Source organism: Giraffa tippelskirchi, chromosome 10 (genome assembly GCF_054371585.1).
Source record: "Giraffa tippelskirchi isolate mGirTip1 chromosome 10, T2T-mGirTip1v1.2.pri, whole genome shotgun sequence".
Lineage (NCBI taxonomy): Eukaryota > Metazoa > Chordata > Mammalia > Artiodactyla > Giraffidae > Giraffa > Giraffa tippelskirchi.
Window position 1 is genome coordinate 133,426,647 of NC_137284.1, and position 576,716 is coordinate 134,003,362.

General features: G+C 36.8%; 2 long non-coding RNA genes and 1 pseudogene across 3 annotated transcripts; 1 reads left to right on the forward strand and 2 right to left on the reverse strand.

The window, feature by feature from the left end:
- Positions 1-18,348: 18,348 nt before the first annotated feature.
- LOC145522523 (uncharacterized) lies at positions 18,349-32,478 on the reverse strand. The gene is made up of 2 exons (XR_014066011.1): positions 32,311-32,478; positions 18,349-19,154 (listed from the first exon to the last, which is right to left on the reverse strand). It is a non-coding gene; the product is annotated as an uncharacterized LOC145522523 (long non-coding RNA).
- An 8-nt stretch (positions 32,479-32,486) lies between these two features.
- On the forward strand, positions 32,487-264,242 carry LOC145522520 (uncharacterized). Of its 2 annotated transcripts, none has more exons than XR_014066008.1 (4): positions 32,487-32,569; positions 53,227-53,383; positions 99,683-99,871; positions 262,076-264,242. It is a non-coding gene; the product is annotated as an uncharacterized LOC145522520 (long non-coding RNA). The 2 variants fall into 2 exon arrangements; XR_014066009.1 differs by lacking the exon at positions 53,227-53,383 and adding an exon at positions 43,552-43,634 and having other exon boundaries at positions 32,493-32,569; positions 262,076-264,190.
- A 5,321-nt stretch (positions 264,243-269,563) lies between these two features.
- On the reverse strand, positions 269,564-270,949 carry LOC145523401 (elongation factor 1-alpha 1 pseudogene; annotated as a pseudogene).
- Positions 270,950-576,716: the final 305,767 nt, after the last annotated feature.

Below are 576,716 nucleotides of genomic sequence, written 5' to 3' on the forward strand. Positions count from 1 at the left end.
TGAAAGAAAGAACAGAGAATGAGCATGGGCAAAAAGAGATAATACATTGGTGGGAAATATTAGAAACCATAAAGATACTTGTGAGAAAGGGAATCAAGTAGCAGCAAAAGCCAATAAACAGAAACCTTGGCAACAGAAAGTTTAAATCTTTGGAGCTAAGAAGAAAGAGATAAAAGTTATAGTAACTGAAAAAACAAATTTCCTCACATTGGAGGAGAGTATTTTTTACTCATGCACTCACAGATATGCTCAGAAAAGGACATCTATTCAATGATTTCAGCAAAAGACAACCAAATCTTATATCAAAGCTGAAGGCCAAAATGCAGAATTCAGTTCCGAGTCATCTATCTTGGAAAAATTGTTCTGAAATTAAAATTCTGTTTTTCCTTTTGAGTCTTTTTAAAATAAGAACTTTAAAGTTAGAACTTTACCTTAATTACATAGTGTCATTTTACATTCAGTGGTGGTGGTTTAGTCATTGTGTCTGACTCTTGCAATCCCATGGACTGTAGCCTGCCAGGCTCCTATGTCCATGGGATTCTCCAGGCAAGAATACTAGAGTGTGTTGCCATTTCCTTTTCCAGGGGCTCTTCCAAATCCAGGAATCAAACCCAGCAATCAAATCCATTGCAGACAGGTTCTTTACTGACTGAGCTACGTTTACATTCAGGATTATGTAATGTGAGTAATCTTGCTCAGTGTTATGGACCACTAATTAAGATGTTTGCTGTTAAATAGCCTCTTGGGATAAACCAAGATCCTCTTTGGTTTGGATCCCAATGGGCATTTCTCTGGAATCCAGTTATCATTGCAAGCAAATCTTTTCATTTTTATAGCTGGAGAAAATCAGATTGGGAAATTTCTACCAGAAAAATGCATTGCGGCATTCAAACAGTGAATGCTCATTGCAGCATATGAGTAAAGAAGGACTGTTTGAAGAACATAATGGGTTTGTAGTCTATGTGTGCATGTTTAGAATCATCTAGCAAAAGCAAGAACAGTCTTAAGTGACGATACAATTAGGCCACCTATTCTAATTCTGTGTAGCAGATGAATACTTGCCCTTAGTTTTTGAAAAATGCTCATTGTAAATAGTGTTATAAAATGATTTGGTTATGATTATAGCAATTTGTCAAATAACATCAGGAACTAAGAAAGAAGAAAATCACTTTCAGAAAATCTGAGTGTTTTCCAAGATGCTAGCTAATTGAGTGAAGCTTCCGCCTGATATCAAATTAAGAACTATAAGAAGCAGTGCTTGAGTTAAACCTTCTCTCTTGTTCAGAGGCATAAGGGACATATCCAGTTCTGAACTATTTACTGTCCTTTATGAATTATGTTTAAGATTAAGGGGGAAGGGCTAGAGAGAGGTGGTTTCTGGCACAACTAAAAGTGAAAGGACATATGCTAAGCTGCAGACAATTAGTTTACCATATTATACAGTACAAATAAGATTATATTTAGCTTTGTAAGAACCTATAGTGTCTTTCAAAGTGGCTATATCACTATGGATTCCTACCATCAGTGGGTGAGCATTCTTGTTCTCCATTTCTTACCAACATTTGGTTTTGTCAGTGTTTTGGATTTTATTGTATAGTGGCATCTCATTGTTTGAATTTGCAATTCCTTAATGGCATATGATATTAAAAGCATCTTTTAATATGCTTATTTGCCATCTGTATATATTATCTGTAGAGCTGTCTATATATATATATGTGTGTGTGGTGTGTGTGTGTATACATATATACATATGTATCTTTTGTCCATTTTTAAATTGGGTTGTTTATTTTCTTCTGTTGAGTATTAGAAATTATATGTATCTTTTGCATACAAGTCTTTTATCAGATGTGTGTTTGGAAACTATCTTCTCCCAGTCTGTGGCTTGTTTTTTCATTCTTTTTATGGGATCATTTGTGGAGCAGAAATTTTATCTTTTAACAAAGTCCTACTTATCAGTTTTTTCTTTTGTATATTATGACTTTGGCATTACTTCTTACCTTGTTGTAAATAATTTGAAATAAAATATTAATAATAACTAAATGATTAATTTCTTATATATAAAGCACTTATGTTATTAGACTTTCCAAAGATTAGCCTCCCTTTCTTACACAGATATAGTTAATCAGTGGAAGGATTTAGACATTAATAAGTGGATATTGCCAGTGGATATTTTAATAAAGGAATGATTACATTTTTAAAATAATCATTGATCTACTTAAAATGGAAAATTATTTCTAAGAATTTTTTTCATTAAAGAATAGATCATTTCTAGTGTCTTCTCCAACACATAAATGGCTTAGATATTATGAGTCCTGTCCTTAAAATAAGAACAAGCTTGACAAACTGAAAGCCATAGACTTTCTGGGACCCATAAGAGAATCAAGGTTGTAGAGCAGACCACCATAACTACATCTGTAGTAGTCTATGAGAGATCTATGTAGAAAGTTCACATAAAATGTTACCGATACCTTATAGCACATCTGGCTTTCAGCAGAATGTTACAAATTATGCCGGTAGATAAAATCAACAAAAGCTAAAGCTCATTCTTTGAATAGATAAATACCGTTAATAAACCTGTAGCCAGACTAACCAAAAGGAAAAAGAGAGAAGATACAAAACTACCAATATCAGGAATGAAAGAGGGGCCATTACTACTAATCTGTAGACATGAAAAGGATAAAAAAGGAACACTATCAACAATTCTGATAGTTTAGTGAAAGGGACTGATTTTTGAAAAATAATCTAATAAAACTGACATCAGGAGAATTCAATAGCATAATTAGCTCTATTTTTATTTAAAAAGTGGATCAATAATTAATAACATTCCAAAAAAAGAATGCACCAGGCCACATAGTTTCATTGTTGAATCGTAGAGTTAAAGGAAGAAATAATACCACATTATCATAATCTTCTCTAGAAACATTATAGCAGAGGAAGCAGTTCCTAAACATTCAGCAAGGCTGCCATTGTCACCATATCCAAACCAGATAAAGAACTAGAAGAAACAAAAACTTCTGAGCAATATTTCTTATAAATGTAGATACAGAAATCCTTAACAAAATATTAGCAAATCAATTTCCATGACGTATTAAAAGAATTATACCAGCTATTCAAGGCTAATTCAACATTTAAAGATGTCATAATTTATCACAATAGTCTAAAGGAGAAAGATTATATAATTGTATATATCAATTGATACAAAAAAAAGCTTTTACATCCAAAATCTATTTATGATAAAACATACCAGCTAATGAGGGATATAGAGGAAAGTCCTCAACAAAATAACAAATATATACAAAAGTCTTACAACAGACATCATACTTAATTGTGAAAGAGTGAACACTTTTTCACTAAGACTGAGAAAAAAGCAAGACTACTCTCTTACACCACTCCGATTGAATATTATCCTGAAGATTCTAGTTAGTGCAACAATAAAAGATATAAAAGGTGTAGAAATTGAAAAAGGGGAAATAAAACCATCTTCATTTGCGTATAACATAATTAACTATGTATAACATTACAAAGAATTGGCCGAAAACATCCTTGGACTAATGGATGAGTACATCAAGGTCACAGGGTGCAAAATTAACATTCAAAATCAATTGCTTTCCTATATCCTAGCAATTAACAATGGGAATTTGAATTTAAGAAAAGAACATTTATAATATTACAAAAAGAAAATACTTAGATATAAACATAAGAAAATATGGACAACATCTCTATGGTAAAAATGAAAAAAAAACTGATGAATTATAGAAGGATCTAGAAAAGTGGACAGAGAATCTGGGTTTCTCAATTAGAAGACTCAGTATTGTTAAAATGTCAGTTCTTCCCAGCTTGCTCTAAAGATTCAATGCAGTCTCAATCAAAAGGCTCAGAAGCTATTTATGAGATATCAATGAATAGATTCTAAAGTTTATATATAGAAAGCTTCTTACAAAGTTTTATAAGTTTATATAGCTGAGAAATGAAGTGAAAGGCAAAGGAGAAAGGGAAAGATATACCAAACTGAATGCAGAGTTCCAGAGAATAGTAAGGAGAGACAATAAAGCCTTCTTAAGTGAACAATGAAAAGAAATAGAGGAAAGCAATAGAATGGAAAAGACTAGAGATATCGTCAAGAAAATTGGAAATACCATGGGAGCATTTCATGCAAAGATGGGCGCAATAAAAGACAGAAATGGCAAGGACCTAACAGAAGCAGAAGAGATTGAGAAGTGGCAAGACTACACAGAAGAAATGTACAAAAAAGGACCTAATGACCCAGATAACCATGGTGGCAGCCAGACATCCTGGATTGTGAAGTCAAATGGACCTTAGAAAGTATTACTATGAACAAGACTAGTGGAGGTGATGAAATTCCAGCTGAGCTATCTCAAATACTAAAAGATAATGCTGCACTCAATATGCCAGATTTGGAAAACTCAGCAGTGGCCATAGGACAGGAAAAGGTCAATTTTCATTCCAATCCTAAGAAAACCAACACCAAAGAATGTTCAAACTTCCGTACAATTGCATTCATTTCACATGCTAGCAAGGTAGTATCAAAATCCTTTAAGCTAGGCTTAAACAGCCTGTGAACAGAGAGATTCCAGATGTTCAAGCTGGATTTTAAAAAGACAGAGGAACCAGAGATGTACGGATGTGAGAGTTGGACCAAAAAGAAGGCTGAGCACTGAAGAACTGACGCTTTTCAACTGTGGTGTTGGAGAAGACTCTTGAGAGTCCCTTTGGCTGCAAGGAGATCAAATCGGTCAATCCTGAAGGAAATCAGCCCTAAATTCACTGGAAAGACTGATGCTGAAGCCTCAATACTTTGGCTACCTGATGCCAAGAGCCAACCCACTGGAAAAGACCCTGATGCTGGGAAAGATTAAGGGCAGGAGGAAGAGGGGACGACAGAGGATGAGATGGTTGGATGGCATCACTGACTCAAAGGACATGAGTTTGAGCAAACTCCAGGAGATAGTGAAGGACAGTGATGCCTGGCATGCTGCAGTTAATGGGGTAGCAAAGAGTTGGACTCGAGTTAGCAACTGAACATCAACAACAAAGTTTATATGGAAAGGCAGTAGATCTAAAACAGCCAAAAAAATACTGAAGAAGAAGAAAAAAGTTGGAGGACTCACACTACTCAATTTCAAGACAATATAAAACAGCATAGTTTTTGGTGAAAGTTTAAGCACATAGTCAGTGGAAGAGAATTGAGTCCAGAAATGCACTGTATTCAACTGATTTTTTTACAAGAGGGAAAAGGTAATTCAATAAAGAAAATTTGTAACTTTAATAAATGGTGCTGGACCAATTGAGAATCCATAATGCAAAAAGTGAACATAGACAAAGAACTTACCTATTTTATGAAAATTAGCCCAAAATGGATGAGCAACCTAAATGCCAAGTGCAAAATTATGTAACTTCTAGAAGGAAATAAAGGAAAAAGTTTAGGTCGCTTTGGGTTTGGTGATAAGTTCTTAGAGTCATGTTGTACATAAGAAAGACTATGATTTGAACTTGATTAAAATTAAAAACTTTTGCTCCGAAAATGACAAAGTTAAGATTGAAAAGGTAAGCCACGGATGCTGCAAGAACTCTTATCTATCAATGCCAAAAATGAAAAATAATATAACCATTTGGAAGACGATTTGAGAGTTTGTTACAAAGCTGAATACAGATATACAACACAGCATTCATATTCCTGTTATTGGAATGGATTCTCATAATAATTCCATCTCATTTTAAAAGGGGACATTTTATCATTGGCTTTTGTATGAGTAAGGGAGGTTCTGGTCTTGGCAGGAGCCACAAGTCTGATTTTAATATTGCCCAAATGGTGGTGATGTTCACCCTCTTCAGTAAATGCAATTCTCATCTGTCTTTAGAGCAATCTACAGAATATTTATCTCTCAGCTTGCTTCATAAGAAGACCTCCCATGAGGCAGTATGAATTATTTTCACACTACCACAGTGAGATTTAATGGCATTTTTAATAAATAATAATATCCTATTTACACATAATAAAGTATTACCATTTACAGAGTTTCTAGTTTATAAAAATGTACTAAATCAGCCAGGAGAATCATGATTGATAATTGTTCTATTGTTATTTCTGAAACTATTTATGGTAGGAAAGGTTAGTGACTGCTGCTGGCATGGTGGTAGCAGAAGCTAATGATTCTATTGTCTTTTAAGAGAGACAGTTCTTGTGCAAAAAGCATACCTCAGGGCTGTGTTTTAAATGCTCAGCTCCTTTATCTCTCATCAGTTAAGTAAATGAGATGCGGAAGTTGGTTTACAGTTTCTAAATAACTTTTTATACACTCCTGAAAGCTTTAAACGGTCCTAAAACATTTTTTTTCCTTGTTAATGAAATTTCTCTCATATAATCTATTCCTTAATCTAGAAGTCTCCTTTTTTTTTTAAACTTCCAGGCAGGCAGCTGCATTTACACTCAGTGTCAGTTCAGGTCAGTTAAATTGTTCAGTGGTGTCCGACTCTTTGTGACCCCATGGACTGCAGCACGCCAGGCCTCCCTGTCCATCACCAACTCCAGGAGTTTAACCAGACTCATGTCCATTGAGTCAGTGATGCCATCCAATGATCTCATCCTCTGTTGTCCCCTTCTCCTCCTACCTTCAGTCCTTCCCAGCATCAGGTCTTTTCCAATGAGTCAGATCTTTGCATCAGATGGCCAAAGTATTGAAGTTTCAGCTTCAACATAAATCCTTCCAATGAACACTCAAGACTGATCTCCTTTAGGATGGACAGGTTGGATCTCCTTGTAGCCCAAGGGACTCTCAAAAGTCATCTCCAACACCACAGCCCCAAAGCATCAATTCTTCTGTGCTCAACTTTCTTTATAGTCCAACTCTCACATCCATACATGACCACTGGAAAAGCCATTGCCTTAACTGGATAGACCTTTGTTGGCAAAGTAATGTCTCTGCTTTTTAATATGCTGTCTAGGTTGGTCATAACTTTCCTTCCAAGGAATAAGCGTCTTTTAAATTCATGGCTGCAATCACCATCTGCAGTGATTTTGGAGCCCGGCAAAATACAGTCTGTCACTGTTTCCACTGTTTCCCCATCTATTTGCCATGAAATGATGAGACTGGATGCTATGATCTTAGTTTTCTGAATGTTGAGCTTTAAGCAAACTTTATCACTCTCCTTTTTCACTTTGATCACAAGGCTTTTTAGTTCATCTTCGCTTTCTGCCATAAGGGTGGTGTCTTCTGCATATCTGAGGTTATTAATATTTCTCCTGGTAATCTTGATTCCAGCTTGTGCTTCATCCAGCCCAGCATTTCTCATGAAGTACTCTGCATATAAGTTAAATAAGCAGAGTGATGATATACAGTCTTGACATACTACTTTTCCTATTTGGAACCAGTTTGTTGTTCCTGTCCAATTCTAACTGTTGTTTCCTTACCTGCATAGAGATTTCTCAAGAGTCAGGTCAGGTGGTCTGGGATTCCCATCTCTTTCAGAATTTTCCACAGTTTGTTGTGATCCATACAGTCAATGGCTTTGGCATAGTCAGTGAAGCAGAAACAGATATTTTTCGGGAACTCTCTTGCTTTTTTGATGATCCATAAGATGTTGGCAATTTGATCTCTGGTTCCTCTGCCTTTTCTAAAACCAGCTAGAACATCTGGAAGTTCACAGTTCACATATTGTTGAATCCTGGCTTGGAGAATTTTGAGCATTACTTTGCTAGTGTGTGAGATGATTGCAATTGTGTGGTAGTTTGAGCATTCTTTGACATTGCCTTTCTATGGGGTTGGGATGAAAACTGACCTTTTCCTGTCCTGTGGCTACGGCTGAGTGTTCCAGATTTCCTGGCATATTTAGTGCAGCACTTTCACAGCATTATCTTTCAGGATTTGAAATAGCTCAAGTGGAATTCCATCACCTCCACTAGCTTTGTTCGTAGTGATGCTTCCTAAGGCCCACTTGACTTCACATTCCAGGATGTCTGGCTCTAGGTGAGTGATCACACCATAGTGATCATCTGGATCATGAAGATCTTTTTTGTACAGTTCTTCTGTGTATTCTTGCCATCTCTTCTTAATATCTTCTGCTTCTGTTAGGTCCATACAATTGCTGTCCTTTATTGAGCCCATCTTTTCATGAAATGTTCCCCTGGTATCTCTAATTTTCTTGAAGAGATCTCTAGTTTTTCCCATTCTATTTTTTTCCTCTATTTCTTTGCATTGATCGCTGAGGAAGGCTTTCTTATCTTTCCTTGCTATTCTTTGGAACTCTGCATACAGATGGGTATATGTTTCCTTTTCTCCTTTTTTTCTGTTGCTCTTCTTTTCACATCTATTTGTAAGGCCTCCTCAGATAGCGATTTGCTTTTTTACATTTCTTTTTCTTGGGGATGATCTTGCTCCCTGTCTCCTGTACAATGTCAAGAACCTCTGTCAATAGTTCATCAGACACTCTGTCTATCAGATCTAGTACTTTAAATCTATTTCCCTTTTCCACTGTATAATTGTAAGGGATGTGATGTAGCTCATACCTGAATGGTCTCATGGTTTTCCCTACTTTCCTCAATTTCAGTCTGAATTTGGCAATAAGGAATTCTTGATCTGAACCACAGTCAGCTCATGGTCTTGCTTTTGCTGACTGTATAGAGCTTCTCCATCTATGCCAATGTTTATAAGGTTATTTTTTACTATACATGTACTTGTTTATATGGGAATAGTTATGGAAAATGTTAATAATAGGGATAGATGAGTTAAAGATTTATTGAAACTCTTTGTACTATCTTTGCAACTCTTACTTAAAATTGAAATTATTTGCAAAGCAACTTTTTTTTTAATGTTACACTCTAAAATACTCTCTTTTTACTTCAAATGATTACAATATTTATTTCTTTAGCATAAGTTTTGAAACATGTAGTAAAAAAGAAATTGTCACAAAATTTGATTCCTAGTAAGTAGATGCTAGGATCTGCTGGTGGAGTCGTGAAGAGATGCCCCACATCCAAGTTTTGAGAAAATCAAGTAAGAAGGTAGGTGCTGAGATAGGGCATCAGAGGGCAGACAGACTGAAACCACAATCAGAGACAACTAGCCAATATGATTGCATGGACCACAGCCTTGTCTAACTCAGTGAAACTAAGCCATGCCTTATGGGGCCACCCAAGACAGACAGGTCATGGTGGAGAGGTCTGACAGAATGTGGTCCACTGGAGAAGGGAATGGCAAACCATTTCAGTACTCTTGCCTTGAGAACCCCATGAACAGTATGAAAAGGCAAAAAGATAGGAGACTGAAAGATGAGCTCCCCAGGTCGGTAGGTGCCAAATATGGTACTGGAGATCAGTGGAGAAATAATTCCAGAAAGAATGAAGGGATGGAGACAAAACAAAAAAAAACACCCAGTTGTGGATGGGACTGGTGATAGAAGCGAGGTTCCATACTGAAAAGAGCAATATTGCATAGAAACCTGAAATGTTAGGTCCATGCATCAAGGCAAATTGAAAGTGGTCAAACAGGAGATGACAAGAGTGAACATCATCATTCTAGGAATCAGCGAACTAAGATGGACTAGAATGGGTGAATTTAACTCAAATGATCATTATATCTACTAATGTGGACAGGAATCCCTTAGAAGAAATGGAGTAGCCATCATAGTCAACAAAAGAGTCCAAAATGCAGTACTTGGTTGCAATCTCAAAAATGACAGAATGATCTCTGTTTGAGTCCAAGGCAAACCATTCAATATCACGGTAATCCAAGTCTATGCCCCGACCAGTAATGCTGAAGAAGCTGAAGTTGAACAGTTCTGTGAAGACCTACAAGACCTTCTAGAATTAACACCTAAAAAAGATGTCCTTTTCATTGTAGGGGACTGAAATGCAAAAGTACGAAGTCAAGAAACACCTGGAGTAACAGACAAATTTGGCCTTGGGGTATAGAATGATGCAGGGAAAAGGCTAATAGAGTTCTGCCAAGAGAACTCACTGGTCATAACAAACACCCTCTTCCAACAACACAAGAGAAGACTGTACACATGGACCTCACCAGATGGTCAACATCAAAATCAGATTGATTAAATTCTTTGCAGCCAAAGATGGAGAAGCTCTACACAGTCAGCAAAAACAAGACTGGAAGCAATCTGTGGCTCAGATCATGAACTCCTTATTGCCAAATTCAGACTGAAATTGAAGAAAGTGGAGAAAACCACTAGACCATTCAGGTATGACCTAAATCAAATGCCTTATGACTATATAGTAGAAGTGAGAAATAGATTTAAGTAACTAGATCTGATAGACAGAGTGCCTGATGAACTGTGGACGGAGGTTTGTGACATTGCAAAGGAAACAGGAATCAAGACCATCCCCAAGAAAAAGAAATGGAAAAAAGCAAAATGGCTGTCTGAGGAGGCCTTAAAAATAGGTGTGAAAAGAAGGGAGGCAAAAAGCAATAGAAAAGGAAAGATATACCCATTTGAATGCAGAGTTCCAAAGAATAGCAAGGAGGATAAGAAAGCCTTCCTCAGCGTTCAATGGAAAGAAATAGAGGAAAACAATAGAATGGAAAGGCTAGAGATCTCTTCAAGAAAATTAGAGATACCAAGGGAACATTTTATGCAAAGATGGGCTCAATAAAGGACAGAAATGGTAGGGACCTAACAGGAGCTGAAGATATTAAGAAGAGGTGGCAAGAATACACAGAGGAACTGTTCAAAAAAGATCTTCATGACCCAGATAATCACGGCGGTGAGATCACTCACCTAGAGCCAGACATCCTGGAATGTGAAGTCAAGTGGGCCTTAGGAAGCATCACTATGAACAAAGCTAGTGGAGGTGATGTAATTTCAGTTGAGGTATTTCAAATCCTAAAGATGATGCTGTGAAAGTGCTGCACTCAATACACCAGCAAATTTGGAAAACTCAGCAGTGGCCTCAGGACTGGAAAAGGTCAGTTTTCATTCCAATCCCAAGGAAAGGCAATGTCAAAGAATGCTCAAACTACCGCACAATTGCACTCATCTCACACGCTAGTAAAGTAATGCTTAAAATTCTCCAAGCCAGGCTTCAGCAATACATGAACCATGAATTTCCAGATGTTCAAGCTGGTTTTAGAAAAGGCAAACGAACTAGAGAAAAAATTGCCAACATCTGCTGCATCATTGAAAAAGCAAGAGAGTTCCAGAAAAGCATCTATTTCTGCTTCATTGACTATGCCAAAGCCTTTGACTCTGTGGATCACAACAAACTCTGGAAAATTCTGAAAGAGATGGGAATACCAGACCATCTGACGTGCCTTTTGAGAAATCTGTATGCAGGTCAAGAAGCAACAGTTACAACTGGACATGGAACAACAGACTGGTTCCAAACAGGTAAAGGAGTACGTCACGGCTGTATATTGTAACCCTACGTATTTAACTTCTATGCAGAGTACATCATGAGAAACGCTGGGCTTGAGGAAGCAGAAGCTGGAATCACGATTTCTGGGAGAAATATCAATTACCTCAGATATGCAGATGACACCACTCTTACGGCAGAAAGTGAAGAAGAACAAAAGAGCCTCTGATGAAAGTGAAAGAGGAGAGTGAAAAAGTTGGCATAAAGCTCAACATTCAGAAAACTAAGATCTTGGCATCTAGTCCCATCACTTCATGGCAAATAGATGGGGAAATGTGAAAACAGTGGCTCACTTTATTTTTCTGGGCTCCAAAATCACTGCAGATAGTGACTGCAGCCATGAAATTCAAAGACGCTTACTCCTTGGAAGGAAAGTTGACCAACCTAGACAGCATATTAGAAAGCAGAGACATTACTTTGTCAACAAAGGTCCATCTAGGCAAGGCTATGGTTTTTCCAGTAGTCATGTATGGATGTGAGAGTTGGACTATAAAGAAAGTTGAGTGCCGAAGAATTGATGCTTTTGAACTGTGTTGTTGGAGAAGACTCATGAGAGTCCCTTGGACTGCAAGGAGATCCAACCAGTCCATCGTAAAGGAGATCAGTCCTGGGTGTTCATTGGAAGGACTGATGTTGAAGCTGAAATTCCAATACTTTAGCCACTGATGTGAAGAGCTGACTCATTGGAAAAGACCCTGATGCTGGGAAAGATTGAGGACGGGAGGAGAAGGGGACGACAGAGGATGAGATGGCTGGATGGCATCACTGACTCGATGGACATGGATTTGGGTGGACTCAGGGAGTTGGTGATGGACAGGGTGACCTGGCGTTCTGTGGTTCATGGAGTCGCAAAGAGTTGGACACGACTGAGCGACTGAACTGACCTGAACTGAAGTAGATACAGTCCCAAGTTCCGGCTAACACTGTTTCTTTCTCACAAATCACTATCAATACCATGGTAGTTGAAGGCAGAAAAAAAATATCATTGAGTTGAAAGTCTCTGTACTCTATAATCTCTACTATGAGCTTCATTCACCATTTTTATTGTTCTAGATACAGAGTTAATTCATGAAAAGAAAAAGAATTACGTTATTATTGTGTGTCCTTTGCCTTTCACTGTTCCTTGGGTCATTGAAAAAAACTCTTAGGTGGAGTAGAATTATTTTTATGTCCTTCACTTAGATAACATTCTTAGGGACAAAAGAAATATGATGTTTTTTATTTTTTTAATTTTTTGATAAAATCATGACTGACTATAAATGATTGAAGTATGCTTTCAGAAAAAACAAGGCATTTTTCCAAATTGATGACCCACACCTGTGAAGAGGTGATTTATATTAGGATTTGCTACTGATGTTACTGATGTTAAATGTTTTATTTCTTTGAGGATATTAGGGAATATTCTGGTGCTGAACTCTTTATTTTCTCATTATAATGTTTTATTTAAGAATACGATTAAGTAAGTGAAAGTAACAGTAAGCTTTTTTAGTATGATACTTAAATATGTTAAATTATTATGGGCCTAAGATTGTATTGGACTTTCAACCAAAGATACATTCAGTTTGGTTTTTGATATTGTTCTTTAGGGTTGTGCTATGCTGTTGATTCAGTTAGAAAGCGAAACTTATGCACAACATTTCATGACCCTCCCATCTTTGCATTAATTATAGATTGCCTATAACTAGTTCTATCTTTTCCCTTCTCTTTTACTTTATCCATGATCTTCCTCTGACTCAGCTATAATTTATGAGTTTTTGCAAATTTTTCTCTTGACTCTGTAAACCTAGGTGGACAATCTTGTTGATTTCTGTTTTAAATTCTAGGGCTCTGGAAAAGCTTTTCTAGTTTATTGAATTCCCAGATCAGTCATCCTTTTCCCTGCATAGATTCAGAAGTTATCATGCCTACAATTTACTGTCTTTTGTTTCATCATTTCAATAGTAGCAAGTTCTGAGTGAAGCAGCCTGACTTTCTTTACCTCCTTGCCAGAGCACCTTTCTTAGGAATAGGAGTGCCTCTGGGCCGATCTGAAGCCCAGAAAACAGATTTAGTATGAGCAGTGATGAAATAAAATTCATATTTTATGACAAAAGAAGGAAAAGTTAAACATAAATAAAATTTTCTCTATATGGGCCTCTTCCTTCCCTTCTAGTGTGTATTGTACATCTGCATTAACCACTTTAGGAGATAACCTTCCTTCTTAATCTTGTAAGTGTTCGTGATGACCCACTACTCATTTTTTGGATGCACATCAGGATTGTGTAAACTGCTAATACAGCATTTGATGTATTACCCTTTGTCTTAAAAACATATATAACTGTGCTTTGACCTCTAATGAGCGGAACAATCCTCAGAGCTTTCTAAAAGACTGTCTCTTGGGTTATAATACTGAAGGTGGCTTGAATAAAAATTTCCATTTCTTTCTTAGATCAACTATTGATTAATTTTTTTTTGTCAACAGTAGGGCATGCAGATCTGCATTCACAGAACTTGAAGTAAAGAGCAACTAATAGCAGACAGGCAGTTATGGGCTCTCACACCAACAGGGACTTTCAGAAGTGACAAAATTAAAAATGCACCTGGTAAAAGTCAAAATGTTACTTAGATATAACTACAAAGTATATAAAGGTCTAGTTCACTCATTTTTCCTGGTGGCTCAGATGGTAAAGAATCTGCCTATATTGTAGGAGATCCAGGTTTGATCCCTGGGTCGGTATGATCCCCTGGAGAAGGGAAGAGCAACTCACTCCAGTATTCTTGCCTGGAGAATTCCATGGACAGAGGAGCCTGGTGGGCTATAGTCCATGGGGTTGCACAGTCGGACACGATTGAACACCTAGTACACACGTACACAGCTACAAAGGATTTGCTCTAATAGTGAGATTGATCAGAAAGTATCAGGAGCACATACAAAACTGATTCACTGAGATTTTCTGACAAAGGCAGCCTCCTGAAGGACACTTGGGCTCTTATCCATGGACCATGGGAAAAGAGATAAAATTGGCTTTGAGAATAATTCAGTTAAATACTGACCTTTCTAATATACACATCAAACCCTAATAGTGGGCTTAATTCAAACTTGCTGGATGTTTGAATTTTTCAGAAGCAACAATAATTAAATGAATGTAAGTAAAATCATAGGACAAACAATATCAAATGTGTATAAAAGTATATAGCATTTTTAGTAGTTTCTTAACTTGTGTATTAAAGAAAAAAGTAAGACTTATGTTACTTTAAGCATCCAGCTTCTTTGAAGATATGTCCTAAGTACAGAAAGAATGGTTCAGTTCAGTCACACAGTCGTGTCCGACTCTTTGAGACCCCATGGACTGCAAGATGGCAGGCTTTCCTGTCCTTCAGCATCTCTCAGAGCTTGCTCAAACTCATGTCAAGTCGATGATGCTTGACAAACCTAACCATCTCATCCTCTGTCGTCCCCTTCTCCTCCTGCCTTCAATCTTTCCCAGCATCAGGGTCTTTTTAAATGAGTCAGTTCTTCCCATCAGGTGGCCAAAGTATTGGAGCTTCAGCTTCAGCATCAGTCCTTCCAATGAATATTCAGGATGATTTCCTTTAGGATTGACTGGTTTGATCTCCTTGCTGTCCAAGGGACTCTCTAGAGTCCTTTCCAAGACCACAGTTCAAAAGCATCAATTCTTTGGCCCTCACCTTTCTTTATGGCCCAACTCTTACATCCATACATGACTACTGGGAAAACCATAGCTTTGACTATGCATACAGACCTTTGTCGGTAATGTCTCTGCTTTTCATAATAAATATAGAAGATAATTAACATAGGCATCCAGAAATATTAAGTGCTTCATCTAAAATGAATACTCATGAATTGTTAATTTAGTAAAATTTACCATTATGTTCAGGCATATTAAGCCATATTAAGTAGTATATTTTAATCTAAAGTTACTCATATATCTTATTAATTGAAAAGAGTTAAAATAAAATAATACTTTTAAAAATGTAGATGACAAGGTTATTAAAGTAGCACTGTTATTTTAGTTTTGGAATACAGAATAAGGAAACACCAATAAGAAATAGTGACATTTATTTCAATGTTTTAAAGTCATGCAAGCTTCATTATGTAGCTATTAAAAAGCCATTTTTTGTTCATATTGCTTTGACCATATCACCTTAGGCCTTCCAACACGGTTCTCCTGCCAAGAAAGAAATTAAGCATTTATTAGAGGGTCACTAAGGCATCATTACAGGAGTAATAGCTCACTACAGGTTCTTGTCATTAATTCATTTATTACCCTCTCTCTCACAAGCTTTATAAAAGCATAGATTTTTAATAAGTCTTGTGCTCTGTGGTTATCTCAAGTTTGTTACTGCTCATGAAATTTGTTTCCTTTTTGATTCTGACAGCTTGTTGTTTACAAAATGATAAGTTCTTTTTCCTACCTGCTCAGTTGCTCAATCTGACTCTTTTGTGTGACTCCATGGACTGTAAAATGAACTCCATGTGACTCTCTGTGACACTAGGCTCCTCTGTCTATGGAATTTTCATGGCTAGAATACTGGAGTGGGTTGCCATTTCCTCCTCCAGGGGATCTTCCGACCCAGGGATTAAACCCATGTCTCTTGCATCTCCTATATTGGCAGGCTGAGTCTTTACCACTAGTGCCACCTTTTCCCTACAAGAACTCTTACAAAATGATGTGCAAGATGCTTTAAAATTGACAATTTAATGCAGAATATGATCTAATCGTAGTAATATAGATTTTTTTTTTTATTTCTATGTTCCCTTGCTTACTTTCCCATCTTTACCATTTTCTGATTTACAATGTTAAGTATATTATGTAGTTCCGTAGTTGAACCCCAGTGAAATCTGACAATGTTGTTGCTAGGCCCATGCTATAAAGTTTCTTCAGGTACTTCCAATAGGTACCAGTGTGGATACTCTCTAAATCGGAAACTTTTGGAAGAGGAAATCAAGATTGTGGAACAGGAGGACACTGAACTTACCTCCCCCTATGAACATAGCAAAAACACATTTATATGAAGAGCAATTCTCACTGGACATGGCAGAAAAACTAAAGAAAGAACCACACAGAGTTAGGTAGGAAGGAAAGATAAGCAATTAGTTTGGGACTTGTACCCCTCGGAGAGGAAGGAGGGGGGTTACTTTGGCTTGGAGATCCTCCCTATGGAGTTATTGGTTTGAACCACATGTTGGGCATCCTAATCCTAGGTTTAACACCAGCAAGACTAGTCCCCTTAGGTGATGTGAAAACTAGTGGGCCTAACAGTAGATCTGAAGAAATCCAGATTTCTTTCATGAAGAGCAAGCATGCACACTTGCTTACTCCTGGGAACAAGGCAGAAGAAACAGACTGGAACGGCCTAGGATTTTGACCAGTTTCCTGCAAGCATCCCACCGCGTGCTCTGGCCCATGTTGAACACTTACTCTGATTTCTCTTGCTCTGGAGCAGCTCCTTACCAGAGTGAAGGCTGCTATTGCCAAGGAGACATCAAGGTTAAGGGAAGTAGGGTTATCTAGCACCTTGCAATTAATCTGAATAGGTGAAGCCAGCTATTACTGGTGCTCGTGGGGGCAGTAGTTTGGGAGCTGTCTCAGCCTCTGACTGTTGACCTGGTACTGTCCCAGCATATGTCCCTGCCTTCATTGGTTACTCTCTTTAGTCCCTCTTCCTCCATGATATATCACATTCTAAGACACAAAACAAGTCCCAACAAATTTAAGAGGATGGAAATTATATCAAGCATTTTTTTTTCCTTCCCTGACCGTAATGGTATGAAATTAGAAATCAATTACAGGAGGGAAAAACAACAAAAAAAAGCCATGAAAGTGAAAGTTGCTCAGTCATATCTGACTCTTTGCCACCACATGGACTGTAGCCTGCCAGGCTCCTCTGTCCATGGGATTCTCCAGGCAAGAATAGTGGAGTGGGTAACATTTCCCTTCTCCAGGGGATCTTCCCTACCTGGGGATCAAACCCAGGTCTCCTGCATTGCAGGTGGATTCTTTACCAGCTGAGCCACAAGGGAAGCCCTTCCCAAAGCTATAAGACATAGCAAAAGCAATTCAAAGAGCGAAGTTTAGAGCAATTCAGGTCTATCTCAAGAAAGAAGAAAAATCTTAAATAATCAAAACTAATCTGCCATGTAAAGAATTAGCAAAAGAACAAACAAAGCTCAAAGTCAGCAGAAAGAAGAAAATAATAAAGATCAGAGAGGAAATAAATAAAATAGAGACCAAAGTATGGAGGTTCCCCCAAAAAACTAAAAGTAGAGCTATCCATCAATTCTGCTGCTGAATATATCCAAAGAAAATGAAAACACTAAATTGAAATATTCATAGCAGCTTTATGTATAGTAGCCAATATAGGGAAGCAACTCAAATGTCCATCAACAGAGAAGTAGTTTATACAAATGCATAAGCAAGAAATATTACTCAGCCATTAAAAAAACAGTGAAATTATACTGTTTGCAACTACATGGCTGGACCTGGAGGGTATTATGGTTAGCAAAGTAAGTCAGACAGTGAAAGACAAACACTGTGTGTTATCACTTATATGTGGACTCTAAAAAATGAAAAAAAACTAATGAATATTAGAAAAACATGAACAGACTTGTAGAGAACAAACTAGCGATTACCAGTGTGGTCAGGGAAAGGAAAAGGGGCAAGGTAGAGGTAAGGGCTACAAACTACTGTCTATAAAATAATCTATAAGGATCCATTGCACAGCACAGGGACTGTTGCTAGTATTTTATAACTTTAAATGAGTATATCTATAAAAATATTGAATCATTGTGTTGTATACCTGAAACTAAAATAATATTGTAAATCAGCAATACCTCATAATACAAATAAATCAAATGGAACTCTCCATTCCTATCTCTCAGTAGCAAAGGCCACGATAGAGTGACTCTGACAAGGCCCTGGGACACTAAAATGCTGACCCTGAGTAGAAACTACAATATACCCATGTCCAGAATGCACCTTTATGTTTATTTTTCATGTTGCTGAAAATAAATCTCATTGCCCTTGCTTTCACATACAGTCAATTGTTATGCAAGTAATTTGTATATGAGTATGATCTCCTTATGAGATAGTCAAGAATATTTTCAGACAGATATAATCAAAGGAGGTAAAACTGTAGTTTATACTCTTATTTTCTAAGGCATTAACAATATTATGTGATAAACAGTGCCATTCTATATAAATACTGTAAGGCATAAAAATGATGTTTTAATGGCTTCCTCTAGAATGCTTGGTATGTGCGACTAGCTTTAATGTAAAAGGAATTCAAGTGTGGATGGGATAATGAATTTATCATTAGACTTCTGTGCCTTTTAGTGCAAGGAAGCTCTCTGTTGGTGTGCTCGGTGTATCAGGTCATCATGCACTAGAATGCCTGCAATACTGCTTGTATGCACTTATTTGCACCTAAAGGTTCTCTTAGAAAGTCTGCTTCTCATTTTCAACTGTATCACACAACTTTGATTCAAATAATGTATGTAGAAGTCATAAGCGCTGTTCATCAGTTATACCTGGCTTTCCTTCCCTAGCCACCTTGCATTGGAGAATGGTCATGTGGACTGCTTTGAACAATGAAATGTGAACAGAATTAACTTGTGTTATTTCTGTAGTGAAGCAATTCTCTACTGAACCAGGATGTGACCCACTACACTTTATCTTCTCTGTAGCTGTGACCAGCAGGATTTCAGGAAATGGATTCTTTGCCAGCCTAGGTCCCAGAGTGAGAATGATACAGAGCACAGATACCAGCTGACCTGCAAAGGACATATAACGTGACGAAAAATTAATCTTTAACTCATTAAGTATTTTGGAGTAGATTGTTCTCGGTCTTAACCTGGTAAACTGACTGATATAAAAATAAATGCTGCCACAAGGGGAAAAGCACTCAAATAGCAGTGTTTTTTTTTTTTTTAAGGCCTGACTGGCAGATAGCAAATAAATGATTCTTGTGTGTTGGAAACATGAAAATCTGTCTATATAGTCATGAAACTGTTATACAGTTGTTACTGAGATAATCTGGAATGCAAGTCAATACCTAATGACCCTGCAGCCCTGTGGTAAGAAATTGGGATATACAGTGAGTATTAGGTGTGTGTGTTGATTGCTGTTGGCTACATTTGGCAATGCATTATAAGAAAGAGATGTGCTTAGTCACTTCAGTAGTATCTGACTCTATGATCCCATGGGTCGTAGCCCACCAGGCTCCTCTGTCCATGGGACTTTCCTGGCAAGAATACTGAAGTGAGTTGCCATTTTCTTCTCCAGGGGATCTTCCCAACCAAGGGACTGACCCTGTATCTCCACTGGGCCACAAGGGAAGCCCAAGAAAGAAAAGATGAGAAAATTACTGACCAGCTTTCAGTAGTAACGAAAGGGAATAGAGAGAGCCCACAAAATAAGGCATTTACTTCTCAGTTACAAAGTAAATAAAATAAAATTAAAATAATATATAAATATTTTAAACAATTTGAAACAATATTGAAAATGTTTATTGAATATCAGCTATTATTTCAATATGAAAACATTGCCAATACATTATTTGAAAGCAATGTAAAATAAAATACTGAAAACAATTTGAGGCTATTTGAAACTCAACCTTACTGCACAGATCAAATCACAATAGTTCTCTCTTAACCACATTTCACTTCCCATGGTTTCAGTTACCCAAGGTCAACCTTAGTCCTTGTAGTCGTGAAACTGCTATACAATTGTTGCTGAGATAACTTCTCTCATAGCTCAGTCAGTAAAGAATTTGCCTGCCATGCAGGAGACCCGGGTTCAGTTCCTGGGTTGGGAAGATCCCCTGCAGAAGGAAATGGCAACCCACTCCATTATTCTTGCCTGGAGAATCCCATGTACAGAGGAGCCTGACAAGCTATAGTCCATTGTGTCACAAGAGTTAGACACGACTTAGCGACTAAACCACCAACAACCTTAGTCCGAAAATATTAAATGGAAAATTCCAGAAAATAGAATTCATAAGTTTTAAATGCTGCACCATTCTGAGTAGTTTGATGAAAGTAGCACTGTCTTGCTCCATCCTTCCGAGGATCCCCAAACGTCAACATCCACTAGCCCTGGACAGCAAGCCATTAAGCATCATCACTGCTCAATGATCCAGAATCAGTGGAAGTGGATGATCCTCTTAATGTATAATAGAAGGTCAGTAGTAGTCTCACTTCATCTCATGCGGCAGACATTTCTCATCATCAAAAGAAGAAGGGTGAGGACAGTAAGATGTTTGTGGAGAGAGACCATATTCATACGTTTTATTCCATTATGTTGTTTTAATTGTTCTTCTTATTATTAATTGTTAATAACTTTCGCTATGTCTAATTTATAAATTAAACTTTATCGTGGGTATGTATGTATAGAAAGTATCACAGTAGATATAGGGCTCAGTACTATCCTACTATTTGCAGTTTCAGGCATTCATGGGGAGTCTTAGAATCTTTGGCCTGGGTGAAAAGGACTACCACAATAGGAACACACACAAGGCTGATTAACAGCAGAGCTCTAGCTAGCTTCTAGTGGACATGAAGTATAAGCAATAGGCAGGGCATAAGTCTTGTGGTTTAATTTTTTTGTAACTGAAGCATAACTTAGCCTACCCTGCCTAATAGAACATCTCAGTGAAAAATCTCACTTTATTTTTCATGTGAGAAAATAAAAATAATTGATATATCTTTAACGATCATCTTTAAGGCTACTTTAGTGGAACTTAACTCAAGTTGATTTGAAATCTGATGATGAACTAAAGAAACAGATGTTATACATATATATATATTTTACAAAATAAGTTTCTATATTTTAAATCTATTCATTCAGATGCTTGTAGTTATATTTAAATAATTTTTCTTTTTTAGATCCAGTTTTCTTTTTTTTTTTTTTTTTATAAATTTATTTATTTTAGTTGGGGGCTAATTACTTTACAATATTGTAATAGTTTTTGCCAGTTTTCTTATGAGCCCGAGTCATCACTCTGTATGGTTGATATAATTTATAGAATTTACCTAAATAAGTATATTTTGAATAATATTGTCTACATGGAATGATTTTAGATGTATTGGTTTTATTAAAAAGATATTTTTAATGTATTTATCTGCTGTAACACAAAACCTGGATTTCTTTTTTTCTCAACTTAGCTGATTTTTTGAATATGTGTCCATAATGCCTGAGAGTGCATGTTTCCTTGCTCCTCTGATTCTAATGATCGCTGAAAAGAAATCACTAGTTTATTATTATTTGTTAGAGACAATAATTGACTACTACGGATTCAACTTGTACTTCAGTTCAGTTCAGTCGCTCAGTCATGTCCGACTCTATGCGACCCCATGAACCGCAGCAAGCCAGGCCTCCCTGTCCATCACCAACTCCCGGAGCTTACCCAAACTCATCTCCATTGAGTTGGTGATACCATCCAACCATTTCATCCTCTGTTGTCCCCTTCTCCTCCTGCTCTCAATCTTTCCCAGCATCAGGGTCTTTTCCAATGAGTCAGTTCTTTGCATCAGGTGGCCAAAATATTGGAGTTTCAGCTTCAACATCAGTCCTTCCAATGAACACCCAAGACTGATCTCCTTTAGGATGGACTGGTTCGATCTCCCAGCAGTCCAAGGGACTCTCAAGAGTCTTCTCCAACACCACAGTTCAAAAGCATCAATTCTTCGGTGCTCAGCTTCCTTTACAGTCCAACTATCACATCCATCATGACTACTGGAAAAACCATAGCCTTGCCTAGAAGGACCTTTGTTGGCAAAGTAATGTCTCTGCTTTTTAATATGCTTTCTAGGTGGGTCATAACTTTTCTTCCAAGGAGCAAGCGTCTTTTAATTTCATGGCTGTAGTCACCATCTGCAGTGATTTTGGAGCCTCAAAAAATAAAGTCTGCCACTATTTGCCCATCTATCTGCCATGGAGTGATAGGACCAGATGTCATAATCTTAGTTTTCTGAATGTTGAGCTTTAAGCCAACTTTTTCACTCTCCCCTTTCACTTTCATCAAGAGGTTCTTTCGTTCTTCTTCACTTTCTGCCATAAGGGTGGTGTCATCTGCATATCTGAGGTTATTGATATTTCTCCTGGCAATCTTGATTCCAGCTTGTGCTTCCTCAAGCCCAGCATTTCTCATGATGTACTCTGCATATAAGTTAAATAAGCAGGGTGACAATATACAACCTTGACGTACTCCTTTTCCTATTTGGAACCAGTCTGTTGTTCCATGTCCAGTTCTACCTGTTGCTTCCTGATCTGCATACAGGTTTCTCAAGAGGCAGGTCAGGTGGTCTGGTATTCCTATCTCTTATAGAATTTTCCAGAGTTTTTTGTGATCCACATAGTCAAAGGCTTTGGCATAGTCAATAAAGCAGAAATAGATGTTTTTCTGGAACTCTCTTGCTTTTTTGATGATCCAGTGGATGTTGGCAATTTAATCTCTGGTTATCCTGCCTTTTCTAAAACCAGCTTGAACATCTGGAAATTCATGGTTCACGTATTGTTGAAGCCTGGCTGGAGAATTTTGAGCATTGCTTTACTAGTGTGTGAGATGAGTGCAATTGTGCGGTAGTTTGAACATTCTTTGGCATTGCCTTTCTTTGGGATTGGAATAAAAACTGACCTTTTCCAGTCATGTGGCCACAGCTGAGTTTTCCACATTTGCTGGAATATTGAGTGCAGCACTTTCACAGCATCATCTTTAGGATTTGAAAGAGCTCAACTGAAATTCCATCACCTCCACTAGTTTGTTCATAGTGATGCTTTCTAAGGCCCACTTGACTTCACATTCCAGGATGTCTGGCTCTAGGTGAGTGATCACACCTTTGTGATTATCTGCGTTGTGAAGATTTTTTTTTGTATAGTTCTTCTGTGTATTCTTGCCACCTGTTCTTAATATCTTCTGCTTCTGTTAGGTCCCTACCATTTATGTCCTTTATTGAGCCAATCTTTCCATGAAATGTTCCCTTGGTACTTTAAGCATAGTTTATCCAACCCCTATTTCCTCTTTGCCCCATCCTCTGGAAATCACCAGCCTACTCTCTTTTCCTGTGTGTCTGACCATTTTAGACACCTCATACCTCATAAATGGGATCAAGAAGGATCAAGCATGATGTGGGCATTTGCTAATCCATGTATATAATGTTTCAGTTATCCAACATGACTAGGTTCTCTGGTGAACACTGTGCCTATAGTTAAAAATTCTGTATTGTACACTTGAAAACTTATTAGAAGAGTATATTTGATGTTAAATATTCTGACTAGAATCAAAAATATAGTTACAATGTTTAATTTTTAATTTTAGAACTAATGTACTTTGAGATTAATCTTAGTAATAATATTTTGAGAAAAATCTTAGGTTTAAGTAGATGTGACAAGATTTATTATAGGAATATTCCTTATTCTACATTTTCTGAAATATATTCTCAAATATGAGGCACACAAGTTAATATATTTAATGTCAATCACTATTGTTAGTGTAGTATAACATATTATTATGAACTACTTTATTTCCAGTGTTTCTGATGGTAGTCTCAAAATAGCTAATAATTCATAAGATCCTGTGATCTTTCCTGATAGATTTTAATGCTATGTGTAAGAAATTAACACTTCAGTTATTGTGTGAATTGTATTACATGAAATACACATAATATTGTGTATTTAATGCTTTAAGAACAATTATAAGTGAAATAAATTAACAAATAATATATATTTAATATAAGGAACACGTGTGCCAAGTTTTCCTATGTAGAAGTAATAAAGAAGAATGAAAATCTGAGTTGTTACGAAGTCTGAATTTTTTAAAAAGTTAATTTATTTAATTAAAACTATATCTCCTTCCAGTTTGAGAAAATCCATATTAGCAGATTTGAAACTAACTTATAATACATTTGAAAGGATGTAAGTAGAATAATTAGGACTTTCAATGATTGAATGGATCGTTTAAATGTGCTTAAAAACAATTTGTCTTCCTAAAACTGTTGGAGTTTTATCTTTCTGAAATTATTCTTTATTTGATTCCAGTCATGTAGAGATGATTTTAAATGAATAAATTGTTGCCAGAGCATTGAATACAAAAAACCTACCATCTTTTAGTGTATTTTATTTTTAAATAAATTTGTATATATTTAAGGTATGCAACATAATGATTTAATATACATATATAGTGAAATGATTACACCAGCTAAGATAATTAACATCATCTCCTCATGTAGTCACCATTTGTCTGTGTGTGATGAAAGAACCTGAGTTTGCCCTTTAAGCAAATTTCCAGTATTCAATACATTATTGTTAACTTTAGTCATCATGCAGTACATTAGATCTCTTCACCTTATATAACTGCAGCTTTGTACCGTTTAACCAGCATCTCCTATGTTGGCCACCATTCTACACTCTGCTTCTACATATTTCAGCAATCCAACTTCTATACATATACCCAAAGAAAATGAAATCTGTATCATAAAGAGATATTTGCACTCCCATGTTCATTGCAGCATTATTCATAATAACTAAGATATGGAAACACCTGCATGTTCCTCAGTTAATGAATGAATGAAGAAATTCTGATGCACACACAAACAGAGGAATATTATTCAGCCTTTAAAGAAAGGGAGATCTTCCCATTTGCAACAACATGGTGAACCTGGAGGGCTTTATGCTAAGTGAAATAAGCCAGATACAAAGGGAAAACAAAAAACTGCATGATCTCATTTATATGTGGAATCTAATTCCATTGAATTAACATCATTTTTAATAGAGGAAATTTAACTTATAATACCTGAATTACTAAATTTTAATTAGATAAATGATTTTATTATTAATGTTAAATGTTAAATGTTACATTTATACTTCTTCTAATAATCTCTGTTCTTCTAATAATCCTTATCCTGATTAGGATAAATAGAATTGTCCCAATTATATATTAACAGTGTTCTTTTATTTTGTATTTCCCTAAACTACTGCTTTTTATTTAATTCTTTTGTTCTTTTTAATTTACTTTTAATTGGAGAATTATTGCTTTATAATGTTGTGTTGATTTCTATCATGCTACAGTGTGAATCAGCCCTAAGTACATATATCCCCTCTCTCTTGAACCTGCTTCCCACCCCAAGCCATCCTACATCTCTAGGTTGTCAGAGAGCACTGGTTGAGCTCCCTGTGTTATATAGCAACTTCCCACAAGCTATGTATTTACATATGATAATATATATGTTTCTGGATTGCTAAATATTTTAAATCAGCATTGCCTGAGTCATTGTTTTCATTGAAAGTAATACAGTGAGAGAAAATAATAACCAGTGTCTCAGGAGACTGTGAAGTTGCAGATTCTTACACTGAGGATTAAATTGCTATCTAACCATAAAGCTTAAATGGAAAATTTTGCTTTGATGTCATTCAAGGTGCTGCTGCTAAGTCGCTTCAGTCGTGTCCGACTCTGTGCGACCCTATAGATGGCAGCCCACCAGGCTCCTCTGTCCCTGGAATTCTCCAGGCAAGAATACTGGAGTGGGTTGCCATTTCCTTCTCCAATGCATGCATGCATGCTAAGTCGCTTCAGTCATGTCCGACTGCGTGACCCTATGGACAGCAGCCCACAAGGCTTCTCTGTCCACAGGATTCTCTAGGCAAGAATACTGGAGTGGGTTGCCATTTCCTTCTCCCTTCATTCAAGGTGACTATCATATAAAACATACAAAAGATCTCTTTATTTGTATAACTGATTCTAAGAGTGCCGAGACTGACATATTTTCATGCAAACTGGTATATTCAAATATGGAAGATCTGAAAAGTTTTAAAAAAATTAACCAGCATGTTAATTTATATACTCAAGCTCTCGCTTGGGATTATTAATTAAAACTTTTTTTGTGTGTGTAGGAGAGTATAAATTTTGATATAGAAGATTCAGTATTTGGAAATTTGATTATTCTGTAACAACTTAGAAGTTCTATTTAAGTTAGTAGAGTATAATTTTGATGAAGTGATGAGGTGAGAATTTAAATAATTCAGTTCTTAAAAAAAAATTAAAATAAATAAATAATTCAGTTCTTTTTCTCTCATTTAGTCAGATAGTAAGCTTATATGAATGCCCTATAAACTTATGTCAGTACACTTTTTGTGTCCTCTGTTTGTCCTTACAGAAGCAATGACTATTAAAATACTAGGCATCACAGAGGTAGAAAATAAATTTATGATTACCAAGCAGAAAAGTGGGGATGGAAAAATTGGGAGATTCGGATTGACATATAAAGTAGATAACTAATAAGGACCTAATGTATAGTACAGGGAACTCTACTCTGTAATTACCTATAATAGGAAAATAAGCTAAAAATGAATAGATATATGTATATGTGTAGATATATGTATATGAGTAGATATATGTATACCTGAGGCTCCCATGTAGCTCAGTCGATAAAGAATCTGCCTGCAATGCAGGAGACTGGGGTTCGACTCCTGGGTCAGGAAGATCCCCCAGAGAAGGAAATGGCAACCCACTCCAGTATTCTTGCCTGGAGAATCCCATGGACAGAGGAGCCTGGCAGGCTACAGTCCATGGGGTTGCACGAGTCGGACACGACTTAGCAACTAAACCACCACATGTATATGTGTAACTGACTCTGTTATACACATGAAACTAATGCAACATTGTAAATCAACTATACTCCAATAAAATTAAAAAAAAAAATGATAGGAACTTTAAAGACTTTAGAAGTTTTTTGGTGAATGTTCCCAGAGAAATAATAAAATTACATATATTGTAATATTTGAATCACAGACTTTATTTTAATAGTTATATAAATGATTGAATAATGATATTGTATAGTCTATTATATAATAATATACAGTTTATATAGTTTATTATACAATGATCCTTGTATAATCATTCAGTATCTAAATGAGGCACTTAATTTTTTCAAAAAAAATGCACTACAGTTTGTAAGGAAAATTATAAACTTTATGTAAGATGGGAGCTATTTAATCTTTCCATATAGAAAATGTATATAGAAATGTCCCTTCCCCATTATGGTCATAGATTACATTATGAAAGGGTCCAGTTCTTAGAAAAATCATGTCACATAAAAAATTGTTCTTACCTTACATGTGAGTTATGTTCAAAAAGTTCTGTGTAAGATATTTATTGAGAATTCCAATTGTGTGTTCCCAGAGAAAGAGGAGTATTTATGGTAGCTGATGAGAAAGCTCTCAGAACAGCTTACTAAAGTTTTCCCCAAGACACTAGTGTACATAGAATTATTAATAGGTATTTCAAAGAAGAGTAGAATTTCATGAGTAAATATACCGATTATGTTGAAGTTGAATACATTAAAGAAGTTTTCTTACTGTAGGATTCTTCAGTGCCTTAAATGTAATGTGCATTGTAAGATACAACATACCATGTTTCTGAAATGTATTTTGCTGTAAACCTCTAATGCTTTTTAAAAGCTCAGAGGACATTTAATTTTCTCTAAGGTATCAAATAGTGTTTATTAGGTCAAGTTATATTTGGACTACTTCATATGCAATAACTTTTTTAAAGGTACGTGTGTAATCTGAATAAAAAGTAAAATTTTGCTTGCTACTTCCAAGTATGGATATCCTTTTAAACATATAGACAATATTTTAAACAGGTTGTTGCTCAATGGATGTGCTATGTTTATCCTGTGGCTTTTTGAACCTTCTGTAATCTTCTGTAACCATAACCTTCTTTGTATCCATATCCTCTTGCAAAGCCCAGTTTGCAATGTGTGCAAAATACTGTTTCATTTGGTCTTTACTGAAACTTTCTAACGCATGAAGCTGAGGCCCTAAAAGATTCACAGCCTTCATGCTTGGAAGCCTATTAAGGAAAGAACTGAGATTTGAATTTGAGATCTGGTGCATAATGATAACAGATTCAGTCAATGGCTGTGGAATGGTATATTATACTGTTCCTTTGGAAGTTGTCTGCTGCTTTCAAATCTTCCATATTTTTGATTTTTTATCTTCAGTATTTTTCAAATCTATATTTTCTGCTATCTAATCTTTCATATTTTTCATTTTCCTTTCACCTTTGCTCTCTAATTTAACCTTTATTCTCACTCTAAGAGTTATCTTCCTTCTTCTTTTTCTCCACAACTCCTTTTCAACTTAGACCTTCTATGGAAAATGATCCTTAAAACATTTGATCTATTTGAGTCACCAATATATTTGTGACTAAAATATTTAGGGTTAGGGTTAGGGTGACTAACACTAATAAAATATTTGAGACACCAATATAGACTACTTATTGATCATATTTTCCTCTCTATCTTAATGGGTCTTGTTGAAAGCTCCAAAGAAAAAATAAAATTTAAAAGTGTCATTCCTTTGGTTATACTGTAGTTATCTCTTAGAATTAAATAAAAATGATTAAAATTGATTTAAAAATAGGGAATTTTTTGAGTATGTAAATGTATTAAATGAGATTTTGAAAATCTATTTTTCAGAGAAAATCCTAGTCATTTTATCAAAGTTGCTATGCAGCGTCCAAAATTAGTGTGTTGGGGCTTTCAGTGGAGAAAGAAGGAATTACTTTGCTCTTCTCTCCCAGGGCACCTTTCTCCATATGTTCAGTACCGCATGGATGCAGTGAAAGAGTAGAGGGAGCCAAGCAAGAGGATGAATGGGAGGGGTGCCATGGTTGAGAGTCTGGGAGATTGGGAGGAGTAGAAGAGCCTAGCCTATGACAATGGTGAGGGCATCCTGGTGATGGAGAAAATGGCAAAGGTAGAAGCAAGGAGCATCCGATGTGCTCTGAAAGATAAAAGTAATATTTATGGAAAGTATACGAGAATAGATATTTTCTGTGCTTATCTGTAAAGATAGTAAAAATAGAAGTTAAAAGTATAACATTTAGAATTGCCCATATATGAATTCAAGTCCCATATCTGCCACTTACCAATGATATGACTTGAACAAAACTTTCTAACTCATGTAAACCTGATTTTATTCATCTGGAAAATGGGTGTGTGTGAAATAAACTATCTCTCATAGGTTTTAATTTGTCAGTTAAATGTGCTGCTTCTTTTAAAGTGCTTGGCACTAAGAGTTCTTCAATAAATCCTTGCTGAAATAATTGGTATCAAGAAGGCTGTACCTATAAATCTGGGACTCCCTGAATATGTACTTTAAATTTTTCAGACCCATTTGCTGTTGTAAAATCAGCTCATTCCTTCTGGTGGAAATGCTTAGTTTATCAATTAACTTTATAATAATTTCCCCTCCTGCTGTAAAAGTGCAGCTTTAGTAAGCAATGACTCTAGAACAGATGCCAGGAAATGTACTAAATTTTCCAAACTGACTTGATTCAGTCAACAACTATTAATTAGACTATGTAAATAAATTATAAAAATCCAATTTATTTTTAAAATTAATTTTTATTGGGGTATAGTTGATTTACAATGTTGTGTTAGTTTCAGGTATATAGCAAAGTGAGTCAGTGATACATATATATACTCTTTTCTAGATTCTGTTCCCACATAGGCCATTACAGAGAATTGAGTAGAGTTCTGTGTGGTATACAGTAGGTTCCTATTAGTTATCTATTTTATATATAATTGTTGTTCGGTCACTCAGTCGTTTCCAACTCTCTGTGACTCCATGGACTGCAGCACGCCAAACTTCCCTGCCCTTCACTTTATCTCCTGGGATTTCCTCAAACTCATGTCCATTGAGTCGATGATGCTATCCAACCATCTCATCCTCTGTCAACCTTTTCTTCTGCCCTCAATCCTTCCAAGCATCAAGGTCTTTTCCAATGAGTCTGCTCTTCGCATCAGGTGGCCAAAGTATTGAGGCTTCAGCTTCAGCATCAGCCTTTCCAACGAATATTTAGAATTGATTTCTTTCAGGATTGACTGCTTTGATTTCCTTGTGTATATGTCTATCCCAATCTCCCAATTTATTTCTCTCCCAACCTTCCCCCATGGTAACCCTTAGTTTGTTTTCTATATCTGTGGGTCTATTTCTGTTTGTAAATAAGTCTATTTGTACCAGTTTTAGATTCCTTGTATAAGTGGTATCATATAACATTTGTCTTTCTCTGTTTGACTTACTTCACTCAGTATGACCATCTCTAGGTCCATCCACATTGCTGCAAATGACTTCATTTCATTCTTTTTTAAAGGAAACTGGGCACTATATTATTTTTATTATTTTAAATTTGTATTTTTTGGAAACAGTTGTTTCCAAACAATGATTTGACTGCTTTTATCAAAGCCAAATAGGTGAATTCAGGCATAAACTTATATATTGAAAAATGCAATGTGAGTTTTTCTTTTTGTCAAAAAAGAGTTGTGGCCCAATGTAAAATAACTAGATGTGTTCTCTTGAAACCATTAGTAAATTATTGATCTAACATTGATATTCCACTAATGGGCTATTCCTCTATCTTTGTTACTACTTTTGAATTTTTTATCACAAATAGCATTTAGAAAGATATAACAGGAATCCAGTTAGAATTGTTAAACAAAGTTGAATTTATGGTGATATATTATTAATAGTTTTTTTATGTATAATGCATTGATTATACAGTTTTATTTATATTATTTTATTCAGATGGAAAGAATAGATTCAGAAAGCTAATTAATACACTCTGAGTCAGATAGCTGTAAGTATGCAAAGTCATGAATTTCAACTAGTCTTTTCTTATTCCAAAATCTTTTTTTCTAACTGGTATACCTTGCTGCCATTTTTTAGAAATCGTTGTTAAAAAATAATCTTTCTTCTGCATTGAAATTTTCAGTTTGCTGTGTTATGAATACCTCCCAATCTAATTCCTGCCACATTATGTCAATGTAAATATCAAATGATTGGCTAATAGTAGCTAGCATTTACTGAGTAATTAATAGTCTGTATTATGTGTTTCAATATGCAGTCTTTAATACTTATAACCCCTATTTGAAGAAGTGGGAATTGCTTCTACTCTCATTTCTCCTAAGATGGAGAAACTTAGGATAAAGGAGACAAATATGTTGATACAACTAGGAATGAGCAGAACTGTGATTCAAATCCAGGTATGTCTGATTCTGAAGCTCTTTACCGCTTGACTGTTTTGCCCTTTGGTATCATGAAGCTATATAGTAATATGCTTTAGTAATTCTTATGATGAGAAAAACATATACAAAGAGAGGAATTTCCAGACCTGAAGTAACCTACATAACCTGACAGATAATTGCTAGTAAACCAAAATTCTTCAAACCAAGGTTTTATGGGCTTCATATTTATGCTCAACTAGAGATTCAGGTTAAGGAGACTTGAAAGTTTAAGATGCCCTGGGGTAGGTGGCATGGCCCAATGGTTTGGAGTTTTGTTCATCTGTAAATGTGTGGGTACACATTACATACAGCTATGTATCTCCTTACTCTTTAAGATAACTGAATTATGATATTTAGCTGAACAGTTGCTTTCCTGCTTTCAAATAAGCCACTTTTTTATAACCAGAATGTTTTTTGTCTTCTCCACTCACAAACCTTTTAATACAGTGCTTGAAAAAGCCTGGCTCTGATGGCCCTCTCTAAGGGGCAGCTTAGGGTAGTGGTTAAGAAGAGAATCTGGAGTTAGAATGCCTGGGCTCAGACCTCTTTCTGGGTATGACTTTATTTTACTTTTTAACATATTTGTGGCTCAACTCCCTCATCTGTGAAATAGGTATAAAAATAATATTTTAGAAAGGGTTGTTATAAGAGCTAAACAAGTAATTTTTGAAAATATGTAAATTGTTGTCTGGAATAAAGTAACAACTGCATAAGTACTTACTAAATAAAGAAATTAAAAAAAAAATAAAGCCTTCACTGCTAACCCAGATCAGTGTGCGCTTTGTCCCCTATTTCCTGAATCACTTGATTCACTTCCTAGGGCACTTACCGCTTTGCCTTCTCTTATGATTACTTATCTGCATACCTTTTAACTTATAGTAGATTATAAACTTCTTGTGAAGAAACAACTTCTTCCATTGCTTCAGGTTATTGTTCAATAAGACTTATGGATAAGTGAACCAATGACTGTCTAGAGGCAGGTGAGTGACTTCCATTTCTTTCTATCCAAGAGAACATTGCTGATGATCGGAACACCATTGCATCATCTGTCACAATAAGACGGCAGTTAACCCTGGTGGAAATTGTTAGTGTCTCCTACGATCATTTGGTGCCTTCTCTGTGTGGTATGTGAAATAATGTTCTTACAAAGTTGTCCATGTCCAAATCCCAGAACCTGTTACCTTACCTGACAAAAGGACTCGCAGATGTAATTATTTTAAGGATTATCCTGGCTTTTCCAGGTGGGTCCACTGTAATCACAGGGGTCCTTATAAGAAAGGGATAATGGAAGCAAAGGTCATACTGGTGCCATTGATTGAGGCCATGATTGAACCCAGGTCTCCCGCATTGCAGGAGGATTCTTTACCATCGGAGCCATCAGGGAAACCCCCCAAATTAAAACAAGTAAAGTACATTAAGTATTTTCTTTTTGGAAGTTGGCTGAAGTTTTTATGAAAATTAATTTATCATGATCATAAGAAAAATAAAACTAAATCAATACTTTAATTCATGTTAAAAATGCAAGTATCACAAACAAACTACAGAGTTTCTTTTTTATAAACCCAATCTTGGAATGATGAGTAAAAATGTTAAAACTTCTTATCTCCTAAGCTGTAATATGTTAGTTCTTTCTATCAAGCCTCCCTTCCCTCACTCTCCCATCTCCACTCCCTGATCCTAATTCCAACCAGCAGTTGCGTTTAGGGTGGTCATGACTGGAGAGTGAACAGAAGGGCAATGGCCGAGATGGTGCTGTCAGTCTCATTTTAATAAACAGTCTACAGAAATACTGAACAGAAGCTTTAATAGCATTCCTGGCAATAACCACCCCTGTTCCCCATGTATTTTGAACCCGATTTAATTTGAATTAAATAGAAATAAAAACTCCTTACCATTGCACCCTAATGACTGTAATTTTCTCTCAAGCTGTTACTTACAGACACAGTATGCTGCACCTTGGAAGGAACATTCTTATCCTTTTTTAATTGAATCTCAAGGCTAATGTCTTTATTTAAAAAACTAACATTTCTGAAGGATGAACATTAATACTGTGAATTAATATGACATATAAGCCCTTCTGGATTTTCCACAGGAAGATAAATTACAAATTTAGATGTCTTCCTTTTGTTACAATTATTCTAGCCCGTCCAGTGATACCACCCAGTTTGTCTTTTTTCAGGGCTGTAATACTCCTGTCAGCAGCTCTGTTGGAGCATTTAACTTACCACATATCTGTAACCTGATTGCCAGAGCCAAAAGCATCTCTGCTATGACTTCAAGTAGTTCAATTCTCTGGTGCCAGATGGTATGCAAATTGATCCCTTCTCACAGATACAGATGTCACCATGCCCAGAGTTTGTAAGAGTGTCTATATCTATTCCTGCTGGGAATACAATTTGGTAGAAAAACTCTTTGGCCGCCCTGCCGATGATCTGTAGACGATAGACTCATTCCCAGATGACAACTTTAATATGTGCTTTTCTATTCATCAGAATGACAAAGAACAAAGATTCAAAATTAGGAATGAATATATTTTTGAAGCTGGATCAAAGTAGAGACCTCATGCAAAAATTTTAAAGAGTACTGAAAAAAAAATATCATTGAATGAGAGATCTAATTTGTCATCTCTTCCTTCCCTCATTGTAAATGCTGCCAAGGAGAATATCAAACCGTTCACAGCTAATAGAGTAAGGGAACCTGTTTGTATACATGAATCAACTCCTTGGAATTGAAAGGAGCCAGTAATGAATGGAAGGAATGTCAGTGTTAAGAAAAGTACCTGAATTGGGTAAGAATCAGTTTTCAGAATGAATAACTGAATCCAAACCCTTTACCTAAAGTTTTCTCTTGTTAGTATCTGGCCATTTTTAAAGGACTTTTCTTTTTCTCCAATTCTACCACATGGGATGGTAGAATAGGATTATTTTTCTGTTTTTAACAACTTTTAGATCATCCGATAACCTAACTTAATTCAATTGATCATATATTTAAAGAGTTGAAGAAGATTTTAGCCTATGACACTTTGGACTATAGATCTGCTTTAGAATAAAAATATTTATAATAATAATAAATTTAAAAGTTATTTGTGATTTAAATGTGCTGATACCACTATCCTCTTTGTTAGAAAGACATATAAAATCTGAGAGTATTTTATACTCATGTATTTTATACTCATGTATTATATACTCATGTATAATCTTAGGAATGAAATTTAAGCTATGGAAAAGCAGGGTATACATTTTCCATGTTTTTTTTTTCATTGCTATAGTTGTGCTGGACTTCGTTCTTTAAGAAAACAATAATGGACAAATACAATTATAGTTTTCTGCTTTTGCAGTGTTACACAATTCATCAGATAACTCAATTATTTTTATGCCAAAAAATATTTTTAGAAATCATCCTAGAGAAAACCCAAAACTATATCCTACAAACACTTAAGATAATCGGTTGGTTTGTAGATGTTGCTTCATATTGCAGAATTGGTGTATTTGTTTGAATTTGAGGTAGAATAATAATGTCTGGGTGAGTGATCACACCATCGTGATTATCTGGGTCGTGAAGATCTTTTTTGTACAATTCTTCTGTGTATTCTTGCCACCTCTTCTTAATATCTTCTGTTTCTGTTAGGTCCATACCCATTCTGTCCTTTATTGAGCCCATCTTTGCATGAAATCTTCCCTTGGTATCTCTGATTTTCTTGAAGAGATCTCTAGTCTTCCCCATTCTATTGTTTTCCTCTCTTTCCTTGCACTGATCACTGAGGAAGGGCTTCTTATCTCTCCTTGCTATTCTTTGGAACTCTGCATTCAAATGGGTATATCTTTCCTTTTCTAGTTTATTTTTTACTTCTCTTCTTTTCACAGCTATCTGTAAGGCCTCCTCAGACAGCCATTTTGCTTTTTTTGCATTTTTTTTTATTGGGGATGGTCTTGCTCCCTGTCTCCTGCAAAATGTCATGGACCTCTGTCCATAGCCTTTGCCCTGCTTCATTCTGTACTCCAAGGCCAAATTTGCCTGTTACTCCAGGTGTTTCTTGACTTCCTACTTTTGCATTCCAGTCCCTTACAATGAAAAGGACATCTTTTTGGGGTGTTAGTTCTAAAAGGTCTTGTAGGTCTTCATAGAACCGTTCAACTTCAGCTTCTTCAGCGTTACTGGTCGGGACATAGACTTGGATTACCTTGATATTGAATGGTTTGCTTTGGAAACCAACATAGACCATTCTGTTGTTTTTGAGATTTCATCCAAGTACTGCATTTCAGACTCTTTTGTTGACTATGATGGCTACTCCATTTCTTCTAAGGGATTCCTGCCCACAGTATTAGATGTAATGGTCATCTGAGTTAAATTCAGCCGTTCCAGTCCACTTTAGTTTGCTGATTCCTAGAATGTCGAGGTTCACTCTTGCCATCTCCTGTTTGACCACTTCCAATTTGCCTTGATTCATGGACCTAACATTCCAGGTTCCCATGCAATATTGCTCTTTACATCATTGGACCTTGCTTCTATCACCAGTCACATCCACAACTGGGTGTTGTTTTGCTTTGGCTCCGTCCCTTCATTCTTTCTGAAATTACTTCTCCGCTGATCTCCAGTGACATATTTGGCACCTACTGACCTGGGAAGTTCATGTTTCAGTGTCCTATTCTTTGCCTTTTCATAATTTTCATGGGGTTCTCAAGGCAAGAATACTGAAGTGGTTTGCCATTCCCTTCTCCAGTGAACCATATTTTGTCAAAACTCTCCACCATGACCCATCCATCTTGGGTGGCCCTACACGGCATGGCTTAGTTTCATTGAGTTAGACAAAGCTGTGGTCCATGTAATCATATTGGCTAGTTTTCTGTGATTGTGATTTCAGTCTGCCTGCCCTCTGATGCCCTCTCTCAGTGCCTACTGTCTTAGTGGGGTTTTTCTTACCTATATCTTACAGAAGATATTAAGAAGAGGTGATAAGAATACAGGGAGAACTGTACAAAAAAGATCTTCATGACCCAGATAATCACGATGGAGTGATCACTCACCTAGAGCCAGACATCCTGGAATGTGAAGGCAAGTGGGCCTTAGAAAGTATCACTACAAACAAAGCTAGTGGAGGTGATGGAATTACAGTTGAGCTATTTCAAATCCTAAAAGATGATGCTGTGAAAGTGCTGCACTCAATATGTCCGCAAATTTGAAAAACTCAGCAGTCGTCACGGGACTGGAAAATGTCAGTTTTCATTCCAGTCCCAAAGAAAGGCAATGCCAAAGAATGCTCACACTACTGCACAATTGGACTCATCTCACACACTAGTAAAGTAATGCTCAAAATCTACAAGCCAGGCTTCAGCATATGTGAACTGTGAATTTCCAGATGTTCAAGCTGAATTTAGAAAAGGCAGAGGAAGCAGAGATCAAATTGCCAACATCTGCTGGATCATTGAAAAAGCAAAAGAGTTCCAGAAGAACATCTGTTTCTGCTTCATTGACTATGCCAAAGCCTTTGACTGTGTGGATCACAACAAACTGTGGAAAATTCTGAAAGAGATGGGAATAATGGACCACCTGACCTGCCTCTTGAGAAACCTGTATGCAGGTCAGGAAGCAACAGTTAGAACTGGACATGGAACAACAGACTGGTTCCAAATAGGAAAAGGAGTATATCAAGGCTGTATATTGTCACCCTGCTTATTTATCTTATATGCAGAGTACATCATGAGAAACGTTGGACTGGATGAAGCACAAGCTGGAATCAAGATTGCCAGGAGAAATATCGATAACCTCAGATATGCAGATGACACCACCCTTATGGTAGAAAGTGAAAAAGAACGAAAGAGCCTCTTGATGAAAGTGAAAGAGGAGAGTGAAAAAGCTAGCTTAAAGCTCAACATTCAGAAAAGTAAGATCATGGCATCTGGTCTCATCACTGCATGGCAAATAGATGGGGAAACAGGGGAAACAGTGATTGACTTTATGTTTTTAGGCTCCAAAATCACTGCAGATGGTTTCTGCAGCCATGAAATGAAAATATGCTTGCTCCTTGGAAGAAAAGTTATTACCAACCTAGACAGCATATTAAAAAGCAGAGACATTACTTTGTCAACAAAGGTCCATCAGGTCAAGGCTATGGTTTTTCCAGTAGTCACGTATGGATGTGAGATTTGGACTGTAAAGAGATCTGAGCACTGAAGAATGGTGCTTTTGAACTATCGTGTTGGAGAAGACTCTTGAGAGTCCCTTGGACTGCAAGGAGATCCAACCAGTCCATCCTAAAGCAAATAAGTCCTGAATATTCATTGGAAGGACTGATGTTGAAGCTGAAACTCCAATACTTTGGCCACCTGATGTGAAGAACTGACTCATTTAAAAAGGCTTTGATCCTGGGAAAGACTGAGGGCATACGGAGAAGAGGACGACAGTGGATGAGGTGATTGGATGGCATCATAATGGACATGAGTTTGGGTAGACTCTGGGAGTTGGTGATGGATAGGTAGGCCTGGCGTGCTTCCATCCATGGGATCGCAAAGAGTTGGACACAACTGTGCAGCTAAACTGAGCTAAACTGAATAATGTCCGGGAAATGATGAAAATCTATTTTTTACCTGTAAACCCTAAATGTGGGGCTATTCTTTTAAAGAAAATGTCTAGAAACAATGGATTCAATAAAAGGACATTATCTTTAAAAATTTTATAAAGAACCTGGGCGTTAAGAGTTTAAAATACTGCATTAGTGGCACAAATGAGCTGCTAAATAAAGTGCACTTTTTAACAACAAAACAAGTTTAACAAAATAAGTCTCAGTTCAACAACAGGTTAAAGGTTAAAATATTTAACTAAGGTGATTCCACTGATGGATGAGGTGGAAAAACTGGGATTTAAGACTAGTTTCTTTAGACTCATGACAAATTACTTGGTCTCATAGTAAGGCTGTGAAAACTCTTACAGCCTTAATTTACTTACCTGCAAAGTATAGCTCCCAGGAAGAATTGATAGATAACCGGTATAGTGTTCATTTCATGGTAAGTATTCAGCGATTTTTAGGTATGATGATGACTGTTGTTTATGATCATGATGTTGTTAATGATGATGATGCTTAGTATTCTAAATATCTAATATCACTACATTTGTACCAAATTCTTTTGTCCACTTAACTTTAATAGACTACTCGTCCCATTTTTAAATGTCGTCTTTTTAATGGCCTTATAAAATCCTCACTATTTTTTTTAATTCAACTTGTAACTTTTTTGGTTTTGTTTATTGCTGTCTTTGCCTCATTCCCATATGTTTTTCCTGATGTGTGGGCTCCCTGTGATACCAGATGAATATCCGGTTACTGCCTTTCTCATGAAACTTTGGTCAACTCTGCCTGCAAATACTTATAAATTTACATTATACTTTCACTTTCTACATCTTCTTTTATTTTTCACTTTGGTGCCCTGTATTTCAGTACAGTATCATTTTAATGTGTGGTCTTTTTGTTGCTCCCTGGTGAAAATTGGATTTTATTAAGCCTAGGCTCTAGTTCTCGTCCAGTTATCCTATAACCGTGAGTTATATGCATGAGTTTGTGAATGTAAGAGAGAAAGCTGATTCTAATCTAAAGCATACAACTTGATCTTTATATCAACAGTTACATAATAGCTACTCTTTTTCAATTTACCTGTGTCTTTCAAAGGGCCATCTTCAATATGAAACACATTCAAGGCATAATGCTTTCTTTCAAGAAGGTTGAATAACTAGTTCAATACTTTCGCCCCACTATTCCCTAACAGAGTTAAAAAGTTAGTTATTTTAAAACACTACTGGGACTACCAGGAGCTTCCCTGGTGGCTCAGTGGTAAATAATCTGCCTGCCAATGCAGGAGACATGGGTTTGATCTCTGATCCCAGATCCCACATGCCGCAGAGCAACTAACCTCCTCTGCCACAACTATTGAGCTTGTACTCTAGAGCCTGGGAGCTGCAACAAGAGAAATCACCACAACGAGAAGCTTGTGCACTGCAGCTAAAGAGTGGCTCCTGCTTGCCACAACTAGAGAAGAGCCCACGTAGCGCAGTCAAAAATATATAAATAATTTTAAAAAACTACTGACATCACCATCAACAAAAATGCTAGAATTTATTTTTGTACAAAACGTGGAACACAATTTAAAAAGCAAAAACAGAATTTAATTTAAAAAATTTAGTCAATATGCTGTGTTTGGTACATTCAGAGGACTTATCCCATATATAGTTGCCATAAGTCGCACTGGTTTTGTGATTATAAGTCAGTGATTTGTAGTAAATATTAGTGTCTACAGGAGTCCCACCCTCTTCCATTGCCATTTCAGGAAACCTGACACTATCACATTCTGTTAGAAAACTGAGACGAAGACCTCTATTGTTTTTGCACCATTAATTTATAATAATTAAAAAGAGTATCCTTATTTCTCACTGTACATCCCTCTCCACCTTCTGTGTAATTGCTATTATGTTAAAAAATGATGCTAGTGAAGGAGGCTGTGGTAAATCAATAGCAGTAATGTTTTCTGAGCCTCTTAAAATCGTGTAATTGTGACTCAGATCCTCTACAGCTCATGTGTAGTAAAGGTAGGTTGTGTACATCTATATTGGCATTTAAACAAATAATAGTTTATGACTCTAATGCAGGTTGGGAAGAAATTTCAACCAGTTAATGTAGACCTTGTGGGAAAAATTCATCTGAAGCACAATAATTGCTGAAAAGCAGGATTTACACTTAAACCATTTTTCTATTGCTCAAAGATAGTAAATGCAAAACACTTTAAAGAACTGATGTGGTTAGTTTAGCTCTTTCATTATTATTATTCTTATTTTGAGGGAAAGCATTGGAGATGAGGGGTCTTTGTAAAGTACACTAAAGGTCAAGTCCTTCATTGCATGTCATTTTTTTTTTTTTTTGCATGTCATTTTTATTTTAGCATCTTGTTCTCGATTTCCTCTCAGGGAGACAAGGATACTGTTAATACAGGAAAAAAATTTATCAAAATCTTAAGATTATGTGCTTATAGGAGGAAAGGAGTGGCGGTGATGTTAAAAGATGAAGGGGGAAGTGTAAGCAAGTAAAATGAGTAAAATTGTATAATAAAGGTGGCAGGTATATCATAAACTAAAGAATAAAATTTATTTAACACCACACTCCTAAAATGCAATATATATATATATACCGGCTTCAAAAGAAAGAAGGGAGATCCCACTGTAGTCATTGCCACAGCCATGATGCTGATAGGAAAGAAGGAGAATCAGAAGCAACCACACCCACTTCAGCCCCCTTCCTCAAGGAAAGAGCCCTGGGACAGGATCACACAGGCCCTCCAGGACCAAGGGGACCCATGTTTTCACCAGCAGCAGAGTCTTACTTTTCCTCCTCAGGGTAGAGACCCAGTTCAAGGAGGCTTAGGTCTCTGGTCTGGCCTGTATAGTGGCGATTGGCAGGAGAGTCGGTGATGAACCTCCTTTTGTGGACCGGCTGAGGGGTCCTTCCAGGGGAGGTGTTCACAAAGAACTAAGAAACCCTTGAGCCATCAAAATTAGCCTCTTATTGAGAATGCCTGCCAACTAGACTGGACCCCAGGTTGTAGAAGACAGATCCCACCACCCTCTTTGCCAAGATTGCCATAAATGGCCGCTGTTGACACGAAGACCTCTGTGCCTTCTGTCATTCAGGCATTGGTGTACCTCTGTGAGACCCTGCCTTCCCACCCAGGACAGTGGGAGCCCATTATGGCCAATGGCCATTTACTTCTGTACCTTGTAATGGCTGCTGTGAGGCTATTCCACCTGCCACCCTCAGTCAGTGACACCCACCCCCAGAGTTGCATTTCATCACTGGTGTAGTGTGCACTTTATACTGATCCAATCTCCAGAACCTTGTCTGCAGGCCCCATCTTTGCTCCCTTCAGCTGCTTCCAGGATGTTCTTCTTCCACACCAGAGTCACTTTCTGAGGGGCCACTCTCCCTGCTTTTGAAGTCCATAGTTTCTGCACCTGCAGCATGATCCCCACCACTGTGATCTGTGGTCACTGTGTTTTGTGAGACTGTGCTTCGTCTCATAGCTTTTCTCAGTGTCTCTGGTATTATGTGACTTCCCAACACTGGAGTAAGTTTTTCTGCCAAAATGAGTGAGATCCTTGGTTTCTTCTAGACTTTCCCCACCTCCTGACGTGAGAGAATTATGAAGCTTCCCACAGGACTCTCTCCCTGATCTTTCTCATCCTTCTCCTGGATTGAGTTATTCTGGATATGACATAGCCCATGGGATTTTTTTGAAAGCTTCTGAGGGTCCTCTCCAGTCCACTTTAGTTAAACTGTGTCTTTGTGAGGCCACTAGTGCTTTTATTTGTATTCTGTGACTCTCCACCTGGGCTCCCTTGGGTGGAACCTGGATGGTACTGCTTATTAAGGATTATTGACTTCATTTGTAAAGTAAGTATAGTTCAAAAGGTGGTTTTAGAAACCAGGTTAACAAAGGAGCAGACTATGCTCGTTAGCCTGGTGACAGCTTTTCACCACCACTGCCTATCCCATCTGGGAAGCATATATTCCAAAATCCCCTTCTCTGTGGTGCTAGATTTGAGTTGGTCAATGAAAGGAAATTCTATGAGATTCGGAGATGGACATGAAATAGCAGCTGTTTTTCTCAGAAGAGTATGATGACCATAAATAGCATTTCTATAGACATTCCATGAGGGCTTCTTTGGTGGTTCAGTGGTAAATAATCCACCTGCAGTGCAGGAGATGCATGAGACAAGGGCCTGATCCCTGGGTCAGGAAGATCCCTTGGAGGAGGGCATGAAAACCTGCTCCAGTATTCTTGCCTGGAGAATCCCATAGACAGGGGAGCCTGGCAGGCTCCAGTCTATAGAGTTGCAAAGAGTCAAACACAACAAAATCAACTGAACATGCATGCACGCGGACCTTCCATGAGCATCAGCTTGCAGTCACAGTGGATACACATACATTTTACAGACGTCCCCCATTAGTTTTCATTGTAGTTTTGATGAAGCAAAGTGATGGCATCTCAGGCTGCTTCATATGGCTTCTGCAGTCATTACAGTGCATTTTTTGACTGCAGCCTTACAGAATTCTTACAGTAGTTTCATGTTTTGTAAACCCTAATTTTTATTTACACCTCTGATTATGCTAATACTTGTATTGGTGCTGTGTTTCTTGACAAAACCAAACTGATAAAGTCTTTGAGCTCTCACCTTTGAGGAGTTAAAAGCAATGTTGTTTTTTGGAAGAAGTTAAATGAGTCATCAGAAAAGACTTAAAAAATAAGCAAATAATTACTGGTGTAGTGGAGTAAATAGTGTTCCCCCAAAATCATATTCACCTAGAACCTCAGAATGTGATCTTATTTGGAAATAGAGTCCTTACAGTGGTTAATGGTTAGGGATCTCAAGAAGAATTCATCCCAGATTTAGGGCGAGTCCTAAGTCTAATGAGTGATTGTCCTTATAAGAAGAAGAGAGGATACAGAAACTCAGAGAGAAGACCGTTTGAAGATGATTAGACTGATGCAGGTACAAACCCATGAGTGATAAGGATTGCAGAGAGCAAAAGAAAGTAGGGAGAGGCAAGGAAGGATTCTTTCCGAGGGCCTTCAAAGGGAGCTTGACTCTGCTGATACCTTGACTTCAGGCTTAGCATCCAGAATTCTGAGAGAATAAATGACTGTTGTTTCAAGCCAATTTGTGGTAATTTTTACAGCAGTTCTACGATATAAGTACAACTAATTTTGAAGCAAAGTTTGTGTTGAGAGTTTAGTGAGGTTACTCCTTAGGATTGTTGCCTTGGCAGTCATTTTGTTTGGTCAAGGGACTTGCAGGGACCTTAAACTGACACTAGACCTCTTATACCAGCTCAAGTCCTAGAGAGCAGCCTCAGCATCACCCACAAAAGTTCCTGAATATAACTTCATAACTTCCCCAATAGCCCTTGTGATCTGCAGTCTCCCCTGCCTCCCAGCACCTGGATACCTTATGATTTCATTAGATAAGACCCTGTGGTGCTTTCCAAAACCCTTCTCTTTTGATTTGAATTGACCAAGCTGGCCCTACTTTTGAACCCAGACACCCTAATAAAGTCATGTGTCGCACCTAGATCCTGTCTCTCTCTTGGTTGGACTCTGCCTTGACCTCCTTTTGTGGCCCTTTGAGACATGCTCTGTACTTCATCCAAGACCTGTGAGTAATAAACAGCTATTTCAGTTTTTTTTTTATTTTGTATTTTTTTCCTGTGATGTTGTTGAACATAGCTCACTATCCAACACCCTGTGCTTCACTGTAACAACTGTTAAATTAACAAGGTCCTAACAGCTTGTTAGGAAAGTTTTCCTCTTTCTTTTCCTCCTGCATCATGCAGCATAGAGTATGTGATAAATATTTGGTGGCTTGAATCCTAGAATTTTTATATTATAAAAATAACTCAATACATTCTCTTCCATCAAAATTTATCATGTCTTCAGGTATATTATACCAAGGATTCTAAAGAAGAAAAAATTCATATTTCATCATACCAATATATAATACCATGGCTCAAAGCATATCTACTAAAGCAGGCACTGGTAAAATTTAAACTGGGATTCTAACCTGGGATTCAAAAGAGGCTGTATGGCCCACAATCCTGAAGTTGTTTATTATCTGTCTCTTTATAGAAAAAATGTTCAACCCTTGCATTAAGATACAATTGAATATAATAAAACATAATACATGATCTGCATATACCATATATGCTAGTGTTTCACCATTATTAAAATCAAAACTTGTCTCCATTATGGTTTTCTTTTTTCATTTTCCAGAGACTGCAAATGTGCCTTTGGAATTGATTTGTCATTGTCCCACAGTCTCCATCTAATTACTATAGTTCAGAAAGTCGTTGTAGATAAATTTCTGTTGAATGCTTATTGAGTTCATTCATCTAATCAGAAATTTATCAGTTGTAATATATGGTTGAAATGTTAGAATAAATTATATACTGCCATGTTATTATAGGTTTGCAATTTTACCATTAACACCAGCATAAGCATATTAACTGCAAAGATTCTTGATTAATCTATTGACAGATATGTGAGGATTGACACTGTGAGTCTAGATGAATCTTGATGATGCCAGGAAAAGTAAAATAAAGAACACTAGCTTATTTACGAGGGTGTTTGAGTCTGAAAATAATGGGGAAAGCTCAAGAAAAAAAGGCTTTAGACACATGGGATCTTTTCTTGATAGAGAAATAAAGCAAGCCATCACATTGAGCAAGAAATCCAAGGGGAAAACTGAGAGGAGTTGTGGTGAAATACTACAAATTTAAAAAGTTTTCTATAGAAAAACAGATGAAATTAAAAGCTCTAGTTAGAGAGGAAAATAGAGACAAGCATGGGTTGACTCTGATTGTGGCTTGTTTCTAGTCTAGAAAAAAACTGGCTGAAATGTAGAATGCTTTTCAGTGTTTGTTTGTTTGTTTTAAGTACAAATGTATTGATTTTCAATCTTTAGAAGTGGATTTTGGGATTTGTAATTTAATACAATGTTAATTTTGATATTCATGCAGGCCTTGGAATCAGATAGGAAAAGTTAATATTCTATTACAAATATTTGTGATTTGATACCAAGTCTCTCTTGTCCTGAGTTTGACATTCTTGTGATGACTCCAATTCTGACAACTCTTCTTACATGTTTTCCTTGGCTTGCTTTCCTGTCTTAGGAATCCGTTTAATACTAGGTCTGTATATGGATCTTTGCCTTGCTTTTGTCTTTTCTCCTCGTTAGCTTTCCTACTTCTGGATGCCGGTATGGTAGCATGGTTGCTATTGGCTGTAGATAAACTTCTCTGACAAAGGCTGCTGACATGGGTTTCTGGTTAACGTCTGTCCTTGGGTCTCCTCGTTTCCAGCCTAATCCTTTTAGCTATTTATTCCTGTGTGCAATGCCTTTTAGGCTATGTTTTCTATACAAATGGCTCTTTCTCCCCCAAATCTCCACAAATAGTTCTGGGTCCTTACAAACTAAATTTGTAGAATCTCCTGTGAGAACTACCGAATCCATCCCTTTCTCCCATTTTTCTGTAACCATTGATCTGAAATTTGCTAATGTTCTATATGGAATTCTAATTTCAATTGAAAAATATTGATTATGCAAATATCACTACTTAGTGTAGCTCTAAGTGTGCCATATATTTTGATAGAAGCATAAACAAGGTAATGGAAGGGCAATTATTTTTGCCTGGCAAAGCAGAGTGATAGTTGACCTGATTCTTCAGAGACATCAGCAGTAATAATAGCAAAGGTTGAGGAAGGAGCCTTCAAATAAGGTGGTAGACCAATATGATGTTAATAAAAGTCACAAAAGTTGATAGCATATTTATGAACAAGTTGACAAATAAGATGCATTAGAAAAAAAGAAAAAGGAAAAAGTAGTTTGGAGCCACATTAAAAGCCAAGAATATAAATTTGAAAGTGCTCAAAGCACAGCAGACAACAAGAAACATATTTTGTTTTGGGAAATGACATCATCATGTTTTCATTTTAGAAGATGACTAGAAGACAGAAGGTAGTTTTTAATATTAATTTTAATATTATTGTATTTAAACAATAAGTAGAGTTAGTTCTTTCCCTCATCTTGGCTTATGCTGTTTTTGTTTTCTAAGTGTCCGTGCCTTCCCCTTCACCTAACAGTTAATGACCTGAGTTCATTTACTGATCTCACACTGGTATTCTAATATTTTCTAATTGACTTCTGGATTTTGCATTAGACTCAGAAATAGAATTTTGAGGGCTATATATCTGAAATTTCATATTATAATTATTCTGGTGTACATTCTTCATCAGTCTATTGATAGTTTTGTAGCTGGTTCTTTTCTAATCATTACATATCTTGATTTGAGATAGTTCAATCAGGGCAATTACCTGCTCAGGAGTAATCCTGTAAGGGGATGACAGAGTATGGAATATGTGGGGAATTTGGCTGTTGCACATCCAAAGTGATGCTCTCTAAACTTTGAGAGGACCTGTGGTGAATGGTGCAGGGAGTTGGAGCAGTTAAAGCACAATTAAATGTACACTGGGCTTCCCTGGTGGCTCAGTGGTAAAGAATCCTCCTGCCAGTGCAGAAGAGATGGATTTGATCCCTGGTTTGGAGCTGAGTGCTCCAAAGAATTGATGCTTTTGAACTGTGGTGTTGGAGAAGACTCTGAGTCCCTTGCACTGTAAGGAGATCCAACCAGTCCATCCTATAGGAAATCAGTCCTGAATATTCATTGGAAGGACTGATGCTGAAGCTGAAACCCCAATACTTTGGCCACCTGATGTGAAGAATGACTCATTTGAAAAGACCCTGATGCTGGGAAAGATTAAAGGTGGGAGGAGAAGAGGCCAACAGAGGATGAGATGGTTGGATGGCATCACAGACTCAATGGACATGAGTTTGAGTAAACTCCAGGAGTTGGCAATGGACAGGGAGGCCTGACGTGCTGCAGCCATGGGGTCACAAAGAGTCAGACACGACTGAGCAACTCAACTGAACTGAACTTGGGAAGATTCCCTGGAGAAGGAAATGGAAATCCATTCCAGTATTCTTGCCTGGGAAATCCCATGGACAGAGGAGCCTGGCTGTCTATAGTCCATGGGGTTGCAAAAGAGTGGGACACAGCTTAGCTACTAAACAACAACAAAAGATATACACCATATACAAGTAATTGAAACCTGTGCTTATTTTACAAACATCACTTTCTTTAATACTTGAAATACCCTTACACATTAGTCCCTATATTACAGGAAAAATGTCCATGCCATAATTTTATGTCAAAAAATAAGCTATATAACTTTTCATAAAATATGATCCCAATACATAAATAGTAAGAAATAGTTCTATTTGATTTCCTGGAAAGCATTTTAACTTTTAGTTGACTTTGGTTTAATTTTTTTAAGCTGAGATTTGTCAGTTTGAATGAGGCAATTAATGCAGCTATTTATATTTTTATATGCAATAGGAATTCTTGTACATAATTCTGATAGGAGTAATAAATTAAAATTTAAAATATCTATGGTCATATAATAATATTGCCTCCAGAATAATACTATTTCCAGTCACTTGTAATATATGTACATGAAGGAGAGATAGTAACCTTTGTTATATCCCTGCCAAGTGTCTGTAACTGCACTAGGCTTATTTCATACTTTGTAGTTTAATACTTACAGAATCCTATGGGGCAGACATTGTCCAGTTTTCAAATGAGGAAGCCAAGTCATCAGATGTTTAATAACCTGAAATGTTTAATAATCCCGTTTTTATGCTACAGAGCTACGCATTGGCTTGACTCCAAAACCCCACCTATTTTCTTAACAAGTCTGAATCAATCTTAAAAAAAAAAAAAAATCCCGTGTAACAAGACAACTAGAGGTCTTCTTCAAGGAGAGCATTTTTATAATTTGGGAGATGTGATACAATCTCCAGATTTGACATGATCTCTCCCCAGTATCCCCTTGTCCTAACTCCATTGAAACTCCAGCATTCTGGTATCTCTACTTCTATCTAAGGAGGGCTAATTGTTGATGCCTCCTCTGCCATTGCCTTTCCCACATGCAATCTGTATCCTTGATACATCAAAGAGGAGAGGAGGCAGGGCAATGGAAACTGGCAATTAATGGAAAAGAAGGAAATCCAAAAAGAAAACACAATGTCAGGAAGTAGTACCCACTCCTTTCTACCTGTGGCCTTAATGAATCCCTTCCATATATGTTAGCATGTTTCTACTTCTTAAATATTTCTTTGAATCTAGAAACAACTCATCACTTGCCCCATGGGTATTTTATACAGAATAAAATGTTTAAAACTTTCCGTGCAAGTTAAATACATAAAATTATATTATATATGATATATTCTAGTGTGGATTTGGCATCTCTAATAAGTAGGTGATGGAAATACAGTTTGAAAATAAATTAGGTATTGAGTGTTTAAGTAAGTAAGAGCTATTTAAGTAAGATCTATTTCACTTTCTTCGGTACGTAGAATTACAATTTTTGCCTTTTCCAAGAGTAACATTCTAATAGGTATAAAGACTGGGGCTTCCCTTCTGGCTCATCTGTTAAAGAATATGCCTGCAAATGAGAAGACACAAGAGATGTGTGTTCAATCCCTGGGTCAGATCCCCTGGAGAAGGAAATGGCAACCAACTCCAGTATTCTTGCCTGGAAAATTCCATGGACAGAGGAGCCTGGCGGACTACAATCCATGGGGTCACAAAGAGTCTAACACAACTGATTGTGTACACATACACATGTATAACGATGGGTTTAGTAACTTTTCTAAAAACAGAATATATCGATATTTAATGAAAATTATTGGCAATATTATTTTGCTAATAAAGGTTTTTTATAAGGTGAAAATAACTTGAAAATGTTTCCAGAGCTCTTGTTACTGTTGTTTAGTTTCTCAGTCATGTTCAACTCTTTGTGACCCCGTGGACTGTAGCCCTCCAGGCTCCTCTGTCCATGGGATTCCCCAGGCAAGAATACTGGAGTGGGTTGCCGTTTCCTTCTCTAAGGGATCTTCCTGACCCAGGGATCAAACTCATGTCTCCTGCTTGGCAGGTGAGTTCTTTACCACTGAGCCACCAGAGAAGCCTTCCAGAGCTCTGTTGTTTTTCAGTCACTCAGTCCTGTCCAAAACTTTGTGACCTCATGGACTGCAACACGCCAGGCTTCCCTTTCCTTCACCATCTCCTGGAGCTTGTTCAAACTCATATCCATCAAGTTGGTGATACCATCCAACCATCTCATGCTCTATCGTCCCCATCTCCTCCTGCCTTCAGTCTTCCCCAGAACAGGTTTTTTTTCTTATGAGTCCACTTTTTAAATCAGATCAAAGTATTGGAGCTTCAGCTTCAGTACCAGTCCTTCCAATGAATATTCAGGACTGATTTCCTTTAGGATTGACTGGTTTGATCTCCTTGCAGTCCAAGGGACTCTCAAGAGTCTTCTTCAACACCACAGTTCAAAGGTATCAATTCTTCAGTGCTCCGCTTTCTTTATAGTCCAACTCTCACATCCATACGTGACTACTGAAAAAACCATAGTTTTGCCTAGATGGATCTTTCTCAGCAAAGTAATGTCTGTGCTTTTTAATATGCTGTCTAGGTTGGTCATAGCTTTTCTTCCAAGGAGCAAGCATATTTTAATTTCATGGCTGCAGCCAGCATTTGCAGTGATTTTGGAGCCCCCAAAAATAAGGTCTGTCACTGTTTCCACTGTTTCCCCAACTATTTGCCATGAAGTGATGGGACCAGATGTCATGATCTTAGTTTTTTGAATGTTGAGTTTTAAGCCAGCTTTTTCACTCTCCTCTTTCACTTTCATCAAGAGGATCTTTAGATCCTCTTCACTTTCCACCATGAGGGTGGTGTCATCTGCATATCTGAGGTTATTGATATTTCTCCCGGCAATCTTGATTACAGCTTGTGCTTCATCTAGGTGGTATTTCGCGTGATGTGCTCTGCATATAAGTTAAATAAGCAGGATGACAATATGCAACCTTGATATACTCCTTCCCCAATTTTGAACCCATCTTTTGTTCCATGTCCAATTCTAACTGTTGCTTCTTGACCCAAATATAGGTTTCGCAGGAGGCAGGTCTAAGGGCTACTAAAATATCACTTGTGAATTCCAGAATTCCATGAGCTCTAAGCTTTGAAAGTAGGCAGATGTGATTCAATGACAGTATATCTGTGTGACCTTTACACTCTTTTAAGCTCCCTCTTTCCTCTAATGTAGAGACTAATGTGTAAGGGTATTTCAAGGATTAAAGAAAGTGATCTTTCTAAAATAAGCACAGGTTTCAATTACCTGTGTTTGATAGGAATGCAACAAAAATTGTTTTCTTCCTCCTTGACTATATTCTGTTATTTTCTTTCTCCCTCGTTCTATCCATTGTGCAAAAAGCCTGCTCACTAGATAACACCCCAAAGATCTTGCCATGTGTACACTTGGTTATGCCTTAATAGCTCCACCTTCCCTCACCATTCACCACAGGCCCTCTCAAAGTTATATCAATCAGGTTCTTTCCTTCAGGATTTACATACAGCAGGAGAGGATCTTGGCCAATGACACCCAGGGAACAAATATTGGATTGGGGACATATATTAAATTATTTATCTTAATCCTTTATATAGTCCCCTCATATCATCTACATTCAAATCACTACTTTCTCTGAAATTCTTAAAAAACAAAACAGCAGCAAAAACAATAGCAAATGCCTCACTGACTTGTTTGTACCTTATGCCATTCAAACCTAGAATCAAAATCAGGAGACATTTCATTTTCAGAAATGAAAATGAACTTAATTAACTTAATTGACTCAAACATAACATATCACAGGAAAGGATGAATACATATTTGGATGAAGCTGTCTATAGGACACCTGATATAATCTCTTGTTGACTGATACTTAAGGGGCCAATAATTGCAGTGGTCTTATGCTTGGTCTGTTCCTTTGTGTTTCATTCAACCAGATTCATGCAGCAGAAATGAAAATCTGATTATAGTAATTCCACACTTAAATATATTGGTAGCTTCATGCAGGTTGCATTAGAATATAAGCTTCATGAAGGCAGGGAATTTTACCTGTTTTGTTCGCAAACAAAACTCCAACATGTTGAAACATGCCTGGAATAATTTAACAGTGCGATTTGTTCACAAAAGCAACTTCGTTTGAGCCAATTCTCTGTCAGTCTCCCTACATCCATATATAGGCTTGTGCATATGTATATACACACATAAACACACATAGTATATGGTTTCTGATGAATAATGTATGCCATATATTGCTTAGCTATTATTATTATTATTATCATCAGATCACAAATGATCCAAAAACATAGATAACTCACAGGACTTATTAGGGTCTGAAGAAATGAGTATTCTTATGTATTGTTTCAGAGTATAAATTGATACAAAAACTTTGAAAGAAATTTGACAAAGTTTAAAATATACAGGTCGCAACTGGTACTAAACATTTACTTTTATGTCTATGTACAAATGTATATGGGCTTCCCTTGTAGCTCAGTTGGTATTGAATCTGCCTGCAGTGCAGGAGACCTGGGTTCAATTCCTGGGTTGGGAAGATCCCCTGGAGAAGGAAATGGCAAGCCACTCCATTATTCTTGCTTGGAGAATCCCATGGACAGAGGAGCCTGGCAGGCTACAGTCCATTGTGTTGCAACAGTTGGACACAACTTAGCGACTAAACCACCACCACCATAGATGTATGTAGCAAATGCTTTCTATACCAAAAAATATACAAATAACCAAAAGACCATAATGGAGAGGTAGGCTAAGTGAATTATGATATATTTCTATAATGGGATATAATGTAGATTTTAATGAAACTGAAACAATGAAGCTGAAAACAGTTTTAATGAAACAGATTTTATGTAAAGATACTTTTAAGTGGAAAAATACAAAATTGTGTATATAATGTATTCCATTTCTCAATATAATGAATGCAGATGTGTGTATTTATCTAGTAACTGAAATATTATAGAAGGAAAATAAACTATTGTTGACAGTAAGCTCTGAGTGCAAACTGAATCTTGAAAAGAGAGAAATTCAACCTATATTTCTACTCTTGTGAACATACGTATAATTTTCATAATTAAATGATTTCAATTTTCAAAATAATCTCTCTCTCTATATATACATATGTATAAATTTTGGAAAAGGAAATGCAACCCACTCCAGTATTCTCACCTGGAAAATCCCATTGACAGAGGAGCCTGGCAAGCTACAGTCCATGGGGTCCCACAGAGTTGGACATGGCTGAAGCGACTTAGCACGTATATAAATTTTAACAATAGCCTAAGAGTTTCTTAAGTGAATACAAGTGACATTTCTAATTTGTTTGTGTATCTTAAAACATAGTTTGGCTTATATTAGACAATCAATATTGTATTGAAATGCAATTATATCTGGTTTTAAAAATTATATGCAGTAGATTATAAGGTTAGATATTTATAATAGGCTACTGGGAAAATATTCTGCCTATTGCTAGTCAGATGTCTTTTTAATAGAATTTTACCCAAATTTCAAGAATGTGTGAATTTGAGTAACATTAAACTAGCAATAATACCTTCAACACAGCAGTGCTTTTTTCTTGAAAGTAAGTACAACATAGACTACTACAGCTATAGCTACAGCATACCTGTACAGAACTATCTTTGAATTACCAGCCAAAATACTCTACTTAGAAACTTAAGTTTCTACTAGAATTCTCTGCAGAATAGCAATGGTATTTTAGGTCATGGAGCAGTGTAGAAAGAAAATAGGGCCTGCTTTGGATCAAATAATCTCAAGAAATGTTAGCAGTGTCATGTTCTTTTACTGAATAGCATTGAAACTAAAGATGTGAATAATTTTAGCTAGGTACCAATAAATCATCCAGATTCTAGAAATAAAATCATTACCGATGTATTTGGTCTTCACTGTAACAGATGTCTAGACAGACATTTTTATTTATGAAAATTCCAAAAACCTTATTATCTTGAATTGTAGACAGAGAAAAATAGGGCTTTGGGAGAATCTAACCTATCTTTGGCCATCTAGAAGTCCTCTGGTGACAGTGATATTTAGGTTGCTGCATAAAAGATTATTGAAAGTGTTACACAGTTAGAAGGAACAAAATGTGTAAGGAATCAGGGGCCATGACATATTGTGTATGTGCTCAGTCATTTCTGATTCTTTGTGACCCCATGGTCTGTAGCCCACCGGACTCCTCTATCCATGGAATTTTCCAGGCAAGAATCCAGGGGATTCCAACTCCACAGGATCTTCCCAACCCAAGGATCGAACCCACATCTGCATCTCTTGGATGAATGTGAAATAAGGCCACTTCTTCTGCAGCTTAGAAATCTGAGGAGAAGATTGAGAGCAGGAATAGATGATGATGGAGAGGTAGGAGTTAACCTTTTACTAACATGCTCACTCTCAACTCAAAGATATTTTCCTCATCTTTTTTCCTCACACATCCTATTTTTGTGTGAATTCTTTATGCTTGTAATACACATTTAAAACATCTTAGTACTTGTGTTTTCTGCATGCTTGTACTAGTTACCAGGGCTATCATAAGAAAGTACCACAAACTACATGCAATTTAATGTCCCAGTTTTAGAGTCTAGAAGTCCAAAATCAAGGTGTCAACAGAGTTGATTCCTTCTAATTGCTGTAAGAGTTTGTATTCCATGCCTCTCTACTGGCTTCTGATGGTTTGTTGGAAATCTCTGTCATTCTTTGGCTTATAGATGCATCACCCCAGTCTCTGCCTATATCTGTGCCTCATGTTCTCCCTATGGATGTGTCTCTTTGTCCAAACTTCCCCTTTCTATAAGGATACCAGTCATATGGGATTGCTATTCTTGTTGTTTGGTTGCTAAGTCATGTCCAACTTTTTGGACTGTAACCCACCAGGCTCCTCTGTCCATGGGATTTCTCAAGGAAGAATACTGGACTGGGTTGCCATTTTATTTTCCAGGGGATCTTCCCAACCCAGGGATCAAACCCACGTCTTTTTTGCTTCTGCATTGGCAGGTGGGTTCTTTACCACTAGCGCCACCTGGGAAGGTCCATATTGTATTAGGGCCCTCCCTAAAGACTTTGGGCTTCTCTTGTGGTTCAGCTGGTAAAGAATCTGCCTGCAATGCGGAAGACCTGAGTTTGATTCCTGGGTTGGGAAGATCCCCTGGCAAAGGGAACAGCTACCCACTGCAGTATTCTGGCCTGGAGAATTGCATGGACTGTATAGTTCAAGGGTCGCAAGGAGTCGGACATGACTGAGCAACTTTCACGTCACTTCACTAAAGACTTCATTTTAACTTGTCTGTATCTGTCAAGACCCTGTCTCCATCAAGACCCTGTCTCCTAATAAGGTCACTGGGGATCTGGGGGTCCAAAGTAACTTTTGTGGGGGAAGGGGCAAATTTATATCCATAATAAGGTTAAACCTTAAAGTTTTATGTAAATATAAAAGTTTCCCATCAAGTAGAAAGGCACTGATAATATACTTTAAGCAAAAGGGACTGATGATAATTGCCAAGATGTTTTGCTCAATGAATAAAGAATTTGGGATGACAGAAAGAAGGCATCACAATGCATTATCCTGGGAAAGAAATCTTAACTAGAGCAGCCTGGATTTTACCCAACTTTCCTCCAGCTTTTAACTGAGTTTGAAAACCTTCTCCATTCTCATTAAAGCCAGTCTTGATCAACTGCTATTTCTTTGTGGTACAATAAAAGCATTTTTAGTTAGTTTTTCTAAAATAATAACTAATATTGAAGAATGCTTTGAAATATTAAAAATAAGCCAGATAAAATGCTTGAAATAGAGCAAAGTGATTTTTAATGTATCTTAGCTAAAGATTATTGTATACTTGAAATTTGGAGTAATATAGAGAAGTTGATGATCTAAGGGAAAACCAAAGCAAAAATTTTCTTGAAATCTAAACCAAAGATTAATTGTGAAATTTATGAATTTTTTTCAATTTGTTTCTTCTGCTTAGAGTGCCCTTAGTTAGCTAAACTGTCTCCCTCAAAAAATTATGTTGGTTATCTCTCCCAAACTCCTAATTTATCCTTCCTCCCCCTTCCCCATTGATAACCATTAGTTTGTTGTCAATGTCTGTGTGGTCTGTTTCTGTTTTATATATAAGTTCATTTCTATTAATTTCTTTTTTTAGATTTCACAGATAAGTAACATCATATGATATTATGATGAATTTTGAGAATAAATTGCTGCTGCCTTCAGTCTACTTTTTTTTCTCTTGAAAAAGCTCATTTATTCTAGATACTGATGAAATTTCATATATTCTGTAGTGCTTTTTTGATTCAACCTGTACATAAGTACCAGATTTCTCTGGTCCGTATAATTTCACTGTCTTTTAAAAACGTCATAGGCCAAATTAATTGCTTTGTAATATTTTTAGATATTTGTCTGGTGGCCTCTATTCTGAACTCTGATTCTTTTGTGGTTTAGATGTATGTTCTAAGCCCCAGATGTTTTTCATCCAATTTTGATTAAAATTGAAGTTGATACCTGAGGTCACAAAAGTTAAGCTAATATTTGATGATAAAACTTTAATGGTGATATTTAAGAAACTGTTCACAAAAATGCTTTTGATCATGCAAAGCAATGGATTTATCCATTATTTTCATTTACAAAGAAAGATAGTAGTAAATATTTACAGGGCAGTTATGAAGAAAATTGAGTGAAATTGAGCAGCAGCAGCATACTTGTTTTTAAGAATATATTTTTTTTAAAAAGAGGGAAGGACATTTTCCATAATATTGACAAATTTGAATAGTTCCAGGGACCATAGGCCTGTGATCTTGAGATTTTGCATGTTTCTTTTAGGAAAGAATAACTTTTAGAATTATGGTAAACTTTTCTTTCAAATTGATAAGCTTTGTTTGGCATATGAAGTTAATTTTCTCACCACTCCCATGATAAGTGGGAGTGATAAGTAACCTGCTGATTCTGATCTCATTCATCTGTCAGGGCCCTTCAGAGAAAAAGAACTAATAGATGATAGATTAGATAGATAGATGATAGATAGAATAGGAAAGGTATTTATTATGAGGGAATGGTTCATGCAGTGATGGTAGCTGAGAAGTCTGCCAGTGTCTGAGGGCAGGAGGAAATGGACATCCAACTCAAACAGAAAGTAAATTCACTCCTCCTTCACTTTTTGCTCTATTTGGGCCCTCTGAGGATTGGAGGATGTTCACCTGCATTGGTGAGGACACTCTTCTTCACTCAGTCTGCCAATTCAAATGCCAATTTCTTCCAGAAAAGCCTTCACAGACATACCTAAAAACAATGTTTTACCAGCTACCTGGGCATCCCCTAACCCAGTGAAGTTGACACAGAAAATTGACAATCTTGTAAAAGCTATTAGTGTTTTATAACACATTTTATTTTCCACGTAAACTAAATGTGGCTAAGAAATTCAGCTTTAAAACACAGTAATGAACACTGATTTTCCATCATATCGTAAAGTTTGCACAATAGTGTGTTCTCGTTGTTCACTTGAAACATACTGGGCTATTAGCAAATATATTCTGAGTGAATGTATAGATTAACCATATAGTTGAAATTTTTAAAAAAGGCCTAGTAAAAAAGACCATATTTTGACAAGTAAGAATAGATTTAAATTGCTGAGCAATGATTTAATTTTATTTAGATTTATAACTCATATTTATATACTACAGTGATTTTTGTTACCAAAATATTGGCTCATCAATAGAGTCTGAAAATATTTTTGAGTCTTTTCATGATCTAAAATATGCTGTTAAAATTTAGAATATAAATGGTGACAAGTTCTTCTGGTTTTGAAGCCTGATTCTCTCTCTGTGATGAGCATGAATCCAGTCTCAGACTACGCAGCTACTGAATCTAGTAATGGGTGAGGAAAAAATCTGCCGTAGGAAAAATAGGACATCAGAATATTTAGCCAGGATTCATTTTGACTGCACATGACAGAAATCCAACTGGAACACATTTACTCAGAGAATGAAATTTATGGGTTACCTACCAAGACTTTAGAAGTCACAAAGTGTTAGCTCTTCTCAGAAATGACTGAGAACGGGGGTTTGAAATACATTAGGTGTTGCTTATTCTCTGCATCTTCACCTTAGTATTCAGTTCAGTTCAGTTCAGCCACTCAGTCGTGTCCAACTCTTTGTGACCCCAAGAACGGCAGCACACTAGGGCTCCCTGTCCATCACTAACTCCCGGAGTCCACCCAAACCCATATCCACTGAGTCGGTGATGCCATCCAACCATCTCACCCTCTGTCGTCCCCTTCTTCTCCCACCCTCAATCTTTCTCAGCTTCAGGATCTTTTCCAATGAGTCAGCTCTTCGCATCAGGTGGCCAAAGTACTGGAGCTTCAGCTTCAACATCAGTCCTTACAATGAACACCCAGGATTGATCTCCTTTAGGATGGACAGGTTGGATTTCCTTGCAGTCCAAGGGACTCTCAAGAGTCTTCTCCAACACCACAGTTCGAAAGCATCAATTCTTCGGTGCTCAGCTTTCTTTATAGTCCAACTCTCATATCCATACATGACCACTGGAAAAGCCATTGCCTTAACTAGAAAGACCTTTGTTGGCAAAGTAATGTCTCTGCTTTTTAATATGCTGTCTAGGTTGGTCATAACTTTCCTTCCAAGGAATAAGCGTCTTTTAATTTCATGGCTGCAGTCACCATCTGCAGTGATTTTGGAGCCCAGAAAAATAAAGTCTGACACTGTTTCCCCATCTATCTGCCATGAAGTGATGGGACCGGATGCCATGATCTTAGTTTTCTGAACGTTGAGCTTTAAGCCAGCTTTTTCACTCTCCTCTTTCACTTTCATCAAGAGGCTCTTTCATTCTTCTTCACTTTCTGCCATAAGGGTGGTGTCATCCGAATATCTGAGGTTATTGATATTTCTCCCAGCAATCTTGATTCCAGTTTGTGCTTCCTCCAGCCCAGCATTTCTCATGATGTACTCTGCATATAAGTTAAATAAGCAGGGTGACAATATACAGCCTTGACGTACTACTTTTCCTATTTGGAACCAGTCTGTTGTTCCATGTCCAGTTCTAACTGTTGCTTCCTGACCTGCGTACAGGTTTCTCAAGAGGCAGGTCAGGTGGTCTGGTATTTCCATCTCCTTCAGAATTTTCTACAGTTTGTTGTGATCCAAACAGTCAAAGGCTTTGGCATAGTCAGTAAAGCAGAAATAGATGTTTTTCTGGAATGTTCTTGCTTTTTCAATGATCCAGCAGATGTTGGCAATTTGATCTCTGGTTCCTCTGCCTTTTCTAAAACCAGCTTGAACATCTGGAATTTCATTGTTCACATATTGCTGAAGCCTGGCTTGGAGAATTTTGAGCATGCATGCTAATTCACTTCAGTCATGTCTGACTCTTTGCGACTCGATGGGATGCAACCTGCCAGGCTCCTTTGTCCATGGGCTTCTCCAGACAAGAATCCTGGAGTGGGTTGCCATGCCCTCCTGCAGAGGATCTTCCCTACCCAAGGACTGAACTCGTGTTTCCTATATCTCCTGCATTGATAGGCAGGTTCTTTACTAGTAGTGCCACCTGGGAAGCCCTCTCATCACTGGTTTTTAGCAATTTGTTACATTGTGCTTTGTTCTGATATCCTTATGTTGCTAAAGTTTAATTGAGATTCTTGAATCTAAAATCTTAGATCTATGAGTTCATCATGTTTATCAAATTTGGAAAAAATTTGGATACTTTTTGTTCAATTTTTTTCTGCAGTCCTCTTTCAAAAATTCCAACTACACATTTATTAGACAATTTCTATTAATATACTCATTTTTAAATCTTTTTAAAAATTGTACTTCAGTTTGCAAACTTTCTATTTCTTTACCTTTAATTGATACCTTGTTTTACACTCAATTATCTTGTTTATCCCATACACTGTAGTTATCATTTCAAATACTGTAATTTTCATCTGTGATTGACTGGGACTTTATGGTGGTGTTGGTTTAGTTGCGAAGTCATGTTTGACACTTGGAACCCCATGGACAAATCCTCTGTCTTCTGTGGGATTTCCCAGGCAAGCATATTGGAGTGGGTTGCCATTTCCTTTGCCAGGGCATCTTCCTGACCCAGAGATTGAACCCAGGTTTCCTGCATTGTAGGCAGATTCTTTCGCAACTGCGCTACCAAGGGACTATTTAGTGCTTCTAATTGATTTAGAGCTATATCACAGAAGAAAATGTGTTCCTGAGTATTTTACTCAATGTCCCATGACTTATGAGGTTTCCCTACTCTGGCTGGGAAAGCAAACTATTCATAAGTATTCTGCAAAAATTCTTTGGTCTACTTCTTCCAGTGGTACTTTTTGGAGCCTTACAGAGTTTTACTTCAAGTTTGCTGAGAACAGTACTTAGACATTTAAGGGTAACCTCTTTGCAGAGCTCCAGAGCTCAACCTCTCTCAAACTCTGTTTTCTCTGGTATTCTGGCCATGGCTCTACTCAGATCTCCTTTTCCACATGCTAGCCTCTGTCTACTTAGCCTGTTGACTACTGGACTTTATTCAGTCTTCTCTCCTTCTGAGGTGCCCTGGAAATGGTATCTAGGCAGTAAATTGGAGCAGTTATGGGTTCATCTAATTGTCAAATGCTTGCACTGATTTTTGTCCAATAATTAAATGTGGCTGTTTCAAATATTTGTCCTTTTTTTTTAATGTCTATGATAGAAGGGAAATTCCAATAGCAATTAGTTCTTCATGGAAAGTTTTTGTTTTTGTTCTCATTTGTGGCTGAGTATACTTGCTTTTTCCATCTTTTGAAGCATATTCTAATTGATCTTTTAAGATTTTCTCATATTATATTATTATAGTTGCTGTGAGGGATTTAATATTTATAAGTTCAGATTCTTGTTTTCTAGGAGGATTCAAAAAATAAATATGTTAAAGACTCAGTAAGGGCTGATTTTTCTGACAACTGATAGTTCAGTTGAAAAATCAAAAAGAACTTCAAAGATTTGAGTGTGTCTAAATTGAAGAAATCTTGCCAATTGTGTGATGTGATTTTCAATTATTTTTACAGGGAACTAGAAGACTTTAAATTAAAAAAGTAATTAATTTTGATAGTTGATAACATTGAAAACTGACTAAAGCAAAAATATCCCTTGTTATGAGCCTTTAAGGAAAAATCCAAGGAAATCCAAGAGAATCTTCAGATAAATTCTTAGACTAATAGAAGAGATAATCAAGTCTGTAGATATAAGATTGTTGTTCCATAAAGTTACAGTTATACCAGATGCATAAGTTCTATAGATCTGCTATACAACATCTTGCCTGTAGTTAACAATACAGCATTGTGCACTTAAAAATTTGTTAAAACAGTAGCTCTTATGTGTCTTACCACAGAACAAAACAAAACTAATAAAAAAAATCAGAAAAAACACAGCTTTTTCATATGAGTAGGTATGTTTATTGCCTCAATTATGATGCTGATGTCATGGCTGTCTGTATATATTCAAATCCATCAAATTTTAAGCATTAAATATGTGAAGTTTTCGTTATTTATTATAGCTCAAAAAAGCTGAACAAACCACCTGTATACAATATTCATAGGAGGTTTATCTTGGCTAGGATGGTGGTTAACTGTGATAGCCCAATTTGAAAACAGTCCATATATCCTTCAATGACTTAAATAAACTGTGGTATGTCCCTGCAATGGCATGACTGTTCAGATAAAAAATTAAATTGAAAAAGAACAAACAATTGATACATGTAACAACTTGGATGGATCTCAGGGCATTATGGTGAGTGAAGAAAAAAAAACAATCTCAAAAAGTTACATATTTTATATTTCAATTTATGCATTATTCTTGAAATGATGGAGTTAAAGAAATGGAGAACATATCTGTGGTTAGGGAAGGAAGGAGGTGTGACTTTTAAATATCTCTGGAGTGTTCCTTTGTGTTGACAAAACAATTCTATATCTTGATTAGGATGGTGGTTATATGAACCCTAATCATGATAAAAAAAATTCATATAGATTTACACAAAGGTATACAAAAAAGAATTAGTGCAAAAACTGGCTAAACCTGAATAAAGTCTGTAATCTAACTATTTCTTCAATGTCAATTTCCTGGTTTTGATAATGTACGTTCTATAGTGATACAGGTGTTACTGTTGAAGGACTCTAGGTGATGGGTATATGGAAACTTTCTGCACTCTTTTTACAAGTTCTGGCGTCTATAGTTATTTCAGGATAAAAGGTTTTAAAGTATACTTAATTGTAATTTTGAATGCCAGCAGAACCAGAAAATGTCATTCAGAAAAATTATCTACCATAGCAATAAAGTATATATATTTTTTCTTAATTATAACTATAAAAATTCACTGAAGGGAAAATAAATCTGTAAGACATTTATGAGAAAAAAATATTAAACCTTTTTAAAACAATTCAAGAAAACTTAATACATGGAGAGATATACATGTATGTGCATGAAGAGTTAATATGATAAAAGTGTTAATTTTCTCTAAATTAAAAGTTCCATGTAATTCTCATCAAAGTACTAACCAAGTTTTTAATGAAACTTGAAAAGCTAACTATAAAATTTACATGAAAGCACAAAGACCCAAAAATATCAAAGACACTCCTGAGGAAGTGTGAAGCTGGGGAATGCGTTCTATGCAATGCAAAATATAACAAAGATATATTGAATGCAGTATGGTATTCAAAAAAGATTAAAAAGATGGACCAGATAGAATAAGTATCCTGAAAACACACCCATGCACACTTGGAAAATTGAGTTACAAAATAAGTAGCATGTCGAACTGGTGGACTCTGGAAATATGTTAAGGCTCTTAGTTACCCATAAAGCAAAACATAAATATATAAAACACATAGACTCAATTCCAGGTGTATTAAGAATCAATATATGAAAATGAAGAATTTAAATTTTTAGAAGATAGAAGATTGTAATAATTGTCATCTTATTACTTCAGGATAGTGAGAATTTTCTTATATAAAACACATAAAAATCACAGTCCCTAAAAAATGATTGATGAAGTTCAACATAACCCGCTTACAACTGGATAACAAATAGTGCTATAAAAATTGAAAAGATGTTCCAAGACCTTTAAAAGAGATTTATAATGATCTACATATAATACAAAATAAGACACGAGGAAACATTACAAGCTGGTTATTCATTGAAACAGTACTCAAACCCAAAGTATACAACTTCAGTAATAATCAGTGGGTTAAAATTAAAGCCACAATTATTTCATAACCACCAGACTAGAAAACACTAAGAGTCTGACAGTACCAATGTTCATTTATATAAGGAGCAACGTGTAAATCACATACACTCCAGGTAAAGTATTTATAAGCACTTTAGATATCTACTTTCTCAGTTCAGTTCAGTTCCATCACTCAGTCGTGTCTGACTCTTTGCAACCTTATGGACTGCAGGACACCAGGCTTCTGGGTCCTTCACCATCTCCTGGAGCTTGCTCAAACTCATGTCCATCGAGTTGGTGCTGCCATCCAACTATCTCATCCTCTGTCATCCCCTTCTCCTGCCTTCAATCGTTCCCAGCATAAGGGTCTTTTCCAGTGAGTCAGTTCTTTGCATCAGGTGGCCAAAGTACTGCTAATATCTAATTCATATGACAATATGCAAAACCTATAACTAGGCAATTCTTCTCCCAAGAATCATTTGAACATCTCATATTAGTATTTCTTAAAGATTCATAATAGCCTTTTTACTATAAAAATTAACCCATTGTCATTCATTTGTACATGTATTTGGTATATTTTTACAATGAAAAAATTTAATTGATGTATATTGTAGTTTCTATTCTTACTAGATTTTTAAAATAACACGTCTTTGCAAGAGATTTTAATGCTTTATTTGTGTTCTACTCTTTGAATGAACCAAACTGTATTGCAATTATCTATTACTTTTATGTTGGTAGTTTTACTCATGCCAGGGTTAAAAATTTATTTTTATTGTGTTTAGCAAAATAATTCCTTATGATTTTTTCTTAATATACTCTATAGATGTACTTTTCCATTCTCTTTTGTTTTCTTCTTTATTTCCACTGAATTAGCTTAGCTTGTGGTTTATCTATTGTTTTTCCTATTTGCATTTTCAATGAACCACATCATTGATTCATTTATTGGTTCTGATTTTCTGTTTTCTAGTTCATTAATTTAAGCTTTTATATTATAGTATGCAGTTTTATCCTTCGATTTTCCTTGTTCTATTTTTCTGTATTTTTTTCTAATGTCTTAGATTTAATGGTCAGTGAATTTGCAGCCCTTCTTAGTTTGCATTAGGAAAAGAAAGTTTGCTTTCTATTTTTATATTCTAAATTCTAAAAACATAATTTTGTTTCTTTTATATTTATTTATATATTTATATTTTAAATGTTAAATTTATAAATTAAATATAAATTTTCTAAATATATTTATATTTTATTTGTTTTTTAATGCTAATGGAAATAAATTATCTTCTAATTAATATTTGTGTCTATTATTCTCCTTTCATTTCCTGTAGTTTTTATTCTTGCATATGGAAGATCTTTGTTTGATTTTATACTCACTATAAAGTCTCCTTATCACAACCATCATGATTCTATCTTTTCTTTGTGTTGTTTAGTCACTCAGTCGTGTCCTATTCTTTGCAACCCCATGGATTACGGCATCCCAGGCTTCCCTGTCCTTCACCATCTCCCAGAGTCTGCTCAAATTCCTGGCCATTGGGTTGGTAATGCCATCCAACTATTTTATCCTCTGTCACCTCCTTCTTCTGCCTTCAATCTTTCCCAGCATGAGGGCTTTTCCCAGTAATTTGATTCTTCTCATCAGATGGCCAAAGTATCAGAGCTCCAGCTTCAGCATTAGTCCTTCCAATGAATATCCAGGGCTGATCTCCCCCAGGATCAATTGGCTTGATCTCCTTGTGGTTCAAAAAACCCCCACAAGTTCCTCTAGCACCACAATTCAAAAGCATCGAGTCAGGCACGCAGCACTCTCCACCGTCCAACTCTCACATCTGCACGTGACTACCAGAAAAACCGTACTCTTGACTTTGCTCAATTTTTATTAATTTTTATTACAATGATATTGAGATATTTGGAAAAATACTTATGATATATTTTCACGATTCAATTTATTCTCTTTTTTAGAATACCTTTCTTTTTCTTGAGAAAAGTTTATTTCTCCCCCTTAAGTTCAAACTGTTGATGTAAGATTATGCTTCTTGTTTTCTTTTTATTTGCATTTTCTGGATATATCTTTAACCATCCTATTACTTACAAGTTTCTTGCTTCAGTTTTAGCTTTGTCTCATATTTCAGTTCAGTCCTCAGTCGTATCCAACTCTTTGCGACCCCATGAATTGCAGCACGCCAGGCCTCGCTGTCCATCACCAACTCCCGGAGTCCACCCAAACGCATGTCCATTGAGTCGGTGATGCCATCCAACCGTCTCATCCTCTGTCGTCCCCTTCTCCTTCTGCCCTCAATCTTTCCCAGCACCACAGTCTTTTCAAATGAGTCAGCTTTTCGCATCAAGTGGCCAAAGTATTGGAGTTTCAGCTTCAACATCAGTCCTTCCAATGAACACCCAGGACTAATCTCCTTCAGGATGGACTGGTTGGATCTCCTTGCAGTCCATGGGATTCTCAAGAGTTTTATCCAACACCACAGTTCAAAAGCATCAATTCTTTGGAGCTCAGTTTTCTTTATAGTCCAACTCTCACATCCATACATGACCACTGGAAAAACCATATTTAACAAATAATAATTTTGTTCTTAGAACTGGTGACTACCAACATATATGTATACATGTGTGGGCATGTCCAGGTACACGCATGTGTGTATATTTACCTTTTTATATTATGTTTGCAATATTTCTTTCTTTCAGTCTTCCTTTATAATCTTTGCTTGATTTGCGTTGTTTTTGTCTTGTATTTCTTATATATTTCCCTCTGAACATTTGGGAGGCTTACCCTTGGTACTTCTTTTCATCATTATATGTATTGCTTTATATGTAATATCAACTTTTATATAATGATACATATTAATTATTTCGTGCGAATGATAAGACACATGAAGAATTAACAGTTTCTATTTTCTCCTTCCCATTCTGCCTCAGGTTTTAGTTGTGCCCCTTGTATTTTGTATTTCTTTTAGCACAATATTTAAATCTGGCTTCACAGAATTTCATGGATAGATTGGAAGAGAGGCCCTTTTAAAATATAACAAAATTCTGATTGTCTAGTTTAGAGCTTGTAAATTATTATTTAAAACTCCTGGTGATGCTAACATGTAGCTGGTGTAAAATGACAGTAGATAATTTTTAAAGCATTAAAAAAATGAATCCTCACCTGCCGCTATTTCTAGATGTATCTTTACAGCTTCTTGTTAAGTAGGAAATGTCTGTAGTTCATGATCAAAGTGTTACAAGTGCGGTAGTTCATCTGTGTGTGTGTGTGTGTGTGTGTGTGTGTGTGTGTGTCTGCATGTCTACATGTTTGTATATAGACGTTTCTCTAGTATGATTTAGTTGTTAATGCTTTTCAGATGATACAGATTGGCAGATCCAGGGCATCATGCTCCTTGGTTTAATTTTCCCTTTACAACCTCAACAACTGCTTTTTACAGAAGTAGTTTCTGTATCTGTCCATACGGATACCCCCAGCCAACTCTCAGAACTGCTAAATAAGTTTCAAGTTTCACCTCCTTTCAAGAAGGCTATTATAGCAAGTTCATGCAGCACAACCTTGAAATTCCAAGTATGAAATCCTTGGTGTTGACCCTACTTTTGAGGCCTTTTGATCTACTTGACCTGAAAGATCTGCTTGTTCTGGGTTCTCTGAGTTGGTCTCATTCACCTCTTCTCATATGGCACATAGGGTTACAGGTATTGGCTAGTTCTTTAAAAATACATATTTTTTCTCTGCTTCTCATTTACCTTTATTCCAATGGTTTCAGAGCAGAGTGGGGTTAGAGAGAAAAGTGCTTGGTCATATGAATGTGTTTAATAATTGTGAAAAGTGATTTTAAGCACCTTCAATTATAATAAATTCTCTTAAAATATCTCCTTTCCCTATCTCCCTTTGATCACCATTCCAGGTTCAATATTTGCTTTTTGTTTGATAGCTGATAGATATTGCCTGGGTTAACTTATAGAATATGAACACATTCAAAATCCTGGAAATATTTGTCTAATTTTTTTATCAATCTTCAGCTCCCCTCTGTTTAGAAAATCATGAAAAGGAAGATTGTTACTGAGTTTTGTTGTTTAGTATTCAAAAGAGATTTCCCCTTAAATATACTTCAATATATCAACTTTCTGCAATATAGAATAAAAGATTAAGATGCTGGCATATATTAATATACCTTTACATAAATTAAAAGAACATTTACCCTTTGTAGACAACCATTTATTTAAAGCATATCAAGTGGTACCACTGACTTTCATCTTTATGAGAACAACTATAACAACTCATATATTTATATTTACAGAAATAAAAAGTCATAGAGCTTATAATAAAATGATATACATAATTTCTAACAAGTGTTGATCATGTATTATATGCCAAGCATCATACCAAGCAGTATGTTTATTTCATTTTGTTTAATCTCCTCAACAATTAAGATAGATTTGTTCTTTCATCTAAGAAAAATTACAAGTGCTGTGCTGGAGGATGAAATTATATTAAAGATAAGAATAAGGACTTTGAACAAGAAGATGGAACAATCTTTCTTAAAGTCTGTCATTCCAGCTGCCAAATGATATCAGATGAAGTAAAAATAAACGTATAACAGAGAAAATTTAGGATAAGATAAAGCATTATATTTTTTCCTAAGGATAATAAGAAAACTTGGGTCATTTTTTAAAGTGTTATGAGGAATAGACTGATGTAAACAATTTTATGAATAATATTCCTGCCACTTTGTAGGTAATACCTCTAAGGGAAGTGTGAGCAGAAAAGGAGTGCTGAGTCATGATACTTTTGCCATGCTCTGGGTAAGTGATCATGATAGTCTGGACTGGGATTTAGACAGAGAAATGAAGAGAAATTAATCACACATGTACAGTTAGAGAAGAAAGTGACTACAGAAAGGATTATTGAGTTAATAACTTAAGCACATGGGTAAGGGTGGTGTTGCTTTTACTGACATTGGAAAGATTGGAATTTAGAGGGATGTCCTAGAAAATAGGATACTTAAAATACATCTGACTGCACGACTCCCAAGGAGAAATCTTAATGATGCAAATCTGACATGCAGAGTTTTAGCTCTGAAGATTGGGCTTGGCCAGAGACTTTCATTTTGAAACTATCAAGTGAAGAGAGTGTAGAGAGAGAAGAAAGGACTTTTGAATTGATCCTGAATGTATCATCATAGTAATCACTTACCTGTGGTCTGTGGTTGTTACCACTTCCTTGGGCAGAAAGGCACAAGGCACTAATCCAGATCTCCAGAACCAGGGCAAGGTATTGCTAGGCTGAAAACACACCTTTGTGACATTAGTAAAGAGAGATTTCCATAGAATCTGATGGTCCTCACTACTGTGGGGGATTTCATTCCTAGTGTGATGCCTTCATGAAACTTAAAGGCTGGGACGGTTTGCCTTTCAAGGAGGGAGACTGTTGTTATGTCTCATGCTTTATACAGTATTTTCATTGTAGGAAATTATTTTCTTGCATTGTACATTTTGGTGTTCTTCTTTAAATCATTGTTGTTCTAAAGTTAGAAACATTGGAAATTAGATTCTGCTGTACCCATTTCAAAAGTAACCAGAGTAAAGCTTTAATTACCAGTTTAAAATATAAGTATAAGCACATTTCTGGAATAAAAATGTGAGTTTGGAGTAGTATTATGTGATGAAGAACTTCAAGGGACCCAAAAGAATGTGCTCTAATTACTAAAGTTATATATAAAAAAGACCACCTCATTTCACATTTATCTTTTCCTCTTCAGTAATGTTATTTAACATGTGGCAGTGGAAACCACATTATGCTTTTGGATATTAACAAAACATTTAACAAATATTTCATGCTATCCTTGTAAGCAAACTGAGACATATGTGCTGAATATTAGTAGAATCTGGTGCCTTCCTAACTAACGGGATAATCATGCCAAATGTGTGTAATTATCTGTCAGTATCAACAAGAAAGGAACATTTTAGTAGTGATGCTGTGAAACTCTGTTATGAATTTCATTAACTTTAATATTTTACTAATTTATTATGTAAACCAATTTATTAGCTTATTATTTTAGTAATATTTCAATAATATACAAATAAAGCTGAGAAGTATTATTTGAACTTTTCTTTGTCAAAGCTAATTTAATTATTGTCAGGAAAGTTATAAACTAGCCAAACATTTTTGCCCAATAAATATTCAGAACTGCATCTTATGTGTGTATATGCTGCTGCTGCTGCTAAGTTGCTTCAGTCATGTCCGACTCTGTGTGACCCCACAGACAGCACCCCACTAGGCTCCTCCATCCCTGGGATTCTCCAGGCAAGAATACTGGAGTGGGTTGCCATTTCCTTCTCTGATATGTGTATGTATATATGTTTAAATATGAGTTAACATTTCCAGCTGCAGATTTGCTAAAAAGAGAGCAAGAGGAATGCTCACTAGGAGCTTAGGTTGGACAAGACTTTCTAAAGACAAGGGCATGTATTGTTTTCTAGAAAAACAAGGAAATGTAAAGCAAGTCAAAGCAATGACCCAGATGGCAGAAGACAGAAGGCAAGGGAGAAATGATGAGTTTGTGGGTGTATGATGCTCTCCAGGACTGCAGGGTTTCCTTTGATTTTCTCGTAAGTAGCCTGATAACACATGCTCTAGAAATTGAAATGCAGGACCCATCTCCACATGGATGTCTTACAGGAATCGCAAACCAATATTTGCAAAACCCATCTCAATATCCATTCTGTGATACTCTGTCTGAATTATGTCTTGCAAAGCCTTTCCTTAGACTGGGCAAGAAATATTGAAGGTACCTCTCTTCTATGTATAAACTCCTATGATTCTATATCCTACACAATTCTTGACTCTGTTTACTTCTGTTTATACCCATGTCCGTTATCTTATATTGTAGTATTAGTAATACTACTATATGTACTGTATAATACTAATACTATATAGCAGTTGCAAATAACTTTACCAACATTCCTACTTGGAATCTTCAGTTATCCAGTATATATCTTGTACATCCTTCAGAGTAATTTGAAAATATAAATCTAATCGCCTCTTAACAATCTCTTCTTTTAATTTGGGGATAAAAATTAAAGTTAATATTGTTCACTAAGAAGTTCATTATTAGGCAGGCTCTATTTGTTTACCCATCTAACTGTGTTCATTAAAAAAAAAAAATTCATTCTTGTGTGCTACCCATGAGCAATATAGTAGATATTTAGCTTCTCAAAAGGGCAAATCTCTCCCAACTTTGAAACTTAGCTTAGAGTTAGAACAACAACAACAACAAAAAGTATAAACTCTGGATCAAAAATTTAATGTGCAATTAATAATTATGAGCAAAATATGGGCCAGTTAATTTAAAAAGCAATTGGAATTGATATTATTTGTCACTTATATTTGTGTTTAATACATTATTCATCAGATTTCTCAGGTCTATCATGCTGATCACATTTGTGACTCATACAAGTTGAGGAAGGTGGAGGATATATTACTTGGATAACAAAGATAAATATAACAGTATGGAGCAGGGAAGATGTTTCCTGGGGCTTTCTGCCTCAGTGGGGAAATCTGAATAGAAAGAGCTCATGAAAGCAAGACTAGGAAAAAAGAAAAAAACAGAGGAAGTCATTTAGTGATTTAAAGATATAAAAAATTCCAGGAAGACACAAAGCTGAAAGAATAGAAGAAACTAATGCCTGGTGATTTTTGATTAGATGTGAGATAGTTTAGCTTGTTGGGGGCTGGATATTTTGCATTCCTAAAAATATTCTTGAGCTTTGTTCTGGAAGGCAGCTAAGTTATTTGGGAACAGTTTGATAATTTTGTGTTTTGAATTTAAGCTTTGTTAGCATTTAGTTCAGGGCTAATTTTGTCTCCCTAGTGACACAAAGCACTCAGTGCTCTAGCCAAACCCCAAGTTTTCACACACTGGCTGATGAGAACAGGAATTATTCGGTCCTGTGTATGATCTCCAGTTATTGTCCCATCTATCTCTCCAGGCTTCAGGGAGTTTTTTAATCTCAATGCTTTTTCTTTTTTAAATTAAACTTTAATTTTAAGATAATTGTAGATTCCCCAGCAGTTGGAAGAAATGCCACCAAGAGAGCCCATGCATCCCTTACCCAGTGGTCCCAAAGATGACATTTGGCAAAACTGTAGTACAGGATCTCAAAGCAAGACATTGACATTGATACAATCAAGATATGGAACAAATCTCTCACCACAAAAATCTCCCAGGTTACACACTCACTTTCCTCCCTGTGCTTACACCTTTCCCCATACTTAAACTCTGAGAAACATGAACTGGCTCACCATTTCTAAAAGTTTTCACTGAGCGAATATTATATAAATGAAATCATATATTACATAACCTTCTGTTATTGGCTTTTTTCACTCAGTGTAATTCTTGAGAGATTCATCCAGGTTGTCGTGCGTATCAATAATTCATTCTTTTTTATTGCTGGATACTATTCCATGGTATTAATGAACAACAGGTTTTTCGTTAAAAACTCTTAACTTATTTAAAAAAACAAAAACAATTCACCCATTCCTGAATTAAAAGCAGCATCTTTTTTTTTTTTTTAACCATTCACCTGCTGAAGAACATCTGGGTTGATTATTTTTATTTTTGACTTACAAAATAAGGCTGCTGTGAACAAATGTGTACAGGTTTTTGTGTGGGTATGAGGTCTCATTTCTCTGGAATATATACAGAAGAATGCAGTTACTGGGTCACATGACAGTTTCAAGTTTAGTTATTTAAGAAACTGACAAACAGTTTTTCAGATTAGCAAGGTCCCCGATGTACCCACAGTAAATGAGATAATAATCTTAAGCAGAGTATCACAGATTTTCAGAACATCAATGATGAAAAAGATTATTGATGGTTAAGAATGGAGAACAATACTTGAAGATTTAACAGGCCATCTGAATTTAGTAAATAGAGCATATTGCCCAAAACAATGAATTGCTCAAATAACATGTGGAGTGTTGCATTCATTTCTGCATACTGTGATTTAATAAGGAAATCAATAAAATGAGAACGCCAAAGGGTAGGAGAGAAAGAGTTTAGGTATAAAGATATAATGTTTATCCTGAAAAGGGAAGAAGAGATTTGGGTATGGTGTGTATGTGTGTAGGCAAATGAGTGTCCCCCTCTCTCTCTTCATATTTATCTTTTCTAAAAACCTTCTAAAGTCAGTATTATTTTATGTATAATGGATATGGAAGTAGAAATTATAAGGATCCTGCCCAAAAAGAAGGGAATAATACAAGTGGATCATCAGAGAAACAACCATATGGTTATTTCACTTTTATTTTGAAATGATAGAAGTGAAATCCAATTTTAACAAGCAGTACACTATTTAATTACAGTCAAATTTTATCATACCTGTAATGAACACGTTGTCAGAGTGACATTCATAGCTTTAGAACTTGATGATGAAATGTGGCTCAGACTAGCTTCTTTGTATTGGATTGGAATGAAAGTTACTTTGATCTCAAGAAGAAAAGTACTGCCCACATATAAACTTCACCCTTGAAGCTTCCTCTAAGTGATAAGAGGGATTGCTTTATTTTTCTGGACTATTTGTGAATTTATGTTTTAAATAGCTTCATAGGTTTGGGGATTTTGAAGTGGGTGTAAGGCTGAAAGGTAATGGCATTTTTCTAGGAAGGCACAGAAATCAAATGCAGAGTTCAGTTTACTTTTGTTCTTTGCCTTGCCACAAATCAAAAACTGCCACATCATATTATCATAAGCCAGAAGAGCACTGTTTATAGGGGAAAACTTCAACACTGAGGTTGACAGAGAAGTTTTGTGCCATAGAGGATTTTGCTTTGACAGGATTTCCTGATCATCTGATAAGAAAGCCGTATTATAACAGGGGTCCATATGTAAATTTTATTAGTGATATTCAAGGAAGAAAGATTTTACCTATACTGAAATTTGTTTATGGTAGTGTAACAGGTTAAATATTCAGGGCAACAAATAATTTTCAATGATTTATATTATACATAAAGGATTTGGAAATCTGGGTTATAACCCCTGTTCTGCCACCAACTGATTGTGACCTTAAGAAAGTGTATCTAGTCATTATTCAAATTACCTTTTAAGCACAGCATGTTTTAATACTTGTCATTTTAATGGGAGGTTGCTGTAAAGATGTCATCTGTGTGTATATTACCATGATAGGTATTGTGATCCGTGTCAGAATTTGTAAATGTTTCATGTGTATTCTTATCCCATGATGAAGAACTTCCATAACTATCAGCTACAGTTATTATAATTAACCTGAATATATTTTTCATATTTGAGTGTAATGTGGCTCCAAATTCTGTGTATATTCATGGTTATTTTCAAATATTAAATCTTCAAATACATATCCATATACTTTGTGTTGTTAGCTTCACATGCATTCAGGAATATACCTCTAACAGAGGAATTAGGACCTACTGCCTTCAGAGTCAATGAATTCTATAAAGAAAATACAATTAATTGTTACTGCTTTTTATTATGTAGACTCTCCATTTTTTGTAGGTTAAAATTATAATGTGAAATATACATGCTATATATATCTAACCACTCAAAATTAGTTATTATTTTGTACAGTAAATATTCATATATATTTACATTAATGTTTAGCTTTTCTGATTGCTTTATTCTTTTCTGAATTCTATGTGGTCTTAGTTTGTGTTCTAGGATCATTTTCTTTGTGCATGAGAACTCATTTTAGTATTTTTTTTTTTTTAATATTGAGTGATTTCTCAGGGCTGGGAGGAGGGGGAGTTGGTAATAGATGAATAAGTTCTGAAGATCTGCTATACTCCATCATGCCTGTAGGTAATGATACTGTATTTTATGCTTAAAACTTTGTTAATATTGATCTACTGGCTAAATTTTATTTTGTATAGTTTATCTTATTTGAAATAACGGATTTCTTTTCTTTACCTTTGAAGGAAATTTTCACTAGGACTAGAAATCTAGGTTATCAATAATTTCATCATTTTAAAGATGTTATTTTATCAGTTGATAGTTGAATTACATACCTTTGAAGAAAGCATGATTTTCTTGCCTATGACTGGTTATATTTAAGAATCCTATGTTATAAGAATAATTTTAAAAATTACTTAATTTTCCCCAGAACCTCCCTCCCTCCTTCCCTCTTTCCCTACGACTTCCTTCCTTCCTTCTTCTGTCTTCTCTGTCTCTCTCTTCCTTTTTCCTTCCTTCCTTTTATTTCTTCCCTCCTTCACTTCCTCCTTCTCCTCCTCTTTTCCTGTATCTCTCCCTCCATCCTTTCCAGTCTCCCTCTCTTTCATTTTTTGCTGTGTCTCCTTGGATTTGGCCTCACTCCTGTTTTTAGCCCTCTATTAATAACAAATGTAAAGTCTGGAACTTTCACATGTTTTCTCCTACTTAGTGATTTCTGAGCCCCAATGTTTATATTCCCAATGCAATGAGCTGTCTAGAAATCTCTCCACATTTCAGGTACTTCTGCTTGGTTTCTTAATCCCTTGGGTTGACAAATGTCTTAAAGAAAAAACCAATGTGTAGTGTCTGTTTAACTTCTCTGTGTTACCCTTTCTTGTGATCTCAGGTTGTCAGTTTCTGGATAACATGGCAGTCTCAAACTCACTATTTGTGCCAGAATTTCCCAGCGATTGCTTCAAGTTCCATGGATTTTCCACCTGTGAGCCAAAATCTTTTGTAGCATTTCTCAGCCATTTGCCTTACTCCGAGACTTGATAAGCATCCAAGGGCAAAGTGGCATGCAGAAAGTTCTAGTTATCTCAGTGTGCTTCCCTGGTTTTCTAAGATCTGACGCCTTAATTATTGGATGCAGTAGTAGTTATGCAATACTTTCAAAGGCTGGGCTGATTTTTGTTGGTCTGCTGTACTGAACTGTGAACCAAGGAAGGTACAACACAGGTAGTGCAACATCCTCTGCAGGGTCACATCAAAATGTAAGGATGAAATATGTGTAGCATGTTGCTAGAAAAAGGACAGTTTTACTTCAGTTGGAACATGATATGAAAAAAGGTGGCATTATTACATATGACTAGGTAATGAGAAGTCAGAACATGTAAGGAGTATTATGCCATTCTAAATTGCCTGTGTTCTTCTCTGAGTGGATTATATACTTAGAAGAGTTAGCAACCTAGCATCTCCTCTGATTATTTATTCCCCTATTGTGTCTATAATACTTTCCACTTAAAAAAAAATCTCAGTCTCTAAATTACTCTTCTAGGTCTGTGCTTCAGGTATCTGAGTCAAGTGCATTGATTTAGTGCAAAGAAACCAAGAAATAAGAAGTGAAAGAGAAAAAGGAAATAGCATTACCGAAGAGCAGTTTATGATTTTTACTATTGAATTTTGGCCAAAGGCAATACATTTCAAAAATATAAAATTTCAGATTTTATTTTTCACTATGCATTTCAACTTGAAAATATTCTGACAGAGAACTATTTATAAAAGTAAAAACTGGCAGTTTTTAGGTGCATGTAAAGTATATAAAACCACACATATGGGATCTTTCTATTAAATAATATTGCCCTGGAAACAGAAACTCTATCAATTTTTGCTTCAGTAAACAAACCAAATCTGTTTTTCCCTGGCAGGAATTTTTAACTTTTCTCAGTTTAGTTGTAAAATTTTTGCTGGCCTATATTGCAGCTTTCTAAACTTGGTAATATTGTCTTCCATTTAAACAATAGAGTAAAGACCATATAAACAATGTCTGGCATTCACAAAATGAGTAGTGGAGAAGTGATATCGTATTTTTTGGGGGGAGTTTATAGAGTCCTTAATCTTAGAAACAATCACAAATCCAAATTGTGTTTCCCAATGTTAAGTTTTGTGCTGAGGTCTCGTCTATGGTAGATGTAAGAGCTGTAAGATTACATGCTATAAGATTCTTCCCTAGAGGAAATGAAACAGCAGTTGCTAGAGAGCAGACATAAACTGCCCAGATTTTACACTGCGTTACACGAAAATGCTCTCTACAGATATCTGTCCCCAATGTCAAGGTGTTTATTGTCCAAATTTTGATTTCCACTTATTTTGTTCAGATTGCATGATTTGAGGCATTCATTATCTTTCAGAAGATATATGTCTAGAGGTATAATTTTAAAAATGATCTTGGTAGCATTAGCAAAGTCCTGAGTGTCTTATGATCTTCTATAAAGTACATAACTACACTTGATTTCATGGGGATTATTTCTCATATTCTGTAACCTATGAAAGGAACTAACAAATGGGATTTCTGAATAACGAGAGCCATATTAAACTGTAGTTAGTTATACTTAAAAATATCTACTTGAAAATAATAAATAAAAAATCTATTATTGTTTGAAGCTTAAAAAGTTTTTTCCCTATTTTAAAACTAAGACATTATATTTCTTAATAAAAAATTTTAATATAAAAATAAATATACTTCTCTATAAATATATCACTCAAAATTATTAAAGCTAATATTCAAATATCTTTATTTTGATCTGTATCCATTAATTGAAAACAATAAATTTTTCTTTGTATATATACATAATATATTAATATATCTATATTAACTTAACCATCATACTGCAACTGATATTTTTATTCTGTAGTTTTACTTAACATTGTAGTATTTGCACTTCTCCAAGCCATTAAAGCTGTATTTATTAATATCATCTTGCAGTGATAAGCTTTCCCATCATAATTATTTACTATACATTATTTAATCATTTGCTATGGTTGAACATTTAATTTTTATTTTTTATATTATATAATTTTATAATAAACATCTTTGTGCATTTAGCCTTTTATATATCTCTTGTTGTCTCTTTTTATAAACTCATAGATGTGCAATTGTTGAAAAAAAGTACACAACCAAACTGGTTTCTTGTAGCTTGTGCCAATTGATCAAACTGCAAACATTATATGAAAGAACACTTGATTTAGCAGGTTTAAACTCCTATTATTCAACAATGCATTATTCAGTAAGTACAGAAATTCCTATGTGGCATATTTCAACCTCATTAAGAAGATGTAACTTTTGTTGACTTCATAAAGGATGTGTCTGAAGGAAGGAATGATGTTTTTAAAGCTCCATGCTATTGACTTATTTGGTCATTAGCAGTGAGTGAAGTATTGGACTTTGGGGGTGTCCAGTACTTTACATCCTGAACTTCAGAGTGTCAGCAGAAGATGTAGGATACTCCAAACTTCAGGGCAGAATGGACCTGCTTTAGTCACTTTCTGCGTGTGTGTGCTCAGTCGCTTCAGTCGTGTCTGACTCTTTGAAACTCTATGGACGGTAGCCCACCAGGCTCTTCTGTCCATGGGATTCTCCAAGGAAGAATACTGGAGTGGGTTGCCATGCCCTCCTCCAGGAGATCTTCTCGACCCAGGAATTGAACTGCATCTCCTGTCTCCTGCTTTGGCAGGTGGAGCCTTTACTACTAGCTCCACCTGGAAAGCCCTATTCACTTTCTAGTAGGGTTTTTTCTCATAGGCATGAAAATCTTGATGGCATTCATGTGTCACAGAGGTCTTCCTGGAACTCCTAACTAATGGGCCTGCTTTTTTGTAGTGTCCCTTTAAGATAAAGAGCTTTCCCCATGTTACAATGTACTGATTTCAGGCTATGAAAGACCCTCTGCTCCTGGCTACAAAGTGCAGTGCACCCATTGGCTAGTCTAAGTCTCTGTCCCACCCACGGGGTACTTTGACCTGTGCAAGATAATCGCCACCATTAAAGGAGGGTAGAGACTAAGAATTCAATGAAAAAGGGGATTTAAAGTCTATCCAATAGAACAGATTAAGGATTTCCTGGTATTCCTTCTGATTTATCCAATGTTTATTTTGAATATATTTTTCTTATATCATTCTTACTTCCAATTCTCTTTCTCCTACAACTAAACAGTTAACACGTTAAGACCAAGCCTAGGAACCTCAGAGTTGAGGCCTTGTGGGAAAGTCAAGAAGAAGGTGATAATGCTAATCAGGTCATGCATTTTCAAAATTTCTTGTACATATTCTGTCTTCAGGACAGGATTGTGGCAGATTATACCATGCCTTTTTATATTCACATAAGTGTACTCCAAATGGACAAAATAAATCTCTTTAGAGCAGTGAAAAATAATAGAAAAGATAGTAGATTATCTTTTGTTTCAAAATTTAATCCTTGAGTTTTAAATTTAGTATTCTGCTTATTTTCATCCAGGTGTTATCATATGAAATTTCAAGAGTGAACAGGGTGTTTGAGTAAAAGCTAGTGTTTCTGTTCAGATAGGTGCCTGAATATGAGAAGTGTTAATGATTTAATTGATAATTCAATAACCTTTAATCAAGTAACAATCTGTCACCACATAATCAGCTTTCTTTATTTAAGGTGTAAATACAAAGTACTTTATTAAATGTTCTCATATCTTCTTGGATTGATCCTTTGATCATTATGTAGTGTCCATCTTTGTCTCTTTTCACTGCCTTTGTTTTAAAGTCTATTTTATCTGATATGAGTATTGCTACTCCTGCTTTCTTTTGGTCTCTATTTGCATGAAATATCTTTTTCCAGCCCTTCACTTTCAGTCTGTATGTGTCCCTTGTTTTGAGGTGGGTCTCTTGTAGACAGTATATATAGGGGTCTTGTTTTTGTATCCATTCAGCCAGTCTTTGTCTTTTGGTTGGGGCATTCATCCCATTTACATTTAAGGTAATTATTGATAAGTATGATCCCGTTGCCATTTACTTTATTTTTTTGGGTTCGAAATTATACACCCTTTCTGTGTTTCCTGTCTAGAGAAGACCCTTTAGCATTAGTTGGAGAGCTGGTTTGATGGTGCTGAATTCCCTCAGCTTTTGCTTGTCTGTAAAGCTTTTGATTTCTCCTTCATATTTGAATGAGATCCTTGCTGGGTACAGTAATCTGGGCTATAGATTATTTTCTTTCATCACTTTAAGTATGTCCTGCCATTCCCTTCTGGCCTGAAGAGTTTCTATTGAAACATCAGCTGTTATCCTTATGGGATCCCCTTGCGTGTTATTTTTTGTTTTTCCCTTACTGCTTTTAATATTTGTTCTTTGTGTTTGATCTTTGTTAATTTGATTAATATGTGTCTTGGGGTGTTTCGCCTTGGGTTTATCCTGTTTGTGACTCTCTGGGTTTCTTGGACTTGGGTGATTATTTCCTTCCTCATTTTAGGGAAGTTTTCAACTATTATCTCCTTGAGTATTTTCTCATGGTCTTTCATTTTGTCTTCTTCTTCTGGGACTCCTATGATTCGAATGTTGGGGCATTTAACATTGTCCCAGAGGTCTCTGAGGTTGTCTTCATTTCTTTTCATTCTTTTTTTCTTTTTTCCTCTCTGTTTCATTTATTTCTATCATTCTGTCTTCTACCTCACTTATCCTATCTTCTGCCTTCGTTATTCTACTGTTGGTTCCCTCCAGAGTGTTTTTGATCTCATGTATTGTGTTATTCATTGTATATTGATGCTTTTTTATTTCTTCTAAGTCCTTGTTAAACCTTTCTTGCATCTTCTCAATCCTTATCTCCAGGTTATTTATCTGTAACTCCAATTTGTTTTCAAGATTTTGGATCATTTTCACTATCATCATTCAAAATTCTTTATCAGGTAGATTCCCTATTTCTTCCTCTTTTATTTGGTTTGGAGGGCATTTATCCTGTTCCTTTATCTGCTGAGTATTTCTCTGCCTTTTCACCTTGTTTATATTGCTGTGTTTGGGGTGGCCTTTCTGTATTCTGGCAATTTGTGGTTCCTCTTTACTGTGGATGTTCCTCGCTGTGGGTGGGGTTGGACGGGTGGCTTGTCAAAGTTTCCTGGTTGGGGAAGCTTGTGTTAGTGTTCTGGTGGGTGGAGCTGCATTTCTTCTCTCTGGAGTGCGATGAAGTGTCCAGTAATGAGTTTTGAGATGTCAGTGGGTTTGGTGTGACTTTGGGCAGCGTGTATATTGAAGCTCAGGACTATGTTCCTGGGTTGCTGGAGAATTTGCATGGTATATCTTACTCTGGAACTTGTTGGCCCTTGGGTGGTGCGTGGTTTCAATGTAGGTATGGAGGCGTTTGATGAGCTCCTATCAATTAATGCTTCCTGGATTCAGGAGTTCTCTGGTGTTCTCAGGATTTGGACTTAAGCCTCCTGCCTCTGGTTTTCAGTCTTATTCTTACAGTAGCCTCAAGACTTCTCCATTTATACAGCGCTGATGATAAAACATCTAGGTTAATGATGAAAAGTTTCTCCACAGTGAGGGACACCCAGAGAGGTACAGAGAGTTACATGGAGAAGAGAAGAGGGAGGAGGGAGATAGAGGTGGGCAGGAGGAGAAGAGGGGAATCAAAAGGGGAGAGAGCAAGCTAGCCAGTAATCACTTCCCTATGTGCTCTCCACAGTCTAGATTCCTCAGAGATGGTCACAGAGTTACACAGAGAAGAGAAGAGGGAGGAAGGAGACAGAAGGGGCCAGGAGGAGAAAAGGGGGAATCAAAAGGGGAGAGACAGATCCAGCCAGTAATCAGTTCCCTAAGTGTTCTCCACAGGCCGGAACACACAAAGAGATTCACAGAGTTGGGTCGAGAAGAAAAGGGGGAGTGGGGAGATAGAGGCGACCTGGTGGAGAAAAAGGAGAGTCAAAAGGGGGAGAGAGCAATCAAGCCAGTGATCTCGCTCCCAAGTAAAAATGGGTACTGAAGATTGGGTTCTTAAATATACAAAGTTGATAACAAATACCAAAAAGCAAAGATTAAAAATCTAGAGTAGAGGTTAAATTCTCAAAAATGCAATATTAAAAAAAAAAAAGAAAGAAAAAAAAAACAGAGTCACAAAAATTATAAAATATATATATATATATATGAAGTTTGCTTTAAAAGTAGGGTCTTTTTTTTTTGCAAGGTAATAGTAGGTTATAAAAATGAAAATTGAAGGAGTAATAGGGGACTTAAAAATAAAAAAAAATAATAATAAAATAGTTTTAAAAATTAAAAAAATGATAATAGTAAAAATATATCTAGGACTTTCTCTTGAGCTCTTGCAGACAGTGTGGAGTCAGTTCATTTTCAGATAGTTCCTTGGTCTGGCTTGTAGTTCTCAAGGTCTATAGGCCCCTTCCTATGTAGTTGGTGCTAACTACAGGGTTTTAATCTATCGCATCTGTCACTTCCAAAGCAGTTCCCTCTGTTTATTTTAGCTTCTTCTGTTTGCTGGTCTCTTCAGTGTCTAATTTCTGCCCTGACAAAAGGGGGGCAGTGGTGGTCACTTTTTTTAGTCTCACTTGTTCAGTCGTGCTGTGGGGAGGGAGGAACACTGCAAACAAGTATCACTGGCATGTGCTCACAGTGATTCAGCCACACTGGGTTTGCCCCTGCTCACGGCTTGTGTGCTTTCCCAATCTACACTGCTGAGGCTCTAGGTCGCTCTGAGGCAGGCCCCTGGGTTTGCCAGTACTTCCCAGGTCTAAGCTGCTCAGGTTCTGGTTCCCAGGTACTCCACAAAGGCGCAGACTTGGTTGAGCCTGGGTTTTGTGCCTTTCCCAGGTTCGAGCAGCTCAGGTGACCAGGTGTTTGGCTAGCGTGGTCTGGGGCTGTGACTTTTCCCCTCCCCGTCCCAGCCACTGGGTTTTCTGGGTGTACAATGGTGGCGCCTTCTCAGGTGTGCTGTGTGTCTCTTCTGGGGAGCTGATCTCTGGCTGAAACCCTCCTGGCGGGTGTCGACCTTCCAGGATCCCAAGAAGTCTTGGTTAACAATGACGTATGCTTGCAGTTTGGTATAGGATGCCTTTCTGGGGCTGCAATTGTGCCCTTCCAGCTCTGGCTGCCCTCACCTGCCTGTCTCTGGTGGAGGATGGGCCAGTCCGCAGCTGGCTAGGTCTGCTCAGTCCTTTGTTCTGTGAGCAAGCCTGGCAGTGTTTTAGGTTAAGGCTTCTCTCCGGATAGCTATCCCACAGTCTGGGTTGCTATCTCAAGCTAGTTCCCTAGATTGCCCTCAGGGCATTTAGGCCCAGTCCTTACCCAGAGCAATGCAGCCCGCCCCTCCCTGTCCAGCCCCCTCTTGCTAGTGGGGGATGTGCGCGTCTGGGCTGCTGCTCTGCTGGGAGTTGCTGTTAGGTACATAATCTGTGGGGTTTAATTATTTATTTATTTTTCCTCTTGGTTATTTTGCCCTCTAAGATTCCAATGCTCACCACAGACCCACTGGAGAGAGTGTTTCCTGGTGTTTGGAAACTTCTCTCTTTTTTAGGACTCCCTTCCCGGGATGGAGCTCCATCCCTACTGCTTTTGTCTCTCTTTTTATCTTTTATATTTTGTCCTACCTTCTTTTGAAGACAATGGGCTGCCTTTCTGGGTGCCTGATGTCCTTCTGCCGTTCAGAAGTTGTTTTGTGGAATTTGCTCAGCGTGTAAATGTTCTTTCAATGAATTTGTGGGGGAGAAAGAGGTCTCCCCATCCTGTCCCTCCACTGTCTTAAGACCGCCTCCTGACTATCCAGCTTTTAGTAGAGCATTTCTCTCTCAGAGTATAACTAGAAAAACTGGGCAATATACTCAACACAAAACAGAGTCTGCTTTAAGGATTGGAGAAACAGATTGATGTGAGTCTATCAGATATGTATGATTTTTAAACAGCACAGTTGAAAAATGAGAGAGACCAATAGGCAACTCCAGAAAAAGAAAAGAAAAGCTGTGCAATTTTCTGTGTGGTGGGCTTTCACAAATTCTTTTAGGTTTAGTCATAACTATTCAAAGCTTTTTATTGCTATTGAAATTGATATTTTAAAATTTTTATTTTTCAATGCTAGTAATAGAAAATAATTGTCATGTAATAATTTATCTCATAATTATGCTGAACTCATTGATTTTGATACGTATCACTAGATCCTTTCCTACTTGTCTCAAAAAAGATGAGTTTTATTTCTTACTTGATTATGATTTCCTGGCTATGGAAGATGCCCTGGAGAAGTGAATGGCTACCCACTCCAGTATTTTTGCCTAGGAAATCCCATAAGAGAGGAGCCTTGTGGGCTAGAGTCCATGGGGTGGCAGAGTCAGACACCACTGAGCGACTAACACTTACAATCATCATTATGTTTATTCCTTTCTCTTTTCTTATTGTTTAAACCATGGCTTCCGTTCAGTTTTCAGGAAAGCGATCATAGTCAATATCCTTTCTCCTTCAGTAGAGAAGTTTTCAATGTTTCCCCATGATGTATAATGTATGCTGTAGTTTATCATAGATACTCTTTATTAGAAAGGAAATTTTCCTCTTATCATTAATATCTTACATTTATTTATAAATAAAGGATTTTGAATCTTATGAAATGCTTATGAGATTAGGTGATTTTTCTTCTTATTCTGTCAGGTTCTGTGAATTTCATAGATTAATTTTGAGATGTTAAACCTGAGTACATACCTGAGATAAATACAACTTGGTCATGATGTAGTCCCCTATTATACAATCCTAAATTTTAATTTTCAGAAATTTCTTTATATATTTGCATTTCTATTCTTAAGAAGATTTTGTTTCTTAGTTATTTTTTCCTTTATCTTGCTGAATAAAGATAATAATAAGAATTAGATATATATCTAATATAGATATCTATATCTTTGTAGATAATAAAGGCTATCTATATTCTTTCTCTGGTGTTTGTATGAAAGTTAGAGTGACCTCCAAATGTAAAATATATTAGGTATTTTGAAAGAAAAGACTTTTAGCTTAGTTTATATTCTCTATTGCAATTTGAATTTCTAATATCATTAATGTCTGTTCTCATCTTTATTAACCATTTTCTCCCATTTTTTCTTGCATTTCATTTGATTTTTCTAACTTTCTGAGATGGATACTAGTATTATTTTTACTTTGCTTATTCTAGCATACATTTAAGACTAAACAACTAATATTAATTTTAATTAGTTTTTGTTCATTTCTAACATATACATTTAAGACTAAACATTCCCTTCTAAATATGATATATCATACTTTATCATTCAGTTAAAATGTGTTCTGAAATCAATGTAGTGTTTTTTGCTTTGCTTAGTTTTTGATCCATGTGTTATTTAGAAGTGCATTGAGTACTTTTCAAAGATTTGGTCAGATTTTTAGTTACATTTTTAATATTGATTTGGCTTAATTTCAGTCTTTTGAGGGCTTCCATGGTGGCTCAGACAGTAAAGAATCCACCTGCAATGTAGGAGACCTGAGTTTGATCCCTAGGTTGGGAATATCTCCTGGAGAAGGGCACAGCAACCCACTCCAGTATTCTTGCCTGGAGAATTCCATGTACAGAGGAGCCGGGCAGGCTACCGATAATGGGATTGCAGAGTCGGACATGACTGAGCAGCTAACACTTATTCAGTTTTTTGAGATTTGTTGAGACTAGCATTATGACACATTATACAGCCAACTTTGGTAAGGTCCCTCATGGATTTGAGAATAGTATATATCCTTAAGTTATTGAGTTATTCTATATTTGCCAATTATATCATGTTTCTTAATCATTTTGTTCAATTTTTCTATAGCTTACAGATATTTCATCTTATTTTATCAGATGCCTTGACATCTTGAGAATTGTGTGCCTCTCATGTTTTGGGATATCTCTAGGTCCCTTTTTAGTTCTGATAATTGACATTAATGTCTCCAAATTTAGAATTGTTATATGTTCTTGGTGAGTGAACACAGTATTTTTAAATGTCCCTTTTTATCTCTAATAATGCTTCTTGTCTTAAAATCAGTTGTGTCCGATATACATAGTTAAAACAAAGCTTGATTAGTGTCCATGTATTATATATTTTTCAAACCTTTGATTATCAAATTTTATTTATTTTTACACTTGAGGTCTATTTCTTGTAAGAGGAGCAAAAATAAAGTCTCCAAAACAACAGAATACCATCAAACTTTTTTGTTCCTGTGCCTCTTGAGTTATGAATATCATGCAAGCTATAAGTAAGAACAAAAGTAATGGTACCTATTTATAGATAGTGGTGGTGTATAATATATTTATTTATAGAAATTATAAAGTATTACTTCTGAGAAATAACAACATGAATTTTATTTTGTATGCTCTAAAACTGCCATCATTATTTCTTCGCATAAACATGTCATGTTAAACTTTTAACAATTTAGTAAAATAGGTCTTCAGTTTAAATTTTATAAAAAGTTATTTTAAATAATGATTTTATGCAGTGGCTTTATGATGGGATTTCTAATCATGGATTCCTCATAGCTAAGGTGGCTTTTTCTTTATCTTTCTCTAGTTCTCCAAATAGGATATCATTGTTACCTAATTAAAATGATTTAACATCTCTCAGTTTGTTCTGTGGCAGTGCCCAATTTCTTTAACATGTGAAAAAATATCCCCCATGATATAGCTTCCTAGAGCTCCTAATTCTTCTTCTTCTTAATTCCTTAATCCTAAATTGCAGTTCTTTGAACAAAGCACATGTATCTAAGTGCTTTGAACAATCTAATTCTCAGAACCAGCAGAGCTGTTTTCATGCTCCTCCTAAGAAGGATCCTTTTTTTTTTTTTCCCAACACTCAGAACCAGTATAGTTTTGGGGAGAAGCAGTATTTGACCACATCTCTCTTCACCATTCTGATACATGTGAACCCAAACATATCACCACCAAATATCCTGTGCTTGTTTCTATTATTAACATTTATTAGACTATACATAATTCCCTTGTCTGTCCAAAAGAATGATTTTGAAGGCAAAGATTATGTTTTTAATCTTTGTATATTTAATTTACAATGCCTACATAATAGTGCAGTTTCTCTAAAATGGAAGAATTTTTTCTAAGATAAGAAGTCATGGTATGCTGCTAGCAGCTCTGGCTTGGCATATGAGTTGACAGTCAAATGTATAATTTACACAGGCTTCTCTGAGAGTATGTAAACTCCTTGAGACTGAGAAAACCACTGTCTCTAAAATGTCTTAGCTTTTACATCTAGCTTGTCACAGATCCCACTGTGATTGTCCTGACTAGTCTTTCAGTCCCTTCACACATGTAACTAGCTCTTTGTTGTTTTTTGTATTAGTTTTTATTGGAGTATAATTGATTTACAATGTTATTTTAGTTTCTGCTGTACAGCAAAGTGAATCAGTTATACATATATCCACTCTTTTTTAGATACTGTTCCCATATAGGTCATTATACAATTTTGAGTAGAGTTCTCTGTGCTGTATAGGACGTTCCTATTAGGTATCTATTTTATGTACAGTAGTGTGTATATGTCAGTCCCAATATCCCAATTTATCTTCCCCCCATTTCCCTCTTGGTAACTATAAGTTTGCTTTCTACATTTGTGACTCTATTTCTGTTTTGTAGATGAGTTCATTTGTACCATTTTTTTTTTAAGATTCCACATATACATAATATTGTGATATTTGTCTTCCTTTATCTGACTTACTTCACTCTATGAAATCTCTAGGTCCATCTATGTCACTGCAAATGACATATTTTGTTCTTTTTTGTGGCTATATGTACCATATCTTCCTTCTTTATCTGTTCCTCTGTTGATGGAGATTTAGGTTGCTTCCATGTTCTGGCTGTTGTAAATAGTGCTGCAGTGAACATTGAAATAAATTCCCACCAACAAGGTAGAAATGTTCCCTTTTCTCCTTATCCTCTCCAGCATTTAACTGTTTGTAGATTTTTTTGACACAGCCATTCTGACTGGTGTGAGGTGATACCTCATTGTAGTTTTGATCTGCATTTCTATGATAGTTAGTGATGTTGAGTGTCTTTTCAAGTCCCTCTTGACTATCTGTATGTCTTTGGAGAAATGTCTATTTATATCTCCCACCTATTTTTTGATTGGGTTGTTTTGATATTGAACTGCATGATCTGTTTGTATACTTAGGAGATTAATCCCTAGTCAGCTGCTTAATTTGCAAATATTTTGTCCCATTCTGAGGGTTATCTTTTCATTTTGTTTATGGTTACCTTTGCTGTGCAAAAGCTTTTAAGTTTAATTAGGTTCCATTTGCTTATTTTTGTTTTTATTTTCATTACTCTAGGATGTGGATCAAAAAATATCTTGCTGTGATTTATGTCAAAGTGTGTTCTGCCTGTGTTTTCCTCTAAGGGCTTACATTTAGGTCTTTAATCCATTTTGAGTTTATTTTTGTGTATGGTGTTAGAAAATGTTCTAGTTTCATTCTTTTACATGTAGTTGTCCAATTTCCCCAGCACCACATATTGAAGAGGCTGTCTTCTCCATTCTTGCCCCCTTTATCATAGATTAGGTGACCATAGGTGCCTGGGTTTATCTCTAGACTTTCTGTTATGTTTCATTGATCTATATTTCTGTTTTTGCACCAAAACCATACTCTTTTGATTACTGTAGCTTTTCATATAGTCTGAAGTCAGGGAGTCTGATTTTTAGCTCTGTTTTTCCTTCTCAAGATTGCTTTGATTGTTCATGGTCTTCTGTGTTTCCATACAAATTGTAAAATTTTTTGTTCTATTTCTGTGAAAAATGCTGTTGCTGGGACTCACTCTTTTTAGTTGCAGCTCATTAAACTTGAAAGTGAAAGTGTCCAGCGCTCTGTGACCCTATGCACTATAGTCTGCCAGGCTCTTTTGTCCATGGAATTCTCCAGGCAAGAATCCTGGAGTGGGTAGCCATTCCCTTCTGCAGGGGATCTTCCCAACCCAGGGATAAAACCCAGGTCTCCTGCATTGCAGGCAAATCCTTTACAGTCTGAGCCACAGGGAAGCCCAAGAATACAAGTTGCTCATTATGTGACAGATAGAGAGGTATGATACATAGTTCTTATCTTGGATATAGTATAAGTGAGTTACTAACAATTATGTGAGTTTCCACAGATCAGAATTCTCAGACTTACTCAGGTCTAGCTAGAGGAACGGAGAAGGCAATGGCACCCCACTCCAGTACTCTTGCCTGGAAACTCCCATGGACGGAGGAGCCTGGTAGGCTGCAGGTCCATGGGGTCGCTAAGAGTCGGACACGACTGAATGACTTAACTTTCACTTTTCACTCTCATGCATTGGAGAAGGAAATGGCAACCCACTCCAGTGTTCTTGCCTGGAGAATCCCAGGGACGGGGGAGCCTGCCGGGCTGCCGTCTGTGGGGTCGCACAGAGTCGGACACGACTGAAGCGACTTAGCAGCAGCAGCTAGAGGAAAACTCACAAAACCACTGTTAATTCTTCTCTTGTACTATTGCAAAGCAATTCCTTTGTATAAGGGAATTAGAGCACTTTGGAGAAAGGAAGATACCATCTCCTTAAACAAGAAAAGAAAATTGTCTTTCCTAATACTAATTCCCCAGAGCAAGATTGCAGAATCATGAGAGTATGTACTTTGTTTCATAGAATGACCTGAAATAAGTGGATTTTCAGGATAAAATTTCAGGATCAATTGCCAATTTCCTAATTCATCTTGTCTAAAGCTACAATCAGGACATAGAAGTAATCAGGACAGAAGCTTAGCATTTACTAAGGTAGTTAATGAGGACTAGGACTATTTATGCGTAACTAGTAATACCAAACACAAGATCCTAAGTGGCACTATTGCACAGTTTTCCTCCCATCCTTTCAGAGAATTGCAACTACTGCTCATATTGATAATTACTATGATACATTCAAAAAGGTCACAAGGTGTTAAAGACTTATCCCTTACTTGACAGAGCAGATTTTCCAGTTACAGAATGTGTCATTTTTCTTTGATCTCAAATACAAGTGTTAACACTTAAATGTCTTGATAGCTCAAGTCTTCAAATTTACATTTTTATTTGTGATTAAACAAGATACTTAGAAGTCCATGAAATGTGTTTAATAATTTACATGCTTAATATAATTTTGGTATTTTTCAGAATTTTATGTGACCTCTGTTTTCATGAGATCATAAAGAAATATCTCTTTAATATATACTTTTATTTTCAAACTGTATACTTCTCTGAATGTTTGAATGCTTTGTTCTGTAAAATATACTGAATCATGAGATTCTATGTATAATAGAGAAGGTGACATATTTCAAGAGTAAAACTGCTGACCACAATCCCCAAAAGAAGCAAATGAGAATTCCACACTGGCAGGTCATTGGGAATAACAAACAAGACTACAGTGTATTTTATAGTTTGGCAACATGTAAAACATCACTTGCTGCCTTCAGGGCATTCCCACTAGGATACAGCAGCAATGATTTGCTGACAACCCCTTCTTGTATGATCATGGAAATATCCTAGGTTATTTCAATTGTTTATAGGAATCATTTAAGGGACTGCAGCTGTGGTTTCACTTGTGCTTTCCACCTGTCATGTGGTAATTGCCTTAGAATTAACACTCTCTAGAAGGAAGCAGAGATTCTTGAGATGTATTTGGCCCCAAATTAGTCAGAGATGTACATAAATGTGCTTATTTTCCCATTAAGAAGAGAACCGTACAGGAATGCACCTCACCCCTGGTAGATGGTGATAAAAACTCATCAGTTACTCTCAAGCTGCCTTGCCATAATCCTAGTGAAAAAAAAACTATCTACTGGTGAGATTTATAGCATTTAAATTATGATACCTTTTATGTAAAGGCCAGAATTATCATCAGGGAAAGATGGATTAACTGTGTTATCCATTATGTAACCAAATGCTGAAGATGAAACCTTATATTTAGAATTTTAAAGGAAATAAAGAATCTGTAAGATTTAGGTTTCATCTCCAAAAATTATCCAATAAAATCATTAAGCCTTTTGAGGAGGGATAAAAGTATAAATAGAAAGGCAAAGTGGCAATAATTATAGCTTTATCCATATACTTAATTGGAATGAAACTCTTAAATCATGCATCATGAAGTAGTATGATTTAAGAATTTCATTCCCATTAAATGTGCATTTTAGGTTTTCATCTTAAGTGTGAACACTAAAGTTCAGCTAAATGTTATGATTTAACCTGAGAACTAAAATAGATAAAATGAAAAAATAGGCCAAAATTGTGAAGAGAATACTCTCCTTGTTACCACTTCAGTTTCTATGGCAGAGAGTTGGAAAAACAATGTTGCTTGGTTAAAAAAAAAATCTGTATGTGTATTATTACTGAAAACTTTTAGAACATTTCCCATGCAAACAAGTTTTCTACCTATCCTTGTAAATATATTTATATTAGCCTATATTTCCAATTTTGTGGAATTTACATTCTATAGTCTAGTACTAAGATGTGAAACAATAATTATCAAATTATATCCTAACTTTCTTTTGATCATCATTTCTTCACTTTATCTAGTTTTGTCAATTATTTCTTGTTTCACCACATAGAGTTTCCCAAAGCTGAATAACTGGTCCCTGGTTACTCTCTTTATATATTCCCCTTGGAGACTTTATATGGTGAATTATGCTCTCATATTTACAGAGATGACATAAATTTTACCACGATATAGTCAACAGGTACCCAATACCAATCAAACTCATCCCATTTTCATCAATGTCATTGTAATTCTGTCAGATTTGAAAGTTTGAGGAGGCCTAGACTTATCTACTTTTAAACATAGATCACTTAAATCAGATATTCTTAAATATCTATTGTTCACATGCCCTTGGTGTATTAAAAGGAATACAATAGAATTTATCTAAGAATGAGAAAAATGGACTCATAAGAGGACTCAAGAAGTCAGGCTTTGTGAATCTTAATTTTAAGAGGTTTAAATAAATACTATGGAAAAGAGGATAGAAGATTAATTGGGACTCAGAGAATCAAGTGAGGCTCTTTAGAGAATACTTCACTTGAGTTTGGGTTATGAAAAATCAGTAAAATTTCTACCTGCAGGGAAAAAGATTTCAGGTAGTGATGATTTCAGCAGTGCCCAGAAGAGTCGGAGCGTCAGGCATATGCTGGAAGTAGAATAGGAACAGCCTTACTTATCCTTCCTTATCCTGAGAAAGTAGTCTTTATTAAATAGTGTTGGAGAGCTAAAAAAGGGACGAATACACTGTGGCCTTCTTTATAATGATGCCTTTTGGCAATTGTTATGGAATGAATTATGTTTCCCCCCTAAAAAAAAAAAAAATTAATTTCTAATCCCCAGTATCTATAAATGTGACGTTATTTAGAAATAGGGCCTTTGAAGATGATCAAGTTAAGAGGAAGTCATTAAAGTAGACCTAAATCCAATAAGAACTGGGCTTCCCAGGTGGCTCATTGTTAAACAACCCTCCTACCAAGGCAGTAGACACTGGTTCATTCCCTGGGTCAGGAAGATCCCCTGGAGAAGGAAATGGAAACCCACTCCAGTATCTTGCCTGGAAAAATCTCATGGACAGAAGAGCCTGGCAGGCTACCGTCCATGGGGTCACAAAGAGTCAGACATGACTTAGTGACTAAACAACAGTAACAACAAATCCAGTATGACTGGTGTCGTCATAAAAAGGGGGAATTTAGGCAGAAACAGATACATACAACAGGGAAGATGATGTGAGGATACGGAGAGAACACTATCTACAAGCCAATAAATACCCAAGTCTACCAGAGACTCATGGAATAGGTTTTCCCTCACAGCCCTTGAAAGTAATACATCTTACTGATGCCTTAATTTTACATTTTCAGCCTTCAGAACTATGAGGCAATATAAATTTTTGTTGTTTAAGCCACTTTATTTGTGATGCCTTGATTTTGCATCTCCAGGGTATGAATACAGCTTTGTGTGTGTGTGTGTGTGTGTGTGTGTGTGCACACGTGCGTGTGTGTGTGTGCGCCCAGTCACGTTTGACTCTTTGCAACCCTATGGACTGTAACCCACCAGGCTTTTCTGTCCATGAGATTTTCCTGGCAAGAATACTGGAGTGAGTTGCCATTTCCTACTCCAGGGGATCTTCCTGATCCAGGGATCAAACCTGGGCCTTCTGCACTGCAGGTAGATTCTTCACCAACTGAGCCACCAGGAAATACAGCTTTACTGTGGATTATGGATGTAAGGGGCTGAAACTGAAGGCAGAAAAAGCAGTTTTGAGAAAAACTCATTCCTAAACTAATTGGATTAATTTAGGAGTAAGTGATGATGTCATAAGATTTAGGAATGGAAAAGTTGGCCCATGATGAGAAACATTGTAATAAAGAATATTAGGATTTTTAGTAAGTTAATTGTATGATTGATATATTTAAATGTCATTAAAGTTGCTCTCCAGATGTATCTCTTTGGTGACATAGTTACCCAACTGTGTATCAAAATCTTCTATTATGCAATGATTACCATCTTGGATTCTAGCCACCTCTCTTTTTTGAAGACTTTATTTGGAGCAATTTCAGTTTCACTATGAAATTAAAAAGAAAGCATAGAGATTTCCCAAACACCTTCTGCCCCAAACATGCATAGCCTCCTGCACTATCAACATCCACCACCATCGAGGTACATTTCTTATAATTGATGAATCTACATTGACACATCATAATCACCTATAATTTACATTATAGTTCACTCTTGGTCTTGTAGTTCTGTGAATTTCAGGGAATGTATAATGACACGTATACTTCATTATAGTATCTTGCAGAGTACTTTGACTGCCCTAAAAATCCTCTGTATTCCACCTATTCATCATTCCTCCTCCCTCAGCCCCAAGCAACCAGGGATAGTTTCTCCTTTTCCATAATGTCATATAGTGGAATCATAGTATGCAACTTTTTCAGACTGACTTCTTTCACTTGGTAATAGCATTTAAAGTTCCTTTATGTCTTTTTATGACATTATATCTCATTTTCTTTTACTGCTGAATAAATCCCATTGCCTGGATATACTACCCTGGGGGCTTCCCAGGTGATGCTAGTGATAAAGAACCCACCTGTCAATGCAGGAGAGGTAAGAAACATGGATTTGATCCCTGGGTCAGGAAGATCCCCTGGAGAAGGGCAAAACAACTCACCCCAGTATTCATGCCTGGAGAATCTCATGGAAAAAAGAGCCTAATGGGCTACAGTCCATGGAGTCACAAAGAGTTGGACATGACTAAAGCGACTTAGCTCCCACGTACTACAGTTTACTTATCCATTCACCTACCAGGGGACATCTTGGTTGCTTCCAAGTTTTAGCAGCTGTAAATAAATCTGCTCTACACATCTGGGTAGACATGAATTTTCAACTCATTTGGATAAATAAATATCAAGTAGTACAACTGCTGGATCATATAGTAAGAGTTATGTTTAATTTTTTAAGAAATCACCAAATCATCTTCCAAAGTAGCTGTACCATTTTGCATTTATGCCAGTAATGGGTGAGAACTCCTGGTTCTGCATCCTGGCCAGCATTTGGTATTGACAGCACTTGAGATTTTAGCTGTTCTAATAGCTGTAGGGTGGTATCATGTTCTTGTCTTAATTTGCAGTTTGCTTATGACATGCAAGGTGAAACATCTTTCTATACCCTTACTTGCTATTTGGATATCTACTTTGGTGGAATGTCTTTTCAGAGATGTGTGCCCATGGAGAAACTTGTGCATAGATGTTTATGGTTGTAGCTTTTCTCATGATTGCTGAACCTTAAAAGCAACAAGTATGTCCCTCAATGAGTGGATGGATAAACACTGTATGATATAGACATTACAGCATAATATTTTTCAATAATAAAAAGAAATAAGCTCTCAAGCCATGAAAAGACGTGGAGGAACCTGAAGTACATATTGATTGGTGAAAGAAGCTAAACTGAAAAAAGCCACCTTCCGGTATGATTCTAGCTATACAACTTTCTGGAAAAGGTGAAACTATGGAGAAAGTATAGGGATCAGTGGCTGGAGAAAGGGATGAACAGGTGGAGCATGGTCGTTTTTTATGGAAGTGAAACTAATTTGGATAATGTAATGATGAATACAGGTCATTATGCATACATTGAAACTCATAGAATGTACAACACAAAGAGTGAACCCTAATGCAGACTATGGACTTCAGCTAATAATAATGTATCAATATTGATACATCAAATGTAATTAAAGTATCACGATAATGCAAGATATTAACAACTGGGTTAATTTTGAGAAGGTGTGAGGAGGTATATAAGAACTCTCTGTACTGTCTGCTCAGTATTCTATAAAATTAAATCTCCTCTAGAAATTAAAATCTAATAAGAAACGAAACAGCCAAAAGATGCAAATGTTGCCATAATCTGAAGCTGCACATGTACATGAGGCCTTTTGTGTCCCTTTGTTGTTGCCTGAGATGGGACCTACAATAAGGGCTTGTGCACACCAGGTGTGTGAGCTTCCCTGGTGGCTCAGTGGTAAAGAATCCGCCTGCCAATGCAGGAAATGTGGGTTCAATCCCTGGGTTGGTAAGACCCTCTGGAGAAGGAAATGGAAACCTACTCCAGTATCCTTGCCTGGAAAATCCCATGGATAGAGGAGCCTGGAAGGCTACAGTCCATGAGATCACAAAACTGTCCAGCATGACTTAGGGACCAAACAACAACTCCACCAAATACAGCAGACATTCTGTGTGTGTCCTTGGAAAGTTAGCAGTTTCTAAGACAATTTAGCCATTCATTTATCCATTAATGTTATCTATTTAGTAACTGTTAACTGAGCACATCTATGAGTCTGGTATCCATTGTGGATACATAAAGATGTGTGTGGTGTGTGTGTACCATCATTTGTGTGGTACATATATACATGTGTACTGCCACCAATCTGTAAGCTCTTGTGATAAAAATAGATGTGAATGTCTGTCTGTTTGTATGATATATAGACTTACATATATGCCTATAAACAACTCGAAAGTGATAGGAAGAGAATACTTAATCATTAAATATTTGTAAAACTATTATTTGAGTTGTTCTTTACAGAGCGCTGCTGGAAGAACACACTTCTGGAGTATTTCAAATATCCAAAGAGAACATTTAAGCTACAATTAAAACAACTAAGGATGATGATATAGGAAAACACATGGACTTTTTTCTGTACCAGAGACACAGATTGGGTTTGAAGACAGTGCCTGTCTTAAGATGGATTACTTCATTTTGCTTTTCCTATTGTCTTCAAGGACAGCTGAAATGAAGGGCATTTAAAAACTCACGAAATGCAAAGTTAAAAAAAGTAAAGAATAGAGATGCCATGTTGCCTATTACTGAAAAACAGTACGTAGGAATTTAGGGTTCATTTGAGAAAGTAATTGTGGAATATACTGTCTTCTAAGTTCACTAAAAGTCACAGGGTATTTCTGTTTTGTTTTAATATTAAAATAATGTACATAAACTAAGTTAAGTTGAGAAGATGCTGGATGCTTTTATTTTTTTCCCCTTCGATTTGCTGGAAACCAGTGTACATCATTGAGAGGAGGATGCATGATTTAGCATTATCCATAGAAAGTTTAAAAATATATCAATTCTTGGGCCCTACCTAGACTTACTGAATCAAAACCTTTAGAAGGTATTTAAAATAAACAAATGGCTCTTCACCCAGTCAGCTCTTCAATCTTCACCCAACCCAATCAGCTCTGGCCTCACTGACTTGCTTTCTCTTTGCTGAACACATTAACCATCCTCTAACTTCAAAGATTTTTGTGTGGCCTAATAAGACTTACCCTTCATCTCCTTCAGGTCTTCTCAAAGGAGCCCTTTTCAGTAAGACCTCCTTGTTTACTCTTGTTCCTTGATCACCCTGTGTGTGTGTGTGTGTGTGTGTGTGTGTGCATGCTCAGTCGTGTCTGAGTCTTTCAATCCCAGGGATTGTAGCCTGCCAGGCTCCTCTGTCCATGAAATTTTCCAGGCAAGAATACTGGAGTGGGTTACAAGTTTCCCACTCCAGGGGATCTTCCTGACCAGGGATTGAATTCATGTCTCTTGAGTCTCTTGCATTGGCAGGTGGATTCTTTACCATTAGCAACACCTGGGAAGCCCTCTGATCACCCTGTTTAGAATACCAAATGTTCCTTCCCAGCACTGTCAGTTCCCTTTCTCTGCTGCATTTTTTTCTCTGTAGCTCTTCCCATCAGGTATGTCATCTGTTTCACTGTCCAGCTATCTACACTAGAATGTGTAGGAAGATGTGTAGAGAAGAAGGGAGGGAGTTGAGGAGGGAAAGAAGGAGAAAAGAGAAGGAAATAAAAATTAGAAAACCAAACCTTAGAGGAAACTCAGCTAGCTGAGGTTATCACAACAAATACCTGTCAAACCAAGGCTTAATCCCAAATCCAGTGAAATATGACGAACCTAAGATTCATGTATAAGAGTTTATATATGATTTTGAAACTCGTAATTATTGTTCCTCTCTAATTTTTTTATCATAATAGCATCTCAGAACATGTTTGACGTGAACTGAAGTGAAAGTCGCTGAGTTGTATCCGACTCTTTGCGACCCCATGGACTATATTCATGGAATTCTCCAGGCCAGAATACTGGAATGGGTAGCCTTTCCCTTCTCCAGGGGATCTTCCCAACCCAGGGATTGAACCCAGGTTTCCCTCACTGCAGGTGGATTCTTTACCAGCTGAGCCACAAGGGAAGCCCAAGAATATTGGAGTGGGTAGCCTATCCCTTCTCCAGGGGATCTTCCCAACCCAGGAATCAAACTGGGGTCTCTTGCATTGCAGGTGGATTCTTTACCAACTGAGCCATAAGGGAAGCTCCTCAGAACATGTTTATTTTCATTACATTCATGTTATTCTGTGAGGGGACCTATATGGTTTGAGAGAAATTTATCCATTAAGGTCGCTCAGGTAATGTTATGTTTAAGTAGAGAAAGTTATTTTTAAGTCAAGGAAGATTGGAGTTTGGCTAATGCTGATTCTCAACCAGAGTTGGATCAAACACAAAGATAGCACTTTACTTTACCATAGCTGACCCGACAGGGAATCTTTGAGTTTGTTTGTCAGGGCTACTTTTAGTAGGTCTGTCTGAAAAGCACATTTCAACAATAGATTGATCCCGTTGGCATTTTAAATCTTTGGGTGAGCTGCTTCAGGTTAGAAATTAAAACATCCCATTATATAGCTACCAAATGGAGTTCAGTGCTTCTGGCATTTGAGCTTGTATAAAAGTCCTGCAAAGAGTATCTGTTTTGTAAATGTCTTTTATAGAAATGGATGAAATAGTGAGTTAGGATATGGAGATAAAAGAAAGAAAAGCTTGTGTAGAATAATACAGATACAAATTTAATCTCATAACAAATTTAACACAGCAGCAAACCTGAGTTTTGAAAGATCAAAATAGGTTATAATTTAATTTAGGAAGATGTTACTTTGTGCCTTTCTTGTTTAGAACTAAAACATTTCTGTGCAATTTAAGAAGGTTGATCTCTTCATACTATATCGCAGTTTTATGATTTTTGTTTTTGCAATGTTTAATTCCTTTTCTTGGATGGACAAATTATCCTTGTGTGCCCTGTAGCCAACTGTAATGATTTCCACTGACTGCAGTAATGAGGGCAGAGCTGATTAACTTTAGGCCTTTCTCTCACTAAAATCAGCAAACAAGTTACCAGCAAAATTTATGCTTTGTTTTATATAGGTTAAAAAAAAATTGCTAAACCACCAACACGGTTATTGCCAGTTGGCCAGAGGACCAGGTCACTTGCATGTCCTCCCTCAGCACGTAGAGGGTATTTGCATACTTGGCTGCATTCTTGTTTTGAGGACAGATGCTCTGGTGATCCTGATCTCAGTGGGATGCAGAGGCCCTGTCTTCTACAGCTTTACTTTAGCCCATTTTAAACAAAGAGTTAAGCTAGAATATAGAACTCTTTCAAGAAAAAAAATGTGATAATTCAGATGTCTAAAAGCTAAAGTAAACATTATCTTACCCATGTACCTAAGACGTACCTTTTAACTTAATAGTCTTGATCATGAGACATTTACCTTGTTTTACTGATGGAGGAAGAGTGTCTGACTACATGTACTGTATTGTTGTGGTTATTGCTAAAGACGAACTACTCTGCTCTAGATGATTCTTTTGGTCTTTGCAAAAGAATAAAGTGTTTTTCTAGAGGAGTTTTTACTCAGAATTTGCCTTTCCGCTTCTACTGGAAAATGCCTGGTGGTTAACTGTAGAGATCTGAACTTCTAGGCTTCTATGTATTTTGAATTCATTATATCCCTCACACTATTCTTGGTACCATGGGGGCAACAAAGAAATAAAATAAACGTGCCCCCATCTAAGGAAATTTCCAACCTAGTTGTTGAACAAAAGACACCTACAATTATGCTATTACTGTGTAGGCTACCTATAGAGTGTTAGAGATACTCCTGTTAGAATATTCACTACATGTTAAGGTAGTCATTTACATAAAAATTTATATATTTTCATCCCTAATCAGTGACACAAAATTTAATTTATAGTAGATATTTAATATTAGTTATTTTATATGAGAAAAACTTTTGAATTCTATGAAAAGAGGTTTAATTTCTTTCATGCTAGATATACATTTTATGCAATATTTATTTACTCTTTCTAAATATTTGAGACCATTTTAGGTGAAAGACCAATTAAAAAACTAAGCAATTACTCTTCATTCATCTATCCAACTCATGATTGTGTCATACAGATCCAGAAAATAAATATCAAATCTATTCACTTATCTTCTCCACTGTTGTTATCAGATCCATATCGCCATTATCTCTTGCCTGTGTATATGTATTAATCACTCAGTCATGTCCAATTCTTTATTACCCCAAGCCTTTTGCAATTTTATGTTAAATGGGTAACCCTCTTTTCAACGTTTGCTTCTCTACTCCCCCACTGGTGGGAACTAGTGGGATTTCTTTAAATGTTAACCAGAGATTGCTACTCCCTAGATTAGAACACTGGAATGACTCCTATACTTTTAGAATAAAGTCGAACACCTACCTTAACCTAACAAAACCCTACTCAGTTTGAACCTGCTGTAGCTCTGACTTCATCTTTGTTACTCTCATCCTTACCATTAAACCCCACACACATTCTGTTCTTTTTCAAAGGCTCATTCCAGCCATACATTCTTTGAACAAGTCGTTTTGTCTTGAATATACCTCTCTCCGACTTTGTTATACCTGGGCTCTTTTCTGATCCTTCATGCTTCAATTTAAATGCTACTTTTGTATCCTTTAGAATGTTGATACTGACATAAATGAAAGATGCACCCAAGAGTAACTTTATAGTTGGTTAACTATTTTACTTACAAGAATTCTGGAAGGAGGACTATCACAAGGCTAGTTAATGAAGAAGTCCAAAGATATCAAGGCACTTGTGCAGTCTCTCTGCCCATTCTCTTTACTTTCTTTTCAAGGTTATGATGTTGTCAACAAATACAAGAATCCTATTCAAGAGTGAATAGATGGATACAGTCAATGCTCTTTTAGGCAAGAAGTGTCAGGGAAATGGCTATTAGGTCACTTCCTCAAAGAAATAATTTCTGGCAACACAGCATATAGTTGCCATTCATCACCCTTTTATCACATCACTCAATTTTTATTTCTGGCATAGCATTTATAATCATCTGGGGTTTTTTATTTTTCTATTTTCTGTTTACTACCAGTCTCCTTTCATTAAAACATAAGCTATTGGTAGCTATTTTGTTCATAGATGAATTTCCAGAATCAAAAATCATGTCTGGCATGTAGTAAGTTTTCAACAGATTATTATCCAGTGGATGTAATAACAGAATAATAAGAAGGGAATGATACTGATATGTGTGAGTGAAAAGATTTCAAGTGTTACATAAGTAACATAAACTACTAATAGTTGAAAACATTTTTTAAGTTTGGAAAAAAACACAAAATTTTCAAAATTATAATAACGAAAAACAAAGAAAAATAAATATCAGTTAAAAAAAAAAGAACAAAGCACATTAACCCCATAGCATATATTCAATCAGTAGAGCCTCTTATAAGTAGTGTTACAGAGTGGTCAATCCAATTTTCTTACTAAGGTGGATGTCAAATATGCCCAGAATATGAACTCAGTGATGTAATTTTCAAAGTTTCTTTCAATAATTTTCATAAAATATTCATGACTTTTCAAGCCTTTCTTTGATTTTAAGCTAAGTTTTGTTGCTAGTGGGAATTGCATGTTTTAAAGAAGAGGGTTATCATGCAACTGAAGAAGTTGAAGTAAAAGTCACTCAGTCGTGTCCAACTCCATGCGATTCCATGGACTATACCCATGGAATCCTCCAGGCCAGAATACTGCAGTGGATAGTCTTTCCCTTCTCCAGGGGATCTTCCCAACCCAGGGATCAAACCCAGGTCTCCCGCATTGCAGGAAAACTCTTTACCAGCTGAGTCACAGGGAAAGCCTTTTTGTTTAATGCAATAGCACTAAGCAAAAAAAAAAAAAAAAAGTTCTATGGGGTCTGTGACACTTGTTTTACCTTGCATGCATACTAAGTCGCTTCAGTTGTGTCTGACTCTGTGCAACCCTATGGACTTCAGCTTTCCAGGCTTCTCTGTCCATGGGATTCTCCAGGCAAGAATACTGGAGAGGGTTGCCATGCCCTCTCCAGGGTATCTTCCTGGCCCAGGGATGGAACCTGAGGGTACTTTACCACTAGCGCCACCTGGGAAGCCCTGTTTTACGTTCTCTCTCTCTCTCTCTCTCTTTAGTTGCGAAGTCGTGTCCGACTCTTGTGACCCCGTGGACTGTAGCCTGCTGGCTTCCTCTGTCCATGGGTTTCTCCAAGCAACAATACTGGACTGGGTGGCCATTATCTTCTCCAAGGGATCTTTCCAACCCAGGAATCGAACCCGGGTCTCCTGCATTGCAGGCAGATTCTTTACCGACTGAGCCATGAGGTAAGCCCTGTTTTACATTCTGTGCCTTTAAAAATTTTTTTGTCTTAGCTACTGCCGTCGAACATGTTGGCACATGGATTTGGTGGTAAGTATTTAATGTTTTATGTTGAAAATATAAACAGGAGTTTAAAGAAAAGTCCCAAATGTTCTTTTATACTAGATGCTTTCCCTAAATTTATGTGCTTACTTCCAGTGGTTATTTCTTCACAGATAATTTTGTAGTGTGTTGAATAACAACCTTTGTAGCCTGGCTACAAAGTCGTTGCTTCTGTAGATGATACTAGCACATTTATTTTGCATAAAAGAGGATAAAACCTAACTATATGTGTATTAAAAATTATCTCTGACATTAAAATAGGTTCAATAGCTGAAGTGTGGCAATTATTGTAGCCATATTGAGTCTTGGCCTGGCCTATCAGACTGATTTCAAAATCAGTTAATACACATGACCTAGTGAGCAGCCATGTCAGGTTTACTACAGTCAAAGAATAGAGACTTGTTACAATTGGACTTCGGGAAATCTTCCTCTTTTAAGGCTCTTATATAATACTTTTTAAAAAAAATTTATCTTATATTCCATCATTTGTAGTTTATTTCCTTCCTAAGTATATGGATCCAGAAAAAAGAAACTAAGTACCCATATATATCAAAAGTTATAACAATATTGTCACCCAAATTTGGATTAAATGTCTTTTTAAAGAAATAAATGACAAGGAATGAAGAAGATCCTTCCTCGTTAAAAACACAAGTAATGCATGGTAGAAAATAATTGAAGTGTGAGAAGAGAAAATAATTATGTATGTACTTAATAGAGCTAAGAAAAGTAAATTATTATTGAAAGAAAAAAATTGTCTATTTTTTGAAGTATGGCTGAAGAGAATCAATACAGAGATGTGGTATAGTATGGAAGTTATAATACGGGTTAAAATGATCACTTCCTGGCTTAAGATGTAAAATCTATCAAAGAGTGATGGCAATAATCCTGTCTCACAGGTATTATGAGGATTTATGTACAAGTACATAAAAACTACTCAAAAGAGATTGGGCACATGGTAAGTGCTCATTAGGCTTCCCTGGTGGCTCAGACCATAACGAATCTGCCTGCAATGTGAGAGACCCAGGTTCAGTTCTTGGGTTGGAAAGATCCTCTGGAGAAGGGAATGGCTATCCACTCCAGTATTCTTGCCTGGAGAATTCTATGGACAGAGGAGCTTGGTGGGCTACAGTCCATGGGTTGACAAAGAGTCAGAGATGACTGAGCGACTAATACACGTGAGTTCTCACTAAATGTTAGCTATTAGTATTTCTTAAATGCTCTGAATGCTTACTTTTAGAGGAGGAGAAGTGGTGATCAAGAATGTTGACTCTGGCTTGTATATTTTCTGAGAATAAAAGATCTTCACTTAAATTGATCCATAGGAAATAATGTTTTAAGGAAAACTCAGGTTTCAGAAATATTGAGAAATAATGCTGAGGACATGACAATATATGGGGCATGGGGTTCCCTTTCTAATGATATGGGAGTTAGAGAGACCATAGTGTTTAGATTTTTGAGGGCAGTGAAAGTGTCGACCTGTGAGTCAAAGGCAAAAAAAAAAAAAAAAAATCAGAGCACTGTGATGATGATAGCACACGGCAGGGACCTGTTCTTTGGGCATTGACCGAGGCAAACAAGCATGATGATCAGCATCATTAACTTCCTCTCCAGTACTCCTTTGGAGAACAGTAGCCATTTGGACTTTACAGAATGAGTCTGAGGTCAGGTTGAAACGTGCTTTGATTAGAAGTGGAGCCGGGTACTTCTTCTACAGTCCAGTGGTTAAGGCTCTGCGCTTCCAATGCAGGAAACTTGGGTTTGATCACTAGTTGGGGAGCTAGCATCCCACATGCTCTGTGATTTGACAAATAAATAAACAAATGCTTTCTTAAAAATCCAATTAAAAAAAAAGTGGATTCAAATGTTTCCCTCAATCCGTCGGTGTTTGTCACAGAGATGGACCCTGTGGTCGCTCGGGACAGGGAGCCGATAGGTCTGGGGTACCGTGGTCTCTGTTGGGGATGAATTGTTTGACTAGGTCAGTCTGTACACAGTCTGGTCAGCACTCTGCCTAGCCCTGAAACCTTCCAAGTCTCAGCATCTCCATCTAGGGAGGGTTTTAGTGATAGTGTCCTCTTCATTGCATTTTGGGATGACTAAATGTGTTAACTGATGTAAAGCACTTAAGACAGTGGTGGAATATTGTAAAGTGTTGATAAAGAAAGCATATTGCAATTTTATTTTCTTTCCTTTAAAAACATCGGTGTAAAGCATAGCAAATGCAATTCTCAGACGCCACCAGAGAACTACAAATGTATGAAACATAAACTTTTCAGAAAAATAAGAAGACTACTGTGTCAAAAAGAGTACTGTGCTTACTATCAAAAGGCTTCTGTCTTAATCTTGCCTCCTCTTCTAAATTTCATGATGATTATGAGCTAGTAGCTTGCAGTCTCCCAGTTTCAGTACCCTTATCTGTGAAATGTCAATTGTCATAAATGGCTTTCTGCTTCCTAAAGGAAATGGCAACCCCCTCCAGTATTCTTGCCTGGGGAGTCCCATAGACAGAGAAGCCTGGCGGCCTATAGTCCACGGAGTGGGAACAGGGTCAAACACCACTTAGCGACTAAACAGCAACAACAATTTCCTAAAGGACGATTAGAGCAAAAGTGACTTGTAAACTGTAAAGTTGTATTTATTACATAGATTTATACTTGAGTAAATGTAACATCATTATTATACGTTTATTATTGCATTGAAATATTGAATTCTACTTATCTCTACCTGAATATTGGAGATGATAAGGAAGCTACTAGATTAATAAATGACAACTGATTGAGATGCATAACTGAGTAAACATTATCTAAAGAACACTATAAGAAAATTTCCTTTTCATATGTAATATATTTATATATTAAATCTACATGATGCTTTATAATTTTGTTTCTACTGACATTTCATTATTTTCTGACTATCTTTACAAATGTTTGGGGTGTGTACTGTTGTCAGCACACTGTCCCCAAAGAATGAACTCTTTAAAGAGAAAATACACAGGATGAATCATGCTCTTCTTGTGTATTTATAATACTGTTGGTAGCTTCTTGTACAGGTTTTGTAGCTAATGTCTTACACTGCCTGTGGAATGTCAGTGGTAGTGCTTAGAACACTATAGCTTTATTAATTCAGTTTTTTTTTTAATAAATTTATTTATTTTAGTTGGGGGCTAATTACTTTACAATATTGTAGTAGTTTTTGCCATACATTGACATGAATCGGCCATGGGTTTACATGTGTTCCCCATCCTGAACCCTCCTCCCACCTCCTTCCCCATCCCATCCCTCTGGGTCATCCCAATGCCCCAGCCCTGAGCATTTGTCTCATGCATGGAACATGGAATGGTGTTCTGTTTCACATATGATAATATACATGTTTCAGTGCTATCGTCCCAGAACGTCCCACCCTCACCTTCTCCCTCAGAGTCCATAAGACTGTTCTATGCATCTGAGTCTCTTATTCTGTCTCTCATATAGGGTTATCGTTACCATCTTTCAAATCCCATATATATGCATTAGTATACTGTATTGGTATTTTTCTTTCTGGCTTACTTCCTCTGTATAATGGGCTCCAGTTTCATCCATCTCAGTAGAACCGATTCAAATGTATTTTTTTAATGGCTGAGTAATATTCCATTGTGTATATGTACCACAGCTTCCTTATCCATTCATCTGCTGATGAGCATCTAGGTTGTTTCCATGTTCTGGCTATTGTAAACAGTGCTGCGATGAACATTGGGGTACACACGTCTCCTTCAATTCTGGTTTCCTTGGTGTGTATGCCCAGCAGTGGGATTGCTGGGTCATATGGCAGTTCTATTCCCAGTTTTTTAAGGAATCTCCACACTGTTCTCCACAGTGGCTGTACTAGTTTGCATTCCCACCAACAGTGTAAGAGGGTTCCCTTTTCTCCACACCCTCTCCAGCATTTATTGCTTGTAGACTTTTGGATAGCAGCCATTCTGACTGGTGTGAAATGGTACCTCATTGTGGTTTTGATTTGCATTTCTCTAATAATGATTGATGTTGAGCATCTTTTCATGTGTTTGTTAGCCATTTGTATGTCTTCTTTGGAGAAATGTCTGTTTAGTTCTTTGGCCCATTTTTTTGATTGGGTCGTTTATTTTTCTGGAATTGACCTACAGAAGTTGCTTGCATATTTTTGAGATTAATTCTTTGTCTGTTGCTTCATTTGCTATTATTTTCTTCCATTCTGAAGGCTGTCTTTTCACCTTGCTTATAGTTTCCTTTGTTGTGCAAAAGCTTTTAATTTTAACTAGGTCCCATTTGTTTATTTTTGCTTTTATTTCCAATATTCTGGGAGGTGGGTCATGGAGGATCCTGCTGTGATTTATGTCGGAGAGTGTTTTGCCTATGTTTTCCTCTAGGAGTTTTATAGTTTCTGGTCTTACGTTTAGCTCTTTAATCCATTTTGAGTTTATTTTTGTGTATGGTTTTAGGAAGTGTTCTAGTTACATTCTTTTACAAGTGGTTGACCAGTTTTCCCAGCATCACTTGTTAAAGAGATTGTCTTTTCTCCACTGTATACTCTTGCCTCCTTTGTCGAAGATAAGGTGTCCATAGGTGTGTGGGTTTATCTCTGGGATTTCTATTTTGTTCCATTGATCTATATTTCTATCTTTGTGCCAGTACCACACTGTCTTGATGACTGTGGCTTTGCAGTAGAGCCTGAAGTCAGGCAGGTTGATTCCTCCAGTTCCATTCTTCTTTCTCAAGATTGCTTTGGCTATTCGAGGTTTCTTATATTTCCATACAAATTATTAAGATTTCTTCCCCTAAGTTCCATAAGAGATAGGAACAGAAAATATTCAGGTAGTTTTAGGGTAAAGAAAATTTTCTTTCAAAGCAGTCCTTCTGAATTGGCTATCTGTGTTTTTCATATGAAGTGTTAGAAACCTCGGCAAAGAAGAGTACCAGTATATAAATTTGAAGGAAATTATCTGGAATTTTTTTGAGCCAACTTTACTGTAATTCTTAACTTTAGATGTTAATCCTGATTAAAGGAGAAAAGAACAAGAATATTAAAAAGAGTAGACTCCACTAATCACATAATGTTAAATGGAGGCACAGTACCTCACAGCTCCCGCACATCACTGCAAAATGTAGCGGAAGCAACAGTATCTTCACAGAGGTGAATTACAATAAAATAGATCAAGAGAAAAATTACAATAAATGAGAATAGAGCTAACAATAATTTTTTAAATGTATCTGGGAGACATAATTACCTCTATGTCTCATTAATCTCCTTCAGTTTCCCATCCTGCTGAGCAGTAAAGAAACTTCCATTTATCCAAATCTCTTCTGTTTTAAATGGCTTAAATGCACTTTCCATATTTAATCTACTCTAAAATTAACCACACAGGGTTAATGACTTCTTCATTAAGTAAAAGCTCAGCACATTTAGAGATTAGATCAAAGAGTCTGAAGAAGGTTTCTTCCTGGATTCTTATGGTTGGGGAGGGGTGCCTTGAGCCAACTGATGCCACTGTGATGTACCTCAGTTCAGTTCAGTCACTCCGTCATGTCCAACTCTTTGCAAGCCCATGGACCACAGCATGCCAGGCTTCCCTGTCCATCAGCAAATCCTGGAATTTACTGAAACCCATGTCCATTGAGTCGGTGATGCCATCCAGCCATCACATCCTCTGTCATCCCCTTCTCCTCCTGCCCCCAATCTTTCCCAGCATCAGGGTCTTTTCCAATGAGTCAGCTCTTCGCCTCAGGTGGCCAAAGTATTGGAGTTTCTGCTTTAGCATCAGTCCTTCCAATGAACACCCAGGACTGATCTCCTTTAGGATGGACTGGTTGGATCTCCTTGCAGTCCAAGGGACTCTCAAGAGTCTTCTCCAACACCATAGTTCAAAAGCATCAATTCTTTGGTGCTCAGCTTTCTTTATAGTCCAACTCTCACATCCATATATGACCACTGGAAAAAACATAGGCTATCTAGGTTGGTCATAACTTTACTTCCAAGGAGTAAACATCTTTTAATTTCATGGCTGCAGTCACCATATGCAGTGATTTTGGAGCCCAAAACAATAAAATCTGCCCCTGTTTCCACTGTTTCCCCATCTATTTGCCATGAAGTGATGGGACCAGATGCCATGATCTTAGTTTTCTGAATGTTGAGCTTTAAGCCAACTTTTTCACTTTCCTCTCACTTTCATGAAGAAGCTCTTTAGTGCTTCTTCATTTTCTGCCATAAGGGTGGTGTCATCTGCATATCTGAGGTTATTGATATTTCTCTGTTCAATCTTGTTTCCAGCTTGTGTGTGCTTCCTCCAGCCCAGTGTTTCTCATGATGTACTCTGCATAGAAGTTACATAAGCAGGGTGACAATATACAGCCTTGACGTACTCCTTTTCCTATTTGGAACCAGTCTGTTGTTCCATGTCCAGTTCTAACTGTTGTTCATAGGCTTCTAGAGTGATGGTGTTGCTTGTCTGCCTGATAACTGCATATGCTGCTGGCAACTGATGCCAAAACCTGTAGCTGGTAACTATGAGGTCCTTTCTCTGTTGCCTGTTTTAAATCCTTGAATACTGTCTTCTCTCCTCAAGTATATTATTTTCCTTTTTTACACTGTGCTACACATTGAATCAACAAAATTTTAGAAATATCATGGTTTATACGAAGTTATCTTTCAACATACAACCTTTTTGTTTCTGCCAGGTACTTTGATGTGCTAGCAATCCAGGATCAACATAATCAAATTTCAAGGATTGAGTAGATGTAAATCTGAGCCTCAGTTCTTGTGAGTTCTGATTACTTATTGAACATCAGTTCAATTCAGTTCAGTCCCTCTGTCGTGTCCAACTCTGTACAACCCCATGAACTGCAGTACACCAAGCCTCCCTGTCCATCACCAAATATCGGAGCTTGCTCAAACTCATGTCCATTGAGTCAGTGATGCCATCCAACCATCTCATGCTCTGCCCTCCCCTTTTCCTCCCACCTTCAACATTTCCCAGCCTCAGAGTCTTTTTCACTGAGTCAGTTCTTCAAAGTCAGGTGGCTAAAGTATTGGAGTTTCAATTTCAGCATCAGTCCTTCTAATGTATATTCAGGACTGATTTCCTATTGGATTGACTGGTTGGATCTCCTTGCAGTCCAAGGGACTCTCAAGAGTCTTCTCCAACACCACAGTTCAAAAGCATCAATTCTTCACTGCTCAGCTTTCTTTGTAGTCCAATTCTCACATCCATACATGACTTCTGGAAAAACCATAGCTTAGACTAGATGGACTTTGTTGACAAAGTAATGTCTCTTCTTTTTAATATGTTGTCCAAGTTTGTCATAACTTTTCTTCCAAGGAGCAATCATCCTTTAATTTCATGGCAGCAGTCACCATCTGCAGTGATTTTGGAGCCCCCTAAAATAAAGTCTGACACTGTTTCCATTGTTTCCCCATCTATTTGCCATGAAGTGATGGGACAAGATGCCATGGTCTTAGTTGTCTGAATGTTGAGTTTTAAGCCAACATTTTCACTCTCCTCTTTACTTTTATCAAGAGGGTTTTTAGTTCTTCTTCACTTTCTACCATAAGGGTAGTGTCATCTGCATATCTGAGGTTATTGATATTTCTGTCAGCAATCTTGATTCCAGCTTGTGCTTCATCCAACCCAGTGTTTCTCATGGTGTACTCTGTATATAAATTAAATAAGCAGGGTTATTTTACAAGGCTGACAATATACAGTCTCGAAGTACTCCTTTTCCTATTTGGAACCAGTCTGTTGTTCCATGTCCAGTTCTAACTGTTGCTTCCTGACCTGCATACAGATTACTCAAGAGGCAGATTAGGTGGTCTGGTATTCCCATCTCTTTAAGAATTTTCTAGAGTTTGTTGTTGTCCACACAGGCAAAGGCTTTGGCTAGTCAATAAAGCAGAAACACATGTTTTTCTAGAACTCGCTTGCTTTTTTAGTGATCCAACGGATGTTGGCAATTTGATCTCTGGTTCCTCTGCCTTTTCTAAATCCAGCTTGAACATCTGGAAGTTCGTGATTCACATACAGTTGAAGCCTGTTTGGTGAATTTTGAGCATTACTTTGCTAGCGTGTGAGATGAGTGCAATTGTGGGGCAGTTTTAACCTTCTTTGGCATTGCCTTTCTTAGGGATTGGAATGGTAAATGACATTTTCCATTCCTGTAGCCACTGCTGAATTTTCCAAATTTGCTGGCATATTGAGTGCAGCACTTTCATAGCATCATGTTTTAGGATTTGAAATAGCTCAAGTGGAATTCCATTACCTCCACTAGCTTTGTTCTTAGTGTTGGTTCCTAAGGCCCACTTGACTTTACATTCCAGGATGTCTGGCTCTAGGTGAGTGATCACACCATCGTGGTTTTCTGGGTCATGAAGATCTTTTTTGTATAGTTCTTCTGTGTATTCTTGCCACCTCTTAAAATCTGCTTCTGTTAGGTCCGTACCATTTCTGTCCTTTATTATGCCCATGTTTGCATGAAGTTTTCCCTTGGTATATCTAATTTTCTTGAAGAGATCTCTAGTCTTTCTCATCCTATTGTTTTCCTCTATTTCTTTGCACTGATCACTGAGGAAGGCTTTCTTATCTCTCCTTGCTATTCTTTGGAACTCTGCATTCAAATGTGTATATCTCTCCTTTTCTCCTTTGCCTTTCACTTCTTTTCTTTTCACAGCTGTTTGTAATACCTCTCAGACAACCATTTTTCCTTTTGCCATTTCTTTTTCTTGGGGATGGTCTTGATCTCTGTCTTCTGTACAATGTCACGAACCTGCGTCCATAGTTCTTGAGGCACTCTATCTATCTCACTTCTACTTATTGATCATAATTCTTTGAAATCAAGATGAGTTCAACAGGTTACCATCTCTAAACTCCAATTTCTGCCCGCTAGCATAGCAGGACTGATAACATCACATTTAAGCCTCTCAGCTTCTCTGCTACTTTCTCTTGAGTCAGAAAATACTTAAAAGAAGCCCTAAACTTGTCTCTGCCTAGGCTTTCATCCTCTCACAGATCCTAGCTGGTTATTCTTCACAACCTTAGCATTTCCTTTTTGTCTTGAATTAGGTGTTTGTGTCTGGGTTTTTAAACTTGTTCTCAGCAGGAGATTTAGTGTAAATCAATCTTCCTTTACTGAAACAAAATCTGATTGTTATTAATAAATGCCTCTTAAGGATGAGAGGTAAAGTTGTACAAACTATGCAGGGGAATATAAAAAAGTGGTATTCCTTCCTTGACCATCCTAAATTACAACATGTAAGACATGATGTCTGATTCTAATACATGTTCCTCTCTTAACCAATCTTGAAAAGGCAGTGGAGAGTATCAGACAAATCCTATTCATATATATGGTTCAGACTTCCAAAGCACCCATTATGGAAATTTTCAAAAGATTTAATTTAAAATCCCTTCATAATACCTTGAATCGTTAACTTGGGATATCTTAAATATCTCCAAAAAAAAAAAAAAAAGGCAGTGCATTTGATACTCTTTCAGCTGGTTTGTTAATGAGTAATCAATGTTTATAAGGATTTTGTTTAATTCTTTTGAACCTGGTGAATGTTATAATACTGATTAAATGTTATAATAATAATTGATTGCAGCTTCTCTGCGAATGATTATTTTACATCTGTTATGAATTGCTGATTTTACTTTCATTAATATGCTATGAGCATAAGTTTTTGTTTTATATATGATTTTTTTTTAGCTTTTTGTAAAGGTTTTCTATGTAATCAGTCATACTCTGAAATTTTAGTTGAATTGAAGGGAATAGAGCAAATTTTAAATCAAAATCTTCAATTAAAGATAGTGAAAGTGTTGAAGCAATCTAAGCATGTTTATACTCATCTTAAATATAAACTTGAAATTTAGAAATGCTTCTATTTTTAAAAACAATTTACCCATGAATCAAAGCAATTGTATCTGTCCGTGTATCAAAATAAATCAGTGAAAACCAAATAAAGCTATGCCTCATTAATCTGACAAAAGCAAGTATCTTTAATCAAAATTGTCAAGTATCTTTAATCAAAATTCAGAAATTTCCTCTCAAACCAATAATATAATTGGATTGTTTACTATATAAAACTCAGGTCACCATCTTCAAAGAGGACAAAGTGTTAATATTTGAGTTCTTTCAATAAAAAATGTGAACAGATGATATTACCACTTGAAGGAAGTATAATATTTGCATGCACAGAAAAAGGCACTGAAATTTGAATGCAAAATTCATATTGTAGCTTCTAGCTAATGACAAGGATAGCAACTTCAAAGAATTAGAAAATTCCAGAAATAAACACAATAAAAAAATAATAACAATCAAAATGCCTATGATACCCTAAAGCACTGGGATAAGAAATAATACCATTTGTCTGTCTGGCAGAAGACAATATTTCTGGTAATAAGTTTTAGATGCTGAGAGCTAGGTGATTATTTATCAAAAAATAGATTTATTTTTCAACTCCATTCATAGAAATGACTAAACTTTTAGTTGAGAAGATATAAGAAGTTATATATTATAAGTTTAATGATATTCAAAAACAAGTAATAGAAAGGGATCAATTGAAACCCAAACATTATAGATCCTGTTAGCCTCATCTCCATAGTAAGTTTCTATTTCCTAAAATATCCAGTGTTAGAGAAATGATTTTAAAAGGACACTTCTAACAGTGTTTCTACTTGTTACTGAATGTGTGTACTTGGACCATTTACTTGTTATCTCAGTACCCCAGTTAGTCCATCTAGTAAATGGAGTGGTTTTACGGATTGAAAGGCACTTTAAATGTAAAGAACGGGTGACATATAACTAGATTTCACTGCTATAATTATTTATACCTATTAAACTCTAACCATTAAATTTGTATGGGATTCAGTCTTTTTCTTTCTAAAATTTCATTCCAGATATAATCCTGAGAGACCCCAGGGTAACATACTTGTCATTGAATCAATCCTTCCCATGTTCTTCTGAGATAACCTACAAGGAATCACATGTCCTGTTTAGGTTGGTTTCATATCCCTTCATCATTCCGGCCTCATTCTCAGGGTAGACAAAGAAAGCTCTCATGTTACCCCTGCAAGCACATTGTGGTTTGTTCATCATGAGTACTTTCTTGTGCTTATTTATGCAGATCAAGATTGCTTCTTGGTCTGCTCCTTTGGCTGAGAGGAATTATGCTCTTTTCACTTTAATGCTCAGTGAGGGTGGCAGAGATGTCCCTTATGCTATTGCTTTTTTATAAAGTCCTTAAGTTCTCATTGTGGCACTAATATTAAGATGGGAATTTTTCTTCTTTTTTTTGTTAAGGGGGCCAGGAGCGTTTTCCGCATTAACTACATGCTGATCAGAGAATCAACACTTGATTTCTATATCCTAAGCTCTAAAGTTGAAATTGATTACCTGCAGAGACCCATTTACCATATGGTGAGGTTTCCCTTGGGAGCTACTGTTATTCATCACTCCTTTCTGTATCTGACTGAGAATGTACCAGACAAGTTTAAGTAAGGATGTGTTTGAATATCAATTTACTTTATTCTACCTTTATTGCTCTAAGAGGGGGAAAAATGTTCTCTTACCATGTAGCCTCCAAGTCCCAGATCCCAGCAGCTCTATTTGGGGAAGGAACACTTTCAAAGGAGGGCAACTGACTCCTCCTGCATAAGTACCAGGTTCTTGACAAGCTGGGCTGTCTTGTTAAATAAGTATATGTGCAATGTATTGTATTTTTATAGATTTGAGCATTAACATGTTTTAATATAGAGATAATTACTTAAAATTTAGATATGACATGTACGTTTTTAAGTTTTGAAACAGACCAGATCCTGGCTTACCTAAGAATCCCTTATGAATTGATGTTCAAATTGTTTTTGTCTATGATATGTAACTTTACTATTGAGGAATTTTGGAGGTTTTTATGAGCACAAATAGAGGTGATTTTGATTCTTTACTTTGCAATTTTACTACATTTCATGAGGCAGCTAAAACTTTATTCCTACTTTTATTATTAAAGGTCAGACATTAGAGACATGATTCACAGGAGCATAATGGGTAAATTGTCGCAATAAATACTGTAGAACTAGAACATTATAGACTTTTTCAATTTTTATTTTCTTACCCTAAAATACAGATTCCATCTTTTGACATAAGCAATTATTATCTAGGAAGAAGAACTCAAACTGAACTTAAGAAATGATATAGAAGAAAGTACATCTGGGCTTGTGAGATTAAGAAATTAAATTATTTCATAAGGTCTTATTCTTCTATTATTAGAAAAGTGTCATTAATGTCTATAGGCATCTGATGGGTTGGGGAAGACTTCAAAAGGAGTCAATAGATTAATCAACATGCATTATTTTATTGAGAGCAGTATGTAAATGTATTTAATGCATGAATAAAATGCAAATCAAAATTGGAAAAAGCTCACTTAAAATTAACTATATTTACTACAAGAGAATTCAAATCCTTATTCCTCATTTGCTTTTATTTACTAACTGTGGTGAGAAGTGACTGCTAGTAGTGTATTTTCAGATACAATATTACAGCTTTAAATAGAAGTGTATATGTTTTAATTCCTTTTATTTTCCACAGTTAGACTACATTTAACTTTGAAATAGATGCTATGAATGTAAGAAATAACAAATGTTTTGATTAATCTCATTACTAGTTAGAAAAAAAAAAGAAAAGCAGAACATTACCTGGTTTTTTCAAATGTGTAATATATACATATATATGTATGATACATTATGTCAACAGTTAGATTGATAGAGAGACAGGGAGATAGATATTTTGGTTTGAGTCCTGGGCTCTGAAACTAAGGGTTGTTGTTGTTATGTTCATGCGGATGCATGTTCAGTCATGTCTAACTCTTTCAGCCCTATGGACTGCAGCCCACCAGGCTTCTCTGTCCATGGAATTTTCCAGGCAGAAATACTGGAGTGGGTTGCCATTTCTTACTCCAGGTAATCTTCCTGACCCTGGGATCAAACCTGTGTCTCCTGCATCTCCTGCATTGACAGACTGATTCTTTACCACTGAGCTACTTGGAAAACCCATTGTTCTTATAGTCACCTCTATGTCTGTACTATAATCTATGAAAAGTACCTTTTTATAAGATCCTATTCATTCCAATTTAAATTTGTTGAAGTTTTACAAGCAAATTATTTATCATTTATATTCACTAAAATTATTTCAAAGTTATTTATTGTATGCCTATACATAGTAGGTGGACTTCCCTGGTGGCTCAGCAGTAAAGAACCTGCTTGGCAACGCAGGAGACAAGGCCCTTGGTCAGGAAGATCCCTTGGAGAAGGAAATGGCTACCCACTCCAGGACTCTTACCTGGGAAATCCCATGGACAGAGGAGACTGGTGGGCTATTGTCCATGGGATCGCAGAGTCAAACACAACTTAGCGACTAAACAATAACAACAACATATATCAGGGTGTGTGTGTGTGTGTGTGTGAGCAAATAAAAACATATACAAAGATCTGTTGTAAAAATACCAGAGAGCCACAAATGGAAGCCAGGGAGAAAGGTTTAAACTATTTGATCCTTGGGCTAAGCTTTGAATTATGGAAGAGTCACTTTACATACAAATACATTCTAGTTTGGTAATAGTTTTGTTATAGAAAAATTACATACACACTATTTTTCAACTATCTTCAGTAAAACTAACTAACCAGGAAAATCATGAAAAAGCCTCTATTTTTACATTTCCTTTTGTGTCTATTTTGCTCAAAACTGTTGAAGCAAATGACATCACTAAGCCAACTCTGAAAGTTAGAATTGGTAATGTCAAGACTTCTAAGGTACAAGCAGGGCAAAATGATACATCATTTTTAATACTCTCTGATGATAGATTACATAGTTATCCATATGATAGTTCCTCAGAAGAATGACACAATGGAAAAACTCTTTATGTGTTCATTGGCCCAGGTAGCAGAACTACATTTTCATTTTTTCACACACAGAGGTCCAACATGACATCCAGGAATAGAGACTGCCTAGTCACCAGCAAAGGACCTCATAAAACTGAACCAAGAGAATACTAACTACATAGAAATCTGCTCCTGGTGAATGATAAAGACTCACTTTAAAATAGGAGCTGGCTGCTTCTGACATAGTGGGGAATTTAGATATTTTATCATTATTGTTCTATTTCACTAAGCTCTCATTACATCATCAGAAAAGAAAATCAATACTGACTTTACCAATAAGGCTCAAGAGAACTATTAAGAATAACTACACCTATCAAGCCTCACCTTAAGCAGAAATGCTGAATGTGGCAAGATATAAAAATAACTAAGAGGCATTTTAAGAATAAATATTTAAAAGGAAGAAGAATAGAAAAAATGAAAAGGAGAGAATATGTAATAGTAGATGTTATATCCTAGCCTTTATTATAGGATATCAGCACGTATAGTCAAAGCTATGGTTTTTCCAGTAGTCATTATGGATGTGAGAGTTGGACCATAAAGAAGGCTGAGTGCCAAAGAATTGATGCTGTTGAATTGTGGTGTTGGAGAAGCCTCTTGAGAGTCCCTTGGACTGCAAGGAAATCAAACCAGTAAATCCTAAAAGAATTCAAATGTGAATACTCATTGGAAGTACTGATGCTGGAGCTGAAGCTCCAATACTTTAACCCCTTGATGTGAAGGGCTCACTCATTGGAAAAGACCCTGATGCTCAGAAAGATTGAGGGCATAAGGAAAATGAGGCAACAGAGGATAAGATTGTTGGATGGAATTATCAGCTCAATGGACATGAGTTTGAGCAATCTCCAGGAGACAGTAAAGGACAGGGAAGCCTGGCATGCTGCAGTCCATTAGGTTGCGAAGGGTCAGACACGTCTGAGAGACTGAACAATAGCAACAATCAGCATCATAGAAAGGATCTTGAAGGGGTCCCCTTACCTCAGACTTAATATTGCTAAGAACATGGATATTATCTTAAGAATAAAGTGGGAAATGAGAAACAAATGAAATATGGATAAAAATGAGAACGGACTTCTAGTTCGTATTTGTTTATAGGCTGCTGCTGCTGCTAAGTCGCTTCAGTCGTGTCCGACTCTGTGCGACCCCATAGACGAAAGCCCACCAGGCTCTGCCATCCCTGGGATTCTCCAGGCAAGAACACTGGAGTGGGTTGCCATTTCCTTCTCCATTGTTTACAGGCTACTACTGAGTATTGTGAAGAGAGAGCTAAGCTTAAAAACAGAATACAGATTCCAGTAGTAGCTGTCCAAGCAAATTGATATATTGCTTTGAGACTCAGTTGTCTTATAAATGAAATCCAGTAATTTTATTTAATCTATTTGCTTTAGAAAAATCCCTAGGTATCATGTAAAATAATTTATGTAAATATGATTTTAAAAAGATAAAGTTTTATGAAAATAAGTATCACATATTTATCTCAGTCCATGTCCATTTCTTCATCAATGTAGACTCTACTGCAGTACTTCTCAGGCTTTTTCTTTCTTCTTCTTGCTCCTGTGACTCTTCTCTCCACTCCCACTCCCTTTTCCCCCCTCAAATCGACAGGTGGTCAAAGCATCTGTTTAGTCTGGGTTGTTGGAGAGGTGGATCTGAAGACCATGGCTGAAGTTATGACTTCAGTAACTTTCTCCTGGAATTCAGTGAACAAAATATTAGCTAACTATGTATAGCTGTGTTCATAAAGCCAGAGAATGTCAGAAAACAAATCCAAATCCCCTAAATCCTTCATTTCTTACTTGTATATGTGAGTTTGTGTGTTTGTTGCTCACCTGCCCAGGGTATCTTGTGCAATAAGTTTATTTTACAAGTAAGCAGTTTATGTGATGCAACCAATATCTGAAAATAGAATCTTTTCCCCAGGCATTGTTCAGAGAAGAACAAGAATAAAAATGACTTTGTAAAATTAAATTCCTAAGGAGAGATCAGCAGTCCTGGCAACAGGAGTCAAAGTCAAAATCAGTCCCTGATTCTTTCTTAACTGGCTTTACTCGGACAGGACTAAACAGCTCTGTTCATTATTTACCATATGTTCTCTTGCCAGTATCTCTTCTTTTTCTTGGTCTTTTCTATCTAATATCTGTTAATTTTCATATCATCAGGCCCCAGAAGCTGATAGGAAATGAGGGGCAATGTTAGGATTCACTTGCTGTGATCCATGAGAGTGACTTGGGAGGAACCTACATAGTTCCTATTTTTTGCCTCAAAGTTTACAAGGAGTTAAAAAATCAGAAGCTTAAAAATAGGGAGAGATACAGTCTATAAAGACATTTAGCAGTTTTAGCAGAATATGAAGTTACCTTAAAAACAAGTAGTGATGATTGGTTAATTAGAAGTAGGAGATTGGCCAGGTATTAAGCGATTTCTGGGAAGAAAGCATGAACATAAAGGAATAAAAGCTGAGAGATAAAGATAATTCTCCTTTTTAATGTCTCCAGTTCAAAAAACATTAGTGATCTTTTAGATTTTAAGAAATAGTGCCATATAGAAAATAGTCGAAGTAATTAAAAGAGGATCATTATAGAGCAGCATGAGGAGTTTGCTTTATTCACTGATGATCCACCAATTTAAAAAATGCTGAATAGAAAAGAGATTTAAGTGTTTACATTCTCTAAGCTGATATTATTAATAGCTCAAAATTCCATTTATTTAAATAGGTGCAATGATCAGCATTAAAGGGATGAGCTGTTTCATGATTTTCGGGGGTTTATCTCTTTAAAAAGGAGGATCTATCTGTATGTTCTAAGATTTTAATTATTTGTTCCTTGTTAATTTTGAATTTCTAACTTGGATAAAGTCAGATTGACTCTTTTGGGTGTACACTGTGTGTTTTGACAAATGCAGAGTCATGTTCAGTTCAGTTCAATAGCTCAGTTGTGGCCGACTCTTTGCGACCCCATGAGCAGCAGCACGCCAGGCTTCCTTGTCTTTCACCAACTCCCAGAGCTTGCTCAAACTCATGTCCATTGAGTCGGTGATGCCATCCAACCATCTCATCCTCTGTCGTCCCCTTCTCTTCCTGCATTCAATCTTTCCCAGCATCAGGGCCTTTTCCAATGAGTCAGTTCTTTGCACAGGTGGTCAAATCATAATGAGAAACTCCCTTGTCTTGTCTGTCCCTTGGTAGCCAAATCATCCTCCCCCCCACCATAAAACCTTGTCAACTGCTGCAATGTTCTCTGTCCTTATGATTTTGCCTTTGCTGTATTATATAAATGTAATCATACAGAATATAAACTTTTGAATTTGGGTTCTTTCACTTTGAATAATGAATTGGAGATTTAAGTGCACTCCTGTTTTTTCCCTTTTATTACTGAGTAGTGTTCCATTGTATAGATATATCAGTGATTTGATTAGTCATTTTCCTATTGGAAACAAAAGGAATGTTTTTACTGTTTTTTTTTTTTTTTTTTTTGCAGTTTTCAATAAAGCTGCTGGAACATTCACATGTAGATTTTCATGGTGAGAAGGTGCAAGCATAGACTTTCACTCAACCCAGGCTTGTTTACTTACTGGTGTTGAAAATATTTAACAGGCTGGCAACAGAGTGTGAAGGTGATCCCTTATATGTAACCATCTCATCCATCAACCACTTGACTATATTACATTATCTGTCCTTAGTGATGTAGGCATTCATCTTTGGTGAAACCTACATGTATTCTGGGTATGGATTAGTCTTTTTGCACTACTGGGCCTTAGCCAGTAATATTATCTGAGAGCTTACTAAGTTTTTGATCTATTATCACAGACTCTCACCTAACATTTCACTGGATGAAGAGACATACTGTACATAAAAGGAGATGCAGCAGTGTGAATCAGTTCAGTCGCTCAGTCATGTCCGACTCTTTGCGACCCCATGAATTGCAGCACGCCAGGCCTCTCTGTCCATCACCAACTCCCAGAGTCTACCCAAACCCATGTCCATCGAGTCGGTGATGCCATCCAACCATCTCATCCTCTGTCGTCCCCTTCTCCTCCCGCCCCCAATCCTACCCAGCATTAGGGTCTTTCCAAATGAGTCAACCCTTCTCATGAGGTGGCCAAAGTATTGGAGTTTCAGCTTCAACATCAGACCTTCCAATGAACACCCAGGATTGATCTCTTTTAGGATGGATTGATTGGATCTCCTTGCAGTCCAAAGGACTCTCAAGAGTCTTCTCCAACACCACAGTTCAAAAGCATCAGTTCTTTGGTGCTCAGCTTTCTTTACCGTCCAACTCTCACATCCATACATGACCACTGGAAAAACCATAGCCTTGACTAGACGGACTTTTGTTGGCAAAGTAATGTCTCTGCTTTTAAATATGCTGTCTAGGTTGGCCATAACCTTCCTTCCAAGGATTAAGCGTCTTTTAATTTCATGGCTGCAGTCACCATCAGCAGTGATTCTGGAGCCCCAAAAAATAAAGTCTAACACTGTTTTCACTGTTTCCCCATCTATTTGCCATGAAGTGATGGGACCAGATGCCATGATCTTAGTTTTCTGAACGTTGAGCTTTAAGCCAACTTTTTCACTCTCCTCCTTCACCTTCATCAAGAGGCTCTTTAGTTCTTCTTCACTCTCTGCCATAAGGGTGGTGTCATCTGCATATCTGAGGTTATGATATTTCTCCCGGCAATCTTGATTCCAGCTTGTGTTTCTTCCAGCCCAGCGTTTCTCATGATGTACTCTGCATAGAAGTTAAATAAGCAGGGTGACAATATACAACCTTGACGTACTCCTTTTCCTATTTGGAACCAGTCTGTTGTTCCATGTCCAGTTCTAACTGTTCCTTCCTGACCTGCATACAGGTTTCTCAAAAGACGGGTCAGATGGTCTGGTATTTCCATATCTTTCAGAATTTTCCACAGTTTATTGTGATCCACACAGTCAAAGGCTTTGGCATAGTCAATAAAGCAGAAATAGATGTTTTTCTGGAACTCTCTTGCTTTTTCGATGATCCAGCGGATATTGGCAATTTGATCTCTGGTTCCTCTGCCTTTTCTAAAACCAGCTTGAACATCTGTAAGTTCACGGTTCACGTATTGCTGAAGCCTGGCTTGGAGAATTTTGAGCATTACTTTACTAGCATGTGAGATGAGTGCAAGTGTGTGGTAGTTTGAGCATTCTTTGGCATTGCCTTTCTTTGGGATTGGAACGAAAACTGACCTTTTCCAGTCCTGTGGCCACTGCTGAGTTTTCCAAATTTGCTGGCATATCGAGTGCAGCACTTTCACAGCATCACCTTTGAGGATTTGAAATAGCTCAACTGGAATTCCATCACCTCCACTAGCTTTGTTCGTAGTGATGCTTTCTAAGGCCCACTTGACTTCACATTCCAGGATGTCTGGCTCTAGGTGAGTGATCACACCATCGTGATTATCTGGGTCATGAAGATCTTTCTTGTACAGTTCTTCTGTGTACCATGAAATTAACTGGACCTATTCCCTGTTGCATCACTCAGAAACTGCCAGTCTGGATAGGATCATGAAATGGCCTCAGGAGATAAGAACTTGGTGATGAAACTGCAGTGATGGAGTGTCATCTTCCATAATAAGTTTATACTCTAAATGAACAATCATCATTTTCTTTTATTTATTTCACTCGGATCTATGGACTTAGGGATAGAATACTTGGATTTGAGAACTTAAAGGAGTCAGTGCAAAGGATCCGATTTACTGTCACTCCTAGAGGCTTACTTGGATAAATTTGTGTTCCTCTGGACTCTGCAAGTTTAAAGGGCTTCCAGAGGAAAAATGCTTTCTATAGAGGGCATAGAAAAAGTCTCATTACAGTTCAAGCTCTGTCTACCCATTTACTTAGTTCATGGTTAATCCTCAGAAGAATAAGCAAGAAAGAAATTTGACATGATCACCAGATTATTGTAGCGCTGCTGCTAACCAGTGGAGAAATGTACCTAGTTACTCTCTGGGGCCTCACTTGGTAATTTCTTGCTCAGTTTTTACAGTGGAGAGATGTTATAGTAAGAAGCACAACATAGTAATGGCATAAAGACCAGGGCTTAGATCTCTCAGCAGTAAGGGCCTGGGAGATCCTTTAAGACCAGCAGAGATGCTGGTTGAGAGTGAGGAAAATCAAAATAAAGTGTAGAAGAGGAAGATGATGAGTATTAGTTGTGGTGGTCTTAGAGCCAGCCTCGGTGGTGGAAACTGTGGTGTTACTAAGTGGCCTCTTGTCAGTTTTTCCTGAAAGAGACCCACCAAAAGGCTGAAGAAGATGGAGGTGCCACAAGAGCTGTCTTGCTCATATGAACTGCTCATGTAGGGACTGCTGTGCAAGGCAGATACATACTGGCCTTTCATATTTTTTGTCCTTCTACTTTGAGCACTGTTCGATTCCTGATTTCTGGATTAGTTATAATGAGGGGTAGAGAATGATGGTGTTGTTATTTTTCCTCTATACCTGAGACAGTGTTTTCTAAAACAGAAGATTTCAGGACAGTTTTGGAGTTTCTAGGTCTTCTAGTTACTTCCAAGTGTCATCTTTCTGAATTTTGATATTGTATTTTTTCCTCTATAAGTGGCCTACTCTATGTACAAGACCTGGTGGCATAATTCTGTTGCCATTATAACTCAGTAACTTTATTCCAAAATCTTGATTTTCCTCAAGTTACAATTACTGTTGTAGTCTACAAAGTCTACAAAGGAACACACGGTTTTACAGAATGGTCATAGAAAGATTTCCTGTGCGTGTGTGTGCACATGTGTACGTGTGCGTGCGTGCTCAGTCCCTTCAGTCATGTCTGACTCTTTGCAGCTCCGTGAACTATAGCCCACCAGGCTCCTCTGTCCATGGGATTCTCCAGGCAAGAATACTGGAGTAGGTTGCCACACTCTCCTCCAGGGTATCTTCTCGGCCTAGGGATCGAACTTGTATCTCTAGCATCTCCTGCATTGGCAGGCAGATTTTTTTACCCCTAGTGCCACCTGGGAAGCATATGTGTGTGTATGAGGATGTAATATTTTAATAACTAAAGGAAATAATGTAGAGATTGAAGTTGTTTTTCTCTATCTTTCTGATGCTAACTAAATACATAGTTTTATTGCCTGTCAATTCCTAGTGCCCTCTTCTCAGTGAATGCATGACCTCAGATGACCTAAGACCCAAAAGTTATCTCTCATCTACTTTCCCACTCTATCATATGACTGTCACTAACATTTGCATCATCTCAGATAACCATTTCTAGGTGTATGACATGTCGGTGAAGTTTTGTGATAAAATTTTATGTAAGAGTTGGTGCACTTTTATCAAAAATGTTAAAAATCAACCTCATTCTTCAAACAAATTGGTCTGAAAAAATCCTAAGTAGGTTACAATATTGTCGGAAAATTTTACCAAGATTTTTTGTGGGTCACAAATAGCATACTTTGATGATTTCTGAGCCAGATGTTTACTGTTATCCCTAGAACGCTGACAGCAATGAATCTTCTCCTACAAAATTCTGTCCTTCTTGTTTTTTTGTTATCAATTAAACTTTCTAGTGGGAACAGCAGTGCTGTGCTGGTTCTTGTGGCAGTTAGCATTTATAGAATCTAGGGGATTTTAAATTTTTAAGTGAGATGCCTTAAATGTTTTTGTAGGTCATGTATCGAATGGAGGAAACGATTTGATGTTATACAAACAGAGGAGTTAACTGAAATGGTAGATTGAGTTCATGGCTAATATATGCTACAACTAGGACCACATCCTCTATTTGTAAGATATATTACAATTTAGTATCTCCACCTCCTAAGTACTTCAAAATACATTTTATTTAATTCACTTCTTTTAAGGATACAACACTTTGGACTTTTAAAAACTGAATTAACTAATTTTTTAGTTACCTAATTATTTAAAAACATGAACCAGTGGATGTGTTAATAGAGTTAGCGCCAACTGCTGATCAAGTTGATGGTGCACATAAGTATTTCTGGACTTGTATTCCGTGACCCTTAGCTCAGTGATATTTATGTCTTTGATTTCCTAGTTTGATATGTTATTTTGAGATCAACCATTGATTCTTTATGGTAATCCTAAAGAAAATTATTCTCTAAACATAGATATTCACATCTGGATAGTATGAATAACAGTGGCATTGACTCACAAAGTTTGAAGGAATGAATAGATAACTACTTTGAATCAGGATGGTGCATTAATTACCTGAATGTGCATTGGTAAATTATTTCAGCTCTTTGAGTACATATTCCTTACTTATATACTGAAAATCTTAATAGTGGTTAAAATGAAAAAATGTTTCAAGTAAAATGCCTAGATTGAACAATGTCTTTTGCAGTAATTTGTTGTGATTGTTATCATTACTCTGCAAGAGTCTCTTTGGTTGAGTAAATCCAGATTCTGCTTTTTCCTGGAGTGAGCAAAGTGTCAAAACAATAAACATCAAAGTAAGAAGTTAAGTCAAATTTTTAAAACAGGTGTTTCCTCAAATGTGTGTTGTAGACATTAAAGTTATCATTAATCTAATTGGATTTCCAACAATTGATAATCCTGAATGTAACTATCATCATTGGCAGTTATTTATAATTCATCAGCATTCATTTAAAGTGGGATCTGATCTCTTCCCACTTAGCTGGCTTATTTAAGTCCATGTCCTCAAAAGAATCTGTGGAGCCAATGCCTTCCCATAGGAAAATAGTAGTAGTACTGATAATAATAGCGATAAAATAAAAATAAATGTCAATTCTACCATGCTTGGCCTCAATTAGTTCTTATGAGAACTTGTACAAAGAAGATAATTAAATAATAGCTTAAATCCTCTAAAAGCAAAATTAGGCTTAAAGATAAAACCAAGTGTTCTCCAGCATCAGTTGCCCTATGTGATTTTTAAAGTTTAATATCCCCTTTAAATGAGACACAGATATGACATTTCACAACTTCTGAGCCAGATATGTACAATTAATGCAAATTCAATTTCATTTGCATTTAATGTTGAATATTTTCTTCTCATTTGCCATGACTTTCCCTTATTTGTATCCTTAGGCTCTTTGTGTTTCAGAATGAGAACAATAAAAATATAGATTTGCATATACTCTCTTTGATCTTTGTCAGATCAACCATAATCCTAAACATTGCTTCTGTTGTGGAAAAAAAAAAAAGATTAAATGTTTTAGGTAATGGTGTCAGAGAAGCCACTCAGAAAAAAACTGCATATAAGAATTATATTAGATAATATTTGCCTCAAAATTGAACTTGGAAAATATGAGAAAGAGAAGATCAAGTGTGAAAAAGAAAACAAGATGCAAATTTTGTGTGACATTTGTATTAAGATGACAGTGATGACTTATTAGTAGATTTATTATTTTTGGCAAGTATACCAAACTATACTCCTAAAAGTAGTAAACTGGCATTCGGTCTCATCTCCCTTGGTTCTTTAGGGTAGTGACCTCGAATGCTATAGAAACGAGGCATTTGGCTCTGTTGGACTCTGGCTTCAAAGATATAAATTATTCTTAAAGGTGTCTCTAACCCTACACTCTCATATTCTAATTTATAAGCAAAATATATGCCCAAAATTGCATAAAATGCAATGTTTCAGAAATTATCTAAAACTCCTTCCAATCCCCTGATCAAAAAGCAACAAAAAACGATGTCTTTGTTTCTCTGTGTAAGCGAAAGAGCTAAACATATTCTAAATAGAATTGAATTTGAAAAAATTATGTAACTTGACCAACCAGCTCTTCAAACCAGCTGCCACAGAAACAGAAAAAAGTGAAAGTGTTAGTCGGCTCAGTCAAATCCAGCTCTTTGTGATCCCATGGACTGTAGTGCGCCCGGCTCCTCTGTCCATGGGATTCTGCAGACAAGAATACTGGAGTGGGTAGCCATTCCTTTCTCCAGGGGATCTTCTCAACCCAGGGATCTTTACCATCTAAGTCACCAGGGAAGCAGGTTTCAAAGCATAAGACTTATGAATTTCAAGGTGCCAACACTACAGTGTGTTACTCTTCTGCTCACAGGCTGGGTTTGCTGTCTTCTCTGATTTCAGGAGACCTGGGTTTGATCCCTGGGTTGAGAAGATCACTTGGAGAAGGAAATGGCAACCCACTCCAGTATTCGTGGACAAAATTCCGTGGACAGAGGAGCCTGGCAGTCCATGGGGTCACAACGAGTCAGGCACAACTGAGCAACTAACACTTTCACTCTGACTCATGGATCTGTTCATTAAAATTAATAAGGACCATTATCTCTTGAAACACAGAGAAAGAAAAGGAAGTTTAAAGTCACAATAATATTATTTTTTACCTTGCACAGGATTGCAAGATGGTTTAGGTACATGGGTAAATAATTTATTTTATTTCACATTGATTGGCAAATAGTTCTCCATCATGGAAAATATTTAGACAAATAGATTGGGATTCATACATATTTGGATTTTGATGGTGAAGATTTGTCAACCCTTGGCCTGAGAGATCTACTTGCTATCTGAAGCCTTATGTACCTTTAGCTCTCCACTACCCAGCACTCTCACTTCTCATAAATTTACTTCTGCTTTGGTTGCTGCTGTTGCTGCTGCTAAGTTGCTTCAGTCGTGTCCGACTCTGTGCAACCCCGCAGACGGCAGCCCACCAGGCTCCCCCGTCCCTGGGATTCTCCAGTCAAGAACACTGGAGTGGGTTGCCATTTCCTTCTCCAATGGATGAAAGTGAAAAGTGAAAGTGAAGTCTCTCAGTCATGTCCGACTCTTAGCGACCCCATGGGCTGCAGACTACCAGGCTCCTCTGTCCATGGGATTTTCCAGGCAAGAGTACTAGAGTGGGTTGCCATTGCCTTCTCCCTGCTTTGGTTAGACAGCTATAAAGCTTAGAACACCATGGTTTATTTCCTTATATCTGAGCTTCCCTGTATTTTCTTACTATTTGATAACAACAGCAAATACCTAAAGTGATAAGATGAGAAACTATTAGAAATATCTGGAAATCAAGTCAATATAACTATAGTGTTCATTAAGAGGTAACATGAAAAAATAGATTTCAGTTTAATATTCAGAACCTTTATTATCACAGAATTATTACTGAAATAATTCTGAGCTCAATGGGACCTCAAAATGTCTGTGGTAAATTATTTATTGTGAAGTGAGCATTAACAGTCACAGTGTTGAAATTATGTGGATATTCAGTTCCTTGTATAACTTTCTTTTTACTTATTGGAATCTTATGCAATGATTCTTGGCTTATCTGGAAACTGAAATCATTTCATAGTTTTTCTTCTTTTCTTATAGTTTTTCAGTTATTGGATCTTCAATCCTTTGTGAGAAATTGCTCAACCCAGATGGAAACTCTTAGCTTCAGATGGCAAATCACTGTAAACAAATAAGCATATAGTCATCAGTTACCGAATTCATTTAGATGCCAGTGTAAATATTAATTACAATGTTAAAATATTATAAAATAGTTTAAAGTTAGTGAGACAATAAGAGTTATTTTGCTAAAAATATAAGTAAGAAAAGAAAAGAAATATTAAGGAGAAAACTTATTCGCAAATCTTTTTTGAATCAACACACACTGCTTCCATATACTCAAGAAATGAGCCAGGGCACTAAAATGCAAATAAACTTTGAAATTGTACAGAGTTATTATATAATTGTACCTTATATATGTTTAATAGAAGAGGTATTTTTCCAGATTTATAACCTTATGCTTTAAACTTTTCCAAGATTTTATCATTTAAACTAAAAATAGTTTATAGATGTTAGTGAAAGGGGAGACTGTTCTCTAATCATGGCAAAGTGGAAAGATTATCTTAATCAAGTTTAGAAAATCTTCACCAAGGCTGGGCTTACTTGGAGAAGCCAGTAGATACTGACAATGAAAGCAAACTAGGTCTGCAACTAGGATCCCTTGGGGCTAAAACTGATGAGGTTTTTTTTTTTTTCCTTTGTGAGTAGCTTTACTATTACCCAAGATAAATTCTTTTTTTTTTTAATTAGTCTATTTTCTAGTTTTTAACTTTACAATATTGTATTTGTTTTGCCATACATTGACATGAATCCACCATGGGTGTACATGTGTTCCCCATCCTGAACCCCCCTTCCACCTCCCTCCCCATCCCATCCCTCCGGGTCATCCCAGTGCACCAGCCCCAAGCACCCTGTATCATGCATTGAACCTGGACTGGCAATTCGTTTCACATATGATAATTTGCATGCTTCCATGCCATTCTCCCATATCATCCCACCCTCACCCTCTCCCATAGAGTCCATAATACTGTTCTATTTATCTGTTCTCTTTTGATGTCTCTCATACAGGATTATCTTTACCGATTGACTAAATACCATATATATGTGTTAGTATACTATATTGGTGTTTTTCTTTCTGGCTTACTTCACTCTGTATAAAAGGCTCCAGTTTCAGCCACCTCATTAGAACTGATTCGAATGTATTCTTTTTAATGGCTGAGTAATATTCCATTGTGTATATGTACCACAGCTTCCTTATCCATTCATCTGCTGATGGGCATCTAGGCTGCTTCCATGTCTTGGCTATTATAAACAGTGCTGCAATGAACATTGCGGTACACGTGTCTCTTTCAAGTCTGGTTTCCTCAATGTGTATGCCCAGCAGTGGGATTGCTGGGTCATATGGCAGTTCTATTCCCAGTTTTTGAGGAATCTCCACACTGTTCTCCATAGTGGCTGTACTAGTTTGCATTCCCACCAACAGAGTAAGAGGGTTCCCTTTTCTCCACACCCTCTCCAGCATTAATTGCTTGTAGTCTTTTGGATAGCAGCCATTCTGACAGGCATGAAATGGTTACCTCATTGTGGTTTTGATTTGCATTTCTCTGATAGTGAGTCATGTTGAGCATCTTTTCATGTGTTTGTTAGCCATCTGTATGTCTTCTTTGGAGAAGTGTCTGTTTAGCTCTTTGGCCCACTGTTTGATTGGGTCATTTATTTTTCTGGAATTCAGCTGCAGGAGTTGCTTGTATATTTTTGAGATTAATTGTTTGTCCGTTGCTTCATTTGCTATTATTTTCTCCCATTCTGAGGGCTGTCTTTTCACCTTGCTTATAGTTTCTTTTGTTGTGCAAAAGCTTTTAAGTTTCCCATTTGTTTATTTTTGCTTTTATTTCCAATATTCTGGGAGGTGGGTCATAGAGGATCCTGCTGTGGTTTATGTCGAGGGGTGTTTTGCCTATGTTTTCCTCTAGGAGTTTTATAGTTTCTGGTCTTACATTTAGATCTTTAATCCATTTTGAGTTTATTTTTGTGTATGGTGTTAGAAAGTGTTCTAGTTTCATTCTTTTACAAGTGGTTGACCAGTTTTACAGGCACCACTTGTTAAAGAGATTGTCTTTTCTCCATTGTATATTCTTGCCTCCTTTGTCAAAGATAAGGTGTCCATAGGTACGTGGATTTATTTCTGGGCTTTCTATTTTGTTCCATTGATCTATATTTCTATCTTTGTGCCAGTACCATACTGTCTTGATGACTGTGGCTTTGTAGTAGAGCCTGAGGTCAGGCAGGTTGATTCCTCCAGTTCCATTCTTCTTTCTCAAGATTGCTTTGGCTATTCAAGGTTTTTTGTATTTCCATACAAATTGTGAAATTATTTGTTCTAGTTCTCTGATGAGGTCTTAAGAGACACTAGAATGACAATGTTTTGAGCTGGATATCTGATAAATATATTACAAAGATACTGTACTTGATACATGAGTTTGTATATAATACCTGACTTTTGGTATTATTGATAATTTCGTCATGTCAGTCTTAGATCATGACTATTTAAATGACTAGGAAATGAGGGTAGCAACTTTAGCTTTTGCTTCTGATAATTTCATGCATCATTGTATTTTTTAATTAAACTTTTTAAAAATTGAAATATAATACCTGAATATGCAGCTTAAATATAACTGAGCAAAGAAGTCAATAATCTTACCAAGATTTCCAAGAATTCTCTGCCAAGCCAAGGTAACAACTCTCCCACAATAAAAATATTTCACTTATTTTTGAACTTAATTAAAATGGAATTATGTATTTTTACTGTTATATATTATATGGGCTTCACTGGTAGCTGAGATGGTAAAGAATCTGCCTGAAAACCTGGAGACCCAGGTTCAGTCCCTGGGTCAGGAAGATCCTCTGGAGAAGGAAATGGCTATCCACTCCAGTGTTCTTGCCAGGAGAATTTCATGGACAGAGGAGCCTGGTAAGCTACAGTCCATGGGGTTGCAAAGAGTTGGACACAACTGAGCAACTAACACACACACACACACAGACACGAACCTTTGCCAATTTCTACTCCCACCAGCAACGTTAAAGAGTTCCTGCTCCTTCACATTTTTTCTTTTTAAACTTCTGGGTCTGTAGTGAACATTAAATGGTATTTAGTGTGAATTTCCCTGAAAATCCATACCCCCCCCCAAAAAAAGGACGTGTTTTCATTTGGAATCATCCCTGTTTTTAGTAAATAATAGACTAAATTATTTTTGCAAAATATAAATTTTCCTATGTATATTGTTTTAAAATGTAAAGAAGGACAATTTTAAATATTCTTAACATTCCTGTGGTCAGTTCATTCACACACCATCTTTTTTTGCTTTTATTAAGGGAAAAAGGTTTCTTTTTAGGTTTATAATTTATATTTTTAGAATTTTAAAAGTTATTTTTCTTCATCTGTCATGTGCATTAGCTAAATTCACTATTATACTATGAAATATGTATATGTTATTATCAAATAGCATTTTATAAAACAGTGTATATATAAAGATACAGCATTATATATTTAAAACAACATTTTCATAACAATTTAAATATTTTTTCAATATTTAGTATTTAAGTATTTAAGGATTGCCTTATCACTATATATTTTTTCACATGGTTGATAACATTTTCTTCAGCCGGTAAAATGACCCTTGGAAGTAGTGGGAAAATCAATAGGAAGCTAGAGGGAGAACATATCTAGATGAAAAACAGGCTTAAGAAATAAATCTATTCAGTAGCTTTTTCAGTTGGATGGATCTAAAGATTAATCATTGCTTGAGTCTCGCCCATGTTTACTCTTATATAGACTGAACTAATTCACTTATGACTTTTTAAAAAGCAGTCTTCATACTCTGTAGATTTTTGGAATGACCTTTAAGAAATGTTGCCTCCAGGGTGAACAGGACCATGAATCTTGACATTTAAATATTTTCTAATAAGCCTAAGAAAGAGTTAAACATTGCACTAATTTCTTGCTTATGTAAGATTCTATACCCTATTGACTACACTGGAATTCTATCACTTGTAAGTGACAAACCTGTGCATTTATTTTAAATCTCAAGAACAATCATTGTACATCTCTGACTGACAAATAGATCAGCTCATGTTCCATAGACAAGCAGTGTGTGCCATTATGTGATATCTGTCATCATTTTTTGTTCATTTAATTTTTGGTTTGTCAAAATATTTCTATTTTTTAATATGAGTTTTGTGTTGCTTTTTTATTTTGTGGTCCTTGCTACTTTATTCTTGGTAAGTATTCATGTTAAATATTTGCAAACCACAATTTGGTTCTATTTTATATGTGCTCAAAGTCATGAACTTTTCTTTATATTTAAACTTAAGATATCCTTGTCAGCAAATTGCAAGAAATAACCTTGTTGGAAGTTTGGCTATTAGCTATTTTTTTAGAATATATATTTTGTAAAATAACAATTTAAAATAGTAAAACATATAGCCTTCTTCTTAATGATGATTATTATTTTTTTAACATTTTGCTCAAAATTACATTTAAAATATTTTTATTTTATACAAGGTTTTCTGTAACCAGAGCATGTTAAATTTATTTTATATCCTTAAGAAATTTGTTTTTCCCTGCAGAAATGTACTAATAGGTATTAACAACCTATTTGAGATTCACAACTTTTATCAGCAGAAAATACGATAGGAAGTAGAGGAAATAGTAAATTAGTTGCAAAGCTCAGGGAAATACTAAATTTAAACTTTTAAAGAATATTATTGCCACTGTGGCTTTTCCCCTCTTGGATAATTCTGATAGGAGAATGGCAAATAACAGTTTCCCTTTATCCAGTTAATTTAAAATTGAGTCCATTTTCCATGTTAAAATATTATTTACTTAATGGTATATTGGCTACAAAAAGAAATATTAACCAGCACTGACCCATAATCAGAAAGAAATTAGGATGGACTTACTGGAAATTAAGACACGAAATACATATTATTTTATATTTAAATTTCTTTCTTTCTTTCTTTTTTAACTCTCTCTGTTCATCATTTTCAGGAACTCTTGTCTGTAGAGAAAATCTGAGTGTATTAACTTCAGGCATATGTTTATATTCTCCTAGCTTTACATCTCTGGGAATAAAAGAAGAGGGTATGCAACAGCAATGAATATAAATAATTGAACCAGTGTACATCTTTGAGCAAAAAGAAACCCATGCATATATATTGGCATGTGAAAATACCTTGCAAAATTGTTAGTCAATCTGTGTTTTAATAATTATAACTTCGTAACAAAATCTGATGATGGAAGTGCTCTAAAAGGTACTTTGTAAAGAATAACTGCCATCACATGAAAATTACAGCTAAAGTGATTCAGAATTCCAGAGTGCTGAAAAAGAATGAGCTACTACAAAGACACAACATTTTCACTCCTTAAATTTTGATTTTTTATATAAAAAATAATCCACAACAACATGCTCCCTGCAAATTTTACTTAAAATTCAAAGGTATATGAGACAAAAATTGACAATGACAGTTTCCCATGCCCCAACCGCAAAGTCTCTCTCTCTGTACAGATGGTTGGCATGCCTTCTCCTAGAATTTTGGTCTTTGAACAAACACACATATACACATAACTATAATATACATGTATGCTTGAGTATATCTAATTTTATATTTATTTTTATACTAATAAAAATTAGTATGTCTAATTTTGTGTGTGTGTATATATATATATATATATATACACATACTGCCTTCTGTATCTATATATAAAATTCATAGAATAATCAATTTATATATATAAATGAATATAAAATACACATAAATACATATGTAAACATATGAATACATTCATAAGCAACACACCCCACAATCTCTGATACTTGTAAGCTTTGCTTTTGGTACTATGAACAATTAACTTGGGGAATCTCTTTAAGATGGTTTTTACAATGAGAATCTAATTTAAGTGATATCTAATTTGATTTTTTTTTGTATCTAATTTACCAAAAATCAAACATTGGTTTGAATTATGTCCTGTTATCACTTTAAAATAACAATTAAATATGATTCAGCCACATTTGTCATTTCTTCTTAAGTTTCTCTGGGAGTAACTTCTCTAAACACATGCTAGTTTATAAACTGGTATTTGAAGTACAGTCTTTCAGTATCCACAACATTTTTTCTAAGTATTACCATATTCTAGACCATGAATAGTAATGAATGGCAACCATCTCAACTTATGCAGTGTCAAGTAGTGGACCAGGACTTGTTCTAGGTATTAGTAAACCTGGGTTTTGGATTCAGCTTTGCTAAACATAAATATTCTTTGAGCCAAGAGACCATTAAAAGATGTTGTAGAGAGGTTAAATACACAGAACACACAGAAGTTATCCTGATTAATAGAGTGTAATATACTTGCTCTGTCAATAAGACTTGTAAAATTAAAAGAGTTAAAAAAAAGAAAACATGGAATTTCAATATCTTATTTGTAATAAGATACAACAAGATAAAATCTGTGCAAATATATTTGAAAATTAAAATTTACTATGCTGATTTAAGGTATTAATTCTATAATTATTCCAAGATAATTAGTGTCTAAAAATACCTTCTAATATATATTTTCAAATTCAATTCTAATTTTAGCCTTTGATTTCATGAATGCAGGGGCAAGAAAACCCATTTGACTATTTGTCCAGTTTGCTATTTCAGAATCTCATGACATTTTCTTTGTTTCAAAGCTTCTTTAAAAATAGTAACTTTGCCTGAACTCACTTGGACATTTGTTAGAATGTACTCCTGGGAAAAATAACTCAGCTTCAGATACCTGAAAACCATCCAGTTACACCAGCATTGCAGAGCTGCCTTGAAAACATTACTACTAAGATCTTGTGTTTTAAAAGTAAAAGAAAATGATCTTTGAATGTGTTAGATTATCTATTTGTAGAAAATAGCTATTCTTATATTTAGGGTTTCCTTTAAAAAAAGGAATGAATTATTGTGATATATGAATGCATTTCAGCATAATAGTTTCAATGAGAGAGTTCAAACCAATAAGGGCTATTTTAAAGAAGGCAATGTATACTGCCTTCAAATATAGAAGTTTGTTTGGGGAATGAATCTAAATATAATAATGTTTATTGTATGTAAGAGTCATCATTAAGTTTATATAATCTTGATCAAGCCATTGAGAAAGATACCTGATATCATCCTTGGGATAATTCTAAATACTCTATTTTTCAGTATTCCCTGAATGAGATAGAGTGAAACTGATCATTATTTAAATTGTGTTTATTGTACATATACCAATTTAATATATAGTTCTGTTTAGAAATACATAAAAAATAAACCATTGATCCAACATTTCTATTAAATTAGAGATAAGCTATAACTCTTAAAGAAAAAACTGAACTTTAACAAGTTTTGGATGCATATTGTAGGATCACCTAGAGTGTTACTATGTTATGTTTTATAACCATATTACAATTGCCTTGCACTTGGCAATGATACAAAATCACAAGCTGGCATAAATATTCACAGATAAAAGAGTAGGAATAAAAGTGCACATGGTATATAGAAAATTTTGGAAACTTCATTTACATTATTCATTGACTACAGATGTAGCCATATAACAGAATTTGAAATTTGCTATTGAAATTATGTTTCCCATATTTATTTGTGACTACCAGCTACTTAAGTAGCATACAAGAGCTTTCTTTAAAACAAAATGAAAATGTACTGAATGTTCAAGGTTGAATGAACCCTGCAATTTGTCCTAAAGTCCAAGAAATTCGTTCACTGGAAGACAATTATAAGAGGAAGAGTCTGACATTTTGCAAAAATCACACAATTCCTGTTGTTTTTAAGTTCACTTTGCTATGTAAAGTTGGCCATAAAATAGATCAAATGATTATTTCATTTTCAGTTTTTTAATTTTTCATATGATTTTATGGAAGAATTGTATATTTTCAAATAAGGCTAACAGTTTTTCTAAGAGAAAAGAGGAAAGAACTTGGCAATTAATGCATATCACCAAACCACATTATTCATGACATATCAAATCAATTTGGCAAAATTTATATGTTACCATTAAGGAGAAAAGATAAAGAAACTATGATCCTTCTCTTCGGGGGGCTACTATCCTTCTGAAATTAGATATATTTTCACTCATAGCTCTGTGCTACCTTCAGCTTCATAGATATTCTTGAAATATAATAACATTTATTAGTAATTTCAAAATAGGACCTTAAAAAAGAGAATACAAATTGCCCAAAATGCTACCAAAAGATAATCTCTATTTACATTTTTTAATTAATGATAAAAATATCAAGGTAAGATAAGTTATAACTTTATTAGCAAATCTTCCTTTTCTTAATCTCTGCTTCTTGGCACGAAAGCTATAACAAACCTAGACAGTGTGTTGGAAAGCAAAGACATCACTTTGCCAACAAAGGTGTGTATAGTCAAGGCTTTCCAGTGGTCACATATGGTTGCAAGAGCTGGACCGTAAAGATAGCAGAGTGCCAAAGAATTGATGCCTTTGAACTGTGGTGCTGGAGAAGACTCTTGGGAATCCCTTGGCAGCAAGGAGATCAAACCAGTCAATCTTAAAGAAAATCAACCCTAAATACTTTGGAAGGACTGATGCTAAAGCTGAAGTTCCAGTATTTTGGTCACCTGTTGCAAACAGCCGACTCATTGTGAAAGTCCCTAATATTGGGGAAGATTGAGGACAGAAGAAGAGGGCATCAGAGGATGAAATGGTTGGATGGCATCACTGTTGCAATGGATGTGAACTTAGGCAAACTTCGGGAGATTGTGAAGGACAGGGAGGCCTGATGTGCTACAGCCATGGGGGTGGGAAGAGTCAGACACAACTGGGTGACTCAACAACAGGAACATATGCATATATTTACATATTGATATACATTTATTTTAATTTACATTAAATTAATTATACTGTATACATTTAGTTTTGCATCTGTCTTTTTTCAAATTAATTTCAAGATTGTTCTATATCAAGCACATAATTTTCCTTTGCACTAGTTTATGAAAATTTAATTCAGCAGTTTGTGTATTTTCCAGATTTATTGTTATAAACATCTTTGAACACAGAGTTTGATTATATCTTATTTGGTATTCTTTTAGTACAGAAGTCCCATAAGTTCTGAATTATTATTACATAAGACTGAAACTCAGCAAGGCATATTTAAGCAAAAGAAGGATTTATTAAATAATGTAACTGAAAATTCAAGTGATTTTGATTTGTAGATAGAGTTCCATCAGATATTTAAATAATGTCATTGTGGGGAAATCAACAGGATGGTGCCAGTAAGGCTCTCTCACCCCAAGCCCTCATGCCCTCTTGCCCCATGTTCTGTAAACAGTGTCTTCGTGTGGTTGTATAATGTTGAGATCACTTATAACACTGCACATTCTTCTCATGAGGTACTTGTTTGGTCACAGGCTGCTTTGTGTGGTATACCTATATGAGGTTTATCATGAGAGACCTGGCAGCTGCTGCATTGGGGCTACATTTGAGCAACATCATGGTTATGTTATATGAGGTTATGTTATGCTCTGTTGCACCTACTTAATGGTTACGTTATGGCTACTGCTATGACTCCTATGTCAGCCAGGAAAGAGGCCGCCACCTCTTTGACTCAGCTGGTAGGACTGGTAGAAAAATAGAAAGCGTTGTCTGTACAACTCAGCCCTCTAGTTTTCATGGGTATCTAGACTTTGCAAGCTTTAATTCTGTTTTCCATGTTCCCAAGCTAGGTTCCTTAGTTCAGTGTTTTTTAAATTAAATATAAAGGAAATATTGTAAAAATCCATTAGAATTTATATTAAGTTGCATCTTCATGCATAACTTTTATCAGTTATAATCCACGTTTGACCTCTATTTGTCTAAAGCCTGAATTTGAAATGAGCTCTTAAAATCCTAGCATGTATTTTATTTGAAACTTTGAGAAATAATCACAAGTACTAGTTTGAGCACTGAAATCTAGGTGTAAAGTTAAAGGATTTTAGTTAAGACCATGCCCTTAGATTAAGAGGATTTTTATGGAAATAATTCAGTTTCTGTAGTTGTCTATACCAGTCCTCCTGGATCACAGCCTAGATCACAGTTGGTGAAGGAATCCCAACACTATTCAGGCATCAAAATGAGATTCATCTGGCTAAAAACAGTGTAATAAAAAAAAAATAATATGACTTTGGGGATTTTAGTTTCCTTACACTTAAGAATTTTAACTTTTTATTTCTTTAAGATTTCAAGGAGCAAGTTATCTGATATATGGCCTTTAATTTCAACTGGAATACAATCAAGTGAGGGAATAAACATTATTTCAAACTTAGCATATTTTAATAATGCTGACATTTAACTATTTGGAGTAATTTTCTATTGGCATTTGGATTTATTGCATAACAACCAAGAACCATCTCAGAACATATGGTTGGAAATACTTGATATAAGACTTAGACCAGGGTGTAAATTTTTTGCCTGGTATGCCTTTCAGAGCCTTGAGGTTTAGAGGTAAAAGCTGAGCTGTCAATCAGTAATACTCAGAGTATTCACAGTGGAGTTTATGTAACTGCAGATAGAACAGCTCTACAAAGGTGAAAATCTCATTTTCCTCATGTTTTGCTGACCAGTCTGCTTTTGGTTGACTCAAGGGTCAATTGTTAAGCCCAGGGAGTAAGAAAAGTGAGATGATGGGGTGAGTTTGGGGGAAGGAACAATTAAATTCGTCGAATGCCCAACTCAGCTTCAGCTTCATCTCATGGTGCTGCTTTTCTGAAATTGCCCAAGTCTCCTCTCATAACCTATCAAGATCACTGAGTCAGCCTCCCTTGTCTGCTATTTAAGCTTCCTTGAATTCAGAGACAAGAGTGTAAGAGGCATAATTGATTATAGATAAGGATATGTTTAAAACATGAAGTTGTAAAACATTCCCAGGGATGTTTGCTGCTAGTCCTTGAAATACACTGAGTGGAGACAGTCCCACAACAAAGAAATCGCCCTGGCTTGGACTGATGGAGCTTTCACAAACAAGCTCCTCTTCAGTAAATTGTTTGATAGGCTTTTGGGGCACCTCCTTGCCCCTGTTCCTATCTCTTGGCTCCAAAGATCTTAGACAACAGGCTTCTTCTTTTGTTTTTAATCTTTACATCAACATGTATTTTTCTCCTCTTGTGTGTGATCTTTCTTATTCTTCACTTTGACCGCCACCTCTGCTATGTGGTCCCAGAAAATTAAATTGTTCTATTTCAGCCTACTATAGGTTTTTTCTAAATCACTGATCCCACACATGACATACTTCTTAGGCAGCCAGTGCCACCAGTTCCCTATGTCCCTCCCTGAGTCTACCAGAGTCCATGATTTATACAAATATCAGGCATGTGATTTAAATGTTTTGAGTAAAACTTTAGGCATTATAATTTTTGGAAATATTTCTTCATTCACAGTCTCTCTGTATCTCTCTAGCAATATATTTCCCATTAGCATCAGTGTATTTCCTCTAAAATAACAGACTGTGCAAAAGTAACCAAGAATAAATGAATATTCCAGTGCCTCCAGAGTAATTCATAGACTTGAATGAGAAAAAAACATTACTGGAAATGAATGAAAAGTCATAAATACAGTGCATGGATTTTAAATTACCACATAGGCAGGGCTGAATCTATTCCTTTGTCTGTAATATTTGCATTTCAAAATTTGCCTCAATTTTTTTTTCTTTTTCCAAAAAAGGCATATTAATGTCATAATGAATACGCCAAAGCAGACCAGCAGAAATCGCAAGTGCATGACCAATTTTTATCCCTGATATAAATTTCCCTTTGTTCTTTTGCCCAGTCTTCCTCAAATCCTGTAAAAGTCAGTATGGCCCAGAACCTGATCACTTGTCTAGTTCTTACAAACCACTTCCTTAAAAGAGTGAAAATTATCAGACAGCTGCAGCAGTTCAGCTTACAGGGAAAACATAACTTGTCATTTTCAAGGTAAGTATGCAGCTGTCTTCCTGTCACTTAAGGTTTTTTAAGACAAATCTAATTAAATGTCTACCTAAAAAGGCTGACAGAATACTTCCGAGCATACTAATGAAATTTGTCATAAGGCAGCCCAGCCACCATTCTGCTTCTATTTTTTGCCTCTGGCTAGCAAACCTGGAAGACCTTCTTATTTCAAGTAAAATGTATAAATGCTTTCTTGATTAATATGCTTATGATATATATTAAATTAAATTGTTTCATCTTTTAATTGAACTTCTGTACTCAATTACTTTTCTATTTCAACCTACCACATATTTCTTCTAAATCATTGATCCCATACATGACATGCTTCCTAGGGACTAGACTATTCATCAGGATGTGGAAAGTTGAATGCTTCCGTAATGAAATTGAAATTTTTGTTTGGTCTTCTGAAAGCACATGTTACTTAACTCTCTGATCTCTACCTATCTTTTATTTTACCTTTTCTAACATAATGAGAAAACTATTTTAAAAATAAGTATTTAAATTAAGAACTGACATCAAGTCTGAGTATCAGCTTTACTCATTTTCCTTAGTTCTGTTTTTCACTCCTAATTTTAAGTTACGTGGCTGGCAAAACCTCTCCAAATTACAGGCTGTTTATATAAAATATAACTCTGCAGCTGCTGCTGCTGCTGCTAAGTTGCTTCAGTCGTGTCCGACTCTGTGCGACCCCATGGGCTGTAGCCTACCAGGCTCCTCCGTCCATGGGATTTTCCAGGCAAGAGTACTGGAGTGGGGTGCCATTGCCTTCTCCGAAATATAACTCTACTAGATTATTTTCTCATTATCATATGAGTTTGTGACCAGAGTCTATATGTAACAATGTGATAACTAAATTCCTAGAAAAGCTGCATTTTATTATTTATTGCACAGATGTCCTGGTTGAACACCTGTTTTTTATGAATTAGCTTGTTTATTAAGTATTTGTTTGTATTCATCAAATTCAGATGGAACTATAAATTTGTAATTTTTGAAAGATTAGTTTGTGTCTATGAATATGCACTATATGAGGCATTGGCTAGTGTCTCTATAGTTATTCTTTAATTCAGGTTTTCAGTCAATATTGCTAATGTGTACAGATTAGTACTTTTCAGTAAGTTCACTTCAGTTGCTCAGTCATGTCTGACTCTTTGTGACCCCTTGGACTGCAGCACTCCTGGCTTCCCTGTCCATCATCAACTCCCAGAGCTTACTCAAACTCATGTCCATCGAGTCGGCGATGCCATCCAACCATCTCATCCTCTGCCGTCCCCTTTGCCTGCTGCCTTCAAACTTTCCCAGCATCAGGGTCTTTTCCAGTGAGTCAGTTCTTCACATCAGGTGGGCAAAGTATTGGAGTTTCAGCTCCAGCATCAGTCCTTCCAATGAATATTCAGGATAGATTTCCTTTAGGATTGGTTGGTTGGATCTCCTTGCAGCCCAAGCAACTCTCAAAAGTCTTCTCCAACACCACAGTTCAAAAGCATCCATTTTTTGGTGCTCAGCTTTCTTTATAGTCCAACTCTCACATCCATACACGACTATTGGAAAAACCTTAGCTTTGACTAGATGGACCTTTGTTGGCAAAGTAATGTCTCTGCTTTTTCATATGCTGTCTAGGTTGGCCATAACTTTTCTTCCAAGGAGCAAGCATCTTTTAATTTCATGCCTGCACTCACCATCTGCAGTGAATTTGGAGCCCGCAAAAATAAAGTCTCTCCCTGTTCCATTGTTTCCCCATCTATTTCCCATGAAATGATGGGACCGGATGTCATGATGTTAGTTTTCAGAATGTTGAGTTTTAAGCCAGCTTTTCTCACTCTCCTCTTTCACTTTCATCAAAAGGCTCTTTAGTTCTTTGCTTTCTGCCCTAAGTGTGGTATCACTCGTGTATCTGAGGTTGTTGATATTTCTCCTGGCTATCTTGATTCCAGCTTGTGTTTCATCCAGCCTGCCATTTCTCATGATATACTCTGCATATAAGTTAAATAAGAAGGGTGACAATATACAGCCTTGACATACTGCTTTCCTGATATAAAACCAGTCTATTGTTCCATGTCCTGTTCTAACAGTTGCTTCTTGACCTGTATACAGTTTTCTCAGGAGGCAGGTCAGGTGGTCTGGTATTCCCATCTCTTGAAAAATTTTCCACAGTTTGTTGTGATCCACAGAGTCAAAGGCTTTGGCATAGTCAATAAAGCAGAAATAGATGTTTTTCTGAAACTCTCTTGATTTTTCGATGATCCAGTGGATGTTGGCAATTTGATCTCTGGTTTCTCTGCATTTCCTAAATCCAGCTTGAATGTCTGGAAGTTCTTGGTTCACGTACTGTTGAAACCTGGCTTGGGGAATTTTGAGCATTACTTTGCTAGCGTATCAGATGAGTAAAATTGTGTAATAGTTTGAGCATTCTTTGGCATTGCCTTTCTTTGCGATTGAAATGAAAACTGATCTTTTCCAGTCCTATGGCCCCTGGTGAGTTTTCCAAATTTGCTGGCATATTGAGTGCAGCACTTTCACAGCATCATCTTTTAGGATTTGAAATAGGTCAGCTGGAATTCCATCACCTCCACTAGCTTTGTTCGTAGTGATGCTTTCTAAGGCCTGCTTGACTTCACATTCCAGGATGTCTGGCTCTACGTGAGTGATCACACCATCGTGGTTATTTGGTTCATGAAGATCTTTTTTGTAGAGATCTTCTGTGTATTCTTGCCGCCTCTTCCTACTGTCTTCTGCTTCTTTTAGGTCCGTACCATTTCTGTCTTCATTGTGCCCCTCTTTGCATGAAATGTTCCCTTGGTATCTCTAATTTTCTTAAAGATCTCTAGTCTTTCCCATTTTATTATTTTTCTCTATTTCTTTGCATTGATCACTGAGGAAGCCTTTCTTATCTCTCCTTGCTATTCTTTAGAACTCTACATTCAGATGGGTATATGTTTCTTAGTCTCCTTTGCTTTTTGCATCTTTTCTTTTCTCACCTATTTGTAAGACCTCCTCATACAACAATTTTGCCTTTTTGCATTTCTTTTTCTTGGGGATGTTCTTGATCACCACCTCCTGTACAATGTCACGAATCTCCTTCCATAGTTCTTCAGACACTCTGTCTATCAGATCTAATCCCTTGAATCTATTTGTCACTCCCACTGTATAATCTTAAGGAATCTGATTTAGGTCATACCTAAATGGTCAAGTGGTTTTCCCTACTTTCTTAAACTTAAGTCTGAATTTGGCAATAAGGAGTTCATGATCTGAGTCACAGTCAGCTCCTGGTCTTGTTTTTGCTGACTGTATAGAACTTTTCCATCTTTGGCTCCAAAGAATATAATCAATCTGATTTTGATATTGACCATCTGGTGATGTCCATGTGTAGAATCTTCTCTTGTGTTGTTGGAAGAGGGTGTTTGCTATGACCAATGCATTCTCTTGGCAAAGCTCTGTCAACTTTTGACCTGCTTTGTTTTGTACTCCAAGGCCAAATTTGCCTGTTATTCCAGGTATTTCTTGACTACCTACTTTTGCATTCCAGTCCCCTATAATGAAAAGAACATCTGTTTTGGGTGTTAGTTCTAGAAGGTCTTGTAGGTCTTCATAGAATTGTTCAACCTCAGCTTCTTCTGCATTACTGGTCAGGGCATTGACTTGGATTACTGTGATATTGAATGGTTTGCCTTGGAAATGAACAGAGATCATTCTGTCATTTTTGAGATTGCATCCAAGTACTGCATTTTGGAATCTTTTGTTGACTATGATGGCTACTCCATTTCTTCTAAGGGATTCTTGCCCACAGTAGTAGATATAATAGTCATCTGAGTTAAATTCACCCATTCCAGTGATATGGAATGACTCCAAGATGGCGAAGTAGAAGGATGTGCGCTCATCTTCTTTGAGAACTCCAAAATTACAACTCGTTGCTGAACAACCATCAACAGGAGAATGTTGAATCCCACCAAAAAAAGATACCCTACACCCAAGGGCAAATGAGAAGCCCAAGCAAGATGGTAGGAGGAGATAAATCACATTTAGAATCATACCTCATACCTGTCAGAGACACTTGGAGGGCTCAAAGAAACTCTGTGCACTAGGCAGGACCCAAAGACCCTACAGAGACTGAGCCAGAACTGTGTTTGAGTGTCTCCTTCAGAGCTATGGGTCAGCATTGTACTGCACAGGGGCAGGGGCTATGGGTGCAGTAGACCTGGGTATGGCATAAGCCCTCTTGGAGGGGGTCACCATTTACCCCACCATAGAGCCACCAGAACTTACAGAGGACTGGGGAAACAGACTCTTGGAGGACACAAACAAAAACTAGTGCACACCAGGACCCAGGAGAAAGGAGCAGTGACTCCACAAGAGACTGACACAGATTTGCCCATGAAGGTCCCATGAAGGTCCCTTCAAGGACCGAGTCATGTTGAGAGTCATGAGTCTCTCACATTGAGACAGTCATGTGTTATTGAAACCTAGACTGTACATATAGTTTAACCCCATTAAGGCCTCCATATAAACTCAAGACCCAGGCAAGATGTGGGAGACCAAGGTATGGAGATCTATTTGGTTTTTCAACCACCAGAGACAAGCCTGGTAAGTTCCCTTTCTTATTAAACCTGCCACCTACCAGTTGGAGTAATCTGCCTCTTTCTTGGTCTCTTAGCTCCCTGTGTACAGGGGCCAGTTTAAAATTTCACCTGGGAACCCCAAGGTAGTTGCTGGCTGGTGGTAGAAGCTGAAATTTATGCCTGACTCTATGATCAAAGAAAGAGCTGTTTTTCCTTTGATTTTTGGCTGGAGTACAGTGTGTAATTGTCAGAAAGTCTCCTTCGAGCTGTCTCTTTCCCCAAGTCTTTGGCTAGAGTGAGCAGGCTTCTCTTGGGGGTTCTTTTATCTGTGTCTGCAAGAATATAATTAATTTTTATATGAATCTCATATACTGCAGTTGATAAATTCACATTAATTCTGGCAGTTTTTTGGTAGATTTCAACAGATGTTCTGCACAGGTGATCAAGTTCTCTGGGAATAAAGACAGTTTTACTTCTTTTCAGTCTTGGTCTTTTCTTTGTCTTGTCTTTTGTACTGGGCTATAACTCCCATGCGACATTGAGTTGGTCATGATAGAGTTCCTTGTCTTGCCCTTGATCTTGGGAGAAACCATTCAATTTTCATAATTAAGTGTAAGGTTAGAATAGATTTTTTTTTTTTAACTGTCCTTTACCAGATTCAGGAGGTATCCTTGTCTTTTGTTTATGGAGAGATTTATTACTATGGCTCTTGTTGACTTTTTTTGGCCTTATAATGAGGAATGGATGTTTTTCTGAATTCATTAAGAATATTACATGGTTTTCTTTTTTAATTTGTTAAAAGACTGAGTTTTCAAATAGAATATCAAACTTGTATTCCTGGGATAAACACCATAGGGTCATGAAATAGTATATGCTTTTGGATTTGATTTGCTAATAATTTGTTTAGAATTTTTGCATTTGTGTTCATGAAGAAATTAGAGCTTTCTTATCATGTCTAGAATAATTTTAGCATCTTGGAATGAACGAGAGAAGCATTCCTCCTCTTCATTTATCTGGAAGAGTTTGCATAGAATTAGTAGTATTTAATTGCATTTATCTACTTATTTACTTACTCACTTACTCACTGTGCTGGGCCTTTGTTGCTGCACATGGGCTTTCTCTAGTTGCAGCGAGCAGGGGCTACTCTTCATTGTGGTGCCCTGGCTTCTCATTGTGGTGGCTTCTCTTGTTGGGGAGCAAGGGCTCTAGGGCACAGGACTTCATTAGTTTGGGCCGGTGGGTTCAGTAGTTGTGTCATATGAGCTTAGCTGCTACACAGCAACTGCACTGGCAGGCAGATTCTTTACCACTGAGCCACCAGCAAAGCCTCTAGGGTTATTATTATTTCTTTAAATATATATAGAATTTACCATTAAAATCATATGGGTCTGGAGTTTTCTTTATGGAAAGGTTAACAATAAATTCAGTGTCGTTAATAGATATACAAATCTTCATGTGATCTATTTCTTTTGGAATGAACTTAATGTTATTGTTGTTTCAGGTGGGAGGGTAAATGTCACTGTGAGTTCATTCCTGTTACTTCACCATAAGGGGTAGCAAATACCACAAGGTGTTTCCATTTAAACACCTCTAGTGGATATTGTTTAAGGGAATATCTCTCTGCAGGGAAATACCATGCATTGTTTACTCCCCTGCTTATCTAAGGTGAAAAAGAAAACACAAAAAATTAGATTGATATATAATAGCCTGTGTCTCTTTAAGTGATTAAAATTATAGTAAGAACAAACTTCTGCTTTCTCATGTTGTGGTAGGATACCATCACTGAAATAAAGGATATTTTGCATGTAGAAAGCTCATTTGTCTTCACCTTAAAGATAAATTTAGAAATCAAATCCTGCAGCCTGAAAAATCAGAGGTAAATTTCTCGACATCTGTATACCCCTGGAAAATTATGTGGAACTTTAAAAATTTTGACAGAAAACATTTTTTTTATAATTTCATACTGGTTTTAATTTCCTAAACAGAATATGGGATCTAAAACTTTTCTTAGATTTGTAAAGATGTATTGTTATAGGGATATAAAATTACTTATAGCTTATAAATATACATTTAGAGAACATTACTGAATGATACATATAAAACCATGATGATGGTTAACTGAGATTAAAAGAAAAAGAGAAAAATCATACTTAGGGAATTTTAGCAGAGGACTTAAATATTTTGGTAAGATTTTACTTAAATTTAATGTGACAAAAATTAAAATTTGCAAGGTAGCATGTCATTTATCATACCCATTTTTGAGATTGACCTCAAGTTTGAGGAAACAGTAAATTGTAAGAATATACATTACTCCTGAATATTTTAAAATAATATTATCCATATATCTAAAAATAGCTTAGTTGGAATGCCAAACTTTCCATTTATGGGTTTCTTTAAAACCTATAATGTACATTTTAAAAAGTATGTATGGGTGTATCTGTGCTTAAATATGTATATGTGGAAAAGAAAAATAATTAAAATCATATTTCTCCTTTGGAGTCTATGCAGACATTTAAAAATTCTATCAGAAATATAATGATTAGGGTCCCAGTTCTTCCCTTAGGCTTTACTTAACACATTTTGAAGTATAATAAATTAATGGCTAGATTTATACTTGAAAACCTTCATCTGGTTTTATAAATGTAAATGATACTGTGCAAAAACTAACCAATTCAATGAAAAACTAAATCTACCAAATCAGTTGATTTTTTTCTTACAAATTCTCAAATGGCAGAACAGGCACCTCTTAGTGCAAATTTTTAGCCTATATTGACACTGTAAGTTTGCAATCTATTAAAGAAAACTTGTACTTTCATTGATATATACCAGTGATATTGCTTTGTTTAGAAGAATTCAATTACAATATATTTTGAATTCTATCTGTTATAAAATTTTAAAATCATAACTAAGTCATGGTGGTCACCCAACAATTGAGGTTTTGATTATATGAATTGCTTATTTTTCTTCCTTTGTATCTCTTGCATTGTCCAGCACACTACTAAAAACTCCTTACTGATTAATCAGCATTTGTTGATTTACTGATTAATTTATAAAATAAAGTGCAAATGATCCAATGTCTGTTTTTAACTGTAGTGATTAATCCTTTCTGTTTGTATCAACAAAAACCATTTCCCATTTAAAAAGTCATAGTAATTAATTTCTAGTACATAAATAATGATTATGTTCATCAAATTTTAATTTGCTATTCTTAGTCTTGAATGCATAAAGCATATGACTTTGTATTTTTTATTTTAAAGCCCAAAATCCAAATTCAAGCCCCTAAATTTAAGATATGGTATTGTTTCCGCTAAACCACCATTTCTAATGAGACTAATATGTAATCAATATGTAACTAATTAGTTTCCATTTCCTTTGCATAAATTTATTTGCCATTTATTATTGTTCAACATACTCATATATGAATACTTATTTCAAAAACTAAAAGACATTCTGATTACTTTCTTATTTTACATTTTAAAAGAAAAAATGTTGGTTTTGAAAATTTACTTTTCTAAGATTCAGCAATTATGTTTGATTCTTTTATTGAGGCCATTCTTTTATTGGGGAAAAAGTATTTGTCATCTAAATTTTGATAACATCTTGCAAGTTTGACTTATTATTTTTTTTTTTTGCATTTAACCTTTCGAGTGATTAATTCATATGTCTGTGAGTTGCTAAATTTTATTGCACCATACTGGAGAACACGAGATTTGTTACTCCTCTGCGAGTCACTTAATACTTGATGTAGTTCACATGAGAGAATTCTAAATTGATAAAGAGATCCCCATGGAAAGTTGCAGATGGTTTGTATATCTTTTCTTGAACATGTAGTTTTATATAACAATATACCACAGTAATGGGTCTTCTTCCATAATTCATAGCAAGCAATTAAATGATTTAATACACTTTGGGCTTTTATCTCCGGTGCCATGAACTACTGTGATAAACATGCTACCTATACAGCCATTATCACTCATTCTATGCACTTCACCCTGTTTCCTCTTACCTCCCCTCTGAGCCTATTTATCTTCAGAACAAGCAGCCCTTTCTGCATCTTCAATCATGGCTCTTCATTAGTTCGTTTCTTTTTTCAGATGTGACCAGTTGCCAGTTTAACTTTCTGAGTTTTCAAGGTGTGCTCTGTATTTTGATTTTCTGTCTTATGAACTTTGTTTTCCTGCCTCTCCTTTTTATGGCTCAAATATGTCTTTTCATTCTTTGCTGACAACCCGATCTTTTGGATCACTGTTTCTGAAACACTGTTATTTGAAGTATCCAGATACACACTTTTCACAAGTAGATGACATTATTAGGAAATTTTTCTCATAATTTAAAAAATAAAATAGTTAAAACTAAAACATAAAAAAGTTTTTAATTTTTTGATAGAAATTAAAAGTCTATTTCTTATTTGACTTCTTAATATATTTTCTTATTTATTTAGTTTTTTTAAAAACCTCTATGTCTTCATAGAAACATCCTTATTTATCAAATCCTTTGTTTTCTTTTAGATATTGTGTGTTTTTTAATAGAAACACTTGCATTAGACAAACTTTCTAATTTTGTATTTCTGTTCTTTTTGTCAGTGCCATGTAGTAGACATTCACTAAAAAACTTGTATTTTCTAAAGAAACAGGAGTTTGTACTTTTTGTATCCTAAATCTGAAAAGAAAAATCTCTTATTTTTTATTCTAATTTTGGCAAAATATAGTGTCTGGAATGATATGATTCCATTATCAAAATTTAAGAGGCAAGATAATATGCATAACTAAAACTCTTAAATTATATTTAGTGTTTAAATACTTTAATCTATTAGAGGGGAAAGAAACTATAAGGACCAGATTTCAGATAAGCAAATAATACTTCTACAGGGTATAATCAATAATCTAAAGAACAGTTACAAATGACTCAATATGTAAAAATACAGATTCATTTACATTATTAAAGATGGAAAGGGAGTAGCACATTAACATATCTTATAGAACTAATATATAAATTCTAATTCAAAGTGATATAAAGTATTAAAGCAATACTATATAACAACATATTAAAGTAATACTATTTATATATAGTATAAATTTTAATTCAAAGTAATACTAAATTACTGATGCTAAGTCAATAATTTATTGATCTGCTGCTGCTGCTGCTGCTAAGTCACTTCAGTCGTGTCCGACTCTGTGCGACCCCATAGACGGCAGCCCACCAGGCTCCCCTGTCCCTGGGATTCTCCAGGCAAGAACACTGGAGTGGGTTGCCATTTCCTTCTCCAATGCATGAAAGTGAAAAGTGAAAGTGAAGTCGCTCAGTCACGTCCAACTCTTTGCGAACCACTGGACTGCAGCCTACCAGGCTCTTCCATCCATGGGATTTTCCAGGCAAGAGAACTGGAGTGGGGTGCCATTGCCTTCTCCAATTTATTGATCTACTTTATTCATTCTTTACATGCTATAAAGAATAATTTAACTTATTTGATATAGTGTCAAAACTTATAGATACTACAAAATGTAAAATGGAGATAAAACTATGATGATTAGATTTTTATAGTGTCACAAAAATGAAAGTACCATCTATTATGTTTTCTATTCCCGTTTATTAGATTTATAGCATAAAACCCAGTGACCTTAGAATTAGAATGTATCTTTAACAAACTCAACCAAACAATGTAATAAGCCCGCTGCCTCATCTTAAATCTGTGAACTTCCAACCTCTCCTTAGTTGAGTGATAGAGCACTCACTAGCTCACAGAATAGGCTATTGTCATTTTGGTGGGACGCTTTCCTTAGCTAGAAATAAAATCTGTCCTTTTGCAACTATTGTTTACCAGTCTTAGTTTTTTCATCTAGAGCTAAGTAATGGAAGTATTCAATTCTGTAAGTTATCAATCAGTTATTTAAAGGCAAGTTAATCGTCAAATCTCTTTTCTAAGATAAACATTTTAAGTTACTGCAATAAAATGTTCATTTGAGTTAAAGGGTCCCCACTTTTAAAAATGGGCTTATTGAAGGATACGGAGAAGGCAATGGCACCCCACTCCAGTACTCTTGCCTGGAAAATCCCATGGATGGAGGAGCCTGGTAGGTTCCAGTCCATGGGCTCACTAAAAGTCGGACACAACTGAGCGACTTCACTTTCACTTTTCACTTTCATGCATTGGAGAAGGAAATGGCAACCTACTCCAGTGTTCTTGCCTGGATAATCCCAGGGACAGGGGAGCCTGGTGGGCTGCCGTCTATGGGGTTGCACAGTCGGACACGACTGAAGTGACTTAGCAGCACTGAAGGATAATTGACATGTGGTAAAGTTTACTTGTTTGAAAATACAGTTCAGTTAATCATAACAAATGATTTTAATTACAACAAATGATTTCTGAATGTGACCACCATACCAATCAAAACCAAGAGCATTTCCATCAACCAGAAAAGTTTCTTCTTGTTCTCTTGCAGTACATAATATCTACCCACAGTCGGTGGCAATACATTATTTTCCATGATTTTATATTTAAACTATCTATGTTTTAGACATAGGTTTTTTTTTCTTGTTAAGGGTTATTTTAAAGTTGCTCTAAAAATTCATATCCAGGTCTTTGTGTGGAAATGTGTTTTCATTTTCCTGGGGTAAATACCTGAAAGAGGGATTGCTATGTTTTACGACAATGTACGTTTAATTTTGGGCTTCCCAGGTGGCGCTAGTGGTAAAGAGCCTGCCTGCTGATGCAGGAGACTTTAGAGATGCAGGTTCAATCCCTTGGTTGGGAAGATCCCCTGGAGGAGGGCATGGCAACCCATTCCAGTATTTTTGCCTGCAGAATCTCGTGGACATAGGGGCCTGGTGTGGTACAGTCCATAGAGTCTCACAGAGTTGGACACAACTGAAGCGACTTAGCACAGCATAGCACAGCACATGTCTAATTTTATAGAAAACTGACAAGTTGCTTCTAAAGTGATAATACTATTTTGCATTTCCATCAAAATGTGTACAGTATCTTGCCTATACATTTCATCTTTATTTTTTTAATAAATTTATTTATTTTAGTTGGGGGTTAATTACTTTGCAATATTGTAGTGGTTTTTGCCTTACATTGACATGAATCAGCCATGGGTTTACATGTGTTCCCCATCCTGAACCCCCCTCCCACCTCCCTCTGCATCACATCCCTCTGGGTCATCCCATTGCCCCAGCCCTGAGCATTTGTCTCATGCATTGAACCTGGAATGGTGTTCTGTTTCACATATGATAATATTAATGTCCATATTTTAGAAATTTAGCTATTCTGGTGGTATTCTCCCCCTGTGCAATACTCTGGTGACTAGTGATTTATAAGAATGTTTGTTTTGTTTCTTTAGTACTTATTGGCCACCTATGTAATTTTGAGGAAATGTCTTTTCATTTTTTTTTGCATTTTTAATTGCATTGTCTCTTATTATTGAGTTATAAAAATATTTATGTGTTTTTAGGTAAAAGTTACTTAACATATATGTATATTGTAAATATTTTATTCTACTCTCTGGCTTATCTTTTCCTTCTGTAATAGTGCCTTTTGAAGACTAGAGACGTTACATTTGTTAAAGTCAAATTAATATTTTTTTATTTAGGTTTAGTGCCTATGTAGCTAATGCATTTTTACCTATAATAACTGAAAAATCTGTGTTCTTCTGGAAATCTGGTGTTAACAAAATTTAGTATTAACATTAGGTTTTGATCCCTTTTAACTTAATTTTCCTGTATGGTATTAAGAGTTGTTCATTTTGTATATTGTTGTCATTCAATCGATACGTTGCATCTGATTCTTTGTGACCTCATGAATTGTACCCTGCCAGGCTCATCTGTCCGTGTAGTTTTCAGGCAAGAATACTGGAGTGGGTTGCCATTTCCTCCTCCAGGGGATCTTCCTGACCCAGGGATCAAACCCAAGTCTCCTGTGTCTCTTGCATTGGCAGGAGGATTCTTTACCACTGTGACAGCTGGAAAGCCCTATCTCACCCTGATTTCAAGGGTTCCTTTCTTTCAAGGATCAAATATCTACCAGTCTCTGCCTATTTTGATTGCTCTCTAAAATTTAATAAGTATTTCTTATTAAAAGCATAAATTTTAACAGAAATTCAGATGCAAGTTCATTGGGTCTTCTGGCTCAGGGTCTCTCGCAAAGCTACAATCAAGTGTAGGAGCAGGGATGGAGTCATCTCAAGGCTTAACTGGGGTGAAATCTGTTCCCAGGCTCCCTCATCTGGCTGTTAGCCACCTTAATTTCTCACTGTATTTGACCAGAGATCAGTGCCTTGCCAATGGCTTTGCCTTTAGTTTCCTCACAACATGGCAGATTTCTTCTTCCATCATGAGGACCACAAGCAAGGTTGAGCAATTTGGAAGGCAGACTTTTGAAATCTAGTCTCAGAACTGACACTGTCACTTTCACCATATTTAGTGTGTTAGAGGACAGTTGTCACTGGATCAAGCCCACCTTCAAGGGGAGAAGATTACACAAAGGCATGAATACCAGGAAGTAAAGATCATTGGGTATCATCTTAGTAAAGATGTTCAGGGAAAAGACATGTAAACATTGCCATTCTTTCATGTGTGTAACGTTGTTGTTGTTTAGTCTCTAAGTCCTGTCTGACTGCCACCCAATGGACTATAGCCCACCAGGCTCCTCTGTCCATGGGATTTCCCAGGCAAGAATACTGGAGTGGGTTGCCATTTGCTTCTCCAGGGGCTCTTCCCAACCCAGGGATCAAATCTGTGTCTCCTGCACTGGTAGATAGATTCTTTACCACTGAGGCACCAGGGAAGCCCCAAGGATGGAATACCTCCTGCCAATCTCTGACTGCCTTAGTTACTGTTTAAAATATCATAAATATATATTTTTATATTTATATGTTTAAATATAAAAGTATATATGTCTGTATGACCATGATTGATGATTAATGTCTATAGGAAGATAATCCATTATAGGACTTCCCTGGAATTACCAAGAATACAACTTCTTTTGCAGCATTTTGTTGTTGAATTCATCATTACTTACAATTACTATTTATTTTCTTCAATGACATAAAGTACATGATTGTTATTTCCCTATAAACTTCTGTGTTAGTGGGTTCTAATATAGTTACTCCATTGGTTTTTCTGTTGAGACCAGTTAGCAAGGTCGTAGAACAAATTTTATATTGTTAATACCTTCTCTGACTTCGAGTATATCTTAATATCTAAAGTCAAACTCATTAGACTGTGTTAGCATTTTTAAGAAATTTGCTTATTTTATTCCTCCATTTTTCTCTTTAGGGAGTCATCATGTTCTAATGATAGTGTGCAAATTGTCTAGAGAAGAAATAAATGAAGAGTTGCAAAATTAATGACTTTATTAAGTTAAAGGTCTTTTTATGGCACTGCAACCTGTACAAGTTATTTGTGCATGTATAATTTCTCTAATTAGTTCAGTTCAGTTCAGTCAGTCATATCCGAATCTTTTCGACTGCAGCTCGCCAGGCTTTCCTGTCCATCACCAACTCCTGGAGCTTACTCAAGCTCAGGTCCATCAAATTGGTGATGCCCTCCAACCATCTCATCTTCTGTTGACCCCTTCTCCTCCTTCCTATGATCTTTCCCAGCATCAGGGTCTTTTCCGATGAGTCAGTTCTTCACATCAGGTGGCCAAGTATTGGAGTTTCAGCTTCAGCATCAGTCCTTCCAATGAATATTCAGTACTGATTTCCTTTAGGATTGACTGGTTGTATCTCCTTGCAATCCAAGGGACTCTCAAGGGTCTTCTCCAACACCACAGTTCAAAAGCATCAATTCTTTGGCCCTCAGCTTTCTTTATAGTCCAACTCTCACATTCATATATGACTACTGGAAAAACCATAGCTTTGACTAGACAGACTTTTGTTGACAAAGTAATGTCTCTGCTTTTTAATATGCTGTCTAGGTTGGTCATAGCTTTTCTTCCAAAGAGCAAGCATCTTTTAATTTCATGGCTGCAGTCACCATCTGCAGTGATTTTGGAGCCCCCAAAAATAAAGTTTGTCACTGTTTCCATTGTTTCCGCATCAATTTGCCATGAAGTGACATGTATGGATGTGAGAGTTGGACTATAAAGAAAGCTGAGTGCTGAAGAATTGATGCTTTTGAACTGTGATATTGGAGAAGATTCTTGAGAGTCCCATGGACTGCAAGGAGATCCAACCAGTCCATCCTAAAGTATGTTAGCCCTGGGTGTTCATTGGAAGGACTGATGTTGAAGCTAAAACTGCAATACTTTGGCCACCTGATGCGAAGAACTGACTCATTGGAAAAGACCTTGATTTTGGGAAAGATTGAGGGCAGGAGGAGATGGGGACGACAGAGGATGAGATGTTTGGGTGGCATCACTGACTCAATGGAAACGGGTTTGGGTGGACTTTGGGAATTGGTGATGGACAAGGAAGCCTGGCATGCTGCAGTTCATGGGGTCGCAAAAGTCAGACACGACTGAGTGACTGAACTGAACTGAACTGATGGGACCAGATGCCATGATCTTAGTTTTCTGAATGTTGAGCTTTAAGCCAACTTTTTCACTTTCCTCTTTCACTTTTTTCATCAAGAGGCTCTTTAATTCTTTGCTTTCTGCCATAAGGGTGGTGTCATTTGCATATCTGAGGTTATTGATATTTCTCCCGGCACTCTTGGTTCCAGCTTGTGTTTCATCCAGCCTGGGCTTTTTCATGATGTATTCTGCATATAAGTTAAATAAGCAGGGTGACAATATACAGTCTTGACGTACTCCTTTTCCTATTTGGAACCAGTCTGTTGTTTCATGTCCAGTTCTAACTGTTTCTTTTGACCTGCATATACAGATTTCTCAGGAAGCAGGTCAGGTAGTTTGGTATTCCCATCTCTTTCACAATTTTCCAGTTTGTTGTAATCCACAGAGTCAAAGGCTTTGGGGCAGTCAATAAAGCACAGTAGATCTTTTTCTGGAACTCTCTTGCTTTGTTGATGATCCAACAGATGTTGGCAATTTGATCTCTGGTTCCTCTGCCTTTTCTAAATCCAGCTTGAACATCTGGAAGTTCACAGTTCATGTACTGTTGAAGCCTGGCTTGGAGAATTTTGAGCATTACTTTACTAGCATGTGAGATGAGTGCAATTTTTTGGTAGTTTGAGCATTCTTTGGCATTGCCTTTCTTTGGGATTGGAACGAAAACTGACCTTTTCCAGTCCTGTGGCCACTGCTGAGTTTTCCAGATTTGCTGGCATATCGAGTGCAGCACTTTCACAGCATCATCTTTCAGGATTTGAAATAGGTCAGCTGGAATTCTATCACCTCCACTAGCTTTGTTCGTAGTGATGCTTCCTAAGGCCGACTTGACCTCACATTCCAGGATGTCTGGCTCTAGGTGAGTCATCACACCATCGTGGTTATCTGGATCATTGAAGATCATGAAGACATGAAGAAGTTCTTCTGTGTATTCTTGCCACCTCTTCTTAATATCTTCTGCTTCAGTTAGGTCCATACCATTTCTGTCCTTTATATTGCCCATCTATGCATGAAATGTTCCCTTGGTATCTCTAATTTTCTTGAAAAGATCTCTAGTCTTTCCCATTCTATTGTTTTCCTCTATTTCTTTCCATTGATCTCTGAGGAAGGCTTTCTTATCTCTCCTTGCTATTCTTTGGAACTCTGCATTCAAATGGATATATCTTTCCTTTTCCCTTTTGCCTTATTTAGCCATCAACTGCAGATATCTTCCATACATACAATCTTTGTGATATTAATCACTTTAATTTTTGTACTCAAAATTATTTCTATGTCAGTTTAGCTAGCCATATTATGCTAAAGTTTGGATAACAATTAAGTTTGATAATCAGCTGGATAATTCAGCAAAATTAGCTCAGGAACAGAATTAAAGAAGTAAATTTCAGTGTCATCACCTAAAAAATTCTTCTTTTTCTTCAAATATGATAGACTAGAAGGACAGCTTGGGATTGGAATCACATTGAGGAAATTGTCTGGTCCTTGAATCTCCATAGTTATATATGTAACTGTGGTTGTTGACCTTAAGAAAGCTGATTAACCCGAGTTTGCTTTAGTTTCCTCCTCCATGAATCATGGCTAATACTTCTTTTGTACTATTATTCATAGATATTGAGAATTAATAAGTTAACATTGCTGAGTTCTTTCATTTCCTCAAAGGTATTATTAAGATCTTATATTATTCTCAACCTTCTTCACACATTCTAAGAAATAAGTTCACTAGTTAAGAAAGGGAAAAAATAAATAATAGCAATGTCACTTTTGGAGAGAAGAATATTAATTATATCCTTATTTTAATTAATGTAAAACAGCTCATATTTAGAAAAGAAAATTTATAATATACATGTGAGAATTTTTCATGTGAGAAAAGTAATTTATAGTATACATATGACAGTATACATTTGTTTTTCATGGAGGCAGAGAATTAATATTACTCTGAAATTTCCTTAGAGCAAAATGAACTATTGTAGGATCTTAACTTTTTAAAAAATATAATAGTGCTTATAGTGGGCAATTTTTATAAATCAGTGCTTACCTAGAATATCCCAGGACTCCCACTGGTGCTGCTTAGAATTTGGGACTCCTCTCGTCTCCCCCTCTTTTTTTTTTTTTTTCCTGGCTGTCTACTGCCAGGGCTTTCTACTTAGTCCTTCTGGTCTCATGTGCTCAAGATCTCGTCTCGAGAGAGGAGGCCCTGGTATCCGCAGAGACAGGAGTGAACAGTGGAGGCAAGAGAAAGGGCAGATTGAAAAATAGGATGCATAAGCTAGATACATATAACTTTGCTCCCCTCACCTCCCTCAGGTAGGCTCTTGTTTCTGGTTATCTCACACTTCTCTGGCCTGATCCTTTTCTTCTACTCCCTAATGATTACGTTTCTTATCTCAGATCTCTCCTGTGGGTCATGAAAATTTTGGAATTGGGAGGAAGCTGATTCTAGACACTTTTTTCGAGTATGGAAAGGTTTTCCACCTCTGTCTCCAGGCATATGTGTTGACAGCACAACTACCCCTTGCTTAGGAGTATTTTTCTCTCCCTTCCTCTACATAAGGGAAAATAGTCACAGCCCTCAGTTGTGTGTAGTGGCATTGAGACCTGAATAAGAAATTGAGGAGAGTAGGAACAAACACAGGGAGCAGCCGTGAAAGTTTTGAAAAGTGAGAACCATCAGAAGTTGTGCGCTCTTTCTCTATTTTTCCAGAGTATTTTCTTTTCCACTTTAAGACAGTTTCCTGGTTCCCTTGTATTCCTACATTGACTCTGAGGATGCTATTTAAGTTTTCCCTTTACATGTTATCACTTTTGTTTTAGGCAGTGACTCATCACCAACATGATCTACCATAGAGGAGAAGTGTATTATTTATGTCCCCAAGAAATGAAATATGTAGTGTACCATAATCACTTAAGAAAATTTATACATAAAATTTTAATTAAAAGGCAGAAAAAAATATTAAAAGTGGTCTGTTCATGTCCTCACAAAAATATGAATAGTGATCTGCTTTTCAGAGGGTGATGGAAAGTGTTAAGAGAGGATTTTGTGAGAGGATAAAGCTTTGTAGAGAAGTAATAGCAACCCCGATTTAAATAAGAGAGAAGGCTGATGGTAGATGTCTTGACCTCCCATTATTTTCTCCGTCCAATTTCTATACCGCAAATGGTCTATAAAAGTGGTACTCATTAACCAGAGTATTGCTATAATCAGTGCTACTGTCTCAGTCTTAATCAGCCATGAAATCTAGAATTACCCCTTTAATATTTAAACAGAGCAATATATCACAAAACTGGACCCTGAGAATTCACGCTTAACGAATTGACTGTGTTACTTTTTTCAAATCACAAATCTCACAAAATACAACCACATATCATCTATGACAACTTTTGGACATTGATTATTTTGTTACAGCCAGTTTCCAAAGTAGTTGTAGGTGTGGTGATATTAACAAAGGAATATATAAGTATACTAGTATTACAGGAGGCCTAATATCAGCAAGTTGATTACATATAGTCAGTTTCATGGTGTTGATTTAGTTTTGTGGTGCCACTTAGAAGGCAACCCTTTTATATAGTGTTTTTTTCTATAATAAAATGTATTGTGTGTGCCAAATTGTTGTGTAAATGTCAGTTTTGGAATGGCCTTTACTCATAACTGGAGAAGGAATGGCTACCCATACCAATATTCTTGCCTGGAGAATTCCATGGACAGAGAAACCTGGCAGGCTACTGTCCATTGGGTCACAAAGAGTCAGACATGACTGAGCAACAAGCACTTACTCATAACTAGGGTCTGTTTAATCATAGGCCAAATCACATCTCCTTTACTAAAAACTAAATCCGTGTGGTATATTTCATCTAAATAATGGTCCCCCAATTCCAACAAAATGTCAATCCCTGATCATTGATCATTTCTGAATAATCAAGAAATATCCAAAGCTCGTATGATGGAATCACTTTGCTTAATCAGCTTTTTAAATATTGAGATCAACTTGTCATCAAAATGTTCATTTTGAGATATTCAACAGTTTTATCTTTTTGCATACAGTGAAAAATAATGGCAGAAAAATTGGGAGGAAGAGGCTAATATGGTATGGGACTTTTAGAGAACTCTGTTACTGGGTACTCATTGCTTATTTTGTTCTTATTTTCAGTATTGCCTGACTCAAGAATCAGTCTTTGTATCTTACAACAGGGATGTGTGTACAGGGATATTTTCTGGGCTGTTGTGGCTGCTGTAGCTGCTACTGGCTCATGGATCTTTTCAGTGCTGTAGGTATCCAGTCTTGAACTTCGAAAGCAATCAGAGTGGTCAAGCACTTTTCCAGGTTTGTCTCATTCTTTCTTAGCCTCTGTAAGATGACATGGGAAGGCGATTATACTTTTCTGAAGTACTTCTTTGCCACTCAAAAACATGTGCCAGAATACATTAGAGATGTATGAGAGTCTTCGTTATGAGACAATAATATCTCAAGGGAAGACGACTAAGAATTGAGAAGAACTGAGAATTGAATTGAGAAGTCCTGTCTCTTTGGAGTCACAGGATCATTCTTTTGTACCATACTAGGGGACAGCTTAAGAGGCAGTGCTTTGAAAGGAGTGTGTTTCTCTTTCATATTTTCTTCATGCCTAGTTATTTTTCCTCACTACTTCCTCTTTCAAACCTCTCTTTCAAGCTAGTGCAAAGACACTGTTTCAAAAGGGGCACTAATTCATATCAGACACAACAGAATATCATTTCACTTAAAGACATGCCTCATGTTAGCATAGCTTTGTCACCATAACTTTCAAAAAATATACCTTCTATGATTATAATGTAAAGTAATCCTTCCTAATTTGGGGGCTTGAATATCATTATATTATATGAATACATTAAACTTTCTGTTAAAGGAAATATTGGTGAGTAGAACTGTTCATGAACTCATCATTAATAATAGTTACTAAATAACGTTTACTGAATATTATTAATATTTAATAAAACATTAATACATGGTTGAAGATGTATTTAATGTCTCTAATGAAAATAATATAGTTGAGGGACACTTTTATAATCATAAAGATAGCATCCAAAAATATTCTAGTAGAAATGCAACATATTATGATCAAACTAACACGTTAATTTCTTGACTGAGAGTAGTCAAAATGTTACAGTTAATCTGTTCTTTGTCCACTTCCTGACCTCAAGACTTTGTTTCATTTCTGGTTCATGGTGAGCAGGAAATGAATATCTGTTTTGTAAATACTGAACGGACATCAGTTTGTCACCCTGCCAACCTCTAGGAGTCGGCAAGCAGACGTTCCCTAGGTGACTAAGCTTCCATGTTTGTGATTCTATCCCTCTGGCTGACTCTCCCTCTCACAAATGTTAGCATAATTCTCCTCATATCCAAACAACTCACAGTGCCTTCATTTGTTCAATGACTCAGTCTCTGATTCAGATGCATCAGAGCCAAGTCAGTTCAATTCAGTTCAGTCGCTCAGTCATGTCCGACTCTTTGCGACCCCGTGAATTGCAGCACGCCAGGCCTCTCTGTCCATCACCAACTCCCGGAGTCTACCCAAACCCATGTCCATCGAGTCGGTGATGCCATCCAACCATCTCATCCTCTGTCGTCCCCTTCTCCTCCCACCCCCAATCCTACCCAGCGTTAGGGTCTTTCCCAATGAGTCAACTCTTCACATGAGGTGGCCAAAGTATTGGAGTTTCAGCTTCAACATCAGTCCTTCCAATGTCACATGGCTTCAAATTTAAATTAACGACTTCTCTTTTGTTAGCACCCTCCAATCTCTCCCTTTCCTTTCTCAGAGCATCCTCCTCTTTCTCCATTGGATAAGCCCTGGTGTATACCTGTGTGAGATGAAAATATTTTAGAGCAAGTCCTATCATTCCAGCTAGGTCTTTTTAGTCAAATCCTGAATTTGATAACCATGTTCTCTATGCCACTTCCCTTCCATGTCCCTTTGTTGTGATGAATATAAGTAACTTTTTTAAACCTTAGAAACAAGAAGAAAAAAGACAAAGTCTTATAATTCTCAATTGCCTACAAAATACTCAGAATTTTGAACTATGACATCCAGAAAAATGACCATGTGACTGATTAGGTCATTTCTCCTTTCTTTACTCCATGATGGGAGCTGATGAGAGACTTAAAAATATACTCTTTCAGTGAAGACTGCGGGGCGTCTCCTGCAAAAATAGCTTTAACACTGTATGCTTTCTTATGGTTATTATGTTCTAAAAGGTAGGTGGCCTTCTAATGTTTTTTTCTGATTCATAGTAACTTTAATTTTAATGTATACCTCTATTATTAATTGTTGACTTCCCTGGTGGCTCAGATGATGAAGATTCTTCCTACAATGCAGCAGACCTGGGTTCGATCCCTGGGTTGGGAAGATCCCTTGGAGAAAGAAATGGCAGCCCACTCCAGTATTCTTGTGTGGAGAATCCCATGGACAGAGAAGCCTGGTGGGCTACAGTCCGTGGAGTCACAACGAGTCAGACATGACTGAACAAGTTTCACTCACTCATTATTAATGAGTGTAATAATTTATATACCTGTTACTCTAACTTCAGACAGTGAAGAGTTAAAAATATGTATATGTTTGTGTGTTATATATAATATGCATATTTTTGTTAAATTTCATTATTTATATTATGATTAATATTAACATATTGATAGATGCTACTATTATTACTTGGCCACAAGATGCAAAGAACTGACTCATTTGAAAAGACCCTGATGCTGGGAAGGATTGAAAGCAGGAGGAGAAGGGGATGACAGAGGATGAGATGGTTGGATGGCATCACTGACTCAATGGACATGAGTTTGAGTAAACTCCAGGAGTTGGTGATGGACAGGGAGGCCTAGCGTGCTGCAGTCCATGGGGTCGCAAAGAGTTGGACATGACTAAGTGGCTGAACTGAACTGAACTGAACTATTATTATTCACATAATATTTCATATGACAGTAGATGCTATTTTAGGTGGTATTCATGTATGATTTTATTGCTCTCTAAATAGTAATAGTCTCCCATATCTTGGATGTGTGGCCACTGTGGCATATTTTTAACTTTTTAAACATGCTCTGTGCCGCTTCATAATTTATTAAGATGTTAAATCTCAACTTTTCCTCCTTAATGTTTGCATTGAATTCACCAAATACTGAAGATTTTGTGTTCCCTTGACTTGAGAATACTGAAAACAAGTTACATGCCACTTAGCTTTTTTTTCAATAGCCTAAACTTCTTTGAGGGGCTTATGCAAAATGAGAAGGGCAGTCACTCTTAAGAGTGGGAAGTTGATGGCTGTTAGCTGTGCTATTAGAAGTGTTTTCTTGGTTGGTTTCCTCTTAGGGACCCAAGTGATATATCTAGGAATACTGTAACCAAGGGACCAGGGGTCCTTTCTACAATCTGTTTCCCATGCCCAAGGATGCTCAGAAATAGAGGAGCAGCTGGGCTTACATTTGTCACAAAAGCACACTGCCCACATCTCTTTTGTGGCTACAGTGATCTAATAGCTGGAGAGGCTTTTGTGACTAGTCTCTTCAGGTGAAGATCTGGGATATCAGGCAGCTGTGAGAAGTTTGACAGGAAGCCAGAATTATGACACAGGTTGAATTCCCTGTCATCTTGCAGGATTGAAATCATTTAAAGGGAAATATAGAAGTGCTGTTTCTTTTCTGTCTGATTTTATACTGTAACGTTTCTATTCACATGACTTGATCCTTTTCTACCACAAAGCTTGGGTCATTGTCTCTCTGGTTTCTATCTCTTCATCTAGCTACATTATGATATTAAATGCTACTATCTCAGGAAATACTTCTGTTATTCTTCTTTCCAGATTAGTGCAGTTTCTTCCCTTTTAATCTGTACTGGCCTCTATATTTTCCTTTGTGTCATCTGTCATAATTTATATAAATATTTAATAGTATGATTAGTCATTATATGCCTGTTTCATCCCTCCACCTACAAGAAGAATGTAAGTTCCAGAATGAGAGGTCTCGACCTGAATTGATTGCTTTCCTCTTTCCACTTAGCATAGATTGTATAATTGTGTAGAGCAGGCACTCAATGCATATTGAACGGATGAAAGAGTGAATATAGAAGCAAATGACTTAAAGTAAATTTGACTTGGAGATGAAGTTTTGTCAGATATCTTTTAGGGATTGTAAGAATAAAGTGTCTAAGGCAATTTCAGGACAATCAGAATATACTGGGTTGGCACTGAACATCTACCAGTTTTCCACCAACAGTTCTTAAAGTGAGGTGTCTCCCTCTTGTAGATACTATAGCCCTCAAGCTTAAAATCCTTGAATCCCCAAGTTCGATCTCTCTCTCTCTCTCACACATACACAAAATACCCCCACCCCTCAAAACACACACTCCTGGCACCACTGTCTCAAGGGTAACGAGAGATAGTCGTGAAAAGAACAGAAAAGAGACTTGCAATATCCTTGATCACTAGGTGGTGTTTATTCTACTTATTTCTTTGACCACTTTTTAAATCTTTGTCTTTTCTAGTTTATTGTAAGCTACTGATGGGATTACATAAAATAATGTAAAGACCATGTTTTTTTTTTTTTTTTACTGTGGAGTCTCCACTAGCTGGTACATAGATGGCATCAATAAATAAATGAATAGAAATTAAATCTGTGAACAAATGAATGGATATGCTAATAAAGCAGTAAAACTAATACCAGTAGGGAAGCAATTAGTGGACAATACACAGCAAGCATCTTAAGAGAAAGATGTTTCTAAGACAAAAGTAGCAGTGATAGCAAATTTATAATCTTACATTTGTTAAGAATATTATATTTCTTGGCTAAATTATTCCTACTTTGAAAGAAAAAGTTACTTTAAAATCAGTTTGTATTCTCAATGTTTAGCATTGTGTCTAGCGCATGGAAGAGTTCATGTTTTTGTTGAATCAGTATGCTAATGGATGGCATATCCTAGTCATTAGAATCAGACTTGGCAAAACTCCTTACTGCCTTACTATAAACCCGTACATTGTATTCTCCGTTCCTCTTTTCTCTCTTAGCAGTTTTTATTCTCCACTCTCTCTGATGCCCTCAGGGTTCCTCTCACAGCACACTCAGAGCCAGCCATTGGCGTTGCCATGCCAACACCTAAACTCTAGATTTAGTGCTACTCAATCTTCCCTACTTTATTTCTCCTGTTCAGAATGTACTTTCTTTCCACTCTCTATCACTGGTATTCAAATAGGCCTTACTCCAATTTTAAGAGAAACAGTGTGTGGGAAAGGGTAATCAGTAAATTGGACTAATTCCAGTGAATCAGGAAAATAAGACAATATAGTTGAAATCTCAAACAAATTTGAATAAATTGTTTTTTAAAAAACATTGTTTGGAAATTGTCCCAATGTTGTTAGGCCAACTGTAGGTACTTTTGTTTTTCAGCATTTAAAAATGTGTATTTTAAGAACCAAGGTGAATAGAGACACTAAGACTAAATTTCAAACAGGAGGCAAGAAACTCAAGGTTGTTGCAAGGAGAGAACAAATCACTGGGGGAATCAGCAACACAGAGTCCTCCCAGACTAAGTCCAACTCAGCTGCCACCATCGCTCTGACAATTCCCTTCAGCACTTGGGTATTTCTGAACAGCTGAGGTTGGCCTTTCATTTTTATAACCAAAACAGCAAAAAAAAAGAAAAATCTCTTCATTGTTTGTTAGTCCTGACTGAATTATATCCTTGGAGAGCAAAGACTGTCTTCTAAGTGTCATGAAATGCTTTATCACTAACAACACTAACAGTGAAGATTAGATTAGAATCAGGCTTCTAATAGGTGAAAGAATGAAAATATTCTAGGAATTACCCCTTCCTTTGACTGAAACACTCTTTCTTAAAATATTAATACTAATGTTACTGACTCAGTCTTCAGTCCTCTGTTACTACAGAATAGGGTACAAGCAAACGACGCTCCCCTCTGTTGAGATCTTCCCTCCCTTTTCATTGTAGTATTCCTCCAGGAGTCTACCTGGAAGGTTAGCTCCATGCCCATCGAGTCACTTCTTTCCATTTCTTGGCTATCAAGCTTATATCTCTTCCTGTATTTTGCAATTGCTTCAGGTTCTTCAGATACCTGTTAATAGAAGTCCTCTTAGCTCAGGCTTCTCTTAGCCCTATAGTTAAGAGGAAGAGCAAATGATGGTTTTGACACTATACTTTGTGATGATCATCATATTGGGGACTAGAAAAAGTATAGAGTGAAAGAAAACTTCATCCCTGCCCCTTGAATGAATAAATAAAGAAGTGTATAAATAAACTAAACAATTTACATGTGACATTATGTACCCAGAATAATTCCAGTGGAAGTATTTTTAGTTAATTGGTAATCTGCTATAATTAAACACGGAGAAGGCAATGGCACCCCACTCCAGTACTCTTGCCTGGAAAATCCCATAGACGGAGGAGCCTGGTAGGCTACAGTCCATGGGGTCGCTAAGAGTCGGACATGACTGAGCGACTTCACTTTCACTTTTCCCTTTCATGCACTGGAGAAGGAAACGGCAACCCACTCCAGTATTCTTGCCTGGAGAATCCCAGGGACGGTGGAGCCTGGTGGGCTGCCGTCTGTGGGGTCGCACAGAGTCGGACACGACTGAAGCGACTTAGCAGCAGCAGCGGCAGCATAATTAAACATTTTTTTAAAAACATGACCAGGATGTACTTCAGCTTTAGTATACGAGACCAAATATACGCTCAAGTAGCTTCTGTTAGGGGCTTCCCTTGTGGCTCAGCTGGTATCCACCTGTAATGCAGGAGACCTGGGTTTGATGCCTACGTTGGGAAGATCCCCTGGAGAAGGGAAAGGCTACCCACTCCAGTATTCTGGCCTGGAGAACTCCATGGACTGTATAAACCGTGGGGTCACAAAGAGTCGGACACAACTGAGCGACTTTCACTAACTCACTGAGCTTTTGTTAGAACAACCTGCTGCTGCTGCTAAGTTGCTTCAGTCATGTCCGACTCTGTGCGACCCCATAGACGGCAGCCCACCAGGCTCCACCTTCCCTGGGATTTTCCAGTCAAGAACACTGGAGTGGGGTCATTTCCTTCTCCAATGCATGAAAGTGAAAAGTGAAAGTGAAGTCTCTCAGTCGTATCCGACTCTTCACAACCCCATGGACTGCAGCCTACCAGGCTCCTCCATCCATGGGATTTTCCAGGCAAGAGTACTGGAGTGGGTTGCCATTGCCTTCTCCTAGAACAACCTAACTAACCTCTATCAGTCCCATATCCCTTTACTGGATTTGCCCCATCTGACAACAAACTACTTGAAAAATTTGGCTGTAGTTGTGTCTCTAATACAACTCTTTCTTCAGAGTTTTCTAGTCAGATGTACATTCTCACCATCCACTAAAAATGCTTTAACACGTTCACTTCTATAGGGCTTACTCAACAGTCACTATTGGCGATACATAAGGAGTGACTGCTTTACCCTATATTCTTGTTGAATGGGTCCAATAGCATAGGAAGAAATAAAATGTGGCATATTTAACTGTGTTTCTGGAGGAAATTCATTCCTAGTCCTATATGTGGAATGAAAAAAAAAAAGGCAGGTGAGAGCATGAGTGTATTAGAACATATATCCTGCTAAAATTAAAAAGAACTTCCCTGTTTTGGTTTTGTCCATCACTCTTGCCTTAGGGCCTTTACTTATTCTAAGAGAAGACTTTCCTATGAGGAGAATAGAAAGGGTGGGGTGGGGGAGTATAGCAATCTAAAGTGTTTCAGTCGAAAATCAAAAGTATTCTCAGAAAGTGTTGATATGGGACTTGTGAACAATTTTATATAGAGCTATTTCTTGATTGACATTGTCCATATCCTTTACAAAATGGCTAAGAATCCCAATGAAATATCATATAAATCACATCTATCATATATTTCCCCTTGAACTTTGATTTCTGTCAACCTGGAAGATCATCATCACACTGACTGATGCTATGAACAGTTAGACTTAAACTACAATCATCTCTACTTGATAAAATCTTGGATGGCCAGATTTTTACCACCAGTAACATAAGGCTGACTATAAAGAATGTATAGGAGAATGAGTCAAATAATCTTAAAATATGCATGTGTAGTAAAATTTACTACAGTTTTGTTTTATATTTTATTGCTTCAATCCCAGATGTAGTCATTTAGTTCAGCTGCTTGTGACACAGACTTAGCCTAAAGTTTTTGTACCCTAACTGCCATGAATTGGATGGTCCCACAGAATCCACATGTTAAAACCTAATCTCTGGTGCTGATGGTGTTGGAGGTGAGGGCTTTGGAAGGTAATTAAATTATGAGGGTGGATTCCTCTTAATGGGATTAGTGCCCTTATGAGAACAGACACAAGAGTGCTTGCTTTCTTTCTCTCTGGTCTTCACCATGAGAGGATACAATAAGACAACCACTGAAGTGGGCTCTCACTAGACACTGGATCTGCTGACACCTTGATCTTGGACTTCCCAGCCTCCAGAACTGTGATAAATAAATATAATTTAAGCCATATAGTCTATGGTATATATTTTTTTATAACAGCCTATACTGACTAAGACAGAAATTGGTACCTAGAAGTGGGATGTTGATTTAACAAATACCTAAAAAATGTCAGAGTGGCTTTAAAACTGGCTAGTGAATAGAAGCTGAAAGAGTTTTGAGATGCAGCCTAGAAAGAGTCAGTAAGGAAATTTTAAAAGCAACTCTGGTAAGGTGTCAGAAGGAAAAGGAGCAAGATATAGAGACTTAATCACAGACTTAAACAGCATCTCAACAGGCACCAGGAATAGAGATGGGATTATACCATCAGAAATCATGTCAGCTGGAGAATTCTATGGACAGAGGAGTTTGGCAGGCTACAGTTCATAGGGTTGCAAAGAGTTGGGCATGACTGAAGCAACTTAGCTGCATGCATGACTAAAGGAAACAGGAAACAGTATAAAACGAAGGAAGGCTGTGAATGTGTGCTATCCTTCAAGAAAATGAAAGAAGGCCCCAAAGGTGATTCAGAGATCCTCCGGGCCATTGCCAAGGCTTCAAACAGAAGCCATGGGGTTGGGGCCATCCTGAGGGCACAACCCATGTCTTGACACCAGCAGTGTCACTGAAGAGCATCAAGGCTTGTGTGTTACCTTCCTGAGCCGTGTGAATGACATTACTACCTCACAAGGTCCCCCTTTGGCTCAATCTTCTTTGAGCCAAAGAAGATTATTCTTGAGCCTCAAGATCTAATGGAATTTGCTTTGCCAGGTTTGAAACTTGCTTGGGACCGGTTACCTCTTCCTTCCTATTTCTCCCTTTTGGAATGGGAATTTGGTTTCATAGGTTCATAGCTGGAGATTTTTGCCTTGTGATGAATCACTGTGTTTTACCCATATCTGATTTCGATATTTAGATGAGACTTTGAACTTTAGAATTGATACTGGAACACATTAAGAGTTTGGGGGCTATTGGGACAGAATGAGTATACTTTGCATCCAAGAAAAATGTGAATTTTGTTGGGGAGGGAGTGTTATGGATTGAATGTGTCCCTCTAAAATTCATATGTTGAAGCCTAATCCCCAGTGTGATGGTACTTGAAGTGGGGCCTTTGGGAAGTAATTAGGTCATGAGGATGGAAACCTCAAAGATGGGGTTAGCCCTTTGGCTCAGCTGGTAAAGAATTCACCTGCAATGTGGGAGACCTGGGTTTGATCCTTGGATTGGGAAGATCCCCCGGAGAAGGGAAAGGCTACCCACTCCAGTATTCTGGCCTAGAGAATTCAATGGACTGTATAGGTCATGGGGTCGCAAAGAGTTGGGGACGACTGAGCGACTTTCACTCACTCATAAGAAGAGACGCAAGAGTGCTAGCCTCCTTCTCTCTGTTTTTCACCATGTGAGGACTCAGCAGGAATGATCTGCAAACCAGGAGGTGGGCTCTCACCAGACACTGGATCTGCTGGGACCTTGATCTTGGACTTCTCAGCCTTCAGGACTGCAAGAAATAAATGCTTGCTGTTTAAGATTCTCAGTCTATGGTATATTGGCTTTAGCAAGCTGAACTGACTAGGACACAGACTAAGCCTTTAATCCTGGACATAATGACTCATGAGAAGCATGAGACAAGGGCTCAGGGCCGGGGCAATGGGATGACCCAGAGGGATGGGATGGGGAGGGAGGTGGGTGGGGGGTCCAGGAAGGGGAACACATGTAAACCCATGGCTGATTCATGTCAAAGTATGGCAAAAACTATTACAATATTGTAAAGTAATTAGTCCCCAAATAAAATAAATAAATTTATAAAAAAAAAAAAAAGAAAAAGAGAAGCAAATGTGAAAGCCTTGGGTGGAGAAGTGCAAATCTGTCACCATAGAAGAGATAATCCATGGTGGCAGAAGAGCTGAGTAGCTACCTTCACACTTGCAAGGCAGCAATATGGCATCACAGTGTAACTGGGACTTTGTGTACATAAATTTAATTAATAATTTATATGAAGAGACACTAAGTGATGAGTTAGAAAAAGATGAGCATATGCCATAGCGCACATTTCCAAAATAAAACAGATGTTTGTAGCAGAGGAGGACAGTCTAAGTTTGCCTTAAGGAGACAAAAAGCTGAGTTAGATAAATTCTCCAAGATAAGAATCATAATGATTAAATTCCTAATATACCAGCTATAAAAATCAATGTTTTTCTGTATAGTTCCAATTCACAATGAATGTAAAGACATCAGTACATTTTTTCAAGCATCATCATTATCCCTATGCAATAATCCAAAAATCAATCCGTGAAAAATAAGCATGACTGATCTTGCAATCACACAATTCAACCTTGTATTTTATTATTTTTTTTTTATTTTTTTCTTCCTTAAAGGCCCTGTTCCTTAAAGCTCATGTGTCTAGTTTCCTATATATTTCCCTCAGTTAATTCTGTATGTAACTATTTTTATACCAGGTCAAACATGAGTTCATATGATGTCTCCTGCTCTGATTCATTAGCATATATATGTATGTGATAGTCTCTCAATCATGTCCAACTCTTTGCAACGCCATGGGTTGTAGCCCACCAGGCTCCCTTGTCCATGGGATTTTCGAGGCAAGAATACTGGAGTGGGTTGCCATTTCCTTCTCCAGGGGATCTTCCTGACCAGGGATCTAACCCGGGTCTCCCGCATTGCAGGGAGACTCTACCATCTGAGCCACCAGGGATGGATCATTGTAAACGCTTCTTCCTTATTTATCTGTAACCTCCCTCTCCAACAGTGAGAAACCTGGCTCCCACCATCTACTGCACATTTATTTAGCTGTTCAGTTCCAGTACATCCATATAGCAGTATCAGTTACTCATCCACACTCCTGTGGGAAACAATTTTATTGAGCAGCATATAGTACTTATATATTCCATTTCCAAGATGAATTAGGTTAGCTCATTTTTCCCATCCTCTTCATTAATTTTTTTTCATATTTTTATAATGCAGCTAGATGGTTTTATTACATTCTGCATTCTTTCCTGAGATTCCTTTGACCTTCTAAATGATGTTTTAATCATACATATATTAACGATCAGGCTTCCCTGGTGGCTCGGATGGAAAAGAATCTTCCCTCAATGCAGGAGACCTGGTGTCGATCCCTGGGTCAGAAAGATCCCATAGAGAAGCGAATGACGCTCTCGCTGCAGTAAAGTCTATGGATTTTACACATGCAGTGTGTCATGCATGCATCATTGTACTCTCTTAAGAATAGTTTCACCACCCTGCACTATCTCCTGTGTTTCACCTAGTAAATCTTCTCCCTTTCCCCCTGAAAAATTCATGTGAATCACTGATTTTTTTTTTTTATCATTACTTGAGTTTGCTTTTTCTCAAATTTCATGTAATTGGAATCATACAACATTCAGCCTTTACAAACTGATTTCTTTCACATAACAGTATTAACTTAAGATTCATCCCAGTATATTCATAGCTTGAGATAGTGCATTTCTTTACTGAATAATATTCCATTGTGTTATGTATGCATGCATTTATCCATTCATCTTTTGATGACCACCAAGCCATACACCTGATAGCTCCTTGGTAAAGAATCTGCCTGCAATGCAGGAGACCCCAGTTCGATTCCTGGGTCAGGAAGATCCCCTGGAGAAGGGAATGACTACCCTGGGCTTGGAATATTCCATGGACTGTGTAGTCCATGGGGTCGCAAAGAGTTGGACATGAGTGAGTGACTTTCACTTTCAAGTCATAAACATTTGCTTCTAGTAGATCTGGTGGTGGTACAAGATTTAAATAGGAGAGCAAAGTGAGACATGGCTTTATGGGACGCAGAATGGACAAATAAGATGACACAGATGTTGGAACTGTCAGAGGAAGACTCTGAAATAATTATATAAAATATGTTGATATAGTTAATGATGTATATAATGAGGAAAATATGCAATATTGGAGGAGATATAAAACTTCTAAAAGAATGAAATGGGAAATGAAAATTAAATATATTTAGAATAAAAATAAATCAATTGATGTTTTTGCTGGAGAGCACAGTAGAAAAGTCTATAGAAATTACACAGTAGAAAAATTTATATATATTACACAAACTAAAGTCACAGAGAAAAATGAAATCAAATGCACTGAACCTCAATTGAAATAAAATATTGAAAGTTTATGATAAAATTCATTTTTAGTATTAATTTCAAAAAGAATCATCAGAAAATAAAGATTGAAATAAACTTATTCTCAGTGTTGTGTGGCCTAATAGCAAATGAGTAATTAAAGACCAGGAAGAAAGGATATAGAGAAAGGGGAAGACATTTTGAAAGATATAGAATTTTTTCCAAATGTTATTAAATAAACCTATTTACTGATTAATAAATTCCAAGCAGGGTTGTGTATTTTTTTTTTTTTTTCATTTTATGTTTATGATGAGAAGACTAGTTCAGGACTAATTTCTGTATCATAAACAGATACGAAAGTTTAAACATCTTCTTTATCCACATTTGTTAACACTTGTCACCAGCTTTTCACTGACCCACAGAATATAGAGGAAGAATTTTTGACTTCAAAAATTGCTATTATTCATTGAGTTGAATAAAATACTTGTACATATGCTAAGCACCCATATTTTACTTACAGTTAATCCTCAATGAATCTTAGAAGGATTACATTATTCTTAGTATTTACAGATGAGAAAACTGAGGTATATAGCCACACAAGTCATTAATGACAGGTCTGGGATGTGAATCCAGATCTGCCTGTGTCTAGGTCCATATATTTTCTGGTTTATAAAGTGTAAGAAATTGTTAACTACTATTACTGTTATTACAGTATCCTCTAATTTATGCATCTTCACCTACTGGATGGAAATCCTAAATTTTAGTTAGGTAAAATAATTGTTCTCTAAACATAAGACTGAAGTGATTATATCAGAAAAACCACATGGAGATATTTTTTCCTGAGAACCAATACACCTATCTTAAGTAAATCAGTGCTTACAAAAATAGTTTTAACCTTAGTCTTTCCCAAATAGCCATTTATGGTTCATTGAAAGTGTTAGACTAAAAGATCTTTATTTCAAAGTTATTCTATAATCATAATTCACTCCAAATTGCATTCCTTCTAGATCTTATAAAGATATGAGCTTAGAGAGAAATGTCTGATTTTAAGCATAATTGAACTATATAAATTCAATGTGGACTGAATCTTAAACTCATTCTTCTTGTTTCAGGTTGAAAATGCCAAATGTGAAATGCAGTATTACAACAAATATTATAAATTATACAATATGGTGGTATTTTATTAAGTCAATACTAAAATTGTTTTGAATGCTATTGTAAAGGACAGCCCACTCCAGTATTCTTACCTGTAGAGTTTCATGGACAGAAAGCCTGGTGGGCTACAGTCCATGGGATTGCAAAGAGTTGGATACGACTGAGTGACTAACACTTTTGTCTGTTAAGTTTTAGTTCGCTAATTGGCTCACCCGTTGTTAAATTTCAGTTCTATGCAAGGGAAACTTTTCAAACTGAATTGTAGAAAGCCAGTTCTGACATTTACAGCATAATCTGTATAGTCCAAAGAGAGATGGTAGGAAAAATCTCTCCCTCCTGAACATTTATTAGCCATGGAATTTTATTGTAAGGCCCTAGCCAATCTTCTTCATAAAGTGGCATGCGTATATATCTAAGATTTGGGGCATCATATAATGTCTCCCCACTGTGGAAAGGCACTGACGAATTTTTAACACAAAAACTGATTGATTCTATTCAGACATAAAATTTGTCCTCTATTCCTCTAGGGATAGAGTTTATTGTAAGGTATCCAACTGAAAATGAACTACAAATGCTTGAAAATCACAAATATAGATCATAAAAGGAAGCAACTTCAGTTTTTTTAGTGGCTGGAGGGGGTTCACCAAAGATATCCATGTCTTAATCCCTGGGATCTATAAGTATGTTAGAGTACTCGGCAAAAGAGAGTTAAGGTTGCAGATGGAACCTGCTAATTAACTGATCTTGAGATGAGATTATCATGGGTTATTTTAGTAGGCCCAGTATAAAAGCAAGTTAACTTTTAAGTGGAAGAAGGAGGCAGAAGAATCAGTTGGAGAAAGATTTGAAGATACTGTGCTGCTAGCTTTGAAAATGATGGAGTGACAACAGTCAAGGAATGTAGTCTCTAGAAGCTGGAAAGGACAAGAAAAAGATTCTCCATATGACATACAAAGTATCTCTGTCCTTTTGACACCCTAATTTTAGCCTAGCAAGACACATTTTGGCTTTCTTACCTCCAATACTTTAAGATAACAAATTTGAGTTGTTTTAAACCACTAATTTAATGGCAGTTGGTTCAGTTCAGTCAATCAGTCATGTCCGAATCTTTGTGATCCCATGGGCTGCAGCACGCCAGGCTTCCCTGTCCATCACCAGCTTCCGAAGCTTGCTCAAACTCATGTCCATAGAGTCTGTGATGCCATCCAACCATCTCATCCTCTGTCGTCCCTTTCTCCTCCTGCCTTCAATCTTTTCCAGCATCAGGGTCTTTTCCAAGGAGTCAGTTCTTTGCATCAGGTGGCCAAAGTATTGGAGTTTCAGCTTCAACATCAATCCTTCCAATGAATATTCTGGACTGATCTCCTTTAGGACTGACTGGTTTGATCTCCTTGCCTTCTAAGGGACTCTCAAGAGTCTTCTCCAACACCACAGTTGAAAAGCATCAATTCTTTGATGCTCAGCTTTCTTTGTAGTCTAACTCTAACATTCATACATGACCACTGTAAAAACCACAGCTTTGACTAGATGGATCTTTGTTGGCAAAGTAATGTCTCTGTTTTTCAACATGCTAAGTTGGTCTTAGCTTTTCTTCCAAGGAACAAGCATCTTCTAATTTCTTGGCTACAGTCACCATCTGCAGTGATTTTGGAGCCCCCAAATATAAAGTCTCTCACTGTTCCCATTGTTTCCCTATCTACTTACCACGAAGTGGTGGGACCAGATGCCATGATCTTACTTTTCTGTATGTTGAGCTTTAAGACAACTTTTTCACTCTCCTCTTTCACTTTCATCCAGAGGCTCTTTGGTTTTTCTTCACTTTCTGCCATAAGGGTGGTGTCATCTGCATATCTGAGGCCATTGGTATTTCTCCAGGTAATCTTGATTTCAGCTTGTGCTTCATCCAGCCTGGCATTTTGCGTTATATATCTGCATATAAGTTAAATAATCAGGGTGACAATATACAACCTTGATGTACTCCTTTCCCAATTTGGAACCAGTCTGTTGTTGTTCCATGTCCAGTTCTAACTGTTGCTTCTTGACCTGCATATAGATGTCTTGGGAAGCAGGTCAGGTGGTCTGGTATTGCCATCTCTTTCAGAATTTTCCACAGTTTGTTGTGATCCACACAGTCAAAGGCTTTAGCATAGTCAATAAAGCAAAAGTAGATGTTGTTCTGGAACTCTTGCTTTTTCAATGATCCAATGGATGTTGGCAATTTGATCTCTGGTTCCTCTGCCTTTTCTAAATCCAGCTTGAACATCTGGAAGTTCACAGTTCACATTCGGATGAAGGCTGGCTTGGAGAATTTTGAGCATTACTTTGCTAGCATGTTAGATGAGTGCAATAGTGCGGTACTTTGAACATTCTTTGGCATTTCCTTTCTTTGGGATTGGAATTGGTTAAAGCAGCAATTAAAACCTAATATACTGATTTTTGCATACTGACTAAAATAACTCCGGTTTTAAACAAAATCCAAACTCAGAGGAGCGTAATTTTTCCAGATAATTTACTGAATTGAATTAAGAGAATATTTCACAAAGCAGAACATTTTATGGCATTGGGTTATCTGAGATTATAAGCATTAATAAATTTAAAGTGTAAACATATTTCATCCTAGAGAAAATATTGTTGCAAAGATTTCTGTTATATAAATCATACCAAGGATTTTCATTTAGTTCCAATTATACATAAGGTATACAGAACTATATTAATCACTAATCAAGCAAAAATTTGGAATCAATAGGTACTTTTATATTTTGTACATATTAGGGAAGGAAGATATTGCAAATGACTAAGCCAAAGATTTCCATCTATAATTAATATTTTCAAATGTTTCTTCTCCATCTAAGTTGTGCTCATCAACTAAAGTACCTTATGATTTGTCAAAACTCTATGAAAACACTGTGCTAGAGTCAATTTTTATTCAAAAAAATTTTTGCCCTATATTTTTTATTTTTAATTGGAGCATAATAATTGCTTTACAATATTGTGTTGGCTTCTGCCATACAACAATGTGAATCAGCCATAAATATACACACATCCCCTCCCCCTTGAACCTCCCTCCCACCTCCACCCCATCCCACCCCTCTTGGCTGTCACAGAGCACTGGCTGAGCTCCCTGCACTATACTGTGTATGCTGTGTGCTTAGTCACTCAGTCATGTCTGACTCTTTGTGACCCCATGGACTCTAGCCTGCCAGGCTCTTCTGTCCATGGAGATTTTCCAGGCAAGAATACTAGAGTGGGTAGCTGTTCCCTTCTCCAGGGGATCTTCCCAACCCAGGGACTGAACCCAACTCTCCCGCATTGCAGGAGAATTCTTTACAGTCTGAGCCATCAGGGAAGCCCTGCATTATACAGCAACTTCCTGTTAGCTATCTATTTTACATATGGTAATATGTGTTTCAGTGCTAGTCTCTCAAATTTGTCCCACCCTCTCCTTCCCCATACTGTGTCCAGAGTCTGTTCTCTATGTCTGCATCGCTGTTCCTGCCCTGCAAATTTTACAAGTTCAGTTTTATTCAGAAAATTTGTCAATTGTATTCCTGTTTTTAGTTAAATGAGAAATTTTCTTTAATCATTGAAGTGTATGTCTGGTATGTATGTAGTATATTCCATAAAATAACTTTAGAAAGTTTAAACTTTGTAAATTATGTTATTTTTATTAAACTAGGGTTTTGTTAGTATTAGAAAAATACTGTAAAATTTTTAAAGCTAACTGATGATTGCATTATTTTGGTAATACAGATGTGCCCAAGACCTTGTTTTTTTCTCTTTGTTCACCTTGAATCACTGCTAACACTCATTGCATTTTCAAAATATAGTGAGTTGTAAGATTATTAAAGATTTTGTGGGGTGATTAAGAAAGGAAGGGACAATAAGACACACAGCATCTAGCATCTCACTCCAAAACTCTGATTTTGTTCTCCACCCATGCTTTTCAACCATTTCTTCTTTCTTTCTAACACTTTGCTTCATAGCTTTCTCTCATTTTAAAATTTAATTCTTTATGCACATCATGAACATGAAACATGCATGAGTGCTCATTTGTGTCTGACTCTCTATGACCCCGTGGACTGCAGCCCTCCAGGCTCCTTTGTCCATGGAATTTTTCAGGCAAGAATACTGGAGTGGACTGTCATTTCCTGCTCCAGGGGATCTTACTACTCAGGAAAGATACCTAAGTTTCTGCTCCTTTAGAAAATAATGTGTGCGTTTGAGTGCTAAGTCATTTCAGTCGTGTCCAATTCTTTGTGACCCTATGCACTGTAGCCTGGCAGGCTCCTCTGTCCATGGGACTCTCTAGGCAAGAATACTCAAGTGGGTTTCCATGCCCTCCTTCAGGGGATCTTCCAGAACCAGGGATCAAGCCCTTATGTCTCCTGCATTGGCAGGACAGTTCTTTACTACTAGCACCACCTGGAAAGCCCCTATAAAACAATGGATATTTGTAAATAAAAAATGTATATACATATATAAATATTTACCTTAATATATTACATATATCGATTTTTTTTAAATTTTCTGTCACAGCTGATTGAAATCAGTCAACTTTGAAGCCTATTTGGGAAAATGAATATCCTTTACTAACTACAGAAAAGAAAGTGAAAGTGAAAGTTGCTCAGTACAGTCCGAATCTTTGTGACCCCATGGACTATACAGTCCATGAAATTCTCCAGGCCAGAATACTGGAATGAGTAGCCTGTCCTTTCTTCAGGAGTGCAAAGAACCAGTTAAATGCAACCAAATTGTTGGAAGGGAATATCTTTAATTATCATAAGGCTCATTATTTACAGAAAGTCCTAACAAATGAACTGAGGATCTGCCCTTGTCAAATTCGTGACCATTGATTGTCTGTTAAGAACAACATGTTGTTGTGACTTTACAGTCTCCCTGTGTGGGGCTGAGCTAATGTTTCACAACTTTTTCTTCTCCTGTTTAAATACTTAAACCTGTATTGCACACTTTGTTCCCTCTGTCCACATCCAGAAACCCATGACCATCTCTATATCCATGCCTGAAGAGAGATACTCAGAAAACCTGTTTCTGATTTGCATTAACTAGAAAAAAGCAATTTTCAATTTGGTCTGAAGTTACAGTAGCATGACTATAAAATAATTAGGGAGAGTTTATTAAGACATAAGTATATTAATCTTATTCTTTTGGAATCATAGCTTATAATTAGCATTAGTCTGATAGAAAATCTTTATGTCAACCATAGCTCATATTTGTCTTATACGTTTCCAGTGCATAAAAATACTTTCTATCCAAACTTAAATTCAGCAATTAGGAATGTAAGTTACAGATGCACGTTAGTTTGTATAGCTTTTATTTTGAATAAAAATTACTAGATCAAATCAATGAGTCACTAATAGTAGCAATAAAATTTTGCATTAATTGACATGGTGTGAAGCACAAGGGCTTCCCAGGTGGCACAGTGGTAAAGAATTCACCTGCCAATGCAGAAGACGCAGGATACATGGATTCAATGCCTGGGTCAGGAGGATCCCCCGCTAGGAGGAAATGGCAACCCACTCCAGTATTCTTGCCTGGAAGATCCCATGGACATGGGAGCCTGGCGGGCTGCAGTCCACGGGGTTGCAAAAGAGCAAGGCTTGACTGAGTGACTGAGCACACAAACACGAAGCGCAGTCTTTCAGATAATATTTTGGGGATCCTCTTTTGCTGCTATTTTTGGGTGGTGGTTTACTCACTAAATCATGCCCAACTCTTACAACCCCGTGGACTGTAGCCCACCAGGCCCCTCTGTCCATGGGATTTTCCAGGCAAGCATACTAGAGTGGGTTGCCATTTCCTTATCCAGGGGATCTTCCCAAAACAGGGATCAAACCCAGTCTCCTGCATTGCAGGCAGACTATTTATTGATCTAACCACCAGGGAAGCCCTTTGCTATTATTTTTATTAATTGCTTATTCTTCAAACAGTTTCTTTAGAAATCATTGCTGGGTGGTGGATGTAGCTCTCACTGTGTAAAGCTGCTTTCAGGCTATATGGCTGAGATTGGGAGGAGGTAATAAACATAATGTGTTCTAGTTGTGATCCTTTTAGTTTCAAGGAGAGACCATTCCAGCTAGCTCCAACAATAGGAAGGAGAAATAGATTTTCTTATGAAGATATAACAAGCAATTGCATCCAAAGATAGGAAACATAGTCTTATAGGGACTGAAACTAAGTAGGATATCAAAGGTTCTCTTGCGTTTCTTAGGAGCTGCATGGTCTCCCTAATCTCAGCCTGTGGGCTCCTTGTCCTGTCTCTCCTTTCTCATAATATATTATTTCTACTCTTTAATAGCCACTACTTGTGGATGGTTTTGGCTTGCTAGGGCACCAACCTTGCTCCTGACTCTGCTTCATAAATTTTCTTTTCTTTTTTTGTATGACTCAACCTTTGAGCTTAACCTGTTTCAAAATTTCCAGATGGGGACTTCCCTGGCAGTGCAGTGGTTAAAACTTCACCTTTCAATGCAGCGGTGTAGGTTCAATCCCTGGTTGAGGAGCTAAGATTCCCACATGCCTCATGGCCGAAAATGAAAAAACAAAACAGAATCAATATGAAAAAATTCAATAAAGATTTTTTAAATGGTCCACATTAAAAAAAAAAAAAAAAATCCCAGGTGACTGACACTTGCTTCTGGTTTTTCAAAACTCAAGTACCTGAAAAAGCAATCCAATCATGTCTTTCAAAACCAGGCCACAGAAGCTTTTTCTTGGGTCAGATGTGTGCAGATGAGAAGAGGAGCTAAAGTGACAAAGTTTTGTGACCTGACAACCTCTCAGCTGGGGCTGGGGGTGGGATTTACCTGGAAAAGGTACAGGTAGAACTGGCATTTCAAGATATAACATCAAAAAAACGGTTGGAGGCTTCTGTGTCAGGTCATCTTCCCAGCCACTGATGAGGGCAAGGTGATATGACAGGAAAAGTACCTGGTTTGGAGACATAAAGACCTAATGTTTCTGGGGCTGAATTCCTTATTTATGAATTGAGATGACAATACCACCTCAGTGATGTATATTATGTGAAAATCTTAACATGATCTTCAATCTATTTTTTAGATTGAAGTACTCAATTTAAGTACTCAATAGCATAGAGTGCTTTTCCTCCTTTTCCTTCTGTTCACTGAAGCCTAGATCTCTAAACTAGGTTAAATACCGTTAACACTTTCCAATGTTTTACCCCATAAACTCTATATTGATTAAATATATATATATATATAAATATATATATATAAATATATGTGAGCCCCACTTAGGAATATTTCACCCCATAAAATGTATCTTAATTAAAAGTATATATTAATATGTGTCGTGTTGTGCTTCATTGCTCAGTCTTGGACTCTTTGTGACCCCATGGACTGTAGCCCACCAGGCTCCTCTGTCCATGGGATTCTCTAGGTAAGAATACTGGAGCGGGTAGCCATGCTCTCCTCCAGGGGATCTTCCCAACTCAGGGATTGAACCCAAGTCTCCCGCATTGTGGGTGGATTCTTTACCATATGAGCCATCAGGTAAGCATATATTAATATATATGATTACTAGATTTTGGCTTACATTTTAAATGTAGCTATGTGCTGTGTATGGTTTTTTAAAAAATTCTTTTTCATAGGCTTAATATTTTAGTATCTTCCATTTTCATGGTTTCTACAAGTATTTGCATGAACTAATCACATATAATTTTATAAGAACTCTGAGGAAAGCAGTATTATGATCATGTGAGAGATCAGGAAACTAAAGCTCAGTTTAAATGTATGATCCAAAATATTCCTTTTTTATTCATTCATTCATAAATAACTATTTACTGAGCAGTACTATGTGCCACATACTGTTCTCAAGTGCTTGGGATGCAGCAGTGAACAAAATGGACAACATTTGCTTTGTTACAGTTTACATTTCAGTAACAGAGAGAGGGAGGAAGAATAGAGAGGGAATGGAAGGAAAGAAGAGAGAGGACAATTAAAAAAAAACATGGTGATAGATACTATGTAGAAAATTTATATAAGATGGTATAATAGAGAGTATGCAGTAGGCTACCGTAGATTCACTGGTCATGAAAGTCACTTGCAGTGACTCCTAAGCTCATCCTTGAATATGCAGGACAACAACAATTCAGGAAGAGACCAAATAGAATGCAAGATCAAAGAATTAACTTACAGTGTTTGAAAAACAGAAAGAAAGTCAGTGGGCCTAGAATTCAGGCTGAGGGGACAGGTTTGGAAAGTTAGATTATCAGAAATTTGGAAGGCATGTTACAAAATTTAAACTTTATATGTGATAGAAAAATGGTTGGGGTTTTAAGCATGAAAGTAACAAGACCTAAATTGTATGTTTAAAGTTTTTACTCTGACTTCTGTGTGGTAAATTATGTTTAGTGGGTCAGAAATGGAAGCAGGAAGACCACCTAAGAGACTGTTGTGTCATGGCCAGGAGAGGTGGCAGTGCTAACCTTGTGGATGGAGAGATGATGGTAGTTCAGGATATATCTGAAGTAGCATTGAGAAGACTGGGTGTTTGGGAGGCATAGAGAAACCAGGGGTTCATGCTCAGATGGGGGCTTCCCTGGTGGCTCAGACAGTAAAGAGTCTACATGCAATGCGGGAGGCCTGGGTTTGATTCCAGGGTTAGGAAGATCCCCTGGAGAAGGGAGTGGCTACCCACTCCAGTATTCTTGCCTGGAGAATCCCATGGACAGAGGAGCCTGGCGGACTACAGTCCATGGGGTCGCCAAGAGTAGGACACAACTGAGCAACTTTCACTTTCAGGGACAGGGACCAATATACATATTTCTTATCATTTTGCAGTGATGAATATTTATGTTTCTGAATTCTGACACCACTGAGTCACTAACACTTTCATACTTAGATGAAAACTCAAGAAACTCCCTGCCTGTCATGCCACTTATTGACACAGAAGAAACCATTTGTCTTGCGTAGGATTTCCATGCAGGAATTTCTTCCCAGTGATTCTCAGGAAGTTTATGTTTTTCTTAGTCCAAAATCTTACGAAAAATCAGTTGAAAATTTGGGAACATGAGAAAAACGTATTGTAATCCTCTTGAAAGAATTAAAGCGTAACAGCTAACATCGAGGTATTGCTGGTTTGAAAGAAACCACTGATGTCAAGTTGAAAGCAAGAATAGGAAGGGATGACATTCTGAGTCAAGGGCTAAGTTGACATTTCTGATAATCAACCCAGAAACACTTAGGAGACTATCAGTCACAAGTTAATCAGTCAGTCTTGCTCATGTTGCATCTGTGCTAAGTGTGTGTTGGTGGTGGTCCTGTCTTCTGCCAGTGGTGAGTCATTTCCATCAATAGAAATTAATAAGTTTATATGCATAGTAGACATTAGACAAATCTTATAAGCATGTTTCAAGAAGTAACACATTTTGGAAACAACATAGAATTTCTCATCTTGATAGAAGATCCCAATTTTATTATTTGAAAACTAGCCAATAAGGTTACTGGATTTTTCCAGGTTTTCTTAATATGTCCATAAGCTAAAACTTTTGTAAAACTACTAAAATATTTTTAAAATAGTAATCATTTTATTATCTGCAATAAAGATTAATGAGTATTAAGAATGCTAGATATAGTTTATGAATCTATAATTTAGGTCATTTCTTGTCCCTAAATTCTAGCGATTAATATCTTTGGTGAATGTAAAAATATTCACATGCTTTTCAAGTAACCACTACCGTCTCCTTTTTGCCTCAAGGTGCCTTTTCTCCCACTTTCACTAACAGTATTTAATTATTGATTTTCTGTCACCTCTGCCCTCACTTTTCATCTATAGCTACTTTTCTGTTTTCCCATTGGTAGAGTTATTTCTGTGATCACTAACACTGATCTAGTTTCATAAGATAGTGTAACTTTTTCCAGAGGTAAGAAAAATAACCTCATATTCTTCCAGGAATAAATTTGCTTACAACACTTCTAGAAATTTCTCAGTTATTAAACTATGTGGGAGACCCCCTGAGCTGCCAAAACTGTATTGTATAAACAACTGTATAAACAACTTTTTTTGTCCCTGTCTCAGATTGGCTGTCACAGACACTGGGAGGTTGCTGTATGAAAGAATGTGTTTAGTCATTTTCTCACTGGTATGATTCAACTATCTCTCATGCCATTAAGACCTCCCTCATGGGGGAACACTGGCTATGTAGACATGCCCTGCAATGCCAGATTTCACAGCTTTTTGCTATTTGTGTTGCTACTATGGAGTTATCACTTATTTATATTGGAAAAATGATGAGCCATCTTTTTGTAGTAAAGCCAAATGTGTTAAAAAATAAAAGTGTTTTCAAGTCATTTGTCATTGAAATTGAAAATATTATTGAATCTCTTAAGGAAAATAAAGCCTAGCAATTGTTAGATAAATCTAACCATGTGTTGAACAGAATGTCAATGGCAAACTTAGTTTTCTTATTTAATCCATAAAATATTAAAATAGTAACACAAACTTTCTGTCTTTAATGATATATGAAGTCCAAAGAGTGTGTTCATGTGTACTCTCATTTCATTTTCTGGCGGGAGGCCTCCTGGAGGTAGTACTATTATAGTTTACAATTTTTCAGATGTTGAAACTCAAGCTCAGAGAGTTGAAACAATTTGTTCAAGTTCAGTACAATAGATTACTAGCAGTGAAGGAACACTAGTTGATTTATTCAATACGACCTAACGTGTAATAACTTGACTGTAAGTATTAGCTTTTCTTGGCACCATCTAAATAGTGGAGATATAGATATAAATATGATGAACTCTAATCTTCTGTAATCTTAGCTACTATTTTTCATATGTTCATGTTGTTTTTCTCTTTGTACTGAGTAACAGTGATCAAATCATATGATTTAAGAAAACACAAGTTGGGTCAATTGCCATCACTCTGGCTTTTCTGGGCCAGTGTGTGATACCCAGGAGTGTCCTGGATGCTAATGCATGTGTGAGTCACACTCAGCCAACTCCTGATGACCACCATTAGAGGGTTCCTTATTTTGTCAGAGGAAGTGTGCCGGATAATTAATAAGCCTCAATGTCTTCTCTTCAGATCTCATGTGTTTTCTCTGATAGCTATTTTATTATTGTTGGATTGACTGATTTGTATATTTTTCCCATTTAAACTTTTTTGATGTATATGTGCATGCAGGCTGTGTTTGAAACTGTATCAAAAGCCAGATTCAAAGCTATTGAGTTTAGTGAGGCTATAGTATAATGCTATTCATTACTGTCAAAGAAGTTGGTTATTTTACTGTATGCCCTCTTTAAATATAAAATCAAGTGACACCCTTCTTCAAATCATTCCTTGATTTATGTCATAGGGGAAAATGTTTCTTGGTTTTCTTGTTGGATACACAGTTTTTTGTTATACACAAATATCTAGGATTTCACAATGAGTATGTATGGCAGATGCTTGATAAATTTAGGCAAAACATCATTTTAGCCATTGAATTATCCCACTAAAATGATAATATCAATGTTTTATATTTATTGTTTCTATTTTTTTCAGTTATGTAAACCTTTTAAAAGTAACATATAACTAAATAAATAAGACTGCTCATGAATTTCTTTGCGTATACGTATTATAAATTGTTTTTCTTGTTTTCTTGTTGAAATACTAAATTATACATGCACAGTCATGGTGGCAAATTAAAGGACAAGTTTTTCAACCAAATAATGGAATAAATTATTTTTATGTTCCATATACTGTCTTGCCCTTAGGAAGACAGAAAGCAAATATATTTTCATTCTATTTTTTAGAAGTAACTTAATATAAGGAGTAATAAAAGATGCTAAGGGTTCTTCTTAGAAACTGTTTCTAACTGTAAACTTCTACAAGGCGTAAAATAATAGGTTACACATGATAGAAGTGAAATTTTTTTTTTTTTTTTAAAAGGTGGCAGTTTTTTTTATTATAGAATGAAATGACTGTAACTACATAAAGCTACAGAAAGCATTCCTAATATGAAATTCTTAATAATGGACACTTATTGGTACAAGAAAATTCAGACTAGATGGAAAAAAGTTTCACAGATATGGTGATAGTCAAAGGATGAACTAAGCTGCAAAGGAATGCAACCAGTGTCACTAGAGACAAAAGTGTTTGAGTTTCAACTTAACATTGAGAGAATAGGAATAATGAAACCAATTTGTCATAAAGCAGCAGGCATGAGTTGATGACCCACAGGAGATCGCTATTATCACGAATTATTCTCTGGTTCCATGCCTTCTTTTTATTTATTTATTTATTTATTTTTTTATTTATTTTAGTTGGGGGCTAATTACTTTACAATATTGTAATAGTTTTTGCCATACATTGACATGAATCAGCCATGGGTTTACATGTGTTCCCCTTCCTGGACCCCCCACCCACCTCCCTCCCCATCCCATCCTTCTGGATCATCCCATTGCCCCGGCCCTGAGCCCTTGTCACATGCATCGAACATGGAATGGTGTTCTGTTTCACATATGATAATATACATGTTTCAATGCTATTCTCCCAGAACATCCCACCCTCACCTTCTCCCTCAGAGTCCATAAAGTTGTTCCATGCATCTGTGTCTCTTATTCTGTCTCGCATATAGGGTTATCGTTACCATCTTTCAAATTCCATATATATGCATTAGTATACTGTATTGTTGTTTTTCTTTCTGGCTTACTTCACTCTGTATAATGGGCTCCAGTTTCATCCATCTCAGTAGAACCGATTCAAATGTATTTTTTTTAATGGCTGAGTAATATTCCATTGTGTAAATGTACCACAGCTTCCTTATCCATTCGTCTGCTGATGGACATCTAGGTTGCTTCCATGTCCTGGCTATTGTAAACAGTGCTGCGATGAACATTGGGGTACACGCGTCTCTTTCAATTCTGGTTTCCTCGGTGTATATGCCCAGCAGTGGGATTGCTGGGTCATATGGCAAGAAGTGAAATTTTTAATGTTAGTAATAGTTTTTAGGAATTTTATTTCTATCTTGAGAAGGCTAATCATTTAAGAGAAATATGCTCCCCCGCCAATCTCTGAACTACAGATTTGAAGCTTCTCTTGAGCTCATTTTATGAAATAATGAGCCTTTTTAATGTGAGGTTGGCAGCTGTGCACTAAATGGTTTAGACACAAAATTCACTCTGCATTCGGGGTCTATTTATTCTCAGCATAAACTGAAGAGATAAACAAGGGGTGCTAAAATGCATATTTCTAATGACTGAAATTTAAAATTCAACTATCAATGTCCCTACAATGTATTCCTCAAATATTGTTGTTTTCCTTTTGTTTATTTTGTATTCATCTCTTTCATTTCCATTACTTGTATGAATCTTCCCTAAAAATGCATTAAAAAACAAACAAAAATAAGATAAAGAAATATGTAAAGCAAAACGGGCCTGAAATGCAGGCAGAAGAGGCAGGAGACGTGGGTTCGATCCCTGGGTTGGGAAGATCCCCTGGAGGAGGGCATGGCAACCCACTCTAGTATTCTGGCCTGGAGGATCCCATGAATAGAGAGGCCTGGTGGGCTACAGTCTGTAGGGTTGCAAAGAGTCAGGCACAACTGAAGTGACTTAGCAAAGGTAAACTCATATCCCTGTGACTAATCTCATTTTCAGATTCTTAATGATCAAATACAGATATTTCTAAGGTAAGAGAAACAAAAACAAAAATCCTTGACCAGGATTTGGAAGACTTTGGTTATGATTTCATCTCTTCAACAAATTAGAGTTGTGATTGGGCATAAGGCTTCGTATTTTGGGGTCTCATTTTTGTCATGGTTATATGTATGAGACTTTTTCCAGTTCTAACAGTCCATCATTCTGTAATTCAAGAAATCTCAATCCTGTTTTATCTTTACTTCCACAGAAACAAAACATAAGTACGAAGCTGGATTGTTCACAAAATAAACGACAATCTCAACAAATTATATAATAATTTAATGAAGAGAGTGAGTGAAAGTCACTCAGTCATGTCCGACTCTGTGCAACCCCATGGATTATACACTACATGGAATTCTCTAGGCCAGAATGCTGGAGAGGGTAGCCCTTCCCTTCTCCAGGGGATCTTCTCAACCCAGGGATCAAACCCAGGTCTCCTGCATTGCAGGCGGATTCTTTACCAGCTAAGCTACAAGGGAAGGCCTTAATGAAGGGGCTACATACAATATGTGAGTGAAAGACACCAAGAAAAGGTGATAATGTGTCTTGGAACTAGCTCCAATTGGAAGCCTTTCACATTGTTAGGCTTGACTTGGTAAAGAGAAGGAGAAGTTGCCCGAAATTCTAGGAGAGGTCTGTCCAACAGGAGCTATGGACATCAGTAAAGGTATAGACACTGCCAACTATAGCCCAGCAATGTTAAAGGTTGAAGAATACATCCCCAGTCTTTTTCTCCTTTTTGCCTGAAATCACCTATTAGTGCTTCCTAATGGCTAAACCCAACATGGAATTAGAAGGCAAGGGATCCCAGTTGATGCAGTCCATACAGGTCAGTTTTTCCAGGCACACAGCAGGGCAGAGAGGATAGAGAGTAGATCTGGAGTAACATAAAGGACATTCAGCTCAGGGTTTTCCTACTCACAGATGGGAAGGAAAGTTGTATACTGTGATAAACTAAATAATACTTTATGACAAATCCTCCTGTTCTGGATTTTAGCTGCCAAGTCCACCATGAACTTTAGATTCTGGAAGCTTTAGCAGGAGCCTGCTTTGAAGCTGAGAGAGGCTGTTCTAACAGAATGGAGAGGGTGGTGAAAAGGAGGTGAATTGGAAATAATTTATTAAGTAAATCTCTCTGTAATGATTCCTTAATATATAATCCATCATTTCTCACTTTGAAAGAACAAGTACTCTGAAGATGACTATCACAACTGAAATATTTGATTTTTCCTGTCTTCTTCCCTTAAATGAAGTGGATGCAAAATGATCAGAACAGGATAATTTTGTAATGAAGAAACAATTCCATGGGGCATACTTTCCCATCTGTAATTATTTTACAAATGTATATTTTGCATGAAAGACAACACAGTTGTAAGGCATGCAAATCTGTGTTAATGACCAGCTATATTTTCGTAAAAGCAGATGCCAAGAAAGCACATTAAAGAAGTAGAACCAAATTGAGAATACAATGAACACCGAAACTATACTGTCTACTTTTGAAACAAATGAGCAGAATGTGTAAAATAAATGTATAAATATGCACATAGTTAACCATAGTTTATGCCAGAAAGCTAATTTGCCAGAAATTTCTTTATTTCTATGTGTTTATATTTGCTGGCTTAACTAAAAAATGCTATTATTTTAAATATAGAAGCCTCAGAAGATTTTTTATGATGGGTATTTCAATACATTCAAAATTGAGTGTACATTGTAATGCTTCTTGAGTTGCAAGAATATGCCTTAACTGTTAATCTGGGAAGAAGCAATATGTGGTTTCAAATCAAGTGGGTGAACGAAATAAAGATTGGAAGAAATTGATTTCCTCTCCCATTTCTTTATTTCCCAGGCAACAGCATTCATTGCTTTGCTGCTGTACTTACTCTAGTTAAAACTCATCTGATCTCTAAAACAACCTTCCTTTATACTGTGAAGTAAGCGGGGAGTGAAATCTGGTTAACCCTCTGCTGCACCAGAGTGATTTGAAAGCACTCCTGTAGCTTATAATGCAGTGCATAAATTCTATTAATACCAAGATACAGAGGAGTTCATAAAGCATGTCGAAGCCTCACTCTCTAACATGTCATATGGAAACCCAAATGAGGTCTTCTTAGATTTTAATCTGAGAGCAATACAATGATGCATTGCAACTAGTAATATTCTAGAGTTGTTGGTCTTCTTATCTCCATGAAATCCCTTCAGAATCATTATGTAATTTTTTACTTGGAAGATAAATGGCAATGGGACTTCCCTGGCCATCCAGTGCATTGGGTGTGGGCTCGACCTTGGTTGGAAAGCTGGTATTCCCCTTATATTATATATATAAAATAATAATTCCCCTTATATTGTTATATATTAATTATTAAACATTATTATTATTTATATATTATTATATAATATATAAATATAATAAATTCAATAAAGACTTTAAAATGATCCACATCAAAATAAAGAGAGAAATGAGGCCAATATTATTTTATCCATTTGAATAAAACAGTGACAGTAAGTCACAAACTTATTCCCAAGAGGTAAGATAGACTTGCTTTTACAACCCGACTTTCACTTACTTGATTCCAGGTATTTGTTCACCCGTTTATGTGTTCCATACTTTAACCCTCTCAGCATTCCGGTGAACTTAATGCTGTCAACTATATTTTATATGCAAGGAAAATGAAGCTCAGAGAGGGAAGATCGTTTTCAGTCACTAAGCCTGAACAACTACTACACACACACGGGCCTGTTTCTCTCACGACTCCTTTATTATTCTTCAGTATCACACAAACTAATACAGTAGTAACAAAAACGCCTTTTCTGTGATAACCAGAATATAACCACAGAACATGGCTAATACAAGCAATATTACATTATACCTAAGATAATTATTCATTTTGTATTTCTCCCAATTCCTGATATTTTATAGTTTTCTCTTTTTTTTATCTTTCTGGGGGACTTTTTTTTTTTATCAGAAAAATGAAGTTTATTTATTTACAAAATTATCAAATAACTTGTCATATAAATGTGAATTGCATTATAATCAATGAGGAAAGCTGATGAATTGTTCACAGTTCAAAATATTGAATTCACAGTCGTTCACAGTTCAGTCATAATTAATTGTAAGGTCATTTTCTGTCAACTAGGACATTTTCAAAACAAAACTCTGGGGGACTTTTAAACTTTAAAACTTCTAAGAGATAGTTGCATATCACTGTACTTTGTCCTTTTTAATGTATTTGGATTGGGGAGAGAAATCTGATGGTGAGGATTTTAAAAACATTTTCCAAAAAGATTTCTTCTGAATTTTATTAAAGTAACCAATTATAGCTACCATTATTGCTATGCTAAATACTCCAACCAATTTCAGAGAATTAAGATAATAACTTGTTATGAAATCTAAATATTGTAGACTTCTGTTTAACATGATCTTCAGGCACATTGCATTCCTTAAATATATATTTCTATATTTAAAAGGAATTATGCTAACTATAGGGCTTCCCTGATGGCTCAGTGGTAAAGAACCTGCCTACCAGTGCATGAGCCAAAGGAGTCTTGGATTCAATCCCTGGGTCAGGAAGATCCCCTGGAGAAGGAAATGGTGACCTACTCCAGTATACTTACCTGGAAAATTGCATGAAGAGAGGAGCCTGATGGGCTACAATCTATGAGGTCGCAAAGAGTCGGACACGACTGAGCATGCACACACTATGCTAATTATAAAAAGGTAAATCCTTTTCCCAACCTGAAATTCATTGTAGAACTCTGGCATACCATTAAGACACTGTATCTTATTGACCTCTTGGAATTATAACTGTTAACTTTTCATGCACGTGAAGAATAAGAATTGCTGGCAGTGAAATTTTTCAAGGAAACAATTGATAATCTTTGCAAACAATTGGTCTAAACAGTTGTTTTCCTTTCATGCTGATCACAGATCTAGAGCATATTTTCCTGCTTTCATTAGGTATGTGTGGCCACAGGATGTGGGCAAACTGATGTATTTATCTTCTAGCACTACTAAAAACCACCTCTAAAATTATCTTTTCCCATTTGTTGGATGAACAGAATGGGCTTTGAGGACCTAGGGGAAGGGGATGCCATAACGTAAAGAGCTTGGGCCTCTGAATTATCCTGTGAGGGCATCTGCCAATCACAGGAACCAAATTGTTGGTAAATGTGAAATACTCTTCAGTGCCTTTGTCACTGCTATTTTAGGGTATATGTTGTAGAAGTTCAGTTATTCTTCCTATTGAACTCCCAAAGTTTCAATCAACTGGGCTAAATATGTATTTGTATCAGATATGTTTGCATATTTTTATCCTCTGTTCTCTACTTATGCTGCATAAAAATTATTTCCAATTTAAAAGCCACGAATCCTTTTAACTTTGTTCCAAGTGGTTATGTGACAACATCTGAATGCTTAATAGTAAAGAAGGAATTGGTTCACATTGTTATCTAGACATAGCATATCTTATTCTTAAATTGTCATCTATTTATTCAAGTGACAGAACATTAACTTGAGTTCTTGCCACATTTTAAAGTGAAATCTATTTAAGTCACTTGCTTGTCCAAACAATTCTATTTCTAGGTCATCTAGATGTTATCTGAAAACAGGATTGTGTCTCTTTCTTCAGTGTCATTTTTTAGTAACATCTTGCATTCTTTAATCCTACCGTATTCCATACTTGTACTCCTCAACTATTTCACATTTTGCTCCTGCTTCCAAAAGACATTGCGATAGTTCTTTAAGCATCTTGAAATTTCTAGTTTTAAAAAACAACATAATATATTGTTTTCTATATTGTTTCTATATGGATCTCATATATTTTGATGTGTCTTCCATTTGGCCTTTCCAACTAATAAAGATTTGAGTGCATTAATGACATTTTGTCCAAAAACAATAACAATGTTAGTTTTCAACTAAAAATTTATTATGGACTTGGACTATTTTTCCTCCTTAAAACGGCTGATGCAAAGCTCTGGGTTTTAAATTTATGACAGAAGCCAAAGAATTTCAAACATCTTCAAAATGTGCTGAGCTCTTTAAAATCTTCAGCCAGAAGACCAAACCTGGTAATGATTCATTGTGATAACTCTCATAGTCTTGGCATATAGTAATTATAAGATGATATAGAAGCAACTACTTTGCTCCTTTTCTAATTATGCTGTTCTTGTGAGCGGTTAGGTGCACATATTCTAGGAATACATAGCTTCTAAGAAAAGCGAAAAGGCATTCCACACAACTTGCTGCAAGTAGGTGAGAAAGGGTACTCTTCTTCCACGTTTGGGTTTACTTCTTTTCTCTGACCATGCTGACTTCATTATGTAGCAGTTCAGTACCATTCCAGAGCACCGGCTTCTGACTTAGCAGTATGTCAGACCTGAATTTCATCTAATAAGGCTTATCTACAGGAGAAGACACACTCTTCTGGACACTGGTAGTGGCAAATCAACTCACTATTAGTCTCCCAAAAATGTCATGAAGTAGATTTCAGATTTGCCCTTTGATGCATTTGGGATACTTGGCTTGGAGTAAGGAACTAAATCTGCACATATTGCAGTGACTCACAGGGACTCTGTGGTTACATTAGAAATGGGGTTCAGTGAGTATTGGGTTGGTTTGGACATCAGTGGGCCCAGCCAAGATGTGTACACATTGGGATCTGGAAAAAGAGTGGGCAGTGATGATGCCCAAATGCATTAGACATGGGGTCCAAGTAATCAGCCTTCTGGATGGTGACTAATGTGGCAATATGGAGCTCATAAGAGTGATTCTAAATGTCAGTCTGAGGACAAGAGCCAAATAGCTGCATTCAAATATTTGGAAATCATTTTAATAAAGATTCACTGTCCTCAGTACCAGAGATTTTTATTCACTGTGCATGGAATAGGGAGAGAGAATTGTTATTTTAATAAATCCAGTGACTGGTCTAGAAGAGCTGGGAGACATTTTTGTAATGTAAGTCATCCATATAAAAGAATAAGACAGGGATCAATAACTCTTAACTGTTTATACTGCCAAAGGGATCAGGTGTCTCTGTGTCCTGGAAAAATGTAATTTTGGATATGGGTAGGAGTGGAGTGTTTTAATAGTTGATTTTACTTCATATCCATGTGCTCAAGAAATCAGTTTTATAAATGATGTTAAAAATCAAGAAATGTTAATATTGAGTATTAGTTTTATAACATGTTTATACAAATGCTCCCATCTGATTTACTTTTAGCTTTAATAACTGTTAGATAAAGCACTATTTTCTCTTTTCTGGTCTAAATTAGTAATGTTAACAGAATGATGATATAAAGGAATAGGGATTCAGGATTTCGTTCACTTATCTTGTAATGGATGATAGGAATCTGACAGACCGTGGCATTTTTGGGGTCTCATTGATTCTCTTTAAAGATTTCTCTGTTGCACTAATTCCTAAGCTCTGTTGCTTACTTCCTGCAATGACATTTAGATTTACAAGTAAAAAGATTTTACTTTGTTATAAATGTTCCATTATTTTCTTGGCTATGTTGCAATCATTATTAGTTAGCCTGTTTTATTAATTCTCAATTCTCATGGGAAGTTTTTGAAACTGTTGAAACCTTTTGCTTCTGTCTGCTATCCCATCATTTAACTTTCCTTATTTTCTGCTTCATATCCTTTCTTTTCTCCCTCCTTCCCTCTCAGTTTTTCTCTTTTCCCTAATTTTTCTTTTTATTCCTACTTACAATGTGCAACATACTGCCTTTAAACTTGACATACAAATATGAGCAAAGATGTCCCTTAAGGTGCTTATTCTCAAGTGAGAAAAAGTGAAACGATGACATGAATAAGTATTGTGCGAAGCAGTTATAATACATGTGTAGTAGAAGACTCAGTTTAAGTCTAAGCTGGGATCAGTATATGATTGGGCTCATGAAATAAATATTTACTTGAGGAATAGAGAAGCCTCCTGAAAAATAACTCATTCCAATTGCAATAGAAGCAGGTTTGATGATGACAACTTGGCATATAGATCAGGCTGGAAGACAATAGTGATACAAAATACTACCAGGTATTTGATAGCAAAACTTAAGTTAGGTCTGCAACTGAGACCTAACTTTATAAAGAATTATGCCCCACAGAGCTGATTTGGGACATCAGGTATCAAAACAGATAATATGGCAAGATGCAGGAGAGGTAATCTATTGACGGCTTGCTAATAGCCTCATCCTCATGTTAGGGAATCAGTGAATAATTGCTAAGAACTAAGAGTACTGAATGTATGTGGAAATGTGCTACAATCATTCTCCTACCACATCTTGAACTGTTTTCTATGCACATTACATTTTCCCAGAATTCATGGCCAGTGAGATGGGAGGCATCAGGAAACCATAGAAATTATGATAAGAAATGTGAAGTAGAGGGTGCTTAGGAAATTATTGGCTGTGGGTTGACACCTAGAAAAATACTAATTTAAAGAAAAGGTGCATACACATGGTAGTAGGCATCACTGAGTTAATAATATTCTTTCTATACAGTTAGGCACAATTGGCCTCATTGATTACTTCCTCTCTTTAGTAGAGGGCCTCTATCTTCAAGGTCTTTTTGAATCAGTGTATATTAGAGTTAGCTCAAGAGCTAGCATCAGAATACTGTCCCCAAGTTGATCACTGCTTTAAGTTTGCAGGAATACTCTGACCCTGAAGTTTATCTTTAGATTGTTGTTGGTTAGTTCCTAAGTTGTGTCTGACTCTTCTGCGACACCATGGACTATAGGCCAACAGACTCCTCTGTCCATGAGCTTTCCCAGGCAAGAATACTGGAGTGGATTGCATTTCCTTCTCCAGGGTATCTTCCTGACCCAGGAATCAAACCCACATCTCCTGCACTGACAGGCAGATTCTTTACCACTCGGCCGCTAGGGAAGCCTTGACTAGTTATAGAGGTCAGGTGAGGGTAAGAACCAATGAGTTTCCCACTGAGGTGAGCATTGTAGAGTGACAGTCTATGCAGAGTATTGTCATTGTAGAATGGGATTCTATGATAAGTCACATTAGATTGGAGGAAAAGTTGTTCCTGTAGATGTCCATAGGTGGTACATACATACCATCAACTCCAGGGATATGCATAATCCTGAATGAGTTAGGAAGCCACGTAGAAGTAGCATCAAGAAGTGGAGAATGAAACAGCAGCCATAACCATATCATAAATGTGAGATCAATCAATTCAGAACCCTGAAATATTCAGAAGAGTAGGCCAGGACATTATGTAGTTTCCTCAGAGTTCACACAACAGTGTCTACAAGGAGACATAATTCCAGAATGACCCTCTGTAGATGAGCCCGTGTGTGCTGCAGTGTGTCACTGTCTGTTATCTATCAAGCTCTCTAAGTGAGCATCATGGATAGATATTTTATTACATTTCTCAGGACTGCTTGAAATTCTACATTGTCATCTAGCAGTAGAATATGTATGAAAGGGAGATATATGCATTTCCTTCCCTGACTCCACTAGAAACTTGGAAATTAGTCCCCCCATACAACCAAATGTATTGGAGAAAGGGCATTGATGCCTCAGAGTCTCTAGTAAATGCTCCCAAATGATGAAACATCTGTTTAATTGGATGTTGGTAAATGAGAATGCTGGGTTCTGAGATGCAATTATTTCTCCATCACCTACACCCCATTGCTTACAGCTGGAGGCCACTCATATGGAAGAGGAAGACTGTCACTGTGCTCTCCAGTCTTGGCTCTGCAGTACCCCGTGGACGTTATTTTTGTCTGATACAAGGTGCAGAGTCAATTGTAAGATTTCATAACAAGGTTTTGAACCTGAGTTAATGTTCAAGGAACAGACTTTGGTTTTGTATGTGACAAACACACTACAAATCAGCAAGCTGAGGGGAACCCTGGAGGTTACAGCTGTCATGATTCCACTTTCAAGTTAGCCATCCAAATAAAGTCGCAGCTGAAGGAACTGGGACTGAGACACAGAAATCAAATCTGTAGCAATGGGAAAATAAACACCAGGTAAAAACAACTGTTCAAGTAGATCCTCAGGAAATTATGTGAAAGAAGAAGATGGTGCCTGCAAGACCTCCTTTCAAAGTGTTTCAAGAGGCTTTCATAATAAATGCACCCCAAAGAGTAAAGCTTTTGATGTTTAAAATTCAGAACCGAGTTTCACTTTAAATTTGAAAATGTAAATGTATAAGTGACTGCCTGTCCCAGCCTAACCAAAAAGTTGATAAACTACAACACATATTTTTTAAAAACACATCACAGATCTGAAGACATGATTCCTAAATAAACTAAATTCCAGAAAGTAGCAAGCCTGTCATGAAAAAGACAGGCTCCCAGCCCTCCTAGAACTGCAGACAGAACAAGAATCCACCCTTATGTTTAGTGAAGGGGAGGAGGCCTGGGTGGGACTAAGGGAGAGTAGAGACCAGCTAACATTTAAAACATAGGCAAAACACTCTCCGACATAAATCACAGCAGGATCCTCCATGACCCACCTCCCAGAATATTGGAAATAAAAGCAAAAATAAACAAATGGGACCTAATTAAAATTAAAAGCTTTTGCACAACAAAGGAAACTATAAGCAAGGTGAAAAGACAGCCTTCAGAATGGGAGAAAATAATAGCAAACGAAGCAACAGACAAACAATTAATCTCAAAAATATACAAGCAACTTCTGCAGCTGAATTCCAGAAAAATAAACGACCCAATCAAAAAATGGGCCAAAGAACTAAACAGACATTTCTCCAAAGAAGACATACAGATGGCTAACAAACACATGAAAAGATGCTCAACATCACTCATTATTAGAGAAATGCAAATCAAAACCACAATGAGGTATCATTTCACACCAGTCAGAATGGCTGCTATCCAAAAGTCTACAAGCAATAAATGCTGGAGAGGGTGTGGAGAAAAGGGAACCCTCTTACACTGTTGGTGGGAATGCAAACTAGTACAGCCACTATGGAGAACAGTGTGGAGATTCCTTAAAAAACTGGGAATAGAACTGCCATATGACCCAGCAATCCCACTGCTGGGCATATACACCGAGGAAACCAGAATTGAAAGAGACGCGTGTACCCCAATGTTCATCGCAGCACTGTTTACAATAGCCAGGACATGGAAGCAACCTAGATGTCCATCAGCAGACGAATGGATAAGGAAGCTGTGGTACATTTACACAATGGAATATTACTCAGCCATTAAAAAAATACATTTGAATCGGTTCTACTGAGATGGATGAAACTGGAGCCCATTATACAGAGTGAAGTAAGCCAGAAAGAAAAACAACAATACAGTATACTAATGCATATATATGGAATTTGAAAGAAGGTAATGATAACCCTATATGTGAGACAGAATAAGAGACACAGATGCATAGAACAATTTTATGGACTCTGAGGGAGAAGGTGAGGGTGGGATGTTCTGGGAGAATAGCATTGAAACATGTATATTATCATATGTGAAACAGAACACCATTCCATGTTCGATGCATGAGACAAGGGCTCAGGGCCGGGGCAATGGGATGACCCAGAGGGATGGGATGGGGAGGGAGGTGGGTGGGGGGTCCAGGAAGGGGAACACATGTAAACCCATGGCTGATTCATATCAATGTATGGCAGAAACTATTACAATATTGTAAAGTAATTAGCCCCCAACTAAAATAAATAAATTTATTAAAAAATAAAAATAAAAATAAATAAATAAATAAAAAATGTTTAACAGTCTCCTGTTAGCATTGTGGCAGACTAGATACCAGAGGAGCTCCTCCAAAAGAATTAGTGTGCAGTCACTCAACTCATTCATGAGGACTGTAGTCCCTTGGTATCAGTGGGGGTTTTGCTCGAGGACTACCCCACCACCACCACCACCAAGCCAGAATCCATGAATGCTCAAGTTTCTTAGGTTCCTCAGGATGTAGAGGCCAACTGTGGGAGTCTGTTAAAAAACAATGGTCAGAAAAAGGGAGCTGAGAAAGATCTCTCATGATGAGTGTGGGGCTTCCCCCAAGTGCAAGCGCTTCCTTTTCCCCAAGTGAAGGGATGGTTGAAAGAGATAAAGAGAGATCCATAAGACCAACTCTAGGTTCTTTCCATTCCATTGTTTTCCCTGTTGAAGGAAGGGCAAGAATGCTGAGAGAAAACTCTTCGTTCCTTCAGGCACATTGGAATTTCAGTTACCATAGACTGAAGGCAGAAAAGCTAAGATAAGTGACTTCAAAGCCATTCTAAAACTCCACAGAGGCTGGTGGCTGTTGAAGTTGTCAGAGGGATAACAGCTGAAAGAAATTTCCCAAGGTGCACAGCTAGGGAGCGAAGCCTACACTCCATGACTTAAAAACCTTGACAGATTTTTCACACTCAGAAAACAAAGTGTTATTCAGCTGTGAAGCAAAAGGAGCTTTCTGGAACATCACTGGTACTCAGATTTCAGATTCCCCTGAAAGGATAATAATGATTCAGCCCACAGAAAGATATAAAGCTAATGGTGAAGTTAGTCAAATTATAGCTACCCAGAGGCCCTATGGAGATGGATTCAGCAACCAGTGTAGCAGAATGGCAGAAAAAAGGAGGGCCCTTTTCCCAAGATAAATGTTATTTACTTTAGAATCTACTATCCTGTTAATGAAAACTTCTGGCATATAATGAAAGAGTATGAAGAACATCAATAAGCAAGAAAAAATTATTTTTCCTGAAGAAAGAAAACAGGCCATTTTAGAAATGGCCTAGATGTTCAAATATTAGTCAAAGACATTGAAGTTACTAAGATAAAAATGGAAAAGTTGGAGAATATGAAGAAGAAAATGGGAATTTTTAGCGAGACACATGGAAATGATAAATGAATCAACTTGAAGGCAAGGATATCCTGTTAAACAAAATATTATGTTTGATCAATTAGATCAATTAAGAAAAATAAAAGTTTTATTTTACCTTTAATTATTCCTTTTTCATGAAAAGAGGATCCTGTTGGGCTATGGTACATAGGGTTGGACACGACTGAAGCAACTTAGCATACAAGCACATTCCTTATTCAGTGTTCTTCCTTACTTTATATAGATCCAAGTTTCTGACCCATATTATTTTCCTTCTGGATAAAGTATTTCTTTTAACATTTGTTGCAAGGCCTACTGGCAACAAATTTCCTAAATTTTTGTTTTTCTGAGAAAGTATTTCTCTTTGACCATTGATGGATAATTTTGTAGGGTACAATATCCATCTAGTCAAAGCTATGGTTTTTCCAGTAGTCATGTGTGCATGTAAGAGTTGGACCATAAAGAAAGTTGAGCACCGAAGAACTGATGTTTTTGAATTGTGGTGTTGAAGAAGACTCTTGAGAGCCCCATGGACTGCAAGAAGATCCAACCAGTTCATCCTAAAGGAAATCAGTCCCGAATATTCATTGGAAGGACTGATGTTGAAGCTGAAACTCCAATACTTTGGCCACCTGATGCGAAGAACTGACTCCTTGGAAAAGACCCTGATGCTGGGAAAGATTGAAGGCGGGAGGAGATGGTGATGACAGAGGATGAGATGGTTGGATGGCATCACCGTCTTGATAAACATAAGTTAGAGCAAGCTCTGGGAGTTGGTGATGGACAGGGAAGCCTGGCATTCTGCAGTCTATGGGGGTCACAAAGAGTCAGACACGACTGAGTGACTAAACTGACAGAATTCTAGGTTGGTGGTTTTGTCTCAAATCATTCCATTTTCTTCTTGGTTGCATGGTTTCCAAAGACAAGTCAGAATCCTTTGTTCCTCTGTAGGATATATTTTTCCTCTGACTTCTTTCAGGATTATTTCTTTATCTTTGTTTTTTTTTTTACATTAAAAGTTTGATCATGATGTGCCTACGTATAGTTTTTTGGCATTTATGCTGCTTGTTGTTCTCTGAGCTTCCTGAATTTATGTTTTGGCATCTGACCTACATTTTCTCTGTGAAGCATGCCACAACCACAGTGCACTTAGGAATGCTAGACTGTACTTCAGCACTATGCACAGGAGCCTCTTAAACAGTGAAACCACAAACAAATACAAATATATGACAAATGTGGCACTAAATAGAGTGCAAAAAAGATGCTGGACTTGAAACATGAGAGTGGAGCTGGATCCGATTCAACCTCTGCTGAGAACTTGTGTATTGGGTTCATCAAATTTTTTGCTGCTCTGATGTGTACATGTCCACGTATGACAAGGAAAGTATTGGCAGTGTTGATATCAAGGTTACAAATACTTTTTAATGAGTAAGCTGATTCACAAATATAGAATCCACAAATAATGAAAATAAATTGAATCTCTCATAAAAACATAGCTAGAACACATAGAATTATTTTTCTAATTTATGTGTTCTAATACTATGTAATATAGAGTTCAGAAGTTTCCTAATAAATATGATCTGTCAGGCTTTATAATCTGCCTTCCCTGATCCTTCCATTATGGGGAAAGATATTTTCCACAATTAGTAAGTTTATCGATTCAATTTTCATTTTATCAAGTGTCTACCCTGTGCCAAGTATTATTCAAAATGAAAAAAAATATTATCCCTATTTCACAACATAAAATTTGATTGCAAATGTCATAAAATATTTGTTGTTGTTGTTCAATCACTAAGTTGTGTCCAACTCTTTTCAACCTCATGGACTGCAGTATGCCAGGTTTCCCTGTCCTTCACTATCTCCCGAAGATTGCTCAAACTCAAGTCCATTGAATCGGTGATGCCATCCAACCATCTCTTACTCTGTTGTCCCCTTCTCTTCCATCCCTCAGTCTTTCCCAGCATCAGGATCTTTTCCAGTAAGTTGACTCTTTGCATCAGGTGGCCAAAGAATTGGAGCTTCAGCTTTAGCATCAGTCCTTCCAATGAATATTCAGGGTGGATTTCCTTTAGGATTGACTTATGTGATCTTGTTGTCCAAGGGACTCTCAAGAGTCTTCCCCAGCACAATTTAAAAGTATCAATTCTTCGGCACTCAGCCTTCTTTTTGGTCCAACTGTCACATCTGTACATGACTAGTGGAGAAACCAAAGCCTTAACTGTACAAACCTTGATCAGCAAAATAATGACTATGCTTTTTAATAAGCTGACAAGGTTTGTCATAGCTTTTCTCCTAAGGAGCAAGCGTCTTTTAATTTTGTGGCTGCAGTCACAATCTGCAGTGATTTTGGAGCCCAAGAAAATAAAACCTGTCACTATTTCCACTTTTTCCTCTTCTATTTGCCATAAAGTGATGGGACTGGATGACATGATCTTCATTTTTTGAATATTGAGTTTTAAGACAGCTTTTTCACTCTCCTCTTTCACCCTCATCAAGAGTCTCTTAGTTCCCTTTGCTTTCTGCCATTAAAGTAGTATCATCTGCGTATCTGAGATTGTTGGTATTTCTCCCAGCAATCTTGATTCCAGCTTGTGATTCATCCAGCCTGGCATCTCACATGATGTACTCTGCATAGAATTTAAATAAACAGGGTGATAATATACACCCTTGATGTTATCCTTTCCCAATTTTGAACCAATCTGTTGTTCTATGTTCAGTTCTAAGTGTTGCTTCTTGACCTGCATACAGGTTTCTAAGGAGGCAAATAAGGTGTTCTGGTATTTCTATCTCTTTATGAATTTTCCAATTTGTTATGATCCACACAGCCAAAGGCTTTAGCATAATCAATGAAGCAGAAGTAGATTTTTTTTTCTGGAATTCTCTTGCTTTTTTCTATGATCCAAAAGATGTTGGCAATTTGATCTCTGGTTCCTCTGAATTTTCTAAATCCAGCTTGTGCATCTGGAAGTTCTTGTTTCACATACTGTTGAAGCTTAGCTTGATGGATTTTGAACATTGCCTTGCTAGCATATGAAATGAGCACAAGTGTATGGTAGTTTGAACATACTTTGTCATTGCTTTTCTTTGCAACTAGAATGAAAACTGACCTTTTCCAGTCCTATGGCCACTGCTGAGTTTTCCAAATTTGCTTGCATATTGAGTGCAGCACTTTCACAGCATCATCTTTTAGAATTTGAAATAGCTCATCTGGAATTCCATTACCTCCATTAACTGTTTGTAGTAATGCTTCCTAAGGTCCACTTTACTTCACACTACAGGATGTCTGGCTCTAGGTGAGTGACCACACCATGTGGTTATGTAGGTCATTAAGTCCTTTTCTGTATAGTTTGTCTGTGTATTCTTGCCACCTCTTCTTTAATGTCTTCTGCTGCTGTTAGGTCCTTGCCATTTCTGTCCTTTATTGTGCCTGCCTTTGCATGAAATGTTTAATACATTTATAATCAGTTGGGCCAGGGGCAAAGAAATAGGCATAGTAAAATATGAGGTTAACAGAAATTTCCTATAGAGAATGTGATAATAAAGTTGAATCTTGATGAATAAACAGAAGTTTGCCAAGTGGAAAGATGTCTAGTGCATCAAACAATGATAGGAATATGGTGGTTTTCCTAGATAGCTTTCATAATGTGATTATGATCCAATAGAAATTCTCATTCCACCACTTTGATTTCAAAGTATTTATTTAGAATTGTGTTTTTTAATAAAAACAATAGTATCAGAATTTCACAATAATTTATTTATCTTTGTGAAGAAAATTTCTGCATTAAAAAAATTAATAGTTTTATATACAAGCCAGTTAAACTATCATTTCTGTTTTTATATCTACTGCTACATATCGGGCAGAATCAATATATAACCATACGACAGAGTTGATGATGATGTCTCAAGATGTTTCTAGGGCAAAGATATGAAGACATAAAACTCTATATCAAGTTTAGATAATTGCAAAATAGAATTAGGAGCTTATTTTTATAATACCATTGGAAGATTATAGCCTACACAAAGGCAGCAGCAACTCTGATCGTGGAGGAGAGGACATATTTGAGAATTATTTAAGATTTAGATGATAATACTGTAGTGGATATTAATGTAAAGACAAAAGAGATAATTTAGAGAAACTCTCAGAAATATAGTACTCACATAGCATGTGAAAATAACAGTGATAACAAAGCCAGATATAATCAATGATTGTAACCAGATTATAATCATTATAATCAGATATAATTTATATTACATAGTTGTCATATGAATCTAGCACCATTATACTATATGTTATATCTTCTAATTTAATATCTCTTACAATTTCATGAAGGAGTTACTGTTTATTTTTGAATGATAAATATCAGATGCAAAAGAAAAACTGTATAACTTTTGCTAAAAACAACAGAGCTAAAAATTGGCAAACTCAACATTTGAATAAACCAGATTTGAATGATTAATTTCTCACAGGATGAAGTTTTCAGTTATATATTGTGTATGCATAGAGTAGGATAGAGACAAAAAGAATTTTGATAAACCTTGATGTTATAAAAATTTATTAACATTAAAGTTTGTTTTTCTATTATGTTCTGATATGTTCATATATTTTTGAATGATTATCTAGAAAGCATGAGGATTTTAGAAAGAGTTTTAAATATTCTCTTAGTATTCTTGAATGTATATGTCTCCCTTCTATAGTAATTTTTCAGAAGGAAAGGAACTGTTTTTAAAAAATTAGCTAATAAGACTGAATAACAATATCTGAGAACACAGAGCTTTGGAAATGAAGCTGATTTAATTTTTTTTATTCAGTGAGCTGATAGAATAATCTTTACTTGGGGGCTAAAATAAACTACTTATATATGTTTCCATATTTTCCAATTAAAGATACACATTTAAATATTATCCAAAGGCAAAACCCATACTGACCTTTATATTATTAAGAGTCTTGAGCAATAAAAAAATAATTGTTCTAAGCCTCCTGATTATGAAAATCCAGTGAAAAACTAATACTGTATATCATTAATTGCGTTAAGTTAAGTTGCTCAATCGTGTCCGACTCTTTGCGACCCCATGGACTGTAGCCTACCAGGCTCCTCTCTCCATGGGATTCTCCCGGCAAGAATACTGGAGTGGGTTGCCATTTCCTTCTCCAGGGGATCTTCCTGATCCAGGGATCGAACCCAGGTCTCCTGCATTGCGGGCAGAGGCTTTAACCTCTGAGCCACCAGGGAAGCTATCAGTCCCTAAATGGGAATGTTTGGATGGCAGCAAGTCATTTTATCAATTTTGGTCATTAGCTTTACTTAATGAGGAGTTTGGGCTGGTTTAGGGCAATCAATCATTTCTTATAGGAAATCAGCTTGAAACTCATACCTTTTCAGATTTAGAGTGGTGGGGGGTAGTAGCTATACAAGATAGTTGTTTAAGAAAAGAACACTGTATACTAAAGACTAGTAAATCAACTGTAATGTTAAAAACTAAATTCATCGCAGCACTGTTTACAATAGCCAGGACATGGAAGCAACCTAGATGTCCATCAACAGACGAATGGATAAGGAAGCTGTGGTACATATACACAATGGAATATTACTCAGCCATTAAAAAAAATACATTTGAATCGGTTCTACTGAGATGGATGAAACTGGAGCCCATTATACAGAGTGAAGTAAGCCAGAAAGAAAAACAACAATACAGTATACTAATGCATATATATGGAATTTGAAAGATGGTAACGATAACCCTATATGCGAGACAGAATAAGAGACACAGATGCATGGAACAATTTTATGGACTCTGAGGGAGAAGGTGAGGGTGGGACGTTCTGGGAGAATGGCATTGAGACATGTGTATTGTCATATGTGAAACAGAGCACCATTCCATGTTCGATGCATGTGACAAGGGCTCAGGGCCGGGGCAATGGGATGATCCAGAAGGATGGGATGGGGAGGGAGGTAGGTGGGGGATCCGGGAAGGGGAACACATGTAAACCCATGGCTGATTCATGTCAATGTATGGCAAAAACTATTACAATATTGTAAAGTAATTAGCCCCCAACTAAAATAAATAAATTTATAAAAAAATAAAATAAAATAAAATTAAAAAAAAAAAAAACAGGAAGAAAAAAAAAAAAAGAAATAAAGAGTTTTGCTAAGCTAAAAAAAAAAAAAAAAAGAAATGAACAATAAACAATTCTATTATTTGACTCTAAAAAAAAAAAAAAAAAAAAAAAACTAAATTCAACTGTCTCATTTCTAATACCCTTCTCCTCTAAACCCATTTTCTTACAGCCATTCTTCTAGTCATTCAGATACAAAGACTATACATTATTGACATGTCTCTCCCATTTGTGTTACACATTTAATCAGTTGCCACATCCTATGTATCCTATCTTTGTGATATATTTCAATTGACCTATCTTATTTATTAAACAATGTTTATAATTTATGTGTAGGGCCTAGTATCTCACACTTGGACTGTTGCAGTCACTTCCAGCTGTTCTCTTTATCTGTATATTTCTTCTCCTCAAGTATTAACATTTTTAGCTGCCCAATTGATCCTTCTGAAATAGGACAAACTTGTCACACCAATGGCTTCCAAAAGTATTGAGAATAAATCTAAGCTTCTGAATTTAGCATTCAGTACCCTCCAAAGTCTGATTAGAATATATAGCTTTCTGGACATTGTTCTTACTGGTCTCTCATGCAACCCTATCAACTAAAAGGAAGTTCAAATTCTTCCCTCATTAAGATTGATCATTATTTTTCCAATTTAATTTTCTTAATCTTATTATTTTCATCCCTAAGAATAACATTCTCTCTCAACTGTATATGTTAATATCCTGTTTATTCTTTAAGATGCAGCCTATGTGCTATGTGTCTATTGTGAATTCTATCATCTGAAAACAATCTAATCTTAGCTAGAGTTCACAAGCGGCTTTGTTTTTCTTTTATGGTATTTAGCACATGATTTATGTTTTATGGATTTTATATCATTGTAGTACATCACAAAGTATGTTGCTTAATGTAAGTTCTCAATAAATATAAGAAATGGAATTTTGTATACCAGTAGAAAAAGTCTTGGGGGAAGAGAGAAACGTTATAAGCTATGGAGAATCAATTACTAAATTCAAACAGCTGAACTCTATTGGCAGTGTAACTACTGAGACAAGAAAGTGTCATTAAGTTTCTTGAAACTTAGTTTCTCCATGCATTGCTATGTATGCTATTTTCCTTCACACAACTCAGTAAATACAGTGATGAGACTCACATAATTTGTAACAGAATAATCACTTATGAAGGAGTAGTAAGTCAATAATTTAGTCAACTTTAAATGTGTGACAACCAACAAAATAACATTATCTGACCTCTTCCTATATTTTGTGAAGCATAAAAAATCATGATCTTTCAATTTTATCAAAGGAAAGTATTAATGTTATAATGACTTGTGTAAAACAAATGTCCTGATTTTAAAAATTTCCTTACTCGTCTTCCAAAGTACTGACATAAATAGAATGTAAACTGTTCTATGAGCTTCCCAGGTGGCAATACTGGTAAAGAGCCCTCGCCAATGCAGGAGGCAAAGACGTAAGACAGGTGCATTCAATCCCTGGATCAGGAAGGTCCCCTGGAGGAAGACATGGCAAACTACTCCAGTATTCTTACCTGGAAGGTCCCATGGACAGGAGAGCCTGGAGGGCTACAGTCCATAGGGTTGCAAAGAATTGGACACCAAAGTGACTTAGCACACAGACTGTTCTATATACCTAACACTCTTATAGACGTCTGTAAAATAATTAGTAAAAGTAAAACTTTATTATTAATCAATTCATCTAGTCTAAGAAATTCAAAACTAACCTAAGTATCAGTAGTAACTAATTCTTCAGTTCAGTTCAGTTCAGCCACTCAGTCGAGTCTGACTCTTTGCGACCCCATGGACTGCAGCACGCCAAGCCTCCTTGTCCATCTCCAACTCCTGGAGTTCACTCAAATTCATGTCCATCGAGTTGGTGATGACATCCAACCATCTCATCCTCTGTCGTCCCCTTCTCCTCTCGCCTTCAATTTTTCCCAGCATCAGGGTCTTTCCAGTGAGTCAGTTCTTTTCATCAGATGACCGAAGTATTGGAGCTTCAGGTTCAGCATCAGTTCTTCCAATAAATATCCAGGACTGATATCCTTTTGGATGGTCTGGTTAGATCTCCTTGCAATCCAAGGGACTCTCAAGAGTCTTCTCCAAAACAACAGTTCAAAAACATCAATTCTTCAGTGCTCAGCTTTCTTTATAGTCCAACTCTCGCATCCATACATGACTACTGCAAAAACCATAGCTTTGACTAGACAGACCTTTGTTAGCAAAATAATATCTCTGCTTTTTAATATGACTTCTAGGCTGGTCATAAATTTTCTTCCAAGGAGCAAGAGTCTTTAAATTTCATGACTGCAGTCACCATCTGCAGTGATTTTGGAGCACCCCAAAATAAAGTCTATCACTGTTTCCATTGTTTCCTCATCTATTTGCCATGAAGTGACGGGACGGGATGCCATGATCTTAGTTTTCTGAATGTTGACTTTAACTATTTCACTCTCCTCTTTCACTTTCATCAAGAGGCTCTTTAAGAGGCTCTTTCATCAAGAGTTCCTCTTCACTTTCTGCCATAAGGGTGGTGTCATCTGCATATGTGAGGTTATTGATATTTCTCCCGGCAATCTTGATTCCAGCTTGCTTCATCCAGTCCAGCGTTTTTCATGATATACTCTGCATATAAGTTAAATAAGCAGGGTGACAGTATACAGTCTGACGTGCTTCTTTCCCAGTTTGGAACCAGTCTGTTGTTCTATGTCCAGCTCTAATTGTTGCTTCTTGACCTGCATACAGATTTCTCAAGAGGCAGGTCAGGTGGTCTGCTATTGCCATCTCTTGAAGAATTTTCCACAGTTTGTTGTGATCCACACAGTCAAAGGCTTTGGCGTAGTCAATAAAGTAGAAGTGATGTCCATGTGTAGAGTCTTCTCTTACCTATCAATAAATAAAAAATAGTTATAAATATAGGTAAAGGATAGAGGTGTGTGTGTGTAATATATAAACATAAATATACTCTGTACTTATATCCACTAACAAAGTCTGGGAGCTGTTACATCTAATATGCAGATACTGGTTTTGAAGTATTATTTTCCACTAAAAGGAACCAGCCTTGTTGAAGAAATGGCTGACTCCATGACTGAAACAGCACAAAGTGCATAAACCTAAGATGACCTGGCATGTTGTTTTGTCAGAAAGCAAGGAAGTGCTTAAAAACTGATTGCAACATCCAGTCTGGATGGGAGTGGTTTGGGGGGAGAATGGATACATGTATACATATGACTAAATCCCTTCACTGTTCACCTGAAACTATCCCAACATAGTTAATTGGATATACTTCAGTACAAAATGTTTTTGGTGTCAAAAAACGTTACATTAAAAAAATTAAAAACAAAACAAAAATGATGGGAAGATGACAAAAGATTATAGGGGCCAGCATAAAAAACCTTTGACTGGCCAAATCCTGGACAATTTGATAACCAATATAAACAGTGGTAGGAATATAAGATAATCCACTGAATAAAATAGGCCACTATATATAGTAAATTGAATGAATTAAAAATAATGATGAGGAACATTTACATAGCTTCAAATACTGATTGATTCCAAAGGCAAAATTAGTAATTTGACAGGGGAGAAGCTTGATACATAAGACCTTAGTCAAATGATCAAAATGTACATCACCAATAATGGAACTAGTCAAAATTATATACCATTTAGAAAAAAAAAATCAAGAACAGAAAAATTTAAATATATATATGTACATATATATACATAAAAGTTTTAAAAACGAACAAACAAAAGGAAAATGTACATGCCACCTGATCAGAGGCAAAAATACTCACATAGCATCCCTTCTGTGATATTCTCACCAGGAATACAAAACTTGAATCTAATTATGAGGACCATCAAGTAAACTCAAGTTGACAGATATTTCATAAAATATTAGGCTTTAATTTAAAAAGTATCAAAGTCATGAGAATCAAAGAAATTCCAAATAACTATTCAAGAGAGAATCCTAAAGAAACATGGTAAGTAAAGTAACATATGATTCACCTTCCTCAGTGATCGATGCAAAGAAATAGAGGAAAACAATAGAATGGGAAAGACTAGAGATCTCTTCCAGAAAATTAGAGATACCAAGGGAACATTTCATGCAAAGCTGGGCTCAATAAAGGACAGAAATGGTATGGACATAACAGAAGCAGAAAATATTAAGAAGAGGTAGCAAGAATACACAGAAGAACTGTACAAAAAAGATCTTCATGATCCAATCATGATGGTGTGATCACTCACCTAGAGACAGACATCCTGGAATGTGAAGTCAAATGGGCCTTAGGAAGCATCACTACAAACAAAACTAGTGGAGGTGATGGGACTGCAGTTGAGCTATTTCAAATCCTAAAAGATGATGCTGTGAAAGTGCTACACGCAATATATCAGCAAATTTGGAAAACTCAGCAGTGGCCACAGGACAGGAAAATATCAGTTTTCATTCTAATCTCAAAGAAAGGCAATGCCAAAGAATGCTCAAACTACTGCACAATTGCACTCATCTCACACACTAGAAAAGTAATGCTCAAAATTCTCCAAGCCAGGCTTCAGCAATATGTGAACCATGAGCTAACTTCCAGATATTCAAGCTGGTTTTAGAAAAGGCAGGGGAACCAGAGATCAAATTGCCAACATTTGCTGTATCATCGAAAAAGCAAGAGAGTTCCAGAAAAACATGTGTTTCTCCTTTATTGACTATGCCAAAGCCTTTGACTGTGTGGATCACAATAAACTGTGGAAAATTCTGAAAGAGATGGGAATACCAGACCACCTGACCTGCCTCTTGAGAAACCTGTATGCAGGTCAGGAAGCAACAGTTAGAACTGGACATGAAACAACAGACTGGTTCCAAACAGGGAAAGGAGTCCGTCAAGGCTGTATATTGTCACCCTGCTTATTTGAATTATATACAGAGTACATCATGAGAAATGCTGGGCTGGAAGAAGCACAAGCTGGAAGCAAGATTGCCGGGGAAATATCAATAACCTCAGATATGCAGATGATACCACCCTTATGGCAGAAAATGAAAAAGAACTAAAGAGCCTCTTGATGAAAGTGAAAGAGGAGAGTGAAAAAGTTGGCTTAAAGCTCAACATTCAGAAAACTAAGATCATGGCATCCAGTCCCATCACTTCTTCGCAAATAGATGAGTAAATAAAGGAAACAGTGGCTGACTTTAACTTTTTGGGCTCCAAAATCAATGCAAATGTTGATTGCAGCCATGAAATTAAAAGACACTTACTCCTTGGAAGGAAAGTTATGACCAACCTAGACAGCATATTAAAAAGCAGAGACATTACTTTGTCAACAAAGGTCCATCTAGTCCAGGCTATGGTTTTTCAAGTAGTCATGTATGGATGTGAGAGTTGGACAATAAAGAAAGCTGAGTGCCAAAGAATTGATGCTTTTGAACTGTGTTGGAGAAGACTCTTGAGAGTCCCTTGGTCTGCAAGGAGATCCCACCAGTCCATCTTAAAGGAGATCAGTCCTGGGCGTTCATTGGAGGACTGATGTTGAAGCTGAAACTCCAATACTTTGGCCATCTGATGCAAAGAGTTGACTCATTTGATAAGTCCCTGATGCTCAGAAAGATTGAGGGCAGGAGGAGAAGGGGACGACAGAGGATGAGATGGTTGGATAGCATCACCGACTCATTGGACATGAGTTTGGGTGAACTCGAAAGTTGGTGATGGACAGGGAGGCCTGGTGTGCTAGGGTTCATGGGGTCACAAAGAGTGGGACACAACTGAGCTACTGAACTGACTGACTGATATAGAAAACCATGAGTTCCCATTAATAGTCCAACAACAAATATTTCATTTTTGGAAGAGTAGACTTAGGAGTAGTGATCACTTCTATGACTAGACTAGTCTATTATCTTCTGCACAAAACAGAAATAACATTCCTATTGTGCTTTCCCTCTTTCTTCTGCAGCATTCATGTCATTCCTTTCTCTCTACTCAAATGCAGCTCTTCTTCAGAAACTACTCATCTCCCTTGGCTCTTATGCCGGACCAGCCTCTTGGATTCCAGTGAGAAGAACACGTGGGTGTTCTTCTCACTTTGCTTGGCCCCCTTGTATTCACAAGTTATTTTAATTTCCTAGTCATTTAGTGATCTCTCCCTGTGAACCCTTAACACACATAATAGAATTAGTTAATGGATATTTGCATTCCCTAAGTTTAATTATTGCCTTCTTCTCTTTGTTTATAAATGGTTTTTTGTGTATACCCATGTTGTGTAATAATTATATCCCCACATCTTAAAGCATATGGCTCTACATTCATGGGGGTTTTTGAAATACTTAGAAGTGAAGTACACGCATAACCATAGTCACAATTCAGACTTAATCACAGTGATATCCCTGAGAGTTAGTGGTAATCCCTCAAGTTGTTGGAGGATATTTAAAAGGAAGCTTTCACAGGATAAGATTTTTAACCAACACAGTACAAAGTAAGTTGCTACCTTTTGTTTGTGAAATTGTAATTGGTTTAGAAACATCTTGCAAATGTGGGAACATTGTGAATTAGCATCCCAGAGCTAAAGGGCCCTCTTTGATGGTATAGGAGAGAGGTCTTCTGGCATAATATATTTTCAGCAAATCTTTAAACTCATGATGTTCATGTAATAACATTTGACAATAATTACATACATGTGAATGAGAGAAAAAATAGAATAAAAAGGCCCTAGAGTGAAAATAAGTATATTTCTTAAGAGTGTCCTATAATAAAATGAAATGTGGTCCAGCTTGTCAGTCTTTCTCAAAGTCATTCAAACTTATACCCAAACACCAGGAGGTAAAGAAAATAAAATTGAAGAATTATGAGATTAACTACAAGACCTTCTTGAAACTACTCCAAAAATTATGTGCCTCTCTTTAAAGAGGGTTTCAGAGTTAAAGTAGGAAAAGTGTTTATTGATCAGAGTGTGATGGGAGAGAAAGGAATTGGAAAAGATCAATGCATTCATTGAGTTTTGCTCAGCTTGACTTTTCACACAATATATTTAAACATTAAGAAATACATTTGGAGCTTTCTAGATTGGCTCCTTACAAACCAAATTGATTGCATTATTGAGTGAAAATTCAAGAAACCAATGTTCTCTAGTGTGACAGACATATGGTCAAATGGTAATGTAAATTTATATTGCCAGTTCTCTTTCTCTAGGATTTCAATTGAGCTATGCATTTATCACTTTATCCTCTCACACCTCATCTCTGTATGATCACAAAAAAAGAGGTGTGAAATGAAAATTAAGAAGTGTTTGATAAATAGCTGAAATGTCAGGGAGAAAAGCAGCAAATGATCTGTGGCAACAATTGAGTGTGAATTTATTGATGTTGAAAAGGTAGCATTTCAAGGAAAACATAATAGAAGGAGAGATAGCAGAGGGTCACAGATGAAGCATTGCAACACATGGAATATAGGAGAGAACTCAAAGGAAAATGCCTCTGCTGATATAATAAGGCAACACAAAAGGGGCTGCAGCTTGGATAAGGAGGAAATGATCCAAAAGCACTAAAGCATAAGCAAAGATTTGTGTCAAATGTAGAAAATATGGGAAGAGTTATAGGTTCTACAGTAATAACATTGATCAAATAAGATGGACAGAATTCATTCAAATATAGTAATGGAATGTGCCAAACTGTAGTATCAGCTCAAAAGATATTTTGTTCATAAAAAGCTACCTTCATCGAGTTTATGCACTGGTGTTCCAATAAGAGGAAAACAGACAACTATAAATAAATAAAAAAATAAACATTCAATTAAACTGGTGATGGAAGTGCTCTGTGGTGATCCAGTTGCTCAGTTGTGTCCATGTGACTCTTGTAACCCCATGAACTGTAGTTCTGGAGAAGGAAAAACACAGAGAAAGGGTGTAATGAATGAGTGATATTCATGTAAAAGTGTGCTGAAACATTTAATATGGTGGTCAGGGAAGGTGTCATTATTAAGTGGTATTTCATCAACGATAAACACCAGAGATAAAAGTAAGACAGCAAAGTGGGATACCTGGGGAAGAGCATTCAAAGAACAGGGGCCAACAAGTTCAAGAGCTCCAGCCAAGAAATGAGTCTCCTGGGTATATGAAATATCACAGAGTCAGGTGGTCAGTAGCCCAGTGTTACATGAAGTGAGTGAGCTCTATGTGTTATATATATATGTTGTATATCTGGGTATGGAATATTAATATACACAATACATCGAACACTTATTCAAAAACATTTGTATGCAAGGAATAATTCTCTTTAAAATAACTGAAAACAAATGTAGTGTAGTGATGAATACAATGCTCTCTTTCTTTGTCACTCTTTCCACACACACATGTATACGCATATACATGTGTGCAAGAAATAACTAGTTTTTTAATATTTCATTAAAACAAGGTGGGGCTGCTTTTGTAAATAAGACTTGATTTTAAGAGAAATCCTCATCCTCAAAGATTATATTAGGGAAAATTAATACTCGTTAAATTGTTGGAATCGGAGAAGGCAATGGCACCCCACTCCAGTACTTTTGCCTGGGAAACCCCATGGATGGAGGAGCCTGGTAGGCTACAGCCCATGGGGTCGCGAAGAGTCAGACACGACTGAGCGACTTCACTTTCACTTTTCACTTTCATGCACTGGAGAAGGAAATGGCAACCCACTACAATATTCTTGCCTGGAGAATCCCAGGGACAAAGGAGCCTGGTGGGCTGCCGTCTATGGGGTCGCACAGAGTCGGACACAACTAAAGTGACTTAGCAGCAACAAATTGTTGGAATGGCCTAATTTCCAATTCCATCTAAAGGAATCCATAGGCCATACTAAATTCCACACATTAGTCAGTTTATCACAGTGTCCCCAGTTTATCTCTAAGGTATTAGTTTTATTTTTTTAAGGCACATGTTTTCTAAAGCAATGAAAGGATCATGAGGAACAGGATGTTCAAATTTTCAATTTATATTTTTATGCTGTTCAGTCACTAAGTTGTGTCCAACTCTGTGACCCTATGGACTGTAGCCCGCCAGGCTCCTCTGTCCATGGAATTCTCCAGGTAAGTATACTGAAATGGGTTTCCATGCCTTTCTCCAGGATACCTTCCTGAGCCAGGGATCTAACCCTCATCTCTTAAGTCTCCTACACTGGTAGACAGGTTCTCTACCACTAGTGCCACCTGGGAACTCCAATAGTTGACATTAATGACACTAGCTTATATAAAGCTATGCAGAAGGCATATCTACTTTAACTTGTTTTCAGAAGTCGTTTATAAGCACAAGGATATCAACTATGATATGTTTCTAGGGTATGTTAATAGTGAATGTAATAAAAATTTAATCTGAAAAAAGCTGTGAAAAATTTAATTTAGGAAACAAATATTTAGCACACAAATATTTTACCTCTTTTTCAAGATCCCTTGACACACAATGAATTTTTATCTAGAACATCTAACATCCATGCTTTGGAGTTATTGAGAACTATGATTATTTTGTGTGTGTATTGAAACCATTGTCTTAGTAGTTGGTGCCTTAATTGAGACCTTTGTTCTCAAGAGTTATATTTCCTACTCTCTACTCTCTCCTCCACTGGTTTCATTAGGTACTATAGTAGCAGTGAAGTGGTGTTAGTCACTCAGACCTGTCCAACTCTTTGTGACCCTATGGGCCATAGCCTGCCGGGCTCCTGTATCCATGGGATTCTCCACTCAAGAATACTGGAGTGGGTTGCCTTTCCCTTCTCCAGGAATCTTTCTGACCCAGGGATAGAACCTGGGTCTCATGTATTGCAGGCAGATTCTTTACCATCTGAGCCACCAGGGAAGCCCATTAGGTACTATACCAAATGAAAAATACATTGAAATGGAAACACCAAAAATGAGTTAACCTTGGTTACTAAAGCATAAGCATAAAAGAAAGTATGAGTTACTTCAAAGTTCAACTATTTTTCCATTTGGGCATGTTTGTTACCCTCATCAGAAAGATTATTATTCATCATTTAGTTACATAAAAAAATAGGGTTGCTGCTTGTTTTTAAGTAGTTTATGTTAAATATACCCATAAAAATATTTATATGAATCAGAGCAAGTGATTTTTTACTTTAGAATTAGAACAAGAACTGGGTATCTTGATTTGCTAGCCTTGTAAAAACCTTAATTTGAAAGATGTCTTTTTGTTCTTTTGATAATAGTACTTATAACTTTTATAATTTGTTATCATTTGATTCTTAGACAGGATTTCCTTGAGTCTTGGTTTTCTGCTTTCATCCTATCTCTTAAATGGTAGATTTTACATTTATTGTAATTGAACCTCATCTTCCTGCCAACCTGCAATTTGTCATATGATATTTCTGATTGCTGCAAGTCGCTGAGAATGAGTATTTTATAGTGTCTGCGACAGACAGAGATGACTAGGTTGATTGTCAAGCAAAGGTTTGTATTTACAGCAGCCCAGATTAAATAGAAATTGACTTTGCTCCCTTTATACATGGGTACTGTTGGGATAATAAAATAAGTGAGAATTAGGTAGGCTTTAAAGTTTTTAATGTTGTAGATATGAAAGCGACCAAATAGGAAATTAATTGTTCAGTGGCACAAAGGAATAGTGATTTAGAAGAAGAATAAGGGAAATAGGCCTTGCTATTTGCAAATTCACAATCATCCTATATAAATATTATATTTCATCCTGGGATTTTCATCCAGTGATTAATTTAACTTTGCATTTCAGTCATCTCCCAAACATTTAGAATGTTTTTAGAATCTACTACACTGCAATGCCTCTGGTCCTGCAACTATAGCTCTTGATTTCATTCCACATTTAGGTATTATTCAGTCAATAATTAGACAATCAGCAGTATTTGTCCTGCTGATTTATTTTATTTTATTTGTGAGAAGACACTCTAATCTCAGACTTTTTCCAAGGCACTGAGTAAATAACTCAATTTTAAAATGACTTTAATCATTAGTCTTAAGTCCCAAAGACTTAAAAAAAATACTTCATGGACCCAATGCTATGTAATGGAATATGTTAGAGAAATTCTTTGAAAACAAAAAGTCAGTTGTTGGAGCCGCAGTGCAGTTTCATATAAAAATATTTGCCCTGCTCTTATTGACATCATATGGGAATCTTGCCATATTTTTCTTCATAGATACAGGTATATTAATTTACCTGTGATTCATTTTGCAACCTGATTGCTTTGACAAAAAGTCTTTGTTTTGGCATAGAATACTGAGGTATCAGTGACCCCAATTAAGGTTTTTCAAAACCAAACAGAGCACATCTAATTAATCTTCCTGTAATAGAAAATTGTCTCTGATGTGGGGATGACTGACTCTACTCATATTGTATTTTTATGAGTGAAAATTGAGATGAAGAACCTAGAATATTATGCATTTAGAAGTGCATGTATAACAGGAATCATTTTGTATTGTCTTTAATAAATGTCTTATTGTCACATGGGTGCCTATTTCTTTTTGGAAGTATACAATTTAGTTAGATAATACAGTTTGCAGGCAAAGTCGTCAAATATTAATTGTGCACATCCTATAAAACATACATTTTGTTTAAAATTGGGTAGTCAGTGGCAAATAAAATAGGAAATGTTCTTAGCCTCACAGATCTTATAGTTCAGTTGTCATGGATGGATGGAATCAAGCAAAAAATGGAAACATACCAGTGACAGAAAAAGAAGAAATGGGATAGAGAGGAAAGGAGTGCTATTTTCCTTGAGATCATTAGTATTGTTAATCAATTCTGTTTGCTTGTGACTATTGCAAAACACTGTTTTCTCATCCTAGAATCTTTGATCACACAGTTATCTATAGTGAAAAGCATGTCTCTATACTATAATTTCCATCATCAGTATGTCATATTTCTATAATTTTCAGACATGTATGTGAATTTTCAAGGTCCCAAATGAAACCTATGATTTCAGTTCAGCTCAGTCGCTCAGTCGTGTCCGGCTCATTGCGACACCATGAATCGCACCACGCCAGGCCTCCCTGTCCATCACCAACTCCCGGAGTCTACCCAAACCCATGTCCATCGAGTCAGTGATGCCATCCAACCATCTCATCCTCTGTCGTCCCCTTCTCCTCCTGCCCCCAATCCTACCCATCATTAGGGTCTTTTCCAATGAGTCAAGTCTTCGCATGAGGTGGCCAAAGTATTGGAGTTTCAGCTTCAACATCAGTCCTTCCAATGAACACCCAGGATTGATCTCTTTTAGGATGGATTGATTGGATCTCCTTGCAGTCCAAGGGACTCTCAAGAGACTTCTCCAACACCACAGTTCAAAAGCATCAATTCTGTGGCGCTCAGCTTTCTTCACTGTCCAACTCTCACATCCATACATGACCACTGGAAAAACCATAGCCTTGACTAGATGGACTTTTGTTGGCAAAGTAATGTCTCTGCTTTTCAATATGCTATCTAGGTTGGCCATAACCTTCCTTCCAAGGAGTAAGCGTCTTTTAATTTCATGGATGCAAGCACCATCAGCAGTGATTTTGGAGCCCCAAAAAATAAAGTCTGACACTGTTTCCACTGTTTCCCCATCTATTTCCCATGAAGTGATGGGACCGGATGCCATGATCTTAGTTTTCTGAACGTTGAGCTTTAAGCCAACTTTTTCACTCTCCTCTTTCACTTTCATCAAGAGGCTCTTTAGCTCTTCTTCACTTTCTGCCATAAGGGTGGTGTCATCCACATATCTGAGGTTATTGATATTTCTCCCGGCAATCTTGATTCCAGCTTGTGTTTCTTCCAGCCCAGCGTTTCTCATGATGTACTCTGCATAGAAGTTAAATAAGCAGGGTGACAATATACAGCCTTGACGTACTCCTTTTCCTATTTGGAACCAGTCTGTTGTTCCATGTCCAGTTCTGACTGTTGCTTCCTGACCTGCATACAGGTTTCTCAAGAGACAGGTCAGATGGTCTGGTATTCCCATCTCTTTCAGAATTTTCCACAGTTTATTGTGATCCACACAGTCAAAGGCTTTGGCGTAGTCAATAAAGCAGAAATAGATGTTTTTCTGGAACTCTCTTGCTTTTTCGATGATCCAGCGGATATTGGCAATTTGATCTCTGGTTCCTCTGCCTTTTCTAAAACCTATGATTTATATTGCAGTAATTTTTTTTATTATCTCACATGCAAGTGGATGTATATAATTATAGCTCTGTACTTCTTATATTCTTTATCTCAATCTCCAAATGTCTTGAGGACAAGATTTCTTGTGTATTACCATTGTTTTGCCCTGGCTCACAGTAGGAGTGAATCAAATGGGAAAGCAGTCATACAACTTGAATCAATTTTTAAATACAGTCATGCCTATAATCCCAGATGACACATAAGTTTCAACCTGTAACTCAGAGTCACTCAGTCCTCTCCAACAAGGTGGAGTTTCTTTTGGAAACAGGATTTGATTTTAAGATAAATCATCATCCTCAAAGATTATATTAAGGAAAATTAATACTTAAGTTGTTAGAATAGTCTAATTTCCAATTACATCTAAAGGAATCCATATGCCATGCTAAATTCCACACATTAGTCAGTCTATCATAGGTCCCTGATAGTAATAATGACAAACACTTCCAGCTTCTCTTTCTTTAGGTCTTTGAGCAGACCACCAACAAATGTAGATTTTTTCTGATGAGATATAAAAACAAGTCTTGGAAGTTTAAATTCGTAACTACGCAGGGCTTCCCAGGTATTGCTAGTGGTAAAGACTCTCCCTACCAATTCAGGAGATGCCAGAGATGCAGGTTTGATTCCTGAGTCAGGAAGATACCTTGGAGAAGGAAATAGCACCCATCCCTAGTATTCGTGCCTAGGATATTCCATGGACAGAGGAGCCTGGTGGGCTACGGTCCATGAGGTCGCAAAGTGTCGGGCATGGCTGAGCAACTGAGCACATAGGGAACATAAATCAATTTGGAGTAGAGCTTCCATCATGGTGAACACAAGTGGAAGTGGGTGGATCATGGCTGAAATGCCATATCCCTTTGCAGTTCTGAGCAGGACTTAGTAGATATTCTTAAATAAGTGTTTCTCCTCTTACTGTGTACCCTATGACATTTTTCAAAGACTTCAAATGGTTGGTTATTTTTAATAATTTTCACCAGTTATGGTTGTTTCACTTGGGAGAGGGTTCATGAAGATCTTCACATCACCATTCTAGAAATGAAACAGCTGGTGTGGAGTTTCTTCAATAGACAGTAGATGCTGGTTGTCAGCTATAAAGCCAGGTTCTGGAAGCAAGGGTACATTTTATGTTCTGGGGGAAATACAGGGAAGGCTTCAGTTGATGGAGTAGAAAGAAGAGAAAAATTCTGGGGATAAATTCTGGAAATAAAAGTCAAATTTGAGTGATCCTATAAAACAGGGCAGAGGATATGATTCTAATGTAGAATCCAGCAGGGCACTTTGATATCCAGTGCTCTCATTCCCTTGAGGAAGCAAGGGAAAGATAAGTAGTTATGCTCATTAGCTAAGTTTGAGCAAATGATACTGAAATGTTCTGTTTCCTAAGAGAGAAGACCAAGAGTGCGTTACATCTGCTAGAATACATGTATCATTTCTGTGGGCTTCCCAGGTACTTCAGTGGTAAAGAATTCACCTGCCAATGCAGGAGATGCAGGTTTGATCCCTGGATTGGGAAGTTCCCCTGGAGAAGGGAGCAACTACCCACTCCAGTATTCTTGCATGGAGAACCTCATGAGCTGAGGAACCTGTTGGGCTATAGTCCATGAAGTTGCAAAAGAGCTGGACACAACTTAGTGACTGAAAAACAACAACAAATCATTTCTGCAACAATAACGCTTTAAATATTTTAATTTTAAATTTTATCTCTTTAAAACAATAAAACAAATTTTATTGGTTTTCTGCTTTGAATAATGATCATCTACCTTTTTGTGTGAGAAATAATTTGTCAACGCTTTTGAAATGAAACCTACAATAAAGAACAGAAAATTGATGTTAAATGTATCCCTAATACATTGTGTTAAATATAGGATATTAAAAATGCTTCCCCTGACTTTTCTTTATTGGGAAAAAATACAGCTAAGTGCACAAAAATTATTCTTGTCCATTACTTATAAAAACTATGTCCTCTCTCCTAGTTTTCTATTGTAAATCTGGAATTAATTGATGTCATTTAGTAATTTACTCTTGTTTCTTTTCAAACATAAAAGCCTGTTTATACTTTTCCTATTAAGAACCCCACTATTCAACCGCTGAATAAGAATCGTTAGGACAACTGAAATAACAAAAACTGAGAGGTTTTGGCAAGTATTAGTCACTCAAATATCAATGGCTACAAAGGAAACCTGATTACATGTTTTTGCTTGATATTTCCAGACTTGTGTACTTTATCCCATGCCACAGCATTTGTATCAGCATCAAACTATACTATCTTGGTACAAAATTAAGATACTGAACTTAGTTTTCCAAATCAGTTATTTGGCCCTTACGGATTTGAAAGCTTCACTAAATAATGACATTTCTTATTGAGTTATGTATTTAATAAAGGGCATTCCAGTAAACAGAAAAAATTAATTCAGTTCCTGGAGTACCTATCAAGCATGCTTGATATGTTTCAGGTACTCTGTACTTTGAAATTAATTGTAAAAATTAACTTTCTTTAATTTAAATAAATGCCACTACAATGTAACTAGTACCCAGATAGAAACAGAATATTTTCTGCTTTCCTAATGTCCATCTGATGACTTCTTTTGGTTATAAGCTGCCCTCATGGACAGTTCCTCATTTTTAATATTAGGGATCAGCTTAGTTTAGTTTAGGGCTTCTTTGGTAGCTCAGATGGTAAAGAATCTACCTGTAACGCAGGAGACCCCAGTTGGATTCCTGGGTCGGCAAGATCCTCTGGAGAAGAAACAGACTACCCAGTCCAGTATTCTTGGGCTTCCCTTGTGGCTCAGCTGGTAAAGAATCTGCCTGCAATGTGGGAGAAAGAAATGGCAACCCACTCCAGGGTTCTTGCCTGGAGAATTCCATGGACTGTATAGACCGTGGGGTTGCACAGAGTTGGACACCACTGAGCGACTTTCACTAGTTTGGTTTAAAAAACATTTTTTATAGATAAAGGAAGATGAGATTCAATTATAATGAGTATAAAATCCATCACCAAAGAGATATAACAGAAAACCATGACTCAAGGATACCCTGTCTAAGAATCAATCTATAACAAGTCACTACAGTAATAAGTGCTATTATCAAAAGGACAGAAAGACATCTTTTGAATTAGGGTTTTTACAAAGCTATCAAATCAAGATACTCAGATGTTGTTTTAATTCTTAAGTAAAATAATCTCTTGCCCTGATTCTTTTAAATATTTTTATGGATATATTTAACACCAACTGCTTAAAAACAAACAACAATCCTATTTTTTATGTAATTATATAATGAATAATCTTTCTAATCCAAATAATAAACATGGAAAACTGGTTGAACTTTGAATAACACATATTTTATTTTATGTTTATGGTTTAGTAACTGAGGCTAACTCATTTTTGATGAGTTGTTTTCCTATTAACATGTCTTTCATTTCTTATAGTACTTTATGAAACCAGTGGAGGAGAGGATAGAGAGCAGGAGAGGATAGAAAGCAAATAAAACTCTGGACTTAAGAACAAAGATCTCAATTAAGGGAACAAATACTAAGATACTAGTTGCAAAGTGTGCGAATGTGCTCAGTCAGTCCTGTCCAAATCTTTGTGACCTCATGGACTATATGGACTGTAGCCCACCAGGCTCTGCTGTCCATGGAATTTTCCAGGCAAGAACACTGGAAGGGGTTGCCATTTCCTGCTCCAACTAGTTGCAATACACATGCAAAATAATCATTGTTCTCAGTAACTCATCTTTTGAGTGTTTTTTCTAATTTTAAAAATTTAGTGAGATTAATCTATTTAATGTGGTTGCTAATAATTCATTCTCATTTCTACATAATATTGTGAGTCAATGTGCATTTTTTTAGAGGTAAAAAGTACTACTTACCTCTAAGTAAGGTACTTAGAGGAAAGATTTCAGGATAAAAAAAGAGCATTTACCAGTGTAGCTCTTAAATTCTCTAGTAATGTACACATTCAAGGTGACAATATCTAGAGAGGTATCACAGGACATCGACACAATCATGGAGCTTGCCAGTAACAGCATATTTTTGGCTCTTAGCCTGGTATCCAGGCATCTGAGAAGTGACAAGTCAGCTCACTGAATAGTGGAAGGCTGAAAGAATAGGATACCTGGGAATATGTTTATCCCCATAAACTTTCACAAGAAGGAAGAATAGAGGAAGAGAGTAAGGTCATTAAAGAAGAAAAATATAAGCCTTATATAAGAAAATGTGGTCTAGAATTCTAAAGGAATGGCTCTATTTTTTATCTAAGGAAAGGTGTCCATTTACAAAAGAATTTCAGAATTACCTTTCTTCAGAAAATACTGAACAGCTGAGTAACAACTATCAAATTGATGAATGACATTTGTCATTTCATGATTTATTCCTTAGTGGTGCTAGAATTCAGAGTAGGACAATTTGAGTTACTGACAGCAACACTCACAAAGAAGGGGAATAAGAAGTGATTTTAGAAGAGTCATGAGTGAATCTTTGGGATAAAAGCAGTCTTAACACTGGTAATCTACCAGACATTCTATTTTATTTTCACTGTCAAAGATAGAATTCAATGTAAATATATTATTTGAAAGCCTGCATAAGCTACAGAGATATATTGCTTCACTCTGTTAATGTCAGTATTACTAGTGGAATCTTGGCAGGAAAAACATGAATTTATTTACTTTTTTAAGGTTATTTTTATAATCAAGAAGTTAAAAGTTAATGTAATATCCTAGAACTATCATATAATTTTTTGAAGAAACTAAAATCTATAAAAAGGAGATCAAGCAATCAACATTGTAGGTAAGGATATATGAATGACCTTAAAAGTGTTCTATCACTGTATCATGCACTTGAGAGAAAATACTCGGTGCACTTAAAATTTTAGTGTTAGTTTTGCTTGAGATAATGTTTTGGTTCTATATATGTTTGTGTATGTTTATGCGTGTACTTTTTAAGAGGTGAGGTTGTTACAATGTATAAGTTGTACACGGTTTTGTTGAAGTATCCAATTATTGATTGGATGGTTTGTATTCTCTGCTTTTAGTAATGTCCTTATCCTTCCCACTAATTTCTTGAACACTCCTTTCCTTTTCAAGTGTTGAAAATAATAATCCTTGCAACAGTAATATTTAATGAGAGGTGAAAAGAAGAAACAGGAAAACAGTAACTGTTCTCACAAGTTGTTGGGATCTTGATGCCAAAAACTTATTTAATCTCTCCAATGTGACTTATAACTTAAAAGCAGAAAAATTGCTTTTAAATATGTTTTTCCCCCTGATATGTATATACATGTGTGAGTGCTTGAGCTTTTGTCCTCTTTTTTTTTTATCTAGCTATCAGCATCCTTGGTTATTAAACTTCAATCATATCTCAGTTCCATCAGTCAGAAAATTCATTGGCATTTATGTGTAACTCCCTGCTATTACTAGTGACAGTTTTTTCCCCAGTCACTACCCTTGGGGATTTTTACCAATTACTCCCTCTCTAGCAGAGGCAATTTTAAAATCACTAGAATCTTTAAAATGAAACAGTTGGCAGTTTCAGGCAGCAGTAGATTTGAAGTGGGGTTGTGGGGAGGTTTTCCAGGAATGCTATCAGTGCCTGGGGCAATGGTCTCAGAGATTAACTAGATCACAGCTGGGATTCTGAACAGCTGAACTGAATAATAATGTACTTTCAGGCCTCTATGATGTCCGTTACCATTTCCTATCTTAAGTCTTAGCATTAGAATGTACATGATTTTTTTTTTTTTACAGAAATTATTCCAAGGTAAATTAGCTCCATCAACAAATGATATAAATGATTTCAGTAAAGGAATAGATAAGTAATTGATTTTTCTTGGATCAGATACATTTGAACACTCCTTCCTACCTTTTTCAGAGCTAGCAGTTTCTTCTCTTAAAATCACCTTTTTTTTTGGAAATTGAAAAAGGTGATTAAGTGTGTGCATTATGTATGATGGAGAGGTTGGAAGGAAACAAGGCAGATATTACCTTTAATGCATTGTTGCAAAGTACCTGTACTGTGTGGAAGTTTTCTGTATGATCTAATATATGGACCATGTTTTGAATATTAAGTATGCAATGGAAAAGAATGCACATTGCACAGTTTGGGTTAACTTTGTTAATGATGTTGCTCAACTTTCCTATTCGTAGTAATATTTTGGATACTTGGCCTAGCTCTAGTTGTAGATTTGTCCATTATTCCTTATAGGTTTCTCAATATTGATTATATATATTTTAAGACGGTATCATTGAGTACATATAAATTTTAGATTGGTCCTGCTTGATGATGAATTAAACTTTTGATCATTATAAAGTAAACTTCTTTTCCTTTAGAAATTCTTTTTTGCCTTTAGGTCCATTTTGTCTAATGTTCATAGGGGAATGAGAGCTTTCTTTGGTTAATATTAAAATGCGATAGCTTTCTCTTTACTTTCAAATAGATAGGGGTTTACCATAAGAAATCTAAGCTTTCCATAGTCTCCCTTGAGACTCAGAGAGGAATCTTATCTTCTACCCTCAGCCAGGAGTAGAGTGCTGGCCTAACCTGGGGTCAACTTATAAAAACTGAGGTGGCATTGAGGCTCCTAAAGGTACCTAGAGGCACCTACTGACAGGTACCTACTGTCCTGGTCTCCAGTGACAACCTGCCCCTAAATGGGCTTCTTTGAGCATTGGTGCCCTAAGTTGCTGCTTGGGGACCCATCACACCTACGTTTCAAAGCTACTTTCCTCTGTAAAAAACAGTGTCAGAGGAGGGAAGGGGAACAGGACATAGACAAAGGGCTGGAGTTCCCTGAGGACTTGGCTTTGGAAGGAGGCACACTTGTGCCATCATGGCAGTGAAAGGTATCGATTGGCAATAGCTATTGAGTTGTAAAGCTGAAAGATTTAATTATTGAAACTATGAATTATTTTAATTATTGAATTATTTTAATTATCGAAACTATCAAAACAATTATGCTAGAGTAAGAATAAATTATTATCTATAATTTTGAAATAAATTATATGCAATAATAATAAAGATGATGATATGGTCTTTTTCTTGATTTATGATGATTATGGTATCTGTGCATGTTTAAAATCTTCACTTTCTCACTCCATAAGTATGGGCTTTTGCTCCTAATATTACATTAATAATTTCTTATTATTTTTCCTAGCTGTCCCCTAGATTGTATGTTTCAGATCACACAAAACATGGACATGTCTCTGCCTTCAGTTTTTGATAATCATATTTATGATGTATCACTTGTAAAAGTACAAATAGTTGGATCTCTTATCTGACCATCTTTGGAGCAAGCATAGTTATTTAGAAGTAATGTTATCTCTTTGCTCTTCTAGTCTTTTAAATTCTTTCATATTTTTATTCATAATATTGTTCAATTATTTTATTTTTGTCCTTATCTGCTTTCCCCATTATACTCAGTATTTTATTATTTCTTTTAGTAATTGTGTTAGAAATTACAGCATGAGAAATTTACTTAATGGTATGCAAATTTAATCAATATTGTTACTATTGAGAGGAAGCCAAGAAAGTTAAACTCTTTATCCTTCTCTCAAATTGTTATTGTGCATGTATTTTAATGTTATCTTCGATAGATGATCAATTGTTAACAATTTGAAGATTTAAACACCATTGTTAAGGATAATATAATTTCTAATTTATAATTTTTTTGTTTTACACAAACAACTTGTTAATATTTAGAAGTCTGTCAAACAATTTTCAGACATTCTCACATCACAGGGCTTCCGTTCCCCTAATCCTCTCTCTTCTAAGGGCCAGAGCCACTCTTTTTACTGGTTCCTGGTGGTGGAAGTCCACGCTCAGTAAGGTCCAACTCTTTGCGATCCCAGGTTACACTCGTACTTCTGTCCATGGAGTGGGTTGCATTACCTACTCCAAGGGATCTTCCCCACCCAGGGATTAAACCTGTGTCTCCTGCATCTCTTGGATTGGCAGGATTCTTTACCACTGTGCCACCCGGGCAGCCCTGGTGGTAAAGGGAGAATGAAGTAGTGATATTATGTAAGGAACAGATCTGAAGACCTATCAGGAACTTGATTATAGACTAGAGAAGTCAGGTATCTGTTAGTATCCCAAGTGGGAAGTCAAGGTGTCAGCTTCATACTCATATGAAGTTCATTAGAGATGTCAGGGCAGGAGAACTGATATTGGGAATCAAAGCAAATATGTGGTTTTCCTCTTACACAGTTAAATTCCACAGCTTCCAGGATGATTTTTACAAAAGACAAATTATTAGAGCATGTAATTTCTTATTTAAGTCTCCCAAATGGCTTACAATCAACCATAGAGTAGAATCTAAACTCTTTAAAAGATCTGATTTATTTTCCATTATCTTCTTATTGACAATATTTCTTTTTTTCTCTCCCATTGATTGATTATGTAGGAACTATACTTGTTTTTCCTTTCCTTACATCACATAAAGCTCATTCCTATCTCAGTGCCCTTAAGCTTATTGTTTGCTGTATTTTTCACTATGGATGAGATCACTCTAGCATTTTTGAGGGGCTCTAACTACAGATATTCAGATGAACTGATTCAGGGCCTGCCCTTAGCATTGATATATTCAGAAATTGCCTGGCTGATTAAATGTTCATAATCATCTTAAAGGACTTTGTTCAAAGGTCAGTTTCTGTAATGTAGCCCCACTCACTCTTATTTTTCTTGACTTCATTTCATTTATCATGCTTATTATTGTTATTTCTTCATTTATTTATTGTTTATTGCTTTTATCTGCTCCTACAATATGGACCTCATGAAGGCAGATATTTTTTTGTTTAGCTTACTGATGACTTTCCAGTATGTAGAACAGAGTCTAAGAGGTAGTGGACTCTCCATAAATAATAATGAGATTAATCTTTTTGTGCCTCAGAGCCTCTGATCCCAGACATATTTTACTGTTAAAAATAATACTCCACATCTTAAAATACCAACATGCACACCTATCACCTAGCATCTTAGTTTCTAATGTCAGTTCAGTTTAGTTCAGTCACTCAGTCGTGTCTGACTCTGCGACCCCATGGACTGCAGAATGCCAGGCCTCCCTGTCCATCACCAACTCCCAGACATTACTCAAACTCATGTCCATTGAATTGGTGATGCCATCCAACCATCTCATCCTCTGTCGTCCCCTTCTCCTCCTGCCTTCAATCCTTCCCAGCATCAGGGTCTTTTCCAATGAGTCAGCTCTTCGCATCAGGTGGCCAAAGTATTGGAGTTTCAGCTTCAGCATAAGTCCTTCCAATGAACACCCAGGACTGATCTCCTTTAGGATGGACTGGTTGGGTCTCCTTGCAATCCAAGGGACTCTCAAGAGTCTTCTCCAACACCACAGTTTAAAAGCATCAATTCTTCGGTGCTCAGTTTTCTTTATAGTCCAACTCTCACATCCATACATGATTACTGGAAAAACTATAGCTTTGACGAGACAGACCTTTTTTGGCAAAGAAATGTCTCCACTTTTTAATATGCTGTCTAGGTTGGTCATAACTTTTCTTCCAAGGAGCAAGCATCTTCTAATGTCATTTTCCCATAAAAGGAACCAGGGCTCTTTGGAGCAATGAGTGAATCTAGGGTTAGAGCAGGATGATGATTCTGAAGCTACTTGTGATGTCAGAAAGTAAGAAAATGTTCAAAACAAAACAAAGACACCACAGTGATAAGAATATGTCAAAGGGGTACAAATGAAAGAATCGATGGCCAAGCGAAGCTGCAACAATGTGGCAACAAAACAAAATAGTATTGTATTATAATCCATACTATAATATATTGTATACATAAGTTCATACTTACATAAATAATGACTAAGTAATAAATAGGAATTGGTAAATTATTGTTTAGAAGAATTCAAAGTAATGTAGATAATTTACCCTTAAGGAGATGAGGCATAATTCCTCTCACTCTGTAAGTGTGGGTTGGATATTGTCTCTTTGGGAGGAAATCACTTTTGATTTTTCTGATGATCTCATATTCCTACCAAACACAGGCTATTCATTTTCGATTTTGTTTGTTTGGCAAGTTGGTGCTCCAAACATATTGTTTTTAAAATTTCATTGTATTGCTGTTTTGAACTGAAAAAGTTGCTTCTAGGTCTTCCTTGATGGCTCAGATGGTAAAGAATGTGGGAGACCTGAGTTTTATCCCTGGATTGGGAAGATCCCCTGAAAGAGGGCCATGAGAACAGACTCCAATATTCTTGCCTAGAGAATCCCCACGGACAGGGGAGCCTGGTAGGCTACAGTCCATGGGGTCTCAAAGAGCCGGACACGACTGAGCGGTAGGCACTGCACGGCACAACAGCGCACTAAGCTTGGGACAGTAAAGCAATTGGCCTGGAATGCAGACAGTAAGAGATGCTTTGCCTTAACAAATTTTTAGAATAACAACTTTAAACATCTGTGTGTTAGTCGCTCAGTTATGCCCAACTCGTTGCGACCCCATGTATTATAGCCCACCAGGCTCCTCTGTCCATGGAAATCTCCAGGCAATAATACTGGAGAGGATAGCCATCTTCTTCTCTAGGGAATCTTCCCAATCCAGGGATGGAATCCAGGCCTCCTGCACTGCAGGCAGATTCTTTACCCTCTGAGCCACCAAACCTAAGAACGATTAAAAAGAAAAACAAAAAACCTCAAAGCAAGCCTGCTTTTTTATTATTACCAAATAATTACAAGCCTGGATAATGACAGTGATAAAATAGTCCTCCTTCCAAATTCTTTGTTTAAGTTGCACGTTTTGTGACATTTTGAATAAATGGACTTGAAGTTCTAAGTTGAAACTTATAGATGAGAAGGCCTATTTTTAGAGAAGTGGCTTTAAATGGCTTGATAAAGTCATTAAATTAAAGACTCATATGCTAATTTCAGACAAATAAGAAAGAGTAGATATATTTAGGTTTCAGACCATAGGTGTATCACTCAGGGTCCAATCAGGAGACAGAAACTACAATTATTTGAACAGGCAAAGTTTAGTAGAAAGAATTATAATGTGGGATTGGAGGAATGGGAGGTTGTATAATAAGAGGCAAAGATTCTCAAGCATGGAGAGTAGACACCATCTTAGGATTGATTTAAAGCAACCACAGAAAGTCCAACCTTTCCCAGGGCTGAGATGCAGAACTTGTTGAAGGGTACTGGTGTCGCTCACCGGCTAAAGTTCACTGAGATGATGGAAAGACTTATTTGAATTTGGTGCTATGGGTGTGGTGGGAGAAACTCCTGACAGTGACATGGGGTAGCCAGAACTCACTGCAAAGCTGCCTGTGTATGTGTTGGAAAAGCCACCAAAAGGCAGATGCCTAGCACGACTAAGAACCCAACTAGGGGATGGGGATGGGAAACTATTTTGGGGTGTCCTGACCACCTCTTGTGTGTTAGTCACTCAGTCTATCAGACTCTTTGCGACCCCATGGACTGTGGCCCATCACTGTAGCTCCTTTGTCCATGGGATTCTCCAGGCAAGAATACTGGAGTGGGTTGCCATTTCCTTCTCCACCCCTTACTTTTCTGTAAAGCCACAAAAAAGGTTCTGTGACAAAAGAAGTTTCTAGTGCACTGCTGAAGAAAAGCATCCATCCTTTGTGTAGCATCTAGTGAAAGAACTGCCCTGGAGCAGAAAGAAAAAACTCCTTTTTCCTTTAGGTTCCCCTAGGAACATGGTTAGGGCTTCCTTCATAGCTCAGTTGGTAAAGAATCTGCCTGCAGTGCAGGAGACCCAGGTTTGATACCGGGTGGGGAAGATTCCCTGGAGAAGGAAATGGCAACCAACTCCAGTATCCTTACCTGGAAAATCTCATGGACAAAGGGGCCTGGTAGGCTGCAGTCCATGGGGTTGCAAAAAGTCGGGCAGGACTGAGTGACTAACACTTACTTACTTAGGGACATGATTTTGCCATTCTTGATTAGTTAAAGATTATGGATTTTTAAAGGAGGTATGATAAACTGGAACAAGTTATTGAATCATTAGCAATTATTGAGTTGTTGTTATGTGGCTGATATCGGGAAGGTGATGAGAGAATAGTCTAGGAGGAACTTAGACTCTGGTGCAGTGGTTTTTGAATCCCAGCTGTGCATTAAAATCTCTCAGCTTCAAAAATACTGAGGCCTGGGACCAAAACAGTTAAATCAGGTTCTTGAGTGATAAGGTGAGAACAGGCAAGGGAATTTTAAAAATCTGTCCACATTATGCTTATTGTGCTGTGCTGTGCTTAGTTGTTCAGTCATGTTCAACGCTTTGTGACCCCATGGACTCTAGCCCTGCAGGCTCTTTTGCCCATGGGGATTCTCCAGGCAAGAATGGAGTGGGTTGCCATGCCCTCCTCCAGGGGCTTTTCCCAATCCAGGGATCGAACCCAGGTCTCCCACATTGCAGGCAGATTCTTTACCAGTTGAGCTACCAGGGAAGCCCTATTATGCTCATTAGTCATCAATACTGAGAATCATCAGGTGGTGTTTAGATGTCTGCTATTAAATTTTCCTTGCATTCACTACTGAAAGTGTCAATATTTTGGTTTTGTTTTGTTTTAAGATTTACAACTTTTTAAAAAAAACTTATTTGGAGCGATTTTCTGCCTAGTGATTTTATGGTTAGCTGTTTACTAGTTAGGGAAATGTCAATGTACAAACTCTATGAGCATATGACTAAAAATAACAATAAACAACAAGAGTGAGTTTAAAGACTTTTATAACAATATGGAGAGTAAGTACGAGGCTTCCTTGGTGACTCAGATGACAAGGTATCTGCCTGCATGGAGAGTAATTATAGTTTATTAAATTTGATAATTTTTTAGCATAAGGCTTATATTTTGTGATTCTTTTCTCATTTTATATATTTTAGAAAATTTTGTAATTGTGTTGTACAAAAAACATAGATCTACCATGGATCGAAGTAAGTAAAACTGGCCCTTCGCTACTGATGGAATGAGAAGCCCTGGCTAGATCGCATTCATGTGTTTATTTCCTAGTCTCTTTATAATGTGAACATGGTCTCTAGGAAGAAAATTTATATTGATTCATGATTTATCTAAGAAAGATTTTATTGATAATTAATGGATAAGAAATAAGGGTTACTATAAAATGAGGCACATACAGTATAAGAGGAAGGAGAGATGAATAAATCATTATCTTTGGAGCACAATTAAGGCAGTGTGGATTGTATCTTAAAAGAGACTTAATTTTTCTTAAAATTATGAAGGAGTAATCTGGCTTTACTCTGTGATTAAGAAGATGAAGATGACAAGCAGTAGGTTTCCAAAGCCAGTTAGTGGGAGGTTTTATTTTTTGCCTTTTCACTTTATTCTGTGTTATTTTCTCTAACAGCACTGAGAATTCTAATACTTAATTTGTCACCTCCAAAGAAGAACATGAATGCCAAGAGATAAGTACTACCTGCATCTAAGTCATGTTTTCCCATTTGAATTTATTTGAGAGGTAGGATGAATTCTGAAGACGTCATATGAACAATAATGGCAATTTAAATTCTGTACTTCGTGCGAAAGCAGGCTGACATGCAGGTGATCCCACAAACTGCAATTATAGTATTCTGCAGTTGGCTTAATAATTAGTCTTTTTTTTTTTTTAACAGTTTCATGTTTTGAAGTATAAAAATTCTCCCACTTAGTCACACAGAGTCAAACAATAACTTTGTTCATAAATTACCATTTTCATGACATATTTGGTCATACTTTTAGGAATATATCTCCTTTGTCTAACATCTTCTCTTACTGAAATTCTTCACAACAAATAGAGAATCCAACTTTTTTTTTGAGAAAAAAATTATAAACCTTCTCCCAGTATGCAATGTCTTCTGTTCCTACAATTGCCATTACAATCCCATTTATTTGTAGTTCTATTGGCCTAAACGTTAAAGTAATCGTATATTACTGCATCAAAAAATATTCAATTTCAAACAATCTGCTACCTATGCTAACAAATGTATAAGTAGTTGCAATTCCTGACCCAAGTATGTTTATGAATAATAGATGAATTCCAAAGCTGGGGATAAAGTACAAATGGCTTTACAGATGGATTCATTGATTTGGATTATTCATTACTACAATGGACTCATGTTCATCCACCCCCAAATTTGTATGTTGAAGTCCTAATACCCAAATGGATGCTATTAGGAATCTGGGATTTGGGGGTAATTAGATTAAGATGAGGTCATGAGGTAGTAACCCCATGAGAAAGTGTCCTTACGAGGTAAGAAAGAGACCAGAGCTTTCTCTCTCAGCCTTGTGAGGATACAGTGACAGGTGGCCATTTAATAAGAATCTTCTGAGATCTAAATAGTATGCAGGATTTCAGCATATACATTTTTAGAAGATGTCAATTTGCCTGGAGGAGTACAACAGAAAATTTGGACGGTACTTCAAAGTGGAATTTTAAAGAATAGTATATTTTAGGCATATAAAATGACAAATTTTAGGTATATAAAATGACAAATTTCAGAATGAAGAGAAAATGCAATTAAGTCCTTTTAGTAGATTCTCCTTTTGTCCTTAACTCTTTATATTCTGTTTTATTGGCTTTGCTCTCTTCCCATGGTATTCTGGTGACTGACTCATAAGAAAAACCTCACAGAAAAAAGTTTTACTCTTAAACTCCACTAATAATCTCAAGGGACCAGAATTACCACTTGTAGAAAGTGACCCTACTGTTTTATTATCAATTTATGACCATTGTGAGATATAACACTTAAGGAAATGTGTTTCAGTTATTTGGGTTGTTTCTTCACATATCTCAAAAAATATCACATTTCTCAAGAAAATGTTTTCTGTTAAGCTTTTATACTTACCATTTCTATTCTCATTTTCTTTTTAGAAAATTGTTAACAGTACGAGTGTTTTCATAAATACTATTTATTTTAAAATGAGCCATGCATCATAGCTGTAATCAATGACTTTTAGGGCATTCTTTTTGTCAAATATTACTTAATTTGGTAAAGTTTCTACTGCTTTTTAATTTTCCATAGCTTTCAGTTCTTGCTTTCACTTTTCATTTTTCTTATTAAAAGTGGAATTAAAATGAACTAAATTACTCAGATGTTTTGATATCAAAATCTGTTTCATTGTTCTTCTTTCTTTCTCCTCTGACATGTATTAGTATATCTGACTCCTTTTTTAAACTGTATTTCTTTTTTGTAGATATGCTATTAAGTAGTAACTGATATAGCAAGATCTTGCTCCTTTTCACTCGTCCAATTAGGGTGTGTATTTTTCCTTATTTGAGAAACGTTACAGAGTTCCTTGATATTTTTTCTCTTTTGTATTATTCTGTGAGAGTAGTACTATGCTGTGATTTAATAACAGTTAAATCAATTTACTTCTAAGCAGAATTAACTCAATTATATATAATTGAACTTAGTAATATTTTCCCTCTGACGTATTTTTACTTTCTTGAAATCTGGCTGACTGTTTTTTTGGGCTCCAAAATCAAGGCAGATGGTGATTGCAGCCATGAAATTAGAAGACGCTTGCTCCTTGGAAGGAAAGTTATGACCAACCTAGATAGCATATTAAAAAGCAGAGACATTACTTTGTCAACAAAGATCTGTCTAGTCAAGGCAATGGTTTTTCCAGTAGTCATGTGTAGATGTGAGAGTTGGACTATAGAGAAAGTTGAGCACCAAAGAATTGATGCTTTTGAACTGTGGTGTTGGAGAAGACTCTTGAGATTCCCTTGGACTGCAAGGAGATCCAACCAGTCCATCCTAAAGGAGATCAGTCATGGGTGTTCATTGGAAGGACTGGTGTTGAAGTTGAGACTCCAGTACTTTAGCCACCTGATGGGAAGAGCTGACTCATTAGAAAAGACCCTGATGCTGGGAAAGATTGAAGGTAGGTGGAGAAGGGGACAACAGAGGATGAGATGGATGACATCACCGACTCGATGGACATGAGTTTGGGTAGACTCCGGGAGTTAGTGATGGACAGGGAGGCCTGGCATGCTGTGATTCATGGGGTCGCAAAGAGTTGGACACTACTGAGTGGCTGAACTGAAATTTGAAAGAGATATTTCTATAATTACACCAGAATTGTCAAGAGAAATTAATGAATAATTCATTCTGAAAGTAAAAATTAAAACTGAAGTATTATTCTAACAGTTTTCTTGAAAGATAAAAATTAATGAAGTAGTTGTCTGTCATTTGGGGTAAAATGCCACATTATAAAACTGTCCAAATTACTAAACAAATCATTATTTATCAAATTATCTAAAGAAATAATATTTTTATGTAGCTGCTAATTATGATGAAACTTACACTAGAGGAGTTTTCTGCCATTTTAGTTTGTTTCTAGTAATGTGATTTTAGATGAATGTATGCATAATTGAAAATGCCCTTTATGAATACTACTAAGTTTTTATTTAAAAATAAAGGTTTACTTTGATTACTTGGTGTAGTTTTTAAATTTATTTATATTTAATTGGAGGACAGTTGCTTTACAATATCATGTTGGTTCCTGCCATACATCAACATGAATCAGCCACATATATATATATCTACCCTCCTTCTTGAACCTCCCTCCTACCTCCCACCAAGAGCACTGAATTTGAGCTCCCTGCATCATACAGCAAATTTCCACTGGCTCTCTAATTTTACATATGGTAATGTACCTGTTTTAATGATACTTTCTCAATTCATCCTACCCTCTCTTCCCTGCACTGTGTCCACAAGTCTGTTCTCTGATCACCTGGTTTAAATAGTATCTGCCAGCTTTCTACAATGTGAAGTTAGTATTTTTCCCTCTGTAATTAATGTATCTTTTGGGGAGATATTTTTAGACCACGTGAAAAACTTGTTTCTCTTAAAATAACTTGCATTAGATTTTATTATTTATTCTTGCTTAAATCAATTATTTTTATGATAGTCGCCAAATTGTGATTTTTCATTTCCATCATTACACTTCCATCTAAGGAGGAAAATTGCAATCTCTCTCTTTCTCTTTCTCTCATATATTCATGTCAGTAATGACTCATAGATTCTACTTTTATTCTAAAGGCTATAATGTTTAGGGTAGTGAAAATATTGTGTATGATACTATAATGGTGGATACATGTCATAAATTTGTCAAAATCCATAGAACGTACATGCAAAGAATGAGCTCTAATTTGAATTGTAAACTTTAGCTAATAAGACTATATTACTATTATACCACACTAATGCAGGATGTTAATTAATAAGGGAAATTGAGAGGGGTGAGGCAGTATATGGAAACTTTCTGTTCTTTCTGCTCTATTTTTCTATGAACCTAAAAATGCTTTTAAAATAAAATATATAAATATTTAAAACATCAGTGGTTGCCAGAGCTTCAGAGAGGGGATGATTACATTGTGGAAGAACAGTGGATTTGTTAGTGCAATGAACATATTCTATATGATACTGTAATGTGTAATATAAGATATTAAGCAAGCATCTGTCAGAGCTGATGGACTTTACAGCGCAAAGAGTAAACTTTAATTTACCAACATTAAAAAAAAATAATTTAGAAGGGGAAGATCCCAGGATAGAATGCAGAACATGACCAAAGCCTTCTAACTCTTCTAAAAGTGTAGGAAACAACCCAACAAAGGTGGTAAAGAAAAATTATGTTGACCTAATTTACTTTAGAAATGAGTGGAGTTTATAAGGAGAAAGGCAAAATGACCTATACATAAGTACTGTAATACAGGTGATAAAATTGTTCTTCGAGGGGTGTGGGTTAACAATTTTGCAACCATTTTGAAATTTAATGATTTTATGTTTGAAACTCAGGGAGTAAGTAAATTGATGGAAACGATGGGAGCCAGACCTACGACCGTTCAGGTGTAAGGTTGCAGAAAAGCCAGAGGAGGAGATTAGATTCATGCATGTGGTCATGGTTAGAGTTGCAGATATTAATCTGAACTCATGTTTAACTTAATATGTATACATATAGTTAAGTATAAAAGTATTTATGCATATATGTATATACATGGGTTAGTACATGGGTTAGTACACACACATGTAATTCCTTGCTCTTCAGTTAGGAGGGCCAGTATCAATGAACACTAATACTTATATCTTGGTTTTTAATACATTGTTCAATTTTAAAAATAGTACTCCATGGATATATGACTAATTATGGGACTGGGGCAGAAAATATACCCTACGAAGCTAGGATATCTTATAGTTCCAGAAAGTGACAAAGTACTCAACACACACACACACAAACACTCACACAAAATGGAGGAATGCTAAAGGGATACTGGTGCCAACTGAGTTAATAGCTAAAGCTGGAACAATTTGAGAAAACAAATATTGGCTTATAAGCCAAAGTATGAATAAATATCCATGTGTTTCTGCTAATATAAATGATTGAATAAATAAGTGTGGGAAAAGAGTTACATTTCTTAGGCAAAAGAGTTACACATGGTTGAAACAGATATTCTATCCTCAAGGATATAAACCGTAAGTCCCTACTAACTCACTGTGTGCTGCTTATAGAGACTTTCTTCCTGATAGTACAGTACTGAAAGGGAGAAAAAAGAAAGAATAACCATATAGTGCAGAAAATTGCAAACACTACCTCAAGACAGATGATCAAGGTTAACATTGAGTAGTGACTCATTTCAATAATATTCAGTGTTATTATTGTGATATGATGAGAATGCATTTTACCTCCGCAAGCTTCCTCAAAATACATTATACTAGTATAATTATAGGAAAAGCACTGAACCCATTTCAAAGGAATTCTATAAACCACCTGACTGACATAATCCTTAAAACTGTAAGGTCAATGAAACAAGGGAAGTCTTAGAACTAACAGTCAAGAAGAGCCTAGGAAAACATCACAACTAATTGTAATGTGCTACTTTGAGTGGAATAATGGAACACAAAAAGGACATTAGGGAAAAAAAAAACCTGAAGAAATCTGAATATAGTGTTTTATATTTAATAATAATATATCAATGTTATTTCATTAATTGGGTATAGAGGAATACTCTGTGCTATTCTTATAATAATTTTGTAAATCTAAAGCCACTTTAGAATAAAAGATACTAAAAATACACAGAACCGTACGTGAATATAATGAATGCTCAACTTCAGTAATCATAAGGAAAATGCAAACTAATGCCATCATGCAAGATGACTGTCCATCTACAGAGCTTACATAATAAAGATAAAATGGCAATAGTTGGTGAGGATATGAAACAAAGGAAACACTAATAAACTTCTTTGAGAGTTTTTCTGTCAAATCTCTTTGATAAAGAAATAGCTATTAAAGCTGAATATATGAACATCACATAAAGCAGCTTTGATATGTTTGCCGGAGAAGGCGATGGCACCCACTCCAGGACTCCTGCCTGGAAAATCCCATGGACGGAGGAGCCTGGTAGGCTGCAGTCCATGGGGTCGCTAAGAGTCGGACACGACTGAGCGACTTCACTTTCACTTTTCCCTTTCATGCACTGGAGAAGGAAATGGCAACCCACTCCAGTATTCTTGCCTGGAGAATCCCAGGGATGGTGGAGCCTGATGGGCTGCCATCTATGGGGTCGCACAGAGTCGGACACGACTGAAGTGACTTAGCAGCAGCAGCAGCAGCAGCAGCAGCAGATATGTTTGCCAAAGAGATATTCCTGGTAGTACTGCAAAATAGGCTCAAACTGAAAAATAATCCAGATTTTAATCAAAATATAGTGGAAAAATAAATTATGACATCACACAGTGGAATACATCACAACAAAAATGAACTATAACTGTAATAAAAATCCTGTATGATGAACAGTGTTTGTAAAAAGGAGCTAAACATCAAAGTGCATACATTATCGTTCCACTTGTAAAATAGCAAAACTAATGTGTAGGGTGTAATGTTTAGAGTGGTGGTCACTATAGGAGTTGTAAGTGAGTCTTCAGAGGCACTGGTAACATTCTATGTAGTGTTCTAAGTCTGTTCACTTGGGTATATTTACTCAGAGAAAAATTCACTGACCTAGCTATACTGTGCTATGCTTAATCACTCAGTCATGTCCAACTCTTTATGACCCCATGGACCTCAGCCCGCTAGGCTCCTCTGTCCTTGGGAATTCTCCAGGCAAGAATACTGGAGTGGGTTGCCATGCCCTCCTCAAAAGGATCTTTTCAACCCAGTAATCGAACTAGGGTCTCCTGCATTGCAGGTGGATTCTTTTTTTTTTTTTTTATAAATTTATTTATTTTAGTTGGGGGCTAATTACTTTACAATATTGTAATAGTTTTTTGCCATACAGTGACATGGATCAGCCATGGGTGTGCAGGTGGATTCTTTACCAGGGAAGTCCTCACTGACCTAGACTTAGTGAAAAATTCCTATTGATGCTCTAGTTTATCCTACATAGTGTTTTATGCTCTGGTCTGCATGATGGAGGCCCGAAGAGTCGCTTCAAACTTTATATGCAGTTGTCTAAATTAATTTTAAGTATCAACTAATATTTATTGCATAGTTATTGCATGGTGCCTTAGGAGGTTCATCTCACTTAAATCCCATGACAATCCTGTGAGATGAATATTGTCCTAATTTGATATGTAGGTGGAGTTGAGAAATATGCATAAAATGCAACTTATGAGTTATAAAAGCAAATGTATTTGTTTTTATATATTGTATCAGTTCCTAAATAAAACCTTACCAATTCATTTCAAGGACACAATATTAATTTAAAGTTTATATGCTAAAACACAAGTGATGCTAAAATTTATAAGATTGTTTCTGATTTCACATGTAATAGCTATGAGAGTCCTTGCCAGTTAGCCCTTTGATTCAGAAAGGAACACAGCAGATGTGGTGCCTGTCCGTATGGGATTTTCAGGGTTGTAGGAAATGCAGAAATTATGTGTGATAAGAAAAATATAGATGGTATATTTCTAACTTCTCTTTCACAAGTAAGCAGCTTAAAGACATTAGAGAGAATAGCTAAAATTACTGAAAGTGGATGATTTGCAAATGGATCCACATTTTTCTATGAAACAAAAATCTCATTTCAAAAGTTATAATGATAGATAGGCAAGGAGGAAGTAACTAAGCCCGATCACTCATTTTATAATATCATAAAACATGCTTCGCTTTATTACTATCATTAGCTTAAATCAATGTACCATGTCTATTATCTATAGAGGAAATTTTCATATCATTTAACACCAATGCTAAAAAACTATATTTGTTTTCGTTTTGGTGTTTGGTCCCCCAGTGTGAAAGAGGAGAGCGGAATTCACACAACAACCTTATTGCCACCAAAAAGGCTTGTTGTGCAGTCACTCAGCCATATCCATCTCTTTGCGACCCCATGGACTACAGCATGCCAGGCTTCCCTGTCCTTCACTATTCCCCAGAGCTTGCTCAACTCATGTCCATCAAGTCGATGATGCCATCCAATCATCTTGTCCTCTGTCGTCCCCTTCTTCTCCTGCCTTCAATCTTTCCCAGCATCAGGGTCTTTTCCAATGATTTAGTTCTTCGCATCAGATGGCCAAAGTATTGCAGCTTCAGCTTCAAAATCAGTCCTTCCAATGAATATTCAGGACTGATTTCCTTTAGGAGTGACTGGTTTGATCTCCTTGCTGTCCAAGGGACTCTCAAGAGTCTTCTCTAGCACCACAGTTCAAAAACATCAATTTATTTGGCACTCAGCCTTCTTTTTGGTCCATCTCTCACATCCATACATGACTACTGGAAAAACCATAGCTTTGACTAGACAGACCTTTGCTGGCAAAGTGATGTCTCTGCCTTTTAAAACACTGTTTAGGTTTGTTGTATCTTTTCTTCCAAAGAGCAAGCATCTTTAATTTTGTGGCTGCAGTCACTGTCCTCAGTGATTTTGGAGCCAAGAAAATAAAATCTGCCACTGTTTCCAATTTTCCCCATCGATTTGCCATGAAATAATGGGACCAGATGCCATGATCTCAGTTTTTTGAATGGTTAGTTTTAAGTATGCTTTTTCACTCTCCTCTTTCACCTTCATTAAGAGGCTCCTTTGTTCCTCTTCACTTTCTGCAAAATGCTTAGGATAAAGTAAATGTTAAAATAAATCAGTCATTGCCATTGCATTATGAATCTATTTAAATTGTAACATTTTAGTACATATTTACCCAGGGGGAGAAAATATGGCTAGTTAGAAAATTTTCACCTTCTTTTTGTTGAAGAAATCATTTGATCATCAATATTTATATAAACAGTTATTTTACTTTTTATAGGAACTCTTCATTTAGCTTTAAAATGTTTATAGGTATTTAAGATCTTTAGAATGACTGAATTATGGGCAGTATAATTGCCATTGCAGATGTGATGGTACCCAAAGTCCTATTTTATGGCTCATTCACTCTTTTGTGATGTACTTATTGAAAAACTACTATGCACTAGACACAAAAAAGACCAAGATCCTTGCCCTTGAAAAACTTATTTTAGAGTGGCAGAAAGTAGCAGTCAATATATGGTAAACATTATACATAATGTGAAAAATATGTTTCTCAGTAGGTGATAAGTGCAATCAATATAAGACTAGGACACATAGATAAGGGTGGGAGGAATCACAAGTGCTAGTGGCAAGAGTTTAGGTTTTGAAAGGGCACCTAGTCAATCTTATTTAGAAAGTGAGATTTGTTTAAGGGAAGTGAAGCACAAAGCCACACAAATATTTGGGTGTGCTGTGCTTAGTTGCTCAGTTGTGTCCGTCTCTTTGCAACCCCATAGACTGTGGCCTGTCAGGCTCCTCTGTCCATGGGGATTCTCTAAGCAAGAATACTGGAGTGGGTTGCCATGCCCTCCTCCAGGGATCTTCCCAACCCAGGAATTGAGCCCAGGTCTCCCACATTGTGGGCTGCAGGCGGATTCTTTGCTGTCTGAGTCACCAGGGAAGCCCAAGAATACTGGAGTGGGCAGCCTATCCCTTCTCCAGGGGATCTTCCCAACCCAGAAATTGAACCAGGGTCTCCTGAATTGCAGGCAGATTCTTTACCAGCTGAGCTACCAGGAAAGCCCCCAATACTTGGGTAAGTTAGTTGTATTCCAGTCAGAAGAAACATTTAGAACAAAGGTTCTAAGAGTACAGCCTATTAAGCCAGGTGCAAGGTGGTCAGTGTGACAAGGGCAGGAAGCAGAAGGGGAAAAGTGGCAAGGGATAAAATAAAACCAAAATTATGTGCGGGAATGACAGTTGTAGCATATGGCTGGCTTGCTCATGGGTGTTCTCGTCAATTAAATAATTTAGGGATTAAAAAGCGCACTGAGAGCAGAACTAGTTGTACATGTATACCAATTATAAATTATAAATACAGTGAATTGTGCTTGAATTTTATAGACTCATCAATTATAGAGTTTAGCTAAATGTTGAATGGCAAATGTTAAAATCAATATTTATTGAAAGATAACTATTACCATTATAGGTCAAAGATAAAATAATCTAGAATTTTATCAACATTTTAACTTAGTTTTACAATTATGTGCTTTAAATGTCATAGGTTATTTATAAAGGTTTAGCATTATACTGTGGGCAGAGTAATTTTTCAACTCTGTCGTTTGTTATACTGCTGATATGTTCACTTTGCACAATTAGACTTACATCCATTTTTAACCAAGTTGCCTGGAAGAAGAAATGCTTTTGGCCAGATGTGTCAGAATATGTTTCTGATGATGGTGAGGTTGATCTTGTTCTCTCTGGTTCTCTCTGACTAAAGATTAATTTACCAGATTTGAAAATTAACATCCTGAAGATGATTACAATGCCCGAGATGATGTAGTAAAAGCAGTCATACAAACCAAAGCTTTGATACTACATGAATAATATTCTTTCTAAATATTTTCAGTAGATATGAGATATATTTCCTCATTTGTATTTCTATTCCCAATAAATTTGCATGTATTTGCTGCTTTATATCAGAGAAGGAAATGGCAACCCACTCCAGTACTCTTGCCTGGAGAATCCCAGGGACAGGGGAGCCAGATGGGCTGCCGTCTATGGGGTCGCACAGAATCGGACACGACTGAAGTGACTTAGCAGCAACAGCAGCAGCTGCTTTATATAGTTAAATAAAAAAGTTTAACCTTAAACCTTAAGTGTAGAAATATGGCAATGGAGCAATATAATTAGCTCTCAAGATAAAGAAAAATCACTTTTGATTTTAGCTTAGCTTTCAGTGCTTATGCACCAATTTCATTGTATTCTGTAGATTGGATTCTTTATACCAGAGATCATGGATAAATAAGTGCAATCGTTGGAAATGTTACTTTAGTTATTCCTTCATCAGGTTCCAGCAAGAAAGCTAAATGGTTGTTAGAAAGTCCTGCTACGTGCTGCATTGTAATCTATATGTGAAGAGTTTCTTTTATTCAAGCATCCTTCTTAATGTGTAGTGTGGCTTATCTTATTTAAGATATCTTGTTTGAGCATCCTGCATAGAAGCATGACAAATTGGTTCTAAAACCTCTTGTGTATCATGTATTCTGTCTCTGGATGAAGATAAAGGATTGAAGTCATCTATTATTTGCCTATAGCCAAGGATTATATTATATTATACTCTCCCTATATTTACTTCTTAAAATATTTATAGCTTTTAACATGTACATAGGTATGGCATGAAAATGGAGAAGTACTCATGATGGTTACGGAAGTATTGAGATCAAAGGCCTTTAATAACTTCCTTCTCCAATTGATTAATACTAAGCATGGCCCTTTCACTTGTTTGGAGCAATTCAATGCGTGTAAATTACTAAGGTTTCTTCTCAGAAGAGGCATTAGGACCTATCACACTGTGCTTTTTTCTGTGATGCCCTAGGTCTGCCTCGGTTAGCCTATCTTTCCAAGTGGTGTGAATATTATAAAGAAGAGCCCTTAGTAGACCTATGGGCTTCTGTAGTGGTTCAGCTGGTAAAGAATCTGCCTGCAATGCAGGAGACCTGGGTTTGATCCCTGGGTTGGGAAGATCCCCTGGAGAAGGGAAAGGCTACCCACTCCAGTATTCTGGTCTGGAGAATTCCATGGTGAGCGACTTTCACTTCACTTAGTAGAAAGAAAGAAAAGAAAGCGCTAAGTTGTGTCCAACTCGTGCAATCCCATGAGCCGTAGCCTGCCAGGCTCTTCTGTCCATGGGATTCTCCAGGCAAGAATACTGGAGTGGATTGCCATTTCTTTCTCCAGGAAAACTTCCCAACCCAGGAATTGAACCCAGGTCTCCCACATTGCGAACAGATGCTTTACCTACTGAGCTACAGAGGAGCTATAGGCAATAGGAACAAACCATAACTGATGTACAAAGGACATATATTTTAAGCAAGTGATAAACTTCTATAAGACTGTGTATTGTAATATTTTGTTGTTCCTATTGTATAACCTAGCCGAAGAGGACTAATGTATAAATGGAAGTGGAGTTATGTTAATTAAAAAAAAGCTTAAAAATATGTTATAAAGCATTTGTTTGTGGAATAGAGTATAATGGATAGGAATCTGTTAATGGTGGCTAGAAAAAAATGATGAAATGACTATTAATATTGTGGTAGCATTTAATAAATTTTTTGCTTACAAATATTTGGATTATATATTCAACACATATGAAGTTGTAGTTCTAATAAATCAGTTAGGAAGCAGATTGTTATGGTGTGTTTTGGTTGAATTGTCTGTAGTGTACAAAGAATGAAAGAGTTTCACAAGTCTTTCATGGATCAAGCTTACAGTTTGGACAAATGTTCAGTATTAAACTAATGGCTGCTTTTGAAAATGAGGATACCTAGTAGTTATGTCAGGGAAGCCACAAGTTCAAATCCCTGAAATAGAGGCTGTCTTTCACTGGATGTTCTAGTTGGCAGAATCACTGGTCACAGAGTTTAAACTGTCTCCAGTGTGCAAGATACCCTGTAGGGTCTCGGTTTTTGTTTTGACAATAAGGAACCTAAGAGACAGCAGTTATTCTTTGACAGCCATAAGAACCGAGCTATATGAATTCATGTTCCTGAATTTTGTTAACGTTTATCACCCACTCATGGTGTTGGAGGTAGGACAGCTGCAAAGACACCACTTTGGTCTGTCTGTCCCAAGGGTTCTACATTTTCAGGCTAGCCTGACTCAGCTTTAGCAATCTGTTAAAAGATGTAGTTGATTTTATATTATTCACTTGTAAGTTGGCCTGGTCTTGTGCTGGGTCTGCTCTAGTCAACAGTGCCTTTGTTCCATCACTCCTTGATGGTGCCTATCTTCCCTTAAATTTCAGGTAGTTAGTTTCAGGATGACCTCAGCTCTTAGATGTGTTCAAAATGTTATGGTAGTGTATATTATCTGATATTTCATAGTCATTAGTTTTTCTGTGACAGTCTTTTTATGTTTCTAAAGCTTAAGTCTGGAGTACACAGGATAGTTTTTATTAAAATACAAATCATGATTTGGAATTTATGTATGCATGTGTTAATGAGGCAAGTCTGTTGTAGGCTTATATCTATCAGTCACCATAACAATAAAATGAGACAATTTAGTTAAACTCAACAATACAGAGGATGGAGTGGGAATTAAATTGATATTTATGATTCCTACAAGCCTAAGAGTTAACATATAAAACTTCTAAATATTTTTGTCTGTGAATCAGAGGCATTTTAATAAACTTTACTGAATTCTTCTAGTTAACAAATTTTAGTTTTCCAATCTTTATTTCCTAGAATCTTTATTTTTTAAAAATAAAGAACTTTTCTATTCCATCTCAGTCTATGCTTTACCTGAATGCTTTATTTTCATCACCTACCCTATATTTATAATTTTTATTTTATAGTTCCTGTTTTATGCAAACTTATTTTAGTAAAAGGTCAGTGCAAGAAGGAATCAAATTATATCGAGGTTGATTGAATGTGAATAGGTAGCTATTTTGTAAAAAAAAAAAAAAAGCTACTTTATAAAAAAAACAAAGTGATGTATCCAGTAAGCTTTAAAGTGAAATGTGAACCAAATGGATTGAAGATAAGAGTGAATATGCCATTGTGCCAATACACTCCCATTTCTTCTACTAGAGGCAACATCTTTAGGTCCTCATTACTGAAAAAAATTGGGAGTAATCCTATTTCCATATGAAGGTTGCTATTTTAATTATTCATGAGATATAAAACATTTTGACAGAAATTAACAAAAACATCTATCACAAGGATCATATTGAGTTAGTCACTCAGTTGTGTCCTACTCTTTGCCATCCCGTGGACTGTAGCCCTCCAGGCTCCTCTATCCATGGGATTTTCCAGGCAAAATTTTCCAGTACTTGAGTGGGTTGCCATTTCCTTCCGAAGAGAATTTTCCCAGTCCAGGGGTTCAGTCCAGATCTCCTGTGTCTCCTGTATTGCAGGTGGATTCTTAACCCACTGAGCCATCAAGGAAACTTCAGCATATTGAGTCAATTCTAATAATTAGTCATGTCCAGCTACTTCTTCATTGCCTGGTACCTTAATTATTTTAATAATTTTTCAATCACGTTACTCCATAAAACCATTACTTACTGGAGTGAAACTGATATCTAATGCATCATTAACATTCATATCAAAGAGGAATGAATATGTAAGACATGATCATATGAATCATTTCCTCATATAATTTGCTTACTACTATGCACTAGATTCATTAAAACTTATTTTCAGGTTTATTCAGGCACATTGAACCATTTTGGGAGATTTAAAGTTGACACCAATACAGCAGTGTGTTCGATACCTTCTTAATCTCCTTAAACTAACTGCATGCTGTTTAGACTAATACTGATTGACATGGTATTTATGCAAACACCAGAGGTCTCTGTGATGGAGTCAACAAGTTTTGGTGGGTGTGGGGTATGTGAAGATAGTGTCTCAAACCATCAGTTGATAGTGTCAAACACAATCCATGGTGATTTTTCAATTCCTTGTGGAACCAGAGCTGTTGCATTGAGCTACTTTGATGTTGCCCCATAGTGTTGTGCACCTGGAGGCAATTTGGCAAAAGAAAGGAAGTTTTGTTTGTGTGAGGGAGGAGCCGGGCCAAAAAATAAGAGGGTTTCAATTTCAGAGGCACAGAGGACTGAAAAATTCCTTCTCTTACTTTAGGCTAATCTTTCAACTCTCAATAGCCTCATTGACCTATCTGCAAAGTACAGATAAGAATATTTGCTTCATGTCTGTCTTCAAGTTCTGTGGCATTCTTGAAAGGCATAAATGTTATAAAGGATCATATATTAGTGAAATGTGACAGCTGTAGTCTAATTTAGTTGAACTATTCTGAAAATGAAGCTCATTCCCCATAACGTAATATAGAATTTTACTTTACTGTTTAAAAAACTTTCTAAGGAGGTATTTATTGTTATCATGGTGTGATTTCTTCAGAAAAAAATCTTTCCTAAAATTATTAATGATCTTTAAAGAATAATAAAAACTAACACTATTTAAAATTATATACTTCAATTTGTAATAATTTATTGAGTTTTCAGAGTTGTTTATTCTGCAAATTTTTGTATTTTAATAAACACTTAAAGGAGATATGCAAATTGCTTACAGAATGAAACTATTCACATAGGAGACTTTATATTAGTCTGTAACTAGGCCAGTAGTAGGGCATATATTTTTGGCAGTGAGGGGACAGTAAAACTCTTAAATATTCATTCTGAGCCTTGTCTTTCCTTTCATGTATTTCAGCTTTGAATACACCTTGATTTTTTTGCCCTTCTTTGCTATGTTTGGAATAAAATCAAATATGTTTTTAGGTAAATGATAGAATCTGTAATTTTCCCTTATTCCTTAGAAATAAGGATAAGCAAATAAAGGACAGTAAGTATTCATGATAAATTGAGGTTAAAAATTATAATACTTTTCAAAAATAACAAATGATTTCAAATATAACTAGTTATAAGCTGAATTATGTCTGCCCTCTCTCCTAAATTTCATGTTTAAATTCTAACCCCCAGTACCTCAGAAGATTTTATGTTTGGCCATTACATAGGTAATTAGGTTTAAATGAGGTCACTGGGATGGGCCCTAATTAATATGACTAGGCCCTAACTAATATTTCCCTTATAATAAGAGAAAATGAGGATACAAATATAAAGAGAGGGATGAACTATGAAGACATAGGGAGGAAAAGACTTCTGTGTCCTCTCTGCAAAAGACACAGGAGATGTGAGTTCAATCCCTGAGTCAGGAAGATTCCCCTGGAGGAGGAAAGGGCAACCCATTCCAGTATTCTTGCCTGGAGAATCCCAAGGACAGAAGAACCTGATGGGCTAGAGTCCATGGGGTCGCAAAGATTTGGACACGACTAAGCAACTGAACACGAACACAATAATATATACATAACATCTGAACTATACCTTCTGAACTGCTTTTGCTTTAAGAAATTTTCTCAATGAGTCACTCAAATATCTGCTTCCTTTACAACAAGTCAGTGTTAATCAGAGACATCGAATCTTCCTAATACTTTATGAATATTGGATATACTGAATACTTAACAATATACTTCTGTGCCACTTTGATCCTCAGGCTCTGCCTTGCTAATTGTATTATATTCTTTTGTGAAAAAGGAACAAAAAAGAAGGGATATGAAAAGAAGAAGAGAAATGATAGAAAGGGAGAGAGGGGAGGAAGAAAAGAAAGCTAGAGTAACATGCTCATTTAAAGATGTATGTTTAATCTGCTACTTTTAAAATATTAAGCCAAATCTAAATAATGTAAATATTAATTGGAATGGATGTGCTATTTCTAAAAAGGCAAACATATAATGAGAGAAAGACCTGATAAATCTATAGCTGAAGAAAACTTCTCTGGGGATAAAACGGTAAGGAAGATCCAGTCAGGCAAAGTAACAGTTAAAAAATCATCCCATGCTCTAAAAGGCTTATGCCTAGGATCATATTGAACACAGCTTATGGTCACCCTAATGAAAATTGAGAAAATTGTATAGACTTTGCCCTTAAATAGTGTGTAAAGTACTGGAGAAAGCTGACATGGAGCTGATAAAATGAATGTATAAACTTTTAATGCAATAAAAATAATAGTCATTTAATGATAAACAATGATATCATATTCTGGTTTTTATGTTGATGCAATTTGAAATATCCTGAAACCCATGATTTAACTCCTGAAAGCATTCTTCACTGATCCCAAATATATTTCAATTTTATGTAATAGAAAAGCGACAGCAGTTTTATAACACTAAAAACATTTTTTTCAAAAATCTTCAGTGGATACTTTTTTTTTTTGGAATTTCAGTATTTAAAGAGCTGCTAATATTCAACTGATCATTGAAAAAACTCAATCACCAATATGGCAGTATTAAATTTTGGGACCTAAAAATATCACAATATCTAAGACAAGAAAACTGGAGAAAAGGGCAAAATACATGAAGGAGATTAAAAAGTACAATCTACTAAGTACAAAATAAATTACAAGGATGTAATGTTCAGCACAAAGATACTGCCAGCATTTTATGATAACTATATGTAGTATAATTTATAAGAATATCAAATTACAAATTTGTATACCTTAAAGTTATATAATATTTTAAGTCACTTAACTTCAATACAAAATAAAATAAAGGAAACAAGAATATTACCAAGTGTTGGGATGCCTGTAGGCTAAAATACAAATTAAATAGAGTATTATACAAAACAGAGTAAATGCAATATATCAGAAAACATCAAATTGGTGTATTAAGAAATAAAATAATTTGCATTACTTGTGTTCAATGTAATATCAATGCCATTTGTTATCTTCTGTGTCAGACTATCTCCATTTAATAGTCTATTCAGCCAGTTCTTTGCTGTGATAATTGGAAAATGTATTTATTAACCTCTCTGCACTTCAAGTCTCTTGAGTATTTAACAGAGTTGTTGTGAATGCTGATTGGATTCAAATAAGATTGTTGGATTAAAGCAGGGTACAAATTTCTGCCTCTCCTTAAACCAAAAGGTAAAATCTATTTTATCTCCCTCTGGATTCTACACTGTCATGAAATTGCCTTGACTCATAGAATGTGACAAAGGTGATGCTGTGTTACTTCTGAATCTAGGCTTTAAGCAATTGTGCACTTTTACATGCTCAGGTTGTTGCTTCTTAATTGACGATCCCTGTTCTATAAGACGGAGAAGGGAATGGCAACCTACAAGCCCAAGATAGAGGCGAGGCCCTGTGAAGGAGAACCGGATGCTGTGCTTAATGGCTCCAGCTGAGTTTCCAGCCTACAGCCAATACCAACTGTCAGCCATATGAGAAATCATCTTGGATGTTGCAGCTAAACTGATCATCCAGATGACTGCAATCACTGCTGATACCGCATGGAGCAGAAAAACCTCCCAGCTGGACCCAGGAAACCCACAGAACAGAACCATGAAAATAATAGACTGTTTTTGTTGGTAGGGGGTTTGTTACGCATCAGTAAACTTTGAACAGGGTCTGCCCCGTGGTAAGTTCTCAAGTTGTAGCTATGGCTATTTTAAAATAAGAGGTGTGGATTCCATTTCTGTGCTAGTCCTCTAACAGAGTTTGTGACACCTAATAATTTATTCACTGTAAATATCTACAACCATAGAATAATTAAGTAATAGAACTGTATCTCAGTAGTTTTTCTCCACTGAATTCCCCACCTTCCATACCTACCACCCACTTTTTAAAGCCTTTCTAACATTTTAGGTTGGGTCATTGGTCTATTTCTGTTCTACAGGACATGGTTATTTTCTTTCTCTGGACATAGCTTGTGATTCCTAGCTCTATTAGACTACTTACCACATATTTGCCTCTGATTCTATTACACTTAGGGCCTCCCTTAGGTGGTTCAGTGGGTAAAGAATTCACCTGCAGTGCAGGAAACTCAGAAGATGTGGCTTTGATACCTGAGTCAGGAAGATCCCATGGAGAAGGGCATGGCCACCCACTCCAGTACTCTTGCCTGGAGAATCCCATGGACAGAGGAGACTGGTGTACTATAGTCCATTGGGTTGCCAAGAGTTGGACACTACTGAGCACACACGCACACACACATGGTGTATTTATACACTGTACATAAACATATACATGACTGAAGTAACTGAGCACACACTAGTTACACTTACTTGTTTTATTTTATATTTTTTAGGGAATTGGCTGTTTCACTTTTTTAAGATGATTTTTTTCAAGCAGTTTTAGGTTCACAGAAAAATTGAGAGGAGAATAAGAGATTTCTCATATATCCCTTGTCCATATGCAAATTATGCCACTTTTATTGCTCTTTGTAGTGCCTAGCATGGACTGCTGGTCACTACATTCACTTGTGTTTATTTCTTATACATATAAATTATTCTCAGTGTCGGATTTGAGGATAATCACATTTACCTTTATTCAGTGACTAGTCTTCTGGCTGCTATTTCAGATTCTTAAATTGTGCTATTTTATAACAATGAACCTATAAGACACTAGCTAACCAGATTAGCTAAGCAGTTAACTTTTCTGGATAATGGTTTCCCATGCATAAAGTGAGGGATCGGACTAGATGTCTTTTAATAACTCCCAACTAGATAGAGAAGGGGCACCAGAGGATTGAATCATTAGATAGCATCACTGACTCAATGGACATGTATTTGAGCAAACTCAGAGAGATAATGAAGGACAGGGAAGTCTAGAATGCTGCAGTCCCTGGGGTCACAAAGAGTTGGACACAACTTAGCAACTGAACAACAAGAACGAATAGTTTTGATCTATTGTATTTAAATGAACATAAAGTGACTAGTTAAATAATCATCTTAATAATGAAACCAAAGTAGAAAACTAACAGGACAATTTATTTTTTCATAACTAATAGGTAGAGACATTTAATTATCATATAATTCCCTGAATCTTATTTTCTACTTATAGCTAGATGCTATTAATACTTACATAGATAGTTTCTCCCTATCTGTTATGTTTTATATCTTGCTAGTAATGCTCTTACTTTTTTTTTAATAGTAAGAGAGTTAATTCTTAGGTAGGTTGATAAGGAGTCTGGGGCCACTGAGGAGGAGAAAGGGGCAAACATTTTTTGTACATTGCTTTGTCTTAGTTACATGTCTTAGTTTTTCTTAAAATCTGAGTTGTTATGACAACAATGTTTAAGACTAACTTTCTTTAAGCCCAGAGCTAATGATTATACCCATTTCAGTCCATTTTAGTTCACTGATTCCCAAAATGTCGACATTCACCCTTCCCATCTCCTGTTTGATCACTTTCAATTTGCCTTGATTCATGGACATAACGTTCCAGATTCCTGTGCAGTATTGCTCTTTACAACATTGGACTTTGATTCCATCAACAGTCACATCTACAACTGGGTGTTGTTTTTGCTTTGGCTCCACCTCTTCATTCTTTCTGGAGTTATTTCTCCAATGATCTCCAGCAGGCATATTGGGCACCTACTGACCTGGGAAATGCATCGTTCAGTGAAGTGATCAAACAGGAGATGGTAAGAGTAAACGTTGACATTTTAGGAATCAGTGAACTAAAATGGACTGGAATGGGTGAATTTAACTCAGATGACCATTATATCTACTACTGTGGGAAGCCCAATGGTTATTTATAAACTGCTTATAAATATTTATGATTTTTCAAATATAAAACATAGTAACTTATTCTTGTCCTGAAAATTAATGCTGGTAAGATATAAGCTTCACCAAATGTGTGTAGCACACATCTAAAACATTTACCTACCCACACACATGTCATATTAACTCTTTAAATATAGTAATCAATGTGAAGCTAATTCTGATGTCTGGATTTTTTTTTTTAATTCATATGTCAGACACAGGGCAAAGACATTCCATATGCTGATTTAATGAATGTTTCTCGTTTGGTTACTAAATGTAGAATCTATCTTAATAGTTGTTTAATACTCAGTTAAATCTACTTAGCAAAAGGCTTAATAATATATATTTATTGAATGTCTCCTAAATGAAATGTTATCACTTAACAAGGTGGTTCTCAACTTAGGGCAATTTTCTGTGCCCACTGACTATTTGGTTTAATCTGGAGACATTTTGGATTGTCATGACTATGGAGTTTGCATGGTGCTGCTGGTGTTTGGTGGAGAAGGCAATGGCACCCCACTCCAGTACTCTTGCCTGGAAAATCCCATGAACGGAGGAGCCTGGCGGGCTGCAGTTCATGGGGTCACTGAGTCGGACACGACTGAGCGACTCCACTTTCACTTTTCACTTTCATGCCCTGGAGAAGGAAATGGCAACCCACTCCAGTACTCTTGCCTGGAGAATCCCAGGGACGGGGGAGCCTGGTGGGCTGCCGTCTATGGGGTCGCACAGAGTCGGACACGACTGATGCGACTTAGCAGCAGCAGCTGGTGTTTGGAAGATGAAATCCAGGCATTCTACTGAACATCCTATAATGGACAGGGCAGCCCCCATAACAGATGATTATCTAAACCCAAATGTCAATAGGGCTGGTTTTGAGACATCTCAATTTAGCATAATAAAAAGGAAAGTCTTTGTAGAGCTGAAGAAAAGAGATTTCTTTCTCATTCTCAGTTCAGTTCAGTTGCTCAGTTGTGTCCGACTCTTTGTGATGCCATGAACCGCAGCATGCCAGGCCTCCCTGTCCATCACCAACTCCCTGAGTCCACCCAAACCCATGTCCATTGAATCAGTGATGCCATCCAGCCATCTCATTCTCTGACGTGCCTTTCTCCTCCTGCCCTCAATCTTTCCCAGCATCAGAATCTTTTCCAATGAGTCAACTCTTCGCATCAGGTGGCCAAAGTATTGGAGTTTCAGCCTTAACATCAGTCCTTCCAATGAACACCCAGGACTGATCTCCTTTAGGATGGACTGGTTGGATCTCCTTGCAGTCCAAGGGCCTCTCAAGAGTCTTCCCCAGCACCACAGTTCAAAAGCATCAATTCTTCGGTGCTTAGCTTTCTTTATAGTCCGACTCTCACATCCATATGTGACTACTGTAAAAACCATAGCCTTGACTAAATGGACCTTTGTTGACAAAGTAATGTCTCTGCTTTTTAATATGCTGTCTAGGTTGGTCATAACTTCCTTCCAAGGAGTAAGCGTCTTTTAATTTCATGGCTGCAATCACCATCTGCAGTGATTTTGGAGCCCAGAAAAATAAAGTCTGACACTGTTTCCATTGTTTCCCCATCTATTTGCCGTGAAGTGATTGGACCGGATGCCATGATCTTAATTTTCTGAACATTGAGCTTTAAGCCAACTTTTTCAGTCTCCTCTTTCACTTTCATCAAGAGGCTCTTTAGTTCTTCTTCGCTTTCTGCCATAAGGGTGGTGTCATCTGCATATCTGAGGTTATTGATATTTCTCCCGGCACTCTTGATTCCAGCTTGTGCTTCATCCAGCCCAGCATTTCTCATGATGTACTCTGCATATAAGTTAAATAAGCAGGGTGACAATATACAGCCTTGACGTACTCCTTTTCCTATTTGGAACCAGTCTGTTCTTCCATATCCAGTTCTAACTGTTGCTTCCTGACCTGCATACATGTCTCTCAAGAGGCAGGTCAGGTGGTCTGGTATTCCCATCTCTTTCAGAATTTTCCACAGTTTATTGTGGTCCACACAAAGGCTTTGGTATAGTCAATAAAGCAGAAATAGATGATTTTTCTGGAACTCTTGCTTTTTTGATGATCCATTGGATGCTAGCAGTTTGATCTCTGGTTCCTCTGCCTTTTCTAAATCCAGCTTGAACATCTAGAAGTTCACGGTTCACATACTGTTGAAGCCTGGCTTGGAGAATTTTAAGCATTACTTTACTAGCATGTGAGATGAGTGCAATTGTGCGGTAATTTGAGCATTCTTTGGCATTGCCTTTCTTTGGGATTGGAATGAAAACTGACCTTTTCCAGTCCTGTGGCCACTGCTGAGTTTTCCATATTTGTTGGCATATTGAGTGCAGCACTTTCACAGTGTCATCTTTCAGGATTTGAAATAGCTCAACTGGAATTCCATCACCTCCACTAGCTTTGTTTGTAGTAATGCTTCCTAAGGCCCACTTGACTTCACATTCTAGGATGTCTGGTTCTAGGTGAGTGATAATACCTGAATAAATTTTAAAAAATAAATGTGTTTCTTAAGTTATAAAAATGATATATTTTATACCAGGACAGTGATTTCCAAATATGACACATATCAATTGCTAAATATAAAACATCATTAAATGTTCTATTTACAAATTGGTAAAAAGCTAACGACTATGTATCAACACTGGAAATTTTCTCTTTAACATTATATAGTTGACATGAATAATTTGACTGACACACAATTCAGTTGATGAGATTTTCCTAGTAAGAGAAATGCTCTATATTGTTTTTACCAAATAATTTTCTCTCTCCCTCCAAGCTGTATTTTTAATGTTCATACCTAGTATTAACTAATTTTAACTAACTATAAACTGTGTTCGGAGAAGGCAATGGCAACCCACTCCAGTACTCTTGCCTGGAAAACCACATGGACAGAGGAGCCTGGTAGGCTGCAGTCCATGGGGTCTCAAAGAGTCGGTCATGACTGAGCAAATTCACTTTCGTTTTTCACTTTCATGCATTGGAGAAGGCAATGGCAACCCACTCCACTGTTCTTGCCTGGAGAATCCCAGGGATGGGGGAGCCTGGTGGGATGCCGTCTATGGGGTCCCACAGAGTCGGACATGAATGAAACGACTTAGCAGCAGACTATGTTCACTAATTAGCAAAGTAAAAATGCTATTTAGGCTTAGAGAGAACTTTAAAACTTGAGCAAAGGGTTTATAAGAAAAATTAGCAGGCTGAAGGGATAGTAAGCACAATATAGAATATATTAAGTGCCACTAATTGATCAAATCACTAATATTTGAGACAGCATACCCAGATACTAGAAATTACCTCAAATTCGTTAAAATATAATTTCAAATAAATTGTATCTTCTTTATATTTAACCTATACACAAGTTATTATAAACTAGAGTGTTCTTTTAAGCATTTAGTATCTAAAAAAAGGCATGCTTTGCTAAAAATTACAGGATTGAATGAATTACTTTAAGTTATTTTATCTACTACTGGATGGCAATGTTCTTAAGCTCTTAAGTACACAGCATCCTAGAGATGAAACCCCTCTCGAATCCCAACTGGTGAGTAACTGCCATTTAATTTTACCCTGGACCTTATGGTATCCTGTATATTTAGTCAGATATTTTCAAGCAGATGAATTTTTTCTGAAGTTTCTGTTACACTGGTTTGCCATTTATCAGACCATTCCACCTGAGTATAAGAAAATTTCTTCTTACAGATAAAGAACATGTACAAAATCAGGAGATGTCTGTGGATAATGCAAATAATGCAAAACATTTTGTGATTGTTCCCTGGAAAGCTCTATAACAATTTTGCTATTCTGTTATTTTTCCATTTCCTTTATCTTTTTTCCTTTGACTTATCTGTAGATGATATATATGCTAATACTGAACAAATAGTCACTTTTCAGAGAACAAATATTAAACAACCAAGGCCACGGGATGGCACTTCAAGATTTGATTTTGTAAAGTGTAATATTCTATTTTCTCTTAGACACTGTACTTACAACTTGCATAATACATTTCTTACTAACGTGGTTAACCAAAAAGTCGTTTCTTTACATACTGTGGTTTCCTACCTGTCAAAAACTAAAACAAAAAAAAGTTTAAAACGACATTTGTAGTAGTTATATTTAAATTATTAAAATATACTTTAAAATGTAAAGATTATAAAATCCTAGATTTAGCACTTGGCAACTTTATTACAGACCGTTAATTATTATTAATTTGGCTTAATCTGTTAGAAGTCTTATTTCCTCTTAAAATATTTCATTTAACTGACTCAAGAACTTCTAGCAGAATTGCAGGTTTTTGTATTTGTGCATGTAAGTGTATGTTTGTATATTTCCAGCTACATGAGACAAAAATAAATAAATTAAAAAACTTTAAAACTTTAAAAATTGCTGAAGCCTGGCTTGGAGAATTTTGAGCATTACTTTACTAGCATGTGAGATGAGTGCAATTGTGCAGTAGTTTGAGCATTCTTTGGCATTGCCTTTCTTAGGGATTGGAATGAAAACTGACCTTTTCCCGTCCTGTGGCTACAGCTAAGTTTTCCAAATTTGCTGACATATTGAGTGCAACACTTTCACAGCATCATCTTTTAGGATTTGAAATACCTCAACTGGAATTCCATCACCTCCACTAGCTTTGTTCATAGTGATACTTCCTAAGGCCCACTTGCCTTCACATTCCAGAATGTCTGGCTCTAGGTGAGTGATCACTCCATCATGATTATCTGGGTCTTGAAGATCTTTTTTGTACAGTTCTTCTGTGTATTCTTGCCACCTCTTCTTAATATCTTCTGCTTCTGTTAGGTCCATACCATTTCTCTCCTTTATTGAATCCATCTTTGCATCAAATATTCCCTTGATATCTCTAATTTTCTTGACGAGATCTCTAGTCTTTCCTATTCTATTGTTTTCCTCTATTTCTTTGCATTGACCACTGAGGAAGGCTTTCTTATCTCTCCTTGCTATTCTTTGGAACTCTGCATTCAAATGGGTATATCTTTCCTGTTCTCCTTTGCTTTTCGCTTCTCTTCTTTTCACAGCTATTTGTAAGGCCTCCTCAGACAGCCATTTTGCTTTTTTGCATTTCTTTTCCAATCGGATGGTCTTGCTCCCTGTCTCCTGTACAGTGTCACGAACCTCCGTTCATAGTTCATCAGGCACTCTGTTTGTCAGATTTAGTCCCTTAAATCTATTTCTCACTTCCACTGTATAATCGTTAGGGATTTGATTTAGGTCATACCTGAATAGTCTAGTGGTTTTCCCCACTTTCTTCAATTTCAGTCTGAATTTGGCAATAAGGAGTTCATGATCTGAGCCACAGTCAGCTCCCAGTCTTGTTTTTTCTGACTGTATAGAGCTTCTCCATCTTTTGGTGCCAAGAATATAATCATTTCATGTCATACTATTCCTATTTTTCTTTATGTCTTGGTTGAATTGATAAAATTAGCACATATAGTAATGTATACATATATATTTTAAATGTATTGGAAAACTCAATATATAATTTAAATTCTAATCAGATAGGGAATTTAGATTAAAGATACATCATTTTATGTGGAATTGTAGTATTTCCAAATAAGCATTCGTTTATTCATGCTGTCTGATAAACACAGAAGTATTGAAATTGGTTTTTTTTCCCTGAAATTAAGAGATTAACTCTAAAATTTTAAGCTGCAAGTAATTTTGCAATGGTTTTAGAAATATAAAATTTGTCATTTTATCTATGTCTTTACTACCTCTAAGCAAACATTACAGAACTACAGTTTTATTTTACAATAAAAATTTTAGTCCTGGCTTTAACAGAATGAGTCTTAGTATGTAATCATTCTTAGTATGTGTAACTAAATACTTAGTAGTCATTCTTAGTATATGTAAAATTATGTGTAATTTGATATAAATCTATCTTAAGTTATACTAAACAAAAACAAACAAGAGTCCTGAGATCTGGATGTTTTACACACTGGCATTAAGAAAGTATTTATCTTGCTTGGTCTCTTGGGAGCAGGCAGAAAAGCAATCATAGATACCTGTGTAGGTGTCTTTAATAATATTTTGACCTCAGTGAGGAAAATACCTTTCTTTTTTTCCTTTTGAATAGTGTGATCTGTAGCAATTCTTTAGTTCAGAAATATGAGATGAAAATCTGGGACTTATGTACTGTATAGAAAGAACTTAGAAAATCTATCTCACACTCTCAAATAGACAGTCCACAGATAATCAGAGTTCACTGTCAGAAATACTGCTTTAACCTACGTTTTATATATAATATCTTAGTACTAGCAAAAATGATATTCTGTAGCAGTCAGGTTTTCAGTGATTTTGGTCATCAACAGGAAGGAAGATGTTCAGGTGTATTGTCAAAAATCATAAAGTGAGGCTTTGGGACAAATGACTTTATAAAATTAATAAAGTAACGTAACACATCAAGTGTAGCCATAAAGAAAGCTCTGCATGAGATTGAGAAACATTTTAAAGAAGCGGCAGTCTCTCATTCTCTTTCATTATTAGCAGCACACTCATGTTTTGTAATTTATTTGGCTATTAGCCAGTCTTCGCAGGATTGTAATTATTCATTTCAAATGTGTAAGTGTTGGAAATGTTTGAGTAGTTTACAGTGACATTCTCTCAGAAAGCTTCTGATATGATTGCCTTTCCCTACGTCTATACTACATGTTACAGACTCATTTACCGAAGCTTCTTCGGCACTTGAGAAATAGTTTGAGGTCGGTATTTTGTTTCTTTGTTTTAAACATATTTATTTGGCTGTGCCAGATCTTTAACTGTGTCATGAAGAATTTTTTATCTTTGTTGCCACATGCAGGATCTTTAGTTGTACCATATGAACTCTTAGTTGTGACATGTGAGATCTAGTTCCCTCACCAGGGATTGAGTCTTTCCCCTGCATTGGGAGCGCAGAGTCTTAGCTGCTGGACCAACAAGGAATTCTCTGAGGTCAATGTTTTTGATGAGGAGATTGTGTCAGTTTACTGAGAGGTTAGCATCTTCAAAAATGTTCTATTTGAAATGTGGTTTATTTGTTATAACTAATAGAAAAATTTAAAGATTTTTTTCACACTTCCTTCTTTTGATGAGAACGACTGCCTCTGCCCATGCTCAAAAGAGGGAGTCTGGACAGATGTTTCAGTAAATCTGCTTGTGGAAGAAGAGAAAGGACAAAAGTGAGAAATGGCTGAAGAGAGATTTTGGCACGTATATTTATGTTGAAAAGTGAAAGTATTAGTCGCTCAGTGGTGTCTGACTCTTTGTGACCCCATGATCTGTAGCCTGTCAGTCTCCTCTGTCAATGGAATTCTCCAGGGAATAATACTGGAGTAGATTGCCATTCCCTTCTCCAGGGAATTTTCCCAACCCAGGGATCAAACCTGGGTCTCCAGGCTTGCAGGCAGATTCTTTACCATTTGAACCACCGTATCTACATAAACACACAATATACAACTGGGAGAGACTTAAATATGTTCAAATTGACTTTAATGATCTAATTGATAAAAGACAATTGATAAGAATAACTTGTACTCCTTAAAAGTGGAGTGTGCATAGTGACGTCCTTCAAAGAATGCAGAGTGTGACGGGAGTTAAAAAAAAAAAGTGATTTCACAGTGAAGAAATGGATAGACACTCCCTCAGCCCAGTGTTCAAGTTAGTATGGAAAGTTTTAAGTCAAGCTGATGGTGGATCCCCTTGATATGATGTGATGAAAATGACACTTTGACTTTGTGATTTTCCAACCCAAAGCCTATATGAAAGTGAAAAGTGAAAGTCATTCAGTGGTGTCTGACTCTTTGTGACCCCGTGGACTATACAATCCATGGAATTCTCTAGGCCAGAATACTGGAGTGGATAGCCTTTCCCTTCTCCAGGTGATCTTTCCAACCCAAGGATCAAAACCAGGTCTCTCACATTGCAGACGGATTCATTACCAGCTTAGCCACAAGGGAAGCCCCAAGCCTATATAACCCCAGTCTAATCATGAGAAAAAACAGGAACCAAATATTAATTGATGGGCACTCTAAAATACACTTGACTTGAACTCCTTAAACCTTTCAAGGTCATCACAAATAAAGTTTTAAGAACACATGTAAACACATGGCTGATTCATGTCAATGTATGGCAAAAACTACTACAATATTGTAAAGTAATTAGCCCCCAACTAAAATAAATAAATTTATTTAAAAAAAAAAAAACTATCAGAACCAAGAGGAGCTTAAAGAGACATAATGACTAAATATAAAGTGGGATCCAGGATGGGATCCTGGCACTGATAACGTATTTATACATAAGATATAAATAAAGCTAAGGTCCAGGTGGTGCTGGTGCTAAAGAATCCACCCAACAATGCAGGAGCCACAAGAGACTTGGGTTTGATCCCTGGATTGCGAAGATCCACTGCAGGCAGGAACGGTTAACCCACTTCAGTATTCTTGGCTGGAAAATCCCAGGAATAGAAGAGCTTGCTGGGCTACAGTCCATGGGGTCACAAAGAGTTGGGCATGACTAAGCATGCACGCAAACACACACAGAGAACTGAAGATACAAAGAGGCATAATAATAACATATTACTATACTGTATATAATTATATATCCTTGTGGTTAAGTTAAATATATATTGAGGTAATTCTCATTGATATTTTATTCTTTCCTTTTGAGATAAAAAGTTATATCAACTGCTGAGATAAGAGAATGGAGAAGAAAATTTAGAATAAAGTTGAATTTGAGGACAAAAATGCTTATGTACTGTAACATGGCAAGTTTAACAAAGAAAGTGAATAGTCAGATTGTTGTGGGATAATATGAATTTGAAGATCATGAAATCATGGTGCCCTATTGTGTGAAATTGTCAAGCTATGATGGGCTTCCCTAGTGACTCAGATGGTAAAGAATCTGCTTGCAGTGTGAGAGACCTGGGTTGGATCCCTGAGTTGGGAAGATCCCCTGGAGAAGGGCATCACAACCCACTCCAGTATTTTTGCCTGGAGAATCCCCATGGACAGAGGAGCCTGGTGGGCTACAGCCCATGGGGTCACAAAGAGTTGAACACAACTGAACGACTAAGCACACAGCACACATGCCGGGCTCTGGGGAGCTTCCCAGGTGGCATTAGTGGTAAAGAACCTGGCTTCCAGTGCAGGAGACTTAGAGATTTGGGCTAGATCCCTGGGTCAGGAAGCTCCCCTGGAGGAGGGCACGGCAACCCACCCCAGTATTCTTGCCTGGAAAATCCCATGGACAGAGGAGCTTGGCGGGCTACCATCCATAGGATTGCAAATAGTCAAACATACCTGAAGTGACTTAGTACGTACGTAGGTACATTGGGCTCTGGAACAAGTATTGAGACCTACTGAGGCTCATTTAAGTTTTGAATCTGCTAGATGAGTAAGATAAGAATTTAGTGTTTGACAAGAGTAATATTGAAATGATGGAACCTGGCTAAGAAAGGAATGTTTTAATGTATAAATTACCAATTATACGTATCAATTTTTGTTCCTAATTTCAATGAATATTAGGTTGTACTTCTCTATACATTCATCAGCAAGGAGTTGTATGTTTTTATTTTATTTTTGACAATTTAATAATCATATGTGTCTCATTCTTTAGATTTGCATAATGTTGGTTACTAGTAGAATATTCATCAAGTTCCCCATCTACTCCAAGACCAGCCAGCCCTCATTTTTCAATGTTTAGAGATTTTATTGAAATTTGATAAGGTCCCTTTTATATTTTCTGTGTTAAATGATAACTTTAATGCTAGATGGTTATGTGTTTGGTAATTCCTTCCTCAATCAAATCCATCTGCACTAGAATAAACATTATTCAAAATGTTTTTTTGCATGTGACTATCATCCTTAGTTTAAAACACAAAGATAAGATTTTTTTAAGTAATTGTGTGGTTAACCTGTGTTGGGGAAAAATACATTTTCCTCTACTCTTCTAGATTCTTCTGGCTGGTCAAGAATTAAGTTGATGTGATTCAGATTAACAGGATAAAATCAAACAAAATTTGATAAAATGAATACATGGTATGGCAAAAACTATTACAATATTGTAAAGTAATTAGCCCCCAACTAAAATAAATAAATTTATAAAAAAAAAAAAATGAATACATGGAAGAAGACGAAGTGAAAGTCACTCAGTTGTGTCCCACTCTTTGTGACCCAGGCCAGAATACTGGAGTGGGTAGCCATTCCCTTCTCCAAGCAAATCTTCCTGACCCAGGAATCGAACCAGGGTCTCCTGCATTGCAAGTGGATTCTTTACCAGCTGAGCTACCAGGGAAGCCCTATACATGAGGAGACCTTGGAAAACTAACTCCCCAACATGGGCAAAGCCTTCACCTTAAATACCATCTTTAGCTAAAGACAAAAGTGGATGTGGGGGTAGTTGTTTGGGACTTTAAAGGGGAGAAAGGCAATTTTCACAGAGATTGAACAGCAAATGTTTGGTAAACAAATGTTTGCTGTACCATGCAGAGACCATGGGATGCAGAGATGAATTTTAACAGACTTTGCTGGGTACATCCCTGTCTACACATCTAGGCAGGAGAAAGCTTACTGGGTAAAGCTCTTTACCTACGTTCTCTAGGCAACTAGGGAGAAGGTCAAATGTTCTTCCTGAGTCTTTTGGGCCTTAAAAATAACCAGCTTAAATTAATCCTTAAGCCAAAGAAATACAATTTGAGGTGGTAAATTTTGCTGCCCTACGCTTGTCACATGGGAGGAGCCTAGATTGGTAAAAATACAAAAGCAAAAACAGTCATGCAACAGTTTCTATTTTCCAGAAGATCTCACAATATAGCTTTGTTTTGAAACTTCTGATCAGTACTATGTATGAGATATAATTATGAGAAGGCAGGAGATATCATATTGTGCATATACCACTGGAATAAAAAAAAATATTAGAGTTGATTTAAATTTTAGTTATGTCAGGTATAATATAAAATTTAATACATTAATAAGTTAGGAATAATTAATGGGCTTCCCTGGTGGCTCAGCAGTGAAGCATCTGCCTGCAATGCAGGAGGTACAGGGGACTCTGGTTCAATCCCTGGGTCAGGAAGATTCCCTGGAGTAGGAAATGGCAACCCACTCCAGTATTCTTGCCTGGAAAATTCCATGGACAGAGGAGCCTGGCAGGCTACAGTACATAGGTTCTCAAAGAGTCGGACATGACTGAAGTGACTGAGCATGCAGTGGAAATAAATTTGTATACATGAGGACCATGGGATATAATCTGTCTGTAAATGGTATATTAAATCACAAATATTTTGCAGAAGCATGTATTTCTGAGAAGATGAGCCAAAGACTTTGTAATGATGTTATCACAGAAATTATTTAATGAAAAAGTCTGTATAACCACTAAGGTAATTGATATGAAAAAACTTTAAAAATGTGTTTATGGATCATCAGAGTTTCAACAACAGTCATAAAATAGGATTGTGTCATGTCAGATGACAGAGATGCTTATTGGTCATGCTGAAGATCATTATGAGGAAATGTAAAGAAAACTTCTAACAAAGAACAAAGGCATTAAAAATGGAGAGACGTACCATCTTTCTTGATGGGGATATGAATATGTTAACTTGGGGGAAATAAGTAATCAGATTTAATGAAATTTTGATGATAATTTTTGAAGGAAAATTTGTAAAAGTTATGTTGAATTCATCTGGGAGTACATAAACACAAGACCATTTTTTATTGTAGAATAATGAAGATATAAAAGTGATTGCAATATGTTGCAAATATAGGATAATCAAAATTATGTGGTTATCATAAAACTCACAGAGTGATAAATAGAACTGTGTCAACAAAATGTCTTAAAGTAATGAATGCAATATTTTATTGAAAGAATGAGTTATCCAACAAATGGTGTAAGAATTAGGTAGTTGTATTCTTGACACAAACCATCATAAAATAGCATTTTAATGGATTGAAAGTGTTCATGATATTGAGTGTCCTGTGTTCAGCTATCTCCTATTAATATTATGCAGTGTGAGGGATCACTTTCTTAGGAGTGAATAGGAGGTTATTAGTACATATATCATCTTTTATAATGCATCACCAATAAAACAATAAAAACATAAAGAGACTGAAAAGTATGCATTAATAATTGAGATAATTAGAATGGTAGAAAACTTTGTCTTATATATGGTTCATTCTTGGTCTTTGACCAAACTAATTATCTCAGGCAACAATTGAGACTGAATATATTTTAATCATTTTAAAATAAATATTATTAGAAACTATTAATAAGATAGTTATCATTTTTCTCTAGTTCTTTGTTTTATTTTCCCTCTAAGATAATAATGGGCTGATTCTTTAATTTTTTTGATGATGTTGAAGAAAGCACTCTGTAAAAATCTATTTTAAATTAAGATCAGAGAATAAACTATAATTCTATGAGGTTGTTATTAAAATATATTTAATGCAATTATGTATTCTACTATTGCACAAAATTTAAAATTTTAATTTTACTTACTAATTGTTTATTTGTAATATTAGAGTTAGAGTCAAGTAAACAGCCAAATGAATTAATTCTTACTTCAGTTCCTAGAAGCCAGATTTAATTGGACTGCTTTATTGGGATCTGCTAAAAATGTCATTACTGGGCATTACAAATATGCTACAATGTCTCTCTAAATAAGCAGAATAAGAATTCTCATTAATTAATATGCTAAATAGGCTTAATGAGTTACTATCTAAATTAGGACCAATATAATCACATGTAAGCCCAAATAATCACTCAGCAGTTTTGGTTGTACATTCTATGCTTTTAACATACACATAAAAATATAATATATATATTCTGCAAGTTACAAAAGCTATTTCCTAACTCATCCATAACAGATAGATATATACAAGTATATTACTCAGCATGAGTCTTATATATGACAGAATGCAACTGAAAATAAGTTCTTTACTTGTTTGTATGTGTATGAATATTGCTTTTCTAACAGCATATAAGGATATTTAAAAAGTAAAATTTGTTACAGAAAAAGAAGTTAGGTCAACAGCCATTAATCAACAAGGAATGGGGGTGGGATATGTACATTTATAAACAGATACCCCTAGCAACAAATTTTCAATTTACTGAATAAAAGTTAGTCTTACATTCTCATCATAAATTTTTAATGAAATACTATCAGAATTTCAGAATTGTTGACTATTTCAAAGCTTCAACTTACAGAATAAGACACAATACTTCTTTACTTTGAAGCTCACCCAATATTTTATACACTTCAGTTGGTATTATGTACTTGTAAAGATTTTTATGATACAGTGCTAATATTATACAAAATTAAACTACTAGCTTTTTTTCTAATATTTTAGAAGTTCCCCCTCTCTATTTTCAGTCCTAAGTTTGTAAATACCACCAAAAGAAGTTTCATAAAAACAGAAATAAAATAAGTACAATTAAAATATAAGCTTAGTTAATTGTAAATCAGACCATATACTTAATCATTATAAAAAAAAATAATCTCAGTGAGGTGTAGAACCAAACAGACCCAACCATCTGAAATTTTTCATATTCACAAAAATATTCAAGAGTTTGATGGATTTTCACATTTATACCATTGCAGTAAATAAGGCCATAAATAATAAAATAAGCATCCACATCTGTTCTTGCCATTCAGCTGGATTGTCATAAAGTCAATGCATAAACCTACTTGTCAGAACTGGTGATTAACACATAAATTATTTCAAAGGATTATTGAAGGGCTAAAATGTTTAAATCTTTCATGTGAAGTTTGGGATATTCAAGAAATAATATATCATGTCTAATTTCTTTTAAGAAAAAGAGTGAGAGAGAGATAAAAGAGTTAAGCATATTCTTTGACATGAAATTTATTTTGTATTTTATTTTGGAAGGCATTTCTAAGAAGGTGTTTAATTGCTTATTCTTTGATATGGCAGACACTGCACCAATCAAGACAGAACCACAGATGAACAACATAGATCCAGCTGGACTAGCCCTTACTTTGCTTTAGAATCTTAAAGTGGAACTAGCAGATCCTGGAGGTAATGGACCCTGTTATTCCTTCAATAAAATATATCCCAAATGATCATTTTACCATGACAAATTCAGCATGATCCAGCCATCCTTATACTGTTCATCCTTGAGTCTGCTTCCAGACTTTAGCCCAAATTCAATCTAGGAGTTTGCTTAGATTTAAATTTAATAGTTTGCACTCATTACAACATAGTATTTGTGAACACAGGGATATTTTTTCAGTGTTCTAACAGTTTTTTTTACCTTTCAAAAATGAAAACAGTTCAACTTTAAGAACCAGAAATCATTTCTCTAGGGTCTGGACAATAAAAGTTTGAAATATAGCATACCTACTCACCAACTTAGTCGTCAAAGCAACAGGCTTAAAAAAGAGATCCCTATTCAAGGCCTAGCTCCTGTTAAATATTCTTGAAGGTGAGAGAAAGTTTCCTAACTTCACTTCAGATGGTCATCACCACCAAATATTCAACAGAGTCCTGTGAAACTATATACTGAGTAGAAAGCAAAACTATCACAACAAAATATTCTATCAAAGGCACAATATGCATGTGTGTGTTCAGTTGTGTCTGACTCCTTGTGATCCTATGAACTATAGCCCGCCAGGCTCTTCTGTCCATGGAATTTCCCAGGCACAAACACTGGAGTGGATTGCCATTTCCTCCTCTGGTGGATCTTCCCAACACAGGGATCGAACTCTCCTGCATTGGGAGGCTGATTCTTTACCACTAGTGCCACCTGGGAAGCCCATCAAAGGCACAGTATATTTGTGAAAATTCTAGATAAATATCTTATTTCTCTGGAAATACATGCTAACACACTACTACTGTGACACATTTCTTTAGTCACTTGTCTTCTGGTCAGAAGTTGACTTAGTGACTGTTTACTGTTTCATTCTCCACTGATACATCCTTCTTTCCTCCTCTCCTTTTCATTTTTTGTGTGTATAATACAGTAGAACATAATTTTGATTTACTAGGAAGTACAATGAGCTTCCCAGGGGAAGGTAATATATTACTTTGACAAACATATAAATAAGTGATGTAATCATTTGTCATGAGCTGGTGAACTCACCAGCTGAGTGTTATAAACAATTTGAATAGCATAAAACTTTTGAATACAGTTCTTGTATTCATGATTGCAACTAAAAAAATGAATGGATTCTGAGTTTGGCATGTTACCGGAAAAGTAAATTGGGGTAGAATTACCTAGTTAAACTTAATCATTATGTCAGTATTTTTATGACTAATGACAGTTCAGATTCTGAAACTTAGCATACTTTCAGAGAAGTCGCAATGGCTCATCAATCTATGTTGTGAAGTATTAATTAGTGATTTGTAGTCATGATATATTGCCTCTTGTGAAGAACTGAGGAGTCAGGGGGAGAGTATGTAGAATAATTTATTCTCTTTAAAAAATCAAGTAAGGAAAGAATCAATATGGGCAGAATCTGAAATTACTATTAGAAAAATAAACAAGTTTTTCTTTTTACATTTTATGAAGTGCCGTAAATTTAACAAATGTTAAAATGAAGCATCAATTTACCAAGGTAAATACTTAGCTTCATATTGGAGTAGTTTAAAGTGACTGAAACCTGAGAAATAGTCATCCCTGATGGAGATCTTGTGAATAAATGCAAGTGTTTTGTTTTTTTTTTAAGGATATGTATGGGCCCAAGCTCATCCAGGTCATAGCACTGATCAGACATGTTACAGTTAATAAAACAATGTTTCTTTCAAGAGACATTATATTTAAAGATAAAATGTTTTGTGAACTTTCCTTATTCACTCCAGGTTTTTCAAAATTCAATATTAATTGAGACATTGTCTTTGGTGACAAAGACAAGAATGACTAAATTTCAGCTCCAGCGTCATCTGCTCTAGAAAGTATTTTTTGATGTTTCAGTTCAGTTCAGTTCAGTTCAGTCGCTCAGTCGTGTCCGACTCTCTGCGACCCCATGAATTGCAGCACGCCAGGCCTCTCTGTCCATCACCAACTCCCGGAGTCTACCCAAACCCATGTTCATCGAGTCAGTGATGCCATCCAACCATCTCATCCTCTGTCGTCCCCTTCTCCTCCCGCCCCCAATCCTACCCAGCATTAGGGTCTTTTCCAATGAGTCAACCCTTCGCATGAGGTGGCCAAAGTATTGGAGTTTCAGCTTCAACATCAGACCTTCCAATGAACACCCAGGATTGATCTCTTTTAGGATGGATTGATTGGATCTCCTTGCAGTCCAAGAAACTCTCAAGAGTCTTCTCCAACACCACAGTTCAAAAGCATCAATTCTGCAGCGCTCATCTTTCTTCACCGTCCAACTCTCACATCCATACATGACCACTGGAAAAACCATAGCCTTGACTAGATGGACTTTTGTTGGCAAAGTAATGTCTCTGCTTTTAAATATGCTATCTAGGTTGGCCATAACCTTCCTTCCAAGGAGTAAGCGTCTTTTAATTTCATGGCTGCAAGCACCATCAGCAGTGATTCTGGAGCCCAAAAAAGTAAAGTCTGACACTGTTTCCACTGTTTCCCCATCTATTTCCCATGGAGTGATGGGACCAGATGCCATGATCTTAGTTTTCTGAACGTTGAGCTTTAATCCAACTTTTTCACTCTCCTCCTTCACCTTCATCAAGAGGCTCTTTAGTTCTTCTTCACTTTCTGCCATAAGGGTGGTGTCATCCGCATATCTGAGGTTATTGATATTTCTCCCGGCAATCTTGATTCCAGCTTGTGTTTCTTCCAGCCCAGTGTTTCTCATGATGTACTCTGCATATAAGTTAAATAAGCAGGGTGACAATATACAGCCTTGACGTACTCCTTTTCCTATTTGGAACCAGTCTGTTGTTTCATGTCCAGTTCGAACTGTTGCTTCCTGACCTGCATACAGGTTTCTCAAGAGACAGGTCAGATGGTCTGGTATTCCCATCTCTTTCAGAATTTTCCACAGTTTATTGTGATCCACACAGTCAAAGGCTTTGGCATAGTCAATAAAGCAGAAATAGATGTTTTTCTGGAACTCTCTTGCTTTTTCGATGATCCAGCGGATATTGGCAATTTGATCTTTGGTTCCTCTGCCTTTTCTAAAACCAGCTTGAATATCTGGAAGCTGAACATTTGATGTTTCAGTCATGTTCTAATACATCTATCATACAAATTAATAGTTTACTATAATTGTGTATCTTTTTGTTAGCTTTTTTTTAAATTCACTGAAGTATAGTTATTTTTAAATTGTTAACATTTTCTTTGGGACAGGGTGGTATTTTTACAGATATGAATTTCTAGGACATGGCACAGGGCAGTCTAGTAAACCTTAGTTGTATGAATTAAAGCCTGATAGAAGAAAATCACAATAAAAATATGTCAGTGTTAGATAGAGCCTTGTGCAAAATGCTATAGGACCTCAGAAAGGAAGGTTGCAGCCTTGGTGGGACTGGGGTGGGGTTGGGGTGGAGAAACATCATAAAGAAGGTTGAAGTTCTTGTTTAGCAAGTGGAGTTTTCTTGTGGAGGAGAAGAGAGGAGAAAGGCAAATGTAGAGAAGCATTTTATAAGCATGAATTAGTTGTGTGTGGCTGAGGATTGAGCGTGAGGAGAGTGAAAGAAGGGAAGATAGTTCTGGATAAGTTGCCTAGGAACAAATAGTTAAAGAGTTTTTGTATACCTTGATAAAAGGTTTGGACTTTATTAAAAAAAAAGTTTAAGGGTAAGTGTTGAAGAGATTTAAGGGACAGGTGGGGGATTATCATACTATTAAGGAATGCTGCTTTCCTGGAGTATTTAGGACAGAAAATATTAATTCCTTAGAAGGTTGTTTCAAGTCTCAGGCAGGAAATTTGGACAGTTTGAACTTCAGGGAGCCTACAGGACCAGAGACAGCATATTCATGAAGTTGGTTAAGAGATTAGCTGAGCGAGTATGACTAACCAATTTCAAGTTATGATTAAAGTTGTTTAATTTTTGACCATAGGATCATAGAGAAGATCATGCATTCAAGATGAAATGTATGGGGAAAGTTTGTAAAATAGTTGATGCCAATGAAATAATTAGATAAAGGAATACTTTGTATATTCATCTTTTCTTCTGACACGGAGGGAAGGTTGCAAAGTTATTCTTGCATCTTAAAGATAATTGGTCCCATACAAGAATATCATAAATTGTAGAGTTTCTTTTCCTTTGCTATAGAAGGCTACATATCACAAAGATAGTGTGTGATTATTTTGCATTAGATCAAGTTTTATTATTTTAAATCAGATCTCTCTTTGAATAAAATTTAATTATTTTGATCATTACACATTCCTGGGCCATTATGGACTTCTCGTACATTTGCAAAATAATATAAACACCACTGACTGAGCTCCTGGGGGCAGTTTTCTCAACATCTGAAGGATAGCTTTATCTTAAATTATTTTGGCTATTGGTTTAGTTCTCTCAAAATAACTGCCTTGAGATGTAATTACATAGAAATGAGCCTGGCTGTAGTGGCATATACAGAGATAGAACAATATGTAGGAAAATCACAAATGTGAAACAATGCATAATAAACAGTTAAATGTGAATAAATAGATAGGACAAGGATATTGAGTCAATCTATTTGTCATAGGCGGCAAACAAAAATTTACCAAACAGTTTACAATTTCAGGAATGAAAATCCTCTTCCCTGACCAAACACACCCATACACACACACACACCAATGACTCACGTAATCTTACAGTCTTACAGAAGAGGAGGGGTTACCTAGGTGCTGGTGGGGTGGCTCGACTGAAGGACACTGCAGGCAAACAGAACGCAAAATGAGTAATCTCTTTGAGATTAGTGCAGCATTGCACAATTGAGTAGCTGCAAGTAAATTTTAAGTTGTGAAAAAGAGAGAGAGAGGCTAAGTTATAAGTTATGAGGGTACTTGTTACAATATTAAGGAATTTGGTGCAAGTGAAATAGGCATCAGAAAAATAATCATTATAGGATTTTCATCAGGGATCATATTTAAGCATCCAGGGAATGTTTTGAACCATATTCTTCAGTGGCTATTTCTAGAAATAGAAAGGCTCTCTAGGAATCTAAATCCAGAGATGATGCTGAATCTGAACTGAGTGATACTAACAATGGATAAAGTTGGATTGATTCCAAAGTTTAATTTGGCTGTTGGAAATGAGGGAAATGATGCTTTACTTGATCCAGGTTCTGTGTTAGTGGTACTCTTAAAAGTTTCTTACTTATCTTTAAATTTTCAGCGTAAGCTTTTAGGTGATATTTCTGGAATAGAAATTAGTGTCTGTCTGTAAATCAAAATGTATGACCTGATCAGTGATTTGTTTACTGTAGATGCCAATGTAGTAGTTGTATTTTTGTTTAGTGTTGTGAAGTGGTTCAGTTCTCACTATTTAGTGACCCTAAAGGAATTCACTCGTATATAAGTGAAAATAAAATAAATCTTAAGGAATTCACCTAGATTTATTTTATTTTCACTTATATACCAGTTGTTTTATAACAGCTCTTAAATCTTTAATAATGTTGATGGAATATTTATCCTATCTTAAATAGGATAAATAAAACCTATTCCAGAATTTCAAAGTAAAATGTTTACTTTCATAGGTAGTGAAAAGTCTACTAAAAATGAAGCCTATGCTGAAGATGTCTGAAAATAATTATTTTGGAGTTTTCAAAATCAAAAGAATTGCTTGAATTCAACTCACCTCACACATAAATATATTTTAAATTTTTGCCAAAATATTGATAATATATCCAAATTATAAATAATTACTTTGGGGTGTTAACAGATGTTTACTTTGTTTCATTCATAGACTATCTAGAATTCCAATTATTGTTATATTGGAATGTATGCAAAGTAAATGTCAACATGAGGTGGATAATTTTTTCAGGAATTCATATATTCCTGCATCCTTATTTGTCTGTCATCCCCACTTTTGTCCAATAACAAAGAGAGAAAATAAATGCGATGGCTCAAAAGTAGCAAAATATCATGTTATTATTAGCTGGGGCTATAACAAACCAGTTTGGGCCACTTGGAGTCCTTCTGTTTCTCTAACTAATGACATAAGCAATGACAAGTTGATGTTGGCTGATGGCAGGAGATCTCAGATCCTCACCCTTCCTGCACAGCTTTTTGAGTGTCCTCATGACATGGCAGCTGGCTTCCCCAGGATGAGTGATCCGGAAAGCAAGGTGTAAGCTTCAGTGTGTTTTGTGATGTAGATTTGGAAGTCACAGATACTTGTTGGCACAATAGTTTATTGACTACATCAATCCTATTCAGTATGAATGAAAACTACAGAGCACATGAGAATCTTTGGGGGCCATCTTGGATGCTAGCTTCCAAATGTCCCTATTTATAGATTCTTAATTGGGTATTTTAAAACAAATGGTTTCTTTTGTATATCTAATTTTTAATCATAAATTTACACAAACTTTATTCATTCTTTTTTTTTTTTTTTTGTAGTTTCCAGCAGCTTTTATTTTTCCTAGAATCTGGATACAGTTAACTCTGACAAGGCAATGCTCAATACTGTTTAAGCCTCATATTTTAGGTTAGCTACTTAAATATTATAAATGTGAATGCACATTCTCATAACTGGGTAACTAAAGTTTGACACAAATTTACTCAGTATTTATGTAATCACAAAATTTTATGTGCAACAAGAGCCTTTATAATAGAGAATCTGACCGTACGCATTTGTTCACATATAAAAGTTATTCTTTACTCATCTATCCTAACTTATAAAGTGTTACACCAATGTTTCTCAAGATGTTTCTTAAAACAGATGAGTTCTCAACACAAGGTTAACAAACCTGAAGCTCCACTTCAGAACTACAAACCCATAAACAGAAAACTGTTTCACCAGAAATCGGTTATGAGCAATTCTGTCCAAAGTAATACTATAGGAAGTTACAAAGTTGACCAAAATAAGACACAGATTTCCTTTTTTTTATTATTTTACTTTAAAAACTTTTATTGGAGTATAGTTGACTTACAATGTTGTGTAGTTTCACGTATACAACAGAGTGAATCAATTATACATATATCCACTCTTTTTTAGATTCTTTTCCCATTACATAGCACTGAGTGGAGTTCCCCATGCTATACAGTAGGTCCAGACACAGGGTTCTTATTAAACATTTTTTTAATGAGTCTCAAACTCTGTGATGGATTTTTGGTCAAGTTGCTTCCATTAAAAAGTATTAATTTTAAAAATTAATAACTTAAAGCTGCCAAACACAAAACATATGTCCACAAACCATTCTCCTTTCCTTCTGAAGGTTTTACGATATATTGTTATCATTAACCAGTCTTTTACTATTAAACTTCAATGGCCAGTTGAGACAAACAGTTCTGAGACCATTCTTCCACCACAGATTATTGGGAAGAATGTTCATTTAGCCTTCTGAGCTTTCTGGGCAGACTTGGTGACCTTGCCAGCTCCAGCTGCCTTCTTGTCCACTGCTTGGATGACACCCACAGCAGCTGTCTGTCCCATGTCATGCACAGCAAAATGACCCAGGGGAGGATAGTCAGAAAACTTCTCAAAACCCATGGGCTGGCCAGGAACCATATCAAAGATGGCAGTGTTACCAAATTTCAAGAGTTTGGGGCCATATTCCAGCTTTTACCCAGAACAATGATCAATCTCCTCCTCCAACTCAGAAAACTTGCAAGCAATGTGAACTGTGTGACAATCCAACATGGGTGCCTATCCAGCACTGATTTGGCCTGGATGGTTCAAAATAATCACCTGAGCTGTGAAGCCAGCTGCTTCCATCGATGGTCATTTTTGCTGTCGCCAGCCACAATGTTATGACAAACATCTCTGACAGACACGTTCTTGACATGGAAGCCCACACTGCCTAGGAAGGGCTTCACTCAATGCTTCATGGTGCATTTCAACAGACTTCAGTTCAGTTGTTACACTGACTGGAGCAAAGGTGACTACCAGGCCAGGTATGAGAACACCGATCTCCACTCAACCCATAGGGGCAGCACCAATGCCACCAATTTTATAGACATCCTGGAGGGTCAAATACAAGGGTTGGTCAGTTGGGCAAGCTGGTGGCAGGATGTAATCCAGAGCTTCAAGCAGGGTGTTTCCACTGGCATTGCCATCCATGTGGGTGAATTTCCATCCCTTGAACCATGGCATGTTAGCAGTTGGCTCCAGCATGTTGTTACCATTCCCGCCAGAAATTGGCACAAATGCTACTGTGTCAGGGTTGTAGCCAATTTTCTTAATGTAGGTGCTGACTTCTTTAACAATTTCATCCTATCTCTTCTGGCTAGAGGGTGGCTCGGTGGAATACATTTTGTTAACTCCAACAATTAGTTGTTTCACATCCAGAGTGAAAGCCAGAAGGACATGCTCACGGGTCTGCCCTTTCTTGGAGATACCGGCTTCAAATTCACCAGCTCCAGCACCAATAATCAGGACAGCACAGCCAGCCTGGGATGTGCCTGTAATCAAGTATTTGATGAATACCTGTGTCCTGGGACATCAGTGATGCCCACATAGTGCTTGCGGGTTCTCAAATTTCCACAGGGAGATATCAGTGGTGATACCACACTCATGTTTACCTTTCAGTTTGTCCAAGACCCAGGCATACTTGAAGGAGCCCTTTCCCCATCTCAGCAGCCTCCTCCTTGAAGTTTTTAATTGTTTTCTTGTCATATCACCGCATTTGTAGGTCAGATGGCCAGTCATAGTAGACTTCCCTGAATCTACGTGTCCAGTGACAACGATGATGATGTGGGTCTTTTCCTTTTCCATTTTTGCTTAGGTTTAATGGTGGTTTTCAGGACACCTGTGTCCTGGCAGCAAAACTGTTGCAAAAAAGTTATTTATTCTTTATAAAAGATGAGGACTTAAATAATTCCTTTGAATCCTTTCCATTTCCACTTTTGATTCATACCAATGAATGACACACAGTTTAATATGATCTTAATTTTTTGTCACCTCTAAACTTTCAGAAAATATGCTATAGTCCTATGTTTTTCCTTTGTATTATTGTTGTCTTGATTTCCATCTGAAGTAAGAGTAACAGCAGTCTTATATAATACTTCACTTGTAATTCAGTATCTTATATTATGTACACCTTTACCTTTTAAAGTTTGATGTCATTTTACTTCTCATCTGAAAATCACACATCAATATATTTATTCTCTGTCCTTGCCGTGCTTTGCTAAGTCCCCTCAGTCGTGTCCGACTCTGTATGACCCTATGAACTATAGCCTGCCAGGCTCCTCTGTCTATGGGATCATCCAGTGGATGGAGATGGGAGGGAGGTTCAAGAGGGAGGGTATATATATATATATATATATATATATATATATATACCTACTTCTGATTCATGTTAAGGTTTTACAGAAAACAAAATTCTGTAATGCAATTATCCTTTAATTAAAAAATAAATAAATTAGAAAAAGAATAAAAAGAATACTGGAATGAATTGCCATTCCCTTCTCCAGGAGACCTTCCTCATCCAGGAATCGAACTGGCTTGTTTTATGTCTGACCTGCATTGGCAGGTAGGTTATTTACCACTAGAGCCACCTGGGAAGCTCTGTCGTTAGGCTAAGTCAAAAAATGTAAGGCAACAAATAGAGTTTACATTATATTAGTGAAATATATTAGTAGTACACATTCTTCTCTGTGTTCAGTTTCTCTGACCAAGTGAAAGTGAAAATGAAAGTCGCTCAGTCGTGTCTGACTCTTTGCAACCCCAAGGACTATGCAGTCCATGGAATTCTCCAGGCCCGAATACTGGGCTGGGTAGCTTTTCTCTTCTCCAGGGGACCTTCCTAACCCAGGGATCGAACCCAGGTCTCCAGTACTGCAGTCAGATTCCTTACCAGCTGAGTCACAAGAGACAAGGGAAGCCTTGTCTCTAACCAAGGACCATTCTAAATGTAATTAGTGTAAAATTAATTTCAAACAGATTCACTTCTCTTGATATTCCATCCATTGGTAAGACAGGAAGCATTTTAATGTGCTACTTCTTTAGCTTTGTAAAACACCCCCCCCTCCTCGAGTTGTTACTTGTCTACTTTTTTTTTAATTAATAAATCTTTATATCCTGAAGGCATGAAATTCTACCTTTTTTATCCCAGTTATTTGTATTCCCCTGATCCTACCAGTGTTCTCCATTTTCTAATTATTATCTGAGCTGGTTGCTCTCTAAACCATCTGCAAAATGGTCAGTTTGGGGTATCTTATCACTACTCTCCCGAGTTGGATTCATATTTACTGATTCTGCCCTATAATCTTGTGGTAAAATCTGCTAGTGCTGATTTCTTTCTTTCCATGACTTTTGGCATGAGCAGCTACTTTTGGAGACATTTCCTAATGCTCTTGGATTAATTTTAAGAATGTTACTGGAATGAAAGTTTGTGGAGAGGTAGCTTCTTCAAGGCTAGCTTTCATGCTCCTAAAGTCATAAAAATTTCTCGACTGTCCAAATGACTCTCAAGAATAGATTTTTTTAGAAATTACTGACTGGTGCACTTAAGGAAGGTCTGGATTAGTCTGTTTCTTGTTTTTCCATTTTAATAAGCTGTGGTTAGTTAAATACAATTAATTTTTATATTGAACTGATTGAGTTTAGGAATGAAAGGTAGCTAATGCAATCATACACATTAAAAAATGAGTTATAAAGCAAAGATTAAATTATATTATGTCATTCAAGATAGATTTTATATATTGATTTCCATGAGTACAAGATGATAGCTTTTTTACACTGCATTCCCCAGTAACTACCCCATGAAAATATTATGCATTGCTTAATGAATAAAGAATCAGGAGAGAGATATTAGGGACGAAGCCACTCCATTTTCAAAACCACCTGTAAGTTCAGGATATCACTGAAGACTTTTACAGTTTTTCTAACCACATCATATCTAGAATTGTCATTGTTGGGTAACTACTGTTTGATGAAATATCACACAAGCCAGAATATGAACTACATGCATTATTTTCTCTTGCTGCATAACAAATTACCACAAACTCAGCAGCTTAAAAAATATCTATTTATTTTCATTATGTCTTTAGGTAGGAAATCTGGAAACAATGAAATATTATTCTTTGGGTCTCACTAGGCTAAACATTATGCTCAGGGTCTCACTTGGCTAAAATCATTGGGTTAAGCCATACTTATGGTTCTCATGTGGGCCTCAGGATCCTCTTCCAAACTTACTGGGTTTAATTCCTTGAAGTTATAGACTGAGGTTGTTGTTTTCCTGCTGGGTATCAAGCAGGGACGGTTCTCAGCTGCTTACAGGCAGTTCCTTACCATGTGCCATCTGCTATAGACTGAATCGTGTCCTCACCAAAGACACTGTCACAGTCATTTCAGAGCAAGGATGTTTACTTTCTCCCAGGTCAGACAGAGAACACTTCAGATGTCCTTTTCTGTAACCAAGTGCAGGAAATAAAGGGCTCACATAATTAGGTCAAGCCCACTCCAACCATCTCTCTTAAGATCAAGAGATTTGTGACCTTGCTAAGTCACTTCAGTCATGTCTGACTCTTTGCGACCCCATGGACTGTAGCCTGCCAGGCTTCTCTGTCCATGAGATTCTCCAGGCAAGAGTACTGGAGTAGGTTGCCATATCCTTCTCCTGATTTAGGACCTTAAACACCTACAAAATCCCTTTAAAATGTCACCTAGATTTATTCTTAATTGGATAACCGGAAGAAGGTGTATATATACCAGAGGCTAGGATCTTGGGGACTATCTTAGAATTTAGCCAGCCAGACTATATATATATCTTTAATTTAAAAATTTTAATGGCCACATTAAAAAATAAAAAGAGACTCTGTAAACTTTAATTAACAACATTTTATTTAGCCAAATATACCTAAGATATTATCATTTAACATGTAACAAGTATAAAATTATTAATAACATAATTTACATTTTTTTCATGTAAAAAGTTAGAAACCCAGTGTGTATTTCACAGTTACAGCACATCTCAGTTTTGACCATCAGTATTTCAAGTACTCAGTAACCACAAATGACTAGTAGCTCAATAATACAGCAATTATAAGTATAATCTAGGTAAATTGTAAGTATAGTTATGGATTACCTTAAGAATTTAAAGAAAGCAGAGTATCATTGCAATACTTCCTGAGACTGAAAGATTACATTGAAAATAAATTTCAGGGATAATAGTAAATATCCACATTACTGGATACACTTTTCTTTCAGCTCGAATTTAAGCTTGAATAAGATAAAGTAAAATAAAATTAATTTAAAAAAGGAAAAATGTAAGTTACAGAATTCAAGTAGAAAGTAACATTTTGTTAAGTCTCTTAAAATGTTGTTTCTTCTCATATTTAAATACTTATTTGTGAATAATACTAGATTTAAATTTATGTCATTTAAAATTTCATCCAAATAATGCTGCCTTCATAACACCATTTCAATAATTAATAAATATATAATTTACTAAAAATAATGAATATAAACCTGGCCATTGCTTAACACGAATCCTAGTGGGCAGGCAAGTATTTCTTTAACTTGTACAGAGGGCAGTGAAATATTATCTTTGTATATTTTAGTGGTTTAATGACATTCAAATTATAATTGTCTTCTTCAAGCAAATAATGAGTTGTTATTACCTATTTTGCAAACACCATAAATGCTGAATCAACAAATAAGATGCTTCTCTGCTGACATCCTTTCAACAAATGTAGTTAGAGTTGCAATGATAAAAAGCAGAGGTAAGACTACTTATATTATTGATACTACAATCTTTATTATATTTATTACAATAATAGTAATATTTATTTTTCGGAGGAGGAAAATTATTCCAACCAAGATTCAGTTCAGTCGCTCAGTCGTGTCCGACTCTTTGCGACCCCATGAATTGCAGCACGCCAGGCCTCTCTGTCCATCACCAACTCCCGGAGTCTACCCAAACCCATGTCCATCGAGTCGGTGATGCCATCCAACCATCTCATCCTCTGTCGTCCCCTTCTCCTCCCGCCCCCAATCCTACCCAGCATTAGGGTCTTTTCCAATGAGTCAACCCTTCGCATGAGGTGGCCAAAGTATTGGAGTTTCAGCTTCAACATCAGACCATCCAATGAACACCCAGGATTGATCTCTTTTAGGATGGATTGATTGGATCTCCTTGCAGTCCAAGGGACTCTCAAGAGTCTTCTCCAACACCACAGTTCAAAAGCATCAATTCTTCGGTGCTCAGCTTTCTTCACCGTCCAACTCTCACATCCATACATGACCACTGGAAAAAGCATAGCCTTGACTGGACGGACTTTTGTTGGCAAAATAATGTCTCTGCTTTTAAATATGCTATCTAGGTTGGCCATAACCTTCCTTCCAAGGAGTAAGCGTCTTTTAATTTCATGGCTGCAATCACCATCAGCAGTGATTTTGGAGCCCAAAAAAATAAAGTTTGACACTGTTTCCACTGTTTCCCCATCTATATGCCATGAAGTGATGGGACCAGATGCCATGATCTTAGTTTTCTGAACATTGAGCTTTAAGCCAACTTTTTCACTCTCCTCTTTCACCTTCATCAAGAGGCTCTTTCGTTCTTCTTCACTTTCTGCCATAAGGGTGGTGTCATCCGCATATCTGAGGTTATTGATATTTCTCCCGGCAATCTTGATTCCAGCTTGTGTTTCTTCCAGCCCAGCGTTTCTCATGATGTACTCTGCATATAAGTTAAATAAGCAGGGTGACAATATACAGCCTTGACGTGCTCCTTTTCCTATTTGGGACCAGTCTGTTGTTCCATGTCCAGTTCTAACTGTTGCTTCCTGACCTGCATACAGGTTTCTCAAGAGACAGGTCAGATGGTCTGGTATTCCCATCTCTTTCAGAATTTTCCACAGTTTATTGTGATCCACACAGTCAAAGGCTTTGGCATAGTCAATAAAGCAGAAATAGATGTTTTTCTGGAACTCTCTTGCTTTTTCGATGATCCAGCAGATATTGACAATTTGATCTCTGGTTCCTCTGCCTTTTCTAAAACCAGCTTTAACATCTGGAAGTTCACGGTTCACATATTGCTGAAGCCTGGCTTGGAGAATTTTGAGCATTACTTTACTAGCATGTGAGATGAGTGCAATTGTGTGGTAGTTTGAGCATTCTTTGGCATTTCCTTTCTTTGGGATTGGAACGAAGACTGACCTCTTCCAGTCCTGTGGCCACTGCTGAGTTTTCCAAATTTCTGGCATATCGAGTGCAGCACTTTCACAACATCACCTTTAATACCCCAATGCCTGGATTAGTAACCACTACATGATACTTTCTACTAATGGACTTTAAATATTGTTAAATAATGGAACTATTATGTAAACATGTGACAGAGTTTTAATTCATCAACTATAATTTACTGACTTGAGCACTCTACCTTTTAAGTTGAACAATACCAGCTAGCTTCTCGGTGTCATTGACAATAGAAACACCTAATTACTATTCATAGAGATATAATTCTCCCACTTGATAAGTTTAAAATGTTCAAAAGATTTTGCAAACCACGCTTTTAATTGCTTTAACCCATTATATCATTTGACCACTTTGGATTAGCACAGACACCCCACTTCTTAAATGTTCCCGTGAGAGATTCTTTTTCATTGATCTCATCCCACACTCTTCTTCAGGTGGTATGGACTGGAAATTATGCTGTTTTATTTTTTCCTTACTTGGATTGTGATTGGCTGGGGCCCCCAAATTCTTGGTTGTTTACTCAGTATGCCTACTTTAAAATAAGTAGAGAAAAATCATGCTGCAACACTCCTGTCACACAATTGTCCTGTCAGCTTGAGATTGGTGAGAGATTGTTAAACTAAGTGGTGAAAACATGTGAGAAAAGGAAAAGGAAGTAGAAGGAAAAAAAAACACCTAGTGATGAATATTTACTCTGAAATATATTCTGTTTTGGTCTTGTCTAGTGGCTCAGTGATAAAGAATCTGCCTGCCAATGTAGGAGACACAGGTTTGATCCTTGGGTCCGGAAGGTCCCCTGAAGAAGGAAATGGCAACCCGCTCTAGTATTCTTGACTGGGAAATCCCATAGACAGCGGAGTCTAGTGGGCTACAGCCCGTAAAGAGTCGAACACAACTGAAGTGGTTAAACAACAACAACAAATATTCTCTTTTATAATGTTCTATTTTATAGGACAAGCAGTGTATAAGCAATATGTTTCAACCAGAGCTATATTTCTCTAGTCACAAATTTTAGTTTGAACTACAGAACCAAGCTTAACTCATTAGCTATTTACAGTAGAATTAGAAAAGAATTAATAAAATATTATTTGTTATTTATACCACACCCTCCTCAAGGTGCCGGTATATTTTTACCTCCTTTCACTATAAAACCCCTTTAGTTTTCTGTTTGTTTATTTCCTTTCACTTCAACATCTTTTTTTTCTAGTCTCAGTTAAGTTTATTTCAGTCAGGACTGTGTATCCTATTTTCAATGTCATTATCAATAAATGTAATAATGAATTCTCAACCCTTAGTTTATCTGTCAGTAGAATTTGACTTTTTTTTTTAAATGAATGCTTTTCTTGATGTGTTTTCTTTATTTGCCTTTCAAGATATCCATTCTTGGTTCTCTTTATTTAGCTAGTAGCTCCTTTTTGATTCTTTTTGTTGGTTCTTTTGAACTTTCCCAAACTCCAAATACTGGGAGTATCCACAGGTTGTAGGGAATTCTTCTCTAATTCTTCTTAATTTTGTTTAGTCCTTACAGAGAGCCCATCCCATGTCATTATCTAGGTTTATAGAATGTCTGTAGTGGGTGTCTCTGGTGTCCTATGCTGTATTCTTTCAGGCCCCCTCTGATTTCAGACTTAATGGCAGCTCCACACAAACTCTGAATTATCTTAGAGTGACATGGTTCCCACTTTAAGCATACTTCTGTCTTTTTCCAAGATTTTTTTTAGGACATTTGACCCAGGGAAAGACAGCGGGGATATCCAGAATGACATAAAACTCCTAGAAGCAACTCTGATAACGATGGAGTACAGGAGCAAAAAAAAAGTAAATTCCTCAGCCTTCCATCATTTAGATGGAAACTTCCAGAAGATATCTGTACACTTCTCCAGAGGTTCTTGCAGAATCAAATGTCCAATACTTGCAACATCAGCCTCAATCAGACACATTGACTCTAGAATTTTCTCCTTCTCTGTCTCTATGCCTGCATTCTTACTGGTACCTCTGCTACCAAAGGACACCTCATACATAAATTGCTGCAAATAATCTGTTTTTTCCAAGATAAAATTAAGGCACAATCTCTACTCTAACATCTTCCTAATTTACATCTGCTGCAAACTTAAGAATTTTCAGCAACAAAGCTAACCACCTATTTATCCTCCTCTTTGGTCTATCAAATAGGCATGCCAAATACTATTACCAATCTGGTTTAAACCATTATCATATTTTGCTTGAATGACTGGAATACAATATTAACTTGTCTCCACGCTGCAATTTCACTCATTCTTTCAATTTCTCCACACCAATGCCAGAACAATCTTTTAAAAATGAAAGTCAATTTTTAAATTTAACACTTCCAAGATTTCTCATCTCATTTGAAGTAAAATTCTTTGCTTTTATACTGACTTACAAAACCCTAAATCATTTGGCCCTTACTACCCCTTTTTCCCCATTCCCACTTATCCTGCTCAAGTCACAGTAGAGTTATTGCTATTTTTCTTCCCCTTGATATCCACTCGGCTACTGTCACATTCTTCATGTTTTTGTTCTTTATCACCTTACCAGAGTCTTCCTGATTATCTTTTATAAAACAGCAAAGCCCCACTGGGTCACTCTTTTTGCCCTTTTTGCACCCTTGTGTTGTTATCTTCATAGAATGAATCAAACTCTGACATATTATATACATATTCCTTTTATTTCTATTTACTTATGGTTTATAGTAAGGTTCATAAGGGCAAGGATTGTTTGTTTCTTGATTTTTCATTACCAAATAACTGTTCAATAACTAAAACAATGCTTGAAAGTGAAAATGTTAGTCACTCATGTCCAACTCATTACAACTCCATGGGCTGTAGCCCACTAGGTTCCTCTTGTCTATTGAATTCTCCAGGCAAGAATACTGGAGTGGGTAGCCACTTCCTTCTTAAAATATAACTGACTGACCTAATACTGCATATCTACTTAGTCACTGGTTAGCTGATAAATATATATTTCAAGAAACTGACATGGAATTCAAACAATGCTAAGATCATAGAAGAAAATGGAAAATAAGACAACATTTTTGTTTTAACAGATTCATATGTATCATGTATTATTTTGTCTCATATCTGTATTTCTCACACAAAGAAGTTAAAATTTCCATAATATGTTGTCTCTGGATTCCAGTGAATAATCATGAACATTCATTCACTATTTTCTTGGCTGGGTACGCCAGTCGTCTTAAATCTTTTTATTAGTCTCATTGGCATGGTAATCCTTGTGTGGCATGATAGTTGCTGCTGGGACAGAGCCATGAAGTCATTCGAACTCATGTTGTGGTGCCATAGTTAATACCTTCACATCTATGTGAATTGGGAACAGGGGAGCCTGAGAAAATTTATCAACATAAAGGTACGTTTATGTAATCCTCTATTACTTTATCAAGAAGTTGGTCAAAATTGTCATTAAACTGAAATTGCTCTTCTGGGTATGGAAATAATGATAGCTTGAGAGTAGGTCAATGGGATTTTGAACTTATCAGTGGGGTTGAAAAGAAAGTCAAGATTACATTCTCTTTTTTGCCATAATTCATTATTTAGCACTATCTATTCTGGAGAAGGCAATGGCACCCCACTCCAGTACTCTTGCCTGGGAAACCCCATGGACAGAGGAGCCTGGTAGGCTGCAGCCCATGGGGTCGCGAAGAGTCAGACACTACTGAGCGACTTCACTTTCACTTTTCCCTTTCATGCACTGGAGAAGGAAATGGCAACCCACCTCAGTATTCTTGCCTGGAGAATCCCGGGACGGAGGAGCCTGGTGGGCTGCTGACTATGGGGTCGCACAGAGTCGGACACGACTGAAGCGACTTAGCAGCAGCAGCAGCAGCATTCTGAAGAACGGGCTTCCCAGGTGGCACTATTGGTAAAAGAACTTGCCTGCCAATGCAGGAAACATAAGAGATGCAATTTCACTCCCTGGGTCAGGAAGATCCCCTGGAGAAGGGCATGGCATTCTCCAGTATTCTTGCCTAGAGAATCACATGGACTGAGGAGCCTAGCAGGCTACAGTCCATAGGGTCCCAAAAAGTCAGACACAACTAAAACAACTTAGCACACACTCTAAAGAACTGGGCTTCTCTGGTGGCTCAGTGGTAAAGAATCCTCCTGGCAATGCAGGAGATGCAGGTTTGTTCCATGGGCCAGGAAGATCCCCTGGAGAAGGGAAACAGCTAACCTACTCCAGTATTCTTTCCTGGAAAAATCTAATGGACAGATGAGTCTGGTGGGCTACACAGTCCATGGGGTGGCAAAGAGCTGGACACAACTTAGTGACAAATAACAACAACAAATTAAAGAAGTAAAAATGTATAGATACCAGTAATGTTAAGTGAGCCAATGCAGATGGTAAAATAATTCACAGAAGTATTATTAAGGGAAGAAAACAGAGCTTTTATTCACTTTTCAAGGGAGAAAAGGGGCCAGACAGAGTGATCTTGGCCCAGGAGAGTGGGGATTTGAGTCTTTTTATTGAGTTTCAAAGGGCAAGAACAGGAAAGAGGGGGTGGGTTCATATCTATTCTGGTCCACAGTTATATCTGGGCCAGCTGTGCTTCTATAGGATGTGGTTTTTCTGAGAATCTGTAACTTCTTGTCTCCAGTAATTTTTCAGTCCTTGGGTGTCAGAAAGAGACTTAATAGAGGCCCTTGACAGGCTCTACTCTGTTTTAAACAATGTTAGATGGGTTTACAAATTAGCTACAATTTTGAATGCTAAAATATTTAACTTTAATTCTAAAATATACATCTGTTATGGGAATGGCAAACCACTTCAGTATTCTTGCCTTGAGAACGCCGTGAACAGTATGAAAAGGCAAAAAGTTAGGACACTGAAAGATGAACTCCCCAGGTCGGTAGGTGCCCAATATGTTACTGGAGATCAGTGGAGAAATAACTACAGAAAGAATGAAGGGATGGAGCGAGAAAGAATGAACAGATGGAGCCAAAGCAAAAACAACACCCACTTGTGAATGGGACTGGTGATAGAAGCAAAATTCGATGCTGTAAAGAGCAATATTGCATAGGAACCTGGAATGTTAGGTCCATGAATCAGGGCAAATTGGAAGTGGTCAAATAGGAGATGACAAGAGTGAACATCAACATTCTAGGAATCAGTGAACTAAGATGGACTGGAATGGGTGAATTTAACTCAGATGACCATTATATCTACTACTATGGGCAGGAATCCCTTAGAAGAAATGGAGTAGCCATCATGGTCAACAAAAGAGTCCAAAATGCAGGACTTGGATGCAATCTCAAAAATGATGAATGATCTCTGTTCGTTTCCAAGGCAAACCATTCAATATCATGGTAATTCAAGTCTATGCCCCAACCAGTAACGCCGAAGGAGCTGAAGTTGAACAGTTCTGTGAAGACCTAAAAGACCTTCTAGAACTAACACCCAAAAAAGATGTCCTTTTCTTAATAGGGGACTGGAATGCAAATGTAGGAAGTCAAGAAACACCTAGGATAACAGGCAAATTTGGCCTTGGAGTACAGAATGAAGCAGGGCAAAGGCTAATAGTGTTCTGCCAAGAGAACGTACTAGTCATAGCAAACACCCTCTTCCAACAACACAAGAGAAGACTCTACACGTGGACATCACCAGATGGTCAACACCGAAATCAGATTGATTATATTCTTTGCAGCCAAAAGCTCTATACAGTCAGCAAAAACAAGACTGGGAGCTGACTGTGGCTCAGATCATGAACTCATTATTGCCAAATTCAGACTGAAATTGAAGAAAGTAGAGAAAAACACTATACCATTCAAGTGTGACCTAAATCAAATCCCTTATGACTATACAGTAGAAGTGAGAAATAGATTTAAAGGACTAGATCTGATAGACAGAACACCTGATGAACTATGGATGGAGGTTTGTGACATTGTACAGGAAACAGGAATCAAGACCATCCCAAAGGAAAAGAAATTCAAAAAAGCAAAATGGCTGTCTGAGGAGGGCTTACAAATAGCTGTGTAAAGATGGGAAGCGAAAAGGAAAGCTATACCCATTTGAATGCAGAGTTCCAAAGAATAGCAAGGAGAGATAAGAAAGCCTTCCTCAGCGATCAGTGCAAAGCAATAGAGGAAAACAATAGAATCGGAAAGACTAGAGATCTTTTCAAGCAAATCAGAGATACCAAGGGAACATTTCATGCAAAGATGGGCTCACTAAAGGACAGAAATAGTAGGGACCTAACAGATGCAGACGATGTTAAGAAGAGGTGGCAAAACTATACAGAAGAATTGTACAAAAAAGTTCTTCATGACCCAAACAATCACGATGATGTGATCACTCACCTAGAGCCAGACATCCTGGAATGTGAAGTCAAATGGGCCTTAAGAAGCATCACTACGAACAAAGCTAGTGGAGGTGATGGAATTCCAGTCAAGCTATTTCAAATCCTGAAAGATGATGCTGTGAAAATGCTGCACTCAATATGCCAACGAATATGGAAAACTCAGCAGTGGCCACAGGACTGGAAAAGGTCAGTTTTCATTTCAATCTCAAAGAAATGCAATGCCAAAGAATGCTCAAACTACTGCACAATTGCCCTCATCTCACATGCTAGTAAAGTAATGCTCAAAATTCTCCAAGCCAGACTTCAGCAATATGTGAACCGTGAACTTCCAGATGTTCAAGCTGGTTTTAGAAAAGGCAGAGGAACCAGAGATCAAATTGCCAACATCTGGTGGATCATCGACAAAGCAAGAGAGTTCCAGAAAAACATCTATTTCTGCTTCATTGACTATGCCAAAGCCTTTGAGTGTGTGGATCACAATAAACCATGGAAAATTCTGAAAGAGATGGGAATACCAGACCACCTGACCTGCCTCTTGAGAAACCTGTATGCAGGTCAGGAAGCAACAGTTAGAACTGGACATGGGACAACAGACTGGTCCCAAATAGGAAACGGAGTACGTCAAGGCTGTATATTGTCACCCTGCTTATTTAACTTATATGCAGAGTACATCATGAAAAACGCTGGGCTGAAGGAAGCACAAGCTGGAATCAAGATTGCCAGGAGAAATATCAATAACCTCAGATATGCAGATGACACCACCCTTATGGGAGAAAGTGAAGAAGAACTAAAGAGCCTCTTGATGAAAGTGAAAGAGGAGAGTGAAAAAGTTGGCTTAAAGCTCAACATTCATAAAACTAAGATCATGGCATCTGGTCCCATCACTTCATGGCAGATTGATGGGGAAATTTGGAAACAGTGGCTGACTATTTTTCTGGGCTCCAAAATCACTGCAGATGGTGACTTCAGCCATGAAATTAAAAGAAGCTTACTCCTTGGAAGGAAAGTTATGATCAACCTAAATAGCATATTAAAAAGCAGAGACATTACTTTGTCAACAAAGGTCTGTCTACTCCAGGCTATTGGTTTTCCAGTGGTCATGTATGGATATGAGAATTGGACTATAAAGAAAGTTGAGCACTGAAGAATTGATGCTTTTGAACTGTGGTATTGGAGAAGACTCTTGAGAGTCCCTTGGACTGCAGGGAGATCCAACCAGTCCATCCTAAGGGAGATCAATCCTGGGTGTTCATTGGAAGGACTGATGTTGAAGCTGAAACTCCAATACTTTGGTCACCTGATGCGAAGAGCTGACTCTTTGGAAAAGTCCCCGATGCTGGGAAAGATTGAGGGCAGGAGGAGAAGGGGACGGCAGAAGTTGAGATGGCTGGATGGCATCATTGACTCCATGGACATGGGTTTGGGTGGACTCAGGGAGTTGGTGATGGACAGGGAGGCCTGGCGTGCTGCGATTCATAGGGTCGCAAAGAGTTGGACACCTCTGAGCGACTGAACTGAACTGAATAGATATTATATGTCATATTGCATAATTACATAGCACATAAAATATACCTATTTTAATTTTAATGGTAAAATATACATCCTGAAATAGTAAATAAAAAGTCATTACAAGACAAAGGAAGAAAGATATTACTATTAAAGACGAGCATTTGAATTAAAAAGTCTAATACTTTTAGTCTACTTTTACTCATAGAGTTACATTATTTAGAGGAGAGTCTATTTACATAATCCTTATTTCAAAGATAAATATAAGATTGAACTTACCTACACGAGAGCTAAGGGATTAGAATAAGAAATGTCATTACACTAGATCTTAATGTTTAGTAAAATATTAACATATATAATCAATAATGCACTTCTCTACCAACAAATCAATAATTTAATTCTCTTTAATATAATATGATGAAAGTGAAAGAGTAGAGTGAAAAAGTTGGCTTAAAGCTCAACATTCAGAAGACTAAGATCATGGCATCCAGTCCCGTCGCTACATGGGAAATAGATGGGGAAACAGTGGAAACAGTGGCTGACTATTTTTGGGGGCTCCAAAATCACAGCAGATGGTGGCTGCAGCCATGAAATTAAAAGATGTTTACTCCTTGGAAGGAAAATTATGACCAACCTAGACAGCATATTAAAAAGCAGAGACATTGGTTTGTCAACAGAGTTCTATCTAGTCAAGGCTATGGTTTTTGCAGTAGTCGTGTATGAGTGTGAGAGTTGGACTATAAAGAAAGCTGAGGACCACCTGATGGGAAGATCTGACTCGTTTGTCCTTTAGCCATTTATAATTTCATTAGCTGGAGTGATCATGGGGATAATCACATCCAACCAATATTGGGGAAAGAGAAACAGCTGTATAATATAGACATAGAACCATTACATCTCATGTAATATTCATAACACTTTTCTTATATCTTGCTTATTGCCAAAATAATATGATCATATGAATAAAATCAGAAACATAGAAAAGCTCATTTTTACTATCTCCAACAAATCATTCTGTTCTCATTTTCCCTGCTATTCTTTTAGTCTTTGTCCAAATGTTAGTATAAATTTTACAAAGCCATAATTATAGTTTATATAATTAAATGATAAATGTATTATGATAAGTTCCATATTTTGCTCTTTTGCACATTATATATTTGATAATTTGTGCCATTCATTCAACACTCTAAACACATTTACTCAGTGCCTGCTATGTTCCATAAACTGTCATAAATGAAGTGGACAAAAATTAATAAGTTACACTTTCGGCTTTCAAATAGCTCCCAATGTTATAGGCAAATTGATATATAAACAATGTGAAAATTTATTATAAGAAAGTATGTATTGTAATATAGACCCTGCAAAGGTGATGAAACTAAAGAATCATCAACTCAACGTTTATAATTGAGTGTTTCTAAAGAATACTGCTTATGCTACTGAACTCAGTAAAATAATAGCTCCTTTTATGGGAACTGAATTGAATTGCCATGATCCAATAATTAATATCCTTACACAAAATAAATTAGATATGTTAAACACTAATGTTAATATTTAAGAGGTGAATTATCGATAATAAGGCATGGAGTGTTATATACTGAGTATTTATGTTGCCTCCCCCATGCCCCGCCAAATTCACCTATTGGGACTCCAATCCCCAATGCCATGAACCCCAATTCCCAATTAAGAGATGGGGCTTTGGTAAAGTAATGAGAGATAGAAGAGGTTATGAGGATGGGGTTAGTGTTCTTAGAATAAAAGGAAGAGACTAGAGCCTCTCTGTCTTCATCAAGTGAGTGTTAGTCACTCAGTTGTGTCTGACACTTTTTCTAACCCACGGACAGTAGCTTGTCAGGCTCCTCTGTCTGTGGCATTCTCCAGGCAAGAATACTGGAGTAGATTGTCATTCCCTTCTCCAGGGGATCTTTCCAACCCAAGGGATCGAACCCAGGTCTCCTGTATTGCAGGCAGATTCTTTACCATCTGAGCTATCATCAAGTGAGGATACAGCCAAAAGGTGACCACCTGCAAATCCAGAAAGAGGACTGTTAACCAGGAATTTAATTAGCTGGCATATTGATCTTAGAATTCCAGCCTCCAGAACTCTGAGAAATAAGTGTTTCTAATTTAAGCAGTCCAGTCTATGATACATTTGTCTCAGAAGCCCAAGCTAACTAACACAGGAGTTTAATGATGAGATGAGTTTGGGAGGACCTTTTTAACCACTGGTATGTGTTTGCCTGGAGTAGGAAATGGCAACCTACTCCAGTATTCATGCCTGAAGAATCCCAAGGACAAAGGAGCCTGGCGGGCTACAGTCCCTCAGGTCACAAAGAGTTGGACACGGCTGAAGTGACTTAGCCCACACGCATGTATGTGCCTGGTGTATGGTGAAACATTCAGTATTGTTGAGTCTAGAGGATTCATTTAGATTTGCGTACTGGTTAAGTGCTGATCTAAGCCAGGAGTGGTGGGAGGGACAATCTGTTGAATCAACAAACCAGAATTGAGTGGCAGTAGTTAAGGCATCACATTTCTGTGTCGTGGACTCCATTTTGTTCAGTGGAAAAGAAAACCTCTGTTCTGATGCTCCTAGAAGCTGAGCTAGATGACACTAAACAGGGCAGCTCCCGTGTCTACCTGTCAACAAGGCTGACAGGCAGAAATGGGCTAGGTTCCCAGCCATTCTCAACCCTGAAGCAGAATTCCTGTCAAGCCAGGGAACAGGAACAAGATGCAATGACAGATATCACCAGTGGGAGGGTACGAACAATCCCCCACAGGCCCTGTACTGTCTGTCACAGCTCCTTGAAGGAAAGCAAAGATGGAACTAGCAGGCACTAGCAAATTGAATCTACTTTACTTATTAAGACATGGTCACCTGGGCACACTATTTATGATCAGGAGAACTCTGAAGTTATCTTTGATGGAATAGGTTCCCATCTAATTTCTCATCTCCAGCCTCACAAAATGTTTTCCCTAATTGACAATAGCAAATCCCATTCACTATAATGATAATAAATTTAATATGTAAGAGATAGAGGGATTTTACTTTTCCACATGAAGTTTAGTCTATATTTCAAGCTACAAAAAGACATTTGCAATGAAATAAAAATGTAATTAAAAATGTAAAAATGGCCTATAAGAAATAGCCTCAAGAAGCTGAGAAATACTGATAACATATTGCAGATTATTCTTTTGCACTCTAACTGGATTTGGATTAATCCTTCTTTCTGCTGTCCTTTGGTAAAGAAGGAATTTTCTTTCACGTAAAAGTGAAGTTCTTAAACTTAACAGTGCAATTGATTTCATTATTTTTATAGAAGGACAAAAATTTATTCCTGAATTATATTCTAAATCTGCATTTGCTGTCGTATACTGAATAAAATTTCCAAATCTTAAATACTTTAGATGAAAGTCTGTGAAACTTTGTAATAATTCAAATAATGCAAATAATTCTTTGTAATAATTTAAGCATACACTTAAAAAAGAATTATAAAAAGTGGATATTAGAGTAGCTGTGCTTTACTTATAATTTATTTATACCTTGATTTTTTAAAACTCTGATTGCTTTATTGCAGGATAATATTCTCTTCGGATAGCATTGTTTAACTTCTCCTCATGCATGGAGAAATAAATGACCTAAAACCAAACCATAAAATGACTTTTCTTTTATCATTTTCTTTTCTTTTTTTTAATATAACAGAATGTGTATTTATATTTGCATCCTCCAATACTCAAAAATAATAGAGGGAATTATAATGGAATTTAGAATCACTAAAAAAATGTCAAATTGATATAGCTTCCTATTTTACTATGTTGAATAGGTAGAAAATAAATATGCACCCTAGTCTCCAGTTTTTATAGACATAATATACTATGTTTTCACCTTTCAAATGATAATTTATTCATCATTTAATACTCTTCGGTCACAATTTCAGCTCTATGTTGTTAAACTTACTAAAATAAAGTACAGTGTCTGTTAGAAGCACTGTCTCTTACTCCCTGCAATTTTCACATTTTTTTCCCTACTAGGAAAACAAAGTGAGGAGAAAATTATTGGCAATAATTTTATAAAACGGAATGGTAGGAATGCCACTTACATATAAGAAATAGGATTTAAATGTTTCTGATTTCACACTGTTCTTTTTAGTTCTTTCATAGTTTTTGATATTTTCAATCTATAGGAAATTTAAAAGATAAAGTGACCCAATATATGTGCACATAAAAGATCTTGATTTTATCTTTATTGATATACTTTCTTTCTATATTTATTTTCATTACTTACCCAAACATCTTTTTATGAAAGTGAAAAGTGAAAGTGTTAGTCATTCTGTCATGTCCAACTCTTTGTGATCCCATAGACTGTAGCCTGCCAGACTCCTCTGTCCATGGAATTTATCAAGCAAGAATACTGCAGTGGGTAGCCATTCCCTTCTCCAAGGGATCATGTTGACCCAGGGACTGAACGCAAGACTCCCACATTGCAGGCAGATTCTTTACCATCTGAGCTAGGGAAGCACCAAACTTTATATGTGTAATTATGCCATGCTTACTTTTATGTTTGCTTACAGATTTTCTTTGACATAAAATTTAAGTAAATTAAAATACACATACCTTTGGTATGTAATTTTATATTTTTTCACAAAGAGACCTACATTTCTATCCAAATATAGAGTATTTGATCGCCAAAGGAAATTTCCATTTCCTGTCCCGGCCAAACATCTCTTTCAGTTCAGTTCTGTTTCTCAGTTGTGTCTGACTCCTTTATCCCCATGGACTGCAGCACGCCAGGCTTCCCTGTCCATCACTAACTCCCGGAGCTTGCTTAAACTCACTTCAATCAACTTGGTGATGCCATCCAGCCATCTCATCCTCTGTTGTCCCCTTCTCCTCCTGCCTTCAATCTTTCCCAGCACCAAGGTCTTTTCCAATAAGTCAGTTCATTGCATCAGGTGGCCAAAGTATTGGAGTTTCAGCTTCAGTATCAGTCTTTCCAATGAATATTCAGGACTGATTTCCTTTAGGATTGACTGGTTGGATCTCCTTGCAGTCTGAGGAACTCTCAAAAGTCTTCTCCAACACCACAGTTCAAAAGCATCAATTCTTTGGCACTCCACCTTCTTTATAGTTAAACTCTCACATCCATAGAAAAACCATAATTTTGACTAGACGGACCTTTGTCAGCAAAGTAGTGTCTCTACTTTTTTAATATGCTGACTAGGTTGGTCATAGGTTTTCTTCCAAGGAGCAGGCATGTTTTAATTTCATGGCTGCAGTCACCATCTGCAGTGACTTTGGAGCCCAAGAATATAAAGTCTGTCACTGTTTCCATTGTTTCCCCATCTATTTGCCATGAATTGATGGAACCAGATGCCATGATCTTAGTTTTTTGAATGTTGAGTTTTAAGCCAGCTTTTTCATTCTCCTCTTTCATTTTCATCAGGAGGCTCTCTAGTTCCTCTTCATTCTCTGCCGTAAGTGGTGTCATCTGCATATCTGAGGTTATTGATATTTCTCCCAGCAATCCTGATTCCAGCTTGTGCTTCATCCAACCAACATCTCCTTAGAGGTGACCGTTTGATTTATTTTTCTTCACCACAGATTAATTTTATCTATTCTAGAAATTCATCTGAATGAAAACATACATTAATGTTCTCTTTTATTCCCAACTGGTTCACACGTTATAAAGCATTTTAGAATCACACATTTAGCTTTATATATCTATATCAGTAGCTTGCTAATTGTTATTATTGAGTAATATTCCATTGTATGAATACAACACATTTAGTTATCCGTTCCCTGTGGTTTGGCATTTGTGTACTTATTAAGTTCGGAAATAAACTATTCTAGGTAAAGTTGCTATGAACTTTCATGCATAAGTGTTTCTGTGGACCTCTATCATAATTTCTCTTGGGTGAATATTTAAGAGAGTATTTTCTTTGTAATATGTTAGTTGTATGTTACTTTTATTAGTACCTGCTCCTCATCAATATAGGAGAGTTATAATTGTGTCACATTTTCACCAACTTTCAATAGAAACCTTTTTCATACTTGCCCTTCTAGTACGTGTGTAATGATGCCTTATTATTGTTTTATTTCACATTTTGATGATTTAATTCATGTTTATGTGACTATTGGTGCCTCATTTATCTCACTTTGAGAAGTGTATATTCAAGTATTTTGATAATTTTCTTATTGGATTCTTTGTCATTTGTGTTGAATTGAGAGGTTTTGATTATATATGATAAAACTTCTTCACCAGATACATATTTTACGTTTTTTTCTGAGTTCATGCCTAATTATTCTTATAACAATGTATTTTGATGACAGGAAGTATTTAATGTAGTTTAACTTATCAGTTATGTGTTTTTGGTTCTTTCAAACAAACCTTTGCCTGCTCTTAGCTCATGGCTTTATTCTTGTGTGTTCCCTTCTAGATGCTTTATATATCTAGCTTTTACACATAAATAAGTGGTCTATCACAAATTAACTTATGAATAATTCTATCACAATAATTGTCTATCACAAATTAACTTATGAATAATATGAGGTAAGGGTATGGTTTATTTCTTCTAGCTATTTTCCAAGTTGATAGCCAAGTTTTCTAGCACCATTTATTAAGAAACTTTCATTTCCCCATTGAATTGCTCTGACAATTTTTTAAAAAGTTAACTGTCTCTATATGAGTGTCTATTTCTGTTCTATCTCTATTTGCTTTCTTATACATATTACAGTATTTTGATTACTATTATTTTACTGTATACTTGATGTCCAACTTCTTTCTTCTATTTAAAGAATATCTTAGATTCTTTGCATTTTTATATGGATTTTAGTTGCTGAGTCATGTCTGAGTCTTTGCAACCCCATGGACTATGGCTTGCTAGGCTCCTCTGTTCATGGAATTCTCCAGGCAAGAATACTGGAGTGGGTAGCCATTCCCTTCTCCAGGGGATCTTCCTGACCCAGGGTTTGAACCCAGGTCTCCTGAATTGCAGGCAGATTCTTTACCATCTGAACTACCATGGTTTTAGAGTTATTTTATACATTTCTACTGAAAAACATCTTGGGATTATGATTTGTATGGATCCGGAGAAGGCAATGGCACCTCACTCCAGTACTCTTGCCTGGAAAATCCCATGGATGGAGGAGCCTGGTAGGCTACAGTCCATGGGGTCGCTAAGAGTCGGACACGACTGAGCGACTTCACTTTCACTTTCACTTTTCCCTTTCATGCACTGGAGAAGGAAATGGCAATCCACTCCAGTATTCTTGCCTGGAGAATCCCAGGGACGGCGGAGCCTGGTGGGCTGCCGTCTATGGGGTCGCACAGAATCGGACACGACTGAAGTGACTTAGCAGCAGCAGCAGCAAATCTATGGATCACATTGGGAAGAATGGACACTTTTAGAATGCAATTTTAATGATGAATATAATATATAGTTTTAATTTATTAAAACTAATTTTTTCTTGTGAGTACTTTTTCTATTTTGATTTTAGTTTTCATTGTGGATATTTTGCATATCCTTTGTGAAAATTATTCCTAAATATTTTATTTTAATGATTATTTTTTCATTTTTCTAGTCATTTAATGCCAATATAGGAAGAATGTGATTAATTTTTGCCTTTAAATTGTGTGCCTTTCAAATGTCGCTTATTCATGCTAAGTTTTTGTTTCTCCCTTCAGACCTTTTAATTGAAGTATTATGTCTTTGTGAATAGTTGGTTTTACCACTTCCTTTCTGATAATATATTCTTATTTTATTGCTTTATTTCACCAGCTTGGGCATCAAATTAAATATTATATAAAACTGATAAAAGAAAATATTCTTCTATTTGACCTTGATCTTAGGGAGAGTGTATTGTTAGCTATAGGTTTTTCCAGATGAGTGTTTGCTTGACAGTGTCTAGTTATTAAGTCACTGTCTATAGATACTGTGATTTATAACATTAGTAAATTTATCAGCATACTGCTATTTTGTTCATTTCTCTCTGTCTTTATGTGTTGGCATTTTAAAATATTTTATCACTTGAATGTTTTAAATATGTTTTACAATTTGGACTAGACAGATTAGGTCAGCCCCTTATTAGCTGAAAAATTACCCAAGTAAGAGTATAAAATGATTGGAGTTGTGCATGCATAAAAGGAGTATGGACTTTCCTGGTGGCTCAGATGGTAAAGCAGGAGACCCGGGTTTGATCCCTGGGTCGGGTCAGGAAGATCCCCAGGAGAAAGGAATGGCTGCCCACTCCAGTATTCTTGCTTGGAGAATTCCATGAACAAAGGAACCTGGCAGGCTACAGTCCATGACTGAGCAACTAACACACACACATATGGGATGTATATCTGTTGGGTATGTATCAGTGTGTTGTAGGTATGGGTAAGGAAATAAGGAAGATAGATGTTGAAGACACCTGTATTTAAGCTTCTGTTGGAAGACGTAGAAATATAAAAACATAAAACTTATTATTTTTTTTCTCCATTCTGTGCTCTTCTGATGAGACAGTAGGGTAATGCACTCATTAATAAAAGAGAACTATTAAAAATGATAGAATTTTTAGACAAATGACAGATGATCTGATGATTAACGTGGAAAAATCAATTGTGTGAGCCTCTCACAATTGACACATTAGTTATGCTATTCACAAAATGTAAGGGATCATAACAGATACTGCTAGTATGATTATCATTTGTGCTAGAAATGTTTGTTGGTAGATGAATTATTCTGTATAATTTCTTATAATAACAGTTCTTCAAGGAATTAGTCCATATTATCAACATCAGAAAAGGGTCATTTTTCTCTCTCCCTCTCTCTGTATTTGTCTCAAAAATCTAAAAGTTCATCATGAAGTGAGGGGAGGTGATTTATATTTTAAAAATCAAGTGTGAGGTTTTAAAGGTTGGCCATCATTTTCAGAAGCCCTGTTTCTTCTCTCTCATTTAGGGAATACCTAAATGGAACATCCCATGAGGTTTTCTACAGAAAATGCCTGCCAATTCTAAGTTCTGTCCCTTTGTCTGCTGAATAAATATATGCTAAGTTGCTTGGAGCTCACCACCATTCTTTTATGTTTTTAATGTTTCTTTAGCTGCTTGGTTTATCTTTGCAACCACAGATACCCTTTATAAGAATTTGCATTGACTGAAACAGTACCTATTCATGGACACAGTTGTTGATAACCTATGGGACTCACCATTGTTATAAACTGCCTTAGAGTTGCTGATGAGTCCACAAAAGTAGTTTGTGTTGAGTAGAAAGAATAGGAGAAGTGATGTCCTTTTCATTCATTTTACAAGGAATCAATTGTAGGATTGCTGAGACCCAAAATGGATTCTACCAAAAGCCAGATCCGGAATGCTCCTCTCATGGTTCCATTATGCTTATACTTCCTGACGTTGGAAGGAGGATCAGCATTCAGAGCTGACAGTGACATCATTAACCTTAGTTCTGCAGTATTCTGCAGTATTCTTCTTAAGGACAGTGAAAAATAACTGAATTTTCCAGGTCAAAGTACCTGAGCAAACCCCTCATGAGTTCCCTTTAAAATAAGAATGTATATTTGTGTGTGTGCTCATTCACACAGTTGTGTCTGACTCTTTGCAAGCCCATGGACTGTAGCTCACCAGGCTCCTCTGTCCATGGGATTTTCTAGGCAAGAATACTGGAACAAGTGCCATTTCCTACTCCAGGGGATCTTCCAGACGCAGGGATCAAACCGTGTCTCCTGCATTGGCAGGTGGATTGTTTGCCACTGCGCCAAAATAGGAATACAGAACCCTTAAAAAGAGGCAAATTGGGAAAAAAGTATTTTTTTAAAAAAGGAATAATTTCTACCTAATCATACACAGTATTTAAAACTTAGGTATTTCACAATTAAACTATCAATGGTTATTTAGTATTAACTAATTTTTATATTTATAAATGCACCTTCTTTTAAAAAATGAATTGATATTTTTAGCTTTAATGACTATAGACCAAAGAAAAGTGCTTTGTTTTTAGCTAACACATCATTAATAGTTTGAATACACCATGATTTTAATACATTCTATTTTATTTATTAATTAATTAAAACATGACCATGTATATTAATTTGCTAGGATTACCACAACAAAAGACCACATTTGAGGGTTCAAAGAGCAAAAATTGTATTTCCTTTAGAAATCTATACCTATGTTTTCTATAGATTTTCCTTAGAAGGTTGATATTAAGTTAACTGTCATATCTTCATTATGAATTACATCATATACAAGCACTTATATCACATTTAAACATGTTTCCTGAACTTAGTGCTTTTCATTGTAGAGTAAGGGATAAGATTTTATAACTCAAATGCATATTGACTAAAGCAGATTATATATAAAACACATACAACTTCTTTTTAGCTATTAGATGACAGTAAAAAGTAATAATGGGGCTTCCCTGGTGGCTCAGATGGAAGAGAATCTGCCTACAGTGAGGGAGACTTGGGTTTAATCCCTGGGTTGGGAAGATCCTCTGGAGAAGGGAATGGCTGCCTGTTCTAGAATTCTTGCCTGGAGAATCACATGAACAGAGGAACCTGAGAGGCTACAATCCATTGGGTCACAAAGAGTCAGACATGACTGAGTGACTGAGCATGCACATAAAGTGATGGTAATGGCAATATATGACAAAACGTGGGCTTCCCTTGTGGCTCAAACGGTGAGGACTCCACCTGTAATTCAGAAGACCTGGGTTCAATCTCTGAGTTGGGAAGATCCACTGGAGGAGGAAATGGCAACCCACTCCAGCGTTCTTGCCTGGGAAATCCCATAGACAGAGAGCCTGGCCAGCTACAGTCCATGGGGTCACAAAAGAGTCAGACACGAATTAGCAACTAAACAACAACAACAATGACAAAACATACTTATGAAATCCAGCAACGAGATAAAAATATATGTATGTATATATGTTTACATAAATACACATAAAATAATACAAATGAATACATTAATAAAAGCACCAATTCAAAAGTATTTAAAGAACAAATCAATAATGTTCAGAGAAACAAAACAATTAATAAGGATAAAATCTTAGATCAATGAATTTTAAAATTCACTTCACAAGTAAGTCTTTAGGACATGAAAAACAAGTAGAAAAATATGATTTATCATAGCCGAGCCTATTCTCAACAAGGCAGCTGTTAGCTCATACCCTCAAATGAGTACACAGGCGTGAGTGAGTCCAGCTGAAACTATCCAAGCAGACTGTTCAGTTATCATGGAAATTATAAAAATATGAGTAAATAGGTGCTATTTTAAGCCTCTCCATTTTGGGGTGCTTTTATTCTGGGGTGCTTTATTACACAACAGTAGTTAACTGATACAGTGCTCATTTAACATTAAAATTTTGAACCTTGTGAAAATTTTATCTGTTCAAAAATAACAATTTAAAAATACAAAGTGAAATAATAAAAATATGCCATTTTTCATCCAGCATAAGAGAAAACGTTTTTAAGTATTGTTATATAAGTAGTGAGAGAAATAATCACAAATATTATTATTTAAAATCTGCATCTAAAAATAATTCTCTCAAAGTATTTTAGACGTAGACATGAAAAATATGAGAATCTTAAGATAGCCTTATATCTAAAAAACACTTATGATTTGTCTAAAGAAATTAATATTTGATGCTTATAAAATCATAGCTATGAAGAAGCTTTTCATAGGCATATTATTTACAATGGGAAATATATGTTATTAAGAATAAAATATTGAATGCCAGTGTATGATGCTTTGACTTTATAAGTAGCAGCACTTGGCTCATAAGGTGTCCTTAGGTTTTAAAACTTCTACATTTTAAAAATTCTCATAGTTACTTTTTAAACTTTTTGAAATTATGCAATTCCATACTTTCTCCTGAGTTCATTCTCCACTAAATTGGACTAGAATTTATAATTTTATTTCCCTTATTCATCCAAATTGTGAGCCCCTTGAAACAAAAAACATTCATTTATATATGAATACCCAACAGAAGAATTAATACACATTAGGCATTACACAAATGTTCAATGAACAAATAAAAAATTAAATTGTAAGAAAGTCAAAAGAACAACAGATATGCAGCTCAGCTTGAGACAGGAAATTGAATACAGGAGGGAAAACTTACATTTTAAAACTGATACAATTTGTAAAAGGTAAATTCCAGATTCATAAAAATCATAATAACTACCAATATACAGAGCTTCCCTGGGGGCTCAGTGCTAACAAATCCTCCTGCCAATACAGGAGACTCGGCTTTGATCCCTGGGCAGGGAAGATCCCCTGGAGGAGGAAATGACAACCCATTCCAGTATTCTTGCCTGGAAATGGAGAGAGGAACCTAGTGGGCTACTGGAGGAGGAAATGACAACCCATTCCAGTATTCTTGCCTGGAAATGGAGAGAGGAACCTAGTGGGCTACAGCCCCTAGGGTCGCAAAGACTTGGACATGACTTAGTGACTAAACCACAACAACAACCGATATGTAGCATTTACTAGATGTCAGGTACTGTTCCAAACAGATGACAGGATAGCTCACTGGTCTCTGCAGTTGAATGAGCAGGTGCAAGCTACAACATTGGACCTTTTTTTTTTTTTTTTTAAATGAAGAGCCTGTGCAAAGAGGGAATTTAAATATGCCTAAGGTCACAAGATGTGATGATAGAGTTTCCACCAAACAATCTGGCTCTAGCATCTGCATGCTGAAATTCTCAGAAAACATTCTAGACTGTGGGGTAAAGGACTAAATTAACACAGAGAGACACAAAAGCCTCAGGTGTGTGGCAAGAGATTTTAGCAGTTTCCAGAGGCACCTATTAAGTATCTACTTGATGAAACAAGCAATACTATATACTGGGTAACATATAGGTGATATATTAATTAGAAGGGAAGTTGGGACCACAGTTTAGAGACTTTTAAGAACTATAAAATGAGAAGACATCTGAAAATGTGACTGAAGTATCCAAATGCATCATTTTAAATTATATCTATATAGAAAATTTACAACTACTTCCAGATAAAATTCTCACATAGATTAAAAGTGATTAATATTTTGAAAAGTTCTGAGAAGTAAAAGGAACAAAATCATGTGAACAGATTGGGGGCATCTGTTGAACTTTTAATTAAAGCTTTTAATTCTGAAATTTATCAACATTTTTTCTCAATATTTTCCCATCATTCGTATGTTTGCACATCTGTTTATCTGCTTTTAACACCATACATGACATAAATATTGAATTAAATTACAGAAGCAGATCACATATAATACATTTATAAATGTCATTTATAGCAAACATCAGGGAAAATAAAGTAAAAGAGTGAGTAAGTTATCTGTCTTGCATCTTTATATTTGGTTGGAATACAATATTAATTAGGGTGGAAAACAAATTTTAGCTAACTGGCAAATATTTTAGGCCATTTTTTAAAACAGGGGTCTAGATTTTTTTTTTTAATGTTTCCATCTGACACAATTAAGCAATGACTAAACCAGAGAAAACTAATTAGCTAGACTTCCCAGTGAGCGGAAATTTTTTTGCCACTTTGATTATATATTTAAAATAAACTTCACTTAGTCCACAGCCGTTTATTGAATGCTAAGTTATCATCAGACACCTGTTTCCGGGTTCTGGTCCCAGTTCTGATATTAACCAGCACAAAATGCATTATTGTTTAAACTCTTAGGACTGTGTGTGCTTAGTCGCTCAGTCGTATCTGAGTCTTTTGTGGCGCAATGAACTGTAACCCTCCAGGCTCCTCTGCTGATGGGATTCTCCAGGCAAGAATACTGGAATGGGTTTTCAAGTCCTCCTCCTGGGGATTTTCCCAACCCAGGGATCAAAGCCTTGTCTCTCACATTGCAGGTAGATTCTTTACATCTGAACCACCAGGGAAGCCATAGTGGGAGTGTAATCCTGAATAAATTACTTAAATATTATGAACTTTAGCCCAATTTTATGTAATATGGCATATATTACATATATGTCCATGTTGAGATGATCCTGTGCTTTGAAATAACTACAAATGCTTTTTTAAAAAGATGGATGAGATTTTCTTAGTGATAATCATACTGTCATAACAAGCTTGTTTAAGTATTCATGCAACTCCAGAGGTTTCCAGTCAGAATTATTACTCTGCTGTTATTGTCCCATATCCAGCTTGAAATGAAGAATAATATTTAGTGCTGTTCTCTACATTAATACCCCAATACATGAATTTATAAACAAAATTATAAACCTTTATTGCATAGATCACATTTTGTTGTTTAACACATGGCCAGAACACACTGTTCTATTACTAGTTTGAGATCTAAAAACAATTCTTATCAACTCTTTTTAAAACCTTGATAAGTTGTTAGGAAAAGTGTGGATATTATACCATCAGTGCACTAACTATGCTAGAGGGGTGTCTAATTAGTGACTTCTCATTTATAAAATGCAAACTATTGACTTCAGCTGTATTTTGACAGTCTCCCCACCAGGGAAATGTAAAAACACCATGCGAAGCTAATAGTGAACACAATAAAAAAGAAAAAATGCACAGCAAGCCCCTTGTCAGTCTGACTCTGGCAGGCCAGACATATTGATTGGCTGGGGCTGGCAGAAGATTAAGCAACCAAGACACCAAGCCCAGTGCTGGTGGATAATGCGATCCACATGTTACACTTCTTTCTTTAAATTATGCACCAGTCTGAGATGACTGCTGCTTGGGATTGTGAGTTTAACTCATGGTGACTGTAAAATGGAAATTGCCTGCAAGTCCCTCCTAGAAGTAGCAATAAAGTTACATTCAGCATAATATAGTTGAAGGAAAATTGCTGTCACTAGTAATAGAATTTATATCTATCTTTGCAATTGTAGATAAATCCATGGTTTTGACTTTGTGACCACTGAAACATAAAAATTAAACTTTTTAACCATGGTCAGGCCTTTTGTAGTAAATGGTAAAAGCCAGTAATGATTGCTATCAGGAAGCTATTTCCAACTGTCATTTCCTGGGGGAAGAAACAATTTTTAAGCATGTCTGATGTTTTATTTACAGTTAATTGGATACTCCATAGTAAAGACATCATGCATTGATTTATGGAAAGAGCTTCTGAAGGCCCGTGGCTCAGCTCTGCGCCTTTAGTCTAGTGTACTTTGTTTTTATCATTGTTGCTAATGCATTGGATGAGAACACTTTTGCTGATAATAAGCTTAAAAGACACTTACTTTGCTTACATGTTTGTAGAGGATGTTGAAACAGAGTTTTGCTGAATGGCTTGGCTGCAAATCAAATACAGCATCAAATGCTTCCTTCAGACTGCTCAGGGAATTTATGCACAGTAATAAATATAACTGCTGCTTAAGCCTCAGTTGAAAACTTTAGAATACTACCTTTTAAAGAAATCATGTCCTGTAAGTTAATATTAATTAGTTTTACCAAGGTAAAGTAAAACAGACACCTGAGGTGAATATCCAATAGTAGAGGTAGTGTTAGTTGCTCAGTCGTGTCCGATTCTTTGCGACCCCATGGACTGTAGCCTGCCAGGCTTCTCTGTCCATGGAATTCTCCAGGCAAAAATACTGGAGTGGGTTGCCATTCCCTTCTTCAGGGGATCTTCCCGACCCGGAGATTGAACCCAGGTTTCATCGCAGGCAGATTCTTTATGGTTTGAGCTACAGGGAATATCCATTAGGGTATATATTTTTTCCTTTTCCCTCAAATAGGGGGTTCTAGTTAAAAATGGGGGGAAAGTATATAAATGTTTAATCACTGTATTATACTCTGGAAAATAATATACTATTATATGTCAATTCAATTAAAAAAGAGAAAAAATAATAAGGGGAAGGATTAGAAATATTATTTGATTTTCTTGCAAGCAAAAGCATGTCAAAGGGAAATTAGAAACAGCTATAAGAACACCTCCAAAATCTGGCTAATAACCAGAAATATACGAAATGAATATTATATGTCTTACTTTGAGTATATGTTATATAAACTTGCAGATACTCTTAAAAATATTCAAATTTGCCTTTGAATCTTATGCAAAGTGTTTTAGTCTTCCAGAGGGGGAAATATGAAAATAGGAAAGGATAATAGGATAAAGGGATAATCATTGATTAAAATTCTATGATTCTCAGAAAAGTGGAACACAGGAGCAGTGGAAATCTTAGCTTTCATAAGTCTGCATTTTATCCCTTAAAACGGGTGTTCTTGAATGGCTATTTTATATCATATTTTTAGTAATGGCTCTTTGATGCTATTATATGTTGAATGACAGTGACTGAGTTGTAGCCGTATCGCCTTCATTCCTACAGTAGGGCACAAACAAAGTATATGCCTATTTTATTATATCAGTGCTTTGCCCATTTTGCTTAATATTTAAAAATACAGAGAAGGAAGGGAAAATGGCAATTCTAATGCATGTTAATATCAGCCATTCTCAGCTTTATAAGTTCAGACATAGACTCTTTTCACCATGTGCTCTAATGCAAAGGGAAATAAAATAAATGTAAGACCTTATAACATCCTGGGATGGATTACATAACTCAAAATTTCACTTAAAAGGTGAGGTGTAATTGGGAATTCATATTATTTTGGCTTTCAGAGGATGGACGTTCCCATTCCTAAAACATCAGGAAAAACAAGACTTTTCAATGTTTATATGTTTGTGTTTGTTTCAGAATGAAATGACTTGATTTAAATTTAAATGAATGAAATTACTTAAGATTTAAAATTAAACAATTTGTGTAAAGGAAAGAAGATTCTTTGAAACTTGAGTTCTTTTTTTTTTTCTTTAGATTAGCTCTGAAACCATAGTATCTTTAAATTAACTTAGGATAGTATACCTTCATATGTTAACATAGTACACTGAATAAAGAACAGAAAGTCTGTCTATTCTTATAAATTAATAGTAATGTTGAGACGAAAATACTGCCTTGACCCGATCATGTGGCAAAAGCAAAATTTGAGGGAAACAGGCAGGAGGAACATAGGCTTTCCTACAGAGAAGTAGCTGTTGAGCGATCCTATTAAGTCAGTATTATTTTTGCTAAATCAGACAGATGATTAAATAACACATTTAATTATGCAAAGAATGAACTAATTATATAAATGCATTAGTTTTTTTCACACCTACTGTAACTAATTGCCATAACCTTGGTGGCTTAACACAAGAAAATGTATTTGCTCACAGTTTTGAAGGCGAAAATTCCAAAATTGCTATCTCACTGTGCTGAAATCAAGGTTTTATCAGGGCTGTACTTTATCCACAGACTCTGAGGAAGAATTCCCTGATTCATCTAATTTCTGAAGGCTGCTGGCATTTCTTGTAGTCCAATCATGCCCATTTATAAGAATGGCATCTTCTAATTTTCTCTGGGCTCCATCTTCACATTACCTTCTCTGTCAGATCTCTCCCTGCTTCTCTCTTATCATGACAATTGTGATCTAACTAATCCATTACAATTTTCCCATGTCAAAATCCTTCATTTAATCACAAATGCAAAGACCCTTTGGCATATAAAGTAATATTTACATGTTCTAAGAATTAGGACTTGATATCTTTGAGTTGAGTCTGCCTAACATAGTAACTCAACTCCAGGAAATGTTATGGTCCATGAGGCTTCTGGTCATCATACTGTATAGAAGATGATATTGATTAAATCCCTGGGTCTAAACCACGAACCCAGGAGTTTCTTCTCTTTAATAGACAACACAGTTTGAAACCTAGCTATAGAGCTGGTAACTAAAGAGAAATGGAAGCCTTGAAAGGAAATGCAGGGGAAAAGAGACTTATAATAAGAAAAATAAATACGAGAGAGAGAGAGAAACACAAGACAGCGCTAAGAGAAAGGAGAGATAAACAGTGAATACAGTCGAGGAAAACAACCCAAGTGTAGCAATATAAGTCTAAAAATTATTTTTAGTTCAGATGGCCAGCTCTTTCTATACAATACAGAGACATGAAATAAATGTGGAGGGTTATTTTGAGAACCTTATTTAGCAAACATGCAAAGACATACATATAAAAGACATGAGCATGCATGTGTGGATCCTAAAGAAGATAACTGAATGAGACTCATTCAAGTCCTTCATTTTTTTCTGATTTTATGTTTTTATTGTGACTGATAACATATATGTTAACTACCTTAGGCTTAGTCCTACCTAGTAACTGAACTTATCTTATGGGAAGAGGTATGCCCAAAAGGTATATAAATTAAACAACTATACTGTCTGGCAGAGAATAGGATTAAAAACCAGAACAATGATCTGGTGGACACAGTTACTGATTTGGGTTGTTCTAGAAACTGATTTGTTGATTTTTCATCCTATTGAATTTAAAGATAAGTTTCTCTGGTGGCTCAGATAGCAAAGAATCTGTCTGCAATGTGGGAGACCCAGATTCGATCAAAGGGTCGGGAAGATACTTTGGAGAAGGGAATGGCTCTCCACTCCAGTATTCTTGCCTGGAGAAGTCCATGGACAGAGAAGCCTGGTGAGCTACAGTCTATGGGGTTGCAAAGAATCAGACACAACTGAGTGACTAATACTTTCACTTTCATAGATTCCCTGTTTTTTCTACTTTGTTTTAGGAAGTTCTAAAGGTTCATATGAACTTGAACGCAGTCTGCATATATGACCACTACCTGATATGCTATATGAAATGGGTAGGTTTCTAACTTAGACTTAAATCTATATGATAAACTTGGTGAGATTTTTGATGATGTATTTTGTTGATCTATTTTCAGTCTTCACAAACACTTAGTTTTTCTGGCACAATAGTGATCATGACCTTTGGAATCTACAATGTAAATCCATACAAAGAAAAGTCTTGAGTGCTTTTAAAGTGGTCCTAGTTATTTATTTATTGGCTTATTTAATGTTCTGCTTAAAATGAAGTATCTTTCAAACAGGTATTTTATGAAAATGACATTTTGGCATGTGTATATTCTCATTTTCTCTCATCTGACATGTTCTGCTCAATTTTTAAATCAAAACATGTCTCTGCCACTCTCCAAATCTTAGGTTCAATGTCATTTATGAACATGAAGTTTTTCTTTTTTCATTGTTCAGCACTGTCAAGAAGAACCGGCAGATAACTTTAGAATATCAAATGTCATGAAGTTCACCCAGCAGTTTCTTATTCCAAAGAATAAGTCACAAGGTGTATAAAATAAGAATTTAATTCTTCTCAACTATCTGTAAAGATGAAAAGCAGTAAAACTATTTATTTCAATTACAGCCAACTTAATGCTGACATTATAAAGAGAAGCTATTTTATCTGAGTATTGATGGAGGACAGCCAAATGCCAAGTACAGCCAACATCCAGGGGTCCATTTGTCTAAAGATAGCTCCTGGGTGTAGAGAGTGACGTGATTCTGAAGGAATCACATCAGTTACTGCAGTGACGTTAAAATCATTTGGGAAGGTTGTCTTTTTCTTTTTTATAGTTTCTGACTTTATCCTTGATAGGCTGATGAAAAGATCTATCACATGATTGTTTCACCTGCATTTGAGGTTATGTTTCTTACCATGAAGTTGGAATGGGGATTTATATCAGTTCCAAATCTTAATCATGTGGCTTTGTTGCTATAGGAAAGGCTGAGGGCATATGGTCTCCAGATCAGGCAACCATTCCAAGGCATAAAAAGAGGTCAACAGACAGATGGAATAGTTCAGGAGTCAAAATTTGCCTTTTGCATTATATCTGACAAGTAAAAATTAGTAATTCATTAGCATTAAGTAGCTAATTTTCTTTAGTCTAATCTTGGCAATGATTAGAAAATTCTTATCAATCTTCATAATGTATAGAATTCTCTACTTCTAAATTGTATTTGTGAATATAATTGATTGAGAAAGCATATTCCTTATCTGACATTTTACATGAATAAAGAACTTAATTGGCACCAATTCTTCAGAATATTCAAGATTATTCCAATGGTAGTGATGGGTAGCCCTTAGTGCTATTAGACTGTGCACGCTTTGTAGTCACTTCTCTGTTTTACTTTTTAACTTATTATCAACATTTTAAACATCAAGAAAAACCAGAGAATATGCCAAAATTTCTGTATTTATCAGCAATGATTTTCAGCTTTTTAAAAATTATAAAAGAAGATATCTTAAAAAAAACACTAAAAAGAATTTAAAAATGAAACATAACTCCCACAAATATAAAACTCTCCATCCAACCTTGCTCATTTACTTATATTTGTTAATATATCCAACCCTGCACCCCCGCCCAGGTCATCCATGCTCACCTGCACTGGCCCAGAGGTGCGTGGAGCGGGCTCGCCATAAGCCAGGGCCTCCATGCATGGCTCGTGACTGAGAGAGCACCTGGGAAGCAAGGCACGCAGTGCCTGCACTGCCAGGGACAGGCACTGGGCAACTGCTGGGCCCCTGGTGCCACCATCCCCAGCGCACCAGCCAGCCCCTCACTGTTCGAAAGAATAGCAAGGAGAGATAAGAAAGCCATCCTCAGTGAGCAATGCAAAGAAATGGAGGAAAACAATAGAAGGGGAATCACTGGCGATCTCTTCAAGAAAATTAGAGATACCAAGGGAACATTTCTTGCAGAAGTGGGCACAATAAAGGATAGAAATGGAATGGACCTAACAGGAGCAGAATATATTAAAAAGAGATGCCAAAAATACACTGGAGAACTATACAAAAAAGATCTTCATCACCTAGATAACCATGATGGTGTGATCAGTCACCTAGAGCCAGACATCCTGAAATGCAAAGTCAAGTGGGCCTTAGAAGCATCACTAAAAACAAAGCTAGTGGAGGTGATGGAATTCCAGTTGAGCTATTTCAAATCCTCAGATACACAGATGACACCACCCTTATGGCAGAAAGCGAAGAAGCACTAAAGAGCCTCTTAATGAAAGTGAAAGGAGAAAGTAAAAATGTTGGCTTAAAACTCAACATTCAGAAAACTAAGATCATGGCCTCTGGTCCCACCACTTCATGGCAAATGGATGGGCAAACAATGGAAATAGTGACAGACTTTATTTTTTGAGGGCTCCAAATTCACTGCAGATGGTGACTGCAGCCATGAAATTAAAAGACGCTTGCTCCTTGAAAGAAAAGCTATGACCAACCTGCTGCTACTGCTAAGTCGCTTCAGTCGTGTCCGACTCTGTGCGACCCCATAGACGGCAGCCCACCAGGCTCTGCCGTCCCTGGGATTCTCCAGGCAAGAATACTGGAGTGGGTTGCCATTTCCTTTTCCAGTGTATGAAAGGGAAAAGTGAAAGTGAAGTTGCTCAGTCGTGTCCGACTCTTAGCGACCCCATGGACTGTAGCCTACCAGGCTCCTCTGTCCATGGGATTTTCCAGGCAAGAGTACTGGAGTGGGGTGCCATTGCCTTCTCCAATGACCAACCTAGACAGCATATTAAAAAGCAGAGACATTACTTTGCTGACAAAGGTCTGTCTACTCAAAGCTATGGTTTTTCCAGTAGTCATGTATGGATGTGAGAGTTGGACTATAAAGAAAGCTGAGCACCAAAGAATTGATGCTTTTGAAATGTGGTGTTGAAGAAGGGACTCTTGAGAGTCCCTTAGACTTCAAGGAAATCCAACCAGTCAATCCTAAAGGAAATCAGTCCTGAATATTCATTGGAAGGACTGATGCTGAATTGAAACTGCAGTATTTTGGCCACCTGATGCAAAGAACTGACTCATTTGAAAAGACCCTGATGCTGGGAAAGATTGAAGGCAGGAGGAGAAGGGGACGACAGAGGATAACATGGTTAGATGGCATCACTGACTCAATGGACATAAGTTTGAGCAAGCTCCCAGAGTTGGTGATGGACAGGGAAGACTGATGTAATGCTCTCCATGGGGTCGCAAACAGTCGGACACAACTGAGCGACTAAACTAAACTGAACTGAATTAATCCAAGCCATTTACTTGTAGATTTCCCTACAATATAAATTGCCAGCTGCACTCTCATGGTACGGTTCACTGTTTTCCTGTGTCATCTATATGTCCCGCAAATTGGCAGCTGGATCAGAAGGCTTGAACATACTCAGATTCAAGACCTTAAATTTGGACTTGGAGCCCACAGAACAGTGAGAACAAAAAAAAGAAGAAAATACGTTGTCTTAAGCTACCCAATTTGCAGACTGATTTTACAATAGCTCTCGGAAACTAAAACCTCAGTTTAATTAATGGCATGTCAGAAATTAAAATGTTGATATCAATAGATGTAAATACCCCTGAGTGGCCCATGAGGAAAATGGTTGATGGAGAGAGACCAACAGTAGATTATCAAGACTTTTAGTACCACATATAGCATCACCAGTCTTGATGTGGTTTCAACACTGCAAAATCTACATCAAGCCAAAGGAGAATGGTAGTCAGTGATTGAATTTGCAAATGCTTTTTTTCCCTTAATCTTGGAAAGGCGCTGACAACATTTTGCCTTTAAGTGTGAATGATTTCAATTTTCATTTACTGTATTCACAGGCTATTTGAATTCACCAGCTTCCCGTCATTATTTGAGTAGAAAGGTTTTGAACGTGATGCAAAATCCCTAGTATGAAATTACACTAAATAGATGACAGCATGATAGTTAGTGTCAGAAACTGAAGAATAAGCTACGACTGACTAAATGCATTGACCATTGTGACACACGACTAACAGAGGCCAGCTTGTGGGGAGGGCCACCTGTAACACACCAGCCACAGGAAACTAAGAATAAACTACTATTGTTGCCTCCTTTGGGAACTAATCAAGAGGCAAAGTGGTTGATTAGGTTGTTTGGATTTGCTGCTGCTGCTGCTAAGTCGCTTCAGTCGTGTCCGACTCTGTGCGACCCCATAGATGGCACCCCACCAGGCTCCCCCGTCCCTGGGATTCTCCAGGCAAGAACACTGGAGTGGGTTGCCATGTCCTTCTCCAATGCATGAAAGTGAAAAGTGAAAGTGAAGTTGCTCAGTCATGTCCGACTCTTCGCGACCCCATGGACTGCAGCCTACCAGGCTCCTCCATCCATGAGATTTCCCCGGCAAGAGTACTGGAGTGGGTTGCCATTGCCTTCTCCGTTTGGATTTGGGAAGAGGTGTATTTTATATATGGACATATTACTAGTTCCTCATTCATAAGTGAAGTCGCTCAGTCGTGTGTGACTCTTTGCAACCCCATGGCCTGTAGCCTACCAGGCTCCTCTGTCCATGGGATTCTCCAGGCAAGAGTACTGGAGTGGGTTGCCATTTCCTTCTCCAGGGGAGCTTCCCGACCCAGGGATCGAACCCTGGTCTCCCGCATTGCAGGCAGACGCTTTAACATCTGAGCCACCAGGGAGCCTCCCCATTCATAAACCCGCCTGAAAGAAGTTCACACTGGTGTAGAAACCTGAAACAGCAGGCTGTGTCTGAAGGCAAAATGTGATGACTCAGTCAAGGCTTACATGATGGACTATCATTAAAACCCTGTACACCAAGACACAGGAGAGCTTCCTGGGTTGATATCACATAGCAACCCACTCCAGTACTCTTGCCTAGAAAATTCCATGGATGGAGGAGCCTGGTAGGCTGCAGTCCATGGGGTCGCTAAGAGTTGGACACGACTGAGCATCTTCACTTTCACTTTTCACTTTCACGCATTGGAGAAGGACATGGCAACCCACTCCAGTGTTCTTGCCTGGAGAATCCCAGGGATGGGGGAGTCTGGTGGGCTGCCGTCTATGGGGTCGCACAGAGTCAGACACAACTGAAGCGACTTAGCAGCAGCAGCAGCACAAATGTTGACACACACTGTTGTTGGGAGAGTTAAGCATAGCCATACAACTCCTCTGAGAGCCAGCACCTGGTTTCTCCTGGACCTCACCCATGAACCTATTCCTTTTGCTGATTTTAAACTGTTTCATCTGCTGTAGGTAACGCTAGCCACACTTACGGCAACTTTGCAGAGTCCTGTGAATACGTGTAACAAATCATCAAGCCTGAGGGTATCCCCTTAGGACCCCTGCAACAGTAGTCCTGTAAAGATAGTTAAATACTAGTAATAATAATAATAATAATAAATCCCAATGAATTTCCATTTCCAGTGTCTTTAATTCTTTATGTATATCCAGATTTCTATATGGTATTTTTTTTCCTTTTTTTGGCCATGCAGCTTGTGGGATCTTAGTTCCCCAACCAGCGATCAAACCTATGCATGCCCCCTGTAGTGGAAGCACTGTAGAGTCTTAACCATTGGACTGCCAGTCTTAGCTACTGGACTGAAGTCTGTTTTTCTTCTAACTGAAGGACTCCCTTTAGCATTTCTAGAATATGAATCTGTGGGGATTCGTTCTTTCAGCTTTAAAACAATTCTTTATTTTGCCTTCATTTTTTGAGTTTTTTTTAAGTGGTAGGGGATTCTAAGGGTCTTCCCAGGGGTCTCAGTGGTAATCTGCCTGCCAGTGCAGGAGATGCAGATGACGCAGGTTCAGTCCCTGGGTCAGGAAGATCCCCTGAAGGAGGAAATGGCAACCCACTCCAGTATTCTGGTCTGGAAAATTCCATAGACAAAGGAGACTGATGGGCTACAGTCCACAGGACCACATAGAGTCGGACATGACTGAACACACACACACACACACATGGAATTCTAGATTTACAGGTTTTAATAACTCTACTTTAAATGTATTGTTCAGTTATCTTCTTAACATATTATTTCCATTGAGAAGCCTGCCATTATCCTTAACAATGTGATTTTTTTTTCCCCTCTGGCTGCTTTTTAAGTCTTTTATCTTTATCACTGATTTTGTGCAATTATACTGTGCCTTGGTGTATTTTCTTTATGTTTATGTGCTTGGGTTTTGATCAGCTTCTAGGATCTGTGAGTTCACTGTTTTCACAAAATCAGAAGAAAAAAATTCAGCAATTTATTTCTTCAAATATTTCTCTGCTGCTCCCCCTCCTCCTTCAGGATTGCAATTATTTATGTATCAGGCTGCTTCAGGCTGTCTCCCAACTTATTGATGCTCTTTTATTTTGTTGTTACTGTTACTTTTTCCCTCTTTTTTTCCACTATAAATCCTTGTGTGTGCTTCTTTTCTAGCCCCACTAGTCTCCTCACTCAAGACTCAGCTAAACAATTAGTAAGACCTTCTGCAGCTCTCTACTGTGGTGTTGGAGAAGACTCTTGAGAGTCCCTTGGACTGCAAGATCCAACCAGTCCATCCTAAAGGAGATCAGTCCTGGGTGTTCATTGGAAGGACTGATGTTGAAGCTGAAACTCCAATACTTTGGCCACCTCATGTGAAGAGTTGACTCATTGGAAAAGACCCTGATGCTGGGAAGGATCGGGGGCAGGAGAAGGGGATGACAGAGGATGAGATGGTTGGATGGCATCACCGACTCGATGGACATGGGTTTGGGTAAACTCCGGGAGTTGGTGATGGATAGGGAGGCATGGCATGCTGCAATTCATGGGGTCGCAAAGAGTCGGACACGACTGAGTGACTGAACTGAACTCTACAGCTCTCCAGATTTCTCTCTTCCATGGTTATTTTACTTTTAGTACTCTGTCCTGTGAACCACAGACATTTGATTCTCCCAAGCCTTGGAGCTCCATCTCATCACCCAAACGATTCCACTGGACTCTGTCTGAGTTCTCCCTCTCAATCCCATGACCTTGAAACTCTACCCAGCTCTAAGTAGGGACAATTAATAGTGTTCACCTCTTTTCCCGTGTCTCAGAGATCACTGTCCTTTGTTTTTTGATGCCCAGTGTCTTGAGAACCATTGCTTTACATAGTTTATTGTTCATGTGTTAGTTATTTCAGGGGAGAGAGTAAATCTAGTCCCCCAGTACTTTATCTCAACTGGAAGGGGAAGCTGTCTCCTGCCACGTTTTGGACAAGTCCTCCTCAGTGGCGTGTGCATCCTTGCTTTCTGGAACAAGCAGAGATCTGGGAACATTTTGTCCTTTTCCTGTGCCAACCCAGGATAGAGGAGCCCCGGCTTCTTTAAGTGGCAATGATAATAAAACCTGATGTTAGACGTTCTTATTGATTTTGTTGTTGTTGTTCAGTAGCTCAGTTGTGTCCGATTCTTTGTGACCCCATGGACTGCAGCACTCCAGGATCCCCGTCCTTCACTATTTCCCAGAGTTTGCTCAGATTCATGTCCATTGAGTCAGTGATGCCACCTAACCATCTCATCCTCTGCTGCCCCCTTATTTTGCCTTCAATCTTTCCCAGCATCAGGGTCTGTCTTTTCCAGTGAGTCAGCTCTTTGCATCAGGTGACCAACATATTGGGGCTTCAGCATCAGTCCTTCCAATGAATATTCAGGGAAATCAAGTATGAATGAATATTCTTTAGGATTGACTGGTTTGATTTCCTTGCTATCCAAGGGACTCTCAAGAATCTTCTAAAGCACCATAATTCGAAAGCATCGATTCTTCAGCACTCAGCCTTCTTTATAGTCCAACTCTCACATCTGTACATGACTACAGGAAAAACCATAGCTTTGACTATATTGACCTTTTTCAGCAATATGAAGTCTCTGCTTTTAATACACTGTCTAGGTTTGTCATAGGTTTCCTTCCCAGGATCAAGTGTCTTTTAACTTCATGGCATCAGTCTCTGTCCACAGTGATTTTGGAACCAAGAAAATAAAATCTGTCACTGCTTCCTCTTTTTTCCCATCTCTTTGCCATGAGACTGGATGCTATGATCTTAGTTTTTTTAATGTTGGGCTTTAAGCCAGCTTTTTCATTGTCCTCTTTCATCCTCGTAAGAGGCTCTTTAGTTCCTGTTCACTTTCTGCCATTAGAGTGGTATCATCTGCATATCTGAGGTTGTTGGTATTTCTCGAGGCAATCTTGTTTCCAGGTTGTAATTCATGCAGCCTGGCATTTCTCATGATGTACTCTGCATATAAGTTAAGTAAGCAGGATGACGATATACATACATTTGATACATTTTGACTACTTTTCCATTGGTATGAACGTGTTAGTTGCTCAGTCGTGTCTGACTCTCTGTGACCCCATTCCAAGCAGGAATACTGGAGTGGGTAGCCGTTTGCTTCTCCAGGGGATCTTCCTGACCCAGGGATGGAATCTGGATCTCCTGTGTTGCAGGCAGATTCTTTACCATCTGAGCTAATAGGGAAGCCCACTTTCTATTAAGTGATATTAAATCTAAGGGGGGGGGATAACATAAAACAGATGATTTTGTCATATAATTGATATAAATTCAAAATAACAAAGATGTAAAATTTATCTTTTCTTGTGTGCTTGCACTGATACTGTGCCTGACCTTCTTCCCAGGAGGACTCTGTGGTGGTCTAGATACATTTCAAAATAAGTTCTGTGAGGGATCAAGTATCATACTAGTTATAATTACTTCAATTTCTATTAAAGTTTTCTATTTCTAGTTTTTTTGTATTTAAAAATTATGTTTGTTAAATAATTAATAGAAATAAGCAAACAAAACCTTCCATTCATTCATTATATTTTGCCTAAGGCACTTTTCAGCTATATCTCTATTGATTTATAATATTTGGTTCACGGAGCAACAGTGAACTTGTATTAACTATATCAAAAAATCAGCGATTGGGGAATAGAGAAAATATCTTACAGAGAACCTGCACAGTGACCTAATAACTCAAGTTCATGCTATATGGTACTGTTTAAATGAAAACATGTATTTGGTAGAATATTATGAAAAGGTTGCCATGAAGGAACCCCACAAAAATAGTAGCTAGGAGAAAAAGTCCCCAAACTGAGTAATTCATCTGTTAAAAATAAGGACATAGAAAATACAATTCTGAACATATTTACAGTTTCAGGGTGGTATTTATTATATAATCATAGTCTTAGGATGTTATGGACATTGTGTGTCTAAAGGAAGGCTGCATTTAATTATTCAAATAGCTTCACAAATTTTAACATTTTATTTTAAAATAGTTGGTTATTTATCCTCCCATTTGTTTTTAACATCCAGGTGAAAGAAGTTAAATCTCTTCCTTCTTAAATATCTTTGGCTAGTTGCTTTTATTTAATATTATGATTTTTATAAAATTTATGTGTAAGGAGTCAAAAAGTGAGGCTTAGTTGAAAAAATAAAATATAAATAATAGAAAAATAGAAATAGATCAACATATACCTATTGACCAAAGATGGGCAATTTGCTAGATGAGAAACCATATTTATATATGGCTGTTTGGTGAATAGACAAGTTTTGTTTTGGGTATTTTGTTTGTCTTTTTATTTTTTTTCATTTATTATTATTTTTATTGAAATATAATTGTTTTACAATGTTGTGCTAGTTTCTGCTGTACAACAAAGTGAATCAGCTATATGTGCTCATATGTCCTCTCCCTCTAGACTTCCCTCCCCCACCCACCCCACCCCTCTAGGTCATCACAGAGCACCAAGCTAATCTCCTGTGCTACACAACAGCTTCCCACTAGCTATCTATTTTACACGTGGTAGTGTATATAAACAAGTTTTTAAAAAGTGAGTTTTGACTTTTATGATACTTGAAAACACTATCCTTTTTATCAATTCTCTCCCCATTCCCCGTTCTTCATTTTTGCTCAGGAAGAGTAAACTAGTAAATAGACAGTATGAGTGGTATGAGCATCCAAAGGTTCTAGATTTCTTTTTTGTTTTAATGCTTTGACAGTCTTAACCTCTGTGGATTCTTTTCAAGACACTAAATCCGAGAGTCCAAACTCACTAAAACCAAGCATACACTATTGACTTTTCTTTTTTTGTTTGTCAGAAAGTGGTAATGGGTGCCATCCTAAAGTCTCATGTGTTTTTGAGTTTCCCCAAGTTGCACATTTTGTTATTATTGTCTCAGTTATTTTACAATTCTGCTCCCATTCTACTTGTTTCTGAAACAAAATTCGATGCGGCACAATCCATTAGAAAACTCGATTCCCATTTTTGGATGTTCATTTATAACTTATTTGCAATACTTTCTATAGTGTCTCTGGATACTATTAATTTGTTTCATGTGTTCATTACTTGCAGGAAACTTTATTAGACTTTTCTGTTATCTCCCTCTAGTTTTTGATGCCATCACCTCAAAGTTCTTTTTCAAACTTTATGTCAAAATACCTGTCACAAACTGGAGGTGCAAAAATATTTCTAATTTAAACTAGACACATTTCCTTTAGCAACGTAGCCTGAAAGTCCCTTTGGGAATTCAGACACCTCTGCTAATGATGGATGTACCTAACCCACTGTCATTGCTCTTTGTATATAGTCAATAGCTCCTTAATTGGAATCGTGAAAATTGCTTATGCTGAATAGAATTATTTCCTTGCCTCCCATCTGTCTCTAAATAATCTAACAAAGAATATATACAGAGTTTTATCTTTTGTGGAAAGCAAGGAAGATTTTGTTTCTTCACTTTCCAAAGGTTTGTACTCAATTTCTTAACATATGTATAAGCCTCTCTCCAATCCTCACTAAACTTGCCTTATATATCCTTTAGTTGATAGTGGGTGTTACCTACCTACTTGGAACTCCTGTTTCCTTGAATTATTTGACAATTTGTCATTCCTTAAATATGCTTTAATCAAGTTCACCTCCAAGTTTCTTTTCTCTTTGTTATTCCTTCTTCAAATAACCATAAATTGATTTAGTCTGAGAAGAAGCATACTTATCTTAAGACCTTTCTCAAATGTCCATAGCTTTGAAAGCTTTTTATTCTGTTTAACTATTGACATACACTAGTGTACCAGAAAACAGAAATGGAAACCCAAACAACTCTACCACGTACTAGTCTTTGTGAGCTTATAAAATTATGTGTTGTTTACTGTCACTAAGCTTCAGTGTCTTCTGCTAGAAAATGGTAGTATTTATAGGCTGCTTACAGTTGAAATGAATAATTGAGGAAGGATTAAAGTCATTCGTACAGTTTTGATAGGCCTTTGATAAATGCTGATGTTAATACCTACATCAATTTATATAGCTATTATCTTCCATGAAGACTAATATGGGAAGGCGTATCTCTGCCATTGGAAAGAAAGATCATAATATAATTTTAAGCTAAAAAATTCTATATCCTTCAAAAACCAATTAAGCCCAAATAACATACAGGAGTTGCTTGGTATTCAGTTCACATTAAGTCGCAAATTAAATGTTTTCAGTCCCATTTCTCCAGAGGTAAAAATGCAATAATTGCCAATTACTGCAGACTGCACAGGATATTAGAAGATTATGCTATTTTTTTAAGGCATATCTTTTTGTTTCATTTATCAGAAACTTTTATCTTTACATGAGTGATCTGGCTGATATTGTTTAAGTGACTCACTCTGAGGGGAGCCAGAAATCTGAATATACGAATGCAGTCTAAAGTCTTGATACCTGATTTGATGTGACTCTGAAAATAAAATTTAAAACAAAGGTTAGAGCTTCCATGCATAACTTAATAATTTAGCAGTTGTATCATATACACAAAATGATTAGTGGCATAAGATGAGGCCATTAAGAAGTCATCATGGTTCAATTACTTGTGATTTAGTTTTAATTATTATAGTCTCTTTACAAAGGAAGAAAATATAAAAATATACTTTTATACATGATTTAATTTGAAACATCATTGTGTCATTTATACTAGAGTAAGTAGATTATAGAATTATACTTCATTTATTTCAGATATTACGATTTTTCAGATAAATAAGTAATACTGGAGAGACAGTGGAAATATTTGAATTGTTTACTGATTTTGCAAAGTCAAATTATCAAACAAAATAAGTTTATAAATAAGTAACACAATGGATGCTTTTAAATACCAATTCAAAGTAACAGAAATCCAGAATCTCAACATTAAATAAAATGCATTCATAGCACCTGGATGGAAAGGTTTTGTACGACTAGCTTCAAGTCAGCTATCAATCCTTAAACAAACTGACTACTCTTTTTGGATTTCAATATCCTCATCAATAGAAAGTTATTTTTGCAACAGGAGAATGTAGTAGTCTTTCATTTCTCATATTTGATATCACTAGAATAAGTCTGTTTTCAAGATGGAACAGAAAACAACTATCAGAGATTAGAAATCAAAACTAAATAAAATATTCACAAAATTAAAATCAGAAAAAATAAAATAAAAATGTTTCAGTTTAATTCAGGTCATGGCCATGACACAACTCATCTGCTAACTTCCTAAAAGATGAAATTTGCCAGATTCAACCATAATTTTGAAATTTGTTGAAGGTGGTTTTACCGGGAATAAACCAGACATATGAAACAACGGATTTAGACCAGTGGTTCTCAACTGGGGCTAACCCCGTTTCCTCCACCAAGGACATTTAGCAATGCCTTGAGATATTTTGGGGTGTCAAAACTGAGTGTGAAAATGCTAATGAAATCTAATTCCTCTAGTGAAATCTAGAGGCCAGGGTACTGCTAAACACTCTAAAAAGCATGGGACACCCCTGCACTCCGACAAAAACAAAGAATTAAGAAGTCCAAAATATCAATAGTGCCAAGGTGAAAAATTCTGAACTAGATCAAGCCTAAGCAAATAGTCTGCAAAAAACAGTTGAGCTTCCTCTCTACCCAATGCAGTGTAATAAAGTCAATCAAGGGCTACAACCATGTAAAACAGCTACATTATTCAGTCCATGGACAGGGGATGGCTTTCCCTTTATTTAGGCTTTCCTTAATTTCTTTAAGTAAAAATTGTGGTTTTCAGAGTACAAGTTTTTACTTACTTGTAAATTTACTCTCAAATAGTTTATTCTTTGGATGTATTATAAATTGAATCATTTTCTTAATTTCCTTTTGGGTTATTCATTGCTGGTGTATGGAAACACAAGAGAATTTTGTGTCTTGTACCCTACAACTTTGCCGAATTTGTTTATTAGCTCTAGTATCTTTCTTTGTGGATTCCTTGGGACTTTCTATATATATGCAGGATCATGTGATCTGTGATTAGAGAGTGTTATTGATTCATTTCCAAATTGGATGTCTTTTATTTGCTTTAAATTGTATTTTTAAAAGGCAGAATTTAGAAATGGGAAAAGCAGTAGAGCAAAAGCATGAAGAAGACAGAACAGTGCAGAAAAACAACTATAACATGAAGACATGAAAACATGAGACCTTTATAATTTTTAAAGTTCAAAATCTATGAGATTTTTCCTCCCTCTCTCAGTTCTGTGAACTTCACTTCTACTGACTGCTGCTCTAATTGCTGGGAATTGAAAAAAAAAAACAAAACACAACACTATGATGAAAACACTAGTAAAGCACAAGCCAGCCTTTTGTCTGCAGCTGATTTTAATTTGTGTAGGCAGTTCATTGCTTAAGCAGCAGGATGAAAGCATAGAGGTAGTGAAGTAGAATTAATACATTTGAAAGTATGAATCAAATACCTCCAAAACAAAGTCCAACAATATGAATCTTTGTTTATAGTTTTATGATTGGTAGTTTTATGACTGTCAAGTAGATTAATATAAAACATCAATTTAATCTTTTTCTTCCATCTTTTTCACTGATCAGAGCCTAATACAAAATTGTTTAATTATGTTCCTCAAGGAATAATAGCAAGTCTTAGCTGTGATTATAATACTTCATGTCCATTGCAAGAACCAAAAACTATAAACTTATGAAAAGAATACAGGGCTGTGGATGCAATAAAATTCTAATTCTGACTCTAACTGTGATGCCTTGTACAATTAATTTAACCTATTAACCCCAAAATATTTCTTTTGTGGTCCCTGCCCTTTTTGAAGATTTCGCTGGTCCACAGTCATCTGGAAAACATGAGGGCAATACAGTAATATTTTCATAAACTAAAATATATGGTGATATTTATCTTTCTAATATTTGTTTAATCTTCCACACCTACCACAATAGAACTTCTTTAAAAATTTTTTAATTTTTTAATAAATTTATTTATTTTAGTTGGGGGCTAATTACTTTACAATATTGTAGTGGTTTTTGCCATACACTGACATGAATCAGCCATGGGTTTACATGTATTTAAATTTTTTAAAAACTATTGGAGCATAGTTGATTGACTATGTTGTATTAGTTTCACGAGTACAGAAAACTGATTATTATACATTTACATGTATATATATATATATATTTTTTCCAATTCTTTTCCCATTTAGGTTATTACAAAGTATTGAACAGAATTCCCTGTGCTAGACAGGTCTTCATTGGTTATCTACTTTAATCTCTTATTTGCTTTGAGTGAACCTCTGATGAAACATTAATGATGATAATTGCTGGTAGGATTTTTTGCCATTAATGTGCCTTCTTGATAAAATACTCTATAATAACGCGTATGCTCACAGCATATTTCCATATGCTCCCAATATTTTTTGCCAGTCACCCATTTACTGCCAAATATCCCATTCATCTTCTCAGCTGCTACATAGCTACATTTTCTAGGGTACTGGGAATGATCTGCAAGAATAACTCATCAGTTTCTCTCTCCATATGCGTCTGTGGAATTTTTCCCTGTTTCACAGGGACAGCTCCTCCTGGGATTGAAACTACCTGAATATGGAAATCCCATCAGACCGCAGCATAACCAAGTTTTGAAATATCTTGACACAGGAGTTTGATCTTATTTGTTTGTTCACCACGTACAAGTGAAGTCCTAAAGTAAACAAGATGTAGAATGTCTAAAAGTTGTATCATACTCTTATCCATCAAACTCAAGTTATGGAAGACTTTTTAAGTACTTTTTCTCAGGAGAGAGTTGTTTCAATTGTTATCTAACTAGGTGTGTGAAAGTCGCTCAGTCATGTCTAACTCTTTGCTACCCCATGGACTATACAGTCCATGGGATTCTCCAGGCCAGAATACTGGAGTGGGTAGCCTTTTCCTTCTCCAGGGGATCTTCCCAACTCAGGGATTGAACCCAGGTCTCCTACATTGCAGGCAGATTCTTTGCCAGCTGAGTCACAAGGAAAGCCCAAGAATACTGGAGTGGGTAGCCTATTCCTTCTCCAGTGGATCTTCCCGATCCAGAAATCGAACGGGGGTCTCCGGCATTGCAGGTGGATTCGTTACCAACTGAGCTATCAGGGAAGCCTATCTAATTAGGCCTATATCTTTAACAGCTGCTTCCCATTTTCTGAGTGTGCATACAGGGAAAAACTAGCAAAAGCCACTCCTTACAGAGCAAAGGTATGAGGAGGCTTCAATCATGTATCTCACAAACTCAGAGAATTTCTCCAGGGTTGATTACTTCACATATACATTAAACTCATTCATTCTTACTATAGACCCTAGTTTGTTCCTGTTTGGATTCTCTGTCTTTGCTCATTCCATTCATACCGATAATCAACCAACAGTTACTTACTGTTTCTTTGCAAGATGCTGCCTGTCATGCAAATACCCATAATTTCACATCTGATGACAGTTTATGGACCAGCCCCAGCAAAGCAGTTACTTCCAATTTACTTTAAAAAGGGGTTTATCATTCTGCCATTCCCAATCACTGCTATCCTCTGATTTTCCACCTTCAGAAGGTTATAGGTATCTTTCTGATTTTCATCATCCAGCAGTTCCAAAAGAGAATACACAAGTATATTTTCAGATTTTACTTTTATTCATTATTGTATCCTGAGTACTTCTACATGCTTAACACTAACCACAGTAAATACTTGACAAAACCTAAGAGAGAAGAATGAGTTTCCAATTGGCCCCAGTGGAATGGGCCAGTCTGGACTAGATTCCTAAACTGGGCCCTTTTCTTTGCTGGGCACCTCAAAGGCTTTACTTTTATCCTCTATTTCAGATGGTTTCTCTATATTTTCCCTATCTCTGGAAACAGGTTTTCAAGTACTACAAAGTCCTCTCTGGTGCAAGAGACCTGTTGCTGAATTGACCTGTCTTGGCTGGGTTTCTGCACTCTGACCCAATCTGAATATTTGACTTATATTCCCTCTAAAAGCAAAAAAGAAGTCATAATTCATCAAATTGCCAGAAGCCGTTACTTACTTCATCAATTACCCTTACTTCATCAGTTCCAATTATAATGCTTCACAAATAGCATATAACTCTATGGCCTTGCATTTTTTGCCCTTATAAGCTTCCTCCATTTTGTAGTTTAGAGAAACGTGGTGATTCAAGTGCTTGTCTGTGTCTCCTGGGATAGTCCTAACAAACCCCAAGTAAACACCTGTTCATTTCAATCAGGTCTCAGTTTTTCTGAAATTTTGATTAAGACTATCATTGCCTTGAAGTTTTGCTAACTCCTCCCAACCCTCTCACCATATCCTGCAATTTATATCAAATCTTAACTTCTAACAATATGAACTCTTACCCTTTAATGTTGAAAATCAGAGTTTTGGATAAAAGTCCTATAACTAAGCAACTAGTCTCAGAGGAATTATGGAAATGTTGAGGGATATTGTTTTATTTTACTTTGGATGCATGTGTCCATGCTAAGTCACTTTAGTCCTGTCCAACTCTTTGTGACCTTATGAACCATAGCCCAACAGGTTCCTGTGCCCATGGGATTCTCCAGGCATGAATACTGGAGTGGGTTGCTTTGGATACAGTGGGTCAAAGTTCAATCTTATTTTAGCTTCTCTCTCTCCCCAGCTTCCTTAAGGTTGGTCAGTGCGCGCGCACACACACATACCACACAAACACAGTTTTACTTCAAGTGGAGACAAAAAATTAGTATTAATATGAGTTAACAGATTCTGACTTTGAAAAACACTTCGTCAGGTTTCAGGGTCAAAGAGATGGTCTAGTTTCCTTGGGCAGTGCTGACTCATAGAAGACAGATGTTAACTTTTATGAGCTCTGAAATTTGAACAAAACCCAGATTTATCATTGGTAACCCTTATGAAATGTTTCTCAGCAAACACTAGGGACACACACTCACACAACAAGCTGACTTAGAGTTTCCAATCCATTCTATTCCATTATGATTTTGTCTTATTCCACTGTTCTCTACTTGAACATTAGTTTCCATAAACTAAACTTAAACATAATCATTTGATTGTCATAAAGGGGCTAACTTTTTAATGAAATGTGAATTTGGGCAAATCATGTAACAGTGGGATCTCTATTTCCCTACTCTGAGATCAGGTAATGATACTGCTTAGGGACAAGCGAAAGGGAACTCCCAGAGTCACTGCTGCAGAAGGTTGGACAATGAACCAGGGTGGCTGAAGGGAGGGCACAAGTTTACATCCCCTTCCTAATGCTTTCTTCTGTATTGGGCTTATTCTTATTTATATTGGGCTTATAACTTCAGAGACATTTGGAGCGATAAGGTTCAGACTGAAGCATAGTAGGAACTCAGAGGATTGCTGCATGAAATCGTTTCTTGTGTTTCATGGATGGTTTCATGGTTTCTGGTTTCATGAAAACCAGATGGAATCACGTGCGTGCCCAAAGGGCAAGAGAAATGAAAGAGCAGCCTGAGTGCCCCTGGATCCAAGGCTGGTAAGAGCAGCTGCAGAGTAAAAGAACAGAGTCAAAACTCACTGCCTCGAACCCCCCAAAAAGCCAGCCATCCCTTAAAGCGCCAATACTGTTTGGATGGAGAAGAGCACCAGGATGGAAACAAAGGACCTGATTAGAAGCAACAGACAGGCAGCCATGAAAAGACAACACGCAGAGAAAGCAAAGGTCGGGGGGAGGTTAAAAGACGCCACGTGAACTCCACGTGCTTCTGTTTCAACAAGGCACAGGAATCCAAACCACCTGTGTGACCACGCCCAGTGCGCGTCCTCTAGCCTCCACGTAGGGCGCTCGTGGCAAATCCCCGCGGGGAGCTGAGATGCTTGCAGACAGAGCCGAGTTTTGGCTCTCTTCGGACCCCAGCCCGCTGCGCTGCCTCCAGGTGTTGTGGCAGAGCCTGGGCAGCAGCACGGGAACCAGCAGAACTGAGACACCCTGCCCTGGAGCCGGAAGGCAGAAGGTGAGTGCCACGAGTCCCTCCCGGTGCCAGCCGATTACAGTCCCTGTCCTGTGGCCATTTGGTTTCGTCCCCATCCTAGGTCTCCCGGACGTGGAAGAAAATGATTTGTTTTCTAGTGAAGGTGGCTTTTCTCGAATTTCGGCATCCACGTTTTTGATCATCCTGAAAGTCCCAATTCCTGCGTGCTACCGGTGCTGTTTTTCGTGATTTTGAATGTTACAGTGGATTAAAATTTAATTCGTGAAATTGGAGTCCACCGTTGGGGTAAACGGAGATATCTGGGGCTTCTGTGAGCAGAGATCATGACCTCTTGTTCCATTTGGATGAAAAATGGCTTTAGGGATCGGGTGAGATTTGGAAGCCAGTGAGTTTGAGATCCGTGTTGGTGTTTTTTTAGTGATGGCTCCATGCCTGACACTTCTAGATTCTGCTAAGGGATCCAGAGACTTCTGAATGTTTTTAACTGTATGTTTTCTCAATTGAGTAAAAAGACCTGGGAGTGAGGGGAATGGGAAGACCTATAGGTCTTCTCTTTAATGTCAGGAATGTCTAAAATTATTCTACTTTGGTAGCAAAACACAGAAAATGACTAACGTATACTTGTGGGGGAAAAAATGTGTTTTGAATTTTAGTACAAGCTGTTTTTGTGCAAAGTTCACAAGAAAGTACCTTTCCCTTGGATGCTTATATATTTTAGAATTTACGCCATTATGTTATGTTTTTAAATGCCAGACTTTCTTCTGCATATATTTACAGCAGTTAAAAAAAAACAAAACAAAACTATTTGACTTGGAATATTGTTCTAGATCTAATTAATTCTAACTCAATGAAAATTTTCTAGAAATATTACCAAGATACCTACAGTTATCTAACATCCAACACTAAACAAACTGTAGGATATGAAACTTTAGACAAATAAATAAACATCAGTTACATGCTAATTTAACCTACTCGTTGTGGTTTTGGCTGTCTTATTACTTAACAATAGCTGTTTAAAAGTAACCAACCTCATGAATCAGCCAGGAGGCATTCTGATCAATAGCTTGGTTACTAGTCTCAATTAATCTGAAAAGAAATACGTTTTGTGTCACAAGGATGTTTTGGATATGCCAGTCAAGCTATGAGTTAGTAGATAAATGTTTATTTCAGCTGAAGTTGCTTGATGGGCATTATTAAATGAAGACCCATTCTAGAAAAGAAACTGTGAAAAACATTATCATAAAAAATTAAATCTGTTACCTTTCAGTGTGTGTTCTGTTTACTTTGGAAACTGGAAGCCAGCCCTGGACACAATTAATTTTTCAGAAGTACATTCCAGAGACTGGTGGTACATTATATTCAACAATCATAGAACTAAGTGCCCTGATACTTGGTTACTAATTTAAAATGACTTTTTTAAAATTGTTGCATAGTATACCTTGTCTAAACTATTGATGTGCTGGGTAATAATATAATGCAAATCCAGAAAAGCTAGGTATGTCATTGGGACAACAAACCTTTCCTTAGGAGTAAACAGAAATTAGATAAAATAAGGAAAAATTAAGCCTTATGGCCACAAAGAGATGGCCTCCGGTATTACAGATTTCCTCTAGTAAATTATTTGTTAATAATACTAATCAATACATCATAGGAACTATGATACAGTCATTCACATATTGCATCTGTGGTTTCTTATGAACTACCTAACAAACTTGTCATATAATTATGAGATAAAGTGATAATGATAATCTTCATTTTGTAAGTAATAAAATACATTAAGATAACAAGACTTTTACTCTAAAGTGAAACAGTGTTCAACAACTTATAAACAGTAAAGTAAGTATATGTAACTTTTTCAAGGTTATGTTTTGTCTGCTGTGAATCCAGTGGTAGAAGTGCATATAAAGCAAGTTGGTCTTTGAGGAAAAAAACACAGAAGCTATTTATATGATACACAGTTAAACCCAAAGTATTGGATGAAGCCTAGTAATAGTGTCACTAAGATACGTTCAGTAGGCTTCTTCCTTTCACACCTCCAACCGAGGTGTATTTATTCAAGAATGAAGGGAACATATTTAATGAACACATTCTATGTGCTAAGCATACTTTCTGACATTTTTAGCTATTTAATTAGACCTGAAAAATGTCTTTAAGGTAGACTCAATTTCAATTAAATTCAAAATATAAAATATGTGCAAGTAGTTTTTATTATTTTCAGATAATTGGTACTAGAAAGGGGAAAAAATAAAAGGAATGAAATACCATAGCAATTAGCAATAGTAAGCTTGTATTGGAACTTTATATTAAGCATTGAAAAATTAAAAGCACTTATCTGACCTTACATACAATAAACTATAGATTATAACTGTGAGTTTTACCTTGTATTTATTAAACTCTATGATAAAATAGGTTTCATTTGTATATTTGGGACATAATTGTTTTGAAAAATATTTTGTAATAAAGTAAGTTATATTTAATACCATATTTGATTTGCCAAATAAGACTTGAAGACTATTTATTTGTAAAAATAACTTAGGAAAGTTTTCAGTTTTTTTAAAGTCTTTCCTTAATCCTATGGTTAAGTAATCCTGTTTTGAAGCATAAAGAATATTGTTATTTTTGTGATGCTTTCTTTTTCAAACTTTATCATATCTAATGCTGAGACATCCTTCTTTAATACCTCTGGGTTTATTTTGAGTAGTTCTTAGCTTAATTTTAATAAAGCTTATCATATTTTGTACTTTTTGGTTCATTGGAAGAAAATTTTTTGCAAATTATTTGAATGAACTTTTCTGTTGCAAATCAGTCACTCAACAGTAATTGGGTTCCTACTACAAATTATGTGTTTGGTACTGTTCTAGGTTCAGGGATGAAAAAGAACAGACTTCTTTAACCATGTGGAGCATGTATTTTATTTGGGGAAAACAAATTATAGTTAATCAGTTTATAAAATACCCGGATACTGCGTATTGCTATGTAAAAGTACTATGTTTATAAAAAATGACTAGGGGTGGGTGGAACTGCTGCTTTAGTTGAGAGGTTTGGAATAATCTAGGGAACTTACACTGAAAAGATGGGAGAGAGTCATTTGAGTGTACTGGGAAGATTGTTCTAAATATAGAGACTAGCAAGTACAAAAGTATTGGATGGGAACATGGTCTATGTGTTTGGTAAGCAGGATAAGGACAGCTGTAGGTGGCATGTACAGAAAGAGAGGTTGTGTACAGAAAGAGAGGTTGGAGAATTAGGCACCTGGTTCAGTAGAATAAGATTGACCATATTAGTGAGTTTGGATTGTATGCTGATTGAAATTAAAAAACTTTCGTATTATTTTTATAGGGAAATGGTGGGATCTGTTTTTGAAAGAATTGCATTGGCTGTTATGTAGGAGAAAAACTTGGTAACAGGGATGATGATCAGAATGCTATTGTATTAGGGGTGAGTTTATAGCAAAGTGGCTAAGGATTGTAGCAGGATGCAAAATATAATTCAGTTATGTTCAGGACATATTTGAAAAGTAGAGCCAATAGGATATAATAATAGATTATAATACAAAATGAGAGAAAGAACCAAAGAGTATTCCTAGGTCTATGGGAAAAGAAGCTCACTGCCTGATATTTCCATTTACTAAAGTAAGAAGACTTGGTTATAGGTTAAAATCTAAGGACTATTATTTCTGTTTGGCAAAGTGAACTTGGATAAAAGTACTAGATCTTCATTCAGGAACAGTGTGTAGACAGTTGGCTATAAGTGAAGGTTAGGACTATAAATATGAAGTCAGTCACCAGCCTATAGGTGACATTTTAAAACATGTAGATAATGTGAAGAAATGAAAATAAATGTTTTTCAGTGGCTGCTAAAATCATTAGGTGAAAGGTTGATAAAGAAATGTTATAATGGATGCATAAGATCCTAACAGGCTGATCAATTTTAACTGCTTACAGAGATGGATGTGTTGTGATTTGAAATGCATAGCAGCTGAAAATAAATGACACCACCTGTGAAATGGCTCTGTCTGAAAATTTAATGTGAATTTCATATATTCCTAGGTATAATTAATTTTAGAGAAAGAATTGAGATTAAGAGCATGGTGACATTTTGGGGGGTGGAATTAGACAAATAGAGGATGTTGGGAATTCTACCGGATGAAGGACTGGTTTCCTCAAGAACTGAGTTGGGGAAATAAAGGAGAAAAACTGTTATAGAGTTAAAAAAAAAATTGAAAGTTACGAGAAGTTCAACCTTTGGAATTTATTAAGATCCCAATTTAAACAAAGCAGATGTAAAAAAGACATTTATAGAAATGGGGTAATCAGGAAGATTTTAACATTTACTGAATATAATAAATAATTGTTTGGTGATGGACAAATAATTACTGCACAAACAAAAACAGCACTGGCGTGCTGCAGTCCATGGGGTCTCAAGGAGTCGGACAGGACTGAGCGACTGAACTGAATTAATTGTTCTATGGCTGTGCTTTAAAAAGCGATGGATTCTTTAAGGGGGAAATGATATATGCCTTATTTAAATGAATCAGCTTGGGGCGTGTAGATAATAGGTATTATAAATAAACCAAGATTCATTCATTGTATGTTCACTATGCACCTGAGTTATAAAAAATGAGGTTTATGAATCTTTTATCTATGTTTGAAAATTCTTATGCTAAACATGTTTATACCTAAATAAACCAAAGAGTAAATATATAAAATGTTAAAGAATAAAGCCATGGACAAACTGAGGCACACATGTACATAGAGCAAAGAGCTGAGAAGAAAACCTTGGAGGAGCTCAACACTTAAGGATTGAATAGAAGAGGGGAGCCTGCAAAGAATGAGACAGACTGTTCAAGGAAGTTGGAGGAAAGCCAGAAAAATGCCATGTCACAGCACGCACGCACACACACACACACACACACACACACACACACACACACACACGTAAGAAAATGTAGAAGAACATTTTGACAGGATGAAGAGAGTAGTTAGGAGTCTAAAATGCTGCTGAGAATGTGTTAGAATTGTAACAAAATTCACTATTAGAGCAAGTAGGATATTGTGGTATGATTGTGCTTCTGATGGTGATGAGCTGAAAGAGAAGTAGCTAAATGCAGTTGATGTGGCTTTTGATACAATAATTTTAAGAAGGGAATGAGAAAATAGAAGTTCTTCTTCAGCTGTTCTGTTCTTCTGGGTTTGTTTTCAGATCGAACGTGAGGGTGAAATTTGATTTCTTTATTCTTCTTGGCTTTATGCTGCTGATCTCAGCAGAGCATTTTGTTTATCTGAAACATTTATAGTTCCTCCTTGTCTGTTACTTTATTTCTACCATTTTCTTATTTGTGTCGTTTTATTGTGTTTCACAACCCTGAACCTTCCTTAGCTATTCCTTTTCCTTATTTGTCCTATTGTCAGCAAGGTTTTATCACAGCAAACACTGGGAGAAACCCTGATGTCTGTGTTGTTGAATCAAATAAAGTGCTACTCCTGTGCTGTTACCTTAGGAGTGCTGTGTGATGGTCAGTGTGTAGAGGAACAAAATGTCAGGGTGGTGGACCAGGGAGCATGGCAGGCAGATATTTTCAAGCCTTTGACTTGGCACTAATGCCATGTGAAGGGGCCCAGATAGATTTGTGCTTTTGATATAAAAACAATAAAAATCTGTGTGTTAATTTATATGCCACATACTTAAAAAAATCTTTAGGTGACTTCCAACAGCATTTACTGTATAATAGGATAAAGATGAAACTTAGACCCAATAATACATAATTTTTGGTGTTGGTGTTAGTAGCTCAGTTGTGTTCGACTCTTTGTGAGTTATAAAATAGTTATTAAATATGGCTGAATATTTAACTTGAAACTTTAAGACATACAAAATAGTCAAATGCATTTATTCACAATAGCCTTATATAAGCATTGTAATGAGTTTTTACCTCAGTGACTATTTCGTATGCAGAGAACATAAAGCATAATTAAGTGCAAGCAAAAATAATGAGGTTCAATTATACATACACATTTTTGATGTCCTCATATGATTTATTAGTAAATCCTAGATTATGTAAAGATTGTCTATGTGAACTGCAATATAACTTGTTTATGTATTACTTAGAAAAGTAGATCTTCTATATACATTTGGAGTATATCTATTTTAACTTTTGATGAAAACTAAACTTGTGAAAGCTGAGCACCAAACAATTGATGCTTTTGAACTGTGGTGTTGGAGAAGACTCTTGAGAGTCCCTTGGACTGCAAGGAGATCAAACCAGTACATCCTAAAGGAAATCTGTCCTGAATATTCATTAGAAGGACTGATGCTGAAGTTGCCATACTTTGGCCACCTGATGCGAAGAAATGACTCACTGGAAAAGACCCTGATGCAAGGAAAGATCGAAGGCAGGAGGAGAAGGGATCAACAGAGGATGAGATGGTTGGATGGCATCACTGACTGCATGGACATGAGTTTGAGTAAGCTCCGGGAGCTGGTGATGGACAGGGTAGCCTGGTGTGCTGCAGTCCATGGGGTCACAAAGAGTCAGACATGACTGAGTGACTAAACTGACTGAAACTTATGAAGATTATTTCAATGACTAGAAGAGACACAGCACCATTTTATGTGTGTGTGTTCCATGTGTGTTCCGTCGTGTCCGATTCTTTGTAACCCTGTGGGTTGTAGCCTTCAAGGCTCCTCTGTCCATGGGATTTCCCAGGAAAGAATACTGGAGTAGGTTGCTGTTTCCTACTCCGGGCGATCTTTCCAACCTGGGGATCAAACCTGGATCTCCTTCATTTTAGGTGGATTTTTTACCATCTGAGCCACCAGGAAAGTCTAGACCATCAGGGAAGTAAAATTTTATGTACTTGGTTCCTTATGTTAAAATAACCTTTTATAGTAAGTAAAACAATTATTTTACTACATGTGAAATTAGCTTAAGATACTCCATTTTCAAACATGCAGTTTTGAGTTTTCTATTCATATTTTTTTTTATCCAGTTCACCATGGTCTAAATAAACTGTGTTATAAAATGGATAAAGTTAAGGATTTATTTTGCAGTTATAAAAGGAAGTATGTTTTCTATTCAAAGATAAACAGTTTGTATTTGGTAGAAACTATAATCCAGACTTCTTGTATCATTTTTTACCCAATGGAGTATCATAATCAGAAAAGTTCAATATCATGTTGGTAAGGAAAAGTTGCCCAATATATATATGCTGAATTTGGTAAATACAATATGCATAACTCTGCCATGTTAAGACCCTGGTGAAGGAAATGGCATCCCATCCAGTATTCTTACTGGGAAATCCCATGGACAGAGGAGCCTGGTGGGCTACAGTCCATGGGGTTGCAAAGAGTCAGACATGACTCAGCAACTGATCACAGGACAGCACCTTGTTAAGAATTTAAGTAAATATATATTTTATTATAGATAAAAGTAATTATAGAAGTCCAAACTATAAGTCCATATCATTTTTAATTTCTATAAAATTGAGAGAAATATACTTCCTGTAAACTGTAAATATTTGACTTCCCAGGTGGCGCTAGTGGTAAAGAACCCACCTGCCAGTGCAGGAGATGTAAGAGGCACCGGTATGAACCTTGGGTCGGGAAGGTACCCTGGAGGAAAAAATTGCAACCCACTCCAGTATTCTTGGCTGGAGAATCCCATGGACAAAAGAGCCTGGCAGGCTGCAGTCCATAGAGTCTCAAAGAGTCAGACACGACTGAAGTGACAACACCAAGCATGCACAGTCATAGATTAATATTAAAAATTATTTTTTTGGACTTTAGGATGGTTTGCTATACCATAGAAATGATATAAACTACTAAAATTTGTTTGAGTATTATCACAGTAATGCAATCGTATTTAAAATATTTCTTATAGAAAAACCAATGTCTTTTCCATTTTACTTTGTTTAATTAGAAAGTAGTAAGTAAACCTAACTCATTATTGTAAGTGCTGCTTCAGTAGATATTTAAAAATAATTCCCTACTATCTTTTAAACCACATATTGAAATTCTAATTTTAAATACCTAAAAATATAATGAGAATGTTTTAAAAGTTTAGATATTCTTACATGTTAATATGACACTGAATACATATCAATTTCAGAGTAAAATCAGTAGCATTAAGATTATAAACAGCCTATAGAAATATAAAATGCCCTAAAATTTCCTCTGAATCTTAGAAGAATTATACAAATAATTCTTAAATAACTTTAAGAATAAAATAAATTTTAATTTATTTAATAACAAATTGGAGCCTTGAAGGCTACAATCCACAGGGTCACAAAGAATCGGACATGACGGGAAACACACACATAAAATTTTGGTGCTGTGTCTCTTTTAGTCATTATTAATACAATTATTTTTATTAAATTTTATTTAAAATTAAAAAATAATATTATTTTTATTAAAACAAAAATTAAGTTATTTAAAGATTATCTGTTTCTTTCTAGTATTTTAATCTATAATCTCTTTTTTTTCTGAACTCCTATTTTGCCTCTATAGAGCAAAAAGTGCTTGTTTATTCATATTGCAATTTAGATGCAAAAGCAAGTCAGATAGTTGACATATTTGTTCATTAAATACCTTTAGATTCTTGACAGCACAAAATGCCAATGACTACGTGAAATTACAGACTGCCTCGTTTTTCTATTATTTTTATTTAGTGTATTCTTTGAGTTGTTTCTATTTTGTAACAGTTCTTATGTTCAGAAGGATTATGCAGATATTTCCTGAATGAATTATTTAATTCAGTTAACCAGTTTTGCTGAATTTCCTAAGGAAGACATTTCCAACTTTGGAACAGTTGTGCAGAAATCATATATAGGTCAGAAAGTTTCTTAACATACTACATTGAGCTACAAACAAATGAAAAAAATCAATTAAATTATCTTAAACACTACTTGCTGCAACCACTGAGTTAATTTGAATTTAAAAGCATTCCACTTTTTGAGATAGGGATTCTGCCTAATGTGTTACCTGTGTATAGTCTACATGTCCTGGGTATCCTTAAGTTTTGACCTTAGACTTGAACCAAAACTAAAATACCAGAGTTTCAGAAACTAGTTGTATTTGCTAACCACTCCTGTTAGATAATGGGCTTCCCTGGTCCCTCAGACAGTAAAGAGTCCACTTGCAATGTGGGATACCCGGGTTTGATCCCTGGGTTGGGTCGGTCCCCTGGAGGAGGTCATGGCAACCCACTCAACTATTCTTACCTGGAGAATCCCATGGACAGAGGAGCCTGCCAGAAGACAGTCTGTGAGGTCTCAAAGAGTCGGACATGACTGAAGAGACCGGGCATGTTCATTTTTAACTTGATATTACAAAGGAATTACACACTAATGATTAGCACCTCTGCTAAATTCTTTCAAACAGAAGGGCATAATACATCTTTCTGAGTTTCTTTCTAATAAGAAAACCAAATCTTGGTCTCTGTCTCTACCTCAGTCTCAATTTTAATAGAAGCAATGAATTCCACTTGCCCCATAACAGAGACTTGCATACCTTTAGAGGCTGACTTTAAGTGCATTTTTCTCCTTGAATCCTTTCCTGGTATCTTGTTAACACTTTAACTAATCTGTGTTTATGATTTTTAAATAGATAGATTATATCCTTCTAAGTGCATCTTTCTACACTTAATGAAAGTTAAATTCTCTGAAGATAATGTTGTAATCATATTTTATTGTGTAAATATTAGGAATTAAACATTTTTTATAAATATTTTGTACATGATCTGGAGATCCAACCAATCAATCCTAAAGGAAATCAGTCCTGAATATTCATTGAAAGGACTGATGCTGAAGCTGAATCTCCAATATTTTGGCCACCTGATGTGAAGAACTGACTCATTGGAAAAGACTGATGCTGGGAAAGATCGAAGGCTGGAGGAGAAGGGGATGACAGAGGATGAGATAGTTGGATGGCATCACCAACTCAATGGACATGGGTTTGAGTAGGCTCTGGGAGTTGGTGATGGACAGGGAGGCCTGGCATGCTGCAGTCCATGGGGTCGCAAAGAGTCGAACATGACTGAGCAACTGAATTGAACTAAACACATGCTTTTAGCCACAAGGCCAAAAACTGATTAATAATAAATACTCTTATTGTAAATAATGTTAAACTTCATATTTTTAAAAAGTTTTTTATTGGAATATACTTGGTTTATAATGTTGTATTAGTTTCAGGTTACAGCAAAGTGATACAGTTATACATACATGTATATGCTCAGTCACTCAGTCATTCCAACTCTTTGTGACTCCATGGACTGTATCCCACCAGGCTCCTCTACCCATGGGATTTCCCAGGCAAGAATACTGTAATGGGATGCCATTTCCTTCTCCAGGGGTGTGGGTGTGGGTGTGGGTGTGTGTGTGATGCCATTTCCTTCTCCGGGGTTGTGTGTGTGTGTGTGAGATGCCATTTCCTTCTCCAGGGGTGTGGGGGTGTGTGTGTGTGTGTGAGATGCCATTTCCTTCTCCAGAGTTGTGTGTGTGTGTGTGTGTGTTTTCTATTTTGGATTATTTTCCATTATAGGTTATTACAAGATATTGAGTATAGTTCCATGTGGTATACAGTAAGTACTTGTTTGTATCTATCTATCTATCTAATAAGCATGTATATTTTAATCCCCAACTCTTAATTTACCCCTCGCCCCCTTTTCCCTTTGATAACCATACGCTTGTTTTCTATGTGAGTCTGTTGTGCATAGTTGCTCAGTCATGTCTGACTCTTTGGAACCGCATGCACTGTAGCCCACCAGGCTCCTCTGTGCATGGGGATTCTCCAGGCAAGAATACTGGAGTGGGTTGCCACTCTCTCCTTCAAGGGATCTTCTCAACCCAAGGATCAAACCCAGGTCTCCTGCATTGCAGGTGGATTCTTTACCATCTGAGCGAGGAGGGAAACCTGTATGAGTCTGTTGCTGCTTTGTAAATAAGTTCATTTGTATCATTGTTTTAGATTCCATGTATAAGCAATCTCATGACATTTGTCTTTGTCTGGCTTACTTCACTTAGTATGGTAATCTCTGTGTCCATCCATGATAGTCTAAATGGTATTATTTCATTCTTTTTTATGGTTGAATAATATTCCATTGTATATTCCATGCAACCCATGCATATGTACACATTTATACCACTTCTTAATCCATTAATCTGTTGGTGTACACTTAATTTGCTTCTGTGTCTTGGCTAATGTAAATAGTGCTGCTATGGACATTGAGGTGCATGTATTTTTTTTTTTTGAATTATAGTTTTCTCAGGATATATTCCCAGGAGTGGGATCACTGGATCGTATGGTAACTCTATTTTTAGTTTTATAAGGAACCTTCATACCATTCTGTGTAGTGGCTGCCTTAATTTACATTCCCACCAGTAGCATAAGAGGGTTTACCTTTCTTCACACCCTCTCCAGCATTTTTTATTTGTAGACTTTTTGATGATGACCACTCTGGCCAGTGTGATAAACCTCATACTTCTGAAAGCTTATGTTATTGTCCTCCATTACCAGTTATTCTGGAAGAAAAAAAAAATTGAGAGTCAGTGGTGAAAAGTTTAGAAACATAGACAAGTAGGGAGGGCATTATAATGATTGGGGAAACATTTCTGTGTGATAATTTTACACAAATGGCCTTCTTTGGTTTCTTACAAATACAATCCAGGTACTATCAACTTATCTCATTAGGCTGTCTCATGGTGTCCTATAACTTACCTTTTTTGTCAAATTCCTTAGGGCTTTTCCCAACTCTCCCCTCACCTTCCCCTTCCCCACACTCCATCGGTGCCTTGTGTTAGTATTTTTATAACATTACATTTAGGCTTGAAAATCATTCAAGCTTTTAGCACCTCAATTTCAAAAGGAAAGAAGGGGTATTGGAGCATTATGATAAATGAAAAAGGATTATTAGTGACTTATAATAAATGTGAAATCAGCATGTTCAACACATGACTGTCTTGCTGAAGACCCTCTTCTAAGCACAGTGCAACTTAAGTGGTGAGAGAGGCTACATAATGAGCATGAGGCTGTAGGGACTAAAAGAGGACTCTCATTTCCAGAAATTTTAAGAACACCATTATAATTAGACTGAAGAGAGTTAAAGAATCAATTGATAAAACAGGTAGCCATATATGAGTAGTAAGCATGAGACAGTTGATTAGCATGATTGTTTCACAGCTGCATCGTAATGTCCTGGAAACTTTCATGTACTCTGTAGAAGTTAACCAGTTTTGTCTTTTTTACAACTTTCATAAAATACCTCAAAACTGTGGGTTACACAGTAATTAAAAAATTAATTGCCATTTTTCTTCAATGTTTTAACTGTATGAAAACATAAACTGGGAGTGTCCTTCTGGCATCCCACACCCCAAGTTCATATTGTATTTTCCCTGCCCGAGCTCTGGAATTAACTGCTTCGCCAATGAACTCTGGCTCTTTTTACTGGTAAATGGGATATGGAAACCATGATCTTGTTATTGGCTGTCCTGTAGGACCTATAAATAATGTCATTCCGCTTAGTGGGGAGAACTAGGGAACATGCATAGTAACCCATGCATATGTACACATTTATATTTGTTTCTTCAGCTGTCTGTATACATGTTAGCACTTCCAAATAACATATAATAAGAATTCATACTGATGCCTCTGACAAATCCAGAACCAGAAGACTGAGACTTTAATGTATAATATTAATTTAATCGCATTTATTATATACCTATAAATACACATACATAATTTAATTAAGAGTAATCACTGAAGCAACATAAATACAATTGTAGTTTAAAAAGTAAATAGGAAAAGTAGTGAGAAAGAGTAGGATGTATAAAACTTTACTAGGATTTTATAAAACTTGGTATAAAACTTTACCAGGATTTTATCTCAATTTTACTCATAAAATTGAGAAAAAATGCATTTAAGGATATATCCATTTTTGCTTATTTTCTATTTTTATGAAAATTAGATATGAAACCTGAATATGATCATGTCCACTAATGAAAGTGACAGTTTGAATATTTCACCAATTCTACTTTTCTTCATAAAAATTAATAAGAAGCTTAGATATTCATGCTGGTGATTATATTAACAATGCAAAGATCAGGTAAAGCTGCAAAGTTTCAAAATGTAACATTGGTAATTAGAAAAATTACATGTAATTTCATGAGAGTAATGTAGCAGACAACTAAGAAAAAGAATATAAAACAAATCATAACTCAATCTCACATGGGAAGATTTACCACATCAAACTGTAAAGAAGAAAATAATGTCTTAAACTAAAATCCTCACTTTAAAATTTAACACTTATTCATTGACACAAACAAAAGAAGCACCAGTAAACAATCAATTAAAACTTGTTTAACCTCATAAAGGGCTTCCCTGATAGCTCAGCTGGTAAAGAACCTGCCTATAGTGAAGGAGACCCTGGTTTGATTCCTGGGTCATGAAGATCCACTGGAGAAGTGATAGGCTACCCACTCCAGTATTCTTGGGTTTCCCTGGTGGCTCAGCTGATAAAGAATCTTCCTGCAATGCAGGAGGTCTGGATTTGATCCCTGGGTTGGGAAGATTCCCTGGATAAGGGATTGGCTACCCACTACAGTATTCTGGCCTGGAGAATTTTATGGACTGTACAGTCGATGGGGTTGCAAAGAGCCAGACATGACTGAGCGAATTTCACTCACTTCACTAACATCATAAAATATACATAAACTAAATGTACAGCTCTAAGTCAGAGAGGACATAGATGTGCAAAATGAAAGTGGAACAAAGAAAGCTTGTTCAAGTTAAATTATAGCAGAAAATATAAAACAAAAACATTTTAATAGTGCCAGGCAGGCTTTTTTTGCAAAAAGTATTTTGAAAGAAGGGATAAAATACCTAAAACGAGCTTACTGACAATACCATTCTGTCAAACGTGAGAAATATATGAAAGCCATAGCGTTACTATATATCAATAATAACCAACTGGAAGAAGTAGTTTGAAAAATACTCCACTCAAAAGCAAAACAAGTCTATAAGATATATAGAAAGTAATCTTAAGAACGATTGTGCAACACTTCTAAATAGGAAATTATAAAATATTGTCACATGCCATAAAAGAGGACCTAAATAATAATGAAATAAAGTCCTTGGATGTGAAAGCTCAGTATCTTAAAGTATCAATTAGTCATGAATTAATCTATAAATATAAAGTAACTCCAATTATAATGATATCACAACTTTTTGTATGTGCACATTGAAAAGTTGACTCTAAATTCATACATCGATGTTGCATGTAAGAATATCCATGATGTTCTAAAAGGGAAACAAATAGTCATGTATCAACATTTCTTACATATTTCTAGCAATAAAGCAGTGATGTATTGATATCTTATGTTTTTCCCATCAATATATTCTCAGGCACTTCCACATTTCTTACATGTATGAACTACATCAGTGCCTTCCTTGACTCTTTTCTTCCAGTTGAATTTAATCAATGGAAGGATCAACAAGAGATGATAGGAAGGGCAGAGGGTGGGGTAGCGATATTTATCTGTAGCTCCTTTCTTGCCAGCTTGCCAAAAATAGACTGTTGTAGAGACTGGCTTCTACAGTTATTTTTCTGGAGCTAGAGAGAGCCTGGTATGCAAATGACTGCATGGAGCAAACCCTCACTGTTTCTGCCCTCTGCTAATGTATATATAATTTCTTTGTGGACAAGAAATAAACTTCTGTGTTGCCTCACTGAGATAGCAGTTAATTTATTAAAATTAAATGCTTGTTTAATTGAACTTTCAGAGCAGTTAACACTTTTGATCTCTCTCTCTCATTCTTAAGACAATTTTTGTTTCTTGGCTTCTGGTAGTGATCACTTCTAGGGATCCATGCAGCTTTTGCTTCTTGTCTTCCTCTTTCTGCCTTTAAACTGCTTTGATGTCCCAAATTTCCATGTACTTTTTTTTCCTCCTGTTTGGTGATTTTATCCAGACCTGTGGTTCTAAAAATCCTCTCTATACTGATGACACACAAACATTTACTTTTAGAAACTTATGCTTTCTCTCACTGTGTTGTGACTATCCCATTTCCTAGCACATGTATTTTCTCTGGTTATCTAATATGCATTGGAGATATAATATATCCAAGTCTGAAGTTTTGATTCCCACATCATCTGCATGAATCTTTTCATTGTCCAGTCTTTTTGAAGTATATGGGACTGCCAAACCATGAGTTGCTGATGTTAAATTATTGTAATCATTTTTGATTCTTCTCTCAAATATTATATATAATACATAAGGAAATTCTTTATATTTTTTAATTATTCAGTAAGCACAATGCATTATCTCAACTGTAATCACTACAATTATAATCCAAGCTATTTCTGTTTGAAATAGTCCAAAACTCTAAGAAGTAGTCTCTGACTTCTTTTTTTCCAACTTCTGTCAAAAGCTAGATTATTTCTTTTTTTTAAATGACTATCATTTTTCTACTCAAAAATCTCTGCTTGGTGTTTCAGTCATATTTTGAACAACATCCATTGTTCTTATCAAGGTTCCCCATAAGGACCTAGTTGACCTGGGTAACTCTGTCCTCAAGTCTGACTTTTCATCTTTGTTGTTGTTGATATTGGGGCTTCCTGGATTTACCCTCTCCTCCTCCACAAAATGTGCTTATTACATTTTCTCCTGAATATTTACGCTGGACTTCCCCTGAGGTTAGAAATCTCATGCCCAGATATTCATATAGCTGTATTTCACCTCACTTAATTCTCTGCTCAAAAATCTTCATACAGTCCTCCTGACATACCTACCCCCCACCAAAAGTGTCCCTCCTTTCCTAAAACTCGTAACCCTGCACTATTAATTTTCCTTTGCAGGATTTTTTTTTTTTTTTTACTACTAGAAATTATACATTTAGCTTTTTATTTGCTTTTTTTTTTTTTGCATATTCCACTTGAATATAAGTTCTATAAACTTGAGTGTTTTTTCTGTTGCATTCATTATTCAGTACCGGGTCCCTATCTTAGAACAATGCCTGGGGATATAAGGCACTAAAAATAAAACAGCCCAACTCCACTTTAAGAAAATAATGCAGAAATAAAAGTTTCCTCAGTTTAGTATGTGAATCGGAATAGTAATTTAGGTTAATCTTAATTGAAGAGATACATCAGGTATCTGGATTGTAATTAAATAATGAAATACTCTTCCACATTCATTCTGCTTTCCTTGGAAGTGCTATATTTTCTTAAGTTTCTCCAAGTTAAAACTTTTACCCATTTAGAAACCATCTTGGTTCATGAGGAGATTCAGGTTATTTGTGGTGACAGCCAGCCTCTCTAATTCCATTCCCTCTATTACCAGACCATGAGTTGAGCATACATTGTCTTTCACCAGAATCAATATCTTATCTATTCAGCTCCCTGAAATGAGCTTTCATTATCCAGGTAGTTTTAGATAGATGACTTGCAACTTTTATTACCTTTAGTATTGCCTGCTAGGATATATTGGGAACCTTGTGTAACAGGTATAGGCATACATCAGACTGGGTCACCTTGAGATTAAAAAATCGATGGGGAAGAAAATAACAGTTGAGTACTTCTGAGTTTAGCACTCATTATCAAACAACATAGTGTATAACTAGTGACAAAAACAAGCACATGGTAAACTCTCTAAAGCACAGTTCTGAGGTGTCAAGCTGTGATCTACATTGTGAGAACTCTTACTGAGTTTAATTCGTATAATGAGACCGTTTTATAGTACTTCTGCATCCTAGAAGTTTCTCCAGAGTCCTGATGCTCAGTCTATACTTGGACAAAATGAGAGACTTATATGGATGTTTAAAATTATGAGTCTGCATTTAGAAAATCTTCACTACAGTAAGAAATCCTTGGTGTAAAATCACCTGAACAATTACATTAATTATATATAAAAAGCAAATCTAGAGAGGCTAGTGTAGATTAATGTTTGGCTGGGCCTGGCAATGAGAACACTAATTCCATGGAAATCTCTTTTAATTTACCGAAAAGAAAAAAAAAGTCATTGAATTGCACACTTAAAGTGGGTAAATTTTATTGTGTCTAAATGACACTTCAGTATAGCTATTTGAAAGTTAAACATGATTTTATAAAGGATCATAAGTAAAATAAAAGAAATAATAAAGTGTATTTTATGAAAGTTATAAAAATATTCTTCAAAAATGCAACACTAGGATTGATACATTTATTTATTTTTTAACTTGTTATTTGTATTGGGATATAGTTGATTAACCATGCTGCGATAGTTTCAAGTGAATAGAGAAGGGATTCAGCCATACATATACATGTATCCACTCTCCCCAAACTCTTCTAACATCCAGGCTGCCACATAACATTGAGCAGAGTTCCCTCTGCTATGCAGTTGGTCCTTGTTGGTTATCCATTTTAAATATAGCAATGTTTACAAGCCCATCCCAAACTCCTATCCTAGGGCTAGTTAGGACTGATACATTTAGACTCTGGTTCATTCCTGACCTGTGAGGGAAAGTTCTCACGAGCATCCTCCGTCAGTTCACCTCTGTGACCCCACTGAAAGTCAGATAAACCATTAATATGATAAGTGATAGTGGATTACTACAAACCAAAGTAGTGATGCCACATTTGAAACTGTTTCTCTGGATGTATTTCTAGAAAAGAACATGATTTCTGGTACCTGAGTATCACTATTGATGTGGAAGATGCATTTTCTTCAGTTTCTATCAATAGAGTATCAAAGTAACACATTTTGTTGAGGGAAGGAGATCAATATTCAGTCACAGTTTTGTACCAGGGCTATAGTAATTCTCTTGCTGCTACTACATTCTGCTCTTCTGAGGCCTTGGGCATTTCATGATTTTAGGAAGCATCACATGCTTCACCAGATTAAGTTTATCATGCTCATTGTACCTGATATTCAACAGGTTTCCTAGATGCCCTGCTAAGTTACAAGCATCCCAGAAGTGGTAAACATACTCCTAGAAAATTCTAGGCCTGCCATCTCAAAAAGAATTTACTTTCTGGAATAAAGAACACATTATCATTCCTTGGTTTGTAGAGTATTAAACTGACACCATGGCATGCCAGATAACATTTTAAAATCAAAGTACCCATTTTCCTGATGGTGAATACGCGGGCGTTCTTGTTGTTTAAGCTAGGCACATACATACAATGCACTCATTTGTATGTATAATACATATTTGTGTGTGTGTAATATGGATGAAAAATACACTTCAGTATAAAAAACCAATATATATGAAATAATATGTGTATATGAATATGTGTATAATTCATTCTTTTTAAGTAATTAAAAGAATGAATTCATTTAATAAACATATTAATCCCTTGTAAACTGTTGTGCATTTAGCCCTAGGAAGCATAAAGATGAATAAACATAGTCTGTGTATTTGAGGAGTCTCCAGTGTAATAGAGAAGAATGTATTTGTTCTAAAATTAAAATGCAGTATAGCAGTTCTATTGCATGAATATTTAGTCAGTATTTATAAGTAATGAGATCAGGGAGAGGAAAGTCAAAGAAAACTTGAGAAGAAAATGTAGTTTGTTAGTATTGATTCTCCAAGTGGGAATGGTAGTTAAGAAAAAAGAATAGCATGCAGAAGCAAGAGATGTTAGAAGCCAGGGTAGGTTCAAAGAATGATAAGATTTGTTGCTAGAACTGGATAGGATTTGTAGGAGATAAAGCATGAAAAGTAGAGTCAGATTTTAATAGGCCATGAAGGCAGTGTCAACAAGTTTGAATTTTATCCCATAGACGACATGGTGCCACTGAAAGCTTTTAAGCTGGAAAGTTATAGAATCCAATCTATATTTTAGAAGCATCAGTCTGCCAACAGTGTTGATAATGCATTAAAGGGAAATGAGATAAGTTTGGGTGGTCACTTGAGAGAATATTGACACAGACTTGTTGAAGGAAAGGTGGCTTTTAAGAGATTTAGAGGTTAGACTTCATAAAAATTGGTACAGAAAGCACCAATAATAAAAGATATTCTTTCTCCTTATATATACTATTTCTTTAGCTTTTTTTAACATTTCTTCCAAATGAATACAAGCTGCTTGAAATTATGCACCATGTCCTAGTAGTCTTTTTATTCTATATGTAATATGGGCATTGGAAATTAACATTTGATTGCAATTTTACAAGGTGCTAAAGGGATACTTCTTTAGTCAAGAGATGGTATCATGAAACATCTTTTTCCTTCTATTAAAGTAGATGACCAGGTGAAAAGAGAGTAAGGTGATTCCAGGTTGAGAAAAGTTATGGAAGTGTTCAAGACTGTGATACATTTGAGAAACTTTAATAAATTTATCATGGCTAAAAGTTGAGGCACACTTTGTGTTTAGAGAAAGAAAGGGCTCATTTCAAAGGGGTGTTACATACCTTGATAAGTTTTCCTTTTATCCTAATAGAAATAAAAGCTATTAAAGAGGAAATGACATCATCCATTTGATATTTGAAAAGGATTATTCTGCAAAAGTTTGACAAATTTATTGATGGGACTACAATGGAGGGAGAGATGGAGAGGGGGAGGGGGATCTGTTGCAGGATTAGCATCATAACCTGGACCAGGACTTAGAATCTGAAACAAAGAAGAGTCAGTGCCAAAGGGTGGAGAGGGGAGAGTCTCAATGTATCTTGATTAAGTTCAGACATTAACAGAGGGACAAAAATTTAAGAGACTCTTCAGGCTCCTGGCCTAGGAGAATGGATCATGGGAGTTGCACCATGATTAACATATAAAGAGAATGAATCACACAATGTACAGTGTATTTCCCTTTTAGGGGTGTGTGTGTGTGTGTGTGTGTGTGTGTGTGTGTGTGTGTGTGTGTGTGTGTGTGTGTGTGTGTGTGTGTGTGTGTGTGTGTGTGTGTGTGTGTGTGTGTGTGTGTGTGTGTGTGTGTGTGTGTGTGTGTGTGTGTGTGTGTGTGTGTGTGTGTGTGTGTTTTGAAAGGAAAGCCAGATGTTAAAGATACTGAATTCAATTTTATGTATACTGAACTTGAGGCCTCTGTGAGCAACGAACCTAGGAAGTCCAGCTACCTTCAATAACTGTCTTGACAATATCACTGTTCCCTGAACATGATATGTTTGTTAATATCTTCTCCTCAGTTTAGCAATTAATATCACTTACTGAATTCTCTGCAACAATGTTATTTTTCTTTTTCTTTTTTGCTTTTTATATATTATCTAATATATCTATAATTTTCCAATATTGATATATGAACTATAAATCTAAGCTTCCAAGCTTTTTTAAAATCTCTTCCCAATATTTCTTGTGATACCTTGCAAAATGTTTCTGTTGAAGTTTTGATACAAAAAAGTGGATAATAGAAGGATTTTGTTCATAGATGTCCAATTTATTGAGGTGGACTTGCTTACAACTTGATTGGAGACCATGAGTGAAGGGGCTTCTGTAGTTCAGTGGACTGAACTGTTGGTTTCTTAACTTCAGATTGAAGCAATATCAGACTTGAGAACATTGGGCAGCTTTCTAGACAGAATTTTTTTCTAGTAGTCCTTCACAAACTTCTGAAATCATAAAGGTATCATCTTTGTGATGTAAAATCTGGATGATTTTCAGACTTTCCTTGTTCACTATGGAATCCTTGTCATCTTACATTGCTGAAACCTAGGGACCTTTCTCAGGTCTAGTAAGACCTTAAATCACAGTCAGATGCTGCATCTTCTCATTGATAGCTGATTTCATGATTGAGCCTGGAGAGTTGTATGAAATTTAGTCTTCTAGAGCAACAACAGATTTCTTCGCATTGCAGAAAAATATATGGAAGATATTTCTATGAGCCTAAATACATCTTGAAATACTCAGCTGGCATCATAAGCACATATTTTGTATACATTTCTGAACTTAATGACTATGAATGTAATGATTGCACTACTATAATATTATTGAGTGCATTGTACATGTTTTAATAAGAGTATAATTTAGAGACATATTATTATGGATATTCAAATATTATTATTAACTTATTATTTTAAATAATATGCATTATATATGCCTTCTAAATATTTACTGGAGGAAAACAGAGAGGCACGAATGAAGGAAAGAAAAAAGACAGCTGGCAGGCAGCTTCCTTTTCCCTCCTTCCTTCCCTCTCTCCTTCTCTTCTTTTATAAGGAGTCTGGACACCTTGCCAAGATCATACCTGCACTGGTATATAACAGAATAGTGTTTGGAGCACATGAAGAGCACCCCACTCCATTTTCAGAATGGCTAACGTGGTGGTATCAGCTTTGAATTTGAAACCAGCCTAATATGCCATGTATCAAGTCCGGCTGATAATTCACTGTTAAAACTTGAAACTGTACTATCTGAGGATACCACCAGACAAGTATACGGTGAGGAATAATAAGAAATGAGAAAAATAACTCACCACAATTGCTCAAGCAGTCTGTGAGCAGCGCTGCCCATCACCATGAGTAGAGCAGATTCAAGTGGAGAAAGAGCAGTAGAAAGAGGCAAGAGTTACCTCAGTTGCCTAGTTCTCCCTTGCGAGTGGCTCCTTGTAGCAAATCTAGGCTTGAGACTTTAATTTGAAATTGAAATTTTAAATTGGACTGGACTAATTTTTAAACTGAACAAATGAAAACATTGAGTCAAGAAGTGATACTATTAACTTTGGTCAGATGAGATAATGTCTGCCATTTTTCCTCCTATAAACAAGGAGGTTTCCCTGGTGGCTCAAATGGCAAAGAATCTGCCTGCAATGCAAGAGACCTGGGTTGGGAAGATCCCCTGGAGAAGTGAATGGCTACCCACTCCAGTATTCTCACCTGGAGAACTGCAGGGACAGAGGAGCTTGGTGGGCTACAGTCCACAGGTTCGCAAAGAGTTGGACACGACTGAGTGACTAATGCTTTTCTTTCAAACTACTACAATACCTTTTAGAAAAGTAACACGTGGAGTTATATTTCAAGATTATTTAAACAGGTAAATATCTTGTTCCTTATCCTGGGTGCATCCCTTTGTTTTAGCAGCATTTATAATTTGCTAACCTCATTTCTTCTGTATTTATTAGCTGAGATTCAGCTAGAGAGAAGGTACACTTTCCCTTTTCCCCATTTATTTATTTACTCGTTTGTAAAAGGATTTTTATTTTAATATATGGATTATAATCTATTATTATAATTTTTTTGTTTGTTTCTCTTTTCTTCAGCAAGGAGTCAGCCTGTTTGGGGTGAGACCCCCAATGACTAATCAGTTCTACACATGTGAGGCTCAGGGGCAAGCCCAAGAATTTGTACACAAATTTAGGGGCTCTCTCTGTCCATCTCCCATCTCTTCTCAGGTTTCCTCACCTCCTGTGGTTCCTATGACCTCTTTTTCATGCTTCTCTGGCTAAAAGGTGGTGTTTTAACCTCCCTGTGTTGGCACCCATTTCCTTTAAATGGGTCTGCTTTGGGATCAAGCAAAGGATAGAAGATAACAGGAGTTCCCCACAAAAACTTTAAGACATGTGAACATCCAATTCCCAGTTCCTCTGGCCACATAAAAGATTTTTCTCTCATAATTTTAAGTACCTTTTTGGTTTCTTAATGGACTTCCTTGGTGGCTCAGAAGGTCAAGCGTCTGCCTACAATATGGGAGACCTGGGTTCAATCCCTGGGTTGGGAAGATCTCCTGGAGAAGGAAATGGCGACCCACTCCAATATTCTTGCCTGGAAAATCCCATGGATGAGGAGCCTGGTAGGCTACAGTCCATGGGGTCACAAAGAGTCGGACACGACTGAGCAACTTCACTTTCTTTCTTTCTTTCTTGGTTTCTGCTGATCTCAGAGCCAAACCTCATTGCTGTTAAGTTGCTCGGGGCCAGGAGGATAAAAACAAAAAAGTAGTTACTCCCACAATCTCCCTTACTGGACAAGTTAGAGAAGGAAAGTCAAGAAGGAGAAAGAGGATTTGTCTTTCATACTCATCCGTGTTCATGGTTCTGAGATAGGAGGCATCTAAAGCTGAATGTGTGAAAGATATCATCAACGTAAGAGATAATATCACCATATCAGCCATTATTTGGATTTTAATTTCCCTTTCAGTCCACTGTTACTGTGTGTTTTTCAGAGTCTGAACAGATAGCTCTTTCCTTCTTTCTAGGATTTCACTTGTAATCAGTAGAAGACAGAGTAGAGGGATTATTCCATGTTAGCCAAACTTGGAAACTGTTCTTCAATTTTAAAAGTTATTTTAAACTTTTATAGAATTTTAACTTGGCAGTTTTGTGTGGGTGAATGTATGATACATGTATGTGTATGTATTTCTGTGTTTTAACATTTTAAGTCACCCTTCTGAGTCTTCAGACTCACCTGGTTTCTGAGGAAAAATTTGAGGTTCACATCTTTTTTTTTTTCTTTTTTAAGGTAGTGTGTCATTTCTTGTGCTGCTTTTAATATTTTCAGTTTATATATTTTTGGCAACATTTTGACTACTATATGCCAAAATGCTATTACTGTTCATTTGTTTATGAAAAACTTTTTATTTTAGAACATTTTAGGTTTACATAAAAATGATAAGAATAGTAGAGATTTTCCATGTATCCCACAACTTTTTCTCTTTTATGAATATGTTGCATTAGTATGCTACACATGTTATAGTTAGTAAACAGATATTAATAGATTATCCTTGACTGAGGTCCACACTTTTCACTTTATTCAGGTTTCTTTAGTTTGTATGTGATGTCCTTTTTCGTTAAGAGCAGCAGTCCCCAACTTTTTGGCACTAGAGACTGGCAGAAGACAGTTTTTCCACAGACCTGGGCTGGGGGATGGCTTCAGGATGATTCAAGTGCATTACATTTATTACGCCACAGCTGGTCTGACAGGAGGCGGAGTTCAGGTGGTAATACAAGCAATGGGGAGCGGCTATAAATACAGATGAAGCTTGGCTCCATTGCCCACCACTCACCTCCTGCTGTGTGGCCTGGTTCCTACCTAATAGACCACTGACCAGTCAAGTCTGTGGCCCGGGGTTTGGGAACCCCTGCCTTACCGTATCCCACCTAGGAGATGTCTTGCCTGACTTCTTAGGCTCCTCTCAAGCAGGTGCTGAATTTCTAATCTGTATCATTTTTCTCCTAAGGGACTTTTAAAAATCATTTCTTACAGATCAGGTCTGCTATTCATGAATTTGTTCTCTCTTGTTTGTTAATCTGAGAAAGTCCTTATATCACCTTCATTTTTAAAGAATAATTTCACTAGACATAGTATTCTAAGTTAGTGGTTATTATTATTTTTTCACTACTTTAAATGTTTCAGTTTACTCTCGCTTGCATGGATTCTGATGAGAAAACTACTGTAAATCTTATTATTTTTCTTCAATAACTAAGATGTTTTATTTCCTCCACTGGCTTCTTTCATGGCTTTCTATTTGTTTTTCTGCAGTTTAAATACCTGAATGTAGTTAAAAAAAAAAATCTTGCCTGATATTATTATTTTCTGAGCTTTCTAAATTTGTCATTTACTATCTCTGTCATTAATTTTGGAAGTCTTGGTCACTCTCACCTCATATATTTCTTCTGCTTCATTCTTTGATCTTTCCGGTATTCCAGTTTCATTTACATTATACCTTTAAAAATTGTCCCATATTTCTTGAATGTTCTTTTCTGGTCTGTTTGTGTGTTTCTTTTTTTCTTTTTTTTTTTCTGTTTGCATTTCAGTTTGAGACATTTTTGCTGCTGCTGCTGCTGCTGCTGCTGCTGCTGCTGCTGTGTCGCTTCAGTCGTGTCCGACTCTGTGCGACCCCATAGACGGCAGCCCGCCAGGCTCCCCCGTCCCTGGGATTCTCCAGGCAAGAACACTGGAGTGGGTTGCCATTTCCCTCTCCAATGTGTGAAAGTGAAGTCGCTCAGTTGTGTCCGACTCTTCACAACCCCATGGTCTGCAGCCTACCAGGCTCCTCCGTCCATGGGGTTTTCCAGGCAAGAGTACTGGAGTGGGTTGCCATTGCCTTCTCTGACATTTTTGCTGACTCATCTGCAAATCCAAGGTTCTTTGTTTAGCTATGTCCGGTCTACTGATGAACTCAGTGATTTTTTTTCTAATTCTAGCATTTTAATTCTTGGAGTTTCTGTTTATCTCTCTGCTTATATGTATGTCATTTAACTTTTCCCAGTGTAATTCATAAGATACTAATTGCAGCCATTCTAAATTCCCAACATCTGTGTCATAGCTGAATCTGATTTTAATCCTTGATTTGCATCTTTTTTTAAAATTTATTTATTTTAATTGGAGGCTAATTACTTTACAATATTGTAGTGGGTTTTGCCATACATTGACATGAATCAGCCATGGGTGTACATCTGTATCTTTAGACTGTATTTTTACTTGCCTGTTGGCATGCCTTTTCACTTTTAATTGAAAGCCAGTTATGTAGTATCAGGTAATGTTAATCAGACTAGGAGTTGGCTGTGTTTAGTGTCTCTAAGTATGGACACTGAGACTTGAAATTAATCTACTGTTTTTGTTTTTGTTTTCTACTTATGTTTGTGCTTCCCTAAGTAAGTGTGGGCAAGGGAAGCATCTATATTATGCCTAAATCTCCATCTTTTAGTGAACAGGTGCCCTGGGGCTCTGACCTTCCCACTGGCATAGCTTCCCTCTTGCATACACTTAAAGTGAGACAAGAATGCTAGAGGGAGCTGGAATGAGATGAAGGTCCTTGCTGTTGGATAAGGCTCTGATGAAATCTTTTTCCCTGGAGATCAGATCTTTGTTCTAAGATGTACTTCACAATAATTCCCTCTTCCCTTCTCATTGCCAGAAGCATGAAGAGATCTTTCTTGGATTCTTACCTTCAGACCATTCAGTGGGGGATCTGGGAGGTAAAACTCATGAAAATTTTACTTACGTTTACCCCTGAGAATATGACCCCTCAGGAATCTCTCATTCTCACACTAGTACACACTCAGCCTCCCACAGTTCATCAGAATTACCACTGAATTTTTTGTTTGTTTGTTTTAACCAGTTTATAGCTGCTGCAGTTTCTTCTCCAAGTAAATAAAATGTTGACTCTGACTCTCTGGATTGGCGTGGCTTTCCAGATGTCAGGGTGTCAATTTGCCCTGCAACTTTAGTTCTCTGATGTACCTAAGAAACATTATTGATTTTCAGTTCTTTGAGCATTTACTTGCTGTAAGAATGGGATTGACAGCTTCTAAGCTCTGCAGATGTCAGAGCTGAAACTGCACGTCATAACTGTTATTTTATTTTTATTATGTATTCTTCTTCATGTCCTCTAAGCATTTTGGACCTGTGTTTGGTGTCTGTTATTAGTTGAACTGATTCTAAGCCAGTGTTTCCCAAAGTATTTTTCTAAGACAAAAAAGTGTTGTTCTTTACTGTTTTCTACATCCCAAGCAGTATGCAAAAAGTTGATGCATTGATGCATTTTTGATTAATTCGCTGAGTTTGAATTTACTTTAAGAGCCTACTGATTATTCACTTTAATGGAATTTTTTACCTTTAAAAAATTACCCAAAGTCTTTATGGAATTAAAGTTTTTTTTGTTGTTGTTGTGAAGATGAGTGAAAAACATATTTTTTAAAGCAAAATAAGAGAAGTACGCAAAGACAAGAGAGTTTTGTGTTCCCATGAAATTTACAAAGAGTTGGAAACTAGATGAGCCTGATAGATAGAGAAAGAATTACCTTCAATCAAAAGGTTTCCCTTTCAGTTGTATTCTAAGTCCCATGATGAATGTTACGTCTGTTTCTCTACTTCTAAAATCTAGTTTACAGGTTCGCATATCACTTTTTGCTGTGTTTTCACTCAGTGCTGCTTAAATAACTCTCATATTTGTTCTCTTTTAGACTTCCACATAGATCATTTTCCTTTGTCTTTCAGGATGCTTTAGCTACTGAAATTGCTTTCTGTGTGAGTTAAAAGCCCAATTGATAACCTTTATTTTCAATTCTGATTAAAACCAGTGTACTATCTTCTCTTTTCAATTATTGCAACTTTTTTGCCCTTATGGCACTTTAGAAAATCTAAGTTTCTTTTGCTGCATTACAGGAAATGACATTAATTCACGCTGATCCATTATCTTTCTCCTGTATTCATTTCAACCTGTATTGTATTTATATTGGACTTCTCTGGTGGCTCAGACCGTAAATAACCTGCCCACAATGCAGGAGGAAGTGAAAGTCACTCAGTCATGTCCAACTCTTTGTGACCCTCTGGACTACACAGTCCAGTCCAGAATTCTCCAGGCCAGAATACTGGAGTGGGTAGCTGTTCCCTTCTCCAGGGGATCTTCCCAACCCAGGAATTGAACTGGGGTCTCCTGCATTGCAGGCAGATTCTTTACCAGCTGAGCCACCAGAGAAGCAATGCAGGAGAGCTGGGTTCTATACCATATTACAACTATTTCTTCCACATATATTTTTATGACATAAAAAATCCACATTATTTGTGAAATGCATGATGAATGCCAGTATGTCTGATTGGCTGATTTAGTAACCTAGGATTGGTCCTCAACTTTCATCAACTTCCTTGAATATGTTCAGTTAAGTGCAGTTCAGTCGCTCAGTCGTGTCCAACTCTTTGCAACCCCATGAACCACAGCACGCCAGGCCTCCTTGTCCATCACCTACTCCGAGTCCACCCAAACACATGTCTATCGAGTTGGTGATGCCATCCAACCATCTCACCCTCTGTCGTCCCTTTCTCCTCCTGTCCTTAATCTTTCCCAGCATCAGGGTGTTTTCCAATGAGTCAGCTCTTTGCATCAAGTGGCCAAAGTATTGGAGTTTCAGCTTCAGCACCAGTCCTACCAATGAATATTCAGGACTGATTTCCTCTAGGATGGACTGGTTGGATCTACTTGTAGTCCAAGGGAATCTCAAGAGTCTTCTCCAACACCACAGTTCAAAAGCATCAATTCTTAGGCACTCAGCTTTCTTTATACTCCAACTCTCACATCCATACATGACCATTGGAAAAACCATAGCCTTGACTAGACGGACCTTTGTTGAAAGTAATGTCTCTGCTTTTCAATATGCTGTCTAGGTTGGTCATATCTTTCCTTCCAAGGAGTAAGCGTCTTTTAATTTCATGGCTGCAATCACCATCTGCAGTGATTTTGGAGCCCAGAAAAATAAAGTCAACCACTGTTTCCACTGTTTCCCCATCTATTTGCCATGAAGTGATGGGACCGGATGCCATGATCTTAGTTTTCTGAATATTGAGCTTTAAGTCAACTTTTTCACTCTCTTCTTTCACTTTCATCAAGAGGTTCTTTAGTTCTTCTTCACTTTCTGCCATAAGGGTGGTTTCTCCTGTGTATCTGACGTTATTGATATTTCTCCCAGCAATCTTGATTCCAGCTTGTGCTTCCTCCAGCCCAGCATTTCTCATGATGTACTCTGCATATAATTTAAATAAGCAGGGTGACAATATACAGACTTGACGTACTCCTTTTCCTATTTGGAACCAGTCTGTTGTTCCATGTCCAGCTCTAACTGTTGCTTCCTGACCTGCATACAGGTTTGTCAAGAGGCAGGTCAGGTGGTCTGGTAATCCAAGTCTGTGCCCCTACCAGTAATGCTGAAGAAGCTAAAGTTGAACAGTTCTATGAAGACCTACAAAACCTTCTAGAACTAACACCCCAAAAAGATGTCCTTTTCATTATAGGGGACTGGAATGGAAAAGTAGGAAGTCAAGAAACACCTGGAGTAACAGGCAAATTTGGCCTTGGAGTACAAAATGTGCAGGTCAAAAGCCAATAGAGTTCTGCCTAGAGAACTCACTTGTCATAGCAAACACCCTCTTCCAACAACACAAGAGAAGACTCTACACATGGACATCACCAGATGGTCAACACCGAAATCAGATTGATTATATTCTTTGCAGCCAAAAGCTCTATACCGTCAGCAAAAACAAGATTGGGAGCTGACTGTGGCTCAGATCATGAACTCCTTATTGCCGAATTCAGATTGAAATTGAAGAAAGTGGAGAAAACCAGTAGACCATTCAGATATGACCTAAATAAAATGCCTTATGACTATACAGTAGAAGTGAGGAATAGATTTAAGGGACTAGATCTGATAGACAGAGTACCTGATGAACTATGGATGGAGGTTCATGACATTGTACAGGAGAAAGGAATCAAGACCATTCCCAAGAAAAAGAAATGCAAAAAAGCAAAATGACTGTCTGAGGAGGCCTTACAAATAGCAGTGAAAAGAAGGGAAGTGAAAAGCAAAGGAGAAAAGGAAAGATATACCTATTTGAATGCAGAATTCCAGGGAATAGCAAGGAAAGATAAAAACGCCTTCCTCAGAGATCAATGCAAAGAAATAGAGGAAAACAATAGAATGGGAAAGACTAGAGATCTCTTCAAGAAGATTAGAGATACCAAGGGAACATTTCGTGCAAAGATGGGCTCAATAAAGGACAGAAATGGTATGGACCTAACAGAAGCAGAAGATATTAAGAAGAGGTGGCAAGAATACACAGAAGTCTGTACAAAAAAGATCTTCAAGACCCAGATAATCACGATGGTGTGATCACTCACCTAGAGCCAGACATCCTGGAATGTGAAGTCAAGTGGGCCTTAGAAAGCATCACTACGAGCAAAGCTAATGGAGGTGATGGAATTCCAGTTGAGCTATTTCAAATCCTGAAAGATGATGCTGTGAAAGTGCTGTACTCAATATGCCAGCAAATCTGGAAAACTCAGCAGTGGCCACAGGACTGGAAAAGGTCAGTTTTCATTCCAATCCCAAAGAAAGGCAATGCCAAAGAATGCTCGAACTACCGCACAATTGCACTCATCTCACATGCTAGTAAGGTAATGCTCAAAATTCTCCAAGCCAGGCTTCAGCAATATGTGAACCCTGAACTTCCAGATGTTCAAGCTGGTTTTAGAAAAGGCAGAGGAACCAGAGATCAAATTGCCAACGTCTGCTGGATCATCAAAAAAGCAAGAGAGTTCCACAAAAACATCTATTTCTGCTTTATTGACTATGCCAAAGCCTTTGACTGTGTGGATCACAATAAACTGTGGAAAATTCTGAAAGAGATGTCCATATTACAAAATGATTTAAAAACTTGTAAAATGGACTAGTCAACATTATATGATATTTTTCTGGTGTATATAAAAATGAATAAAATGGCTTTCTATATGGAATTATTTGTTATTGAGGGTCTCACTTTTTAAATTTCTCAAAAAAATAAAAAAAACAGATCAAAAGGAAACATTGATTAAGACCAAATTCAGGGGTAGCCCTGATTATTTATAATTTTGTCATTTTAATTACAAAATGTACTAAATTCTGCCATAAATCTTTAATATAAGCATTTTTAAATTGTAATGTATTTGAGAATATTTTAAAATATTATTTCTGTATCTGGTTAATATAGCTACATTCTCATAACTCCTCAGTGTGATGTATTCCTTAGAAAACCACATTATCTGATTTTTTCTTATGTATATTTCATTCAGGCTTTATTTCAATTTCTAATAGTTTTAGCAGATTTTATGTAGTGCAGCATATTTACTCATCTATATACCTGATTTTTCTGTGTATAGTATGTGTTCTCCTTGTGTATTTCCTAGTAATGTTTCAATACTATTTTTTCTCCAAACTCCATACATGTTTGTGACTAGAGAGCAGACACAGCTCTTGAAGTTATTACTACAGTGATGGTACTCTATCTTGTATGCCAATGGTTTTATTTTCTATTCAGAAATAATGGAATACTCTACTTAAAAATAGTAATTTATATTTCTCAATATTAAACTAAAATATTCATTGTATTTAGTACCCATTTGCGTTACTCAAAGACACATTATATGCAAAATCAATGTTTCAATTAATTTTAATTTATACAAACACTCAGTGCCTAGCTTTTGTTAGGCATTGTGAGATTCAAAAATATATATTCCACAGGCAATGTTTTTAAATAGTTTGACAATATGTACGTTATCACTGTCAATCTAGCTTAGCAGATCAGTATATTTTAGATTAGGATAAAATTATATAGCTATGTGTGTATATATAGATATTTAAATATATGTGTATACATTTATATAGCATATGCATTCTCACAAAAAATTCAGCCAACTGAAAACAGAATATATAAATCTTTTCAAAATGTTGCAATTATTTTAATATTGCATTTAAAAGTGTGATTTAAACTACACTAAAATTGTGTGTATATATACTTCAGTTCTCTTGCCTGGAAAATCCCATGGACAGAGAAGCCTGGTAGGCTACAGTCCGTGGGTTCGCAAAGAGTCGGACAGGACTGAGCGACTTCACTTTCACTTTCACACTTCAGTTCTGAAAAAGTGACAGTTATGAATAATTAAATTTTTTAAAACATGCATTATTGGTCTCTAAAATTAGAACTTTATGAAGATATTTCCTTGATTCTGTTTTTTTTTTAATTAAAGAACACTTGGATTACAATGATCTGTGGCCTACAAAATAGTCAAGACTTATTTATCACACATTGTCTTTCAAAATCTATTATTACTACATACATTCAGCTGCATTCTCTTTGTTACTTGTTCATTATGATTATTTAATGATTGCCTTAATTTAAAAAGTTGTGTTGATAGTGATTTAATTTTATGGTACAAAATAATTATCCATTTATCTGGGTAATTATGAGGTCCCAAATTTATCATATTCTTTCAACTTATACATTTGTTATAATTATTTAAACAGAATTCTTTGGTTTGGTGAAATGAAGCAAGTAGAGTAGACTGCCTGTTGAAGTAAAGGATGTGTGTATTCAATTTTTTATTCAGTAAGTAAAAAATTACCTTTGAGAGGTTGGCTTTTTTTTTTTTTTTTTTTGGATATCTTAACTTGGCAAATTCTTGATCAGAAATCTATTTCATTAAGCTAGAGTCACTGATGTTTTGAAGGAGAATATCACGTGAATATAAACCTTTGTAGATATGTCTTTAAAATAACCTTAAAACCCTGAAGCCAAAATAAAACAAGCATAGTGTCTTCTGAGAGAAAACAAAAAGATCAATCATTGCCCAGGTACTTTAATAATGATTTGTCTACAAGAGGTCTCATCGCAACTTCTTTAGTAGAGAAGTATAATTTAGGCCAAGCAAAGACAAAAATTAATTGATTTTTAAAAGGAAGAGAATTACTAAGGTAAGTAATGAAACTGCCAATCTCCATTTTCTACATGCAGCAGCAAAGACTTTGCCTTTTAAGAAGTGAATCTTTGTGGCATTATTAACCCTGATGTTTCATATTGTTAGCACTCACTCATCAGCACCCTTGGAGGGGGAATTATCATCATGTCAGATTTGGAGTACATAACCAGAGGAAAAAAAAACAGCAGCATTTTGTTTTGAGTGGGCTAGGTGGAAGGATGATTTTGGTATTGATCTCACTGTTTTTGAGTTCAAAGGAATCCTCCAGTAAGTCTTATGGGAAAGGTAATAAGACAGGCCATACTCAGTATGAAACTTGAACACATCTTGCACCCTACAATCTAATTCAAATTAGTTCATATTATTTCATTATCTCATTCTAATTTCAGTGCTGCAGATGTTACCATATATTCATGCACCATGCATGATTTTTTTTTTTTCCCCGAGATGTGGTTGGAAGTAGCTCTCAGATAAAGAGAAACTTTGTGTGTTTTGTATGTTTTTCCATTCTCACAGCAAAGTAAATGAATTCAGATTTCTCTGTAACAGAATTGCACGTCGATTCCTAAAACTGCTGCCAAAATAATGTATTTCACTGGGATTTTTTAAAAAGATTTCTTTTTATGTAGACGATTTTAAAGTCTTCCTTGAATTTGTTGCAATATTGCTTTTGTTTAATGTTCTGATTTTTTTTTTTTTTTTTTTTTGGGCTCCAAAGCATGTGAGATCTTAGCCCCCTGAACAGGGATCGAACCCACAACCCCCTGCATTGGAAGGTGAAGTCTTAACCATTGGCCAACCAGGAAAGTCCCTATCACTGGCATTTTAAGTGATGTTAGAGACTAGGGCATGAACTCTCCCTTTGTTTGCCACTATCTGATTGAATATCTGTATGATTTTTGTTGGTCTTGCTTTATCCTCATGCTGTGGTCTGATTGTATAATCCCCAAACTCATAGGATAAAAATCCTAACTCTCTGAGCTGATATTAAGATGCAGGATTTTGGGGAGTTGCTAAGTCTTGAGTGTGAAACCCCTGAATGGGATTGATGCCTCATAAAAGAGCCTGAGAGTTTCCTACTTCCTTGGGCCTCTTAATAACAGTGAGAAGTCTAAAGACCTGCAAGAGAGCTCTCAGCCACACTGGCATCCTGAGCTCAGATTCCTATCTTTCTAACTCTGAGAGCAGTGTCTGTTCTTTATAAGCTGCCTAGTCCATGGTGTATTGTTATAGCAGCCCGAACAGACTAAAGCAATCCCATTATGAAAAGCAGGTAGTCAACAGGTGTTCTGTCATATTCATTAGATGTGTCAACTAGAATGTGCTAGGGCACTGAGGAAATGCTAAATTCTGTGTCTAATAAAAATTAATTCCATCAGTTTCATCTCTTAAAAAGCCTAAATAACAGATCTCTGTCAGGCCCTTCTTAACTTTATGAAAAAGAAAAGAAAGTGAAGTCGCTCAGTCGTGTCCAACTCCTTGAGACCCCAAGGAATGTAACCTACCAGGCTCCTCCGTCCATGGGATTTTCCAGGCAAGAGTACTGGAGTGGGTTGCCATTTCCTTCTCCAGGATATCTTCCCGACCCAGGGATCGAACCCAGGTCTCCTGCATTGTAGGCTGATGCTTTTACTGTCTGAGCCCCCAGGGAAGTGGGAGAAGGAATTACTTTTGAATCTGGGGGTAACTTAGTTTTGTTTTGTTTTTTTTTCCACTTTGGAGTAAAACCAGGTTTAAGGACAGAGTCTAAGAGGTCTGAGAGTGAGTATAATCCTGAAGAGGAACCAAAGAGCCTGTTGATGAGGGTGAAAGAGGAGAGTGAAAAAGCTGGCTTGAAGCTCAATATTTAAAAAAAAAAACAACAACTAAGATCATTGTATCTGGCCCCATCATTTCATGGCAAATAGATGGAGAAAAGTGGTAACAGTTAGTTACAGATTTTATTTTCTTGGGTTCCAGAATCACTGCAGACAGTGATTGCAACTAGGAAATTAAAAGATACTTGCTCCTTGGAAGGAAAACTATGACAAACCTAGACAGCATATTCAAAAGCAGAGACATCACTTTGCTGAAAAAGGTCCATACAGTCAAAGCTATCATTTTTTCAGTAGTCATGTATGGATGTGAAAGTTGGACCTAAAGGAAGGTTGTTCAGTCGCTCAGTCATGTCCAACTCTTTGCATCTCCACGGACTGCAACATGCCAGGCTTCCCTGTCCTTCTCCATCTCCTGGAGCTTGCTCAAACACATGTGCTTGGGTCAGTGATGCCATCCAACCATCTAGTCCTCTGTTGTCCCCTTCAATCTTTCTGAGCATCAGGGTCTTTTCTAATGAGTCAGCTTTTCACGTGAGGTGGCCAAAGTATTGGAGCTTCAGCATCAGTCCCTCCAATGAATATTCAGAATTCATTTCCTTTAGGATGGACTGGTTTGATCTTGCAGTCCAAGGGACTCTCAAGACTCTTCTCAAATACCACAGTTCAAAAGCATCAGTTGTTTGGCTCTCAACCTTCTTTATCATCCAACTCTCACATCCATACATGACTACTGGAAAAACCATAGCTTTGATTAGACAGAACTTTTTAGGCCAAGTATTGTCTCTGCTTTTTAATAGGCCATCTGGGTTGGTCATAGCTTTTCTTCCAAGGAGCAAACATCTTTTAATTTCATGGCTGCAGCCACTATCTGCAGTGATTTTGGAGCCCAAGAAAATAAAGTCTGTCACTGTTTCCATTGTTTCCCCATCTATTTGCCAAGAAGTGATGGGACTGGATGCCATGATCTTAGTTTTCTGAATGTTGAATGTTAAGTCAACTTTTTCACTCTCCTCTTTCACTTTCATCAAGAGGCTCTTCAGTTCCTCTTCACTTCCTGCCCTTAGGGTTGTGTCATCTGCTTATCTGAGATTACTGATATTTCTTCCTGCAATCTTGATTCCATCTTATGCTTCATCCGACCCAGAATTTCACATCACATATTCTGCATATAAGTTAAATAAGCAGGGTGACAATTTACAGCCTTGACATATTCCTTTTCCTATTTAGAACCAGTCTGTTGTTGCATGTCCAGTTCTAACTGTTGCTCCTTGCCCTGCATACACGTTTCTCAGGCAGGGAAGGTGGTCTTGTATTCCCATCTCTTTAACAGTTTTCCACAGTTTGTTGTGGTCCACACCAAGACTTTAGTGTAGTCAGTAAGCAAAAGTAGATGTTTTTCTCTAATTCTCTTGCTTTTTTTATGTTCCTCTGCCTTTTCTAAGTCCAGCTTGAACATCTGAAAGTTCTCAATTCATGTGCTGTTGAAGCCTAGCTAGGAGAATTTTGAGCATTACTTTACTAGTGTGTGAGATGAGTGCAACTGTGCGGTAGTTTGAGCATTCTTTGGCATTGCCTTTCTTTGGGATTGGAATGAAAACTGACCTTTTCCAGTCCTGTGGCCACTGCTGAGTTTTTCAGATTTGCTGGCATATTGAGTGCAGCACATTCACAGCATCATCTTTCAAGATCTGAAATAGCTCAGCAGGAATTCCATCACCTCTATAACTTTGTTCATAGTGATGCTTCCTAAGGCCTACTTGAACTCACACTCCAGGATGTCTGGCTCTAGGTGAGTAATCACACGATCGTGGTTATCTGTGTCATTAAGATCTCTTTTGCATAGTTCATCTGTGTATTCTTGCTACCTCTTCTTAATATCTTCTGCTTCTGTTAGGTTCATACAATTTCTGTCCTTTGTCGAGCCCATCTTTGCATGAAATGTTCCCTTGGTGTCTCTGATTTTCTTGAAGAGATCTCTAGTCTTTCCCATTCTATTTTTTTTCTCTATTTCTTTGCACTGATCACTGAGGAAGGTTTGCTTATCTCTCCTTGCTATTCTTTGGAACTCTGCATTCAAATGGGTATATTTTCCTTTTCTCTTTTGCCTTTAGCTTTTCTTCTTTTCTCAGCTATTTGTAAGGCCTCCTCAGACAACCGTTTTGCCTTTTTGCATTTCTTTTTCTTGGGGATGGTTTTGATCACTGCCTCCTATATAATGTCTCAAACCTCTGTCCATTGTTCTTCAGTCACTCTACCAGATCTAACCCCTTGAATCTGTTTATTACTTCCACTATGTAATTGTAAGGAATTTGATTTAGGTCATACCTGAGTGGCCTAGTGGTTTTCCCTACTTTCTTTACTTAAAGTCTGAATTTTGCAATAAGGGGTTCATGATCTGAGCCACAGTCATCTCCTGGTCATGTTTTTGCTGACTTATAGAGATTCTCTGTCTTTGACTGCAAAGAATATAATCAGTCTGATTTTGGTGTTGACCATCTGGTGATGTCTATGTGTAGAGTCATCTCTTGTATTGTTTGAAGAGCATGTTTGCTATGACCAGTGCACTAACTTGGCAAAACTCTGTTAGCCTTTGCCCCCACTTCATTTTGTACTCCAAGGCCAAATTTGCCTGTTACTCCACGTATCTCTTGAGTTCTTTCTTTTGCATTCCAGTCCCCTATGATGAAAAGGCCATTTTTTTTTCTGATGTTCTAGAAGTTTGTGTAGATCTTCATAGAACTGTTCAACTTCAGCTTCTTCAGCGTTAGTGGTTGGCACATAGACTTGGATTACTGTGATATTGAGAATGGTTTGCCTTGGAAATGAACAGAGATCATTCTGTCATTTTTGAGATTGTACCCAAGTGCTGCATTTCGGAATCTTTTGTTGACTATGAGGGCTACTCCTTTACTTCTAAGGGATTCTTGCCCAGAGTAGTAGATATAATGGTCATCCAAATTAAATTCACCCATTCTGGTCCATTTTAGTTCACTGATTCCTAAAAAGTCGATCTTCACTCTTGCCATCTCCTGTTTGACCACATCCAATTTACCTTGATTCATGGACCCCATATTCCTTTGCAATATTGTTTTTACAACATCAGACTTTACTTTCACCACCAGACACATCCATACCTGGGTATTGTTTCCACTTTGGCTCAGCCTCTTCTTTCTTTATGGAGCCTTTTCTCCTCTCTTCTCCAGTAGCATATTGGGCACCTACCAACCTGAGGAGTTCATATTTCAGTGTCATATCTTTTTCCCTTTTCATATTGTTCATTGGGTTTTCAAGGCAAGAATGCTGAGGTGGTTTGCCATTTGCTTCTCCAGTGGACCATGTTTTGTCAGAACTCTCCACCATGACCCGTCCATCTTGGGTGGCCCTACATGGCATAGCTCATAGTTTCATTGAGTTAGACAAGGCTGTGATCCATGTGATCAGTTTGGTTAGTTTTCTGTGATTGTGGTTTTCATTCTGTCTGCCCTCTGATGGATGAGGATAAGAGGCTTGTGGAAGCTTTCTGATGTGAGTGACTGGCTGTGGGGTATACTAGGTCTTGCTCATAAAGAAGGTAGGGCACCAGAGAATTGATGCTTTTGAAATGTGGTGCTGGAAATGACTTTTGTGAATTGCTTGAAAACTGTAAGGAGACCAAACCAGTCAATCCTAAAGGAAATCAACCCTAAGTATTCATTGGAAGGACTGATGCAGAAGCTTCAATGCTTTGGTCACCTAATGCGAAGAGCTGACTCATTGAAAAAGTCTGTAATGCAGGGAAATTTGAAGGGAATTGGAGAAGGGAGCAGCAGAGAATAAGATGGTTAGATAGCATCATCAACTCACTGAACATGAACTTAAGCAAACTTTGGGAGATAGTGGAGGACAGAGGAGCGTTGTGTGCTACAGTCCATGAGGTCTCAAAGAGTCAGACAAGACTTAGTGACTGAACAACAACAACATAATCCTGTCCAGCTTCTACCTTGGTACATGGATTTCAGTAACCAAACTCAAAGGAGAGACTGAAAACATATATTTAATTATGCTTTACAGCTATGTGACATTTTGTATTTATTTTACACAGTGTTTCAGTTCAGTTCAGTCACTCAGTCATGTCCGACTCTTTGTGACCCCATGGACTGCAGCATGCCAGCCTTCCCTGTCCATCACCAACTCCCGGAGCTTACTCAGACTTATGTCCATCAAGTCGCTGATGCCATCCAACCATCTCATCCTCTGTCATCCGCTTCTCTTCCCACCTTCAATCTTTCCCAGCATTGAGGTCTTTTCCAATAAGTTAATTCTTTGCATCAGGTGGCCAAAGTATTGGAGTTTCAGCTTCAGCATCAGTCCTTCCAATGAACACCCAGGACTGATCTCCCCCGGGATGGACTGATTGAATCTCCTTGCAGTCCAAGGAACTCTCAAGAGTCTTCTCCAACACCACATTTCAAAAGCATCACTTCTTAGGCACTCAGCTTTTTTTATATTCCAACTCTCACATCTATACATGACTACTGGAAAAACCATAGCTTTGAGTAGATGGACTTTTGTGAGCAAAGTAATGTCTCTGCTTTTTAGCATGCTGTCTCGGTTGGTCATAACTTTTCTTCCAAGGAGCAAGCGGCTTTTAATTTCATGGCTGCAGTCACTATTTGCAGTGATTTTGGAGCCCCCCCCAAATAAAGTCTGTCACTGTTTCCATTGTTTCCCCATCTGTTTGCCATGAACTGATGGGACTAGATGCCATGGTCTTAGTTTTCTGAATGTTGAGCTTTAAGCCAACTTTTTCACTCTCCTCTTTCACTTTCATCAAGAAGCTCTTTACTTCTTTGCTTTCTACCATAGTCTTTAATTCCTGATAAACTCTCTGTGAATCTCAGAGGGAATGGCTGTTTGGTCACAGTTTTATTAATCTGACTGGAAAGGATGCTGACTAGAGGGAAGTCATGACTTCCTCAGGAGCGCTTCTGCTCTACTGTCCTGTTTCTGTTGCATACAAGAATGGACATAATCTCCTGTGACTTTGCTGAAAGACTCCAGACCTGTTTCTGCTGCTGCTGCTAAGTCGCTTCTGTTGTGTCCGACTCTGTGCGACCCCACAGACTGCAGCCCACCAGGCTCCCCCGTCCCTGGGATTCTCCAGGCAAGAACACTGGAGTGGGTTGCCATTTCCTTCTCCAATGCAGGAAAGTGAAAAGTGAAAGTGAAGTCGCTCAGTCGTGTCCAACTCTTAGCGACCCCATGGACTGCAGCCTACCAGGCTCCTCCACCCATGGGATTTTCCAGGCAAAAGTACTGCAGTAAGGTGCCATCGCCTTCTCCGAGACACATAATACCCAGGTCTGTTAGACCGGAACTATTTCCAGTGTACAATGTGTTTTCAGAATATTTGACTATTTAGCATCACTGAATTCACATAAATTTAAATTCCAAGTGTGCCATTCTTATGTATGTATTTATTCATCCATTTTGGGGGTTTTAACATATAACAGATGATCAGAAAAAAGGAATCCAAAGACTTGAGTGATTTTAATACTAAGCCCATGACCCATTTTATCCTCTTTAGCTGGCCTAAGGAAAATATCTATCTTACCATATACAACATTAAAGAGTACAAATATATATGATATATAACTTTTAAGTTATAAAAATGTTTTATGAATTTTTTGCTATAAAGTGATCCAATTTGGTGAGTTTCTTTCTTCTTTTAATACTTAATAGATTCAAATAATGATTTGTGTTTTATTTTTTCAAAGTTACCTTATATGGAGTTGAGATTAAATAAATCTATTGTCTTTTGATTATTTTAGCTTACATTTTTCTGTGGTAAACAAACTATTTATAGCATTTTCTCTTCTCAGAGACGATTTTGAGGTTAAGGAAAAAAGGTTCTGCCCCCAAAACAGTTTTTATCAGTGTTGTGTATGTTGTAACAGTGCCTTGGAATTGAAAGAAATACATTGCCCTTTCAGATATTGAATCTTTTTCAGTTTTTCTCTTTCTTTCCACGATGCGAAAACTACTGGTCCAGGTTACTGTGACAGTGTCCAAATGTAGGAAAAGGAAAAGGAGAAAAAAAGTATCATCAGTCACAAATCTTGTGGGTTTATAGAATAATCTCAAACAAGAAAGGACAGTGTAGAGAAAATTGACTCTACTTCAAAATGGCTCCTTAGAAGCACAGTAATAGATTCACTATCATTAGAAAACAGAGGAGCAGGCTGTCTATACAGTGTTACATAAAAAGAATTTGAACACCTTCCTGATCTCAAATAACTTTAAGAATAGGTTTACCAGTCCAGTTCATCTTTTTGGGTAGGGCAGTGAATTCCACCATCCAAATTCCAATAGTTTCCTGGGAAAACTAAGGAATTCATGTTCCTTTCTCTATGTGTGCATATATATTTTTAAATTTGCTTTATTATAAAAGATTTCACCTTATAGAAGGTTATAGATTTTGATATTTATATGTATATATATCTGAATAACTATTAATATTTAGCACCTGATTATTTGGTCCATGTTATATACCAGGCGGTTTGTTAGCTACTGCGCTTCTAGGGTTTAAAGAGCAACAGAACACAGTCTTTGCTTTAAAAGGCCTTTAATTCTTGTAGTAGAGATGTGTACATTGAAGGTAGCAAATGTTATAAGATAAATATGCACACAGTAACCTAGGAAAATGAAAATATGCAATAATGTGAGAAAAAGAGGAAAAAGACTTGAGTTGCAGATTTACTGAGAAAATTGCTTAGTGAGTAGAAGAGGGTTTAGTAGAGGTTACAAGAGAGAAGGTGACTGAATCTGCACTTGAGAGTTTTACCCTTAACATGTCAGGGGTTGCATAAGTGCTGGGGGAAGTACAAGGAAATATAAGTGCCAGCAAATACAAATAAATGGGATAGGGAAGTTCTCACTGTAACAGAGAAGGTGCTATTTATGTAGGGTAGTAGGGTAAAAGCTCTCTGAGAAAATTACATATGAGAGGTAACCTAATGAAAGGGAAAGAGTGAGCTCTCTGAATAGGTATCTGGGGTGGGGAGGATGGTTGCATCTTGCGAGAAGAGAAGAAAGCAGTTTGTCCATTTATTATTTATCCATTTGATACATAATGGAAGACTTTACTTCTCTAAATGAATTCTAAGACTTGAAAATTATCATACTATAGGGACAGAGGCCTGCATCTTAACTGTATTCTGATTTAGGTGGTGTTATCAATTAATTGGGCTTCTCTGGTGGCTCAGTGAGTAAAGAATCCACCTGCAATACAGGAGATGCAAGTTCAGTCCCTGGGTGGGGAAGATCCCCAAGAGGAGGGAATGGCATTCCACTCCATTATTCTTGCCTGGAGAATCCCATGGACAGAGGAGTGTGGTCGGTTACAGTCTGTGGGGTCACAAAGAGTCATACACAACTGAAGCAACGGAGCATGCACACACACACCAGCTAATTTCTGTAAGTGGAACTGACACTGGAAACTCCATTGAGAAACAGATGGTGCAGATTCCTTTCCTTTTCTTTTTCTACCTTTGGACATAGTCATAGTACCCTAGTCCAACACTTTCTTTTCTCTTCATCAAAACACAGTGATCAAAAGGGATTCAGTATTTGAAGAGGTAATATCTTTTTTTTATCTTCCCAGTTCCAAAGAACTGTTAAAATATAGATAACATTTCTTTTGGGTCAGAATTTTTTTCCTTAACCCAGAACTCTTCTCATGGAAGGGAGGCGAAAGCTGAAACTCACTTGTTTATGGCAGGAAAAATAATTAAAATGATGAAATAGATAACAAAACATTTGTTGTATCATGAACTTCAAACAAAGTGTTTCTTTAATTTTACTCGACTTGCTAGATACTTCGATGTCTGCTGCTTGCCCAGAGAAAGGTAAAAATAGCAATGGAGATTATTAGAAAAGTGTAATGCTACTATTTTTTAGTAACATAGGGAGGAGATTGTAAGGGCAAATTCAAAATAAAAATAAGAAGCTTAATCCTCCCAGTTGAAAATAAGAGAAAAGGCTTACCTCTCCCCTACTTTTCTTAAAACTTTACTTAAAACTTTGGAAAATTTGTAATTTTAAGTTCTTCCTATCTCCTATGTATGTAAATTTGTTTAAAAGCTAAATAGCCTTCTGCCAACTTAATGACTTCAGGAATTCTTCCAAGGATTTGGGAGCACTCTCTGGTGTGTAATCTTCCAGGAAGGCAGTGACTCTTGTCTCCTGGTTTCTGTGGAAGGCTATGATCAAAAGCACCTCCTCCAACTTGCAAAACTAGCACCTATAAAGATAAGAGCAGTGTATTTTTCCTTTGATAAAGCCAGTTAGCAATTGCAAGGACCACCCCAGTTACCCCATAAATTTAGAATGAGCTGTGGATGACAGGTGGTTCAGGCCAGTTACCTCACCTGAGATCCAGTTCTTGTTTACCTGGAGAACACATGTGTAGTGGGTTGTACCTGCTTTGTCCCATAAAATGGTAGAGATATCTCTCTTTGCAATGTTTTAGCAGATCACCTGTGTGCACAACACATTCTGGTTTAATGTTTATTTGGTAACAATATTGTTTTCTTTCTCTTCTACCTTTGTGAGAAATTTTCTGGATTAGAAGATTTTTAAAAAAATTTAATTATATTTCTCCAGTGCACATGATGTCTTTGTTTAGCGTGTCTCCTCTTGCCAGACTCGAGCTCTGTGAGGGCAGCACTTTATCTGTTTTATTTTGTGTCTCCAGTATCCAGCGGAGAAGGCAATGGCACCCCACTCCAGTACTCTTGCCTGGACAATCCCATGGATGGAGGAGCCTGGTAGGCTGCAGTCCATGGGGTTGCTAAGAGTCAGACACGACTGAGCGTCTTCACTTTCACGCATTGGAGAAAGAAATGGCAGCCCACTCCAGTGTTCTTTCCCGGAGAATCCCAGGGATGGGGGACCCTGGTGGGCTGCCATCTATGGGGTCGCCCAGAGTCGGACACGACTGAAGCGACTTAGCAGCAGCAGCTGTCAGTATCCAGAATTCTGCCCAGCATATAGAGATACTAAATAATTATAGAGATATAAAATAGCTATTGTGAGTCAATAAATGTGTGAATTAATCAATCAGTGAATGGAGTTTTATCACCTGAGTTTGTCACCAGATATTTCTTCTGTAAGATGTCATTCCAACTTCTGGTGGCTCCAAAGCCCTAGTTCCATATTGCAAACTACTGTCCAAGGCACATAAAGACCGAGACTTCTTTAATATGAGCATGCCCAGTAATGAGACCTCAGAATACTCAAAAATCTTTTAAGTCTCATTGAGGATGGTAAAGGTGTAGGTGTAAAACGGAAATTCCCTTAGTTCCCTCACCTGTCCAGTGCCCTTTCCATGGTATAGGGGAATAGATCATTAAACCCTGATGTCAGAACATCTTATATTCTGGTGTCACAATTGCAATTCATTTGGAGATTTAGCCACAGTGTTCTTCTGCAAGTCATAAGACTTTCTCTGGCTTATACAAATCATTAGGGACCTCAAATAGATAGATGTCTGCTCTTCTCAGAAGAGTAAAGTAAATAGTGTTTGCTTGTGCAATAAGAGACTCCAAGACTTTCACAGAGCTATGTTCAGGAGAGCTGGAGACCTGAAATATACCAAGATCCCAGCTTGTCTGAAGGAGAAAGGATTTGTAACAGCTGCTATCCACAGGTTTCTGCACCCAGTGAGTGATATTAATCTAATTGAGAGAAAGTTGCAGAATTTAAATTAGACATAATAACTGCATTTTAGAGGATATTATAGTGAGCAGCCCAGCACTGATAAAATAATACATGTGAATGCTTAATATTTTATCCTGCAGAATAATTTTTTCATATTTCATGCCAAGGGAAACAATAGATGCTCTAAAAATAAGCTCCCAATGGATTTCCCCATAAGCTCCACGTCTCTGAGAAGTATTTTTATATTATTGTTTCTCTGGTGCAGATTTAAAAAGTAGGGGAAAAGAAGAAAAATGTGATCATTTTAATATATTGATGATAGCTTTAGTTTCAGGATATTCTTCTGAAAATGAAAATATGTGAAGCCTTCAGTGAGCCTTCAGGCAGTTCTTTTCTCCTGCTGTTTCAAAAGCTATTTATGCCACAAACACTAAAGGACTTCCTGACATTCCCCTTCCAGTAATCCACATTCAAATTTGGTTATACCTCAGATGCCTCAGACCTAAATTCCACTTGGGCAAACATTTGAAAATGCCATTGAAGCCAGACAGTGTCATTTGCATAGTTATATCTGCACAACCAAAGCATCTCTCAATTCCAGAAATAAGTGGAAGAATTGTGATAAAGGACTCCACATGTTACAAAAACTTCACTCTGCTATGTTTGTTGTTATGAATATTTATGCCAACATATTAACTATATAATTCCTTGTTGTAATCAAGAGGACATCTTTGCAAAAAGTTAAAGAAATTATCCACTAAAGTATAAGAAAGAAAAGTTATCTTGTTGGAATTATCTTATAGGCTGAAATTATTCTCAGATTTCTCGAATCTTTATGATGGCACTTCTTGCAGCTAGAGTGTAATTTCATTTAGTATGGAGTTTTTCTTGCATAATGTTTACGACAGAGGGAGGTTTGCTTAATAATCTGCAGACAGCCTGAAAGACTTAGACGAAATGGATCCATTTTCTGGGGGAAAATCTGCTGTTAATACTGACTGCCAGCAAGAGACTAATTTTGTTGCTAACGTAAAGAGCTTTATTATCACAACTAAACAGACATGTGCCTTTGGCATCAAAATTCGCTATCTTTCATTTTGTGCTATTCATGGTGTTATTGACTGAAGTGTGGTTGGTGTGTGTGTGTGTGTGTGTGAGTGAGTTACTCAGTTGTGTCCAACTCTTTGTGAGCCCATGATAGTTACCCCTCCCCCAACTAATACGCTGAAGCTCTAAACCCCGATAAGACTGTATTAGATAAGGCCTTTGAGAAGGCAGTAAAGGTGAAATGAGCTCAGAAGATGCGGCTCTGATCCAGTAGGCCTGGTGGTCATATAAGAAGAGATACCAGGAGTGTGCATGCATACAGTGAGAGGCCACATGAAGACACAACAAGAAGTCAGCCATCTGCCAGCCAGGAAGAGCGGTCTCACCAGAAACCAACTCTGTGGGCAGCACAGTCTTGGCACACAGCCTTGAGAACTGTGAAAAAGTTAATGTGTATTATGCAAGCCATCTGGTCTGTGGAATTCTGTTACGACAGCCCAAGTGGACTGTCAGTGGTGGTTAGTCACTCAGTTGTGTCTGCCTCTTTGCGACCCCATGGCCTGTAGCCCACCAGGCTCCTCTGTCCATGGGATTTCCCAGGCAAGAATACTGGAGTGGGTTGCCATTTCCATCTCCAGGGGACTGTCAATACACATACTAGTTCCAGTTTCTTTTAAGTATGGAATTCCAGAGATGGAAAAGGTGACTCAATTAAGGCTACCCTTGTGCTCTACTATTCTGATAAATATGTTAAATTATGATTTTGGGACATATCAAAACCAGGCTCTAGTTATAGGAACAGATTAGATTGGGATGAGTAAAATGGTGGAATATTACTGGTGAGTCTTTCATGTTGTTGAGCATAGGACATGTAATTCAGTAATTGTCAATGGCAATGCTGCACTGAATGATTGCAGATACACTTTATTTTCATCTCAATATAAAATTATGTTTATGGATTATTGTGTCATCATGGGCTTTGATTTAATAAATCTGTGTTACAAACTTTCGGAAACAGACTTAATGGCTTTTCATACTCTTAGCTTATAACTGGCCCATTTTGACAGGGCACAGGGCAGGTCGCAGAAATGGCCATAAAAATCTCCTTAGGGGCTGCAGCTCAAAACACTCTATATAGATTCCCAGGTAAAGAATATAGTGACTTGAGGGGTCTTTCCTCATCTCATTCTTTCAGCTCACTTATTTTGCATTTCCCTCCTGCAAGTTTCCATTAACTTCCTATTGTTCCTCCCGAGCCAATTCAATCTCCCCCAAATTTAGCAGCTCCTCTGTCCAGTCACCTTCTACCTCTATACTGAATTCACTCTTTCACTCTTTTAGATAACTGATCTGTTCCTTTCTATGGTGCTTTACTCTCAACTGGTTTTGCTCTTAATTAATCACATGTTCCCAATGTATCACTTGCCTAATAGTCTCACTGGAAGATACTGTGAATTTCAACTTGGGTTTAGTTTCTCTTCTTCTTTTGTGTTTAAATTTATTGATGATACGGACTTCATTCAACCATTGTGTTTTATTTTCTACCCTCTGTACTTAACATATGTTGTATTTATCAAAGAAAGTCACATGTTCTTCTAAGAATTCTCAAAAACATTATTCTCTTTTAGTTTGAAATTAGAAGCATTTTTTTTTTTAGTAATTGTTGATTTTGTGATTAAAATTGGTTCCAAATAGTGTCCACCATTTATTATTTTTTGTTCATGTAAATAGGTAATAACAGGTGTCACATATGCAGAGTCAGAGGCCAGTCTGGGGCACACACAGCCCAAAGGTAGGGCCTGCAAGACATCCACAGGCCTGGGGCGTGGAGTGGCCTGAGCAGAAAAAGCCATAGAGAATTATATTCAGGCCTTGAAAACTATTGGGAATTGACCTGCTTATTCGTGAACTTGCTTTAGTTCAGAGATCTGGTGATTTCTTCCCAGATCCTTCAGAGGGAGCATGGTCTTGCTGGTACCTCCATTTCAGACTTCTAGAAGGCCTCCAGAAACGTGACAGAGTATACTTCTATGTTTTAAGCCATCCAGTTTGGGATAATTTGTTGTGATATCTCTAGGAGACTAGAGCATAATGGAATGGCTAACAGCTAGAGAGTATTTAATCATAGTCTTTGTGTCTTAAACTTCCTTTAATCCTAATACTGCTTATACATCGAGGTGTATGTGAACTTCAAACCCTGACTTGTTCAGTATGTCAGGTTCTAAATAAAATAAATTATGCCTAAAAGTCGTAGCCTATTTTAGAGTAAAAATATAAATACAGTGTTAATCTTGAGAAAAGTTTGATAACTGTTAATTATATTGTTAAAAAGTAGTAGTATCTGGTGTTATAAATTTAGCATGTCTTACTGGTTACTACAATTTCTTTTCTCCCCTTATCTCTTCCTCCCTTTTTTTTCTCCTTTAATTCCTCCAAATTTGATGCCTCTACTATATCAGTAAGTTGTCAGAAATTTCCTGGAAAGTAATTGAAATGCATTTAAAGCCTTTTTAATATGTAAGATTGAAAAAAATATGAATTGTAAAAATATGGACCAAAGAGAAACTTGATTTCAGTTGGTTAGTGCTTACAATCTTGTATTATTCTTAAAAATACATATATTCTGGCAAGTTTATAAGATGTGCATATGGAGTAGAAAATTTCCAGTCTACTTAGGAGTTTTAGCAGCCCATTGATAAAAATAATTATAGTAGTTTAAAATAAATTCACATGATTTACTTACATCCTAATAGCGTTAACGATGTGTTTACAAAACATTTGAAAAACTATTATAACTTCAGTCCACCAGAACTTAATCTATAAGTTACAAGACATATTCACTATTTAAATGAAAGAAAAATCATCAATTAATTACTTATCATGCACTTTTTATTCTTATGAAAAATTCATAGGATAAAAGCTCCACAGCAAGTAATTAGAGCACATTATGTATAATCACTTGCCAAATTTCATGTTTTAAATCAATCATTTTTTGTGTTCCTACGTTTGAAGTAATTTCAGAAGTAAATAATCACAGAGCCCAACAAATGAGATAAAAATGGTAAAACAAATTATGCAAAGTATGTTACAAAAGCAATGAAATGAAGTGGGATCTCTCTGTGAGCAACCAGGCGTCTTTACACTGGCTGGAGTTATTGATAAAATAACATTTTAGCAACCAGATAATAGTTGAGGATCCTAGAAAATAATAATATACATACTTTTAAAAGCAGTCTGTATTTATTACCTTTTTAAAAATACAATTTGATCTTGTTTCACTAGACAGTTGTTCTCAATTTATTGCATTCCACTTTAATTATATCTTTCACTGTTTTTCCCCATGTGGTATTTGCATAAGCTATTAGATACATTTATTTTCAATATGCATCTTTTGATATATGGCTTTGTAGGATATCTTTAGGCATGAGTAATGTGTAACACTACATAGATTATAGTATAGTCAGCTTCTTTGTTTCATTGCAGTATACAAGGTATATTCTGTACATAGCCAGAAGTCAGTACATATTTATTTTTAACATAGATCCGAGGAGAACATCGATCACAAGTCAGTCAGAGAACACAGACATGCTAAATCATCGTTTGTGAGAATGTAACCACTGGGAATTAGAACACCAGCTTTACATCTAAGCAGGTTTGGGCTGTAAAGAAGCACATTCTTATGTATGTGTACTCTCATTGAGAGATGGTGTGTGAGAAAGTGTGCCTTTCTGCAAAGCTCTCCAATGAAAAAATCTGCTTCTTTACCTGCTTATTGAAAACAATAATAGAACCCTCTGAGAATTTTTAGTCAATGGACTATTCTTGCTCATTTTGCTGGTGTATTCTCTTGAAAGAAAACAACCCGGGCCAAACACTTAATGTGATTCAAGGTTGGTATTGCCCTTTGGTGCCTGTAAGATACAAATACATTTATGTTCTAGATTTATCATCCTTTATCTGTCTCCCTCAGAATTCCCAGAGGTTTAATTTAGCCAAATATGAGCCAGAACTGAAGTCGTCAGAAACACAGAGATAAGGCAGATCTTGTGCAATGACTTTAATAATAAGTTTTGAACTTTCCTCAGTAGTAATCTTGCATAGCTTTTGTTAGACTTTTTTTCCTTAAAGTAATACTATGTGGTTATCATATTTTTGGCCTTAATTCTTCAGTCTACCTTGTACTCATGATATTTATGTAATAATGAAAATCAAGAGAAATTAAATCATCAAAAATTTAAGTTATTAGGACCTGTTTCTTTGTAATTAAGAACAGGATAAGTATGCTATTATTATTAAGCCTGATTAATATAATTACCATAAAATGTGTTTTATATAGTGCAATAAAATAAAACAAAAAATAGAAATTAAAGAATTAGAATAAAAATTAAAGAATTAGAATATAATGTAATTAAAGAATTAGAATATAATATGATCATTTTTCATGGGTAAAGTGCTCAAATATAAGGAAAAGTACCATTTTTGGGTAGCTCACCAATTTGACTGGATATAGAATCAATATACAAAAGTCAAAAAGCCAGTTTCATTTGTAGGGCAGCATATGTTGAAGATATTTAATATCATATACTATTTATAATAGCGTAAGTATAAGTCTGTCAGCTATTTACCATTACAGGATAAAGTAATTCCACATAAAGCACAACAAATAAAACTTATAAATGTAAAAAAGTTATACAGCATAATAAAGTGGGGTTTATTTGAAGTAGGCAAGGCTGATTGAATTTTGAAAATCAGTTCGTGTAATCCATATCAACAAAATAAAGAGGAAAAGTGATGTCATGATATATTAACGTGAAGAAAAAGCATTTGACAAAATTCAACACTTATTGGTGATACAAACCAGGAATAGAAGAAACTGTCTTGTCTTGATTTAAAAAAAAAAAAATCTGCAAAGAACTTATGGCTTTACCACACTTAGTTGTGAGATACTGAATGATCACCCCCTGAGAATGAAAGCACGCAAGAATGTCCCCTGTCGCTACTCTTGCTCAACATCATCCTGGAAGTCTGAGCTAGTGCAACAAGACAGTAACGAGAAATGAAACATGTAAGGATGAGGAAGGAAGAAATAAAACAGTTTGCTGATGACATATTTGCCTATGTAGAAATACCTCCCAAAAAAACATATTTATGGGTATCATAAACATAAGAGCACCATTATATGTATATATACGTATTAGATGTTATTTATCATTTTCAACTTGTATGATCATGGGGAACATAATCAGAAGTAATGATGCTTTTTTTTTTTTCCAGTTTAAACATGTCATACGTTCCCCTGATTATTTGAAATTTCTGCTGTTATTCAGGATTTCAATTTTTAGCTTCTATTCTTCATTTTAAAAATTCTACAAACAGTATGTTGAGAGGAGTTATCTTTGCATTTTGGAAAAGTAAAAGCTTTATCCAAGGATTTTATTAGTCATACATTGTGAAATATAGCTACTAGGTCAGCTATCTCAGTTTTGGCTTAAACCCTATATATATATATATATATATATATTTGGCTTAAGCCCTGTATATATACACATATATATGTGTGTGTGTGTGTGTTTAAGAGTAATACTTAACATGATTCAGTTGCCTATTTCAGTTCAATTCAGTTCAATTGCTCAGTTGTGTCCGACTCTTTGCGACCCCATGAATCACAGTACACCAGGCCTCCCTATCCATCACCAACTCTTGGAGTCTACCCAAACCCATGTCCATCGTGTCGGTGATACCATCCAACCATCTCATCCTCTGTCGTCCCCTTCTCCTGCCCCTGATCCTTCCCAGCATTAGAGTCTTTTCCAATGAGTCAACTCTTTGCATGAGGAAGCCAAAGTATTGGAGTTTCAGCTTAAACATCAGTCCTTCCAATGAACACTCAGGACTGATCTCCTTTAGGATGGACTGGTTGGATCTCCTTGCAGTCCAAGGGACTCTCAAGAGTCTTCTCCAACACCACAGTTCAAAAGCATCACTTCTTCGGTGCTCAGCTTTCTTCACCATCCAATTCTCACATCCATACATGACCACTGGAAAAACCATAGCCTTGACTAGATGGACCTTTGTTGGCAAAGTAATGTCTCTGCTTTTAAATATGCTCTCTAGGTGGGTGATAACTTTCCTTCCAAGGAGTAAACATCTTTTAATTTCATGGCTGCAGTCACCATCTGCAGTGATTTTGGAGCCCCAAAAAATAAAGTCTAACACTGTTTCCACTGTTTCCCCATCTATTTCCCATGAAGTAATGGGACCAGATGCCATGATCTTAGTTTTCTGAATGTTGAGCTTTAAGCCAACTTTTTCACTCTCCTCTTTCACTTTCATCAAGAGGCTCTTTAGTTCTTCTTCACTTTCTGCCATAAGGGTGGTGTCATTTGTATATCTGAGGTTATTGATATTTCTCCCAGCAATCTTGATTCCAGCTTGTGTTTCTTCCAGCCCAGCATTTCTCAAGATGTACTCTGCATATGAGTTAAATAAGCAGGGTGACCATATACAGCCTTGACGTACTCCTTTTCCTATTTGGAACCAGTCTGTTGTTCCATGTCCAGTTCGAACTGTTGCTTCCTGACCTGCATACAGCTTTCTCAAGAGACAGGTCAGATGGTCTGGCATTCCCATCACTTTAAGAATTTTCCATAGTTTATTGTGATCCACACAGTCAAAGGCTTTGGCATAGTCAATAAAGCAGAAATAGATGTTTTTCTGAAACTCTCTTGCTTTTTTGATGATCAAGCGGATGTTGGCAATTTGATCTCTGGTTCCTCTGCCTTTTCTAAAACTAGCTTGAACATCTGGAAGTTCATGGTTCACATATTGCTGAAGCCTGGCTTAGAGAATTTTGAGCATTACTTTACTAGCGTGTGCGATGAGTGCAATTGTGCGGTAGTTTGAGCATTCTTTGGCATTGCCTTTCTTTGGGATTGGAATGAAAACTGACCTTTTCCAGTCCTGTGGCCACTGCTGAGTTTTCCAGATTTGCTGGCATATTGAGTGCAGCACTTTCATAGCATCATCTTTGAGGATTTGAAATAGCTCAACTGGAATTCCATCACCTCCACTAGCTTTGTTCGTAGTGATGCTTTCTAAGGCCCACTTGACTTCACATTCCAGGATGTCTGGCTCTAGGTGAGTGATCACACCATCGTGATTATCTGGGTCATGAAGATCTTTTTTGTACAGTTCTTCTGTGTATTCTTGCCACCTCTTCTTAATATCTTCTGCTTCTGTTAGGTCCATACCATTTCTGTCCTTTATTGAGCCCATCTTTGCATGAAATGTTCCCTTGGTATCTCTAATCTTCTTGAAGAGATCTTTAGTCTTTCCCATTCTGTTGTTTTCGTCTGTTTCTTTGTGCTGATCGCTGAGGAAGGCTTTCTTATCTCTCCTTGCTATTCTTTGGAACCCTGCATTCAGATGGGAATATTTTTCCTTTTCGCCTTTTGTTTTCGCTTCTCTTCTTTTTACAGCTCTTTGTAAGGCCTATTCAGACAGCCATTTTGTTTTTTTTGCATTTCTTTTCCATGGGGATGGTCTTGCCTATTATGTGCCAAATACAATAGGTGCATTAGCTCTAATATGTATAACAATACTGTACCCTGGAGAGAAGATAATTCCCCACTTAATAGGTTCTGTGAATTTTCCATTCATCAAAAAAAAAAAACAAACCCTACTCATATTGTGTGACAAGCAGTAATCTTTATACTTTGCTTCTTCAGTGATCACAACATATAAGAATGGACAGTAGTATTTGTTAGATTCTAATGATGGTGGATCACAACTCACTGCCTACTGAATCAATGAAAGAAACTTCTTTATCACTTTGTATCTTTGAATGAGAGGTTTCCAGGCAGAACCACACAAGGGATGATACCTGGGCAAAAGGTAAACATTGGCTGGAACTGTAGTACTTGGCTTACATTTAAGAAGTAAGGTAGGTTTAGCTGGATTTGGAGGGCCTCTTGTGGACTGGATATTTTGAATGACTCTGCAGACCCAAAGTAGAGAGAGATATCCCTTAATGTTTGGCCCTGAGGCCTCTGGAAGTTGATTATGAGTGTTGTAACCCAGTATTGTTAAAGTTTGATAAGATAAAGTGATTGAGATATGCATTTAGAAAACTTCCTGTGAGGTGAAATTGAGAGTTTTTTAGATATGATCTCAAGGTTGGGGTAAGAGAACACTTTTGAAATATTATTGTACAATTGGTATATGCAAGGAAAATATTTTCTAGATTAGGGAGACATGCACGAAAGAGGGTTGTGTTAAATGCTTCTTTTATTGATAATCATTTAACTTTCCCCATTGTTACTATTTTATAATCTCTGGAGTCTATTATTGACAGGGTCTTATTTTCTCTATTTCTTATTATTCTGTCTCACAATCAGTGAGACAACCCGTGGCAACATAACCAGTGTTAGTGTTTTAAGAACCAAGTTTGGGGATTAATGTTGAAGAAACCTGAGAATTCTTTCTAATACACATATCTGATCGCTTCAATTCCCCAACTGCAACCATTTTTCCATCATTTAAGTCTAGGTAAAAAATCTGGCCAATAAATGTCTGAGAAGCTTTGATAAAATACAGATTCGTATGATTAACATGTCTGGAGTGAGGCATGGGAATCTGTATTTTATAAAACTTCTAGGCAGGTGTAAGAACACATGCCCCAAAGGATAATGTGTAAATTATTCAACTTGACATTTAAGGCTTTGCACATTCCATACCTTACCCACATTTCTAGACTATTTCCTATCAGTTATATGCATGCTTGCTAGGTATTAGGCTAGATTTTTCACCATTCCCTGCTCACTGTGCTTACTTAGTGAATTTTAGTCCCTTCTGCTATGGAAGTATCTTTTTCTCTTGACTGAAAAGACATGACTTATTGGTCTGAGTTTCGATGAAGACAAACATATACATTGTGGCTAGATTATAGAGAAATTGGTTTATTGCAGGCTATTAAGTGGCTTACAGAATAATTTGAAAACCTATATAAACCTGAAGGAACTTTCCAGAAGATTTCTCAAAGCTGAACCTCAAAAGTGGCCACCAGGGTGCTGTTCCTTCTTTTAAAATTAGGAATTCATCTTCTGTAATGGAAAGCTTTTGGTGTCCTTTCCAGCCTTAAAATTATCAAATACTTTAAGGAGGTTTTATTATGTAGTGGTATTTATCTGTATTCATCATATTAGAAATTAAAAATGAAAGCAAAATTAAGTCATGAGATTTTACAAGCACTTGTTAATAAGTTCTTGTGTATACATGCTCAGTCACTTCAGCTGTGTCAGACTCTTCATGACCCCATGGACAGCAGCCTTCCAGTCTCCTCTGTCCATGGGATTTTCCCAGCAAGAATACTGGAGTGGGTTGCCATGCCCTCCTCCAAGGGATCTTCCTAACCCAGGGATTGAGCCTGCGTCTGCTGCATCTCCTGCATTGTGATGGATTCTTTACTGCTGAGCCACCAAGGAAGCCCTTTATTACATTATCCATCTAAGCAGGAATGCCATTAAATGTGATACAGTGTCTAGAGACATTTGTGAGAGAATGGGAATAAAAATGGCATAAATAGTGGTATGAAAATAGCCTTGGCCATACTTAACCCAATAAAAAGGTTTCCAGAACTCCCAGGGGTCTCAGAATCATTCTGAGAACCACTGTTTTAGGGCTAAGTAGTCTTTTAGAGGAACTTGAATTCTCCCTGCACTGTCCTCAGCTCAGAATATAAAATGTTTATGTAAATGAGATGCATAGTTGTTAGTGTTTTAAGAACCAAGTTTGGGGATTAATGTTGAAGCTCTTACTTTAAGACTTTAGTTTCAAAAGAAAATAAACCATTTACATGATTGTATTTGTATCAATTCATATTTAAGTTGGAATCATATGAAATTTTGTACATTGAGCATTAGAAATATGTTCCACACTAAATAGGATCTGCTTTAATTAAATGAAAAAGTGAATGTATAATATATGCTTTAATTTACAGTGCTCTTTACTTTTACCCAAACTGAATGCTCCATGGATTACATGTTCTAAATTTATTTCTTTCATGATAAAATCTATGTATCATGTATATTTATAAGTAGACGTTTGTGTTATTTCCACACCAATGTTATAAATAGATTCTTGTTTGTTTTGGAGTTTGCAAAGCTAAAAAAAAGCTCTAGTCAAATATGGGAGAAGTTCTGCCAACTTTCAGTCTTGGAAATCATGGACAGTGAATTCTAATCCTGAGTTTTCCACTGACTCATTCGGTGGCATTGAACATGTCATTTTACTTTTCTGTCTCAGTTCTGTCATCTGTGAAGTAGAGATAGCATTGTTCAGTTGAGCACATTGTTCTAGCTATATCTTCTGGATGACTTCACAAAAGAAATTCTGCATATGAATTTGAATGTATGCCAACAAAGTTAAAACAATTTATCGACCTCAAAAGCATGCAAGAAGAAAACCAATGGAAGTGATTCTGAAAAGGCATCATATATTCATTTTAATATTGAAATAAATATCATTCCAATAAATCCACCTTCACATTTGTAAAAATTTCAGAGATACTTGTTTTTCCTCATTACAGAAGGAAGTCAAATATCAAAGTACAACTTGTCTCTTTTCCTTCGGAAAGGTTATGATCTCATCTCAACCATTTATATGTCTGTTAATGGCTTAGTGAAAGGATCCATCTGCTAATTCCGGAGAGGCGGATTTGATCCCTGGGTTGGGAAGATCCCCTGGGGTAGGGAATGGCAACCCACTCCAGTATTTCTTGCCTGGAAAATGCCATGGACAGAGAGCCCGGCGGTCTACAGTCCACAAGGTTCAGAGTCAGACGTGACTGAGCACACACACGGTAACTAGCGTTGGTACTAGCTAACTTACTGGAAAAACTGTGTTCAAAGAATGGCAGAGAAAATAGAGGATGAATATTTCTTGTTCTTTTTTCAGTTACTAAGTAGCCAATTTTTCAACCTCACAAAATTTCTATATTAATAGGTTAAAAAACAAAGTCCCCAGAATTCTCCATAAGTAGCAGCGTTAATTTTTCTTGAAAGTAGTAACCAAGACAGATAAAAGAATGTTTAGAAAATGAGAGAACTTATATATATGAGTATTTATTTTACATGAGTGAAAGTAAATGACTTCCACTTTTACTTCTGACCCTCCCTGGTATTAACATCATTGGTAATGTAAATTTTCATTGCTACTAAGTCTCAAGATCATAAATAGTGTCTTTCAGGTACAGTTTAGTTAGAGGAAAGTACAGCATAATGATTATGATCACAGATCTGGAATCAAAGAGATTTGGGCATGAATTCATTTCTTTCCATTTACAAGCTATGTAGATTTTTTTTAGTTTCAAAAGTTACTTACTGGAATTAATGTATAATCATACTGAATATTAAAACATGTGCTTGGTTATAAATGGATAAGCTTGGTTTAGAAAATTAAAGGAAAATCTATTATGTGAGAAACACTCTTTAAATAGCATAACTGATTTATGTTATAAATGTTAGAGCTGGTTTACCTTGCAGATGCATAAATTCACCTACGCATCAACAAGTTAAAGAAACTTGGAACAAAACAGTCAAATAATAGCGTTATTTAATTCTGGGTTAGAATTGAGTATTTTAAATATTTCTTTAGACTATCTGCATTTTCTGAATGTCCAGTGATTAGTATTGTGTTGGCCAAAAAGTTGATTCAGGGTAAAAACCTGAATGAACTTTTTGGCCAACACATGTATCTAACTTCAACGGTGTTTTCTGTTTATCTTCTTGGCAAATTTTGTTACATTTTTGGGTTTGATTTCCTTGTTGTTACCAGACCAAACTTGATTCTCCTTGTCTGTACACAGTAAAGCCAATCTACTGACTGGAGTTGTGGTGAAGAAAAGTTCAGTGATTATTGCAAGGTACAAAGGAGTCTGGGACAGCTAATGCAGAAAAGACTCATCAGGAAAGCATTTTTTAAAGGCAAACTGATAATGCTACCTTATTAGACTCTTATAGAAATGATGAAATATAAATACAGAATTGATGAAAAATATGCCATTTTTCAAATCCATTGAGAACATCGTATCTCTAAGCCCTCTCCTACATAATTTATTCCATTTCAGATTTTTTGTCTTTAATTCTTCACTATAAGAACAGAATTCAGCAACTTTAAGACAAGTCTAGATGTTTCTTTCCATTTTTGGAAAGACATTTTCTTTGTTATGGTTTCCACATTTTGATTATAATGTGCCTTGATGTGGTTTGTGTTTTCTCCTTGGGGTTCCTTGAGATTCTTAAATATTTTATCATAAAGAGATTTTGTGCCATGCTGCAGCTAAGTTGCTTCAGTCATGTCCAACTCTTTGCGACCCTATGGACTATAGCCAGCCAGATTCCAGTGTCCATGGGATTCTCTAGGTGACAATATTGGAGTGGCTTCCTCTCCAGGAGGTCTTCCCAACCTAGAGATTGAACCCTGGTCTTTTACATCTCCTGCATTGGCAGGCTGGTTCTTTACCACTCTCACCCAGGAATATGGATAAGGCTCTTTATTTTATTTTGAAACCTTTTTTAAGTGCCCCCCTGGCATGTAGAGGGGCTTCCCTGATGACTCAGCAGGTAAAGACTCTGCAGTTAGGTAATAAGAGAGTCCTGCAAAGATGTACATCATGAAGGTGTACAAGTTACTTTTCTTCTGAAAAACAATTCATAGTTACTACTTTTCACCTCCAACATTAATTTTTTTTTTTTTTGGTAGAGTACAGCTGAATTTATGCTTAACATAAGTCAGATTTTAAACAGTGGCCTACCAGAGCTTCCTTAAAGGCCATGAACATACTTAAAATTGAGCCAATGGGATTTATCCTATGGAATAAGTTCATTTCTGAAAATTTCTGATCAGGAGGGTGAAGATGAAGTTGGGGGCTCATTCTCTGCAGGGGATGAACATGGTCCCAGTTTGGGGTAGAAAGAGAGGGATGAGTGCAGGCCTAGGAAGAATAAAGGCAGCAGGAGGGTTGTGCACCTGTGGGCAAATTGTTTAACACCTTGAAACCTCAGTTATTTCACATATAAAGTGAGGGCAGTGATACCTCAGAGGGTTGTTATAGGAATTAAATGAGAACCAGTTACTATTGTGTTAGATAGTACACAATGCATACAAAATGTTCCAGAAATTGTAATAGCTTTTATAGTTTTAGGATCAGAATCTCACAGCTCCCCTGAATAAAATGACAAAGTAGTGAGATCATTTTCTCAGCTAGTAATGTTGAATTTTTAAAATGTACACTTGCATTTTAACTTTCAAATATGGCAGGTTATAATAAGAAACACCGGAAAACATTTAACTATGGATTAGCTGTCCAGTAGGTCTAGTTAAGAAACTCATTCTTTGCAATTGTATGTTATTTTCACACTGATATTTTGACTAACTAATAAAATTGTAAAGACATTTTGTATGACTCTCAATGGTATGTATTTCTCTTTTCTATGGATGCATGTGCAATTTAAATGCTTTCATATATGCAAGTTAATTAATTTTATTTAGATCATGGAGCCAAATAAAAATAGCCATTGAGAAAATAGAGTAAGGAAAGCTTTACATGTGGAAAAAGTTTCTCAAAGTTTCAAAGCATAAGGATTTTTTTTTTTATCATATGGGGCAAACTGTTATTTTAAGGAAAGAAAACAAATCTTAATATACTCAAGTAAAATGAAACTTCTAAAGCAAAAAAAAAAAAATGTGACTTGAACACATAGTCTAACACTGTTGTTTTTATTTGTTGGTTTTGCTCTTCCTAGAGTTTTTCTGAAGATTGAATTTAGCTGAGCTTGACATTCAGGATCTTTCTTAAACAACAACAACTTACTTAACATTGTTCTGATGGTGCTGCCTTTGACATGACTCACCATTCTTACTGCAAAAGACTTTGTTCTGCTCTCTACCCAAACTTGTTTCAGTGTTGCTGTTATTACTTTTCTCATCAGAAATTCTTTTCTTGTAATCTGGACCAAAAAAAAAAGTCTCAAATGTATTCTGGAACAATGCTTTTCTTTACTCTTTTTTTTTTAAATTACAGCCACAGTAAGAGTAGTTATTAAAATTCAGTAAATAAAGATTATAGATATTTGCTCACATGTAAGCATATGCACATACCATCTACTTTATATGTGAATGCAATCCAATCTATTTCTGTTCTATTCCATCTTGCTTTATGTCACTCTGTTTGATTTAAAAGTAAGTTTTAGAGGATTCTGTTTGTGAAGGAAAATGGATGGCCCCTAAATCCACGTCTTGTCACATGTATTCCACAAAGCAAACAGATTAACAAGTTGAACAAATAAAAACATGCATAATTCATGCTAGGAGATCTAATCATTCTTTCTCCTTCCCTCCTCACTTCACATATAAATAGAGAAATTAATATACACAACTAAAAAAGCTAACATAAGAGGGTGTTGTGGTACAAAATGTGTTTTGACAGAGATACATATATCATCAGAAAGACCAAGGACTTGTTGAAAACAGGTTTGAATCCTGAAATCAAAACCTTGGACTAGACTACAATGCCAGAAATTCATCATCAATGGGGCCAAAAAAGGAGAGAACTTCAGATGGTTGGTGGTGAATGTAAGGGAAGGAAGCAAGAGGAAAAATAAATCTTCTAGAGATAAAAGAGGAAGAGGAGGAGAAGAACCCCATGGACTGTAGGCCACCAGGCTCCTCTGTCCATGGGACTCTCCAGGCAAGAATACTGGAGTGGGTTGCTATTCCCTTTTCCAGGGGATCTTCCTGACCCAGGGATTGAACCCCTGTCTCCTGCATAGCAGGCAGGTTCTTTACCGTCTGAGCCACCAGCAAAGCCTCAAAAGAAGTAAAAGTCACAGTGATTCTCCCCTCAAAATAAAGCTCCCATTATAGAAACTGCACTTCTCTGTAACAACAGAAGAGGGCGAACTTGAACCAAACAATATAGTAAACGTCACAGAGTTCTCATCTGTACTTGGTGGTGTTGCTTCTTCAGTAAATCATGAGACATTTCTCAATGGACAGAAAACTGCTTGCATAATACATAAACAACAATAAAAATAAAACAGCAAATGAGAATTACAAGATTTTAGCAAATGAGTAACTCTTCCAAGGTGGGGGGTGGGGAACATAACCCCAAATCTTGGGAAAAAAAACAAGGGAACATATCAATCTATACTAAACATCCTTAAACAATCACTTGTATGTATATAGTAAGAGAGCCTGTTTCAAGTAACACATTTAAAAACTTAAATCACAGGTGGATAATATGGTTAATAGGAGGTTAGAGCTGGCAAACTCATAAAAGATATTCCAGTATGTTTCATGTATGAAAAATACAAAATCATTTCACAGAAGACCAAATTACAGAGCACACACACACACAACCTAGATTCAACTGAAAACATAGGAAAGATCATTCAGTGAAGGCAGGAAACAAGAAATAAAAAATACATAAGCAGACACCATTAGAGTGGGAGCGATAAATATGGAAGAAAAGTCCATACATTTACACTGAGTTCCTACAAAGAATAAAACAAAATAATGAAACAAAGTTAATATTGAAAACTATACACCAAGATACCATTTCCAAGAGAAAAGGTCTACATTTTCATATTGAGAAGATCTGCCATGTAGTTTGGAAAATTGACCTACAAGGCCATGGAGATTTACTCTGAATAAAATTGGTAGACTTTAAAGATAAAACAATCATCTGAATCTCCAGGGGGGAAAAAGTGTCACTAAAAAAGCAACACAAAACTCAAAAAGAAATCATAAATATTTTCTATCTTTGGCTGTCATAAGGCCCCACCTCCTTCACCCTCACAATTTCTTTGTATGCTCTTTAAATACAAAACACAGGAAGACTGAAAGTAATAGATGAAAAGCTAGTATACCTGCAAATAATAAACCAAGGAAGTAATGATAACTATTTTAATATCAGACAAAGTTGTTTGAATGTTTTAAAGTATAAGGAAAAATAGAGATTTTTCTTAATAAAGAAATGGTCAATTTTATAAGGAGACAGATTAATTTGTAAATCTCTAAGTATTATATGGATTAATTTGACCTAGTTTGTAATTGACAAACTCTTTGAAAAATATATCAAAAAGTGAAGGAAAAATAGAAAACAAATATCCTATATGTATGAAATAAATCTACAATAAAATTATTCTTACAAAGTAAACTTCTGAAGAGCTTCACTGTTCAGATTTTCCAAATATTTGACAAAGATACAGATAATATGAATATTCCAAATATAAATAAGCAAAAAATAACATTTCTAAACTGATTTTGTGAGTCCTCCATAATTAATATCAACATCTAAAAAGGGCATTACAAGAAAAACCTAAAGCAAGGCAGTTATCTCTCAGAAATATAGATACAAAAGTAAATTGAAATCATTGATATATAAAAACAACTATTATGACAAAGAAGTTTATTTTAGGAATGGGTAATATGTTTAGAAGTTCAGGCAGATTCTTTACCACTGAGTCACTGGGGAAGCCCCAATAGATATGTGAGTATTTGTTTTATCACTTGCTTTACAGTGTCTCATTGAACTTTCTTTTTTAAAGGAGGGAAGGTTGAGGGAGGAGGTTGACAGTAGTCAAGCCAAATGATCAATAAGACATTCGAAAAACAGAGTATGCATAATAAGATTTTAAGAGTAAATGCTGGGACAGAATTGACAGTTTTCAAAATTTGAATTCCTTCATTAGCTATTAAAACACTCACAGAATTCAACTCATAAACTTGAGAAAAACATTTTTAAGAAATTCATCATCAGAACTCAGTCTGAGTCAGATATTCTTCTCATCCCATATCCAGATTCTGAAACTAGAGGCATCTTTGTAATAGAAAGACCCTCTCATAATCTGACTCAGTTCGGTTCAGTCCAGTCTCAGTTGTGTCCAAAACTCTTTCCAACCCCATGGACTGATGCATGCCAGGCTTCCCTGTTCAACACCAACTCCCAGAGCTTGCTCCAGCTCATGTCCATTGAGTTGGTGATGCCATCCAACCATCTCATCCTCTGTTGTTCCCTTCTCCTCCTGCCTTCAATCTTTCCCAGCATCAGGGTCTTTTCCAATGAGTCAGTTCTTCACATCAGGTGGCCAAAGTATTGGAGTTTCAGCTTCAGCATCAGTCCTTCCAATGAATATTCAGGACTTATTTCCTTTAGAATTCACTTGTTGGATCTCCTTGCAGTCCAAGGGACTCTCAAGAGTCTTCTCCAACACCACAGTTCAAAAGCATCAATTCTTTGGTGCTCAGCTTTCTTTATAGTCCAACTCTCACATCCATGCATGACTACTGGAAAAACCATTGCTTTGACTAGAGGGACCTTTGTCAGCAAAGTAATCTCTCTTCTTTTTAGTATGCTGTCTAGGTTGGTCATAACTTTCTTTCCAAGGAGCAAGCGTCTTTTAATTTCATGGCTGCAGTCACCATCTGCAGTGACTTCGGAGCCCAAGCAAATAAAGCCTCTCACTGTTTCCATTGTTTCCCCATCTGTTTGCCATGAAGTGATGGGACTGGGTGCCATGATCTTAGTTTTTTTAATGTTGAGTTTTAGGCCAACTTTTTCACTTTCCTGTTTCACTTTCATCAAGAGGCTCTTTAGTTCCTCTTCACTTTCTGCCATAAGGGTGGTGTCATCTGTGTATCTGAGGTTATTGATGTTTCTCCCAGCAATCTTGATTCCAGCTTGTGCTTAATCCATGATCTGACTAGCCAGTGATATTCTTCTGGTTGCTATGGACTTCTTTCCTCAGCTTGCCTTTCCCTTGTGTCATATGTGTTATGTTATTTTGCTGGAAGTTTTTGAATGTCATAAAAGACCAGCTGCCAAGATGAAGCTAAAGATACATTTCCTCTCTCTTTTCTAGCTATTCTCTCTGCCTCTTTCTATGTTGTCTTGTGATAATTCAATATATAAAAAGTACAAAGCTGTACAGCGGTTTTTCAACTAAAATATTTTTTTCCTCTCAAAAGCTAAGATGATGTCTTAAAATATGTATTTCTAGGTTTAGCTCTTAACTTGTTATTGAAATATAAAAGCAGTATCTACTGTGGCAATTGTCTTAAGTATTTACAATTGTCTCTGATTAAATTTTGAATTGATTAAAACAAAATAGAATGTTTAAATGATTCTACTAATCAGTGACCATTTAATATATTTTTATTAACAAAATAACAAATGAGTTTACCTGGGCAAATGCTCAACTGTAGAGAATTTGTTATATAATTATTTTATGTAAAGATAAAGGACAGATTAAACTGTTTTATGGTGTAAAAATAAAAATAGTGATTATTTCTGTGTAGAGTAGGGAGTACTGCCATGAAAGATTCACTAAGAAACCTTGTATATCTGGATTGTGTTTTTGATTACACAGGTATATACATGTGCCAAACTCATCAGCTTATATACTTAAGAGCTATGCACTTTACTGAATATATATTTACCTCAGTAAAATTAAATTAATATAAAATCCCAAATACATTAGTCTCATTCATAAACTTTGATTTCAGAAACAGTTTGAATTGTTGTTAAATTGCACCTGTTTACATATAAGATGAATAATTACTACCAAGCTGACTTTTCTCCAGGAATAGAATACATATTTAATATTTGAAAGTCAATTTAATTCACTACATTAAATGATAAAGAGGATGGCTATTTTAATAAACTAAGAAAACTACTTAATCAAATTAAGGCCCATTTGGAATACAAGTCTTTGGCAAATCAAGTAGAAGGGAAATTGGTTAATCTGGTGAAAGGTACCATTACAAGATATCATAGTTAATTTTAAAATGCTGAAAGCTAAGATAATGAACAAGATAAAAGGTATCTACTGTTATCACTTATACTTAACATTCTACCATTCCTAGCCAGTGCAATAAAGCAAGAAAAATATATAATGACAATTGGTAAATAGAGAGGAAGAATAAATCTGCTGTCACCTCTCATCTCTAAATCACATAGCTGTGGATTTGGAAGAATACACGAGTCTTCAGATAAACTGTTAAGTTGATTGAATAGATTGCCACTTTAAATTGTATTTCTATACACAAAAATCAGTCTCAGATTTTAAATATGAAAGATTATAAATTAAAAATATAACAAAAGTATAAAATACATGTATATTTACAATTGCATAATTTGAGAGACATCAAAGATAAGGAGGGAATATCATGTTCATTAATTAGACACTTTGAGTTTGTAAGTATATTAGTTACTTTCAAATTGAGCAATATTTTCATAGTTCTTGATTAAAGTTCAAGGTTTTTCATTTGAACATTAGCAGTCAGATTTTAAAATGTATGTAAAAATAAGAAAGTTCAAATTATCCAAAACAAGCTTTATTGTTGTTGTTCAGTCACTTAGTCGTTTCCAACTCTTTGTGACTCTGTGGATGGCAGCTTGCCAGCCTTGTCTGTCCTCCACCATTTCCCAGAGCTTGCTCAAACTCAGGTCCATTGAGTAGGTGATGCCACCCAACCATCTCGTCCTCTGTTGTCCCCTTCTCCTTCGGCTTTCAATCTTTCCAAGTATCAGGGTCTTTTCTAATGAGTCAGCTCTTTGCATCAGGTGGCCGAAATATTGAAGCTTCAGCATCAGTCCTTCCAGTGAATATTCAGGATTGATTTCCTTTAGGACTGGCTGGTTTAAAACGAGCTTAAATAAGAACAAATTTGTAGGAATTACTCTACCAGCAGTCAAGACTGTGTCTTACCAATTTATTGTGTCTCAGCTCCAGATTCACCCATCTGTTTCCTGTTTTTTGATCCTGCAGTTGGATCATGTAAATATTTATCCTTTGCCTGCTGGCTTAATATCAGACTTTGATGCTATTAAGCCTGAGGGGATGCTGTTAGGACAGATCTGGAGAAGGTGCTTTGCTGTCTGGTAGTGGGATGATTTTGTGTTTTCTTTTCCCTGTATGCCAGCTAGTGAATTGGAGTGCAGGGGGCTCATAAGCTCGGCGCTCAGTGAAGCAGCCATCAAGGACCTATAGTAGTCGACTTGAACCGTACATTTTTTCCCCCACTGCCTTCTTCTTTTATTTTTTCACACTCCTTTATCCTAAAAGTTGTAGCTGCTTTCTACATTTGATACTTTTGAGACCCTTGGAATCTTGCTCATCCCCTTTATTTGTAGTAATTCTTCATAATAAATTTGTCTTGTTTCCTGAATGGATCTATATAAAACCAAGTCATAAATATACAGTAATTAAGAGTCTTACTAGTGCAAATAGAAGTCAATAAATCCACTGATGAGCATGGAGAATCCTAAACTAGATACCTGTGTAATAAGGACACCAGTTTAAAGCAGAAGTGACATTTCAGAGCAGTGGAACATGCAGTCCTGAATAATTTGCTCTGAGGCTATTTGAAAACAAACATTAAATTTGACCCCTAACTGAAAATGTTCTCAAAAATCAACTTCAGAGGAATTGTTGATCAAAATGTGAAAGCAGATCAATACACCTTCTAGAAAATAATATAGGGCAATATCCTTGAGAGCCCAGGAAAATATTTCTTAACCAGGACCCAAACTGCACATTCTGAAATCAAATATGAAAAGAAACCAATGAAAATAATTTTAAGTCAAATTGATAACTAAACAACAGTAAGACAAAAATTTTTTTCAAGTCAGTTTTCAACAGAGCATCGTAATTATATATCCTGATGGAATTTTTGGGCTTCCCAGGTGGTGCTAGTGGTAAAGAACCCACCTGCCAATGCAGAAGATGTAAGACGTGAGAGTTTGATCCCTGTGTTGAGAAGGGCATGGCAACCCACTCCAGTATTCTTGCCTGGAGAATCCCATGGACAGAGGAGCCTGGCAGGCTACAGTTCATAGGGTCACACAGGGTAGAACACGACTGAAGTGACTTAGCACACAAAAATGGGATTTTTATAAAACACACACAGCGGAGAAGGCAATGGCACCCCACTCCAGTACTCTTGCCTGGAAAATCCCATGGACAGAGGAGCCTGGTAGGCTACAGTCGATGGGGTCGCTAGGAGTCGGACACGACTGAGCGACTTCACTTTCACTTTTCACTTTCATGCATTGGAGAAGGAAATGGCAACCCACTCCAGTGTTCTTCCCTGGAGAATCCCAGGGTCAGGGGAGCCTGGTGGGCTTCCATCTGTGGGGTCGCACAGAGTCGGGCACGACTGAAGCGACTTAGCAGCAGCAGCATAAAACACAGACATGAATATAAATTGTCTTTAATAACAGAAGGAAAACAAAAAAATCAACAATTTTAATATTGTTCTAATATCAGTGTTAAATCATAACTAGAAATTTTCTTCCAGAAGAACATGTACTAATACTCTGGAATTTTCATGTAATATTGATTTCATCCATTCACATTTATTCAACAAATACCTAGTAAATGCAAATTAGATATTAGGATTTTAGCTACTCAAGTAGTAAGCAGATACCATGGGAAGGCAGTGTATCAAGTATCTATTGCCACTGTAAATTACAGTGTCCCAAAGTAAATTACAGGTCTCAGCTGCAGATATTCATTCGGTTTACGAGTTTATGGATTAGCAGGGATCAGCTGGACATGACTAGATGCCTCTGCTTCAAGGGGTGGGTCTGGCCGGGGATTCTCTGAAGTTGGGACTCTTTATACATGTTCTGCAGGTGCTTGCTGTATGGTCCTGACTGGGGAGAAGAAGCTAACCAGGTCTTCTCATGAAGCTATCAGGGTTGCGAGGGACATAAGCCCAATGGTACAGACATTTTTTGCTACCTGTTAACATTTCACAGGCCACAGCAAGTCACAAGGTTGGATTCAGAGTAAAGCGACGGGGAAACACGCTCCATCTACTTCATGAAAAGGACATGAAAATTACATGAGAAAGGACATAGAAAAGGGGATAAAAAATTGGGGCCACCTCGTTGATCTACTACAGGCAGTGTAACCGTATAACACTCCACACCATTGCTTGATTCCAACATGAACCATAGAATGGCGGTAGGACCTCAGACCCTTTCGAGCCAAAGAGATGTACGGGTGTTTGTAGAGCTAAGGGTTTGTCAGCCAGTGAGCAAGGGCACTTGTGTTCTTTTGTTGTTGTTGTTTTGTTTCGAGCCAAAGAGATGTACGAGTGTTTGTAGAGCTAAGGGTTTGTCAGCCAGTGAGCGAGGTGTTTTTTTGTTGTTGTTGTTTTGTTTTAAGATATTGATGTAGTTTGACTAGATTTTATCTATCGTATTAGAGCCCATGGATAAATTTTACTGTATAGTACTTTTCATAGTTATGTTTAAAGCTGATGTAGAGAACAGACTTATACTTACCAGGGAGTAAGGGGTAGGGAGGGACAAATTGGGAGATTGGGACTGACAAATACACACTACTACATGTAAAATAGATAACTGATACTCTAACGGCCTACTGAATAGCACGAAGAATTCTACTCAATATTCTGTAATGACCTATTTGGGAAAAGAATCTAAGAAAGAGTGGATACGTATATGTATACGGCTGATTCACTTTGCTGTGCACCAGAAATTAAAGCATTGTAAACAACTGTACTCCAGTAAAAATTAAAATAAAAAACCAGAAGAATACGAATTCATGTTTGGCATTGGCAGCTCAGATTCATCCACCATTTCCTTCCCAGCTGTCTATGATGAAGTGTTTTTAAGCTTTCACCTGATTTGAGTTTAAAAACAGTGACCTAGTCATATTCACAGTTGTGCTAATTAGCTCCTTTTAGATGTAATTTCTGTTTCTCATCCTACCTATTTCTATCACCACTGACAACAAACTAATAAAAATAATAAATATTTACTAATGTCATGAAATAATCAAAACAACCAAATTTCCATATGGCATAGAAGAATGCCAAGCATCTCAGTAGTCTTTCCCTAGAGCTTTTGAAATGAATTAAATATCCAATAGATCTTCAGCTGCCTTTTTTTTTTTTTCCTGAATATAATCCTGCCTGAAGGCTGGAGAATGGGTTAGATAAGGTCCATGGCTGGAGTGATTCATGATAATACAGTGATGGATGAGAGCTGACAGTCTGCTACTTATTTTTTTTTCAGTTGTCACAAAAAAATAACTAGAAGTCAGTGTTTAGCATGGCTGCCAACCCAATAAAAGCAGCAGGCAAAACAGTAACAAAAACAGATGACAAATTCCCTGTGGAAATGCACTGGCTTGGCAGCCACCATAGGTAATGTCAGTGAACAGGCAAAGTGGGAGTAGGAGCCTGTAGGAGATAGTGCATGTGAGGGGTTCCCTCACTTTCTGTAATCTGATGTGTTTCTCTTCAATCATAAATTATATCATAAATCAATAATGAAATAATAGCAAGCTACTGTGATGTAAAAAAAAAACTTGTCTTAAAATAGTTTTTGTATTTTTACTTTGAAAGAAGCATAGTTAATTAATTTCTCTCCCCTTTCCCCTAGGCTGTGTCGATTTCATCTTTACCACATTCTGTTAAATGTCATTTATTGGCAATAAAGAACATGATATATTTTGTTAAATTGAAAACAAACTTGTCTTTAGGAATGAAAGAGATAGTTAGGATAGACAATTACTGCTCAGACAAGTTAAATACTGCTCAAATCATTACTTTAAAAAATTAGAATTTTAAACAAACAGCTTTCAGTTTGGTAGAGGGTCAGATGTCTTAATAGTCTTTCAGAAATAAAGTAAGCAGCTTACGAACATATTAACACTTGTGACAATTAAATTTTCATCTTTATAGCAAGGACATTCAAAATTTAAGTGAATATGACTTCAGGCCAGTTACTGTGCTTCAGTTCCTTCTTTTATAAAAATCACTAATAGTATCTATCTCAGACAATTGTTGTGAGCATTAAATCAGATAAAATTTAAACCACTGGTATAAAGTATGTATTCAGTCTTTATTTTTAAATGCTATTACTAGCACAATTATTATTGAATATATTATTATAAACTATAATAAACATCACATTTATCTTTTAGAGTGTGAATTTTATTATCATAGTAAACAATTTTCACAATGAATTAATCAGCAATTGGATCACAGCTGGTTCTATAGAGCACATCTAAATCAGAAGATATGACTAATGATTATGCCTTTTAAGGAAATATTGGTATGTGTACCACCTGTCCTGACAATTTCTGTCAAATCAATGGAACACACACCCTGTTGCTATTTTATGTTTTTTTTTTACAATTTATTTTTAGTCTTTATCTTGTTAGTAATTTTTAGCATTTAACATTTGTAAATATATAAAGGAAATTAATAGAGTTGGATAAGCTTCATAGTCACTGAAAAATATTTTTTGAAATGTGAATGACTGGGGAGATAGAGAAGTGAGAAGAAACAATATGTGGAAAATATGCATGTGATTACAATAAGGAAAAGCAAAAAGGGGTGTAAGAAAGTAGTCAGTAGGGATTTGTCTAGTGCTCATGTATGTCTGTATTATTTTCCTATTGCTGCTGTAACACATTACTGCAACCTTATGGCATAAAATAATGTGAATTTATTATCTTACAGTTCTGAGTGTTAAAAGTGAAATGGATCCTCAAGATTGTATTCCTTCTAGAATCTCTAGGGGAGAATTTGTTTCCCTTGCCTTGACCAGCCTCTAGGGGCTACTTAAACTCCTTGGCTTCCTCCCTTTTCAAAGCTGGCTCCATAGCATCTTCTCTCCTCTCTGATATTTGCTCCTTTCCTTGCATCCCCTCTCTGTGATGCTGATTCTCCTACATCCTTCTTATGAAGACTTTTGTGATTACATTGGACCCATGCAGATAATCCAGGATAATCTTCCCATATCAAGATCCCTAATTTAAAACCGCACCTTACAAAGTCTCTTTTACAAGTAGGGAAACAACATATTCACAAGTTCTGGGGTTTCGGATATGGACATCTTTTGGGGGGTATTTTTCATTTTTCACAGTGGTACATGTTTTGTGAGCAACTATGGAAAGCAAACCCAGGGCTTCCCTGGTGGCACAGAGGGTAAAGTGTCTGCCTACAATGCAGGAGACCTGGGTTCAATACCTGGGTTGGGAAGATTCCCCTGGAGAAGGTAATGGCAACCCACTCCAGTATTCTTGCCTGAAAAACCCCATGGACAGAGAAGCCTGATAGGCTACAGTCCATGGGGTCACAAAGAGTCGGACACGACTGAGTGACTTCACTTCATGGAAAGCAAAAAAAAAAAATTAAAGATAAAAACATATAGGATACTGTATTTAATCAAACTCTGACTTGGTGGAGATTAAAAACTAAATGCAGTGTGAGGGGAGATGTGGCAAAACTGAGCAGGGGTAGAGATGAATGCTTTCCAGTGCAAAGGCATTCTGAGGACAATCTGGGAAATAAATGTTGAATAAAGTTCAGTTTTTTTTTTTCTTTCCAAGAAAGAAAGGGAAGGGAAAGGAAAGAGGGAAATAAAGAAATGTTATAAATCTCTGCCATGCAAAAATTAGTAACAGGACTAATTGAGAACAACTATAGTAGTGGGGAATTTTTGAGAATTTTAGTGATTTTTTGAGAACTTGCTGTAGATAGTTTAGAGAAAATAGGCAACATTAGAGAACTTGCTATGGTATATCTGTTTGTATCACTAACCATTTCATTTTTCCTTGCATATAATATACTTTCAAGTATAAGGGTAACTTTCCTCTATAGAAAGATTTCTACTCCCAAAATGCACAATTTGAAGACCTGAATTGAATTAGTTAACGCTTTAACTCCTTTGTGTCATAATAATCCCAATGATAATCCCAAAGTGTCTATACACACATGTATAGCTAGCCTCAACTATGACATGTTCAAGGAAATGTTCATAGCAAAAATGAAGCTTTATTAAGGACCCATTTTTAACATAATGGCTTATATTGCTAATATAAAAATAAATGTCCAGCGCAAAGATGGCAGTACAATTCTTTATTCCTGAAATGGTTATTTTCAAGTGAATGATATTTACTAAGAGGTTTTAAATAGTGAAGTTAATCCAGTTGCCATATGGAGGTAGGAGAGAGCCAAATGTGAGTCTCTTTAATGATCTCTGTTAGAGTAGAAGAAATGGCCTTGCTCATGAGATAAATTATTTTCCAGTAAAATAGCTGAAACCAGTGTCACCTGATTGCCATCTCCATTAGAATAGATTAAACACAATCCGGGAAATTCTATATATGTGAAAACAAAATGTTGTACACTCAGTTTAGTAGATTCTCAACATCTTTGAGAAACAGTGATCACACATAGTGATTTACTTGTGTTTATTCTTTTCAAGAAAGTGCTTAAATTTAAGCTATTGAGCATATTCATTAATCAAATAGTTAAAATAAACGTTTTTGTGTTTATATCACTATGTGCACACCATACCAAAAAAGACTAATATGAATCAGTAATTATTGGGTATACTTGTGTGTGCGTGTATATGTGTGTGCTCAGTCATGTCCAACTTTAGAAAGTAGTAAGGTTTATAATATTCAGTGTTCTTATTATGTTCAGTAAGTATGTCATTATCCCACTTTATGAGAAAGATAAAGTCAGTAGAGGATAAATAACTTGCTCAAAGGGGTATAAGTAATAAGTGATCTCAGGTAGTCTTTTTCCAAGAGCCATGCAATTAGCTATTTTTCTATATAACCTGTTCAGAATAGTATACGTTTACTTACATAGTGAAAAGGTTTTACTTACTGTTATTAATATTATTTTAATTATTGAATTGGCAAAAAAGTCCATTTGGATTTTGCCATAAAATCTAATACTTAACAATATATGAAGGGATAAAAATTATCTCATGTCATTGCTGCCTTTACCAATGCTATCTGGGGAGGGAGGCTATAGAGAATTTCCTAGTCAGACATTCAGCGTATTGTGTTATGTATCAGATTTCTGTTTTCTATTTCTGCTTTTCCTATCTTGGATTCTGTCAGGTCAGTTGTGGCATTTAAGCAATTTCAGGGTGTAGTGAACCATGAACTAAATTTCCATAAATATTCTAGATGGAGACAGGTAAAAAAAAGATGTCTACAGATGCAAATGCACGTGAACATGTTCATTTTAAAGTCTCTCTCTAACTATTCTACTTTTTGGGTATAAACCATGTATTAGTTATCAAGCTATCACAGAATAGTATTTTCATCATGGTTGCTTATCAGTATACCACATAATTTAAAGCACAATGGTAGGAATATAAATGATAGTCTTGATGTGTGGACTCCTAATTTGTTTTTCGTTATAAACAATATTTTTCCCTCATTCCCCCCAGTGGTGAAAGGAAATAAAATTCCCTATTCCAGTATTCTTAATAGAAGCTTCTCTGTCTCCAGACCTCTGAGATATATGTACTCAGATGATTGTACATAGTTGGATCATTCATGATGAGAAAGCATTTTCTAGTAAAAAATTTTCTCAGCATGGGTTTATTCATACTCTGGATTAAAAAGAGTTATTTCAAGATGTAACATGCACTTACAATAAATTTACATTTGAAAAAATGCATTATATTTGTAACATATTTTTAGGTACCAGTAAGGAGCCATCAATTTTAAAGGTTGAAACTGTTTCTTTAAATATCAAGCATCCACTTGATATGCTGTGAGTGATGCCTCATCTAATATATAAGCTTTTGTGTCACCATTAGCATAGATGTAAAACACTTCTCACTCTCCCCCCAAACCTTGAATTTATTTACAAAGCTCTATCACATCCTGTTGACTCGAGGAACTGAATTAAAGTGTTTACTAATGCCATTAATGAAAATGAGGTTGTGATAAATGGAGATGCTTGTGACATGGATCATTGTGCTAATGATCAATATCCATAGGTTCGCACAAGTTACAGCTCTTACAAAAGAAAATTAGCTAATGCCGATTACAATTTATCAAGGTGCCATTGCTAGCTAGTGTGCTGTAAATGCATTAATAATAGCTTACAACAGGTTAGAATGTAAAAAGATCCAAATAGCCAGTTTTGTAAATGGGATTCTAATCTGGAATTTAAAGAAGTATGCAAATAACTGAGACATGTGAAAGAGCAGTGTGAGGTGAATAGTTTATATATATTTTTCCTTTCCATTAGTCAACTGACACCAGTTTTTTCTCAAAATTATTTTGTCAGAGAAAGTCAAATTCTGGAAGTTTGGAGGTTTCTTCAAAGCTAAATATATACTGATAAAATTAGAAATAGATATCTCTCTAAAAAAAAAAAAAACCTGATGTTAAAAGTAAATATATTTTCTTATGGAATTCCTTAGAAATCAAGCTTGTTAAGCCATTGCTTTATGAGACAAAGCATAAACACTTATGAAATCTTGAAATATCATGAAATCCACTTAACTCATTCTAGTAAATAAACCTGCATAATACTCCTGCAAGGATAAAAGATGTAAGTTAAGTGAATGTTTATATAATCATTAATGAATATTCTATGTCCCTTGCTTGGCTTCTTAGTGTTCCCATAGATAAAATCCTTAAAATGACTCTATTTTCAACTTCAAGAGGTTTCTATTTTCTAGTTAGATTCTGACTTGCTATCAAATTCTTGTCATCAAGAGTAGTTTCAGAGAACAAGTGATGCATACTGGGATTTTTGCATTGGGTTACTCACAATGTATAAAGAGCACAACGATGGCCTCCTTGATTGTGGAAAAAAAGGCATGGACACATGTCTCAGTTTCCCACAGTGCTTATGTCGCTGATGTATTTCTCACCATCCTTCAGTCTCTGCTGTATTATCATGAGATGTCCTATATCAGGTTGAAAAGGAAAGATAGGTCAAACTTGGTTTGCAATTGGTGCCCATGGTTTTTTAGCATCAGACATAAAAGCACTGCTGCAGTTTGGATCCATTCAGAGTGTGGCTCTGAAGGAAGGAAATTCTTCTACAGGGAAGGATTTCAGGCAGTATACCTTATTTTGGAGGGAAGATAACTGGAGGTATAAACCTACACTGATTAATTAACCGAGGTTTGGTGTGTGCATCAGGACTTGAGAAAAACATGATTGTTAGAAAACAGGTGTGAGGAGCTGGTTTCACATCACTAAAATTTTCTCTGTTGGCTTTTCTTTGTAATCCAGGGCTGATGATAGCAGAGTCCATGACATAACTAGGCTCACTGAAATAGCAAGAATCATAGAACTTGAAACCTATAGAGGCTGGGAGTCGGTGCTTATTTGACTGAAGCTTTGTGGACACAACTATTGGAGAGAAGGAAAGGATCAGAGTGCCAGTCAGGAGATCTGGATCACAGAGAGTTACAGAGATGACTGATGGAACCTGGTAGAAAAGGGAAAAAGAGATGGTCAGCCAGCAAGAATACGCCTCAGCTTGTTCTACAGAAAGATGTCAGTGATGGAGGATTAGGAGCTTGAGGGAAGTCACCCCAATAAAGTGTTACTATCTCTTTCCCACTTTCCCTTTATGAGATCATTTTCACACTTGGAACCCACTGAAGGGAGAGGAAACCTCATCTCCAAAAAGAACAAATCTGTAATACCATAATAACTATAAATAATAATTCCATCAGTCCTTCCCCATAGGTATCTGTGGCTGTTAACTTGAGTGACTATACACTCGGGAAAGAGAGATGCCCAGACATCTCAAGGACTACTAGACACAGGAGCAAGTTGATACCCAGTGAACCAAAATGTCATCATGGCCGCCTGTTGGCATGCAGGCATATGATTCCAGCTAATAGATGAAGTCCTAGCCCATGCTAAGCTTGTAGAGTGTTCATTTAAGTTTGCACACACACTTGGTAGTATTTACCCAGGCTCAGATGTGTAATTGGGCTTGATATACTTGGTATCTGGGGTAACCCTGTGTTGTGGGATACAGGGTTATGAGGTCAGAAACCTCTGAAATGTCTGAAACTGTCCCCCTTCCCTACATAAGAAAATAAAAAATAATATTGTAGGGGGAAGAATGGAGGATATTGTGCTATCTTTAAATCTCTAAAGGATGCAAAGATTATAGTTCCCATCATACCTCCAAAATATATTGGCGTTTAAAACATCGTTCCGGTACCTGCAAAATCAGATGGGTCTTAGAGAACCAAAGGAGACTACTACATGCTCTATGAAACAGTGGCCCAGTTTTAATATGTAGGAGAGTTTGACAATATTTTTCTCAAAATATTTGCAACTATCTTTAATAAGTCTTGCTGATATACACATATATACATACACATGCATGTATAAGTTTTCTTAGTTCACTCTACAATGTTTTGTTTGATAAGCCTTGCTAATTCATACATACATAATACACATGCAAATATACATATGTACATGCATGTAATAGATTTATTTTCTTAGTTCACTTTGTATCATGAAGAGAAGAGTATCCTCTGCTTTAATCAGTATGCCTCAGGATACTTCAGGTTGTATTCATCTTGAGAGAGAGCTTTGCTTCCAAATTACAGCTCCCTTTTCATAGTCTCAGGGCTTCCCTGGTGGCTCAGACAGTAAAGCGTCTGTCTGCAATGCAGGAGAACCGGGTTCGATCCCTGGGTTGGGAAGATCCCCTGGAGAAGGAAATGGCAGCCCACTCCAGTATTCTTGCCTGGAAAATCCCATGGAAGGCGGAGCCTAGTAGGCTACCATCCATGGGGTTGCAAAGAGTCGGACACGACTGAGTGACTTCATTTTTGTAGTCTCAGATAATTTTTAATTGTCCTAATCTGTGTTGAATTCAGATATGCTAGTAATAATATACTTTGCATAAGTTCTGCCATTGGAAGCAATTTAATAAACTTAGAAGAAATAATAAAATTGCAATTGGAAATCAAATGAATTCAAGAAGGCACAAGGAGTCAAGTTGTGGCTCAGTAACATGATTGGTGGGAGTAATATCAATAACCTCAGATATGCAGATAACACCACCCTTTGGCAGAAAGTGACGAGGAACTAAAGAGCCTCTTGATGAAAGTGAAAGAGGAAAGTGAAAAAGCTGGCTTAACCCTCAACATTCAAAAAATGAAGATCACGGTATCAGATCCCATCACTTCATGGCAAACAGATGGGGAAACAGTAGAAACAGTGACAGACTTTATTTTCTTAGGCTCCAAAATCACTGCAGATGGTGACTGCAGCCATGAAATTAAAAGCTGCTTGCTCCTTGGAAGAAAAGCTATGACCAACCTAGACAGCATATTGAAAAGCAGAGACATTATTTTGCCGACAAATGTCTGCCTAGTCAAAGCTATGGTTTTTCCAATATTCATATATGGATGGGAAAGTTGGACCATAGAGAAAGCTGAGTGCTGAAGAATTGATGCTTTTAACTGTGGTGTTGGAGAAGACTCTTGAGAGTCCCTTGGACTGCAGGAGATCCAACCAGTCCATCCTAAAGGAAATCAGTCCTGAATATTCATTGGAAGGACTGATACTGAAGGTGAAACTGCAATGCATTGGCCACCTGATAGGAAGAGCTGACTCATTGGAAAAGACCCTGATGCTGGGAAAGATTGAAGGCAGGAGGAGATGGGGATGGCAAAGGATGAAATGGTTGGATAGCATCACCGACTAGATGGACTTGAGTTTGAGTAAGCTTCGGGAGTTGGTGAAAGACAGGGAAGCCTGGCATGCTGCGGTCCATAGGGTCGCAAAGAGTTGGACATGACTGAGCAACTGAACTGAACTGAAACAAGGATCACTTTAAGTGAGGGATTAATATAATAAGAATCATATTTCATTTTCAAAAGACAGCTTGGCAACTGAGAGCTTTCAGAGAAATCTAGCATAACAAAGTATCATTTCAGATGGATGCAGGATGAATTTCACAGGTATGCATTCTCAGGGCAAAAAGAAGACCCCAAATTGGAACACGTAATTGAAAAATACTAAATTATATAATTAATTTTATCAGAAATAAAACTGAGGATAAATATTTGCCATTAGCTTATGTTTTGTTTTGAGTTATTTTTATTCTATCTGTGCTACCAGTAAAAATGTTGGAATAGGGATGTAGGTTCAAGAGGGCCTGGACATATGTATACCTATGGCTGATTCATGTTAATGAATGGTAGAAACAAACACAATATTATAAAGCAATTATCCTCCAATTAAAAATAAATTAAAAAGTTTGGACAAAGGAAAGTTATCACTGGAACAGATGTCCTTTCTGTGTAACTTCAGAAAAAAAATTTTCATTACACAATGTGTATGCAGCTGTAAAGACATCAACCTTTTCTCCTCACAGTTGAGTTTTCACTGCTTTATATTGACCACTCTTTCATAACCATTATTTAATAAAGCACAGAAAGAATTTTGAAAATTGAAGAATTCATATGACTTGCTTTAGTGGGGGAACTTGATAAAAATTTGTCGTAGCCTATCCACCATGTCCTTTCAGTGCTAGTATAAAGGAACTTGGGAGGAGCAGGGGTAGATTTGATCAATAGTAACTTAAAAAATTTGGCAGATCCTTTCCTAAAAATTAAAAAATATAAAATTCGACAGAATGGTTGAAAATAGCCATAATATGTTCTCTGAAAATGATGGAACAAACAAACTGAGAGGCACACATTTATAAAAGCTTCCAACAGTTTCAGTAAGAGTAGCAAAGTCTACAACATTCTTTCCTGGTACTGGTCTAATCAAGTCCACCCACCTTTTGGCAGCAAGCATGGTAGTGTTACCTGGGTGGACGCTGGCCATGGGAATCAATCTTGCTGCGAGAGGGAGTGGATTCCCTTTGGACCAATATAACTGAAAACTCACATGGGTGACATTATTAGTAAAATTTTCTAACTCATAGGAAATGAGATGAAATGTATACATCTGTGAGCCAGAAGTCACAGTCACAGTTGGGGCAAGCTACAGGCCTGCCCGAAATTTAATGAGCAGAGCTTAGAGTGAGAGGTCCACACATAAGCCACCCAAACCTGTCTGACTGATAGAAACCTACACACATGCAAAGGGAGAACTGAGAAAGCCTTTTGTACAGTTGAAGCCATGGAAGATAGAAAAATGGCTGGAGTTTAACTGAGATTCCCCATAGACATATACACACAGGACTTGAGTTTTTTGAGTATAGTGTGTGCATGCCCAAATCAGTAGCTGACCACTAAAATATGAAGTAGAATAAAGAATGTAAAATAAATGGCCAATATTAAGGGGAAAACAGCAACAAAAACTGATCTTAAATTAGCTGAACATTGGATTGAGCAGAAAGGGCATCAAAGCAATTGTTAGAAATGTGCTTAAACTACTGAATAACACAGTGTTTCGAAAATTAAAGATACATTTGTAATGACATAATAAATAGGAAATCTCAAAGGAGAAGTAGAAATAAAAAATGGAAATTCTATAGTTGAATATAGTGTAATTCTAGAGTTGAAAAATTTGGTAGATTAATTCAATGGTGGGTGCATGATAGCAGAAAAATTGCAATGAATAAATAAGAAGATAGATCAGTAGTAATTCTTCAGTCTGAAGAATAAAGAGTGAAACAACTGAAGAAAAAGAGACCCAAATGGGTAGAAACACTAGCTATTTTTTTTTTTTTTTTTAGCTTAGAATAAATCTGAGGGTCATTCCACACATTCCCCCAGAGTTCGGAAGAGGAACTGGGCCCCTTCATAATACTATTTATTGGCTGCCTTCCCTCCCCTAATATTCACTTTCTTAATCACTTAGTGGGAGTTTCCTAATCAACTACTGGTGCAACTAATTGTCCTCAAATACTTTGTAAGCTTTTAGAAGATTTCAAACCTGCCTAACAGTATATAAAACAGTCTATAGTTATTTAAATTATTTGCCTACTTATTTATTGTCTGTGTTTTTCTACCAGAATATAAACTGCATGATTGAAAATATCTTGTTTCTCTGAATTCATTCTTTCTCCCAAGCCATCATAGTAAATGCTTCACTAAATTCTTGTTGAATCAGTGAGTGAACATATAGCAAATGTCTACTTTTATTTTTATTGTGCTTTCTATGATTATTGTATATGCTCTAATCTTTTTTTGTTGTTGTTGTTCTTTAAAATGAGGAAAGATACAATTTATATTGAACTGAAATATGGCCTGTGTTAAAGCATGAACCACTCACTGGCCTTTGCCTCCATTAGCTTTTCAAGGTTCCTTTCAGTTCCTCCCACCAAATCTTTTATTACAGAGTTAGAGGATTCTTTTACAGAATAATCCCTGGTAATGATTTTTCAACCCCAGTCTAAAAACCACAGCTTGGTGGAGCTACAAAGGAATTGTTTTCCTCTGAAGGCAGCACAGCATTTGTGAAAAATACCATTTTATCTCATTAAAGGCTGATCATCTGTATATAATAAAAGCTGTGCATCTAAAATTCATGGTCTGTTTTGTAAATGGCGGAACTATTGGGATGGAAAACAGAATATCATTTGCTGGCTGAGAGTGGGCTGAGGGGCGACTACAAAGGAACAATATGGGGGACATTTTTTTGTCTTCATTCAATAATAAGATTTTATGCACTTGTGAGAATTCACATACATCAAAATAAGTGAATTTTACTGTGTTTGTATTAAAATAGTATGGTCTATAATATTTTGTCATTCAATGTTGGTGAAGTCTCCAAATGCATTTGAAACAAAAAAAAATGAAAATTTTTAACTAAGGTCAACTTAGTGAAATGTATCAGATTTAGAAAATAGCCAAAAACCTTTTTACATAGTAAAAGGCATTTTGAATACCTTCTGTATTTAGTTCCATCATTAATATGAGTATTTTAAACTGGACTGAACATATTCTCCCTTAAGTTATTTTGTCCTTTGCCTCTGACCGTACCTGTAACGTTATTGAAGGTTATAGGGTCGCAACAGTTAAACAATTCTAACAGTTTTAACAGCTGTAGACTATTCTGCTTTTTCTCAACTTTATTTCCCTTCTAAGAATGACGGTTTCTCCTAATTTTATCCCAGAAGATTAGAAATTAGAAAGCAGCCTGAGTGATTTATGCGTGTCTCTTTGTCTCTGTCTCTCTTATCTTTCTCTGTCTCTCTTTCTGTCTTGCATTTTCCTCAGACTTATCACACAGGGGCTTCCCAGGTGGCACCAGTAGAAAAGAATCCACTTGCCAAAGCAGGAGACACAATAGATGTGGGTTCAGTCCCTGGGTTGAGAAAATCCCTGGAGTAAGAACTGGCAACCCATTCCAGTATTCCTGCCTGGAAAATTCCATGGACAGAGGAGGCTGGCAGGCTAAAGTCCATGGGGTTGCAGAGTCAGACCCGAGTGAGCGCACGTGAGCAAACACATGCACACGCAAAAACAATCATAAAATTCTTAAGGTATCATTTCAAGCAAAACTCAGAGAAAGCCACTTTAAACACCCCCCGCCCCCCCAAAAAAACAACACCGTTAAGCTAGGATCTGCTTATAAGTACCTTATAATTTTTATTTTTTTAAATTTTTTGTCATCTATTTCATTTATTTGTAGTTGGACAGTTGCTTCATACTGTTGTGTTAGTTTCTGCTGTACATCAACATGAATCAGCTATAAATATACATATATTCCCTTACTCTGAGCCTCCCTCCCACCCCCACCTTATAGTTTTTAAATGAACCCAAAGGGACATGTTGGTGTTTAGCTGTTAAAACCTGTAAGGATTACAGTTTCAGTTATACTGTCACACATGGAATGACTACTAATAAGGGAGATCATGAAAGCGTAAACTTTTAGATCTGAACCTTTTTTAACTTTATATTTCCATAATAATCTCTTTTTTTGTTATATTTTGTAGTTGTAGGATTTCCATGAAACTAGTGTTCTCTAACAACAGATGTAAATTACTTGGGACAAAAACTGCTGAAAAATGTTTCAAAGATGCAGTATATTCAGCTTTACTTAGATCCTTTCCTGATAAAAGTTTTTCAATTATTTCTAAATTAATAGTGATTCAGTTATCTATCATTGTGTAAAAAAACTGTCTCACAATTTAGTGATTCACATCAACATTATGATTTCTCATGACTGCATGACTTGGCTGGACAGAGTTTTGCTAGTTTCACCTGATTGTACTCATATGACTGTGTCCAGCTGAAGAATCACTGGGATAAATGATCCCTCACAATTTTGACATTGGTGTTGAGTGTCCTCTGAGACACCTTCAGTTCCCCATAAAGGCTTTCATCCTTAAATGGCAGTCTCAGGCCAGCATTCAAAGAAGGTAGAAAGAGAAGCCATAATACCTCCTTAAGACTAAGCTTTGCACTTTGCACAGGTTTTTTTTTTTTTTTTTTTTCTGTCACAGTCTGGTCAAGGAAGTCTTAAGTCCATTGTAGTAAAAGAGTTGGACCAGTTGACTCCTCTGCTTGAAGGAAGTTGGTGCACAATATAATTTGGCCATGCTTTCAATCAGATGATCTTAGCATACCTTGTTAATATGAACCCAGAGCCTCAGAGTGTCACCCATTGTAACTGTATGAAGGATAATCTTTTATATCTTCTGAGTCATTGTTATTGGCCACCTACTCGTGTTTATTCCCAGAATTTGATCATGCTATGCCTCTACATAACCCATTTGAATAAATCAACACATGTTTCAGGCACTAATACTTTTAAATACAATATTGCATACTCTCCCTGGCTCAGACTGCTACTACTCTTTACTGTTTTACTTAAATGTTATTTGGTGTCAGACTATTGGCATGAAAAACATACTAATGGCCCTGGTAGACAATATTATATTATCCCTTTTTGACAGTTGAAGAAACTGAGGATTGGAGATGTTAAGGAGCATTTCATGTTGGCATACATGGGATTCTTTCTGTCCTCCAAGTCTATACTTCACAAAAAAGATGATAATATACTGCCACACCATAAGTAAGAATATTGTTCTCACAAACTGATCTATCATTAGTCTCCAGTTTCATAGTCAAAACCACTGTAACTACAAGCCTAATCTTAATGTTGATGACTCACTTTATTTTACTTATGTACTTATTACTATAGAAAACTATCCTTTACATAATAGGTTCTGGGACCAGAATCTGGCTAATTCCTTGAGCCCATTGGTTTTTCCAGTGGGGTGGTTAAGAGGAGTGCATCTCGTGAGTAGTCTCTAAAAACCATACAAAGCAGAGGCGGAGTCAAAAGTTTCCAACCTAGAAGCCATAGAGTGGAGGCTTTCAGGGCAGGGCTGAAACCAGAGAACCCAAGGGAAACCAAAGCAGGAGCCAAAGGTCTGTGAAGATGGGAATAAATAAAAAAAATATGAAGAAGATCTAGGTATTAAGGTAGTTTATGGAAATCGTAAAAACAGATATTTAAACCAGATATTGAGTCACAGCATGAAGCAAGATGCGCTAGTGGTTTCTGAAGAAATCTAAATATCTTTGTACATGAAGCTGAAATTAAAAGATATTTGGCACCTTGGAAGAAAAGCTATGGCCAACCTAGTGAAGTGAAGTCGCTCAGTCATGTGTGACTCTTTGTGACCCCATGGACTGTGCCCTACCAGGTTCCTCAGTCCATGAGATTTTCCAGGCAAGAATACTGGATTGGGTTGCTATTTCCTTCTCCAGGGATCTTCCCAAACAAGGGATCGAACTTGGGTCTCCCGCATTATACGTAGACGCTTTTACCATATGAGCCACCAGGGAAGTTCCTATGACCAACCTAGACTGCATATTTAAAAACAGAGACATTATTTTGCTGACAAAAGTCTGTCTAGTCAAAGCTATGGTTTTTCCAGTAGTCATGCATGGATGTGAGAGTTGGGCTATAAAGAAAGCTGAGCACCAAAGAATTGATGCTTTTGAACTGTGGTGTTGGAGAAGACTCTTAAGAGTCCCTTGGACTGCAAGGAGATCCAACCAGTGAATCCTAAAGGAAATCAGTCCTGAATATTCATTGGAAGGACTGATGCTGAATCTGAAACTCCAATATGTTGGGCACCTGATGGGAAGAGCTGACTCATTGGAAAGACCCTGATGCTGGGAAAGATTGAATGAGGGATGAGGCAGGGACAACAGAGGATGAGATTTTTGGATGGCATCACTGACTTGATGGACATGAATTTGAGCAAGCTCCGGGAGTTGGTGCTGGACAGGGAAGCCTGGTGTGTTCCAGTACATGGGGGTCGCAAAGAGTCGGACACGACTGAGCGACCAAACTGAACTGAACTATACACGAAACACCATACTCTGCTAAAATTGATAAATAGGATACTGCCTTACATAGAAAAAGAGACGTTACAACCAAAGAATTAACTGCATACTTTCTCTTATGTTTTGTGGTAAAAATCTTCTTATGCCTGAAGAATATAATGACAGTGAAAATTGAAAAGGACTAAATAACTGTATGGTTCATAGAACCCTGAAAGGCTCTTAAGAAAGGCTTTCAGTTCAGTTCAGTTGCTCAACATGTCCGACTCTATGTGACCCCATGGACTGCAGCATGGCAGGCTTCCCTGTCCATCATCAACTCCTGGAGCTTACTCGAACTCATATACATTGAGTTGGTGATGCCATCCAGCCATCTCATCCTCTGTTGTCCCCTTTTCTTCCTGAATTCGATCTTTTCCAGCATCAGAGTGTTTTCCAAAGAGTCAGTTCTTCGCATCAGGTGGCCAAAGTATTGGAGTTTCAACTTCAGCATCATTCCTTCCAATGAATATTTAGGAATAATTTCCTTGAGGATTGACTTCTTGGATATCCTTGCAGTCCAAGGGATTCTCAAGAATCTTCTCCAGCACCACAGTCAAAAGCATCAATTTTTCAGCCCTCAGTTTTCTTTATAGTCCAACTCTTACATCCATACATGACTACTAGAAAATCCATAGCTTTGACTAGACAGACCTTTGTTGGCAAAGTTATGCCTCTGCTTTTTAATATGCTCTCTAGCTAGATCATAGCTTTTCTTCCAAGGAGCAAGTGTCCTTTACTTTAATGACTGCAGTCACCACCTGCAGTGATTTAAGAGCCCAGCAAAATAAAGTCTGTCACTATTTCCATTGTTTCCATATCTATTTGCCATGAAATGATGGGACTGGATGCCATGATCTTAGTTTTCTGAATGTTGAGTTTTAAGCCAGTTTCCTCATTCTTTTTAACTTTCATTAAGAGGCTCTTTAATTCTTCTTCAGTTTCTGCCATAAGGGTGGTGTCATCTGGATATACGAGGTTATTGATATTTCTCTCACCACCTTGATTCCAGCTTGTGCTTCATCCAGCCCAGCATTTCACATGATGTACTCTGCATATAAGTTAAATAAGCAGGGTGTCAGTATAGTGCCTTGACTTCCTCCTTCCACAATTTGGAACCAGTCTGCTGTTCCATGTCCAGTTCTAACTGTTGCTTCTTGACCTGCATACAGTTTTCTCGGGAGACAGGTCAGGTGGTTTGGTATTCCCATTTCTTTAAGAATTTTCAACAGTTTGTTGTGATCTACACAGTCAAAGGCTTTGGCATAGTCAATAAAGCAGAAATAGATGTTTTTCTGAAACTTTATTGCTTTTTTGATGATCCAATGGATGTTGGCAATTGATCTCTGGTTCCTCTGCCTTTTATAAAACCAGGTTGAACATCTGGAAGTTCATGGTTAATGGACAGTTGAAGCCTAGCTTGGAGAATTTTGAGCATTACTTTGCTAGCGTGTGAAATGAGTGCAACTGTGCGGTAGTTTGAGCATTCTTTGGCATTGCCTTTCTTTGGTATGGGAATAAAAACCTACATTTTCCAGTCCTGTGGCCACTGCTGAGTTTTCCAAATTTGCTGGCATATTGAATGCAGCACTTTCACAGCATCATCTTTCAGGATTTGAAATAGCTCAACTGCAATTCCATCACCTCCACTAACTTTGTTCGTAGTGATACGTCCTAAGGCCGACTTGACTTCACCTTCCAGGATGTCTGGCTCTAGGTGAGTGATCACACCATTGTGGTTATCTGGGTCATGAAGATCTTTTTTGTATAGTTTTTCTATGTATTCTTATCACCTCTTCTTAATACCTACTGCTTCTGTTAGGTCCATACCATTTCTGTCCTTTACTGTGCCCATCTTTGAATGAAATATTCCCCTGGTATCTATATTTTCATGAAGAGATCTCTAGTCTTTCCCATTCTATAGTTTTCTTCTATTTCTTTGCACTGATCACCAAGAAAGGCTTTCTTATCTCTCCTTGCTATTCTTTGGAACCCTGCATTCAGATGGGTATATCTTTCCTTTTCTCCTTTGCCTTTCACTTCTCTTCTTTTCTTAGCTATTTGTAAGGCCTCCTCAGACAACCATTTTGCCTTTTTGTATTTCTTTTTCTTTTGGATCGTCTTGATCACTGCCTGTTGTACAGTGTCACGAACCTCCATCCATAGTTCTTCAGGCACTCTGTCTATCAGATCTAATCCCTTGAATCTATTTGTCACTTCCAATGTATAAACATAAAGGATTTGATTTAGGTCATACCTGAATGGTCTAGTGGTTTTCCCTCATTTCTTCTATTTAAGTCTGAATTTGACAATAAGGTGTTCATAATCTGAGCCAAGGTCAGCTCCCAGTCTACAGTTTGTGCTGACTCTATAGAGCTTCTTTGGCTGCAAAGATTTCAGTATTGACCATCTGGTGATGTCCATGTGTAGAGTCTTCTCTTGTGTTGTTGGAAGAGGGTGGTTGCTATGACCAATGTGTTCTCTTGGCAAAACTCTGTTAGCCTTTGATCTGCTTCTTTTTGTACTCCAAGACCAAATTTGCCTGTCACTCCAGGTATCTCTTGACTTCCTACTTTGGCATTCCAGTCCCCTGTGATAAAAAATACATCTTTTTTGAGTGTTAGTTCTAGAATGTCTTGTAGGTCTTCATAGAACTGTTCAACTTCAGCTTCTTCAGCAATACTGGTCAGGACATAGACTTGGATTACCGTGATATTGAGTGGTTGCCTTGGAAATGAACAAAGATCATTCTGTTGTTTTTAAAATTGCATCCAATACTGCATTTCAGACTCTTTTACTGACTATGATGGCTACTCCATTTCTTCTAAGGGATTCTTGCCAACAGTAATAGATATAATAGCCATCTGAGTTAAATTCACCCATTCTAGTCCATCTTGGTTCGCTGATTCCTAAAATGTCAGTGTTCACTCTTTCCATCTCCTGTTTGACCACTTCCAATTTGCCTTGATTCATGGACCTAATATTCCAGATTCCTATGCAGTATTGCTCTTTACAGCATTGTAGTTTACTTCCATCACCAGTCACATGCACAACTGGCTTGGATCGTATTAAACTCTGGTATTTTGGGAGTAGTACAGCAATAGTTCCTCATTGCAGATCTTTTGAAGCAGATTTCAGCAATAAATAGTGTTTTTTATGGACCATGAGTCTAACGTAGTAATGGTGTTCCTTTACCCCATATTGGACCTGAGGACCAATTCCTTTATGAGCTCTCAATAGAAAATAAATGATTCAGAAAAGATATTCCTACTACTAAAAATCAAAGACATATGGTGGTAATAGGTGGCTACATAGACTTGAAATGAGCCATGTGTACAGTAGCTATTGGTTACTGTGATTTGGTTGTAGAAATCTGTGCAGATGGCTCAGGTGCCATATTCATATGTTAAATTCCCAAACTTGGCCAAAAGAGTAATTGTAAGAGTACACATATTTCAGTGCCCATGTCTTTGGACAGTGAAGAAAGGACACGACCATTTTCTCATTTTAGTTAGATGTTTGAGATTTCAGAAGCAGAGTACTCAAGCATGTATACTCTTCTCAAACATATTTATATATAAAGTATCAAAACCAATACTCGAAGGCAACTTCAGGAAGGAAATCCTGAGAAAAATGTGAGAACTAATATCTGCTGCTTTGCTCACGATCCCATCCTCAGCAGTGTTTCTGTGAGATTGGAGATGGGAGCCTGCAGTGCGGGACACGGTCTGGAAGCATCCAGAAGGAATTGATTGCATTTTGTGTCTCAGGAAGGCATTGAGGCCTCTCACTTGACTGAGCAAAGGTCAACCAGTTTGGTGATTTCAGAATGAGACTTCACATCATAAGACATTCTCAGATGTTCTCTGAATTCACCTTCTACCACCGGTGCTAGTAATTCTTCCTTGTTGGTTCTCCAAAAACAAGCTGTGATGTGTGCTATAACATGAAGTGACACCATTCTTCCCATCATCCTGCCCTCTTCCTCCTTCACTGAACCAGACTACCATCTCCTTCTTTTATGTTAGAGTAAAAATTTCAGTAACTAATGGGAATATTTAAGGTAGGTGCATAAATTAATATATGCAACTTTTTTAGTCTCAAGTCTTCTCCATGAAACAAGAACCATTTTATTCTTTCATTTTAGAAAGCACTGTACCTCCTTTTTCTACGGTAGAAATGGAATAATAATGGCAACCCACTCCAGTATTCTTGCCTGGAGAATCCCAGGGATGGTGGAGCCTGGTGGGCTGCCATCTATGGGGTCGCACAGAGTCGGACACGACTGAAGCGACTTAGCAGCAGCAGCAGCAATAGCATTTAACGTGCAGGATTAAATTAAATTTTAAAAAGTTACCTTGCATTACATAGTTAGGAAAGTGTCACATAATTTCAATCAAAAATTGTTAGTTATCGTAATTATCATTATCAGAATCTACTGAGAAACAGTAGTATCTAGTCAGGAAGAGGGACTGTCTTTCCTCACTTTGAATGCTGACAGCCTGGTTGTTAATTCTATGAAAACTCTGCTAACTCTCGTCAGTCCTCCTAACTTACATTTATCAACACCTAAGTCAGAAATTCTGAGAGAGGGTCATTAGTTACACTCCTGTCAGTGGTGTGTGATCTCCCATTTCTCTGCTACATCCAAGTGAATCTAAAATGCAGCACCATCCTGTTGGAATCTAAACTGAGAAAATATGTCCACGTTGTCAGCCTCCCAAAAGACACAGACACAAACTGTCTTCTTCATCTACATAAAGTCAGTAAAAGTGCCTGGTCATCTTAGAATTAGGTAAATATTTTAAAATCTGAAGAACCATTTAATATTGACACTGTAATGGGTATATGCGTTTGTGTGTGTAGGTGGATAGAGGTGGGGGTAGACAAACTTAAGTCAAAGGTATGTCTAAGTACTTGGGGCTCTTACTGTTGAGTTCAGACCATCCTGGAAAAAATCGTCCATTTTGCCATGCCTTCCACCATGGCTTTTTTTTTTTTTTAATGCTTAAAGCATAATAGGCAGTTAGTAGTTTTCTTGCTATCTTCTATTCCTAGGAAATATTCAATCTCTGGGTATAAATTCACTTTCTATTTTTGTTAAATCTGTTATGAATTTTTTCTTGAAAAAACGATTGCCTGCAGCAGAGCTGTATATCAGAGTTGGCATATTGATTTTAGTGTGAAATTTCTAAAGATACCTACTCTATAAATGGTTACTGTGTTCTGTTATAAAATAGTGCCACTGGCTACAGCCATCGCTCTCTTCCTGCCTCTATCATTTTTCCTTGATGGGTTCCCTCTCTCTTTGTTCAACTCATACTCCATTCTGTTAGCTCAGTCAATTCCTTCCTCCAAATCCAATAGCAGGAGGGCAAGAATACAATAATATGGGTGTGACAGATCAGACAAAATTTTAGGACTCAGATGTTTCTGGGTGGCCTAGAGAGGGAAACACGTTAGAGAGTGGGGAGATTTTATCAGTAGAGACATAAGGAGAATTTTTAATTTAGTTTTTCCTTTCATCATTTCTCTAACTATGCATCTACAGTCTCATTCAACCTTAAGCAGTGGAGATGAAATATAATTTTTATCTGCCCACCATATCTAGGACTACAAACAGCTTTTATAATCCATGTCACTGCAGTGTAATTAAGTAACATAATTCTCTGTTCTGAGTATCATTTTTTTTTTGTGATCCTCAGGTTTTACACACTATTTCAAGCCAATAATCCATATTTCTGCTAGGTTTTAGTATGTCATGTTTGATATCAGGAGGGCTGCTCATAAAATTGATTAATTATTTAAATGCTGTCAGCCTGTAATCAGAAGAGAATTTTTTTTTTTAAATGAACAGATAACTGTCCTCTCCTAGAAGCGTGTAGCATATCAAATAGTGTTTGTAAAACATGGCTAAGAAATTGTGTTTACTTATCGACAGCATGGGAGGGTATTTTATATATATAAGTTCAGTTCAGTTACTCACTCGGGTCCAGCTCTTTGTGACACCATGAACAGTAGCACGCCAGACCTCCCTGTCCATCACCAACTCACGGAGTCTACCCAAACTCATGTTCATTGAGTCAGTGATGCCATCCAACCATCTCACCCTCTGTCATCCCCTTCTCCTCCTGCCCTCAATCTTTCCCTGCAACAGGGTCTTTTCAAATGAGTCAGCTATTTGCATCAGGTGGCCAAATTATTGGAGTTTCAGCTTCAACATCAGTCCTCCCAGTGAACACCCAGGACTGAGCTCCTTTAGGATGGATTGGTTGGATCTCCCTGCAGTCCAAGGGACTCTCAAGAGTCTTCTCCAACACCACAGTTCAAAAGCATCAATTCTTCAGCCCTCAGCTTTCTTTATAGCCCGGCTCTTAAATCCATGCGTGACCGCTGGAAAAACCATAGCCTTGACTAGACGGACCTTTGTTGGCAAAGTAATGTCTCTGCTTTTTAATATGCTATCTAGGTTGGTCATAACTTTCCTTCCAAGGAGTAAATGTCTTTTAATTTCATGGCTGCAACATATATACACACACATTAGCATAGGCTGCCCTGGTGGCTCAGATGATAAAGAATCTGCCTGCGATGTGGGAGACCTAAGTTCAGTCCCTGGTTTGGGAAGATCCCCTGGAGGAGAGCATGGCAGCCCGCTCCAAAATTCTTGTCTGGAGAAACCACACGGACAGAGGATCCTGGCGGGCTACAGTCCAAGGGTTTGTACAGAGTCAGACACGATAGAGCAACTAACCACAGCACATACATTCACTTCAGTTCAGTGGCTCAGTCGTGTCCGACTCTTTGCGACACCATGAACCACAGCATGCCAGGCCTCGCTGTCCATCACCGACTCTCCGAGTCCACCCAAATTCATGTCCATTGAGTTGGTGATGCCATCCAACCATCTCATTATCTGTTGTCCCCTTCTCTTGCTGCCCTCAATCTTTCCCAACATCAGGGTCTTTTCAAATGAGTCAGCTCTTCGCATCAGGTGGCCAACGTATTGGAGTTTGAACTTCAACATCAGTCCTTCAATGAACAGCCAGACTGATCTCCTTAGGATGGACTGGTTGGATCTTCTTGCAGTCCAAGGGACTCTCAAGAGTTTTCAACATCACATTTCAAAAGCATCAATTCTTTGGTGCTCAGCTTTCTTTATAGTCCAACTCTCACACCCATACATGACTACTGGAAAAATCATAGCCTTGACTAAACAGACCTTTATTGACAAAGTAATGTCTCTGCTTTTTAATATACTATCTAGTTTGGTCATAAATTTCCTCCCAAGGAGTAAGCATCTTTTAATTTCATGGCTGCTGTCAGCATCTGCAGTGATTTTGGAGCCCAGAAAAATAAAGTCTGACACTGTTTCCACTGTTTCCCCATCTATTTCCCATGAAGTGATGGGACCAGATGCCATGATCTTAGTTTTCTGAATGTTGAGCTCTAAGCCAACTTTTTCACTCTCTTCTTTCGCTTTCTCCAAGAGGCTCTTCAGTTCTTCTTCACTTTCTGCCATAAGGGTGGTGTCATCTGCATATCTGAGGTTATTGATATTTCTCCCTGCAATCTTGATTCCAGCTTGTGCTTCATCCAGCCCAGCGTTTCTCATGATGTACTCTGCATAGAAGTTAAATGAGCAGGGTGACAATATACAGCCTTGACGTACTCCTTTTCCTATTTGGTACCAGTCTGTTGTTCCATGTCCAGTTCTAACTGTTGCTTCCTGACCTGCATACAGGTTTCTCAAGAGGCAGGTCAGGTAGTCTGGTATTCCCATCTCTAAGAATTTTCCACAGTTTATTGTGATCCCTACAGTCAAAGGCTTTGGTATAGTCAATAAAGCAGAAATAGATGTTTTTCTGGAACCCTCTCACTTTTTTGATGATCCAGCGGATGTTGGTAATTTGATCTCTGGTTCCTCCGCCTTTTCTAAAACCAGCTTGAACATCTTGAAGTTCATGGTTCACGTATTGTTGAAGCCTGGCTTGAAGAATTTTGAACATTACTTTACTTGCTCATGAGATGAGTGCAATTGTGCAGTAGTTTGAGCATTCTTTGGCATTCCCTTTATCAGGGATTGGAGTGAAAACTGACCTTTTCCAGTCCTGTGGCCACTGCTGTGTTTTCCAAACTTGCTGGCATATTGAGTGCAGCACTTTCACAGCATCATCTTTTAGGACTTGAAATAGCTCAACTGGAATTCCATCACTTCCACTAGCTTTGTTCATAGTAATGCTTCCTAAGGCCCACTTGACTTTGTATGCCAGGATGTCTGGCTCTAGGTTAGTGATCACACCATTGTGATTATCTGGGTCATGAAGATCTTTTTTGTGTAGTTCATCTGTGTATTCTTGCCACCTCTTCTTAATATCTTCTGCTTCTGTTAGGTCCATACCATTTCTGCCCTTTATTGTGCCCATCTTTGCATGAAATGTTCCCTTGGTATCTCTCATTTTCTTGAAGAGATCTCTAGTCTCTCATTCTATTGTTTTCCTCTATTTTTTTGCACTGATCATTGAGGAAGGCTTTCTTATCTCTCCTTGCTATTCTTTGTGACTTGGCATTCAAATGGGTGTATCTTTCCTTTTCTTCTTTGCTTTTCGCTTATCTTCTTTTCACAGTTATTTGTAAGGCCTCCTCAGACAGCCATTTTGCTTTTTTGCATTTCTTTTACTTGGGAATGGTCTTGATCCCTGTCTCCTGTACAATGTCATGAACCTCTGTCCACATTTCTTCAGGCACTCTATCAGATCCAGTCCCTTAAATCTATTTGTCACTTCCTCTGTATAATCATAAGGGATTTGATTTAGGTCATACCTGAATGGTCTAGTGGTTTTCCCTACTTTCTTCAATTTAAGACACATGGTCTTACCTCACATAAATGGCAGTTGTGTGTTTTGTCTGTATTTTGTTTATTATTTTGTGAACTGAAGAGTAAGTGGGTTCAGTAAGATATGACTCAACAGTGGCATAGAAGCTATAGAATTGCCTAACAAGATTGTACATGGGAATAAGTGATAAATTGAGAGAATACATATGAAGGCATTTGGTTAATTATGATATGTGACCCAGATAACAGCTATTTTCTATAGACTGTATACTTTAGTTTTTATATAATTCTCTTTTCTATATTAAGACGTGCATATTCACCATTTTATTAGCATTATGAATACCTTTCTATGGATGAGGAACCTGAGGCTCTTGAGGTTAACCAAGTTTTCATAAATCACAAATTAGTAATTAGAGAAATCAGAACACAGATAAGGATATGGACATCTGTCTCATCCCACACTGTGCTCAGTTTGAGATAACATATTTTATTTCACTATTATATTTAAAATAAATTTATTTTTATTGAAGTTATAGTTGATTTACAATGTTAGTTTTAAGTGTATGGTAGTGATTCATTTTAATGGATCACACTCGATTTAAAGTTATCACAAAATTATAGCTATATTTCCTATGATGTACAAAATTTCCTTTTGCTCATCTCTTTTGTGCACAGTAATTTGTGTCTCTTGATCCCATACCCCTATCTTACCTCTCCTCACTGGTAAATGCTAGTTTGTTTGTTATATGTGTGAGTCTGTTTCTGCTTGGTTATATAATCAAGGGCATCTCTGGTGGCTCAGACAGTAAAGAATCTACCTGCAGTGCGGGAAACTGGGTTGTATCCTGGGGTCAGGAAGATCCCCTGGAGAAGGGAATGACTACACACTCTTTTTTTTTTTTTTTTTTGCTTTATCTGTTTCTTTGCTATATGTGGAGGTTTTTTTTTTTTTTTTGGTGTATATACTTTGTTTGCTATATGTGAGTCTATTTCTGTTTAGTTACATACATTAATTTGTTTTATTTTTTGTTCCCACATATAAGTGGTAACATACAGTATATTTGTTTTTCTCTATTTGAGAATGCGCAAACTACCACACAATTAGACTCATCTCACACGCTAGTAAAGTAATGCTCAAAATTCTCCAAGCCAGGCTTCAGCAATACGTGAATCATGAACTTCCAGATGTTCAGGCTGGTTTTAGAAAAGGCAGAGGAACCAGAGATCAAATTGCCAACATCAGCTGGATCATCAAAAAAGCAAGATGTTTCCAGAAAAACATCTATTTCTGCTTTATTGACTATGCCAAAGCCTTTGAGTGTGTGGATCACAATAGCTGTGGAAAATTCTTAAAGAGATGGGAATACCAGACCATCTGACATGTCTCTTGAGAAACCTGTATTCAGGTCAATAAGCAACAGTTAGAACTGGACGTGGAACAACAGACTGGTACCAAATAGGAAAAGGAGTACGTCAAGGCTGTATATTGTCACCCTGCTTATTTAACTTATATGCCGAGTACATCATGAGAAACGCTGGGCTGGATGAAGCACAAGCTGGAATCAAGATTGCAGAGAGAAATATCAATAACCTCAGATATGCAGATGACACCATCCTTATGGCAGAAAGTGAAGAGGAACTAAAAAGCCTCTTGATGAAAGTGAAAGAGGAGAGTGAAAAAGTTGGCTTAGAGCTCAACATTCAGAAAACTAAGATCATGGCATCTGGTTCCATCACTTCATGGGACATAGATGGGGAAACAGTGGAAACAGTGTCAGACTTTATTTTTGGGGGCTCCAAAATCACTGCAGATGCTGATTGCAGCGATGAAATTAAAAGACACTTACTCCTTGAAAGGAAAGTTATGACCAACCTAGATAGCATATTAAAAAGCAGAGACACTGCTTTTCCAACAGAGGTCCATCTAGTCAAGGCTATGATTTTTCCAGTTGTCATGTATGGATGTGAGAGCTGGGTGATAAAGAAAGCTGAGGGCTGAAGAATTGATGCTTTTGAACTGTGGTGTTGGAGAAGACTCTTGAGAGTCCTTTGGACTGCAAGGAGATCCAACCAGTCCATCCTAAAGGAGATCAGTCCTGGGTGTTCATTGGAAGGATTGATGTTGAACCTAAAACTCCAATACTTTGGCCACCTCATGCAAAGAGTTGACTCATTGGAAAAACCCTGATGCTGGGAAGGATTGAGGGCAGGAGGAGCAGGGGACAGCAGAGGCTGAGATGGCTGGATGGCATCACCGACTCGATGGACATGGGTTTGGGTAAACTCCGGGAGTTGGTGATGGACAGGGAGGCCTGGCATGCTGTGGTTCATGGTGTTGCAAAGAGTCGAACACCACTGAGTGACTGAACTGGATTGATTGGAGTTATTTCATTTAGAATAATACTCTCTGGGCTTCCTAGGTGGCCCAGTGGTAAAGAATCTGCCTGCAAACTGGAGATGCTGGTTTGATCTCTGGGTCGGGAGAATCCTTTGGACGAGTGTATGGTAGCCCACTCCAGTATTCTTACCTGGAGGATCCCCATGGGCAGAGTAGCCTGATGGGCTGCAGTCCATGTGATTGCAAATGAGCTGGACACGACTGAGCGACTAAGCACAACATGACAATCTTCTATTGCATATGTATGCATGCGTGTGTCTATATATACCACATTTTCTTTGTCCATTCATCACTTAATGGACGCTTAGAATGCTTCCATAGCTTGGCTATTGTAAGTAATGCTGTGATGAACACTGAAGTGCATGTATCTCTTCATATTAATGTTTTTGTTTTCTTCAGATACATACTGAGAATTAGAATTGCTGGATCATATGATAGCTCTGTTTTTAGTTGTTTTGAGGAATCTTTGTACTGTTTTTCTATAATGGCTCCTCCAATTGCATCGCCACCAACAGTGCATACTACGGTTTCCTTTTCTCCATATTCTTGCCAGCATTAGTTACTTGAGTTCTTGTTTATGGTAGCCATTATGATAGGTGTGAGGTGATATTTCATTGTGGTTTCAATTTGCATTTCTCTGATGATTAGTGATATCAAACATCTTTTCATGTGCCTGTTGACCCTCTGTATTCTTTGAAAAAATGTTTTCAGATTTTCTTCCCAGTTTTTAATCAGGCTTTGAAAAAAAAATACTGAGTGTTATAAGTATTTATATAAAAATATATATTTCCTTATAGGTCATATCATTTACCAATATTTTCTCCAATTCTGGGGTTATCTTTTTGTTTTGTCAGTGATTTCCTTTGCTGTGCAATAGCTTTTAAATTTAATTATGTCCTGTTTGTTTACTTTTGCTTTTATTTCTTTTGCCTTAAGAAATAGATCTAAAAAATTATCACAGCAATTTATGTCAAAGAATATTCTGCCTATACTCTTATCTAGGAATTTTATGATTTCAGGTATTACATTCATGTCTTTTAATCCATTTAGACTTCATTTTTATATATGGTATAATGAAATGTTCTTATATCATTCTTTAACACATAACTGTCCAGTTCTCCCACAACAACTTATTGAAGGGACTACCTTTTTATATTGTTTAGCCTTGTTTCCTTTGTTGTAGATTAATTGACCATAGAGTGTTGCTTTTTTTCTGGGCTTTGAATTCTATTCCATTGATTTGTGTGTGTGCTTTGTGTAATTAGCATGCTGTTTTGTTTACTGTAACTTTGTACTGTAGTCTGAAGTCAGAGAAGTAGATGGCAACCCACTCCATATTCTTGTCTGAAGAATCCCATGGACAGAGAAGCCAGCAGGGTACAGTCCATGGGGTCACAAAGAGTCAGAGATGACTGAAGCGACTTAGTACACACACACTGAAGTCAGAGTATGTGGTGTCTTCAAATTTGTTCTTTTGCAAGATTGTTTTAGCAGTTTGGGGTTTTTGTGGTTACATGTAAATTTTAGGATTATTTTATAGTTCTTTGAAATTGCAGTGTGTATTTCGATAGAAGGAGGAAGTGCGTGCTCAGTCATGTCCAACTCTTTGCGACTCCATGGACTGTAGCCTGCCAGGCTCCTTTGTTCACAGAATTTTCCAGGCAAGCACACTGGAGTGGGTAGCCATTTTCTCCTCCAGGGGATCTTCCTGACCCAGGGATCAAGCCTAGGCCTCCTGCATTGCAGGCAGATTCTATACCAACTGTGCCACCTGGGAGGGAGGGATTGCATTAAATCTGTAGATTGCTTTGGGTAATATGGACATGTTAATAATGTTTAAACTTTCCTATCCAGGAGCACTTGATATATTTCCATTTCTTTGTATCATTTTCATTTTTATTCATCAGTGTTTGATAGTTTTTAGAGTACAGGTCTTTTATCTCCTTGGTTAAGTTTATTCCTAGGCATTTTATTCTTTTTTTGATGTGTTTGTAAACACATAGGATTATTTTCTTGAATTCTCTTTCTGATATTTCACTATTAGTGTATAAATAAGCAGCAGAGTTTTATATGTTAATCTTGTATCCTGAAACTTTATTGAATTCCTTTTTAGTTCTAATAGTTTTTTGGTGCAGACTTTGGGGTGTTCATAGTATCATACCATCTGCAAACAGTTACAGTTTTATTTCTTTGTTTCCCATTTGAAAGTCTTTTATTTCTTTTTCTTGCCTGATTTCTGTGGCTAGAACTTGCAGTTCTGTGTTAAATAGAAGTGGTGAGAGTGGGCACTTTGTCACGTTCCTCATTTTAGAGGAAAGGCTTTCAGCTTTTCACCATTAAGTATGATGTTATCTGTGAGCTTGTCACAAATAGAATTTAAAACCTCACACTTTTAAAGTAATGCAGTCATAAGTTATAGAGTGCTGACTCATAGTTAAAGAGCGTCTAGTAAGCTACAAATGGTGAGCATTAATTAATGCGTATGTATTGTACCAAAAGTCCTTTGTGTAAATATAAGTAATTGTCAGTGCAGAGAGAAAGTATATTATAGTTTTTGCTTCTAGAGCATCATTACTAATGTCTGTAATATTTTTTTTGTTATTTTTTGACATGCCAACATCTGAAACTTCATCTCATATTAGAGGAATCCACCATCTTCTTTGACAGTCTTCTTCTCACCATAGAAGCTGAAATATTTACATTCTGTATTTGGCAGTTTCCCTAGAAGTTACAGCTTGAGCATCACATGTGTGCCTCACTAGCCAGATGGACTTGCTCTGGATGATGAAACTGGATGTAATGACATAAAGAAAACAGGATCATACAGAAGTTGTTTTGCTATAGGGTTATAGTAGTTCTACCAGATTTTCACCAAGTGGCTTTTCTGCTGCCGTTGAGAACTAGTGGCAGCATCTCTCATAGAGGCAGAATACAGTGCCCAGTTTTAGGGTGCTTGTAATATCTATTTTCTGTGCTCAAGTCTCTTGTGTTTTCACTGGGTTAGATTTTTACATAATGATGGGCAATGCCTTCACGCTTGATTTTCTGGTCCTTGTGGATAGACTGTGAGTCAACAACACTGCTTAAGAACATCTTAAATCACCAAATCAGAAGCCTAACTAATGAAAATTTAGTTATGGAATAGATAGGAAAAGAAAGATTATTCCATATCTATCATATAATATGTTGCATATTTCATGCTTTTTAATGTGTTCTTATTTATTAATTTAGAATTAGGATAAAGAAAAGATCTGTATAAAATTTATTTCCAAAGTGAGTACTGTATTTAGGAAGACTTTATGTTTTATGTGTATATAATGTGTTTTATATTTGTTTTTTAAGGTAAATGATTCACTTTGAGTTAACTATACCAAATGCTCCCAAAACCATTGAAATATTTTGATGTAGTTAGTTAAATGTGCAAATAAATATTTAACAATTAAAATCACTTATGGATTTGAAGTGTATTAAACTATTTTTGATCTTAACTATCGGTTCAATTAAAATTTTCAAGGTACCTGAGGAATCTGCATAAAATTACAGCTCTGATATTGTTAAGATTATTCTTGCTTTTAGAAGTGACAATCCTAGCAAACAGTGTGAAATGATTCATCATAAGTGTTAGATATGAACTCATGTAATTGATAGTCAGGCAGTGCTAGATTGCTCTAAGCAGCTTAAAAACTCTCATGAATACAATGTAATAGGAAAAAAAATAAAACTCAAATGATAGTAATAACATATGGATGCAATTGCCAAATAAATGATCTCTCACTTCTAATCTTAAGGTAGTGAATTGTAGTCATTATCATGTCCATCCTCAGTGTGGGTGTGGTTGACAGTTTTTATGGTGAACGCAAAACAAAAGCAAAGTAAAATAAAAACAAAGCAAAAATTTATATTAATCATAAGAAGTATTATATGTGTTTTTTAGGAGTTGACTAAGGATGAAGAGTTAAATGAAAGTGTGAATGAAAGTATTAGTCACTTTTTCATGTCCAACTCTTTGCGACCCCATGGACTATAGCCCGCCAGGCCCCTCTGAATTTTCCAGACAAGAATACTGGAGTGAGTAGCCATTCCCTTCTCCAAGGGATCTTCCCAACCCAGGGACAGAACTCAGGTCTCCTCCTATGCAGGCAGATTTTTTACCACTTGAGTCCCCCATCACCTGAAGAGTTAAACAGTTGAAGTGATTGATTAATTGTCTTAAGTTTTAGAAAAGTTATTCCTTTTGTTTTTTGGTCATTATAAATTATTTCAGTCCTTAAAAATCATCACCCTGATTTAAAACTTCTGGTACAGTAGTTTCTGATAAAAACTTGGTATCTACAGTGTTTAACTTAAGAAATATTTTTCAGTTTCAATCACACCTGGCCTCTCAGTAACATTTCATTTTGTTAACCTACGACTCCCTTCATTACTCAACTTCATTGAGGTGTAACTTGCTCATTTAATCTCTACCATGATCAAAATATAAGATACTTCCAGAACTCTAAAGAGTTCCATTCTGACCCTTTAGTGTCAATTTTCCCCCCTCCCACCCCCAGTTCCAGAGAAGCATTAATGTCTTTTCTTTCATGATGATTTTCTCTTTTTCTTTGAATTTTGTGTTTTGTCATTGAATTCTTTCATTTTCTTGTGAAGTGAAGAAGTGAAACTCATTCAGTCATGTCTGACTCTTTGCGACCCCATAGACTATACATCCATGGAATTCTCCTGGCCAGAATACTAGAGTGGGTAGCCTTTCCCCTCTCCAGGGGATCTTCCCAACCCAGGAATTGAACCCAGGTCTCCCTCATTGCAGGCAGATTCTGTACCAGCTGAGCCACAGGGAATGCTTTGAGGACTTCCCTGGTGGCTCAGGAAGTAAAGCATCTGCCTACAATGAGGGAGACCTGAGTTCAATCCCTGGGTTGGGAAGAGGAAAAGGAAGATCTCCTGGAGAAGAAAATGGCAACCCACTCCATTCCACTCCAATTCTTGCCTGGAAAATCCCATAGATGGAGAAGCCTGGTAGGCTGCAGTCCATGGGGTCACAAAGAGTCAGACACGACTAAGCGACTTCACTTTCACTTTCTTTTACTTCCCTGGTGGCTCAGATGGTAAAGTGTCTGCCTACAATGCGGGAGACCCGGGTTCAATCCTTGGGTCGGAAAGATCTCCTGGAGAAGGAAATGGCAACCTACTCCAGTAGTCTTGTCTGGAAAATCCCATGGACGGAGGAGCCTGGTAGGCTACAGTCCATGGGGTCGCAAAGAGTCGGACACGGCTGAGCGACTTCACTTTCTTTCTTTCACTTTCTTTCATTTAGTGGTATGATTTTAATGTTTTCTATATTGTTGCATATTTCATTACTTTGTTACTTTTTATGGCTGAGTAGTTTTCCATAGTGCTTAGCCATTCAATAGTTGAGTGTTTGGGTAGTTTTCAATTTCTGGCTGTGATGCTGCTTATAGAATATTTGTATACAAGTTTTTGTTTACGTAGATGCTTTCATTTCTCTTGGCCAATAAGTCTTTTTTGAAATATTCTCTTCTTTGCCTTTTATGGTACCATTCTCTGATTTTGTCTGTCTGCTTCTTGCTTTGTTTTCTAATTTCATTGTTATCTCCTCAGATATTATGTGCCAGAGGTCATCACATCCTAGTCTTAGGTCTTCTCTGATGCTTAAGCAGTTTCATCTTGGGTTTAATTATCTCTTCTATGCAGTTAAGTCAGATTTATATCTTCAATCTAGAATTTCTAGGCACTGATCTATATATTTAACAGTCTGTTTGATATCACCCATTGGCCTTCTCTAAGACCTCTTAAAATCAACATGTCTAGAAATTTTATGATTCTTCACTACATTAAACCTGGTTCCTTCCCAGTTTTTCCCCAAGCTATACAATTTAGATAACAATAAGTGATCTTTAACACCGTCTTTATGTTAAAGAGATCAGGTTTTCTCAGGAGCATCTGAAATAATCTCCCCATGTCCAGTCACTGCTCCTTTCCAATTTTCTCTTCTCATAGCTGAGTGATCTCCTTTCAAACCTCAAATCTGATTGTGCCAATTTCTCATTTTCCATTTTCTGCTTGAAGTGAATCATTGGCTTTAAAAAGTTTATATACTAAGTACCAGATTCCTTAATATCTCCTAAGGTTTTACATAGAGAAGACTCGTTTTGCAAGTTTCCTGTCTCATTTTTACCCAGTGGGTACACTGCCTTCTATTAGTATCACAGACTTAACTTACTCCTCTGTCCACTGAGCCTTTGCACATTCTGTTCCCTCAGCTGAACACTCAGATCTTTCTTCATCTGCTCCAAGCCTATTATTTTTTCTAACTTGAGCATGATTCACCACTTCTTGTTTTTTTTTTTTTTTGATTGGAGAATAATTGCTTTACAGTGTTGTGTTGGTTTCTGCCATACAACAATGTAAATCAGCCATGAGTATACATATGCCCCCTCCCTCTTGAACCTCCCTCCTATCCCCTACCCCATCCCACACCTCTAGGTTGTCACAGAACACCAGGTTGACCTCCCTGTGTTACACGGCTGCTGCTAAGCTGCTAAGTCACTTCAGTTGTGTCCAACTCTGTGCGACCCCATAGACGGCAGCCCGTCAGGCTCCCCCGTCCCTGAGATTCTCCAGGCAAGAACACTGGAGGGGGTTGCCATTTCCTTCTCCAATGTATGAAAGTGAAAAGTGAAAGTGAAGTCGCTCAGTCATGTCTGACTCTTAGCGACCCTAGGGACTGCAGCCTACCAGGCTCCTCCATCCATGGGTTTTCCCAGGCAAGAGTACTGGAGTGGGGTGCCATTGCCTTCTCCGATAGCAACTTCCCTCTAGCTATCTCTCTTACATATCGTAATGTATATGTTTCAATGCTACTCTCGAGTCATCCCACCCCCTTCTTCCCCCGCTGTGTCCACCAAGTCTGTTCTCTATGTCTGCATCTCTGTTGCTGCCCTGCAAATAAGTTCATCAGTACCATTTTCTAGATTCCATATATATGCATTTATATATGATATTTGTTTTTCTCTTTCTGACTTACTTCACTCTGTATGACAGGCTCTAGGCTCATCTACCTCACTAGAACTGACTCTAATGTGTTCCTTTATATGACTGAGTAATACTCCATTGTATATATGTATCACATGAAATTTTAATACATGCACTAGGAGCATTAACAACTTCTTCTCCATGTACCTGTGGTGTAACTGCAGCTGTTTGTGAAACTGATTAACGTTTGTCTCTCTCTCAGATGAGTCCATAAGATCTGTGATGTCAGGGATCATGCATATTTATCTTCTCCTCTCATCTCATCATGTATCAAATTCCCTGGCAGGTGCCAAGTACTTAATAAGATTTGTCTGAATGAGTAAATGGAATAGGCTTAATGGAATTTGGTGAATGTGGGAATATGAGGAGGTAATTTTGAGGATTGTTTTATGGTTTAGGGTATGGGGAAAGATGAGGAGTTACCAAAGGAGACACATAACAGAGGAAGAATAATGGGTTTAGAGAAGCAGAAAGTGAGTGCCATTCCCTTATGGCATATCTTAAATGGCACAACATTCCTTGAAATAATACTTTACATAAAATAATCAAGGGTATGTGAATAGATTTTTTACCCAGCAGTGGTTTGAGATGTACTTCCCAGAAGTAATTTTTAAGAACTGTTCTTATATCATTTTTTTCATAAATTCTCTCCACTTCTACTACTCAAGATTTTTTTGATACCAAAAAAATATGTACATTGGCACATGGAACTTTTCAGAAAAAGGTCACCATTAAATAAATAAATTATTAATACATGAGATAAATAACTGACAGGTAAAGCGGCAGAGATAAGTGAAATGTCAAAGATAAGACAGTATTTAAGGGATCGTTGAGAAGTGAGTAAACAGTATCAATCATATCAGTGTCACTCTAGGTGAAAAATAAGAAGGAGATGATCAGCGGAAACCAATTTTGCAGAAATAGAGGAGACCTGATGTTGAAAAGCTAAGTGTCCTATGTATGCTTTGAAACACTTAAGGCAGCAGTTCCCAGTGGAGGTTTCCCCTGCTCAGGTGCAATATAGTTTGAAGAGTCTGTGCTGCTTGTTGAAGCATCACAAATGGCATGCTTTGACAGCTGGGGTACCTGTTGAATAATTTCTCTGTCAAACATTCAAAACAAAATGGCACAGATGTTAAGGTGCATGCATATGCAGTGAGAATATCCTACTGAAAGACAACAAAAAGCTATTCACATTCAAAAGTTTGAGGATAGAATGTTTTCTTCTGAAATAAAACAATTGCTATATTTTAAAATTGTATATTCACCTATAGTCATGTTAGCACTTTTATAGCAAATACCTATTAATATTGAAAGGCATAATTTTAAATAAAAGGAGACACTTTACTGTATCTTTCTAACTAAAGTCCGACAAAAGTATAAGTTTATATGAAGGGGAGGATAGAAAATCAGACATAATAGCTTTCCTTAAGCATCTTTCAAAGTACTGTCTATTGGAAAGAGAAGGAGATAAACTGGAAGTGTCGATTCACATTTTCAACTGTGATGGAGCCTGTTGCCTGCCAAAGGCTACAAAGAACATCTGTGTCTGCCAGGGCCACTTCAAGTATCATTGGCTCTGCTGGATCCAGTGACCCAACTGACAGAGTATCTGACAGAGCAGCTTGGACCTGTTGCAGTGCCTTCTCTTGTTCTGGGCTCCCCCTCAAAGCTAGCAGTTTTCAGCTTGCTTGATAATGAGCTGGACTAACACACCCAAACGAGGAAAGTGTTGCTTCTAAAATCCAAAGAGGGCTGCTAAGCTTTGTGACTCTTTTTTGGTTGTAAGAGGGGCCGGATACAATTCATTCTTCACCTTAGAAGGGGTTTCTTGATATGACCCGCACCATTGGATCCATAGAAATGTCACTGAGATAAAAGGCTGAGAATTTTTATTGGATTTAATCTCACAGTCTGGCACCTAGATGCCTTGCCAGTGAGTCTAGAGTAGTTGATGCTGCTTAATCCCTAGGTCCTATCAGAATGTGCTGGTGCTGAGTGCTTAGTCACTCAGTGATGTCTGACTCTTTGCAACCCCATGGACTGTAGCACCAGGTTCCTCTGTCCATGGTTTTTTTCCCAGGTTAAGAATACTGGAGTGGATCACCATTTCCTCCTCCAGGGGATCTTCCTGACCCAGGAATCAAACATGTGTCTCTTGCATTTCCTGCATTACAGGTGGATTCTTAATCACTAAGCCATTGGGGAATCGGAATAATGACCTCAGTGAATTAGACCAGGGTGATATCTGTGGAAGAGAAAAAACATGAATATCTATGTGAACTAAATTATGACACAGGACTGGAGAGTTGATATATACCTCTGTGAAAGGATGGTGAGGTTGCATTGCTGACCTTGTCATCTAAAAGAAAACTGTTTCTGATGGACCTTATTGACAGGGATGGAGAAAAAAACATCTTCTGCCAGAGCCCAACAGGAAGAAGAAAGACTCTTCTTTCCTGGCAAGGGCTCAACCAGTGAACCCTGGACTTTCAGTTTGCTATGGCCCTCCCAATTTTTTCCCTCTGTAAAAGCATTCTCCTTGGGCTTGTGATTGATTTGCCATGGTTGAGTGCTGCGTGAAGTCTGTGTGTTAAGTCGCTTCAGTCATGTCCAGCTATATGTGACTCTGTGGACTGTCAGGCCTAGACCCTTAATTGTAATTCTCAGCTGATCTTGAATAAAACCATCTTTGCTGGAAGAATATCTGGTAGTCTCTTCATTTTAGGTCAGCAGCTACTTCCATAGATCCAGTAAGAATTTAGTAAGCTTCTTATATATTTCACTTCTAGAAAGACTTGAATCACTAGCCAATTCCATTGTGTATATGTGTTAGACTGTTCTGAGTACTACTTTGACTCCACTATACATTGCAACAGCTATACTCATCTTGCCTTTGGCAGTTGTCTACTGTCATTTGATTTCTGTTACCCTGGGATTCAGTGACTTACATTGTACTCAGGTTTACCCATTCAGGGACCTCCGTCGCCACTGTGAGTTCAGTCTACATAGAAGACTGACCTCAGAGTTCTTCAGGGATGCTGAGTCTCCCTTCACTAATTTATTTCGCATCAGTTAGTCAGTCAGTCAGTTCAGTCGCTCAGTCGTGTCCGACTCTTTGCAATTCCGTGGACTGCAGCACGCCAGGCCTCCCTGTCCATCACCGACTCCCAGAGTTTACTCAAACTCATGTCCATTGAGTCAGTGATGCGATCCAACCATCTCATCCTGTGGTCCCCCTCTCCTCCTGCCTTCAATCTTTCCCAGCATCAGGGTCTTTTCAAATGAGTCAGTTGTTTGCATCAGGTGGCTAAAGTATTGGAGTTTCAGCTTCAACATCAGTCCTTCCAATGAATATTCAGGACTGATTTCCTTTAGGATGGACTGGTTGGATCTCCTTGCAGTCCAAGGGACTCTCAAGAGTCTTCTCCAACACCACAGTTCAAAAGCATCAATTCTTTGGCGCTCAGCTTTCTTTATAGTCCAACTCTCACATCCATACGTGACTACTGGAAAAACCATAGCCTTGACTAGATGGACCTTTGTTGGCAAAGTAATGTCTCTGCTTTTTAATACCCTGTCTAGGTTGGTCATAACTTTCCTTCCAAGGAGTAAGTGTCTTTTAATTCTTTTTAGTCCAACTCTTACATCCATACATCTCACATCCATACGTTATTTCACATACTCATCAAGAAAGCTGGAATCTCCCAGGTTAGCTACAGCATTAAATGCAGAATCCCTGCCTGGTGGGCCCATGTTAAAAAATTTGGCCTTATCTGACATTATATCCCTTCCACAATTATCTCACAACCTTAATATCTGTTCCTACACATATTGCCCAGATTTCTACTTGTATAAAGTAGAAAACTCAAGAAGTTCTTTTGGAGAGTAGTATACCTCACCTTTAGAGAACCACTGGGGCTTGAATTCAGTTCTAGATCTAGAAACAAAGAAGTCACTGGGGTGAGCCCTCAGGAGAGTCTATGTTGTCCTGTAAGGCAACTGCCTCAGGGAAGGCCATTCTAGTTTCCTCAGGCAATGCATAGTCAGTAGGTGGAGAGACCACTTATACTAGGGGTTGGGGAAGCTGCTTCTACTGGCAAAGATGACTCATCAGAACTTAACTGCTCAATGTCCTTAGCTGTATCAGGGTCTTACCACATATCCCCATTAAAATGTGTGAGTACTTGGTTTTGTTGTTAATGCCTTTAACAATAAATACCCTGTGAGGCTGGGAATTTAATTTGCTTTGCTGTTCAGCCACTTGGAGGATAAGCTTCTGAGTTTGGATCTCAGCCATTTTAGTTCTGCAGCTACTGGAGATGAAGGTCTCTTTTCAGGAAGCTATAGAAACTCTCAGGTTCTTTATGCAGTAATTTTGTTGGGAATTTGAGTTCCTGAGCACATCCTTTTTTTTCCCCCACTTTGTTGAGAGGCACGAGGAGCAACCAGTCCACCTCATCATACTCATTAATATGGCATAAATAACTTAAAATATTATTTACATGGTCACTCAGATCCTTGGTTCTCACTAGTGTTTGATTAGGAATATCAAATGGAGATATTTTGTGTATTTTCATTGTCAGATCATGCCATTGACTCTCAGTGTTCTATTTGTGGTGGAATCATTTGTGTTTTTGCATCTAATCAGATTGAAGAGCCAATTAAACATATGGCTACACTCTGACAGAGCCTTTCTGCTTGTACATATTTACCCCAGAAATATGAGTTCAGATGTCCACCCAGAGATTTTACAAGAAAGTTCACACAGTGGCTTTATTCATAATAACTGCAAATGGAAACAACTCAGATGTCATTAACAGAGGAATGGCTAAATAAATTATGATATTATTTATTAAATGAAATAATATCCATTATAAAAGGGATTAAGCATGCCTGCAACAAGGATGAATCTCACAGATGTAATGCTGATTGAGACGAGCTAGTCTTTCATTGGGCTTCCCAGGTGGTGCAGTGGTAAAGAATCTGCCTGTGAATGCAAGAGGTGCAAGAGACACAAGTTTGATCCCTGGGTTGGGAAGATCCCATGGAGAAGAACATGGTAACCTGACCCAGTATTCTTGCCTAGAAAATTCCATGGACAGAAGGAACCTAGCGGGCTACAGTCCATGGGGTCACAAAGAGTCAGACGTGACTGAATGAGCACACACACAGCCTTTCATTAGAAAACTGATGAAACCAACCTAATGTAATCAATGGAAAACTAATCTATGGGAGGAGAAATAAAAACACTGGGTTACCTCTGTGTAGAGGGGATCGAATGGACAAAGGCCATGAGGTAACTTTCCAGTGTGGAAGCAATGTTCTGTATCTTGATCTGAATGTGGATTACATGCTTATCTATTTATTAAAATCAAACTGTTAATGTATATACCTTTCAATATAAGAATATTTCACTTGAAAGTCAGGTAGGTAGTGAGTGTGCAAAGTTTAAATGAAATAAACATTGTACATGGTTGATGTTTGTTTAAGGTATGCTGAATTACTAAGTAATGTCCGACTCTTTGTGACCCCATGGACTACATATATATATATATATATATATATATATATATGGAGAAGGCAATGGCACCCCACTCCAGTACTCTTGCCTGGAAAATCCCATGGATGGAGGAGCCTGGTAGGCTACAGTCCGTGGGGTCGCTAAGAGTCGGACACAACTGAGCGACTTCACTTTCACTTTTCCCTTTCATGCACTGGAGAAGGAAATGGCAACCTACTCCAGTATTCTTGCCTGGAGAATCCTAGGGACGGCGGAGCCTGGTGAGCTGCCGTCCATGGGGTCGCACAGAGTCGGACACGACTGAAGCGACTTAGCAGCAGCATATATATATATATATACACACACATACATATATACCCCACCGGGCTCCTCTGTCTAGGATTTCCCAGGCAAGAATAATGGAGTGGGTTGCTATTTTCTTCTCCAGGGGATCTTCCCAACCCAGGGTTCAAAGCGGAATCTTCTGCATTGGCAAGCAGGTTCTTTACCGCTAAGACACCTGGGAAGCCTGATGATAGATATATTGGAATTTATTACAGTATACGGTTTACTTGGTTTACTTTACTATGTTTGGAATTCTACATAATATGAATTTAAAATTTTAGACAAATGGGAGAATGAAGTGCCAATGGGCCCTCATGGGTACCATTAAGACCCAAAGAAGTTGGCTGCCTGGTTGAAGAACATCTCACTTCTGCTTAAATGGAAGCTTCATGAAAAGTGTAGAATTCAACCAAGGCTCAGGTTTTTACTCAGTGATTGACTAGAGAACAGCAAATCATGGAATACAGGCAAGAAAAGGGAAAATGTTAGGTTCTCTTGGGCTGATAGATGGAGTAAAAACACTGAGTTGTTTGTGACACCAAGCAACTCATGTATGGGGAGAAGATGAGAGAGTGAGCTAGAATTAAATGATACTGTGTTTAAAAAGTGTGATAGCTGATTCATTATTTCAGATAAAGAAAGTAAAGAGAGGTGATAAATTAAGGTATATATTTGGCTGTGAATACAAAAATATGTTTCAGATTCAAATATACAAGATTTTAAAATATTATCCTGTTATTTCAGTCTCCTCTTTAACTGTAAATATAGTCATTTAATAGGCTTATGAAGAAAATCTCAGAGGAAGTTCCTGTCTCAGAACTACTATTAGAAATATATCCTAAGATATATAGTTGTAAAGAAACACTTTTCTGGATGATAGGGTATTGGAAGATTATAAATCATGTACAAATGCTGCTGTCAGTTCATGGAAAGTTTAACTTATTCTGCTTTTCAGAGCTAAGCTTCAATGCATATAAGCTGGCAGAATCTGGCCCCCAGTACTATTCTGTCTTTTCCTGTGTGGTCAGTAATTCAGATTGTCACAAGGAAAGTGCCCTTGGCTGAGATGGTAAATCACATGGGTATGGGAGAAAAGAAGAAATGAGACACAGGAATTCTATTTGATTTGCAATTTTTTAGAAACCTATAGATAGAAACCTATCTCCTATAGAGATGAAATGGCAAAAACCTTAACCAGCGCTAACTAATTCCACTGTAGAGAAGAAATATTCCAATTCTTATGAAGTGACTGTGTACAGAAAAAATGTATATATTATCTAACTTAACCCTTAAAATAGCTTATAGTGTTGTGAGGTTGTCTTTATCATCATTATTGTGAGGAAGAGTATTTAATGCCTCTGAAACCTTAGATGATCTTATGATGGTCAAAGTATTACTAGGACACAGAGCTAGGGTATAAATTTAAGGTTTTTAGATTCCAAATCCATGCCTGTGGGGAAAGATTAAAATGGAGGTTCCAAATATTGTTGGTAAGAGAAAATCTGAGTACTAACCTGAGTACAGCACAATAACATAAGAAAAGTTCTTGTGAGAATTTAAAACCTGACTTGACTTTAGTACATTGTGCCTTTATCCTCTTAAATGTACTTACAGGTTTAGCTTCATGTTTTCCTTAAATTTCCTATGGAACATTTCAGTAGTCTTTTTGCCTTAGAATGATTTTTACCAGCTACTTTCAGGTTGTGGCTATGATGAGAAAGTCAAAACTGGGAAGCTTTACCTCTATCCAGTTTGCTTCACAGGATGCCAAGCAAATGGCAGATCATAATTCTGGGTCTATTTTATTATAATTGATTTAGCAAACAAAGTGCAGGAGTTTAAGAGCAAAGGCTAGAACTACGAAGGAGAAGTTTTGCAGCTGCGGGACGCACATGGTCACTAGTTCTTTCAGCATTTTACAGAAATGTGTGCTTGAGTCAGAGTGCAGCTGAGATATCATGGTTCAGGAAGCAGGAGAGGGGTCTCACTGTCTGCCATTCTTCATTTTTGTGACTTTTGCATGCAAGTGGTATTGCAGAGTAGAGGGGAAGCCTGGTGAGTAATGTTGAATATTAAACTGGCATTCTGATTCTTGATATGTCACCTGCAGCTATATATGTGTGTGTGTGTGTGTCTAGATGTGTTTATGTATGTGTGTATGTCTAGAAAGCTGAGGTCATAGCAGCCTTTCTACCTGTGGTAAGTACTTGACTCCAACTGGTTCAAGGCCAGGCACCCAGAGAGCTACTGCAGTTGCGTAATTTTGTTATTTGACTTATGTATGTTGCTAGTATGCTGAATTTTGGGAAGAATACCAGTGAATGTGAACAATATCATTGGTGTCAAAAACTGGAGAACACTTAAATCTATCTACAAATTTTCAAGTTTAATGCATGAATGCCAAGTGGTCACCAGAATAAAAGAGCAACAGGTAGATACAAAAGGAAAAACATCAAAATATTCCTTTTGTTTACTCTCTTATTGTAAATAATTCTATTAATATTAATCAACACATTATATTATAATAAGAGGGCTTCCCTTGTGGCTCAGCTGGTAAAGAATCCACCTGTTATGCCGGAGACCTGGGTTCCATCAGTGGTTTGGGAAGATCCTCTGGAGAAGGGAAAGACTACCCATTCCGGAATTCTGGCCTGGAGAATTCCATGGACTGTATAGTTCATGGGGTTGCAAAGAGTCAGACACAACTGAGCGACTTTCACTTTCATTATAATAGAATATAATTGAAGAATGGATAAAATGGACTTTGATAGGAAATAGTGGCTTTGCTTAGCCTAACACTATACGCATGATTATTTCTTTAAGCTAGATTTGCTATTTTATATTACCTACACCATGATTGGAGAAGGCAATGGCAGCCCACTCCAGTACTCTTGCTTGGAAAATCCCATGGACGGAGGAGCCTTGTAGGCTGCATTCCATGGGGTCACGAAGAGTCAGACACGACTGAGCGACTTAACTTTCAATTTTCACTTTCATGCATTGGAGAAGGAAATGGCAACCCATTCCAGTGTTCTTGCCTGGAGAATCCCAGGGACAGCAGAGCCCGGTGGGCTGCCGTCTATGGGGTCACACAGAGTTGGAGACGACTGAAGCGACTTAGCAGCAGCAGCAGCAGCACACCATTATACTGGCTGAAATGTAGCATTAGGTTAATTAAGTTTCTTATATAGTCAGTTTCTTGTATATCTTTATTAAAATAAACCGAGGAACCTGCAGAGTTATACTGAGGAAGAAACAACCATGGTTAACATCTTGATTTGCTAAATTTTAGTTACCAGAAAGTCTGGTTATAATTTTTTTTGGAAGACAAACTGAAATGTTTATGTAGTCCAGCTATGAATAAGGATAGTTCTATACAGAAGGCTCAAACTCTATATTTTCTAATTGATTGTACAGTCAACTATGTAATTAACTTTTACTTACAGTCTGAAATCTAAGTGCTAATGTAGTATTTGACCATGGAAGTCAAAACTATATAGCAAATACCAAAGAGAACTAATGATAGTGATGGGAATTTGGGATAATTTGTAATAAGTGAGGTTGGGACAGGAGCATTATAATAAAAAGTAATGATTGGGAAATTGAAGAGGAGAGAAATGGAGTTTATTTATGGTACATTTTAATTTAATGACTTAGATTTCATTTCTCCTGTAACTTTACTTGCAACTGACAAATCATTTTGTAAGGCAGTAAAAAGATACTAGAGGAAGAAACATGTTCTATCAGTCACTTGCTCTTCCTGTGTTGAGTAACCACTGAAATCCAATTTAATCTAGATACAACTGATGCTTTCCTTTGGGGCTAACTGGACACATTTATGACTGAATGATTCTGTATCTGTTTTCTATACTAATGGAATTAGAATAAGATATGTTGTCTCTGTAAACTGTCTGAAACAACAGTAAATTGGGAACATAAAAACTATGGTTTTCTTTAAGTGTTAATTATACAGGGTAGATTTTGATTACTTGACTGAAAAGAAGGAAAACTTTGTAGTCCTAAACAAAAAACCCAGAGAATGCAGTTTTATATTATTAATTTTTTCCATCTGTAATACTGGCTAATATGATTAATAAGAGATGGATAACAACTCCAAAAGTAGTGATGGCTAAAGATACAGTATGTGCTTAGAGTATACAGCTCTAAAAACACACGTGAGCACACACATCGTATGTTAAAATATACTGTATAGTGTGCTACATTGACATGATAAACATATGCCTTTTCACTAAAAAGAAAAAAATGATTATAAAAATCATTGATTATTGTTTTATTTCTTGCTTAAAAAGCTTTATATATGTAATGTTCTTGAAATGTAAAATCCTAGTGACTCAATACGGAGAAGGCACTGGCAACCCACTCCAGTACTCTTGCCTGGAAAATCCCATGCACGGAGGAGCCTGGTGGGCTGCAGTCCATGGAGTCGCGAAGAGTCGGACACGACTGAGTGACCACTTTCACTTTTCACTTTCATGCATTGGAGAAGGAAATGGCAACCCACTCCAGTGTTCTTGCCTGGAGAATCCCAGGGATGGGGGAGCCTGGTGGGCTGCCGTCTATGGGGTCGCACAGAGTCGGACACAACTGAAGCGACTTAGCAGCAGCAGCAGCAGTGACTCAATAATTAGTTGCCTCTATACTGTGATGCAATGATAAAAATATAATAGGGAATAGATGTGATTGATAAATGATTACAATTTGGGGGTTTAGAATTGAAAAAATAATTTAAAATATAACACTAATCCGGTTAGCCAGAATGTGAAGTGAAAGTCACTCAGTCATGTCCGACTCTTTGTGACCCCATGGACTATACAGTCCATGGAATTCTCCAGGCCAGAATACTGGAGTGGGTAGCCTTTTCCTTCTCCAGGGGATCTTCCCAACCCAGGGACTGAACCCATGTCTCCCGCATTACGGGCAGATTGTTTACCAGCTGAGCCACAGGGGAAGCCCAGTTAGCCAGAATAAATGGAGTCAAAGACACTTGACCAGCACAGGAGAATGCTGAAGTAAGTTTATTGTATACCTTTCAATCCATTATGTTTATATTTCCACCTACATTCACATATATGAATTCACAAGCATAATAAATATTATTTCAGTTTTAAATTTTGTAATTACTTTCATCCTTTATACATGTAAGCAAATATTTTGCCAAATGTTATGTTTCTATATTCTGTTTAAATAGATATGCATATATCTAATACTTTAACCTTTAGCCATGATATAGTAATAGTTTCTCATCCTCTGTTTTATAATTTACCATTCCATTATACTGACATTTTATTTGTTCACAAAGAGGACTGTAGTTAGAATTTTTGTAATTTCTCCTTTCTCACTCCTTTTGTAATTTCTCGTTTTTCAGCATTGGGGTTTTTATGACCTCATTGTGTGTAACCGACTAAAGGTTATGACTACAGATGTCCTTTACCATATTTTCAAAACCTGCTCTAGAATGTTACTTTGGCACCTATTGCCTGGGAACCTTGGCCAAACTATGGGTAGGGGGAAAAAGTTCATTAAAGAAAATTCTGTCAGAGGATTCAGTTTCTTCGTCTGTGAACTGTCTAGTTATTGGTTTGTTCATAATTTTCTAATTGATTTAAAAGCATCATGTATTCTGAAAGCATTCTTCTATTAGGTTGAATGCTAATCAGTTCTCATAGGTCACAGCATAAATGTCGTCTTATATATTAATATTACAAACTTGTTTATTTAGGTATAGTCATATATCAGATTTTTTCATTTATGAGTTTTCCCAAGATATCAAATTCTTTCTTATTTTGTTATGTGAAACACTTAGTTTGTTGCCAATCAAGAAATTCTAATTCACTTTTTCAGTAGTAATTGCAGCAAGATCACTGTGAGAGAAATATCTGTACCTACATATTATCTGAATTTTTACCAAAAGATTAATTTTAAAGACAGAGATATGTGTATCAGGAATGACCTGTTTTAAGAAATCAGTTCAGTTCAGTCGCTCAGTCGTGTCCAACTCTTTGCGACCCCATGAATTGCAGCACTCCAGGCCTCTCAGTCCATCACCAACTCCCGGAGTCTATCCAAACCCATGTCCATCAAGTCAGTGATGCCATCCAACCATCTCATCCTCTGATTCACTAAACACAAGAGATTCATTGGATTGAGATATTTTACAACTGGAAACTGTGTTATAAAGTGTTAGACTTTTTGTTCATCGCATCATAAACACTGTGAAATATATTTTCTGTGATGCAAAGGGTTTAAAATATATATGGAGTTGTTACATTTTTGAATTGTTTTTATAAAGTATATTGAGAAATTCTAAGCATAAACTTTAAAAAGTTCAATCACTGTTCAAATACTGACTTAATTAAAATGGGAGTGGATGTGGAAGAGAAACCCACATAATCATGTCTGTCTAATATATTCTGGTTATTACTGACATCAAGGGAAATTTTAAGATATAATATCTTAAAGATTATCGTGACTAATTACTAGGCTTTCCATTCAGTTTTTTCTTCTAACTTTTTATTCAATTTATCACCGTCCTCTCAGAACATCAGTTTGCCTGTCTGTTTTTTAAGGTGGCATCTCGAAGTGAAGGCTCTGCTCTAGTTGAGAGGCGAACTAAATAAAGAAATGATTTCATTTATTATTTTCCAAGACTTTTGGTTTCCTTCACAGCTCAATAACCACCTTCTCGGTATTTTTGGTGTTACCTGAACTGAATTGACAATAATCTACCAGCTTTTTTTAAAGATCATATCTGCTCAGTGGCTGGGACTGATTGTTTGTTAAATGTATGAAAATCTTTTTTTTTTTTGTATGAAAATCTTTAGCTTGTATGTGTGTACACCTGCTGGATGAAATATTGAGTGATTCCCATTTGGAGTCATAGAGGCAGTTTTCAAATTTAGAATGTTTTCTGAAAATAATAACAAAAGATTGGCACCCTTTCAAGTATTAGAATATTTGGTTGTCATGGTTTCTATTATTTTTCCTGTCAACACCACCTCTGTTAGTGCTTCTGTTGCCTCATGGGTTCCAGACAGCTGTGCAGGCATTTCCAGCCATTACCACTCAGAACTGTTCAGCCACTTAACAAGGTACCTAGGACTACATGAGCTCTCTGCTGACACAAATACTTCTACTTTAAAAAGATGAAATGATAATAACCTGAAACAGGCTATAGTCTTAAATAGAAAACAAAAAAATCTGTGTGGGATATTGAACCAGGAATGAGTGAGATTAAAAGAGTAGACATTGAAGAACACCTTTTAAAGTATAGAATATTGTGTTTAGAGGACTGAATACTGTGGAATGCCATGTGTCAGAGTCACCTAGGTACACTATTTTAAAACAAGAGCTTATTTTGAGTAAAAAAAATAATAAAATAATTCTGAGCATACTTGGAATTCAGAATAAAGTAGAAAATTAGAAGTGAGATGGATAAAGAATACTGTTGCAGTGAAAAGACAGCATTGAAACTGGACCAAGGGGATAATCTCTGGTATCTGTTCTACTTGTGCTGTCAAAGAAGTAACCTATGTCCTCAGGTGACCATTAGTTACAATTTCAGAATCTGCTCCTCTGTGAAATTGTATAATAAAATTGTGTATTAATCTTACGTATGTGCTCAGTCATGTCCGACTCTTTGCGGCCCATGTACTTTAGCCTGTCAGGCCTCTCTGTCCATGGAATTGTCCAGGCAAGAATATTGGAGTGAGTTGCCATTTGCTTCTCCAGGAGATCTTCCGCACCCAGGGATCTAACCCGTGTGTCTATGTCTCCCGCATTGGTAGGTGGATTCTTTACCACTTGTGCCACCTGGGAGACCCAAAATATTGAAGAGAAACCACCCAACATGGGACTCAAAACCATGACCTTGGGATTGAGAGTCCCATGCTCTACCCATCTTAGGTACATATATATAAGCCTAATGAATGAATAAATGATTGTATAATCATCAAATAGGTGTTTCTGGGTATGAAGTTAGTTAGAAAAGATTCAGAGAAAATAAGAGTTTATAGTGTTAGGTAATTAAAAGTATACATAAAAGGGATGTGTTATCACATTAGGTAGAAAAGAAGATTCTGAAAGGGACATAGACATACTTGTTTTTTTGACACATTTGCCTAATGTAAAGTTATAGTCCAAGATAGTGACATTAATGCTGAAGAGCCCCTCTTTCTCCTCCTCTTCTTCCTTTTTCTCTTTCTCCATCCCTACTTCTCTCTTTCTTCCTCTTCCTCATTCAGCTGAAATATATTAAAGTGATAGCTGGCTAAGATCCTAGATAAAGTATTACTCTGGACAGATCCCAAGAAGGTTGAGTGAAAGAATAAGAGAAACAGTGTAACTCATTCTTGTTCCTTTTTAAACTAGTGACAAATAATGAAGAAGACACTGAGGTCACGGTGACGGACTTTTATCAGATAATTCCCTGGGGAGACATAAGGCTATAGGCAGGGCAACTACAGCTTCTGAAGACTGATATATATTGCATAAAATAAGTGCCTATTTTACAAATAGTTTTTCTGTGTGGCTGTATTTTTTGGTGATTCAGGTATGTTTGTTTATTTGTTTAATTCCATTTTTTCTCATTGATTTAGAAATAATATGCAACTAAATGATTCTTTTTTATTCAAGTGTCTTATGCTGTGTTCATAAATGATCTAGGACATACATGTATGTAAAGGTTAAACTCAATTAGCTGATGCTCTGATATGTAATTGCTAGAATTCTGCTAGGGTTACTAAAATACTACAGCTAATATATTATACTTTGTCAACAAAGGTCCGTCTAGTCAAGGCTATGGTTTTTCCAGTAGTCATATATGGATGTGAGAGTTGGACTATAGAGAAAGCTGAGTGCAGAAAAATTGATGCTTTTAAACACTGGTGTTGGAGAAGACTCTTGAGAGTCCCTTGAACTGCAAGGAGATCCAACCACCCCATCCTAAAGGAAATCAGTCCTGGGTATTCATTGGAAGGACTGATGTTGAAGCTGAAACTCCAATATTTTGGCCACCTGATGTGAAGAGCTGACTCATTTGAAAAGATCCTGATGTTAGGAAAGATTGAAGGTGGGAGGAGAAGGGGACAACAGAGGATGAGATGGTTAGATTGCATCATCGATGGTTAGATGGCATCATTGACTCATGTCAATGGACATGAGTCTGGGTAAAGTCCAGGAGTTGATGATGGTTAGATGGCATCATTGACTCATGTCAATGGACATGAGTCTGGGTAAAGTCCAGGAGTTGATGATGGTTAGATGGCATCATTGACTCATGTCAATGGACATGAGTCTGGGTAAAGTCCAGGAGTTGATGATGGACAGGAAGGCCTGGCGTGCTGCGGTTCATGGGGTTGTAAAGAGTTGGACACGACTGAGTGACTGAACTGAATATATTATACATCAAATTTAGATTAGATTCCATGGTGTATAATTCTGTCAAAGAATTATAGAATAATTATAGAATTATATATAATAATTATATATATATATAATTATGTGTATATATATATAATTATAGAATAATTATAGAATTATTCTTTATAAATCCTTAAAGATTTTGAGATTATGTTTGTTCCTATATATGTGGTAAATAATAAAATTATTTACTGACCAAATGCTTGAAATCTAGATGCTAGGGAAATGCCTCCAACTTCTGGTAAATTTAGGTTTACAACCAACAGAATAGCATGTGAAAAAAAAAATTCAATCCAAGGTTGCATATGATCAGTAATTAGTTTTCATTTGCAAACACAGCACTTTAAATTCACGAAACTAATTAGCCCCTTTATGATTCAATAATATTCTGTTTTTATTAAGCCCATAGGATTCTTTTTATTAGAAATGAATAGCTATTAAAATAGTACCTATTCAGTGGCTCCCATTTTTAAGAATATATTTCAGAATATATTTTATGTACAGATTCAATTTTATTGCATGTATTAAATCCTGAACTGCAGTTAATGTATCCAAAATAAATTTTTGCATAAAGGTCCAAATACTAAATTTTCTGAAACCTATGATATAAAAACAATCATAAAAATTCTGAAATATCTAATGGGCAGATTAGCTAGACATTCAATATGTTGAGTCAGCTATGCACTGAATTGACTTGACAGTTCTCAATTTTGGTTTTCATCTGGCTAAGGTGCAAGCAGATTTGAGTGAAGAGTGAGTGAGTGAGTGTGTTTGTATGCATGCAAACACATGATAAATGTGTATGTGGGGATATGCTATGAGAAAGAGAGAGGCAGGGAGAGATTGAGTGACAGGAAAAATAGAGGAGGGGAGAGAAAAAGACAGGGGAGAGGGGAGAGGAGGGGAGAAAAGGGAAGATAAGTGATAGAGAAGACTTCACCTGGGTGGTTTGTAACAAGCTATTTCATATTTTTAGCTTTGTTTATGTAGGCTGCTGCTGCTGCTGCTGCTGCTAAGTCACTTCAGTTGTGTCCAACTCTGTGCGACTGCTTAGATGGCAGCCCACCAGGCTTCTCCATCCATGGGATTCTCCAGGCAAGAGTACTGGAGTGGGGTGCCATTGCCTTCTCCGTTATGTAGGCTAGGGTAGTTAATCTCTAAGGTTCTTAAATAAGTTAGGATACTTTCAGCTACAGCTAAAACCCAACTCAAATGGTTAAATCAATACATATTGTATTCTTTTTCTCATGGACAGAAACACAGAGAAAGGATAATTCCATGGCTAGTTAACTTGATGACTCAATCAATGCTCAGTTGTATCCAACTCTTTGTGACCCCATGGACTGTACAGTCCCTGTAATTCTCTAGGCCAGAATACTAGAGTGGGTAGCCTTTCCCTTCTCCAGGAGATCTTCCAAACCTTTTATTAAAGGGGCTCATATTTATTGAAATAAGCATATCTAGAAGAGACTAAGAAGAAAAAGAACACAGCACAAGTGTGATGTTTGTCTTAAAGTCAGTGCTAACTATTTTATTATAAATTTAGAAGCACTGATTCTTAAAAATCGGAAGGGAGTGACTCCAAAGCCTTGACTGCTAACCCAAAGGTCACTCCCTTCATGGTGGGTAGGAGTGTCTCCCTTTTCTTCAATTGCTCTCTGAACATCTGGCCATCTGTTCACTAATCAAGTGGGAGGATATTACATACTGTTAGCCATCCCAGAAATCCTGTTCTCCATACCTGTTATTAGTTTGGGTACATATATAATGATATTTGGTTAATAAGATGAAGATTATTGAAGAGCTTATAAGAGTTTCTTACCTTTCCTGTCAGAAACATGAAGAGAAGTTCCCTTTGCTAACTCTGTAAAGAACTGTGTGAGCAAGTGGTGTTTGGAAACATAGAATACTGAATCGGGAGGAGATCTTCCCTAAGATAAAACACTTCAGGATGTAGACAGATGTAAGAACTTGGGTCTTTGGTAATATCATTGAGTCATTGAATTATCTAGCCATGGAATTATCCTTTTTCTGTGTTTCTGGCCATGAGAAAAAAATAAAATATATGCTTATTTAACCATTTTAGTTGGGCTTTAGCTGAAGCTGAAAGTATCCTAACTTATTTAAGGACCTTAGAGATTAACTTGGCTTTCCTGATAGCTCAATTGGTAAAGAACCCGCCTGCAATGCAGGAGACCCCAGTTTGATTCCTGGGTCAGGAAGATCTCCTGGAGAAGGGATAGGCTACCCACTCCAGTATACTTGGGCTTCCCTTGTGGCTCAGCTGGTAAAGAATCTGCCTGCAATGTGGGAGACCTGGGTTCAGTCCCTGGGTTGGGAAGATCTCCTGGAGAGGGGAAAGGCTACCCACTCCAGTATTCTGGCCTGGAGAATTCCATGGGCTGCATAGTCCATGGGATTGCAGAGAGTTGAACACGACTGAGCGACTTTCACTCAGGTGGCGCTAGTGGTAAAGAACCCACCTGCCAATGCTGAAGACATAAGAGACGCAGGTTTGATCACTGGGTTGGTAAGATCCTCTGGAGGAGGGCATGGCAACCCACTCCAGTATTCTTGCCTGGAGACTCCCATGAAAAGAGGAGCTTGGTGGGCTATAATCCATATGGTTGCAAAGAGTCAAACACAACTGAAGAGACTTAACACATATGCACAGTGGTTTAAAAAAAAAAAAAAGACCACAGATTCTTTAGCATCTCTCTTATTAGTTGGTGAGCCTATGTCCCTTACCCTTGTATCTGTGAAACTTGGGTTCTTCATTTATAACCAAAAAAAAAAAAAAAAAAAAAATTCAGGAGAAGTTATGTTACCTGACTCCCAAGCTTGGCTATAAAAGATAATACAGTTTTGTCTTTTGCTTGGATTGCTTGTGCATGGAACCCTGAGCCACCACATATGAAGTTCAACTTCTCTGAGCCTCAGGATCATAGAATATTTTATGTGGAATTTCAGGACTTCGAAGGACTGTTTCAGAAAACAAGGTAGAATATCAGATAATCTCGGCTGTAGCTACCAGCTGACCATAGCCTCAGAGAGACTCCAAAGGAGAATTTCTATCTGAGCCTTTCCATGATTAATTCCTGAACCGCAGTATTGGCAGCCTAAGGACTTCCGTGACAGTCTAGTGGTTAAGACTTCATCTTCCGATGTAGGGAGTGGGGGCTTGGGCTCTGGCTGGGGAGCTAAGTTCCTACATGCCTCATGGTGAAAAAACCAAAACATTAAAAAAAAAAAAGAATTGGTACCCTAATGGAATGGTTGTTTATGCCAATAAGTTTTGTGGTAGTTTGTTATTCCATGGTAGCACCTGGAATAGTCTTACATTCATTACTTTGTTTCATTCTAAAAGTAAATTGGATAAAGAGGTAGATATTTAAAATTTCATTTTATAGATGATAAAGGGAGGATCAGAATGGCCAAGCAATCTTCCATAGGTTTCACATCAAGTATATGTATATGGACTAGAAGCCAGGTCTTTTGTCCTGTCTATATATGTTCGTATTGCATCTTATAGTTTCTCTATGAAACAGATCTATAAGTGTTTCAAAGCAGCATTCTCTTATTCACCAGATATGCCAAGCACTGTGATAGGTATTGATAATATAAAAATGAGAAGGATTGATTTTTTTTCTCCCAAGGTATTTGTTTGTAATCTAGAAAGAAGATAGCAATTTAATCCAAAAAATGCAACACTGCCCAATAGATCTAATAATGTTGGTTTGCATGAGGTGTAAAATAATGGTAGGAAGAGCATAGAGATTGAATTAAAAAGAAAATATGTGTCAGATTGTAGGGAGAGGTGGTTAACTAGAGGCACAGAGGACAGTAAAAAACAATAGCTGTAGGAGAAACTGAAATATATATGTTAAACAGGTTAAGCTCTGTGAATAGACGACTGGTTGGTGGTCCATGATGTTAGTTTCAACTTTCTTGTTCAAGGGAAAGAACAAGAACAAGTAAAGTAAGAAATAATCACCTAAAGGTAAAAATATTCAATTACGCCTATCAGAAGAGAAAGAGAGAGAATGAAATGTGCATAACACCAACCACATCTTAGATCATGGCCTGTGCACTCCAGAAAAGTAGTTCAGTTCTTATAACAACCCTCAACAGATATTCTGGTTTTTCCTTTAAGAGAATTAAATTAAAGCTAAAAAAAGAAACCAGTTTAAATTCTAAAATATGAAAGCAGAGAGGAAGTGGAGAAACATTTTATGTGGGAGATGAAGACAGAGAAAAGATGTGGAGGAGGAAATAGTTAGTGGGAGAAACAAAAGAAACAAAAAGTAGGATTTACACATTAAACATGGTCAGTATCAGTCTCTTTTGGCTGCTGTAAGATAATGACATAGACTTTGTGGCTTATAAACGACAAAAATGTTTCTCGTGGTTGTGGAGGCTGGGAATTCCAAGACAAGAGCATTAGCAATTTTGATGTGTGGTGAAAACTCACATTCTAAGTCATAGGTGACCCCTCTTGTAGATTCTTTACATAAGAGGCAAGGGGGCTCTCTGGCAACTCTCTTAAAAGGAGATTAGTTGAATTCATCTGAAGCCTCTCTTCACTTGATCTAATCACCCCAGAGACCCCACCTCTAACTGCCATCACACTGGGGGTTATTTTTCAACATAGGAATTGTGGTGGAATGCAAACTTTCAGTGTCTAGCGCTCAATGATTAAAGATCTTGAATATGAATATAGGCACTTGGATTTGATTTGCTGCAAACAAGGTGCTGTTATAGGTTCTTGGGTCAAGATACTGCAAAATGATATTTTAGGGAGATTGATGTGGGTGGGATGAAATGAGGCTTCGAGAGGACACGAATCAGTGAAACAAGTCAAGAGGCTGTAAAAACATTTCAGGTCAGAGGTACCATGATACCTAACTGCTTTTCAGATATGACTTCCTCCACTTTTTCTGTATGATATGATAGTGAAAAAAATATTTTTAGATCCTCCACAATTTCCAATAATATAGCTTTAAGGTGATTTCTGTCCCTTGTCTGTCTATGTGTAAGAATGAAATAGGTAAGCATGAAGAAATGAGGAAAAAATTCAAAAGAAGTGAAGGAAAAACCTTCAAATCTGCAACCACAGGACATTTGTCATTGACCAATATCAAACTCCCTTTGCTAAACAAAGAGTGTGAAAATCTCAGACCATAAACTCACATTTTTAAGAAATGTAGTTGTTTAATTTTCTTTAAATGAACTTGACTTGTATTACAATCTGTTATCTTGATAGGCTGATGGGAAACACACAAATCTTACATATTTGCACTGTGTTTGGAGATGGGACAGTGTTTAACCTCACACTTTTTTTTTTCTATCTTTCTCTCTGTCTCTGTTTTTATCTCTCTTTTTCTTTTTCTTGATCTGTCCTGCACTGCCTTTCTCTCTCTCTTTCCCTGTTCTCACTTCTCTTTTCCTCTCCTCTTCTCAAAGGCATTCTCTGTTCCCTTTCTATGATGTTTAGCATAATGACATAGGTGGTCGAAACTTTAGGAAGAAAAAGACCATAAATGTGACTTGTAGGCACTTTCTCCTTTGGGACCCATAACAAATCCTCCCAGAAGGCAATGAGTACAACAACTCTTTGCCACATTTCTGAAGTTAAAGAAGAGAAACTCCATGGATTAAAAACAAAAATTTAGCATCTCAATTAAGGAAGACAGTTGTGGGCATTTCTTTTGATATCATGGACTACACCTTGAATTCAATATAAAAAACAGTTACTCTTTGTAATTATACATTTTCTGTTGGAAATTAAGATGTTTCAGAACTACATGTGTTTGAATGTACTTCCTGTGTAAGAGAATGCTAACAGCATCCTCCTTGTTCCAAACCTATACATATTTGGAAGATGAGATGGATACTATTTTCCCCCCATTCAGGCTTCCTCTCTGTGCAAGTCTTGTATACCCTATTTCACTGACATACTTCCTGGCTGTATGACTTCCCTTGGCCAGTGGATATAAGCAGATATAACATATTCTAGTTTTGAAGATAAGTTTTAAGAGCTATTTTGTGATTTCATTTTGTTCTTTTCCTTTTACCAATCCTGTTCCAAATATGGGCTGCTTCTTCAGACTAAAGAGGAACAGTGTTCCTGCCTAAACGCTGACTGAACAGGCTTGCAACCAAACCATAGTTGACATTTAACATGGGTTAAGAAATAAACCATGTGTTGTCAGCCATTGCTATTCTGTGTTTGCTTTGCTACACGGCACAGATTAGCTTATCAGGTTGTTACAAAATTCCTGTAGTTAAGAAATAAAAGGAGTCTAATGGAGATTTATTCTTATGTTCAGTATTCTAACAAGTACACTAACACAACAGGCAGTACAAAAAACTGACTCATAAAAAAGCATTGTTTTAGTAGTAAGCACAATTATCATTACCCCCACATCTCCAAATGAGTTCCTTAATTGGTGTTTGGAAGATGATATAATGGAAGGAAGCCTCAATATCTGCTTCTTACTTTCTCTCACTCTTGGTGGGACCTGATGCATCAAGAGGAGAATGAGTAAAGTCTTGTATACCAGACTTTCAAGCATACTGTACTAGAGTCGTTCTATTAGAAATATATCAGGCAGCTGGAGAACTGAGGGAGGATTTAGTTTTGGGTGGCATCTTTACTGTGCTACAACAAGCTTTACCAGAGAGACAACTCTTCACTGTAATGAGACCATGGGAGATGCAGCCTGGAAGGAAGGATGATCAAGTACCACAGGGAACATAGAGTGGCTAGTATCTGTAATCATGTTCTGCTTCTTTTCATTGCTGCTTCAGAAAAGTCAGTCGGGACACTGGAAATATCACCTAGAAGGTGAACATAAATAGAACAAACGTTTCCACAAGATAATGCCCAAAACCCTTCAAGGTAAGCTTCAACAGTATAGAAAGCAAGAACTTCCAGATGTACAAGCTGGATTTAGAAAAGACAGAGGAACCAGAGCTCAAATTTCCAACATCCATTGGAACATAGAAACAGCAAGGGAATTCCAGAAAAATATCTACTTCTGCTTCGTTGACTATGCTAAAGACTTTGAATGTGTGGATTACTGAAAATTGTGGAAAATTCTTAAGAGATAGGAATACCAGACCACTTTACCTGCCTCCTGAGAAACCTGTATGCATGTCAAGAAGCAACAGTTAGAACTTGACATTGAAAAATGGACTTGTTTGAAATTGGGAAAAGAGTAAATCAGGCTATATTTGGTCACCCTGCTTATTTAGCTTCTATGCAGAATATATCATGCAAAATGCCAGGCTGGATGAATCACAAACTGGAATCAAGATTGCCAGGAGAAATAACAACTTCAGACATGCAGATGATATACTCCAATGAAAAAAGTAAAGAGGAGCTAAAGAGCCTCTTGATGAAGGTGAAAGAGGAGAGTGAAAAAGCTGGCTTGAACTTCAACATTCAAAATACTAAGATCATAGCATCGGGTCCCGTCACTTCGTGGCTAATAGATGAGGAAAAAATGGAAACAGTGACAGATTTTATATTCTTGGGCTCCAAAATCACCGTGGATGTTGACTGCAGCCATGAATTTAAAAGACACTTGATCCTTGGAAGAAAAGCTATGACAAAATTAGACAGCGTATTATAAAGCAGGGACATTACTTTGCTGACAAAAGTTCATATAGTGAAAGCTACTGTTTTTCCAGTAGTAATGTATGGATATGAGAGTTGGACCATAAAGAAGGCTGAGCACCAAAGAATTGATGCTTCCAAAATGTACTGCTGGAAAAGTCTGTTGAGAGTCCCTTGGACAGCAAGGAGATCCATCCAGCCAATCCTAAAGGAAATTAACCCTGAATATTCATTGGAAGGACTGATGCTGAAGATGAAACTCCAATACTTTGGCCACCTTATGTGAAGAACTGACTCATTGGAAAACACCCTGATGCTGGGAAAGATTGAAGGCAGGAGGAGACCAGGTCATAAGATGAGATGGTTGGATGGCATCACCAACTCAATGGAAATGAGTTTGGGCAAACTCCAGAAGATAGTGAAGGACAGGGAAGCCTGGCATGTTGCAGTCCATGGAGTTGCAAAGAGCAGGACACGACTTAGTGACTGAACAAACAAAATACAAACTATTTGCTTAGATGGAAGACTAATCACTTACACATTTTTTCTCAATTTTGGTTTTCTTTAAAATTTGGATTGATGAAATTGGGAAGAGAGAATGCTTATTGATCTTCCTTAAATTCAGCACTGATAGAGGTCAAGGCTATGGGCTATGGAGATAAAATATTTACATGCAAGTCCAAACTCCATCACTGAATCATTAAGGAAAACTCAGATATGTGATTACCACTGTACAGTTCAGTGTCTTCATCTTTCAAATAGTAATAAGACTATCTTTGAGAGGATTATCTTAAAGGTTAGTAGTAAACGAGTCAATATATGGAAGGTGCTTAGAATAGATCCTGACATATAGGAAGCACTTAGTGTTACATATTAAGTTTTCATGATCTCTTAAAATACCCATGAGTTAGGTGTTTATGGTTTTATAACTGAGAAAACTGAAGCATACCGCAGTTAATAAATTTTCTCAAGGTCACCTCATCAACAAATTGTTAATTCCAAAGTATAAACAAGTCTGTCTTACAATGTTCCTCTCCATGTTAAAGGAGATGGGCAGTGGGCGGCTTACCTAATGAAAGGGAGACTTAGAACATTGACTAGAAGTGGGACGAATTGTACTAAAATGAAATGTAGGAAAGCGGATATTTAAGGTGATAATTCAAATTAAAAAGTGAAGGAAATAGTGGGGAAAAGTTTATGTGATCCAGGCAAGAGAACAACTTCTTCCAGTTAGTCCCAATAGTTTTTGTTTGTTTGTTTTTAACAGAATATGAAAGGCGAACAAGGTTATGTGAAACTTTCTTACAGTGTGCTCCCCATCTGGATCCTCCCACCAACTATGTTGGAGCTACTACCCCAATTTTCAACTCAAATCAAGAACATGACTTCCTCTTTTTACGTTGCTCTATAAGGGTAACAAGAACTCTGTTTAATTTTTAGCTTCTTGCATATTCATTGTATAGTAACCATTGACTAAAAAAATGCACAATGTGAGAGCTGCAAGTTGTTTTATTTGGGGCTATATGAGGACTGCAAAAGACAACACCTCAGATAGTTCTGAGAAACTGCTTCAATGAGGTCGAGGGAGGTCAGTATCATGTACATTTTTTTTTTTTGGTAGGCATTTTCTACTAGTCTCAAGAAGCTTCTACTAGTCACAAGAAACAGTTGTCACCATGAAGGATTTTAGTACTTTTCTAGATATGAGGAGATATAAGAATTGGGCTCATAAAATCAGCTCCTGAGAATATCTAACTTTCTGAAGACCTGTTCTGCCAGTTTTGCCCTGAGACACAGTGCCTGTTTTGCTCTCCACCCTGAACTCATTCAAGGGATATTTCAGGTCAGCAGCTACAGCAGACCATGATTTAATCCTTTAGAGGCAGATGGCAAGTGCTAGTTTGTAGTTGACAAGACTCAGCGTGTGCAGCATCTTATTCTTGAGACTCTATAAGTGACCAGGCATCTCCACGTATAATCAGGCTGTAAAATGTGCCCAAAGAAAAATATCTTACATAGACCATAATGAAAAATATCAAATCGACTATAATACTTTGAAAGTAAGATGGTTATTATCATAATAATGAATACTGAGTCATAACTGGTTAGGGTATATTGGTGAACTATATAGTTTATATGAACTTATATAGCTTTATAGTTGGACTGTAAAGAAAGATGAGCACAGAAGAATTGATGCTTTTGAACTGTGGTGTTGGAAAAGACTCTTGAGAGTCCCTTGGACTGCAAGGAGGTCCAATCAGTCTATCCTAAAGAAAATCAGTCCTGAATATTCATTGGAAGGATTGATGCTGAAGCTGAAACTCCAATGCTTTGGCCACCTGATGTGAAGAACTGACTCATTGGAAATAATCCTGATGCTGGGAAAGACTGAAGGCAGGAGGAGAAGGAGACGGCATAGGATGAGATGGTTGGATGACATCACCAACTTGATGGACATGAGTTTGAGGAAGCTCTGGGAGTTGGTGATGGACAGGGACGCCTGGCATGCTGCCGTCCATGGGGTCGCAAAGAGTCAGACACAACTGAGCAACTGAGCTGATACGGGTGAAATATAGGGAAGATTATTAAGGGGTCTTCCCTGGTGGCTCAGATGGTAAAGAATCTGCGTGCAATGGAGGAGACCTGGTTTCATTCCTTGGGTCAGGAAGATCCCCTGGAGAAGGTAATGGCTACCCACTCCAGTATTCTTGCCTGGAAAATTCCATGGACGGAGGAGCCTGGCAGGCTATAGTCCATGGGGTTGCAAAGAGTAAGATATGACTGCGTGACTTTCACTTCATATGGGTGAAATAAAGGGATGAGTATTTAGGTAAATATTACCATGTTTCACATTAACTCATTGTCTTTATCAGTTAGTTCAGTTGCTCAGTCCTGTCTGACTCTTTGCAACCCCATGGACTGCAGCACGCCAGGCTTCCCTAGCTTTTTCCAGCTCCCGGAGCTTGGTCAAACTCATGTTCATTGAGTCAGTGATGCCATCCAAACATCTCACCCTCTGTCATCCCCTTCACCTCCTGCCTTCAATCTTTCCCTTATACTCTTGGGGAAATTGTATGTTCGGGGGTGTGTTAATGCTCAGTTGTGTCCGACCCTTTGCAATCCCATGGACTGCAGCCCGCCAGGCTCCCCGTTCATGGGGTTTTCCAGGCAAGAATACTGGAGTGGGTTGTGGTTTATTTTCAGGAGGAGGGGGGGTTAGTTATAAATCCCACAGTTGGTACTTGCCAGCTGTCAGTCTTTACAGAGATTCAAAAAGTACTTGAGAAGACATTCTTTTTCTTGTTGACATTCATATTATAGGTTGGACTTATGTTAAACCTACAAGTAGCAACCAGAATTCTTTCTAGCTCAGTCTTCTATACAATTAAGTACTCGGTAGGTGAAATTTCATTAATGTGAATAACTTCAAGGAAAGATTATAGTTGATGCATCTCAATGTCTTCTCACTCTGGAACTGCACCCAGCAATTGTTCTGACAGCCGTCTTATGATTTTCACACTTGGGTTCTTGACAATGTTAAGAATTTTATTCACATTCATACTGAGAGATGGCTTACATCCCAGCATTTTGTAATTATTTTACTTTACCTCCTGCATCCTGGGGTCATTTGTGCTGTGTTCCCCCAAGCTGCTCAGGAATATTGCAAATCCAGTAGACTTCATGCTGGTGACCCTCCGATTTAAGGACTTGAGGGATAACTGAAATCCCAGCTGCCAGTAACTAAGTCCAAATAAGGGACTGGGCAAGTTAGGGCAGAAGCAGATTTATTTGTCTTCTTTCTGTCTGTGAACTGACAGGGATCATTCAGTGAAATTGTGCTGTGTTGCATTTTCTTCCTCTAAACAAAGGTTACTAAAAGTGCCTTCTCTCTCCCTGCAATGAAAGTGGTAATGATTAACTAGATGATGATTGTGTAACTCATTTAAGTGGTCTGGAAAAATTCTTAATGCAATTAAAAGGCATACAAGGAGTTTGTTTTCTTTAGAGCTTAGAAAAGTAGTTAGAACTATCAAGGTGTGTATTCTGTTCAGTAGCTCAGTCATGTCTGACTCTTTGCAACCCCATGGATGGCAGCACGCCAGGCCTCCCTGTCCGTCACCAACTCCCAGAGTTTACTCAAACTCATGTCCACTGAGTCGGTGATGCCATCCAACCATTTAATCCTCTGTTGTCCCCTTGTCCTCCCGCCTTCAATCTTTCCCAGCATCAGAGGCTTTTCCAGTCAGTCAACTCTTCACATCAGGTGGCCAAAGTATTGGAGTTTCAGCTTCAACATCCGTCCCTCCAATGAATGTTCAGGACTGATTTCCTTTAGGATGGACTGGGTGGATCTCCTTGCAGTCCAAGGGACTCTCAAGAGTCTTCTCCAACACCATAGTTCAAAAGCATCAATTCTTCAGCACTCAGCTTTCTTTATAGTCCAAATCTCACATCCATAGATGACTACTGGAAAAACCATAGCTTTGACTAGATGGACCTTTGTTGGCAAAGTAGTGTCTCTACTTTTTAATATGCTGTCTAGGTTGGTCATAACTTTTCTCCCAAGGAGTAAGTGTCTTTTACTTTCATGGCTGCAGTCACCATCTGAAGTGATTTTGAAGCTCAAAAAAATAAAGGCAGCCACTCTTTCCACTGTTTCTCCATCTATTTGCCATGAAGTCATGGGACCGGATGCCATGATCTTTGTTTTCTGAATGTTGTATATTCAGTGTACAGTGTAGTCTGTACTTTGTCATAAATTTACTCTTCCAGACTCTGAGTCTAATGGCAGTTATTGTGGAATACTGATGACTGGTAGTTCTGCATTTCCAAAATAAAGGAAATACCTTTACATTTGGAATATCCAATGTTTATGGATTACTTACTGAAGCACTAATACACATACTACATAAAATGTAAAAACTTCTAGGTGACTAAAAGGAAACTCATTAAACTAAAAGATCAAATGTGAAGGAGTTATGTAAAATGATAAAGAGCTAATACCTTTAATTTGTAAAAAGCTGTTTACAAATCAGTAAAAAAGTCTCCAAAATGGTATAGAAAAGCCAGCTTATGATGTAAATTCACAGAGAACATATAAAAGAAATAGGTGCCAAACATGATATGGAAAGTGTACAAACTTCTATGAGTAATCTTTTACTCCTGGGAGTAAAAGAAATGGGAAGAAAAGCAATAATCTGATGTATTTTTCCTAATCTTTCTAAAATAGCACATATTTTTGTGGCTGTGTATAACATACTGCAACTTTTGGCATTAGGTGTCAAAAAGTAAAAAAAAAAAAAAAAAAAGCTTGATCCTGAATTCTGTATTTGAAATTTGTTCAAAGGGAAAAGTTACATAAGTTCACAAAAATACATGAACAATATGTTACAACATTTTTATTATATTAGTAGGTTATAATACAGATTTACTTAAATTATGCCATACTACCAAACAGTGGCAGCCAGCCACTCAGTAGGTGGCTAGGTAGATAGGTAAAGAGAGAGGAGTAGAACATTCATCCTAAACTATGTCATACACATACATGTGCACATAGACCCACAGAAGCACACAGATACTAATTCGTCTGTTAAAAAAGAAAAATACACTCCATGTTACAAGAGAAAAAGACTTAAATAAAAAAATTAACAAGTAAAATTAATATCATGAGCAATACAAGGTATAAGTTAGTGGTTGTGATTTTAAAAGTTGGAAGAAAGATTCAGAAAATTTGTCTCCTTTTTATCCTTCCTTGAATCAAAGCTGTCATCAAATTATATAACATAAAACGAAAAAACCTATGAGAGGGTGTCTTATAATATGATGAAGAGCTAATCTTACCCGTTCAGTGAGGGGAGATACTGATGAATATTCACTACACATATTTTTATATGTGGGGGAAGTACTGACCTGTGCCACATTGCACTAGTTATCCCTGGCTTTCCAGTTATAGACCTTTATTCTCATTTCAGTTATATTTGTAACTGTGAAAAACTGCTCTCAAGAAAAGCTCTAAAATCCATTAGCAGGAAAATATAAATTGTAACCTGACCCAGGAATCTTTGTGCTTCACATTTAGGATTATTTACAGCCACATTTTCAGATTTGGGGAGCCTAGGGAGAGGTGTTAGGAATTTCCCTGCCTGCCAAAACACACTGGCCTAGTGGTATCCTCTTCTATCTCTGTTCCCTGCAGGTGCCCTGGCATGAGGAGGTATCTAGGAAAGTGGCCAGACTGTTTATAGGCCTTGAGCAAAGGATCACTTTCAAATCAGACTTCACCTATGTTTCTGACTTTCAGATTTGCTAAGGTCTATTTTCGATGTGGGCAAAATGCCCTGCAGTGTGCCCAAAGTTTTGGGCAGGGCAGTAATGCCAACTAAGATCTCTAATCTTATAATTTTCCCTCTAATCTTATAAATTCTTTTCATTTGTTAATTCATAAATCCTCTCAACCACCTTGCAAGAGGTTGGAGTCATTACTAGAGAGGAAATTGTTCCTGCAGTTTCTGTGACCTTCTTGGAAAAATAGGATTCCAGTCCAAGCAGCTTAACCCTAGTGTTTGCACTCAAACAAATTTTATGCTGTCACATATTATAGAAATACTGACCATGGAATTCTCCAGGCAAGTATATTGGAGTGGGTAGCCATTTCCTTCTCCATGGTATCTTCCCAACCCAGTTATTGAACCAGAGTCTCCTGCATTGCAGGCCGATTCTTTACCATCTGAGCCACCAGGGAAGCCCTATAGTAATACTAATCAAATACACTTCCTTTTAGACTCATAGCTGCTAACATTATCAACATCTCAGATTCACTAGCTTTATTTGCTTTTTATGTGTCATATGTATTCCATTTGGATTTATCTTTATTAAAAAGCTGAACAATGAATAAAATATTCAGAAGATAAATAGAATAAATAAAATATTCTAAAGATAAATAGAAACTGACCCGGTCACCTCCCCATTCCACTCCTCTGATGTAAACATTAATAAATACCGGCTCTTATGCTTAGGTCATTCTTTAAGTTCATGCACATGTTGAGTCATTGGTTTAATAATATTTGAATTATCTAAATATACATAATTGTGTTTTTGCTTTTAAAAATGGAATCACACTAAACATATTGTTCTATCACTTTTATTTTTCACTAAGATACACACTGTATGTATATATATGCATATGTGTATGTATATGTATGTGTATATTGTGCATATCTCCACTGCCGATCTATCCTAGCATTTTTGTGTTTATTATATTATAAACTGATGATTTTCTCCTTCTAGATCTCCTGTCTTCATGTGTACAGTTTAAACTTTTAAAGTATGTTTTCTCTTTCATTCTTAATCTTAACTCATTTTGTATTGGTATGTATTCATTAATAAGCCTTTCCATAGGTACTGTTTTAGGTGCTTAAACTATAGAAAGGTACCTAGATTATGTACCTGCTTTTTTGGAACTTACATTTGTGTTGTTAGATATTTCCATGTGATTGTTCAGAACACTGATTCAGATTTTAGTGGCATCATTCTAATTTTTAGTTTTGTTTATTCGGTCTGTTCATGTAAAAGTCATGTTTTTATTGTCTTTTTTTTTTTTTAATTCTGAAAAGTTTTTTGCACTGTTAATTTTATGTCACTGGGAGTTTTTATTATAGTTTTCCTAACACATGTTTTTGGTTTTTTCCATTCATTATAGTTCCATAAGAGTCCATAATTTTGTATTTTGAGCTGGATCTTCCTCCCCGAGGTTACTGATCCTCCTTCAGTGAAATGAATATATTACTTTTCTTTAATTAGAGTTTATTTTGTGTCCTTTCATTAGCTGTAAAGGTAGACTTATGGGATCACTTGAATAATGACAGACGTGTAAAAATGGATGCTGTGACATTATTTGCTAGAGTTAAAACTAGCTGGTCAGGGATTACCTGATAGTTGAGATGCAGAGAGAAGCTCACTAACTTTCTTGGATCTTCAGGGTAGAATATATGGCTTTCTTCTCTGATCTCTGGAGAAGGAAATGGCAACCCGCTCTAGTATCCTTGCCTGGAAAATCTCATGGACAGAGGAGCCTGGTGGGCTGCAGTCCATCGGGTAGCAAAGAGTCAGGCACGACTGAGCAAGTAACACTAACACTCTGATCTCATTTCCCTAGCTCTCACCTAATGCCCAGAGGATGAATCTATTCACTTGCCCTTTCCACTGGAGATTTTGTTTAAATTAAGGTCATAAGGATACTCCAGGCTCTCCGAGTTCTTTTAATACAGAGAGATGGGTACCAGATTAGTATTTCAGAGACATAAGTTCACTATCTTCTCATAAGTATATCTTTTGCATCTTTCTTTACTCCGTCCTGCTCTCTCTTCTCTGTACAAAACAAGCATGATTCAAGTTAGCAAAATAATCGGACATATTTTAACCACAGTGGTGAAATAGGTGATTTGATTGGCATCAGTAATTTTCATCTAATAGATCTACTGATTGTGGTTTAGTATTTTTCCACTATTGTACATATATTGTACAATACACATTGTACTTTTGGGCTTCCCTGGTGGCTCAGACAGTAAAGAATCTGCCCGCAACGTGGGAGACCTGGGTTCGATCCCTGGGTTGGGAAGATCCCCTGGAGAAGTGAATGGCTATCCACTCCAGTATTCTTGCCTGGAGATCCCATGGAGAGAAGATCCTGGCAGGCTACCGTCCATGGGGTCACAAAGAGTCAGACATGACTGAGCGACTAACGCTTTCACTTTCATAAGATTTTTATTTTAAAAATGTATATAAAAGCATCAGAGAACAAAGTCAGGTTTAGTAGCTAATGCCGGAAGCCACATCTTTAATAACATAATTTGTGAAAGCGTATCTCTGCATATTTGTGAGAGCAGCGTTGCATGTGTACAGCTTAGGGGAAGATGCCAACCGATACTTCAATGTATTCTTTTCACATTAGCACAGATCACAGCTGGCAGAAATGTATTGGCTTTTTAGATTTACTTTTTTTGAGGTCCTCACATTGGTTAGATAATAAAATGGGCAGATATTAAAGAACAAAGTTGGGTTATAGAAAGTGAAAGCAAAATGTCATTTCATGATAAATGAGAAAATTTGGCTGAAACTTCCTTCCTTTAGGGGTTTGTTCTAGTAAGAACAGAGCACAACTAAATGGTATTTGTTGCTCAGAGGAATGGCGTCGTATACAGTAGACAGCATCATTTTCCCTGCTTGTGTTTTCAATAACTATTGTACTTTATGTTCCTAAATATTAGAACAAAATATGCTAAAATTTGCTCTAAGCTTCGTAGACCGAAATTCCCTATGTTCTGCTTTGAATTTCTTTTCCTTGTGTTTGAGATGCAATCTATATGCCCTTTACTCAAAGAGAGAACTCCTATACGTGAAATAAAGAATTTTATAGTTTTATAGTTTGATCACATCAAGTTTGAATAAACTCGATAATCTTAAGTATAGGAAATATATTCTACATTCCAGTGTGAGTTTGCTCTATTTCAAATATTAGTCTTTAAATTAGTATTTAGCTTCAAGGGTCAGAAAGAAATGATAGGGAAATTCAGTAGCACAGGGAGCTCAGGTCAGTGCTCTGTGACGACCTAGATGGGTGGGGTGGGGGTGGGTGGGAGAGAGGTCCAAGAGGGAGGGAATATATGTATAACTACAACTGATTCACTTTGTTGTACAGCAGAGACTAACACAGCATTGTAAAGCAAACATACTCTAATAAAAAATTAAATATGTGAACTAAGCAGTGTCTCCTGCCTATCAGTGCAGAGATGTGGGTTTGATACCAGGGTACGGCAGATAGTCTGTAGGAGGGCATGGCAATCCGCTCTAGTATTCTTGCTTGAAGAATCCCATGGACAGAGGAGCCTGGCTGACGATAGTCCACAGGGTGACAAAGACGCAGACACAAATGAAGCGATTTAGCGGGAGCAGCAAGCAGTATAAATAATCTAGTCATGAAATCTTATGCCATAGACAGTTGCTATTTTGTTTCAAATCTGAGTGCCTATGCCAATCAAGGGAGGAAGTATGGAGAAATATACCAAATGTTTGGTTCATTCACTTTGTATGTACCTGGTGAAGCTTGTTTTACATGTATATATTTATTTAATATTTTCTATCAGTGGTAATTAGAGCCTCCCAGGTGGCGCTACTGGTAAAGAATCCTGCTACAATACTGGAGACGCAAAAGATGTGGGTTCGATTCCTGGGTTGGGAAGATAACCTGGAGGAGGGCATGGCAACCCACTCCAGTATTCTTGCCAGGCTTGCTCTGTAGTTCTTTGCTATGTCCCTTCCCTGTAAGTTATATTGCAAACGATTAGCAATAACTGCTGGGTTTAAAAATTTCCTATGAAGTAAAATTAATTTTATTACAAGTGGTTATTACTTCATTTATATTCATATTTATATATTTTGTATATATATATATATCTTATGTTTGTTTGAAGATCTGATGCAAAATTCAGCTACTTGACTCACAGTCTAAACTACATGCGAGCACACACACGTCACAGGAAAATAAAATCAAAATATTAAAAATAATATGAAAATCAAATTACACTCAGCTTCCTAAATTTATCTTCATATACTTTTGCCTGAGCTCTTTGGTTATCTACCAAATGGAAAAGTATTTACTTCCTATATACATGCTGTAAAAATACAAACTGTTTCACACACCATAAAATAAATTTGCAACGAATGTTTTCCACACCCTTCTGAGAGGCTACTGGCTTTTAAACATAGTAATTGAATTACACTCAACTGAACTAATTTTATTCGGGCTGATGGAAGTGATCAGACTGGCCTAAAGCTACAAATGAACTGCAAATCTCTAAGATTTTAACTTTTGATTTAAAAACTGTGCTCTATCAGTTCTATTAGTTTTCCTTCACTTTCGAAACCACATAATCATTTGAGTTTACGACTACAACTGTTCCCAGCTGTGTTGTAGGAATGCATTAAATGAGAATGCGAAATATAAAAACGAAACTCATCTCATTCAGTGCTATCAAATAAACCAATAACAGATGAAACCATATCACTGTCAAAGGTGTAGAAAACAAGGACTTTGAATCTGAATAGATTCAATCCAAATCTGGACTACCATAATTTCGATCATTTCACATAAAATGTGATACATTATGGTGCACAATACATTATCTGTTTTTGTCAAGGACCCCGAAACTTTACCTTCCTATTTAACAGGTATTCACAGTGAGAGATTTAATAGACATATATAGTATAACATTGTATAACATAATATTATGTGATAAAATACTATATAAATGACTAAATCTATTTGAAAAAATGATAAAGTAAGATTTTTTTTGAGATAACGTACAGAAAAGACTAATTGATCACCACTCAGCTATTTGTAACATACAGTTCTCTATAGAAACCCAAGTACAAGATATATGTCTTAAGTGTCTTAATGCTTGAGGGATCAACCGTAAATAGAACTTTCATGATGATTGAAATGAATGTTAAGTACCATGTTGAGGCTTGGATAAATAGGTAAATATTGACTTGACATAAAGCTTTCCATTTAAAATTATGTGCAGTAGAAAATCTATATTTACTGTAATATTTCTATGTTCAACTTGATTTGACATGCCTAGATTGCAAATCCCATATTTTCCTTTATCATATTACATGGTTAACAAAAGATGTGATGTGCTTCTATTAGAAATCAGTTTGACAAAAGTAATAAGAAAGCGATGCTTGCTAATAATCATCTTTCATATATATAATGCAATTTTAATATCTAGTTTTAAGTGTGATAACTATATTTTTCTCATATGCCTAATTATGGCTATAAATGTATTTATAAATTCAAAAATGTAACTGAATGAGCTCTGTGTGTATATTTATGTTCAGAAAACAGGATGAAGAGAGAATTAGCACTTACTGATTTTCTGCTATTGCCAGACACTGAAATTACAAACTAAATGTGTTCTTTGCAAATGGTACCTCAAATTCTTGTAAGAAACATACGATAAAGATTATTTTATTCCCTTGAATAAAACTTTTGAAGAAACTGAAGCTCCTCTATCCAGTAAGTCATTCAACATTTGTTGAGCATCTACTACATATCAAGTACTCTTATTGGTACTGACAGTCCCTGTTTCGGCAGTTAGAAAGCACGTGTGTGTTCTTCACGAGTGCAGTTTAGGTTTTTTACAGCCTTACTGTCAGTTCCACTGGTTTGCAAACCAGCTAAGGGGATTCACCGCTTGGTTGTCAAACCCACAGGGCTAGGGTGCACAGTATATGAATGAACAGTTAGTATAATCCCCTCCTCTTCTGTGTCCCTTCCTAGAGGCACAGGTCCCTATGTGATCACTTCTCTTCCTTCCCGTGTGTGGCTCTTTCTTAACAGCCTTGGTCGTAGAAGAGTCTTTCTGCCAATCCTCAGTTTGTTTTCAGTGAGAATTGCTTCACATGTACGTGTAATTTTGATGCGTTTCTTGGGGCTTAGCTGGTAAAGAATCTGCCTGCAGTGCGGGAGACCTGGGTTCGATCTCTGGGTTGGGAAGATCCCCTGGGGAAGGGAAAGGCTAGCCACTCTAGTGTTCTGGCCTGGAGAATTCCATGGACTGGATAGTCCATGGGGTTGCAAAGAGTCGGAGGCGCCTGAGCGACTTTCACTTTCACTTTGGTGGAGGTGAGCTCTGCGTCCTCTACTCCACCATCTTGAGCTTCACTCTGACACCTCTTTTCTGATTGAGGTGGAGTGTCGCATGCTGAATTTTCATCTTTGTGTCAGATTTCTTATAGCTTTTTTTAAAATACACACCACAATGGGCATTTGCCAATTTTTGGTTCCCCTATATCTAAAGACACTTCCTAGTTTGGAGTAGTTCTCCACTGTATGTGGGAAGCGACATCCACACCCCATCCAGAACTCAGTCGCACTAGCTTTCTCACCCCAATTCTACTAACAGCTCTGGGAATTAGGACAGAAATGAATTAGCTGAATTCCCAAAGACTTTGAAGTGAGGGCTAGTGATATAGACAGACTTTTACATCTAGCATGCAGTGGGTTAACTATCCTAACATACCCCCACCTGAATCTAGAAAAGGTACTTTTTGCCAGACTGCCTTGCTTATCTGGAGTGATAGTTGAAAAATTTGGGCCCATCAACCCACAATACTTATCATGTTCAATCTTAAAACTAGCAGTTTGCATACAAAATATCTGCCCAGTGGTGTATAGAGTGGAACAGAGGAAATATAATAAACACAGATGAGGTAAAAGCCAAACTCTTTATTGACAACTGTGCTAACAGAGCACTAATGTTGCTTGATGTTGATCACGGCTTAAAAAGCTCTAAATATTCTGTCTCTAACTACTGGCCCTCAAATCCTCCTAGACATACTGAAGGATTTCTGTAAGCTCAGTCTAATTTACTGGCCCTCTCTGAGAGTAGCAGGAATATCTCACGTCATACACATAGTGGACCCTTTTCAGCTGCATTCTTGAGTCGCCAGCATATCAGGCGCCATCATACAGTGGTATTGGGAAGCTGTCCACCACTGTGCTCTTAATTTGCTCCTCTCAAGAGGTAGGCTTACTTTATGGTATCTCCTTGCATGCCCTTCAAATATGGCCTTTAGTTAAATAACTGTCTTTGGAAGGAACTGGAGAAATGTGATAATCCTCAGTATGTCACTAAGCTTTCCTTTTTCAAAAAAGCAATACGTGAAATATTTTACATGGCACATTTTGGTTTTCTGAACCAAGTCTCCCAGGAGCTGGTATATTTTGCTCCTTTAAAAAATTGGAACTAAACAGTCCCTCTTTGCATTTCTGTTACCTAAGCCTTCTAAATCTAGAATTCTGGTCTTTGTGGCAATAATTACTATTTTTTGAAAGCGGTGTAGGTGATTACTAATAGGTTTATGAGACCCTAATGAAGGTTAACAATCCCATTTAATTTCCTGCTTGAATATTGGTGGCTGGAATATTTTTTTCCTACCCAAAGCATCTCAAAGCCTCAGAGTCCAGAATTCTTCCTTCCTCCATCAGTATTGATGCCTCATGTATCAGCTGCAAGATTCATCTGATGTTTATGCTTAAAGTATTAAGAAATATTAAAAAAAAAAAAAAACCTCTCTGAAATATTCAGAATATCATTTGCACTGTTGCTGTTTCAACTGCAGGCAAATATAAGATCACATTGAGTATGATACTAAAATAAATTGGATGGGAAATGGAATTCAAGAAAATATATATGGACAAATTGCATAGAAAGTAAACATAGATTGATAGAGATACATGGATATAGATACACAGAGACAGATTCATAATTAGGAAAGATTATTAGAATCACTAATGAAAATGTTGGTTTCCAGCAGAGAGTGAGAGAGCTTGACTTAGAAGAAAATGTGTTAATTAAATTCAGTCAGACCAAATAATACATTTTCAAATTTTTAAATAGCCTGAAATTCATGAGATTAAAATAATTTTGAACAGGAGAGAGAAATTGTAATGATTTTTTAAATTTGCCAAGCTGAAAAGTAGCTAAATAACAAATGAAAATCTTATAAATTTCTTAGTTTTTCCTCTTCAAAATGTAAAATAAAATTGTAAACCACTTTAAAACAGTATATCAGAAATGTAAAATCTGCAGTTAATACCATGTCCTCAAAACAGATGTACATTAAAGGAATATAGTCATATAAGTGTTATTTCCGTTGTGTATGCCTTGATATTTAGACAGATGATAACATCTTAAAAGGTTCAATTACAGTGGAAATAAAAAATATAGTTTTTATTTCAAGGCACTTTGGCAAATAAATAATTAAGTACATAAACCTTCTCAATGGGCTTCCAAGGTGGCACTAGTGCTAAAGAACCTGCCTGCCAATGCAGAAGGCATAAGAGACACAGATTCAATCCCTGGGTTGGGAAGATCCCCTGGAGGAGGGCGTGGCAACCCACTCCAGTATTCCTGCCTGGATAATCCCATGGACAGAGGAGCCTGGTCGGCTACACTCCTTGGGGTTGCTGAGTTGGTCACGACTGAAGTGACTGAGCATAGGCATGCAAACTTGCTCAAAACAAAAACACCTGAGAATCTTGAAAACTGTGCAGAGCTGCCTTGTGTCTTAGCCAGTATGCTTCAGCTTTGTGCTAGAGACACCCTGGGAGGAAATAAACAGCACCTCTTTCTCTAGAATTATTCCATGTGTCTTTCTACCTTGCCTGATCTGTGTCTCCTTGGCTCACATATTCCTGGTTTTCAGTTTCACTATTTGGCTCCTTTTCTCTTCCAAATCCATTGGATGTTTCCGCCAGATTTAGAGTTACTCATTTCAGCTCTCATCTCGCATACAACTACTAATTTTATTTAATTTAAATAAGATTGAGAGAAATCATGTACCATAGATCCTGACCCTCATCCCAGTAGCCTAGAAAAGCAGCTAAGATGATCAGAATCTGGATACTTTGGGCAGTCTGTACCACATGCAGTATTGATACTTACCTTCTTAACAGAACTATATAGTTTAGAGGAATCCTCTGAACTTGGATATTGAATAGCTCAGTGCAATTTGATTGAGATTCCTGGCTGAGCCTGATGAGCTGAGAAAATAGGCATCCAGTTTCCCCAAGTTCAAATGGGAGATGTTTATTTGCATTTGTTGACTTAAAACATAATCGCAACCTAAAATTTGAGAGTTATGTTTTATTAAGTAGAAATTTTTAGGACTTCAAGCCTGGGAGAGAGCATCTCAAGTAGCCCTGAGAGAACTGTTCCGAGGGGGCAGGGGAGGAGTCCGGTTATATAGAAGTTTGCAAAAAAGGAAAGGTAGTCTGAACATCAAAAGTATTTTTGTGGATGATAACCAAATATCTCAGATTAAGGGACTAAGCACTTTTCTATATATGGGAAGATGCAAGAGTCTGTGCTCACTGAAATCATTCCTTCCATATGCATCTCAGCTCTCTGGGGCCCGTATCATGCATTTGTCCTCAGTGCTCACCATAGGGAGTGGCTGTAACCTCATGGCTGCCAGATCACAGGTGTTGTTCTCCTTCCTGGTTGCCCTGGAGGGCTGGAATCGCTGATGACTGTGACATCGTTGTTTACTGATATAGCAGGAAATCCTCCATTTCTTACATTAGCAGTCTCAAAACAAACCAGTGATACTTCTACAGGCATCGATGTTTAGCTTGTGTCTTAATAGACAGGAGGTTAATCAAAGAGAGTGAGAATTCCTTTGAAGAAAGTTTATACAAACTGATTTATGTATCACTGTCATACCTCTGTGGGAGAGACAAGTGGGGTGCCTCAAGGGAGCTACCCCCTTGAAATGTGAGGATGTCTACTAGGAGTGTAGAATGACATCTTATCCCCTGAAATGAATATTGCTGATGTGGAAAACACCTTAATCCCACTTGCATTGCTGCAAAAGTGGAATGAGTGAAAATGTTCTTGAAATTGATTGCTCTAGATCTCCTGAACTTAAAAGGCCATTTTTTAAATCTTATCTGGAAATGCCAAAAAAGTGAGATTCTGGCTAGCTGTTAGTGATAGCAGAGAAAGGTTAGAGGTACAGTAGGAACATCCTGGGTGTCTAGAATTGGGCAAAGAGGTGAAAGAAGATAGTGAAGCCAGAGCATTTTCAGATACCTGTTTCAGACAGGGCCAGTTATTGGGGTGGAGAGACACTGAAAGCTGAAAGCAATATCTGGTGAGATATACAATTGCAACCTCTCTGTGCCTGACCGCATCTTACTTCATCAGACCACATATGGAGGAATTTTTAATAGCATGATGGGCAGAGGAGTAAACTACCAAACACTGCACCTGATTTCTTCTTTCAGATTTCTCTGCCTGGTCTGAGCTAAATATAGGGAATTGGGAGAAACTTTAAACTGCAAATAAGCTTGAAGTATGGATTCAGATTACTGGGTTTATTCAGATCAGTTCAGTCGCTCAGTCGTGTCCAACTCTTTGCGACCCCATAAATCGCAGCACGCCAGGCCTCCCTGTCCATCACCAACTCCCAGAGTTTACCCAAACCCATGTCCATCGAGTCAGTGATGCCATCCAACCATCTCATCCTCTGCTGTTCCCTTCTCCTCCTGCCCGCAATCCTTCCCAGCATTAGGATCTTTTCCAATGAGTCAACTCTTCGCATGAGGTGGCCAAAGTATTGGAGTTTCAGCTTCAACGTCAGTCCTTCCAATGAACACCCAGGAATGATCTCCTTTAGGATGGACTAGTTGGATCTCCTTGCAGTCCAAGGGACTCTCAAGAGTCTTCTCCAACACCACAGTTCAAAAGCATCAATTCTTCGGCGCTCAGTTTTCTTCACCGTCCAACTCTCACATCCATACATGACCATTGGAAAAACCATAGCCTTGACTAGACGGACCTTTGTTGGCAATGTAATGTCTCTGCTTTTAAATATGTAATCTAGGTTGGTCATAACCTTCCTTCCAAGGAGTAAGTGTCTTTTAATTTTATGGCTGCAATCACCATCAGCAGTGATTTTGGAGCCCCCAAAAATAAAGTCTGACACTGTTTTCACTGTTTCCCCATCTATTTCCCATGAAGTGATGGGACCAGATGCCATGATCTTAGTTTTCTGAACATTGAGCTTTAAGCCAACTTTTTCACTCTCCTCTTTCACTTTCATCAAGAGGCTCTTTAGTTCTTCTTCACTTTCTGCCATAAGGGTGGTGTCATCTGCATATCTGAGGTTATTGATATTTCTCCTGGCAATCTTGATTCCAGCTTGTGTTTCTTCCAGCCCAGCATTTCTCCTGATGTACTCTGCATATACGTTAAACAAGCAAGGTGACAATACACAGCCATGACGTACTCCTTTTCCTATTTGGAACCAGTCTGTTGTTTTATGTCCAGTTTGAACTGTTGCTTCCTGACCCGCATACAGGTTTCTCAAGAGACAGGTCAGATGGTCTGGTATTCCCATCTCTTTAAGAATTTTCCACAGTTTATTGTGATCCACACAGTCAAAAGCTTTGGCATAGTCAGTAAAGCAGAAATAGATGTTTTTCTAGAACTCTCTTGCTTTTTTGATGATCCAGCAGATGTTGGCAATTTGATCTCTGGTTCCTCTGCCTTTTCTAAAACCAGCCTGAACATCTGGAAGTTCACGGTTCACGTATTGCTGAAGCCTGGCTTGGAGAATTTTGAGCATTACTTTACTAGTATGTGAGATGAGTGCAATTGTGTGGTAGTTTGAGCATTCTTTGGCATTGCCTTTCTTTGGGATTGGAACAAAAACTGCCCATTTCCAGTCCTGTGGCCACTGCTGAGTTTTCCAGATTTGCTGGCATATTGAGTGCAACACTTTCACAGCATCATCTTTCAAGATTTGAAATAGCTCAACTGGAATTCCATCACCTCCAGTAGCTTTGTTCGTAGTGATGCTTTCTAAGGCCCACTTGACTTCACGTTCCAGGATGTCTGGCTCTAGGTGAGTGATCACACCAACGTGATTACCTGGGTCGTGAAGATCTAAAGAAATTGTTCTTGTCCTGACTCTTTCTGGAAAACTATAGGATTTCCCTTTGATATCATCCAGGTGTGGAAAAGGAATATTTTGATATAGTCCTAAAGGTAGTAATCAGGGACAATGAAGTTGAATTCTGCAAATAGTTGAGGGAGTCCTACCCATTTCATAGTCGATTTATACTTAACTTCTTTTGGGTAGGGAGTTTTGTAAAAAAAAAAAAAAGTTTCATGGGTAGATCAAAATTCTAGCGTCAAAAAGTAAAATCAACTGAAAAAATCAGAAGTTGATAGAAAATGTTCAGAATGTAAAAGAGTATGAGGTCTTAAAAATATTGTGTAAATTCTAGTAGCAAAACAGAGTGTTTCTCAAAGTGTAATATGTGATATATTTCAATTAGAATCATAGAGGTGGAGCAAGTAAAGATGTAAATACCTGTATCACATTCTAGATGTATTGAATCAGAAACTGTGCTGAGCCTAGCGATTTCACATGGTCCTTACATGGTGCTTATCCAGCCAAAATCTGAGTCTTTTGAACAAAATAATGAGAAAAAGGTAACATAAAGAAAATAAAATAAATTTGAGACAGATGAATGACAAATGCTCTTTTATTAAGCTGTCTTTAACCAGACAATACTTATTTTCAGTATCTTTCATTTATGTGCCTCCTGGGTAATAACGTCATCATAATTTTCACAATAAAAAGGGATAGAAGGCAAATATTCGGGATATATGTAATGTCCCCCTTTGCTCTGCCTGCTTTCAACTTGAGGTTTTAATTCTGTTTAATCACTAAAACAGCAATTTGCTTAATTTGCTATTCTTAATTGCCTTGGCTATTAAAAAATTAATTATCAACTAAATGGGTTAAAATTTAGATTGGCTATTTGAGAAGCTGCAAGATGTTGAGATTCCTCAGTTGAGTAATTTGGCTTTACATAATTGATTATTTTCCCTCTTATGTTTAAAATGACATACTCTAAACTATTTTACAGTGTTTCCTGTGTTTTGAGTTGAATTGTGCCCCCCATAAAAGATACGTTGAAGTCCTAATCCTTGGGGCCTCAGAATGTGACCTTATTTGCAAACAGGGTTGTTACAAGTGTAATTAGTTAAAAGCGAAAGTTGCTCAGTCGTGTCTGACTCTTCGTGACCCCAAGGACTATACAGTCCATGGATTTTTCCAGGCCATAATACTGGAGTGGGTAGCCTTTCCCTTCTTCAGGGGATCTTCCCAACCCAGGGACGGAACCCAGGTCTTCTGCATTTCAGGTGAATTCTTTACCAGCTGAGCCACCAGGGAAGCCCCAAAATACTGAGGTGTGTAGCCTATGCCTTCTCCAGGGGATCTTCACGACCCAGGAATTGAACCAGGGTCTCCTGCATTGCAGGCAGATTCTTTACCGATTGAGCTTGAGGGAAGCCCTGTAATTAGCTGAGAGGACATCGTCTTAAGGGTGGGCTCTTAATTCAGTATGATTTCTGTACTTATAAGAAGAGATGAGACAGTCACAGAGATGAAAAAAGAAAGTATGGCTCTGTGACACAGAGGCAGAGACTAGAGTTATTCATCTACAAATGGTTGCCAAGCATTGCTAGCAAAATCCAGAAGTTAGCAGAGGAGAGGAAGGTTTCACAGAGTGAAAGTTTGATTTTGAACTTCTGGCCTCCAGGACTGTGAGACAAAAATTTTCTCTTGTTTTAAGCCACTCATTTTGTGATGACAGCATGGGAAGTGGATATGTCTTACATAGGTACAAATAATAATAAGTAAAATGAGTGGGCATTCCCTGATGGCTCAGCAGGTAAAGAATCTGCCTGCAGTGCAGGAGACACAGGGTATGCAGGTTCAATCCCTGGGTCGGGAAGACCCCCTGGAAAAGGAAATGGCAACCCACTTCAGTATTCTCACTTGAAAAATGCCACAGACAGAGTAGCCTGGTGGGCTACAGTCGCAAATGGTCAGACACAACTGAGTGACTGAGCATGCACAAAATAAGTGGGCTATTTCAATAAACATGGAAATTTACAAATTCATTTTCAGAGGAGGAAAGAACATTTTTAGTGTTTTTTTGATTCACACAAGTGTTAACAATTTTAGACATATGAGAACAGTAAGTAACAGAGACCTATCTATAGTCTGACTGTGTGTGTGAGCTTATTAACTATAACTTTGAAGTACTGTAAATAAGCTCAGTATGACAATATTAGGGAAATAAACAAAAGTTTTATAACATTGAAGAGAATATTTACAGATACATTGATTAAGGTAATAGAAAGTATCTTAGAGATTGAAATAACTTCTCTGAATACAACTGTGTATGATATATAAACTCGAGTTTTCCTGTTACACAGGCATAGGGTATTTTTATTTCATTTGTTCACATTTTAAAATATTATCGTGGGAAGGAAATTACCTTGTATCTTTACTGCAACTATATTAATATAACTGTAAAGTTATATAATATCCATAAGTGTTCTAAGAAAAGGCTCAGTTGGTGTTCATCAGGGCACCATGGTTTTAATGAAGTAACTATGTAAATGATAAAGGAATTTGCAACAAAGCTGAAGAGAGACAAAAATATTCTGATTTTAAAGTATAGGTTAGTGTATGTATTAAATAATATTTATGGAACAAAGCAATCTCTACTGTCGATAGCCATGTGCTTTCTGGTAAAATTAATGAATCAGGCAAAAAATAAAAGTATAAGATCTAGAGATGAAGAGAAGAGGCATTCTAGATTCATGGAAACACATGTCAGAGACTATAACATTTTAACTTCTTAGACAGAAATGGTGTTGATGCTTGAATCCTATATTTCAGTAAAACTCTCAATTATATCTTAGTGCAGTTCAAGATAATTTTAGGCAAAGGAGATCTTAATCAATTTTCTGATCATTTATTTTGCTATAACTACACTTTATCTTTGTAAAATTATCCAGCAAAAGAAATGAAAAAAAAAATCACAAGGAGAAAGATATGGATTTCAAGAAAAAATAGAACTAACCTAAAATGAAATAATAAGCTATAGCGTGAAACTGTACATTGGACCCAAGTAGCAGTCTGTCAACATTAGGACAGCAATGGTTAGACTTCTAAAGCAAGTAAATGGGCACATACACAGAAGAGAATTCTAGTGCAGAAATATTTGGTTAAAGACTAAGAAAACTTTGATGATAAGATTAAAAGTACTTGAAAATAGTCATTACAAATCCCAAGAAAATAACTATAAAAATTAAAAATTGCAATCAAAAAAACTGGCATGATTTTGAAAATTTCATAGATTATGAGAATAAAATCCACCTGTTTTTGACATTTGAATCATTCTCTCTTAAACATCACAAATTTAGGATAATTGAAATAAATATAATATTATTTTCTATTTTTCAATGAATAGTAGTTTCATGATAATAATAACTTACCAATTTAAAATGCATCCAACAGTTACCAAGGTAATGAAAATATTATTGGTCACGATACTGTTAAAAAAAAGACAATCTCTGGGACTTCCCAGGTGGTCCAGTAGTTAAGACATCACCCTCCAATGCAGGGTGTGAGTTTGGTCCTTGGTTGAGGAGCTAAGATCCCACATGCCTTGTGACCAAAAATCCAAAAGCATCATACAGAAACAATATTGTAACAAATTCAATAAAGACTTTAAAAATGGTCCACATTAAAAAAAAAAATCTTTAAAAAGAAAAAGAAAACACAGTCTCTGTGCTAAACCCAACATTTTAAGCTGTTTTTCCTATAGAACTGTTTACCAATTCACAAGGAATATATGGCACACATCTCTGCTGAGAAGAAAATTACAGAGAACAGGAATAAACTTTTTGGTAGTCTCCTGGGATGGAGGAGAAAAGGATTTATTAGAGTTATAACATGGTAACATAGCCATGACGTAAGGGGTCAGAATCCCTACAATAAGTGAAGCATAGAGAAATCAGCTTTCTCTTTTTTTTTTTTTTTAAGTTACTTTTTCCCTAAGTCTTTATTGAATTTTGTTACAATATTCCTTTGTTTTATGTTTTGATTTTTTGGCCTTAAGGGTTGTGGGATCTTAGCTCCCTGACCAGGGATCGAACCCACACTCCTCTGATTGGAAGGCGAAGTCTTAACCACTGGACCGCTAAGGAAGTCCCAAGAAATAAGCTTCATACACTTCACTGCTTCTCTCCTTCAGTTGTTTTGCACATTTATACATGCCGCAGGGCTAGAGGATAAAAAAGCATGAGGAAAGCTTCGATTGTGGTAGTCCCATGTCTTTGGTACAACTGAAAGGATCTTTCTAAGAATTAAGAACAAATCAGAAAAAGGCCTGAACACACAGCTTTGATTCAGTTTCTGATTGAATTTAAGGTAGTCTGCATCAAAATTTACTGACAGTCATGAACTGAAATCATTTATTTCCAGATTAGATAAGATTACCTAGAAATTTAAAAATTTTGCAAATTATTTGATTTTTAATGAAACATCAGCTTGCATACAGAGTTGACAGAAACGAAAAACGGAAAGAGATCTACAGGTTATTCACATAGTTTATAAAAATACAAACTTAAACTGAAATTATATTCAGCAAAATAAGTGACTCCAGAGAACTAGATTTTCAGACAACTGGAATCTGTAAAAAAAAAGAAAAAGAAAAAAAAATATATACAGTGGCAATTACAGAGCTGAACAATAAAACTATTGTAATTAAGAGCTTAATAGATGAGTTTAACACTAGAAAGGATAGAGCTAAGGAGGTGAATGGTAAACTGCATAATAGGGCAATAGAAAATACCTAATCTGGAGCTGTACAAATGGAAAATACAGAGCTATTGTTCAGTTGTTCTATTTTCAACAACTGTAGGTAACAGTTGAAAATTTTTAACGTAAGTATAATCAGAGCTCTAAAAGCTTTAGAGGGAATGGGACATTCAGCCAAATTCAGGAAAAATTAAGAAATAACATAAAGAAAGCAAAGAAAACCTACCTAAGTACTCTATATTTAGAGTGAATATGTACCAGTTTATCATAATTTGCATAAATAATCCAGGTTAATTTTTCTCTGGTGTGATATTGAATTTTAATTTATACATTTAATATGTATGTTAATTATGCACATTTAATTTAATATTTTCCCTCCTAAAATTTTCCAAGTTGTAAAAATACATTTACATTTAAATGAATAATAAGTCAACCTGATTAGGTACAACAAACCTCACTATTGACTTCTCTAAAGGAGCAAAGAGAGCCAAAAGAAAATAGAATGGTATCTTTGAAGATCTGAGAGAAAATAACTGCTAACCCTAATATTTAAATCCAGTAAATATGTTTTAAAAATGAGGACAAAGTAAACATATTTTCAGATAGTCAAAAACTGAGAGAATCTGACACCAAAATGACTTTTGTGCAGGAATTGAAAGATTAATGAAAGATTGTAGAAAATCCAGAAAACAAATTACAAATATGTTGGTCTTGATTTATAATTGAGGTGAAACTTCAGTGCAGTAATGCAAAAGAAAATTGAATGATATTGGATGAATTGAATACCCACCTGAAAAAAGTAATCTTAGATCATAAAATTAAAAACTCTACATTCTAGATGTTAAAGATCTGAAAACGAAACCACCAAAAACTCTCTAGAAGGTAACAAATACGGGAAAACAACTTCTTGACCTTGTGAGAGGCCAAAGATTTCTGAAAGAAGATATAAAGAACATTAACCATAAAAGATATGATAGAAAGGGCTACATTAAATATTCCTATTTGTTAAAAGACAACATTAAAAGCTTTAATGGCAAGTGAACTATGAACAGAATGTACAATATATATAGATAAATTATGTATGTTTTCAATGTATTAAGAACTCTTACAGTCAGAAAAAGGTAGTAAACAATAAAACTGATGAATAAGGGACCCATACAAAAGAAAATGCAATAAATTAAAAAGCATTTGAAAAGATGTTCAATCTCATACTCAAAGAAAAAGTAAATTTAAAGCTCTATCACTTTATGCAAAAGAGAATGACTAAAATGAAGAAAAGACACATGACTAGAATAAAGACTGGCATTCCTAGCGTGGCCCTGGACATAGAGAAAATGGAGCTCCCATGTGTGGCTACATTGCTGCTGGTGTTAGGAAAATGGGTTGGCATTATACATAAGCTGAGCTTACATATGCATTGTGACCCATGTACAACTAGTTAATAGAGACAAAGTACTCTTTACATTTGGATTTAAGGACAGTTCAGAGGAGACTTCCCTGGTGGCTCAGATGGTAGAGAATTCCATGGACAGAGGAACCTGGCAGGCTACAGTCCATGGAGTCGCAAACAATTGAACACAACGGAGTGACTAACACTTCGCTCTGTGAAGGTTCAGGGAAAGAATGAGAGTGGATTCTGGGTGCTTCAGTTCAGTTCAGTTGCTCAGTCGTGTCTGACTCTTTGTGACCCCATGAATCACAGCACACCAGGCCTCCCTGTCTATCACCAACTCCTGGAGTTTACCCAAACTCATGTCCATTGAGTCGGTGATGCCATCCAATCATCTCATCCTCTGTCGTCCCCTTCTCCTCCTGCCCTCAATATTTCCCAGCATCAGGGTCTTTTCCAGTGAGTCAGCTCTTCACATCAGGTGGCCAAAGTATTGGAGTTTCAGCTTCAACATCTGTCCTTCCAATGAACACCCAGGACTGATCTCTTTTAGGATGGACTGGTTGGATCTCCTTGCAGTCCAAGGGACTCTCAAGAGTCTTCTCCAACACCACAGTTCAAAAGCATCAATTCTTCAGCATTCAGCTTTCTTTATAGTCCAACTCTCACATCCATACATGACTACTGGAAAAACCATTGCCTTGACTAGACGGACCTTTGTTGACAAAATAATGTCTCTACTTTTTAATATGCTGTCTAGGTTGGCCATAACTTTTCTCCCAAAGAGTAAGCATCTTTTAATTTCATGGCTGCAGTCACCATCTGCAGTGATTTTGGAGCCTCCAAAAATAAAGTCAGCCACTCTTTCCCCATCTATTTGCCATGAAGTGATGGGACCAGATGCCATGATCTTAGTTTTCTGAATGTTGAGCTTTAAGCTAACTTTTTCACTCTCCTCTTTCACCTTCATCAAGAGGCTCTTTAGTTCTTCACTTTCTGCCATAAGGGTGGTGTCATCCGCATATCTGAGGTTATTGATATTTCTTCCGGCAATCTTAATTCCAGCTTGTGCTTCATCCAGCCCAGCGTTTCTCATGATGTACTCTGCATATAAGTTAAATAAACAGGGTGACAATATACAGCCTTAATGTACTCCTTTTCCTATTTGGAACCAGTCTGTTGTTTCATGTCCAGTTCTAACTGTGCTAATTATGTTCTCTTCTATCTGGGAGTGGTTATGTATGTCTACTCATTCTGAGAAAATCCATGAAGCAGTACAGTTATAATTTGTACTTTCTTGCATTATGTCATACTTCAAAGGAGCTTATTTATATATTAAAAAAAAACAAATGACAAACTAAAAAATATATTTGCAATATATATTGAAGAAATAAGTGATTAATACCAGTGTTAGTGTTCCAGGGCTGTCTCTCTCTCTCTCACACACACACACACACACACACACACACATACACACACGCGTGTACCATAGACTGGGTGGCTTAAATAGCAGAAATTTATTTTCTAACAATTCTGGAGGCTAGAAATCCGAAAATCTGGGTGACCTCAGGCTTGGTTTTGTCTGAGGCCTCTTTTTTTGGCCTGCAGATGGCTGTCTTCTCCCTGTATCTTCACGTGGTTTTACTTCCATTCATGTCTGTGTCCCTGTCTCCTTTTCTTAAAGAGTGCCAGTCATATGGACTAAGACCTGCACTAAGGGCTTCATTTTCACTTAGTTACCCTTTTCAAAGACCTTATCTCCCAATACAGTCATGATGAGAAGTGCTGTAGATTAGAACTTCAACATACAAATTTCAGCGGGGGTAGACAATTCTGCTCACAACATCATTATTGCAAGCTAGAATAAGACCACATAAAGCTATTAACTGATACAAAAGTGGGCAAGTGGGAGAAATATGCCTTTCACAAAATTTAAAAAACTACAGATTGCTCATAACAAAATGATAATTTTAACTTACAATTTCAAAAGAATGCATACTTAAAGTAATGTGGGTATATTATTCCTTTTTGGGGTAAAGTGAGAGAGAGAGAGAAGGAAAAGGATGAGAAAGAAGAGGAGGAGAAGGGGAGGAATGCAGAGATTATATAAAAACCCTTGAAAGTGAAAGTCTCTCAGTCGTGTCTGACTCTTTGCAACTCCTTGGACTGTAGCCTGCCAGACTCTTGTGTCCATGGAATTCTCTAGGCCAGAATACTGGAGTGGGTTTCCATTCCTTCTCCAGGGGCTCTTCCCAATCTGGGGATCGAATCCAGGTCTTCCATATTGCAGGTAGATTCTTTATGGTCTGAGCCACCAGGGAAGCCTGAAAAACCTTAGGATATATAAATGTTCATTGCTGTACAGTTTATATTTTTTAAATGACATTCTGAATATTTCTATCTTTGTATTGTTACCACTTAATTTTCGATAATAATTATGTATTGTTCTTATGATAAGAATGAAAAACAATCCTCTGAAACATTAACAGCATTTTTCTCTCATTCCTTTTGAGAGTAACATGTTTTCACCCATGACAGAGGTTTAGTAAAAGAATTTACATGCTGATTGAAGTGAAATACCATGGATATCTTGAGGGGAAAACACTAAGGGAGTTTATGAGAGATTTAAAATTTCCTTGGGTATATTGCTGGTTTTGATAGCTGTAGGTCTATATTCTTAATAGAAGTACTACCCCATAGCTGCGGAGCAAATGAGAAGCAGGCTGCCTGGGAAGTTGAGAAGGAAAACCCCATGGAATAAAACTCTTAGATGTTAGAGTTAGACCTTTGGGGCAGTAAAGGAATCATCAATCAGCCTCACCAGAGGACCATGGAGATGTGAAAAATAATGTATCTATAATCACTTTTTGGTGGAAAGTTACAAACAGAATCAAAAGTGTTTCTAAGGAAAAGGCAACACACAGAAGATGGGTAGATACATTTATCTGTATGATATATACAAGCGTCATATACACACACAGACATATAATTGTTTTTACCTGAACAGTATAAAAATGTGTAACGTAAAATATGTTTTTACCATCAAGAGCACCAAGTTTGCCAATATACATAATTGAGTAATTGAGTATTTTTCTATTGATATTTCTAATCATTGTATAACAATATCAAATATCTTCATAATAATAAACAGCAGTTTTTAGTACTTCCTATGTGCCCAGCACTGTGAAAATTATCTTATATATATTTTCTCCTGATATTTGAGTAACAACTCTATGAGATAAATACTTCTGTTTTCTCAGTTGTATAGATGAATGAATTAAGCCAGGCTTCCCTGGTGGCTTAGAGGGTAAAGAGTTCATCTGTAATACAGGAGACTCAGGTTTGATCCTCCGGTCAGGAAGATCCCCTGGAGAAGGGAATGGCAACCCACTCCAATATTTTTGCCTGGGAAATCCAAGAAACAGAGGAACCTTGTCCATGGGGTCACAAAGAGTCAGACACAACTGAGAAACTAAGCACGCATGAATTAAACCACAGAGAGATTAACTAAGTTTCCCTATAAAACACAGCTACACATTGCCTGTATAAGGATTTGAACCTAAGAGTCCCTGGGTGACCCATTCTTAACCATTAGAATAGGTGGTTGGTTAATTCATTCAGTAAACAAATGCTAAACAGTACCACGAAGACTTAAGTAAAAAAGTGAAAATGTAATAAAGTGAGAAATAAAAGGTAATAAAATAAGACCTATAAGAATTGAGAAAGTAAATCAAGATGCTGTAATGGGAAAGAGTATTCCTGGCAGAGAGAATAGCAAGTGTGAAAGCCCTGAGGAAGGACTGACAAGGTGGTCTGTGTGTTTGCAACAGAAGGAATGACATGAACCATAGTAGGGGATGGTACAAGGATGGATAATGCTAGATCTGACCACCTGCCCACAACATGAAATCAGTCTTTACTGTTAATGAGGTGAGATGTGATGGGAATGTTTTGAGTATAGAAATAAGATGCTATCAATTCCGTTTTTAACAGGAAACACTGTGATAGATCATTTTTACTAGGTTTTCAGCTCCCTTGTGGTATTTTGTATAGTGCCGCTGCTGCTAAGTCACTTCAGTCGTGTCCGACTCTGTGCGACCCCATAGACTGCAGCCCACCAGGCTCCACCTTCCCTGGGATTCTCCAGGCAAGAACACTGGAGTGAGTTGCCATTTCCTTCTCCAGTGCATGAAAGTGAAAAGTGAAAGTAAAGTCGCTCAGTTGTGTCCGACTCTTCACGACCCCATGAACTGCAGCCTACCAGGCTCCTCCGTCCATGGAATTTTCCAGGCAAGAGTACTGGCGTGGGGTGCCATTGCCTTCTCTATTTGTGTATCAAGGTTTTCTCAAATAAATTGAACACATGTGCTTTTCTCAAAGACCATTCTGGAGTGAGAATGTAATGTATTTTTGTTTTGCTGAGTTTTTAGTCATTTTGTTATCTTTAAATCTATTGTGAATATGACTGGACTCTTGCTTTGAACTTTTTCAAATCCGATTTGCAACACGTTTGCCTGTAACAATGGAAGCATATAAAGATCAATTGATGAGTTGAAATCTACTGGATTTACTCACAACATGACCAAGTAAATCTGTGACCAACTATATACTTCCCCAGTTTCTGACTGCACAAGTGGAATGGACATATTCCATTCGAATTTGCAAAAACATACTTCATTCTCATGACCTGGAAGAAGACCATTAATATAGAAAGTGGCAAATGAAAAATCTTTATATTGCTCCTTTATATAAAATAGTATTATATATGTATTATATATAATACATACATTATGTATGTATTATAATGTATATAATACATACATAATTATATGTATGTATTATATGCATGTATAGGACTTCCCTGGTAGCTCAGACGATAAAGCGTCTGCCTACAATGCGGGAGACCCGGGTTTGATCCCTAGGTCGGGAAGATCCCCTGGAGAAGGAAATGGCAACCTACTCCAGTATTCTTGCCTGGAAAATCCCATGGACTGAGGAGCCTGGTAGGCTACAGTCCATGGGGTCGCAAAGAGTTGGACACGACTGAGCGACTTCACTTTCACTTTCTTTTATGTATGTATATATAATACATACATACATATGTATGTATATATATTACATACATATGTATTATGTGTATGTATATATAATATGTATGTATATATGTATATAATACATACATTATATATGTATTATATAATATATACAGGTGCTTCCCTGGAAGCATAGACAGTAAAGAATCTGCCTGCAATACAGGAGACCAAAGTTCGATCCCTTAGTTGGGAAGATCCCCTGGAGAAGGGAATGGCTACCCACTCCAGTATTCTTGCCTGTAGAATTTCATGGACAGAGTAGCCTGTAGTGCTACAGTCCACAGGTGGCAAAGAGTAGGACATAATTGAACAACTTTCACTGTTTACAAAGCAATTCATGTTTGCACAATTGGAAAAAAGTCCTCAGGCTTCCCTAACATTAACTATTTTTGAAAAGGGAAGAGAGGAGAATATATTTAGTAGCAATATTACCTGATACATAGTTTTTTGTTGTTGTTGATGATGTATGTACTTTTTAAAATAAAAAAACTATGGTACTGAAAGAAATTGAAAATACATAAAAATATTTGGGATGCAACTGACACAGTACTGAGAGGAACATTTACAGGAATATGTGCTTACAATAGAAAAGAAGAAATATCTGAAGTCAGTAATTTATGTTCCTACCTTAAGAAAACAGAAAAAGAAAAGCAAAATAAATCCAAACTGAGCATAAGGAATAGTAAAGTCACAAATTGATAGAATTGAAAGCAATTGAGAAAATAAAACTGATTTACTTCTTTGAAATGATAAATAATATTAATGAACCTTTTGCAGGACTAACCAACAGATACCTATATCTACATCTATCATCTAGAATGTGGGTAATATCAGAATGAAAGAGAGAGCGCCACTGCTGAGCCCATGGACATTAAAATGATAAAGTGAGCAAGTCTATGCCCAGAAATTTGATAATTTAGATGAAATAGGCAATTGCTTGAAAGATACAATCTACGAAAATTCATGCAATGAAAGATAATAAAAATTAACCTACAAAAAATAAAGTACTAAGCCGAGTAGTTTCACTGGTGGATTTTGCCAAGCGTTTGAAGGAGAAATCATGCCAGTATTCTGTGTTCTCTTGCAGCAGAGACTGTTCATTTTATGAGGCAAGTATCACTGAAATTCCAAAATGAGGTAAAGAAATGGTAAGAAACGAAAATTAAAAACATTAAAAAACATGAACATAGATGTAAAAATCCTCAACAAAATATTAATGAAATCCAACACTTTGTGACAACTATTATATGCCATGACCAAGTGGTATTTATTATAGTTATGCCATTGGAAAATCAATCATTTGGAAATCAATCATTACAACCTACAGTATCAGTAGGCTATATAAGAACAATTATTTGATCATTAGTAGATGCTGAATAAGTCTGTTACCAAAGCCAACCTCCATTTATGACTAAAAACTCTAAGCTCAAATAGAGGAGGACTTTCTAAACTGGAAAAACAACACATACAGAAGTCTGCAGCGACGTCATGCTTTATTTTCAAAGACTGAATGGATACTTTCCCTCCTGGATTGGGAACAAGATGAGAATGTCGGCCTCACTGTGCTTATTCAGCATATGCTAGAAATTCTAGCCAGGATAAAAAGGCTAGGCAAGAAATATCATAAAGGATATACAAATTGCAAAGAGAGAAGTGAAGCTGTTATTTGCAGAGGATGTGACAGCTACATAAAAATCCCTACTGTTTAGTCTCTAAGTCATTTCCGACTCTGCAACCCCATGGACTGCAGCGCACCAGGCTTCCCTGTCCTTCACCATCTCCTGGAGTTTGCTCAAACTCACGTCCATTGAGTCAAGGATGCTATCCAAACATTTCATCCTCTGTCACCCTGGATTCTTTACCAGCTGAGCTAACAGGGAAGACCTGGATTTGATCCCTGGGTTGAAAAGATCCCCTGGAGAAAGGAAAAGCTACCCACTCCAGTATTCTGGCCTGGAGAATTCCATGGACTTGGGGTTGCAAAGAGGCGGAAATGACTGAGCAACTTTCAATTCAATTCAAATTCAATTCAGCCTTCTTTATTGTCCAACTCTCACATCCATAGATGACTACTAGAAAAATCATAGCTTTGATTAGATGCACTTTTGTCAGCAAAAGTGATTTCTCTACTTTTTAATACGGTGTCTAGGTTTGTCATAGCTTTTCTTCCAAGAGACAAGTGAAATTAATAGAAAACCCTGAGTACTACAACAAAGAATTATTGTAATAAGGCAATTCAGTGGGGTTTTAGAATACAATATTAACACAAACAAAATCAATCTCATTTGTTCATACTAACAATGAATATATGGATACCAGAATTAAGAACACAATATCTTTTATCATTGATTCAATGAAAATTGAAGTACTTGGGTATAAATCTCAAAAAGCATATATAGAATCTATATGTTGAAGACTACAAAATCTTGATGGCAGAAATCAAAGAATGCATAAATAAGTGGAGTGAAATATTATGTTCATGGATTGAAAGACTCAACATAGTAAACTGTCTGTTCTCTCCAAATTTATCTATAGATTTAAGGCAATTCCTTTTGAAATCTCAGCAAGTTCTTGTAGACATATTAGGCATATTCTGAAAATGACATGGAAAAGATTAAGACCTTAGTATAGATATTAACTATTTGGAATAAGAAAAATAAAGTGAGATTAATAATTCTGCCCATTTTAAGGAATGCTACATAATTATAGTAATCAAGGGATTTTTGGTACTTGAAAAGGGACAAATTGACCAATAGAATAGACCCATGAAACAATATAGAAAATCTAGAAATAATTCCATGCAGATATGCAATAATGAGCTTTGATAAAGATGAAAAAAGCAATTCAATAACAAATGATAGCACTTTCAACAAAGAATGTTGGAACAATTGGCCATCTGTATACCAAAAAAAGAAAAAAAAATCTCTGGCTAAACCTCATGCTTTATATTAAAATTCACTCCAAATTGGTCATGGAATATTCATTGGAAGGACTGATGTTGAAGCTGACACCCCAATACTTTGGCCACCTGATGTGAAGAAATAACTCATTTGAAAAAGACCCTGATGCTGGGAAAGATTGAGGGCGGGAAGAGAAGGGGATGCAGAGGATGAAATGGTTGGATGGCATCATCGACTCGATGGACATGAATTTGAGTAAACTCTGGGAGTTGGTGATGGACAGGGAGGCCTGGCGTGCTGCAATCCATGGGGTTGCAAAGAGTTAGACACAACTGAGCGACTGAACTGAACTGAACTGAATGCCAAAAAAAAAAAAAAAATTCTCTGGCTAAACCTCTTGCTTTATATTAAAATTCACTTGAAATTGATCATGGACTTAAGAGTAAAACAAACAAAAAATAATACAAAACATTTACAAAAAGTAGAATGAAAAAAAATGAGGGCTAGGCAGAAAATTATCAGACTTGACCCAAAGTGCAAATGAAAAATTGACAAATTGTTTCATTTTAAAATTGAAATTTTTTATTCTGTGAAAAACTCTATTAAGAGAATGGGTTGACAGTCTACAGACTGGGAGAAAATGTTTGCAAATCACAATTCTGACAAAGGACTTGCATTTAGGATATAGCAAGAGTTCCCCAAACTCAATAATAGAAACTGCTGTGAATAAATTCAATTAGGAAATCAGCAAAATACATGAACAGGATTTACAGATAGTAGATGTGTACATGAAAATATATTCAACAGCATTAACCATTAGAGAGAAGCGAATTAAAACCAAACAAGCTATCACTACATATCTATCAGATGGCTAAAATAAAGAAAAATCATACCAAATACTCGGGAGAATACGAGAAACTGGGAAACTTCTACATTACTGCTGAGAGTGAAATAGTATAAGCCATTCTGGATGACTGTAACAGTTTCTTTAAAAATTAAACGTACAATTACCATGCAACCATGTAACTTTAATCTTGGACATTTATCCCAGAGAAATGAAAAACAAAGTCTACAATAAAACCTGTAAACAAATGCTCATAGTAGCTTTAGTTATAACACCCCCCAAATGAAAGCAACCTAGATGTCCTTTTACAGGTGAATGATTAAGCAATCTGTGGTACATCTGCAAAATGGAATACTAAAACAGTGCAAAACCTGGTTGAATCTCAAGAGAATTTTGCTGAGTGAAAAAAAGCCAGTCTCAAAATACAGAATAGAACTATGATTAAATTGATATAGCATTCTAGAAATGATATAATTACAGAGTTGTAGACATACACATTTAGTATGGGTGACATACACTTTTAAATGGGTGAAATGCAAACATGGTTGGTGGTTTGAATCAATGTTAATTTTCTGGCCGTGATATCTTACTGAAGCTTTGCAACATGTATTACTCTCCGTATTATTTCCTACTAACAAATAATTAAAAAATACATAACATATAAAAACAATAGCATTATAATTTGAAAAACTTTTAATATCTTTAAAATGGGCTTCCCTGGTGGCTCAGTGGTAAAGGATCTGCCTACAATGCAGGAGATGAGGGTTCTATCCCTATATTGCAAAGATCCCCTGGAGAAGGAAATGGCAACTGACTGAGCAGCTAAATAACAATCATTTAAAAACAAATTGAAGTCTACGAAATAATCCAGATTAGCTCATAGATAATTATATGAACTTAACTAACCTTGAATTTCTAATTTCTTAACAATTACTAAGCTATTAAGCAAGCTGTATTTCATATTGTTAATGAAAATAATTTGACTGAAAAGGATTACCATATATCTGAATTCTTTTACATTTCTATCAATACTAGGATTATTCAAAATGAGACATTTTTGTTCTTAAGAGGGCCATTTAGTTGTACCTCAAGCAGGTTGCAAACGTGAAAGTCCCTTCAATGAATTAGTTTATTAGAGGTATATTATGAAAATTTAAGCATGCAAGCAACATTTGGTAAAAATGTATTTTTCAAGTTTTAAACTGTTTACTCCTATTCAATCAAAACAAACTTACCACAGAGAGTAACTTTAAGAGTTGCTTCTTTTTGAGAACTGTATTTTTTATTTGCTGATTGATATTCATAAATGTCTTGATGCTGGTTCTAGTAATTTTTCATTAGAAAGTATATCTCTTACATAATCTACTAAATACAATAGCCTGTGGTTTCTTTGATGTAATTGCTACCTATATAAGGTTCTGTGTATTTTGTAAGCATCTCTTGAGAGTTCTTTGCCTGCAAGGAGATCAAACCAGTCAATCCTAAAGTAAATCACCTCAGAATATTCACTGGAAGGACAATTCTGAAGTGATGTTCTGATACTTTGCCCACCTGATGTGAAGAACTGACTCATTGGAAAAGACCCTGATGCTGGGAAAGATTGACGGCAAGAGGAGAAGGGGGCAACAGAGGATGAGATAGTTGGATGGCATCACTGACTGATGGACATGAGTTTGAGCAAACTCTCAGAGATTCTGAAGGAATGGGAAACCTGGTGTGCTGCAGTCCATGGGGTCACAGAGTTGAACTCAACTTAGTGGCTGAACACCAACAACAAAAAAACATAATCGTGCTTTTCCCTGGTGGCTCAGTGGTAAACAATCTACCTGCCAACGTAGGAGGCACGAGTACGATCCCTGGGACGGGAAAATCCCCTGGAGGAGGCATGGTAACCCACTCTGGTATTCTTGCCTGGAAAATCCCATGGACAGATGAGCCTGTGGGCCACAGTCCATTGGGTCACAAAGAGTCGGACATGACTTAGCGACTAAACAACAACAACAACACATAATCATATTCAGCTATATTACCATTGGCCAGAAAAAATATATCAGGATTTACACACTAAATACTGTCTCTGTTATCTTGTGGTTTAGAGGCAGAAGAGAAACAACCAAAAGCCATTCAAATTTACTTCAGTGCTCTCAAAAGTACAAAATAATTATTAGAATGCTAACATACTCAGTAGAATCAAAAGTAAAACAAAGCCAAGCCCAATAAACAATTCAGAGTTGAAAAACACATGTCAAGATAGTTTGCTCCCCAAAATAACAAAAGTTCAGACTCTCTTAAACAGGAACTGCTCAATGTGAATTATTTGATAATTTATCATTTCTTTCTGGCAGGACTCAGTAACCTCAAAGTTCTAATGATCAGAAACATGATTTCTCTAAAATACCACTTGGCACTTTTCAAAGCATTTTCATTTAAATAAATTTTTCCCTTTAAGGCTCTCCATCACAGTGATATGATACAAGGCTTATTATCTCTGGTTGACAAAGTAGGAAACAGGCTGAGAAGAGGGATGAAAGTGAAAAGTTACTGAATTTAATATGCTGTTTCATTTTGTCTTCTCAACAATTCTCAACTTGACATAGCTGTGCTCATTTTACAGAAAAGAACATGGGTGCTCAGTTGTTCAGTAATACGTCTCTAGTCAGTTTGTAGCAGACAATATTCCATTACCCATACATCATTACTTCATTGTGAATGCTTGTTTTTTGAGAATCTGGACTCTTACTTGACTCATAACCTTTATATTAAAAAAAAGTTGTGGGAGTGGTATTTCAGTATGTTATTCACCTATGAAAAATACATACTGTTCTAGTTTATAGAAAGGGTAAGGGCTTTGGAGTCAACCAAACTTCTGTCCAAATCCCAGGTCAGCCATCCTCTACCTTTACTGACCATGGATGCACTGCTTTATTTATTGAAGTGTCAGATACTCAGCTGTAAAATGGAGACCCTGGTAGTTCCTCCATCATGTTGAAGAAATTAAATGGAACAAAACTTACAAAACACTTCGCATAACGCCTGGCACCAGCCAGTCACTCAATAAATAGCAGCTATTGCACATGAGTCTTCATTTTATGGACTTTCCACTTCTGACAACAAATTTAAAAAATGAAAGTAAAAAGAATGCTGATATAAATATATTATTGGTAAATTATTAAAAGAGCATATGTGAAACAGAATGCCAGTCCAGGGTCGATGCATGAGACAAGTGCTCAGGGCTGGTGCAGTGGGATGACCCAGAGGGATGGGATGGGAAGGGAGATGGGAGGGGGGTTCAGGATGGGGAACACATGTAAACCCATGGCTGATTCATGTCAATGTATGGCAAAAACCACTACAATATTGTAATTAGCCTCCAACTAAAATAAATACATTAATTAAAAAAATAAAGAGGAAGCAAAAAATCAAAATAAAACTAAGTGCTATTTTTTAGATTGAAGAATTTGAGAAAACTCTTCCCAAACTAATAAAAAAAAAAAAAAAGACTACAAAAATTATCAATATGAAAATAAGATATGGTATCTCCACCAACTCTACAAATATTGCTTCGCTAGTAAGGGCATATTATTGTAACAGAGCAGGGTGAGCCCAGCCCTTAGCAGATAGCCATTGCAGTGCCAGATTACTCTGCACCCTGTTACTAGGCAACAGGTCCTCCTCAGCTATTGGTCAGCACTGCAGTGGGCCCCACCCACTGGTAACTGTCAGTGAGGGACCACTGGGGAAGTGATTCAGTCAAGGGTCTTTAGTGTGGTGGTCATCAGGTGGGGGAAAAAACCAAACAAACAAATCAATAAAAGAGCAGTATTTGGGGGATAAATTTGGCATGTACAAAAGCATTATAGATATTGGAATATATTCTATTCAGGTAATTGTTAACCTATTTCTAGATATATCAAGTCTATGCAGTAGAGTATATTCATGTATGTGATCCTTCTCCTGATTCAGTGATCTGTCGAGTCCTAGGAGACTGAAATAAAAAGACTGGAATGAGATACTACTGAACTTGTAGCATCATATAATACTTAACTATACTTAGGGTATTTGGGAGTCAAATTTGTACCAAACTAAGGCTCATATCCCATAAATTCAAAATACCAATAACATCCCAAAGTAGCCTTCCAGTATTTCTGCCTCTTCCTCCCAACAAAATCTCTTACAGTCCAGCATCTGCTTGACAAGAATAAGGAATAGTTTGATTATGTCAACTTTGTGCTATGTGTCTGATCTTGTCCTCTTTCCACTTGACTGCTAAATATTTCACTGCTTTAGTGTTAACGCAGGAAAGCTCATGCTTTGCTGTACAGGTGAGCTATTCCAAACATCTGAGCTCCTATAGGTGTTTATAAGGTAGAAGAAACTGAAGTGCTCCATCTCTTTGAGTATTCATTTGAGAAGTTCTTTAATGGAATTCAAGGTGTGGAGATCAAGTGATTTATACTCCTCTAGGACAGTGAATAAAGAAATATTTGCAAAATTTCTGGCCTATTCATTGAAATACACTTTTATTTTTTATGATCCTTCCTCTCAGTTTCTTCATATCATATTTTAAGAAAACATTTTGCTTCTATATTAAGTTTCAAAACACAAAAGTGAGGAAGAAGGGCTTGGAGAATATGATTTCTATAGGCTGAATGTTTATGTGCTTCCAAAATTCATATATATATATATATATATTGATCTTTTAATTCTAATCTAAATTCTAATTCTAATCTAAATCCACATAAGCTATAATGTGACTTCCCACATTATGACTTTAATATTAGGACCATAAGATATTATGTGTGTGAGTACAGTTACCCTCCAATATAATCACCTGAAAGTATTAGAAAATCTTTTGTATGACAATCATATTTTCCCATTATGTAGAATATTAGTAGCATGTTAAGAGATGAGCATTTAAGAATTTATATAAAATGTTTGTATGTTCCACAAGTAAATTTCTAGGTTTTTGGGAAAATAAACAGGAACTCCCTTTTTTCACAAAATGGGATATATAGTGTAAGTTCTCTTTTTTTGTCTTAATATATCACATAATCTGGCCCAAAGCCATACAGAAGTTAGAGATATAAAGGAAACTGAAATAAAAGTAGGATTAGGGTAGTAGATTTTTGTGAAAAGTTAGCAATGAAAAATTGGACACAGGAATTTTTGTGTGTGTGTGTGAAGTGTTCACTTGTATGTGCTTACTCACTCAGGTGTGTCTGACTCTTTGTGGCCCCATGAACAGTAGCCCACCAGGCTCCTCTTCCATGGGATTCTCCAGGCAAGAATACTGGACTGGGTTGCCATCTCCTTCTCCATTTCACTTGTGTATCTTTGACTTAACCCTTTTCTCTGAGAGTCTCCTTAGGCTTCCTTTTCTCCTCCACCCCTTCCTCCTCATCCTTCCTAGGGTACTCCTTATGCTGTTTCTCCTAACTTTGGTTCAGTAAGTCCTTCTCCCTGTGGAGACAGTGTCCTCTCAACAGTTTTCCAGATACTCCCAGTATTTGCTCAGTCCCTCAGTCGTGTCTGACTCTTTATGACCCCAGGACCTGTAGCCCACCAGGCTCCTCTGTCCATGGGATTTTCCAGGCAAGAATACTGTGATACAAGAATACTACCATTTATAACCACTTACATTTCACAAAGATCGTAGGATGAGGGATGCTGTTTCTTTCTATTTCATTTCAGTAATTTCGTGTTCGTACAAATCCACATTCTAATGGTGATAAAAAGAGAACTGAGCACAATAATCCATGTGTTTCAAAGCACTTCTAAATGCCTCTGTTTAATGACTTGTTAGTACATTCAGTCTCTAGCAAAGGCAAGATCATTAAGAAGGAAATTTTAAATAAATTTTATATTTCAAGAATGCAGTCTCTTTGTATAATAGCTGTTACAGTTTCACCAATAAACAGGATTAAGTGTCCCTTTCATGTCAAATATCATATTAGGTGTTACTGGAAACTTTAAAAAAAATCACTAAAGCTTTAAGTAACTTTTCTGGACAGAAAAACAGAAAAATATTTTAGCCTAAACAAGATGGGAAATAATTGGAGGAAACTGATGTTAACAAATGGTAATTGATTTAGGATTCTCGTGAGTACTAGTACAATGAATAAGCTTATAATACATTGATAAATAAAATATGAATGTATTATATTTGTTCACTGCAAAATAAAATATTAATATTTGAGGTACATATTTTAAATGTATGAATTCTAAAGATTTAATCCAACTTAGTTAAAAAAATAGTTTCTTCCAAATTCTTGTAATTGTGTCCAATGTGTCAATAGTATACAACGTTGATATATCCATGTAGAATGACTTGTGATCACCATGTACAGAGCACAACCTTATCAATCCATATTTCAACTTCTTTCTCTCCGAGTTTTTCTTCTTACATTGTTGAGGAGGTCAGAACCTCAGCTCACCATTAAATTCCTGACAGCCGTAGTGGAGTTCTGATGTCAAGCTTAAAAACATTTTTTTAAACTTTAGCCTCGGCTTATTAATAGCAGAGTCCCCAGGAAGCTCTGCTGGAAGATTTTAAATTGTCCTTGGACCTGTCGTTACAATTGATTTTCCTGCAGCCAGAATAGAATGGCTCTTTCCTTTCACTCACTTTCTTTTATCTTTGTTATTTCCCCTAAATTTTCTTCTCCATATAGATAAAAACGCAAATCACTTTCAATGGCAAAAACCCTTTTTATCGATCAGACTTTTAATAATGGATTTACTAATGAAGGTGGGGCTCCCTGGTGGCTCAGACAGTAAAGAATCTGTCTGCAATGCAGGAGACCAGGGTTTGATCCCTGGGTTGGGAATGTCCCCTGGAGAAGGGAATGGCCATCACCTCCAGTATTCTTGCCTAGAGAATCTTATGGTCAGAGGAGCCTGGAGGGCTACAGTTCATGGGGTCGCAGAGTCAGACATGACTGAGTGACTAACACTTCCATAGCCAATGGAGGTGAGGTCTCTCTCCCTCCTCAGACCACCTACTCTTCCTTTAAAATGTCTTTATGAAGAATGAAAAATGCATTATTCTCCATAGAATTCATTTATTTTTTTCTTGATTTCTGAAATATTTGCCTATAACCTAGGGAAGATAATTTGTACCAACACTGCTTTTGAATAATTTTTGGACTGTTATTGAGACATAAGTTGTTATTGTTGTTGTTTAGTTGATCAGTCGTGTCCAACTCTTTGTGACCCCATGGACTGTAGCCCAACAGGCTCCTCTGTCCATGGGATTCTCTATGCAAGAATAGAACCTGCTTCTCCTGCATTGGCAGGCAGATTCTTTACCACTGAGCCACCAGGGAAGCCAGGTGTACTATCTACTAACGTGCAAATATGTGACATTTAACGTTAATAAGTTTAATTAATAATTTGTAAATGAGTATAAAAGTTGCACTGGGTTAGTCTTTTACACTTAGTTTTTAAATTACAAGACTGTATTTTACAACTTTGAAATATGAAGATATACGTGCTTTGTAAAAATTTTTAACTTTCCATGGAAATTTTAATTGCTTTAATTTAACGTTTCATATTTTTGTAAGGTAAGGATATCAATCTTTTTTTTTTTTTTTTAATCCTAGCTGTCCCAGACTTCTCTTCAGCAAATCTTGTGGGCTGGATGAATTCTATGTTAGGCAGAAATAGCTGTTGATCATTCATCTTCTCTTAAAATATAGTTTATTTAGAGCTTTATACTTGGTTTTTTTTTTTTCATTTAAAAGATTCTAATTCTTTTTCCTTGAATTTTTAAACAATCACAAACTTAGGAAAACCAGGAGACAGAGGATAGAAAAATTATTGCTGTGCTATCTGACAATAAGTTATTAATATTTTACCCTGAATACTTTACTGTATATGTTCTGTAAGAAAAGTCAGCCTCCTCCATAACCACGGTGCATGCTCAGTCAGTAAGTTGTGTCTGTCTCTTTGGGACCACCACGCTCCTCTGTCCTTAGGTTTTTCCAGGCAGGAAATACTGGAGTGATTGCAACTTTCTCCTCCCGGGGATGTTTCTGACCCAGGGATTGAACCCGGATCTCCTGCGTCTTCTGCATTGGCAGGCAGATTCTTTACCCCTGAGCCACCTGGGAAGCCCACATAACCACAGTAGGACTGATATAATAAGGAAATTTACAGTGATACAATACTATCATCTAATCTTTATAGCCTGTTTCATTCCACCAATGACCTCAATAATGTTCTTCATAGAGAAAACATTCTCTTTGTAATCACATACTGAATTTAGTTGTCATACTGCTTTAATTTCAGTCATTCTGCAACAATTTCTCAGCCTTTGCTTGACTCTTAGGAGCTTGAAACTTTTGAAAATTTCAGCGTAATTATTTTAAAGAATGTCTCTAAATATAAATGTGTTTGATATTCCCTATGATGAGATATACAAGCTACAGTTTTTGACAAGAATGTCACAGAAGTGTGCTTCATGATCTTCTTGGCTTCTTTCAAGTAGCATAAAATTTCCATTTGCACTATTATTTATAATATTCACTTTGATCATTTAATTAATGTTTTGTCTGCCAGACTTCCACACTGAAAAGTTATTTTTGCTTTTTTGTCAATATGTTTTGGAGAGAGGAACTTTGAAAATATATAAATATTGCTATTCATCAAACTTTAATTTAGTTACTCTTACACCTGTATGATGAGTAACAAAAAAAAAATCCAACTTTGCACAGGATTGAAGGGTTTCTCAGCAGCTAGGACTTTCAGAGCTACAACTGGTACAATATTGGCCACTTGTACAAGAATATATCTTCGTATTGAGAGTGTTTCCATTTAATTGAGCACATACATAGAAATGAAATAGCTAGAAATTATGACAAGTATATGTTTAATATTTTAGGAGCCTTTGAAGTAATTTTCCAGAGTAGTTGCACTGTTTTAACATTTTATTAACAATGTATTACAGCTAGCAGCAGGACATCCATTACAGCTTATTAATTTCTGCAAAAATATCTGTAGTAATTGTGATAGATACTTTCTTGAATCTGTAAGATGACTGATTTCTTCCCATATATAATAAGATATATTGTGTTAATGTTCTTTCGTTTGTATCACCAATACTTTGTAGTTTTCAGTGTAGAAATATTACATAGCTTTTGTGAAGTTATTCCTGAGTATTTTAGTTTTTATATTGTGAATGAAATGTAGAAATTTTATTTTTCATTTGTTCTCTGCTAGTTTAAAAAGCATACACTTCCTTTTTTTTTTACAAACAGAATATAGTTACAGTAACTGTTTTAATGTCTTTATTAATTATATAATCTGTATCATGCTTGGGTCAGTTTTATTTTTTGTATTAATAATCATAAGTCATATTATCTGCTTCTTTGTCTACCTGATAATTTTAACAGGATGCCAGATAATATGGATTTCCCTTTTGGGTACTGGATATTTCTGCATGCAATAAATATTCTTGAGTTTGTTCTGGGATGCTCTTAATATAAGGAAACAACTTGACACTTTTAGGTCCTGCTTTTAAGATTTAGGTGGGACATTTTTATTTTGAATTTAATTCAAATTCAATTCAAATTATTTGAATTAAGTTGTTTGCCCTCACATCTGAGACAAAACTCTTTGGAGTACTTTAGCTAATATCCTGTGAAATATGAAGTTTTCTAATCTGACTGTTGTGAACAGACAGTATTTTTGGTAGTTTGTGAGCTTGGACTTTTATTTCCCCTTTAATCCTTTGAGGTCACTCTTCTTTTTTTTTTTTTCAAACTTTAAACTTATTATTTTGTAATGGAGTATAGCCGATTAACAATGCTGTGGTAGTTTCAGATGAAAAGCGAAGGAAGCTTTGACGTAACGCATTCCATTATCTGAAACTATCTTTACTTCTTTCTTGAAAAATATTATCACTAAAATACCAGAATTCTGAATTAACAGAGTTACTTTCTTTTTTTTTTCAGCTCTACAAAGATAATGTTCCTCTTCCAGCCTCTCTGATATCTGATCAGAGGTAAGTGATTATTCCCATTATGTTTCACATTCATGTAATTTATAATTATAATATGAATGATTTTTGAGTTGCTCTCCCTTTCGTAAAATCTTCCTGCGTTTGTTCACCCTTTTTAGTTCTCGTTTAAGGTTACTCAAAAAATTTTATAACTGATATTTTCTACAGGATAAGATTGTTAATAACTTGCATCTCGTTAGAGTGATTCCTTTTGTATTTAGGCAAGGAGAGAACAGAGAGGGCATATTCAAAATATTTTTTTAAAAAAACTATCGATCAAGAATTCCATTACACTAAAACTATCATTCAAAAATTACAATAATTAAAGCATTAACTGATTTGACTGACTTGTATAAAAGCTAATAAATCCATTCCAAACATCTTTGCACTAAAAGAAACACTGTCTTCTCTTCATATTACAGATAATTTTTGCTTTGTATTAATATTTAAGCTTGAGAATTTTTAATTGTTAATGGTTCAATTCAGTTCAACTGCTCAGTCATGTCCGACTCGTTGAGACCCCATGGACTGCAGCATGCCAGGCCTCCCTGTCCATCACCAACTCCCGGAGTCTACTCAAATTCGTGTCCATTGAGTTGGTGATGCCATCCAACCATCTCATCCTCTGTCATCCACTTCTCCTCCTGCCTTCAACCTTTCCCAGATTCAGAGTCGTTTCGAATGAGTCAGTTCTTTGCATCAGACGGCCAAAGGAGTTTCAGCTTCAGCATCAGTCCTTCCAATGACTATTCAGGACTGATTTCCTTTAAGATGGACTGGTTGGATCTCCTTGCAGTCCAAGGGACTCTCAAGAGTCTTTTCCAATACCACAGTTCAAAAGCATCAATTCTTTGGCACTCAGCTTTCTTTCTAGTCCAACTCTCACATCTATACATGACTACTGGAAACACCATAGCTTTGACTAGATGAACCTTTGTTGGCAAAGTAACGTCTCTGCTTTTTAATATGCTGTCTAGGTTGGCCATAACTTTTCTTCCAAGGAGTAAGCTTGTTTTAATTTCACAGCTGCAGTCATCATCTGCAATGATTTTGGAGTCCCCCAAAAATAAAGTCTGACACTGTTTCCACTGTTTCCCCATCTATTTCCCATGAAGTGATGGGACCAGATGCCATGATCTTAGTTTTCTGAATGTTGAATTTTAAGCCAAATTTTTCACTCTCCTCTTTCACTTTCATCAAAAGGCTCGTTAGTTTTTTGCTTCCTGCCATAAGGGTGGTGACATCTGTGTAATCTGAGGTTATTGATATTTCTCCCCACAATATTGATTCCTGCTTGTGCTTCATCCAGCCCAGCGTTTCTCATGATATACTCTGCATATACGTTAAATAAACAGGGTGACAATATACAGCCTTGACGTACCTCTTTTCCTATTTGGAACCAGTCTGTTGTTCCATGTCCAGTTCTAACCATTGTTTCCTGACCTGCATACAGATTTCTCAAGAGGCAGGTCAGGTGATGTGGTATTTCTGTCTCTTTCAGAGTTTTCCACAGTTTATTGTGATCCACACAGTCAAAGGCTTTGGCAAAGTCAATAAAGCAGAAATAGATGTTTTTCTGGAACTCTCTTGCTTCTTCAATGATCCAACGGTTGTTGGCAATTTGATCTCTGGTTCTTCTGCCTTTTCTAAATCCAGTTTGAACATCTGGAATTTCACAGTTCACGTATTATTTAAGCCTGCCTTGGAGAATTTTGAGCATCATTTTACTAGCGCGTGAGATGAGTGCAATTGTGTGGTAGTTTGAGCATTCTTTGGCATTGCCTTACTTTGGGTTTATAATGAAAACTGACCTTTTCCAGTTCTGTGGTCACTGCTGAGTTTTCCAAATTTGCTGGAATATTGAGTGCAGCACTTTCACAGCATCATTTTTTAGGATTTGAAATAGTAAATTAAGTATTACAAAGATATAAAATAGTTTAAAGTATGTTGTATGTTTTCATGGAAACATACACCTCCCTTAGTTTTTAAATATACTTTTAAAATCATCAATTGGTCTTTTACCTAAGATTTGTTATTATCAGAGAATTCTATCAGTATTATATTTGGAATCAAAAAAATTTTGGCCTTACAAGTGTTCATTATTTTGTAAATGATTCATGTGTGATTGACAAAACTGGTTACTAGCTGTAATGTGTAGAGGATTTCTCCAAATATGCTTTCAGGTTTCTTAACTGGTTTACTGAAATATTCTGTATTTTTACAATTAAAATTGTTTTAATGATTACATAGTTGTTTTGTTACACCATCGTTATTAGATTCCGGGTGAGTTTGTTTCTCCTTGATATTCTGTTCTTAACTTTTCTTTGTAGATTTAAAACTTCACTATGAGGTTAATGCAACATCTTAATTTATGCCTTTAGTTTTGAAAAGTTTTTTTTTTTCACTATATGGTAAGTCATAATATTACTTCCATTACTGTTTACTCCCATTGATATATTACTCTGTCATATTTTACCTGAGTATTCTTCCTGATAGCAATATTTATTTTACAGATTTAATTTTGGTTAGTATTTGTTATCTATTTACTCGTTCATTTATTCTTGAGTTTTGAGTCATTTAATGCAAACTTGTCTTCTTTATCCTTTTTGATTTTGGACATTTTAGATGAATTTTATCCATATAGTAAAAAATGGTATTTTTGTATTAATTTGCACTCTGTGTTTTCTATTTGCCATAAATTGTCTGAACTTAATATTGTCTCATTTCTGACCTTCTGTTCATATCAGAATGTAGTTTCTTTTTTAATTAATTAATTTTATTGAAATATATTTCACGTAACATATAAGTTTCAGATGTATAAAATAGTAAATCAACATTTTTCTAGAAAATTCTTCATACAAAGTTGTTATAAAATATTGACTGTATTGTCTCCACTATACATTGCGTTCTTATAACTTACTTTATACCCAGTAGTTTGTGCCACTTAATGTCCTTCAACTATGTTGCCCATATCCCCACAGTGTCCGGGAGGAGACCTGTAGTTCTTTCTAGGTATTAGTTAAATTTTGCATAGTCTCTATTTATTATAGGAAATATTGATTTACATACCTTAACAAATGTGTTTTACTTTACTAATTTACTTTTGGAGCTCCATTCATGACAGCCTAAGCACCATTTCATTCTGAAGCCCCTAGATGTTTGTCATACATGAAGCGACGCAGAGCTTATCCACCCAGACACTGAACACACAGCCTCTGCTGGGTTTAGTTCTGGATCTTACTAAATCTGTAAATAGTATGAAACACCTCCACCCATACCAGCCTCTCCAAACATATGTTGTGATCTGTCTTCTGTTTTAGCTGTCTCATTTTGTGTCTCATATTTTTCACTTCGGCTTTGTGTTCATATCATGTTCATAGTATTTTTTTTTTTTTTTTCATGTGTTGGGCCTGTGATTGATGAGGGTTCCTTCTGAAATCACACCACCATCAAAGGGAATTTCAGCCTCTCATTGTTACTATGCCACCGTTTTCCTTTTTACTAGCATTTCTTCAGTTTCTTGGTAGACCTCATAGAGCCTAAGATGGAGCCTAGGATTCTGCACTTTGAAAGAGCTTCCAGGTGGAGCCCTTGCTGCTGACCCATGGAGCACACTTTGAATAATAAGGCTTATAAATAGCCCCACTGTTTTTTCACAGTGACAAGATTTGAGTATTTCAAGATGCTGCTTCTTTGACCCAAGATCTCATTATAAACTTTTCATTCTTTGGGACTGGTCAGACTTGCCCCTGCTTTTGAAATCAGCCCACTTAAGAAAGAGAGTGTGCTGTCATTCATTTCAAAATTAATTTTGAGGAAGTTAATGGCAGGTACATTTCCATCTCTGTTCTCCTTCGCAGTTTACACAAAATTAAAATCAATAAATGACAAAATGTGTCATTTTACTATTTGCAACCTATATGTATCAATTATCTTGGATAATCAACTGGAAATTGAAGTTTGTGGATAAAATATATATACTAGGTCATGACCTATAACAAAATTTATTTTTTTAGTTTTCAACTTTACAAATGTCTATAATGTCAATAAAGCCTCATTTAAGGGAAGAAGTTTATTTCTGTTTATTTCTCTAGATTTGCAACAGAAATTCGTATACAAAAGCATAATTAATTCTAAGATTTGTGAGACTGTAATGTATTTTTGCTAACTGCAATAATGTAATAATGAAACCAATTTTGCCTTCCATTCACATTAAATGTAAAAATCATTTATGTTTTAGAACCACAAGTCACCCTTGTCTTCTTGTGAATTCCAAAGAAGATGATTTTCACCTGTGGACTTTCTATGATATTTTTGTTGTTTAGTCACTGAGTCATGTCTGACTCTTTGCAACTGCATGGACTATAGCCCACCAGGCTCCTCTGTCCATTGAATTTTCTAGGCAAGACTTCTGAAGTTGGGGATCTTCCTGACCAAGGGGTATTCTACCCATTCCTTAAATAACCCAAGGCTGTGCCACCTTTTTTATTTACCTTACAAATAAGAGGGAAATGGAAGTCCCTCAGTCGTGTCTGACTCTTTGCAACCCCGTGGACTGTAGCCTACCAGGTTCCTCCATCCGTGGGATTTCCCAGGCAAGAGTACTGGAGTGGGATACCATTTCTTTCTCCAGGGGATCTTCCCAAGCCAGGGATTGAACCCAGGTCTCCCACATTGTAGGCAGACACTTTACTGTCTGAGCCACAAGGGAAGTCACAAATAAAAAAGGGGTTGTAACAATGAAGTTTTTTATTAAACAACTATTTTTTTTCAATTTATTTTTTCATTGGAGGAAAATTTCTTTACAATGTTGTATTGGTTTCTGCCATATAGTGATGCAAATCAGCCATAAGTATACATATATCCCCTCCCTCTTGAGCCTTTCTCCCCTCCCCCACTTCCACCTGCCTAGGTCATCACAGAGCATCAGGCTGGACTCCTAGCAACTTCCCACTAGCTATCTGTTTTACACATGATAGGGTATATAGGTCAGTGCTACTTCCTCCATTCATCCCACTCTCTCCTTCATTACCAAAATGAATGATGATAGAGGAATGTTGTAACTACTTACATATCATGCATGTTGTATTATGCAAAAATCGCTGCTTACCTTGTAAGTTTATGGTAAAAAAAAAAAAAAAAAAAACTAAAATATTTTAATTCCTGAGTGAGAGTAACAATTTTTAGTATATTTTACTTTTGTGTTAGAAAGAGTCCAGTTGTTCCTTAGGAGTAACCTTTACATAATAAAATGGCCTTGAGGAATTCTACCAATGTCATTCACAGACACAAGCAAGTCTTCTTTAAGAATGAGTCATAACTGTGACATTGAAAACTCTTTGGCTTATATAAACATATTCATTGTATTCATTAAAGTAAAATTCCATTCCCTTTTGCTCTCAGTTCCATATGTCCCTCTCCACTACCAAGTCACTGATGTAGCACAAGCATCTTGCCCCAAACACGCATTTGCTTATTTTGTATCCTTTCTTGCACTGTGTCACAGAACAGCTGGTTGAGTGGAGCTACCTTCTGTGGTTGTAATTCTATTGCTTGAGGATATTTCCTCCTATTTTTTACATAAAAATAAATATTATTTCCCTTTAGACTCCTGGGATAATCTTGTATCATTAATTGTTACTATAGAATAATTAGAGAAATGATGAGAATTAGAAAAACTTTGCCAGAGTAGACTATTGAAATAGATAATTTTGTGACCATGTTGAAAATATACTTGCTTTCTGTTCACTGTTGAAATTTATCAGCTATCATTTTTAAAAGGCCACTTTCTAATATTTTTAACAATTAGGATTACTTAATTATTAAAACTGTATGTGCTGTTGATTCAGAAGTAATGCATTAGAATTTCGGTATCTTTGTGTAAGAAAAATATTAACAGACTGGAGATGAGGAATAAAACAAACAAAGACAAATATATTACTCATAAATAATTGGACTACTTAAATATTTAATGGAGTCTATTTTAGAATTTTTTCTAGTGTGTATTTTGGTATGTTTCTTAGCAAAATATAATTGGTAGTTGACTAATTTTGTTAGATGTAATTTTGAGTTTGTTGTGCATGGACCAAAAAGAGCATTTATATTACTATCTTGGAAGCTAATTTATTTGGCTCTCACATTTCTGTTGCCAAAATAAATGTTTGTTTTCTTTACACTAAAATTATGATTTTCCAAAAGCCAGCAATAAAATTCTGGGCGAGGGTAGGCAAACCCAGAATGAACTCAAGATACCAGTAACCTAAAATCATTATTTCAGTTATATGAACCCCTAGAATTTGTGTTTTCTTTCCAAAGCTTTGATGTTTCAGCATATATGTCACTTTTAGTATTCTGTTTACAGTATACAGGGCTACAACAACAGATAATTGCTTCGGTTTACATTAAATAGCCCAACTGAAATGGCACTTACCAGGCCTTTAAAGTATAAGGCATTTAACCATACCTGAGGTTTTGCCTTTTTGTAATATTTTGAAAGCTTAGCTATTTTGAGAAGAGATGTATAATCCACTGCTCTGCATGGCCCAGCTAGCTAAAGTTAGTTTAGCAGAAAGAGAAGGAAGAGGAGAGATGGTAGAAGACCACATCAGACAAAGTTCTGTAAAACTCTTTGTGATGCCCCTGGAATAAATTGAGTGTGGGAAACTTATCCTAAAGCACCCTGAGGAAACAGTCCTTGTTGATTTATGACCATACAGCTTAGACATAAAAATAACTTAAATATCGTTATAGAACGTGGATAAATAAGAGTAGGAATTGCTGTGCACCCATATTTCTTGGGAAGAATCATGATTAGAGTACTGCAAACAATCCAACATGTCGAACTATAAAAAATTTAAGTTGAATCAGAATGCATCAGAGCAGGCAGCACCACAAACTCATTCCTCTTATTTCAAGGTATAGGTTTGGGCAACTTCTGTGCAAATTCTTAGAATTCTAAAAGTATGTTTCTGGTACAGTCTTTTAAACATATTTAGAATATCAATAAGCTTTATGTAGAAATTATACAGGAGTAATTAACTGGTTTGAATTGAGATATTCTTTCAGTGAAGAACAATATCCCCCTGGCATTAGGTGTAAAATAGGAAATGCAGTAATTGAATCCCCAAATTCAGGTCTCTTTTATTCTCTTTTCGTTTAGTTGTTTTGGAGGAGACAACAAAGGCAAATAACTTGAAAGAACAGAAACAGAAAAGAAGGTGAAGGCCTAAAAGACAGTAGTTTTCCTGTAGACAGTGAATAGTGAATTGAAAGCCACCATGGATGTAACTCTATTTCAAGTCATCAATCGTAGTAAATGAGAGTTAAGATAGATTTCCAATAGTATATGTCAACTTTTGAAAAAACATACATTTATCTACTTAAATGAGTATTTTAATGATCTTTCCTTGAAAATAAAAACATTAATATCTTCTCTTTTAATCTAGAACTGTGTTGTCAAATATGGTAGCCACTAGCTATAAGTCATGTTTGAGCATTTTAAATGTAACTGGTTTGAATTGAGATATTCTGTAATTATAAAATACACACCCCCATTTCAAGGACTTAGCATAAAAATGTAAAACTACTTATTAACATTTTATATTAATTACATGGCATGATTATATTTTTAATATATTGTTTTAAAGAAAATGCTATTAAAATTAATTTTGCTAGTTTCTTTTGCTTCTATTATGTGGTAATAGAAAGTTTGCTGTTACACATATGTCTAACATTTGTGACTCCACTTATGTTTGTATTGGATGATCTTGGCATTGTGATGAAGATCATCGCATACATAAGTGGAATCCATATCCCAAATATCTCCTGATAAAATTCTCTTCCAATTAATAAACCTTATCACACAAAATTATAGACATATATACATTCATCTCCCAGGGACAGGGACAATTCCTTTTTCAAACCAATTAAAATGTTAACAGATGACATTTATATAACTTCTCAGAATGAAGAAAGCACCATTAATTAGTCAGAATTCGCAAAAGTAAGGGTTCACGAAGAGTCAGACATGACTGAGTGACTTTCACTTTCACCAGCAAGGATGTGATTTTTAGAGAGCAAAATAATCTTTAGTTAAAAGGGACATTATGATCGTTATCAATTGATTTTTAAAATAGATACTGGAAATTCCTTAGCAGTCCTCTGGTGAGGACTCCATGCTCCCACTGCATGGGACACAGGTTTGATCCCTGGTCAGGGAACTAAGATACTGCATGCTGTGTGGCATGGCCAAGACAATTTTAAAATAAATCAATATAAGCCTGATATTACCCTTTGAAGTAGCTGTCCTTAAACTATCTACATTTCTCATGGGAAAATTAAATAAATGAAAACTCTCCTTCAGCTCCAATTTCTTCACTTAATATAGTGTGCTTCGTTTCCAGGATTACTTGGGTGCTGGTTTCTTGATGGCATATTTTGTTTTGTCAACAAGAGAAGATTAAAATTATTTGGCAGCTTTGTCATGGTTGCGATATCCTATATAGAATTTTAATGTTTTGGTGGATTTGCACAATGACTATTTTCCACTTTTCTTTTATTAAACATAATTTTTGATTAGTCAAATGGATTTAAACAGTATTTCAGAAAAAAACTATTACGTGTGCCTGATGACATTATAAATGTTAATTCCAGTTTTCCATACCATATCTAAACTTTATTAATAGAGTATAAACTCTATTTACTTTGCCTTAATGGTGAAAGTATAAACATTTGTGGCAAGGCATTTAAAACTCTAGAGATCAGATTGTAGATTAGGGATTAACTTGGGAGCTGACAGTGGCTCACATCATGAACTCCTTATTGGCAAATTCAGACAAAAATTGAAAAAAGTGGGGAAAACCACTAGACCGTTCAGTTCAGTTCAGTAACTCAGTCGTGTCCAACTCTTTGCGACCCCATGAATCCCAGCATGCCAGGCCTCCCTGTCGATCACCAACCAACGGAGTTGACCCAAACTCATGTCCATTGAGTCGGAGATGCCATCCAGCCATCTCATCCTCTGTCATTCCCTTCTCCTCCTGCCCCAAATCCTTCCCAACATCAGGGTCTTTTCCAATGAGTCAACTCTTTGCATGAGGTGGCCAAAGTATTGGAGTTTCAGCTTCAACATCAGTCCTTCCAATGAACACCCAAGACTGATCTCCTTTAGGATGGACTGGTTGGATCTTCTTGCAGTCCAAGGGACTCTCAAAAGTCTTCTCCAACACCACAGTTCAAAAGCATCAATTCTTCAGTGCTCAGCTTTCTTCATAGTCCAACTCTCACATCGATACATGACTACTGGAAAAACCATAGCCTTGACTAGATGGACCTTTGTTGGCAAAGTTATGTCTCTGCTTTTTAATATGCTGTCTAGGTTGGTCATAACTTTCCTTCCAGGAGTAAGTGTCTTTTAATTTCATGGTTGCAGTCACCATCTGCAGTGATTTTGGAGCCCAAAAGAATAAAGTCAGCCACTGTTTCCCCATGAAGTGATGGGACCAGATGCCATGATCTTAGTTTTCTGAATGTTGAGCTTTAAGCCAACATTTTCACTCTCCTCTCTCACTTGCATCAAGAGGCTTTTTAGTTCCTCTTCACTTTCTGCCATAAGGGTGGTGTCATCTGCATATCTGAGGTTATTGATATTTCTCCAGGCAGTCTTGATTCCAGCTTGTGTTTCTTCCGGCCCAAGGTTTCTATAATGTGCTCTGCATATAAGTTAAATAAGCAGGGTGACAGTATACAGCCTTGACATACTCCTTTTCCTATTTGGAACCAGTCTGTTGTTCCATGTTCAGTTCTAACTGTTGCTTCCTGACCTGCATACAGGTTTCTCAAGATACAGGTCAGATGGTCTGGTATTCCCATCTGTTTCAGAATTTTCCACAGTTTATTGTGATCCACACAGTCAAAGGCTTTGGCAGAGTCAATAAAGCAGAAATAGATGTTTTTCTGGAATATCTTGCTTTTTTGATGATCCAGCAGATGTTGGCTATTTGATCTCTGGTTCCTATGCCTTTTCTAAAACCAGCTTGAACATCTGGAATATGTTCAATATGCTCCTGGAGATCAGTGGAGAAATAACTCCAGAAAGAATGAAGGGATGCAACCAAAGCAAAAACAATACCCAGTTGTGGATGTGACTGGTGATAGAAGCAAGGTCCAATGCTGTAAAGCACAATATTGCATAGGAACCTGGAATGTAAGGTCCATGAATCAAGGCAAATTGGAAGTGGTCCAACAGGAGATGGCAAGAGTGAACGTCAACATTCTAGGAATCAGCGAACTAAAATGGACTGGAATGGGTGAATTTAAAGCAGATGACCATTGTATCTACTACTGTGGGCAGGAAACCCTTGGAAGAAATGGAGTAGCCATCATAGTCAACGAAAGAGTCTGAAATTCAGTACTTAGATGCAGTCTCAAAAATGACAGAATGATCTCTGTTCATTTCCAAGGCAAACCATTCAATATCATGGTAATCCAAGCCTATGCCCCGACAAGTAACACTGAAGAAGCTGAAGTTGAACGGTTCTGTGAAGACCTACAAGACCTCTTAGAACTAACACCCAAAAAAGATGTCCTTTTCATTATAGGCGACTGGAATGTAAATGTAGGAAGTCAAGAAACACCTGGCATAACAGGCAAATTTGGCCTTGGAGTACAGAATGAAGCAGGGCAAATGCTAATAGAATTTTGCCAAGAGAACACACTGGTCATAGCAAACACCTTCTTCGAACAACCGAAGAGAAGATTCTACACGTGGACATCTCCAGATGGTCAACACCAAAATCAAATTGATTATATACTTTGCAGCCAAAGATGGAGAAGCTCTATACAGTCAGCAAAAACAAGACCAAGAGTGGACTGTGGCTCAGATCATGAGCACCTTATTGCCAAATTCAGACTTAAATTGAAGAAAGTAGGGAAAACCACTAGACCATTCAGGTATGACCGATATCAAATCCCTTATTACTGTATAATGGAATTGATAAATAGATTTAAGGGACTAGATCTCATAGGCAGAGTGCCTGATGAACTATGGACGGAGGTTTGTGGCATTGTACCAGAGACAGGGAGTAAGACCATCCCCATGGAAAAGAAATGCAAAAAAGCAAAATGGCTGTCTGAGGAGACTTACAAATAGCTGTGTAGAGACGAGAAGCAAAAAGCAAAGGAGAAAAGGAAAGATGTTCCCATTTGAATGCAGTGTTCCAAAGAATAGCAAGGAGAGGTAAGAAAGTCTTCCTCAGTGATCAATGCAAAGAAATAGAGGAAAACAACAGATTGGGAAATACTAAAGATCTCTTCAAGAAAATTAGAGATACCAAAGGAACATTTCATGCAAAGATGGGCTCGATAAAGGACAGAAATGGTATGGACCTAAAAGAAGCAGAAGATATTAAGAAGAGGTGGCAAGAATACACAGAAGAACTGTACAAAAAAGATCTTCATGACCCAGATAATCACGATGGTGTGATCACTTAGCTGGAGCCAGTCATCCTGGAATGTGAAGTCAAGTGGGCCTTAGAAAGCACCACTATGAACAAAGCTAGTGGAGGTGATGGAATTCCAGTTAAGCTATTTGAAATCCTGAAAGATGATTCTGTGAAAGTGCTAGACTCAATATGCCAGCAAATCTGGAAAACTCAGCAGTGGCCACAGGACTGGAAAAGGTCAGTTTTCGTTCCAATCCCAAAGAAAAGCAATGCCAAAGAATGCTCAAACTACCACTCAATTGCACTCATCTCACATGCTAGTAAAGTAATGCTCAAAATTCTCTAAGCCAGGCTTCAGCAATACGTGAACTGTGAACTTCCAGATCATTCAGATATGACTTAAATCAAATCCCTCACGGTTATGCAGTGGAAGTGAGATGTAGATTTAAGGGAGTAGATCTGATAGAGTGCCTTATGAACTACGGACAGAGGTCCGTGACATTGTACAGGAGACAGGGAGCAAGACAATCCCCAAGAAAAAGAAATGCAAAAAAGCACTACTATCTGAGGAGGCCTTACAAATAGCTATGAAAAGAAGAGAAGCCAAAAGCAAAGGAGAAAAGGAAAGATATACCCATTTGAAGGCAGAGTTCCAAAGAATAGCAAGGAAAGATAAGAAAGCCTTCCTCAGTGATCAGTGCAAAGAAATAGAGGAAAACAATAGAATGGGAAAGATTAGAGATCTCTTCAAGAAAATGAGAGATACCAAGGGAACCTTTCATGCAAAGATAGGCTCGATAAAGAACGGAAATGGTATGGACCTAACAGAAGCAGAAGATATTAAGAAGAGGTGGCAAGAATTCACAGAAGAACTGTACAAAAAAGATCTTCACAACCCAGATAATCATGATGGTGTGATCACTCACCTAGAGCCAGATATCCTGGATTACGAAGTCAAGTTGGCCTTAGGAAGCATTACTACAAACAAAGCTAGTGGAGGTGATGGAATTACAGTTGAGCCAAAATTTTTTTGATTCCAAATATGATTCTGATAGAATTCTCTTATAATAACAAATATGAAGTAATAAAATCAATTGATGATTTTAACAATATTTTTAAAAACTAAGAGAGTGTATATTTCCATGAAAATATAGAAGACATACTTTAAACTGCTTCATATACTTGTAATACCTAATTTACTATTTCAAATCCTAAAAGATAATGTTGTGCTGGACTCAATATGCCAACAAATTTGGAAAACTCAGCAGTGGCCACAGGACTGAAAAAGGTCAGTTTTCATTCTAATTCCAAAGAGGCAATGTCAAAGAATGCTCAAGCTGTCACACAATTGTGCTCATCCCACACACTAGAAAAGCGATGCTCAAAATTCTCCAAGCCAGGCTTCAACAATATGTGAATTGTGAACTTCCAGATGTTCAAGCTGGATTTAGAAAAGGCAGAGGAACCAGAGATCAAATTGCCAACATCCGTTTGATCATCAAAAAAGCATCTATTTTTGCTTTATTGAATATACCAAAGCCTTTGACTGTGTGGATCACAATAAACTGTGGAAAATTCTGAAAGAGTTGGGCATACCAGACCACCTGAACTGCCCCTTGAGAAATCTGTATTCAGGTCAGGAGGCAACAGTTAGAACCAGACATGGAACAACAGACTGGTTCCAAACAGGAAAAGGAATACATCAAGGTTGTATATTGTCACCCTGCTTATTTAACTTACATGCAGAGTACAGCATGAGAAATGCTGGGCTGGATGAAGCACAAGCTGGAATCAAGATTGCTGGGAGAAATATCAATAACCTCAGATATGCAGTTGACGCCACCTTTATGGCAGAGAGTGAAGAAGAACTAAAGAGCCTCTTGACAAATGTGAAAGAGGAGAGTGAAAAACTTGGCTTAAAGCTCAATAATCAGAAAATAAAGATCATGGCATCCGGTCCCATCATTTCATGGAAAATAGATGGGGAAACAGTGGATACAGTGAGAGACTTTATTTTGGGGTGCTCCAAACTCACAGCAGATGGTGACTGCAGCCATGAAATTTAAAGACGCTTTCTCCTTGGAAGAAAAGTTATCGCCAACCTAAGTAGCATATTAAAAAGCAGAGACATTACTTTGCCAACAGACCTCCATCTAGTTAAGGCTATGGTTTTTCTAGTAGTCATGTATGTCTGTGAGAGTTGGACTGTAAAGAAAGCTGAGTGCGAAAGAATTGATGCTTTTGAACTGTGGTGGACTCTTGAGAGTCCATTGGACTGCATGAAGTTCCAACCAGTCCATCCTAAAGGAAATCAGTCCTGAATATTCATTGGAAGGACTGATGTTGAAGCTGAAACTCCAGTACTTTGGCCACCTGATGCAAAGAGCTGACTCATTTGAAAAGACCCTAATGCTGGGAAAGATTGAAGGCAGGAGGAAAAGGGGATGGCAGAGGATGAGATGACTGGATGGCATCACCAGCTCAGTGGACATGAGTTTCTGTAAACTCTGGGAGTTGGTGATGGACAGGGAGGTCTGGCATGCTGCCATCCATTGGGTCACAAAGAGTCAGACACGACTGAACAAGTGAACTGAACTGAAGTGAAAACTGCAGTCACTATCACCTGATATTTTTATCAGTTCAGTCGCTCAGTCATGTCCGACTCTTCGACCCCATGAATCGCAGCATGCCTCGCCTCCTGTCCATCACCAACTCCTAGAGTTTCCTCAAACTCATGTCCATTGTGTCGGTGATGCCATCCAACCATCTCATCCTCTGTCGTCCCCTTCTCCTCCCGCATTCTATCTTTCCTAGCAGCAGGGTCTTTTCCAGTGGGTCAGTTCTTTGCATCAGGTGGCCAAAGTATTGGCCATTTTATCAAAATCATCATTTTAGATTGTGAAACATTTTGAGCTCCCTGCCTGACTGATTGCTTTTGAATATAGTGACTCTGAAATTATTTTACACTAATTAGAGACATGTTCAGTGGTTTAAATTGGCACATTGTTGTGTATTATTAACTGTTGCTCTGTTTGCTATGTAAATACTTTGGGTTGCTTCCTTGTACAAGGCATGGACTTCTAAAGGGGTATATAATTTACTTTCAAGTTAGTTGGCGGCCACTGACTTCACGTTAACTTCATGTTCTGTGTAAAACTATGAATTTATCTTTACTTATTCCCTGAGCCCTTCTTTGATCTTGTCTGCCCTTTCTTAAGTAAGCATTTTGTTTAATTCTTATTTTAATCTGTGTCTGCAAAAGTACAGAATGTTATTCTCTCTGAAAGGGAAAAAAAAAGTATTCATGAAATTGGGAGTCCAAGGGAGCAGATAAAAGTCTTGCTTCTCTTCCTTGTGTTCATATGATCTTTTCTTATATATTCTCTTATCTGTATGTTTTTTTCTTACTGTGTGTGAAAAATTTTACTTCTGTTGTCTTATTCATGAACTGACTAATTTGAATTTATGAGATTTGGCTTTATAAAGGTACTTCCTTGACAGGTTGATTAATGCATCCTGGTTCCACCAAGTTATTCTGTCTTCTGTGCAACTGATATTTGCAATTAGATTAAAATACTATAATAAAACTTCCTCAGGTTTTCTGTGAAATAAATAAATGCCAGTGTTTCCAAAAAGGCTTATCTATTTTATCCCCAGTTAAGGTGACTAGTGTACACTAGAAGGAAGTAATCCCCAAATCACAAATAACAGATAGCCTAGAGCTATCTGTTATGAAAACAGTGTGGGGGTTTGGGTATCGATTAAAGCAGAGCATATGCTAGTGCTATAACACAGCCATTTCCATTCTAGGGATATAGCTATCAGAAATGTTCATATGTTTATCAAAAGATAAATTATGTTTACAGCAGCACTATTCAAAATGGCTAAAAATTGGAAACTACCAAAATGTTCATGCACAATATTAATGTACACATGTATTGTAGTAGAAATTCCACACTGAGTACTACACAGCAACCAAAGGGAACAAACTAAAACTATATACAGCAAACTATATGAACCATATGCACATCAGTTCCGTTCAGTCGCTCAGTCGTGTCCGGCTCGTTGCGACCCCATGAATCGCACCATGCCAGGCCTCCCTGTCCATCACCAACTCCCGGAGTCCACCCAAACCCATGTCCATCGAGTCGGTGATGCCATCCAACCATCTCATCCTCTGTTGTCCCCTTCTCCTCCCACCTCCAATCCTACCCAGCATTAGGGTCTTTTCCAATGAGTCAACCATTCGCATGAGGTGGCCAAAGTATTGGAGTTGCAGCTTCAACATCAGACCATCCAATGAACACCCAGGATTGATCTCTTTTAGGATGGATTGATTGGATCTCCTTGCAGTCCAAGGGACTCTCAAGAGTCTTCTCCAACACCACAGTTCAAAAGTATCAATTCTTCGGCGCTCAGCTTTCTTCACCATCCAACTCTCACATCCATACATGACCACTGGAAAAACAATAGCCTTGACTAGACAGACTTTTGTTGGCAAAGTAATGTCTCTGCTTTTAAATATGCTATCTAGGTTGGCCATAACCTTCCTTCCAAGGAGTAAGCGTCTTTTAATTTCATGGCTGCAATCATCATCAGCAGTGATTCTGGAGCCCAAAAAAATAAAGTCTGACACTGTTTCTACTGTTTCCCCATCTATTTCCCATGAAGTGATGGGACCAGATGCCATGATCTTAGTTTTCTGAATGTTGAGCTTTAAGCCAACTTTTTCACTCTCCTCTTTCACCTTCATCAGGAGGCTCTTTAATTCTTCTTCACTTTCTGCCATAAGGGTGCTGTCATCCACATATCTGAGGTTATTGATATTTCTCCTGGCAATTTTGATTCCAGCTTGTGTTTCTTCCAGCCCAGCCTTTCCCATGATGTACTCTGCATATAAGTTAAATAAGCAGGGTGACAATATACAGCCTTGACCTACTCCTTTTCCTATTTGGAACCAGTCTGTTGTTCCATGTCCAGTTCTAACTGTTGCTTCCTGACCTGCATACTGGTTTCTCAAGAGACAGGTCAGATGGTCTGGTATTCCCATCTCTTTCAGAATTTTCCACAGTTTATTGTGATCCACACAAAGTCTTTGGCATAGTCAATAAAGCAGAAATAGATGTTTTTCTGGAACTCTCTTGCTTTTTCGATGATCCAGCGGATATTGGCAATTTGATCTCTGGTTCCTCTGCCTTTTCTAAAACCAACTTGAACATGTGGAAGTTCACGGTTCACGTATTGCTGAAGCCTGGCTTGGAGAATTTTGAGCATTACTTTACTAGCATGTGAGATGAGTGCAATTGTGCAGTAGTTTGAGCAATCTTTGGCATTGCCTTTCTTTGGGATTGGAATGAAAACTGACCTTTCCCAGTCCTGTGGCCACTGCTGAGTTTTCCAAATTTGCTGGCATATTGAGTGCAGCACTTTCACAGCATCATCTTTCAGGATTTGAAATAGCTCAACTGGAATTCCATCACCTCCACTAGCTTTGTTCATAGTGACGCTTTCTAAGGCCCACTTGACTTCACATTCCAGGATGTCTGGCTCTAGGTGAGTGATCACACCATCGTGATTATCTGGGTCGTGAAGATCTTTTTTGTACAGTTCTTCTGTGTATTCTTGCCACCTCTTCTTAATATCTTCTGCCTCTGTTAGGTCCATACCATTTCTGTCCTTTATCGAGCCTATCTTTGCATGAAATGTTCCTTTGGTATCTCTAATTTTCTTGAAGAGATCTCTAGTCTTTCCCAATCTGTTGTTTTCCTCTATTTCTTTGCACTGATCACTGAGGAAGGCTTTCTTATCTCTCCTTGCTATTCTTTGGAACTCTGCATATGCACATAGTGTTAAACAAAATATACCAGATATAAATGATAGATGCTTTATTATTTCAGTTACAGAAGGTTCAAAAACAGACAAAACACATCTTTGGTGACAGAAGTCAGAGTGGGTCCCTTGAGGCCGTAGGAATTAAATGACTTGAAATGGGCATAAAAAGAGCTTTTGTAGAGCCGGAGTACTATTTATCAATCAGCATGCTTGCTACATAGGTGTGTTCGGCCTGGGAAAGCTCATTGGGCTACATATATGTGATTTAGTCCAGTTTCATTTTAGATATTATGATTTAATTAAAGAATCCTTCCCACTCCCTGAAAAAGAGAGAATATTTGATAGACCATGAATCTAGCTGTAGTTATTATGGGAAGTTTTAAGAGTTTCAGCTTCTCACAAGATAATTGAATAAGACAGAAATTTATTAATGGTATAAAGATGTGATGAGTAGCATAATTAACCCACTTTGACCTAATTTATATCTGTCTCTATCTATCTTTCTAGTCAGGGCATTTTTAGAGAAATAGAACCAATAGGTTATATACATACATACATTATATATACACACACCCACACACATATTTACATATGTATACATGCATATATATAGAGAGAGAGCGATATACATACACTGAGATACTTATTATAAGGAATTGACTTATGCTATTATGCAGTCTACAAAGCCCTTCTCTTCAACTCCATCTGTTGTCCGTAAGCTGGAAACCAAGAACGACAGAGGTATAAGTTCCAGGCTGAGGAGAGGAAACCAGTGAACCAGCTCAGTCAGTCAGGAAGAGAGAACAGATTATTAGATATAGTATAGAGCTTCATTTGACCTAATAATGTCATGTTTTAATCCTGGTAGATTTTTTCAGCATATCATTTTATTTACTTGTTTACTGTTTAGTGAAGTCAAGTCTGTTACTTCTTTCTCTGCATTGAGCTTCTGATTTTAATTATTATATATTAAAATCTTAGATATCCTGTCTTTAAAAAGTTCACCTTTCTTAGTTTCCATAGATCATTGATCCTTCATTATGATTTCAATATCTCCTTTATATTTTAAGCATTGTAAATAAACTCATATTCTTTAACATAATTTATTCTATCTTTTAGCATTCTGGCCCATTTATTAATTTTAATGATTTCAAAATATCATGTCTCCTATTTTTAATTTTTTTCTCCGTAGGATATTCTTGAAGTTGTCATTTGAAATTCATTTTTTCAGTTTATTGTTTCTGTCAGGCAATGCATGACACTACTGTTTTGGGACAGAACTAAAATATCTTATTAGTGTGCTTTGAACTATCCCTGGAATATGAATTCATTGACCAAATTCGGGTTCATGTGGACATGCAATTAAGTATTCTTAAGGAATGTTAATTTCGTTTTGTGTGTTATACTCTAATTTAAGAAAGGCATATATTCCCTCTCTTTGTAGGGCAATTTTTTTTTTCTGCAAAATGATGTCTTTTGAGGCTCCAGGTTTTGTAATAGGTGGAAATGGAGTGTCCAATGTGGCCTTAACATATTGGCAGTACTCAAGTTCTATCTCTTGTATTCTAAGCCAGACACCTGTTAAAACCCAGGCTTTATCTTATCAGATACCTCCAGGGAAAATGCCAGGGGTAGAGCTCACCGCTATTTCTGGAATAGAGCTTTCTAAATATTTGTGTAATAGATTTTCCTGGCATTGAAACCATGGAATTAAGGGAAAAAATGCTACATATTTCATAGAGGAATATTTTGTGTGTTGGTTTGGGAAGGTTTCCTCTGAAAATTCTGGCAGAATTTGCTACAGATGTAAGCGAACAATCCTTCTAAAATGTTAATGTGGTTATTTTACCAAAGTAAGCAAAATGTTTCAATAGATCACTTTGATTTTAGGATAAATTACAAAGTGCTGAGCCTGATGTCTAAGCCAGTTTCTCCTGCTTAATATCTTCACATCCCAACACATGCTCTGGATATCACAGGTTTTATCTGTGCGCTTGCATTGCTTTACGTATACCCCGATCTCCCAGTGCTCCATGAGTGTGCTTTGATAATGCTGCATAATAAATGACTTGAAAATATTGGTATCTTAAGACATATGCATTTTCAAGCATGGATCTACACATCAGCTTCAGTTTGGGCACGTGTTTTGGTGATGGGCTAGTTGCTTTTGTATTTCTTAGCTTCTAGTAACATGTCTTACTAAATATAATTATTGAAGTAAATCAAAATAAAAAATACAATATAGGTCATGACCAAATTCTGAGTATTTATTGAAGCTGCCTCACTACTATGTAAATGTATATTTAATTGGATTTCATAGGTACTAGTCTTAGCAATATTAGTTTAATATCTGTCAGTTAAAAGAGTGTTATTAGCTATGGACTGAATGTTTTTGTCTCCCCTAGACTCATACTTTAAGCCCTAATCCTCAGTTTGATGGTATTTGGAGGTGAGACCTTTCAAGCCCTCATGAATGTGACTAGTGCCTTTGTAAGAAGAGATGTGAGACATATGATATCTTTGTCATGTGAGGCTATAGCAAGATGATAGCCATGGGCAAACCAGGAGGAAGGTTCTCACCAGAACCTAACCATACTGGCACCCTGACCTGGACTTCTTAGACTCAAGGATTGTGAGAAATATTTGAATGTCACCCAACCTAGAGCGTTTTGCTAAAGCAACCTGAACTATGATGTTATTTGTAAGAACAGAATCCTAAAATTTATTTCCAGATAAGCAAAAGAAATGATCAGAATTAAATGCATATAAGTCACAGGAGAGTTTCTTCTTCTATTTCAACATTCAGTCACATTCAGTTGTCAATTTAGGCAACTCCTATTTTAATCGATTAGTTCTTTAATATGAGCTAATTTGTTATTAACTAAAACTACCACTCAACTTGAATAAAATGGGTAAAACAGTTTCTGTATGTACATATAATCTGAGAGACATATTGTTTTCTTGCTAAAAGAATTACAGGGTATACTAATTTCCACAGTGTAATTTATTCACTCTTTAATGTGTGTAGCTAACTTGTGATGGTCTCCTCAGATCTCTTTATTTTATCTGAGAAAAACTATTTTCATCATAAAAATACTACTGAAATAGTATGATGAAAATGTAGGCTATAATCTGCTAAAGCATTTGGAATTTTTTTCAGTGAACCTCAGACTGTATTAAGCACCAAAAAAGTATATTCATGTTTAATAGAAACTGTTAATTATTAAAGCAACTTCAATGACAATAATATAATTTCTACATAAATTAGAGTCATTTTAGCTTGAGAGAGAGTGTAATATTGTGGTCCTAGCTTATTGACAGTTTTATGTATCTTTCTTGCATTACTGACACTTCTCTTTCACAAAATTAGAGCTAACCTTTTCCTTAAATCTTTATTGTGTTGCTTAAAGGTGGTTCAGGGAAATATGAATAGATAGTTCTGAGAAATTCTTAAAGGAAATAAACAAAACCAGGTCAGATATGTCCTATTTCTTCCTTTACAAAGATAACAAGATGCAGTATAAAATACATGAAATTCTCATCTCTATTTATTGAAATCATCAAAAATCTATCAATCAGGATTTGTTGGTTTTATCTTAACAGGTTTTGTTTTCTCAGAACTAATTAATATAAAATAAGTATAATTGCCATCCATCCAGAGTAATGTTTGCAGCTACCATGCTGTCTTCCAAATAAAGATCACAGCATATTAAAAAGTGAAGACATCACTTTGCCAATGGTCCATATAATCAAAACTATGGTTTTTCCAGTCGTCATGTACAGATATAAGAGTTGGACCACAAAGAAGGCTGAGCACCAAAGAATTGATGCTTTTGAATTGCAGTGCTGGAGAAGACTTGATAATCCCTTGGACAGCAAGAGGATCAAACCAGTCAATCTTAAAGGAAATCAACCCTGAATATTCCTTGGAAGGACTGGTACTGAAGCTGAACCTCCAATACTTTGACCACCTCATGGAAAGAGACAACTCACTGGAAAAGACCCTGATGCTGGGAATGATTGAGGGCAAGAGGAGAAGGGGGCAACAGAGGATGAGATGGTTGGATGGCATCACTGACTCAATGGACATGAGTTTGAGCAAACTCTGAGTAAAGAACAGGGAAGCCTGAATGTTGCTGTCCGTGGGGTCACAAAGGGTTGGATATGACTTACTTAGGGACTGAACAACAACAACAACAACAACAACAACTGGTTTTAGCCCTGAGACTACTGTAAAAAAATAAATTGTAGTCTGTGTATTTCATAAATGTCTGGATGAGTATTTCCCAAATAATATTTCAAAATAACATAGTGTGTAAGGAAATATATTTAATAATTATAGATTTTCTCCTAGATTGAGAGTCTTAATCATCTTTTTAAACTGCCTGCTGATTAAATACATACTGATTTTTAGCATTGCTGAAGTTATTTCTTAAATGATAGTGTTCATAGTTATGCAAAAGAATCTGTAAGCTGCTTGAATAGCTGTAAAATTTAAGTTGTAATGACAAAACAAATTCAATATTAAGAATAGGGATAATCAAACATCAGGGTTTTGAAAGTATCTAATTTTCATTTCTCTTCAAATAATTTATTATTGAATATTTCTTTAAAAATGTTTAAAGCATGCATTTTTCTCAACATTGTGAGTACTTTCTTCAACATTTAGTTATGAAATAGTCTAGAATGTTAGTAACTTTTCTTAAAAAATGTGATTCTTTAAATCTTTTTTAGAATTGTGGGTTGTTTTTTTTTTTCAATGAATTTGGTGTGAAAGATCTTAAAAATCTTTTGTTAGTCTAACAGGCATGATTGTATTTCATTTGATATGTTGGGTTCCCATCGCATTACACAATTTACATATAAGTAAACAACTTAATTAAAAAAAAAAATCTTGCCAGAGACCACAATTACATACACAGCAATTTCATCTAAAATCACAGTGCAGAGAGGAAGATAAGCCATGTAAAAGGCTCTTAGGCTAACGGTAGAACATAACTTAGAGAATTCTTCCACCCAAGTGATCTCGACTTTTATCTACAGAAAACAAGATAAGGGCCACAATCAGAGAACTTGAAATGTGGGAGCAGGGCTAAATAGTATCTCTGGAAGCTCAGACACCAGTGAGTGAGAATGGAGAGCAAAGAAAGTGCTTCATCTACCAGAAATGCAAAAAGCAGGGCTGGAAATCAGGAGAGACTTTCCAGTATCTGAAACTCACAGCTTAATTTGGAAGCATAAAGAAGATATCCAGAATCATGCCAGAGCTTAGATCTTAGACCCTGCTAAAGGGAAAGTTGTGATCCCGTCTTCAAAATATCTAAGTTCAGTTCAGTTCATTCGCTCAGTTGTGTCCGACTCTTTGCCCAGTGTTAACTCATTCTAGTTCAAGTGTAAACAAAACCCAGAATCAAGTAAACTACAGTAAATTCTGTCAGCCTTTACAAGAATGAGGCTTTCTGGAAGTAAACATTGTTTATTTCAATCTTTATTGCTCTTGAATGCAGTAAGTACAATGTAGTCAAAAATTATCATGAATACACAAACATTTAGGAAAATATAGTTGAGTGACTATGATCTTTAGAAACAGAGATTGCCTTGATGTTGACATTATCACCCCAAATTTAAAATGACTAAAATAAAAATAAAGAAGCATTTTGTGAAAGCGTAGAAAGAAATATTAGAGATATGTGGGTGTTTTAGCAGAGACATAGGAATTACATGAAATAATGAGTAGAAATGCTATTATATATATATATATATATGTATATATATCAGAAGTAAATAATTCATTTAATGTGCTTAACATAACAGTGGATACAACAGAGGAAAGAAATGTTGACAAGAATGTATACAAACAAAAACAAAAATAGAAAAGAGGCAAAAGAAATAGAACATCCAAGAATGAGAAAATATATTAGAAAATATCATGCAGTGTAAAATTTGTGTACTTTGAATCTCAAAAGGACGGAAGTTGGTGGTGACACAGAAATATTTAAAGAGGTAATGGCCAAGAAAACTTCGCAAATCTAATGAAAGATATCAGTCCAGATCCAGGAAGTTCAATGGGTGTTCCAAAATTATGACTGCTGTTTAGTCGTTGAGTCATGTACAACTCTTTTGTGATTCTGTGGACTGTAGCCCACCAAGCTCCTCTGTCCATGGGTTTCCCAGACAAGAATACTGGAGTGGGTTGCCATTTCCTTCTCCAGGGGATCTTCCCAACCCAGGGATCGAGCTCTGGTCTCCTGCATTGCAGGTGGATTCTTTACCGCTGAACCACCAAGGATGCAGGAAGTATGAATAGATAAATATAAAACATATATGCTCATATAAAACATATATGCTCATCCACACATACAAACACACACCACAGCCAAAATGCTAAAAATTAAAAATAAAATCACATTCTTAATGGGAGAAATCAGGGGGAAGATGCCTGTTAGATACAGGAGAAGGAAATGATATTAATAAAGATTGACTTCTTACCAGAAATAATAGGTAATTTTGAAATACTTTTATTTCAAAAGAGAAAATATAACTCTCAAATTATAATTATAAATCTAGTGAAATAATCTATACAGAAACATTCTCAGAGGGAAAAAGCTAAGAAACTGTGTCCCAAATAGATCTTTTCTATAAAAAAAAAAATTGAAAGAAATACTCCTAGCTAAAGTAAAGTATGAAATTCCAAACGTATAAGAATGGATGCAGAGCACAGGACATGAAAAGTGTCCATGAAGAGCACAGGGCTAGCAATATGCAAACCTACCTGCTTTTCTTAATTTCTTTAAAAGACTAATAAGTGACTAAGGCAATGGTATTAACACTGTGATATAGTATATATATGACAGACATAAAAATCTAACAAAATAGTAGCATAAAAGCTTCCATAAAGGTTTTTACACTGTTTCATGAAGTAGCATAGTAAGTTCAAAGCTGGTGTAAACACACAAAAATGCATATGGTGGTATCTATGGAAACTAACAAAAAGAGATGGAGCTAAATTGTCAATATAGGGTATAAAATAAAGTACTTCAGCGTATACAATTGATTCAACAGAGGTGGTAAAGGAGGAACAAAGGACAAATTGCTAAATTTCAAACAAATGTAAGAACGGGAAACTCATTTTATGAGACTGTTTGTGCCTCCCCAGAGCCTTTGAGAGCTACGTATGTCATGAGGGTGGAGCCCTAATGAGTGCGATCAATGCTCTTATAAACGAGACCCCACAGATCTCCCCCGCTGCTTCCACCCTGTGAGGTTACAATGAAGGTTTGAAAGTCTCCAGCCCATGAGAAGGTTCTCACCTGACACCATGATCTTGGACTTCACAGCCTGCAGAACTATGAGACACAGAAGTTTAAAAGTAACCCAATCTGTGGTATTGTGTTGTAACAGCCTGAATGGACCGAGATGGAGGCCAACATAATGCTTATATCCTAACATGAAAAATATTACAAAAAATGATAGAACACTGTCCCTCCAGAACACAGATACAAAATTTCCTTAAAAAGAAATTAACAAAACAAAATCAGCGCTTATAAATTATAACCTTTATTATCCCAGAAATTTAAATTTGGATTAATATCAAAAATTAAATACCTCAAATAAACAAAATAAATGAGAAATTATATAAGTATCTCAATAACTGGCAAAATTTTGAAAAATTAACACTTGTGTTAAAAAACAACAAAAAAAACAATAAAACTGATAGCAAAACTAGGATACAAGAGAAGCTTCTCAATCTGATGATGGGTATCTGTAAAAAACTTACCAGTAGTAAACACACTTTGCTCCTAAGTGTAGGGACATGGCATGATGTTGGCTTTTGCCATTTGCCATTTTCCTGCAGGATTTTAACCAGTGCCATAAAGCAAGATTAATAAAAATTATAAATATTAGAAAATATGAGACAACTCCATTTATGAAAAATATCATTGTCAGTGTTTAAAAATAAAAATTTTATTTGTCACAAATTGCCTTTATTTTATTGAAGTATGTCCCCGCTATAATATCTTTCTTGAGAGTTTTTAATCCTGAATGGATGTTGAATTTTGCCAGGTGCTTTTTCTCCATTCTTTTGAGATGATCATTTGATTTTTATCCTTCCTTTATTAATGTTGATTGTAGATATTGGACCGTTTTGCGTCCTTGGAATAAATCACACTTGATATTTTTTTAAAGCGCTTATTTATTTTGGCTTTGGTGGGTCTTTGTTGCTGTATGCGGGCTTTCTCTAGTTGGGATGAGTGGGGGTTACTCTCTGGTTGCAGTGCACAGGCTTCTCATTGCAGTGGCTTCTCTTGTTGTGGAGTATAGTCTCTAGATGTGTGAGCTTCAGTAGTTTCAGCACGTGGGTTCAGGAGTGATGGCTCACAGGCTCTAGAGCACGGGCTCAGTAGTTTTGGCACAAGGGCTTATTTGCCCCTCAGCATGTGAAATCTCCCTGGACTGGAAGTCGAGCCAGTGTCACTTGCATTACGAGGTGGCTTCTTAACCACTGGACCACCGGGGAAGCCCCAGCTTGATCTTAATGTCTCCTTTCTAAGTATTGTTGAATTCAGTTTGCTGATATTTTGTTGAGGATTTTTGCATCTTTGTTCATTAGACATGAAAGTGAAAATATTAGTCACACAGTCGCGTCAGACTCTTTTCAACCCCATAGACTGTAGCCCACCAGGCTCCTCTGTCCATGGGATTCTCCAGGCAAGAATACTGGAACTGGTTGCAATTCCTTTATCCAGGAAATCTTTCCAACCCAAGAATCAAACCCAGGTCTCCCGCATTGCCGGCAAATTCTTTACTGTCTGAGCCACCGCATATTGACCTGTAATTTTCATTTTCTGTAGTATTTTTGTTTTGCTGTCAGGGTAATTCTGACCTCATTGAGCACATTTGGACATATTCTCTTCAATTTTTTGAATCGTTTGAGAGGATAAGTATTAACTCTTTCTTAAATGTTGACAGAATCCCCTTATGAAGCCCTCTGGTCCTTGATCTTTGTTGTTGGTACTTTTTTGATTACTGATTCAAATCCCATACTAGTAACTGGTACATGTATATATATATTTGTGTGTGTTTTTATATTACATATACACACACTTTTTTGCCTTTCTGATTGGTGATTTCTACTATTCTGTTTTCCAGTTTGATGATGCATTCTTCAGGATCACCTAATTTGCTGTTAATTCTTTCTAGTGTATTTTTCATTTATCATATCCTTCAGTTCTTATTGGTTCTTTTATATTTTTTAGTTCTTTGTTGAAGTTCTCACTGTGTTTCTCTATTATTGTTTTCTGAGTTCGGCAAGCACTTTTATTACTATTGCTTTGAACACTTTATCAGGTGAATTACTTAGTCCATTTATTTAGACATCGCGTACTCAGTCACTCTGTCGTGTCTGACTCTGTGGGACCCCCATGGACTGTAGTCCTCCAGCTCCTCTTTTTATAGAATTTTCCAGACAGGAATACTGGGGTGGGTTTTCATTTCCTCCTCCAGGGGATCTTCCTGACCCAGAGATTGAACCCACATCTCCTGCATCTCCTGCATTGGCAGGCAGATTCTTTACCAGTGAGCCACCTGGGAAGCTTATTCTGGGGTTTTATCCTGTTCTTTCGTTTGGAAAGTACTCCTCTGTCTTCTCAGTCTGAGGTTTGCTGCCTTGGTGGGGTGTGAGGATAGAGTTAGAGGGGCTTGAGCCAGAGCCAGAGCCAGGGAGGAGCTGGGGCTTCTCCTGGGCTCAGTGACAGTTGTGCCCTGATGGGAGGCAGGACCCGGGCCCCAGGTGCTGGAGCAGGAACCCTGAGGGAGCCATGCTTCTCCCCAATGTGATGGCCCCTCAAGTTGTTGAGGGCAGAGTGAGGGCTTGAAGTGCTGGAATGGCAAACTTGAGTTACCTCCGTTTCTCCCCAGCACAGTAATGGTCTCTGCTTTGGTCAGGCTTGTTGCAAGGTGAGGCCAGAGAGGCTGAAAGCCACAGTTCTGAGCTTTTCCCTGGCACAGTGGTAAGTCGCTTGTTTGGTTGGGGTTGGGCCTGGGGCTGGAGAAGTTACAGCTACAAATGTGAGCTAGCCCAGCTTCTCCCCATTGCAAGCGATGCAGTCCCCACCTTGGCTGGGAGCAGTACTGGATGAAGAGGGGCTGCGGCAGAAGCGTGCTGCATGCTCTGGGGCACACTTCACTGGTCCTGGTAGGCCTACCTGAGCATTGGGCAGTTCCCAATCTTATAGGTTGGGTTTGGAGCAAGCCAGTCTGTCTTCCTGGTCTTCAAGACAGGGTCTTGGTTTTTAATAACCCTCCAATATGCCTCACTGATTTTTCAAACCAGGCAAGGGGGCTCATTTCCTGGTGCTAGACCCAAGGCTGGGGTGCCCAGTATGGGGCCTGAGTCCCTTACTCCTTGGGTAGAATCTCCAAGCCTGTGATATCCCCCTTCTTTTCTGGATCACCCCCCAGCACTGTGGCTTCCTGACAAGATCACTTCTCCGTTTCTCTTACGAGACTCTATGAGTGTCTCTTGTGAGACTCCCTTGATAGCCTTGGTTGTAGCAGAGCCACTCAGCTAGTGTTCAGTTCATTCTGAGAAAGAATTGCCATCCATATAGTTCTCATTGTGTTATGTTGTTGGGGTAGGTGATCTCAGGAACTTCCTACTCCACTATCTTGCATTTCTTTTAGCAATAATTAAGAAGGACACTCGAATTTCTGAATACATACAAGCGGTAACAACATAAAGATGTATACAAGCAATTGGAAAATTTCACATTGCTTGGTCACTGCTTACTTACTGGATGGAATGTCAACAAATATAAGAAATCTGCCTTGAAAAATTGGTTTTCTTATCTGAAATGGTACAAAAATATCACTGGATACTGTAATGTTTTTTGAAATCAAATCAATGCTAAAGACTCTTTCTCTACTGACTTGCCATTGAGACAAATATTTGCAAAATATTTCTAAACATATTTGCCTTTTGTTTGAATAAAACATTTTTAAAATGTGAATATGTTTATATATTTTCAAATTTATATGGTTAGTTAACCTTGTAAGTCAATAAAGATTTTTTCAACTGGTAACTAAGAGGGTGTGGAAAATGAAACTCCCCTGCTTATTAATTGCACAGCAGTATGGTTTTCCCAACAGGGTGTCTTTTCTAAGGAGCACTCTACCATCTGCAGCCCAGGCAATAAATTCTGAAGATAGATGTAACAGCAGCTTGAAATCATGACTTTTCAAACTGAGAGGCATTACTATTCTTTCCAGTATTCTAGTATTTGTGTAGTAAAGTAAGACTGTTTAATTATTGTATCTTAATACCCTGGGACCAGTGCCTTACTCCTGATGTTTGAAATCATAATGAACTGAAAACCTGAGTTCCTGATAAAATTGCACACCAAACTATTGTGCCAACAAGTAGCTCGGTGGTTTTAAACTTTGGCTGTCTATTATAATCAGGTGGGGTTAAAAAAAAAAAAAAAATATATATATATATAGACATGCTGGGGCTGCATCCCAGAATAATTTAATCATGATCTTAGGATATCATGGTAAGGCATCAGTAATGTTAAAACCTTACCAGCTGATTTTAATGTGCAGACAGGATGTGGAATCGCAGATAACAAATACTAAATGTTAATACCTGGGCATATCATCAGAGGATACCAGTAGGGGCAGATGGGTGGGCACGAAAGCTACGTCCTGTACACCTGGGAGCAATAATCAGCCAGTTCAGTTCAGTTCAGTCACTCAGTCGTGTCCAACTCTTTGTGACCCCATAAATCACAGCACGCCAGGCCTCCCTGTCCATCACCAACTCCCAGAGTTTACCCAAACCCATGTCCATCGAGTCGGTGATGCCATCAAACCATCTCATCCTCTGCCATCCCCTTCTCCTCCTGCCCCCAATCCTTCCCAGCATTAGGGTCTTTTCCAATAAGTCAACTCTTCGCATGAGGTGGCCAAAGTACTGGAGTTTCAGCTCCAACAACAGTCCTTCCAATGAACACCCAGGACTGATCTCCTTTAGGATGGACTGGTTGGATCTCCTTTGAGTCCAAGGGACTCTCAAGAGTCTTCTCCAACACCACAGTTCAAAAGCATCAATTCTTCGGCGCTCAGCTTTCTTCACAGTCCAACTCTCACATCCATACATGACCACTGGAAACAGAGAGCTATGTATGAGTGGCAGTCTAGAAAAACATTGCGGGTTACCTTGAGCTGTGCATGTGTGTGTGTTCATCGCTGAGTTGTGTACAACTCTTTATGACCCCATGGATTGTAGCCTGGCAGCCTCTTCTGTCCATGAGATTTCCCAGACAACAATACTGTACTAGGTTGCCATTTCTTTCTCCAGGGGATCTTCCTGACCCACGAATCAAACCCATGTCTCCTGCATTGCAGGTGATCTCCTATATTACAGGAGGATTCTTTAGTGCTAAGCCACCAGGAATTCCCAACCTTGAGCTACAGAGGACAAAAACTGGAGAAAGTTATAGTAGTCTGTGATTTTATGTACAAAACTTTTTCATGAATTATTTTGTTCTTCTGCCCAAAGATTTATAGTATGAAGAATGCCTAAAAGTAGTGGTTCTCATGTGAGTAAGACTCATTTTTCATGTAAATTATCAAAGGAGTCCTACTTTAGAGATCCCTTGAAGTTGTTCTTTTTGTTGTTGTTCAGTAGTTCAGTCATGTCTGACTCTTTGCGACCCCGTGAACTGCGGCATGCCCGGCTCCCCTGTCCTTCACTCCGAGTTTGTTCAAACTCATGTCTGTTGAGTCAGTGATGCCATCTAACCATCTCATCCTCTGTCACCCCCTTCTCCAGCTGCCCTCAGTCTTTCCCCACATCAGGGTCTTTGTTATTTTTTGTCAGGGCTCATGGATCTGCTCATTAAATCCAGCTTATTCTGATGTAGGTGGGCCACAGTTCATGATTACATAAACAGTAATGTACATAGTGATGACACCCTAGCAGAATAAATTATGTGGTCTAAAAAGGAAATAAAACAGTGTCAAGAAAATTAAAATGTGACACAGAGAAGAAAGGAAATAGGAAACCCCGTTGTTTGATCATGCCTAGTCTTTCTATGGGGAAAAACAAAACAAAACACAATTACCTTTATTTCAGAAAAATAGAGACTCACAGGCAATGTCAGCTATAATCAGTAAGGTGAACAAGATTACATCCAGCATGAACAGCAGCACTAACATTACATGTCTTGCTAATGTTAAGATGATGTGTAGGACTAGCTGTATATTTAGGAAAAGTGTTTCCTCTTTGTTTATAGGTAAGGAACAATTGATTAATTCTGACTCTGTGTAATTTGATTCAAGTCTTGCTTCAGCTGAATATTTGTTTTGTCTAGTTTCGATGTCACTAGTGATCAAATGTGATTACAATTGAAATTACCTGGAGAACTTAAAAAAAAAAAAAGAAAAAAACTGATTCTTGGATCTCATGACTAGAGATATGCAAGGGCAGAGCTTGTACGTTGAGAAGTTTTTAGCGTCCATCCGGTGATTATTAAAGTGCAGCATGTTTTGAGAATTGACTGCTTTAAGTTAAAACTGGCTTATTAGCATTATTGTTCAACTAATTGAGCATTATATGTTAAGAATTGGTTTAAAACCTGGTTGCTTGTTGTTTAGTCCCTAATTTGTGTCCAATTCTTTGTGAACCCATGGACTGTAACCTGACAGGTTCCTCTGTCCATAGGCTTTCCCACACAAGAATACTGGAGTGGGTTGCCGTTTCCTGCCCCAGGGAATCTTCCCAACCCACAGATCAAACCTATCTCCTGCACTGACAGGCAAATTCTTTACTGCTGACCCACCAGGGAAGCTCTCTTTTAAAGCATATGACCGACTTAGAGTCTCAGCTTCATACTATTACCAAATTACTGTAATGTGGATAATCTGAATCTTTCTAAGTGAAAAAGAAAGCTGCTGTTTTAATTAAAGGTAATATGGAATTTTGGGCATACTTTTTTTATTGTGCTTCATTTTATTCTGCTTCACAGATATTGAGCTTTTTTTTGCTATAAATTGAGATGTTATGCAACCCTGCATCCAGCAAGTTAATCAGTGCCATTTTTAAAATAGGATTTCTCACTTCCTGTCTCTGTCACGTTTTGATAATTCTTGCAGTATTTCAATCTTTTTCATTGCTGTTATATTTGTTATGGTGATCAGTGATCTTTGATGTTGTTATTATTTGAGGTGTCATGGACCACACCCAGATAGACAGTGAACTTAATAATAAATATTGTCTGTGTTCTGACTTCTTTAAACACCAGCTCATTTCCATCTCCTCAGGCTTCCCTGTTCCCTGAGACATAACAATATTGAAATTAGGCCAATTAACAACACTACTGTGACTTCTTTGGTGGTTCAATGGTAAAGAATCCACCTGCCAATGCAGGAGACACGGGTTTGATTCCTGGTCCAGGAAGATCCCCTGGAGAAGGAAACGGCAACCACTCCAGTATTCTTACCTGAGAAATCCCATAGACAGAGGAGCCTGGCAGGCTATAGTCCATGAGGTTGCAGAAAAGTTGGACACGACTTAGTGACTAAATAATAAACAATAAAAACAGTGGCCTCTAAGTTTCAAATAAGAGTAAGAGTCTTCTCATATTTCTGACTGTAAATCAAAAGCTAGAAATGACTAGTGAGGCAGACAGTACAAAGTTGAGATCGTCTGAAAGCTAAGCCTCTTGTACCAGTTGGTCAGGTTGCAAATAAAAAAGGAAAAGTTCTTAAAGAAAATTAAAACTATGATTCCAGTGAACCCATGAGAGATAAGGAAGTGAAACAAACAGCCTTATTGCTTACATGGAGAAAGTCTTAGCGGTTCAGATAGAAGATCAAACCAGCCACAACATTTCTTTAGGTCAAAGCAGGAGCAGTGCCCTAGTCCCTTTAATTATGTGAAGGTGGACAGAGGTGCAGAGGCTATAGAAGAAAAGTGTGAAGCTAGTAGAACGGTTGGTTCAGGGAAGTTTAAGGAAAGAAGCTATCTTCATTGCATAGTAGTGCAAAGGGATGCAGCAAGTGCTGATGTGGAAGCAAGTTGTCCAGAAGATCCAGCTAAGATAATCACTGAAGATGGCTACACTTAACAACAGATTTCCAGTGCAGATGAAGTAGGCTTAGATTGGAAGATGCCACCTCCGACTTTCGTTAACTAGAGAGGAAAAGCCAAAGACTGACTTGAAAGCTTCAGAGGACAGATGGACTCTCCTGTTAGGGGTTAATGCAGCTGGTGCTTTTAAGGTGAAGCCAATGATAAATGAGAAAATTTATCATTCTGAAAAGCTGATGGCCTTTAAGAATTATGCTAAATTTAATCTTTCTGTGCCCTATAAATGGAATAACACACCCTGGATGACAGCACATCTCTTTACAATATTGGTTACTAAATATTTTAATCCCACTATTGAAAACTAAAGAAATGTTTCTTTCAAAGTATTATTACTCATTGGGAATGCACTTGGTTACCCAAGAGCTCTGTGAAAATGTATAATGAGATTAATGTTGTTTTTTATTGCCTGTTGACACAATATCCATTCTGCAGCCTGAGAATCAAGGAGTAATTTCACCTTTCAATTCTTCAGTTCAGTTCAGTTGCTCAGTCGTGTCCGACTCTTTGTGGCCCCATGGACTGCAGCACACCAAGCTTCCCTGTCCACCACCAGCTCCCAGAGCTTACTCAAACTCATGTCCATCGAGTCGGTGATACCATCAAAACATCTCATCCTCTGTCGTCCCCTTCTCCTCCTGCCTTCAATCTTTCCCAGCATCAGGGTCTTTTCCAGTGAGTCAGTTTTTCGCATCAGGTCGCCAAAGTATTGGATTTTCAGCTTCAGCATCAGTCCTTCCAATGAATATTCAGGACTGAATTCAATGAATATTCTGTGTATTCTTGCCACCTCTTCTTAATATCTTCTGCTTCTGTTAGGTTCATACCATTTCTGTCCTTTTTTTTTTTTTTTTTTTATAAATTTATTTATTTTACTTGGGGGCTAATTACTTTACAATATTGTAATAGTTTTTGCCATACATTGACAAGAATCAGCCATGGGTTTACATGTGTTCCCCTTCCCGAACCCCCCACCCACCTCCCTCCCCCTCCCATCCCTCTGGATCATCCCACTGCCCCGGCCCCGAGCCCTTGTCACATGCATCGAACATGGAATGGTGCTCTGTTTCACATATGACAATACACATGTCTCAATGCCATTCTCCCAGAACGTCCCACCCTCACCTTCTCCCTCAGAGTCCATAAAATTGTTCCATGCATCTGTGTCTCTCATTCTGTCCCGCATATAGGGTTATCGTTACCATCTTTCAGATTCCATATATATGCATTAGTATACTGTATTGTTGTTTTTCTTTCTGGCTTACTTCACTCTGTATAATGGGCTCCAGTTTCATCCATCTCAGTAGAACCGGTTCAAATGTATTTTTTTTAATGGCTGAGTAATATTCCATTGTGTATATGTACCACAGCTTCCTTATCCATTCATCTGCTGATGGACATCTAGGTTGCTTCCATGTCCTGGCTATTGTAAACAGTGCTGCGATGAACATTGGGGTACACGCGTCTCTTTCAATTCTGGTTTCCTCGGTGTATATGCCCAGCAGTGGGATTGCTGGGTCATATGGCAGTTCTATTCCCAGTTTTTTAAGGAATCTCCACACTGTTCTCCATAGTGGCTGTACTAGTTTGCATTCCCACCAACAGTGTAAGAGGGTTCCCTTTTCTCCACACCCTCTCCAGCATTTATTGCTTGTAGACTTTTGGATAGCAGCCATTCTGACTGGTGTGAAATGATACCTCATTGTGGTTTTGATTTGCATTTCTCTAATAATGAGTGATGTTGAGCATCTTTTCATGTGTTTGTTAGCCATCTGTATGTCTTCTTTGGAGAAATGTCTGTTTAGTTCTTTGGCCCATTTTTTGATTGGGTCATTTATTTTTCGGGAATTCAGCTGCAGAAGTTGCTTGTATATTTTTGAGATTAATTGTTTGTCTGTTGCTTCATTTGCTATTATTTTCTCCCATTCTGAAGGCTGTCTTTTCACCTTGTTTATAGTTTCCTTTGTTGTGCAAAAGCTTTTAATTTTAATTAGGTCCCATTTGTTTATTTTTGCTTTTATTTCCAATATTCTGGGAGGTGGGTCATGGAGGATCCTGCTGTGATTTATGTCGGAGAGTGTTTTGCCTATGTTTTCCTCTAGGAGTTTTATTGTTTCTGGTCTTACGTTTAGATCTTTAATCCATTTTGAGTTTATTTTTGTGTACGGTGTTAGGAAGTGTTCTAGTTTCATTCTTTTACAAGTGGTTGACCAGTTTTCCCAGCACCACTTGTTAAAGAGGTTGTCTTTTCTCCATTGTATATTCTTGCCTCCTTTGTCGAAGATAAGGTGTCCATATGTGCGTGGGCTTATCTCTGGGCTTTCTATTTTGTTCCATTGATCTATATTTCTATCTTTGTGCCAGTACCATACTGTCTTGATGACTGTGGCTTTGTAGTAGAGTCTGAAGTCAGGCAGGTTGATTCCTCCAGTTCCATTCTTCTTCCTCAAGATTGCTTTGGCTATTCGAGGTTTCTTATATTTCCATACAAATTGTGAGATGATTTGTTCTAGTTCTGTGAAAAATACCATTGGTAGCTTGATAGGGATTGCATTGAATCTGTAGATTGCTTTGGGTAGAATACTCATTTTCACTATATTAATTCTTCCAATCCATGAACACGGTATATTTCTCCATCTGTTTGTGTCCTCTTTGATTTCTTTCATCAGTGTTTTATAGTTTTCTATATATAAGTCTTTTGTTTCTTTAGGTAGATATATTCCTAAGTATTTTATTCTTTTTGATGCAATGGTGAATGGTATTGTTTCCTTAATTTCTCTTTCTGTTTTCTCATTATTGGAGTATAGGAATGCAAGGGATTTCTGTGTGTTAATTTTATATCCTGCAACTTTACTATATTCATTGATCAACTCTAGTAATTTTCTAGTAGAGTCTTTAGGGTTTTCTATGTAGAGGATCATGTCATCTGCAAACAGTGAGAGTTTTACTTCTTCTTTTCCTATCTGTATTCCTTTTATTTCTTTTTCAGCTCTGATTGCTGTGGCCAAAACTTCCAAAACTATGTTGAATAGTAGTGGTGAAAGTGGGCATCCTTGCCTTGTTCCTGACTTTAGGGGAAATGCTTTCAATTTTTCACCATTGAGGATAATGTTTGCTGTGGGTTTGTCATATATAGCTTTTATTATGTTGAGATATGTTCCTTCTATTCCTGCTTTCTGGAGGGTTTTAATCATAAATGGATGCTGAATTTTGTCAAAGGCTTTTTCTGCATCTATTGAGATAACCATATGGTTTTTTTCTTTCAATTTGTTAATGTGGTGTATTACATTGATTGATTTGCGGATGTTAAAAAAACCTTGCATTCCTGGGATAAAGCCCACTTGGTCATGATGTATGATCTTTTTAATATGATGTTGGATTCTGTTTGCTAGAATTTTATTAAGGATTTTTGCATCTATGTTCATCAGTGCTATTGGCCTGTAGTTTTCCTTTTTTGTGACATCTTTGTCTAGTTTTGGAATTAGGGTGATGGTGGCCTCATAGAATGAGTTTGGAAGTTTACCATCTTCTGCAATTTTCTGGAAGAGTTTGAGCAGGATAGGTGTTAGCTCTTCTCTAAATTTTTGGTAGAATTCCGCTGTGAAGCCGTCTGGTCCTGGGCTTTTGTTTGCTGGAAGATTTCTGATTACACTTTCGATTTCCGTGCTTGTGATGGGTCTGTTAAGATCTTCTATTTCTTCCTGGTTCAGTTTTGGAAAGTTATACTTTTCTAAGAATTTGTCCATTTCTTCCAAGTTGTCCATTTTATTGGCATATAGCTGTTGGTAGTAGTCTCTTATGATCCTTTGTATTTCTGTGGAATCTGTTGTGATCTCTCCATTTTCATTTCTAATTTTGTTGATCTGATTCTTCTCCCTTTGTTTCTTGATGAGTCTGGCTAATGGCTTATCAATTTTGTTTATCTTCTCAAAAAACCAGCTTTTAGTTTTGTTGATTTTTGCTATGGTCTCTTTTGTTTCTTTTGCATTTATTTCTGCCCTAATTTTTAAGATTTCTTTCCTTCTACTGACCCTGGGGTTTTTCATTTCTTCCTTCTCTAGTTGCTTTAGGTGTAGAGTTAGTTGATTTATTTGATTTTTTTCTTGTTTCTTGAGGTACGCCTGTATTGCTATGAACCTTCCCCTTAGTATTGCTTTTACAGTGTCCCATAGGTTTTGGGTTGTTGTGTTTTCATTTTCATTCATTTCTATGCATAATTTTATTTCTTTTTTGATTTCTTCTGTGATTTGTTGGTTATTCAGAAGCGTGTTGTTTAGCCTCCATATGTTGGAACTTTTAATAGTTTTTTTCCTGTAATTGAGGTCTAATCTTACTGCATTGTGGTCAGAGAAGATGGCTGGGATGATTTCAATTTTTTTGAATTTACCAAGGCTAGATTTATGGCCCAGGATGTGATCTATCCTGGAGAAAGTTCCATGTGCACTTGAGAAAAAGGTAAAATTGATTGTTTTGGGGTGGAAACTCCTGTAAATATCAATTAAATCTAATTTGTCTATTGTATCATTTAAAGTTTGTGTTTCCTTGTTAATTTTCTGTTTAGTTGATCTATCCATATGCGTGAGTGGAGTATTAAAGTCTCCCACTATTATTGTGTTATTGTTAATTTCCCCTTTCATACTTGTTAGTATTTGCCTTATATATTGTGGTGCTCCTATGTTGGGTGCATATATATTTATGATTGTTACGTCTTCTTCTTGAATTGATCCTTTGATCTTTATGTAGTGTCCTTCTTTGTCCCTTTTCACATCCTTTATTTTAAAGTCTATTTTATCTGAAATGAGTATTGCGACTCCTGCTTTCTTTTGGTCTCCGTTTGCATGGAATATGTTTTTCCATCCTTTCACTTTCAGCCTCTGTGTGTCCCTAGTTTTGAGGTGGGTCTCTTGTAGACAGCATATATAGGGGTCTTGTTTTTGTATCCATTCAGCAACCCTTTGCCTTTTGGTTGGGGCATTCAACCCATTTACATTTAAGGTAATTATTGATAAGTATGATCCCGTTGCCATTTACTTTGTTGTTTTGAGTTCGTGTTGAAACATCCTTTCTGTGTTTCCTGTTTAGAGAAGATCCTTTAGCATTTGCTGGAGAGCTGGTTTGGTGGTGCTGAATTCCCTCAGCTCTTGCTTGTTTGTAAAGCTTTTGAATTCTCCTTCATATCTGAATGAGATCCTTGCTGGGTACAGTAATCTGGGTTGTAGATTATTCTCTTTCATTACTTTAAGTATGTCCTGCCATTCCCTTCTAGCCTGAAGGGTTTCTATTGAAAGATCAGCTGTTATCCTTATGGGGATCCCCTTGTGTGTTATTTGTTGTTTTTCCCTTGCTGCTTTTAATATTTGTTCTTTGTGTTTGATCTTTGTTAATTTGATTAATATGTGTCTTGGGGTGTTTCGCCTTGGGTTTATCCTGTTTGGAACTCTCTGGGTTTCTTGGACTTCTGTGACTATTTCTTTCCTCAATTTAGGGAAATTCTCAACTATTATCTCCTCGAGTATTTTTTCATGGCCTTTCCTTTTATCTTCTTCTTCTGGGACTCCTATGATTCGAATGTTGGGGCGTTTCATATTGTCCCAGAGGTCCCGGAGGTTTTCCTCATTTCTTTTGATTCTTTTTTCTTTTTTCCTCTCTGCTTCGTTTATTTCCATCATTCTATCTTCTACCTCACTTATCCTATCTTCTGCCTCCGTTATTCTACTGTTGGTTCCCTCCAGAGTGTCTTTTATCTCCTTTATTTCATTATTCATTCTATATTGATTCCTTTTTATTTCTTCTAAGTCCTTGATAAACATTTCTTGCATCTTCTCAATCTTTGTCTCCAGGCTATTTATCTGTAACTCCATTTTGCTTTCAAGATTTTGGATCATTTTTATTATCCTTATTCTAAATTCTTTTTCGGATAAATTCCCTATCTCCTCCTCTTTTGTTTGGCTTTGTGGGCATTTCTCATTTTCCTTTACTTGCTGAGTATTTCTCTGCCTTTTCATCTTGTTTAGATTGCTGTGTTAGGCGTGGCCCTTCTGTATTCTGGTAGTATGAAGTTCCTCTTTGTTGTGGAGGTTCCTCACTGCGGTTGGCGTTGGACAGGTGGCTTGTCAAGGTTTCCTGGTTGGGGGAGCTTGTGTCGGTGTTCTGGTGGGTGGAGCTGGATTTCTGCTCTCTTGAGTGTAATGGAGTGACCAGTATTAATTTTTGAGATGTCTGTGGATTTGGTGTGCCTCTGGGCAGCCTGTATATTGATGCTCAGGTCTATGTTCCTGCGTTGCTGGAGAATTTGCGTGGTATGTCTTGCTCTGGAACTTATTATCTCTTGGGTGGAGCTTGGTTTCAGTGAATTTATGGAGGCTATTGGATGGTCTCTTATTAATTAATGTTTCCCCTGGCTTTCAGTCTTATTCTTGCAGTAGCCTCAAGACTTCTCCTTCCATACAGCCTCAATAATAAAACTTTTAGGTTAATGGTGAAAAGATTCTCCACAGTGAGGGATACCCAGAAAGGTTCACTGAGTTACATGGAGAGATGAGGTGGAGGGGGTGGGTTGAAGTGACCAGGAGGGGAAGAGGGGAATTCAAATGTGGAGAGAGCAATCTAGCCAGTAAGCACTTCCCTCTGTGCTTTCCACAGTTTGGAACCCTCAGAGTGATTCACAGAGATACATAGAGAGGGGGGAGGAAGGTAACAGAGGTGAGCATGAGTAGAAAGGGAGGAATTAAGAGGGGAGAGAGAGATCTGGGCAGTATCCTGTTCCTGAAGTGTTCTCCGGTACCCAGAACACGCTCAGAGATTCACAGAATTGGGTTGAGAAGAGAAGGAGGAGGGTGGGAGATAGAGGTTCCCTGGGGGAGAAGAAAGAGCATCAATAGGGGGAGAGAGTGATCAGGCCAGTGATCACACTCCTGAGTAAAAATGGGTCCTAAAGATTGGGTTCTTAAATGTACAAAGTTGATATCAAATATGTAAAACACAGATTAAAAATCTAGAGTAGAGGTTAGACTCTTATAAAACTTACAATCTAAAAAAAAAAAAAAAAAAAAAAAAAAAAGAAAAAAGGGAACAGTGTAACAAGAAAAAAAAACAGTAAAACAGTAAAAAAGAAACAGTAAAAAAATGTAGAACAGGAAAAAAACATTAAAAAAAAACAAAACACAAAAGGTATAAGATATATGTATGTAGTTTGCTTCAAAAATAGGTTTTTTTTTTTTTTTGCAAGTTAATAGTGTGTTATGAAAATGAAAGTTAAAGGTGTAATAGAGGACTTGAAGAAAAAGGAAAGAAGAGAAAAAAAAATTTTTTAATTAAAAAAAAAATTAAAAAAAAAATTAAAAAAAAAAAAATAATAATAATAGTAAAAAAAATATATATATCCCGGACTTTCTCTGGAGCTGTTGTGAGCAGTGTGGGATCTGCTCAGTTTTAGATAGATCCTTATTCCTGCTTATACTTTTCAAGATCTGTAGGTCCTTTTTAGTGCAGTCGGTATTAGCTACAGGGATCTTAATCTGTTGGCCTGTCCCTTCCAAAGCACTTCCCTCTGTTTATTTGGCTTCTGTTTGGAGATCTCTTCAGTATCTAATTTCCGCCCTCTTTTGAAGACAATGCGCAGTTTTCGTGAAAGCCTGACGTCCTCAGCCAGCCTTCAGAAGTAGTTCTGTGAAGTTTGGTCAGCGTTCAGATGTTCTTTCGATAAATTTGTGGAGGAGAGAGTGGTCTCCCCGTCCTATTCCTCCGCCATCTTCTGCTCTCTCCCATTTCTGTCCTTTATTGTGCCCATCTTTGCATGAAATGTTCCCTTGGTATCTCTAATTTTCTTGAAGAGATCTCTAGTCTTTTTCATTCTGTTGTTTTCCTCTATTTCTTTGCATTGATCACTGATGAAGGTTTTCTTATTTCCCCTTGCTGTTCTTTGGAACTCTGCATTCAAATGGGTTTATCTTTTCTTTTCTCCTTTGCCTTTCGCTTCTCTTCTTTTCTCACCTATTTGTAAGGCCTCGTCAGACAACCATTTTGCCTTTGTGCATTTCTTTTTCTTGGGGATGGTCTTGATCAATTCTTAACATTTAAGAAATACATTTCATAAAGATATAGCTGCCATAGATAGTGATTCCTCTGATGTATGTGGGCAAAGTCAGTTGAAAACCTTCTGGACAGGATTCACTGCTAGATGCCATTAAGAACATGTGGTAGGTCAAAATATCAACATTAATAGAACTATGGAAAAAATTAATTCCAACAATTATGGATTGCTCATAGAAGGTTTCAACCCCTCAGTGGAGGAAGTAAACTGAAAATGTGGAAATAGCAAGAGAGTGGAATTAGAAGTGACATCTGAAAGTGTGCCTGAATTGCTTCAATCTCAGATAAAACTTCAATGGATGAGGAGTTGCTTCCTTTAGTTGAGCAAGCAAAGTAGTTTACTGAGTTGGAATCTGCTTCTGGTGAATATGGTTGTGAAGATTGTTGAAATGACAGCGAAGGACTTTGAATATCATAGAAATTTTGTTGATAAGGTAGTGGCGGTATATGAGAGGATGGATTCCAGTTTTGAAAGTATTTCTGTAGGTAATGCTATCAGATAGCATTTGATAATGCTAGCAAACAATGCTATAGAGAAATCATTTATGAAAGGAAGAGTCAATCTATCTGGCAAACATCATCATTGTCTTATTTTAAGACATTTCCACAGCACCCCTTCTCGCTCCCAACCTTCAGCAGCCACTATCCTGCTCCATCAGCACTGAGGCAACACTCTCCACCAGCGAAAAGATTGTGACTTGCTGGAGCCTCAGATGATGGTTAACATTTTTAGCAACAAATTACTTTTTGATTGAGGTAGGTACATTGCTTTTTTTAAGATACAGTGTTAGTGCACAGTTAATAGACTATAGTATAATGTAATAATGTAATGTATACATATAATAATGTAAGTATATGAGGAAACTGAAAAATCCATGTGACACTTTATTGAGATTTTTCACCTTATTGTGGTGGTCTGCAGCCAGACTCACAGTATCTGTGACATATGCCCATATAGCTGGAATTTTGTGCTTTTTACTCTGCTTCCTTGTTTTCCTCTGTCCAGCAAAATGAATCTTTCTGAAGCCAATACTAGAGCATGTTTGTTTCATTTTTCAACAGAAACATTTATACTGGCCTACCTTGAACGTATTTGTAAGAAGTTTATAATAAAATCTTTGAATGCCATTTAGAGATCTAAGCTTAATGTGTCTGTGATAAATAATAATCACCCTTTGTGTTTGACTCCTTCCTCATTGATCATATTGCAGGTCTATTGGGATTCTTGGACTCCAGTGCCTATTTACTTGCCAAGTATTTAAATGAAAATCATTTCTAACATTTTGATAATGCTATTTCATTTTAGGACTTTGGCCATAAAATATATTTCACTCCTGCAAAATTGCAGAAATAATAGTCTGGTTAATCTAAATGAAAAAGTGATATATTTTCTCTGTTTTTATGATGTTTTAAAAATAATAAAAGCTAGAATGTATTTCTTTTAATCACTTTTATAAAAAATTTTAGTGTTACTTTGCGCTCTACCTTTGACATGAGATGAAAACTGTGTGTATATATATATATGTGTATACACACACACACACACATACATATATGACTATATACTTTGAGTTTATATGGTATTTGCCGCATTTTAAAGATTGGTATAATATTTTTAAAACAATGCTCTGAGTTGCTATAAATATCAAAAAATCAAAATGCTAGTAAAATCCCACAGAAACCCAGAGTACCTAATATATTTGTCCATTAATAAATAATAGCTCAGTAAAGGCAAAATTCTTAAGACTGTTAAGTAATTGGTAATTTTTAGTTACTAAAATTGTGGGGTTTGCATTTATAGTCTTTCTTAATTAAAATATTTTAAATAATATTCAACATGTATAAGCAATACAAGTAAGACAGTATAGCAAACTATATTATAAACTTGTAACAAGGCAGGAGATATGTTATTTTACATGTGTATCATAAGCAGTAGGTTGGTTATGAGGATACATACCATAAACCACCAAGATAACATAATAGCAGCACTCCATTTTACTCACTCGAAAAAAAGTGTAGTGTCAGAAAAAGTCTTAAAATGCATATTTCAAAATGAAATACATTCAGTAAAGAATGATAAATTGAGAACAGAGGAAATCAGAAATTTAAAAGTCAGCTTTTTTTTCATTTTTTCGTAAAATATTTCTACTAAATTTTCAAAACTTCAGAGAAAATGCTATTTACAAATAACACACATTTACTTTCTCCATAATAAACATCTTTGATAAATATCTAGAGCATCAAGGCACAACACAGTGAAGTATTGGAATTGTTAAAAAAAAAAAAACAAAAACTCGAGTGTCCAAAGAAGCAAAATAAAGTTAAAATGTCAGTACAAAACATAATTAAGACAAATGTGTTTATACTAGGAAAGCAAAGAAGAGTAGTAGTACATTAAATTATAGCTGGATTACACACTTAAGTGAACACACCATTTAAGAAAATAATGTATTTAAAATACAGAGAAGGAGTAAAATTTTCCATTATTTTAACATAGTCATCTTAATGTCACTCATTTAAATGAAAACATCATTCTAATATGTTGTGAAATATTGCAAATATTATACTCTTTTATGAGGCCATGGCAATAAATACAAGTTTTGGATTACACACAGTTTATGTTTTTTCTCTCCTTTAGATCATAGGTATATTCATTGTAATATGAAGTTTTGGGTTTTGTTGCACTCTGCACAGTAAAGGTAAAAAGCTCTAAAAGGAATGTCCAATATTGAGGCAATGAGAGCAAGAGACTAGAAAAGAGGAAGGAGGATGAGCAGTTCTCAACCTCATAGACCTCAATTAAATGAATTTCTGGCTGCCTTGCGATGTGCTGGCATGGAATATCCTTACTTCTTGTCTTTTGTCAACTGTGAAAATGACTAAACTGAAAGAAGAAAAGTTCCCCAGGACACATTGTGGTGTCTGTTTTAAAGTGGACCACCCTCTCTACTAGCCCTGGCTGTGCTCGTAGCAGGATTAAAGAGGTCCACCAGGCTTTGATCATGGAGTTTATAGAAGTGAAATAGATTGCCTGATAAATTCTTTGTTTGATCTATATAAGCAGAAAAGTCTAGGTCAAGTGAACAAAAGTCTAACAGGAATCATAAAACCAGAGTCAAAGTCGCTCAATTAGTTAGGAGACCTGGGTCGATTTATAGACCCAGAAGCATTTGAATGAAGGAGAGGCCAGATCTCCTTGAGGACCCTGGTCTGCTGCCAACAATTTATACTGTTAATCCTTTCCCTTCCCTTCCCCAAGGAACTCCTAGCCTTTTACCAGAGTAACTGTGTGTTGGGAAAAAGAAATAATCAGACATTTTTGATAACTGCTAGATATAGGCTCTGAACTGACAATAGTACCAGGAGACCCAAAATATCAGTGGGATATACCAGTCATAGAGGGAGTTTCAGTAGGTCAGGTGATCAGTCGAGTTCCATCTCACCTTGGGTCCAGTGTTTCTGAACCTGTTATTATCCCAGTTCTGAAATGCATAGTTAGAATAGATATATTCAGCAGCTGACAGAACTCCTTTATGGTTCCCTGAACGGTACAGGTTGGACTATTATGTTGGCAAAGGCTAATTGGAAGCCAATAGAACTGCCTCTGGGTAGGAAAAGAGTAAACCAAAAGTAACACTGTATTCCTGGAGGGCTTGCAGAGATTCAGTTCAGTTCAGTTCAGTCACTCAGTTGTGTCCAACTCATTGGGACCCCATGGACTACGGCACACCAGGCCTCCCTGTCCATCACCAACTCCTGGAGTTTACTCAAACACATGCCCATTGAGTCGGTGATGCCAACCAACCATCTCATCCTTTGTCATCCCTTTCTCCTCCCGCCTTCAATCTTTCCCAGCATCAGAGTCTTTTCAGATGAGTCACCTCTTCATATCAGGTGGCCATAGTATTGGAGTTTCAGCTTCAACATCACTCCTTCCAATGAACACCCAGGACTGATCTCCTTTAGGATGGACTGGTTGGATCTCCTTGCAGTCTAAGGGACTCTCAAGAGTCTTCTCCAATACCACAGTTCAAAAGCAGCAATTCTTCAGCGCTCAGCTTTCTTTAGAGTCAAACTTTCACATCCATACATGACTGCTGGAAAACCCGTTACCTTGACTAGACGGACATTGGTTGGCAAAGTAATGTCTCTGCTATTTAATATGCTGTCTAGATTGGTCATAACTTTCCTTCTAAGGAGTAAGTGTCTTTTAATTTCATGGTGACAGTCACCATCTGCAGTGATTTTGCAGCCCCTCAAAATAAAATTCTGCCACTGTTTCCACTGTTTCCCCATCTATCTGCCATGAAGTGATGTGACCAGATGCCGTGATCTTAGTTTTCTGAACGTTGAGCTTTAAGCCAACATTTTCAGTTTCCTCTTTTACTTTCATCAAGAGGCTCTTTAGTTCTTCTTCACTTTCTTCCATAAGGGTGGTGTCATCTGCGTATCTGAGGTTACTGATATTTCTCCCAGCAATCTTGATTCCAGCTTGTGCTTCCTCCAGCCAAGCGTTTCTCATGCTGTACTCTGGATATAAGTTAGATAAGCAGGGTGAAAATATACAGCCTTGACGTACTCCTTTTCTTGTTTGGAACCCGTTTGTTGTTCCATGTCCAGTTCTAACTGTTGCTTCCTGACCTGAATACATGTTTCTCAAGAGGCAGGTCAAGTGGTCTGGTCTTCCAATCTCTTTCAGAATTTTCCAGAGTTTGTTGTGATCCACACAGTCAAATGCTTTGACATAGTCAATAAAGTAGAAATAGATGTTTTTATGGAACTCGCTTGCTTTTTCAGTGATCCATCAGATGTTGGCAATTTGATCTCTGGTTCCTCTGCCTTTTCTAAAACCAGATTGAACATCTGGAAATTCACGTATTGCTGAAGCCTGGTTTGGAGAATTTTGAGCACTACTTTACTAGCATGTGAGGTGAGTGCAATTGTGCAGTATTTTGAACATTCTTTGACATTGCCTTTTTTAGGGATTGCAAAGACTAGTGCTATCAAAAAAAAACTTGAAGGATGGAAGGAGTGGTGATTTCCACCACATCACCCTTCAGCTCACCTCTTTGGTCTGTACAGAAGACAGATGGATCTTGAAGAATTACAGTGGATTGTTGTAGACTGAACTAGGTAGTGACCTCAGTTGCAGCAACTATAACATATGTGGTATAATCGTTTGAGCCAGTGAACATACCCCTGATTACCTGGTTTATAGCCCTTGAGCTGACAAATGCCCTTTCCTCCATTCCTGTCACTAAGGTCCAGCAGTTTGTTTTCAGTTGGCAAAGTCAACCATATGGCTTCACTGTCTTGTCTCAGGAATGAATCAACTCTCTACCCTATGACATAATTTAGTTTGCAGGAATCTTGATCACTGCTTCTTATATAAGATATCACACTAGTCAATTCCACTGATGTTATTAGGCTGATTGGATGTAATGAGCAAAAAATAGGAACTACTAGAGACTCATTGGGAAGACATTTGAATTCAGGATGGTGGGAAATAAATCTGACAAAAATTAATTGACCTTCTAATTCAGTTAAATTTCCAGCAGTCTAGAAGCATGGGTCATACTGTGATATCTTATCTAAGATAAAGAATAAGTTGTTGAGTCTGACCTCTACTACAACTAAGAGAGAGAGACCCATAGCCTAGTAGGCCTCTTTGGATTTTGGAGACAACATATTTTTTTTATTTGGGTATGATACTCCATGCTGTTTACAGAATGTCTCAAAAAAACTGAGTGTATCCTAAAGAAGGAAGAGGTTCTGAAACAAGTTCAGGTTGTGGTACAAGCTGACCTTATACTTGGGACCCTGTGTTGGTAGCAAAGACCAAGACTGAGACCCCAGTAAAGCAGCATTTACTGGAGTGATCCGCCATCTACATGATGGCTGGTTGATTACATTGGATAGCTTCCATCATGGAAGTGGCAGCATTTTTTCTTACTGAAATAGATACTCACTGTGGATATCAATAAGCCTTTCCCGAATGTAATGTGTCTGGCCAGCCTATTAGCCAGGGACTTAACGAAATGCTTTACACACTGTCATGGTGTTGCTTACAACATTGCTTTTTATATAGGAACTCACTTCAGAGCAAAGGAATTGTGGCAGTTGGCTCATGGATTTCACTGGTTTTGCTGTATTCCCCTGAAGCAGTTGGCTTCATAGAACAGTGGAAAAACCTTTTGAAGACTCCTTACAGTGCTTGGTCTTGTTGTTCTTCAGTCACTCAGTTGTGTTTGACTCCTCGTGACCCCATGGACTGCAGCACGCCAGGCTTCCCTGTCCTTCACCATCTCCTGGAGCTTGCTCAAACTCATGTCCATTGAGTCAGTGATGCCATCCAACCATCTATCATCTGTCACCCCCTTTTCCTCCTGCCTTCAATCTTCCCCAGTATGAGGGTCTTTTCCAATGAGTCCGCTCTTTGCATCAGGTGGCCAAAGTATTGGAGCTTCAGCTTCAGCATCAGTCCCTCCAATGAATATTCAGGACTGATTTCCTTTAGTATGGACTGGTTGGATCTTCTTGCAGTCCAAGGGACTCTCAAGAGTCTTCTCCAGCACCACAGTTTGAAAGCATCAGTTCTTCAGTTCTCAGTCTTCTTTATGGTCCATCTCTCACATCCATATATGCCTACGGAAAAACCATAGCTTTGGCTACATGGATCTTTGTCAGCAAAGTGATGTCTCTGCTTTTTGGTACACTTTCTAGGTTTGTCATAGTTTTCCTTCCAATGAGTGAGCATCTTTTAATTCCAGACCCACATCTCATGTGTCTCCTGTATTATAGGTGGATTGAAGCCCGTTGTGGTTGTAGCGCACATAAATTTGGCCAAAAATAGATACTGTCAAAGGAGGAGTTAAAGATGCCTTTGAGTCTGTCAACTTTGTAGACTGCAGTAATCATGGTGTCATGAATGGAAGCAGAGAGTTCGGAAATATAATTTGTTCAAGAAGGTAGAGATAATGGATTTTGTTTTAAGATCCTGTTGAATATATATCAAAGGCGAAGTACATTCAGAAGTTAGATTTTGGAGTTGGACCATGGAGGAGAGTTTAAGAACGAAGATAAACATTTGGAAATCCTCTATTTAATGTAATAATTACGCTTTTTTTTTTTTTAAAGACTCTGTACCATCCAGAAGAAGAGAAATGAAAGAATGAGAAAAAGAAACAAAAACCTAAGAAATTCTCTACAAAGAAATGTTATGCTTAGGGAGGGAAAATAGGAAGAGAAATAGGACAAGGAAGAATGGAAGGAGAAAAAAGAGGTCTTTTTCATATGATAATTTAAACCTGAGATTGAAAACTTCCCCACAGTGCTTAACTAATTATCACTCAGTTCAGTTCTGTTCAGTTCAGTCATTCAGTCCTGTCTGAATCTTTGTGACCCCATGAATTGCAGCACGCCAGGCCTCCCTGTCCATCACCAACTCCCTGAGTCCACCCAAACTCATGTCCATCGAGTCAGTGATGCCATCCAGCCATCTCATCCTCCATCGTTAACCATTTTATGGAAAAATTAAATTTCCAGTATCTTCAGAAAAGTCAGGATACTTTCACTGAAGAGAATCTGACTGAAAGCTTTAATTGATAAAAGAAATCCATCTATTCCTAATTTCAAAGCACCAGCTTTAATCTGTTAGTTCTTCCTTCTGAGTAAGTACTCATACAATGTAAAGCCATTCTCTGTAATTTCCTTACAAATATTTAAGGAAATTTTTTATTTTTGCTGTTTTTGGTTTTAACTTCATCCACTCTTTTAGCACATTGTGTTTATTCATCATTCTTTGTACAGTTTTGCTTCCAGTTCATGCAGAGAATGTACTTAGCTCTCTGAAGTTTTGTCACTGTTCCTCTCACTGTGATATTGGAAACCAGACATGTTCTAGAAACTGCTTGGTGATAATCAGTATTTTTTTTTCTTCCTGACCATTATCTGTTTTCTCTTTCTAGCCACAGAATTTTCTTAGGGAAATCCCCTTCTCCCCTAAAATTATTATATATGATCTAGAGGTACTTGTACCAACTCCTGTCACCCAGGAGCTTGTTTGACATTGTTACAACCAGACATCAAGTCCTCTGGCAGTAGTCGTTCATCCAAGAGGCACTTGATCTAGGCTGATCAAATGCAGATCAATCCTGGAGCTCTGTGGAAATGTTGAGAGGAGAGAGGACAGAGCTGAATTCCATGAATCTGGAGCTTTGTTGATTTAAATCTCAGTTGCTGGGAGGAAAACCATGTGGAGAAAGTCTGCCTGAAAATGAAACCAACACAAAGGAAAGCAGAGTCAAAAGAGACTCGTTAATGATGACACGTTTTGAGCCTTTGAGGCCCAAGAGGGCATGGAGGCAGCTTAGCTATGGGAAATCATATATTCCCTGTTTCTACGTAAGCCAATTTTGGTTGAATTTCTTTAGTCCTAATTTGAACAAGAGTTAGTGGAATCAGCATGGGGTAATGATTGCTGGAGGCATAGAGCTGGAGTTCTGCTTCTAATCCTAAAAGTTTCAGGATGGTAAACTTCCAGTGAAGTTGGTTAATGTTGCTTTCCATCTACTCAATAGACTATTGTTACTCATAGTCCAGGCAGTGGTGCTACTTAGTAGCACCAACCCCCTTATCTGGGAGCTTATTAGAAGTGCAAAACCTTAGCCCTCCCTCTCCCTACACCTACTGAATCAGAATCTGCATTTTAAGCAGAGATGCATCAATGTGTATGCACATTGCCATTATTGGAGAAGCATCTTTGTTAGCTCTTGCCTGCCATGCTTCGACTTTGGGGCCTTCACACTGTCCATTCATTCCACCTAGAATAATTTTCTCACAGATTCTTGCATGTTAAGCCTCTTATAAATCTTTCTCAAATTTCACCTTTTCAATGAAACTTATTTTTTTTGCCTCTCTATGTGAAAAATGTGAACTCCTTAAAGCAAAGAGTTTTTGTGTCTTTTGTGGCATATCAAATTCAGGTGCCCGGTACATGCTGCTGCTGCTGCTAAGTCGCTTCAGTCGTGTCCGACTCTGTGCGACCCTATAGACAGCAGCCTACCAGGCTCCGCCGTCCCTAGGATTCTCCAGGCAAGAATACTGGAGTGGGTTGCCATTTCCTTCTCCAGTGCATGAAAGGGAAAAGTTAAAGTGAAGTCGCTCAGTCGTGTCCGACTCTTAGTGACCCTATGGACTATAGCCTACCAGGCTCCTCCGTCCATGGGATTTTCCAGGCAAGAGTACTGGAGTGGGGTGCCATTGCCTTCTCCGCCCAGTACATAGTGTGTAGTAAATACTTGTTGAATGAATTGATCAAATTCTAATACTTGCACCATAAAAGTCACCAAGATTGGTACCTACCTCTCAGGCATCATCTTCTATTACTCTCCCCTTTTTTCATTCTGGTCCAGAATACACCATTTTCTTCTTTCTTCTTTGAGGAGGAGCTTCCCTGGTGTCTTAGGTGGTAAAGAATCCGCCTGCAATGTAGGAGACCCAGGTTCGATCCCTGGGTTGGGAAAAATCCCATGGAGGAGAAAAGGGCAACCCAGTCCAGTATTTTTGCCTGGAAAATCCCATGGACAGAGGAGCCTGATGGGCTACAGTCCATGCTATTGCAAAGAGCTGGACACAACTGAGTGACCTTCACTTTTCTTTCTTCTTTAATATACCCAGTTAAATCTGTTCAAGGCATTTGTGCTTGCTCTTTCCTACTCCTTGCACATTCTTTACCCAGACCTTCACATATGTTTCCTCATACAAATCACAGATCAAATTTCATCTCTTCAGAAATGTCTTCTCTGATAGACTCCAATTAAAGGTACCATCTCCCCACATTACCACTCCTCTCTATAATAGTACTATCTGATATTACTATTGTAATAATTTTTGGTTTTTGTTTTCTAAAAGTGTTATTGAGATATACTCCACATATCATAAATGCATCCCTTTAAACAAAATGTGAAGTCTGGTAGTAGTGTATTCACAGGCCTGTGCAATGACCACCATTAATTTTAGAACATTGTCATTACTCTTAAGAAAATCCTGTACTCATTGGCAGTACCTCTCTATTTCCCTCTTGCCCTAGCTTTTGGCATGCATTAATCTACCTTCTGTCTATATCAATTTGCTTATTATAGACATTTTATTTAAATGAAATCCTACAATATGTGGCCTTTTGTGACTGGATTTTTAAATCTGCCATCACATTTTCAAAGTTCATCCATGTTGTGGCATATATCAGTGCCTCAGTTGTCTTAATGGACAAATAATATTCCATTATGTGCATAGTGTACATTTTGTTTATCCATTTATCAGTTGGTCAGAATATAGGTTGTTTGAACTTTTTTACTTTTAAGACTAATACTGCTATGAACGTTCTTATGTGGGCATAGATTTTTAATTCTTGTGGGTATGTATGTAGGAATAAATTTTCTGGAATATATGACAACTTTTAACAGTTTGAGAAACTATCAGACTATTTACCAAATTCTACAGACAGTGTATGAGAGTCTCATTTCTCCATATTACCACTTCAGTTCAGTTCAGTTGCTCAGTCGTGTCCAACTCTTTGTGACCCCATGGAATGCAGCATGCCAGGCCTCCCTGTCCATCACCAACACACGGAGCCTACTCAAACTCATGTCCATCGCATCGGTGATGTCATACCATCCAAGCATCTCATCCTCTGCCATCCCTTTCTCCTCCTGCCTTCAATCTTTCACAGTATCAGGTTCTTTTCCAATGAGTCAGTTTTTCACATCAGGTGGCCAAAGTATTGAACTTTCAGCTTCAGCATCAGTCCTTCCAGTGAATATTCAGGACTGATTTCCTTTAGGATTGACTGGTTAGAACTCCTTGCAGTCCAAGGGACTCTCAAGGGTCTTCTCCAACACCATAGTTCAAAAGCATCAGTTCTTCAGTGCTCAGCTTTCTTTATAGTCCAACTCTCATAACCATACATGACTACTGGAAAACCCATAGCTTTGACTAGACGGATTGTTGTTGGTTAAGTAATGTCTCTACTTTTTAATATGCTGTCTGGGTTGGTCATAGTTTTTCTTCCAAGGAGTAAGCATCTTTTAATTCCATGGCTGCAGTCATCATCTGCAGTTACTTTGGAGCACAAGAAAATAAAGTCTCTCACTGTTTCCATTGTTTCCCCATCTATTTGCCATGAAGTGATGGGGTCGGATGCCATGATATTACTCATACAACTTACTTTTTTCTTCTTAATTTTAGCCTTCCTAATGTAGATGAAATGCTTTCATTGTAGTTTTCATTTTCCTCATGTCTAGTGATGTTTACCAACTTTTCATGTGGTTATTGGCCATTTTCATGTCTTCTTGAGTGGCTATTCAAATTTTGATTTTTTTTCAGTTGGGTTACTTGTATTGTTGAGTTCTAAAAATGCTTCATGTATTCTGATCAGATACATGATTTGAAGATATTTTCCTTATTATGTATATTGTCTTTCAAGTTCTTGGTGGTGTCTTTTTTTTGTTGTTTTGTTTTTTTGTTTTTTTTTATAAATTTATTTATTTTAGTTGGGGGCTAATTACTTTACAATATTGTAATAGTTTTTGCCATACATTGACATGAATCAGCCATGGGTTGGTGGTGTCTTTTGAAACACGTAAGTTCTTACTTTATTTTTAATTAAAAAAAAATTGGCCACACTGTGTGCCATGTGGGATCTTAGTTCCTGAACCAGGGATTGAACCGTATCTCCTACAGAGTCCTAACCACTGGACAACCAAGGAATACATTTTTAAATTTGTTGAAATCCAAAATTCGTGAATAACAGAGCCTGGTAGGCTATGGTCCATTGGGTTGCAAAGAATTGGACACGACTGAGCAACTAACATTTTCATGTATTTATTCATCTGCCATTTAAACTTTTTATGTCACATCTAAAAGACATTGTTTATCCCTATGTTTCCTTCTAGGAATTTTATAACTTCAGTTCTGACAATTAAGTCTATGATCCATTTTAACTTAGTATTTCTATAAACTGTAATTTAGGGATCCAACTTCATTATTTTGCATATGAATATTCAATTGTTGCCAGTATCATTTGTTGAAGAGAATATTATTTTCCTATTGGTTTTTCTTTTATCCTAATTAAAAGTTAATTGATCATAAAAGTAAAGATTTATTTATGGACTCTCAGTTCTATTCCATTGATCCTATATGTCTTTTTTTTCATATTGTCATATTATTTTAGCATGTAGTATGTTTGAAATTGCAATACAATAATGCTGCAAGTTTATTCCTGTTTTTCAAGATTTTTTTGATTATTCTGGATCCTTGCATTTGCATAAAATTGTAGCATAAGCAAAACTCTATAATAATAGAGTTTTGCCAAGAACACACGCTGGTCATAGCAAACACCCTCTTCCAACAACACAAGAGAAGACTCTACACATGGACATCACCAGATGGTCAACACCAAAATCAGATTGATTATATTCTAGGCAGCCAAATGTGGAGAAGCTCTATACAGTCAGGAAAAACAAGACTGGGTGCTGAAGTGGCTCAGATCATGAACTCCTTATTGCCAAATTCACAGTTAAATTGAAGAAAGTAGGGAAAACCTCTAGACCATTTGTATATGACCTAAATCAAATACCTCACAATTATACAGTGGAAGTGAGAAATAGATTTAAGGGACTAGACCTGATAGAGTGCCTGATGAACTATGGATGGAGGCTCATGACACTGAATAGGAGCCAGGGATCAAGACCATCCCCAGAAAAAAAAGAAATGCAAAAAAGCAAAATGGCTGTCTGAGGAGTTCTTACAAATAGCTGTGAAAAGAAGAGAAGCGAAAAGCAAAGGAGAAAAGGAAAGATATACTCATTTGAATGCAGAGTTCCAAAGAAAAGCAAGGAGATTTAAGAAAGACTTTCTCAGTGATTGGTGCAAAGAAATAGAGGAAAACAATAGAATGGGAAAGACTAGAGATCTCTTCAAGAAAATTAGAGATACCAAGGGAACATTTTATGCAAAGATGGGCTCAATAAAGGACAGAAACGGTATGGACCTAACAGAAGCAGAAAATATTAAGAAGAGGTGGCAAGAATACACAGAAGAACTGTACAAAAAAGATCTTCACAACCCAGATAATCACGATGGTGTGATCACTCACCTAGAGCCAGACATCCTGGAATGTAAAGTCAAGTGGGCTTCAGTCAGGAATCATCACTATGAACAAAGCTAGTGGAGGTGATTAAATTTTAGTTGAGCTATTTCAAATCCTAAAAGATGATGCTGTGAAAGTGTTGAACTCAATATGCCAGCTAATTTGGAAAACTCAGCAGTGGCCACAGGACTGGAAAATGTCAGTTTTCACTCCAATCTCAAAGAAAGGCAATGCCAAAGAATGCTCAAACTACTGCACAATTGCACTCATCCCACATGCTAGTAAAGTAATGCTCAAAATTCTCCAAGCCAGGCTTCAGCAATATGTGAACTGTGAGCTTCCAGATGTTCAAGTGGTTTTAGAAAAGTCAGAGGAACGAGTCATCAAATTGTCAACATCCGTTGGATCATTGAAAAAGCAAGCGAGTTCCATAAAAACATCTATTTCTGCTTTATTGCTTATTCCAAAGCCTTTGCCTGTGTGGATCACAAAAAACTGGAAAATTGTTAAAGAGACGGCAATACCTGACCACTTGACCTGCCTCTTGAGAAACATGTATGCAGATCAGGAAGCAACAGTTAGAATTTGATACGGAACAACAGACTGGTTCCAAATAGGAAAAGGAGTATGTCAAGGCTGTATATTGTCACTGTGCTTATTTAACTTATATGCAGAATACATCATGAGAAACGCAGGGCTGTATGAAACACAAGCTGGAATCAAGATTACTGGGAGAAATATCAATAACCTCAGATATGCAGATGACACTACCCTTATAGCAGAAAGTGAAGAACTAAAGAGCCTCTTGATGAAAGTGAAAGGGGAGAGTGAAAAATTTGGCTTACAGCTCATCATTCAGAAAACTAAGATCATGGCATCTGGTCCCATCGCTTCACTGCAAATAGATGGGGAAACAATGGAAACAGTGAGAGACTTTATTTTTGGGGGGCTCCAAACTCACTGCTGATGGTGACTGCAGCCATGAAATTAAAGGACACTCCTTGGAAGGAAAGTTATGACCAACCTAGACAGCATATTAAAAAGCAGAGACATGACTTTGCCAACAACGGTCCATCTAGTCAAAGCTGTGGTTTTTCCAGTGATCATGTATGGATGTGAGTGTTGGACTATAAAGAAAGCTGAGCGCCGAAGAATTGATGCTATTGAATTGTGGTGTTGGAGAAGACTCTTGAGATTCCCTTGAACTGCAGGGAGATCTAACCAGTCAACCTTAAAGGAAATCAGTCCTGAATATTCATTGGAAGGACTGATGTTGCAGCTAAAACTCCAATACTTTGGCCACCTGATGCGTAAAGCTGACTCATTTGAAAAGAGCCTGATGCTGGGAAAGATTGACGTTGAGAGGAGACGGGGATGACAGGGATGAGATGGTTGGATGGCATTACCGACTCAATGGGCATGTGTTTGAGTAAACTCTGGGAGTTGGTGAAGGACCGGGGAGACCTGGCGTGCTGCAGTCCATGGGGTTGTAAAGAGTCGGACAGGACTGAGCAACTGAACTGAACCGAACTGTAGCATCAGCTTGTTAATTCACATACACATACACACACACACACACACACACACACACACACAATGCAGCTGAAATTTTCATAGGGATTATGTTGAATCTATAGATCAATTTGGGATTATAGTCATTTAGTATACTAAATATTTCAGTCCATGAACATGGGATTTGTTTCCATTCATTTAGGCTTTCTTTAATTTCCGTAATTTTGAAAGATTTTTGTGTACAAATTTTTGTCTTCTTAATGTATTGCTATATGTTTGCATACTTTCTTATTGCCACTATCATAAATTGTGTAGTTTTCTTAATATCAGTTTTTGAGTATTCATTGCTAGTGTGTAGAAATACAGGAGATATTTGTCTATGGATCTTGTTTCCTAAAATTTTGATAGACTCACCACTTGGTTTTGATAGTTAATTGTGGACATATATTCCGTTGTGATTTGAGAACATACTTTGTGATTTTTTTTGTTGATGATTTGTTTCATGTAGTGTATTACTTTTCTTTTCCTGTTTTTAGTAGTCTCTGTCTTATCCTTAGAACAGTTTTGTGGTGAGGCATTTAAGTATATTTCTCATTGAGGTTTTCCTGCATAGAGCTCATTGAGCTTGTTAGATGTATAGCTAAATGCTATTCATTAGAATTGGGAATTTTTTTAGCTACTATGTCTTCAAATATCCTTTCTGTTCACCTCCTCCTTCTGAAAAATCCATTGTGATCATAGTGGTCCATTTGATTATGTACCATATCGCTGAAAGGCTCTGTTCATTTTTCTTCTTTTTCGGGGAGATGGGGACATGGTTTCTATTCCTCAGACTGAATAATGGCAGTTGACTCTTCTTTCCGGTTTACTGATTCATTCTTCAGCCAGCTGATACCAGCTTTTGCAACTCTTAAAATTTTCATTTCCATTGCTTTATTTTTACTCTTGTGTTTTCATTTCTCTGTCTTTTATTGATATACCCTAGGTAATTCTTTTACTTTGCTTTAATTTTTTAGATATGACTTCCATTAAGCCTTTAAACATATTTGTTTTTCTGTGTGTTATCCATGCTTTCCTACTTCTTTACAATTATAATAGTTTAAAATAATTTAAATTAAAATAATGTGGCAACCCTAGAAAGAAAATTCTATTAGAAAGAAAATTTATTATTATTATTTATTGTTGTTACTGCTCCTATCCAGGTCTAATTTTTTAAAGTCTTATTCTTTATCATGTGTGACTGTTGAAGTCTGCTCAATTAGCCAGGTGATCTGTTAATGATTAGGCAGATATTTTTCTTAAATTCATTGAACCAGTAATTCTTTGAAAATTTTCCAAGACACTCTATGTGTCTGTTGAAACACAATTTTAATGTTTCAGCAAACAATAGCTGTGCCTTAGCTTTAACTTCCTGCTCATGGTCAACCTGAAGTAAGAGATTAAATCTTATCAGATCTCTCCTAGGCATGGTAAACCTGTGGATATGTGTATGGCCTTCTGGATTCCCAGGGACATGTTGAAACTTTCAAAAACTCCTGTAGACAACTCATTGCCAAGTTTTTCATTTTCAATTTTTTGGCCAGCCGATTGTTAACCACAACTAGTATCTTCACATCAGGAATATGTGGTATTATACAATTACTGCTAATTGTTTGCATCAAACTTTCTGGAGATATGGATGCTTGTTTAGCTTGAGCTCTGAGTTAAATCAAGCAGAGGCAAACTCTGATTTTCCAGGGAGTTGCCAGAGAGGTTAAGTACTGGCAATTTTTCTGAGGTTGGGACTTTGTCTGTGATCAAACATGTCCTGACCTCCTTGGTGTAGTCTGTCATTTTTATAGTTTTTATGGGTTTCATGTAGATGTGGCTTATTTTGTTGGTTACTTCAGACCTGAGGAGAAGGGAATAATAATACTTCAAGTTAAAACATCACAAAGTTTATTGGTTCTACTGCAGTTCAGCTCTTTTCCTTGGATAAACACTCATCTGATTGTTGCAAATTTTAGTTAATTTAGAGTTATAAAAAAATCGATTTCAACTTTTTTTCACTTCCTTTGTTTTTGTAGAGGAGTGGATATTTGCAGTTCTTTCCTCTACCATTCCCTATCTATTTAAATTTATATTTAAATTAAGTATAATTAAAATTTCAGTTCCTATGTCATCAGTTCAGTTCAGTCGATCAGTCGTGTCTGACTTTTTGAAACCCCATGGACTGCAGAACATCAGACCTCCCTGTCCATCACCAACTCCCAGAGCCTACTCAAACTCATGCCACTGAGTCAGTGATGCCATCCAACCATCTCATCCTCTGTTGTCCCTTTCTCCTCCTGCCTTCAATCTTTCCCAGCATCAGGGTCTTTTCCAATGAGTCAACTCTTTGCATCAGGTGGCCAAAGTATTGGAGTTTCAGCTTCAACATCAGTCCTTCCAATGAATATTCAGGACTTATCTCCTTTAGGATGGACTGGTTGGATCTCCTTGCAGTCTAAGGGACTCTCAAGAGTCTTCTCCAACACCACAGTTCAAAAGCATCAATTCTTTGGTGCTCAGCTTTCTTTCTAGTCCAACCCTCACATTCATACATGACTACTGGAAAAACCATAGCTTTGACTAGATGGACCTTTGTTGGCAAAGTCATGTCTCTGCTTTTTAATATGCTGTCTAGGTTGGTCATAACTTGCCTTCTAAGGAGTAACCGTCTTTTAATTTCATGGCTGCAGTCACCATCTGCAGTGAGTTTGGAGCCCCAAAAAATAAAGTCCACCACTGTTTCCACTGTTTCCCCATCTATTTGCCATGAAGTGATGGGACTGGGTGCCATCACTATGTATCTGGTCCCATCCTATGTCATACTGAGTACTTTTAAACTATCCAACAGTTACATGAGGCTGGTGGTTATCTTATTGGACAGTGAAGATATAGATCATTTTTTATTACCACAGAACCTTTTATTAGAGCTGTTTGTTGTACATTAAGTTATTGTTTGTATAGTAAATAGTAGTTACTTATTCTTTCTGAGTAGTTACTTATTATCTTGATCTTCCAGGTCTGCTGATATCTGCGTTTCTCACTTCACTTGTCAGGGCAACCACACAACTAACTTTAAGTTGTTTCTGAGGAGCTATAGAATGTTTCTGAGGAGCTATAGAATGGAACCAAAAATTGCTTTGTTGAGTAACTTGACTATTGTAATCTCGAAAGAAAAGTCCATGGAAACCTGATTTTTAAAATACCTTGAAGGCAAAAATTAGGAGTTCAGTCCTGTCATTTTCATTTGCAAATTCATAATAATAGGTAATCATTAATGGTCAGCTATTGTGTTATGTTCAAAGAGAATCTCATGCTACATTAAAGCTTTATAGAATATTCCAGGGTTCATAGATATTTTATTTGTGCATGGGAAGGGTAAATAGTGTGATATTTGATACTTGTTAGTTATATTCAAAGTCTGATATACACAGTTGGGAGAAATCACAGGGTTCTCCTAAATTTTCAAAGGCTTTTGGTATTAATGATCTCATTTTATCTTCATAGCAACTTTAATACTGGTTGTATTTTCACACTGACAGAGAGGTTAATTAGCTAGCCCATAAATGTAGAATTACATATGAGGAAGTTGTTTTGTAGCATATGTTTGCTAGCTTCCAGCCTTTTGAATATAAAATACAGCACATTGCATAATGTAGCTCAGAACAATATGTCATAATTCCTTGATTCTAGGTTGACATATACTCAAATATCCATCATTATTTTCATAACAATTTATATCAAGTTCACTATTATTTAGAAATGTATAATCCTTGTCTACATCACTTGGAAGATACATCCAGATTTCAGAAATAGTAAATACAAAAGAAATATGAAAACACAATCTAAAATGCTTGCAAAAAAAACAAATGTTGTTTTACTTTTTTCACGATCAAAATTGTTGTATTCATGTTATGCTAATTGAATTCTCTGGGAAGCAGATGGAAATATTTTTTAGGAGTTCAAAACTTTTGTTGGTTAGTAACACCTATGAAAGAAGGTCAATTAGGCAGGAAGAGTTATGCTATTTCATAGATATGATGAAATGTTGCCAGCCTCTCAGGGAGCTCTAGAACAAGAATTATCTGTTAGTCTTGCTTTGGGTAGAAATGAGCAGGCCTTTGTGGTACTGCCTTTCTCAGTCATTAGCTGGGAGTCATCCTTGAAAGAATATAACCTTAGCTAAAAAAAAAAAAAAAAAAGGCCACCCATGAAGAAGCAAACTGCTAGAGGCTGCCTGAGAGCCACACCCCTGGAAACTAGACAGTGAAAGAGGAGCTTGAAGGAGGACCTGAGGGATGCATCTGCATGTCTGCCACACACACCTGTCACAAAATTAGAATTGTTAAGCACACAGAAATCATCATGCTGTGGAAATTGTATATTCTGTATAATTATAAATATCCCAGAAAGTCATCACAATGTGTACTTCTGTTATTACAAATAATATAAAAATGATCAGTCTCTGGTAGGAGTTTTTTATAAACTCAAAATTAAATAAATAGATGTTTATGTATTTACAACCTGATGTTAATTAGTTACATGTCTGAATCTTCTCAACTTTGGTCAGAGAATTCAATTTATATTTAGTAAGCCATATTCCCTGATAAAAACTTCAGACAAAATAGCAGACATTGACATATTTCAATAAATCTAAGCCATTACTATTTGTAAGATGCAGCATTGTATGCTACTAAAGTAAACAATCAGTTAAGCAATGATGCAATTGTATTTCTTGACATCCATCATAAGATGTAATAAGATGTCAGAGATGTCAAAACATGAAAAAAATGTATGATACAGAATCATAGAAATGTGATTCTTATGTTTCCATTGGTGACTTTGTCTCCTAGAGAAGCCAGTAATCATTCATTCTTCTGCCTAGAAAAAACTCAGTGATGTATTGGAGAGTCTGGCTTATTATATACATTCCAGAACTGCAGACTCTTCTCTTACCCTCCTACTACACTTTCCCTGGCCCTTTTTTTATTTTCCTGCCTTTAATTTTGTTGCTAAATCCTTTGTTATTAGCATAAGCTAACATCTCAGTAACTGTTGTTGTTTGGTTGCTAAGTCATGTCCAACTCTGCAGTCCTATGAATTGCAGCATGCCAGGGTCCTCTGTCCTCAAATTCATGTCCATTGAGTCAGGGATGCTATCTAACCATCTCATCATCCCCTGCTGCCCCCTTCTCCTTTTGCCATCAGTCTTTTCCAGCATCAGGGTCTTTTCCAGTGAGTCGGCTCTTCATGTCAGGTGGCCAAAGTATTGAAGCTTCAGCTTTAGCAACAGTCCTTCCAGTGAATATTCAGAGTTGATTTCATTTAGGATTGACTGTTTGATGTCCTTGAAGTCCAAGGGACTCTTAAGAGTATTCTCTAGCACCACAATTTGAAAGTATCAATTCTTCAGTGCTCAACCTTCTTTGTGGTCCAAGTCTCACATCCGTACTTGACTACTGGAAAAACCAGAGCTTTCAGTATATAGACCTTTGTTGGCAATGTCTCTGCATTTTAATAATTTTATAGATAAAGATTTACTTTTCACTCACTCATAAGTATCTATGGCATGAGTAGGCCTATGTGTTCAACATAAGTCATTTAAGGACCCAGATAGTTAGAGATGCTGCCATCTTGGAATGGCGATATGTGTCCTCCAGAGACAGATGGGTTTTCTCTTCTGTCTCGGCCAAGAAGACAAATATTAACTTCAATTTACATCTGATTCTTAAAACTATCACATGGATGCACCTAACAGCAAAGGGCCTAGGCATCATACTTTTTTATGTGTCAAGTAAGGGAAGAAGAATCGGAAGAGGTATACTTGCAATCTCTACCACAATTAGTCACATCATTGTAACTCCTTTCCATCTCATTATAAGTATTGAATAGTATCTTTCAGGGGCATCATGCCTCAGAAGATATGGATGACATAGATTCCACACAGCTGTCCTCTTCTCGAAACGTATGGCTAATTCATCCATTTGAAACACAACACTGAAATCTGCTCTCACATTGTTTTGTTGATCCATACTTTCAGTTTTTGGTTAAGTTCCTATGCTTTCATAACTATCTCACTTGTAGTTTCCTCAACTAACCTGGAAAGGACAAAAAGTGTACACACACGCACATCAATATATATAAATAATTTACCAATAATAACTTCTCCATTACCTACTAAAGTTACTGAAGTAAAAAAAAGACAATAGGGTGATATCTTTTCACAAAATAGTTAAAATACTTAAGTCCTGATCAATACTTTGGTCTTTATACACATTCTTATATTTTTGTCATATTTATAATTGTTAATACTACAGTTACTGACATTGCTCCCATATCTAATTTAATCTTTCCTAATAGTCTCCTTGTTGAAGCTGAACCTAGTGTACAATTATATTCTTATTTTAAGAAATAAAAACTCTTAAACTCTTTTATGTCTCTATCCAAATTCAACTTGCCAATTAAAGTGGTTACATTTGGTTTTTGACCGAATTTTGAGTGTAGTGCTTATATGATTCAGGTTGTTCAGTACAAAATATGCCATTTTGATTATACTGTGATATGTTACAGGATCCTTCCTCTGACGTATTAAACAAATAATTAAAAATTGGTCTTAAATCAGTGGCCATAAGGAGAAGGCAATGGCACCCCACTCCAGTACTCTTGCCTGGAGAATCCCGTGGATGGAGGAGCCTGGTGGGCTGCAGTCCACGGGGTCACTAAGAGTCGGACGTGACTGAGCGACTTCACTTTCACTTTTCCCTTTCATGCACTGGAGAAGGAAATGGAAACCCACTCCAGTGTTCTTGCCTGGAGAATCCCAGGGGCGGGGGAGTCTGGTGGGCTGCTGTCTATGGGGTTGCACAGAGTTGGACACAACTGAAGAGACTTAGCAGCAGCAGCAGTGGCCATAATGGACTCACTACCTTATCACTAATTCTGTGACCCATGCATTATGATTGTTTTGAAATTATATATATTCCACTGTTATTCCCAATGTTTCCTATTGTATCCCTCAATTTCTAAAATATAATTTTGTACCTCTGACTCTTGATGGGTTAGTGAACAGGAAAACTGGCAATATGTTAATCTGACATTTCCACCATACTTATGCCTTAAACAGTGGACCGAATTCTATCTTACTGCATTATCTTTTGTGGCCTGGTTGACTGCCTTTCAAAAAATGAGAACAATAAATTAAATATAGACAGGTAAGTCTCTCTGAACTGGTAATAAAACTCCTATATTTCCTTTAGCAAAAATACAAAAAGTTTTTACCAAATTGTGGCAAACAAATCATTTCAATTTGAGGATGAAGTGAAAATTTCATTTACCTTTTAACTTGTAAGGACCAGTGACTGAAACTCCAACCACTAAAGAAAACAAAAATAATAATTAGAAATATTAAATCTTCATTCATTTGCACTAACAGTCTTAAAATGAAAGCCTTTGAAAGTAATGGGGCTTTTAGTTGAATGCTTTGCTTTCTGGTATTGGTGAATTGAAACATAATGAGTTATGAGGCCGGGTATATTTACATACTTTTAAATCCAGTTGCCAGAATTGAATGTTTTAGGAAAGCTACTTAACCTTTTTTTTTTTTTTCCCCTCCCCTATATTTCTGTACTTTTTAATGTGTAGTGGGGTAAGGTCTGCTTTGAAGAGTTTTTGTGAAGATTTTTTTGGATGTTTTTTAAAAAAAAAGTACAGACACAGTGGCACAAAATCAGTGTTAGAGAAATTCCTTTGTTTGCCTTTGCATTCTATCCCAAATCATAGGATTTGGAATTTATGCTTAAATTCTTAATCTTGTAACAACTCTATCTGTGGAACACTTTAGAGAAAGAAAAGACATGGAGTAGACGTTTGGACGTAGAGTAATGTAGACACAAGTTGGCACAAGTCAAATGCAAAGAGGAATCATGTTGAAAAAGAAGTCTTGCAAATTGAGCACCTATAAAAGGACGCAAAAGTTGAGAACTCATTATTATTTGAACTTTGCTAATTATTATTCAAGTTTGTTGGTATTTTAATAGAAATGCTCCTATATACCAATGGAATGATATATTCACAAAACTGTAAAATTTTGTCAAAATATACAAAAGTTTTGAACTGTTAGGCAGAAATACCCATTCATGTAATTCATGAATTCTGCAGATAGTCATTGAGCATTATTGTTCCATGTAAATCAAATAAATTTTACAATGATGTGTTAGGAGGTTGAGCAATATTATTTTAAGACTATCAGTCAGTGATATCATCAGTTCAGTTCAGTCACTCAGTCATGTCCGACTCTTTGCGACCCCATGAATCGCAGCACACCAGGCCTCTCTGTCCATCACCAACTCCCGAAGTTTACCCAAACCCGTGTCCATCGAGTCGGTGATGCCATCCAACCATCTCATCCTCTGTCGTCCCCTTCTCCTCCTGCCCCCAATCCTTCCCAGCATTAGGGTCTTTTCCAATGAGTCAACTCTTCGCATGAGGTGGCCAAGGTATTGGAGTTTCAGCTTCAACATCAGTCCTTCCAATGAACACCCAGGACTGATCTCCTTTAGGATGGACTGGTTGGATCTCCTTGCAGTCCAAGGGACTCTCAAGAGTCTTCTCCAACACCACAGTTCAAAAGCATCAATTCTTCAGTGCTCAGCTTTCTTCACCATCCAACTCTCACATCCATACATGACTACCAGAAAAACCATAGCCTTGACTAGATGGACCTTTGTTGACAAAGTAATGTCTCTGCTTTTCAATATGCTATCTAGGTTGGTCATAACCTTCCTTCCAAGGAGTAAGCGTCTTTTAATTTCATGGCTGCAATCACCATCAGCGGTGATTTTGGAGACCAAAAAATTAAAGTCTGACACTCTTTCCCCATCTATTTGCCATGAAGTGATGGGACCAGATGCCATGATCTTAGTTTTCTGAACGTTGAGCTTTAAGCCAACTTTTTCACTCTCCTCTTTCACTTTCATCAAGAGGCTCTTTAGTTCTTCACTTTCTGCCATGAGGGTGGTGTCATCTGCATATCTGAGGTTATTAATATTTCTCCCGGCATACTTGATTCCAGCTTGTGTTTCTTCTAGCCCAGCGTTTCTCATGATGTACTCTGCATAGAAGTTAAATAAGCAGGGTGACAGTGTACAGCCTTGACGTACTCCTTTTCCTATTTGGAACCAGTCTGTTGTTCCATGTCCAGTTCTATCTGTTGCTTCCTGACCTGCATACAGGTTTCTCAAGAGACAGGTCAGATGGTCTGGTATTCCCATCTCTTTCAGAATTTTCCACAGTTTATTGCGATCCACACAGTCAAAGGCTTTGGCATAGTCAATAAAGCAGAAATAGATGTTTTTCTGGAACTCTCTTGCTTTTTCGATTATCCAGTGGATGTTGGCAATTTGATCTCTGGTTCCTCTGCCTTATCTAAAACCAGCTTGAACATTTGGAAGTTCATGGTTCACGTATTGCTGAAGCCTGGCTTGGAGAATTTTGAGCATTACTTTGCTAGCATGTGAGATGAGTGCAATTGTGTGGTAGTTTGAGCATTCTTTGGTATTGCCTTTCTTTGAGAGGGATGTCATGGGGACCCCCAAAATAGCTTATCATTTTCCTTAGCAATTTATTTTATTGAAAATAGTGTTATTATACCATTGCTGCATGCTTATATTCTACATATCCATTTTATGAGCATTAGACAAGAGGCAAATCTTTTGTTTCTCAGTTAGTGTGGTTGTTCATGAAGTATCTTTTCAAGTTTCTACTATCCATGTATCTAGTGGGGTATAAAATCAGATAGTAACCTCACCCATTTAAAACTTGTTGAATTGTGGTTTTTCTCAACCTGGAAATTAAGTTAAACACTTCAGAAATATTTTTATTACACCAGATGAAATAAAATAGTCTAAGTAATTATCCAGGAAAAACATCAGTTGAAAAGCTCTCATTCTTCAGTGTCAAGTAACTGAAATATTTGCTTATTTAGAAAAGATATTATATTTACAACGAAATCATTTTATTGTGTTCAAAAAGCATTATAGCACAGTTTTTGAGAGCATAGTTATTAATTTAGTTTGATAGACCAGAATTCAGTTCCTTATTGAATGAATTGGAGCATACTGTTTAAATTATTTGAATATCTGTTTCTCATCTTTAAAACACAAATATTAAAAGGGTTTTTATTGTGGGAATCAAATTATATAATTAATTTAAAGTGTATAACACTGTTAGAACATATTTGGTAAGGGTTTGATAAGCATTCACTATTGATGCTTTTATATTATCAAGTACTTTATATTATCAGTTTAGTTTTTAACCCATTTAAAGGGCCACAATCCTGATCCTGAATAAATTTTAAAAATGGCTTCTGTAAATGAATAAAAGTGCTGATAATGATAAAATAACGATGGTAATTATAATAATGATGATAATCATTCTAATGATAAAATAATCATTCTAATAAATTCTTAAATTCCATATGTCCATTGACCTTAAATGAAACAGACTTACCTTTTCTGTTTGTTCAGTTTTTTTACAAGTGGTAAACTTTATTAGATGTAGTGGTTCATGCCTTTATAGAACAGGATTTGAAAGGACTGTATTCATCTTTTTTCAAAGAAAGGGAAAATTCTCATTCATTTTGCTTTCTATTTGTTTATAGTGTTTTTGTGACCCCATAAGCTTTTATTTCATCAGAAAAGAGATTAAAAAACAGTGCATACTCCTTAGAATAATACTCAAGAGGCCTATGACTTTCTGTTCTGCATTGCTAAACTTTAGGGCCCTCTTTATCAAAAGAGTCTCATTCTTCCTCCTTTGAAGTTCACTGGAAATTGTCTCAGCTTTCCATCCAGAGAGGTACCTTAGATTCCCTAGCCTAGATGACTCTACCTGCCACATCTGTCCCTTCGCATTTAGGAGACCTAAAGCAGTAATGTCACTCTGTTCACTGGATCAGCTGATACTCAAGATAAGAAAAGATTGTGATTAGGTGCTAAAAGTAATTAATTCGTCTTGTGGTATTTAACTTCATGATAGGAAGACAAGAACTCTGGCAGTCAGAGTTGTTACAGAATTTATTTTCTATAGTTATAAATTATCTTGAGAACTAATTCCAGATATTTTTGAAGTGTTGAAGTTATCTCGATGAATGCTATGCAGCTCAGTGTGATGTTAATAAGTTTGTAAAACAATATTTTTGAATGAACACATTAAATATTAAATTTTGGAAGGCTATTAACAGGAAAATTCATGCTGTTCCATAACAAAAGTGAGAAATGCATAAAAAAAAGTACTGTGAACTAATTTCCACACAGAGTCATATTATTTGTCAATATTACAAAATAGAATTTTCCTTGAAAAGAGATCTCTGCATCATCTTTATTATTTTGACAGTATTTTATTTTGTACGTAATGATTATTACCCTTAGACTATTAACCATTTCCCACTGTGTAAAAATCAAAAAGAGAAAAGAGATCTTGTTCTTTGAAATATGTAGTGGAATAATGATATTTCTCAATTTCTATTTTATTCATCCAAGATGATAAATGTTACCTATTACAGATAAATCTATAAAAAAACTAAGAAAGAATGAGCTCATGGGTCTATAATGGTTACTTTGAGAATAAAAAAGATACTTGCTTTCACAGTGTTTAAAAAAGGAGAAATATTTGCCTAGATGAAGGACATTAGAGCGATTAAAAAAAGACAAGAAATTTTGAATCCTACAGCAAAATATCTGAAAAAGCTAACATAGTTTTTTAGCTATAAAATAAGCTTCGAGAGCTATCTAGTAGTACTTATTACTACTAGAAAGAAAATGAAATGCAGAGCTGGATAGGTTTACTTAAAATTATTTCTTTTATACTGTTCATTTATTTACAAATAATAGTTTATTTATAGATATTAACTATCATAGTAATTTTGAACAAATGCAAGTTTTTAATCATTTCTTACATTTTGAGTAGTGTTGCCTTTTCATGAATCAGAAGATGGAACATACAAGTAGGTGAGCCAAGAAAAAAGCAATCCCGAAAGGATTTTCAAACTAGTACTACCATCACACCATTTTCTAGATTCCCTATATATATTTTATTTGCAGAGTAAGAATAGAGACAAAGACATGGAGAACAAAAATGTGAACACTGTGAGTGGGGAAAGGAGAGGATGAGACAAGTTGGGAGGGTAGCATTGACATATGTACACTATCATGTGTAAAATGGATAGCTTGTGGAGAACTGCTGTATAGCACAGGGAGCTCGGCTCAGTGTTCTGTGATGACCTAGAGAAGTGGAGTGGGTTTTGGACAGAAGGCTCAAGAGGAAGAGAATATATGTATACATATAACTGATTCACTTTGTTGCACAGCAGAAAGTAATACAACATTGCAAGGCAATTATATTCCAACTTAAAAATGTAAAAATAAAACCACAAAAAACAAAAAGCATACTAATGCCAAAGATGGTGGAACAGGTACAGCACAGAAATGAGTCAAAATGACATTAGTCTAGGATGGATATTAAAAGTTATAGGTTTCTTGAAAAATTAAAGTCATCCTCATGATCATAAATGCAGTTAGTTAATATAGAGATCAATTGTACTAAGTAAATCACAGAAGGTGTTATTAATGCCATGCTTCATGCTGGTTGCATGGATGTATGTATATTGTAATTTCACAAATCCAACTTTCAAAATAACCTCCCACAAAAGTTTATATAAACAAAGATCCCTTTTACACTTTAATATAATTTATAATTCCCAATGTAGATTTTTCCCTTTTCCATAATAAGTCTGATATGAGAGTGTTACAGGGGAGAAAGCATGCATTGGTGTTTGTTATCAAGGGTGTCATATAGAGATCCAAATTTTCTCTCCTGAACCTTTCTCTGGACCTGGTCAAGACATCTAAGAAGGTCCCCCATGAGGGTGGGGGAAACAGACCCTGCTTAATGTCATAACTTCCCAAACCTACATCTGTCCATTAATGATGAGTCAGACACGAGATTTACAAAATCCTATCTAGCAAATATGCAGAAGGTAACAATTTCCAGTTTGAGTTATCTTACTAAAAGCCATGCCCTAAAATGAAAATAAAATGCTAGTATTCTAAGGAACAAGAGAATTCAGATTATATTAGACAAAATCATAATTAAATAAAGGGTGTGAGAAAATAATTACAATATAAAAGGCATCATTACATAAAAATCAAGTAAAGAAGTGTAGGTCAATATAGTAAGCCACATGTATGGGTTTTCCATTGGGTCTAGGCTTTTGGACAGTTTACCCTAATTCTATGATGTGATTAAAATTCATTTACCCTAATTTATGAAGATACATTTTAAAATACACCCAACAAATTTGTTCTTTAAACACGAAGAAAAGTCAATTTATCTATGAAGAAAAGCCAATTTATAACTGTGGTGCAAAATGTTGCTTGAACATTAAAATGTTTGACAACACAATTATTTGCCTTGGTCTCTGCAGAAGAAATATCAGGACAGTCCTGCTGTGAAATTATTAAAACATATCAATGATTCCTAGATAGAGACATAATTTGCTAATACCAGATTTGTGACCAATACATAGGGAGAGCTGTGGTACTTTAGCCAAGTTGTTTCATAAACTTATTTGACAAGTTAAATGTAGATAAATTGTTGGGAATATATGGCACTTCCCTAAGATTTTTGAATGTAGGCCAAGGAGAAACTGTGTAGCTGTAGCTATTAGTAAATTGCTACAGATGGTGACTGCAGCCATGAAATTAAAAGATGCTTGCTCCTTGGAAGAAAAGCTATGACCAACCTACACAACATATTAAAAAGCAGAGATATTACTTTGCCAACAAAGGTCTGCCTAGTCAAAACTATGGTTTTTCCAGTAGTCATGTATAGATGTGAGAGTTGGATCATAAAGAAGGCTGAGCGCCGAGAATTGGTGCTTTTGAACTGTGGTGTTGGAGAAGACTCTTGAGAGTCCCTTGGACTGCAAGGAGGTCAAACCAGTTAATCCTAAAGGAAATCAATCCTGAATATTCATTGGAAGGACTGATGCTGAAGTTCTAATACTTTGGCCACATGATGGGAAGAGCCGACTAATTAGAAAAGACCCTTATGCGGGAAAGATGGAAGGCAGGAAGAGAAGAGGATGACAGAAGACGAGATGGTTGGATGGCATCACTGACTGCACAGACATGAGTATGAGCAAGTTCTGGGAGATGGTGAAAGACAGGGAAGCCTGGTGTGCTGCAGTCCATGGGATTGCAAAGAGTCAAACACGACTGAGTGAGTGAACAACCATGAATTAGTAAATTATGTAATGTGTGAGTGCATCGTGTGGCATGTTTGGTGGACTGATTGCCTTATGATTTCTATTGAAAAAGATTCTATCAGACCCATAATCTTCATTCATATGTAGAAACTTATCATTACTATCATAATATATAGATTCCTCCATTGTAGGAGGTTGAGGGTGGGAGTTGGGGATTGAGGTATCTATTCAGGGAAGTCATCTGTGAGTAGACCGTCATTCTGTGAGAATTATGTTGGGATTAAAGGAGCAAGTAGAAAAGATAGCTCTGCTTCTTACAAAAAAAAAAAAATATATATATATATGTATATATATATTATATATATGTATATATATATTATATATATATATATATACACACACACTATTTTTTACAACAAAACTTAATTTAAAAATTAAGGATTCATTAATTAGAAGAACTTCTTTTTCTAGATTTACATGGTATGGATTAATTCAATCAATATTTATTAAGCATACTACTATGTTCCTGGCATTGTTTTAGACACAGAATATATATATATAAAATAAGACTTAAAGTCTTATCCTCAATAACCTCTCAGGTTTTTTAAAGTAAAGATGAAAAGAAATAACAGAGTATATCAAGTGCTATAATTATGATGTATACAGAATTGCTAAAGGAAAACAAAAGTGGTTGTTGTTCATACTGTGTTCTAGACAAGGAACAGTTTCACAGAGATGGTAAAATTGAGAAGAGGAATGACGTTCTCCAGATAGAATTCTAAAAGAACAGGCATTAAAAGCAAGAGAAAACAGTATATACAAATAATGTGAAGAGTCTAGAAAAAGGTCATCATATCTAGTTGTAGTATATAATTAAGACGGGAAGACTGTCAGGACAGAGTTTATAGGAATCTGAGATTCTTAAATGCTACACTGTACTGTTTTTTTTTTTTTTATGTTATGTTATCAGTGTTAAGCCTTTGAAAGCTTTAAATGAAGTAACATGATTAGATTTATGTTTTAAAAGGATAAGACTTGAACTGGATATACTGTAGACATGTGGCAGAGTCATGGGAAGGAGTGTAGGCAGACCTGGAAAATGAGAGTGAAGAGACTAACAGCTGTTTGAATATGAAGGGAAGGAGAGGGAGGAGTCAAGAGCACCTTTTTAATGAGTAGTTGATGACAATGATCATGAGGGGTTACAAAATCTAGAGGTAGTAAAAGTGATTCTGAGTGTCTTACATGTGTGCTTACTGAATCCCATGGCATTAAAGATGATATGGGAAAAAGATGGGAAATTTGGTTTTCATAATAAGTAGACATGGAAAAATATGTTAAATACCCAGGTATGCAGGTTAAATTGAAAGCACAACACACATATCCAGTGATCAAGGACAAGTTCTTGGCTGTGCTGTGTGCTTAGTCGCTCAGTTGTGTCAGACTCTTTGTGACCCCATGGACTATAGCCCCCAAGGCTCCTCTGTCCATGGAATTCTCCAGGCAAGAATACTGGAGTGGGTTGCCATGCCCTCCTCCAGGGGATCTTCCCAACCTAGGGTAGAACCCAGGTCTCCCAGTTGCAGATGGATTCTTTACCGTCTGAGCCACCAAGGAAGCCCAATTAGCAGCCTAAGACTCACCTAACATTTATATTATGCTTCTTCAACAGGAATCCAAGGTGAACCACTACTAAAACAGGTTATAATATTATCTGAATATTGGATGAGTTGGTCTGCTGAACTCTAGAATTCACAGAAGGAATTAAAACTTTGAATTTGTTGCTTAACAAAATTCTGTACTGTGCTAGTTCTGGGCAGATATCATGAATTAAATAATTTTATTGATTTACTGAATTCATTTGACTAAGAAAATTCGTTTAAAAATGTCTGTAGAGACAAAAACACTCAAGCCAATTAAATGAGAAGGAGATTTGTCTTATATAACAAGAAGTCAAAAATTAGTGATGTTGTAAATCTTAATATATTGGGCCTTTAACTCCGTTTTGCTGTGATTCTCTCGTGTCGGTTCTCTTTGAACAGGTGGTTTTGTACTCAGCCTGCTCCCTTCTCACATACAGCCACTGACAGCAACTGAGGCATCAGGCTGCCTTATTATCTAAGATAGAAGGAGTAGGAGTGAAAGACAGAAGCATAGAATGAAGGTTCTATGATTCAGTTCTAATGGACTGTCTTAGAGTACGTGCTCCTTCCTGAACCAATAAGAGTTGGCAGAAGTTTGCCATGTGTTAATTCACTTAATAATGAAATAAGCATGGAGTTAGTCTAAACTTAGTTTTGTCCTAGTTAAGTAGAAGAGAAATGGTACTTGAACAAAATCAAATTCTCTTAGAAAAGAGATAAAATACTTGGTGTGTTTTGTTCAGTTGTGTCTGACTCTGTGTCTCCATGGACTGTAGCCTGCCAGGCTCCTCTGTCCATGGGATTCTCTAGGCAGGAATACTCGGTGGGTTGCCATTTCCTTCTCCTGGGAATTTTCCTGACCCAGTGATCGAACCCATGTCTCCTGTGTCTCCTACATTGACAGGTGATTATTTACCACTGAGCCTCCTGGTAAGCCCAGAATATTTGATAAAAGTGAAAGAAAAAGTGGAAGTGTTAGTTGCTCAGTTGTATCTGATTCTTTGTGGCCCCATGTACTGTAGCCCACCAGGCTCTTCTGTCCATGGGATTCTGCAGACAAGACTACCGGTGTGGGTAGCCTTTCCCTTCTCCAAGGGATTTTCCTGACCCAGGGATCGAACTTGGGTCTCCTGCATTGCAGGAGTCACCAGGGGGATACTTGGTAGACGGAAATTCAGGCTTTGTTGAAAGAAACCTCAACAGTATGAAATTAAAGAATATGCAGTGGGGACTGAGTGCCTTAGGCAATACTTAAAAGATAAAGTCAGAAATTGTGCAGGGGAATACAGGAAATGAGAGGTGCTTTGGAACCTAATGGAGAAGAGGTATTTTATGAGAAAAAATGCAATAATTTTTCAGACTTTCGATCTAAAGCTGGGATTATAATTATTCAATGTCTCAAAATATCTACTTAAGGTAGATATTATATAGTTTGTGTCTCAGATGATAAAGCATCTGCCTGTAACACCAGAAACCTGGATTTGATCTCTGAGTCAGGAAGACCCGCTAGAGAAGGAAATGGCTCCTCACTCCAGTATTCTTGCCTGAAGAATTCCATGGACAGAGGAGCTTGGCAGGCTATAGTCCATGAGGTCCCAAAGACTCAGACATGACTGAGTGACTAACACTTTTACCAACAATCATACAAACCAAGATCACAATCTGTTTCAAAATCCAGTGTTTCTAAAACAACTAAAACCCTGTAAAGTGTTTGTTGAAGCGTCGATCCTCCGTCTCTGGAGATTATGGTTCAGCAGTTCTTTGTGAGACCTGGAAACCTGTAGCTGTAATTCACCCACAGAGTTTCAATTGATTACTCAAGTTTTGAACACACTGTCCTATACCATGGAGATTTATTATTTATTGAGTCTGTGCTTAGTTACTCAGTCATGTCCAACTCTTCTAGACCCCATGGACTGTAGCCCACCAGGCTTCACTGTCCATGAAATTTTCCAGGCAAGAGTCCTGGAGTGGGTTGCCCTTTCCTCCTCCAGGGGATCTTCCTGACCCAGGTATTGAAACCACATATCCTGTGTCTCCTGCATTGGCAGGTGGATTCTTTACCACTGAGCCACCTAGGAAGCCCTTTTATATAATGGTATTTCTATTTTAATAATTATTAAAAATATTTCCGCATTACCTCTTATCACCGATTTGTGGTGACTTGGCAAAAATCAAATACGTTGAAAACATCTAATTCAAAGTGCTAGTGTATTTAAAAAGAAAAAAAAAGAGGGTGGCAGTCAAAAACATACTGAAAATATACACAATGTTATTTTGTTTAAACTGTATAATATCAGGATGCAGCTCCACTTGGAATTGTTTAGATCTTATCGGTCAAAGTGTATAGAATAGAGCTTGAATGTATACAGAGATGATAAGCTAAAATCAAGAAAGGTGTAGTAAAAATGAGAAAGAGCATGGCTGTCCAATGAGGACAGGGTGGAAAGATGAGGACTCTAGTCTCCGAAACAGTGCAACAGACATGTGGTTGAGTCCCATAATACAGAAGAATTAAGAGACAGTATCTCAAAACATGAGAGGCTAATTTAAGACCCCAAACTGAAAGCAATATATTCCACAGCAGGTAGTAAGTTCAGAAAATCATTTCCTCAGGAGAATGGTATGCATGAAGTTATAGTTACAGGAAGAAAGGTTTAGATACGTTTGAGGGTGAAAGATTTACGAAGTGAATTCTCTCTGCTAATATGGAGAAAAAACTTGTTTTCCTTCCTAAAACCAAACTGTCTATTTGTCTCAGATCCCATTTCTTTATTCTCTCAGGTCAGGGGCAATACAGCATTTCTCCTCCTTTCTCCTGTATCACTTTTTCCTATGCATATTTTATTCCCAGTACTTTGTGACCATGTTGAAAATCCACTTTTCTGAAAATTAAATTATTTTGGAATATTTCATTTCTCTATGTCTCATAATAGAAAATTTCTTGAGAAAAAATAATAGTAAATGAGAAGAGTGGAAGGAAACTTCCAGAGGTGATGTAGATGTTTATGCTATAGGTTGTGGTGATGGTTTCAAGGGTATATACTTATTTGCAAATTCATCAAGTTGTATACATTAAATATGTAAAGCTTTTTGTATGCCAATCATACTTCAATAGAGTGGATTTAAAGGAAGGAAAAAATAGAGTTGTTATTATTCTGTTCCTTTTCTCGATTTTAAAAATAAATAGAAAGCTGCATGTATCATGATTGTTCAACCCAGTGTATTTTCACAAAGTGAACATAGAAGTGTAACCATTTCCCAGATTAGAAAACAAAACTGTGCCCTTGCACCATCCCAGTAGAACCCACCCTGCCTTTCCTTAAGGTAACTTTGTATTCCATGAATAAGCTTTTCTGTTTTTAAATATTAGGTACATGAAATATTGCAATGCAATAGATTTTTTAAAAAAAAGTTTAGCCATTCTTTATGTGTGTGATGATATCTCACTGTGGGTTTAGTTTTTACCTCCATGTGACTTATGTGGTCTAGCAGCTTTTCATAATTGTATCAAATATAATTTAATTGTATAATTATTATGTATAATTCAGTTATATAATTCATAATTGTATCTGAATTTGCGAAGTCCCCAAGTACTATATGTCTTTACTTATTTGTAATGGCAGATTCTTTCTTTTTCTTGATTAATAGGCATTTGTATCTATTCTGGATGCAAGTCCTTTGTTAATGATCTGTATATACCTTCTTTAATCTGTGATTTGCCTTTGAATAATTTAACGATGTCTTTGGATAAAGTTTTTAATTAGACACATTGAGAAAATACTTACAATCTCTTTTAAAATCATCACAAAGGTAATTTTCTGTGTTATCTTTTAGAAATCTTTATTGTTTTACTTGTCATGTATCAGTCTATAATCCACCTAGAGGTGATGTTTTTGAGGAGGGAATCAAGATTATTTTTTTAATGACTGTTTAATTCAGTTTAATTTATTGAAATGACTGTCATTCTCCCACTGTTTTATGGAACCAACTTTGTCAGAAACCCAGTGTTCATAAATATGTGACTCGGTTTCTGAACTTTCCATGCTGATTATGGCTCTGTATAGCCTTGTGACATTACAACAGTGCTTTAGTGAAAATTTTACAAGAAATCTTGATATCTGGTTAGAAAAGTTTTCAAGTGTTGTTCTTTTTCTTCAGTATCTTATTGTCTAGTCTAGGCCTATTGCATTTTACATACACATTTTAAATTCAACCTGCTAGTTTCTTTTAAAAAATTCTAAAACTGAGTGGAAAGTTATATTTATCTAGAGGTCAGTTTGAGAGGACTTGGTATCTTTACACAATTGAGTCTTCAATGCAGGAACATCAACTATTTAACCTTGTTAAATTTTTTTCAGTAACGTAGTGCCATTTTCTAAGTAGTGATGTATACAGCTTTCATTATATGCTTTTCCACATAATGTATGATTTTAAAATGGTATATATTTTTAATAAATTTTATCCCTTAACTGCTTGTTGATAGTAAACAGAAGTGCACAATTTTTATGTAGTTCATTATATGCAATGGCATAAGCCTCTTGGAGGCTAAGGTTTTTATGAGCCTACAGTAATGACAGTAATATATATGTCTGTGGGCGGAAAAAGTGTCTTGGAGGAGACAGATTTCATCCACAGAGAAACCAGCTGTTGTTCATCATTTTCTTCTCTGAGTCTTCTTTTCATTGCCTATTTCTTCAGAAGTCAGTTCACTGCATTGTTGTCAACAAAGAACAATTCTGTGTTTTGGCCCATAGCAGACCGTCTTATAGATATCAACAGCAGGGAAAAAAAGTGTTTTTGCATGTGATGCTGCCAGTGGTGAATCTTTATGAATGGCTCATGCTTGTTTTTCATTAATGCATAACAGAGACTCAATGTCTGTGCAAACTGTGCAAGAAACAGTTCAGGTGGCAATGGAACAGTATTTACTAATGAAAGATCTCTGACTCCTCGATGTGTCATTCAAAGATGACTGCTGAAAATTGCTCTGTTTTGCGAGATGAACACGTAAAGCCCAAATTAGGCTATTGTTTCCTGGTTATGCATGATATTATTTCATGCATATGTTTTCATGGATTTCAAGATGGCATAGAAAAATATGTAAAGTTATACATAAAATGGGAGAAAAATCTGATTTCTCTGAGCAGGAGAGAAAACAGAGCATGCTATGCAGTCACTGCTGGCGGTATTGTAATAGCCTGAGAAGATCCCTGGCAATCGAGCAAGAACTGAAGAGGCTGCTATTAAAAATTGAGTGTGGATCCCCTTCAAGATGAAACAGTCTAATTCAGTCTCTGGTGGCCTCCACCAAAGAGGAGGCAGACAATTACAAAGGAAACCAGAAAGGAAAATAAAAGAACCATGGAAGAATTAAAATACTTTGGAGACACAATTGGAACAACAGTGCCTTATTCCTGCTTTGAAAATAAAGTTCTATAATAAAAGACCCTTTTATAGATATGCAGATATAGTTTTACCAAATTGTATCAGTTGCTTTCAATCTCTAACACTTGTCTAGGATGTGTACCTAATTACCTACTGTGGGGTACAAAAGTATAAGAAATGCTATGTTTGAATATAGTGATACATTTGGGATTTCATAGAAGAAAAGTGAGAAGTTTGAGTGGAAACAATAGGATTTTGTTAATACAGCACTATCATTGTGTACTTAGCATGTGTCTAGCTCTTAGATAGGTCACTCATTAAACCTCCACCCAAATTGTTTGAGATATGTGTTTCATCCTCATTCTACATATCAGCATACCTATACTCAAGGGTATTATGTGATATGTGAGGATCATGCACATTAGGTACCAAAGTCAGAGTCAACTCATGTTGTCTGAATTCATAGTCTGTCTTCCACAATATGAAAAAAAAAATGTATTCATTTGCTGTTGATTATGTTTACACGTTTGATAATGGCCTTGTTTTCCCTGTTGTATCGACACACATTCTTATTCCAAGTGCTCATTTTTTTCTTTCCTTTTTCTCCTTCCCTCAAAAGATATGTATTAGAGTATAAACAATAGTAGTAATTGCTTTTAATCTGTTAAAAAGAACCAGTTTAAGGAGTACGATTTGATAGAGGAAGATTATTATTAACATATTACATTGGGCATATTACATTGATTGTAAAGTCCTAATCCATTTAGTTCTTTTATTCGACGTACGTGAAGGGTCTCATGTATAAGATGGAAAAAAAATCAAGAATGAAATGTGTCCTCGAGTCACTTCTGGAAGTGATACTGGCACTAAGATAAAATATTTCATAAATGAAAAGAGATATCGTTTTTAGAATGCTTTGCAGTAATGATTATTAGCTTGACATAGAAAAGGCATGTGGCTTTCCCTTTGATTGTGCTTATTTTCCTATAACTCTTATGTCAAACATTTTTTAATTCACCTTTGCAAATCAGGTCACAAACGAATTTAAAAAAATGCCCAAGATAGGTTATGAGTGTTAAATGCTGAAAAGTATTTTCCTCCACTATTATTATTTTCATATCAAATAATAGAGATCATAAAAATATGTAGTAACTATTAAAGACTTTCATATGAATAGAATTTTATTCCTTGATTCTAAAACTAATTGCTTAAGCATATAGATGTGTAGTCCTAATCTCTTACTGTAAAAGCAAGTAGTATAAGGTGCCAGTGTGATTGCTTTGAGATTAATCTCGGAATCTCACTGACCCACTGATTTTTTTTTAACATTGAGAGGAGAAGAGGGTTGAGCCACCACGGAAACCCTCAGTAAGAAGCAGATATCAACAAAAATGGTCATATGGTTTATAGATCAAAAACAAGCAAAGAAATGAAATGAAACATCTTTTAGAAGAATATTGTATTCTACAGTTTGCAGCTTAGAGAATGAATAAAATAACCACAAATTATGCACTATCTTAATGCCAAATATATATCAGTGACTTTATTGAGAAAATGTTTGTGGTTACAGAGAAGAAACCAGGATGAGGTAGATTGAGGTATTAGCATGAGGTAAAGAACTAGAGAAATGAACAAAGAAACCTCATTCAAAAAGTGTGGGCATGAAGATGAAGAAACCAAGATGGTGGTAGCTGACTGGGGAGTTGAGTGGGACAGCTGTGGTAATGCACCTTGTGTTCTCCTGTTGCCTGGAGCATAATTGATAAATGGCCCCAGGTTCTGAGCCTTAAAAGCCATCATAGCATTCACAAGGCCACACCTCCCCTAAGCTTCACCTCCTCAACACGAGTGAGTCAGAAATACTAAAGTAGACCATTCTGGAGAGACAGGGGCAGACTTGGGCTCAAGGACTCTCTGATGACCTTGTTGAATGTTTCTTAGATTGTACAACTTCCACCTAGCTGTCTCTCCTCTTTTTCACTAAGGATCAAATTGCGACACTGCCTGATTGGTTCTCTCAGCAGTCTTCAATGCCTCTGTCCCTGTTTCCTTGCATATAGTCTTGCCTTTAATAAAATCTTTGCATGCAAGGGACTTCCTTGATGGTTTAAACGGTAAAGAATCCACCTGCAAGGCAGGAGACCTGGGTTTGATTCCTGGTCAGGAAGATCCCCTGGAGAAGAGAATGGCTACCTACTCCAGTATTCTTGCCTGGAGAATTCCATGGACAGGAGCCTGGCGGGCTATAGTCCAAAGTTGACTAAGTGACTTTCACTTTTTTTTTTTTTTTTTTGCATACTTACTCCTTTGTGTCTGGATCTCAGAGCAACTGACAAACATATCAAGCCAGGAATTTTTTTTTTTTTTTTTTCCTGGTGAGTTTCAAATTAATTTGGAGGTAGAGAGACTTTTCAGGGGGGAAAAAAAGAATAAGAACATAGAATATCTCTGTATCATGGACTGAGAGTTACAGAAAACATTTAAGCTGCAAGTTTTGAGGAGGTAGGAGGCTAGGGAAGGAAGCAGAGTTATGTTTGTGAGAAGACATATTGTAATCTGTATGGTGAGAAACTTCTAAGAAAGAAGAGGAAGCAAAAGATTTTACTTATTTGCCTGTAATGAAGGAGAGGAACCTTGCACAGCTTCTTTCTTTTTTCTTTTTCTTTTTCTTTTAATCATGCAAGAGCACTTAGAATGAAATGTACCTTCTCAACAAAATTTTCAGTCACAATGCCTTACTGTTAACTGTAGGCAAGGTGTTGTACAGCAGCTCCCTAGGACTTCCTCATCTTGCATAACTGAATCTATGTTGTTGAAAAGCAACCTCTCATTTCTCCCTCCCTCTAGCCTATGGCAACCACCATTGTACTCTCTGTGCCTGTGAGTTTGACTGCTTAGGTTCCTCATATATGGAGACTCACACAGTACTTTTCTCTGGGGCTGGCTTATTTCACTTAGCATGTGTCCTCCAGTTCCATCCATCCTGTTGCGTATGGCATTAGATTTTGAAAGAACTGTCTCTAGCCATCTCCTAGTGGACGCTGGTTAGTAGGAGTCAGGGCACCAGTGGTCAGATGCTTGCTATCTTGCCATTCTGGCAAAGACCCTGCTTATCAGTTTCCCTCAAGTGTAAAACAGAGGCTGCTGTTGTCAGATGCCTGGTCCAGGATCTAACAGAGGTATGGAAATGGCCGTCATAGACTCTGGGCATGAGGAGAGAAGGATGGGCAGAGTCCTGATGGTGGAGAGAGAGCCTCATGTTTAGGCTAAAGCAGAAAGCTTACTGGTCACAAGCACTTCAAATGCAGATCTGTGTCTGTAGTTTCATGAAATATTTTAACCCATTAGCATTCATGTCAAGAAAATTTAATAAACAATTCAAAGTATATAAAAGGAGGCCTTGTCTTATTTGTGTAGATTAGAAAGAAAACAGCAAAAGATTCTAACTTGGATTAAAATATAGTTGAAAATCTTTCAAGAAAATGATATTCATATTTCTGGGGAAATTTTAGAATTGCTTTGTCAGAAGGGATACTTAAGGCATCAAAGTTTTTGTCAAAAACTCTCTTGTTATCAGAGATAAATTGTGATGAATCAGCTGCTTTACTGTGACTAGCAGTGATCCAAGTTTAGAAAAATCAATATATAAAAACTCCAGACCTTGTCATTTTAAAGCAAATATTCATGCTGTACTTTGTGCCAGTGGCAGTCAGGACGTAGCAGGCATTGTAGAAGCCTGTGCCTGCAGATTCTAGGTCAACAAGAGGAAAATGCTGAAAAAACTGGTGAAAGTAAAGTGTAATTTCATATCATAAATGAGCATTTAAATCATCAACCCTAAAGTATCTCTTGGTGACAGGAAGTAATGACTCTGCATTTGGGATGAGCAAAGAATTCAAATAAATGGTTATATCCAACTTTCTGTATGAATAATAAACTAGAGATGTATATGAATAGGTGAGTTAATTTCAATTAAAAAAGTTTGAGAGAGCCTAATGAAAAAGAAAAGTACTCATATTCAACTCTTAATACCATAAGATGTAAGTCTAATTTCTTATTAGCTCTATGCTTTAAAATGAGACCTTGTCTGATTTGTGTTGTTTTGGAAGAAAACAGAAAAAATATTCTAACCTGGAGTGAAATAGATCAGAAAATAATCCTTTAAATGATATTCATATTTTTTGAGGAAAATTTTGAGAAACTCGTCCGTAATTTTTGTCCAAGTCTCCTGCAAAGTTCTACTGTGAAGCAGGGGCTTAAAAGGATTTAGTGTTTTGTTTTGTTTTGTTTTTATGTACTTAAAATTATTGTAAAGTTTCAACATTTTCTGACTTTGGAGTTGCAAAAGGGGTGGTTTCTGTATAGTTATTTTGTTTGTTTTTGGAAGAGTTGTTATTAAGTGTGATAACAAGTAGCCACATTGTCTTCATCTGTGTGGGAAATGCCCTCTTCCATTTCATTTTATCATCAATTATTTTTAGGATGCAGGACATCTTTAGATTTTTCTATGTTGGACATATCTAGCAACTTAGTTTCTAAATGAATAAAACTAGTTTTTATATTGTTTATGTCTTAATAATAGTGTATATAGTTAGAAAGGGTGACCACTTGATTTCTGCCCTTGCAGATTCACTTATGGTTTGATGCAAAGTCATATACTTCAATTTAGAAAGAGTTGATAGCTTCTTCACGGCACAGTTATGCATAAACAACCACACATTGTTAAGTATAAATTTATTAAATACATATATAATAATTAAAGTTATGAAATTCAGTTTTTTTACATGAAAGTCATTTATTGTATAACCTACTGGGAACTGGCCAAAAATTAGAAAGTCAAGGAAATCATTTAATCTTCATTTGTGAAAAATATACTCTGAGTCTAAGTAACAAGGTATCATTGAGCCAACAAAATACAAGTGAACAAAACATAAATTCTCTTATGAATGAAGTGCTTGCCGTAGTTTTCCACTTAAACTATCTTTCTTATGTAAAGATAGTTCTCACATGAAATATAGAACCTAAGCAGTAGTAATCAGTATTATCCAGCTTCCTTGGGCAATATAAACCTAAAATCAGATGAACAAAGATAAAAGCCATTATAGTTTTGCTTCAGAAAGAAAAACAACGAAAAAACAATGCCCCCTTCATACTCACAGAATATTGACACAAATATTGCACACGCTTCCTATATGTTGAACGAGGTATTTTTACCTCATAACAAATTGAAAAGATATGCTCCTTCTGCTTATATTTTTATGTGCTGCTTTTTAGTTCTACAGAGATAAAAGTTACACTGAATTTTAAACTTTCACTGGATAATCTTATATGAATTGCATAATATCCTTTCTAGGATATTGTTTTGTTTCTAGGATATTGATCCACCTTTTGTGAAACTCATTTTTTCTTAAATATTTAACATTTCACTGTCTTAATTATATTCTCTCAGATTTATACTGCAATTATGATATCACACAACTGATTTTTTAAAAAATTCAAACTTTTCATTCAGAACACAGAACATACATAAATAAAAACAGTATAAGAGCTTATTGTTAAAAATTAGTTTAAACATAACATTGTTTGATAAAGTTAATAAATATTTGTGTTATTCTTGGTGATAACTTAGGATATTTGTCATTTCTACTTTTATTATGTATTACTAATATTTTAATATATCACTTTGCTATCTTACAATGTTTGCAGCTAATTTATCAGATCTAAAAGTAAAAGACTATTTACTGAAATTCACAGTAATTTTCAACTGATTGCTTCTTAAAATAATTACAGGTTTGACCCTTTATGTAAAAGTGATTTAAACCTAAACCATTGAGCTCAGGTTTAGCTTTCCTTTGATAGATAAACTTCACATCACTGAAAGTAGCACACCTCACTACCACCAACATTTCATCATCTAGTCTCAGTTATCCGGTCTTAGAAACCTGTATAAGAATTTGCAAACTATAGTACAGCTCTGTGACCAAGAGGAATAGAAAATAAGTTTGCTGAATACGTGGCAGTCTCTACACGCTATTATTTCCAAGTTTTTGCCTATTTTATATGCTTCCTGAGATAGACCCATTACCAATTCCAAATTACAGATTTTTCAATTTCTTGTAATTTTTTCAATATTTCCTGTATTGTATAAGGGATGTTCCCCAAAAATGCTTGTTATCGTGACTAGCCCTTAAATGGTTTTTAGATGATAAACTCTGAGCCTTGGAATATTCTCCCTGATAAAGAGAATTTTTGTATGCCTGAAACTTTGGTTCACGTTGTTCCCTTTGACCAGGTAACTTTGGCTAACAATGTAATCTAAGATAAGTGCTGATTTTTTTTTATTCCTGAGGACATGGGCCATGCTGTACCATGCTGATTGTATAGCTTATGTTAACAATGTAATTTACAGTTAACACCTGTTTTCACTCTGCAGGGACTGGAGTCTGAATAACTGAGGTCAGTCATTCAAATGCTGCATGGCTGCCTGACTGACCCCATTAAAAACCCTGGAGATGAGGAACTTCTTTGGTTGGCAGCACTGAAAATGAGTTGTTACATACCATTGCTGGGAGAATTAAGCGTGTCCATCATGTGACTCCACTGGGAGAGGACACCTGGAAGCTTGTGCCTCATCTCTCCTGGGCTTCACCCAGATGTCTTACCCTATGCTGATTTGAGTCTGTATTGTTTTCCTGTAATGCAACTTTGTCTTGTGAATCCTTCTTGTGAGTCATCAAGCCTAAGAGACCTTGGTGCAGGACTTTCATGATGAATGGACAGAGAGACAGAACGCTGTGCTCAGTCGTGTCCTACTCTTTGCAACCCCAGGCAGCCTGCAGACGGTGGGCCCCATGTAGCCTGCTAGGCTCCTTCACCCATGGGATTTTTCAGGCAAGAATACTGGAGTGGGTGGCATTTTCTTCTCCAGGGGATCTTCCTGACCCAGGGATCAAGCCTGGGCCTCCTCCATTGCAGGAGGATTCTTTACCAACTGAGCCGCCAGTGAAGCCCTCCTTTAATGATGAATATTATTATATAAAAAAGACATCTTCAATCCTTATCTTGATTTAATTTTCAGTTTATAGATTTTCATTCTATTTATAGATCTTCTTACTATATGGCTCAACCCTCCATCAGGGTGTCTTGTTGTTGTTCAGTCACTAAGTCATGTCTGACTTTTGTGACACCATGGACTACAGCATACCAGGCTTCCCTGGCCTTCACTATCTCCCAGAGTTTGCTCAAACTCCTTGTCCATTGAGTCGGTGATGCTATCCAGCCATCTCATCCTCTGTCCCCTTTTCTCCTCCTGCCCTCAGTCTTCCCCAGAATCAGGGTCTTTTCCAAGGAGTTTGCTCTTTGCACCAGGTGGCCAAACAAAGTACTGGAGCTTCAGTTTCAGCATCAGTCCTTCAAATGAATAGTCCGGGTTGATTTCTTTTAGGATTGACTGGTTTGATCTCCTTGCAGTCCAAGTGAGTCTCAAGTCTTTTCCAGCATCACAGTATGAAAGCATCAGTTCTTCAATATTCAGCCTTCTTTATGGTCCAACGCTCACATCTGTACATGATTACTGGAAAAACAATAGCTTTGACTAGACAGACCTTTGTTGGCAAAGTTATGTCACTGTTTTTTAAAATGCTATCTATGTTTGTCATAGCTTTTCTTCCAAGGATCAAGCATCTTTTAATTTCATGGCTGCAGTCACCATCCACAGAGATTTTGGAGCCTGAGAGTATGAAATCTGCCAGTGTTTCCACTTTTTCTCCATTTATTTGCCATGAAGTCATGTAAGCAAATGCCAAGATTTTAGTTTTTTGAATATTGACTTTTAAGCCAGCTTTTTCACTCTCATTTACACTCATCAAGAGGCTTTTTAGTTCCTCTTTCCTTTTTGCTAATAGGGTGGTATTATCTGCATATCTGAGGTTGTTGATATTTCTCCCAGAAATCTTGATTCCAGCTTGTGATTCCTCCAGCCCTGCATCTCTTATGATGCACTCTGCATAGAAGTTAAATAAACAGGGTGACAATGTATGGCCTTGATGTACTCCTTTCCCAATTTTGAACCAGTCCATTGTTCCATGACTAGTTCAAACTGTTGCTTCTTGACTCGCATACAGGTTTCTCGGGAGACTAAGGTGGTCTGGTATTGCCTTCTCTTTAAGAATTTTCCACAGTTTGTTATGATCCACACAGTCAAAGGCTTTAGCATAGTCAATGAAGCAGAAGTAGATGCTTTTCTGGAATTCCTTTGCTTTTTCTATGATCCACTGGATGTTGGGAATTTGATCTTTGGTTCCTTTGCCTTTTCTAAATGCTACTTGTACATCTGGAAGTTCTTGTTTAACATACTGTTGAAGCCTAGCTTGAAGGATTTTAAGCGTTACCTTGCTAGTATGTGAAAAGAGCTCAATTGTCTGGTAGTTTGAACATTCTTTGACATTGCCTTTCTTTGGGATTAGAATGAAAACTGACCTTTTCCAGTCCTATGGCCACTACTGAGTTTTCCAAGTGTGCTCACATATTGATTGCAGCACTTTAACTGCATCATCTTTCAGGATTTGAAATAACTCAGCCGGAATTCCATCACTTCCACTAGCTTTGTAGTAATGCTTCCTAAGGCCTACTTGACTTCACATTCCAGAATGTTTGGCTGTAGATGAGTGACCACACCATCGTGATTATCGAGGTCATTAAGACCTTTGTTTTATAGTACTTCTGTGTATTCTTGCCACTTCTTGTTAATCTCTTCAGCTTCTCTTAGGTCCTTGTCATTTCTGTCATTTATTGTGCACGTCTTTGCATGAAATGTTTCCTTGGTATCTCCAGTTTTCTTGAGGAGATCTCTCTAGTCTTTCCCATTCTATTGCTTTCCTCTATTTCTTTGCACTATTACTTAAGAAAACAGACTTTTTTCTCCTTGCCATTGCCTATGATGTAATAATAGTTATTAATTTTTTTTTGCTAATCACCATGCTTACCTTCTACTCTTCATCCTTTGCACACACCAGATGTACTCAACCAAACACTCATTTTTTTTTTTATCTGAACCCAATAAAGTTAGAGTTAAGTTTCCCATTCAAACCTTCCAAAAGGAAAGAAAATCCCCACATATCTTTGTAAGCAAACAAATCCTATATTCCTGACACTTCCATCATTTGTTTCCCACCAGAAGTGTGACTTTTTTTTTACTTAGAAATCATTCTCTTATCATAAAAATATTTGCTGAGCCCCCTGCTATATGGTTGCTTTGATCAATACCTCATGCTAAGTACATCAAGTGTAAGTTTTAACTTCTGGAAGTTTAAAATGTAGTAAAAGTTTTAATAGTATGAAATGAATAATGAGAAGAGCTGTGAGAAAGGTGCAAAAGGAGATCTGTGGGATGCTTAAAGACACTGCTGCTGCTGCTGCTGCTGCTGCTGAGTCGCTTCAGTCATGTCCGACTCTGTGCAACCCCATAAACAGCAGCCCACTAGGCTCCCCTGTCCCCAGGATTCTTCAGGCAAGAACAATGGAGTGAGTTGCCATTTACTTTTCCAATGCATGAAAGTGAAAAGTGAAAGTGAAGTCGCTCAGTCGTATATGACTCTTTAGTGACCCCGTGGACTGCAGCCTACCAGGCACCTCCGTCCATGGGATTTTCCAGGCAAGAGCACTGGAGTGGATTGCTATTGCCTTCTTCAATTAAAGACATTACTTTCATTCAATGCCAATTCTGGGTTTTGTTGATTTTTAATTTTTGTATATCAAAAAGTTGGCTTAAAGCTCAGCATTCAGAAAACTAAGATCATAGTATGCAGTACAATCACTTCATGGCAAATATTGGAGAAACAGTGGAAACAGTGGCTGAGTTTATTTTGCAGGGCTCCAAAAGATGATGATTACAGCCATGAAATGAAAAGATGCTTACTCCTTGGAAGGAAAGTTATGACCAACCTAGACAACATATTAAAAAGCAGAGACATTACTTTGTCAACAAAGGTCCATTTAGTCAAGTCTATGGTTTTTCCAGTGGTCGTGTATGGATGTGAGAGTTGGACTATAAAGAAAGCTGAGCGCCGAAGAATTGATGCTTTTGAACTGTGGTGTTGGAGAAGACTTTTGAGAGTCCCTTGGACTCAAAGGAGATCCAACCAGTCCATCCTAAAGGAGATCAGTCCTGGGTGTTCATTGGAAGGACTGTTGTTGGAGCTGAAACTCCAATACTTTGGCCACCTGATGCAAAGAGCTGACTCATTGGAAAAGACCCTGATGCTGGGAAACATTGAGGGCAGGAGGAGAAAGGGGACGACAGAGGACGAGATGGTTGGATGGCATCACCAACTCAATGGAAGTGAGTTTGGGTGGTCTCAGGGAGTTGGTAATGGACAGGGAGGCCTGGCGTGCTGTGGTTTATGGGGTCGCAAAGAGTCAGACATGACTGAGCGACTGAACTGGAATGAACATTGGTATTTCCAGCTTTAACTTCAAATTCTTCAATAGCACAGTCATGCCTGCTCTTGTGAATGATATCATGCCTAGTACAGTAAATTATAGAAATAGGTAATGAATAGTTTAAGAAAAGTAGTTGTTTTTAGGTGTTTAAAATGGAGTTATTTTACAGGAATATTTTTAAAAATGAATGTTAATTTAGAAAACTCAACATTGTTAGGTAGCATTATTAAAAGACTCAGTTCAGTTCAGTTCAGTCGCTCAGTCGTGTCTGCCTCTTTGCGACCCCATGAACCGCAGCACGCCAGGCCTCCCTGTCCATCACCAACTCCCTGAGTCCACCCGAACCCATGTCTATCAAGTTGGTGATGCCATCCAGCCATCTCATCCTCTGTCATCCCCTTCTCCTCCTGCCCTCAATCTTTCCCAGTATCAGGGTCTTTTCCAATGAGTCAGCTCTTCATCCATACCTGACCACTGGAAAAACCACAGCCTTGACTAGACAGACCTTTGCTGGCAAAATAATGTCTCTGCTTCTTAATATGCTGTCTATGTTGATCATAACTTTCCTTCCAAGGAGTAAGCGTCTTTTAATTTCATGGCTGCAGTCATCATCTGCAGTGATTTTGGAGCCCAGAAAAATAAAGTCAACTACTGTTTCCACTGTTTCCCCATCTATTTGCCAGGAAGTGATGGGACCAGATGCCATGATCTTAGTTTTCTGAATGTTGAGCTTTAATCCAACATTTTCACTCTCCTCTTTCACTTTCATTAAGAAGCTCTTTAGTTCTTCTTCACTTTCTGCCATAAGGGTGGTGTCATCTGCATATCTGAGGTTATTGATATTTCTCCCGGCAATCTTGATTCCAGCTTGTGCTTCCTACAGCCCAGCATTTCTCATGATGTACTCTGCATATAAGTAAAATAAGCAGGGTGACAATATACAGCCTTGATGTACTCCTTTTCCTATTTGGAACCAGTCTGTTGTTCCATGTCCAGTTCTAACTTTTGCTTCCTAACCTGCATACAGATTTCTCAAGAGGCAGGTCGACTGCTCCGACAAAACCGTTAAAAGACTACTCATGCTTTTAACATTAGCTTCAAGTGATTGTCTCAATTTTTAGCATTTCTTTTATGTCTAAATTATTAATTATACTATTAGCAAAAATACTAGTAACTATTATTATACATTTATATTGTAGATAAGAAGTAAACCTTTATGGTAGTCAG